The sequence below is a fragment of the Eubalaena glacialis genome, chromosome 4 (assembly GCF_028564815.1).
Source record: "Eubalaena glacialis isolate mEubGla1 chromosome 4, mEubGla1.1.hap2.+ XY, whole genome shotgun sequence".
NCBI classification, from domain to species: domain Eukaryota; kingdom Metazoa; phylum Chordata; class Mammalia; order Artiodactyla; family Balaenidae; genus Eubalaena; species Eubalaena glacialis.
Window position 1 is genome coordinate 63,577,047 of NC_083719.1, and position 410,312 is coordinate 63,987,358.

At 40.0% G+C, this 410,312-nt stretch overlaps 6 protein-coding genes across 12 annotated transcripts; 4 read left to right on the plus strand and 2 right to left on the minus strand.

Annotated features, from left to right (window-relative positions):
- The first annotated feature begins 512 nt into the window (after positions 1–512).
- On the plus strand, positions 513–54,321 carry THBS4 (thrombospondin 4). The gene is made up of 22 exons (XM_061189393.1): positions 513–842; positions 6,596–6,799; positions 17,835–18,082; positions 21,445–21,553; positions 21,944–22,026; positions 22,362–22,413; positions 22,634–22,836; positions 24,270–24,407; positions 26,037–26,105; positions 37,660–37,812; positions 40,888–40,992; positions 41,894–42,001; positions 42,308–42,467; positions 43,780–43,898; positions 44,975–45,027; positions 47,582–47,775; positions 48,846–49,024; positions 49,672–49,720; positions 49,817–50,013; positions 50,649–50,821; positions 53,299–53,438; positions 53,990–54,321. The coding sequence occupies exons 1-22, from the start codon at positions 755–757 to the stop codon at positions 54,049–54,051; spliced, it is 2,886 nt and encodes a 961-aa protein (XP_061045376.1). The 5' UTR covers positions 513–754; the 3' UTR covers positions 54,052–54,321.
- A 55,844-nt stretch (positions 54,322–110,165) lies between these two features.
- SERINC5 (serine incorporator 5) lies at positions 110,166–302,914 on the minus strand. Of its 3 annotated transcripts, XM_061189401.1 has the most exons (15): positions 302,551–302,914; positions 199,248–199,280; positions 198,759–198,857; positions 198,191–198,345; positions 158,914–159,081; positions 139,527–139,705; positions 138,970–139,052; positions 137,439–137,532; positions 131,156–131,367; positions 129,503–129,598; positions 126,890–127,016; positions 120,612–120,678; positions 117,657–117,696; positions 116,846–116,990; positions 110,166–114,702 (listed from the first exon to the last, which is right to left on the minus strand). In XM_061189401.1, exons 5-15 carry the CDS (start codon positions 158,995–158,997, stop codon positions 114,555–114,557), a joined length of 1,275 nt encoding a protein of 424 aa, XP_061045384.1. In that variant the 5' UTR covers positions 158,998–159,081; positions 198,191–198,345; positions 198,759–198,857; positions 199,248–199,280; positions 302,551–302,914; the 3' UTR covers positions 110,166–114,554. The 3 variants fall into 3 exon arrangements, with proteins under 3 accessions (XP_061045384.1, XP_061045383.1, XP_061045382.1); XM_061189400.1 differs by lacking the exon at positions 199,248–199,280; XM_061189399.1 differs by lacking the exons at positions 198,191–198,345; positions 198,759–198,857; positions 199,248–199,280; positions 302,551–302,914 and adding an exon at positions 195,702–195,871.
- SPZ1 (spermatogenic leucine zipper 1) lies at positions 236,309–237,460 on the plus strand. Its single transcript, XM_061187951.1, has one exon. The coding sequence runs from the start codon at positions 236,309–236,311 to the stop codon at positions 237,458–237,460; it is 1,152 nt and encodes a 383-aa protein (XP_061043934.1).
- Positions 302,211–358,026, plus strand: ZFYVE16 (zinc finger FYVE-type containing 16). Of its 4 annotated transcripts, none has more exons than XM_061189394.1 (18): positions 302,211–302,380; positions 317,015–317,123; positions 317,761–320,033; positions 321,382–321,478; positions 324,225–324,386; positions 326,835–326,977; positions 328,490–328,892; positions 330,101–330,223; positions 331,089–331,244; positions 332,276–332,500; positions 335,508–335,590; positions 336,710–336,814; positions 337,181–337,328; positions 338,988–339,068; positions 351,319–351,481; positions 352,415–352,520; positions 353,459–353,626; positions 356,852–358,026. In XM_061189394.1, the coding sequence occupies exons 2-18, from the start codon at positions 317,054–317,056 to the stop codon at positions 357,011–357,013; spliced, it is 4,668 nt and encodes a 1,555-aa protein (XP_061045377.1). In that variant the 5' UTR covers positions 302,211–302,380; positions 317,015–317,053; the 3' UTR covers positions 357,014–358,026. The 4 variants fall into 4 exon arrangements, with proteins under 4 accessions (XP_061045377.1, XP_061045380.1, XP_061045381.1 ...); XM_061189397.1 differs by having other exon boundaries at positions 338,994–339,068; XM_061189395.1 differs by lacking the exon at positions 302,211–302,380 and adding an exon at positions 302,541–302,656.
- Positions 346,037–350,975, minus strand: LOC133089514 (guanine nucleotide-binding protein subunit alpha-1-like). The gene is made up of 3 exons (XM_061187592.1): positions 350,950–350,975; positions 346,581–346,732; positions 346,037–346,484 (listed from the first exon to the last, which is right to left on the minus strand). The coding sequence occupies exons 1-3, from the start codon at positions 350,973–350,975 to the stop codon at positions 346,138–346,140; spliced, it is 525 nt and encodes a 174-aa protein (XP_061043575.1). The 3' UTR covers positions 346,037–346,137.
- Positions 358,027–366,397: 8,371 nt separating the features above from the next.
- FAM151B (family with sequence similarity 151 member B) lies at positions 366,398–398,273 on the plus strand. 2 transcript variants are annotated; one of them, XR_009700742.1, is made up of 7 exons: positions 366,398–366,537; positions 374,011–374,136; positions 380,216–380,381; positions 384,449–384,666; positions 386,790–386,925; positions 397,591–397,722; positions 398,099–398,180. XR_009700742.1 is itself a non-coding variant. In XM_061187952.1 (6 exons), exons 1-6 carry the CDS (start codon positions 366,513–366,515, stop codon positions 398,256–398,258), a joined length of 831 nt encoding a protein of 276 aa, XP_061043935.1. In that variant the 5' UTR covers positions 366,398–366,512; the 3' UTR covers positions 398,259–398,273. The 2 variants fall into 2 exon arrangements, 1 of the variants encoding a protein (XP_061043935.1); XM_061187952.1 differs by lacking the exon at positions 397,591–397,722 and having other exon boundaries at positions 398,099–398,273.
- Positions 398,274–410,312: the final 12,039 nt, after the last annotated feature.

A 410,312-nucleotide genomic window follows, 5' to 3' on the forward strand; every position in this document is an offset into this window, starting at 1 on the left:
GGGAAAATATTCATCATTTGAAGTATTCAAGAAAAGATTGAAGAAATAAAAGAAACCAGTTGTTCTCCGGACCACCTTAGGAGGCAGAAGTTCCCGGAGAGCCTTCAGGGCTCGTTGGGAAGGGAACCCAAGATGGGCGTTAAGAGCCTGACCAAACGATGTTCTTCTGTTTAGAAAAGAAGAGGTGGGGGATGGATGGTGCCCAAAGCTAGCGGGTCAGTGTCACTTTCTTCCTCCTTTGCCCCGCTCTTGTCCTTCTTCTCTGTCCTGCGTGTCCTCACTTTCTCACCAGCCCCCCGACTGCGCATCCTCGCCCTTCGCATCCTCCTAACCCCCTCGTCCGTCCGGGCCCGGCGACTACGCCCACCCACCCAGGACCGGGTCGGCGCAGGGCTCTTTGCCATCCCCAGTCCCGAAGCTCACGCCTCTCTCGCTCTGCCGCCCACGCTCCCCGCTCCGGCCGCCCCCGTACTTCCCCGCCAAAGGGGATCCCAGCCAAGTAGGCCGCCCAGGCCTCGGCCCTCCCCCACCCCGGCCAGCCAGACCATAAAGCGCCCTGCCCCGCCGCCAGCGCACTCAGCTCCGCGGCGCCAGGACGCGAGCACCGCCCCCGACGGCAGCCCGGACGCCGCGCTCGCCTCACCTGCGCTACGCGCGGGAAGCCCGACCGAGGGGCCGCGCGCCGTCCGCACTCCCAGGCAGGGCCCACGGAGCCGTGAGTCCCGAGCGCCCGCGGGGAGCAGGAAGAGCCAACATGCTGGCCCCGCGCGGAGCCGCCTTGCTCCTGCTGCACCTGGCCCTGCAGCCGTGGCTGGGGGCCGGCGCCCAGGCCACCCCCCAGGGTAAGTGGGAGCGAGCCGGGGCGGGAGCCACGGCCAGGGTCCCTCGGTCACGGAGTCCGCCGTCCCGCGCTCCACTTGGGCGAACGGAGGGACCAGCTCCGCGCGCGGCTCGGCCCCTGGCTCCTGGGGCCTCGCTCGGCACCTCTCTGTTTTTTATTGTGATTGGAAACGATAATTAAAGATTAGAATTTTCGGAGATTAGATTATCCAGCGATGAGACCAATTCCCTATACAGTAGTTTGGGGGATGCAAAACATTTTCAGTCTAGGCAAAGACGTGGGGTTTCCAAGCTTACGGCGCGGCCCTAGACCTCGAACACGTCCTGTTTGAAGTAGGGTGAAATCCGAATTCCGTCCCCCGCGGCTCTCTCTGGCCAGCCCTCCACTCAGCCCAGCATCCTAAATCCTTCGACGCGCGGCAGGAGCGATGTTCCGCCCAGGTGGTCTGAGGCTGATATCCCCAAGAAAGGTGCAGTATTGCTGTATTGCCCTGCCACTCGCCTTTTTCTGCTCCAACTTTGCTGGGACCCCAAAGCCTCCTTTGGGAGTTGGCTTGGTCTCTTGATTCTTGAGGTAAATTGAACTGGAAGGCTGAGAAATGGGTCTTTCTCTACAAAGAGGTTAATAAGTTGATTAATAATTTGAAAAGCCACCTGGATGATCAGTCTTCAAACCCCTTTGTGAGATGGGGTGAAAAGAACTGTTGGGCAGAAAGCACTTAAGCTTAAACAGAATTTTGGAAAGACCAAAAGGAAGAAATTATTTAAGCAAGAAAACATCTTAGGGCTTTAACTGGCTATCCAGTGATGACCTTCATCTGTTTGAATTGATGCCTGGGGTTAATTTTTACTGACTAAGAAAATAAAGCTGGAAGAGACACGCAACTTGAAGTAAAAATTGCTAATTCTAGGAAGGCAGAATGAAGAATGCCTGTGCTGGTGCTCTCCATTCCCTTCCCCTCCCACTGCAGTAATTACCCATTTAAAGTTTGCATTTCACCAGATAACTCATTTTGATTCCAGACCAGGCAACCAGAATTGTGTTTTCAGGGGGTACTGAACTGCTTTTAGTTTGGGTTGAAATGTTTAAAATGCTGTACTTTATAGTATTTATTCATTGTGACCTTGCTTCTAGGAAGGTAAGAAAGGAAGCCTTTTTAAAAAATTAATGTATAATTGGCATATAATGTTATATCAGTTTCAGGTGTACAACATAATGATTTGATAATTGTATACATTGCAAAATGATCACCACAATAAGTCCAGTTAACATCCATTGCCGCACGACTACAGATTTTTTTCTTGTGATGAGAACTTTTAAGATCTATTCTCTTAGCAACTTTCAAATGTGCAATACAGTACTATTAACTATAGTCACCATGCTGTACATTACATCCCCATGGCTTATTTATTTTATAACTGGAAGCTTGTACCTTTTGACGTCCTTCACCCATTTCACCCCCACCACTACTACCCCACTTCTGGCAACCATCAGTCTGTTCTCTGTGTCTATGAGCTTGTCCTTTCTTGTTTGTTTGTTTTTGTTTTTAAGATCCCACATATAAGTGAGACCATACAGTATTTGTCTTTGTCTTAATTACACTTACATAATGCCCTCAAAATCCATCCATATTGTCATAAATGGCAAGATTTCCTTCCTTTTTATGACTAAATAATATTCTATTGTGTGTGTGTATCACATTTTCTTTATTCATTTATCCGTTGATGGACACAGGTTGTTTTCATATCTTGGCTATTGTAAATAGTGCTGTGACGAATAACTCCATATATCTTTCAGAGTTAATGGTTTTGTTTTCTTTGGCTAAATACCCAGGAGTGGGATTGCTGGATCATATAAGGTAGTTCTGTTTTTAATTTTTTTGAGGAACCTTCATACTGTTTTGCATAGTAGCTGCCCCAACTTACATTCCCACCAATGGTGTACAAGGGTTCCCTTTTTCCCACCTCCTCACCAACACTTGCTGTTTCCTGTCTTTTTGCTAATAGCCATTCTAACTGGTGTGAGGTGATATCTCATTGTGGTTTTGATTTGCATTTCCCTCATGATTAGTGATGTTGGGCATCTTTTCATGTATATGTTGGCCATCTGTCTATCTCCTTTGGAAAAATGTTTATTCAGATTTTCTGCCCACTTTTAAATATGTTTGGTTGTGATTTTTTGTAGTTTTGTTTGTTTTTGCTATTGAGTTGTATGAGTTTTTTATATATTTTGGATATTAACCCCTTTTCAGAGATGTGATTTGCAGATGTCTTCTCCCATTCCATAGGTTGCCTTTTCATTTCGTTGGTTTCCTTTGCTGTGCAGAAGCTTTTTAGTTTGATGTAGTTCCACTTGTTTACTTTTGCTTTTGTTGCCTTTGCTTTTGGTGTCAGAAAGGAAGCTTTTTGACACAGTTCAAAAGTTTTCTTATTGCAAACATTATTTAACAGGTTTGAATTCATGGCTATAATGTTTTGTGTTATATGAATTCTTGACGTTTGAACACACAACTTCATGGTGTGTTGCAGGTATGGATTTTGCTTCTCCTTGGACAGAGCTGCCTGTTTTATGGAGACTTAAAATCAGGCTATACCTAAATTATCTGGGTAATTTAATTGCTGTAGGCGATCTGATTAAGTCAAGTTTCTGATAGATTCTTTATTGAGTTGATTAGTTTGCAATTATCAGCTCAGCTGAATAATTTGCTTATCTCCTTTTTCCTCTGAGCTGCCTTGCTAGTCTTATTGGTAAGTATTCGATTTTCATACAGTGATGGTTGGGCTCATTGGTAGCAGTAATTTCACCTGTAACACTAGAAGGTTGTGCTTAGATCCTGGCGCTATTACTAAAGCGTAATAACGTTAGTAGAAATTTGTGGTGACTCATTTCCTTTTCAAAACACTCTCCAAACTCATTACTAACTAATCCCAACTTGGCCTCTTGAGAGTGAAGCCAGTGGATTAGAGGAACCATACAGATTGAAATGCGGTAAATTTAGTTTCAGCTGAATTATGAAGTAATCACGGTCAAAGCAAAAATCAGGAATACCAAGAGTTTAGTTTTGCATGCAGTTCCCATACTTTTAAACACACATCTCTTTCCTGAAGATGTCTTGTCCTGAATGGAACTTTTAAATATATTGCCTTATTTCCCTTTGCTCCCACTGGTGGAAATGTAAAGTTTCCAGTTCTCTGGAAATTTAAAAATTCTATGCCCCTTTTGAAGTACAGTGGGCAGCAGTCCTCATGTTTGGGGAATGTGGGATGCTAGAAAGAACATAATAGATATTCTGCTTTCCAGCACTGCTAGTATTAAAATCATTATTGTATAAGGTTCTTGATACACATGAAAGAAACAATACAGATCCAATCTGAAGACAGATCATCTTTTAAAAGGAGTAGACATTCATAAATAACTAGGCTTTTGCCTGTTTGTTTTATAACTTTATTTTTTCTTACGAAAGCAACACCTGTTCATTGTAAAAAAAAAAAAAAAAAAGAAAAAGAAGAAAATTGGGTAAGTAAAAGCACATGAAATTAAAAATGTATAATTATTCAACCCAGAGATAGCTACTATTCTTGTTAGCATTTTGTCGTATTGTTTTTCAAATCTTTTTCTGGGCAAATACATATTTCAAATGGGGTCATGTTATACATGTAATTTTATCACCTGTCTCCACTTAATATATCATGAGCTTTTTCCCATATCTAAGTATTCAGCTGCATTACCCTTTATAATATATAGGAATTTAATATATAGTATTTCTCTTTTTGGGTGGACCAAAATTTATTTATCCAGGGCTCTAATGTAGGACACTTAGTTGTTTCCAGTGTTTTTATACTAAAAATAATTTGTTGAACATTTGCAGTGCCACAGGATGGCTTCGGAGGGCTGAAATCCCTGTAATCTCTGTCAAGCCTTTCTGTCTCTGTTAAGAAGAGACAAAGTGCTGTGCCAGCGAAGATTCAGGTTTCCCACCTCTTCCAATTAGATTTTCACATAACTCCTTCCTAAATAGAAATTCTAGAATTAACACTGGTGGTGAATCTCCTAAATAAATTACCATGTCATCCATTATTTTCCTAAGATAAATTCCTTTTGTAGCAACGCTAAATCAAAGAGCATATGTGTCTCAGGGCCTTTGATATTGCTATTTAAACTGGCTTCAAAGTGTTTATACCATTTTAAATCTTACCCACCAGTATATGAGTACCCATTTTCCTGAATCCTCACCAACAGTTGGGTATTATTGTATTTTTTTTCCAATTTGATGGTGAAAATAATACCTCGTTGTTTAAGTTAGCAATTCCTTCATCATTAGTTAAGCATATGAACACTTATATATATACTTATTTGCCATTGTAACTCTTTTTCTGTAAATTGCCTTTTCATGTTATTTGCCCATTTTTCTATTAGGATGCTTATTTTACTGATTTGTAAGAGCTCTTTATAAATTATGGATACTATGACCCTTTTTAGTAACCAGATTATTGTATCCAGGAGACAGCTCTGGAGCCTGAAGTTCCTGCAGGCTATGGAATTGTTCAAACGATATTTGCATAAACCAAGAAAAATACTAAGTAACTTCTAGTGAGTATTACCCAAATTTGGCCTTTGCCTTTTAAATTAACTGGACATACTCTCTCATAGCTTTCATAAAGTTTGAGAGAAGGTGCTGCTGACTCGATCAAAAGCAACTTACACAAATATAAATGCAGGTTCTAGTTTTTGTAAACCAACTCTATCAGTGAGGTTACAATCAAGAAATAGAAACCACGTTGTATGGTTTTGTTTTGTTTCCACATCGGGATTTCTTAACAGAGAAACGCTGGGGCACTGTAAATGCACAAAGGGAGCACTTAGGTCTCACAAAGGTAGCAAACTGTTTTGTTGACAGTGTATCTCCTACCATACATATTTTTTCTGCTGCATATTCCCTGTGTCACTTATCACTGACCAGGAAAAGACAATTGGCTCCGGTCCGAGAGGCACATGAGGGACCCCAAGGCGGAAATTCACTACTAGGGGCCATAAGAAAAACAATGACTTAGATGCTGTTACCTGCGTCCCCCCCACCTTATACGTTAAGCGTTTAATATAAAGGCTTTTAGCCTTTATAGCTACTTTATTTATTTATTTAGTTTTGGCTGTGTTGGGTCTTCGTTTCGTGCGAGGGCCTTCTCTAGTTGTGGCAAGCGGGGGCCACTCTTCATCGCGGTGCGGGGGCCACTCTTCATCGCGGTGCATGGGCCTTTCACTATCGCGGCCCCTCCCGTTGCGGGGCACAGGCTCCAGACGCACAGGCTCAGTAGTTGTGGCTCACGGGCCCAGTTGCTCCGCGACATGTGGGATCTTCCCAGACCAGGGCTCGAACCCGTGTCCCCTGCATTAGCAGGCAGATTCTCAACCACTGCATCACCAGGGAAGCCCCGCTTTTAGCCTTTATACTAGCGTCTCCCTAGTGGGCATTTTCAGAGCCACTTCTTCAGCCAAAATGCAATTTTGGGTTTGCAAATTTTGTCTTCTCTTGGGGGCTATAACCTTGTGATGAATATTGTGCTCTATTTCTTCTGGTTCAAATGTCCAGCCACTGTAAGAGTGACGAGAAAGAACTGGCGAGTTTGACAATGTGGAAAAATGATTACAATATCAGTTCACTTCATAGCTTACTGTCAGATTGTCTCCCCTCAAAAAACGTGTTTGCCCCAAAGTTAAACCTTTCACTGATTGTTCCTTTCTCCCCATTCTCTGCAGTCTTTGACCTTCTCCCATCCGCCAGCCAGAGGCTGAACCCAGGTGTCCTGCAGCCAGTCCTGACAGACCCCACCCTGAACGAGCTCTATGTGATCTCCACCTTCAAGCTGCAGACGAAAAGTTCAGCCACCATCTTCGGACTTTACTCTTCAGCTGACAACAGCAAGTATTTTGAGTTTACTGTCATGGGACGCTTGAACAAAGGTAAGGAGATTTATAGAAATTATTTACTTAAAAATCCTCTCTGCCTATTCCAGGACTTGGGGTCTACTTTCCTTCAGATGGTTCCATCCACCATTGATTTCAGTTTTCAATACCAAATTCCTTTGATTGTGCATTTACCTGTATAGGGAGGGTGAGTTGATATTGGGAGAAAGAAGGAAGGATAGCTTGCGGCAAAAATGCCCTTTGACATTGTCCGATCCTCGTGTTATTCTGGATCCAGTTCTGGAAGGGACAGGACCCAGGACAGTTTGGCCACTCTGTTAGTCAGCTTGAGCTGCTATAACAAATACCATAGACTGGGTGGCTTAAGCAACAGATGTTTATTTCCCACAGTACTGGAGGCTGGTAAGTCCAAGGTCAAGGTGCCAGCAGATTTGGTTCCTGATGAGAGCCTGGGTCCTGGCTTGTAGACAGCCACCTTCTCACTGTGTCCTCATATGGCCTTTCCTCAGTGTGTGCTGGTGCAGAGAGAGAGAGTGAGCTGTCTTCCTTTTCTTGTAAGGACACTAATGCCGTCATGGGGGTCCCACCCTCATGACCTAATCTAAACCTAATTACCTCCCAAAGGCCCACTTCCTAATACCACCATATTGAGGGTTCGGGCTTCAACATATGAATTTGAGGGGAACACACACATTCAGCCTGTAATAGCCACTCACACCATTCTTGTGCTCCCTTAGAAGCATGTGGCTTAGCAGACCTAACTCCTAGCTCTGCAAGCACCTCCCGAACTTGATAGAGAGAATATATCTCAGCGGTAGAACGAAATGAACAGCTCTCTTTTCTACCTGTTTTGTGCCAGTTTACACAGGTCTGTCACTTGTTTGTTCCCTCTGCTGCCAAATGTTTCACTGTCAAATTGAGTTCCTACATGTACTAAGAAATGACTTCCAAGGAAAAAGGTCACTATTTTTTCATCTCCTTCTCTTCCGCCCGTGCCCTGGGGACAACACCTGTTCCTGCTTATTGAGGAATGTGACAGATACGTGTCCGTGCTGCCTCATGCTTTTAAAAAAGGAGGACTGGTCCTTCCGGAAACATTTTTTATTTCAGTTTGCTCTACAAAGTAGATACTTCTAGAGCTTCAAACTCTCTGAGATTCTAATTGTGATTGAACACTTAAAGCTGCAGGTGTTGGGAGCTGAAAGAAATTCCTAATTCTTAACGTTCACAGGACTATAGAGTTAAAAGCAAGAAGGAATGGGCTTTTAACCCCTCCTTTTATGTCAAGTTCCAATATCCTCCTTCCCTCCTTCCATCTCACTCACAAGTCTGCTTTCTCTGTTCCTCACGGCCTCTCGGGGGCTGAGGTGCAGTTTCAGACAGTGAAGGGAGTTGGGGACATGGTTCATGATTTAGCAGATGTTTCAACCATTCCTGCTCCCTTTGCCCCGCCTTCAGCCCTGAGGGGAGGTAATTTCACCCATCTCTCTGCCTTGATTCTGACAACCCCATTTTGCCTCACATCTCTTGAAGGAACAGCTCATTGTCTAAGAACCCAGCTACTCAGTTTATCATCTATAAACGCCACCCTTCTTCATCTAAAGGGCAGTAGCTTCTCACTAAATTATTTTAGATGCACTGGAAGGTTTTTCTTTTAGCTCACTCAGCTTAGTGGCTAAAAGGCCCTCTATAGAGCCAAAAACTCTGCTTCTAGATTTAACTCTCTCTGAATCTCACCCTCTATTTCTAAATTGGCCATTGTGGAAAAACAAGCAACTTCCCCCGAGCTGATTCTTTCTGTTCACTCTATAGAGGCCAGGGTAATGCTAGATACATGGGCAGGTAGATGGATAGGGAAGGGGGTTGTTAAGTGCGTTTCCTTTGAAAAATCACCAGTCATGTGAGTCAGCTGTTAATACCAGCTGATCTCCATGTTAAAGGAGAAAAAAAGAGGAAAGGATTGAATACCTTTCCACCTGCCAACCTACTAGAAGAGATAAAAAGCTCTTAGAAAAAATATTTTTTAAAAGGAGTCCTAAAAAAATCCAGAGATGACAATTCTCAGAAAACAAAGAGGAATTTATAACAGTATTAGAGTTGAAGAATTTGACACGGAGAAGATTCCCTGGAGCAATAGGGAAAAGGACAGAGATTTGCCATCCCTGGTGAATCTGAAAGTTCTAGGAAGGAGCAACAGCCCATTGTGACTGGAACAAGAAAGAGAAGTCACTGGGTCCATCAGGTCCAGAAAAAGATGCAGCATGTGTTTGTGACTCCCCATTGAGGTGTTCAGTGGTGGTGCTGGGCTGCACCCTGCAGGCCTGCAAGTCTTGTTGCCCAGCCTCGAGACCAAAAGAAGAGCCCAGAACAGTGACAGAGACATCAACAGTTTATTGGACAGGGGATCTTACATGTCTTCAGCAAAAGGTCCTGGAGCGACATCCCACTGTATAGACCAGACAGCAGGCAGGACATGGCAGCGATCTTTGCTACTCAGGGGAGAAGGAGGCTACCATGTATGGGGGAATTGACGTCAGGTTGGCTCATCAGTTACCAGGGAAACCGGCAGCTGGGGCACATCCCTCACAGACCCTCAGGTTAACCACCATCATGAGGGCAGAAGTTTCCCTTTAATAAACTAGCAGGTGGAGGCATTCTGGCCTAAGGATTAGAATAAGCACTTGGCCGGAGCAGGGGGCAAGCACGTTCATGTGAGTAGCGAGTAGGTGAAGCAGGGACTGGTCGAGCAGGGGAGTTACAGAGAGCAAGAGACCATCTTCAGTGACCTGACCGTTCAGGGGGCCATGCACACCTGCCATGATTTGTGGAGAGTGGGGGGAAAGCATCTTCCTGGAAGGTGAACCCCAGTCCATTATTCAACTGACAAGGCTCAGCTGATCTTGTCTTCTGTTGCTTTGCATGGAAAACAGCGAAACAAGAAATCAAGATGTATCTCTCGTGACTTAAAACACCAGAGTAGGAAATAGGACACATCTTTCCCTCTATTAAAGGTTATGGTTTGGGAGAGGGTGACTGCACAGATGGAATCGAAGAGAGGATTTGGTTGTCTGGGCCTTTGACGAGCTCCTACGAGAAACTAAAGTGTATTCCATGAAGACTGCAAAGAATGAGTTTGCCACTGAGCTTTCTGTTTCTGCCCTCTCACTCTCCAAGTCATCCTACCGTGGTCGCCTCATTACTGTTCGCAAAGCATAACTTGGATCTAGTTATGCCTGACTGCAGAGACCTGTAGTGGCTTCCGATCCCAAACTGAATAAGGTGCAATTGCCCAGGCTGGGCATTTAGGTCTTTCTGTTGCCTGACTCCCAACGAGCCTTTCCAGTTTATCTGTCCTTCCAACTGTCCTTGCAGCCTGTGCTTCAGCCGGATGGGCTAACTACTGTTCCCTGGACGTACCCACGCTGTCGCTCCTTCTCTGTCCTTTTGCTCTTACCCTCTGCTTCCCCTGGTGCATGCCCTGCACCATCTCAAGTTACTGAAATCCTACACACGTAAGACACATCTCCAGCTCCTCCTGACACCTTTCTTTATATGACTTTGTACTTCCACAGAAGGTGCTACTCTTCGCTTGCCTTGTATTTGAATTACTTAGAGGTCTTTTCTCCAGTAGGTTATAAGCTCCCCTAAGGCAAGGGCTGAGCATCCCTTAACTCACCTTTGTGTATACTCCAGCACGTAGCACAGTGCCCTGTACATAGAAGTGGCTCATGAAGAGATTGGATAGAATAAATGGAGGCTGAGAAGAGTAGCTTTGTTTAAAAAAAAAAAAAAAAAAAAAAGACATTGTTGTGGAAATTCTAGATGTATACAATGTCCCACAGTAGGTCTGGCTCGGAATCACTTTTTGAATGAATGAATGTTGAAGACCATTTGGTTGAGGATGTAAAAGGAATACAGATAGTATTTCTGATAGAAATGCTCTATCAGATTATTAGTAATACAGTGGTATAGAAATAAGCATTCTGTAGAAACCACCTAGCTGGGTAGAAGATATGGTTGGTGATTTTCTTGAATCTGGCATAGAGACAACTTTCCAGTTAGTATCCTGAGTTTGAGTCACAATTAAAAGTCTCAGGAACTGTGTCACCATGAATACATCTCTGAATCCCCCTGAGCATCGATTTACTATCTCTAAAGTGGGGATGATAATAGCTACCTCCCAGGTTGATTGCAAGAACTGACTTATATAAAGTATAATAACTTAGACTCTGAAGCTCAATAAAAACTTCAGGTTACTATATTAGATAGATTAGATAGATAGTGAGGGACAGAGACCCCTTTCTATTATTTAGGCAACTGTCTTCCAAAAATGATGAGTTGGTGAACTCTTGGCTTACCTTAATGAAAGCTTCACCTTTCAGAAAAAGCATGAGAGGACCGCTTCTTTAGTCTTAATTTGAGAGCCACAGAAAAACAACTTGATGCTGTGGAAATGAAGGGAACTCCAAGAATTAGCAGTAATGACTGGAGAGAGTCAGGCTCCTCAGCCTATGATAGGAGAAGTCAAATGGTTCAGAGTAGTTGTTCTGAAACCTGCAGGCTACTGAGAGATACAGCTGGAAAGAGATGGAAGAGTTTAAAAGTTAGAATTCTGGAATTCCCTGGCGGTCCAGTGGTTAGGACTCTGAGCTTTCACTGCCAAAGGCCCGGGTTCAGTCCGTGATGGGGGAACTAAGACCTCGCGAGCTGCGTGGAGCAGCCAAAAAAAAAAAAAAAAGTTAGAATTCTAAACCAAATAATGAAGGGGAAAAAATGAGGTGCCTCAAACACTTATAATAATATTTATTTATGGAGCCATTACAATGAACCAGGGCCGTGCTAAAGGCTCAACGCTCATTTTCCCTTTTAACTTTCGCAGTACTCTTATGAGGTACCCTTGAATGAACTCAGTTTTAAAATGATGATATACAGAAAGTGGAAAGAATTTTCGTGAACTTTAGGACAAACCTTCAGAGGGTTGTACTATTATTCATGCATTTTGGGATTTCCTGGAAAAGAAAGCTGGGATTATTTGAAGGCAAATAGGTTTACTAAAAATAAATCCTGCCAAACTTTTTAATGAATTTTATGAAGTCACTCATTATACCTTTCTGAATAATATAAAAAAAGAATAAGCTAGATAAATAGTACTGTTAGGAGTTGGTAAATTGCCTTATAGCAAAGTATCTAGTGGTTTTTGACAAGGCTCTGTCTTGGGCATTGAACTTTTCAACATATCAGTGACTTAGGTGGAAACATAGTATTTTAACATGTTTGCAGTTGGCACAAAGCTGGAAAAAACAGTTGAACATGTCAGATGCCATTATCAAGATTTACAGGGTCCCACCTGGCTGACACACAATAGGCCACCATCAGATTAAATTTAACAGTAATAAATGTAAATCCGTCCTCTAGGAATGAAAAGTAAATTGTAGACGCCCAGGATGTGGAAGACCCATCCTAAGCATTCTAGTCAACAACGTTAAGAACCAAGCAATGTTGAGCACAGTGCCTGGCACTTAGTAGTTGCTCAAAAATGTTTGCTGAATGAATGAATGAATGAACAGATACAGTGATGCAACTTTTTTAAAAGCTTTTTAAATTTTAGGCTTCATTAATACATACATGTGGCCAGATCAAGGGCACTGATAGTCCCACTGTACACTTAATTGTCCAGCCACATCTAGAATACTGTGTCTAGTTGTGAGCACATTTCACAGGGACACTGTCAAGTCAGAGATTACCTTGAGGAGAGTCACCAAGCCAGCATCCCTCTGGATCCCGTTTTTTACCACATCACAAGTCAAAAAATTAAAGGAACTGGAGAAATCAAGGAGCCAGACAGAAGACGTGAGAGAGATGAAAATTGCCTTAAAATATTTGAAGAATATCATTTTGATTGAGGATAAGATTATATCTGTCTATAGTTCTGAAGAGTAAAATTAGGACACACTGGTGGAAGTCGGAGGAAACAGATATTGGCTCTGAATTAGGAAAATCTTGGGGAGCAATCCAAAAGTGACATGGGTTTTTCTGCAAAGTAAAGTTCTTTGTTACTGGAAATGTGCTGGTAGAGACTGCACTTTTACTGAAGGGATTTGTGAAGTGAGATATTAAGCTGGATGACTTATAATGCCAATATTCTGTGGCTCTACTAAGGCTAGAGAGCATTCCATGGGCATTTAAGAAGTTGCTTTGCACCTCTCTCCTATAAGGTGACCTTGGGATTCTGTGCACATTTACAGCTCTGTTACCTACCAGATAGTTGTTTACAGTGATGCCTCATAACTTAGCAAAATATAAAGCCTTTTGCAGATGTTCAATATAACTGCTGTGCTTCCTTTCACTGGATGTTTCTTTGCTCCGTGTGTGTGTGTGTGTGTGTGTGTGTGTGTGTGTGTGTGTATGTGTGTATTCTGTAAGCTTTACATTGGTTTAAACTGCTACAAAAAAATTTCAAAACACACATACTGCATTTATCACACCTGGGAGTCACCCAGAGTACTTTTAGGAAAAGCAGTTTGATGATTTACCTTTTATGTATTTCCAAAGCACTAAAGTTACAAAGACCTTAGCGTATAGGGTGTAAAGATAAATGAGTCAAGGCAAACAAGAATATCCGTCACAAGAGACATTAATGGCAAGAAGTCTTTTTTTAATGTACAGTTATTTGGAGAAGAAGAGGAAAGGTTGACAGCAATTGCTTTCATCATATATTTAAAAGTGCCAAAGAGCAAAGCCACTTGCCAAGCAAAGCAGCAGGCCCCGGACTACCTTGCTGAGTTTGCTGCCTGCCGGCCAGGTCACTCTGAATTTCTTTGCCCAAGCAGACAAAATATTATCATTTCCAGTTCTTTAAAGCTGGCAGCCTGCTTCATAGCTTTGATATTCAACACATCATAATATTTTTGACTACCAAGTCCGTCCACTTTTCAAAAAGCACCTTTTGAAACTTTTCCCAAGATAGCAGTATTTCAAATCTTCATTGATTGGGTTTGCTTCTTCATCTTCATCCCCCGCCAGTCACTGAGATGGTTTTAATCAGGCCAGGCTGCATGACTCCTCTGTCAGGCTGGTGCCCAGACATGGAAATGCAGCCATAAAATGAGGCTCCAAACTCTCAAGTACACAAAGATGCTAAGTTTAGAAGGAAAAGATTTATGTAAGTAAACTAATAGAAACTGCTCCCCACATTTTTAAAAAGATTGTGGATTAAAAAAATCAGAGTAGATACATGAATACTCTATCTATTTTTTCATTCAACAGATAGTTGTATTTGGTGTTCTCAGATGCTGTGGTGTATGGGAAAATTAGTAAGAAATAGACTGCTTGTCCCAAGAGTTTATGCTTTAGTAGAGAAGATGAGAAATAAACAAATATACTAGTACCTACGTTTGTATAGCAGCTTATATTTTTGCATTTTCTTATTTGACCACCACTGAAAACAAAATGAAATAGGAAGGACAGCTTTTATTGACTCCTTTTAATAGTTTAAGAAGTGGACACTTCAGGCCCAGGGTCACATAGGGATTTAATATCCGAGCCATGACTGGAACCTGAGTCCTGAAAAAGTATACCTAGCAAAGCACCGAGAAAGTGTTAGGGAAGATGAATGAGGCAGTAACTTCCAACCATGGGGAAGATAGAAGACTAGAGGGAGTCTGGTGCATTTGAGCTGGATCTTGGCTTCAGATTTGTAGCAATGATGGAGCAGGAAGGAGAGGAATGGAGAAGAGAACATTCGCACAGAAAGAAAAGGATGAGGGAGGCTGGAGAAAGCTAGAGAGGGGTGAAAATGGGTTGTTAGAACTGGTCGTTCAGCTTGGCTGGTGATCAGCAGAATGGAAGGTGGCAGGAAGGTTGGGCCAGTCCGGGGATAAGTTACACATTAATTAGGGACCACTAGGGAGCTAGTGAATGATTCCATTGGCTCGCTTGTGTGTTGCATTGAAAAGGCAATCATTTGGTCAAAACAGTCCTGTAAGAATCTCAAGCTTTCAGTCCAGAAAAACTGCATAGAAAGAGACCCTCAGCAGGAAGGTAAATAAGGAATCTGGCAGAGAAACCCAGAGATAGAACAAGGTAGAGGCAGAAACACCGTTTGAAGACCTGCAGCCTTCAGTTCTAATCAGAGGAGTTCTTGGTACTCGCCCTGAGAGAGAACAAGGCTGAAATCACTAAGCAAACTTGTTTCAGTGAGAAGCAAGCAAGAGAATGGAATGTGCCTCAGCTGAAGAAGCAGAGCTGTACCCAGTGACGGTTTTCCTGAGTGCATTGCTCCCTGGGGTGCTAAGGGGCAGAAGTGGGCTGGAGCCAGGAGAAGACTGCTCCTTCCGGCTTCCAGGCCTGACTTTTCACTCCTTCTGGAGGCAGAAGCGATGTCTTACTGGCTCACTTGTATTTTCCCCTCTGTTTTGCTCCCCTCTGCTCTGTGTGTATGTTGGGCTAAGATTGGGCAAGGTGAGCACTGGGAAAGGGGGACCAGAGAGAGGAAGGGAACTATGTCTGCTCTCTCCCCTCCAGTGGTGCTGCTTCTGGAGAAGGTCAGGGAATCTCCCAGGCTGCAGGCTCCTGGGTTGTTGAGGCTGTTTCTAGACTCATTGTGACTGATGGAAAAATGCTGAGTTTTCTGAGCAGGTGCCTGTCGACCCTCTGGGGTAGTCTTACTGCTCTGAAGATAAAATAAGTATAGAAGCACTGAAGTAAGGAGTTTGCAATAAAAAAGAAAAATGAAAAAATGGAAGCCATAAGCAAAATGAAAATTACTGGATCAAGTACGAAGAATGGTAAATGTCAAAGCACTTGATAATTTTCTGCTAACAGACCTTGTGAAGATGGAAGTTTCCATAATTCTTCTTTTCCTTTTTTTCCTCTTGCTCTTGTCACAAGATCTAGGAGCATGAGGAATTTGTCATTTCAGTGCTGCACTGCAACACAAAGCAAGGCAGAAGTATAGCGTGCCCTCAAATGACAGCGTGAACACAATGGCAGGTTTGGCTGCCTGCAATAGATGTTAAATTGCTACTCTCTAAACTTTTAAATTTATATGTGAAAAGCTTTCAAGGCAATCATTTAATTATTCATTGGAAGTTTATATTCACAACATTAATGTGCACCTGTTATATATAACGTACTCCACTAGGTACTATTTATAAAATTAAACTTAGCGATTCAGTTATGAAAATAAATCATGGCCCACATGGCCTGGAAGGCCTGCTAAAAGCAGGCAAGAGGCCCATGAAAATATGTTTCCTTTGAATTCCACAGAAATCCCAGGGGAGAAAGACCAAGGGTATTTGTTTTAAGCTGCTGTGTGTATCCTCTTAAACTGTTACTATGAGGAACAGAGGTTGTGGCCATAATGAAAATGAGGAGATCCTGAGTATATGTGTCTATGACCTGGTTGAAGTCTGGTAGTCCAAGTGGTGTTTTCACTGGCCTGTAAAAACGCCAGGGATTTGCAAAACTATTCAAAAAAGTAAAGAAATAGATGTCTGAAAATATTGAATTAGTGCATATATTTGGGTTCATTTTCCCCCTCTTTTGTGTACCTTATGCCTCCAATTTCCAGCCATGCTGTTACTATTATAAATTCTCAACAATATTAAATAAAGGAGTAAAAAAACTCTGTTGTATCCCATGTTTAAAATACCTCAAGAATTTCTACTCACGTCTGTTTTCTTTCTCCTCATACCACATTTACTTAAGTCTTACCAATACTTTGCTTCAGGAAACGTAGTAATGTACTACAGCCATAGAAAGGCCTTCTAGCCAGTCTGTTCTGTCAGGTCTTACCAATTCTTCTCTCTCAGTAAGCAAGTGGCGGCGACCACATGGGCACGAGAGAAGATCTCCTGACTCCTCAGGGCATATCTCTACACCACAGACCCTGATGCCAACTGGCCCCCTCCAACCATGGTCAAATGGGAAAGCAAATCTAGTCAGGGTTTAGAAGGGTGGGGAAGTCAACCTAGAAAGTCTAATGTGTTTGGAGGAAGTCTTCAAAAACATCTTTAAAATTTCATAGTAGGGATTATTTTTTCTGGCAATATTGCAACATAAACAGATATTCCTGGCTGGCTACTCCATGGGGCAGCACCAAGTTGGCATTTACACTTCACAGAAGAGGTATCTGAGGCAAGATGGTCCCAGTTACTTGTTATGAATCATACAGACTGACTGTAGCACACTCTGGGTTTATGTGTGGAATTCATTTTTTTCTTTTACTTTTTTTGTATTACATAAGTAATGCATGTTTCTTGTAGAAAAATCAGGCAATGAAAATGAAGAAAAGGAAAAAAACACATCGTCCAAGCGCCCAGCAATGACCGTATTAATATTTCCTTCTAATTTTCTGTATATGTGTATATACGTCTGTGTACATACCTACATAGTTTTTTCGGAATGAACCTGTACTGACTCATAACCTTTTTTTCACTCAACATAATACTGGGAATGTCTTTTTGTGTAAGGTAGTGGATCTCCCGTGAAGTCCTTCCAAAGGCCTATCCAGGCCTAGCATTCTTTTAGTCATGGAATAAACCACACTCAGTTTCAAATTCTAGTCCTGTCACTTACTGTGTCCTTGAGCAAGTTCCTTCGCTTATCTGAGCTTCCCTTTCCTCACCTGTAGTCATTCCAGTTTCATAGGGTTGCAGTGAGGAGAAATGAAGTGTTTACAGCAACGAAGGGCAGCACCCAGCCCTGTAGTAGTGCTCAGTAAATGTTTGCAAATTAATGAATTCATGCCCTCAGGAGCTTACTTAGATGTTACTTGACTTTTGATGGGTTCTACTTGCTCACTGTACTCATCATTATCTGAAATTATACTGTTTATTTTCGAATTTACTACTTATTGTCTCTCTTCATGAGCACAAAACATTCTCAGCAACAGAGTGGTGGCCAGTGCCTAGAAAAATGCCTGGCACACAAAATGTTGAAAATTTATGGTGCTGACTTACTTGCGTCTTTCCAATGACCCAGCCTCGCCATTGTCACCTGGAAGCTGTGCAGCACAGAATCACGCCCTTTCCCTGTATCTCATTATTCGCTGACCCGTGCTTGGTTCTAGCCATCCTCCGTTACCTGAAGAATGATGGGAAGATTCATTTGGTGGTTTTCAACAACCTGCAGCTGGCCGACGGCAGGCGGCACAGGGTCCTCCTGAGACTGACCAATCTGCACCGGGGAGCTGGCTCTGTAGAGCTCTACGTGGACTGCTCGCAAGTGGATTCCATTCACAGTCTCCCCAGAGCCTTTTCTGGCCTCGCCCAGAGTCCTGAGGCTGTTGAATTGAGGACTTTCCAGAGGAAGGCACAGGTAAGAACCCACAAACCTTTCTCCAAAGTGGAAAGATGAGTTTCTGAAGCTTCTGCTGAATGCAGAAGAGTGGGCTGAGGTCAAGAGTGGGTCTAATTTTGGCTGCATGTTAGAAACACCTGTGGAACTTAAAAACCGACTGCTAGAGGGCCCACCCTCCAGACAAGTTAAATCAGAATCTATAGCGGTGGTGCCTCGGCATCAGTATTTTTTAAAATACTGATTCTAACGTGAAGTCAAAATTGAGAGCTGCTCTTTTAGATGATAAGTGGAGACTTTGGGGATATAATTGTAAAGCAAGAAAGGAATAGCAAAAAGAATAGCAAAAATTTTAAAACTATCTTAGGGCAATAGGATGATCTACTTGTAATCTTTCTATAATGTTATTATATTTTTAATGAAAGTAAAAAAGAATGATTGGAAATTGCCAAGCACCAGGAACAACATTTTTCACAGTTCTCACTAGAGCATCCCTAACAAAAAGACCCTTATGGCCAACTTAATTCCATGAGGCCTTACAAATCACATCACTTCTGTCTTCCGTTTTATGCCCTGTTGATGGTATTATTTTTCATCATATCATTGCACCTACTGTAGAAATTGCCACATATGTTTCTCTTAGAATTTTGCGCTAGGGGGACTTCCCTGGTGGCGCAGTGGTTAAGAATCCGCCTGCCAATGCAGGAGACATGGGTTCGAGCCCTGGCCCGGGAAGATCCCATGTGCCACAACTACTGAGCCCACGTGCCACAACCACTGAAGCCCGTGCTCCTAGAGCCTGTGCTCCACAACAAGAGAAGCCACCACAATGAAAAGCCCGTGCACCCCAACGAAGAGTAGCCCCTGCTCGCCACAACTAGAGAAAAGCCCGCGTGCAGCAATGAAGACCCAATGCAGCCAAAAATAAATATAAAACATAAATAAATAAATTTATTTAAAAAAAATTTGTGCTAGGAAATACTTTGTTTCCTATAAATAACTAGTATTCTTTGTCTTTTCCAATTATTACTATAACTGCTCATCGTTCCAGAATTTCATCTGATACGGAAGTCGATCCCAAAATCAATAACTACGTTCATCCACTGGGGCCCATATTGTTGTTTTATATATTGCAATCACTATTTTCCACTTTTATTTCATTATTATATGCTTTAACTAAATTATATGTGCTTTTAGCAAGTTATTCTGAGCCCTTTGTGTAAAGAAGCAGGGTGTAAACAGTAATTTCCATTGTAACTAGGAATGCTGAGAAGTTTTAGATAATAATGTAAAAACTATGAATCAGATACTAGAATTTGTGCTTGAAACATAGGAAGCATTTTCAAGCAGAAGTTTCAAGAAAGCTAAAATCCAAGTTTAGAGAGAGGGAGAAAGAGTTGTATATATATTTAGTGTAGATTTATAGAGAGAGAAAAAAATTAATGGAGAGATATGCCAAACTTTATTTCTGAATCCCCAGAGTAGCCCAGATAGTCAGAATGGCAGTCAGAAATTGTGTCACTGACATTTCAGAAATTAGTCTCCACCACCAAATAAGTCCATTTCTAAAAACCAAGGTCATCAGAAATAGATGGAATTTTTTGGAATTTTGTCCAAAAGTTCTACCTCCTTAGACTATCAACAAGGACCACAGTGCTCTGTCTTCATAGTCACCTTCTCAGTCAGTCAGTCAGTCAATTACTCAGTCAGTAGGCACATTCTAGGCATTAGGCCAAACAGTCACGGTTCTGCCTCCATAGAGCTTATGGTCTGATTCCAACAAAATATGTAGCACGTGTTGCATACATCTTAACTTAGCTAAATGAAAAAGCAGAGTCCCTCTGAAAATCCTTAGCATGCTCATTTCTAAATAAGAATGATGACTTTATGTTGCCAGTTAACATAAACATTTTCTATCATACATATATAAAATAGTGAGTACAGTAAAAGCTACAAAATTAAGGGGTGAGGGAATTGACTATGACTAACAATGAATGATGGATATAAACCAGTAATGTGAAAATATATGAAAATATACATCACAGAATATACAGTTTAATATCACTAATTATTAAAGAAATGCAAATCAAAACCACAGTGAGGTATCGCCTCACACCGGTCAGAATGGCCATCATCAAAAGGTCTACAAATAATAAATGCTGGAGTGGGTGTGGAGAAAAGGGAACCCTCTTGTACTGTTGGTGGGAATGTAAATTGGTACAGCCACTATGGAGAACAGTATGGAGGTTCCTTAAAAAACTAAAAATAGAACTACCCTATGACCCAGCAATCCCACTACTGGGCATATACCCTGAGAAAACCATAATTCAAAAAGACACATGCACCCCAGTATTTATTGCAGCACTATTTACAATAGCCAGGTCATGGAAGCAACCTAAATGTCCATCAACAGAGGAACGGATAAAGAATATGTGGTACGTATATACAATGGAATATTACTCAGCCATAAAAAGGAACGAAATTGGGTCATTTGTAGAGACTTGGATGGACCTAGAGAGTGTCATACAGAGTGAAGTAAGTCAGAAAGAGAAAAACAAATATCGTATATTAACATATACATGTGGAATCTAGAAAAATGGTACAGATGAACCTGTTTGCAAGGCAGAAATAGACAGATGTAGAGAACAAACGTATGGACACCAAGAGGGGAAAGGTGGGGTGGGATGAATTGGGAGATTGGGATTGACATACATACACTAATATGTATAAAATAGATAACTAATGAGAACCTGCTGTATAGTACAGGGAACTCTACTCAGTGCTCTGTGGTGACCTAAATGGGAAGGAAATCCAAAAAGGAGGGTGTATATGTATACGTACAGCTGATTCACTTCGCTGTACAGCAGAAACTAACGTAACATTGTAAAGCAACTATACCCCAATAAAAAAGAAAGAAAAAGAATATACGGTTTATTCATCCTCATAGTCCAAGGAAACCAGAGACTTCGCTAAAACCTGGATCCAAGACACCCTAAAAACAATAGTGTTTAAAATTGGGGTCAATGTCTTATTCATTACAGTCTAAACTCCATAAACAGACAACTCTTAAGAGGCTCCTGCCACAAAAGAGCTTGTTTACCATGAAGGAAAACTGCCTTTTCTCTTCTCCGAGTCACCTTCATGAACTCTCAGACCACGCTGGACGCCAGCACTCTCCTAAGCTACTGGTTTCTTCCATATTTGCTTCAGTCAAAAGGATAGGGCTGGCAGGCTTCAGGAAAAAATGCAAAACCACAAAATTATGTAAAGTGTCAGAGTCCAAGTATTCAGGCCTACTCTGTTATGAAAATTGTGTGCGTCTGCAAGCTCATTGGCTTTTGAATGACATCAACAATGTGTGGTATGAATCCGATTTCTTCCAGGACTCCTTGGAAGAGCTGAAGTTGGTGGTGAGAGGCTCGCTGTTCCAGGTGGCCAGCCTGCAAGACTGCTTCCTGCAGCAGAGCGAGCCGCTGGCCGCCACAAGCACAGGTGTGGGCTCTTGGGCAGTTTGCACGCCTCCATCAACACAAATCCCCAGGCCCCCGGCTGGACTGGGTCCCATCCCAGAAAGGTGGGCTGTCGGCAGAGCAGCCCTACAGGATCATGTACCTACAGAGATGAGGCTCTTGTGCCAAAGTCCAGGGCAAGGAATATTTTCATTGCACTTTTATTAGTATAATTCATAGGAATTTGGAGTAACCAGCCCAGTGGCATCATTATCATTATGTTTTAGATGAATTAAATGAATTTTACCCCAAATTAAATTCCTGTATCTTAGGTTCTTTGTCTTGATGATCTCTGGGAAATCATTTGTTTTTGAGTCACTGTAGAAATAGCTGTCACTGACTGAATGCTCCTTACCTTCTGCTATTCCTACAGGAGACTTCAATCGGCAGTTCTTGGGGCAGATGTCACAACTAAACCAGCTACTGGGAGAGGTGAAGGATCTTCTGAGACAGCAGGTAACAAGCAGGACATACCATCAGAGAAGGCCCAGTCTTATCAGAGAAGCTCTTTGTTGGAGTTAATGGAGCTGCAGGCCTGCAGAGGCAGGGAGGGGACCTGGAGCCTGACCCCAAGTGGCCCCGTGCAGCCCGCTGCCCTGGGGCTCTGAAAATGGGGGACCAGCCTGTGATAAACACACCAGGGCTCCATGCAGAGTGGGAACTACCAAGAGCTCCTTTAACACTCCTTTAAGTACTGCTTAATAGTTTGCTACTCATGGATTCTTTCACTCCTGGATTATACATCAGGAACTCCTTTTCCACCTTTTTTTTTTCCCTTCCCATTTCTAAAGGTCAAGGAAACATCGTTTTTGCGAAACACCATAGCTGAATGCCAGGCTTGCGGTAAGTGCTTGTCTAGTAACTGGTGCATTCTGAGTTGGACCAGCAAATGCCGACTGATGACGGGCCTGGGTGGGTGAGGCTCCACTGGCGCTGGTTTTTGGAGGTTTGGCACAGAGGCGGAGGGAAGGGAAAAGAAGTTCACTGGGAAACTAAACTTGATTCTGTATCAGCTCTGTTTTCTTGGTGGTTTATAAGCCTGTGGATGATGGTTTTCCTCTAGGTCCTCTCAGCTTTCAGTCTCCAACCCCCGACACTGTGGTGCCCCCCGTGCTCCCAGCATCCCCGATACCCCCAGTGCGCCGGTGCAATTCCAACCCGTGTTTCCGTGGTGTCCGATGTACCAACACCAGAGATGGCTTTCATTGTGGGCCCTGCCCCGAGGGCTACACAGGAAATGGGATCACCTGTTCTGACGTTGATGAGGTAAAAGTTCAACTAGATAGCATGGGGCTCCCTCAGTATCTTGTACACCCAACAGCTTATGGAAAAAGAAGCCATGTTGATGACTAAGGGATGACTTGGGTTGTCCTCCAGGCTACATAAAAACTACTCCCTCAGGAATCCTTAGAGATCTGTGATGATGGGAAGGAGGAGGCATGATACATAGCTGTGGCTGTGATCATTACATCTCCCCTCCGTGGTTCCCACTCTTCCGGTTTGTGTTGCTGCAATGCTGAGATTTCAGCCTTCAACTCTAACATTGATTCTTTCTCTTAAGCAGTCTCTGTGACAATTGTGATTTTTCCACACATTTGCAAACGTGGTAGGGGAAAGATCTGGGTAAGGGTATATTTCAGGGGTTGCAACTGATTGCTTAAGCCTTCCTAAAACAGAGGAGCAGACAGGAATCTCAAACCAATAAGACCTTTTGAAGAGGCCCCATAATCTGTGAGTAACCAAAAGTGCCCAGAGACGGAGCCAGAAAGACATACAGCAAATACAGGCTGTTTGGCCAGCTGGCAAAACCTCTGAAGGACCATGGTTAGCCAGTCACTGGTCCAGTCCCAAAACAGTGTTCACAGTGGGTAGCAAGGCTGCCCCCAGAATGTGCCTTTGCCCCCCCCCGCCATCAGGCCAGAGGAAGGCTGGAAGGAGCTTTCACACACATGGATCCTGCAGGCTTGTGGTAGCTGATTACCTCCCCAGGTAGTAAGCAATTAAGATGGTCTCTAGTCATCCCTCCACTGGAAGAACATCTGCACATGTTTCACAGAACTGCATCTGGTTTTTCTCTGTGAGCTGGAATTTTCCTCCTTTTGAAAGGGCAGGAAGTGGTCATGTTTTTTACATTAGTTGGACTGGTTAAAAACAAAACAAAACAAAACAAAATCAGAATGAACCTCCTAGACTGTGAGAGCCTAGGAACAGTCATGGACTTGGTAGGGCACAAAGGCAGGCACAGACCCTGATGAATCACATCTTACTCAAGAAACAATTGCCCTGGCTTTGTCTTCTCAAGGTCTTTTTGTTTGAGTAGTTGGTTCCTTTGGACTCAACTAATAGCCAGCTGACAAGTGGTCCAGGAGCACTGTCCTCTCACAGAGGTTTTAAACCTCCAAGTTACAATATCAGGGAATTTGCACTGGGAGGTAGACTGGTTAACATAAAGGACTCTTTCCACTCAGCTGTGCGTGATTCTATAATATAGCAAAAGCCCACTACAAGGAAACCTCCAGGCCGTGTGGGTCAGGGATTCTGTGAGTACTATGAAATTGGAAGCCTTTATTGCCTTTGATCATGTCGAGCACCAAAAAATGGATAGTTAAATGAATCCCCAAATCTGTGCAAATAGATGAATGGAAGTTTGAGAGTGTTTTCTCCAAGTGGCTAAAGAGTGAATTTTTCTTTCTCTCTAGTGCAAATACCATCCCTGCTACCCAGGCGTGCGCTGTGTGAACTTGGTTCCTGGCTTCAGATGTGACGCCTGCCCGGTGGGCTTCACAGGGCCCATGGTGCAGGGTGTTGGGATCAATTTTGCCAAGACAAACAAGCAGGTGGGCTGAAGTTGTGGCCTGTTAATCTCTAATTACCAACAGAAAACCTTTGGTTGGTTCCCACCTCTTTCCATATAACCCTTTACCTCCCTGAGCGGCCAAGGGTGTGCGGAATGTCCTCATGCACTGCGGGTACATTGGAAAGTTTTCCAACTCATTTCATCAAGGCTAGTGAGGAGGAAGCTAGTCAACTGGGATAATCGAGTAGCACTAGGAAAGCAGTGAAGGGGGTAATCCTGGATATGTGGCATGATTCAGCCTTATTTTGTTGGTAGTCTTTTGAACATTTTGTCCCACCAAATAACTTAAGAACTGGGGAAACAAATAAAAGCTTTGAAAAATTAGGTCACTTTCATAGAGTCATTGTTGCTGATCAGAAGCTGTTTTAGAGATGAGAGGATTTCAAGAGTAGAAATAATACCCTGAGGAAACCTGCCTTTCTTCTTATATAAGCCGTAAATTGCTGTAAAGCACTCAAGCACTTTGTGACAGTCTCCGTTTATTTCCAAATGTTCTACTATATCCTGGCCATTATTTAACTGACTGACCGTGAAATTCTTTTTGATGTTTTCAGCCCTTAAAAATGGTTGGTCTATAAATATATTTTACTACTTTAGGGAAATTATTAGCTTTAAAGAAGGGCAGAGGTTCATTATTTCCTAGCAACCTATCAAAGGATTCTAGAGGGCATCATTTTTTAGACTAGAAAAAGGAGCCAAGCTCGACACACAGGAATGACAAGAAGCCATTGGAGTAATGACCTAAGTTTTTCTTCCTCTTTTCTAAAGACAGAATCGCCAAGACTAAGCTAAGGAAAATAGACAAGAGGGAACAGAAGGTGCTTTATGTAAGCTAGGAAGGAGCCCTTCCAGTGGATTTCCAGAATATGGTAGAATGAACTCGTCAAAAGGAGCCAACTTGCTAAAATTAAACAACAAATTTTAATGCATGACCAATATCGAAAGAAATAAAAGGAAATGTGCAGGTTCGAGAAACAAAGAGGGAACTCAAAGTCAGAGCTGTGGGTGGAAACTGATGTCACAGCAGCTCATGGGAGGTGGGAGATTGTTTTAGGTCCTCCAAGTGGGAAACGGGGGTTCAAGCACTATGTGGGTATAGCAGATGTAGTCTTGAACCTTTAGAAAGACCTAATACCCCTGAAGAAAGCCAGAAGCCTTAGAGAGCTACCCTACTCATTACAAGGAGATGAGAAAACTTTCTTAGCCCCCCAAAATCAACAGGAAGCTTGATGTCAGCTTTGGGACATGGTTGACAGAAATGACAGTTGCCCACAACAAATCAAAACTCCAAGCTTGTAAGACATATAGTCATGAGCTCCGAACCTATGTTACACACAGGATGCAGAAACAGAAGCCCCAAAATTGACATAAAAACCAGCCCTAGAGCAGTAAAATCCCCAGGACCCTGGCTAATATCACTTTGTGAAGAGACTCCAAAACTCAGGGCAAGTGGGACACCCTCAAGCAAAAGCAGGGCCACTAAGGATATACTCTGATCACCAGCCTACCTGAAATTCCATGTCCTTGCTTCACACAAAGATGTCAAAACAAAGCAAAATGTATTTGTCTTTCTACTTAAACAGTGTCCCTTTAAACTTCTCTGCACTAGGTCTGCACTGACATTGATGAGTGTCGAAATGGAGCGTGTGTTCTCAATTCTATCTGTGTTAACACTTTGGTGAGTATTTTTCATGGCTCTTGTTATCGAAGACCAGTTACTAAAACAAGTATGTGTATGTAAATCATAACCCTAAAACACATGGAGAACATATGGGCATAATATATTTGATTTGCAAGTGAGGATAAAAGTTTGTGCTGAAAAACAGTTTTTAATGTAAGAGTAATTTATAAGTAATTTTCTATATAAGAATGATTTTATATGGGAATTCCCTGGTGGTCCAGTGGTTAGGACACTGCGCTGTCACTGACGAGGGCTCGGGTTCAATCCCTGGTCGGGGAACTAAGATCCCGCAAGCTGTGTGGCGTGGCCAAAATAATAATAATAATAATAATTTTATAAATGCCAAATTTGTTCTTTATCTTCTCTCAAAGTTGCAGTGTTGGGTTTTGTTTTATATATATATATATATATATATACACACATATATATACAGCAGGTCCTTATTAGTCATCAATTTTATACACATCAGTGTATACATGTCAATCCCAATCTCCCAATTCATCCCACCACCACCCCCACCCTCCCCCACCGCTTTCCGCACTTGGTGTCCATAGGTTTTTTTCTCTACATCTGTGTCTCTATTTCTGCCCTGCAAACCGGTTCATCTGTACCATTTTTCTAGGTTCCACATATATGCGTTAATATGCGATATTTGTTTTTCTCTTTCTGACTTACTTCAGTCTGTATGACAGTCTCTAGATCCATCCACGTCTCAACAAATGAGCCAATTTCGTTCCTTTTTATGGCTGAGTAATATTCCATTGTATATATGTGCCACATCTTCTTTATCTATTCGTCTGTCGATGGGTATTTAGGTTGCTTCCATGACCTGGCTATTGTAAATAGTGCTGCAATGAACATTGGGGTACATGTGTCGTTTTGAATTATGCTTTTCTCTGGGTATATGCCCAGGAGTGGGATTGCTGGATCATATGGTACTTCTATTTTTAGTTTTTTAAGGAACCTCCATACTGTTCTCCATAGTGGCTGTATGAATTTACATTCCCACCAATAGTGCAATAGGGTTCCCTTTTCTCCACACCCTCTCCAGCATTTGTTGTTTGTAGATTTTCTGATGATGCCCATTCTAACTGCTGTGAGGTGATACCTCATTGTAGTTTTGATTTGCATTTCTCTAATAATTAGTGATGTTGAGCAGCTTTTCATGTGCTTCTTGGCCATCTGTATGTCTTCTTTGGAGAAATGTCTATTTAGGTCTTTTGCCCATTTTTGAATTAGGTTGTTTGTGTTATTTAATATTGAGCTGCATGAGCTGTTTATATATTTTGGAGATTAATCCTTTGTCCGTTGATTCGTTTGCAAATATTTTCTCCCATTCTGAGGGTTGTCTTTTCGTCTTGTTTATGGTTTCCTTTGCTGTGCAAAAGCTTTGAAGTTTCATTAGGTCCCATTTGTTTATTTTTGTTTTTATTTCCATTACTCTAGGAGGTGGATCAAAAAAGATCTTGCTGTGATTTATGTCAAAGAGTGTTCTTCCTATGTTTTCCTCTAAGAGTTTTATAGTGTCCAGTCTTACATTTAGGTCTCGAATCCATTTTGAGTTTATTTTTGTATATGGTGTTAGGGAGTGTTCTAATTTCATTCTTTTACATGTAGCTGTCCAGTTTTCCCAGCACCACTTATTGAAGAGACTGTCTTTTCTCCATTGTATATCCTTGCCTCCTTTGTCATAGATTAGTTGACCATAGGTGTGTGGGTTTATCTCTGGGCTTTCTATCTTGTTCCATTGATCTATGTTTCTGTTTTTGTGCCAGTACCATATTGTCTTGATTACTGTAGCTTTATACTATAGTCTGAAGTCAGGGAGTCTGATTCCTCCAGCTCCGTTTTTTTCCCTCAAGACTGCTTTGGCTATTCGGGGTCTTTTGTGTCTCCATACAAATTTTAAGTTTTTGTTCTAGTTCTGTAAAAAATGCCATTGGTAATTTGATAGGGATTGTATTGAATCTGTAGATTGCTTTGGGTAGTATAGTCATTTTCACAATATTGATTCTTCCAATCCAAGAACATGGTATATCTCTCCATCTGTTGGTATCATCTTTAATTTCTTTCTTTAGTGTCTTATAGTTTTCTGCATACAGGTATTTTATCTCCCTAGGTAAGTTTATTCCTAGGTATTTTATTCTTTTTGTTGCAATGGTAAATGGGAGTGTTTCCATAATTTCTTTTTCAGATTTTTCATCATTAGTGTATAGGAATGCAAGAGATTTCTGTGCATTAATTTTGTATCCTGCAACTTTACCAGATTCATTGATTAGCTCTAGTAGTTTTCTGGTAGCATCTTTAGGATTCTCTAGGTATAATATCATGTCATCTGCAAACAGTGACAGTTTTACTTCTTCTTTTGTAATTTATATTCCTTTTATTTCTTTTTCTTCTCTGATTGCTGTGGCTAGGACTTCCAAAACTATGTTGAATAATAGTGGCGAGAGTGGACATCCTTGTCTTGTTCCTGATCTTAGAGGAAATGCTTTCAGTTTTTCACCATTGAGAATGATGTTTGCTGTGGGTTTCTCATATATGGCCTTTATTATGTTGAGGTAGGTTCCCTCTATGCCCACTTTCTGGAGAGTTTTTGTCATAAATGGGTGTTGAATTTTGTCAAAAGCTTTTTCTGCATCTAGTGAGATGATCATATCGTTTTTATTCTTCAATTTGTTAATATGGTGTATCACATTGATTGATTTGCGTATATTGGAGAAGCCTTGCATCCCTGGGATAAATCCCACTTGGTCATGGTGTATGATCCTTTCAAAGTGTTGTTGGATTCTGTTTGCTAGTATTTTGTTGAGGATTTTTGCATCTATATTCATCAGTGATATTGGTCTGTAATTTTCTTTTTTTATAGTATTGTTGTCTGGTTTTGGTATCAGGGTGATGGTGGCCTCAGAATGAGTTTGGGAGTGTTCCTTCCTCTACAATTTTTTGGAAGAGTTTGAGAAGGATGGGTGTTAGCTTTTCTCAAAATGTTTGATGAAATTCACCTGTAAAGCCATCTGGTCCTGGACTTTTGTTTGTTGGAAGATTTTAATCACAGTTTCAATTTCATTGCTTGTGATTGGTCTGATCATATTTTCTGTTTCTTCCTGGTTCAGTCTTGGAAGGTTATACCTTTCTAAGAATTTGTCCATTTCTTCCAGGTTGTCCATTTTATTGGCGTACAGTTGCTTGTAGTAGTCTCTTAGGATGCTTTGTGTTTCTACGGTGTCTGTTGTAACTTCTCCTTTTTCATTTCTGATTTTATTGATTTGAGTCCTCTCCCTCTTTTTCGTGATGAGTCTGGCTAACGGTTTATCAATTTTGTTTATCTTCTCAAAGAACCAGCTTTTAGTTTTATTGATCTTTGCTATTGTTTTCTTTGTTTCTATTTCATTTATTTCTGCTCTGATCTTTATGATTTCTATCCTTCTGCTAACTTTGGGTTTTGTTTGTTCTTCTTTCTCTAGTTCCTTTAGTTGTAAGGTTAGATTGTTTATTTGAGATCTTTCTTGTTTCTTGAGGTAGGCTTGTATAGCTATCAACTTCCCTCTTAGAACTGCTTTTGCTGCATCCCATAGGTTTTGGGTCATCGTGTTTTCATTGTCATTTGTCTGTAGGTATTTTTTGATTTCCTCTTTGATTTCTTCAGTGATCTCTTGGATATTTAGTAACGTATTGTTTAGCCTCCATGTGTTTGTGTTTTTTACGTTTTTTTCCCTGTAATTGATTTCTAATCTCATAGCGTTGTGGTCAGAAAAGATGCTTGATATGATTTCAATTTTTTTAAATTTACTGAGGCTTGATTTGTGACCCAAAATGCGATCTATCCTGGAAAATGTTCCATGCACACTTGAGAAGAAAGTGTAATCTGCTGTTTTTGGATGGAATGTCCTATAAATATCAATTAAATCTAGCTGGTCTATTGTGTCATTTAAAGCTTCTGTTTCCTTATTTATTTTCATTTTGGATAATCTGTCCATTGGTGTAAGGGAAGTGTTAAAGTCCCCCACTATTATTGTGTTACTGTCGATTTCCTCTTTTATAGCTGTTAGCAGTTGCCTTATGTATTGAGCTGCTCCTATGTTGGGTGCATATATATTTATAATTGTTATATCTTCTTCTTCGATTGATCCCCTGATCATTATGTAGTGTCCTTCCTTGTCTCTTGTAACATTCTTTATTTTAAAGTCTATTTTATCTGGTATGAGTATTGCTACTCCAGCTTTCTTTTGATTTCCATTTGCATAGAATATCTTTTTCCATCCCCTCACTTTCAGTCTGAATGTGTCCCTAGGTCTGAAGTGGGTCTCTTGTAGACAGCATATATATGGGTCTTGTTTTTGTATCCATTCAGCAAGCCTGTGTCTTTTGGTTGGAGCATTTAATCCATTCACATTTAGGGTAATTATCGATATATATGTTCCTATTACCATTTTCTTAATTGTTTTGGGTTTGTTTTTGTAGGTCCTTTTCTTCTCTTGTGTTTCCCACTTAGAGAAGTTCCTTTAGCATTGGTTGTAAAGCTGGTTTGGTGGTGCTGAATTCTCTTAGCTTTTGCTTGTCTGTAAAGCTTTTGATTTCCCCATTGAATCTGAATAAGATCCTTGCCAGGTAGAATAATCTTGGTTGTAGGTTCTTCCCTTTCATCACTTTAAGTATATCATGCCACTCCCTTCTGGCTTGTAGAGTTTCTGCTGAGAAATCAGCTGTTAACCTTATGGGAGTTCCCTTGTGTGTTATTTGTCATTTGTCTCTTGCTGCTTTTAATAATTTTTCTTTGTCTTTAATTTTTTTTTTAATCAGTCATCAATTTTATACACATCACTTTACACATGTCAATCCCAATCGCCCAATTCAGCACACCACCATCCCCACCCCACTGCAGTTTTCCCCCCTTGGTGTCCATATGCTTGTTCTCTATATCTGTGTCTCAAATTCTGCCCTGCAACCCGGTTCATCTGTACCATTTTTCTAGGTTCCACATACATGCGTTAATATACGATATTTGTTTTTCTCTTTCTGACTTACTTCACTCTGTATGACAGTCTCTAGATCCATCCACGTCTCAACAAATGACTCAATTTCGTTCCTTTTTATGGCTGAGTAATATTCCATTGTATATATGTACCACAACTTCTTTATCCATTCGTCTGTCGATGGGTATTTAGGTTGCTTCCATGACCTGGCTATTGTAAATAGTGCTGCAATGAACATTCGGGTGCATGTGTCTTTTTGAATTATGATTTTCTCTGGGTATATGCTCAGTAGTGGGATTGCTGGATCATATGGTACTTCTATTTTTAGTTTTTTAAGGAACCTCCATATTGTTCTCCATAGTGGCTGTATCAATTTATATTCCCACCAACAGTGCAAGAGGGTTCCCTTTTCTCCACACCCTCTCCAGCATTTGTTGTTTTTAGATTTTCTGATGATGCCCATTCTAACTGCTGTGAGGTGATACCTCATTGAAGTTTTGATTTGCATTTCTCTAATAATTAGTGATGTTGAGCATCTTTTCATGTGCTTTGTGGCCGTCTGTATGTCTTTTTTGGAGAAATGTCTATTTAGGTCTTCTGCCCATTTTTGGATTGGGGTGTTTGTTTCTTTAATATTGAGCTGAATGAGCTGTTTATATATTTTGGAGATTAATCCTTTGTCCGTTGATTCGTTTGCAAATATTTTCTCCCATTCTGAGGGTTGTCTTTTCGTCTTGTTTATGGTTTCCTTTGCTGTGCAAAAGCTTTGAAGTTTCATTAGGTCCCATTTGTTTATTTTTGTTTTTATTTCCATTACTCTAGGAGGTGGATCAAAAAAGATCTTGCTGTGATTTATGTCAAAGAGTGTTCTTCCTATGTTTTCCTCTAAGAGTTTTATAGTGTCCAGTCTTACATTTAGGTCTCGAATCCATTTTGAGTTTATTTTTGTGTATGGTGTTAGGGAGTATTCTAATTTCATTCTTTTACATGTAGCTGTCCAGTTTTCCCAGCACCACTTATTGAAGAGACTGTCTTTTCTCCATTGTATATCTTTGCCTCCTTTGTCATAGATTAGTTGACCATAGGTGCGTGTGTTTATCTCTGGGCTTTCTATCTTGTTCCATTGATCTATGTTTCTGTTTTTGTGCCAGTACCATATTGTCTTGATTACTGTAGCTTTGTAGTATAGTCTGAAGTCAGGGAGTCTGATTCCTCCAGCTCCGTTTTTTTCCCTCAAGACTGCTTTGGCTATTCGGGGTCTTTTGTGTCTCCATACAAATTTTAAGATGATTTGTTCTAGTTCCGTAAAAACTGCCATTGGTAATTTGATAGGGATTGCATTGAATCTGTAGATTGCTTTGGGTAGTATAGTCATTTTCACAATATTGATTCTTCCAATCCAAGGACATGGTATATCTCTCCATCTGTTGGTATCATCTTTAATTTCTTTCATCAGTGTCTTATAGTTTTCTGCATACAGGTCTTTTGTTTCCCTAGGTAGGTTTATTCCTAGGTATTTTATTCTTTTTGTTGCAATGGTTAATGGGAGTGTTTCCATAATTTCTCTTTCAGATTTTTCATCATTAGTGTATAGGAATGCAAGAGATTTCTGTGCATTAATTTTGTATCCTGCAACTTTACCAAATTCATTAATTAGCTCTAGCAGTTTTCTGGTGACAGTTTTAGGATTCTCTATGTATAGTATCATGTCATCTGCAAACAGTGACAGTTTTACTTCTTCTTTTCCAATTTGTATTCCTTTTATTTCTTTTTCTTCTCTGATTGCCGTGGCTAGGACTTCCAGAACTATGTTGAATAATAGTGGTGAGAGTGGACATCCTTGTGTCGTTCCTGATCTTAGAGAAAATGCTTTCAGTTTTTCACCATTGAGAATGATGTTTGCTGTGGGTTTGTCAGTTATGGCCTTTATTATGTTGAGGTAGGTTCCCTCTATGCCCACTTTCTGGAGAGTTTTTATCATAAATGGGTGTTGAATTTTGTCAAAAGCTTTTTCTGCATCTATTGAGATGATCATATGGTTTTTATTCTTCAATTTGTTAATATGGTGTATCACATTGATTGATTTGCGTACATTGAAGAATTCTTACATCCCTGGGATAAATCCCACTTGATCGTGGTGTATGATGCTTTTAATGTGTTGTTGGATTCTGTTTGCTAGTATTTCGTTGAGGATTTTTGCATCTATATTCATCAGTGGTATTGGTCTGTAATTTTCTTTTTTTGTAGTGTCTTTGTCTGGTTTTGGTATCGGGGTGATGGTGGCCTCATAGAATGAGTTTGGGAGTGTTCCTTCCTCTGCAATTTTTTGGAAAAGTTTGAGAAGGATAGGTGTTAGCTCTTCTCTAAATGTTTGATAGAATTCACCTGTGAAGCCATCTGGTCCTGGACATTTGTTTGTTGGAAGATTTTTAATCACAGTTTCAATTCATTACTTGTGATTGGTCTGTTCATATTTTCTGCTTCTTCCTGGTTCAGTCTTGGAAGGTTATACCTTTCTAAGAATTTGTCCATTTCTTCCAGGTTGTCCATTTTATTGGCATAGAGTTGCTTGTAGTAGTCTCTTAGGATGCTTTGTATTTCTGCGGTGTCTGTTGTAACTTCTCCTTTTTCATTTCTGATTTTATTGATTTGAGTCTTCTCCCTCTTTTTCTTGATGAGTCTGGCTAATGGCTTATCAATTTTGTTTATCTTCTCAAAGAACCAGCTTTTAGTTTTATTGATCTTTGCTATTGTTTTCTTTGTTTCTATTTCATTTATTTCCGCTCTGATCTTTATGATTTCTTTCCTTCTGCTAACTTTGGGTTTTGTTTGTTCTTCTTTCTCTAGTTTCTTTAGGTGTAAGGTTAGATTGTTTACTTGAGATTTTTCTTGTTTCTTTAGGTAGGCTTGTATAGCTATCAACTTCCCTCTTAGAACTGCTTTTGCTGCATCCCATAGGTTTTGGGTCATCATGTTTTCATTGTCATTTGTCTCTAGGTATTTTTTGATTTCCTCTTTGATTTCTTCAGTGATCTCTTGGGTATTTAGTAATGTATTGTTTAGCCTCCATGTGTTTGTGTTTTTTACATTTTTTTCCCTGTAATTGATTTCTAATCTCATAGCGTTGTGGTCAGAAAAGATGCTTGATATTTCAATTTTCTTAAATTTACTGAGGCTTGATTTGTGACCCAAGATGTGATCTATCCTGGAGAATGTTCCGTGCGCACTTGAGAAGAAAGTGTAAACTGCTGTTTTTGGATGGAATGTCCTATAAATATCAATTAAATCTGTCTGGTCTATTGTGTCATTTAAAGCTTCTGTTTCCTTATTTATTTTCATTTTGGATGATCTGTCCATTGGTGTAAGTGAGGTGTTAAAGTCCCCCACTATTATTGTGTTACTGTCAATTTCCTCTTTTATAGCTGGTAGCAGTTGCCTTATGTATTCAGGTGCTCCTATGTTGGGTGCATATATATTTATAATTGTTATATCTTCTTCTTGGATTGATCTCTTGATCATTATGTAGTATCCTTCCTTGTCTCTTGTAACATTCTTTATTTTAAAGTCTATTTTATCTGATATGAGTATAGCTACTCCAGCTTTCTTTTGATTTCCATTTGCATGGAATATCTTTTTCCATCCCCTCACTTTCAGTCTGTATGTGTCCCTAGGTCTAAAGTGGGTCTCTTGTAGACAGCATATAGATGGGTCTTGTTTTTGTATCCATTCAGCAAGCCTGTGTCTTTTGGTTGGAGCATGTAATCCATTCACGTTTAAGGTAATTATCGATATATATGCTCCTATGACCATTTTCTTAATTGTTTTGGGTTTGTTTTTGTAGGTCCTTTTCTTCTTTTGTGTTTCCCACTTAGAGAAGTTCCTTTAGCATTTGTTGTAGAGCTGGTTTGGTGGTGCTGAATTCTCTTAGCTTTTGCTTGTCTGTAAAGCTTTTGATTTCTCCATCAAATCTAAATGAGATCCTTGCCAGGTAGAGTAATCTTGGTTGTAGGTTCTTCCCTTTCATCACTTGAAGTATATCATGCCACTCCCTTCTGGCTTGTAGAGTTTCTGCTGACAAATCAGCTGTTAACCTTATGGGAGTTCCCTTGTATGTTATTTGTCATTTTTCCCTTGCCGCTTTCAATAATTTTTCTTTGTCTTTAATTTTGGCCACTTTGATTACTATGTGTCTCGGCGTGTTTTTCCTTGGGTTTATCCTGTATGGGACTCTCTGCGCTTCCTGGACTTGGGTGGCTATTTCCTTTCCTATGTTAGGGAAGTTTTCGACCATAATCTCTTCAAATATTTTCTCTGGTCCTTTCTGTCTCTCTTCTCTTTCTGGGACCCCTCTAATGCGAATATTGTTGCGTTTAATGTTGTCCCAGAGGTCTCTTAGGCTGTCTTCATTTCTTTTCATTCTTTTTTCTTTAGTCTGTTCCGCAGCAGTGAATTCCACCATTCTGTCTTCCAGGTCACTTATCCGTTCTTCTGCCTCAGTTATTCTGCTATTGATTCCTTCTAGTGTAGTTTTCATTTCAGTTATTGTATTGTTCATCTCTGTTTGTTTGTTCTTTAATTCTTCTAGGTCTTTGTTAAACATTTCTTGCATCTTCCCGATCTTTGCGTCCATTCTTTTCCCAAGGTCCTGGATCATCTTCACTATCATTATTCTGAATTTTTTTTCTGGAAGATTGCCTGTCTCCACTTCATTTAGTTGTTTTTCTGGGGTTTTATCTTGTTCCTTCATCTGGTACATAGCCCTCTGCCTTTTCATCTTGTCTATCTTTCTGTGAATGTGGTTTTTGTTCCACAGGCTGCAGGATTGTAGTTCTTCTTGCTTCTGCTGTCTGCCCTCTGGTGGATGAGGCTGTCTAAGAGGCTTATGCAAGTTTCCTGATCAGTGGTGGGCTTTTGAATGAATGTTTATTGAATAAAATATTATCATTCTAGTATTTTTTAAATAGGAAGAGCTTTTTAGTTTGTATTAATAATTCAGTATTCCAAAATATGCATTTTACTCGTGACAACACAATTCCCATATGGTGTTCATTATTTTCATAGAACTTCTCAAAAGTCATTTGTATTAAATTAAAATGCTTAATGCTTAGTGGGTCAAAATTTTAACTAATCAGATATGGCTTTTATTCCTGAAAGTTCCTGTTGACTCTTTCCAAGATGATAGGTGTAGCACAGTAGACTGTCAAGGAAAGAACTATTGGCTCCAGATATGACTGCTTCTCACTTACTGTATGTTCCTGGGAAAGGTTTTTAATCTCTAGGTTCCTAGTTTCCTTATATGTCAAAGAATTTTATAAATATCAAGTCACTTATTTTAATCCTCACAACAAACCTGTCAATAGGCACTATTATTATCCCCATTTTACAGTTGAAGAAACTGAGGCACAGCAAAGTTAAATAATTAGGCAAAGGCCACACATCTCATAAGATATCCAGTCTGGCTGCAGAGCCCTGTTCTTATCCACTGTGCTGCCTAGGAATATACTGGGACTTATTGCTTCTTAGCTTTTTACCAGGACAAAGCTAGTCTGCCAAAATGGATTTGGGAGACACTGACATGAAGGTAATAACTAAAGCCACTCAGGGAGAGGAAAAGTAGACAGTGGAACTGTCTACAAAATAGAACTCTAGAAAACTTCAAAAATGAAGAAGTAGGCAAAGGAAAAAGAGCAGAGAAGCAAAGAAAAGGAAAGAACTGACCAAAGGGAGTCTTCCAATGAGGCTGACAGATCACGAAAGATCATTGGAGAGAATTCCCTGGTGGTCCAGTGGTTAGGATTCTCCCAGGGCCTGGGTTCAACCCCTGGATGGGGAACTAAGATCCCACAAGCCCTGCAGTGTGGGAAAAATAAAATAATAATACTTGGAAAGCATCTTTTGGATTCAGTGATTCAGGAGTTGTGAGTGACCAAAATCATTGAATTGTATAGTTTACGTGGGTGTCTTTCATGATATGTAAAGTCTATCTCAGTAAAGCTGTCTTAAAAAAAAAAAAAAAAAAGTCAGGCTTGCCCTGGAAGTGCCATCGCAATGGAGCTGACAGCTCATTTGCCAGGTTTCTTCCACAACACCCCACCTCATCAAGAATTCTCAGTGCAAGGCCAACGACATTTCTCTGTTCCTTTGTCACTTGATTGTTAAAAAAAAAAAAAGCCAAATGAACATTAAATAAAATTTTTCTCATTTGCTTTTTAACCAAACCATGTTCTTTGTCCCCAGAGTAAATTTTCTCACTCCACCTCCCAGGACTTCATTGGAGTTTTCAGCCCTTTCCTCCTTGCCCTCCACAGTGGAGCCAGCAAGTCAAAGTGGCTCACTGGCCAGCCTTCTGCCTTCGATTGTGTTCCTTCATGTCTCCGTGGCCTGCTGTGGCTTCCAGTCTGGTAGTGTCTCCCCCAATACTCACACAGTGTTATAAGACATACACATAAGCAGAGGCAGGCATGGGGCTCACTTCGTCCTGGCATCATCGAGTACATGTGAAAATAGACACAAGCGCCGTACCTTTGCTCACAGGTCTGAGGCCCTGGCTCACCGTCTTGCTCTGCTCCTTACAGGGATCTTATCGCTGTGGGCCTTGTAAACCAGGGTACATTGGTGATCAGACGAGGGGATGCAAAATGGAAAGAAGCTGCAGGAATCCAGAACTGAACCCTTGCAGCGTGAACGCACAGTGCATTGAAGAGAGGCAGGGGGCTGTGACATGCGTGGTAAGTTGTTTGCTACTTGCTTTATCATTTTCCCCCTTCCATTTGAAACACCACCCCTCTCCGGTTTCTACTTGCTTCAGGGTAAAAGTACTCAAGAATGAAAACAATTCCATCAAAGTAAACAAAGGATGTAGTAATAACAGAGTCAGCTGAGTTTGTGGGGAGCAATCTGAGGTCCACCTAACCATCAGCCACCCTCTTTCTCTCCCTCTTGGCCGTGGGTCGGCACCATCCCCTCGGGCACCTCGGTGGTGGAGCCCCAACTCCCAACCACCCTCTATGGAAGGCCCGAGAAGTGAGCAGCCGTAGAGGAAGGAGCCTCCTTCCCTCCCTTCTGACTGCTGCCCTAGCTGCTGGTTTATATGAGCACACTGCTGCCATTCCTTACTGTCCTCACCCTGAGGACATCCAGTTTCAAAATCTGGCCTAATACTCCAGGAGGTGAGCCACAGTGGAGGGGTGGTGGGCTGCTCTTATACACCCTGGGAGAAAAACCTCCCATCTTCCGCAACACCTTCTGTTCTCTGTGTCCACCTCGGCGAGGTTCAGGAGTGGCTCAGTGGGTGCTCACTCTCCTTCCCATGCGGTTCCCCACCAGGGAGCCGGCCCGGGGAGGAGGAGGTGGGTAGAGGGCAGGGCAGTTGCAGCCTTGCAAGGGTCTCCCGCCAGGCAGGTGTGTAGTGGGCCCTTGGTGAGAAATGAGGTTCATTCCTGCCATCCATCCTGCCCCGGAGCCCTGGGGGATCCTAGGCGCTGCTAAATCAGCCGTCTTCAGCCGCTCACCTCCTCCTTCCTCCCCAGGGAGCCAGGCCCTTTAGAGTTGGGGGTTCATAGGTTCATGGCGATCACCCTGAGCGGCAGGATGGATCCTGGGAGACTTTTTCTCTCTTCTTTATACCTCAAACTCAGACTTCCTTACCTTCATGTTCTCAGAATTTTCTACAATGGGCATATCACTTTCAAATAGGAAAAATGAGAAGAATCAAAAGTAAGTTAGAGAAATAACTGTAATGACACCGGCTCTCTCCAGCAGCACAGATAATTTGTAACAAGATACTGATGAAGGAATGAGCTGGGTTCAATGGGGAGAAAAAAATCAACAGTTCCTCTAATTCCTGTTGATGGGGCATGTTTATTCCCACTGAGAGGCAAGCGTATATCTATGTTTAAATCCTCATTTTCTGTGAACAAATTAACGATTCCCCTGGGATGGTGGGAGATGAGGCTCTTAATGTGGTTTTGAATTTGTAATAAGGCACAGTGACAGATGGTAAAGGATTAATACACTTGGTGTGACTACTAAAATAATTTAATCTGCCAGAAAATGGCTCATTAAAAACATACTTGTTCCTAGAGGAAATCTTTTCTTCATTAAAATGAGTCAAGGACCATACCCCATGGCTGAGCTTTCCAGGCCTTCTGAAGGCCCTGCTGAAGCAATTGAACAGAAATAAGGGTAGTTACTGGGAGGGGTGTCTTTGGATCCTGCCTTCTACATCTCTGGTTACAGAAGCGGGGTGCACATGATTGAGAACAGACAGGCTGCAGCTTAGGAAGTCACTGGTCTTAAATCACCTTATTTTGATTAATGAGGGCAGGAAATTTAACATTTACTCATGTAAAGTTTCTTTTTCCTTGGCCCTGTTCCCCCGACTCTTACCCGCTCCTGCCTTGCTGGTTCCCTGTCATTTTCCAGGCCCCCTTGTCTCCTGTTCTTTCTGCTGTTCTGCCTGCCCCTCCTCGGGCACCCAACCTGCTCCTGAGCTGGGCTCCCAGGTACCACCTCATACCCATGACACCACTTATGGAAGGATTTCCTTTCTCTTGGGTTTATCATTCATCCTTTAGCCAGGCCAACTATATGGAATATCAGAGGGAGAACTCAAAGTGCATGTTAACCAAATACATGTGGCAGAAAACATTGAACTGGGACAGTCTTGAGTTCAAATCTCAGCTCTGAGACCTTGGGCAAGGCACTTAGCCACTCTGAGCCGAGTCGACTCTTTTGTAAAATGGGATAGTGATGACCTTGCAGCCTCACTGTAAGGACTGGAGAAAATGCCTGTAGAGTCTGGTATAGAATAACTGTTATTTTAATGCCTCTTCTGCTGACAATGAAGGCTTGCTCTCAGCAGCTGGTGGTGGCATGGAACTTGGGTAGACTTTTCCAGAGATGTAGAGAACACGCAGACCCAGCACTACACCTGTGGGAATCTTCACCTGTTTAAAGTTATGAGTGGAGGTACAGCACTTTGGAAGGTTCCTGCTGTGGTGGAAATTGATCTAGAAGACCATTAGATTCAGAGATACGACTGTGGCTCCAGAATGCTAAGGAAGGGGCCACAGCAGCCACTCCACCCTTGTGTGCATTCATTTCCACTGGGAGAAGAAATTGGATAATCATATGGAGAACATTTTGACAATAATTCAAAAGTACAAATACAAATACCCTTTGAACCAAGAGTTTCATACTAAGAAGCCAGTACATGTGCAGAATGATAAATGTCCTCGAATTCTTTGTGGCAGCATTGTTTGCAACAGAAAAAGGTTTTAACGACTTGACACCGACCAGTAGAGGACTGGTTGAATTAATTGAGGTGCATGCATTCCACTTTATGTATGATATATCTGTGCCCATTAAAAAGGAAGACACAAATCTACATGTGGTAATATGAAAAGAGCTCTAAGATATTACGTTAATTTTTTTAAAAATCAAGGTACAGAGCAGTGTTTGTATGTGTGCTACCAATTGTGCTGAAGGACAGAAAGAAAAAGAATGTATGTGTGTTTGCTGATCTCTGCCCAGCATGTCTCTGAAAGTATTCATGAGAGCAGATTGCCTTGATTCCTGAGCCAAGGTGCAGGAGCAGGAAGGAGTTTTCACTCTCCCTTTGTACTTTTTGAATTTTGAACCATTAGACTATTCAAAACACAGTTTAATAGTTTTAAAATCCTACCAACAAAGCTTTCTGGCCCTCCCTCTGGGGATGCACACACAGGAGCAGAGGCCCCTGTCAGACCCCGGCCTCCCACCAGGCTCAGCTCCTGGGCTCCTGACGGGTTTTCCCTTCACAGTGTAGGGTTGGCTGGGCTGGTGACGGCTACATCTGCGGAAAGGACTTGGACATTGACAGTTACCCTGACGAAGAATTGCTGTGCTCTGCCAGGAACTGCAAAAAGGTAAGGGGGACAAACAGGGGAAAAACACACGCACGTGCACGCACACTCAGTCTGTGGCTTTCCAAAGCCACATCTTATATGGGGCAGAGGTTCTGTGGGTTCCATTTAAAATTGTATTTTCGAAGTAGCTGCATCTCAAATGTAGCAAAACAGCCATCAACAATAAAGCCAGACAGGTAGGGACTTCCCTGGTGGCGCAGTGGTTAAGAATCCGCCTGCCAATGCAGGAGACACAGGTTCGAGCCCTGGTCCGGGAAGATCCCACATGCCGTGGAGCAACTAAGTCCCTGCGCCACAACTACTGAGCCTGCGCTCTAGAGCCCGCGAGCCACAACTGCTGAGCCCACATGCCACAACTACTGAAGCCCGTGTGCCTAGAGCCCTACTCCGCAACGAAGAGTAGCCGCCGCTCACCGCAACTAGAGAAAGCGCGCAGCGATGAAGACCCAACGCAGCCAAAAATAAATAAATTTATTTTTTAAAAAAAGCCAGACAGGTACAGGCAGAAATAGTTTTTGACTTAAGACAGATGGAGATGGGGATGGGGGAAATGGGGAGAAGTTGATAAAAGGGTGCAAACTTTCCGCCATGAGGTGAATAAGATCTGAGGCTCTAATGTATAACATGGTGACTATAGTTGATAACACTGTACTGTATAGTTGAAATTTGCTAAGAGAGTAGACCTTAAATGTTCTCAGCAAAAAAAATGGGGAGATAAACATGTGAGGTGATGCATATGTTAATTAACTCAATGGGGGAATCCCTTCACAATATCAGCATATATCAAATCATCACATTATACACTTTAAATGTCTTGCAATTTTATTTGTCAGTTATACCTCAATAAAGCTGAAAAAATACAAATGTAGATGTGTCTCTGAGCTGTGTTTCTCCAACTTAGGACAACTGCAAGTATGTGCCAAATTCCGGCCAAGAGGATGCAGACGGAGATGGCCTTGGAGATGCTTGTGACGAGGATGCTGATGGAGATGGGATCCTGAATGAGCAGGTAGGTGCCTGCTTTGCTGGGAGGGCCTATGAATTGCCACATACCAGGGATGGTGGAAGAAAGGCCGTGAAGTCAACTATTTATATTAATCATCCCGATTGTCTGTTTCCATGCCTGCGTTCCCATAACACTGCAATTTTTTATTCTAAGATTCTGAAATGTTTATAAAACTGATGAACTTGGGCCTCCTGAGTTGCGACATCTCATGCCAGTCGGGGGAAGGTTGGCTGGCCTCCACCGCAGGACCAGGCACACAGTGGGGATTCAGTAAAAGTCAGAGTTAATGTCGGTCTTTTGATCCTTTAGGATAACTGTGTCCTGACTTACAACGTGGACCAGAGGAACGGTGACAAAGATATCTTTGGGGATGCCTGTGATAACTGCCGGAATGTCCTAAATAATGACCAGAAGGACACTGACGGGGATGGAAAAGGAGATGCCTGCGATGACGACATGGATGGAGATGGTGCGTTTGTCTTGCTTAGTCTTTTACTTGGGACTCATTTGTCCTTTTTCCCCTTGTTCTCTCTTAGGAGCAGGAATAGAATGACTGACTCTGAGGGCCTTCCCGCTCCAGGGGGTTCCACATGGCCTGTGCCTGGCGGCCCCAAGGCCCACTTGTTTCTGTGGAAGAAGAACCCTGGTGTTCTGGGAACTCTACATCATTGCCAGAAACTTTGTAGGAATCCCTTCGAGCAGTGTCTTGTCAGGGATGTGACTTTGTAGGGCATCTGTCTTCCCAGACTGTAGCTTTCCTCCCTCCCCACCATCCTTCTCATGCATAAGGGTCCTGGAAGTGGAGGATTGAGGTAGAGGGGCTGAGCAGGGTCATGGGCCGCAGCCCTGGGTCAGGCTCCTCCTGCAGAGAATCGGGCATTTCCCAGGAGACTGGGAAGAGCTGTCAGGCAGGGCGGCTGCATCACCCAGCTCCAGGGTCCACTGAAGGGGCCTCGTATTGTGGTCTGTGTGAATAGCACTTCTGGAGCACAACTCTGGAGCCTCACAGGCCGTGAGGAAAGACGTTTGTTCCTGTATAGCTTCCGTAACATATAGATGACTATCATCATAGTATAGGCTGGATCCGATAGTTTCTGAAAAACATATCACAACACAGGACCTTGAAGGAATTTTCTTTTAGAAATACACTACACCCACCACTAACCAACACACACCCCACACTCCAGACTATTCACATGTCTCTAAAACACAACCCCACCTTCTGTAAGCCTGACTGATGGTAAACCAGCTCAGTGAAACAAACAAAAAATGCCCCGAGTTGTAGCATTTGCCAGTTTCCACTATGTAAATACCACTTCCACCATCACTGGTTCCAAGGTACCAAGAGGAGATGACATGATTGAACGGGAATCTGGGGAGAAATGGGTATGACTGGCCTGACTCCAGCACACCACTGCCTGAGCCCCGGGGCCCTTGTCATAGCTCACACACCCGTGAGGTCCTCCCTCTCCAGGGTCAGCCCACCTAGCCCTCATGACCCCCTCATCCGGTTGCAGTGATAGCCCTTGATATCTTCAACAAATTCTAACTCAGTGGATAAATGCCTCAGGTCACTCTTCTTTTTTAAGCCTCCCAGAATCCATCCTTTGACATTACCTCCAGGTAACTGCTGGAAAAGGTATGGCTCTCTGAGGATGACCCAGGCAGACATTACCTACTGTGTACCATGTGCTGGCCTGATCTCTACAGCACCTGGAAGTCTGTGCTCCAGACCTTTCTGTGATGTTCGCCTGACTCAGGGAAGCATTCCTTTCTCATAGGAATAAAAAACTTCCTGGACAACTGCCAGAAAGTTCCCAACCGTGATCAACAGGACAAAGATGGTGATGGCGTGGGGGATGCCTGTGACAGCTGTCCTGATGTCAGCAACCCTAACCAGGTTAGTAGGATCCAGGGGAATCCAAACTCTAGGCTGAACTGCCCAATGCAAAGACTCATGTAAGACCCGTGTCTGGAAGAACCCAGCAGAGCCCGCCAGCCCAGTTCTTTGCTGTTGCCTTATACCTAACAGCAGAGGTGGTGAAATTGTATACTTAAGCCTGGAGGTGATGGGAAGAACATTACAGGAGATCTGAGACCTTCTGGACTAACCTCACAGGCTGTGAAGTCCCTGTGAGGTTAGGAATAGGAGTTTTGGGGGTTTCTTAAAATTTATTTGGCTGTGCAGGGTCTTAGTTGCAGCACGTGGGCTCTTCGTTGCTGTGTGCGGGATCTTTAGTTGAGGCATGCAGGATCTAGTTCCCTGACCAGGGATCGAACCTGGGCTCCCTGCATTGGGAGCACAGAGTCTTAACTGCTGGACCACCGGGGAAGTCCCAGTAATAGTTTAATGATGCCCAAAACAAGTTGTTTTTTTGCTGAAAGGAAAATGCAATGTGGAAATTAACCATTGGGAGCCTCATGTCCCTTTCATCCCCAAATCCCAACAACAGCCTATGTATGGACATTTCAGATTGGGTTCAATCAGCGATGTGCTGTTTCCCTTCTCTCTCCTCCTTCCTGTCTGGATAATTGGGTATGATGTATCACTTATTTTTAAAGCCCTGAGAGAGGGGCATCATTATTGCCCTCTGACTCACTCCTATTCTGGCTCAATTCCAAAATGCAGAAGCAAAGCAAAATCTGTTTGCCTTGTCCCCGTGCCTGTGGCTGGCTCCCTTCCGACCCGTGCCAGAGTGCCACGTCTCCACCTGCCACCATGCTGCCCCAGCGCCCTTCTCCAATCAGCTCATCTGGTGTGTAGGCAGCCCATCCTTGGAGCTTGATATTTTGGAAGGCTTTTTTGAAAATTCAGCATTGTGCCTACACCAATATGGTGTTGTCCTTTTGCAGTTTGCACCACCCCAATTCCAGAGAAATAATTCCTGAGATCCGGTGATGATGGGCTGGGTCTGCCTTCTCTGGAACATTCTGTGCAGGCCCAGGGGTAAATAACACGTTTTGTTCTCTTTGCAGTCTGATGTGGATAACGATCTGGTTGGGGACTCCTGTGACACCAATCAGGACAGGTATGGCATGTTTCCCAGCTGCACAGCGCCGATGAAAATTCCAGAGAAAGTTTTCTCTTTCAGAGCTCTCTGTTGCTACCATGCTTTGGGATCTCTCTGGGCAGATTGAGTTGCTGGAGGGACAATAGCCCTGTCTTTGGTCAGGGTCACTGCACCTCCATGAATGGGGGAGTTGACGGTACCAGGAGGGGCCACTAGGCACTCAAGCAACTGAGACTCTATCACAGGAGAGGCGGTGTAGCATCATGCTTTAGAGATGGGCTCTGGAGCGACACAGCTAGATATAAATCCCAGGTCCTCCATTTACACATCAGCTTACCTTAGGCAAGTTACCTCATCTCTCTGTGCCTCCATTTTCTCATCTGTAAAATGGGGATGGAAATGGAATGTAGCTCTTAGGACTACTGTGAAAGTTGAGTTAATTTATGGAAAGTACATATTACAGTTTCTGTTGCATAGATGTTAGCTCTTTTGCTGTTATATTCTTTCAGCTCAGGAAAGCTTCACCATCATCCCAAAATAGAGAGCTGTCAGTGTGCTGAGGGAATCACTGTTATTTCTTTGTCCTTGGAATTTTTTCTTTCAGTTTTCTTTATTTGGGTGGAGTTGTTCTATGCAAATGAATGTTGTCAGCCCTTCTAGCCCCACATGGATGGAGTCCTACGTTAAGACACGGGGCTGGATCAGATGCTATAGGAACATCAAAAATGTAGGCATGGCCAGCTCTGCCCTAGAGGTACCTGCCGTCCAAGACTCTAAACCCTTTCATCTCTGTAGGGAATCAAAGGGGCAGCAGGACAGGGATGAGAGAGGGAAAGGAGTCTAAAAGGCAAAGCAGGAAGAAACGTAGCTGCCCTTCTCAACCTCTTCTCAGAGGCTGCCCTACAGGCAGCAGCTCCCAAGCCCAACCTTGCTCAAGGACAGCTCCTATCAAGTCCCATCTCTTTCCTTGTGCTCCATGTCCTTGCTGCACAGTACATGCCAGCTAAGTGAACGTCAGCATACTTCTCAGTCTCTGAGTCTCAATTTCTTCATCTGCAAAGTAGAGAGAACTAAATGCCAGGTGATGGTAAAAATGAAAGATAATGTAGGTAAAGCTCCTACCTCCAGTGCTGGCCCTCAGGTGACCTGCAGAAAATGGTAACTGGGGTATTATTGTTATCACAGCATGAGGAGAGGAGAGGCAAGTCGGTGACAGTCTGACATAGGATGTCTCCGTTTTTGAGGGGAAGATGGGACTGGTACCCTGACAACTTCCCTCAATAATGTATATCAAGAATGTTCCCTGTTGAAGGTCATCCTGCGCTCTCAGTGCCATCTAAGTGATTTCTAAAATATCCTGTCCCACCAGCCTCTAGATTTTCTGCCTAAAATAAATAACTCATTCCACTACATCTTAATTCCCACAAACTTGAGGACAGAAACTGCTTGGTTTTGCATAAAAATGTTCAGGGCTATATGGAATGGCTGCTAATGGAAATAGCTCAATCTTATGATTTGGAAAGCAGCCCTGCCACATGCCCAGGAATTCCACTGTTGGAGTTCTGTCACCTTCTGCCTGTCGGGGTTGACCTCACTTTCTCTGGGACCCATCTGGGAAGCACTGGCCTGAAGGGCATGGACTGGCCCCTGGCTTCCCTTCCTTGTCCCGTTGTGGACGGCGTGGGGCAGTTGCTGGTTCAGGACGGGCTGTGGGTGGCGCCCGTGAAAGGAGTATCTGCTCTAATCCAGAGTAGCCGTGGGAGGCCTCCATCAACTCAGGGAAGCCTGGGGACAGGGCAGACTCACCCTCAGGTGGCCGTTAGGCCTGGAAAGAAGGAATGTCAGGTGGGCAGAGAATGAGGGTTCTGAGAAGTGCGTTAGCCCAGGGCCGAGCCCAGCCTACGTGCTCAGTTCTTGGGAAGGGCGGCCCTGCTGTTCCTCCCCTTCTCCCTGTGCATTCACATCTGACGCTTCTCAGGCTTACTGGCTGGGCATGGTGAAGAGTCATAGAAAAGGAAACACCATAGGGCTTCCCAAGAGCCAGTCACTTAGAAGTGTTTTTCTTATATTAAAATGTAACATGCAAAATTCTAATCACTTAATCATTTAATCCTCCTAACAACCCTGTGAGGTAGGCTGTTGTTATTCCCATGGTACAGGGGAGGATGCTGAGCCATAGCGGGGTAAGTGTCACGTCCAGGGCCGCACGCTGGTACGCAGCTGAGCCAGGACTCAGAGTGGGCAGTTTGGCTCCACTGCCCCTCACTTTGTTCCCCTCCCACTTTCTCTGTCGGGGATCACAGTCGTGCCCGGGGGCTGAAAGGAGCATCTGGTCACAAAATCACAGAAATTGGCCCTTATTTTGAATAGAAAATGATCTACTTGTTTCAACAGGTTGGAGAAGTGGGAAATGGTCTCTGAGGCCCATAAGGCAGCCTCATCTAAGGACCTGTGGGTTTGATAAAAGACCAAGCCTGGTTAAGACCCCGAACCCAAACTCTCCCTCCTGAGAACTGGACTCTTCGTGTCCTCTGCTGAGCTGGGACGCAAACCCCTCTCCTTTCTCCCACAGTGATGGAGACGGGCACCAGGACAGTACAGACAACTGCCCCACTGTCATTAACAGTGCCCAGCTGGACACTGATAAGGATGGGATTGGTGACGAGTGTGATGATGATGATGACAATGACGGCATCCCGGACCTGGTGCCCCCTGGACCAGACAACTGCCGGCTGGTCCCCAACCCTGCCCAGGAGGACAGCAACAGTAAGTGGGCTCAGCCCAGGGCTCCCTTCAGCCAGGCACGTGGTGGCCCAGCTCTGCCAGGGCAAGAGCTGCTTCGGCGCAGCCCTGGGGTGAGACCACACGGGGCAGGGAAGCAGCCACGTGCTCCCCACCGGGGCTCGGAGAGCTGCTCCACCATCTTGCTCATGCCTTTCACCAGAGTCACAGAGCAGGAGCAGGAGGGAGGGGAGGGCCCCGCAGCCCTGTGTGGTGCCTGATGCCTGCAGGGGCCACGCTGTTAAGGAGAGGTACGCCCAGAGCCAGAAATGAGACAGCAGAGTGGTGAGGATGGTGGTGAGCACGGAGGTGCGCTGGTGAGGCCACGCCCATCCCAGTATGCAAATTCAAATTTTAATACCATCTGTCAGCTGGACAAAAGACACTGGGCGATATTCAGCCTAAGGATCACTGTAAATTATTCTTAGAGAGATTTTGGTGACCATAACTTCCCTGCTTTTTATGCGTCATAGTCCAGAAAGTACTGTAGACATTTGCTTATGTAAGGTCAGGCTTAAGATCCACCAGTTGGTGAAACCCCTGTCCTAGAGGACAGCCAGGATTTCCTGTCAGGTCAACTTTGAAGTGCACTTTTCTTTTTTAAGTTTTTTTTTTTTTTTTTGATGTGGACCATTTTTAAAGTCTTTATTGAATTTGTTACAATATTGCTTCTGTTTTATGTTTTGGTTTTTTGGCTGCGAGGCATGTGGGATTTTAGCTCCCCGACCAGAGATCGAACCCACATCCCCTGCCTTGGAAGGTGTAGTCTTAACCACTGGACCACCAGGGAAGTCCCTTGTCAGGTCATCTTTGGACAGTTGCCCTCCACTCTGTCCCTAGGAAGTCCTTTTGATCACCTGCAGTGGGGTTCACCAACCCACCACGAGGACTCCGGGGCCGACTCAGACACGGCTGATTCCAGGACTCCTCGCTTCACGCGGAGCTGGGTCTTAGGCTCTCTCTGCTCCTTGCCCAGCCCCTTCCCCATCACGGAGGGGGTGGCTTGGGGGTAGTAGGCATTACTGAACTCCCCCCCTCCTCCTCCACCCCCGCAGGCGACGGCGTGGGGGACATCTGCGAGACAGACTTCGACCACGACCAAGTCATCGATCGGATCGACGTGTGCCCAGAGAACGCAGAGGTCACCCTGACCGACTTCAGGGCCTATCAGACGGTGGTCCTGGACCCTGAAGGGGACGCCCAGATCGATCCCAATTGGGTGGTCCTGAACCAGGTGAGGGTCATGCGGTTGGCACCGGCTCAGCGTTGCCTCTCGGCACATGCCCTTCTGAGAGTAGTGGGTAAATTTTGCGGGTGCCGACCTCGAGCCAGGCACTGTTCCGCGTCATGTTTGTTCCTCTCAGCAGCCCTGTGACAGAGCTTTTTCATTAGCCTCGTTTTACAGATGATGAGCTCGAGTGTTACAAAGCTTGAATGATTACTCAGGGTAGCGCTGCAGGTAAGCAGCTAACATTGCTGGAATCGGGACCTAGGCAGTCTGGCCCTAGAGCCGTGCTCCTAATCTCTGCAGTAGATGCTCCTGTGTGTCCTCCTCCTTGTGGCCCTAAAGAAGACAGGCACAGAGAGGCTTAGTAGGTTTTCCAGTGTCACCCAGGAGGTCACATTCATTAGAAGCATATGTTCTCTAATTAAGGGTTTATTGACTCAGCTTAAGTGACAGTTTTAGCAAAACTATTTCTACTTAGCTTTGAGGGTTTTTTGTTGTTTTTTCCTAAGTGTATGCTTTCTTTGAGCACGTAACAAGGTAGAGCAGTTCCTCAGATAATGAAATCTCTACATGGAGGTCTGAGGTTCTGGGCTTCTTTGAGATTATTCTACCCCCTCTAAGGTTAATCTTAACCTCTTCAACTCTCTCTGCAGGGCATGGAGATCGTGCAGACCATGAACAGCGATCCAGGCCTGGCAGTGGGTATGTCCAGGGCCTCATCACCACTGGTACAGAATTCACTCTTTCCAGCTACTCGTGTGGTTTGTCTGTTTTTCTCATCTATTTTGATCTTTACAGGGTACACGGCTTTTAATGGAGTGGACTTCGAAGGGACCTTCCACGTCAACACCCAGACGGACGATGATTATGCTGGCTTTATCTTCGGTTACCAAGACAGTTCCAGCTTCTACGTGGTCATGTGGAAGCAGACAGAGCAGACGTACTGGCAGGCCACCCCGTTCCGAGCTGTTGCAGAACCTGGCATTCAGCTCAAGGTACTCATCTCCCTTTCTTCTGGGCCCTTCACCCGCCTTCTAAATTCTGTGTTCTCCCATATGGCATTTATTCATCTAAGGAATTGATGCATTCGTGCCAGCATTCAAGTTAGTTAGGGAACACTGGAGCCCATCCAGGGCCTTGCCTTCACTCCTGCGTACAAGCTACATGCTTCCCTCTGGATGACTGATGGTGAGAATGTCAGCCCCAGTAGGGCCCAAGAGTTGGGGAAGATTTGGAGGTACATCTTCAGGCACACTCTTTTGGAAACTGGCTAATGTGTTTCCTCAATGGGGCCAACTTTGTACAGGAGGGCTGGAAGGCTACCTCTGTCACTCCTGCTGGGAGGAAGGGCAGACTTCAGAGCCCTCATTGGCCAAATGTGGGGCGCAATGGATTTGCAGCAGGAAAAACATGGACTGGGTTAGTGGAATACTGGCCAGTGCGGATTACTGAAAGGTTGGGGGGAGCATCGCAGTAGAAATGGCACCTAAGTGTTTATGCTTTGTGTCCAGATCCAAAGCCACCAGATTGTAACCGTGAATTCCCACCCCATCACCACCCCAGGGATGCAGGGTGCAGGAAGGGTGGTCTGTGCATTCTGTTCTAAGACCTCGCTCGTGTCGTTGTCCAGGCCGTTAAGTCTAAGACGGGTCCGGGGGAGCATCTCCGCAACTCCCTGTGGCACACCGGGGACACCAGCGACCAGGTGAGGCTGCTGTGGAAGGACTCCAGGAACGTGGGCTGGAAGGACAAGGTGTCCTACCGCTGGTTCCTGCAGCACCGGCCCCAGGTGGGCTACATCAGGTAGGTGCAGCGCCCCCTCCTCCCTGTGCACTTGAAGTAAAGTGCATCCTCCTCCTGCATCGCGGAGCCTTTGCTTCCCTGAGCAGAGGGTCCCCGAGGACACGCTGGGACCTCAGACTCCCAGAAGAGAGGTGGGAGGACGACACCCGGCTCAGACTGACCGCCTGGATGGTAGGGCCAAACTGGGGGTAGAAGGACCTTCTGTGGGGGAGGCCTTGGCACCGGGGCACCGGAACGGTGATTCCCCTCTGCCACGCTGACCCGTGTGAGGTGAGACATGCACTGACTCTCCCATCCGCATCCCCGTGTGGTCCCTCTGGGCCCTGTATCATCACTTACCCACAAACATTTCACGCTGCAGTGAGTGAGTCCCTCACGGTCTGATAAACTCCACGAGGGCAGCACCCATGTCTCATTTTATCTTGGTCTCCCCAGTGCCTGACACAGTGACGGCACGTCCCACCCTCGGCATGAACTGACCCTCATGTGAGCCGATGTAATCTGCCTTATTTCCCTGTAGGACTATTTAAAAAACAAACAACTGTTCTCAGAAGCTAGGATGCCTTAGCACTACATCTTTGAAATTTAGTCGGTGTACTTTTTCTCTCTCATTCCTCAAACTTACAGATCAACACCCATGCCAGCTTATGTAGCACTTTTAGGAAGGGTGCTGATTACTTTCTCCTGACCGGGGGCAAGGAAGCTGCTGAGTGGAAAAAAGCGAATCATGAGGGCTAATTCATATTTTGTCCTTCTTTGAGACATTACATCAAATGTAATCTGTCTCACAGTAAGATGATCATGTTCTCAGCCCTATTAAGCTTAATGCCCCTTTTTTGACATATTTTGAAATGCCCCCTCTGTGTCCCAAAATGAAATCATAGAAAATATAACCTACCTGCACATATTATTTTAGAGAGTCAATCTGATCCCTAATAGAGAAATAATAATTTATAACAAAATCGTGTAAATGCTTGGACACAACCAAACCCAACACAAAATGAGACAGACACTGGCACCTGTGCCTAGAATCACTGCAGAGGCGATGTCCTACTACAGATTAGTATGTTGTGGACACAGCAGTGGTATTGCCAGCAGTGATGTGACTTTCTAAAATGGTGAACAGCTACAGAGAAGGACAAATATCGTATGACATCGCTTATATGTGGAACCTAAAAGGTACAAATGAACTGATTTACAAAACAGAAGTAGAGTCACAGATGTAGAAAACAATCTTACGGGGGCGAAGGGATTAAATTAGGAGGTTGGGATTGACATATACACACTACTGTATATAAAATGCATAACTAATAAGGACCTACTGTATAGCACAGGGAACTCAATATTCTGTAATGGCCCATGTGGGAATAGAATCTAAAAAAGTGGATATATGTATATGTATAACTGATTCACTTTGCTGTATAGCAGAAAGTAACACAACATTGTGAATCAACTATACTCCAGTAAAATAAGTAAATAGTGAACAGCTTAGTTTTTAAACAAAACAAAGTACAGTTGACCTTTGAACAATTCAGGGGACCAGTTCCAGGACCCCGCCATGGATAAAGATCCGCAGATGCTCAAGTCCCATAGTCGGCCTTCCATATCAGCGGCTCAGTATCTGCAGAGTCAACCACCTGTAGATCACATAGTAAAGTAGTATTTGGGAAAAATCCACATATAAGTGGACGCATGCAGTTCAAGCCTATGTTGTTTAAGGGTCGACTGTACTCAGTTTCTCAATTTACCCTGGAAAATCAGTTAATACCAGTGCAAAAAATACTTGATGTTCACAAGTGAGAGAGAGTTAGTTAGGTTCTAAGCCCAGATAAACAGTCTCTCCACCTACCCAAGGGTCTGGAGGAGCACCCCAAAAGTGTCTGGATGCAGGACAGGTTTTGATTTTTCTCTCCAGGGCCTTGTAAGCCACCCAGCACTCCTGGCCTCTGTCACTAAATGCCACGGTGACGACAGCTCAAAATGCTCCCACAAATTTCTAAAACCCTGCTTAGGGAGTGTTGTCCCTCCCGAGGAGAATCATTGCTCTGGGATTCCACCAAATGTTATCAGTTCGACCTAGAGAAAAGCAGTGGTTTTCAAGCATGATGTCTGGACAAGGTAACTCACTGGACAGTGAAGTCACAAAGCCTCTTGGTCCTGAGTCGTATTGTGATTTCTCTGTAACTCATCAGCGAGTACCCATCGAGTTGAACTCAGTGCCCAGCATCATGCTAGGCCTTTGGAGAGACGGAAGAGGGGAGGTGTGGACAGGTGGTCCCTGACCTCATGGAGCTTCCAGTCTCATAGGGAAACACAGCAGCGGGAGCGCGATCCAGGTCTGCGAAAAGTGGAGTATGAAACAGAGCAAAGACGCAGGTGGATAAGAAGTGGGACCCCTAGGTCTTATGACAGGCGCTTCCCCCAACCTTGGTTTGAGACCCGCTCGTGGAGACCCGCTCTGGCTGTGTTGTCCGCAGGGTGCAGTTTTATGAAGGCTCCGAGTTGGTGGCTGACTCGGGGGTCACCATAGACACCACCATGCGTGGAGGCCGGCTCGGTGTGTTCTGCTTCTCCCAGGAAAACATCATTTGGTCCAACCTCAAATATCGCTGCAATGGTAACGTACATTCTTGTTACTGCATAATATTACTACTAGAAAAAACTCAAATAATGCCACCCTATTGTATAGCACACATCCCTTCCAGAAGCCGCAAGCTCATGCCACATATTCCCGAAACCTGAGAATCCCTGTGTAATCCAAGTAAAAGGTAGATCTCATTTTTCCTATTTGATAGATGAGGAAATTGAGCCCTAGAGAATTAAACTCCTTGGCTTAGGACGTGGGTTCAGTGAGAGATTCAGGCAGGTTTAATTGACAGGCAGCCTTCATTTTCATACAGCTCACACATAATCATAAACTCAAAATCCATTCTGCGTGCAAATTTTCTTTAGGCCTGTGAATGAGCACTCCTGGGCTTTAAGCCAACAATTTGCAAAGCAGCCTGCGGTAGAAAATGGCTGCCGGGGGGGTGGCGTGAGGTGGTGTCTTTGGGGGCCTGCTGGGTGGGCTGACAGCAACCCCTACAGGATGCCTCCCAGCGTGAGATGCACCAGGATGCGGGCTGGAGGGAGCCTTCCTAATCCCCCTGTGCCTGTTCTCCTTTGCAGACACCATCCCAGAGGACTTCCAAGAATTTCAAACCCAGAATTTCGATCGCCTGGATAACTAAACCAAAGAAACAATCCGTGACTGCTTTTACAAACACTGAAACCACATATTTTTTAACTTCCTACAACTTTCTTTATATACACTGTGGCTTTCTTTTGCCCACCCAAATATACCAAACGTTTTATATGAATGTAGCAATAAAGAAGAGATAATTTCTAAAAACCGTGTTACCCAGACATCGCTTGCACGTGGCTCAGGCTTTGATGATGTGTGTGCTGTTCTCTGTGGTGTCCACGTTCAACTTGCCAGGGGATCTTTTTTCCTCAGACGTGAGACTGAGCGCATGCATCAATCAAAAGGCTCAGGCCAGAGGTCTCATCTTCTGTCTCTCCAGTTAGCTTCACACAGAAGCCTAACAAACAGTCCCGTGCTCACCTCAGCAGCCTCCTTATTCTGGGTAAGGAGCCTCAGAAACACTGCTCAGGGACACCTTTCCTATGAAGACTTTTCCTGACCCATCCTGGGGCAGATTTGTCCAGTTCCTTCTGTTACCCTCCCCACCTCACACACACCTTCTGCCCAGACTTCTGTGCTAGCACTTTCAACACGGTTATTGTGCTTATTTATATATTTGGCTCCCCCTAGTGGAATATTAGCTAATTGAGAATAAAGGACCATGTCTTAACTACAGTCTGTATAATCTGAGTGCCCGGCATGGAGTAGATATCCAGTAAATTTTTTGCTGGCTGGCTGCACGAATGCCTCTTAAGTAATAAGGACAATAGCGTATATGGATCATGTAAGCCCTCCTACAACTCAGAAAGCTGCTCACAACATACACTCTATCTGCCGTGGTATCAGAAGCCTCGCTGTATATACGGGACAGAAACTTGCCTGATTTTTGTACTAGCCTTTCTCCCATTCCATTTGTTAGGCAAAGATCCAGGTAAATTTTTATAAATTGCCTTAGATTTTTGTTTAAAGGAATATTGCTGGGCAGTAATATAGTCTCCAAATTCTAAAATTCCTGGAAATATTTTAAATCATAAATAAAGGATAAACACTGTGACCACTGTTTTATTATGAGTTCAGTAGTCAGAAAACACAGTGGCACATGCATGACCAATATGAGATGTGCAGGATTTCGGGCCACCTCTCACATGTAAAGCCTACAGATGGAGGTTGCCTCAAAAGTCAGGACTTAGACCTTCAATCAGGGTCTTCAGTGAGTGGACAGAACTTAGACCTGTCTACCAATTATTCCCTCTGCTGACACAGAGGGAATCTAGTCTCACAGGCAGATCCTGCTACAGGAGCTGCCTTCCCAGGATCTCTGGGCCATATTGCTGTCGTGACACCTGTGGTTCCACATCTACAAATCTTTCCCAGTTCCAAAAAGCCCAGGAAGGAGAAGTAAATTCATATGGTTGGAGATTGTCATCTCTCAATCTTCCCCGCTTTCCTTGCTTTTTGTATCCCACTGAAAGGTTATTTCCTGAGCCCCGAGGGCCTCCAGGAGCTCTCTGGCCCTCCTGGTCCCCACCCACTCTGTGGTAGAGCTACATTATACCTTTATAGGTATAAAAGGTATTTCATACTACAAAATTTTAGTGCGCTTTCTCTGGAGTCCTTGGCACTTTACTAGCAATATGTGATGAAGGCTACAGATCCTCTTCTTGGGGGATTTCATTCTAATCACTGAAGTACATGCCAAACCCTGTACCTGAAATACATGCATTTATAAGAGAAAAGGGTGTTAGTTGATCAGCTCTGGTTGTGAATCTGAGCTGAAGTCTTACAGTATCTCGATCTGACTTTCAGTGAGACTGGCATGCTTATCAAAACTATCCTGTGCTCCTGTATTTTCCCCTACAAGCCTCCCTGAGGCTGGTGGAAAGAGGAGGCAGCCTCCCTGCTCTTAGCTGGGCAGTTGCTCCCAAAAAGCAGTATGTCCACAGGAAAATTTCTTTAGATAATTGATACTTTTTTGTCTATGACCATGATAGTACCATGGGCTCACAGGAGATTTAGAACATAATTCCATACTTTAGAGAGCTTATTAACATCGTATATAATAAGTTTTGTCTCCCCCAAAATCAGAGGGCAAATAGAAAAGGTAGACCCAGTGGTGTGCTTAATTAAACCAGCACATGCCAGCTCATGAGAGCTAGCCAGTAAATTCTTAGGAACTTTGCAAGCCAGTTCTTAAACTGTTGAAAATGTGAAATTAGCCATGGTGGGCGTATTTACACCGCAGAAATTGGCAAACACTACAAATTAGATCTCCAGATTGCTGACTGCCAAACATTTACCAGCACACAACTGGGTACACTTCCTTATTCCTAGTTATTCTTCATCAATATCTTGGAAGCTGGTGTAGAAAGCTTGAAACTTTCAGAAAACTTCTTGTTTAAGAAGTAGAGAAGTACTCTTAGAAGTAAACGTAGGAAAGAAGCTCTTTGACACGGATATTGGCAATGATTTTTTGGATATGATACCAAAAGCACAAACGACAAAAGCAAAAATCACAGAGCAGAATAAAGAAAAAAGAATGAAAAGAACTGAGGACAGTCTCAGAGACCTCTGGGACAACATTAAATGCACCAACATTCGAATTATAGGGGTCCCAGAAGAAGAAAAGAAAAAGAAAGGGACTGAGAAAATATTTGAAGAGATTATAGTTGAAAACTTCCCTAATATGGGAAAGGAAATAGTTAATCAAGTCCTGGAAGCACAGAGAGTCCCATACAGGATAAATCCAAGGAGAAACACACCAAGACACATATTAATCAAATTATCAAAAATTAAATATGAAGAAAACATATTAAAAGCAGCAAGGGAGAAACAACAAATAACACACAAGGGAATCTCCATAAGGTTAACAGCTGATCTTTCAGCAGAAACCCTGCAAGCCAGAAGGGAGTGGCAGGATATACTTAAAGTGATGAAGGAGAAAAACCTACAACCAAGGTTACTCTACCCAACAAGGATCTCATTCAGATTTGATGGAGAAATTAAAACCTTTACAGACAAGCAAAAGCTGAGAGAGTTCAGCACCACCAAACCAGCTTTACAACAAATGCCAAAGGAACTTCTCTAGGCAAGAAACACAAGAGAAGGAAAACACCTACAATAACAAACCCAAAACATTTAAGAAAATGGGAATAGGAACATACATATTGATAATTACCTTAAATGTAAATGGATTAAATGCTCCAACCAAAAGACACAGACTGGCTGAATGGATACAAAAACAAGACCCATATATATGCTGTCTACAAGAGAGCCACTGAAGACCTAGAGACACATACAGACTGAAAGTGAGGGGATGGAAAAAGATATTCCATGCAAATGGAAATCAAAAGAAAGCTGGAGTAGCAATTCTCATATCAGACAAAATAGACTTTAAAATAAAGACTATTACAAGAGACAAAGAAGGACACTATATAATGATCAAGGGATCAATCCAAGAGGAAGGTATAACAATTGTAAATTTTATGCACCCAACATAGGAGCACCTCAATACATAAGGCAAATACTAACAGCCATAAAAGGGGAAATCGACAGCAACACAATCATAGTAGGGGACTTTAACACCCCACTTTCACCAATGGACAGATCATCCAAAATGAAAATAAATAAGGAAACACAAGCTTTAAATGATACATTAAACAAGATGGACTTAATTGATATTTCTAGGACATTCCACCCAAAAACAACAGAATACACATTTTTCTCAAGTGCTCATGGAACAGTCTCCAGGATAGATCATACCTTGGGTCACAAATCAAGCCTTGGTAAATTTAAGAAAATTGAAATCGTATCAAGTATCTTTTCCGACCACAACACTATGAGACTAGATATCAATTACAGGAAAAGATCTGTAAAAAATACACACATGGAGGCTACACAATACACTACTTAATAACGAAGTGATGACTGAAGAAATCAAAGGGGAAATCAAAAAATACCTAGAAACAAATGACAATGGAGACACGACGACCCAAAATCTATGGGATGCAGCAAAAGCAGTGCTAAGAGGGAATTTTATAGCAATACAAGCCTACCTCAAGAAACAGGAAACATCTCGAATAAACAACCTAACCTTGCACCTAAAGCAATTAGAGAAAGAAGAACAAAAAAACCCCAAAGCTAGCAGAAGGAAAGAAATCATAAAGATCAGATCAGAAATAAATGAAAAAGAAATGAAGGAGACAATAGCGAAGATCAATAAAACTAAAAGCTGGTTCTTTGAGAAGATAAACAAAATTGATAAACCATTAGCCAGACTCATCAAGAGAAAAAGGGAGAAGACTCAAATCAATAGAATTAGAAATGAAAAAGGAGAACCACTGACACTGCAGAAATACAAACGATCATGAGAGATTACTATAAGCAACTCTATGCCAATAAAATGGACAACCTGGAAGAAATGGACAGATTCTTAGAAATGCACAAACTGCCGAGACTGAACCAGGAAGAAATAGAAAATATGAACAGACCAATCACAAGCACTGAAATTGAAACTGTGATTTAAAATCTTCCAACAAACAAAAGCCCAGGACCAGATGGCTTCACAGGTGAATTCTATCAAACATTTAGAGAAGAGCTAACACCTATCCTTCTCAAACTCTTCCAAAATATTGCAGAGGGAGGAACACTCCCCAACTCATTCTACGAGGCCACCATCACCCTGATACCAAAACCAGACAAAGATGTCACAAAGAAAGAAAACTACAGGCCAATATCACTGATGAACATAGATGCAAAAATCCTCAACAAAATACTAGCAAACAGAATCCAACAGCACATGAAAAGGATCATACACCATGATCAAGTGGGGTTTATTCCAGGAATGCAAGGATTCTTCAATATACGCAAATCAATCAACGTGATACATCATATTAACAAATTGAAGGAGAAAAACCATATGATCATCTCAATAGATGCAGAGAAAGCTTTTGACAAAATTCAACACCCATTTATGATAAAAGCCCTGCAGAAAGTAGGCATAGAGGGAACTTTCCTCAACATAATAAAGGCCACATATGACAAACCCACAGCCAACATTGTCCTCAATGGTGAAAAACTGAAACCATTTCCACTAAGATCAGGAACAAGACAAGGTTGCCCACTCTCACCACTATTATTCAACATAGTTTTGGAAGTGTTAGCCACAGCAATCAGAGAAGAAAAAGAAATAAAAGGAATCCAAATCGGAAAAGAAGAAGTAAAGCTGTCACTGTTTGCAGATGACATGATACTATACATAGAGAATCCAAAAGATGCTACCAGAAAACTACTAGAGCTAATCAATGAATTTGGTAAAGTAGCAGGATACAAAATTAATGCACAGAAATCTCTTGCATTCCTTTACACCAATGATGAAAAATCTGAAAGTGAAATTAAGAAAACACTCCCGTTTACCATTGCAACAAAAAGAATAAAATATCTAGGCATAAACCTACCTAAGGAGACAAAAGACCTGTATTCAGAAAATTATAAGACACTGATGAAAGAAATTAAAGATGATACAAATACATGGAGAGATATACCATGTTCTTGGATTGGAAGAATCAACATTGTGAAAATGACTCTACTACCCAAAGCAATCTACAGATTCAATGCAATCCCTATCAAATTACCAATGGCATTTTTTACAGAACTAGAACAAAGAATCTTAAAATTTGTATGGAAACACAAAGACCCCGACTAGCCAAAGCAATCTTGAGAACGAAAAATGGAGCTGGAGGAATCAGGCTCCCTGACTTCAGACTATATTACAAAGCTACAGTAATCAAGACAGTTTGGTACTGGCACAAAAACAGAAACATAGATTAATGGAACAGGATAGAAAGCCCAGAGATAAACCCATGCACATATGGTCACCTTATCTTTGATAAAGGAGGCAAGCATATACAGTGGAGAAAAGACAGCCTCTTCAATAAGTGGTGCTGGGAAAACTGGACAGGTACATGTAAAAGTATGAAATTAGAACACTCCCTGACACCATACACAAAAATAAACTCAAAATTTATCAAAGACCTAAGTGTAAGGCCAGACACTATCAAACTCTTAGAGGAAAACATAGGCAGAACACTCTATGACATAAATCACAGCAAGATCCTTTTTGACCCACCTCCTAGAGAAATGGAAATAAAAACACAAATAAACAAATGGGACCCAATGAAACTTAAAAGCTTTTGCACAGCAAAGGAAACCATAAACAAGACCAAAAGACAACCCTCAGAATGGGAGAAAATATTTGCAAATGAAGCAACTGACAAAGGATTAATCTCCAAGATTTACAAGCAGCTCATGCAGCTCAATAACAAAAAAACAAACAACCCAATCCAAAAATGGGCAGAAGACCTAAATAGACATTTCTCCAAAGAAGATATACAGATTGCCAACAAACACATGAAAGAATGCTCAACATCATTAATCATTAGAGAAATGCAAATCAAAACTACAATGAGATATCATCTCACACTGGTCAGAATGGCCATCATCAAAAAATCTAGAAACAATAAATGCTGGAGAGGGTGTGGAGAAAAGGGAACACTCTTGCACTGTTGGTGGGAATGTAAATTGATACAGCCCCTATGGAGAACAGTATGAATGTTCCTTAAAAAACTAAAAATAGAACTACCATACGACCCAGCAATCCCACTACTGGGCATATACCCTGAGAAAACCATAATTCAAAAAGAGTCATGTACCAAAATGTTCATTGCAGCTCTATTTACAATAGCCAGGACATGGACGCAACCTAAGTGTCCATCATCAGATGAATGGATAAAGAAGATGTGGCACATATATACAACGGAATATTACTCAGCCATAAAAAGAAATGAAATGGAGGTATTTGTAGTGAGGTGGATGGAGTTAGAGTCTGTCATACAGAGTGAAGTAAGTCAGAAAGAGAAAAACAAATACAGTATGCTAACACATATATATGGAATCTAAGGGGAAAAAAAAAAAAGGTCATGAAGAACCTAGTGGTAAGACGGGAATAAAGACACAGACCTACTAGAGAATGGACATGAGGATATGGGGAGGGGGAGGGGTAAGATGTGACAGGGTGAGAGAGTGGCATGGACATATATACACTACCAAATGTAAAATAGATAGCTAGTGGGAAGCAGCCGCATAGCACAGGGAGATCAGCTCGGTGCTTTGTGACCACCTAGAGGGGTGGGATAGGGAGGGTGGGAGGGAGGGAGGTGCAAGAGGGAAGAGATATGGGAACATATGTATATGTATAACTGATTCACTTTGTTATAAAGCAGAAACTAACACACCATTGTAAAGCAATTATACTCCAATAAAGATGTTTAAAAAAAAAAAAAAAGCAAAAATCAACACATGGGACTACATCAAACTCAAAAGCTTCTGCACAGCAAAAGAAACAATTAACAAAATGAAAAGACAACCTGCAGAATGGGAGAAAATTTTTACAAACCATATATTGGATAAGGGATTAATATCTGAAATATATATTTTAAAAAACCCATACAACTCAATAACAAAAAACAAACAATCCAATTTTTAGATGGGCAGAGAACTAAACAGTTTTCCAAAGAGGACATCAAAATGGCCAACAGGCACATGGAAAGATGCTCACCATCACTAAGTATCAGGGAAATGGAAATCAAAACCACAATGGGATTCATCTCATCTATTAGAATGGCTATCATCAAGAAGACAAGAGACAAGTGCTGGCGAGGAGGTGGTGAAAAGAGAACCCTTATATACTGTTTGAATGTAAATTGGTCCAGCCACTATGGAAAACAGTATGGAGTTTCCTCATAAAATTAAAAATAGATCTACCATAAGATCAGTATATACCAAAAGAAATGAAAATAGGATTGCAAAGCAATACATGCACTCCCATGTTTATTGCAGCATTATTCACAATAGCCAAGATGTGGAAACCTAAATGCCCAATGGATGAATGGATTAAAAAAAAGATGTAGTATACACACACAGTGGAATATTTTTCAGGCATGAGAAAGGAGGATCTCCTGCCATTTGCAACAACATGGATGGACCTTGAGCATAGTATGCTGAGATAAGTCAGATAAAGAAAGACAAATACTGTGTGATATCACTTATATGTAGAATCTAAAAAAGTCAAACTTTTGAAAAACAGAGTAAAATGGTGGTTACCAGAGGATGGGGAGTGAGGGGATAAGATTGCTGTTGTTTAAGGGTACGAACTTGCAATGAGAAGTAAATACGTCATAGAGAGCCAGTGCACGATACGGTGAATATACACGACAATATTGTACTACAATCATCAAACTTGCTGAGACTAAAACTTAATTATCCCAACCACTAAAAAGAAATGATAATTATGTAATATGATAGAGGCACCAAATATCACTGCAACAGCAATCACATTACAACATGTAAATATATCAAATTAACATGTTGTATACCCTAAATTCACACAACGTTGTATATCAAATATATTCAATTTAAAAAAGCAAAGAAATGGAAGAAGCTGTGAAAATCGGGAAGCACTTGAGAGAGGCTAGACAAAGGCCAGATACACACCATAGGAACAGACTAGCAGGTGTGGTACCCTCTTCCCCAAGTCACAACCTGGGACATTTGAATGTTTACACTCAACTTTATCTCAGTGACTTAAATTCCTATTAGAGTTTCATTCAGGTTAGTAAGGTCCTCCTTTGAGTTTTAGTAACACCCCTAAGAGTCTGAGCAGCCATCACTCACTCACCAACGAGGATAAAGTCATCCCGTTGCCTATCCACCTTCTCACTTCTGACTGAGATCAAGGGTCCTGGGGGCATGGGACGTGTGACTGGGCGAGAGAAGAGGCTCATCACTGTGGGAAAAAGACCGTTCCTGGGTAGACTCCCACTAGGTGTGGGGAGAGTTCTTGGGGCAGGAGGAGGGTGCTGAGGGCATCAGGAGACAGCCCCAGGGCCTGGGAGCAGGTGCAAAGAGGCAGGTAGAGCACATTTTGCCTCCACCCAAGAAAGAAAGGAAGCTCTTCCCTCTCCCCTCCCAGGTTATTATTCCAGGATCTCAGAATTAATTAAAGACACAAACTACAAAATCTTAAGTTTATAAGTTCAACTTAAAACTCTTACTATACTCGGGGAAAGGGCAGGGGGGATAAATTAGGAGGTTGGGATTAACATATACACACTACTATATGTATAATAGATAAGCAACAAGGACCTACTGTATAGCACAGGGAACTCTGCTCAATATTCTGTGATAACCTACAAGGGAAAAGAATCTGAAAAAGGATATATACATATATACACATATATGTATAACAGAATCACTGTGCTATACACCTGAAACTAACACAACATTGTAAATCAACTGTACTTCAATTTTTTAAAAGTCTTACTATTCTACTATACTCTATCAATATGCAAATCTACTTAGTACTCTACAGCAAAATTTATAACCACTTTTAAGCTTTTGATGGTTTAGTCCCATTTGCAAACTTAATTAAATCTCCCTAAGCATTAAAAATTGCATTTATAAACGTAATACATTAATCTATAACATAATACTACAGTAATTTGTGATATACTATAAATTTACTATGTTTCAATTTCACTTATAAATTAAATTTTTCTGTCATTTGTCTGACAAAACCTACCTACATACTTACGTTAACTCTTACAAATATAACAAACATGAATATTGTGGATCATAAGGTATCTTAACCACCTACTATTTATATATTCAACCAAACCCTCCCACACCTTTTAACTTAAAACTACAAGACTAAAATCAAATACTCAAGTTCAGTTTATTGAATGCTCTAATATGCCAAATTCTCTTAAATATTTCAAGTACTTTACATACCACATAGTCAAAGATAATTCCCAAACACCACACAAAAATATTGGGATGACCGGTTCAGCATCTCTATATTTAAGTTTTCTTAGGAATAAAAGACCCTTACCCAATAAGGAAACTATACTGTTTCCAGACATTTGAGGTGAACTCACTGGACTGAGGTTGTTTATTAGCCAAAGTTTTGGGGCTCTGGACACTGAAGGGGATTTTTCTCATGACCCCAAAGGGAAAGCTGAGCCCTCCTATAGTGCCAATGTTATGAGGGACTCCAAGTGTATGCCCTCCAAACAGGGGTGGCTCATATCCCACTCCCCTAGATTCATGTATAAATGACCTAGTTCTCAAGTTTCCTCACCTCTAGACCAGATTCTTTTTGTGCTGAAAGAATCTACATTAGCCATAAATTGTGTTTTCTGTGTCCAAAGGCTTCCCTCATAAGGAAAAAAGCAAAATCAACAAAAAGCAGCCAAGTGACAACACTGATACAATTTTTTTTTTTTTTTAATTTTGGAGGAGTCTGGGAAATGCATCCTCAACTCCAAATAAATGGCTGACAATTGTTCTAGAGCACAGCCCATTTCTACAATGGGGATTGTCACTCTACAGAGGGGACTGTCGCTGTACCTTGGTGCAGCCCTCCCTGGCTCCAAGGCCATCAACACACAGCAGGCTGCAGCATCACCGAACGGCCTGGCGATCCTGCCACAAACCCTCTGAGGCAATGAGCTCAGGGTCCACCCTCTGCCTGAACGGAAGAACTGGGGGAAAGGGAAATATGAGCAGGAGGTGGGTCTGTGTCTCAAGGTGCTACCCTACCGCATTCTGAATGATCTCAAATGTTGGTGATCTAAAGGGTAGGATCATCTTTGTGTTTCTGGGGCCTACCTTAAAAAACAAAATAGCCACCAGGGATACGGTTTGGAAAAGTAGGACTTGATCAAGGAATGAAACTGGAGTTGGTGTAGAGGCAGAGGGGCGTGGCCAGAAGAAGAGAGAAAGGGATTCCCCAAGGCTGGTGGAGCAGAGGGGTGGTGGGGTCTGGAGTGGCGGGGTCTGCCCCACTCCCACACAGCAGGAGAAGGTGGAGGAGCCTCCAGTGGGGCACACGTGGGTGACTGTGGACTGGACACTTAGCCCGCACCCTGAGAGCAGAGGTGAGGGCTCTGGGTAGCCAAGACTGCAGGGGCAGACAGACCCATTACGAGCAGCATCACTGCAGCCACCAAGAAATGGCGCCCCCGTGTGGTGGAGGACCAGACGCCTGCAGGAACATCCAGTGGCTGAAGAGCAATGGTTGAGTGGGTGACCACCAAAGATAAAGCCCCCAATCTCATATTCTGAAGCCATATAAGCCCAGGGATACTGAATGGGGGCATGGGGGTGAGGGAGGAGCCCCAGGAAGAACTGACAATGGAGGTCGGCAGGATGAGTGGGCAGGAGGCCAGAGTGAGAGCAGGGGCATCTGCTGAGCCCCAAAAGAGTGGAGCAGACAGAAGGAAAGTCAAGGAAGGGAGGACATGAGGGGCAGGGCCAAAGGGAGCTGCACTCGGAGGAGAGAACTGGGCCACAGCGAGAGCAGGACCACCTCCACGACCCACACTCCCAACTCCAGAAGGTGTTTCTGGAGACACTGTCCATCCAGCTCCGTTCACCAGAGGCAGAAGCAGGCAGCCCCAGACCCACATGCAGAAATGGGGAGCCTGCAAAGCACATGTACTGTTCTAAGATAAAACTCCTGAACATGTGCTGTTTCTATAAGAAAGAATGGAATACAAGTTAAGAAAGTGTCACAGAGACCCATGAGCAGTTTAAATGGCTTCAGCAAAATATTGCCTAAGAGAAGTATAGATGAATAAATGATATAAAATGAGAGCAATTAAAATACAAACAAAACATCCTTGATTTCAGCTCCTAGTTCACACCACCAAGGCTGGACCCCAAGTATTCAGCTCCTACTGACTAAATTTGTTCTTAAAATTAAAAGCTGCCTGTGTTTAAACCAGGCCACATCCTTCACCTTAGAAATTCCACAAAATAGCTCCTGAGCCGAGGGGTCCAGATGGGTGGCTGGGTGGTGGAGCCGGGTCCCAACCCTGCCCTGAAGGGTAGCCCTCAGAAGTCACAGCTTCAGCTCAGAGTACTCCAAGAAAAGGATTCGTTTCAGTCCTTGATCCAAGTGGTGAACTAACACACAAGTTTCGCGTCCGTGAAGTTTAACTTGCTAAGTACTACCAAGTTTATACACAATAGAGCACAGCAGGAATCACTGTCGGGAGAATGTGTGCCCACAAAAAAGACGTGCCCAGCCAAGCGTGAACATCTGCTGCCACGTTCCAGGTTCTTAACTAAATACTTGTTCATTCATGCTTATTTTATAGCATCCGCTAGAGTAAGCAGTAGCAGACATCTGAAGTCTAAGAAAAATTTATGGAAGGAAAACTTTTATCGAAAATTTCTCCGTTAATTTATTTTTAATGAGTTATCCTCACAAGCCCATCCTGTTCCCCAACCCTCTCCCACCAGAATTCTGAGGATAAGAGCTTGAGAACCAACATCTCGCAAGTCCCTTCTCACCCTGTGGTTTCTGTGAGCTCCTGGAGGATGAGGACTGTGCAATATTCATCTCCATCCCTCCCCTCTCCAACCTCCCACCCCCGCCCTCATTAAAGTGTTGAATTGGAAAAGCCAACTGCATCAAGCCCAAGAGCAGTCGGCTTCAACTTCCTGTCTTTCTCCAGAGACTCCACTAGGTGGCGGCAATCCTCTAAAAATAGCCCTATTCTGAACAGACTGCTCTTTTTTTTTTTTTAGCTAAAAGACAACTCCTAAAGTTCATTGAAAGTAAAATAACAACTACTACAGTTTATTAAAAACTTACTCTACCCCTAGCACTGTTAACTGCTAATAGTTCAGTGCTTAAGAACTCTTATTTACCAAAACATAACAACTAAACAAAAAACAAGCACCATACATGAAACATCCTAAATTTGAATTATTGCAAATTGGGCTCTGAATGATCACTGAAGCCTCATTTCCTTTGGTTTCTTTCAGGAATTGCCTAGAGAAGCCTTTTTCCATGTCCCTCAACCTAAATTCACATGATAGTCTTCTCTGTGAGCCAAGCAAAGAGCCATTCTCCATCCATTCATTATTCATTCATTCATTCACTCACTCATTCATTCATCAAACACCCAATAAGCAATTACCATGTGCCAGACACTGTGCTAGGCACTGTGAGGGCTACAAAAAAGTACACAAATGCAGTTAGCTTCAGTCCAGGCCTCTGTATGAGTGAAAGTCATTTTCATTCTAGTACTGATCATAATTGCAAAAGTATAATTTATTTTAGAATTAGATGAACCTTAAAGCCAGTCTCTAGATTCCCTTGCTCTTAGACTATCTATAACACATTTTTCTATTGGAAGAACCCCTACTTACTTAATCCTGAGAGTTCTTAGCTGGGTCAAAAGAGCCTTGTCCTAAATGTCCCACCAGGAAGGATTTTCCAGGGAGCAGAGGGCAGAGTCCCAGGCCAGGACAGGTGGCTTGACAGAAACTGACTGAGGCAAAAACTGGCCTGCAGGGTGTTTTTGTTGTCGTTTGGTTGGTTGTTGGTTTTGTTAACCCAAGCAAACATTTAAAACAAGGAAGAGTTCACATAAAAATCTGGATTTCCAGCTTCCCTCAAAAAATCAAAAGCTCTGGCCACACCATCTGCATTCCTGACCAGGAACCTCAGCGAGGGCTATGTCCTCCAGGTCTCCCAGGCCCCGTTCAACCCTCGGCACTCAATAGGCTCCTGCCTGGCTGCTACAGGCGACTGAGTCTGACTGAGACCCTCAACTTGCCATGTCCAAGGTACTCGGCAAGCCAGCCGGGAGTACAGAGAAGGGTTAGACGCCAGCCCTCTGGCTGATGACCTGCTAGGTACCTTGTCCCCAGTCCCACAGCTACTGAATGGCTCAGCCTGGGCTCCAATCCAAGTGTCCTAAGTCCTTGTCTTAGCAGGACTCCACAAGAAACAGAAGGCTGTCAAATTCATAATTGAGAAGAGATTAATAAAGGGGCTAATTCAGAAGGTAGGGGCAGGTTTCGGGAAACCAAAAGCGAGAGTATAGTATCCCTTCCTCTGCTCCCGCCCCACTCCACCCACCAAGCAAGAGAGGGGAGCTGTTCCCACCCCTCCCCACCTCCCTTGACCGAACTAGAGGCAAGAGTTGTCACCATTTCTGGAGAGGGTGAGGGCAGTGAGTGCAGCCAACAGGACCTTGGGTAGAGGGGCACAGCTGCACCCATGTGTGCAAAACCCCACGTGTGCAAAACCCCACACAGGAGCCAAGAAACAAGCAGCCCACCCTCAGTCTCCTCCCCCTCCCCGATCACTCAGACTCAGCCAGAGCCAATGTGCCGGGGTGTCCACTGATGCAGAACGCCGATGCCAGCCCCTCCAGACAGAAAGCAGAGGAAGGGCAGGTGGGGAGTGGGCCCCCCTTTTGACCCAGGACAAAGAGAAGACCCCCTACTTCTACTCCACCTTAATTCAGCTCCACCACACTGCCCTCTGCCCCGGGCATCGGACCAAAATATCACACACCAACACAGACAGGGAGGAAACAGACTAACAGTAACAGCTCGACTTAGCGTTCCAGACAGCTTATACACATTACATCTAATCCTGACAACAACCTGCGGGAGAGGGGGAGGGGGAGGGGAGGGGGAGGAGGAAGAGGATTCCCTTCTTGTAACTGAAGAAACTGAGGCACAGACTGGGAAAGGGACTTGGTAAAGGACACCTACTTTATAAATGGCAGAGACAAGATTCAAACCCGGTGTCCCTGGCTCCATAACCTGAAATTATTATATAGTTATAGAAAATATGCATCAATTGTGCAGAAAAGTGTTAACAAAGCAGGCCTGAGATTTCTATCCTAAAAGCCTGCTTGCAGTTTTGATCATGAAGAGATGTTGAATGACAAAATTGTTTTTTCCTCCTCTACTACAGGGACTGTTTGGTTATTCTGCTTTATTCTGTTTATACAGTGAATTACATTTTTAGGTGTCTTTTAATATTAAACCATTCCTTAAAAAAAAAAAAAAAAGCCTGCTTGCCAAGTTGGCCTCTGGCTGGCACCTGAGAGCCTGGGTTTGGAGAGGGCTACCTCCATTCCCAGAACTGATAAGTGTGGCCCATATTGTACCATGTGGCTTATGCTGAACACCTGCTTCCCTGTCGGGCATCTGGAAATTTGGTACATGCTAGGCAGAGTGTGCTTGCATGCCCAGCCCCCAGTAACAACCTGGCTGCTGAGTCTCTAATGAGCTTCCCTGGTGGACATTTCACATGTGTTGTGGCAACTCCTTGCTGGAGGGGATTAAACACGTTCCTCTGGGAGAGGAATCTTGGAAACGCGCACCTGGTTTCCTTAAGATTTTGCCCCGTGCCCCTTTTTCCTTTGATGATTCTGTTTTGTATCCTTTGCTGTAATAAATCATCACCACGAGCTTGACTGTATGCCAAGTCCTGGGAGTCCCCTAGCAAGTCACTGTATGGGAGGTGGTCTTGAGCACCCCTGAAACATCAGGCAACTCTCACTAGCAGGTGAGTGAGGCCGTGGGGCTTGTCAAGTGCAAAGACTAAATGAAGGGCTATTTCTGCATCATTCATGAGGAAATAAAGAGGGACCCAAAGGTAAAAGCTAAGGCTAATAACTACAAACCAGGGACAGAGACAAAATGGTGTGGCTTATTCGGCTACTCCTGCACCTGGAGGAATTTAAGGTAGAGGTTACGACTCCCAATATCTGCTCTATCCTTCTTTCATAGGCATAGAGCCCACAATTTTACCTGGAACATAGATGCCCGGAATAAGTCTACATCTCCCAGATTTCCTTGTAGTTGGGTGTGGTCATATGACTAAGTTCCAGCCAATGGCATGTAAGCAAAAAAATTATGGTAGCTCTGGGACTCTTCTTTTAAAGACAGTTGATGTTTCCTCTCTATCCTTTTCTCCCTCCTCCTACTCTGGAATATGGATGTAATGGCCAGAGGTCCAGAAGCCATCGTCAACAGAGGAGACAACTTTGGGAATGCAAGTGTCATAGCACAGAACAGGATAGAATTGGTACTGTGAAGTCAAACACTGGCCCTAATATTTCTACATCTCGGCTTTTTGAAAATAAGAATTTTTTATCAGCGTATTTGGGGCTTTTCTGTTACTCCCAGTTGAATTTAATTCTCCCTAATACAGAAGATACTCAGGATGGGCAAGTGTTTGCAAAGTTATGTATCCAAAACCATAAAATCACCAGATTTTATATGTGAATGGTGATTAGGGACCATCTTTTTCAACCTCCCCATTTTACAGTTGGAGAAACGGAGACCCTGTCATCTCTGATTTGTCAGGGTCCCATGGCTAGTTAGGAGCGGGGCTGAGACTAGATCCCAGGTGTGGGAACCTGCAGGCTCCAGCTTCTCCTTCTGCTGTGAGAACCACCTCAGCTAGGCCAGGTCAGAGGTGAGGTCTGAAACGCTGCTCCCCTCCAGAGCGCTCCAACAGAAAGTGCTAATAGAAGGTACGAGACAAAATTCCAGGAGTCTCCTGGGAGGCCACCCCACCTCCTGTTTTGATGGGGAAGACCCAGCAGTGGAAGGTGGGCACATCCTGGGACTTTGGAGGCCCCAGGTTTTCTTCTCCACACCTTCTTGTCACCCTCACCAGACTTCATGCCTCCATCTATCCTTGGAGTTCGAACCCGAGGCTACTGGGAGTGCCTCTGACCCATATGGTGCATACTGAGTAGGACCCAGGCCGGACTTGAGCCCCACCTGTGCCTCCTTGGCCAGCTGCCTTCATGAAGTGCACAAAACCAGCAACTTTATACAGCTGACCCTTGAAAAACACAGGTTTAAACTGTGGGGAGTCCACTTATACGTGGGCTTTTTCCAACAAATACGTACTGCGGTACTACGCGGTCTGCAGCTGGTTGAAACTGCAGGTGAAGAAACACATAATACGTAGGGTCGACTGTAAGGTTATACTGGATTTTCCACTGTGCGAGAGGGTCAGCACCCCCAACCTCCATGTTGTTCAAGGGTCAACTGTACAGAAGCCCTAGTCAACCTCAGGCTTGAGAAAGAGCTCACTGGGATCCATCTTGCTTCCCAAAGCACACTTGGCCTTGTTTACATCAGGGGAACTTATGTTCCTACTGAAAAACACTGTGGCAGGTGTGTTTGGTGTCCATCTTCTCTCAGCACTTCTCACCCACTGATGTCAAACTGCCAGCACCTGCAGCACTTTGTTTCAGAGCGTTCTCTGGTGCTGAGACAACTTTTTCTACCCATGTCGCAGGCTGGGAGTGCAAGGGAATTAAGAGTCACGGGAACAGGCTCCAACTAGCCCCTCACCTTAGGGGGGGATGCCCCTGAGGTATTGTTGCAATGTACATAGAAGTGAGAGTTTTCTTTCTTCTCCTGAGAGCAAGGAAAGCAAAGGGAACTGAGAACAGGCTAGAGAAGAAACATAACCTGGCCTGAAAGAGGTAATCACTCCTTGTTTTACTCTGTCACTAATTTGTAGTAAATAGATTTGTACTTTACAAAGCTAACCTCACTCCCTGACGCTATGTAATTTACATTTGGCACCTATCACCCCCAGCTCTGCATGAGTTACATCGATAAACCAGAGGCAAATGGACGCAATTACCGGGCGGCCTGACACCAGCTATGACTGTTTTGAAATAATGTAAAGGAAAGGAAGAACGCAAGACCTTCACTACTTTGATCCTTATCATATACCCCGGACTGCGAGACCCACATATAAAATCTTCCCTGATTTCCAAGGGCTGGGGGAGCACAGTTCTTGAGGCGCTAGCCTGCTGTGTCTTCCCTTCTGCCTGGCAGAAAAAATAAAGCCATCTCTCTCTTCCTCCAAATTCCCTGTCTCCGTATTTTTGTTCGGCTTTGGTGCACAGGGAAGCCAATATTTCGGCAACAGTATGTGTTCTCTGTCACCCCCAGCACGATGAAGCTCCAGTTGCCTCAGTGGTAAATGCCTTCCCCTCCCTGCCTCACTCTCCACTCCCCTACCTGGGGTTCCTTCACCTCCAAATAAAGCTGTACTCAAATCCTTAACTCAGCGTCTGCTTCTGGATAAACCAACCAGAAGTAAACCTCCCTCTCTACTAGCCCACTTAGATTTTACTTGATCCAGAGTTAGGGAATCTGAGGCTTGAATGAATACCCAGTGCTCGTGAACATGCGCACACATACATATGTAGAAATGTCCAACTCCCCTCTGGAGCAGTCATCCCAAAGACATCCATGTGTCTCAGCCACTTAGCTGGGCTTCACTGTCGCTCCATGAATAGCCCAGAGGTCCAGTAAATAAAAGGAAAACTAGAACAATGAGGGCATAGTGATACTGGATCTCATTCATCTTTCTAATCATACCCGCTGTCCACCATCACATCCAGCCCACAGACTTTGGTAAATGCTCATTAAATATCTGTTCATCAGAGAAGCAGTTAGAAACAGGCAGCTTCCGCTGCACAACAGCCCACCTCCAATGCCCAACTATCTCATCTCTCTGGGCACCAAGATTAATTCCCCCACCCCTACTCTCTCCGCACATAGCGATGCAGAAACTGTACTTGGTTTTTTCAAGCTATTCTTCTGCATCTTCAGAAGCATGTGCCAGGAACATGCTCTTGAAACAGCCTGCTTGTTCATAAGTACATTTCCATTTTAGCAAGCGCAGCTGTCGCTCCTGCTGGTCTCACCCATGCCACCTGCCCAGAGGGAAAATTTAATTCACAGAAACTCAGAGTACCTCCCAATTCAGGGATTCTCTCAAGAGCCTCCCTGGCAGTTGTCATCTCGCTATTTCATGAATACCTCAAGTGACAGGGAACTCACTACCTACAAACTTTTGACCTGATAGGCTACATGAGGTAGACTATCCTTTTGTTGGAAGGTTCTAATTATAATAGTTTTGAATAATAGACATCCATTATACATTTACTATGCCAAGCACTATTAAAAGTGCTTTACCTGTGTGAATTCATTTAATCACCACAGCAACCCCATGAAATAGCTGCTATTGTTATCATCCCCACTTCAGAGCACAGAGAAGTTCATAGCTTGCCCACGATCACAGAGCTGGCAACTGGCAGAAGGAGATTTCAAATCAAGGAAATCTCACCCCAGAGTCTTCCTTATTGCCTTTTTCTTTTTACTCGGGGTAGAAATCTCCCACCATATTAACTAAGCCCTTGTAAGTCCAGATCCTTGTGAAATTGTGATGAAAGCCAAGGACCCTCCCTCTCCCTTTGCTAATGTGCAGATGGACACAACATTTTGCATATAATTTCAGGGAGTCAACCTGCCCAGCCCATGGCACGCAGGTTAAGAACAACTACCAACACACCAACACAGAATATTTTGCATTTGCCTCTACTTGAAAGTCATTTGAGGAGATTTTATGTATCCAATGGGCTTCCGCATGTTTCTCCAAGCTAAATTCACCCAGTTCCATTATGAAAGAATATTCAACCACCCCTCCCCCCAGTAACCAAAGAAAGACAAATTTTAAAAATAATGAGATTAAACAATAATGAGTGCTATCATGTACTTTTAAAACAAGCAACAATAAAGAAAGACTTAAAAATCATGTGCTTGAGGGTTGTACTCATTTGTTGCTGCTGGCATTGGACCTATATCCACTACCTTTAGAAAGAAATTTGGCAACACACAGGAAGGAGTGATGAAAATGCCCACAAGCTTCTGACCTGACAATTCCACTCCCAGAATCTATTCCAAGACAATGATTTATGTGGAAATAAAAGCCATATATAGAAAGGTATTCATAGCAAACTTACTTCTAAGAGCAAAAAAGAAAAAAAAGGAAAAACTTAATGCCCAAAAAACAATGGGATAATTATAAATATAGTTATTAATAATGGAACATATCAAACAATGGAAAGCATTATAAGAATATTCAGAGAAAAAACGTGTAACAGAGAAAGAAAGACATGATTGTTGTTAATTATGGAGTGATAGGGCAGGAACGCCCAGAGAGTTTTAATTAGCTTTTTAGTGCCTCACTCTAAAATGTGAGACCAAACAATGAAAATAAAAGCAGCTCAGAGGGGTGAGAAAGAGACCATAAAGGGACCAGAGGAACACGTAAAAGAAAAAAACTAAATAATACCCTCCTTGGGAATTCCCTGGCAGTCCAGTGGTTAGGACTCCATGCTTTCACTGCCGAGGGCCCGGGTTCAATTGCTGGTCAGGGAACTAAGATCCCGCAAGCTGTGTGGCACAGCCTAATAATAATAATAATACCACCCACCTTGAAATATGAGAAGATATGTGCTATGGTCCATAAATTTGTGTCCTCCCTAAATTCATATGTTGAAATCCTAACCTCCAAAGATGATAGTATTAGGAGGCTGGGTCTTTAGAAGATGTTTATGTCATGAGAGTGGGGCCCTCAACAACAGGATTAGTGCCTTATGAAGAAAAAAAAAAGGCTACAGAGAGAGCCCAGCTTCTTCCACCATGTGAGGGCACAGCAAGAAGGTGCTGGTATGAGCCACGAAAAGGGCCCTCACCAGAAGGCAACCAGGCTGGCACCTTGATCTTGGAATTCCCAGCCTCCAGAAGTGTAAGCAACAAATTTCTGTGGTTTATAAGCCACCCAGTCGTGTTTTTTTGTTATAGCAGCCTGAACAGACTAAGACAATATGCATCCATGAAACAAGAACAGAATGCTATTTTTAGGGAGGGAAAGGAATAATCAGAAAACAGAAAAGAACTCTTGGTAGATAGAATTATGATAGCTAACATAATAAATTCAACAGAAAATCTGGAAGATAAAATAGAGAAACTCTCCAAAAAAGGGAACACAATAAATAGAAAGTGGGAGAGAGAAGGTGACTAATCTGGAAGGCTCAGTATCTACCTAATAGGAGTCCAGAAAGAGAGATCAGAGACAATTTCCAGGACAGGGAGTTTAACTGGCCAAGGCAAAGGCATGTACCCTGCCCACAGCTGGGCAGGGAGGGGAGGATCTGGCCTCTGAGTTCTTTAGAGAAAGGGCACTGCCTCCACCACAACTATACCCAGGAGTATTGTCTCCAGGAGAGAAAGTAATAAGGTGCTATTAGGAAGTGAGGTTTAGATAATGGACAGCCAGAAACTACTAATGTCACTACACAGGAACACACGTTGACTCCTAGAAAACAGACATTCTTCTCCAACTCCTGATAGAACACCTTAGAATCCTATCAAATGCAAGATCTCCCATTCTAGATCTTTTGTGTATCATCATAGGATAGATTTCTTGTGGTGTCCTACATTCCAGTTGCTTCATATAGGTTATCTCATTAAAGCCTTACAACAAAGCAAAAAAGTAAATACTCTTCATATCCCCATTTTGCAAATGAGGAAACAACTACCCAGAGAGGTTAAGAAGCAAGTTCAAATAAGAACCTGCTGTATAAAAAAATAAATAAAATTGTAAAATTCAAAAAAAAAAAAAAAGAATCAAGTTCACCCATCTAATAAGAAGGAAAGCCAGGATTTGGACCAAGTTCACCTGATTGTGGAGTATGCCCCCTTACCCATATACCGCAGGACTTGATATTCCTCTCCCAAAAGGCTTCCCAGTGCTCCCAGAGACCCAGATGTCCCACCTTACTCAGGACTCCAAAGAGGATGTAAGGCAGCTCATTAAATGGCCCACAGCCTCAGCAGAGCCATGTACCAGGAGCATGTAGCTCAGCATCTCAGCTCAGAAAGCCCTTGGCATCCATGGTCACCCACAGGAGGGCCATGAGCCTTCTCCAGAAACCTTTTTTTCTAACTGACATATAACATTACTTTAGTTTCGGTTGTACAGCATAATGATTCAATTGATACTTGTATACATTGAAAAATGATCACAAAATAAGTCTAGTTACCATCCATCACCACACACAGAGACAAATGTTTTCTTCTTGTGATGAGAACTTTTAAGATTTACTCTCTTAGCAACTTTCAATATGCACTACATTATTATTAACTATAGTCATGAAATATTCTCCAGGATAGATCACATGCTAGGCCACAAAACAAATCTCAGTAAATTTAAGAAAATTGAAATCATATCAAGCATCTTTTCTGACCAAAATGCTATGAGACTAGAAATCAACTACAAGAAAAAAACCTGCAAAAAACACAAACACATGGAAGCTAAACAATATACCACTAAACATTCAACAGGTTAGTGAAGAAATCAAAGAGGAAATTAATAAATATCTGGAGACAAATGAAAACTCAGTGATCCAAAATCTATGGGATGCAGCAAAAGCAATTCCAAGAGGGAAGTTTATAGTGATACAAGCCTACCTCACGAAGGAAGAACAATCTCAAATAAACAATTTAACCTTACACCTAAAGAAAGTACATAAAGAAGAAAAAGACAAAACCCAAAGTTAGTAGAAGGAAAGAAATCATAGAGATCAGAGCAGAAATAAATGAAATAGAAACAAAGAAAACAATAGCAAAGATCAATAAAACTAAGAACTGGTTCTTTGAAAAGATAAGCAAAATTGATAAACCTTTAGCCAGACTCATCAAGAAAAAAAGAGGACCCAAATCAGTAACATCAGTTATAAAAAAGGAGAAGTTACAAATGATACCACAGGCATACAAAGGACCATAGGAGATTACTATGAGCAATTACACACCAATAAAATGGGCAACCTATAAGAAGTTAACAAATTTCTAGAAATGTACAATCTCCTAAGACTGAACCAGGAAGAAATAGAAAATACAAACAAACCAATTACCAGTAATGAAACAGAATCAGTTAAAAAAAAAAAAAAAAGAAAGAGAGAAAGAACAAAAAACTCCCAACACAGAGGAACCAAGATGGCGGAGTAGAAGGACGTGCTCTCACTCCCTCTTGCGAGAACACCAGAATCACAACTAGCTGCTGGACAATTATTGACAGGAAGACACTGGAACTCACCAAAAAAGATACCCCACATCCAAAGACAAAGGAGAAGTCACAATGAGACTGTAGGAGGGGCGCAATCACAGTAAAATCAAATCCCATAACTGCTGGGTGGGTGACTCACAGACTGGAGAACACTTATACCACAGAAGTCCACCCACTGGAGTGAAGGTTCTGAGCCCCATGTCAGGCTTCCCAACCTGGGGGTCCGGCAACGGGAGGAGGAATTCCTAGAGAATCAGACTTTGAAGCCTAGTGGGAATTGATTGCAGGACTTTGACAGGACTGGGGGAAACAGAGACTCCACTCTTGGAGGGCACACACAAAGTAGTGTGCGCATCGGGACCCAGGGGAAGGAGCAGTGGCCCCAGAGGAGACTGAACCAGACCTACCTCGTAGTATTGGAGGGTCTCCTGCAGAGGCAGGGGTGGCTGTGGCTCACCGTGGGGACAAGGACACTGAAAGCAGAAGTTCTGGGAAGTACTCCTTGGCATGAGCCCTCCCAGAGTCTGTCATTAGCCCCACCAAAGAGCCCAGGTAGGCTCCAGTGTTGGGTTGCCTCAGGCCAAACAACCAACAGGGAGGGAACCCAGCCCCACCCATCAACAGACAAGTGGATTAATGTTTTACTGAGCTCTGCCCAAAAGAGCAGCAGTCAGCTCTACCCACCACCAGTCCCTCCCGTCAAGCCTCTTAGATAGCCTCATCCACCAGAGGGCAGAGAACAGAAGCAAGAAGAACTACAATCCTGCAGCCTGTGGGAAAAAACCCACATTCAAAGAAAGATAGACAAGATGAAAAGGCAGAGAGCTATGTACCAGATGAAGGAACAACATAAAACCCCAGAAAAACAACTAAATGAAGTGGAGATAGACAACCTTCCAGAAAAAGAATTCAGAATAATGATAGTGAAGATGATCCAGGACCTCGGAAAAACAATGGAGGCAAAGATCAAGAAGATGCAAGAAATGTTTAACAAAGACCTAGAAGAATTAAAGAACAAACAAACAGAGATGAACAATACAATAACTGAAATGAAAACTACACTAGAAGGAATCAATAGCAGAATAACTGAGGCAGAAGAACGGATAAGTGACCTGGAAAACAGAATGGTGGAATTCACTGCTGTGGAACAGAATAAAGAAAAAAGAATGAAAAGAAATGAAAACAGCCTAAGAGACCTCTGGGACAACATTAAATGCAACAACATTTGCATTATAGGGGTCCCAGAAGGAGAAAAGAGAGAGAAAGGACCCGAGAAAATCTTTGAAGAGATTATAGTCGAAAACTTCCCTAACATGGGAAAGGAAATAGCCACTCAAGTCCAGGAAGCGCAGCGAGTCCCATACAGGATAAACTCAAGGAGAAACACGCCAAGACACATAGTAAACAAATTGGCAAAAATTAAAGACAAAGAAAAATTATTGAAAGCAGCAAGGGAAAAACGACAAATAACATACAAGGGAACTCCCATAAGGTTAACAGCTGATTTGTCAGCAGAAACTCTACAAGCCAGAAGGGAGTGGCATGATATACTTCAAGTGATGAAAGGGAAGAACCTACAACCAAGATTACTCTACCCGGCAAGGATCTCATTCAGATTCGATGGAGAAATCAAAAGTTTTACAGACAAACAAAAGCTAAGAGAATTCAGCACCATCAAAGCAGCTCTACAACAAATGCTAAAGGAACTTCTCTAAGTGGGAAACACAAAAGAAGAAAAGGACCTACAAAAACAAACCCAAAACAATTAAGAAAATGATCATAGGAACATACATATCGATAATTACCTTAAACGTGAATGGATTAAATGTTCCAACCAAAAGACACAGACTGGCTGAACGGATACAAAAACAAGACCCATATATATGCTGTCTACAAGAGACCCACTTCAGACCTAGGGACACATACAGACTGAAGGTGAGGGGATGGAAAAAGATATTCCTTGCAAATGGAAATCAAAAGAAAGCTGGAGTAGCTATACACATATCAGACAAAATAGACTTTAAAATAAAGAATGTTACAAGACACAAGGACACTACATAATGATCAAGGGATCAATCCAAGAAGAAGATATAACAATTATAAATATATATGCACCCAGCATAGGAGCACCTCAATACATATGGCAACTGCTAACAGCTATAAAAGAGGAAATCGACAGTAACACAATAATAGTGGGGGACTTTAACACCTCACTTACACCAATGGACAGATCATCCAAAATGAAAATAAATAAGGAAACAGAAGCTTTAAATGACACAATAGACCAGATAGATTTAATTGATATTTATAGGACATTCCATCCAAAAACAGCAGATTACACTTTCTTCTCAAGTGTGCATGGAACATTCTCCAGGATAGATCACGTCTTGGGTCACAAATCAAGCCTCAGTAAATTTAAGAAAATTGAAATCATATCAAGCATCTTTTCTGACCACAACGCTATGAGATTAGAAATCAATTACAGGGAAAAAACCGTAAAAAATACAAACACATGGAAGCTAAACAATACGTTACTAAATAACCAAGAGATCACTGAAGAAATCAAAGAGGAAATCAAAAAATACCTAGAGACAAATGATAATGAAAACACGATGATCCAAAACCTATGGGATGCAGCAAAAGCAATTCTAAGAGGGAAGTTTAGAGCTATACAAGCCTACCTCAAGAAACAAGAAAAATCTCAAGTAAACAATCTAACCTTACACCTAAAGGAACTAGAGAAAGAAGAACAAACAAAACCCAAAGTTAGCAGAAGGAAAGAAATCATAAAGATCAGAGCAGAAATAAATGAAATAGAAACAAAGAAAACAATAGCAAAGATCAATAAAACTAAAAGCTGATTCTTTGAGAAGATAAACAAAATTGATAAACCATTAGCCAGACTCATCAAGAAAAACAGGGAGAGGACTCAAATCAGTAAAATTAGAAATGAAAAAGGAGAAGTTACAACAGACACTGCAGAAATACAAAGCATCCTAAGGGACTACTACAAGCAACTGTATGTCAATAAAATGGACAACCTGGAAGAAATGGACAAATTCTTAGAAAGGTATAACCTTCCAAGACTGAACCAGGAAGAAATAGAAAATATGAACAGACCAATCACAAGTAATGAAATTGAAACTGTGATTTAAAATCTTCCAATAAAGAAAAGTCCAGGACCAGATGGCTTCACAGGTGAATTCTATCAAACATTTAAGGAGAGCTAACATCCATCCTTCTCAAACTCTTCCAAAAAATTGCAGAGGAAGGAACACTCCCAAACTCATTCTATGAGGCCACCATCACCCTGATACCAAAACCAGACAAAGATGCTACAAAGAAAGAAAATTACAGACCAATATCACTGATGAATATAGATGCAAAAATCCTCAACAAAATACTAGCAAACAGAATCCAACAACACATTAAAAGGATCATACACCATGATCAAGTGGGATTTATTCCAGGGATGCAAGGATTCTTCAAGATACGCAAATCAATCAATGTGATACACCATATTAACAAATTGAAGAATAAAAGCCATATGATAATCTCACTACATGCAGAAAAAGCTTTTGACAAAATTCAACACCCATTTATGATAAAAACTCTCCAGAAAGTGGGCATAGAGGGAACCTACCTCAACATAATAAAGGCCATATATGGCAAACACACAGCCAACATCATTCTCAATGGTGAAAAACTGAAAATATTTCCTCTAAGATCAGGAACGAGACAAGGATGTCCACTCTCACCAATATTATTCAACATAGTTTTGGAAGTCCTAGCCACGGCAATCAGAGAAGAAAAGGAAATAAAAGGAATACAAATTGGAAAAGAAGAAGTAAAACTGTCACTGTTTGCAGATGACATGATACTATACATACAGAATCCTAAAAATGCCACCAGAAAACTACTAGAGCTAATCAATGAATTTGGTAAAGTTGCAGGATACAAAATTAATGCACAGAAATCTCTTGCATTCCTATACATTAATGATGAAAAATCTGAAAAAGAAATTATGGAAACACTCCCATTTACCATTGCAACAAAAAGAATAAAATACCTAGGAATAAACCTACCTAGGGAAACAAAAAACCTGTATGCAGAAAACTATAAGACACTGATGAAAGAAATTAAAGATGATACCAACAGATGGAGAGATATACCATGTTCTTGGATTGGAAGAATCAATATTGTGAAAATGACTATACTACCCAAAGCAATCTACAGATTCAATGCAATCCCTATCAAATTACCAATGGCATTTTTTACAGAACTAGAACAAATCATCTTAAAATTTGTATGGAGACACAAAAGACCCCGAATAGCCAAAGCAGTCTTGAGGGAAAAAAACGGAGCTGGAGGAATCAGACTCCCTGACTTCAGACTATACTACAAAGCTACAGTAATCAAGACAATATGGTACTGGCACAGAAACAGAAACATAGATCAATGGAACAAGATAGAAAGCCCAGAGATAAACCCATGCACGTATGGTCAACTAATCTATGACAAAGGAGGCAAAGATATACAACGGAGAAAAGACAGTCTCTTCAATAAGTGGTGCTGGGAAAACTGGACAGCTACATGTAAAAGAACGAAATTAGAACACCCCCTAACACCATACACAAAAATAAACTCAAAATCGATTCGAGACCTAAATGTAAGACCGGACACTATAAAACTCTTAGAGGAAAACAAAGGAAGAACACTCTTTGACATAAATCACAGCAAGATCTTTTTTGATCCACCTCCTAGAGTAATGAAAATAAAAACAAAAATAAACAAATGGGACCTAATGAAACTTCAAAGCTTTTGCACAACAATGGAAACCATAAACAAGACGAAAAGACAACCCTCAGAATGGGAGAAAATATTTACAAACGAATCAACGGACAAAGGATTAATCTCCAAAGTATATAAACAGCTCATGCAGCTCAATATTAAAGAAACAAACAACCCAATCCAAAAATGGGCAGAAGACCTAAATAGACATCTCTCCAAAGAAGACATACAGATGGCCAAGAAGCACATGAAAAGCTGCTCAACATCACTAATTATTAGAGAAATGCAAATCAAAACTACAATGAGGTATCACCTCGCACCAGTTAGAATGAGCATCATCAGAAAATCTACAAACAACAAATGCTGGAGAGGGTGTGGAGAAAAGGGAACCCTCTTGCACTGTTGGTGGGAATGTAAATTGATACAGCCACTATGGAGAACAGTATGGAGGTTCCTTAAAAAACTAAAAATAGAATTACCATATGATCCAGCGATCCCACTACTGGGCATATACCCAGAGAAAAGCATAATTCAAAAAGACACATGCACCCCAATGTTCATTGCAGCACTATTTACAATAGCCAGGTCATGGAAGCAACCTAAATGCCCATCGACAGACGAATGGATTAAGAAGATGTGGTACATATATACAATGGAATATTACTCAGCCATAAAAAGGAACGAAATTGAGTCATTTGTTGAGACGTGGATGGATCCAGAGACTGTCATACAGAGTGAAGTAAGTCAGAAAGAGAAAAACAAATATCGTATATTAACGCATGTATGTGGAACCTAGAAAAATGGTACAGATGAACCAGTTTGCAGGGCAGAAGTTGAGACACAGATGTAGAGAACAAACCTATGGACACCAAGGGGGGAAAACCGCAGTGGGGTGGGGATGGTGGTGTGCTGAATTGGGCGATTGGGATTGACATGTATACACTGACGTGTATAAAATTGATGACTAATAAGAACCTCCAATATAAAAAAACAAACAAACAACAACAGAAAAACAACTAATACTAAACTTTCTTTGGGTTATTTGTATGGAAATATGTTAATATAAATGTTTCAGACATTACATGAAACTTCTAAAAATCTTATATGTTCTGGTATAATGTTATAAGTCATAATTCTAGTTATTACTTTAAAATGTATATCTCAGAAATAACTAAATTTCCTTGTCAATTGCATTATTATGAACTTTCATCAAATCTTTAACCATGGTCATTTTTAAGTCTTTTGTCATTTACAGACAGTTCTGGGTGTACTCTGATGCTTTCGCAAAAATGTTCCTATAAAAGGGTTTCATCTTCAAGGAATTCATGGTAAAGACTCTGACAAGTACAGGTTTCTGGTAACTGACTATACTGCTGAACTGAATGAATAAGCATTTTCAGAACTCTAATGGAAAACTGATGAATTCATAAAAGTGCTAACAAAAGATCAAGATGAAAAAAAATTAATTACATGGGACTGAGGGAACTGATGAGGATGATGATAATTTTTTTGACTTTCTGTTTGAATAAAAAAAATAAAAAATTTTTAAAAATCTAAACAAACAAACAAACAACAACAACAAAAAATCCCATCAGCCTCCCAGAGGCTCCTATGTGTATTTTAATAAGAATGATCATCATGAATGACGACGACTACTGTCATCATTGTGCTTTGTATTTAGGGGTGGGGAGGGCTCTTGGCTCTGCAGATGTGGCCTGGGGGCCTCACCCAGGTCTCCCAGGAGGAAGGTGGCCAGTGTGCCTCTCCAGGCTTCAGAGGCACCCCGAGGGGCCTGCCCAGGCCCACGCAGCTGCACCTCAGGAAGAGGAAAGCCCTACCCACCACCACTTACTGTGGCAGACTTTCCCGGTCCCCAGTCTCTCCTGGGCTACTCATCTGATACCCTTAAGCATCATGGTTAAGAATGCAGTTTTAGGAACCAGACAGGCTGGGTCTGAATGTGAGCTCTGCTATGTAATCTGGGCACAACTTCTCTGCGCCCACCTCATGGGATCATTTTGAGGATTACATGAATTAACACATGGATCATGCTTAGAACGATGCCTGGCATGAAGCAAAGCTCAATAAATGCTGGCTTTTATTAACAACAACAACAAAAAAAACTCCCAACAAAAAAAAGTCCAGGACCAGATGGCTTCATAGATGAACTCCACCAAACATTTAGAGAAGAGTCAACACCTATCCTTCTCAAACTATTCCAAAATATTGCAGATGAAGGAATGCTTCTGAATTCATTCTACAAGGCCAGCATCACCGATACCAAAACCAGACAAAAAATATATCACAAAGAAAATCACAGGCCAACATCCCTGATAAACAGATGCAAAAATCCTCAACAAAATATTAGCAAACAAATTCAACCATATATTAAAAGGATCATACACCATGATCAAGTGGGATTTATCCCAGGGTTTTGATATCCACAAATCAGTCAATGTGATACACCACATTAAAAAACTAAAGAATAAAAATCATATAATCACCTCAATAGATGCAGAAAAAGCTTTTGACAAAATTCAACATCCATTTATGATTAAAACTCTCAACAAAGTAGGTACAAAAGGAATATACCTCAACATAATAAAGGCCAAATATGGTAAGCCCACAGCTAAGATCATACTCAACAGTGAAAAGCTGAAAGTATTTCCTGTAAGATCAGGAACAAGACAAGGATGCCCACTCTCACCACTTTTATTCAACATTCCAATACCATTCTTAGTATTGAAAGTCCTAGCCACAGCAATCAGAGAAGAAGAAGAAATAAAGGCATCCAAATTGGAAAGGAAGAAGTAAGACTGTCACTGTTTGTAGATGGCATGATACTATACATATAAAATCCTAAAAATGCCAGCAAAAAACTACTAGAACTCATCAATGAAGTCAGTAAACTTGCAAAATTAATATACAGAATACAGATACAAAATTAATATACAGAAATCTGTTTTCATTTGTATACACTAACATCAAACTATCAGAAAAAGGAATTAAGAAAACAATCCCATTTACATCAAAAAGAACAAAATACCTTGGAATAAATCTAACTAAGGAGGTAAAAGACCTGTACTCAGAAAACTGTAAGATACTGCTGAAAGAAATTAAAGACCACACAAACAGATGGAAGGATATACCATGCTGATGGATTGCAATAATTAATATTGTTAAAATGAGCATACTACTCAAGGCAATCTACAGATTCAGTGCAATCCCTATCAAAATATCCATGGCATTTTTCACAGAACTAGAGCAAATAATTCTAAAATTTATAGGGAAACATAAAAGACCCAAAATAGCCAAAACAATTTTGAGAAAGAACAGAGCTGGAGATATCACGTGCCCTGATTTAAGACTACACTACAAAGCAACAGTGATCAAAACAGTATTAGCAAAAAACAGACATGTAGATCAATGAATCAACAGAATATAGAGCCCAGAAATGAGCTCATACTTATAAGGGCAATTAATTGACAGCAAAGGAGACAAGAACATAAAATGGGGAAAAGACAGCCTCTTCAATAAATTATGTTGGGAAAACTGGACAGCTACATGCAAAAGAATCAAACTGGACTACTCTCTCACACCATGCACAAAAATAAATTCAAAATGAATTAAAGACTTAAATGTAAGATGTGAAACCATAAAACTTCTAGAAGAAAACACAGGCAGTATGTTCTTTGACATCAGTCTTAGTAATATTTTTTCAGATATGTCTCCTCAGCCAAAGGAAACAAAAGCAAAAATAAACAAATGAGACTACATCAAACTAACAAGCTTTTGCCCAGTGAATGAAACTATCAACAAAGTGAAAAAGCCACCTACTGAATGGGAGAAGATATTTGCAAGTGATATATACAATAAGGGGTTAATATCCAAAATATACAAAGTACTCATACAACTCAACAGCAAAAAAAACAAACAACCCAATTTAAAAATGGGCAAAGGATCTGAATAGACATTTTCCCAAGACATACAGATGGCCAATGGGTACATGAAAAGATGCTCAACATCACTAATCATCAGGGAAATGCAAATCAAAATCACAATGAGATATCACCTCACACCTCTCAGAATGGCTATTATTAAAAAGACAACAAATAACAAGTGTTGCAAAAATGTGGAGAAAAGGGAACCTCATGCACTGTTGGTGAAAATGTAAATTGGTGCAGCCACTGTGGAAAACAGTATGGAGATTCCTCAAAAAATTAAAAATAGGACTACAATATGGTCCGGCAATTTCACTCCTGGGTATTTATCTGAAGAAAACAAAAACACTAATTAGAAAAGATATATGCATCCCTATGTTCAATGCAGCATTATTTACAATAGCCAAGATATGGAAGCAACCTAAGTGCCCACTGATAGACGAATGAATAAAGAAGATATGGTATATATATATATACAATGGAATATTGCTCAGCATTAAAAAAAAAATTGAAATCTTGCCATTTGTGACAACATGGATGGACCTAGAGAGTATTATGCTAAGTGAAATAACTCAAACAGAGCAAGATAAATATTATATGATTTCACTTATATGTGGAATCTAAAAACAAACAAACAAAGTAACAAAACAGAAACAGAGTTATAGATACAGGGACCAAACAGGTGGTTGCCAGAGGGGGGTAGGGTAGAAAAGAAACAGGTGAGGAAATTAAAAGGTATTAACTTTCAGTGTCAAAATAAATGAGTCACAGGCATGAAATGTACATTGTGGGGAATATAGTCAATAATTATGTAATATCTTTATATGATAACAGAGAGTAACTAAACTTATCATGGTGATCACTTTGATACATATAGAAATATCAAATCACTATGTTGTATAACAGGAACTAACAGTGTTGTAGGTCAATTATACTTCATAAACAAACACACAAATGAACTCATAGGAAAAAGAGAACAGATTTGTGGTTACCAGAGGCAGTGCGGGGTCGGGGTAGGGGGCAGGGGGTTGCAGAGGGTTGGAGGGAAGGAGAATTGGATGAAAGCAGTCAAAAGGTACAAACTTCCCCTTATAAGGTAAATAAGCACTAGGGCTGTCATGTACAACATTATAAAGACAATTAACACTGCTGTATGTTATATATGAAAGCTGGTAAAGAGTAAATCCTAAGAGTTTTTAAGCACAAGAAAAAAATTTTTTTCTATTTCTTTAATGTTCTATCTATATGAGATGATGGATGTTTCATTAAGCTTATTGTGATGATCACTTCATGACGTATGTAAGTCAGATCATTGTGCTGCACACCTTAGACTTATACAGTGCTGTATGTCAATTATATCAATAAATCTGGAAGAAAAAAAGAACTATAGTCACCATGCTGTACGTTACATCCCCATGACTTAGTTATTTCGTAACTGGAAGTTTGTACCTTTTGACGTCCCTCACACCTTTCACCACACTCCCACCCCCGCCTCTGGTAACCCCCAGTCTCACCCCTCCTTCTCGTCTCAGGTCTCACTCAGGGGCTCTGCCTGCGGGTTTGCTCAGGCTGTGGAACAGGAACTCCTGTTCTTTCCCTGCTGGGAAGCCAGACAAAGCAGAAAGAAGCTCGGGCAGTTTTGAGAGCCCCCAGACAGCTGACACCTCCTCCCAAGCAGCAACAGACAAGGCCCCAGTGCTTCACCAGCATGAGAGCAGCTATGCAAAGAGCACACTGACGTCCTTGTCTGAGCCCGTGGAAGCTTCCATGGGCACAGGCTGTGGGTCAGGTGGAGACCCGCCTTGGAGCACTTGCCTCTTTTTTTGCCTGACTCTTCCTTGTTCCTTTTCTTTAAAATGCTGACCTGGACAGAGAAGCTCTCAGCACGTAGGAAACATTCACTCTAACTCCATCAAATGTGAACTCTCTATAAAAGTTCTTGAAGTGGCTCCCAGTCTCAGGCCACAAGTCCAGGTGTGCAGAATACACACACTTTTTCTATTACCGAATTTAATTTGTTTTGATCCCCATCCCACCAATGTGGCAAAAACATAATCTCAGTTTGGAATTTACCCCCTGCCTGAACCTAAGATCTTGTCAAAGTCCCCCTAAGCTTTGAGGGATGGGGTCTTCAATGTCTTCTGGTTGTCTGTGTGTCTGGATGTTGTCACATGTTGTCACTTTGTGGCCTGCACAATTGCATGCTCACCATCCAAACATTTCCTATTGCTGCTGGAACAAATTACCGCAAACTTAGCAGCTTAGAACAACACAAATATATATTAACTCACAGTTTCTGTAGGTCAGAAGTCCAACACGGGTTTCCCAGGGCTAAAATCAGGTGCTGGCCAAAGCGGGGCTTCTATTGGAGATCTTAGGGAAGAATCACTTCCAAGGGCATCCAGGGTTTTGGCCCAGCTCAGTCCTTTGTAGTCAAGGGACTGAGATCCCCATTCCCTGGCTGGCTGTCCACAAGGGTACCCCTAGTTCCTAAAAGTCTCTCTCTGGGCCTTGCACATGGGCCCCTCCGCACCAGCAAAGAGGCAGCAAACGCTCCTCACCCTTGGAAGATCTGTCTCTGACTTGGCGTCCTCTGCACCTCTCTGACAGACTCTGACTTCCTCTCCTGCTTGATTCCATTGGGCCCACCTGGCTAATTCAGGCTGATGGCCCTATTTTAGTTCAGCTGATTAGTTACCTTAATTCCACCTGCCGAGTCCCTTCCCAGCTGTACTAAATTGATGCTTGATTGACTAATCAGGGGATGGGAGAATGGCTCAGGGAAGGCAAAGGGATCTTTGCAATTCCACCTACCACACAAACCCTGTGAGGGCACCCGGGGAGGGATGCAGTGCGGCCACCCTGCATGCCCACTGAGACATCACCTGCCCCCTCAGCCCACAGCCCCTGGAACACAAGACCTCCTTTCAAGGTCATGGTCCTCTTAAGGCTGACGCTTCACTGCTACTCTCATGGCCATCTCAGGAAGGAACTTGCTCTGCTCTGAACCACACTGGGATGCGAAGCTCTGGGGGCCAAGGTGTCACTTCTGCCTGAACACACTGCACAAGCCACTTCCTCTTTGGGGTCTCCCAGGGCTCTTTCTAGTTCACAGGACATAGGACATCCCCCCCACCATAGGCACCCCCATTTCTGTACTGTCATGGCTTTCCTTCTTCCTCCCTTCCCCCATCCCAGAGGAATCTTTTCTCGTGTTTAAGTGAAATCATCCTCTCACCAAACCCCCCAAATCCCAAATGCTTTGGCTACATCCAGAGTCCTGTCCATTCAGCAGCGGCTTTAGGCTTTTAGAACCGGAGGTCCGGTCCTGCTTTCCTCTCTGTTACATTCCTCACCTGGGGCCAAGGGGCTGGAAGATGGCTGCTTTAAAGTTCAAGTTGCCGGGGTAGGAGGCGAAGGGAGGGAGAGGGACGGCAAAGCAGGGAAATACTTGAGTTAATATTTCAAACATGTTTTCCTGCCACTCTCCTGACCTGGCCTGTTCTTTAAAATGCCCTCGGCATGTGGCCCATCACAGGAGTCCATCCTTGGGGACTAAGCTGGAGCCAGAGTCTCCCCTGCCCCAGGCTGTGCCTTCAAGTGCCGGGCCAGGAGGGGCTGTGGGCAGATTTGAGGCCTGCACCTTCTTGGAGTCTTTTTTGTTCACTCTTTGGAGCCTAATTCAGAGGTCACCTCTCTATGCGGCCTCTCCTTCCCTTCAGGTAAGTGTAAGCACTCCCTGCTCTGGGCCCCCAAAGCTCTTTGACTTGTTTTTGACCACACGGCCAGGGGGTTCGGCCTGGGTTAAATCAAAACCAACCAAGATCCTCAGAGCAGACTCCCTCCACCGGGATTACAGCTCTCAGCCCGTCTCTGCCTCAGAAATGCCACCACCACTTCCTTTAGGGGCTCCTCATCGTCTTTGGTCCCCTGAGTGTCTCCCTGCCTCCCACCCCGGACTCCTGAGGCTCTGGCTGTCCCACTCGGCTCCCCCCAACACAATGCACAGCTGCAAGGGCTGCCCCTCAGGACGGGGCAGAGGCTGGCATTCCAGACTCTGAGGATGTCATCATCATAGTTCAATCCAGACACACTCCTAGAAGGGCCTGCTGGAGACCCAGGGTGTCCATGGACCCTGGAGCAGAACTGGGCTTCTGTGACAGCTCAGGCTCCAGGACCTAGAGGTGGTTTCCAGGAGGGGGCAGCAAAAGGCCCTGCAAACCAACCAGGCCACCGCTCTCCCCCACCCCACTCAGCACCCATAGAGGCCTTCTCCAGGGCCAAGGGCTTCTTGGATATCCTTTCAAGGTCATGGCAACGCGCTCCACAACCAAGAGGGCTTGTTCTCAGGATCAGACTGGAAGGGCAGAGAGATGAAGTCACAAGAACCTGCAGCCTCGATGAATACAGTGCTGTGCCCAGGCCCACCTGGAAGGACCACATTAGGCTCAGCCTCTCACCCTAACCATGCCAGAAAGTCTACGGGCAGAAGTGAACAGGAAGGGAGGAAAGTTCTTCAGATCAACGTGGTTTTATTGATCTTCTGACCAGCACTGGGCAAGGGCCAGTGGAATTTTTAAAAGGAACATAATCCTGGTCTTTGCCCTCAGGAAGCTTATGATTACTGAAGAGAACCAAGACTGTCACATAAGTCAATTAGGCCGGACACCCTTGTGGGATGGAACAAGGCCTTGGACAAGTCAAGTCTGTGTGTAACGGAAAGTGAGCTGAGCAAATAAGGAGAGAGAAGAGGTAGGGGGTAGGAGTTACCACAGGTGGTGAATCCATTTGCTAGGGCTCCTGTAACAAAGTACTGTCAACTGGCTGCCTTAAACAACAGACGTTTGATGTCTCCCAGTTCTGGAGAATTGGTTTTAGGAATCAAGGATCCTTCCGAGGGCTTTGAGAAAAGGATCTATTCCAAGCCTCTCTCCTTGGCTTGTCATGGCCATCTTCTACCTCTGTCTCTTCACATCATCTTCCCTCTATGCACATCTGTGTCCAAATTTCCCCTTTTTATAAGGACATGAGTCATATTGGATTAGGGCCCACCCTTATAACTTCATTTTAACTTGATAAACTCTGTAAAGATCCTATCTCTAATAGGGTCACATTCTGATGTACTTGAGGTTAGGACACCGATATGTCTTTTTTAGGGGACACAATTCAACCCATAATAGGTGGCTTCAGGGAGGACTTAAAAGACTCAAAAAATTTGCCCATTTGAAGGATCAGGTCCCCCAGCATGGGTGAGAATTTTATGATTACTGAACAATTCCCCAGGGAAGTACTTTCAGGATTTGGAACTGAAATCCTGTAGGAACATCAGGACCAGAGGACACCATGTTGGGCAGGCTTTCTTAACGCAGGTCCCGAGTCTGGGGGCAATAGAATCCTAGCCCCAGCTGTGCGCAACGGCTGAAGCCAAGCCTTCAGATTTTCCCACCAAAGGGGAAATCTTCTGGGATCCACATGAGGACCATAGTTGAGACTGGTTTAGAGGGCAGCAAGCAGCCAGAGTAGGCCAAGGGGGAGGGAAGAACCTTTCTCCCTGTTTCCACCCCCGCATACAAACACAGGAAAAATCAGACACCTCCTGCTGCCCACTTGGATGGTTTATGGGTCCGGGACACAGACAGGGTGGAGGAAGGAGGGCCACTGGGCCTGGGTCTTACATTCCATGAAAGGGCTTTATTTTAGCCTTTCGATGTTATTTCCAAATGTTTGTTACAAGCTGAGTTGTATTCTCCAAAAATTCCTAACACCCAGGACTTCAGAATGTAACTGTATTTAGAAATAGGGTCTTTAAAGAAGTTAAGTTAAAATAAGGCCATCAGAGTGGGCCCTAATCCAATATGAATGGTGTCCTTATAAGAAAAGGACAACTGCACACAAACACACAGAGAGAAGACCACATAACAACATGGGGGGCAGACGGCTAATCTACAAGCCAAACAGAGAGGCCTCAGAGAAGGCAGCCCTGTAGACAGACACCTTGATCTCAGACTTCCAACCTCCAAAACTGTGAGACAATTTCCGCTGTTTAAGTCACTAACTTAGTGGTACTCTGTTCCGGCAGCCCTTGCAAACTAATACAGTGTTAAATCTATATTCACATTGTCTGTGTTTTTAAACTTAATTTTTTAAAAATGTTATTTCCAGTGTACTTTTCTTTTTTTAATTTATTCATTTTTATTTTTGGCTGCATTGGGTCTTCATTGCTGCGTGCAGTCTTTCTCTAGTTGCGGCGAGCGGGGGCTTCTCATTGCGGTGGCTTCTCTCGTTGCGGAGGCTTCTCTCGTTGCGGAGCACAGGCTCTAGGCACGCGGGCTTCAGTAGTTGTGGCACGTGGGCTCAGTAGTTGTGGCTCGCGGGCTCTAGAGCGCAGGCTCAGTAGCTGTGGCACATGGGCTTAGTTGCTCCACGGCATGTGGGATCTTCCCGGACCAGGGCTCGAACCCGTGTCCCCTGCATTGGCAGGTGGATTCTTATCCACTGCGCCACCAGGGAGGTCTTAAACATTAATTTTTTAAATGTAAATATATTTTAAAAATACTATAACATTTAACCTGTTTTTTCCCAGCATTTTTAATGTATTGGAAACTACCACCACCCCTCCTCAAAAAATGAAAGTGGCCCAGGAGTCTGTAGCTCTGAGCAGCCCCTGAGAGAATCCAGCAGCCCAAATGGCAACTCTCTGGAGATCTGGAAGGATGGTGTGTCTGGACACAGCCTTCATATCTGGCCCGAGAGCCAGCTGGCACTGTTAGGCCGAGGAGAGAGCTCTGAGCTTCCTCAGTAGCTGGCAGCATCCCAGTCTGCCTCTTCCCAACCACCCCCAAACCATCTGGAAAATGAAAATAATGCCTCTGCTTCCTACCAGGCTCCAGAGACCCTGCGAGAGACAGGGAGAGATTATCCACTAAGCCCCCCACATTCCTGGAGAAGGTTGCCCTGGAATGGGCTCTTGCCCGGCCTCCTTTGCCCTAAATAGCAGAAGTAAGACGCTCATCAGGGCTCTCGCCAGCTGCCCTGGCCTGGCCTCTGGAACCGCTTCTGCTCGGAGGCCGCCCGATTGAAGGCGAGGCTTCCCACCGGCTCCCGCTCCTCAGGGATGTCCTCTTCCTACCCCGCCCCTCTTCCCCTGCAGCCTGTCTGAGATTCAGCCACCTGAGAGGTGACTCTGGCAGAGCTATGCAAAGGCAGCTGTGCTCTTGAGTCACCTGCAGATTTGTTAGAATGCAGAGTCTGATTCAGCAAATCTGCCCCAAGGCCCAAAGAGCTTCTGTCTTTCCCCCTCGTGATGCAGATGTCACTGGTCAGAGTGGAATAGCACTAGACAATACAGCAGGAGGGAATTATAGTCTCCAACGCATTCTGGCAGAGGCCAGCACTCCCAGTCAAGAAGCTTGACCACTGTTAGGAGGGAAATGTGATGCTCTCCCCCGCAGCTCCGGGGGGTATGCAAATCCACAGAGGCTTCTGTCCAGCCGCTTTTCCTCGCACTTCCAGGTGGGCACATAGCCCCCAAGTCAAAGCAGCGTTTAGGCAGCTGGCAGTCCAGCACCAGCAATTCATCTTTAAGTTAGGAACCTGGGAATCAATAGGCGGGCACAGCTCAGTTTTGCGGTGTCCCTGAGAAACAACGCAGCCCCTCTCCAGATGGGCTTCTCTGCACATTCCCTCCCTCCAGTGGGGGCTGGCCAGGCCCCAGGGTGTATTCGTTCTGGGTAATTGCACTATTCCTGGCAGGGCTTCCAGGCTCATGAAATTCATCTCTTGCCAAAGGCAGAGGATCAGCTGGCAACAGAGAGCATGGGCTGCAGCTAATCAGGTGCAATCATTTTTTTAATGACATCTTTTTCCCTCTAATTATCAAAATCATGCAGCAACTCACTTTAGAAAATTTAGAAAACATTGAAAATAGAAAGAAGGAAATAAGCCTGCAATTCTACAATTCTAAAATAATCCATTTTAACATTTTGAAAAATGTCCTTTCAGTTCTTTATGTGCTTAAATGTCATCGGCATGCAGTTACGCATTGGGCTCCCCAAATTCTTTGAAAGCATTTTTTTTTCAAATGATTAACATTTTATTATAGAAAAAGCATTCCAAATACAGGATTTCGTAAACACTGGTAGGTGAACAAGTGCAACTTTAAAAGTAAATACAAAGTAAAGAGGCAAAAAACCTATAAGCATTTTGCCTTCAAGAAAAAATGTAATGTTCTCCTGCAGAGGTGATCCCACCCAGAGCATGAATGTGGCTCCAACCTCCATAAAGGCATCAGGTTTACTTTCTGAACTATGCCCAGTTTATCAATTTCAAAATGATAGCAAGAAGTGGCATTGAATAAATCACTAAGACAGATTCTTAACTTTCTATTGATTATTACTCGATAAAAGCTTCCCATCACACTTTGACAATTTAAAGCCTGTGTTCTGATTGTTTTTACTTAACAGAAGGGCTGGAACACTATCCATCCTTCCTGGGCTTATTCCACAGTATTTTCATAGATAGACCTGTATACATTAGGTATACAGAGATCAGAGAACTAAATTCCAAGAGAACAAGAGATCACACTGTTCTCTTGGAATTTAGTTCAAAATAATATTGGCTATTGCATATCATGCAGTAAATCCAGCTACTTTCTAGCTTCCTTACCTTTTTTTACTGTCATTCTTTTAATACCTTTTCTCCACTTTGGAGAAACAATTAAGTAATCTCACCAGAAAGAATGATTTTCAATAGCTGCATAATAGTTTCCCCAAATAGACCTTGAGCAAGTTGAAGGCAGACTTGTTCTTTTCCATATTCCTAGAATTTGACAAACAATAGGTACGCAACAACATTTTGTTGAATAAACGAAACTTTCCTGAGTTTATGTTTACCGCATAAAAGTCTATACATTTTTGCTGTCTTATATTTACTTCTTTTAAGGTGTCAATATGCTGAAATTTGGTAAATATAATTTCAATCCCACTTGAATCTCTGAAGGCTAGGTAAGAGTATTACAAAAAATGTAGACGTGCACTTACTGTCTGCAAGCAGGGCCATCTAGAACTCTTCTATGGCTCTTTAACAAACCTTCAGTGGGATTCCTACCTCCACTGACAAATGGGGAAAATTTTAGAAAGGAGGGAAGTCTTTTTGATTGGGATGCTTAACAGATTATTCACAAAGTTAATTCAACATTGGGAGGATAGAAGATGTCAATTCCACACAAATGTAGAAGAAATCAACAGTCTGGCCTCATGGAAACCCATGCTGGGGAAGGCGGGGGCAGATGGGGGAGGAGTGTAGGGCAGAGCAGAAAGCCATTTCTTGGCTGCAGCAAAATGCAAAATCAGGCCCCTTACCTTTGGCCCCTCCAGCACAGCACTCCGTCCTGTCTCTTCCTTACTTGGAGAAAAGCAAACTGTATTCAATCACCTTTTCAAATTCTAAAACCAGGCTTTCCTGTCAGAATCAGGCCCAGGAATTTTCCATTCCCTCTTGCACTGAGGGTATTTTACCTGGGTCTTAAGTCCGTAATATTGAGAGCTTCTGGGAAAGGAATAGAAATGAAAATCCAGCCTCGTGTCCCTCTCCTCTCCTGAACAGAGGGTGGGACAGGCCCAGTCAGTCTAGATCACCACCAACCCAGAGGAAACTTCAGTCCATATTCCCTATTTCCTTCACTGGGATTTGCATGCTATACTTCCCTCCAGGCAGTGAGAGGCAGCGCTCACCTGCTTTCTCCCCACCCCTGTGTGCAGCAGCTCCGTAACTGAATGCAGAAACCGGTGGCTCACCTCCAAGAGGATGCCATACACTTCTCCAATGGCCCTGTAGCAGCCAGAGATCAGCTGGCATCCCATCCTATTACATCTCACTCATTAACAAACATCTGCGGAGGCGCGCCTGCTGTGGCCTGGAGGGGCATGCCATACACTAGAGGACTCAGGCTCATGGAGCCCATTGCTCCGTCCACCCCTCTGGCTCTGGCCACCCAAAATGGTGGCGCCCTTAACTACAATGGCTAAGCATGTAAGAATTTACTAAAAGGGAAGATGGTGTAGGGAACTGCTTAAGCCAAGACTCAGGAGCAAGACAGACCTGAGTTCCAGGCCTCCCACTGGCACGTATTCACTGTACAACCACAGGTGGGAAATCACCTTTCTGAGCCTCAGTTTCCTCATCTGCAAAATAGGATAATACTAGTACTTACCTCATAGAACTGATGGGAGTTTTAACTGAGGTAATGCAAGTAAAGCACTTAGTCTGGTACCTAGCACATATTAAGTAGTCAACAATATCAGAAATGATGAAGATGATGATGGTGATGATGATGTAAGTCCAACACAGAGGAAGAGACAGGCAGGTACTAATAGATAATTACATAGGGCTAACTGACCCCCAATTTCAGTGATCTCTGTCTCTGATTTTCAGGGTTTTTTTCAATCGGTCAGCACACAACATAATTCATCCTTGAATTATATGCTCCCTGAGGATTTTGCTTAAAACAAATAGGGTGTATTAGTTTCCTGTGACTGCTGTTAAAAACAAAAACAAAAACAAAAACAAAAACAGAACAGCCACAGACTGGTGGCTTAGAACACAGAAATTTATTTTCTTGCAGTTCTGGAGGACAGAAATCTGAAATCAAGGTGTTGTCAGGGCCCTCCATACTCTCGGGGACAATCCATTCCTTTCACCTTCCAGCTTCTGGTGACTATCAGCATTCCTTGGCTTGTAGCTGTATCACTCCAGTCTCTGTCTAGACGTCACATCTCCTCTTCTGTGTCTGTTTTCTCCTCTGTGTGTCTCTTATAAGGACACATGTTACCCACCTGGATAGTTCAGGATGACCTCCTCACTCAAGATCTGTACCTTCATTACTTCTGCAAAGGTCACATTCACAGGTTCTGGGTGATTAGGATATGGACATAGTCTTTCAGCCCACTGCTCAGAGAAACTAAGAACATGAGCTTTAGAATCAAACTGACCTGGATTCAAATACCAGATCCACAACCACTAGCTAGTTGAGTCACCTTTATTAAATTACTTAATATCTTTGAGCTTCAGTTTTTGGAAACAATGCCAACTCCTCAGTGTTTTTTGTGAGAATTAAATAAGCTAATATGTAAACTCCCTCTGTAAATGGTACTCCCTCTCATTAATGGTAGGTTTACCTTACCAGGCTAAAAGCTTACAAGAGCGGGCAGCATCTTGCTTTGCTTCCTTCACGGGTCCTTCTAGCACAAGTCTGCAAGCAGTCCATCCTCAGTGAAGACAGGGTGAGAAATTGGCTGCACAAGCAACCCAGGCAACCAACATCACCAATGACATGAGATTCTACAGATGATAGGAAGTTGGGTTCATGTTCTCCACATCTGAAGGAGGCTGTTAGAGGAGTCCAACAGTGACCCCAACCTGAGCATTGCAGGGCCCAGATGGGTGGGCTTTAGGCAGAGAATAGGACCATTTGGCAGGCATGCAACTGGCCTCACTCAGCCCTGTTGTTACCATTGAAAAAAAATCCCTCCCCAGTGACATGATTCCTTGGAGTGGGGCAGGGGAAGCTACTCTGGAGAAGCCCCAGAATTTCATAAACAGATCAGAACCCCAATTCCTAGCAAGGAGCACTTTTCCAGACCAGAACTGGGAATTCACCTACTCATGTTCATTTCAACACATCTGAATAACCCAGGGTGCTTACTTAATACAGATTCCTACCCCCTCCCCGACCCCCAGACTGGCTGAATAAAACTTTAGTGGAGTGGGGCTAGGAACTAAACATTTCAAACAAACCGCTTAGGTAATTCTGATTCATTTGGAGAAAACCAGCCATGATAATCAAATTATAATCCAACCAACACATCCCTAAACATAGGCTTGATCTTCAAACACTCTACCAAAGAACGATTATATGTCAAACTGGAAAGAGTAAGAGTTTGGGAGTCAAATAGGATTGAGATCCTAACTGAGGTGCTTCACATAACAGCTGTGGGACCCTGGGAAAATTATTTCTCTGGCTCTCAGCTCCCAGTTCTGTAAAGCAGACCAATATACCTCTCAGGACTCTGGTGTTAATTAAATGAAAATTATGTAAGGTGCCAGTACACAGTAGGTTAAAGCAGAGACTGCTACTGTTCACCAATCCATTTCTTCTTCATTAATATACAGCTAGACTATATCTCCAAGCACCCTGACAGCTAGACATGGCCATGTGACTAGCTGTCACCAAGGGAATGACTGTTAAGTGATGTGTACTTCCACTAGACAAAGGCTTGAGGAACAGACGCATCTCCTTCATGTTCTTTCATCTTGCAACAACTGGATGTAGGTGACAGCCCTAGGGAAGTGAGGAGCTACAATATGGAAGGAGCTACAATATGGAAGGAGCCTGGGTCTCTGAATCACTGGGTAGAGGAAAGCTACCCACCAACCAGAATACCTGCCTTGGACTTTTTTTTTTTTGCAAATGAGAACTAAGTCCCTATACTTTGGGAATCTATTTTTTACAACTAATGTATAGGTGGTCAGAAGATGTTCATCTTCTTTCTCTGCCTTCAAATAATAATTACACGTTACCCAGAACTGGTTCAAGAGTTTATCTCCACTCGGAATTTCTTCATAGTATAAAACATGTGGTAGGCAAATTCTAAAGACAGCCTCTCCAAGATTCCTGTCCCCCAGTTATTCATTCAATTAAACACTAATCTAGAGACTTCTGTGAAGGAATTCTTCAGATATAATTAAAGTTCCAAGTCAACTGACCTCAAAATAAGGAGATTATCTGGGTGGGCCTGATCCAGTCACATGAGTCCTTTAAAGGACAGATACAGAAGTCAGAGAGATTGGAGTGTGAGAAGGCTCCATATGCCCTTGCTGCTTTGGAGATAGACCACCATTTGAGAAGGAACTGAGGGTGGCCCCTAGCTGGCAGGCAGCAAGGAAACAGAGACCTCAGACCTACAGCCACAAAGAACTGGATTCTGCCAATAACTTGAAAGAGCTTGGAAGCAGATTCTTCCCAGAGGCTGCAGATAAGAGCCCCGTCTAGCCAACGCTTGCTTTCTGGCCTTGTGATACCCTGAGAAAAGAACTTAGCCAAGCCCACCCAGACTTCTGACCTCCAGAACTGTGAACGAATTCATTTGTGTTGTCTCAAACCACTAAATTTGTGATAATTTGTTACAGCTGCCACAGAAAACCAATACGTTTTCTAAATGTTTCCTCACCTATGTTTTTAAGAATTCTGTGGGGTGGTGGTAGAAAGTAGGTTAGGTGATATCCAGGCATCCTTTTAGCTTTACATTTGTTCAGTTCCGTGTCTCCATTGTATATTAGGGAGCCCCATGGCCCTACGGCACTTGGAATCTGGTGGGAACATGGCACAGTCTGGGTATTAGTTGCAGCTTTATGAGTAGATGATCCACTCCCACTTCACCAGCCCCCAAATCCAAATCTTAGAAGTAGCACTGCTGTCAAAGAAAACAAAGTTGGGCAAAGTGATTCCAAAGCCTACTGCGCTGACCTTCAATCTCCCAGCAGATCTCCAAGCCTGATGAATGTGGAGGATCCAGCCTTTACCACTGTTCTCTACCAGCTCTGGGTGTCATAAACAGGGAAGGTGGCTTATTCTGATCACATTTCCTGGAACCCTCCTGGCCTGATGCATATATCTTATTTCCATGTCTCTTATCCTAAAACACCCTCCAAAAGCAGAAAGTGTTCCCGCACATATTATGCCCTTGACCAAGATGAATTTAAGAAGTTTTTTTTGAAGTAAAGGAGTTCGATACATACAAGTATCATCATGAGATACTGAATATACAAACGGACAATGGCCAGATTATATATAAAAATAGAACTCTGGGGAATTCCCTGGCAGTCCTGTGGTTAGGACTCGGCATTCTCACTGCAGGGGCCCTGGGTTCGATCCCTGGTCAGGGAACTAAGATCCCACAAACCGTGTGGTGTGGCCAAAAAACCCCAAAAAAACAAAAAACAAACAAACAAAAGAACTCTGACACACAACATGCAGCAACCAGAGCAGGAATCCAAACAACAACCCTTGTAGCAAATGACTCAAAATGGCCAGGACTTGATTAATAACTTATAGCTTCCCTAATTTTTGCCCCCATTTCCAATTTAGGACTAACCAGAGAAAGCTAAATAGGCACCTTCACCAATCACACAGGATGCCTGCATCTAGTTAGCCCGTTAGCCTGCAAACAGTTTCCTCATGGCAGCAGCTTCCAATAAGAGTATAACTGAAGTTTTCTCTTTTCTCCACTATAAAGCTTTCCCACTCCTTTGTCTTTTTGAGCCTGCCAAGCACTGGTGACGGTGGCTCACTCCCCTACTATACAGCAAGATCTGGAGAGCCTTTGCTTGTTCTCTTTTAGGTAGTCTTCATTTATGTACTTATTTTTCAAGCAGATTTAGAGCTTTGAGACATAAAGTGACATATTGATTGTTTTTAGTAATGTTATTCACACTAATTCCAATAATAAAAGGAAAATTTCATAGTAGGCTACAGGAGTGTTTCCTGGAAACTCAGGGTCAAGAGAGCATCTGGGCCACAAGAAGATCCTAGAACCGTAGTCTGGAAAAGCCACCAGAGCTCTCTATCTTGCATCTTATCTCAGAAAGTTTTCTCTACCTTATCTTATTGCAAACAGAAATCTTTGCTTTTCTGGCCCACAGGGCAGAAAACGTGACCATGAACGGGGCCTGTGTTTAATGGTGCTTGTCCAGCCAAGGGGGAGTTATCTGCAGAGAGAACTCCCCTCCCCTCTTTTCTCTTCTCTTTTCTCTGTCTCTCTCCTAATTGCAAGCTCCAGGGTAAGGGACACAGACCAGGCCACCGGGTCTAGTGCCATCTTAGAATAGTTCACCAACTATTATAATTCTATATTCTAGGATAAAATAATTCATCCTAGAATAGTCCCCAACCCCGAACCCAGGTGGTCAGTGGCTGTGGGCGGTCTTGTTTATGACTGCGGCAATCAGGAGCCCATCCCTGTAACTGTTTGAGGGGAAGGGGGGACAGGGACAGTTCCCAGAGAAAATGTACAGGGGCAGACAACCCAATAGGGATTCACTCCATTCCTGATGGCACAGGGAGAGAGTAGTTATGTGGTGCTAGATTCTGTGCCTCCCAGTATCACTAACTGACATGGTCTAGTCACTGATTTTCCTTGGGAAGAGATTCATCCATCCATTTAACAAACAGCAAGTGCACATCCCAGCATTACGCTAGGTGCTAGGTGTACAATGGTGAAAAAACCCATCACCTCTGCACTCATGGAGAGGAGGATACCACCACATAAATGGAAAATTAAAATACGGTGAAGAGTATTATGCTCAAACTATAACCCAAATCTGATCCGGGTGGGGCTGAGGAGGGAGCTGTTTCAAGAAATGCTTCCTTAAAGAATATGATATCTGAAAGGAATCTTGAAAATTAGGGAGGTTGGCAGAAATAAAAGAAGGATGAATGTTCCAGGCAGAAGCAAGTTTCACTGTCAAGGAAGGGCATTTAGGGACACCGAAAGTAGTATAGTAAGGTTGACACGAGGAGTATTAGGGTGAGAGCACTGGGAGGTAGACTAGAGAAGGGGTCAGAGACCAGGTCTAAAGGTGAAACCGTGACCCTCAGATTAGGACTTGAACCCACATGCCGGGACTCAAACCTGGCCAAAACCCACAGTCTTCCAACTGATACTGCACACCTGGTTTCAGGACTTAATGAAGCTCAGGTTCTTGATGTCTCATTGCAGAAAGAATTCAGTGAGAGACAAAGTGATAGGTAAGAAGTGGATTTATTTAGAGAGAAACACACTCCACAGAGTATGGGCCATCTCAGAAGGTGAGAAAGGCACCAGGGTATGGGGATGTCAGTTTTTATAGGAGTGGGTTATTTCATAGGCTAATGAGTGGGAGGAGTATTCCAGCTATTTCAGGAAGGGGTGGGGATTTCCAGGAATTGGGCCACGGCCCACTTTTGGATCCTTATGGTCGGCCTTGGAACTGTCATGGCGCCTGTGGGTGTGTCATTTAGCTTGCTGAATGTGAGCGTACACTGAGGCTCAAGGTCTAGTGGAAAAAGTCGACTTGTCTGCCATCTTGGACCCATTTGGTTCTAATCAGTTTATGTAATGTCCTCAGGCTATGTCATTCTTTCAAAGGTTGTGCCCTGCCTCCTTCCCTCCTGTTTCAAAGGGACTTGAATGCCATAAATATATGATGAAGGCAATGGGCCCCTTACACAGGAGTGACCTAGATAACTAGATTTACATTCCTGAAAGGTCACCACGGCTGGTAAAGGACTGGGTGTATCTGAAAATGGAGAGAGCCAGTTGGACAAGTTATGCAGTAACCTTGGGGTTCTAAGGTGAACTAAGACAGAAGGCAAACTGATTCAAGAGATGTTACCACATGGATCAAGAAAAGGTCATGCAGTGGATGAGGTGGTCGGGGGAAGATATATAAATAAAGTTATTACTTGAAATAATGGAAGAAAGGTTGAGAGAGATTGATTCTATCACCATTTATTCTGGCAGGATCACAGGCTGAATCATGAGCCTTCCTGCAACCTAATCTAAAGCTTGTTCAGTTCAGAGATTCTATCTGAGTAAGGAGGAGCTTATCAGTCAGTCACCTGTCAATGTGGTCTTGTGAGCTTTCTTGTCTCCAAGAGACAAAAAGGAAGAGAAGAACACTTTAGGATTATAATTATGAAAATTCATTTAAATATACTGAAAAACCAAAGTGGTGGGGTAGAGGGGAGAACTGAAAATCTGATTTCATCTCAACCACCAAGTAGATTTGGGACAGAAACAACCAATTAGGCAGAAATCCAATTTGGATTACAAAAAGCTAGTTCATCAGTAAGATCAGTACTGACTGTAAAAATCAGAAGCAAATGAAGAGTCAATTAAGCACAAAAGCTTCGCTGTGATAATATGCAAAGAGATCCAAGCTGTACTAAGTGTAAGTTTCCTGCCAAAGAGAAATATCATCTTCCCTGGTGGCAAAAGTGAGAATTTCATGACATCAGCCAGATAACCACAAAAGAATGTATCTTATAATATAAAATGCCTCTAAGCCATCATGAGACTATGCTCTCCCCACCCAACTAACGAACATTCATCAGTTACTGAGGTATATATTTAACAAACACATTCCATTTTATAGCCACACTCTTTCTAAGCTGACAGGTTGGATAGAGAGATACCTAAAACACAAGGTCTCCAACATACATTTTTTCCTTCTATGTGGTGAGATATTAAAACACTGTTTTACACACATCACCCTTCCTATATTAAAAACAAGTTATCCACTGCCTTTTTTGTCCAAATAAAATTTATAAATTTTAATCTGGCTATGAAAATTTTAATTAAAACTTTAAACTTTTAATTTGGTTTCAAAATAACTATATATTCATTATGGAAATTTTCAAAGAAGAAAATTAAAATCACCCTAATTCCAATACCCAGAAGCAATCACTTCTGTAAGTTAAGACACTGACATCATGTATGACAGGGGAAAAAAGTAAATTATAAGAATTTTTTAAAATCTCCTTATTCCCCATTACAGTAGGTTGTATTATTGTTCAAAATATCAGCTGCCCCACCCTGGGGGAGGGTAATACTTCCCTGCCTCATTGCATCAGCTATGACTTGAGGCACCCCTCCTTGTGGGAAGATTATATATCCCCAACCTGTGGACCTCAAGAGTAGCCATAGGACTTGCTTTGATCAATGCAGTGATAACAGAAGTGATGTGTACCACCTCTAGGAAGAAGCTTTGGGAGTTACCATGTGATTCTGCCATGTTCTCTCTTTCTTCCATGAGACCAGTGTAGGGGAGGAAAAATAATTTTCCCTTTACTCTTCTAAGTTCTTAGCTGAGACCTCTGTAATAAAACAGTTAACAAAAGACAAAGACATTTATTAACATGCATACCTCATGTATACATGAGAGATACCCAAGGGAAAAATGGCTCCCCAAAGTGGCTTAGAATTCACTTAAATACCATCTTAATAGGGAAAGAAGAAAGAGGATGTAGGCCTTCTAGGGGAGAGTAATGATTTTTAGGAAAGATGAATGGACCTTTAGAAGAACAGATGGGAGTTTATGTTGAAGTCTGTCTGGGTGTGGTGTCAACTTCTAGTCTCCTCTGGTTGATGAAATTACCAGGGAAGGGCTCTATGACTACTGAGTTCCTTTTGGAGGATCTCTCTGTAGGCAGGTAAGGGGCATTCAGAGAAAGCTTCTCCCTACTTGCTATAGCTCAAAACAATCAGTATGCCAAAGTGGCATATTTTGTGGTGGCATGTTTTGCTACCCTTCATTCTCTACCTCATGTATACATGGGAGATATACCGGAAAAATTAGTAGTTCTCAGAAGTAGCTTAGAACTCAGGCTTAAATACCATCTTTAGCTAAAGACAAGGGAAAAGTATGGGAGAAGCCAAGTACGAGGAAGTGACCAGGAAAAGCATGGTAAACTACAGTAAGTTTTATTATGCAGATTTAAGTCAATGTCTTCTCCATTGATAAGGGTCCAAAGTTGTCTCCAGGTATTAATGTTTGTCCTTCCTGGTAGAGAGGGGAGTAGGGATGCTTTTCTAAATTTATGTTCTGCTCTTAGGCAAATGGGGGAGGGCAAAAAAGTTTTCTTGTATCTTCTCAATTGCCTTCAGCTCAGAAGAAACCTTCTTCCAAAGTAGCATATTTTGGAGTGGCAAGTTCAGCCACCTTCATCAGCAATATCCCAAATAGGGGCTGCTGTATCAGCCTGGCTCTCAGAGTGAAAAGAACTTGGAGCAGAGCTGCAGACAGCCCACAATTGAAATGTAATGTGAGTGAGAACTGAACTTTAGTCATTGTAAACCACTGAGAATTTTAGACTTGCTTGTTACCACAGCATATCTTAGCCTATACTGACTGACACACCCAAAGTATCAACTAAATTTTTCTTATGTCTGAAGACAGCTTTTATGCATTGAAAGAGTTTCAACTTACATTTTATATACTTAAATTATATGTATTTTAAAAATAATTTTAAGTCTTTAAATTCATGTCATTTTATTTACAAATTGATTAATTTTGTGTTAATATTATTAGTCAATTTTGTTTTTGATTAATGTCTCCTTGGCTTTTACATGTGATAAATACACCCAAATGTTTATCACGTTTTAAAAATTAAGTCTTAGAAATTTCAAAGTACAATCTAATTTTAATACATTTGATTTTCTCAAGCCCTTCAAAAACCCAATAAAGATTCACGTTAGTACAGACAAAACTCTCTAAACATTTAAAACACATGAAACCTAAAAAGTTTAACCTTATAAACTTAATAAATTATAATAACTTAAACATTGGCTTTAAACTTAATTACCTGTATCTTCTTTTGAATTTTTATTAATATTTTAAGTCTAATTCATCAGTCTCTTCACTCACTTTCTCACCTTAAAAGGCAGAAAAACTCATAACATACTATAAAGATTACAAAATTTACTTCTAGATAATAGTCATTGCTAGACATAACTTAGCTTGTCACCAGAGCGTCTTTAAAATTATTCTTGTTTTCTGGTAATAACAAGATATTCCAGACCTTTATATTTCCTGCCCTGAAATGTGCAATGTGCTTCTCTTCAGGGAGCCCTGCACACTTCCTTGGTTTTCTGTCTGTAATGTAGATAGGATGGATCTGCAAAGCAGTCCCTGGAGTCCACAAAAGAAAAGCCAGAAATTCACAGTAGCCTTTGGCCTGACATCCTTGAGATGCTGAACCAAAATCCCAGGTGTTTAAGACACTGAGGTTCACTCTGCTACTCAAATGCAAGTCCTTACTGATATAATCCTTGTGCAAATAGAAAAACCAAGAGAAAGCTCTATATACTAAAAGGAAAAACTGATCTACAAAGGAAAACCTTGGGAGGTGGAGAATGGTAAAGAGAAAAGGAGATGGGAAAGATGCGTGGGGAGAGGTGAGATTTGGCAACCTCTGTAAAAACAATTGCATTTAGTAAGGATTTTAAGAAAAGTTCGCCTTTTTCCTTCACGTGTAAAACGAGAATTAGAACAGTAACTTCCACAGGATCATTGTGAGAATTGTACCAGGCATACATCAAGTGCTCAGTGAATAAGAGCTATCATTATTATTTCAAGCTGGGGTTCCAGAACAGAATTCAAGTGGGGGACATTAAGTACACCCTAAGAAATCCAGAAGTCCATTCTCTCTCTCTCTCTGCCCTACCCCTTCTCTCTTTCACAACTACCCCTCTGCACATCCATTTTAATCCTAGATCTTCCTGCAAATTGGCTTTCTCCCTGTGTCCTAAACTAATCACTAGCAACATCTTTTAAGTTTCCCAACTCCTTGTTTCAAGTCCAAATTTCCAGAGAGGCTGATTGCCCAACTTAAATGGGAAGTCCATTCCTGAATCAATTAACTGTAGCTATGACAATTATGTGGAAAGAAAATAGCTGCTCCTGCTACAGCCATGAGAACAGTTCCCAACATGTGGAGAGGGAAACACAGGGCGGGGGTGCTGCTATGAAGACAAAACAACGTGAACACTTTGGGTGCATTTTCTCTGAGTGCACAAGCATGCATGTGTGTTCTAACCAAGGCCCTCTCCTTGACCAAATGTTAGTCAGGCTCCTCTGAGCTCTCTTCTTGACTAGACCTCAACCTTAGTCTTCCACATCCAGCCTGTCCTTGCCAGGTGGCACAGCCTAGTCTTAGCAAAACTCCCCACCCTTGATATCTGACCAAGTTCTTCATCCCCTCTACCTTTGATGTATAAGTCCTTGTGTTACCCAAAAACTGGGTTCGCCTCTTCATGGGTGTTGAGCCAAAAGACACAACCAAGCCAAAGATTGAGAGAAGGAAGGATTTATTATTACTTGCAGCCAGTAAGGAGAACACCGGGGATCTTTCTCAAAGCAGTGTCTCCCTGAATAGCAAACTTGGGGAAGCTTTAAGCTAAGGGTCCATGCATATTCATGAAGGGGTTTGTGTGGTATATGCATATTCATTAAGGGGTGTGAGCAGAGGAGAATTCAGCATAGACTTGGGACAAAGGTTGACAGAGTCCAGGCCCTAGTTGATACAAGTCATGAGGGTCAGAAAATGTCAACATCATCATCCCTTAGGTTCCAGTTAATCTGATGGTTGAGGACTCCAGGGGGTTTGAATTCTGCAAAACAACTCAAGAACGTGCTTCAGGGTAATCTTTACCTTTGAAACAGAACTGGTAGTCTTTACAACTGATATATTGTCTCTGATAAAGTTAGGTTATCTCCTTGTCCTGGTAGTAACTGTTTTTACCTTCTTTTTTTCCCTTAACATCACTGACTACTGAGACCTATCCCTCTGCAAGGGCAAGCACTGTGGCCAGGCTTAGATCACAAAATGGCTTAGGCCTAAAATGGCTTCTTATGTTAATAAAGTTATGTCTGGTTCTTTCTCTGGGGGCCCCCTACCCTATCTGCTTACACTTGGCCTACCTTTAGCAAGAATCTCTCCCCCCCGAGGTCTCCTCTTGTAATTTTCCATCTACTGGACCCCTTCCCTCTGCTTGTTGGCTATCAATCCCCACCGTCCTTGTATTGAGTTGAGCCTGATCTCTCTGCCCTATTGCAAAACTCCTAGTGAATGGACTTGAATAAAGTCTTAGCATGTTGTTGTTATTGTTTTTTTTTTTTTTTTTGGCCTCACCATGGGGCATGCGGGATCTTAGTTCCCCGACCAGGGATTGAACCCAGGCTCTCGCAGTGAAAGCACCGAGTCCTAACAACTGGACTGCCAGGGAATTCCCAAGTCTTACTGTTTTAACAAGTATCAGAATAATTTTTTCTTTAAGAGTTCACACAGGCAGGATTTGGATCACACTGTATATATGGTTTTCTAAATTACTTTTCATTTAACAACACACTGAAACACATTCAACGAAATATTTTTTCAACAACACTATTTTTTTAACTACTCATCGTTTCTAAGATGCCACAAGTAAAGTGTGGCCTCAAGGTCAAGATAAAGCCTCTTATTATGACCTCAAAGATTTAAGGAAGTGTGTCTCAAATCCTCCTGGCTAGTGTGTCTCCTAATCTCAGCTAGATAAAAGGGCTTCTGTAAGAATAAGGGTATTGTCACACAGCACTCTGACCTGTGGCCCAAAGTAGAGGGGAGTGTATCTGGAAAAGATTGGTGGGGATGGTTTTATCTAACGTAGTGAATCCCAGTAAGAGTCACACAATGTTTTTAAGAGAATTGAACTAACAAAAGCACCACCAGCTTGTACCAATAGGGACAGGGACAGAGACGGTTCAAACTGAAGCCACTGGGCTCCCAACCACTTACGGGCAGGAAGCAGGCTGAGCAAACTATTCAGCTACAAATCAGGCCTTTTTTTAAGGAAAAAGAAGGATGACCCAGAAGGTAGAGCTAAGAACTAAGTCAGGTCCTGTTGTGGATGATACTTCCAGGGGTGGTTCCTTGGATGTCGTTCTGTGGGTGCAGAGACTGGAAAACTAAAAAGACAAGTTTTTTAATTAATTAATTAATTTATTTATTGGCCACGTTGGGTCTTCGTTGCTGCGCGTGGGCTTTCTCTAGTTGAGGCGAGCGGGGGCTGCTCTTTGTTGTGGTGTGTGGGCTTCTCATTGCAGTGGCTTCTCTTGTTACGGAGCACGGGCTCTAGGTGCTCAGGCTTCAGTAGTTGTGGCACACGGGCTCAGTAGTTGTGGCTCATGGGCTCTAGAGCACAGGCTCAGTAGTTGTGGTGCACGGGCTTAGTTGCTCTGCAGCACGTGGGATCTTCCCGGCCCAGGGATCGAACCTGTGTCCCCTGCATTGGCAGGCGGATTCTTAACCACTGCGCCACCAGGGAAGTCCCAAAAGACAAGTTATTTGCCTCCCATGATCTTAAGGGCAATGCGAACAGGGACAGGATAACTACAACAGACAATCCCTTTCAAAAGGTGGGGATGAGTGTATGTAAAAACCAGTAAAATCTGAACAAGGTTTGTAATTTAGTTGACAGTTAATACTGCCAAGTGCTGGTAGGTCAAGTAAGATGAGGACAATGGATTCAGCAACATGAAGGTTACCAATGACTTTGAAAAGCACTTTCTGAAAAACGTGTGTGTGAAAGCTTTACTGCGGCAGGTTCAATTCAAGATTGAATAGAAGAAACGATAGAAGCATAGTTTTTGGATCTTCCTGAGTTCCTACACAAAAACAGTGTGAGAGGATAACACAACCAAAAACCCCATGGACAACATTTACAACAAAAAGTGGTGAACCTCAAAGCACAAAAGCCGGAAGACCTAAGCAATGTCAGCATTTATGTGGGAAGAGGTGGTGGAGGGTGGGGAATGGCAAATTCACAGAGGTAGAAAGTAGGATGGTGGGTGGTGGCTGCCAGGGGCTGGCAGGAGGGGAACAGAGAGTTGCTGTTCAATGGGTAGAGAGTTAGACCTTTGCCAGAGGAAAAGAATCCTGGAGATTGGCCGCACAACAATGTAGATGTATGCCAACTCAAGGTTGGCACCTGCCACCTGCCTCTACAAGGATTAAATCACAAGCTGCTGGGACCGCTGACCTTCAACACCTCCTGAAAGGAGTTCAGGGTGGAGATCAGGAATGAGGCACTCTGTGCTCCGGGAAAAACTGGCAGAACAGGCCTTCAGATAGTTAGATATTTGCAGGAGAAGATTTTGAGCCCAATTCTTGCACCTCCTCATATCTAGAAAAGCACTAAAATCTTTCATGGTGATGTCTGCTCCTAATATACTGACCTTCCCCGCTACCTCTTCGGAACAGTTCCTCAGAGCTATCTGAAATGCTGTCTCTTGGGCTATAGTCCCCATTTTGCTCCAAATAAAACATAACTCACAACTCTCACGTTGTGTTTTTTTTTTTTTTCAGTCGACATGTACTTAACACTGCTGACTGCACACTAAAAAACAGTTAAGATGGTAAATTTTATATTATGTGACACATACTATTAAAAAAATCAGGATACTAACCTCACATACAAATGAGGATTAGAAGTATCAAGATTAAATCCCATACAAAGATATTTTAATAAAAACAAAAGTATCATTCAATACTGCTAAAGAAATTTTAAAAGGCCTATGTAAATGAAAGATACAATCATACGTCAGAAGACTTAATGTTGTTATCATGTCAATTCTTCCTAAATTGATCTAATGACTCAATGCCATCCCAATCGAGGGAACTGGCAAGTTAATTCTAAACTTCAGAGGGAAACGCAAAAGACCTAGAATAGCCAAATCTTGAAAAAGAAGAACCATGTTGGAGAACTCACACTACCTTGTTTAAAGACTTACTCTAATTCTCATATTTAAGACAGAGTGTAGTTATCATAAAAATAAGAAAAAGGAAGCAGGCTGCAGGGGCTTTCAGAGAGAAAGAAGGCAAAAAGCTTGGGTTTTCCTGTTTGTATTTTCATTCTCTGGAACCAGAACAGACTCTATGAAGCTTAAGGGAGAGCAAATTAACACCTGAAGACATCTTTGGAAAACAGTACCTGGAAGACTTTAATTACAAATGTATTCAACAGAAGGGAGAAAAAAACAACAGTTTTCAATTTTATTAAAGTTAACAAGTTTTGAGTTTTCTACCTAGGAAAAGACTGGTCAACTTCAGCTGCTTCATAGAAAAATTAGCATCCAAAAGAACAAACATAAATCCATAGTTGCCTTTGTGACTTAAAGGAAAAAAAATAACTATTTTAAAAGTTACCAAAACTCCAACCATATCTGAGAGCATTATAAATTTCAAACAGTAGATTTACCACACATATTACATTATCAAATTCTAACATAGCAAAACATAACCACATAATTTGGCTACATCTAATTATTTCAGAAAAGTTAAAAAAAAAGTAACAAAGTTATGACTATAAAATTTTTGTAGTTTTTTTTTTGCAAAGTAAAAAAACCTTAAATCTTTAATAAAGGAAAACAAAACAATCCTTAAATTTCTTATAAATAGCTCTCAAGACATATATTACCCATCTGCTACAAGCTTTCTTTACCTGAGAGATTTCCCAGGATCCTTCACCACAAAGGATTACCTTAAAGAATTCTTCTTAAAAAAAAAAAAATTCTTCCAACATTTTACTCACATAAATATGATTAAACACCTATAGAAGTGGATGTGGACAAATGCATTCTTAATCCACCCTTCCCCAAGTAAGTTTTTGCTGAAAGGATTTTGCTTTTAAAAAAAGAACACCTCTTTGGTAAAAGCCAAATATTTCCTCCTTTCAAAATGAACGCCTCTGCAAATGATTTACTGAGGAAGGGGGAAAAAAGAAAAAAAAAAAAAAAGAGCGAGAGGTCTTTAGAATGGCTAGCATCAATTCAAAAGATCTGTGTCCTGCGAAGCAGCTCCAACATTAGAGAACGCATTTCTGCCTAAAATGCAAAACTGGATTAAAATGTCTGAGGCTTTACAAATATATTAAAGATGGCAGGAAACACAGTTAAGAACGAGGCCAAAGGGATTTAGTAAATTAAGGAGAATACCTTATAGAGAATACCATGAATCCAGGGGCATTGGCACTGTACCTGATTAAGGAGGGCCCAGCGTGCTCTCTGGACATGTGGGGTCTTGGCCCAAGGTCACAACCTTCTTAGTTATAACTAAAACCGCCTTTCACTTCCAAGAGGGGTAGGACAGGAATACATACCAAGATGAGATGCTCTTTAGAAAGGCAGTCAAAGGAGAAAAAGGCCTAGGCAGCTTAAATGCACACAGGCTCTGGAATTCCCTTTTGCAGGGTAACAGGAAGCACCAATGGTGGCCAAAATTAAATAAGCACATAATCTTAAAAAGGCAGAAGGTGACAATTTTGGGGGAATTAGCACTGCACAGAGGTCATCCATAATGAAGGCACTGCTGAGCAACTGGAAATAAACAATGGGGTGTGGGAGCCCCTCTGTTGGCCATTCTGATGGGCACCAGAACCCCAAATCTCCAGTAACCCCACCCTCCATCAGTCCACAGGCACATGGCCCATCTACTCTACAAAGGAGCTCCAAAGACCTCTGGAACAATTCTTTCAAGCCATTTCCCAAGAAACTGTGAGAACAAAAACAAAACCAACTAACCAGTATTAAAAAATTCAACCCAGTAAGGACAAAGTAGGGTTTCCAAAAGCCTTTGACAAAAAAGTCTCTGGTCTTCAGTCAGGTGACACATCTAGACATACACTGCAACACTCCCAGAAGAATCCCTTCCCCTACTTAAGTGTCTGTACTCGTGAAAATGAGAGGGGAAAAAATTTCCACATCGGATGAACAGCACAGAGGAAGCACACACAGTTTTAAAATATCTTCGGCTTTCATCACTAAAGGAGTCTGACCAGCAGCTTCTGGGAATGCACTTTTTAAATCATGTATAAAAAGTTGTAGGAAGCAGAAGTCTATTATTTTAAAAAGATTATCAGTGAATTTATCAAATGGACATCATCCTTAAGAGCAACTCAGAGCAATTGGCACAATGTTTCCAGTTTCTTAAAACACAATAGCACAAAAATGCAGGTTTTTTAAACCCATGAATGTTGACTTATCACCTGAGTATTGTTTATTACAATTAATAATCATTAAAGTCAACTTCTTATTTATATGCCCTCTGTCCTCACAGAACACCTACATCTCTTGATCATTCAGATAAACTTGCTTAAATTTTCAGTTGAGAATAAAAATCAGTGACTGTAACTCTCCTTCTTGTGTCAGACCAACCTTCAGAAAGCAACATTATTAGGCACCAACCAAGTCTTAAGCAGCTGGAAAATGGGGGTTGGCTGTAGGAGAATTTGGGCGGCTAAGGAAGGAAGCTCCGAGGGCCTGGCCACTGGCAATGTCCTTTCCTCTGTGTCTCCCTGAGCTTCCTTCTGCACAGGAAGGGCCCAACGAAGGCCCGCTAAAGAACACAGGGCCTGGTCAGCTTGACCTTGACCTGCCAGAAGGGCCAGTTCTAAAGTCACACGGCTGGATGCCAGACCCCACTAGACCCCAGCAGGGAGAAGACACAACGAAACCTGTCACTGATGGCACCCCGGCTTACCCAGAGCCCGTGTCACTGCACCAGCCACTGTGGTGGCCTCTGCCAGGACGCTGCGACACACACAACCCCACTCCCTCCACCTGTCCGACCCACAGAGCTCACGCTCCCACTGGCTTAACCTCGGGCTACACATGGCGGCCATTCACTTTGTGCCTACAGAAGATCTCTGGACCACCGAGCCCAAAGAGCTCCTGGTCTGAAAAAAACTTGATAAAGTTTACAAAACAAGGCTCTCACACACACACAGTGAGCGAACCTCCAACACTGTAAATAAGTTCCTGGAGGAATTCATCCATTGTTTGACCCCCGCCCCCCAATTTTCTTGAAAGGAGGGCAAAGCAGTGAGTGGAAATGAAGAACTGGACTAATTTCCCAGGCCAGCATTTGGCACACTGGAGGCCAGCTTAGGTGGGACCCAATGCATACAGCAGGGCACAGAAAGTACAGGCCAAATCTCTTCATCCTCAGACCCTCTCTGCCCGGGTGCTGAGAGGATTCTTTCCATCCTGCATGAAATACTAAGAGGAGGGCACCCACCGTCCTCCATCAGGGTCTCTGATGGACTTTTCACTGCGTAAACTCTCCCCTGGCTGACAGCATCAGCACTGAAAATGGACGTCTTCTTGGGCAGCTGCCTAGAGTCAAAGCTTTCTTCAGTATCACCTTAAAAGTATGTATTTTGGAAATTTCTGCGGCTTTTGCTTATGGCTTAGTTAAATACCTCCCCACCCACCTTTTCTTCTAAGTACATTTGGTCACTTCTACAACTTGTATAACTGGAGGCCTTACCTGGTCAGCCCTGTTTGAGGTGTTGCCTGTGATCCCCACCTCAGCAAATCCACCCCCAAAATCATAATGGACATTAACGGTGTGGTCACATTACAGAGCTGGAAAACAAAAGCCCTTTTGCTTTTACAATTTCAAAGGCCTCAAGTGGAAGAGAAACTGGCTGACTTTAGTAATGGAAAGAGGGGTGCAGCAGGCTTCAGTCAAGAAGCAACTTCCCAGGTAAGGTCCTAAAGTATCATGACTATCAATCCACAAACAAGAAAGAACCATAGCAAAGAAAACAACACAAATATTGTTCTCTAATCATGTGAATAACACCACGAGTAAGAGTCATATTATTGCAGTAACTCAGATCAGGTAGTGATAATCTGGTGGGGGATCACATGGGTGGTGATGGCAAATTGTGCTTTTTCACATTATAACAAAGATGTTGAACCCAGAAAGGATGAGGGGAGCTCTGGGAAGGGCAAGGACAGAGGGAAGTCTGTGATTCCCAGCATCACAACTTCAAAGGGAAACGTTTGAGGGCTGGGAGGAAACAGCACAAGGGTGGAGTTAAAAGCAGATGCTTCCTCTTGTAGCCAATAAATACCAGGGAACCACGAGCAGGGGTCCCGCAGGCCGAGGTGTGGGAGAGGGGTCTGCGTTCTGTCAGGAGCTCAGGGCTCCAGATTCTGTCATGTCTTTCTATTTCAAGGATAGGAATAATAGGCCACACAAGGTAAGCTTTTCTCCCTGTGATAAAATGTCATGCCCCAAACTCTGTTTTGGTAAAAACATGCAGAAGGAAAATACTAGCCTAACTACTATCCCAGTTTTTAGGGGTAAGACACATACAAAATATATCACTCAGGATCAACTCGGGTGAAAATTTCAATTTTGGGGGGACAAACTGGTAGCTTCTTTTCGAATTTCAGAATTAAAAAAGCTAAGCAGGTGATTTTTTTTTCCCCCCTGTAAGTTTTTTTTAGACCCACTCAAGCCAGCCAGGGGAATGCCAGCTTGTCACAAAGTACCAGTCACTGCTCAGACTCCTGGTACATTTGTTCAAAGGACGTCACTTCCAGCCTGCAGAACCAAGGAGATCGCTCACATCCTCACACGGAGAAGTGCGGAGAGGGTCGACAGAGGGGAGCGACCAGCGTACCCAGGTATAACAGCACACATATCCAGCAGGAAGCCATCTTGACCCAGAAGATGGACCAGCTCCCGCTGAAGAAGGTTTCAATGTTGGCACTTTCATAGCTGTGGAAACAAGAGACCCAGTTGTGATCAGGGCAGGGAGAGAACAGGTGGTGAGAAGGTCTCTTCCACCAAGTCTGTCTCTCCCTGCTTCCACCACCTCCAGCCTTTCTTTTTTCCCTAGCAACTCAATTCAGGTGTAATTCACACCCACTTAAAGTACACGATTTTTATTACATTCATAGACTTGTGTAACCATCACCACAATCAATCTTAGAACATTCTCACCCCCCCAGAAAGAAACCCTGCACCCTTCAGCTGCCCTCTCATTTCCCTCCTCCTCCCAGCCCCTGCCACGCATTTATCCACTTTCTGTCTGTATGGCTTTGCCTATTCTGGACATGTCACCGTGCATGGAATCATGTGGCCTCTTGTGACTGGCTTTTTTCACTCAGCATACCGTTTTCAGGGTGTATCTATGTTGTAGTATCTAACAGTACTTTATTCCTTTCTGTTGCTGAGGAATATTCCATTGTGTGGATATAGCACCTTTTGTTTATCCATTTGTCAGCTGATGGACATTTGGTTGTTTCCACTTTTCGGCTATTATGAATGATGCTATTACGAACATTCGTGTACAAGTTTTTACGTGGACATATGTGGGTTTTTTTTCTCTTGGTTATATAATTAGGAGTGGAATTGCTGCATCATATAATAACTCTGTGTTCAACATTTTTGAGGAACTATTTTCCAAAGTGGCTGCACCATTTTACCTACCAGGAGTGAGAGGGGGTTCCAGTTTCTCCACATCCTTGACATCTGTTATTTTCTGCCTCCATCCTTTCTTAAACTTCCGAAGCCAAAATTTTCCAGGAATTCTCCAGGTATCACTGGGAAGCATTAGAGGCTCTAACACCCTCTTCTCCCTCAGGATGTTGGGGAAGAATCTCCTCAGGGAAGACTTCCCCATCACTCTATTTGAAACTGCTGCCCCCAGCATCCCCGACCCCACTGGTACTCCTCCTTCCTCTTCTTCACTTTTCTCCCCAGTAGTCAGCACTGTCTGACACGCTGTATTTGATGTGGATCACCGTCCATCTCCCCTATTAGAATATAGTCCCTGCCACCCACAGCAGTGTGGCATGAAGGAGCCATTCACATGTTTGTTGTACAGTGAGTCTTAATGTCTATCCAAAGTCATTCTAATGTCTATCTTAGGTATATCCTCAGGCACAACAAATTATGATGCAACAGAAACTTTGGATCGGTCAAAGAAATCTCCAAAAGGAATCAAAAAGAATCTCCATGTAGTGACAGGGAAAGTCGGGCCCATCATGTATTGTCCATCACGTAAGTTAAAAAACAACCCTCAAAGGGGAAAATATGTGTAATCACATTTATGTTTTAAAAATTATATAGGCTTATAAATGCACAGAAAAGGAACGAAAGGATACATACCATATAGTTAGCAGTGGTTATGGGGTGGGGGGGGTCCATTGTTACTTTTCACACTTCCACCTTAATTTTTTTTTTTTTTTTGGCCGTGCCACGCTGGCTAACCTGCGCCCCCTGCTGTGGAAGCGGGGAGTCTTAACTACTGGACCACCAGGGAAGTCCATATGTTAGTTTTTTTTTAACAAGATGTTTCAAACTTTTGTAATGAAAGTGTAAAAAAGAAAAAAAAAAGACAAAGTACAAAGTAGAAAAAAAAGAGTATCTTCCCTTTCTTAAAGGCACAATTCCATGTTCTTCCTCCTTACTGTTACTATGCTCTCAAGACTGCCCACGTGCCATTAACCTCCCATTTTCTTAAAGCTGCAGTAAGTATCACCAATTGCCAGGCTTAGAAGCACTCCAACAGAGGGACTTCCCTGGTGGTCCAGTGGTTAAGACTCCACGCTCCCAATGCAGGGGGCCCGGGTTTGATCCCTGGTCAGGGAACAAGATCCCGTGTGCCGCAACTGAAAGATCCCGCAACTAAGACCTGGCGCAGCCAAATGAGTAAATAAATATTTTTTAAAAAAGCATGCTGACAGACTGTCAGGAACGCGGACTGTTTCTGTGAAGATGAGTACAGCAGCACTTGGAGAAGAAGTTAGCTGACTCCAAGAGATCTGATCTTCAGGCCGTAAAGAATAGGATGTTTTTAAAAAGACTTTTTTTTTTTAACAACTTCTAAAACATCTAAGACAATGGGGCCACTCACTTGAACCAGTTGGTGACGGTCATCATCACATAGAGGGAAGCCAAGAAGAATACGAAGTGGAAATAGGCATAGCTGTAGACAGTGCTTCTCTTCTCATCATAAATGACCCTCGGGCCCTCTTTCACATTCTGCTGCTCTTCTGTGTCTGTGAACCACAAAGCGAGCACAAGCCCAGTGAGTGAACACACGCATGTTTACCATTTTCGCAAAGCCACACTCGCTAATTTCCATCCCAGGGGCTGTTGAGTAGAAAAGCCGTCACAAATCATTTGTACCCTCAGGCAATTTCATCTATGCCATAAGCCCCAAACGCCCACCTCACCCCAGAACCTTCTAAAACAGGATGAGTTACCTAATGTCGGTCACTTTATTTTAACAGAAGAGGGCCCTTAAACACACAAAACGTATTATAAGCTCAGAAGAAAATGAGAGAGCAGAGCAAGAGTTCTCAAGCCCCTGGGATGCTCTAATTCAAGAAGAAAAGTAAGCTGAACGAAAGAAATTTTCCAAATTATCATTCCTTTAAAAAATGCACCTCCTGCTCCTTGAAATCTCACTGGGTAATGTAACTTATATAAATATGACCCAAAATATAGACTGTTCTTCGCCTGCCAGAATATCAACACAAACAAATCCCAGCAACCCTTTGGGAAGAATGTGTAAAGTATAACACATAAGAAAACAACCAGCTCTGGAATAAAAATGTCCTCTTACCACTCAAGTTATTTGTGCCTGAATCCCAAATGCCTACAGACTAGAGCTACAGGTCTGCAGGGCCACACGGAGCACAGAAGGAAAGCTGTCTACTTACCCTCTCCACCAGAGCCGAAGCAAAAACAACACCGGGCTACCTGCGAGGGCAAAACCAACAAAGTCAGGCGGCTTGCTTTCTGCTTTTCTATCTCCACATTGGTTAAGAACTAAAGGCCACCTATGTGCCAAACCTTCTCCATCTGAACTATATCCCAAGCCCTGAACTGCACGCTTCATTCCTTCGAAAGGTTCTGACTACCTGTTTGTTCTTCCAAGACGCTCTGGGGGCTAGTGACAGGAAATAAGGACATGGAGGTGAGCCACCCAGATCCCCTTCCAAGGTGCTCCCTTAGTGCTTGCTCAGCTACTGTGAGGCTCTAGAAGGCAGCTCCAGGCTTTGCCCCAGCTGTGGGTTACCCCACCCTTGAGGGAGCCTATCCTGGCAACCCATACAGAATGACCGCTCACGGCAGGGCTGTAAAGGCGCAGCCACTGACCCCTGGGGGACAGCTCTGATGGGTCGGGTATCTGCTCCGAGTGCCCGGGGGGTGAGCAGTGGCTCTGTCCAGCCTGCAGTGCCCTTCGACTTCACCCTCTGCCCCATGCTGCCCCCTTCCCTCCTTCCACACGTGTTGATCCCTAATAAACATCCTGCACATCAGGCTCTGCCTCGGTGGCTGCTTCTGGAAAACTCAACCTGGAACACAAAGTGAATGAGACAAGGTCGCCACACTCATGGAGCTCACTCCCGGTGCTTTGCTCTACTTGCTACTTGATGAAATCCTCTTCAGCGCCTGGGGCTGGGATCATTATCCTGTTTACACGTGAGGAAACTGGGGTCAGGCAGGCTGAATAACTGGCCTGAAGTCACAAAACTAGGTTAGTGACAGAGCTGGGAGAGGAATGCAGTGAACCCCAATAGGCAGCATGTGGTATCTAGGAGATGGTGGGGCTGACAGACTCAGAAAGGGTAAAACTAAGGGATCTGGGGCCAGGAGGCCTACCCACATTTCCTATTAAAATCGGGCTCTGAGCTGGCTGCCTCATGGGGGCAGGGGTGCTGGGGACAGCGATGGATGGGATGCTTTCCTTTAACAGTCCTTGGTTCCTTCCAAATGTCATGCCATGTTTCTGACCTACTCAAAACAATAAACAATTTTTTTAAAAAATCAGATTACGAAAAATTACTACATGATTCCAGAAGTACTCTGGTAAACAGAATAAGAAATGCTACACATGCCAAGACAGTCTGGGAAGTGCTGGGTCCTCAGCACCTTCTGGCTAACAGTTTCACGACGAAGAACAGAGAACCAGGGTCAAGGATGTGGGAGCTTGAGCCTTCGTCCCATTTATACATCTCAAAGCCAAGCCCTTTTTCCTTCGTGCATCAAGGAAACTTGTCATAGAGGGATTGGTCTTGACAGAATCTTGGATCAAGTGACACAGTCTAAGATTCACTAATTCATTCAATGGGGCCAAGACATGGTATGCTGGGGTCCCAGTTCTTTTGAAGCTTAAGTTACAACAAGAAATGAGTAACTCTCTCTTTCAAAGGTATATCCTGTGAAATGTGAGGCAAGGAGTTAGCAAACCAACTTCCATCCTGTGTGCTCTCCAGTTCAGAGGGAAACGCTGGGGCTCTTTCCTTGGAATGAGAAGAAAAACATCCTCTCTTAAATCTAATTCGGAGACTTGCTGTTCTTTGCACTTTAGCTCTGTACACAATGGGGATATTGAAGCCAGAGCGGTCCAACCTCAGCAGGGGGTGACCCAGTCAGTGGTGTGAATGACCACTTGCCTTCTAGAGGCCATTCTCTTCTGGGAGAATAGGCAGTAACCCATTCAAACTCAGCACAGTTTTCTCCTTCTTCAAGTGACAGAAAGAGCTGTTGAATGATACTGGCAGACTGACAACCCCTCATAATGATCCACTATCTCCAGATCAGGTGCAGGGAGGACCATCCCCAGAGACCCACTGCAGAACAAAGTGCCCATATCTGGACAGACACCAGGGCCCTTCCTCCACGCAGCCAGGGCTCGGACGCCAGGCAGGATCAGGAGCAGGGCCCGCAGAGAGCAGCTGAATCTCGGGCAGTGGTGGTTAGAACACAGCACAGACTCTGGAACCAGAGGGCATGGTTTACACACTGGCAAATCAAAAGTTTCAAGGACTTAACTTTTCTGTTTTTCCCCCTTCTATGAAATGGAGATAAAACCCTCCTTGGGTTTCTCTGAAGATTAAATGAAGTCACAGATGTAGCACTTAGAACACAGCTAGTCTTAGCCATCATCGGAACCTCCTGTTCGTTCCATTCTTGGGGTCAGGGCTGAGTCCATGCCTGGCTGCCTCCATCTGCTTAGACCTTTTGTGACCTTGGTGGATGTTCCACTGAGGGCCCCAGAAAAAAGACTTTTGCACAAGAAAGAAAATGACATTCTGCTGACCGACAGGCACCCGCTGACCAGCCTGGTTCTTCGGACGCCGACTGTTCACCATTCTTTGCCCCATGAGATGCCCACCTGCTGGAGCTGCTGCAGTTAACAAGCTCACGTACAGACAGTGCCCAGCAGGGCGGCACAGAGCACAGGCGCGTCCCTCCCCTGCTCCTTCCCACAGCTACCGTATGACCTCATGGCCGTGCCGTGTACGGAGAGCACAGACAGGTAAAGACGAGGGGAATGGGCTAGAAGTTAAGACAACCCACACACATTCTGTTACAACAGAGGAAACGAGCAAAGAGCAGCCCAACGAGCTACCCAGGCCTCTGGTGGGAGTGGGGCGGCCGAATGCCACACCAGAGGCCACATTTGTTGGAGGAAAATCAAGGATTTATTTTAATCCTGTAGTATATTCAGGACATTTCTTTTCCTGTACGAAAATTGTATTTCTTCCTGAGGAGAAACATGGGATCACGGAACGTAGACCACTAAAGATGCAAATAAACACATAAAAAGCCTTCTGAAAAATGGGCCTTCTGAGATGAAGCAGGGCAAGAAAAGGAAATGAACTTACTTCCAGTTCAGGAGCTGCGTACCGCCCCTGCAGAGCATCGGAACTTGATCTGGTCGTCGATGTCAAACTAAGAGATAAACAAAAAGGTCAGCAAAGCCTATTAACGTGTTACATCACATAGAAGGAGGGCAGAGCCTCCTGGCCGAGGCTCCAGTGAGAGGCTCACTCTAACCTACAGTTCTGCTTAAATAAAAGTTGTCTATTTTAACATCCCACTTTATTCCAAAATTGCCTGACCTGTTCGATGGCTGTTTTTTTTCCCATATTGCATGAGATCATTTTATGCAAAGAGAAGTTTATAGGTTAAAAAAAATAAAAGTCATTTCTTGGTCCTATTATCCTGGTTTTCACTATTGGTTTCTGCTTCTCCTCCCTCAAATGCCAAAATAATTTTCAGATTTCACTTTTATCTTTCCCCTCCCTTTGACTAGTCTCACTTAGAAGGGATCAAAAGCAATGAAAGAAGCCAGAAATGGCAACAAAACGCAAAGGCATGAAAAGCAAAGGTCATCACTATTTTCCGTGATAATCAGCCTTTGGCAGAACAAGGTTTTCTGTTTGGGAAATTCAGCACAGAGTAGTTATCAGTGTGATTAAAAAAAATTCTTCCTGCCACTCTCCCCATGCCTAGAGAGGTAAAATGTTATAAAATCTGGCTTACAGGGGTAAAAAAAAAAAAGGTACTTATTTTTCCTGGGGGGAAAAAAGGACCATTTTAAGCAAACAGAAAAATATTCAATATATATGAATAATCTTTACAGATTGATTTAGCAAATATTTACCGAAGGTGTGCCATGTGCCAGGCCCTGTTCTAAGCACTGGGCACTCAGTGAAACACACGACAATCCCTGCCCTCCTGCAGCAAATGCGCTAGCCTGGGGGCGGTGGGGCTAGTGGAGAGGCAGGAATTAGCAGACTCATTTCAACCAAATAAACTGCAAGAGGCAACACTGCCTTCTCTGCTCATTCTCATCCTCTTTCCCAAGGAGAGAAGAGATCAATGAGATGCAAATAAACAATAAAAAGCTCTCCTCATAAAAAGGTCCTCTGGGATCCAAGAGCATTGCTTCTTTTGTGGTCCACTCAAGTCCAATAGCATCACTTTCACTTCTGCTTTGAACAGATGGATGTTAATGGAGGCCCACTCCACTCCCACTTCCTGACTTTGAGCCTGGTCTGAGGAATGATAGAAACAATTCCCAATGGCTGTGCACCCAAGAAACACATACACCTTGCTCCTGCACTCAACGGCGTGCTCCATTTTGTGCATATGAATTAGGATTTAACACAGTGTATCGTTTCCATGGAGGAAAATGTAACTTAACTTTAGGAAGAGATCAATATCTGGAATTTTCATCTGAAAGATGATACTTATTCTTTAAAAAAGTTCAAATAAATATTCCATTTCATAAATTCTTGGGAATAAAATGGTTTCAGAAAAGCAAAGCTTTTGATCCTGGCACCTCTGCCACTTTGCTTCCATCATCAGAGAGCACTTTAAAAGGGGAAGCTTTTGTTCTTCTAAAAATACCTATAATCAGTTCATCATTAGTGACATGTGACTTCTACAAGTAGATGTTACCGTAAAATAAGGTCTTTATTCAGTCATGGCCTTTACCCACAGAACACTCTTCTTAAATTAAAATTACTGAGAAAATACCGTTTTTACAAACTCTTTAAAAGCCTAGGAAATTCTTATTGTCTGCACTCTGGCTATTACTAAGACCCATCTGGTCGGCACAAGACAACAATTCCCGGATTATCCATAGCCTCTTCCCTTCCAGGGCTAAGGCCTGAGTGACTTTAACCCAGTACTTCCTGTGGAGGTGGGAGGAGCCTGACAGCATTTGGTTGGGACAATGCTTCAGTGGACAGAGAAGGTCTAATCACCTTATTTGTTTACTATCTCGAGCCCTCACTCACCAAAAGCCAGTGGCATCTTGCAGTTGTTGTGACAACCAAAAAAGAAAAACGCCTCCCTGCTACCCCCAACCCCTCCCAACCTCTGTCATGCCCAGAATCTCTTCCATATTGTAAGAATGATCTGCAATGCAGGTGCCCCTCCACATCTGCTTCAGTGGTTCTGGAACTGGCCAAACTCCACTAGGTCACAGAAAATCTCTAGACAACATGTCCAGACTTTCCTATCGGAGACCGCAGATTCTGCCCCCGACAAACTTACAGGGCCCTTGAGAGATCCCGTGACTGTTCTCAGACTTGGTATAATCAAGTTCAATTATGTTCCCAGTGGAAACCAGAGTTGGTGGAAAGGGGTCTTCAACATGTTCCTGATGCAGAGACATGAAGATTTCTAGCTGGCAGGTTAGGGAGTAACAGGATTCCCAAAAGGTACTCCTCCCCACTTCTTAAATAAAAGCAGTAGGTCCAGAACTCACCAAAAGAAGAGATAACCCTCCTTGACTTGCCAACTTTTCTCCACTTAAACCAATCTCTCCAGTGCCATCTTACCAATCTTGCACCTATTTCCATATGGTCTGCTATAGTGCTGTGAAATGTCCCATTTGGAACTAGCAAGTTGTTTGACCTTTATTAAAGAGTCAGTTTTTCCAATTTTGTACTCAAATTCCTAAGACAGCTGAAAAAATAGTTATTTTTTTCACTTAAGCATAGCTAAAACTGAAATAGCCGGGGAACATTCTACAGCACAAATGCCTCCTAATAATGCAATTATGCAAGTCATCCAGCTGATTGTTCCACCTAAGTGAAGGACCTTACTCCAAGTCTTCCCAGGGGGGAAAAAAATGACGATGAACCTGTCTCTCCCAATACGCCAGCAAAGGAGATGTAAGGAAAGGTTTCCTGAACTGGGGGAGAAATATAGGCGCAGTCTCCACATCTCAATTTTCCTTATGTGTACAACGAGGGAATTGAACTTTTCTTTTTTTGGGGGGGGGTGGCGCGCACAGCTTGTGGGATCTTAGCTTCCCGACCAGGATGAAACCCGGGCCCTCGGCAATGAAAGGACAGAGTCCTAACCACTGGACCGCCAGAGAATTCCCAAGAGGGAACTGAACTTGATCGACTCCATGATCCTGTCTCATCTGACAGTTTGTGAACTTGAAGCCAACAGAATAACAATTTCAATCAATATCTAGAGACCAAGGAGGGACTTAAGGAATAGCTGGGGGAGGCCAGGTCCTACGACAGCAAGGATCCAGGCCTAAGGGGGTACAGGGGCATCCGCTCATAGAAAGAGCCATTGGGGGACTCCTGACGGGGTCTGGGCTGTGACATTTCTTTACAGCATAATGCCTGGGTACAGTAGAAGAGGCTTTGGGAGAAAGGGCAGCCTCAGTTGGAAAGCTGGGGAGTGGGTTTTGGCTGAGCCCTTCTTCCAAGCTAAGACAGCCAAGAGTAAAACATCCTGACAGTGAGTGCCCAGAAGCAGGACTTGGGACAGAGAGCCAGAAACTGAGACTGGAGGTCATCATAAGAGCCTCCTAAAGAAGTGTTTGAGAGAGAGAGAGAGTGTGTCGGGGGTGAGGAGACTCCAGTTGGGTGAGAACATAGCACAGTGAGCCTCTAAGATCTTACCAAAAAAAGTGAACCCCAATCCCAAGCAACCCTGGACTTCCATTGAAAATAGGTGATTTCTTCTCCCTTCAATGCACACACCACCCAATCTTCTGGCTTCCTACAGATTCTATGGAGAATTCTAGATATTCCTGCAATCATCTTCAAATGACAGTTTTCGCCCAGGCAGGGCAGCCTCCTTCTGTAATATCTTCCAATCTCTCAATCCTCTGAGTCTAGGAAAGTCAAGATTTGAAACACTCCTAATTGTGCCGCCTCTCACACCTCCCCGTTTAAGGCCCTCCTAGGCTGAACTCAGTACCCCTTGAGCTCCAAGATGCTTAGTATCAAGTTCTCAAAGCCCATTCCTCCTGGAGCTGTGGTGGGTAATCAGAGCAAACATCAGTCCCTCAGACACCCTCACCCCACCCTGCACAGCACCTCACTGACCCCTGAGGAATCACCTGCCTTCACCAGGCAGTGTGTTCGTGCCGTGTGTTCCACCAGTACCCTGGAGCTGCCTGTCTACTCCTCATCTGCGCTCGGTGTGGCTGCTGTTTCTGTCTCCTCGTTCCTTTGCGCGCTACGGTTTTGCAGTTTGGTTACCAGCATTCAAAAACGCTTGTTACTGGCATTTAGACAGATGTTAAGTAGCAGCTGTCAGCTTTGAAAGTTGTTATCTTTTGGGAATATCAGATTAGACCTTACCAACCTCCACTAAAGTGCCTCTAAATTCCAAAAGGAGCAATGTTTTATTCATCATTTCTCACTCAAGGGTGGCAGTGAAAATCTAACAGGGTGGAAATTCCACACCACAAACCAACACCACTGGTGTCAGTTCTATCAGCACATTAAATAGCATTTTTGCCATCTTTTCCATTGATGGGCTTATAGCAAATCTATGCCCTATTTTTATCTCAGGGCACAAACATTTTTTATCACGCAGGATTAGGCATTCAGCAACTCAAAAAACATATGATTTTATTCTAACAAATATCTTTACAGCTTTTTTTCCCTGATAGTACAAACAAAAGAAACACTAGCTCATTGTAAAAAAAAAAAAAAAAAAATTTTTTTTTAGAAAAAAATGTTATCCCTAATACCACCACTCTTACAAGCTTGGTTTATCTCCTTCCAGGAGTTTTTCTACATGTGTAAATACAACTATATTTTATTTTAAAAATGGAATATTCTACACTTATAGTTTAGTAACCTACTTTCTCCTCACTGGATTTACCAATATTTTTTTTACATACCAATACAGAAAAAAATGTGAGTGACAAATCGTAAAATTAGCCATGTTGCTGACACTTCTCCCCAAAGCCCAACAATAACAGACTCAGGAAGGAAAATCTTAAGAAAGGAAGGGCTGAGAATCAGGATTAAAATGTGGGTGGCCTTTATGAGTTTCCTGAAACTATTCATTGATGAGGGCCCGAATCAGTGAACAAGTATGGAATTAATAACGGTGCAAGGCCAGAAACCGGTCACCACAGTCCCTGCTGCTGCAGCATGGAGAGGCTGTCACCACATCACAGACAGGCTGAGAGCTTGCATGCGTTTGAAAGCTTGATGCATGACTGTGAACACATGTTTTATAAAACTCAGTTCTCTTGTCTACATCTGTCGTCTATGTCTATGTCTGATGGTCCCTCTCTACGGCATGAGGGGGTGTTAGAAGCTCTACGAGAAAAAGCCAACATGCTCAGAGAGACATTCTATTTATACAAGCTATCATCACCAGGATGGTACAGTTTTGGCCAGAGGAAGATTACCATGTGCCTGTGACTAGCTGAAATTTTTAGACACTGAAATATAACAAACGAGGGACTTCCCTGGTGGTCCGGTGGGTAAGACTCCATGCTCTCAATGCAGGGGGCCCAGGTTCGATCCCTGGTTGGGGAACTAGATCCTGCATGCATGCCACAACTAAGAGCCCGCATGCCGCAACGAAGATCCCGTGTGCCGCAACTAAGACCCAGCACAACATACATACATACATACATACATACATACATATTTTTAAATAAAAATAAAGAAGAAATATAACAAATGAAGTGTAAACCTAAACATGATAGGGTTACTGTCAAAGGGAAGCTTGCTCATCAGTGAAATATGTACCTGAAGTAAGAAACTTATCATTCCTACCCTTTACTTTTCTCCTTCTCGTATCTTCTACAGATTTTGAAGGTGGAATAAACCTCACCCCAAGCATCTGCAACACAGCTTGTTTATGTATCACACCTACTTTTGGAGGAATGACTTCGCCTCCTTAATAGCAATGTGGGTTTTAGCATAAAAGAAAAGGGATGCTTCCTGTCTTTCCTGGACCAAGCACAAAATGACTGTGTATGGAGTGCTCTGTACTCTTTCCATCAACAAGAGAACAAACGGTATTTCCGCTGGAGTAGGAAGTTGCCAAAACATTCTGGCACATAACACCTCTTCCTCACTTTGTGCTCCCTTACCCTCCAAAAATGCTTTAGCAAGTAATACTCAACTGTCTGCTAAAGGATTGCAACGTACCATATATTTCATTTACCGCATAGAAATACAAGTTAGGCAAATGAAGTCCAAACACCTAGATTTCATGCTGTAATACCACCTTTTTACTTCGGGCTACATTTTCCCTCTTCCTCAGATGGTATTTGTTTGGCTGCCTCACACTGCTAAAACGTATTTAAATTCTCCTCTTATACTTTTAAAGTCTGCAAAGATGGCCTCAGGTAACTCCTGAAACTTACCAGGAATACAAGATGCACGCACACAAGAGAGTGGTACCCAGTCCAGCAACCAAGTTTTTGTCTCTGTACAGGTCCTGACCAAAGTCAGGCACACAGATGGTGATGTTCTTCCCATGTTGATCTAGAACTTGTGAAGAAAAGGGAAAGGAATCACAGCCAAATTAGAAAAGCCCGCTGTAACTCAGGAATGCATTCACTTTGGGAAAATTCATGCAGCGCAGAACAGTGAAGACTCAGCACTGGAAGCTTCTCCTCTACCGTCCCACTCGACTCAGACTAGATTGTCACTACTGTGAAGCATCCTCTGCCACCTAGGAAGCCTCTCGGAGCAAGACCCTCGGGTTCCAGCTCAGTGCTAAAGGGATCTTCAGTCCCAGGACTTTCTAAGAGTCGTGCTATTTTTCAGTACTATTGAAACAATAGTAAAAAGTAAACTTAGGTCATTTTTCAGTTGATTGGGCAGCAGGTAGCATGCAGCTAACTGAGAGCATCCTCCATGTCTATCCTCCCTGGAGGAGTGTCGAGACTATTACATCAAACAGGAACCTGCAGGAACTGCTATCTGGCCGACAGCCTCCACCCAGATGAGAAGCCATTTTACTGTTGGTAATAGGACAGTCAGGACATCTTAAGGCTGTAACCTGGGAACCTCCTCAAGTGGTCTAGAGCTTTAAAAAATTGTGAGAGGCTACATAACAAAGATTTGTATCATATTACCATCACTAGTCGTTTACTTTTTATCTATCACAGAGTCTTCAATTTTGAACACCCAAGCTGGGTCTGTTTGCCAACTCTGCCCAAAAATAAGGAACATAAACATAAAATAACAGGCTAGAAACCATTTTACAAACATGCACATTCTAAGAGTTTAAAGTTGGACTAAAATTATTACTGGTGCTCCCACTTGAAACTGTAAACTTAACTGTGTGTGCTGTGGTTTAAGGAATCTTTATTCTTAGGCCAATTAAAATTTTCTTTACAAAACTGACCAAAATATGAACTTTGCTATTTAAGTAGTACCACCCGAAATTAAAAATAAAAGTTTTTTTCTGTATTTAAGTGATACCTGCCATTAAAAAGAAAAATGTTGTAACCAAAAATCCCGTTAAGTGAAAAACAGAGATTAATACATAAATTGTCAAAACACTCATAAAAGTCTTAAATAGACTAGACTTAAATAAACTTAGAGTCAAGATAGAGCTTTTTTTAAAAAAAAAAATAATATCCAGGATAGACTATACTTAATATAAGACGCACAATTATATTCACATTGTACTATAAATAGCTATAAAGGCAAGACCCATATGTAGTACATGTATATGCTAAAAGTTTCAAATTATCTTTGCATTTGCTTTCTAAATTTAAAAAAGGAAAACAACTTCAATTTTCTATTCTAGAGAAAAGAGAGTACATGTATTTCACCTGATGTATATAAGATAAAATGTACCCAAACATACTCACGTGTATGTGAGTATACATTTATATACACATTTATATATCACAAAAGTGATAAAGATGATGAAATATAATGAGTTTGGAAATCAACACAAGAAAATTTGATCCTTTACTGGGAAAGCTTATAATATAATAGTGCTTTTATAGTTCTCAAATATTCATTGCAACTACTCTACAAGAATAATAGGTACCCTTTATATAGCACCTACTACATGCCAGGAACTGTACTTACACTTACATACACACACACACTCATTGAATTCTTAAAAACCACCCTATAAAAGAAGAATTTTATTAAATTATCTTCTTAAAATAATAATTAAAATTCTTATTTTAGGGGCTTCCCTGGTGGCGCAGTGGTTAAGAATCTGCCTGCTAATACAGGGGACACAGGATAGAGCCCTGGTCTGGGAGGATCCCACATGCCACGGAGCAACTAAGCCCGTGCGCCACAACTACTGAGCCTGCGCTCTAGAGCTCACGAGCCACAACTACTGAAGCCCGTGCGCCTAGAGCCCGTGCTCCACAACAAGAGAAGCCACCACAATGAGAAGCCCATGCACCACAACGAAGAGTAGCCCCCGCTCCTGCAACTAGAGAAAGCCCGCGTGTAGCCACAAAGACCAGATGCAACCAAAAAAAAAAAAAAAGAAAATCTTATTTTAAAGGCGAAATATCTAGGGAGAGAAAAGTATGTGACTTTATACAAGTTACTTAAGTGGCAGAACCACTCCCATGCTCTTTCTACTCTCTCTGTTACAGTCAGGGAAATGATCACCTAAAGAAAATTAATAACCATCTAAAAATAATAATAATAAAAAAATAAAGAGAGCAAAAAACTTTTTCTTGAATATTTTTGATTATTTCTTGAACATTTGAGTATTTCTGAGCAGGAAAATGCAGATTAGGCCTCAAAGCAAACTCAACAGCCCTCCTTACTTCATGTCTTTCCTGAACAGCAGGAAGACTCAGGAGAAGGAAGTTTCATGTTTATATCCCATGCTGAGGACGTCATTTAATGAAGAATTCTAGATCATCTCTCTATTTTGATGTGTCGTATCCCTGACACTGAAACGATAGCTCACAGAGACACAGTGCTCACTCCACAAATGACACTATTCATCCTGCAAGCACAGGCTCCCTAACAAGCCGGCTTACCTACTTCTACAGGTTTGCTGGACAGAGCTGAGAACGTGAGATACGTGACGTAGCAGCTGATGAGACCCGACTGCAGTAACCCAGAGTGCGGCTGTCCTGGAGAATGAGAAGAGATAGCGTTTTAAATCAATGATGAGAAAGCATATGTGCCTTAAAAAAACAGGCCTCCCCCGAATGATATCCCTCCAACTTGGAGCCCCATCCTTCAAGGTAAGAAGAGGTACGTAATGTGTTTCTCAGACGACACCAAAACATTTGGGGAGGGGGCGGGGTGGGGAGTGATACACTGAACCTAACTGCTGTTTTAGAGACAAGTTCTGCCGAGTTCTCTCCCAACACCCTATTTTGATAATAACTACAGCTGTACTGAAACATATTGCCTACTCTCCCTGAGGTTCATAACATTAGTTCTTAAATCACAAAATCTCCAAAGAAAATTTACCATCGTTATTTGTGACATCACATAGCTTAGTGGGGTAAATGATGGATTTTATAGGGAGGGCCTGGATTCCAGATTCGACAAGGCCATCAGACACACATAGTCCATGACAGTGGGAAAAAGCTCATATCTGTCAATGGACAAAAAACCTTTGGGAATACCAGAGCTGGTCCAAACCAAAGAAGAAGGCTATGGGACTGAGCATTCACTGGGAAAAGGTCTTCAACGTTACAATATTTAAATTAAACTGGATGGTTGAGAGTAACCAAGATGTGATAAAAGGGATTCATCCTTTTTTTTGGTGAAATTTTCAACCACCTGCAGACATAAAAGGATTTAGTTTTACCCAGTCTTCCCTCTGATTAAATTTATTCCCAGAGTTATAATTATTAAATTATAATGACCAATAAAGGTAAAAAATAGGCCCTTTTATAATGTTGCTCTTTGGCATGGGAATAAGACTCACCTTAACAATTAATGGCATTAAACCAAATATTTCAAAATATTATAACTATTTCAAAAAGTAGGATTTAACCCAAAGAATATTTTAATCTGAATACTAATGCTTTAGGAAATTCTTAATTGATCAATTAAAGGAACTGGAGGAGTAATAACCATCTCAATTTCAATAATGAACTTCCATCATCTTTCCTTTTGGCTTTGAAACAACCATGAGCAAGATCAGGCTCACAGGTTTCTGTTGGCTTTGCAGAGGAAGGACTGGGATATGAGAAAGGTTAGCTCCCGGAGCTAGCTGCCGGCAGAGCCAGGATTGGATTTCCTGCTTCCTGACTCTGGGACCATGCTGTCCTCAATTTGTGGTCCACAGGGGTCTTAAGTGAAAGATGAGCCGCAAAACAGCTCCTTCCGTAGCCTTCTCACTCATTCAAGTTTTACACAGAGATCACAGGGAAGAGCTAAATATCCACTCAAGGTGTTTTCCATTGAAAGGCTCCTTGTAGTACATTATGTAATGGTAACATCTATCTCCTTATTTATTGGCTTCATTACACTCAAATCTTGGACACAAGGCATGCGTAAATATCACATTCACCCCAGTGTGGGGCATGAAGGGGACACTGGGGTCCCACCTTTCCTATTGCTGACTCACCCGTGGTAAATTAAGGAATGACCATAATTTCCAAAAAGGGAGGGGTGTTGCTCAAAGACATTTATAATATGAATAAGGAAGAATGGAAAAAAACTGTGCTTACGATTTTGGACACAGGGTGAGATGGCTACCGCTGAAATAAGCAGACACAGGCCTCCGTTTATCCCCAGAAGAATTTTATTTTCCACGCAACCATCTTTCTGTGTATAAAACACTGCCATCAAAATCAAGCCTCCCGTGGCGATGGAGTACATGATGAGAGTCACCAGGGACAGAGAGGCGTACCACAGCTTGTTGCTAGCTGTGCCTGCGGTCCTGTTTCTCCAGGAAGTGGAGAAGAGGAAGGGGAGAGAAGACAGGTCAGTTGATTCTCTGATAGCATCTACCATCCCTCAGGCATTATTAACTAATGCTATCAGGCCCCAGCCCAGAGTAATGAGTTATCCAGAAGGCCTATCATTTTACCGACTAGAAGCTAGAAGGTACAGGTAAATATGCAAAAACTTCTTGGCTCAAGCATAGAATTTTTTCTAAACACTGAAAACATTCCATCTTTGACTCAAGTGTATTCATCAACTAAAATGAATATACCACAGACTTTATTCTAGCTTCCCCATTCTGGATGTCAATTACCCTGGGACAGGTTTTGGCAGTATTAAAAAGTGGCTCTTTGCTGGAGTTTGAGCTTTCCCCATAAACACAGAGCCTGGAGGTGCCAGTCTCTTACGCCAAGCGCTGCCAGCAGCTCATGCTGGTGCTCATCTTCTCTTCAGGGAGAGAGAAGCAAATGAACTTCACCCGGAGAAAGACTGGCTGACCTCAGCTCTTCTGTCCCTGCACTGAAAAGGAGAATCTCTACTAGTACTGCTTCTCCCAAACAATGCCAGGTATGATTAAGGAGAAGTCTGACATTAGAAAAAGTGAAGACAGGAATTCCCTGGTGGTCCAGTGGTTAGGACTCAGTGCTCTCACTGCCAGGGGCCCAGGTTCAATTCCTGGTTGGGGAACTAAGATCCCGCAAGCCACGCAGCACGGCCAAAAAAAAAAAGGGGTGGGGGGAGAATAAAATCAGCCGGCAAAAGAGTAAAAATTTTAATGGGATTTACAATAAAGAATCTAAAAGAGGAGGTTGATGTGCTCTCTGGTTTATATAAACATTAATAAAGGGATGGGAGAAATAAGTAGTGATTTCACAATCTACAGAAACTGTTCAGAACAAAGAAAAGAGCGCTTATTGATGCTAAATGAAGAGGACAGAACAACAACAGGCGGATGGACTGAATCACTGTCGTCTGCCTTAGGATTCAATTGCCCTTTGTAACCACACTCTCACAAACCTTCACAGAGAAAGCAACATACTTAATGTCTTCACAAAGCTGGAAAGTGTTCAAGCAACCCAGCTAAAATGTTCCAATTATGAAGTTACTGCAGCCGGAGACAAAGAAAACAGGGAGGAAAGGCCAAAATGACAATGACCATCATGTTTCTGAAACTGAGCCAGGTGCTCCCATGACCACAGAGTTATTCTCACAGAGAAGGCACACAAAGCAAATGAAGAGAAAATGAAACTAGAGAAAGGAAGGAGCCAAACGGTAATCGATGACAGGCAGAGAAAACGGATTATGTAGAAAAAGGTGAACACTGCTGACTAGTGTGTAGGTGGGGTCCAGCTGTTTCCTCACTAGTCTTTTGGGCTACGTTATTAGTATAAGAAGGACTTTCTTAACAGTTAATTTATGCTTAGATTCCCAAGGTTAAATCTTCAACCCTAACCTCTCCGCTCAACTCCAGGCTCCTATTATCCAACTGTTAATGTCTCCACTTGGAGGTCTAATCTGCATGTCAAATTTAGCAGGTCCAGATTAACTTCCCAATATTCAAACCTCCATCCCCAAACGTGCTCTTCTATGATCTTCCCAACCTCAGAACACGGCAATTCCATTCTTCTCATTAGGGGTGGGGGTGGGGGGAGATTAAAGAACTGCAGTTGCTCTTGACCGCTGTCTTTTTCTCTCCCTGCTCCTGTCCTCTCCCCACCACCATGCCACCCCCAGCAGCAAATTCCACTGGTTCCAACTTCAGACTATATCAGAATCTGACTGCTGCTACCATGTGGCTCCAAGCTACCTCGTCCCTCACCTGGATCATCTCCCACTAGTCTCCTTACTTGCACCTGTAACCCCCTCTCATCTTTTCTCAACTTAAAATGTGCATTAGACTCCATCTCTCTAGTGCCCTTCCATGATGGTCCCAGAAGCCCTTCATGAGCCAGCCCAGGGCTGTCTCTGATTTAATCTCTTGCACCCTTCCCTCACCACTGGGGTCCAGCCACAGTGGATGTCCCTGTGCCCCTTTAAAAAGCCAGTACAATCCTGCCTTAGGCTCTCCCCAACTTCCTTCGTCCCCCTCACACCTCGTCATGAAAGCCTTTCCCTGCTCTGCTCGCCCCAACTCCCATACCCTGCTTTCTTTTTCTCCAGAGCACTTTTCACCATTGAACCTAGTATGGATTTGCTTGATTATAAGTTGATTATCTATCCCCCCCTCTCCCAGGAGAATGTACGCTCCACAGAGCAGGACACGGTTGCATTCACTGCTGCTCTCCTACTGTCGAGTGCCCGGCAAACAATAGGTGCTTAATGAATATTGGTGCAAGGACTGCCAACTGTTAAGAGAATAACTGGGTGCAGCAATGGTGGCAGAGTGGCTGTGATTCCTGCTGCTCCAGACTCAGCTGGTCCTCCCAATGACATCTGCTATAGACACCCCAAATAAGTGCTGTGACTTATTTATCTTTATACTCTTGGTGCCCGGCACACAGTTAATACTCCAAAAATTTTGAATCAGTGCTCAATAAGAAGCACTTGGATGGAGATTAGAAAAAGACCGGGCAGTGGGGAGGAGTGTATGGACACAGAAGCAGGCAGGTTATCAGGTTAGGAAAGATGGCTGGGCTCAGGCTTCGGGTGAGGGTTAGGAGTAAACAAAACCCAACAACAACATTAATTTAAAATCTAGAAAATCTAATAAATAAATAAATAAATAAATAAAAATCTAGAAAATGGGTCTTCATTAGAAACACCTAAATAGGGCTTCCCTGGTGGCGCAGTGGTTAAGAATCCGCCTGCCAATGCAGGGGACATGGGTTCAAGCCCTGGTCCGGGAAGATCCCACGTGCCGTGGAGCAACTAAGCCCGTGTGCCACAACTACTGAGCCTGCGCTCTAGAGCCCACGAGCCACAACTGCTGAGCCTGTGTGCTCAGAGCCCGTGCTCCACAACAAGAGAAGCCACCGCAATGAGAAGCCCGCGCACCGCAATGAAGAGTAGCCCCCGCTCGCCGCAACTAGAGAAAGACCCAATGCAGCCAAAAAAATTAAAATAAATTAATTAATTAATTATAAAAAAAAAAGCAACCCCCCCAAAAAAAGAAACACCGAAATATACTGTTTACTTTTTATTTCAGTTTTGATATAGAACTGACGCTTCGAATTATAAAAACTGACCTAGAAAGTGTCAAAAACAAGACAACAGGCTTAGAAAGGAGTCGCTTATGCTAAGCCCCACATCACCAAACCAACACAGCTTAGAGTTTCAGCTCTCCCAGAAACGGAATCTTAAACCAGTCAATCCGGAATCCCCTGATCAGCACTAGTTAGGTCACCTAACTGGCAGACGCCTGCCATCCCCTGAAGGAAAGTTGCCTCACAATAACCAACCTGCTTTTTTTGCCTAATGTAACTTCCTTGTCCCTGCTCTCTGCTGCCTATAAACGTCTTTTATTTTGTACAGCTCCTCGGAGCTCCTTTCTATCTGCCAGATTGGAGGATGCCCAATTTGAATCAATTTTTGCTCGGACAAACTCTTAAAAAAATTTTAATATGCCCCAGCTTACCTTTTAACAAAAGAACAAAACACATTAAACATCACCCAACCACAACATTTTTCAGGTAAAAAAAACTGAGGTCAGAGAGGCCAAGTCATATGCCTCAAGTAAAACAGCCAGAGAGTCAGGGGCACTAAAATCTGCAGCATTTGTGTCCAGGCCCATGGCCTTTCTATCCTACTGCCTTTCGGGTCTTCTCCTTCTCAAGATCTTTACAAAAGGAGAAAAAAAAAGAAAGGAAAAGGGAAGAAAAATTTTGGTTGTTCCATGAAGAGTGATACAAGTATTATATTTTCTAGACTAACCTTGTAAGCAAGAATCTCTGTTAAGAAACACACTAAAAAAAACTAAATTAGATGAATTTACATAAAAATAACAATACTTGTACGTTTCCTAGCTTAATCCTAATTTTAGGCCGACCAACCAGCTGTGAGTACGTAGACAAAAGAGATTTCGTTGGGACACTGGCCTCAAAGCCGGGACAACAGCAACATCAATCGTTGCAAAGCTCTTAAGCCATTCCTATTGGGTGGTTTCTGGAAAGTTTTTAAAGCAATCAAACTCTTCCAAAATGCCCGTTAAAACCTGGCATCAATAATTAGTCCCAGAAAATGGCTTCAGAATCAATCAAAACATTAAAGTCAGAGTTAAAAAGCACAAGTATTCTCAAGAGAACATACTATTTAATGGGCAAACCAGGCACTCAGTATCAAAGATATTAATATTTTACCATGAAGTTCTTTACTCGAAGTTTATTTGTAAAAATTTTAGAAAAAACTTAGGGTGATGCATTCATTTTGTCAAATAAAAAATTCAGAATGAAAGTACTTAAGAATCACCAGGGAATTCCCTGGTAGTCCAGTGGTTAGGATTCCACGTTTTTACTGCTGAGGGCCCGGGTTTGATCCCTGGTCTGGGAACTAAAATCCCACAAGCCACATGGTGCAGCACCCCCCGCCACCCCCCCCCCAAAAAAAAGAATCATCATCAATGGAAAGAATGGTATTCTTTAGGAAAACTTTGCTGCTGCCTCAAAACAAGATCTAGTAGAAGCCCCAAACATACTAGGTTTCAGAGATGACTCAAAATGCAGGACAGCATGCAATATTAAACTTATATATGTACTCAGACCAAGAAATCTGTATTATCATAGAGATTAAGATTTGAGGGGAGTTCCACGGCAGTCCAGTGGTTAAGACTCTGCACTTCCAATGCAGGGGGCGCGGGTTCAATCCCGGGTCAGGGAGCTAAGATTCCCACATGCCGCGCAGCGCGGCCCCCGCCCAAAAAAAAAAAAGATTTGAAAAAATACCAAAACACGCCTGTAGTGCTACCCGTATGACTATTCAATGTGCTGTAAACATTTTAAAATTGGCATTTGGGTGCTTACTCCAATATTTGCCAAATAATAAAATGGTTAAGACTATCTTTTCACTCAGGCATCTCATGATTTGATTTTCAAAAAAACAAAACCAAAACAAAACAACTACTACTACCACCAAGCTGAGGAATATAATCAGGGTGAAAAGCGTTTTGAGAGAATTTGGACAGTATATTTTGTTTTGTCCAAAATAAAAAATAAAATTCACATTCACATAGAACTTTCAGATCCCCCGCCCAAACAGTACAAAATAACGTGATGCCTACAAAATCTACAAAATTACAAAAGCCTTACTGGATATAGCAGGCAGTTATTTTCATTCATATTTTATAAGTAAAGTAAGACAGAGCACTTCAGTGCTTTGCCCAGAGGTCACAAAGAGAGTTAACCTGGCCTTAGCACTGAAGGAGCTGGACCCTTGTCTAGCTGTCATTTCCTCAATGTGGCTCAGCAAGAAATAAAACGAGCCATTAATAGTTTGGTATTTCCCATGTATTCTAGGATGTGAATTCTATTTTCAAGGCACTTAAAAAGGGTCTGTATTTTTTTTTAAAGTCGGGGAGGCTTTCTAAGGTAGAACAACAGATCTTCCTTATGAAGGGGTCCTTCCCCTCTTAGGCAGTTGAGAAGGAACAAAAATTTTTTTAAAAAGAAAAGCACTATTTCATTGAATATTCTTTGCAGAAAGTGAACCTCCAGCTCCAAAGTACTTTTTTCTTTTTAATCTCCTAAGGATGGGAGCCTAAGATAAAGCCTACCCAAATTTTCAGCCACTAACGCAAGCATGGAGCAGGGGCTGCGAGGTGCCAGCAGTGGGGTTGAGGGTGGCTAAGTCTTAGAGCCCAAATGAGAGGGTGCAGGGAAAAGAGAGCCAAAGAGTGAAAAGAAATGAAGTGGAAAAAGGAAAAGTAGAAAGGCGAGAAAAACAGTATGGGAGAGGAGTAAATGAAGAGGTCCAAAGAGCAGGAAGGAAGGGAGAGAACAAGCAAAAATTGTTTTTGGTGTAAGCAGGCTGCTAATCCCTGGCAATACAACTCGGGGTAGAGCCTCTGTCAACACTGGGCACTTTCTCTGAGTCAGAGAGTGAGTTCACGTGGAAGCTCTCCATAAAGGCACATACCAGTTCTTGTTCCATTTATGTGCAAACTCCACAAGTAAGAGGAGCTGGATGCCTATGAACAGGAAGCCTCCGATGGCTCCTACATAGCGCCAGGCTGCAAAAGAAGACCGTCCGAAAGGAGATGAGGTGACTGTCCCAAGTGTTTAACTCAAAAGAGAGTAATGACTACAGTTAGTTTTTACTGCAGGCTCCCTATACCAGTAACACATTTAATTCCCACACAACCCTACAAGGTGGGTACTACTATTACACCCACTTTACAGATGAGAAAAACTGAGAGTCTACACGTAAGTTGACAAGGTCCCATAGCCAGTAAAGGGTGGGGTTGGGATGTGAACACAGGCAATCTTGCACCACAGCATCCAAGCTTCACCTCCATGCTATAAATAAATGCCAGATATCCTAACAGGTGCAGTAATTCATAAAATCAACAATGACCCTCAATTTAAAAGTAAATCACACAATGCCAGAAAAACCAAGGATTCAAATTTTACCAGATAGAGACCCACCAATGTCCAGTGAGGAAATGAGGTTCAAATGGGGGGCCACGGACTCAGGTTCTACTTCTGGCTCGGCCACAGAGAAGCCCAAACCTTGGATAAGCGCATCACATCTCTGGGTTGTCTATAATACGACTGAGCTGTGCTAGAGGATGGACAGCTAGGTCCCGTCCCATTCTAAGTATATTATCCTAATATATACAAGGACCTCTGTGGAGAATAGAAAACTAGTTACCAGTATTTTAGGTAAAAAGACAACTTGGATACAACTTCCTTAAGGAGTACATAAAACCGGTATGACCCTAAGAAACTATCTGGAGCCTGATACGTGGCTATTTGAGGGACTATGGCTGTTCCTTATTCACAATGTGAATATTTTTACTATCTTAATAAGGAAAGTGAATCCATTTGGGTCTGAACAGTGTTCTGAACCTCTAAAACGCAGGCTTTTTTTCCCCTCCCTACCTCATATGAAGAAGGGCCCCTTGTTTCAGCTATGATTGAATGCTTTATATTAAATAATTTTGGTAGGTTCTATCAATAAGGAATATAATTCAGTGTTATACAGTTTCACATAAGGCAAGTTTAGAGATAGTCTGGAGGATGCCTTTCTTACCCCATTATAGGTACAGCAGATTTAAAGCTGCTAAGAAGCCCTAAGTTTGTGTGCAGTGCTCAGAAAGAACAAGGTCTCCCTGGGTCACGCTGACATGCTAAACTAGTTTTCAAACAAGTTTTAAGTGCTTCATTTTCCCTTCAGGCTAATAACCTTAATTTCAATTCTTCAACCGGTAGAGTAACTAAAGGTCCTCTCACCCCTCCCAGGGAGGGAGAAGTGGCGGGGAGTGGGAGGGGGGAGGAAGTACAGAGGGTGGGTGAAGTGTGGGCAGCTGAGGCAGGATTTTTTCTTTTTAAGCTACAAGAAAGTTAGTAACCTACAATATCAAAGGCACCCTGGACTACGCTTTCGAACAGTTTTACAAAGTGAATAAAAACACAATAAATAGATACCCCCAATACCCCATTTGTACCATTTAGAAAGGTCTCCTGATCTGGAATGAAGAAGGCTCCTGAGCACATGGCCCCCAACAGCAGAAGTTTAAAGAACCAAAAGCTGGAGGGGAAGAAGAAAAAAAAAAAAAGGAAATGTATTTAAATGATATTCAAGGAAGGACAAAAGACCTCTTAGAGGTAAGCGTGTCAATTCACGATTCTGTTCTCTCCAAATGGAGGGGAAGTAATTAAGTGACTGGAGACTGCCTTTTCCCATAATTAGACAGACTTCGGTGTGGCCTCTGATTGTGCAAAACCATTTTGTTGCAGGGGTGGAAGTGACCTGGGGGAAGCTCTTGGTATAAGAAATAAACTTTCATCTCCAATGCATTTCTCATTATGGTACCAGGTGTTACAAATAGGATTCCAGTTCTTAGGCCACTGTGTGGTGGTGAGTATCAGTTCCACCTTCCCTAAAATCAGTGTCAACAATTTCAACTAGAGGAAAGCACTCAGAGGGTCTGAAGAGTGGAAGAGGTCCTGGAATGTTGCTCTGAATATAAGGAATGGTGAAAGGATCCCCACAAAGACTCACCCATTGTGAATATAGGCTCTACAACTTTTACTGTTGTTGATTTTCAAGGTCAGGAGGCAGAATATAAAGAAGAAACAGGCCATTCCAAAACAGACTCTATATACCGCAGAATACCCCACCAGCTTCTCACAGGTGTCGCCAGCTTTAATGCCTTTACAGATATCCTCGAAAAAAGGGATCTGAAGAAAAAGAGAAAAAGTCATTTGTTAAAACTAGGAAAAGAAGGGCTGCCATGGAGTGTTCTTTCAGCCTACAAGTCAAAATCCAATGTGAAATACACCATGTGCAGAGAGAAATTAAGACGGAGAAGAAAGTCTCTCTTCCAAAGACTGCTTTCTTTCTCTGAATCTTTCTTAAAAATATAGTGCTCATAACATACCACTCCACCTCCACTTACTCCTAATGAATTCTGAAATCCAGCATCAGAGTTTTAAAAAATGATACTTATAATACACAGGTATATTTTTCTTTATTCATTCATTCATTCATTCATTTTTGCTGCACCAGTCTTAGTCGCAGCATGCGGAATCTATCATGCGGAATCTATCGTTGTGGCCTGCAGATTTCTTAGTTGCGGCCTATGGGATCTAGTTCCCCAACCAGGGATCGAACCCAGGCCTCCTGCATTGGGAGCTCGGAGACTTACCCACTGGACCACCAGGGAAGTCCCACGGGTATATTTTTCTTGAAATGCATAAATACAGAGAATAATTGCACATATGCCATTATTTATATAGGATAAGCTCCTGACCTGGAAATGAAATCAGTGCGTCAAGTAGTATCTACATTTTAAAATTTCAAGAGATAAAGTCAAATCACACTTTTAAAGGCTGCATTTACATCCTACCAGTAATATTTGAGACTGCTCACATTCCCAACCTGAGCACCAAATTTAAAGGTTAAAAACCACTATCTTGTTTTAATGTCCGTCTTCCTCATTACTAGTAAGGTTCACATCTTTTCTTAAATTTATGGCCATTTGTATTATTCTCTGTGAATTGGCAGTTAATTGGATTTTTTTCTTGATCCACTGGATCTCTTCATTTACAGACCTTAATCTTCTGATAAATGTTGATAATGGTTTATTCTAGTACAATTAGAAGGTTTTAATGTAAAACCCACTTACATTATCAGAATAATTAAAATCTTACATTATGAGAACAAGCAGCACGTTTCTATTAATGTCAGAAAATAAGGATTTAGTCAGTGTTTAAAAAAAAAAAAACTTGCTTCTTACCAACATCAAAGTTGAACACTCTTTAGAACAGAAAATAAGTTGAAAATCACATTACAGCCTTTACTCACAAGACAAAAAAAACAAAACAAAACAAAAAAAACCCAAGAAAAAAATGACATAAAACTAGAGGTAAAACTGAAGCATGATAATTTAGTTCCTTCTCCAGAAAATATCCTAAAGAAACAATCACAGTGGAGGTTATTAAGATTTCCATAAACAGAAGGAAGACTACATTTAATTGCAGTTCATCTTCCTCCACGAGGGTTCCCGCCCTCAGAAAAGAGCTGCAATCATTACTACACCTGAATCTCAAACATGCTTTTCCAAACAAAGCATGTTTTTCAAAATTAGTGTCTCGGGCAAAAAAGCATTAATACTGAGACCCTATTAGGATAGCTCCATTTCCATGAATAGCTATAAAAGATTTCATGGGACTTCCCTGGCGGTCCAGTGGTTAGGCTCTGCACTTCCACTGCAGGGGACACGGGTCTGATCCCTGGTGGGGGAACTAAGATCCTGCATGCTACGTGGCACAGCCAAAAAAAAAAAGATTTCATAAAGAAATGCCAAATATTTTGCAGTCAGCAAGTTCCTGCAACTCCAATTTTTTTTTGATCAGAGCAAGATATAAATGCATAAAGAGAGACACTACTATATTTTTGACCAAGCCAGGTAAAATACTAAGCCTAATAAAATACAGAATGTCTAGTTAAATTTAAATTTTGGATAAATGATAACTAATTTTTTAATATTAACAATACTTGGGACATACTTAGACTAAATATTGCATGGGACATATTTATGCTAAAAAAGCATTCCTTGGCAAGAGATGAAGCTCAAAAGAAGGCAGGGTCTTGGTGGGAGGGGCCAGGTGTATGCCATGCTAAGGAGTCTGGCTCCCACCCTGTAAGGGAAACAACTATTTAAGCTGGAACGCCTTTGGCTACAAAGTGGAGAACATACGGGAAAGGGACAGGTTTGAGGCAGGAGGATAAATTAGAGGGCCACTGGATTAACAGTCCAGATAACAATCGAAGAAGGTAAACTACTAGCAGAGAAAACAGAAATTCTGTGGCTAGAAGTCATAGTTGGCAGGACTGTAGGGATGGCGAGAAAGTGAAGGATGGGGGGAGGGTTCTCTTCTGCTTTTTTAAAGCTGTTTGGGGTGGTGGGGGAGTAGGGCTGGCAGAGGACAAAGAGTGGAACTGAAAAGAACAGATCGGGAGTTTGCTTTTAACATACAGGGTTGGAAGCGCCTTGGAGCATCCCAGTGAGAACGGCTGGTCTGGAAATAGCTTCAGTACAGCGATAAGGATACAGGATACAGGAAGTGCCCTCACACAGGTAATGAGAAGTCAGGAAGGGCCTTCTGAAGGACCTTGAATTTTCAGCAGTGTTTCACAGTGAGTGAGCAAACTCACATGGTTAAGATCCTCATATACTGAAGTAATGGGGGACGCCACACAAGTGAACGTTTCAGAGCCTTTAGCAGGAAACAAAAGCTGCACCTGTATGAGTGGTACCGATAATAAGGAGGTAACATTGCATTAAATCTGTAAAAGGAGGCGCCATGCCACCTCACTTACTCTGTTCTGTTCATATGGGATTTACTGCTCTGTAATATTCATGGAACTCTTCTTTTCCCTCCCTTCCGTGTCCCACTCTATCAGCAAAGCTAATCCCTGCTGCACACCGCCGCCCTCACTTCCACTGTAACACGTGCATGGCAGCATCCCTTTCGTCTACACCAGCCCATCTTTCCCGATTAGACTCTTCTCCACCTCCCTACCCCACACCCACTTCTCTCTTCTCCTTCTCAGATCAGTTCAAGAAGAACGCTACTGCCAGCAGGCCTGAACGTCTACCCTACCATCCCGCATAAATCCCCCCTCCCCTAAAACCCTTGTTTACAGCCAGAGGCCCTTAGGCTCATCAAAGGCTGAGTATGTGGCACTGCATACTTCATCCAAAATATCAGTAGGCAAACAACCCCCTGCTCCAAATACTAAGACCTGCTTTATGCTCTGTGGGTGACTTAGTCATGTAGCCTTCAGTACGTGGTGAATATTTTTAGGCAAAGAACCTCCGAGTTGAACAAGCTGGCAGGATTTAGCGAGGGGAATCTGCTCTGATTAAATATTTGCTGTTCCAAGCTCCATCCCAGTTTTAGAAAAAGAAAACATACATTACACACACAGATTCCACACTGTGGGGTAGAGGGGACAGGCCTGCTAAGGGTGTTACCTTTTATGTCTGGTTCTGGGCAACCAAGGACACTGCATCTGTGTTGGTTCTGTACAGACCCAAGGGCAAGGGTTTCCCCCCACCCCTCAGGCAACCAAACTCAAAGCCACAAATTACCAGGAAGAATAAAAAGCTCACATGGACTTCCAACCCTGAGAATTAAATCAGTGAATCGTTGTAAAAAGTGCTCATCACAGCTCCTAATCCATAGTAGCCATTAAGTAAACTTCCTTAACTCTAAGGTACTATTTTATAAAAAGAACTTCTCAGGGAGGGAGTTAGGCACATTACATGAACCCCTGAGTGGTTGATGCATTCTGATTTAAACATGGGGGGAGATGAACATCTTAGAACTCAGTAGATGCTCTATTCACTTTACAAAGGATTCATATTGAAAGTTACAGTTGGACCCCCATATCTGCCAGTTCTGCATCTGTGGATTCAACTAACCACAAATGGAAAATATTTTTTAAATTTTTTTTATTTTTCAGGAAGTTCCAAAAAGTGAAACTTGAATTTGTCATGTACCAGTAACTATCTACATAGTATTAGATATTATAAATAATCTAGCGATGATTTAAAGAATATAAGAGGATGTGCCTAAGTAATATGCAATGTCATTTTATATAAGGTACTTGAGCATTGGTGGATTTTGGTATTTGATAGCGTCCTGGAACCAATCCCCCACAGATAACAACAGACAACTGTACCATGTAACTTTCAATAAGGTGAATCCTTCCCTGGCACATATATATAGGCATACATCAGAGATATTGCGGGTTCAGTTCCAGACCACTGCAATAAAGCAAATGTCTCAATAAAGCAAGTCACACAAATCTTTTGGTTTCCCAGTGCATATAAAAATTACGTTTACACTACATTGCAGTCTATTTAGTGTGCAATAGCACTATGTGTGTTTTTTTAAAAAAAGCAGTGTATAGACCTTAATTAAAAAATATTTTATTGCTAAAGTACACTAACCATCATCTGAGCCTTCAGTGAGTCATGGCAGTAACATCAAAGATCACTGATACCATAACAAATATAATAATAATGAAAAAGTTTGAAATATCGCGAGAATTACCAAAGTGTGACACAGAGACATGAAGTGAACAATGCTGTTGAGAAAATGGCACCAACAGACTTGCTAGATGCAGCATTCCCACAAACCTTCACTTTGTAAAAGAACGCAGTATTTGCGAAGTGCAATAAAGTAAAGGACAACAAAACAAAACAAGGTATGCCTGTATAAGAATTGAATTCTAAAAAACAGTGCTCACTACCTATCTTTCAGAGACCTAGTTGCCACCCAAAAGAAAATATGTCTGAACTCCCAAATCAGGGAACACATTTTGAAACATCAACACAAGTATTAAGCTCAAAGAGATGGAAGCTAGAAAATCCCCGTAACTCATCTATATAGAAGAGATGCAAGCTATGCCTCCAAAACAATTTCAATCTCAGGTAAATAAATATAAACAAACAATAGAAGAGCTATAGAAAGGCTTACAGGTCTAGTTGGCCAGGGGCCCACATGCTGCAAACTTAGAAATAAAGTATAGAATTTGGGAGTGTTTCTTACAGAAATGAAGAGGAAAAGGAGCGGCGTGGTCCTATAATATTAAAATATTTTTTGGGAGAGATGAGAAAATGGCATATTAGCAAAGCGAATGAGTCTTACATTTCATTACATCGAATTTTTAGGGCACTGAAGGAAACCAAGCTGCAGAGAAAGCTTTGGGCAGCTGAGCAGGAGTGATACCATAAAACCTAGAAGAACCGTAGCTGTAGGTTCTGTTTAGTATCTCTTACTTGAAATGAATTTCAGAATCGAGACCCTCTCCCCTTTTTGATATTCCACTTATTTTCAAACTTTCTAAGACAATTTCTTTTTGTCTGTGGAAAAATTCCAGTGTCCATGAGCGTGGTGCCTGTCTGTTACCCACCCACGGACAGGAGCTGTGAAACAGGGAACACTAAGATCAGCTTCCATCCTCCTCTCCATGGCCTCTAGCAACCAAGGCTCATTTCTCTGTAGATTATTACCTCTGAGGCCCTTTTTGTGGGGGGGGGGCTATTTTTAAAAAGAGTAACAATCTCACATCTCTTTTGTTCGGGTTTCTAGACATTTTTAGGAGAAAAGTCTACATTGTGTCATTATTAAAAGCCATAAGGGGAACTAAAATTTCACCGAGCCTGGTTTTATTTGACCCCGCCACCTCTGCCATCAGGAACTTAACGTCCCCAAATGGTAACTCACCAGAATCCCGGAAGCATGCAAGACAGAGACGGCACTAGTGCTCACAGCTCCTCCTCCACCATGAGCATTTCGTCAGGATCAAACCACCCCAAATACGATTAGACAGTTAGAAAACAACTCCAACCAAACTTTAAATAATAAGCTTGCAATCCAAACAAGACAACTTGCAGAGAACTGACTAATAATGATGGCACGAAGGGCTCTTCCTCAGAAGGGAAGCAGGCGACAGCTAACGTCAATCTGCTCAGGGAATTAAGGTAACATGAAGGCAGCATGTACAAACAAGAATCACGCCAGTTACTAATCTTGAAGGAGAGATAAGAGTTAATCCCAGCAAAAACTCATATAAATCTTCAATTAGGCAATGGCAGTGGGGATTGGGGCCATGGAATAGGCAGGTCCCGTGTGCTGACTTGATGGGGCCTAGGAAGAAAGGCAGAGGAACCCAGAACTAAGATTCCCAGTTCCTAGCTTGGCAGTTGGTTGGATGGTGGCCCAGCAGTGGATAGGAGTCATAGAAGAGCGGTTTCAGGATGGAGGGGCAGTCATTCACTTAACGACAGGCGGCCAGTATCCAGGGGAAATGTGGGCAGATAGCTAAGCAAGGGTGCAGTGCTCCAGAAAGACAGCAGGACTAGAGAGAAGGACTTGGTAGTGACCAGCAGAGATGGCAAAGGAGGCACTCAATGGAGTAAATAAACTCACCTGCAGAGGAATGCGGGTAGAGGAGGGGGAGGGAGACAGAGGTGGGAACAGTCCAGAATGCTGGGGAATGCAAACATTTGGGGACTGGGAAGAAGGGGAAAATAACCAAGGAAGAAACTGAAAAGGTACAGAACCAGAGAGAAGTTGAGGGAAGCTTTCAAGAAGCAGAGTGTGTCAAATACCACCAATGCGATGACGACGCAGATTGGATTTGCCAACAAAGAGTCATCCGGGGCAGTGATCAGAATATTCTCTAGAGCAGATGGGGGCAGAAGCCAGACTGATGGCTGAAGGCTGAGCAGAGGAGACAGTCAGCGGGGCTGGGTAGCGGGCAGGGAGTGAACCCAGCAGCCCTTTCACCCCTGCTTCCAAGAAATCTAACTGCAAACATAAGAGTCCAAGCATCATTCTAAAATATATTTATTTACAATTATACAAGCAATACATAATTATATTCTTGTTGCCAAAGAAAATGTAAATTATAACAGATACAGATAACTGAATCCCCTTGCCCATCATCACTCCAACCCTAACCTGACTGCTTCCCAGAGGGAACCACTGTCACACTTTCATGTGTATCCTTTTAGGCCCTTTGCTGTGTTATTCCCCTCTCATTACGTCTCACAGATTGTTGCGTGTTCAACACATAAATCTATTTGCATCCTTTTTAACTACTATACAGAAATCCACAACCCAGACCAATCATAATTTAGTTTCTGTGACGCTAGTGGCAGACATTTATGTTGTTTCTGAGTTTTCACTCTTATAAACAATGTACAATGGATAGTTCCCATATTGTGCATATCTCTCTCTGCACGTGTAGAGCATTTAGGAGGACTGACATCCAGAAGATGAATACTGAGTCATAAAATTGGTTAAATTTTAACAGACACTGCCAAACTCTCCCCAGGGAGGGTTTCTGAAAACTCTAGGGTTGGGGGGAACAGGGAGAGCAGGAGAGAGGAACAGAGCCCCCTACACACCCATCTCGGAGCCAGGAAAGTCTCTGCTGCTCCCCCCTCGGGTCAGCATCTCCGTAAGCACTGCCCCCCATAATCAAGAGAAAAGGGGTGGAAACAGGGGGCCCTCTGAGTCCAGAAAACAAATCCACACCTAACCCCAGAGACAAAACTGCAGCTATGGAGGCCTGGACTTTGTTTTAGATGGCAAATACGGTTATTGGCCCACACTCCCTCCCACAGAATGCAGGGTCTGATAGAGAACTCTGTGCCCCCCTGAGAGGAGCAAGGCCCACTGACAGTTCTCTCCTGAACACAGAGATGCTGAAGTCTCTATTAAGAGGACTAAATGTCTAGACAGGCAGAGCTTTCTAGTCAGGCCACTCATCAGTGGGAAGATGTGCTTACAGCCTAAGTGAGCACCGAATCAGCTAACTCCCTCTTGAACTTGTGAACCTGGAATAGAGTGGTGACATATCATATGCAAATCCAACTACGCTCATGGCTGTTTTCTGTAAATCATTATTAAAAGCCCAGTGAAATTAGAGTTTACGTGTGTATTCTTCATCCCACACTATATATTATATCTATACCTAAGCGTCACAGCACAGGGTTTGCTCATTCCCTGACCCATTCATATCTACTATGTACAGGTACTGTTCTAGGTTATGGAGATTCAAGCAGCGAATAAAGCAGGTTAAAAAATCCATGCTAACAAGGAGCTAACTTTCTAGTGACATGCTGTACACACAAAGCCATGTGTGCTCTGCTTTATGGATATTTCGGGCATTTTCATGGTTTAATTTCAACTATCCATGATTTTGCCTTAGGTGGGACACAAGAACCTAATATCCTCCGAAAGACTGAATCCTACCAAACCTATACCCTCAAGATTCTGAGAGCCCCTAGTCACTTGTTCCCCAATCCTAGTTCTGAGAACCCGGCCAGGCAGACATTTCAGTTTCCGGCCCAGCATCCTTCCCATTTTACACTGGACCAGGAATTGGGGGCCCCAAGGAGCAAAGAACTGGGGTACCCACACACTCATTTTCTCCATCCCCACTTCTTCCCAATCACCAAAATGCTTGGTTTGGCTACCTAAAAAGAAGGGCTGATTTTTTTTTTTTTTTTTAACCTTTGAATGATTTACCATGTATTTCAAAAGGCCAGGAAGAGTAAGACATCATACTGTTGAACGTGTCACATTGAATTTATCCCTACATTGTTCTTGCCTAGTCAACCCAGTACATACGAGCTCACACAGCCCAGTATTTATTTGCAACTTAATCAGGAGCTCCGGTACCCTCAGCACAAAGTTTAGGCCATTCAAGTTTCCCCTTCACGGAGAAGGGGAGAATAACTGCATATGACATGCACAGGGCCACTGAGGTCTACCACAGGCCAGCGAAGCAAAGGACAGCGTGTGGTAGCTCCTGTTCATGTAAATAGAGAACACAGCCACGCTCATTTGCTGGCATTTTGTTTTGGCTGCAGAGTTGAGTAGTTGCTAAAGACCACAAGGCCCTCACAGCTGAAACGTGTACTAGCTGGCTCTTTACAGGAAAAGTTCGCCCAGCCCAGGACTAGGAAGTAGAGCAGAGGAGCTGCGCTGAACTGCCGCTGAAGCATGAATCAGCATCTCAAAGGCAAATGACAACTGGCGATGACTTACTCTACAGATCATAAGTCAAAGGAGCAGCAGAGACACGACTGGCGGAACTTGTGCTTTAAGAGAATTAAATCGTACACCTCCCATATGTCATTTTCAGAGCTGCAGCTTAAGGATTTTAAATTATCTGCCTGCAAAAAAAAAAAAAGCTTTGTGGAGGAGGTGGTGGAGGACATGTCTGTGAGTTCAATGCTTTTTTTTCTGTGGGTCAGAAGCCCTCATAGTAGAAAAAAACCTCACATCTGTTATACAAACGTGGCTAGTGGAACCAAAAATAAAACCCACACTGATGAAAGCCGGCATGTAGAGAGATAATTTTAGACTTAATTTTAAGACTGTGTAAACGGCCTCACTGAAATTTAAAAACCACACCCCCCAAATACCCAACCCCCCTTGTGATTAAGCTCAACCCTGCTTTAGAGGGCAGCACAATCCAGTCCCTTGGACAAACCTCCTTCCTCACCTCGGCTCCCAGTCTCCCATGAGGACGGGGAAAAAGCACTCCTGAGTTCTAACGTCACCCCAAAGGTCAACAGAAGGGACAGCTAAGCTGACACCACCGTCTCCAACAGTTGCTAACGGAATTCAGATTATTTTTAACTATGCAGCCTGCCGCTGGGGGCACCTTCTTTATACACTTTCCACCTGAGGCCCAGTTCTCTAAGGACAACTGTATGTTACTCACACCCACATCCCCTGCACCTGCCACAGTGCTTAGCACTTACATAGGCAGGAAAGAAAGGAGGGAGGGAGGAAGGGAGGAAGGAATCAATTACGTGACTTAAAAGATATTTTAAAACATGAACTCGGATTACAGTTTAACCAAGTAACACGATCACCCTTTGAAACTCTGTTATCAAGTATCAAGACTCAACTATTCACAATATTTATGTTTCCTGCTCCCAGCGATCTGAGGCTACTGGTGTGTATTGTGCTATTTGTTCCCTCTGGCCCCATTTTTATAACAGAGCTGTTTCCAACCATAAGCTCTTGTCTGTCCCATTTATCTGCAGAGAGCTTCGCGGTCCCGTCTATGGACAGTTGCTTAACGGGTGCTTTTGATGGTCACAGAGAAAAGGGTCAGGAAAACTTCAGTTCTCACATCTTATCACTGTGCCCCTCCTACAGTTGGATGGATCCTGAAACAGAGATCCTGTTAACATCCGACGCTCCCCCAAAGCTTCTGGGTAATGGATCCTCCAGACCGAGGACGATAACTATTGTTTCTTGTCTTCTGGCTCCTGGCAAGCTCAGTATTACTGGACTAGGATCAAACCTCTTTGTCTCTGGTTCAGACTCAAAAAGGCTCTCAGCAGGGTTTACATTAGTTCAAATCACTGCCTGTAGAACCAAACTATTTCCCACCATCACTCTCCCCGCATTCACTGAGAGCAGGAGGTTGGGGCCTGAGCCATGAGAGAAGCGAGGGATGGGAGGGCTGCGGGGACTGTTTTCTCCAGGTGGTGTTACACCTGGATGAACTTGAGACCTAAGATAAAACTGTTTGGAAACATGTGTCCCCAGAGTCACCCCAACTTAGAGAGGAGGGGACCCACAAGATTTAAGAGGTGGAACCTCACTGCCAGCGCAACCCAGGGAAACTCTGATCAGGCCACGGTGAGAATTTTCCCTCCGTGTTCTACAAAGAACTTGAAGTTCAATGGCCCAGGCCCACCTTTAACCTCAGAAACACACTCGCTGATACACTGGACACATATAAGGTACAACAGTACAAAGAATTCAGCTGCTGTTCAGAACGAGGACTTTTGAAAAGCATTCTATCTCAGCTGGATTAAAAAAAAAAATACTCCAGACTCAAATAACTGGGTCAGCAATTTTTTTTTTGGCGCTAATTCAACACTTGTTCTAACACAAAAGCATAAAATGCCAGCTGAGAATGGAGAGTTCTACTCCCTAGAACTTCAATGCACGATAGCAACACCCGATGCTGGGTCTCAGGTACACAGTTCTCCTAACATTCAACCAGTAAAGACCAAGATCAAAACAAGAGCCAGACTTTCCAGCTTCAGCATGAATACCTGTCATTCTATGCGGCGACAAACTACATGGTGTTTGGGATCAAACTGGAATATTTTTCATTGCTGCTGTTTGTTTACTTTGAAAAGATGGTCACACCAAACACAACTTGAAGGCAGGTTCTATTTCACATGCAACGCCAACGAATAAATAAATACTGGATCTGTGGTTGCTCCTATTTTCTATTTCAGACTAGCCATCATCCCTAGAGCCCAGCTTCTGGCTTTACAAAGGGAAGGAGGCAAGTGGGGAAGATAAGCTAAGAAAGCCACTGAGGGCCCGAGGTGGTACTAGTTCCAGAGGAAATACTTCTCCCTCACCACCAAGTCCAGAAGAAAGATCAGGAATCAAGAGGAAGGATAAGTTTGCTAAGGCTTCTTCTGCTACTTCTGTGAACATCTGAGCAACAGCCAAACCCAGTCGTACAGGCCGGAGAGGCACCCCTGGCTGGGGACCAGCAGTCCTGGGTCCTCGTCCCAGCTCTACCTGGTGTCACGGCCTTGGACAAGCCACCTCACTGCCCTGCGCCACATCCTCTCATCTGTCAAAAGAGGGGGTTGGTTAGGATTATAATTTAAGATTCTTCCACTTTAAAATAATGTTTTATCCAAATTATACTCTAAAAAGAGAGCAATATTTTCTCTGCATGACACTTAACACCGCATAGTATCTGCTGTCTCTTCACTGGGCAGAACACTTATGAATAGGAGCTGCATCCTTTTTTCCATTTCTTATCTGTTTCACTAGATCCTTTAACTAGTAACTTTGTTTCATGTATTTTTTTTTTTTACCCCCTGTGACTGGCACGGGAATGGGAATGGGAGGGCTTTCCCAAAACCAATACTTATTCTAATGTTTTCATATTCCTAATACCGTAGGTTAAAAAAAGTAGAGTAGCTCATTACCAAATTTCAGCATCTTTAACATGCTGGATCAAAGCTCTGTCAACTCTAGGAGCCACCGAAGTATGGTTAAATGTCACTGTGAACTGACCACAGGGTGTACTCAGGAGAGCATTTTGAAATCTAAGTCGTCTCTAAGGAAAGTAGCTTCTGTGTTCATCTATAGTTGCTACACTGTGGGAACGCCAGAATTTGAAAATGGAGTATCATCTGGGAGACAGACAAGTACAAACAGCATCCTCATGGGGTCACCCATGGGATTAGTCATCTGCAGAAAGAAGTCTGAGGGAAAGTGAATGTGTGAAGCTAGGGACACGGTGACAATCCAAGTCTAAATAAGACAACTGGAACAGGACATCAAGGAGCCTGGTGGGGTCGAATCAGGACTGCCTCAATGCAGAGCAGAAACCCAACCCTTTTATGACCTGCGTGGGGAAAGTATGTGGTCAGCACTGGACCTAGAAAAAAGGGGGAGAATGGATCTGTCCCCAGCACTGTCCTGAGAAAAGTGTGCCTCAACCAGCAGATAAACATTAGGAATAACCAAAGTCGGAAATGAAAGCACGGCCGAGGGAAAGCAGGCAAAGGAGAAGGGCTCAGGCCAGGAAATGACCACTACACTCGGCGGGGATGGATAACCAGATGTGGATATGGCCTCGGAACGAGCCTGGCTATAAACAGTCCTCCTTTATTTCATTTTCATCCATCTACTTCCACATAATCTTATGTTAATACAGCTAATATACATGAATTTCCCATTACCACATCTCCTTCTCCTTCTTTTTTTTTTTTTTTTTTTTTAAGATTTTTATTGATTGATTGATTGCTATGTTGGGTCTTCGTTTCTGTGCTAGGGCTTTCTCTAGTTGTGGCAAGCAGGGGCCACTCTTCATCGCGGTGCGCGGGCCTCTCACTATCGTGGCCTCTCTTGTTGCGGAGCACAGGCTCCAGACACGCAGGCTCAGCAGTTGTGGCTCTCGGGCCTAGTTGCTCCGCGGCATGTGGGATCTTCCCAGACCAGGGCTCGAACCCGTGTCCCCTGCATTAGCAGGCAGATTCTCAACCACTGCGCCACCAGGGAAGCCCCCTTCTCCTTCTAATGAACGGTGAAAATGACTGAGAAATACAGACCAAAGCTAATTTATATATCACCTCTAGGGAATGTGTTGAGAGAGACTGGGTTTTCTGAATAAATAGAGAAAAGTCCTTTAAGCCCATCCTGCTACCTCTGTTCCAGGGGCCTAAATCCACAGTTGGCAGCCTCAACATCCATCCCTGTTCCCCTTCCCTGGCAAATTTTGGACTTCATGATAACTGTAGAAATCGCAGGTAGAATACCTACTTAAGATTTTTTTAAAGGGGTGGGGGGAGGTGATGACTGTAACTTGGGAATGTAACTGAAGGAGGGGCAGATTTAGATCCAATCAGCGTCCCACCTCCACTTAGTCCTGAAACTGAGTGGTCCATTGAGTCCAGTGGACCAAAGTGACCAGAACAATTTCTGAATAGTTACTTGGATAAAAATGCCAGATTCCAGCATGCCAAGGGTAGAGGAGTTACGGCAGAGACAGGCTTCTCGAGCCCCGGCCTGGGGCTGTGCGTGAAGATCTGCAGAGACCACCCGAGCACACTCAGCAACCTCCCTACTGCTCACCGTCAGGGGTGGGTAAGACGCCTGGTGTCCGTTCTGACATTTACAGCCTTTTCAGAAACTCGTGAATTCAAAGAGTTTACGCTATTTCAGGAGTTTCAAATCCAAATGCTATTCTTGGGGGGCAAGAAGTAAGGGTAAATGTATGGGACCTGATGTAAGTAAACATCCAGTGATGGGGCCTGTGGCGAGCTACAGCATGCCAGCCCCTTCTGCAGGCAGCCAAATGCACATTCAAAAAAGAAAAATCTGCTGGCCAAACAAGAGCCTGTAAGCCAACTTAACAATGCCTGAGCTAGGAGATTTCCAGGCACACCTGAAGTCTCTGGGTGTGGCACTGCCTAGTGGGGGAGGCTGGGGCATCAGGGGTTCTACCATCAAGAGCTGGTTTTCATTAAGTCCAGGGAGAGAATGGAATTCAGAAGCTGCTTTTAAGACACTGCGGAGACTGCAGCCCTCAGCCCCCCTCACCTCTGGGTCCTGTCAGATCTCGTCCAATCCTCCTTTGAAGCCCACTCTACCCTGCAACGTTATCATCCTGTGCTGAAAAGAACGGAAAAGCTCTTTTCATCCAATCATAGGAATGGTTCAATTTCCACATTCTTACTCACTCAGGGGAAAACTGACCCAAACCCACCAGCAGAAAATAGTGTATAAAGCAAACCATGTCTCCAAAAGAGATTCAGTAAGAGTACAAACAAAATGTTAACACCTTTTAAAACAACTGAAGGAACAAAAAAAGATTGCTATCAAAAACAAAGATCATAGTAGCTTCTCCTCTCAATACAAGGAATGATTCTTCAAGATTTAAATTTCAAGCAAAGAAACATACTAAAACACCACCACAAACACGTCTTCTGCGATGTGGAAGATATGTTTTGGTTCTGGAAGAAAAAAAAAAAAAACGCAAAGATTCAGGTACTACCTACCACCCATGTCAATGACTCAGAGCAGCCTGGGCACCATGGGGAACGCGGGATGGAGAAAATGGATTCTTCCACTCAGGAACCTTAAGGGCTCTTCTTCCCTCGGCCTGGCACACAGCTCGCAGGGAAGAAGCCCTGAGTACCACATAGATGCCCTGTCCTCCCTTTTCCAATGCAGGCTTAGTCTTAGGGGCTCCTATCCCACAGGAAACAAGAAGAGCCTTCCTTTCTCCTCCCTCCCCGAATGCCCGCGCAGCTCCCTAGGACGCCCAAACTCAAAGTGTCATCACTGGTCTCCACACAGAAGTTACACCTTGATTTAGTGGTGCTGGTCAGGAGGCTTAAATCTCTCGCCCATTTTGTGATTGCTGTTCTACATTCTAAAATGGATTTTTAATCCCCACAAGCATCAAATATCTCAAGACTGTTCCTGCGTGAATTACATGGTCACTGACAAGAATGACCTGCAATAAAATGGCTGGTATATTTTGAGATGGGAAAAATGCTCCAGGAGAAGACAGAAATCGCGTCCCATTCAACCAGCACAGCAGAGCCAAAGTTCTCACGGGAAAGAGGAGTTTCCCGAGAGAGAAGAGGCGGGACGAAGTCTGGCCCAGCAGCTCTTTGCAGTTCCCTCTCGCTCAAACTACAACACAGGCCGCATTGGGAAGCCAAGGCAAAAACTGAAAACAACTGAAAAGGCGCTGCCTTGTGTTCAAAATCCGCACACCAAAGGCCACGTGGCTCCGGACGGAGCCCTGGCCACCGCGCAGGAAGGCAAGGATGCCCGGTAGGAGGCAATTCCACTCTCCCATCTGGGCTGTTGCAAGGATATGTGCTTCCCCTCTTCCTGTCACACCCTCAACCATTTCCCCAGGCCAACGAGGAGGGAGGACTGCAGCAGAAGCCCAGTGTGCATCCCCCAAGGAACCTTTCAGCGCCGCCCTCAAGCACCGCCTGAGGGTGAGGCCAGCCTCTACTCTATAGGCCCAGAAACAAGCTGACTTGGTGACCAGCTGGCTGGCCCCCTGTGAGGCCTTAGACATGGGAAAGTGTTGGTTTCGCCCACAGGGGCCTCATTCCCTATGCAGGAAGCCCAGACAAACCATTTTCAAATAAGTACCTTCAGGGGACAGGCATAGAAACATTTACACGAGCCTCTGTGAGGCCTCACGGTTGCTCCTTCCCTCTCTCCCTCCCTTCCTCCTTCCCTCTGCTCTGACCCCAAGTCACACTGCACACACACCACTGCTGGGCTCAGCTCCCTAAGTATCTCGGCCTGTTTCTATGACAACAGCCTCCTACTCAAGAATCTATAATGGCTTCCCACTTGCCATGAGACCATGGCCAAATGCCTCACCTTAGCACTGAAATTCCTGCAAGTCATTCTACCTGCCCATGTCTCCTCCCTTTCTTTCTACACATGCCTTGTCCTTATTCTACCTACAGAGCCTAGTCACTAAGAACTCAGTCAGCCTGGATTCAAATCCCAACTCCACCACTTAGAGCTGGAGACCTTGGGCAAGGTACTTAAATGACTCAGTACCTCAGTTTCCTCATCTGTAGAGCAGGGATAATACTGCTCAGGTGAGTACAGTGATCATGAACTGAGATGATAATGTAAAATGCTTAGAATAAAACCTGGTACATGGTATCACCCAACAGATATTAGCAACTGAAATATTCATCATTATCACACAAGTCACTTCTTCCACGAAGCCTTCCCTAGCAACACCAGTCAACACCTTCTGTTTCCCTTCTTTCCTTTCTTTTTTTTAAATCTTCTGTTTCTTAAATGTTCTATGAACAGTCAGATACTGACTGGAGTTGTTAGGGACTGTTCCATGAGGCAGGTTACTTGGATGGTAATCAAATGTTAAAATTATTATGAAAGTCATATCCTAGAATAGGTCCTGTGGTTCCCAAATTATCTTTACCTCCAGTAACAATGTTTCTGATGGGTTCATCTCTAAGAGGTACTATACATTTGTAGTTTCAGATTGTGTTTCTGGGATCTAAAGCCTAATGCTACGGAGACTGAAAGCTTCTTTTTTTTTTTTTTTTTAAAGATGAAACTCCCTTATGGAGTTTTTTGTTTTTGTTTTTTTAATTTTTATTTATTTATTTATTTATGGCTGTGTTGGGTCTTCGTTTCTGTGCGAGGGCCTTCTCTAGTTGTGGCAAGCGGGGGCCACTCTTCATCGCGGTGCGCGGGCCTCTCACCATCGCGGCCTCTCTTGTTGCGGAGCAAAGGCTCCAGACGCGCAAGCTCAGTAATTGTGGCTCACAGGCCCAGCCGCTCCGCGGCATGTGGGATCTTCCCAGACCAGGGCTCGAACCCATGTCCCCTGCATTGGCAGGCAGACTCTCAACCACTGCGCCACCAGGGAAGCCCTGAAAGCTTCTTAAGAGCACCATGGACACAATGGCAGTTCCTATCACAGAGACACACTGGGGCCTTTTTTTTTTTTTTTAATTTTTCCTTCCTTCCTTCCTTCCTTCCTCTCTCCCTCCCTCCTTCCCTCCCTCCATCCTTCCTTCCTTCCTTCTTTATTTATGGCTATGTTGGGTCTTCGTTGCTGTGAGCAGGCTTTCTCTAGTTGCGGTGAGCCGGGGGCTACTCTTCGTTGTGGTGCGTGGGCTTCTCATTGTCGTAGAGCACGGGCTCTAGACGCACAGGCTTCAGTAGTTGTGGCACGCGGGCTCAGTAGTTGTGGCTCATGGGCTCTAGAGCGCAGGCTCAGTAGTTGTGGTGCACGGGCTTAGTTGCTCCGCGGCATGTGGGATCTTCCCAGACCAGGGCTCGAACCTGTGTCCCCTGCACTGGCAGGCGGATTCTTGACCACTGCGCCACCAGGGAAGCCCCACACTGGGTCCTTAAGCCAATGCTTGTTCATTTAAAAAGAGAACATTAAGTTACCTGAAGAGCTAAGGTAAGAAGTGGGAGATTAAACAGACCTTCAGAATAAGAGTTAAAATCTACCCTTTCAAGTATTCCTCCTCTCAAACTTCTTATCACAAACATTTAAGATTAAACCAAGTTAAGAAGAAGAGAAGAGTGGAAAACACCACCGAGATGGAGTAGGACCTGGTGTAGACGAACAAGGCAGCCTTAGCCCTTGGTCTCCCTGCCTCCAAACTTCCACAGCACTTCATGCATCCTCTCATAAGACACAACTTCTACCTGGTTTTAAGCCTCAGAAGACTTTATACCTGTCTCTGGGTTAGAAGCTCCTTTTCTCTCAAGTTTGAATCCTCCATGGTTCCCACTGCAGGGCCTTACTGAACAGAGATCCACTGTTTAAAGCAATCAGAGGAGAATCTAAATTTCACAAGTTTTCACATTAGTTCCAGTATATTCCAGATCATACCACCACAGTTATAAAAGCATTACCCAACAGAAAGCTTCAAAGGGACTACTTTAACTAACGGATAAGAATATAACAAGTGCTTCTAAAAACGTGGTTGTTCTGAAGCCCTTGAGTGCATTTAAAATAGTCCGCAGTTTCAGCAGAAGGTTGGGGAGAACAAACACTTCCTCAGGAGTTGCGCCTGGTGATGCCATCTCCATGCTTCCAGTAGGGCACTGCCCTGCCCTCGCCCCCTCCTCACTCTGCTGGCCCCAGGAAGATGCAGTGCTCAGCACTAAGGCTGTGGGGCAAATGGGGCCTGGCTGGCTAGCCTTTCTTCTCCTGCTTTCCCTCCGAGCAGAGCTGCCCCCAGAGAACACGCCTGCAGCTCTTCCCAGCAAACTGTGCCCCTGCAGAGGAAGTGCTCCCTGGCTCAGGTGGGGTCCCCAGATGGGTTAAGTCTGACTCATTTTGGGGTTCAGTAGTAGGAAGACCACTTCCTTGCAGATACGAGTCACAATGTCTTACATCAACTTCTGGGGGGATAAAGGTGATGTTTGGCATCTACCCGCTGACACTGTAGTCTTTTTTGTCAATTTGTTCAAAACCTCAGAGAGGAAGGACGGTGTTATTTATTGGGCTCCCTCAGAACCCCCAACACCTACCCCCATAATCAGGTCTACTATGAGGAAATTCCAGAAAAAGGCCCTATATGTGTCTCTATCAGCATCACGTACCAGGGATACCTTTGTAGACACTGCCCAGGAAATGGCTGGAAGGAAGTCCATCCCTCACCCCTGGAGACACCCACCCCACAAAGTGACATGTCCAGAAAAGTAAAACTTGCCCAATAGCCCACTCCTCATTATCTGTGGGATTATGTAGGCTTTACCATACTGGCCACATTAAGTGTTTATATATAACAGCTGCTACTAGAGATACTGGCAGACAGCCTTAGGACAAGGGAAGAGTACAAAAGTCTATAAGAAAAGACTACACATCTAATCAGGAACGGCCATCAACAAGGCTAAGATGGGACTTCCCTGGCGGTCCAGTGGCTAAGACTCCGTGCTTCCACTGGAGAGGCAGTGGGTTTGATCCCTGGTTAGGGAACCAGGATCAGGGAACCAAGATCCCGCATGCCATACGGCATGGCCAAAAAGGAAAAAAAAACAAACAAAAAAAACCCCAAAATGAGGCCAAGACAACACACACAATCTTCTCCACCAAAAGCATCAGATGGCATCTGTCCTTCTACTACAGATAGAGATGGTGAAGGGTTCGCCCACTTGGAAGCACTGAAGAGGCTTCAGGGAAGTTTAGGGAGAGCAGGTATAACCCTAAATCACCCTGGGGAGGGTGGGCCCCATCCTCTAAATGGAATGTTTCCCACACACCCTCATCAACCGTTCATCAGGAGTAGGAAGAGTTGAAGGGGCTGACTTACATGCTCCCTCATCTCGTTGGCCACGGTGTTGGACATCATGATGCAGCAGATGACGACGACCAGGATGAAGTAGAGCGCGTACATGAAGCGGGTGCTCCGGGACTGGCGGATCTTGGGGCAGCAGCCGCAGCAGTAGGAGCAGCCGGCATTCCCGCAGCAGCAGGCCAACTAGGAAAGGAACACAGAACATCCTCTCGGAGCCTCTCCTTCACAAACCTGCTTACCCCAGACCTCTGCAGGGGAGCTACCATTCTTCCAAGGCGTCCTGCCCATAGGACATGTGTGAACAGTTGAGTGCGTGAACAAAGTTTTCGCCAGAATTGGTCTGACGTTGTCTGTAATAAACATGATGGCTTGGGAGATGCCCAATACTTAAACAGAAAAGGCACACTTCACCTGAAGCACTGTGAGCACTCTTAGACAAAAAGCAATCAGGGAAGAGCAAGAGAAGAAGCCAAGAACTAGAAAAAGGACTAAGTGAAGTGGGAAGGACGGAATACCAAGAAGTTGGGCCCAAGAAAGGGGCCTGTCAAAATCCATGAGCCAAAGAATGAACTGCATGGGGGAGAGGAGGTAACTTGAAGCACAAAAGGCACAGGTGCCTCTTACACGTGTGTTGTTGACCACAGCTTCATGCCCCTAACGGTAGGCTTTACGCTAATGAGTGGGGCAGGATTGGGCTTTACTGGTCAATGCAACCAGACATAATTTTATTTGAGAATATTAAATGAAATAGGGGATTAAGTTTTCAGGTTTGGGTCTGGTGTTAATTTTTTTTTTCTTCTTAAAGAGTTTGTTTTTTTAGAGTAGTTTTAGGTTTACAATAAAACTGAGGGGAAGGCACAGAGATTTTCCATATGCCCCCTACTCCTACACATGTATAGCCTCCCCCATTATCAATATCAGTCACCAGAACGGTACATTTTGGGTTCACTCTCAGTGTCATATATTGAACAGGTTTAGATAAATGTATAATGACGTATATGCAACATTATGTATCAGAGTATTTTCACTGCCCTAAAAGGAAACTAGATCTTTCGTAAGCCTGGATTTGGGGCCTGGCTCTGCCACCTACCAGCTAGGAGCATTTTCAAGACTCAGACTCCTCATGTTTTAAAGTGAGGGTGCTAACAGCACGTAGTGTACTCGGTGGTCTCTCGGACAACCTAATCAGACACACCTGGTGTTAGGGAGGGATATCCGTTTAGCAAATAGGCAGTAATACAAAAGAGATTACCATAAACCACGAACAACAACCAAACCTACATGTAGTAACACTATATATAAAACCTAACAATGCAATCTCTTGATAATGATTTAGCAGGAAGTTCAGAGCTTTGCATGGCTTCAAAACAAGCATCAATTAGAAGGCTACACTATAAACATCACTTACAGTAAGAAGAGATCACAGGTGTAAGACCACAACAGGTTATAATCATAATGACGTTAGGACGGATCTTGGAAACATACGCATTTCCCGGGATATTTCATCTACTTCATGGAACCGCCATTGTTGGAGCCCTTTGTCATTCTGTACTATTTCATTACTTAAAATTTCTTAATGTACTCTCTCCATCTTGCATTCAGTTTTCTAAGCCATTTTTCTCAAGACTCTTCTTGCCTCAGAAGGCTGGGCTACTGCTTTGCAAGACAAGCTATTCTATCGGGCTGAGCTAACAGATCACACAAGTGGGATCTTAACACTGCTGCCTGGGTGGTGTTCTTATAGGCCACCTTCCTTTACAGTTCACTCATCCACATTCTCTGTCCCTGATTTTATTGATCCCTTTCCACTCCTATGCCCCAGTTTTTCTTTTCTCTCCCTCCCCCGCTCCCTCTTCTCCGCTCCCACTGGCTTAGCTGGCTTCTGGCCCAGACCCGCCTCCCTCCTCCTCTGCCTGCCAAATTCTTTCCAAACTGCCTCATTCATCGGTTGCTAACTCTTTAAGCTCTATGGTCTTAGATAACCAGTTTTACTGTATTTCAAATGTGATCAAATATTCATCCTATCTGGAAAAAGAAATATTTAGAAGCAGTTGATACATCCCATGAGAGAACTTACCCATAGCAGAATCAACATTTACACTTACTATCTCCACAGAGGGGAAAAATGAACACATACAGACATAATGCCAGCCTAATTGGTCATTTAAAGACAAACAGTGACAGAGGAATATGATCATGGAAAACGTGAAGAGAAAATCACATTGGTTTAATCCTACTCTGTCATTAAAGTCATGTGTCACTGTATGGATCTAATTTTTTAAACTCTCCTTATTTTTCACTTTCACCCTACATATAGTGCTATGATATTTATATGTGTGTATACATATATACAGACAAGTGTACATACATACACACATGCCTAGTATTAGAATCAAAGAGCACTTCTCTACTAGCCTAAAAGTTATTTATGAAAGCAAACTATGCCAATCACCAATACCATAGTACAAGTGCATTATCTTAAGCTAAACGCTGATATGGAAGTGGAAATTCAAAACAGCATCCACACAACCAATGTTATGTTAGCCGTGAGGAAAATCTCACAGCCCTGCTGACTTACTACTTCTTTCCGGAAGAGCATAATTTAGAATAAAATGTGTTTACCTTTTATTCCTTGCCACTTACAGCTTTATTACTGGGAGCATGTCACTCCCCTACTCTTCACCCTCAAAACTGGAGAAAGCGACTCCTGGCCAACCTAACTTCTGGGGCTGTCACAAGCTTGGAGAGAAGCACCTCTGTCTTGTTACCCCCAACTCCAGAGGACCTAAACATTTTACTGAACAAATCAAGGTATAAAAAACAAAGGTAGAATGTACAACACCAAGAGTGAACCCTAATGTAAACTATGGACTTTAAATAATAATGATGTGTCCATGTAGGTTCACTGGTTGTAAGAAATGTACCACTCTGGCGAGGGACGTGAATAATGCGGAAAGCTGTGCGTGTGTAGGGGCAGGGGGTATATGGGAAATCTCTGTACCTCTCTCTCAATTTTGCTGTGAACCTAAAATATCCCTTAAAAATAGTCTATCAAAAAACAAACAACAACATATGAACAAAACAGTGCCCATCAACGGCTCAATAAATGTTGAATGAATAATATATGATAAAGTCATAACAGCAACACTCCTCAAACAAAAGGGCTGGCAATCCCACTTCACAGGGCCAAGGGCACAAGTCATGTGCTGCACTCTGAATTTCTCACACCCACATTGTATCACAAAGAGTTCATTATTAAGGGCTTTAATTTGTAGATACTGCACACAATCTTTTTCCACAAGAAATCAGTATACATTCAAGAGGGACCCAAGACAATCTTTTGGGAGGACGATGCTTGCAATTCTTCTAGAAGTTCATCCTGCAGGTATATTTACACAAGGGCACAGAGATTTAGGTATAAGGTTGTTCATTAAAAGCATAAAAACGGGGACTCCCCTGGTGGCGCAGTGGTTAAGAATCCGCCTGCCAATGCAGGGGACACGGGTTCGAGCCCTGGTCTGGGAAGATCTCACATGCCGCGGAGCAACTAAGCCTGTGTGCCACAACTACTGAGCCTGCGCTCTAGAGCCCACAAGCCACAACTACTGAGCCCATGTGCCACAACTACTGAAGCCTGCACGCCTAGAGCCCATGCTCCACAAGAGAAGCCACCTCAAAGAGAAGCCTCCGCACTGCAACGAAGAGTAGCCCCTGCTCGCCGCAACTAGAGAAAGCCTGCTCACAGCAATGAAGACTCAACGTAGCCAAAGATAAATAAAATTAAAAAAAAAAAAAAGCATAAAAAAGGTCTTATTCTCCAGCTACACAGGGGCGGAATAAATGAATTATGGACTATCCATACAATAGGACATAGTTTAAAAGAATAAGTCAGTGTTACGGGCTGAATGTGTCCCTGCCCCAGCCCCTCCAGTCATATGTTGGAAGTCCTAACCCCCTGTATCTCCAAACATGACTTTATTTAGACAGACGGTCCTTAAAGAGGTAGTTAAGATTCAATAAGGTCACTGGGGTGGACCCTAATCCAATATGACTAGTGTCCTTGTAAGAAGAAGAGATTAGGACACAGAGACACACAGAAAGAAGACCATGTGAAGACACAGGGAGAAGACAGCCATCTACAAGTTAAGGAGAGAAGCCTCCTTAATCTCGGACTTCTAGCTCCCAGATCTGTGAGAAATTAAATTTCTGTTGTTTACACTACCTGGTCTGTGGTACTTGGGTTATGACAGCTCCAGCAAACTAAGACAGCCAGTATGCCCGGATATTTTATACGTATGCATATCTGTACGTGGGGAATATGTGTGTGGACACAAAGACCGCTAACATCGATCACCTGGGCCTAGATGAGTGGGCCTAGATGTGGGGAGGAAACTAAGACAGCCATGTCCCACTGTTCTGCTCTCCTGTCTGGGTTTTTACCATGAGCATGTATTACTCTCATGATTAGAAAAAGAAAACGGACTATTTACGAAAAGTAACTAAGTTTCAAGATAACCATATAGAAGTATTTGCAATGTGGTATTGACTTGTGTGACTCCTTTCTTTCTGAAGAAACTTCCCCTCCCCCAAATATACTGAAAAAGAAAAATTTCAAAGAGCCGTTCACACCCTCTATCTAACTTCCTTCAAAATAGCAACAGCGTGGATAGCAAAGGCTTTACACACACACACACACACACACACACACACACACACACACACACCACCACAACCACAGTAAATAAATACACAGTCTCTCTCCTTGTCCTCCCCACTGGCCTTGGGCTGACAGTTCTTCTAAGGACTGATGCCAGGCACGTGAGGAAGTGATCACAGAAGCGAAACATGAGCTAGGGCTGGTAGTAACTTCCGGGTTCTTTTGTTAAACTAAAAAGCACAATTCCTTTATTACCTAGAATTCCCTGCTGACAACACCACCAATTGGAAATAGCAAAGAATCAGGAAGAAAGCCAAAGAGATGTCATAGAATCAGCACAAACACATGGCCATGTATCTTGTGAGAGTTCCCCTCTTCCCCCCTCAGGGCTTTTTTCCACAGTTCCAACAGGCTTGCTTAAGCCCACTGGTGGGAAGAGTACAGGTCTGAGAACCAGAAGGCCTGGATTCTAACTCTGTGCAGCTCTGGGTCTTGGTTTTCCTCACTTGCACATTGAAAGAGCCTAGGCAGATGACAGATGGCAGGTAAACAGGTTTCATCTGACACTCAACTCATTGGCAGTGGCGGTCTTGAGGTAGGTTCTAAGGCTGAATGTCTCAATCCACAGGGAGAATGCAAGGACTAATGGGCACCATGTGCATGGTGGCACCCATGCTACAGTCTGGTCATCCCCGTAAGAGGTGATCTGATTGATCCCTGCCATCCACAAATTCTTAGATGTTGAAAAATGACCTGCAAGAGGCAAGCACACTGGGTTAAACCCAAAGCAAGAAGAAAGAGAGAAAAATCGATCAGAAAGAGAAGAATTAAAAAGTGGAGCAGTCAAAAGCTCTTCAAGCAGGCACGGGTTCTATGAGCATCACTCCACTGCTTCCTGGGCTACATTCTGCGATGTTCAGCTCCCGCGGCAGTGAGATAACTCACATTCATCATAATGGCTCAGGCACCCCATTAACTCGGGTTCCCTTCGTTCCACTTAGGAAGGCAAACAAGTTGCATAGGACACTTCTGTCGCAAGAATCACCCCAAACACGGATCACATTTTTTTCAGTTCCAATGCTTTAGTTTGGGGGAGTGTAAATCCCTCAGCAAAGTGGAAAACATTCATTCATTCAGACTTATTCCTTGAGAGCTCTGGACAGCCTAGTTGGCTTTAGCACGTCAAAACTAAGTTCAAACTGCAAAAGGAAAGATTGCTTCAAATCTGACACGGACCTTCATTCAGTCCCTTTTCCTGACTTGGAAATGCAGGAGCCCTAGCAGAACTGAGGAAAGACCTAAGAGATTGTTAACTACAATAATTACAATATTGTCCCTTAATAAATGGTGAGGAGGCAGGGCAGCAGTAAGGAAGTTCCTAAAAAACTGAAGTTGTTGAAGCTGCTGGAAGCAGAACCCAGGTGTTCCTGTGCGAGCTGGCAGGCGGGGGGGGGGGGGGGGGAGCGGGGGGGGCGGAGTTTAATACCAAGGAAACAGAAGAAAAACACACAAGACATAAAACCAGGTTCAGAACATTTTATTAAAGTGAACGGTGCTCTCTATCTTTTAATATCCATTTCCACATCTTTCGGTAACACACAATACTACTCATGCCATGTCACAGCCCACTTTCCTTCCTTCTCCTTTGAGGTTTTAGGATTATCTATGAATCACCAGCGGTCAGCAGAGAGGTAAGGAACAATTGATTCTACTTTGATAGCAGTATTTATTTAAATTCTGGACTACATAACCAATATTTTGCAGCTCATTCTCCTCACTAGATGCTCAGAAACAGCTTCCCACTGAGCTTATACAGACCTTTTTCTCCGCTACAGTCAGGAGGCAGAGTGGTAAATAGCAACTCTTGCCACCGTGGTGCCACGTGCTGCCCTTTACCGGTAGCTATACGAGAGAATGATGCGACTTGAAAGCTAGGAGAATAAGAACACACAATTCCTCTGCTCAATAAAGGCGTATCTTACTGCACAAGAAATACAGGTGGCAGGTAGTCGCTAATTCACAAAAGGATTGTGTTTTAGAAACCTCAACACGTATTATACATGTGTTAGTAAGTTGGTTTGTTTGGAGCTTACAGTGGATTTCTCCCACACAAAAGAATATAGGGCAACCTAGTAAAGCTTACTTAATCCATAATAATATTAGCTAACCACAGCTAACACTTATTAATCCCTTGCTCTTTGCAAGGTACTACAACTTTTTTTATCATTAGCTGTTATATCAACCCCACCTGACAGAGCTGGTGAGTGGCAGAGCCAGGATTTGAATCTGTAGGCTCTTTGCCACTCTGCTCTAGTCACTGCTGGTCTATACAGAGGGTGCACTGGACAGACAACACTGGCCTGAAACCTTGGTTTCCTACAGAAGGGAAATTGGCTGTGTGGGAAGGAAGCAGCAAGTGAGGAAGCAGTTTTTCTCTCCTGCCCTCAGGGGTACAGTAAGCATTCAACAGATATCTGAAGAAGGCATCTCCCTCTGTGTGCCCCCTCCTCTCTCCTGGCAACCTCTGGCTTCAGTGGATCTGGATGACCTCTATTAGAGCCCTGCCAGAGCAGCTCAACCACTCCCATTACCAAGCTCCCCACCTCACCCCCAAGTCCTATCCCACTTTAAAAGCCCTACTCCTAATCCTATGGAAATAACCAGGCCATTCATTCACTCAACTAATGGTTATTATACTACATACCTACTTGTGCAATGTTAATTCCTGGGAATGCAGCAATAAACAACAGACCTTGTTTCTACCCGTGAAATGACTCTATGGGGCATTCCCCCAAACCCTCTGCTTTAGCTCCTCTCTGAAGTACCTAGATAACAGTATCTAATACACATTCCTGAGTTGCTTTGCAGATGTGAAAACCTCCACCAAATGAAAGACGTTAACTATCTGATGACCATGAGCACATAGCCCCCAGATCTACTGGTGCCTAAGGACTGGTAGTGTTAATCCCTGTGACACTGCCCTGTTACCTCACCATCAGCCAATCAGAGAACTGTGCACAAGCTGACTACATACTCTGTGACCCCCTTCCCTCACCTGGCCTTAAAAATGCTTTGCTGAAACCCTTCGGGGAGTTCGGGGTTTTGGAGGGGGCACGAGCCACCCGTCTCCTTGCGTGGCCCTGCAACAAACCTTTCTCTGCTCCAAACTCTGATGTTTTGGTTTGTTTGTCCTCACTGTGTGTCGGGCACACGAACTTGCGTTAACATAACGTGTTGTTTAGAAGAAAGGAACCTGGATGCTCCTTTCTGTACTGGAAGGAGTATTGATCACTGACATAATGGTGCATTCATATTATTGAATCCAATGCACCCATTGAAATGATTATACAGGAAAAGTTACCGCCATGGAAAGATGTCCACACTGCATTAACTGAAAATAGTTAATAACACAACAGTATAGAGCATGATAGCATTTGGGGTAAAATTATAACAAGACATAGATCTGCAATAACAACAACAAAAAACAATCTAAAAGGATATACCAGTATGTCAATGGTAGATAACAGAATTGTAGGATTATGAGTGACTATGCTTTTCTGTATTTTCTGAACTCTTTGTAACCAGCACATATCTTGTAATTAGAAAAAAAACACTTCAAGTTTCTCTTTTGGAAGAAAACAAAACGACATTTCTCTTCTACCTTACAGGTGGTAAGCACTCAAGTATTTGCTAAACGAATCAGCCAGCGAGTAAATGAGATCTACTTCTGCTATGTGATTGGTAGAAAACAGCCAGAGTGAACTATCACTGTAACTGAGGCATAAAACTAGAAAATTCCACTGTGCTGTATTTTTAAGTATGGTTAAGACGGTGAATTTTGTTTTTACCTCAATTTAAAAATTCTTTAACCCTTATAATGTTTTTTAGAGTTTAATTGCTATAAATAAACCTCTACTTGGTAGAATTTGAAGCAAATGAAAATGAAATAGGAAAAATTAAATGGCTACCTAAGAGTGCAAGTTGAACAAGAAGCTGTGTATTTGCCTGGCCCAGAAATTGGCTCTTGTGTTTCCTTCATTTCAGGTTCTTAAGTTTTTCTCTTTTGAGTTCAGAGAATCCCTTAAAGCTCCAAGGTTTTCACAATCTTTTCCATAACTGTCGCGACACGATTCTGGAGGATTGTCGGAAAGGAGTTTGGGACAGGAGGTTTCTCACACAGGTTTCCACATTCTAGAACGTGCTGGTTTCAACAGCATTTCCATGAAAAGCATTGTCAAGGGTCAGTGTCCTTCCTTCATGAGCACTGAGTACCCACAGCCACTGGGACCGAATCTGAAACGGGCAAAGGACAGGTCATCAACACCCACCAAGCCAGCACTGGCTTTTGGGTTACAACGAATCTGGACACAACCGTTCCCCTTGTTGGGAGCTTCTTTCTCACGAGGTTAGGGTTACTTACAGCACCAAAAGAATGCTGATCGAGTTCTCTGTTCTCAGACAGCAGTTGGATTCTTTGAGTCATTCCCTCACACCACCCTCCGCTTATGCATCTTCTAAAAAATACCACACTCGATATACTTTAGTAAGTTGGTGGAGAGAATCTATAAGGTTTAAGGTTAAAAGGTAAACTAACTCCGCTTTCTGGCAGTTCAACAGAAAACAAACACTCGTGGGAGACAGATCATTTACAGCAAAGTTTGTCAAACTCAGCACCCTTGGGAGCCCCATAATTCTTGGGGGGATGCTGTCCTGTGCACTGTAGCATGTTTAGCAGCATCCTTGGCCTCTCCCCACTACATACCAGTAGCAACCCCCCCTCTTCTCCCTCACAAGTGGAGACGATCAGAAATGTCTCAGACAAATGCCCTCCCCCCTTCTCGATGGAGCCAGGCTGCCTGGGTTCACACCCAAGCTCCAATGCAGCCTGGTTAAGCGCCCTTGAGCCAATTCTTTTTTTTTTAAATTAATTAATTAATTTTTTATTATTTATTTTATTTATTTTTGGCTGTGTTGGCTCTTCGTTTTCTATGCGAGGGCTTCCTCTAGTTGCGGCGAACGGGGCCCACTCTTCATCGCGGTGCGCGGGCCTCTCACTGTCGCGGCCTCTCTTGTGGCGGAGCACAGGCTCCAGACGCGCAGGCTCAGTAGCTGTGGCGCACGGGCCTAGTTGCTCCGCGGCATGTGGGATCTTCCCAGACCAGGGCTCGAACCCGTGTCCCCTGCATTGGCAGGCAGACTCTCAACCACTGCGCCACCAGGGAAGCTTGGGCCAATTCTTTACCTCTCCAGGTTTCAATTATCTCATTGTTAAATGGGAATAAAAATACCTACTTCACAGGGTTGTTGTGAGGATTAAACGAGTCAGTTCAGGAAAAGCTCTCAGCACAGAGCCTAGTACAGGGTACCCACCCACTTTCCCAAGAAAGCCACCTGTACTTATCATCTACATCATCAATAGTCATGTCCCTCCTTCCCAGAGAGGCCCCCCTCCTCAGTCCATCAGGTAGATATGGAAAGAGGTAAAGATGGGAGGGGGATGGGATCAAATCATTACTACCTCACTTATAACAATGTTTTCATTTTTCTGCCCTAATGTGAATGATAAATGCATCTGTTGAAGGAAAATACTTTCAGAAATAAAACTTCTGAGATCTAAACCCAGGAAAGCATCCTAGCAACTTGGGGAAAAGTCGTCATGTGTGTGGAAGCACTTCCCACGTGCCCTCTTTATTTCCACTGAGGAACAAGCAAGGCAATCAGAACATTCATTTGCACCCACTGAAGCCACAAATACCTGCAGCAGAACAGTTCCGAGAAAGATGAGTTAAGCAAGTTCTAGAAAAAAAATGGTGTAGGAAAACAAAACCTTGAAATTCAAAATGGAAAAGTGTAGGATGATGGGAAGAAAAGTGCTCATTAGGTTTAAACCATTTTTAAAAGTCAGTTTTAAGGCTTCTCATCAAAATGAGAGAGGGGGAAAAATCCTGCTTCTTCCACTTCATAATAGCTTATCAACAAGCAGTTAATGAAACACAAAGCCCAAAATTTGCCTGATTGTGTTGTGGAGATTATGCCGCAATGAAGAAATCTGCCAAGCCCTTTCTAAGAGGTGCTTTACGCCAGCCCAGTCCCCAGACGCTGCCAAGCCTGGTGATGGAGGCCACAGAGCCAACTAGATCCAAGTGTGCTCTGGGAAGGAGAACAGAAATGGGCTCATTTCACAGACAGTTCCAGCAGGCATGACCTCAGAGCTCAGGTGGGCCAGCAGTTTCAAGGGGTTAGCAGTGCACTCCTTTCCCTACCAAGTGAAATCCCATGTGCAACTCCAATGTATAAAACATATGGATGCACTAAAACACTACAAATGTTCTTACATATACATACAACACATATTTATCAAATGCTTACTAGTGACCAGGCACTGTTCTAGGAGCTAGTAGTACAGTCGCTGCCCTCATGAAGCTTACATTCTAGTCGATTTATATCAAACTCAGCATCCCCCAAATTCCACCCAAACTGGGACATGTCGCAGCACCTAGGTTGAAAACCTCTGATCCAGTCCAGTCCCCTCATTTTCCTGATATGAAATCGGAGGCCCAGAAAGGTTAGGTTATTTGACTGAAGGACAAATCTAGGGATGGGCATCAGTGGACCAGCAAAAAACACACCATTTGAGACAATTCAGCAGTCTGGAGGCAGGACGAGCTAAAAACTCAGCCTGTGGGTCCCACACTTCTGCATCCATAGCGCAATCAACTCACAGACACGCAAACCCACTAAAACATGGCACCATAAGTAGTTTAAACAACGCTCTGTCGACTCTAGGAAGAAGGCAGTAAGTGTCTAAGTGTCTAGTACAGTTTGAAAGGTTTCCATCACAACACAAAGTGATGGCATTTTATGGCTCACGATGAGTCAGCCACAGAACTGAGCTCTCTGGAAGCTACGGGCTATGGCTGCTAAGTGGCCAAGCCCCTGAGGTGCCTCCCTCCCTACGTCTGAGAAGCAGGCAAGTCCCTCCCCGCATCCCTCACACAACCGCAGGGTCAACTGCTGGTCACTCTCCCTCCCCGCTGTAGGAAGAGGCCACGGCTCCAGACACCTCCGACCCCTGACAAGTGACAAGCTGGCTATCTCTGAAGGTGAGACTAGCTGCAGTGGCTCTGTGCAAGGACAGACTCACACACGCCTCCTGCCCTAGATATTCCAGCAGTCAGGATTGCATATAACCCTATTCTTTAGGATTCCCAAAATGCCCGATAGAAGGTGACGTTTTAAACCTGTTTTCACATAAATGAATAGAAGAACTGGAAAGAGAAATGTCAGACAGAGGTCTCTGGTTTGGGAAACCCCGTACCCGTAGGGCACCAGCCCTCAGGGGCAGGGAAGGGAGAGAGAAAGGGCCGCAGTAGCTCCTGGTTCTCACAGGGACCCTCCTACAGGGTCGCCCTCACCCGTCTCTCCACATGAAAGCCTGGTGGCCACACGAAAGGGCCTGGTCTCACAGCCTTTTCTCAGAGCTGGAGTAACAGCTGCACTGTTTTCCTGCAGCTGAGAAAACACCTTCTCACAGTTGAGATTGCCGTTCCCTCAGTCCCTCAAAGATTAAGGAAGCCTTGTTCCCAGCCCCCCTCTCCTTCCATCCCCGAAGTTTACCTCCTCCTCATACTTGTAGCTTGAAGAGGAAGGAATGAATAGGTGTGTACCCTTCCCCCAGGCAAATATCCGCAGTTAACTGCCTTTTTTGTTTGAAGAGCTGCCCAGGGGCCCAGTGGATCTTATCAGCAACCCGCCTACCCTCTTCTGAACCTGGGCCTCATGACAAGGCCAGCTGGCACCAAACCCTAGGTGACAGGGTTTGTGAGGTTGCTTTTATTCAGCGACAGGCAGCTTTCATGGCACCGGCTGGCAGAGAACTCTCACACACGTGCAACTCCCCCCTGCGACCGCGCCCCCATCCTGAGAAGCTTCCTGTTAATGTTCTTAAAATACCTCTGCAAAAGGAACCGAGGCCACACATGAAGGAGCCCATGAATCATATTTTTTTCTATCAAAATATCAACAGAAATGAAAATATTCTTATATAGCCCCGCCCCCCGCCCCAACCTTCACCTTCATATTTTTAATCCATCAGAGCACTGGCTGTGCCAGCAAGGAGGGCAGAGGGGAGTCTAAGGGAGGTTCTCCCAGGGGCATTCTTTTTAACGAAAGAAGTCACTTCCCAAGTTGGGAGTGGTGTTCCCTCTGCCGCTTAAAACTACAAAGATAGAGCCCTTCTACTGGCCCTACACTGTGGAAGAACAGTACCCCGGCATGAAAATCAAATGCCACAGATCAAAAAGCTAGGCTGACGCACATACTCAATGAACTGTTATTGGGCTGCAAGGTAAATAGGCCCAAGGGGTAGGCGGTTCAGGAAATGGACCTGAATTACTGTGATTTGTTCAGTCACACCTGGTGTTTCTCAAGCCAGCTGGGTGGAGTGGATAGGGGGCAGACAGAGTAGAGGGTTCCCTGCAGGAGTCTGGTCTGTCTCGCCCCTCCTTCCTTCCCCCAGGGAAATCCAAGGGTCAAGGGGCCCAAGTGGGGCAAATGCCAGGTTGGGGCCAGGGCAGGACTGACGGAGGGTGCCTCTGAAGCGGGACCCTCCACGGAGAGAGAGGGAATCAGCCAGCACGAGGCCTGAGGGCCCACACAGGAAACTGGGGGGATGGGGGCAGCAATGAAGTCGAAGTCACGAAGAAACCTTCCTGGCCCCTGACTTGGTGGTGGCAGGAGGGGGAGGCCCAGGAAGCCAAGAGCTGCTGGAGTGACAGGAGCGCATCTGGTGGGGATGTGGTGAGAGCACAGGACTGTGGACAAGAGCCTGGATGAGGGGATGGACAGAGGAAGTGCAGGAAGGCCCCCAAACAGACCGGCCCAGAGTACACTAAGCCACAGACTGCTTCACAGCAAGAGCGGAGAGCGCTCGGCAAACTCTGAGGTGCCCGAGCTCGAGGTGCCAAGTGTGGCTCCCGGGCCAGCAGCGTGGGCATCGCTGGGAGCCCGTCGGGTCCCAGCCCCCAACTACTACTCAGAACTGGAACCTGCACTTATTCAATAATAAGCTCCCAGGTGATCTGTGGCTCCTTCAGTGCTGTACCCAAGCTCAGGGAACTAGGGTGAGGGCTTTCCTTCTGCAGCGGCAGGGCCTCCTCTTCCACGGGTCCGGAACAAGCCAATGGCAGGTGCGGGTGTGTGTTTAAGGAAGACATTTCACACCCCTCACAGCAAGTTCCCGAGCTCTCCGCTCAGGAGGACTCTTCAGGGATGGCAAATAGGGAACGCACGTTTCCAGGGGGATCAAACACTGCTTCAATATGACAAGATAAGGGGTTTGCGACAGACAAGTATGCGGTCCCTGAAAAAGATGTCGTTAAATAATTTAATATGGGAAAATGCTCATGGACACATCCCTGGGAAAAGGCAGAGTAAACATGCTAAAATATTAACCAGAGCTGTGATTTTTAAATCATCTTTGTGTTCTTTACCTTGTCCTGATTTTTCCAGGTTTTAACATTAGGATGAATTTCATAACAAGTTCTTTTAATTAAAAGAAAATTATACAAAATTTTAATCAGTGAAGAATAAAAGAGTAGAAGTCTTCTGACCCGGAAAAAAGTACAAAGCCCATTTAATTTGCTACCTTCCACATACGCTATGACTTGTTATCTAGCTGTCTATTTTATTTATAAAATTCATTCTAGGAATTCCCTGGCAGTCCAGTGGTTAGGCCTCTGCGCTTCCACTGCAGGGGGCACGGGTTCAATCCCTGGTCGGGGAACTAAAATCCCACATGCCGTGCAGTACGGCCAGAAAAAAAAAAAAAAAAGAAAAATTCATTCTCTTGGGGTACATTAAAAAAACAAGACAACCTTGGCAAAATCAAAGAATATCAGAAGGGAAGAAATACCATAAGCAGCTCATGCAGCTCAATATCAAAAAAACAAATAACCCAATCCAAAAGTGGACAGAAGACCTAAACAGACATTTCTCCAAAGAAGATATACAGATTGCCAACAAACACATGAAAGGATGCTCAACATCACTAATCACTGGAGAAATGCAAATCAAAACTGAATGAGGTATCACCTCACACCAGTCAGAATGGCCATCATCAAAAAATCTACAAACAATAAATGCTGGAGAGGGTGTGGAGAAAAGGGAACCCTCTTGCACTGTTGGTGGGAATGTAAATTGATACAGCCACTATGGAGAACAGTATGGAGGTTCCTTAAAAAACTAAAAATAGAACTACCATTCGACCCAGCAATCCCACTACTGGGCATATACCCTGAGGAAACCATAATTCAAAAAGAGTCATGTACCACAATGTTCATTACAACTCTATTTACAATAGCCAGGACATGGAAGCAACCTAAGTGTCCATCGACAGATGAATGGATAAAGAAGATGTGGCACATATATACAATGGAATATTACTCCACCATAAAAAGAAACGAAATTGAGTTATTTGTAGTGAGGTGGATGGACCTAGAGACTGTCATACAGAGTGAAGTCAGAAAGAGAAAAATAAATACCGTATGCTAACACATATATATGGAACCTTAAAAAAAAAAGGTTCTCAAGAACCTAGGGGCAGGACAGGAATAAAGACACAGATGTAGAGAATGGACTTGAGGACACGGGGAAGGGGACGGGTAAGCTGGGACAAAGTGAGAGAGTGGTATGGACTTATATACACTACCAAATGTAAAATAGATGGCTAGTGGGAAGCAGCTGCATAGCACGGGGAGATCAGCTCCGTGCTTTGTGACCACCTAGAGGGGTGGGATAGGGAAGGTGGGAGGGAAACGCAAGAAGCAGGAGATATGGGGATATATGTATATGTATAGCTGATTCACTTTGTTACAAAGCAGAAACTAACACACCATTGTAAAGCAATTATACTCTGATAAAGGTGTTAAAAAAAATGAAATAAAATTCAAAAAAAAAAAAAAAAAAAGAATCCAAAGAATTATATGCTGTTCTGCCATCAAAACACCGAAAATTAAAGCTGGGAATGTCTTTTAAAAAAAAAAAAAAAAAAACCTGGGAGTGTCTTAAGCAACCAGGGAGATCCTTCTACCCAGTACTCATTATAAATAATAGTTACCTACCGTTTCTTAAACACTTCCTCTGTATCAAGGCACTACACTAGGGTACTTTCAAGACCTTCTTTGATTTAATCTTTGATTTTTAATCTTTTTTTTTGGCCGCAAGGCATGCGGGATCTTAGCTCCCCCACCAGGGATTGAACCCGTGCCCCCTGCAGTGGAAGCACGGAGTCCTAACCACTGGACCGCCAGGGAATTCCCTGATTTAATCTTCAGAAGAGCCCTATGATTTAAGTATCACAATCCCCATTTTACAGATAAGGAAACCTCAATCTCTGATTGCAGAGCCCATTAGGATTCCGAAAATTGTTGTTACATCACCACATCCCCAGGAGACCTGGAGTACACTGTTCTGAAGCCTCCTCCACCCGCCCCCATACAGAAACATAAAATCAAGAGAGACCCAAAAGCACCTAAATGCACACAAGACCTGAGGCAGTCAGAAGGGCCCATTAGATACGCATCGTCCTCACTGGCCCTCACTCAGCACCATTCCAAAGGCTTGCTATAGTATAATACAGCCAAGGCCTTCAGCATCAAGTATCATTCTGAAAGACATTTGGCAGTGTTTATTCTTCTTATAAGTTGTGGTAGCAGTAGTAATAATAATTTTTTTAATAATAGAAAATTGTATTGTGTATTCTCTAGGTGCCAGGTAGGGCCCTAAATTCCTAACATAGATTCATTTCATCCTCACAATCCTGTGAGGCAGATAATGATTTACCAGTTTTTCACTGGTATTTTTGCCATCTTTTCACAAATGAGAAAGTATTACTTAACTTTTTGGCATGAAAATGTACCACTTTTAGAATCAGAGAAAAAATGTATAAGTTATGCTGACTTTGAAGGAGTGATGTAAAGACAAAAGAAGAAGTAGAGGAAAGAAGGAGAAAAGAGAGAAAAAGGAAAAAAGAATGTCGATTCCATTTTTTCTCACAAATGAGAAAACTGATGTGGACAGAAGTGAGGCAACTTTCCTAAGGTCCTGAGATGTGAACTCAGTCAGCCAGGTCCTAACACTCAAACCCGAACCTTTATGGTGCCATCTCTAAGATGGAGCAGCCATCAAGAGCTACTGTCATACACTCAGGATCAAATTATATTCTACAGAGAGGGATGATGTTTAAAAGTTTCTAGCAATTGTTTTGGACTCTAGCTTTAAAAACAGACACTAAGCATAAAATAGAGTGAAACTGAGTTTGGCACTTTGCAGCAAGCCTAAAATCTGAACTACAATCCAAATCTCCTTTTATCATTCGCCTTCTTCTTTCAACTATTACATTAAGTAAAAAAAATTCAGGTTGCCTACATTCTCAATCATTATGATACTGCACAAAATGTCCATTTCTAAACTGTCCCATGATTCACATTTTTCCCATTGCTAACATCAGAACACCTCCCACGCTTTCTAATAGAAATAAAAAGATCATTCTGAACTCTTCCGAACGAATTATACAACAACAAGATACATAAGCAAAAGACAGAAAACAAAAATTACATTTAGGCTTAAAGTAAATTTCATGGTAAGTTCAGAAGACTCCCTTTCCCTCAAAATATCACATAGAAACTTTTCTTTTTTTAATTTAACTTCTTGGGATCATCTCTTCAGAGACTGCATAAAACAAAACAGTTTTTCAACCAACCTTTGAAGTTATCAAATAACTGAAAAGTGATCAATATAAACAAACAAGAATTTGAACTCACCTACACTAAACATTCACAGTTTAAGACAACTCTAGGCAAGAGTAAAAGTAAACAAACAACAGAAACTTGCTCCCTAATATAGGTAGGAATCCCTCGGCCAGTGGAGCAATGCAAACAGACTTGTTTCCCCATATCAAAGCGATAATGATGACATCTTTAAGGAGGACATGAGGTCAGCCATGTAAAGGGCTCAGCCCACGTGCCTGGCACGTAGTAAGTGTTCAACATTAGCTTGTATTAAATGCTCATTCCATCAATACAAGGTTACTTATCAGCTCTGCACCTCAATCACCTCATCTACAAAATAGAGATAATAGTAGTTCCAACACCATAGGATTGTTAGGACAGAAAATGCAGTAAAGCACTTAGAACAACAATGTTAGTTACCAATATTATTCTTAGCGCCCTCAAAAAAGAAACTGAGAGGCTTACAGGGCTGGGGTCTGAACCCAGTAGCTCCAAAGTAGCTAGCATCTCATTTCCTCAAACTCAAACCTGGAGCTGACGCTTAGAGAGACTTACCCGGCTGCCAGCTCTCTTCCCACTGCACAAGGAACAAGGGGACAAGGAACCTGTGGAAGCTTGTTCCCAAAGGACAAGGAACCTACGGGCTCCCTTCCTCTTGGCAGCTCCACCTGCTCCAGCAGTGTGCAGCTTCAGCATCCTCAGCCCCACCACCCAAACCTCACATCTAACCAAAAAGTTATTCCCCTTTGCATTTCTGTTTGCCGACTTCTTCCAAAAGGATTTTGTTGGGGGGTGGGAGGGGGGTGTTTTGTAACTACGTAAACAAACAACAACAACAAAGGCAACTGCTCCCATTTCTGCAGCACTCACTCCCAAATGCTAGGATGGACTCTTACGTGTGGACAGTTTCTCCCAACCTGTGAGATACTTACTTCTGTTATTATCCCCACTGCAGCAATGAGAAACTTGGGCTCAAGGAAATAAGTTGCCCAAGGTCACAGCTCATTAAGGGTGAGGACAGCGCCCAAACCCAGGTGTGATTTAAAGTCAGCATTCTTAACTGCCTCACCGAACTAAATGTGGAAAAGAAAAAAGGAAAGAGGGATTAGCACCTTCGAAAAACAATAACTGTTTTGGAAAATCCAATCAAAATTCATTTTCTAATGAAGTTATTGCTTAATAAATGAAAATATTACATAAAGAGCTGGCTAGTGCTGCGTACAGCAAGGAAGCGTACTTTAGTCCTGACAATTCCATGACTCAGAAGCACAGTTTACCAGTGACATAGGGACGACTCCAGTTTCCACTGACACAGTATTTATACTTTGTGATTTGTATAAACAAAACCACCTCTCATGCCTCCAACATCTACCACAGCCCTGTGAAACCTACAGTTAGAAATCTGAGAATATTTAATCTCATGACCACACGAAGAAATGAGCCAACCATCTAAGACTGACTAGTCACCAGCCCCCAGACTGCAACCTCCAGCCCACTGACCAACAGTCCCACTGTGTCTAAATCCCAGATGGATAATTCCTCCAACGTAGGATCAATTTCTAAAAATTAACAGAATTGAGAGCCCAGAAATAAACACTAACATTTATGGTCAATTAATTTCTGGCAAGTGGGCCGAGTTAATGGACTGGAGAAAAAAAACAGTATTTTCAATAAACAGTGCTAGAACTATTGATAGATACCCAAATGCAAAAGAATAAAGCTGGACCCATTCCTTATACCATACACAAAAATTAACTCAAAAAATGGACCAAAGACCTAAACGTATGAGCTAAAACTATGAAACTCTTAGAAGAAAACACAGGACTAAATCTTCATGACCTTGGGCTGGACAAAGCATTTTTTAGACACAAGATATAGCACAAGCCAGAAAAGAAAAAATAGATACATTGGACTACATCAAAATTTTAAAAATTTTATGTTGCAAATGATGCCATCAAGAAAGTGAAAAGATAACTCACAGAATGAGAAAACATTTGCAAATCACGTATCTTACAGAGCTGGTATCTAGAATATAAAAAGAACTCTTGGGCTTCCCTGGTGGCGCAGTGGTTGAGAATCTGCCTGCCAATGCAGGGCACACGGGTTCGAGCCCTGGTCTGGGAAGATCCCACATGCCGCGGAGTAACTAGGCCCGTGAGCCACAACTACTGAGCCTGCGCGTCTGGAGCCTGTGCTCCGCAACGAGAGAGGCCGCGATAGTGAGAGGCCCGCGCACCGCGATGAAGAGTGGCCCCCACTTGCCGCAACTAGAGAAAGCCCTCGCACAGAAACGAAGACCCAACACAGCCATAAATAAATAAATAAATAAATAAACCCAAAGTTTAAAAAAAAAAAAAAAGAACTCTTAATATTCAATTTTGAAAAAACAACCCAACTTAGAAATGAGCAAAGGATCTGAACAGACATTTCTCCAAAGAAGATATGAATGGACAATAAGCACCTGAAAAGATGCTCAACATCATTAGTTATTAGGAAAATGCAAATCAAAACCAAAATGAGATACCACTTCACAAACTAGGGTGGATATAATTTTAAAAAAAGAAAAAACAGACAATAATAAGCATTGGTGAGGATATGGATAAATTAGAACCCACATACGCTGCTGGTAGGAATATAAGATGCAGCAGCCTCTTTGGAAAATGATTTATTTAAAACAGCCATAAAGTGGAAACAACCTAAACAACCATCAACTGAAAAATGGATGAGATAAATGTGGTATTCTGCATAAAAAGGAATGAAGTACTGACATATACTACAACATGGATGAACCTTGAAAACATGCTAGGTGAGAGAAGTCAGTCATAAAAGCCACATATTGTACAATTCCATTCACATGCAATGTTCAGAATAGGCAAATCCATAGAGTCAGAAAGTAAATTAATAGTTGTCAGGGATGTGAGGAAGTTAGGGAAGAAACTGGGAACAACTGCTAATGGTCACAGAGGTGATAAAAATGTCCTAATATTAGACTGTAGTGATGGTTGTACAACTTTGTGAATACACTAAAAACCACTGAATTTTTAGACTTTAAATGGATGAGCTAGGGACCTCCCTGGTGGTCCAGTGGTTAAGACTCTGCGCTCCCAATGAAGGGGGTCCGGGTTTGATTCCTCGTCAGGGAACTAGATCCCACATGCCGCAACTAGGAGTCCGCACCCCACAACTAAAAGATCCTGCACACCGCAACTAAGACCCAGTGCAGCCAAATAAATAAATAAATAATTTTAAAAATAAATAAATGGATGAGCTATATGGTATGTGAACTACATCTCAAAACTTTTAAAATTTTATAAAGAATTTCTTTAATTAAAAAAACCTAATATAGTCATTTTTATAAGACAAATAAGGACGTATCCAAAAAAAGAAAAAAGAGGAAACCTAAAATAATAATTTTAAAAGGCTGGACATTTCTGCTCAACAGAGAAGTAAACGCTTGGGCATTGCTCCAACTCACTTTAAGGATAAAAATAAAACTATGAGGTTTTTTTGAACACCTGTTAATTTAAACAGGAATAAAGTGTCCCAAGGGCAAATTCCCAGCACTCTGGAGCTGAAACTGTTCCATGTGATTCTTAAATTATCGGTCAGCTATAAAATGCTTTGTAAAGTTTACATTAAGTATTTCATGGATCTTTCAACATTGAGTTTTCTTAAGAGACTGCACATTGGAAATGGCTGATTCTTAGTACTGGAGCTCCCATTCCTCCAACAATTTTCTTGTACCAAAAACAGCCCTTTCAATACTTCCTAGTAACCCACAGCCAGCTGCAGCACCCTGACAAAGACTGATCTGACAGCTTAACTATAATCTTGGCAACCACTTTTATGGGTGGCACACTTTTTTTTTTTCCTAGTTCTATTCACTTCAGTACACTTTAGTCAAGAAAAGTCTACATTTACATATGTAACTCGTGCGTAATGCAGATAATAATAAATTATACCACACATCCTTATCAACGGCGCAACCAAACTGATAATCTCAGTTTCCTGTCTCTCTGGACTCAGGCTTCTTGTCACCAGAATTGGCTCTTAATTATTCAACTGTACTGCCTCTGGACTATCCACAAAAAAGCTTACAAAATGCATACCGGAAAAATATCTAAATGAACTCTCTCACCATAAAGCATGCTTTTCCTTCTCCTATCAAACACATAACTTTATCTAACTAGCTTAGCTTAAGCACTCAATCTTAATATGACACTTCTGAGCAACATTTAAAGTAAACTACATCCAAAATACAACCTGCTGTCTGTATGTCGAGTTTTGAATGCATGTTATATAAGTCAAGGTGGTGCTGTGGTAGAATCATCTACCTTGCTTATCTGTGTCCTTTTTTATCTCCGTATGTGCTACTGGAAGTAGGATTCAGTCCATGTTGCAGTTCTAAATTCCATGGAAAAATTATCAAGGCCAAACCACCAAGTGGTTCTTATCTGGGCAGCACCATCCTCCCTCTGTGGCCTTGTGGGTTGTTGCTTATAAAGGTGGAGACAGTTTTCACAAAGACTGGTAAGTGCTACTGATATCTAACTGGCTTAGCTTAGGCACTAAATCTTAATGTTATCAAGCATACTAAATACCAGCTCAGGACTCCCTCAAGAGAAAGAACTGCTTCACCCAAAATTCCAACAGCACTGCCCCGGGGACCCACTAGTTAAAGATCATTCCTCCCAAATGCCACAACTCACTTAATTAGTTATAGCTTTTTCTTTAACTCTTCTAATAAAAGCCTTATAGAATAGATACTTTTTTTGATCAGGAGCTCCCTCCCTACTTTCTCTTAGTACCTCAACCATTTTTATTACTCTCAAAGTCTTAGAAAGATCGGGAAGGGGGAATGGAAGGACAGTGCTGAGTGGAGGAGAAGAGGGGCATCTCTCTAAAATCTGGGAATACGGTCAGGTCAGACTCACAATGAAGGGGAAATGGGATAAGCATCAGCCTCTTCCAGCGCTCTGTGCCCTGCTTTCTTTCTGCCATGTCACAGCAGGAAAATGAAGTCAGAGACTCAGCTCTGCTGGACCTCTAGCTTCCAAGAAAATACAATCCCATGACAACCCTCAACCCTCTCCTCCCCCCATCATAAGGAAATAATTTACTGCTTCATGCTTTTCAAAGCATGCAGCCAGAAGCCACTGCTGGGTATAACAATTTGCATAGAGCGCCTCATTGGTTAACCAGCTCAATCTAAATGGCCTAATACCCCTTACTCAGCAACCTGCAACTTTCACAAACTACATGGCTTGGTAAGAAATAAAAAAGTACATTCTTAAAAACTGCTTTCTGTTAAAGCTCATGATCCACAGATGAAGCAGAACTTCCTGGAAAAAAAAAAATTCAAACAACTGCTTGGGAGTTTAATAGAAGAGAGAGGACAAAAGGTTTAAACTGATTTTACTGCAGCAAAATACAGTAGAAAAAAACCAATGTGAGATTTCAACCATAAGATTATGTTTAAAATCTGCAACCATGAGCTCTCTGTTGAACTGCAGATGTCTTCAGAAAAAGCCCAACACTCACCCATTCTCTCTCTTGTCATTTACCAAATGTCCACTGTGTACAGGCCACGGGGGCACACCAAAGGCCAGGATAGCAGGCCAGGGTGGCAGTCCCTGCCGCATGCTGATTAGCTGTGTGAACCTGGAAGAGGGCCTGAGCCCTGCAGGCCTGTCTCTTCTTCAATAACATGAGAGGGTGGACATGCCACTCCCTTAAGGATTCATCTAGCTCCAGAAGATGACTGTGTAACTAACCAGATTCTCACCGTCCATAAGGTACCTGAGAATGGTAACCCACCAAAGGAGTGACAGGCATCACTCACATCAGAAATCTCATGGTCAGCAGCGAGACTTTCTCTGGCTTGCTGCCAACCAAAAACTTCCCATGATGGTTCTAATTTCAAACTGCCTGACCATTATCCTTAAAAACTATTTGGGAGTGCTAGAAGTTCCAATAATTTGGCTTCCAACTGAAACTTCTCATACCCAGAGGTACAATTCCCCTCTGTCAGCATGTCCCAATTTTCAGTTTAAGGTTTGGGTAGACAGTGAGGATTTTCATAACCAGGAGAGCTGCATCAACCCAACTGTGGTCCTCTATTCCCCAGGAGCCAGAGCCCATTCCCACCTTCAATGCTGCCTCTTCTACTCTACAAAACCACTGCAACCCTCTCCAAGTTCTGGGCCAGCAAGTCATTTCAGCCTGGGGAGGCTGGCAGGAAGAGGAATTCAACCAGAGCTCCCTAAAATGAAGTAGAGCTGTTTCCAAAGATAGGAAGAGTTCCCATCTCTGAAGTTGTTCACTTACTATAGTATAAGAAATCTGAGCACAACTGGGTAGGAGGAGCAGAAGACCCTTCCAGCCACTTCCAGTACCAACTTTCTGGGAGTTGGTCCAAAGAGAAGCAGCGGGCCCAGCTCCTCCCTCACGCAGCTAACAGGCATACGAATTGGTCGGCCTTTCTGAAGGAGGTTTGCCACGTCCAGGGCTTCTGACCTATGCATTTTATAGTTGGTTCTGCTATACTTGCTCTGAAAATACAAATTTGTTCCAACAGGATTGATATGGAAGGAGTTCAGAGCATCTCACCCCAGGATATGCCACTTTGGCATATTGATTATTTTGAGTTAAGGCACCTGAGAAACAGCAGGTGCAAGAAGGGCACTCTGACCTTCATGTTTCTTCCTGAAAGCAGGAGATGACATTCCCACATGAGAGGTGCCCTCCCTGTACCAGAAGGAAGACATTCTTAACAAGGACAAGAAGTTGAGATGGAGAGAATTCTATACAAAGAGACCTTATTAAAATAATTTTTATCTTCCTTTCACCTCCCCACATAATTTAGTCATTTTTCCACAACTGCCTCTCTTTGTTCAATCTAATATAGAAGTAGGTTTCACTATTTCTTGGGTCTTCATTTCCTTATGAGGGCTCCCAGGTCACATAAAACTTGTGTTAAATAAATGTGTATGTTTTTCTCCTGTTAATCTTTGTCAGTTTAATTTTCAGATCCAGCCAGAGACCCTAAAAGGGTCAAGGAAAACTTTTTCCTCCCCAACCATGTTAGGGAACAATATGAGCAAAACAGGACGTGCAGTTTTGTCTGTGAGAAACATATACTGAAGGCAGAACACCGTGCCCAGCTGAACTGAGCTACACAGAACATATGAAACACACACTCCTCCACTCCACCTGCATTATGAGTCACTCGAAAGCACATCTGGTATTACAACTTTCCATCCAGTTTCAGATAACCCTCCATCCACCACTTCACAACAACTCACAAGCTGCAACTTTTCCAACACCTGCTTCCACAAGCAAATTTCAGGTCTTTTTCAAGGTCAAGTGCCAAATTTTCGTAGTATTACGTATCTCTTAACCATTTAAGTTTGTAAAACTGTAATATCATTTTTACCAGGTTCCCTTTTTGTGTGTGTGTGTGTGTCACTGACAAAACTTTCAATGCTGTGCTCCAACCCCATTTTCCCCACAAGGCCTGTGGTTTTTGCTGTTCCATTTTGCATAGTGTGATTTTTAGGAATGCATATTCATGTTGTGTTATAGAAGGACTATTTCCAGAGCTCTAACCTAAAGAGGCATGGGACTAAAATAGATTACACAAGAGTTACTTAAGTTTTTTGGTTTTTTTTAATATACTAAACATTTAGTAAAGGGTAAATAGTGAAATAAATGTCCACGTGATCAATTAAATGTGATACTGCCATTAAAATGTTCTCATTCTTACGATATGTAGAAATGTCCATAATGTTGTGTGAAAGTAATTTAGGATATAAAACAGTACATAAAGCATGATCTGATATTCATTCATTTATTCATTCATTCATTCATTCATTCTGCATGGCTTGGGGGATTTTTAGTTCCCTGACCAAGGACTGAACCCAGGCCGTCAGCAGTGAGAGTGCGGAGTCCTAACCACTGGACTGCCAGAGAATTCCCAGTCTAATTTACTTTAATACTATAATGAAATAAAACAAAATACTAACAAGGGTTTGTTCTCTCTAGGATTATAAATGATATTCATTTTCTTCTTTATACTTTTCTGTATTTCCCAAATTTTCTATAACTATATATTATTTTTATAAAGCAGAAAGTACTGTTTGTTACTTGTCATTTGCTAAAAAGAGTCTAGTAAATTGACCCACTCTTATCCTTTCTTCAAGATGCTATAATACATACTATAATCTTTACAAAATTTTAAGGAATAAAAAGGCAATAAAGAAGATAGAATACTGAAAAACATTTAATTAATGCCCATCCTACCCCTCCTCCCAAAAAAAGGTAAGAAAGAACAAAGAACAGACGAGGAAATGGAAATGACCAACAATATATAGCCTGAAGTTCAAGCATGAATAATTACATTAAATGTAAATGATCTAAACATCCAATTAAAAGGCAGAGACTGTCAGAAGGGATCAAAAAGTCCCAACTACATGCTGTTTATAAGAGCATTTTTAAATCTAAGACACAGATGAGTTGAAAGTTAAAAGGGTAGTATGGCCATCAGACAAAGACTTGAAGACAAAGACCATTACCAGAGATAAAAAGGATAATTTTATAAAAGGATCAATTCATTAAGGAGACATAACAATCCCAAATGTGTGTATACATAATAGAGCTTCAAAATATATTAAACAAAAACTGACATAACTAGTGGTAGAAAGAGACAAAAACACAATCATATTTGAAAAATTTAACACCCTTCTCCCAGTAATTGACAGAATTAGACACCTGTATCAGTAAAGATAGAGAAGATTTGCACAACACTAGCAACCAACTTGAACGCTATACCCAACCTGCTGGTAGTATGGAAAAATGAGCAGGCAGTGAAGAGACTAGGAGAGGAAAACCAGTTTACACAATACGTATTTCCATCTTCCTGCCTTTAAGTCAACCCCCTCAACACTCTGGCCTTACTTGTAAGGCTGTCATTTGGTCAAGCCACGATGGGCAGTAACTACCCAATAACTGTAGAAAACATGTTCTTTTCAAGAGCACATGGAACATTCACCAAAATGTATCATATTCTGAGCCATCAAAAAGAAATACATATATACAGAATATGTTCTCTTATCACAAGCGTAAACTAGAAATCAATAGCAAAAATACGCCTGGAAAATCCTCAAATACTTGGAAAATAACAACACACTTCTAAATAACCAACAGGTCAAAGAAGAAATCACAAGGGAAATTAGAAAATATTTTGAATTGAATGATAATGAAAACAAAGCATATCAAAATGTGTGGGACGTAAAATGATTTTAAATATGCCCTTGAGAGGAAAGAAAAGATTTAAAATAAGGGTTTACGTTTTTACCTTTAAAAAAATCCATAAAATAATTTAAAATAAATAATAATAGATTAAGATCAAAGTAAGTTAAAAAAGGGAAAAAAGAGCAGAAATCAATGAAATAGAGAATAGCTAACAATAAAAAAATTGTTTCTTTCACAAGATTAATCAGATTGATAAACTCCTAGAGTCATTAAAAAAAGAATAAAGAACACAAATTACTAATATCAGGAATGATTGAAGAGACATATTAAGCACATTGTTTTTTAGAATATAAGTTATCTCGATACAGACCACTAACAGATTCCTACAAAAGACTTGCATTTAGAAAATCCATTACGTTAACCCCAATAGTGTTGAAAAATCAGGCAGGGGATGACAGGGTTAGGACTATACTTTGGTAGAAGGATCAACCTGCTGGTAGTATGGAAAAAGGAGCAGGCAGCGAAGAGACTAGGAGAGGAAAACCAGTTTACACAATAACGTATTTCCATCTTCCTCCCTTTAAGTCAACCCCCTCAACACTCTGGCCTTACTTGTGAGGCTGTCATTTGGTCAAGCCACGATGGGCAGGAAGTACAGCACTCACTAGGGTTATTACACTAGTTCCTCCTAGCTTGTGCTCCACAGGGATAGTTCTCTCATTCAGCCTACATTCCCACCTTCTTCTATGGGTCTTCCAGTACTGAAGAATCTGGAAAATGTAACCACATTTCTCAGACTCCTTTGCTGTTGGGGACCTGACAATTAGTAACACTCACAATATTTGGAAGGTGAAAACAAGGTGGGGGACCATCCTCCTGCTGCAGTGTCTGCTTCCCAGCAAGGTCCTAGGACAATGGCCAGACTTGGGGTTCCCATGTTAAGCCGCCACCTGTGTGGGTGTCAAGAGGCGGGGGGCAGCAGCCTGGGCTTTCAGACTTCTGGATTACTGCTGGAGTGGTGTGCCCTTAAATCCAAGAGTTCAAAGGCGGCCCCCTGACTCTTGCTCCTCTAGCTCTTTAATTTCTTCAACAGTTAATTCCCTACATTAAATCGTTCTGCTTAAAATACCCAGAGTGGTCTCAGTTTTCTGCATTGAACCCTGACACACCTGCATCACCAACTTACAGATAACAAAGAGTCTTAATATTGTCTTGTTTTCATCCCTTTCAACAATCATATAAGGGAGGCAAGACACAAATTTCCCCCGTTTGATGAACAAAGAAACCAAGGCTCAGAAAACTTAAAAACTGGGAACGGTAGTGAGCTCCCCAACACTGGAGAGGCTCAAACACACCAGAGGTACACTTAGGAGGGGCATTTTTACAAGACGTCTAAGCTTCAGATGGGGAATTAAAAGGGATGCCTTTTAAAGCCTCTTCCAAAAGTTTCTCTGATTCCATGATCTGCCTCATCAATCACCACACAAATAGCCCAACCTGGGCTAAGGATCAGAGCATTAGGCGACTCAGCCCTGTGTTAAATTACTGAGATACAATGCAAGAAACAAAACACTGGAAAATAAATCCCGTAAAGACCTCATGAGCTTTGTTTCAAAGAGCAATTGGCTAGTTTATAAAAAATGATATTTAAACAAACATTAGCCTGATTTTCCATCTCTCCTAGTTATCTCTGCATAAATAAGATTTAAACGGTTGTGTGTATGTGTTTTCCCTACTTTTGTTTAGACTAGACAGTTTTCATGAGGGGGAAAATGCTGTCTAATCACTATATTTTGTAACCTTACTTCAAATCGAAATTGTTTCAAAATTTATTCTGTGATAAGAACCCACCCTAAGTTTTTCCATAACAGCTGCTTTCCTTAAACATCAGCTCAACTTTAATCTCACAAGGCAAACTACAGAAGAAAAGCCAAAAGTAAAGTCCTATTTCCCTCAAAATTCAAACAGATGTTTTAATTAATCAAACAAATCCATTGTTTGAATTTCCTACACACACACTACACTGACTCCCAGATTATGTTCTAAAATCTTCTAAAATATCATTAATACACAAGCTAGAAAATACGAGGATGTCCCCACTGGAAATGTTTAAAATTCATTTTAACAAGGGTTGTAAAGGTTCACTTTGGACTACTTGAAAAACCTGATCATTAGGGACAATCAAGGTGGTCGAGATGAGTAACTTGATCCATTGGATGCTTGCTCTGAGCATCCTATCGCAATCGCAAATTCAACTAACAACAGCAGCATATAATGACAATTCACTAACAATGCTGCTTGACTCAGGACACTGAAAGAACACAAGATCTTTATCTATAATTACCATTATAATTAAAGATACAGAAAGCACTTTAGTCAAAGGGTAAAATGGAATTGTGTCCAATGGCTAGTTCTGCAGACATACCATGTTACACGAGGACTTCCTTTTTAATGTTAAATTATCATAGGTGAACAGGCCACATACTGCTCGCCCTGCTCTGAATACAAGTAGACAATGCCATCGTTATTGCTCTGTCCTTTCTAAAGGCGATTTACATTAAAACACCTGGGAAACTGAAAAGTAAGCTTCTGAGTCTCACAGTTAACTCACTCACAGATATTCAATATCTCTGGGAAATTGACAGGCGATATTCATAGGGAAAACGGGGGTGGGAAGCAAGCAGTGGGCAAGGGGGTGTTACCTTTTATCTCATTAGCAGAGAGATGAGTCAGAGGCTGCCCTCTACTCCCTACAGATGGGCCCTCCCAGCAAAGCAATCCCACTCAAGACCTGCCACAGCCCAAAGCTATTTGCCAGCCTGCCCAGGTCAGCTCTAAAGCCACCCAAGAAAACAAATCTGAATGAGCAACCTTCATGCTGACTCTCCACCTACAACGGCAACCTTCACTCTCTTCATTGTTCAAGGTCAGTGACAAACTTATCTTTACAACGTGAACTTAGCTAACTACACAGAGGCATCTCCAAACCACTCTTTCTGTATCAGCAACAGTTCAACATCAGCCGAATCACCACCACCTTTGTCAGTATGGTAGAGCAATGATGTGGCCATTTTACTGCAACTTGCCCGCATTTTATAAAACGAATAGAAAAATAAAACTGCCAATACTAGTGATAAGCACAGGACTCAAATTTAATGCAACTGAAACAGAGAAGGGCACCTTTATAGAGCAAGAAAACAGAGACTCAAACACCATCTAGACAGATGGTATCCGCATAAGTGACTGTAAAGAAAAAGACCAAAGTTAAAAATGATGTTGAAAATGGTTATTGTCGATGGCATCTAAAGGAGGTGTAGCTGGGATTTTCTTCATTATTTTTAGTCTTTTGGGAATTGAAACACGCACACACACTCGTATTAACACATAAGCCTATTAACTGACTTTCACATATTTACGTTTACTTAATACCTCTGGAAAAATTGCCATGTTTGAAGGTAGAGGACTGCACTACTTTCTGGGTATAAGCCCAGAAAACATGGCTGCAAATGAGTGGCTGGTGCACTTGAAAAACTCCTGTAATTCAGCAGAGTTGAATCAAACATAGCACCTACAACATAATCCCAACTCCACAAAGTAAAATCATATATATTAAATGTGAGTGACTGTTATAAAATATCAAAATATAGTTCTCTCTGGGTGATATGTATTTCACAAATGCCCCAAAGTGTTCAAAAAAGCATCAGTCATGCAAAGAATGAACTTTTGTGCCTAGATCCCTTCCAAGGGTGGAAGCAACACGTGATATAATGAGGACCTAACATTTCCAATCACTATAAACAAAGAGCTGTAGGGAAAAAGTTTTCTAACCAAAAGCACACAACAGGGGGTTCAGCTAGGTCACAGTACATGCTCTGTCTAGGAGAGAGGAAACGCACCCACACAGTAGCCAGGAAACAACTCCAGTGCATCAGATGACCACATACTAGGTGGTGTGGACAGGTTTTGTGTGCAAGTTCTGAGAATTCTTAAAGCAAGGGGAAGGTCATTTCTGAGGAAAATGCTTCTTGAGCTTGGCCTTAAAAGCAGAGATTTGGGTTTTATAGAGAAGGAAGGACATCTCAGGGAAGTCAGTACTTTTATGTGGTATGTAATTTACTTTTTAAAGAAGTCTTCATGGATTTTGTGTGTGTGTGTGTGTGTGTGTGTGTGTGTGTGTGTGTGTGTCTGTGTGTGTTTTAAGCTACAGTCTAGAGGTGATCAGATGCCCTGATGAGGAAGACCCATTCCAGCTAACACTTAACAAAAGCCAACCTCTAAAAGCCTCCTGCATGGGCTTCAGTTACTTCTAACTCCAGTGACCCCAGGCTTTGTTAACCAGCGTTAATGATGAGACATGGTGAAAACCGCAAGAACTCTCGATACACAGCAACTCTGCTCAAACCCTTGCACGAAGGACTTGACCAAACTTTAACAGGCTTCTAGTAGCCTGAGGCTGCATCCCTGGGATGACCTAGCTGCCTTTTGCCTTTTTGAGTTCTTGTCTGGAAAAGTTCAGGGCTGTAAAAAGAAATTTACTGTTTGTTCTAGCCAGCACCTAAGATAGGCCCTAACCTCCCTTTCTTTTTTTTTTTTTTTTTTAATTTATTTATTTATGTTTGGCTGCGTTGGGTCTTCATTGCTGCACACGGGCTTTCTCTAGTTGCGGTGAGCGGGCTTCTCATTGCAGTGGCTTCTCTTGTTGCGGAGCAGGGGCTCTAGGTGCGCGAGCTTCAGTAGTTGTGGCTCGCGGGCTCTAGAGCACAGGCTCAGTAGTTGTGGTGCACGGGCTTAGTTGCTCCACGGCATGTGGGATTTTCCCGGACCGGGGCTCGAACCCATGTCCCCTGCATTGGCAGGCAGATTCTTAACCACTGCGCCACTAGGGAAGTCCCTAACCTCCCTTTCTTAAGAGCATTTACTAAATAGGGCTAATAATTGTGAATCCTTCCTCTGTCCCTGAGGAGAGGGACAGATAGGACACATTTCCTACAAGTCTGGAGTGTCTTTCTCAAGGACTTAAATGCCATTCCTTTGAAATGTAATCATCAGGAAGGATAGGGTCTATCTCCTAGTCTCAGTGGAAGGACAGAATCTAACCTGCCAGCTATCAGACCCAGCTGGCTTCATCACCCATACTCCAAACAAACCTTTGTAACGTCTCACTTCCCTAACTCTACTTGGGCCTCCACTCACTCCTCCCTATTCCCTCATCGTCCCTTGAAAACTCCCAGTGATCTGTGCTAATCAGGATGGAGCTCAGGTCTTTCTGTCAGTGAGTGGTTACTGAATAAAATCTGTTTTCATTGCTTTAACTAACGTCCAGCTTTATTTATCTTTGACAGTGGACAGTCCCTGGTGGCATTCTGTGGCTTTGTCAATCAATTAACATAACAGACGTTAGAAATTTGCTTTCGTTGGGGAAAATCTCAGGGATCAAGTAATACAATCTGGCTGGAAACACCCTGGCGTGGGCATTCCCACCCTTATATGAACCGGCTACAAGGACAAGGAGTCTTCTGCCTGAGAGTGGGACCGTGGGCTTGATCCATCCATGCGGTCCTGTGCTTCAGCAGTCTTGGTCAAGTTCTTCCTTCTAGAAGGTTGTCACATCTGCCTCAGGAGAACATGCAAGTCGCGTGTCAGTGCACCAAGAAGGGCAAAGAGCTGGAACTTCGTGAAGCCGCAGATCAGGCTGTGTAACTGTGCTGTGCCTGCCTGCCAATAAATGCCTGCACAAGCGACAGAATTTGGTCTGAGACTTGCTATCTTTATAACCTGGACCAGACTATGAGGAAGAAGCTAAACCCCACCCACTGGTAACTCCTGGCAACCACCAATATCTACCAAGACAGCCTCATAGCTATGCATTCAAAGCTGCCTTAGGGCCATTATAAGCAACAACAATGAGCAACAGTTCCTCATGATTTATTCATACTGTATTTAGAATAATAAGGAATAACAGTTTCCCAGTTAGGAGCTCCAACTCAAGTCAGGTGGACCAGTGTTGAAGGCCTGGCTCCACCACCATGTAAATATCAGTCAAGTTAATTTATCTCTCTGCACTTCAGTGGCCTCACCTGCAAAAGGAGGCCAATTAGAACATTCCCCGACCCCATAGGGTTGCTGTGGAGAATGAGTGATATAACGTAGGTAAAAACAGCACACTTGTGGGCATGAAATAAGCTTCAGCTATTGTTACTATTATCATTAATGCTTATACTTGCCTGGAGTAAACCCTGCCAAGCCTTACTCTCAAATTGCCTTGACGGGGTGTCTAGATCTTCCAATTACACATCTCATTTCACCTCTGACAGGCTGTCCTGTCACTTTCTGCAGTGAGCTTCCCCCACACTTCCAATCCCCAACTAGCCCTTAAGTTCCAGGAGAGCAAGGACGCACTTTGTTAATCACCCAGTGCCCAGGGGCCTTACCACAGTGCTGGGTACCCAGAACGTGTCGAGTGACCACTGTCCTGTGACCTCTGCTTCCATTAGCACCGATCAGCCAAAGGCCTAAGCAAAATCTAAGTATATCAGGGTCAATGCAAAGATAAAATGACCCGGAGACTGTCCAGGTAGAGGTGGATAATGGTCACTAACATCTTGGGGGTTCCTTACTCTGTACCAAACCCTGTACTAGAGACATTATCACATGTAATACTCATAACCCTAGGAGGTATTTCATACCCATTCAACCACGGAGGAAAACTGAGGTTAATTGAGGGTAAGTGACGTGCACAGTCACACCACCCCTCCGTGTCCAGATTTCCCAATTCAAATCCAGACCTGAGTCCAAAGCCCAGGCTCTTTTCTGGGTTACACATTGTTTCTGACAGTATCAGTTAAGTCCCCCAAATTTCTATCTCCAACCTCAAACTTCTCCCAACTTAAAAATCCAACTGATGACTTGCCATCTCCATTTAATTTATAATAGGCATCTCAAATGTGACAGAGCGAGAAGAAAACTATGGGTTTTCCTTGCCAAATGTCTTCCTTCCTTCAAGCCTCCTACCTCACTTCAGTGAGGCACTATCATCTATCCAGTTGCTCGGGTCATAAACCGAATCTCTCTCATTCCCACACCCCATTTCTAACCCATGTAAAAGTCCAGCTCTACCTCTACAATATGCCCAGAAGCCAATGACGCCCCACCGTAAGCACCACGACACCCTAAATTAAGGTACCACACTCTCCCTTCCTTGGCCTAGGGCAACAGCAGGTTGCCAGGATTCAAGCTCCGTCAAGAAGAATTCGGGCTCACTGCGGAAGCCCAGACCACTGCTCACACGCAGGAGGAGGCAGCTTAAAAGTATTCACCGGGTGGCCAGCTCTGACTGCTCTCTCTCCATGCCAGTCCCTGACAGGCAAGTCTTCACAGCACCCAAGGTGACCACTTCTTTTCCTCCAACACCCTGGAAGACTCCCTACCCAGGCCCTGACGTGGGTGCCTCTCCTCCTTTATCAGTCTCAATTCCAAGGGCATCTTCTCAGACAGACTTCCCCAGCAACCCTACCCAAAGCCACTCTGCCACCAGGACCTGTGACAGCACAAGTACTTGCTGTTTCACTGCTTACATGCTTATGAAATGCCACCCAACCCCAGTCACTGAGGGCAGAGATGATGTTTGCCTGGCTCACTGCCGTATCTCCAGCTCTTGGCACACAGTAGGTGCTGTGATATTGTGATATGATCAGAAATATTTATTCGGTCTTCCACCCCAGTGTGGGAGGCCCAGAAGACTTGTGATTGGCAGCTGGAGTGTGCGGGGGAGGGGAGGGGGAGGAGGGCGGACCCCTAACCTGTGGGATACTAACTCCAGGTAGTGTCAGAATTGAATCGTTGTACAGCCAGTTACTATCCGGAGAGCTGGGGAACTGGCTGGTGCGGGGGTAAAAACAAAACAAAAAACCCGTACATTGATGTCATAAGTGATGTAGGGAAAAACAATGCACAGGTGCTCAAAAAATTTTTTCAAAGGATTCACAGACTTAGATATCTTCTGACAGTGCTGCTTTTTTTTTTTAATGCAAACTTAACAGCCCCATTCATACGAAATTATAGTGTCATCACCCCCTCCCTGTGTTGAGAGCCACACAGTGAAGCCTCAAGCAGTCCCTAGAAAGCAGAAGTTAATTTTCCTGTGATGAACGGCCAGGATTTGGTTCTTTCCAAAGTCCTGAGAGGGGGATTTCAGAAACAAGTCACGAGGACGTCCCTGGTGGCGCAGTGGTTGAGAATCTGCCTGCCAATGCAGGGGACATGGGTTCGAGCCCTGGTCCGGGAAGATCCCACATGCCGTGGAGCAACTAAGCCCGTGCGCCACAACTACTGAGCCCGCGTGCTGCAACTACTGAAGCCTGCGCTCCACAACAAGAGAAGCCACCGCAATGAGAAGCCCGCGCACCTCGATGAAAAGTAGGCCCCGCTCGCGCAACTAGAGAAAGCCCACGTGCAGCAACGAAGACCCAACGCAGCCAAAAAATAAATAAATAAATAAATAATTTTTAAAAGTTCTCACTTTAAAACAAAAAGAAACAAGTCACGAAACCCTGCCAAAATATCAACCATACCAATCATTCTTTTACAAGACCCACTTGAGTACTGTCAATAATTTTCAGAGCCCTAAATCACCTGCTGGGAGCCACAGAAAACCTCAAGGGGCTTTCAAGGGACTGGAGAACAGGTGCCCCGAAATATTTGTAACGTAATCACTATATAATGAAGTGTCACATCAAATTAGAACTATCTCAAAATAACAACAATGAACGATTATGCAAAGCTTTCTTGAGATTTGGAATATTCTGAAAACAGCCTTTTCCCGTCCACTTCGGTCTCGAAAGCCCTGAGAAGGTGTTAAATGTCCTCCTGTCGCCTTGCCTGACTCAGGGCAAGGCATTCCACCTCAAGTTAAAAACCTCAATTTCCTCATCTCTAAAAAGGCCAGCTTGAATGCATGCCAAGAACAGTATTAGACCTCAAAAACCAAGTGATAACTTCACATGGCCACTGGAAAGAGGACGGATTATCTACCAGTGTAATCGGCGGGTTAGAGAAACCCACAGCTTAATCCCTGCATCAGTTACGGGCTGGCCTCTGATTGTCGCAAGGCTGAATGTATTAAGAAGCAAAAACAGCCCGGTATGCCCTCCGGAGTTAGACTCATTTGAGAAAACGCACCATTAAAACTGTACAGAAATGTTGATAATCAATACGGCTAGGAAGGAGGGAGCGCGACGTGCGGAAGGCTTTACCTACTTCTTTTTTTTCTAACTCTGCAGGAAGGAGTGAAATCAACATTAAAGGTTAAAAACTACTATTAATTCTGCCCTGATGCACTACTAACCGGTAGAAGACGCCCATCCCAAGCGGACACAGGTGTTTTAAGATCTCATGAGTTTAACAGGCGAGAGTTACAAAACAGGCTCGGGCAAGTTCAGGTGAAAGGAGGGATGGGAAGGCTCGCGCTCTACGCAGTCAGCCGCGTTTGGGTCCAGCCAGGGTTGGGTCGGGAGACTCAGGAAGCAGGGCTGAGTCTTCCCAGCACCCAGACCTGAGCATCGCGGTTTGGAAAGCAGTCTTCCAGACTTTCTCGAAGAAAAAGAGCCAATGCTCTCCAATGCTCTAGAGACTTGCGAGATGTCAAGCGCAACCCGTCTGGGCCGTACGACCCGAGTTTCGTTCAGGGCATGGAAAAGGAGTGGTTGCCCAAACCCACGTTTTCTTCTGGGTTGATCGGGTTGGCAGAGCCAGGTGGCCTACGGAGCTCAGCACCACACACTTGTGTCCTGGGGAGGAGGCGACACGCTCCTGAAACAGTCGGGATCCTCCGCCCGAACCCTGCCCGCCCCGCCCTAAGCGAAGTTCCTAAGGCCGAACGGGAAGACCTCGGGGTAGCCTCTAGGGCTTCCCCGTGTCCCTCTGGCCCGCCCGCCGAGGCACACGGTTTTCCCCGAAGGCCGAGCGCCGCGCTCCGGCCCGGAGCACTCACCCAGGCGGCGCAGGGTCACCCACCCCACTTTCGGCGGCGGAGCTGGGACGTGCACCCAGAGAAGCCCGCGCTGCCTCGGCTCCTGGCCCGGTCTCCCGACCTGTCTCTCCCGGCTCACCTGGCCCGCACAGCACTGCGCTGACATCGTGGCGGCCGACCACCACCAGCGCGCTTGCCGGCTCCCAGCTTCCCTCTGGCCCTCCTGGCTCCCTCCGGCCTCGAGCGTCCCTCTGCGAACCCGCTCACGCCTCCACGCGGCGTAGCCCCAGCTGAACGCGAAGCACTGAGGCCTTGGTAAAAACAACTGCCGCCAAACCCCGCCCCGCCACCACAGGCCCCGCCCCAATCGCCCGCTCCAGCCGCGGCGGCCGCCCGCAGCCCCGCCCCGTGCCCGCCCCTTCCCGGGCGCACCGCCTTCGAGCCCGCCAGCTCCGGGCTCGCGCTTCCGCTGGCGTCAGGCGGTGGGTGGTGGTCATCACTTCCCGGTGCAGCGCTGGACTGCGAAGTCTGTCCTCCAACGCGCCGGCCAGGTATTACCGGGCTCCTACGCCGGCTGGCGGCGCTCGGTCCCCGACCCAGGAGAGCGCGGCGCCCCTAGTCCCCGGCTCTGGTGGCAGAGCTGGTTGCTGACTCCAATAAACCTTGGAGCCTTTAGTGAGCGATTCTGAGTGTCCTGCACTGCACAGGCGCAATAGGGGTGGCCGGGTGCTGGTCTGTGTTGTGCCTCGCGCCAAACTGGGATATCCACGGGATCCCTGTTCCAGAAATCCCTTTATCTCCCTCATCTGCCAAGAAGATTTCTCAACTTTTGGGAAAGTTCCCTCGGCCCAAGCTTCGAATCCCTGGGCTTGGCTGTCCTGCCCTGACGTTACCATGGCACTTGGGGGATCCTGGGAGAACCCCTTCTGTGCTTCCCTGAATATTGATCTATTTTCCAGTCTCTCCCCCACCACCCGCGTAAGAGCGCATCCCGGCCCAGGGACTTGGTTTGCATCCCTACTTCCTCTCGCCCGACTCCACTAAAAAAGGGTTCCCTATATTTGTTTGTTACATGCAGAAGGCAGAGAGGGTGACCCTAGTTTATCTCCCTACCCAAATCTTCTCTCCTCGCGGCCACTTTCCCAAGAAGAGGATACAAACTTTGTGCCAAGGCCTTTTTACTCCTTAAAATAAGCATTACAGTATATATTTTAGAAATGAGGCAACAGGTCTATTATTTAACACACAGGTTAAATAACTTGCCCTAAGCTTAACAGCAATGCTGAAGAAGCAATACTGGGACTGGAATCCACGTGTCTGATCCCCTCAGGCATGATACAAAGCTTGACCTTAAGCCTTTGGCAAAGTAGCGTCTTTGAGGGCAGTTTAGGAGGTGGAGACTAAGAGGAAAGTCGCATGGAAACCAATCCTTGGATTAGGAGCAGCACAAGATCTCCTAGAATTGAGGCAGGCTGGGAACTGGGATCCTCTACAAGAGTGCTTGCACCTGGACAAACGTCTCCTTGAGCAATAGGATACAAAAAAATTATAAGTGACTAAAAATAACTGCACACATGCACAGTTGAGGCAAAGCTGAGTAATAGGATACAAAAAGACCAGAAACAAACTACAAGTTGTTGAGGTGCCAAGAGCTAAAGCATGGTACTGTGCATGATCCTGTCCACTGCACCACCAAAGAGGTGGACAGACCATGTAATGTATGCCTCTTGCCAAGCCCACCCCATCCATCCCTGTTGTTACCCCATTTAAGGACCCAAGCAGCTTCACTCCGAGAGCTGGCAAGGGTACCTGTTTCTTGCTTTTGCTCCCTGATGCTGCAGCTCCAGCTCCAATAAAGCCTTGCCTGAAATTCTCCTCTGACCTCTTACCAACTTCTATTGATTAAAGAGTCCAAAGGCCCGGGTGAGTAACAGAAGCTCCTAGAATCTCAGCTGCCAGCGTTTAGAGGAAGAGAAATAATGGAGCAGGCCCTATTCAGAACCATGGAAAGTAATGAGAGTTGGCTCTAACTATAAAATTTTTTTTTAAATAAATTTATTTATTTATTTATGGCTGTGTTGGGTCTTCGTTTCTGTGCGAGGGCCTTCTCCAGTTGCGGCGAGCGGGGGCCACTCTTCATTGCGGTGCGCGGGCCTCTTACTGTCGCGGCCTCCCGTTGCGGAGCACAGGCTCCAGACGTTCAGGCTCAGTAATTGTGGCTCACGGGCCCAGTTGCTCCGCGGCATGTGCGATCTTCCCAGACCAGGGCTCGAACCCGTGTCCCCTGCATCGGCAGGCAGACTCTCAACCACTGCGCCACCAGGGAAGCCCAAAATTTTTTAAATAATAGTATTAAAAAGAAAAAGAAGCATAAGCAGTATCAGACCAGTGCAGCCACCTGCTTGGTGGCAGCCTATGATTCATCAGAAGACAAGGATCTCACCAAGACTGTCTAGTTAGGTTCACTGTCGGCTGGGGTGGTCACTCTGACCCCATTTCTTGCCCTGGGAGATTACTTGCGTGCCGGAAGATTCCGCTCCCCTGGGAAGAGCCAGGCAGCTTCTGGGGAGGGGGAAGATGTGAAATCTACCTAAGTTTGAGCCTGCTGGGACTACAAGGTCTCCTCACCTTTTAGGAGGAGCTCAGGAAGATGAGATCCCTCATCAGGCACCACTGGGTTACAGGCAGAGCTGGTAGTAGGATCCAGGGCTCCTGAATCCTGAACTCTTTTTTTCCAAATGGATGCCAACATGGGAGGATTCTGTGACAATATTAACATCAGCCTGGCAAAGAGAGAATATGACTTAATAACTGGAGGATATGTAGACTGTGCCCAAGGTACCCAAAAAGCATAGTAGAAGCCTGAGCTTCTGGAGCCATAAAGTTGTAAATTTTAACTCCACCAAGAACTCGCTGGGTGACCTCTGAGCCTCAGTTTTATCATCTGCAAAACGGGGACTGACAGTGCATTAAACTCACCCCTACAGACCATGTGGTACAGGGCCTGGCCCTCATAAGCACTGACTAAATAGTAGCCCTGACTGGTATTAACAAACGAGTTAAAAAGACAATAGCAAATAATCTATGCAGGCTGATTCCTCCTCCCTGCTGGAAAATCTCAAAGGAATATGACTATCGTTGACCAAAAGAAAAACGTACAATGTAAAGTGAGTTGAGTTGTATTCAGAGAACTTACTGTGGACCATAGCCCAGGAGACAGCCTCTCAGATAACTCCAACTTGGGGAATTGCTCCAAAGAGATAAAGGAAGAGCCAGGATATATGTGAATTTTTTGCTGGGAAAAAAAAAAAAAACATGTAGTCAAACATAAAAATATTACTGCTAATCACAAAGAACAGACATCTCAAGTTAATTATTTTCATACTTTTCTATGAATGGGAAGATATAAGAATCTGGGGTTCTTGAAATTTTTCCGTAGATGTGCTTCTTAACTATACAGGGGCCAGAATGTTTTTCCTTAGATACGCATCTTAACTATCTAGAGGCAAAATGCAGAATGCTTCCTGTTTCTCTCCATCCTGAAGTCCCCTCAGGGCGCATTGTTGGTGGGTGACAGTGGCTAATGGCTTGATCCCTGTAGAAATGGAATGGCTGGCAACATTTTTTTCTTTACGCTAGGTCTGAAGGTTTACTCCTTTCCTGGCTCTGAGGGCTTCGCACTTACTATTTAAGGTCTGGTCCATAGCATCCTTTGCATCTGTGGTCAGTTAAAAAGAATAGAGGTAATGTCAGTAGACATAACATAAAACAGTGGCACCTTAATTTTATTTTAAGTACTCTGCGGGCCTTTTCAAGAAAGACAGTTGTACGCTGTTCCTAACAGGAAGGTAATTTTACAGTCCATCCCTTTTGATGTGGATTTTTCAGGAACAAGCAGTAATAGACCTGTTTCAATAGACTGTAGCTCTTGGCAGACCATGTGAAATATTCCCCCCACAAAAATGTTCTTAAATTAACTAAATTAGCTCCTTTTATACGATTTAATTATACCTGTATATTTATGACATAAATAACCAGCTTATAATTTGCTTTTTTCCCCTCCTGAATTTAAAGATTTTTTTTTGGTTTTTCCTTTTTAGGAAGGAGAAGCCACTGTTGAGCTTAAAGACACCACTCACTGAACTGAAAACAATAGTTATATACATATGTTATTAAAGAAAAAAACATAGTCATACATTTGCTTTTTTTTAACTTTGAATTTAGAAAACTTCATTACAAATTTAATTTCCAGTTCAAGAAATGGCTTAAAAGCCAATAAAATTAATTATTCTAATTCCCTAAAATTTTCTCAACTTTGAAAAAAAAACCTGGTGATGTGTTATTGGTATTTAAATATAAAAGAAGAAATTTCTCCAATCTTCACTTATAAAGCTCTAGGGATCTCAATCTAGTAGTGAAAGTTTAATTAATTTCAGTTACAAGTAAACAATGAAGTATTCATTTAGAAACAAATAGCTATAAATTTGGGACCCAGGCAAAAAACAATAGGCTGCTATAGTGCCCCCACCCCCCTCCTTATGGTAATTGCATTCTCCTTTATTTCTATTAAATTAATATATTTACAATGTATTTTAAATGTCACAAATATTACAAAACATAAAATAAGAAGTAGCATCTCCCTTCTCCACATCCTTCCTTTCAGTCCCTTCCCCAGAGGCAACCACTTTCAATTACTTTAGTAGTTTTTCCTTATTACCTCCATATTTTTTTAACATTTATTTATTTTTTTATTATTATTATTTTTCACTCCACGTGGCATGAGGGATCTTAGTTCCCTGACCAGGGATCAAACCCATGCCCCCTGCAGTGGAAGCACAGAGTCTTAACCACTGGACTGCCAGGGAAGTCCCAACTCCATATTTTTAAATAATATTTTTATGCTGTTATTTCCTGATCTGTTGACTGTATTTATTGTGTATTATCTTTTATGTTCCATGTGGGCTGAAAGCTTAACCCACTGAGCACTTCTATCTGCTATCTTGCCAATCTAATTATATCACTTTTCATAAAATAATGTGTAATTAATTTCATAAATTAATATGTAACTCTGGCTAGTAAAAATTATTCATTGCATAGCCACATAGTGTATAATAATAGCATTTCTTTCTTGTCTCTTTTTATTTTTCATTCCCATCCCCCTTTCCTGGAGAGGCAGTATATTCTAGTGGTTAGGGTTAGAGACTCTGGAGCCAGACCCTGCGATCAGACCTTTGCTTTTGTCGCTTATTAGGTCTGTGATTTTAAGCAAGTGACTTCTCTGTACTTCAGTTTCTTCCTCTTTAAATGCAGAGGATTAATAAAAGTATACAGATTAAAGCACTTAAATAGCACCCAGCATGTATTAAGTGTCTGGAGTTGTGTTTGACTCACATGGTTTTCTTTCTACCTAATCTTGATTTTTCTCCATTTGTCCATCTTATCTGTCATAATTCTTTTCTCCCAGATAAGCAACCATGTCAGATAATCTATCAATTCCATTTTCCCCAAGAGTCCTTTCTTTCTGGCAGACATCTCCAAGCTACTGCAATCTGGATCCCTCCAGGCTGCTACTGATGGCTGCCATCCTGGCATTCCCCTTGCTACTCTCTTCTTGGATATCTGGCTTTCTGGAGTCCTCTTTCTTGATTTTCTCCCTTGCTTTGGTGAATACATCAACACCTTGGGACTCCAAACCCCTTCTTTTAACCCTATATTGACCTTCCTTGACCTGCTTAACTTAAAATAAAAGTTATTCATCTTTCTTTTTAACTCTAATCATTCTGTTGTACCCTCATCCTACCTTTAATTCCATTACCTCCTGTCTCCTCGACTTTCTCTCTTCCAAGCATTTTTTTTTTTAATAAATTTATTTATTTATTTTTGGCTGCATTGGGTCTTCATTGTTGTGCACGGGCTTTCTCTTGTTGCAGAGCACAGGCTCTAGGCGCGTGGGCTTCAGTAGCTGTGGTTCGTGGGCTCTAGAGCGCAGGCTCAGTAGTTGGGGCGCACGGGCTTAGTTGCTCCGCAGCATGTGGGATTTTCCTGGACCAGGGCTCAAACCCATGTTCCCTGCATTAGCAGGCGGATTCTTAACCACTGCGCCACCAGGGAAGTCCCTCTTCCAAGCATTTTAAGCCTTTGCTTTCTATTGAATCATTCTCAAGCTGCAAACATGGTCAGATTTCTCCTAAATTAAACAACAAACGAAAACCTCATTTCAACTCAGCGACCACCTTTTCCTCTTTTCTTCATCTTAAAACTTCTAGAAAACAAAGTTTGGTGCTCCACTCTCCTGAACTCTCTCTGGCCTGGCTTCTGTCCCTCTAGGCCACCGAAGCTGCAAGCTTCTGAGGTCACTGGGGCCCCCAGCTCCTGTTCCTAAGCCTCCTATTTGCTTTAACTCCTGCTTAAAATCATTTTCTTTTTATCTCTTTATCCAAACACAGAAAGAAAATTGAATATTACTCCACTAACTCCCATTTAGAGGAATTTTTAAAGAAGTGTGCCTTTATTTTTCCAAATTCAACTAATGACAACAAATAAGCTAACAAAGTGTTGCCTAGTCAAGATTTTTAGGGTAAATGCTTTGGGAAACCGGAGAAATCTTTTGTAATCATCCTCAGTTATTTTGTACTTAGAGAAAACTCATGATTCTTCAGAACTCAAATGGGTGCTTTAAAAGTTTTGTCTCAGTATTTTAAAGATTCTCCCTTTAATCCATTTCACATTATTAATTTGCTTGGAAAGTCCTTTGAGTGTAAATAATACAAAGGAATATACTCCTATATAACACCCCAGGGAACCCAAATTCCAAGTTAATGAAGAGGGTAGAGCGTTGTTCAACAGGTTTTTCAGCATTGCTCAACCCTTCTGGGAACAAATTAATATTTTTTAAAGTCCTCTTGGACTAAGGGCCTAGTCTTCATATCAATGGAAAGAATATATATGTATATTCTTCATATATAATATGTATATATTTCCCACACACCCCCATCTCTGAGATGTATCATTTACACTCAGATTTTGTTACCTCTTTCTAAGAAAACTCAGTAGGAATGTTTAGAGAGGCTTTGCGTCTCTAACTTAATTAAACTATATAGTTGTCTTTGAGTAGATTTTTGAAAGTTTCCAATTTCTTCTCTTAGAGATAAATATTTGGGTAAATCAGGCAAATAATTATTACAATCACTATTCAATCGTATTATGAACTTCAACGAACATTTCTGAAAACAACTCATTTCTGTTCTTCTGCATACCAAGGAAAATTATTTTGACTTCTTTGGTTTTAAAACTCAATCCAGAGAACTTTCCATTTCCTGATTTCAAGTAAACACATTCAGAAAAGCTTGAGGTTGGAGGTTGGGGGTTGGGGGGCTGGGAGGGGGACAAAAAAGAAAGCAGGCATCCTTTTCAGTTTCCCTAGTTAATCCACTCTAATTAATTTCCTGAGCAGAAGAACAAGAGGTGAGCCCATTTCTTCAAATAAGAGCACTTTGTGTTGTCTTATCTTTTTAATGTGTGTTTAAAGGGACTACTCCTGCTGGTTTGTTTTGAATTTGCTTCATAAGATGCATCCTTTGAAGTAAGCGATCCTTGGAGGTGATTGGTTTTAAAAGAATCATGGGCAGTTAAATGCCTGTGAAACCATATAGTTTCATGAAAATCAATAAAAGGCTTTCACTGAGGGTTTCACTTGAAAGGTGTTTACATTGTTCTGTGAAGACTGGAAAAGCAAAAGAAGCTTCCTGAGGTTCCACAGAAAGACAATCCAGCTTCTTTATTCATAATAGGATTTCAGTTACAGAAGAGCATTTTAGATTCAACAATAGGGGAATTTTAAATGGCTGAGAAAAATTGTAAGAAAAACTTCAAAGAACATTTCGTTTTTGTTTCCCTCTTTAATGCAAAAGGAAGGGAAATACACCAAGTGAAGAAAGTTAATAACTCTGAAGCCCAAATGAAAAGTTTTAAAAAACAGCTGCTTTAAGGGGGAAAAAAAGAATGCATTTATTGAACTGACATCACCAATCAACAATTTTCAATATTTTTCTGTGTTTTCTCCCATGCTGATTCTAACAGGTTGAAAGCAAGATTAAACACTCCTATTCCTTTGCTTTATATAAAAGCAGTGGGCTTCTATTCCATAATTGGACTACATTTTTTGAAGAAGCAAATGGAGCCTTAGGCACATTCATTTCTGACCCACCCCTCAAAGTATGAAATCCAAAATGGGGGTGTGTGGCTTGAGTCACAGTAAACTGAGGCAGGGAACAAGCACCAATTTTTATTTATTTATTTATTTATTTTGCTGGGACATAGGGGCAATTAGTAGAAATGCAGAGTTAAGGCCACATTGTAGACTTGAAGGTGGAGAGGTAGAGACAAGGGAAAGAGGAAAGCAGAAGACTGTCCATTTAGCAGAGAAAAGTCTCGACTAAAATCTCCCCCAAGGAAAACCTTAGATACCAATTTGTGAAAGGCCTGTGCTGTACATAGTTAGTCTCCAGATTTACCTTCTAGCCCCAGAAAGGTTAATAGTGATGACTTCATACCTTTATCCTGAGATAACTTGGGGAGATTTTCCCTTTTAGAAGTACTAAGTTTCCTGCTGCTGTTATTTTTAAATTCCTCTGGAACACAGAGACTTTTGGAAAAGTAGGAGACAGAGTAGAATGTTTTAGCTTCTACCCTAAGAATAGGTGTGAGGTTCAGTGATTGGGAGAAAAAAATACCAGTAGATGTAAAGCCTTTTGGCTTTTATGTCTTTAAGAATGCCAGATGCTAACCCTACCTATATGTCCACTGCAACCAGATGCAGGGTGGCGATCAGCCCGGACCCTGGTCCATAGGTGATGTTGTCACCATCTTTCCTCAAGCCCTGCTCCATGGGAATCTCCAAGAGGAGACAATACCTTAACCCTGTCACCTGAAAAAAATGCACAACCTAAAAGTTGAAAATTATGTCTTATTTGGCGGACAAAACTGAGGACTTAAGCCCGGGACACAGCCTCTCAGATAGCTTTAAGGGACTACTCAGAAGAGGTAAGGGAGGAGCCAGGATATATAGGTGTTTTTACAAGAAAGACCAGGTAGTCACAACATCAGAAGATTACTGTTAGTTAAAGAAAACCAGCCATCTCAAGTTAAGGCATTTAGTGCTTTTCTATGTACGGGAAGATTCAAGAGTCTGGGCCCACTGAAATCATTCCTTTGATATACACCTCAGCTATCTGGGGCCAGTATCCTGTGCTTTCTCATCCTGAGTCTCCTCAGGGTGCACCGTCCAGAGGGACTGCAGCAGTTGACTGCTAGATGGCAGGCATCCTGTTTCTATCCTGAGTTCCCTCAGGGCTCACTCTTGGGGCCCTGTAATGTCATGGCTTTGATGGCTGCAACATCCTTTGTTTACTGATATGGCAGGCAACATTTTTTCATTGATAACCTAATCAGAGTTCTCTAACTTTGGGGGTCAGTTACACAGGGAGTGCTGGGGGCAAACAGGCCTTTGAACAGCTGTTAGTTCAGATGGAATCAAAATGTTAAGGTATAAACTCCTGGGCTTCTGTTTTACCATAGTTGATACTGGGGCCCCTGGGTTTCAGGGAAGTGCCTGAGCCAAGAACTACCAGCTCTTATGTGATGGGAGGCAGGGGTAAGGGAAACCCATCATGTCCCATTGATTTCCAAACTTAAACCTAGTGCCTTATTTCCGCTCTTATGTCCAAATCAGGACAAGGGGTCACAGGGCACCTCAGGATGAGGACAGCTCATACAGTGAGGCTTGTCTTATATTTTTGTTCTGGTGAAATAATTTTAAAACAAAAGGGAAGAGGTTTGGGGTTCAAAGTGGCAGATTTAGTGATAGAATTTATCTCCCCTCTTTCACAATATCTACATTTGTTTTTTCTGTAAATTCAGTTTTATTAGATTCCATATATAAGTGAGATCATACAGAATTTGTCTTCTGTCAGATTTATTTCACATAGCATAACACCCTCAAGTTCCATCCATGTTGTCACAAATGGCAGGATTTCCCTTTTTGTGGCTGAATACTATTCTATTATATATCTCACAGCTTCTTTATCCATTCATCCATTGATAGACACTCAGGTTTTTTCCATGTCTTGACTATTATAAATAATGCTGCGATGAATATGAGGGTGCTGGTATCTCTTCCAGATAGTGATTTCACTTCCTTCAGATATATACTCAGAAGTAAAATTGCTGAATCATATGGTAGATCTATTTTTAATTTTTTTTAGGAACCTCCATAATGTTTTCCACAGTGACTGTACCAATTTACATTCTCACTAACAGTGTAGCAGGGTTCCCCTTTCTCCACGTCCTTGCCAGCACTTGTTCTCTTGTTCTTTTCATAACAGCCATTCTAACAAGTGTGACAAGATATCTCACTGTGGTTTTGATTTGCATTTCCCTGATAATTAGTGATGTTGAGCTTTTCATGTACCTGTTAGCCGTTCAAATATCTTCTTTGGAAACATATGTATTCTGGTCCATTGCCCATTTTTTAATCAAATTATTTAATTTTTTACTCTTGAGTTTGAGTTCCTTGTATATTTCGGATACTAATCTCTTATCAGATGTATGTTTTGCAAATATTTTCTTCCAGTCCATAGGTTGCCTTTTGATTTTGTTGGTAGTTTATTTTGCTGTGCAGAGCTTTTTGGTTTAATATAGGCCCATTTGTTTCTTGTCTGTTCGTTTGTTTGTTTGCCTTTGTTGTTTGTGCTTTAAGTGTCATATCCAAGAAATCATTGCCAAGACCAAAGTCAAGGAGCTTTTTCCCTATGTCTTCTTCTAGGAGTTTTATGATTTCAGGTCTTTTAGTTATTTATTTATTTATTTATTTATTTATTTATAATTAAGAATGCAACTATTTTTTAAAAAAAATATTTATTTATTTATTTTGGCTGCACTGGGTCTTAGTTGCGGCATGTGGGATCTTCGTTGAAGTATGCAGGATTTTTAGTTGCGGCATGCGGACTTCCTAGTTGTGGCACGTGGGCTTCTTATTTGTGGTGTGTGGACTCTTACTTATGGCATGTATACGGGATCTAGTTCCCCGACCAGGGATCGAACCCAGGCCCCCTGCATTGGGAGCACAGAGTCTTACCCACTGGACCACCAGGGAAGTCCCAAGTCTTATATTTATGTCTTTAATCAATTTCAAGTTATCTTAGTGGTGTAAGATAGGTATCTTACATTTATTCCTTTAAAATGATAGTAAAGGAATAAAAGGAACGAGTTCCCCACATTAAAGCAAATAAGAGTGGATGAGAGATATGGACAGTTTCTGAAAGATAGAAAGCTGGAAGAGGAAAATGGTGGTGCATGAGGCTGGGTGGGGAAGCTGCTACCTACAGTACAAGCCACAAGCCAGGGAGATGCTCCCAGGGAGGGCACTAGTTTGACAAAAAGAACCCTGGAGAGACCCTTTAGAGACAAGAGAGGGCCAGGATGATACTCCATGAAAAAGCAAGAAAATTAATAGAAATTCCTAAATAGCAGTAAATTACTCCCATCATCACCCCCACCCAACCTCCTGTGGATAAAATACTTGGGAACAGCGTTCTCCCTACCCCTACTCCCCCAGATAAAATCAGATTAGCACCAGACATCTCATTTGCAACACTGGATGTTAGTAACACAGCGGAGCAACACCTTCAAAATTCTGAGGGGAAATTACTTTGAGCCTAGAATTATACAGTACAAGAAAGTAAGGTACTGATTTTTCAGATTTTAGAATGAATCCATGAACGTTGTACAAATGGTTTAATTATGGGTACAGAACAGTATGTAAATGACAGAAAGTTTGGTGATGTCTAAGTGTAGATGAGAGAAGTCAGAGGATGGGAGGTTTGAGGCGAGAGGGTTAAAGGGAGGGTAGAGCCATTAATATCCTTGTCTTACTGAGTCGGGAGTTGTGGTAGGCAGACTAATGGGTCCTCAAAGATGTCCACATCCCAATCCAGGATCCTGTGAATATGTGAGGTTACATGGCAAAGGGGAATTAAGTTTGCAGATGGAGTTAAAGTTGCTAATCAGCTGCCCCAGAGATGAGGAGATTATCCTGGATTATTTGGGCAGGCCCAATGTAATCATAAGGCTCCTTATAAATGGAAGAGGAATGCAGAAGAGAGAGAGCCAGAGAGATGGCAGCATGAAAATACCAATATGGGGGTGTTAGTTTTGGATAAGGAGGTGACTGTCCAAAGAGCTAAAACAGAAACACTGAGATTCAGGAAGTTGTTCCTGAGGAAACTCTGTGCACTGGTGGTGGGAATGTAAACTGGTACAGCCGTTATGGGAAACAGTGTGGAGTTTCTTCAAAAAATTAAAAATAGAACTACCTTATGATCTGGCAATCTTGCTTTTGGGTATATATCCAAAGGAAATGAAATCTAGATATGGAAGAGAGATCTGCACTCTCATGTTTACTGCAGCATTATTTACAATAGCTAAGATATGGAAACAACCTAAATGTCCACTGATGAATGAATTGATAAAAAAAATGTGTATATATGCACAACAGAATAGTATTCAGCCTTAAAATGAAGGAAATTTTGCCATCTGAGACAACATGGATGGACCTGTAGGACATTATGCTAAGTGAAATAAACCAGGTACAGAAAGACAAATACTGCATGATCTCACTTAAATATGGAATTTAAATAGTTAAACTTACAGGAGTAGAGAGCAGATGGGGATTGCCAGGGGCTGGAGGGTGGGGTTGCGGATAGAGGAATTTGGGGAGATGTTAGTCAAACGGTACAAAGTTTCAGTTATGCAAGAAGGATAAGTTCTGCAACACTGTATTGTATACATGAAATTTACTAAGAGGGTAGATCTTAAGTGTTCTCACCACAAAAAAAGAAAGAAAATAAAAAGAAAATGGTAACTATGTGAGATGATGGATATGTTAATGAGTTGGATTGTAGTGATCATTTCACAATGTATACATGTATCAAAATAGCAAATTGTACACCTTAAATATGTATAGTTTCTATTTGTCAATTTCAAAAAAAAAAAAAAAAAATAGCTTGAAAGAAGCTGTCCCTGAGGAGCAAGACCAGTAGTGAGAAGGAGTGGGGTAGAGGAAGCTGCTTTTTAGTATCAAACTCTTCTTTTAAGGTTGAATTTTTAGACGTATGCAGATGTGACTTTATAAAACAAAGGCAGGAGGGACAAATACTGGTTTCAGAAGGGACATCACAAAGGCCCAAGGAATGTCAGATTTTCCAAATCCCAAGGTTGAATGGGCACTTCTTTAAGAGGAGGTTGATCTTACACCTGGGGGCCACATAAACAATCAGTTCTGATGTCTATGGCAAATGTTTCATCATTTAAGAGTTAACAAACCAGTATTTGATAATGTTTTACTTTAAACAATTAATTAGAGTCATTCTAGATTATCTGTCCCTCAGTTGCATTCCCAAGTGTTTTGTTGGGTGGACAAGAAAGGGGTGGAGCCTGAATTTTGTACTGCCCACATGGAACATTCTCTAGGATTGACCACATACTAGGACACAAAACAAATGCCCTGGTATGCCATGTGAGGTGTCCCAAGAGTCAATGCCATTCCTCATGGGTCTCAAGGATCAAAGCCAGAGAGCTACTGTGCCAGAAGACTTACCCTAAATAATGAGCTGAGGTTAAAAACCCACCCACCCTAAAACAGTCCTCAGGAGCTTATGCTTTGGGAACACCTGTCTACATGTGCTTAACTGTGAAATATAACAGTCATTTACTTAAAGTAAATCAGTAGCAGTTTAAAGAATAAAGGGAACACCTGTGTATGCCCTTCCTATCCCCTCCAAAGTTAATGTGTATCCTCAGTTTTATCTTAATTATTCACTTCCTTTTCTGTATTGTTTTACCAACTATGTATACAGTTTTGGATGTTCTATAAATGAAATCTCATTGTATATATTCTATGAATAGTTTCTTTGCCTGAAAATTATGTTTTTGAAATTAAATTGTATTATGCATGTAGTTATAGTTCATTAATTTTTACTGCTGTATAATATTCCCTTGAAAGAATAAATTGCAATTGATTTATTCATTCTACTGTTGATGGACACTTAGGTCATTTCCAAGTTTCTGCCATTCTGAAGAATGCTGCTGTGTACATGATGGGAGAGGTAATCTACCTTGAGCCCAGAGCATCCCTGTACATTCCATGCAAGCAGAAATACAAGGTCCTGATTGCTTTTTGCTTAGGCCATTTCTCAGGGTTGTGCTTACAGCCAGAAACCTTAAGGGTGTGAAATACTGTTTCCTTCCAGGACAAAGAACAGGCTCACTGTAAAAGAGGTTGATTCCTCTAGCTCAGCATTCCTCAGCTGTGATGTAAACCCATTATGTGTCACACCCATCTGAACCCCTCCAGTGTCCCTTCCTTGGGACTTGGGGACAAGGAGAACTTGTATGAACATGATACTCAGGCAGCTTGCTGTGCTCTGAATAATAAAGTCCTTTGTCTCTGACCCAAGAATCTCATTTTCTGCCAGTATCCATAAAACAAATTAACTTAACCACCCAAAGATCTGAAAACAGAAACAGACTGAGATTCAATTAGTTGTCCCCAAGGAGCAAGACCAGTGATGAGGAGGGGTGGGGTAGAGGAAGCAGTTTCAATATCAAATTCTCATTTCATGGTTGAATTTTTAGTCATATGCAGGTGTGACTTTATTAAAAAAAACAAAAACAAAAAACAAAAAAAACCAGGGGTGGAGGAGTCACAACCACTGATTTGAGAGGGGACATCACAAAAGCCCAAGGAATGTCAAAATTCTTGTAGGATAAAGTCACAGACCCTGACAGCACATTCTTGTCCCTTTCTCTTAGTGAACATGTCCAAGGGAGTGTAGAATTGCTGGGTGGTGGAGTTTGCATTTTATTAGCTAATGGCAAACTCTTCCCATAGTGGCTGTACCAACTTTTTTCTTTTTGGTCGCACCATGCAGCCTGCAGGATCTTAGTTCCCTGACCAGGGATGGAACCCGTGACCCCCCTGCAGTGGAAGCATGGAGTCTTAACTACTGGACTGCCAGGGAAGTCCCTGGTGATACCAACTTTTATCCCCACCAGTGTAGATGAAGAGTCTGGTCTCTCTAGAATTTATGAATTAGTAGGGTTAGATGCTATTATTATATCCTTTTTTTTTTTTTTTGTAGATGAAGAAATTGAAGCTGAGAGAAGTTAAGCAACTTGCCCAACTTTGGCATGCAAGCAGTAAGTGGAAGAAACTGGGATTTGAACCCAGGCAGTCTAGCTTGAGCGTGTGTGTGTAACAACTGTACTATGCTGCCCTAAGTAATATGCTGAGTGATTAAAGACATATAGAGTTTAGAGTGTTTAAAAAACTTTTAAGAAGTTAATGAGACAGGAAAATGTACGTTTCAAAAATTGGGGCAAGGGATTTCCCTGGTGGCGCAGTGGTTAAGAATCCGTCTGCCAATGCAGGGGACACAGGTTCGAGCCCTGGTCCAGGAAGATACCACATGCTGTGGAGCAACCAAGCCCGTGCACCACAACTACTGAACCTGCGCTCTAGAGCCTGCGAGCCACAACTACTGAGCCTGCACACCACAACTACTGAAGTCCATGTGCCTAGAGCCCGTGCTTGGCAACAAGAGAAGCCACTGCAATGAGAAGCCCACGCACCACAACAAACAGTAGCCTCCGCTCGCTCCAACTAGAGAAAGCCCACGCACAGCAATGAAGACCCATCTCAGCCAAAAATAAATAAAATTTTAAAAAAATAACTAAAAAATAAAATAAAAAAAAAATTGGGCCAAAAAGGCATTTCACTGAGGAGGAAACAGGAATGGTCATAAACACAAGATAAAATGTTCAAATTATTTAATAATCAGAAGATGCAAATTGAAATCACAGTGAGATGCCATTTTACACCCACCACGTTGTAAAAATTAAAAATACAATGACAAGTATTGAAAAAGTTGGAAAGTGCTTAAAAGAGTGTCTGACATATAAGTTTTATATAAATATTTGCTATTATTGTTATCATCATCGTAGTCATCATCATTATATTAATACTACTACCAATACCTTTATTAACCTGTTGTCAGTTATATGTGTTTTCTCCTAGTGTATGTCTACTGTCTTTATGATGTTTTTGATTAACAGAAATTATTTATTTTACTATAGTTGAATTTGTCAGTCCTTTTAAGAAATCCTTCCCTACATGAGGTTATAGATATTCTCCTGTATGAAAATAAAGATCTTCTCCTTGTATATATTTTTAAAGTTTTATAATATTGCTTTCAGTCTTTAATCTCTCTTCTGTAACTTATTTTCTCATATGGTTCCAGGTAGGGATCTAATTTTCTTCCAATATAGCCAATGAATTGTCCCTATGCTCTTTATTAAATACTTTATGCTTTCTTTTTTTTTTTTTTCAAGTTTATTGAGATATAATTGACACATAACATTGGGTAAGTTTAAGGTATATAATGTGATGATTTGATACATGTATATATTGTGAAATGATTACCATAATAGGGTTGGTTTACACCTCCATCACCTCACATAATTAACCTTTTGAGTATGTGGGGTGGGAACATACTCTTAAGCAACTTTCAGGTATATAATACAGTATTGTTAACTATAGTCACCATGCTGTACATTAGGTCCCCAGAACTTATTCATTTTATAACTGGAAGTTGGTACCCTTTGACCAATATCTCCTCATTTCTCCCACCCCTCCAGCCCCTGGCAACCACCATTCTACTCTCTGTTTCTATGAATTCAGCTTTTTTAGATTCCACATATAATCCAGATCATATGGTGTCTATCTTTCTCTGACATTTCACTTACCATAATGCCCCCAAGGTCTATCCATGTTGTTGCAAATGGCAGAATTTCCTTCTTTTTCATGGCTGAACAATATTCCATTGTATATATATTCTGTATCATCTTTATTTATCTGTAGATAGACAATTTTAGATTGTTCCCATATCTTGGCTATTGTGATGAATGCAATGAAAGTGGGAGTGCAGATATCTCTTCCACATCCTGATTTCATTTCCTTTGGGCATACACTCAGAAGTGGGATTGTTGAATCATATGATAGTTCTATTTTTAATTTTTTTGAGGAACCTCCATACTGTTTTCCATAGTGGCTACACCAATTTACATTCCCACAAAGAATGTACTAGGGTTCCCTTTTCTCTACATTCTCACTAATGCTTGCTGTCTCTCTCTTTTTGATAACAGTCATTCTAACAGGTGTGAAGTGATTGAGGTGATAACTCATTGTGGTTTTGATTTGCATTTCTCTGATAATTAGTGATGCTGAACAATTTTTATGTGCCTGCTGGCCATTTGTATATCTTCTTTGGAAAAATGTCATTTCAAATCCTCTGCACATTATTAAATCAGATCTTTGATTTTTGGTTTTCTTTTTTGTTTTTGTTTTTTGGCTATTGAGTTGTATAAGTCCCTTATAAATTTTGGATATTAACCTCTTATCAGATGGATGGTTTGCAAATATTTTCTCCCATTGTGCAGACTGCTTTTTCATTTTGTTAATTGTTTCTTTTGCTGTGCAGAAGCTTTTTAGTTTTATTTAGTCCCACTTATTTATTTTTGCTTTTGTTGCTTGTGCTTTTTGTGTCGTTTTTAAAAAATCATTGCCAGGACAAATGTCAAGGAGATTTTCCCCTACTTTTTCTTCTAGGAGTTTTATGGTTTCAGATCTGATGTTTAAGTCTTTAATCCATTTCAAGTTATTTCTGAGTGTAAGATAGGGTCCCAGTCTCATTCTTCTGCATGTGATTATCCAGTTTTCTGAGCACCATTTATTGAAGAGACAATTCTCTCCTTATTGAGTATTCTTGGCTTCCTTGTCAAGTATTAGTTGACCATAAATGCATGGGGTTATTTCTGGACTCTCTACTCTGTTCTACTGGTCTCTGTGTATGTTTTTATGCCAATACCATACTGTTTATTTATTTATTTATTTATTTTTGGCTGTGTTGGGTCTTTGTTGCTGCATGCGGGCTTTCCCTAGTTGCGGCGAGCAGGAGCTATTCTTCCTTGCAGTGCGTAGGCTTCTCACTGCGGTGGCTTCTAGGCACGTGGGCTTCAGTAGTTGTGGCACGTGGGCTTCAGTAGTTGTGGCACGTGGGCTCAGTAGTTGTAGCTTGTGGGCTCTAGAGTGCAGGCTCAGTAGTTGTGGTGCACAGGTGCTCAAACCCGTGTCCCCTGCACTGGCAGACGGATTCTTAGCCTCTGCACCACCACGGAAGTCCCAATATCATACTGTTTTGAATACTAAAGTTTTGCCACACAGTTTGAAACCAGGAAGTGTGATGCCTCCAGCTTTGTTCTTTCTCAAAATTACTTTGGTTATTCAAGGTCTTATATAGTTCCATACAAAGTTTAAGATTGTTTGTTCTATTTCTGTAAAAATGTCATTGGAAATTTGAAAGAGACTGCATTGAATCTATAGACAGTTTGGGGTATTATGGACATTTTAACAATATTAATTGTTCTGATAAACATGGGATATCTTTCCATTTATTTATGTCTTCTTTATTTTTGTTCATCAAACTCATAGTTCTCAGTGTACAGATCTTTCATCTCCTTGGTTAAGTTTATTACTAAGTTTAACCCCATTCTGTCTGGGCGGGGAACAGACGCCCTCAGGCGACCTACATGCAGAGGCGGGTCCAAATTCAAAGCTGAACCCCGGGAGCTGTACGAACAAAGAAGAGAAAGGGAAATCTCTCCCAGCAGACTCAGAAGAAGCGGATTAAAGCTCCACAAACAACTTGCTGTACCTGCATCTGTTGAATACCTGAATAGACAACGAATCATCCCAAATTCAGGAGGTGGACTTTGGGAGGAGGATATATTAATTTTTCCCCTTTTCCTTTTTTTGTGAGTGTATATGTGTATGCTTCTGGGTGAGATTTTGTCTGTATAGCTTTGCTTTCAACATTTGTCCTAGGGTTCGGTCCATCTGTTTTTTTTTGTTTTTTTGTATTTTTTTACTTAAAAAAATTTTTTTTCTAAATAAGTGTTTTCTTAATAATTTTTTCCTTATTTTCTATTTTAAAAAATTCAAAAAAATTTTTTTCTTAATAGGTTTTTTTATATTTTTTATTTTAAAAATTAAAAAGTTTTTTTCTTAATAAATTTTTTCTTAATTTTTTTCTTATTTTTTATTATAAAAAATTAATAAATTTATTTCTAAAAATTAAAAAAAATTTTTTCTTAATAAATTTCTTCTTAATAATTTTTTTCTTGTTTTTTATTATAATAGCTTTATTTTATTTTATTTTATTTTATTTTATCCTCTTTCTTTCTTTCTTTCTATTTTTTCTCCCTTTTATTATGAGCCGTGTGGATGAAAGGCGCTTGGTGCTCCAGCCAGGCAACAGGACTGTGCCTCTGAGGTGGGAGAGCCAACTTCAGGACACTGGTCCACAAGAGACCTCCCAGCTCCATGTAATACCAAACGGCGAAAATCTCTCAGAGATCTCCATCTCAACATCAAGACCCAGCTTCACTCAACGACCAGCAAGCTACAGTGCTGGACACCGTATGCCAAATAACTAGCAAGACAGGAACACAGCCCCATCCAGTAGCAGAGAGGCTGCCTAAAATCATAATAAGGCCACAGACACCCCAAAACACACCAACAGACGTGGACGTGCCCACCAGAAAGACAAGATCCAGCCTCATCCACCAGAACACAGGCGCTAGTCCCCTCCACCAGGAAGCCTACACAACCCACTGAACCAACCTTAGCCACTGGGGACAGATACCAAAAACAACGGGAACTACGAACCTGCAGCCTGTGAAAAGGAGACCCCAAACACAGTAAGATAAGCAAAATGAGAAGACAGAAAAACACACAGCAGATAAAGGAGCAGGGTCAAAACACACCAGACCTAATAAATGAAGAGGAAATAGGCAGTCTACCTGAAAAAGAATTCAGAATAATGATAGTAAGGATGATCCAAAATCTTGGAAATAGAATAGACAAAATGCAAGAAACATTTAACAAGGATGTAGAAGAACTAAAGAGGAACCAAGCAACAATGAAAAACACAATAAATGAAATTAAAAATACTCTAGAAGGGATCAATAGCAGAATAACTGAGGCAGAAGAACGGATAAGTGACCTGGAAGATAAAATAGTGGAAATAACTACTGCAGAGCAGAATAAAGAAAAAAGAATGAAAAGAACTGAGGACAGTCTCAGAGACCTCTGGGACAACATTAAATGCACCAACATTCAAATTATAGGGGTCGCAGAAGAAGAAGAGAAAAAGAAAGGGACTGAGAAAATATTTGAAGAGATTATAGTTGAAAACTTCCCTAATATGGGAAAGGAAATAGTTAATCAAGTCCTGGAAGCACAGAGAGTCCCATACAGGATAAATCCAAGGAGAAACACGCCAAGACACATTAATCAAACTATCAAAAATTAAATATAAAGACAACATATTAAAAGCAGCAAGGGAAAAACAACAAATAACACACAAGGGAATCCCCATAAGGTTAACAGCTGATCTTTCAGCAGAAACTCTGCAAGCCAGAAGGGAGTGGCAGGATATACTTAAAGTGATGAAGGAGAAAAACCTACAACCAAGGTTACTCTACCCAGCAAGGATCTCATTCAGATTTGATGGAGAAATTAAAACCTTTACACACAAGCAAAAGCTGAGAGAGTTCAGCACCACCAAACCAGCTTTACAACAAATGCTAAAGGAACTTCTCTAGGCAAGAAACACAAGAGATGGATAACACCTACAATAACAAACCCAAAACATTTAAGAAAATGGGAATAGGAACATACATATCGATAATTACCTTAAATGTAAATGGATTAAATGCTCCAACCAAAAGACACAGACTGGCTGAATGGATACAAAAACAAGACCCGTATATATGCTGTCTACAAGAGACCCACTTCAGACCTAGAGACACATACAGACTGAAAGTGAGGGGATGGAAAAAGATATTCCATGCAAATGGAAATCAAAAGAAAGCTGGAGTAGCAATTCTCATATCAGACAAAATAGACTTTAAAATAAAGACTATTACAAGAGACAAAGAAGGACACTATATAATGATCAAGGGATTGATCCAAGAGGAAGGTATAACAATTGTAAATATTTATGCACCCAACATAGGAGCACCTCAATACATAAGGCAAATACTAACAGCCATAAAAGGGGAAATCGACAGTAACACAATCATAGTAGGGGACTTTAACACCCCACTTTCACCAATGGACAGATCATCCAAAATGAAAATAAATAAGGAAACACAAGCTTTAAATGATACATTAAACAAGATGGACTTAATTGATATTTATAGGACATTCCACCCAAAAACAACAAAATAAACATTTTTCTCAAGTGCTCATGGAACATTCTCCAGGATAGATCATATCTTGGGTCACAAATCAAGCCTTGGTAAATTTAAGAAAATTGAAATCGTATCAAGTATCTTTTCCGACCACAACGCTATGAGACTAGGTATCAATTACAGGAAAAGATCTGTAAAAAATACAAACACATGGAGGCTACACAATACACTACTTAATAACGAAGTGATCACTGAAGAAATCAAAGGGGAAATCAAAAAATACCTAGAAACAAATGACAATGGAGACACGACAACCCAAAACCTATGGGATGCAGCAAAAGCAGTTCTAAAAGGGAAGTTTATAGCAATACAAGCCTACATCAAGAAACAGGAAACATCTCGAATAAACAACCTAACCTTGCACCTAAAGCAATTAGAGAAAGAAGAACAAAAAAACCCCAAAGCTAGCAGAAGGAAAGAAATCATAAAGATCAGATCAGAAATAAATGAAAAAGAAATGAAGGAGACAATAGCGAAGATCAATAAAACTAAAAGCTGGTTCTTTGAGAAGATAAACAAAATTGATAAACCATTAGCCAGACTCATCAAGAGAAAAAGGGAGAAGACTCAAATCAATAGAATCAGAAATGAAAAAGGAGAAATAACAACTGACACTGCAGAAATACAAACGATCATGAGAGATTACTACAAGCAACTCTATGCCAATAAAATGCACAACCTGGAAGAAATGGACAGATTCTTAGAAATGCACAACCTGCCAAGACTGAACCAGGAAGAAATAGAAAATATGAACAGACCAATCACAAGCACTGAAATTGAAACTGTGATTAAAAATCTTCCAACAAACAAAAGCCCAGGACCAGATGGCTTCACAGGCGAATTCTATCAAACATTTAGAGAAAAGCTGGCACCTATCCTTCTCAAACTCTTCCAAAATATTGCAGAGAGAGGAACACTCCCCGACTCCTTCTACGAGGCCACCATCACCCTGATACCAAAACCAGACAAAGATGTCACAAAGAAAGAAAACTACAGGCCAATATCACTGATGAACATAGATGCAAAAATCCTCAACAAAATACTAGCAAACAGAATCCAACAGCATATGAAAAGGATCATACACCGTGATCAAGTGGGGTTTATTCCAGGAATGCAAGGATTCTTCAATATACGCAAATCAATCAACGTGATACATCATATTAACAAATTGAAGGAGAAAAACCATATGATCATCTCAATAGATGCAGAGAAAGCTTTTGACAAAATTCAACACCCGTTTATGATAAAAACCCTCCAGAAAGTAGGCATAGAGGGAACTTTCCTCAACATAATAAAGGCCATATATGACAAACCCACAGCCAACATTGTCCTCAATGGTGAAAAACTGAAACCATTTCCACTAAGATCAGGAACAAGACAAGGTTGTCCACTCTCACCATTATTATTCAATGTAGTTTTGGAAGTGTTAGCCACAGCAATCAGAGAAGAAAAAGAAATAAAAGGAATCCAAATCAGAAAAGAAGAAGTAAAGCTGTCATTGTTTGCAGATGACATGATGTTATACATAGAGAATCCTAAAGATGCTACCAGAAAACTACTAGAGCTAATCAATGAATTTGGTAAAGTAGCAGGATACAAAATTAATGCACAGAAATCTCTTGCATTCCTATACACTTATGATGAAAAATCTGAAAGTGAAATTAAGAAAACACTCCCGTTTACCATTGCAACAAAAAGAATAAAATATCTAGGCATAAACCTACCTAAGGAGACAAAAGACCTGTATTCAGAAAATTATAAGACACTGATGAAAGAAATTAAAGATGATACAAATAGATGGAGAGATATACCATGTTCTTGGAATGGAAGAATCAACATTGTGAAAATGACTCTACTACTCAAAGCAATCTACAGATTCAGTGCAATACCTATCAAACTACCACTGGCATTTTTCACAGAACTAGAACAAAAAATTTCACAGTTTGTATGGAAACACAAAAGACCCCGAACAGCCAAAGCAATCTTGAGAACGGAAAATGGAGCTGGAGGAATCAGGCTCCCTGACTTCAGACTATATTACAAAGCTACAGTAATCAAGACAGTTTGGTACTGGCACAAAAACAGAAACATAGATCAATGGAACAGGATAGAAAGCCCAGAGATAAACCCACGCACATATGGTCACCTTATCTTTGATAAAGGAGGCAAGCATATACAGTGGAGAAAAGACAGCCTCTTCAATAAGTGGTGCTGGGAAAACTGGACAGGTACATGTAAAAGTATGAAATTAGAACACTCCCTGACACCATACACAAAAATAAACTCAAAATGGATTAAAGACCTAAGTGTAAGGCCAGACACTATCAAACTCTTAGAGGAAAACATAGGCAGAACACTCTATGACATAAATCACTGCAAGATCCTTTTTGACCCAGCTCCTAGAGAAATGGAAATAAAAACACAAATAAACAAATGGGACCTAATGAAACTTAAAAGCTTTTGCACAGCAAAGGAAACCATAATCACGACCAAAAGACAACCCTCAGAATGGGAGAAAATATTTGCAAATGAAGCAACTGACAAAGGATTAATCTCCAAGATTTACAAGCAGCTCATGCAGCTCAATAACAAAAAGCAAACAACCCAATCCAAAAATGGGCAGAAGACCTAAATAGACATTTCTCCAAAGAAGATATACAGATTGCCAACAGACACATGAAAGAATGCTCAATGTCATTAATCATTAGAGAAATGCAAATCAAAACTACAATGAGATATCATCTCACACCGGTCAGAATGGCCATCATCAAAAAATCTAGAAACAATAAATGCTGGAGAGGGTGTGGAGAAAAGGGAACACTCTTGCACTGTTGGTGGGAATGTAAATTGATACAGCCACTATGGAGAACAGTATGGAGGTTCCTTAAAAAACTAAAAATAGAACTACCATACGACCCAGCAATCCCACTACTGGGCATATACCCAGAGAAAACCGTAATTCAAAAAGACACATGCACCCAAATGTTCATTGCAGCACTATTTACAATAGCCAGGTCATGGAAGCAACCTAAATGCCCATCAACAGACAAATGGATAAAGAAGTTGTGGTACACATATACAATGGAATATTACTCAGCCATAAAAAGGAACGAAATTGAGTCATTTGTTGAGACGTGGATGGATCTAGAGACTGTCATACAGAGTGAAGTAAGTCAGAAAGAGAAAAACAAATATCGTATATTAACGCATGTATGTGGAACCTAGAAAAATGGTACAGATGAACCGGGTTGCAGGGCAGAAGTTGAGACACAGATGTAGAGAACAAACGTATGGACACCAAGGGGGGAAAACTGCGGTGGGGTGGGGATGGGTGGTGTGCTGAATTGGGCGATTGGGATTGACATGTATAAAGTGATGTGCATAAAATTGATGACTGATTAAAAAAAAAAAAGAAATTAAATAAAGAATGCTTTCTAGAAAAAAAATGAATTACATAAATATTTAAAATCTGTATTAATTACTGATACAGTAAATAGCTATGACCCAAATAAACAAATGCTATTTGTTGTTCTCCACAATCTTTAAGAGTGCACAAGGGTCCTGAGTTTGAGAACTGTTCTTCTAGGGCATGGTCTTCAACCTGGTTGCACTATTCAAGATGTATACAAGGTACAGATAATTTAAAGAGTCTGTTTCCAGATCCCTAATGTCCAAATGTACTGTGCCTAGCTTCTTATAGCTCTCCTTTCCTACCTCCCCCTTCACAAGTGACAGTCTTGCCAGAGTTGTCTTTGCCTGACACCTTCTGGTCAAAACAAAAAGTGCCAGCCTCAAATTCTAAAGAACAAGTAACAACTTAGAGGAAAACCCCTGAGACCACAGAGGAGCAGGTTTTTTTAGGAAATGCTGCTTCACCAATGCTCTTGATGCCCCTGACCCCTGTTGTATGGGACAAAAAGGACATTGACTCCAAGTGGAAGTCATGATTCGTATGAGCCACACTGACACAGTTATTTATTTTACAAGGTTAAAAAAACGATATCAGTATTTTTTTAAAGCTCTTTCAATAAGTATAACATTTCAATTTTATATCACTAATAATTGTAACTTATAAGAGTTAGATCTTTATGGTCACAGGAAATTAAAATGAATATTTCAACTTATACACACAGTTTTGTTGCAAAGAATTATGAGAATTGATTAAAAAAACTTTCAAGCATAAATACATGTTACATTAGGATAAAATTCTGGGGAGGGGGTGGATTGGAAATACAAATACAAGGATAAGGAGTGATACAAAATTTCCCATTGTTAAAGAGAAGCTTGTTTGTATATTTTTTAAGTGAATGGTGGTACATATCAAAATCACTATAGTGTTTAGAGCCTATTGGATACATTTAAAAGAATGATGTAACAGTTAAATCTATGTCAAAACTTTAACATGCAGGAATAATATCCTATGTACTTAAATGAAATTTGATGAGAAATTTTAGCTGTCAAACTAGAAATGTGTGAGGGAATACATACTTTAAAAAACTTTTATGTGCAGTGTTCTGAGGCTGGAGATAGATGGGCTCCAGGCTAGGCATTTATAACTGGCCTCCTGTTTACATTTCTTGTCGAGAAAAAGATGGGCTTTAGGCCTGACACTTACAACTAGCCTCCTGTTTGCATTTCCTGAGACAGGAGATAAGTAGGCTCCAGGTTAGATATTTACAACCAGCCTCCAGGCTTTGTCTCCTGAGCACACTTGAAGATAACAGTCATGGCAGGAACAGAGAGGGGCTAAACCTTGTTTGAGTAAAGCATCAAGAGGTCACATATTTCCCATCCTTGGGGCAAGGGAGACACTGCACATGCACAGCAAGGCTCCTTGGGGGTCAAAAAGGAGGAGGCACCACCCCAGAATAGACGATGCCAAGGCCCCCCAAAGCCCTCTGGGCTGGAATCCACCTTGGAAAACAGTTGCACACGCATGTTGGGGAGGGCCCTAGGGCAGGTCAGGTGTGGGAAAAGAAACCAGATGATTGGCCAAAGGTAAACAAAGACCTGGAAGAACTGCCCTATATAAATGACCTAACCGCCTCTTTACTGCACTCCTCCTCATTAGGGAGGACGCCCGCACCCTTTCTCTCTGGGTGTGCATCTCTGCCTTGCTTCTGTCTTAACTAAACAAACTGTTTCTCTGTGTGCTCTCCCACTTGTTGTGCTGTGTCTCTAGTAATAAACTTTGTACCCGTTTTTACCGTTTTTGCCTTCTTGAGAAATGCATTTTTCAGTGGGGTAAGAGCCAGGAAAAATTTGCTTCTAGCCTCTAGCCCTTGCTGGCCTAGTGGCTAGGATTCCTGGTTTTCATCCAGGCTACCCAGGTCCAATTCCTGGGCAGGGAACTAAGATCCTGCTTCAAGCCACCGCTCACTGCTGCTGCCTCTCTGAGATCAATACTAGCAAAGAGATTTGAGGACTAATAACGTAGAACATTGACAAACATGTAGGTGTTCACAGGATCCAACCTAGTGATAGGAAAATAAGGCATGTATCTGGACCAGTGGAATTCAGTGGGGTTGGAAGGTGGGGTTATGCATATTTTATCTTCTACTTTTTGCTGGTATTTGAATGGAGTCCTTATGTCAGCAGTTCCTCCCAGATAAAGGAACTCATTAAACTTCTCCACTCCAGCTCAGACCCACACTGTGGCCTTGAGCCCAGGGCTCTGCCAGTGTGAACGGGGGAGGCCTGGTTTGCTCAAGAGCAAGGCACTGATCAGCAGTTAATATGAAATGCCTTTGAGGGGCACAGACGCAGGTTAAGACAAATGAGAGGAGGAACTGAGGAAGGCAGAAGACAGGATTTAGGTTGAATTCAGGCCTATTTGAAATAAGAGCTGTGACAAGCACATCCAGGAAAAGAGATCATTCAAGAAATATTTAAATTGTTTTGGATCTCTGTCTTACACAGACAAACACACTCACATTTTTTTTTCTCCTTTCTGAGTAACTCAACCCCAAACTCCCCCCACTTCTAGCCCACAAAATGCTCCAGATGACTTTGCAATGAAGACAAAAATAATTCACTTCATCTCCCTTCACATTCCATCACTAATTCAGCAGCTATTCTTTTTCAAGGCAGCTATCGTAGCTGAAACTTAGACAATCCCAGGGCTGGGATCTTCCTTAAAGAAGAAGCATCCTTCCTGCTCATGTGAAAATTCTGTCTATGTGACACCCCGTTCCATGTCTCATTCACCTCTTGTACCAGGACAGCAGAGACTGCTAGTTGGCTACCTCAATACCTTCCTCCCTTTCTGAGAACTCTCAAACCAGACAAGGTCAGCCCAAGTTAAGAACATTAAAAATCAATCTCATTTATGAACATACATGGAAAAGTCCTGAATGAAACACAAGCATCACTTTCACTTACATTCCATTGGCCAGAACATACAGTCACATGACCACATCATGTTGCTAAGAAGACTGGAAAATATACTCTACTCCAGGCAGCCTTGTGCCCCCCAAAAATTGGTTTTAAATTCTCGAAGAAGTCATTTCTGTCTCTCTCCACTCAGCAACAAGATCAAGATAAGCAAGTTTCCTTACTGGCTCCCTGCGTGATGTGCATTTATTTCTACTTTACCCTTACACAAAGAGCTTAGCACTTTGCAGACCCAGATTTATAGAGAAGTCTTCTATTAGACTCTGAGATGGGTTTTGTCACCTATCCTCCTGCATTAGACTCAACTGTCAAAACTGAAATTTAAGTTTATGAGGATTTGAATATGCCCTGAAGGAAGAATATGGTTTCTTGTTTTTTCTAAATTCCTACTTTCCTTTCTCTTTTGATTTTTTTTTTTTTTTTTTTTGGCCACCTCAGCAAGACAGTTATATAATTTCAAAAACATTTACTCCTGCCCAAGTGGAAGTTCACTCTGGTATTTTTAGAGGTTTGTTTAATAAAACTTCAAAGGACAGCTAATCTTCATCTTATACAAATTATTTCAGAGAACAGGAAAGAAGGAAAGTTACACAACTCATTTTAAAACAGTTGTTTAACTGTGACACCAAAACCAGGTGCTGACAAGGTCAGCACAAAAAGAGAAATTTAAAAATCATTCTCACTTATAAACACTGGAATTTTCAGTTAAATGGGCTAATAAGTTCTCTTCTGTGCTTAAAACGTGGTTTATAAACATAGATGGAAATGTCCCAAATAAAACATAAGCAAGGGACTTCCCTGGTGGCACAATGGCTAAGAATACGCCTGCCAATGCAGGGGACATGGGTTCGATCCCTGGTCCGGGAAAATCCCACTTGAGCAGAGCAACTAAGCCTGTGTGCCACAACTACTGAAGCCTGCATGCCTAGAGCCCGTGTTCCGCAACAAGAGAAGCCACCGCAATGAGAAGCCTGCGCACCGCAACGAAGAGTAACCCCCGCTTGCCTGCAACTAGAGAAAGCCGGCGTGCAGCAACAAAGACCCAAAACAAAAAACAAAAAACAACCATATGCAAATCCAGTCCAATAGTGTATTTAAAAAGAACATGATTCCAAAATAATTCAAGGATGGTTGAATTACATTGATAGATTTTCTAATATTAAACCATCAATTTCTTATGGCAGCTTAACTATCTCCTTTAAATATTTTGGGCTTCTATGGACACTCATAACCTCGGGGATTTACCTTTTATCTCAAGTAGCAATAGTGGCAGAGGCTGGAGGAAAGGAGGTCAGCAGAGGGGTTAAATGAACTGGAGACCTTCCCAGAAGGAAGGCGATACCTATTTTTAGGATCATTCTAGCGTAGGGAGTTAGAGAAGCCCGAGGGGCCTCTGGAGAAGGAGGTCCCACCGCAGGGTGCAGGAGGGGCAGACCACTCTGTCTGATTGTGCGGGTTGGCGATGGCATGACTTAGTGGGTACCAGTCACATCATACTCGTTGTGGATTTGTGCATTTATTACAACCATCTTGAGGCAGATAGCAGGACAGTATCCTGGAAGGAGTGTCTGTTTCTAATTCCTACACAGGTGCCACTGGGCTACCTGTACTGCTGAGGAGAGAGTCTGACTATAGCAGGGCTGGGATAAGATCTGGAGATGGACCAGCCCTGCCTGATTCTGGAATTAAGATCTGGGTGTCAGAGCCAGACGCTGTACAGCAGGAGGTCCTGGGGGACCAATGAATCCTGAGCGCCAGCTCTTCCTGGACTTTTCTTCTCAACTGGCTCTGCCAGGAATCTGCTTCATCTGGTATACCCACTGCCCGTTCTGGGCCGAGGCTCCTATCTTTGGCGCCTGCTGGCCTCAGCATTCTCTCTTCTCTGCCTCATCACGGTCCCCCACTGCAGTCTCCATAGCCTGATTTTCAATAAGTGCCTTGGAAATCTATAAGCGTAACTGTCTTACTAAGAAGTAATTACTTTGGCATTTTCCAGGGGGAATGCTTCTGTCCATAAAGAGAAAAAGATATGAAATGACTGGCAGCACACTGTGCAGAAATTTAAAAGCCTCTTGGGGGAAAAAAGAAACTCTTAGAGTTGTCAGATTATCAACTGATCAAAGCTACAAAGATGTTTTTGGGGGAACCCAAGATACAAATAAGAATCTCTTTGAGGAAATGGCCTTAAAGATGCAATCAAAGGGCTTGAAGGAACAAATCAAAGGCCAGTGGTAAATCCACTTGTTATTTTAGGCCCCAAGAACAGGAATATAAAAACCGGGATAAAATATTAGAATGCAAGAACTCAGTGGACATATTACTCATTTTTACAAGGACTTTTGCAAACTTTCAGAGTAGAAAAGAGCCTTTAATGAAGTTAATTTTAGTAAAGGGACAAAACCTGGATTCCCAAAGGTTAAAAAAGAATATACTGGACTTAAGAGACTTGGACACTTACAACTGGGAGCAGAAAACTGAAAGGAGCTGAGTGATATAATCAGACATCGTCAGAAATTTCCAGAAAGACACAGCAAGTGCTCTTGCTCACAAAGAAAATGAAATGCAGGTTTTGAGTAATGGTATTGTGCAGCGGAAATAGCTGGCAGGTGACCAGACTGAGAAGTTAAAAACAGATGATAGATGGCTCACGAAAGGAGCCTTTGTTAACAATAGTTGAAAAAGATAAAGGCCATTTCCAATCTAAACTAAATGCTGAGATGCTAACTCGGCAAGGGCTGGAAAACAGAGATGTTGGAACACGAATCTTGCTGACTTATTTCAGCCAAAGTTCTACTGGAAAATGACTACAAAACTTTGCATCAGAAAGCTGATATTCTTAATAAACTCTTGGGCAGAAAGGCAGCATTCTTCCAAAGAAGCTGTTTCAGGAAGAATAAGAAAAGGAAGAGAGAGAGCAGAAATACCAGCTAGAGAGTAAGTAAGATTCCATAAGCAGAAAATTCAAAAAGTGGAGGATGAAGTACAGAAAACAAAGATCTTACGAAACCCAGATTTCCCTTCATGATAAGAAAGGTCAGGACAGCTGGCTGATTGCATATACTGCAGAATGAGCTCTGGCGAGAAGAGGCAAGCTGTAGCCCAAGACAGATATTAATATGTGTGCATCAAAGGACAATAATTTTTCAAAAGTCAATGAATATCCAACCAACCCCAGGAATACCGTAATGATAGAAACTTTCAAAGAGAGAGTTACTAATCCAAGATCAGTCTTTTGGTCCACCCGTTGAAACTAGTGAAAGCCTCTATTTTATGGGTATTGTTTCTACCTGGAATCTCTTACTCTTGTCTTAATGGCATAGATCTGTAAAAGTGAACCTGTGTCTGTCATTGGTCCTACAGCTGATCCTAGGAGGCCATTTCAGGTATCTGAACTAGTATCTATTTCTTATCTGCATCTTGGTATAGCTTCATCAGTAAACCTTACCAGGGAAACTCACCATGATCTCACATGTATTCATTCATTCCACAAATATTTAGGTATCGTTCATGAGTCAGGGATTTTACAAATGTCAGAAATACAACAAAGAACAAGACAAAAATCTTGCCTTTGTAGAGCTTACATTTTAACAGAGAAAACACGTAGGTAAAAAAGAAATTAATCATATAATGCCAGGTAGGGATAGGGTTACAAAGGACAACTAAGCAGATTGAAGGGGTAGTCACGGGAGCACCACTTTACATATGGCGATCATGGAAGGCTGCATAAGAAGATGACATTTGGGTAGAGACATGAGTGGAAAAAAGGAGCGAGCCATGTGAAGATCTGGGAAAGATCCTCCCAGGCAGAGGGAATAGCTGTGCAAAGGCGCTGAACCAGAAGCATATTTGTTGTGTTAGAGAAACAGCAGGCGTTTCAGACAGAGAGTACTGCGTGTCTGAAGGCTGAGAGCTGAGAGGTGAGAACTGAGAAAGAACATCCTGTGTTCTCATATATATGAGAAAATAAAACTTCTAATGGCTCCAATAAGGTAAGCAGGGAGTTATAAGTGAAGACGGTAGAAGGATAAACCCCTACCAGATGCTATTGTACGTTATGAGTCACGTTAAAAAGTTGAAACTTTAGTCTTAATAACATATTACTATCATATGTTGAGTCCTTACCACATGTCTGTCAATGTAATAAATACTAGGATTTTTCTCACTTGATCCTCATAAATATTCTATGAGTTAAGAATCAATGTTATTTCAATGTTAGAGATGAGGAAACTGAGTCACAAAGTGGATAAATCATTTGCCCAAACACCCAGAGCTACTAAATAGCAAAATTGGCATAGGAACCCATATCAACTTGAGTCCCAAGCCTGAACTCTTATCCTCCACTATTCCACATTTTTATTTATTTATTTATTTATTTTTGGCTGCGTTGGGTCTTCCTTGCTGCACACGGGCTTTCTCTAGTTGCGGCGAGCGGGGGCTACCCTTTGTTGCGGTGCATGGGCTTCTCATTGCGGTGGCTTCTCTTGTTGCAGAAAACGGGCTCTAGGGCACATGGGCTTCAGTAGTTGTGGCTCGCGGGCTCTAGAGCGCAGGCTCAGTAGTTGTGGCGCACAGGCTTAGTTGCTCTGCGGCATGTGGGATCTTCCCGACCCAGGGCTCAAACCTGTGTCCCCTGCATTGGCAGGCAGATTCTTAACAACTGCACCAGCAGGGAAGTCCCTGTAAAGCTGTTATTTTAATTTTATTTTACTTGGCCGAGCAGCATGCGGACTCTCAGTTCCCTGACCAGGGATCGAACCCTCGTCCCCTGCATTGGGAGCACAGAGTCTTAACCACTGGACCCCCAGGGATGTCCCTATTCTGCACTTTTAAATGATCTATATGCATGTAGTATAATGGAGGCTATAGAGTGGGAAGGAAACCCATTAGAGGCGGGGGTTAAAGGGAGAGGGGATGGTAATGGGATCTTGGTAATAAGAGTGGGGTTGAGAAGAAAGAGATGGGCTTGAGAGAAGTTTAGAAAGTGGAATGATTGGGATTTGGTGTTTGATTGGATCCGAGGAGGGAGGGAGGAAGGGAGGGGGTGGGGGGAGTCAAAGATGATTTCCAGATTTCTGGTTTATGAAACTCTGTGGTTACCATTTAAGGAGACAAGAAACCAAGCAGGAAGGGCAGTTTGGGGCTTAGGGGGAAGATGATGAGTGGTTTTAGATTAAGGATGGTGGAATAAGGACCTCTGAAAATCCACTCCTCCATGTAAGCAACAAGATCAATTACCAAAAAAAAAAAAAAGTCAAAATCAACTTTTTAGAACTTGGAAATTAACCAAAGGCTTGCAAGAATCCAAAAAGCATTTATTCAAGAAAAACGACAGAATCTCAGTAGAAACAGTGAGCTTTGTACTGGGGCAAGAAGGCAGATTCTAGCGGTTTGAAGAGTGAGCAGGAGTGAGGAAACCAAAATAGTGTTCAGCCCTTTGCTTGGAAAGACAAGAGAGATGGGGCTTTAGATGGAGGATGGGTAAGGACGCAGTGTTCTTTTTCATTTTGTAGAGATGTAAATAGTGCAATGTAGCTGGTAAAAAGCCTGGTCTTTCAGGAGGAGAAAAGGCCTGGTATCCTGACAGGCAAAACAGCTGAAATCTGACACCTAGAGACAAGCTACTCAGGTTCTTCTTAACTTTATTCTTGGCTCCATTTCACTGTTTGCCCTTTTTGCTCTAGAGATAGAAGCTTGTCTTTAAAAATTAAGAAAAAAGGCAGAATTGATGACCAAGAAACATCATTGTGAGGGAAGATTAGTTATTTACATCATTCAAGTTCTGTGCAATTCTTTTAACGTAGTTATATAATCATTAGTCTTTTCAATTACCATAAAGGTATGCCAATGTTAGGTTTATAGCATGTCATCTTGACAATCTGTCTTCAGAGCATCCTAGGGATTCTCAAACACCATATGCAGGAGTTGGAAACTGCTTGGTCTAATTGGGCAAGCATTGAGTTCTAACTGAAAACCAGGGCAAACAAGTCTAGAGATCTAATGTATAAGCATGATGACTATACTTAATAATACTGTGTCAACCAGAAAATATGCTAAGAGAATAGATATCAGGTGCACTCACTGGACAAAATGCTAACTATGTGAGGAGATGATATATTAATTTGCTTGACTCTAGTACTTATTTCACCATGTATATGTATATCAAATCATCATGATGTACACCTTAAATATATATACAATTTTTATTTTAAAATATATAAATAAAAAATAAATCTATTCATTAAAAAAAAAAAAACAGAGGAAGGACTCTACTTGTTCTCAAACTTGGCTGCACATGGAAATCTACTGGGAGGTTTAAAAAGTACTGATGCCTGGGTTCCAACCTAGAAACTGTATTCAAATTTAGTTTCATGTCTTTTAAAGGTCAGTTTTTTTTTCAGTTCAGGATCCAGTCCAGGATCACATGTTGCATTTAATTGTCATGCCTCTTTAATCCCCTTCAAACAAATCCAGTCTTTCTTTGCTTTCATGACTCTGAGCTTTTTGAAGAGTATAGTCTATTTATTTCACAGAATGGTCCTTCAATTTTTGTTCTTCTGATATTTTCTCATGTTCAGATTGAGATTATGCATTTCTGGCCATGAATACCACCGAAGTGATGGTGTGTCTTTCTCACTGCATTCTGGAGACACAGAAAATTTTATTTGTCCCATTACCGGTGATGTTAACTTCAGTCACTGAAGGGGTATATGCTATTGACATGACTCAACACTGATGATGTTAATAGGCCCAGATAGAGTTTGCCAGCTTTCTTCACTGTAAAGTTACTTTTGCTCTCTCTTTCCACACTCTACTCTTTGGAGGCAAGTCATTAAGCATTGTCACAATCTACGTTTCACCCCTTGTGTCTTCTGACCTCTTGGTTGATTTAGAAAAAATTTTATACATTACAGTTCACTCTGTGCTGGAAGTTTTGAGAAATGCAGAGTCATATATCTATCACTCCAGTACCGTACAGGTTAATTCTATCACTCTAGAGATACTCTGTGCTTTCCCTAGTTAACCCCTTCTTCTGGAAACCATTGATCTGTTTTCCATCCTTACAGCTTTGCCTTTTCTAGAATGTCTCATGAATGGAATCATTCAATACGTAGCCTTTCCAGTCTGGTTCTTTCAACTTAGCAAAATGTATTTAAGATCCATCTATGTAAATTTGTGGATGAATAGCATGTTCCTTTTTTCTTGCTGAATAGTTTTCCATCATGTATACCACGGTTTGTTCATCTATTCACCTATTGAGGGACATCTTGGTTGCTTCCAATTTTTGGTGATTATGAATAAAGCTGCTAAAAACATTCACATGCAGGTTTGTGTAGGCTTAAGTTTTCAATTCAGTTGGGTAAATACCTACGGGCATGATTGTTAGGTCATATGGTAAGTCCATGTTTAACATTATAAGAAACTGTCTTCCAAAGTGCCTGTATCATTTTCGCTTTCCCACAGCTCTTGTTCCAAATCTTTGACAGCATTTGCTATTGTCAGAGTTTTTTTTTTTTTAATATTCAAATGGTATGTCATGGCATCTCATTGTTTTGCAATTTGCCTTCCCTAATGACAAATTATATTGAGCATCTTTTTATGCTCAATGGTTTATTTGCCATCCATATATCTTCTTTGGTGAAGTGTTCTGGTTAGGTATTTTGTCCAGTTTTATTTATTTTTATTTTTTTAAAATAAATCTATTCATTTATTTATTTATTTTTGGCTGTGTTGGGTCTTCGTTGCTGCACGCGGGCTTTCTCTAGGCGCGGCGAACGGTGGCTACTCTTCGTTGCAGTGCGCAGATTTCTCACTGTGGTAGCTTCTCTTGTTGCAGAGCACGGGCTCTAGGCACGGCGGCTTCAGTAGTTCTGGCTCGTGGGCTCTAGAGCACAGGCTCAGTAGTTGTGGCACACGGGCTTAGTTGCTCCACGGCATGGTATCTTCCCAGACCAAGCTCGAACCCGTGTCCCCTGCATTGGCAGGTGGATTCTTAACCACTGTGTCACCAGGGAAGTTCCTGTCCAGTTTTAAAATTGAGTTTTTTGCTTTCTTATTTTTGAGTTTTAAGAGTTTTTTATGTATTCTGGGTACAAATCTTTCATTGCATATGTGATTTACAAGTATTTTCTCCCAGTCCGTGGCTTGTCATTTCACTCACTTCAGCAGTATCTTTCACTGAATGAAATATTTTAATTTTGAGAAATTCCAATTTATCAAACTTTTCTTTTGTGGGTTATGATTTTGGCGTCATATCCAAAAACTAATCATCAAATATAGGGTCATACAGATTTTCTCCTGTTTTCTTCTATAAATTTTAGTTTTACATTTTACATTTAAGTACAAAATCCATTTAGAGTTAATTTTTTTGTAAGGTGTGAGTGTCAAAATTTATTGCTTTTTTTTCATATGGATGTCCAATTTGTCCAGCACCATTTGTTGAAGTGCCTTTCTACCTTTGATAAAAATCAGTTGACTATAGTTGTATGAATCTACTTCTGAGCTTTCTATTTTGTTCCATCTATCTATGTGTCTATCTTTTCACCAATACCACACTGTCTTGATTCCTATATCTTTAGAATAAGTCTTGATATCAGGTCATGTGAGTCCTCCTACTTTGTTTTTCTTTTTCAAGATTATTTTGGCAATTCTGGATCCCTTGAATTTTTACATGAATTTTAAGATCAACTTGTCGATTTCTGCAAAAGAGGCAGCTGGGATTTTGATAGAGATTGTGTTGAGTCTGTGGATCAATTTGGGGAGTATTGCTATCTTAACAATATCAAGTTTTCAAATCCATGAACATGAGAGGTTTTCCACTTTAGATCTTTAATTTCTTTCAACAATACGTTGTAGTTTGCAGAGCGTAGGTTTTGCACTTTTTTTGTTAAATTTTTCCCTGCATACAACCACTGTCATTATTTGCAGCAGTTTTGTTCTATAAGGTCGCTGCCAGCATTGAATTAGCCAATACTTGAATACTGCTTCTAAGGGAAATGTGGACAAGGTTAGATTCTTGCGAGTCTCTGGTCACATTTTCCATTTTCGTCAGTCAAAATACCATTTGCATTATGTAGGTTTGTTTGCCAACATTCTTGTAAAACAAGCCAGTCTCAGCAGCTGTGAAAACCTGTTCTTCCACGTAACTCTTTTTCTACTAAACGCTTAGCAGAAATTGAAAAATTCTTCCACAGTCTACCTGGCTTCCTGGGCAAGTTTAAGGAGTTAAGGCAGGAGGGTGGCCTCTAATTCCAGCTCTCATCACAACTAGCTGTAACTTTGGGCAAGTCACTTAGAATCTCCACTCTAAAACTCTGATAAAATAAGACTGTGGATGAGAATATCTCCATCGTTCCACTTATTCTAGAGTTCTATACTTAAAAAAAGAGGGCGGGGGGAACTGGTGGGGGAGGGGGAGGTTATATGGTAAAAAGCCCACAGCACCACCTGGTGGTCAAAGAGAAGACAGACTGAGGAAAAGTGTTAATAGACATGTCCAGCTACATCTACATTTTGCTTGTTTGAAAATTTCACATTTTCAGACAATTTCTCCTCTAAAATGGCTACACACGTACAAAAATACCTATAAAAGCAGTCATACGGCATTATGTTTAAAATCACACCCTGCATAGAATGCCTTGTAAATATAAAGACTCTAACCCTTGAATAGCCATCATTACTGAGCTATTATTATGCTTTGGTTAAAACAAAAACAAAAACAAAACAAAACAAAAAACTATTGAGCAAGTAGAAGAATTACACGAAATAAAAATATACTTCAGGGCTTCCCTGGTGGCGCAGTGGTTGAGAATCTGCCTGCCAATGCAGGGGACACGGGTTCGAGCCCTGGTCTGGGAAGATCCCACATGCCGCGGAACAACTAGGCCCGTGAGCCACAATTGCTGAGCCTGCGCGTCTGGAGCCCGTGCTCCACAACAAGAGAAGCCGCGATAGTGAGAGGCCCGCGCACCGCGATGAAGAGTGGCCCCCACTTGCCGCAACTAGAGAAAGCCCTCACACAGAAACGAAGACCCAACACAGCCAAAAATAAATAAATAAATAAATAAAATAAAAAATATATATATATATATACTTCATTGTACCAAAAAATCCATCATGTTAAAATTATTCACACATAGTTGAGTAAGAAAATGATAGTATTCAATTATAACCCCCCCAAATAAAATATCTGTGAGTCCATACATATATAAATACATAGGTGAATGAATGAATGAATGAATAAAATGGAGATGTAAATACAGGAAAAGAGACAGCTCTTTTTTACAAAATAACTCTAATCAATAAATATAAAAGGAATGAGAGAAATAGAAAATCACCATTAGATTACCACTGTAATAATTGCTGCAGGCAAGATTCACTTCTGTATACTAAAATTATACTGTATAAGCAAACGTTTGAGGAGAAACAGGATAATTTCCTAGTCTCAAAACATCCTCCCCAGGATGTTTATTAATTATAAAGGGAAAGATAGTAACTTTATAGTAGTTTAATTCAGCAGATATCACTTAATGAAGTGACCAAGGTTAACATCACCAGAAATAAGACATGTCGATATCATGTACGCTTTGATATGATTTCTATTCTTGTTAAGGCAAACTGGTTTTAAAAAGAGAGAAAATTCTATGCATGTTTTCTAAGAGCTTTTTGCTCTTCTTTTTCACATTTTTTTTTTTTTTTTTAAGTCATTAAGCTAAGGACACTTAGTAGATAGCAATTGTAAGACAATCCAAATGTGTTTAACATTCATAGTTATCCACTGGGCTTACGGGTCAATAAAGAAAAGAAGACCACTCTGGTGGCTTTTCAGTATCTACAGTAAACTCAAATTTCAGTAAAATTAACAGAAATTTTATTTGAAATTCATTGTATTTGTAGGGAGGAAGGAAATATTTAAATCCCCTTTTGATGAAAAGAGAATTCTCATGGTATCTTGACCAAGCTACCTTCAAACCAGTTTCCAGAAAAATCAAAGACAGGGTAATATCAGATTTATGTCCAAAAGCATTAAAAAAACTGCAAGCACAAGAAGAAAATAGAGAATTCCGTTTCTTTCAAGTAGCCATAAAATATACATGAACATTGTTAATCTATTAGGCCAAAGAGAAAATATCAATTTCAAAAGTAGGAATATTATATTTTCTGATTACAACACAATAAAGCTAGAAATTAATTACCAAATCAGGAAAAAAAAGTTTCCTTGTCCTGGAGATTTAAAAAGTATCTTAAATGATGGCTTGAGTCAAAGGGAAAAACCAAAATGTCAATCAAAGTTGGACCTTATGAGATGGATTTAAAGCATAAGGGCAATCCCTAGCCTCTGTGGTATCATTGTGTGTGGGTCAGAAAAGTGTTCCTTCTTCAAGTAAAAAACAAGACCATCACAACTGCATCTGTGGATGGTCATGAGGTGATGGCTCTGAGCCCAGCTGGCTGGAAGCTGAGCATGACACTCAGGGAAACTAAAGTCAAAGTGAGTTGGGAGCTGTGAAAGAAAAAAAACGTAAATTTCTCTTCTCTAAGGAAAAAAAAACCAAACTGCTAGATAATGAGTTTTCCCTTAAGATTAGAAGCAAACTTCTAGTTAGTAAAGTGCCTGCTAGCAAGATTTTGAAGGCCAAGAAAAAGTCTCGCCTAAGGAATGTTTTCTTTGGTTGAACTTAATATTCTCAAGGCCCTGACTCCTAAGGACAAAGAGACAAGAGTGAGTACACTTGGTTTAATACTCTTCAATTACTTTTCTATAAGCCACTATAGGATTTCATTGTTTCAAATACTTTAGGTAAATTATGCCATTTTAAACAAGTTCTTGTAAAGAGTAATTAAAGTTTTATATCCCCTGATGTAAATGATTCAGGAGCAAGCTTACTAAGCCTGTCTTAAAGGATGCCTGAATTCAGGGCATCCTGGTGGTCCAGTGGCTAAGACTCCACGCTCCCAATCCAGGGGGTCCGGGTTTGATCCCTGGTCAGGGAACTAAGAGCCCACATATCGCAACTAAAGATCCTGCATGCGGCAATGAAAATCCCACGTGCTGCAACTAAGACCTGGCTCAGCCAAATAAATAAATAAATAAATAAACATTTATTTAAAAAAAAAAAAAGGATGCCTGCATTCCAAGCCAAGAAAAGTCTCAGTTTGTAATTGTGTTGTTAAGAAACCATTCAGATATTCTCTTACTGCATTAGAATATTTTTTAATGGAGCGATTCCTGATGTTATTTCCCTAAAATCACAGAAAGATTGCAGCACTTTTTGGGTTCTATTTTGTAAGGATGACTTTCTTTTGCAGTAGCATGTCTCCTAGAATGGGACCAATAAGGGCTCCAGGTGCAATGAAAGAATGGGGACCCTCACCAGGGATGACTTCTCTCAGCCATGCACTTAAGTGTTAGAAAAACATACCACAGTTGAGAACATGTTGTGTATGGTGGGGATGAGGGGAAAGTCAATGAATATGATGAATATGAAAGTCACTGAATGAGATGAATAAAAACCTAGAAAAGGAAGGAAGGGAAGGACTGGTGTAGAGATCTTTCTGGAGTGGGGAGTAGCTTTAGGCTTTGAGTCACCGGGTGGGAGTTTAAGAGGTTTCTATTGTGACTCAAAGGAAACAGAATCTGGGGACAGGCCACAATGGTGCAGTGACAGAATAAAGACCTGGTTGCCAGGATCAGGGAATAAACACCAGAAGCCTGGAGGAGGAGAGATGGAGCCCTAGCTCCTGGTCCCCTTTCCCACCCTCCTTCCCAAGTTGTGTAAGATGTTACTTTCCACCTAAACATCATCTTCCTGGTTTCAGACCTTAACTCTGGTCTCTGAGTTCTGCTTAGTTCCACATTCTCTACCCATTTGCACAGAGGACCACCACCTTCCCTTCCTGGAATCTCTAAGGTTTTCTGCTTTGCTCATGCCCTGGTCATCAACCCTACTAATTCAGCCTGAGATGGAAGTGCCCACCCTCTCCAAAACGCTTAAGTCTCCTGATCTCAGTGAAGAGTCTTTGGACCCTAGGATTATCATTGCCTTATTTGAAATTGGATCACTTCCTCCTGTTTCTTGCAGTTCTCTCCCTTCCCTAAAAAATAGTGACCATGAAGCAACTGAACAACAAATTGCAAAGAAGTTTGAAAACCTCTTAAAAGAAATTAAAGATATTGTTAAACATATGACAAGTTATGAAGAGAAGGTCATAGAAACAAAAGAATCTTTTGAGGAAACCAATATCTCTGAGGATGTGTCAGAACTTAAAGAAAAAATCAGAGAACTTGATAAAATAAATAAAGTACTATTGGAAAAGCTGCTTGCTAGTTGGGACTTAGGGAAAGAACAGAACTCAAAGAAACAGGAGATGATGTTGGAAAACCAGAACTCCAAGGACACCATGCAAGGTTGTGCAAGGGATTTGGTAAATTGTTCAGAAGAAAAAAGAGCCCTTCATGAAACTCAACTAAGTAAGGAAAAAGCAAAGCACAGATTCCCTCTTGTTCAAGAAGAAAATATCAAACTGAGGGACAACATGGAGCAATTACTACAAGAAGCAAAACACTGGAGTGTGCAACATACTGAGCTCAGTGAACTAATAAAATCCTATCAGAAATCTCAGACAGACATCAAAACTCTTGAAAATAATGGCGCCCATTCCCCAACTCAAACGAATAATGGGATGTCCGCTAAGCATGAGCTGGAAGAACAAGTGAGGAAACTGAAACAAGACACATATTCACTGCATTTGATTGCAGCTTTGCTGGAGAATGAATGCCAAATCTTAGAGCAGAGAGTAGAGCTTCTCAAGGAACTCCATCATCAGAAAGAGGGACCTCTACAAGGGGAGCCAATTCAGATAAACTATGAGCAGAACAAGAAAGAACAGAAGCTATCAGAGGCAGAGAAGGTCAAAATACATAAGCAAAACATGCAAGAAATGTTTCAAAAAGGAGACCAATTCTATAGAAGCCTGGATGTTTGTCATAAAAAGAAAGCTCGTAATAATTTGTTCAATACTCATATTGCAAGAAGAGCTCTTGTAGGAAAAAAGAGGCCAGCAAGCAGCCTAAGTTAGAAAATACCAAAAGTAGAAGAAAAGGCAGTTCTTCAAAAAACTAGAGTATATCCAGCTCCAGGCATGTCAATCATGGAACCTAGGATAGACCTTTCGGTTCAACCAAGAAATAGCTATAGAACAAGAAGATTAACATTTAACATCATTCATTACAACAGTGGTTAGGTAAGTTTGGTCTTTAATGATCATCAGTGTCAACTTTTGGTCACATTTGTCATCTTTACAATCTGTTTTTGTAGTTATTAGATAGAGATCCTATGACACTTAAACCAAAAGTGAGAATTTACAGGTCCAAATAAGTAAAGATCTAAATAAAAACCACAACAAACAAAGGAAAGGGTTTTTTTTTCTTTCTTTATTTAATCATTGCCTTGGGGAGGAAGTTCTGGGGAAAAAAGTATATAACACTTTAACTGTGAACCTTTAAAGCTCCCTTTTCAAATGCATATTCCTTTTCCTATTTATTGATATTATCCACTGAAGTGTGGGCAGTAGTTGAGTTAAAAAAAAATAAAAAGCTGATGAGCCACTCCTAAACAGCTTTTCTCTTCTCATAGATCTCCCTATTCCCTGGATCTACTGTTACTAATATTCCTCTCTTGCTCCTCAACTAGTAAATGGTGGGCATACCAGGCAGCAGAGGCCCTTGGGGAAGGACACCTTGGCTTCTTTAGAAGAATAGATGTGTGTCTAGATTTTGTTCCGTGCTGGAAAAATTCCTCTCATTACTCCAGGTGAGGGCAGTAGAGTTATTCAGGGAAAAAAGCAGTATCTTCTGTTAAGTGAGCTGAACTTTTTGGTTCCAGAAAAGATGGAGCAGAATCATTTCTCCCTATTCCTCCATTAAATAAGCTAAAAACCCTGGACATTATGTATAAAATGAATGTAAGAAGACCCTGAAAGATGGAGAGAAGGAGATGTACTGGCCAGGGACCTTGAGACTTAAAGAACAGCATAGTGTTAAGTTCCCTGAGTTTTCTTTTTGTCTCTTATATATGCTGGGAGCCGATAACCCAGAAATGCCAATGCATTTAGACAAAAAATGCACGTGCACCCACCCCCACAAGCCTGCATTCTCTTGCTAAGGGATGAGGAAACAGTCTGGCAAGACAGAAACCTTTTTAAAAAACTGCCCTACTCTGGCCAAACTGCATAAAAAATGCCATGCCTCCACTCTCAGCCCCATCAGCAAATACTGAGCAGAGACACTAGACTTTCACACTTGCCTGGGAGTAATGAGCACTCCTCCTTCTTTCTTCTAGGGTGGTACATACAGAGGTGGCAGAGAAGGGACCTTGGAGTTCCACTCCCACCTGATGGTAACAAGGTGCTCCTCCCTGAGCCCCTTCTCCCAGCGGAGTAAAATGTCAGTGAAGGCCACATAGGTAGCCTAGATTTCTATACCCTTCCCCTGCTGGCACAGCATAGCTAAAGCCTGCTAAAACAGAAGATTTAGCTAGGATCCAGGGTCTCAAAGCACAATGCCCCAAATGTCCGGAAAACATAGAAAACTTACTCATATCAAGAATCAGGAAAATCTCAACTTGAATGAGAAAAGACAATCAACAAGTGCCAACAATGGGATGACACAGATGTTGGAATTATCTGACAAGAATTTTAAAGCAGTCATTATAAAAATGCTTCATTGAACAATTACAAGCACACTTGAAAAAACAAAAATAATAGAAAGTCTCAGCAAAGAAACAGAAAATATAAAGAAGAAACAAATGGAAACTGTAGAAATGAAAAATATAATTTGTAAAATAAACTCAATGAATGTGCTCAGTAGTAGAATGTTGAGGTCACAGGAAAGAGTCCATGAACATGAAGATAGAGAAATAGAAATTACCCATTCTGACCAACAGAAAAAATAGGCTGAAGAAAACCCATAGTCTCAAGACACTTGGAATAAAAATAGATCTAACACTGGTGTCATCAGAGTCCCCCCAAAAAAGGTAGAATGTGGGCTGAAAAAGTATTCATCAAAAAAATGGCTGAAAATTCTCTAAATTTAGTGAAAGGCATAAACCTACAGATTCAAGAAACAGAGTGAACTTCAAATAGTATAAATTCAAAGAAGTTCAAGGCATTCATAATCCAATTTCTGAAACCTAAAGACAAAGTGAAAATCTTGAAAGCAGTTATAGAGAAAAGACTCATTCGATGTAGGGGAACAATGATCCAAATGACAGTGACTTTCCCATCAGAAACCTCAGAGGCTAGAAGGAAATGAAAATTTTTCAAGAACTGAAAGAAATGTCAACCCAGAATTATTTACCCAGTGAAAATATCCTTTAGGAATGAAGGTGAAATCAGTAAATTCTCACGTAGAGGAAAACTGAGAGAATTAGTAACTCATTTCTCATTTGTTGAAAAAGCCCATTTGGTTATACAACTAACCCTCACTTTTTTACATTCAAGAAAATGAGTGTTCCCTCTAGCCTCAGACATTGTCTTATTCCATTTCCAAACAGGAATTTCACATAGGAGATGCTAAATGAATGAAATGAGAAACTACAACATAGCTGAACCAAACAATCACTTCTTGTATTTCAGCTTGTTCATATGCATTACCTAACAAATTCTGTCAGCATCATTTATCTGTCAAATGTTAAGGGGCTAACTTTCTAGTTCCTCCTCTGTGCACTGATGTTCCCCTGGTACCACAACAAACAAGAGAACTGCAGGATTTTCAAATTTTTTAGAGAAACACTGCAATATGCAACATCTGTTGCACACAATACAAACTCAAGGTAGTCATAGTTTCAACTTTAGATTGATGTAGCACCGTACCCAGAAGTAAAATTTCCATTGGTGAGAACTCAGTCACAAGGCCACACCTATCTGAAAGCAACTGGGAACTGAGGTTTTTAGCTGGATAACCATGTTGCCCAGGCAGAAGAAGAATTACTTTTGGAACACTGTGAGGTGGAGAGAAAATATTTTTGTTTCGGCACAGTTAGGGCATTCTAAGAAAATTTTATGGAAACTTGAGATCCTGGACTACAAGCAAGCTCTAGAAGATATTTTCCAACTGTGTAGATAATAAGTGTTCAAAAGACTTACCTAACTTTAGAGATGTGTGTTAACATTTTAAATTGGGGGTGAGGCCTGGGATTGGGAGACTCCTCTGGGTTATAAAGCTGGAGACACTGGACTTATATTACCCCTGGAGAGATTTATTGGATTGGCCAAAAAGTTCGTTTGTGTTTCTCCATAAGACGTTACAGAAAAACCCAAAGGAAATTTTTGGCCAACCCAATACATTATAAAAGGGTTATAGTGAGAACCCAGGATCCAGAGGGTTTTTTCCTCTGTCCTTTTAGAGGGGGAGAAGGACAGCTGCCTTTCTTTTCTACATAAAAGCCTGGATTCCTTTTCTCATCATTCCTCCCTTATATTTCAGGCCCTGTTGCATGTAGGGTGACATCTGGTTCTCATCTCTCTCCAAGGGTAAGAATTGGAGCAAGGGGAACTAGCACAATTATTATTATGTAAGTAATAATAATCTGTCTCTGATTAAAAAACCTCATGTGTGCATTCAGGATAAAAGAGAGATGAATATTAAAAACCCAACAAAGTCAATCACAATCTCCACCACAGGTTCTATTATGAATGAAGCATAGGGCATGAGAAATTTTCATATGTTGGAAGTACAAAATATGCAATTTGAAATATTGCTCCCTACTCCATAAACATTTCTTTCTCATGTCTGGAATATGTATCACTTTATAAATAATCTAAGAGACAAAATTTTCCTGTTATAGCCCTTAGTAAAAGAAAAAGATTCCCAGTTAAACAGTATTGGGGCTACTAAAAGAATCACATATTTTTTCTATTTGCCTTTCCCTCTAATGGAAACTACCATCTACTTTATTCTATTTTCCAGCCATCTTGGTTAACAAAACATTGTGCAGTTCATTCCATACTTTACCAAATATGTGTTACATGTTACCAAGAAAAAATTTTTGCTAAAATAAATTACAGGTTTTTAATTGTCAGATACAGCAAGTGATCTCTGCTATATCAGACCCTCTAGATTTGGTATTGACTTTAAGATGTTATATGTGTGATAAAATTGTTCTTCTACCACAAGGTCATATATATATTTTTTATCTAATTCCTAAACATGTAAATGAAAATTTCTGAAAACAAGGCATTTTTAAAGGTGTTTCATGTGGGTTCCAGTGGATAACAATCTATTATATACTTTCAGTTAATGTAAATTTACTTGGAGAAGTATCATGGCATTTTATATGTGGAAGGATCTTTAGGCCATCACTTGTTGGCAGTGAAAAGCCAAGGTGTGAAATCAGTGAAAATCTGGAACAATAATTAGTATTGACCTAGTCCAGAGTTCTTTAACCCTGTATTTTCTCATACCTGAGGGTCAAATTCCAATAAAAATCAAACTGTTTTTGAAACTTGTAGATGTCCAGCCCTATCATCAGTATACTGCTGTCCAACAGCAATAGTAACTTTTAAGATATATATTTTTGGATAATCCTCTTAGGAAGAAGGGAAAACCCATACAAACTTCTTTGTCAAATAAATTTTTCCCAATAAATTCTTCATAGTAATAAACTAGATTCTTGATTTCAAAGTACTTGGATCCCTAAAAGTTTCCCCATCAAGCCATAGCAGTTCCACAGATTTTTTTTTTAAAGTTCTTGATAATAGTGATATTTTAGTAAAAATAACTACCTTGTTTCCCCTTTAAAATATATTCCATGAGCCAAATATTATTTTTTAAAATTTGGTTTCCATTCAGATCAAAATAAGAGTTTATTTACTACCTTTTAACTGTTTAAAAAATTATGAAATATGACAAATATACAGAAAAACACATAAAACTTATATGTACAATTTAACAAATGATTAAAAATCTATGTAACCACCCCTTGGGTCATGTCATACTGTTTTCTAAAGTGGTTGTACCAATTTACGTGCCATTCATTACTGTAAGAGTGTTTCTATTGCCCTATAGTCTCACTTAAATTTAGTATTGTCAGACTTTTTAATTCGATGGTTATGTAATAGTACCTCTTGGTGGCTTTAATTTGCATTTCCTTGATTACTGAGTTTAGTCAACTTTTTATGTTTGTTAATCATTTGTGTTTCGCTTTTCATGAAGTGCCTATCCTTTGCTTCAAATTATTGATTTATAGGAGTTTTTTATGTATTCTGAACACTAGTCCTGTGACAATTATGAGTTGCAAACATTCTCTCCCACTCTGCGGCTTGGCTTGTTTACTTTTTTCGTGGTTTCTTTTGGTGAACTGAAGTTCTTTTTTTTTTTTTTAACATCTTTATTGGAGTATAATTGCTTTACACTGTTGTGTTAGTTTCTGCTGTATAACTAAGTGAATCAGCTATACATATACATATATCCCCATATCTCCTCCCTCTTGCGTCTCTCTCCCACCCTCCCTATCCTACCCCTCTAGATTGTCATAAAGCACTGAGCTGATCTTCCTGTGCTATGCGGCTGCTTCCCACTAGCTATCTATTTTACATTTGGTAGTTGAATTGAAGTTCTTAATTTCAATGTAGCCCAGTTAATTAAACTTTTCCCTTTTAATTGTGGCTATGTTTTGTTTAAGAAATCCTTACCTATATCATGGATAAAAGTCTTCTAAATTTCTTTAATTTCTTGTCTTTCATACTTCTTTCTTTAATCTCTGAATTGGATCTAGACAGAGAGATTCATCAATGTATTTAGGTTGGTTGTCCAAGGATTCTGCAATTATGGATATTTTCATTCCTTTTTCCATGTCTATGCTTTGGGGGGCACTTTTTAATCTTTCCAATAAGAAAACTATGAGAAGCTTTATATTAAAAAAAGTAAGGATGGTATAATGAAAGAAGCATTGCACAAAGAGGGAGGTGATTCTGGATCCTAACTCATCTGGGTCCTAACTCATCTGTTCCTTTTACAAGGCGGAGATAGTAACTTTCTTTTGGACCAAGGACCAATGGTCAAAGATTCTCTGGCTCTCTCTCAGCTAAGGTTTTATTGCTCTCTGAGGAGTAGGAACAGATTAGATGAGAGAATTAGAAACTAACCAGAAGCAAGCACGCCCCAAAAGGAAGGGAACAATAGCAAATAATCCAGGTATACAAGATGTCCAGGAGTTGGGGTCATTGATATTTTGAAAGTAAAAAAGAAAGGTAATTTTACATAAAGGAGAAAGGTGTACCAGATCAAAGTGAAGTAGAGGAGTGGATTTATCATCATCACGCAATCATCATTATTATTTTTAAAATGTTCTCCCACAAACCTGATCAATGTAGAAAGTGATGTTTAAGATATTTCATAACACAAATAAGGCCTCAGACAAAGATTCATCATAGGAGTGTCACAGTCAGTTGAGTGTTCTTTTCTCACAATTACAGTTTTCTCAAGGAAACCACTAACCACTAATCCATATTTAATTAAGTCTTCTCTCACAGGGAAGCATACTGTACAGCATTTTGGTTGGCACTGGTCTGTTATGAAGCTTCATTTTATGAGGAAGTAGGTGCTGATATTTGCATTCTATTTTTATTTTAAGAATTTTTTTTTTAATTTAAGAGAAACATACCATTTAGTAATTCTCAGACTTTTCTGGGGAAATATCCTATTTTGTTTATTTGTATCTTTACCCTTTTTCTTGATCTACCACACTAGTCTTTTCCAAAAACTGGATTTGGGTTTGTTAATCTTCTTCATTATTTTTTTATTCCATTTCAATAATTTCTGTCCTTATTTTGATGCCCCCCCCCTTTTTTTAGTGTTTTGTTGTGCTTTTTCAATTTCTTGAGTTGAACCCTTACTGTGTTGATTTTTAACCCTTATTGTTTCCTCAAAAAAAATATTAAAAGCTATAAATTTCCCTGTATATACTGTGGATGTAGATCATAAATATTCATAGGAAATGCTTTCATTATTATTAATTTTAGTTTTAAAAAATATTTTAAAATTATTTCCTTTATAACCCAAACATTATTAAGCAGGTCAGTAGATACACTGCTATGACTTTAAGTATTATTTTTTAAGTTATACATAGACATCATATGTTGTCCTTTGTGTGTTTGATATATTTCATAGGAAAAAACTTATAATGAAAATATACTTATAGCCCAGCAATTTTACTTATAAACTCTATAGAAACTCTTGCACATGAGCAAAAGCAAACTGTACAGTAATATTCTTTGCAACATTGCAGTATTGTGGGAAATAAACCCTAATCTATCAGTAAAGAATAATTAAATTGGGCTATATTTATAAAAAGTAATAGTATAGAAATTAAAATGAACTAAATTTACATGTATCAGCATGCAGAGATGTTTTTTGACATCTTTGGTCAGAACTCTGGGCTGATATCAATTACAATATCTAATCAAAAGAAGCATATTTTCTTATTAATCTAAGAATTTTAAATTACTTTAATAAAACTAACCACCTAAAGTTTTACATATCTTAAATAAATATAGTCTTTACACAAGTATTTTTATAATGTTATCATTTTTCATTGTTTTTCTTATATATTTCTGTCAACAGTAAAATACTATCTAATATTCTTTTTTTTTCTTTGTTATTATTTTTTTTGGCTGCATTGGGTCTTAGTTGCAGCATGCAGGATCTTCATTGAGGCATGCAGGATCTTTCATTGTGGTGCAGGCTCTTCATTGTGGCGCGCGGGCTTCTCTCTAGCTGTGGCGTGTGGATTTTCTCTCTCTAGTTGTGGCATGTGGGCTCCGGAGCGCCTGCGCTCTGTAGTTGTGGCATGCGGGTTCTTTCATTGAGGCACGCGAGCTCAGTAGTTGTGGCACGGGGGCTTAGTTGCCCCATGGCATGTGGGATCTTAGTTCCCTGACCAGGAATCGAACCCACGTCCTCTGCATTGGAAGGTGGATTCTTTACCACGGGACCACCAGGGAAGTCCCATTACCTAATATTCTAACATATTTTTAAGTCACTTTTTTAAAAGGGACAATCCTCTGAGGAAGAAAAGAGAATGGCAACTTTAACCAGTCATCGTATTCCAAATATATTGCTGTCAGTTATGACCATATTTAGATGTTCCGGTAGTGTCTTCTGAACACCAAGTTCATTGGTGAAAATTATTTTTAAAAAGAGGACATTAGCACCTCTAACACGCATACACCCAAATATGCCTATAACTTTTTTTAAGTCTTTATTGAATTTGTTACAATATTGCTTCTGTTTTATGTTCTGGTTTTTTGGCTGCCAGGCATGTGGGATCTTAGCTCCCCAACCAGGGATCAAACCCACACCCCAGCAATGGAAAGCGAAGTCTTAACCACTTGACTGCCAGGGAAGTCCCCTATAATTCTTAATTATGAAAAGCAACTAGTAGACAATATAATGTTCTTAGCTAACGTCCAGTCATTAGTTCTATTTCAGCCTTGAAATCTTCTGAGTTCATGCATTTATTAGCAACATAGGAGTTTTGCCTTGTTATAAGCTTTTAAAAATACCTTTATTTTGTTGCCAGGCTGGGCTTGGCTCCTCCTCATAGGCAGCTGTGTCTTGGAAGACACAAACTTGTGGGAAAGCATTCAGTCTTTTGCCACTGAATATGAGGTTAGCTGTAGAGTTTTGTAAATATTCTTTATCAAGTAGGGAAGTTTCCCTCTATTCCCAGGGTCCTGAGGGTTCTTATCAGGAATAAATGTTGAATATTGTCAAATGCTTTTTCTGCATCAATTGAAATGACTATGTGATTTTTAAAAATTCGCCTGTTAATATGGTGGATTACATAGATTGATTTTTGAATATTGAACTTGTCTTGCATCCCTGAAATAAACTCACTTGGTCATTTTTTTTTTAATATTACTGAATTATATTTGATAATATTTTGATAAGAATTTTTGTTTATATTCATAAGGGATATTGGTATTTTGTTTTCTTTTTTGTACTATCATTGTCTGGTTTCAGTATTAAGGTAATACTGGCTTTATAAAATGAATTGGGAAGTGTTCCTTTCTCTTCTAATTTCTGGAAGAGATTGTGTACAATTGATGTTAATTCTGCTTTAAACATTTGGTAGAATTCTCCAGTGAAATTATTTGGGCGTAGAGTCTTTTGGGGAAGATTTTAAATTATGAATTCAATTTCCTTAATAGTTATAATGCTATTCATATGCTCTATTTCATATTGAGTGAGTTGTGGTAGTTCGTGGTTTTTGAGGAATTAATCCATTTCATCTAAGTTGTCAAACTTACATGTGTAGAGTTGTTTGTATTATCCTCTTAATTATTCTTTTGACATCTCTCAGGTTTGCAGTGATATCCCTTGTCCCATCCCTGATATTGAAAATTTGTGTCTTCTCTGTTTTTTTCCCTGTTGGTCTTACTAGAGGTTTGTCAATTTTATTGATACTTTCAAAGAACCAGTTTTTTGTTTCATTGAATTTTTCTCTTTTCAATTTCTTTGATTTCTGCTCTTCATTATTTCCTTCCTTCTGCTTGCTTTGGGTTTATTCTTGCTCTTATTTTTCTAGCTTTTTGAGGTGGGAGCTTAGATTATTGATTTGAGACTTTTGAAAATTCCCTATAATGCCAAAATCATAACCTGAATATATGATTGCTGTACAGCAATTGGTAAACTTTTCTTTTTATTAAGTATTGAAGGACATTATTTTTCATAATGTTTTTCTAATATTTAAAGAATGTTAGGAAATATTATTAAATTATAATTTTATTATATTCAGTATTTCAGTTGAGATTATTGTCCTATTATTTAATTTTATCAATAAAATTATCAATAAAAATATCTGTATGGCAGGATCTTGTGTGTACAAGAATATAACAAGAATAAGCCTTACACAAAAGCTACTAACTCTTCTTGTAGTGTACTGAAGATAGAATTCTGGGAAAACTTTTTAAAGAACATCAGCTCTCACACTCTTTCCTCCAAGTAGCCCCCCTTACACAGACTCCTCATCAACTATTTTCCGGTGTCATCTCCCTTCCTTACACTGGAATTCTTGCTGATTTTTTTTCTTATTGTTGAATCCATTGGCATTTTGCAACCATTTTTAAAATTGTGCTCTATGTGGCCCTTGACACCTTTGATCCTGCTCCTTATGCACTGACTTTCCTTAGGATTCTGTTCTTAGTTCTAATCTCTTCTTATGTGATCTCATTAGTACACAAGTCTGCATTAATCCAGACACCCCCACCTCAAACCCTTAAAAAGACTGCTTAAACTAAAGAATAGACATAGCAGGGCCAAAAAGTAGGGATGAATATGAGATTCCATATCTCATGGGCTATATATTCAGTATGACTTGGTGAGGATATGTGCAGTTGGAAGAGTGAGGGTGAGGAAAAAGGAGGAGCTGAAGATAAGACCTAAGGTTCCAACTTCAACCCTGGGTTCCATTCACTAAGCTAGGAGGTGAAACAGGTTTGGAAAGAAATATAATAAGTCAACCTTTGGATGTGAAATTTCTGTTTCTTTACTGTTTCCCACAATGCACAAACAACTGAGGGCATATATTTGAAAAGAAAATAATTCCATAAGTGAAAGTTCTATATGTCTACCTTTTAAATAGAAATATGTAGGCATATTAGTCAACAAATTTTTATTAAGCACCTATCTTGCACCAGGCCTTAGGTAAGGTATATGTTAAAGAAACAGAGAGAGAGAAAGATGTTTTGAGAGACAATTCTTCTTGGATTTTTGTGGTCTTGTGGCAGCTTTTTTCTGAATCACCTGCTCAAGGATGTTTGTATAGCAAATAGCCTTGCAAGATTCAAATAGCGTTTCCCTCCAGGGCAAAGAGCAGGTATGTTTGCTGTCTAGGATAATGAAGATAGTGTTTCCCTCCAGGGTGAAGTTTGGGTAGGTTAGGTATTAGCAACTTTTAAAGATTGGGATTTCCTAAATTCAAATTTCCTCAACTGGGACATAAATCGATTACATGTGCAGAATCTATCTGAGTCCTTCTCTCTACAACCCCCATGGGATCTTAGGGAACAAAGGAACAGATGGAAATATGAGGTTCATGCTGCCTCTGCTATGAGTAATAAAGTCCTTTGTTTCTGACCCAGGAGTCTCATGTCTTCAGCCAGCACCTGTGAAACTGTGACACGTTAACTAGTTAGCTTGAAAGTAGGGTAAAATCTCAGACCATTCATAGTTCTTGACAATGTCCAGCCGACAGTTGGATAAGAGATCTTGAGTTTCTTCTGAACTCGAGATCCTGAATCCAACTGTCTGCTGGACATTGTCCAAGATATGGCTTTGGGTGTCATCAGCATATAAGCGGTCATTAAACCATGGTAGTGGATGTGATCATCTAGGTTAGTGTTATCTGGAAAGGAGGACTTAGTACAGAGCTTTGAGGAACTCCAGCATCTAATAATCTGATTTAAGAAGGGGGTTCAAGGGAGTCTTGAAGAAGACTTCAGGTCAGTGTGATGCCACAGAACCAAAGGGAGAGAGTGATTAAAGGAGAGAATGGTCAAGTGTATCAAATGCTGAGAGACCACATAAAATGAGAACTGAAAACGTCCATTGAATTTAGCAATTTGGTCACTGTGACTTAACAACAGCCGTAAGAGCAGTTCAGTGGAGTAACTGGGTGGAATCCTAACTGGAGGAAATGGAGGCAGAGAGTAAGGGCCAACAGCTCTTTCCTACAGAAGAGGAAGGGGAGGAAGAGGGTTCACGGAAGAGCCTTTGCTTTCAGCTTTATGGGCAAAGATTATGCAAATAGCAATATGATCACCACCAGTGCTTTTCAGGTGAAAATACTTTCTCTGATTTCAAAAGCTTGCTAGTAGGACAGGAATAAAGACACAGACATAGAGAATGGACTTGAGGACACAGGGAGGGGGAAGGGTAAGCTGGAACGAAGTGAGAGAGTGGCATGGACATATACACCACCAAATGTAAAATAGACAGCTAGTGGGAAGCAGCCCCATAGCACAGGGAGATCAGCTCGGTGCTGTGTGACCACCTAGAGGGGTGGGATAGGGAGGGTGGGAAGGAGACACAAGAGGGAGGAGATATGGGGATATATGTATACATATAGCTGATTCACTTTATTATAGAGCAGAAACTAACACACCATTGTAAAGCAATTATACTCCAATAAAGATGTTAAAAAAAAAAAAAAACTTGCTGGTCTAAAGACAGTCCTTCGGTTTGAGGCTGAATAGAGTCTGTTGAGCCAGTGTGTACTAAATTAGAAAAGTTATACTTATTCCAAGAGATCTTCCAATGCCTCCATTCAGAAATGGACTTAATGGGGATATAGGCCATCATCAAAACTGCAAAAACAGATAAAAAAGCTAAGAATGAAAGCCCCATTTTGGGAAAAATGTATATGAGGAAATTTAGTGTCATCAAGATAACTAAAGCCCAGATGGCCTGCTTAGGAGCTCTTGGCATTAAAAGGACACTGATAAAGAGATGATCATAAAGAGAATTCCCTGGCAGTCCAGTGGTTAGGACTCCACACTCTCACTGCCAGAGGGCCCGGGTTTGATCACTGGTCAGGGAACTAGGATCCCAAAATCCATGCAGCATGGCCAAAAAAAAAAAAAAAAAGAGAGAGAGAGAATCATAAATAAGGAGAAAATGCCAAGGAGGGAATGAGGTCCCAAATAAGCTAAGTCCCTCTGTAAACTGAGCACCTGTTGCAGTCGCCCTGTAAGAGGAGAGGCATGGAGAGAAAGGTTCTGTTTTTCCATTTAGTGCATACTTTTCTTTAACCTGTTTGTCAGATTTTTTTGTTTAATTTATATTGTAAGGACCTGAAAAGCCATGTGTCTCTATTGAGATTTATTTAACCAATGAAGATGGGATGAAATCAATATTAAGACAAATTATACAATATGGAGAAAAAATACATCTAGTGCCTCTTAGAGTCTATTCTTGATCTGAAGGAATAAATTAAAGATTACTGGCTACAACACCCAAGGAGAAGAAAGTACTAATAAAGATCACTGGGGATGTTCCTATAGAGGGAAGTATTCCTGCTCTTTTTCAGTCTTCTTTATTGAGAGATTAAATTCCATACTTAATGGGCACTAAATGGTAGGGTACAAAAAGTCACAAACCCTTATTTCCCTAAATCAAATGTAATCTACTTTGAGGAGGGGGAAAGTCAACCTCAGTTATTTGAGGACTCCTTTCCCTCCCCAGGATTACACAAGAATTCTGGGCTCCTGCCTCTCAGAAAATGGGTTAGGACTGGCTCTTTGTCCTCGGTGGTTGCATCATTGTCATCGCTTTGAAGACTCTGCAGTGCTGCTGTAGAGCCTGGTCCCAGCTACTGTTTTTTGGGCCCTGAGGCTCCAAGCAGCTTCGGGCATGAGTCTCACCTTATTCTTCCTACTGACTTCAGGACATGCCCCCGTTCTCTGGTTCCCTACCACTGGGTGGTCCCTGTAGTTTCCTATTGCCTTCCAAGGCCTGAAAGAAGCTTAAAACTCTCTTTCTCTGTCCTGAGAAACATAATCCATCTTTGTAGTGGTGGGGATGAGCAAACAATAGGCTAACTCCAGTTGATTTTTAAAAATAACATATCTAGTTTAATTCGTATAACTCAAAGTTTATTTTAGTCATTTTTTTCATCCTTCTCTCTCACAAAATATATTTATTGAAGAAAAGATAACTGATTTGAGTTTCACTACTTTTCCCGGCTTCAGTGTTAAGAGGTGACTGGCAGGAGAATTAGTTCACCAACAGTTGGCTGTTCTCTATAGATTTGTTATAAGCCTGGTAGTAACTGTGCCATTTTGAGTCCAAGTGTCAGTGTCTTGGTACTCAGCTTTCAAGCATTCAGTTCAGATGCTCCATAAAATAGTACAGGGAGAGCGGCCAAGATGGAGGAACAGAAAGACCCTGAGCTCACCTCCTCTCAAGAGCACACCAAAATCACAACTATCTGCAGAGAACAACCATCGCTGAAAAGGTGTGAAACCTACCAGAAAAGATCCTCTACATCAAAAGACATAAAGAAGGAACAACAACAAGACGGGTAGAAGGGTCATACTCTTGATATAATCAAATCCTACACTCCCTGGGTTGGCGACCCACAAACACATATTGCAGAGATTCTCTCACAGGATTGAGAGTTCTGAGCCCCATGTCAGGTTCCCCAGCCTAGGGGTGTCCAGCACCAGGAAGACGAGCCCCCAGAGCATTTGGCTTTGAAGGCCAGTGGGGCTTAATTGTAGAAGCCCCACACTGGAGAAATAGAGATTCCAATCTTCAAGGGTGTGTACAAAACCTCACAGGCACTGCGACCCAGGGCAAAAGCAGTAATTTGATAGGAGCTAGGGCCAGACATACCTGCTGGTCTTGGAGAATCTCCTGGAGAGGTGGAGGGTGGCTGTGGCTCACCCTGGGGACACAGACACTGGTGTCAGACATATTGGGGAACATTCAGCCGCATGAACACTGCTGCTGCTGGCTGCTGACATCTTAGCTCATTATCGCCAAGACCTGGCTCCACCTAAGAGCCTGCAGGCACCAGTGCTGGGAAGCCTCAGGCAAAACAACTAATTGTGTGGGAACACAGCCCCACCCATCAGCAGACAGGCTGCTTAAAGACTAAAGAACCCACAGTGGCCTCTGGACTCGCCCCTAGACATGGCCCAGCCCACCAGAGGGTCAAGACTCAGCTCCACCCACCAGTGGACAGGCACCAGCCCCTCCCGCCAGGAAGCCTGCACAAGCCTCCAGGCCAGTCTCACCCATCAGTGGGCAGACACCAGAAGCAAGAAAACTACGATCCCCGAAAAGCAGGCCAGACCCTACCCTGGGACCAGCTGGGCCCTGGCCCTGCCCGCTCACAGGCCAAAGCAACATTTCAGACACCCTGGGCCCCATACCCAACTGTGGCAGGAGCTGCCCCTCTCCCCCACCCCCCCCACCCCCAGAATGATCTGAAACAAGCTCTGTGATCCTGGGGTCCTGAAGCCAGACTCCAGGAACCAGCTCTGCCTGTCACTAGACTGGCACTAACTCCAGGATCTGGCTTCACCTGCCAGTGGGTGGGCAACAGCCCCAGAGACTTTGGGACCCTGACTCTGCCCACCAGTGAGCCAGCACTAGCCCCAGGGCCCCCCAGGATTCCACAACCAGCCACCTCATGACCAGGCCCCACTAAACAGCAGCCAGCAGCATCTGCACAAAGCAGGGCCTGGCAACCAACCAGTCTAGAAGTCCACCCACTATGTGGGTGGTCTGGTTTGGTTTTCCAGAAGGGGCTCATAATAGAGGACTCCCTTCCAATCCCACCATATACACAACGTCACCTTCTTTAGGTGAAGACTAGCCTTTGGTGTGGTTGCTGGTGGTTCATTTCACTTGCCCCATGATCTCTTCCATTCCACATTATTGTACAGTATACACTTTTCATCTCCTGTCACAATTTGTTTTAAAAACAGAACGTTTTCTTTACATTTAAGTAGAGAATCGCATGTGGAAATACAGTCAAGAAGGTTTTTTTTTGCTTATGTGGAACACAAACATCAAAGCAATTAACATAATCAAGCTGGTGCAAATGATTTTCAATGCTTGATTTGGATATTTTGAGTATGTCGGCTATCTCCCACGTGGTATAACGTTGATTGTTCTCAATTAACATCTCAATTTGATCACTATCAACTTCAACTGGTCTACCCAACTGCGGAGCATCGTCCAGTGAGAAATCTCCAGCATGAAACTTTGAGCCACTTTTGACACATTTGATCAGCCACAGCACCTTCTCCATACACTGCACAAATCTTATTTTGTGTTTCAGTTGCATTTTTTACCTTTCTTGAAATAATAAAGTATAATATGTCAAAAATGTTGCTTTTTTTCTTCCATCTTCAATATTAAAATGGCTACCCAAAAATTCACCTATTTTGACAAGTTTTTTAAAATAAATGCTGACATGGCAGCTGTCACAAAACAATTTAACAAAATTGTTTCAAATGAAGTTAAAGACAACTAAGCACTACTAGAGCCATCTTACGAGAAAAACCAAACTTTTTGGCCAACCCAATACAAATAGCAACTTAGACAAAATGAGGCAGCAGAGGAATATGTTCCAGACAAAGGAACCAGATAAAACCCCAGAAGGAGAACTAAGTGAAGTGGAGATAGGAAATCTACCTGAGAAAGAAGTCAGAGTAATGATCATAAAGATGATCAAAGAATTTGGGAGGAAAATGGATGCACAGAGAGAGAAGTTAGAAGTTTAAACAAAGAGTTAGAAAATATAAAGAACAAACACATAGACATGAAGAATATAATAACTGAAATGAAAAATACACTAGAAGAAATCAATAGTAGACTAAATGCTTCAGAAGAATAAATCAGTGAGCTGGAAGACAGAGTAGTGGAAATCGCTGCCACTATACAGAAAAAAGAAAAAGGAATGAAAAGAAATGAGAACCATTTAAGAGACCTCTGGGACAACATCAAGTGTACTAACATTTGCATTATAGGGGTCCCAGAAGGAGGAGAGAGAGAGAGAGAGGGCTTGAGAAAATATTTGAAGAGATAATAGCTGAAAACCTCCCTAACCTAGAAGAAGAAAGAGTCACCCAAGTCCAGGAAGTGCAGAGAGTCCCATACAGGATTAACCCACAGAGGAACACACCAAGACACATTGTAATCAAAATTATAAAAATTAAAGATAAAGGGCTTCCCTGGTGGCTCACTGGTTAAGAATCCGCCTGCCAGTGCAGGGGACACGGGTTCAAGCCCTGGTCCGGGAAGATCCCACATGCCGTGGAGCAACTAAGCCTGTGCGCCACAACTACTGAGCCTGCACTCTAGAGCCTGTGAGCCACAGTTACTGAGCCCGTGTGCCACAACTACTGAAGCCCACTCACCTAGAGCCCATGCTCTGCAACAAGAGAAGCCACCGCAACGAGAAGCCCGCACACCACAACAAAGAGTAGCCCCCGCTCGCCACAACTAAAGAAAGCCCACACACAGCAATGAAGACCCAACACAGCCATAAATAAATAAATAAATAAATAAATAAATAAATAAATAAATAAACAAAATTAAAGATAAAGAGAGAATATTAAAAGCAACAAGGGAAAAGCAACAAATAACATACAAGGGAACTCCCATAAGGCTATCAGCTGAGTTTTCAGCAGAAACTCTGCAGGCCAGAAGGGAGTGGCACACAATACTTGAAGTGATGAAAGAGAAAAACCTACAACCAAGAATACTCTACCCAGCAAAGCTCTCATTCAGATTTGATGGAGAAATCAAAAGCTTTGCAGATAAGTAGAAGCTAAAAGAATTCAGCACCACCAAACCGTCTTTACAACAAATGCAAAAGGAACTTCTCTAGGTGGGAAAGCCCACAGCTAGAAACAAGAAAATTACAAAATGGAAAAGCTCACTGGTAAAGCCAAACATACAATAAAGGTAGGAAACCATCCACACACAAAGCTGGTAGAGAGGTTAAAAGACAAAAGTAGTAAAATCATCTATATTCACAATAAGTAGTTAAGGGATATACATAAAATAGTACGTATTTGAGAGGGCACGTTACTTCTAGACCTCGGGGCTGGAGGCCCAGCCCTGGCTCCACCACTCCTCCCAGGAGGGACTGGACCATCCAGTGCCTGTGTCCGTCCCCCCAGGGCCTCCAGCGGGCCTTTGGGCCAAATCCCTGGGCCTCCCTGGCTACAAGTCAATGCTGAGTTGTTCATCCCCAAACCCCCAGACGGCAGTGTCCAGCCCCTGCTGTTTGCTGCAGCTACTTGTTGATTGAAACAACCTCTGGTGCTCAGTCAGCTGCCTTTCTCCATTTAACACCCCCCTTCCCGCGACCCTGCTGCTTTGGCAAAGAAAATGACATTGGGAGGGGAGGTGCCTCACCTCTTGGCTTTTCTCCAAGTGTTCTCATAGATACTGGTAATCTGTAAATGAAGAGGTAATTCTCTGTGTGTACCCACTCCTGCAGAATGTCCAAGAAACCATTTTGTGTTAGTATTAATGCCAAAAAAAAAATTTTTTTTTTTTTAAATAAATTTATTTATTTATTTATTTTTGGATGTGTTGGGTCTTAGTTTCTGTGCGAGGGCTTTCTCCAGTTGCGGCGAGCGGGGGCCACTCTTCATCGCGGTGCGCGGGCCTCTCACTGTCGCGGCCTCTCCCGTTGCGGAGCACAGGCTACAGACGCGCAGGCTCAGTAGTTGTGGCTCATGGGCCCAGCCGCTCCGCGGCATGTGGGATCTTCCCAGACCGGGGCACGAACCCGTGTCCCCTGCACTGGCAGGCGGATTCCCAACCACTGCGCCACCAGGGAAGCCCCCAAAATTTTTTTAATGTTTTGTATTCAGGGCATCATATGAACACACGTTCTTTCTGTCATTTCAGGGCAAACCAACTGGTGGGGAGCCCTTGTTATGTGCTATTTTAAGCAGTGTGTCATTGGCCAAGTTGCTTCCCATGTATGCTATGACGTGTTTATATCGTCCAGAGAGTATTGTTGAGGCTTTAAGCAGATGCAACTGGCAAACCCTGGAGAGAGAGTACCTACCGTCTTGACCAACAGCCTGTCTCTTCTCTTTCTTGTTTAGTTACTTAAAGCAATAAATCATCTATGAGTTTAAAAAAAATAGTACATATTTGCTTGATAGTATATACGTTTGTATATTATTTTTAATACATATGACATATTACGTATAATACATAACACATATACATGAGACATATTAATATAAAAGAAATACATATACACTTGTATATGTATTAAATATATGTATTTGTATGTGAAAGTGTATATGTATATAGCTTCAAAGATATATATATATGTTTTACACCTAACCTTAGATGTGAAAACAAGCTTATATTTTTGAAAAAGTTTTTATATCGAGCACTTTGTGTAAGTAAATGGAAAAAATAGAAATCTAACAGATTAAAAACCAGACCCTATTCACATTTGAATTTTACTGACTGTATTGCCTATTTATGGTAATTATGATTTTGAATTGGTATTATGACATGGATACTACTATAATGGATTATTATATATATTAGGTATTTGGATGAAGAATTGTGAAAATGCTTAGCTATATTAAAGGTACAAAATCAGGTGGGATGTCTGATAACCTGGGGAACTGAATTAGAATTCAATTGACCCTAAAAAATAGTACTAGTGAGGGGAAATTTATGTAAAATATACTTACCTGGAAAACTATAACAGGAATAAATATAGGGTAATTTGCTTATGAAGGAAAAAAAAAAGAGGTTGAGAGAAAAAAAAATGAGGGGGAAATGCTATTGCATCATGTCACTCAAAATATATTTTGGGTGATTTAGAGATCTTGTGTAATGATGTTGAAGTAGTACGTACTAAAAACCTGCTGAAAATATAGCTATCCCTCATTCTAGATTCTATGAACATAAGCCCAACAATATATCCATCATTCAAAGACAGCCGTAGTTAATGATGTAATGTATTTCCTCCCCTCCTTTTTGTCTATTGATTTCATTTTACATAGCATAATCACACTATATATTCAACTTTTGGTTACCTGTGTATGATTTAATTGTTATTTGTCAAAAAATAGAAATAATTTTAATATGAAGAAAGTAACTGGACTGCCAAAAATTCAAATGTCTTTCGCAAACAAGTCAAATAGTTCATTAACTGATTCATCTACTATAGCACTACTTCATGAGTACTTACTGTATGAAAGGCACTGTGCTAGAGTCAGTGAGAATCAGAAAGATAACATGTTTTTGTCCTGGAGGAGTGAAGGATTCAGTGTATTCTAACATTGCGACAATTGCTTGGAGTTAATGATTATTTTTCTCACCAACATGAATATATTGGGACATGAGTTCAGATTCTTTTCAGATTTGGCCAATTAAATGTTCTGTTATTTCACATGATGATTGAAATGAAGAATTTGTACATCAGATGTAGTACTAAATCAAAAATTAATGAAAAAGAATTCCTTAGTGTAATTTGAGAAATAACTGCTAAGAATCCTTCCAGGGAAGATCTCCTTATTTCTAAGTGAGCATTTGGAGCACTTGAGGAACTCATGCCAATTTTAAAGTATTTGACCAATTTATTCCCTCTCAAAACTAGTCATAACTTTAATCATCAACAGCTTCACTATTTTGAATGGTAGTCAAATCTTGTTGATGGTTTTAGGAAGCTTAAATTACATAGTAGCATGTTTTTCCAAATTTCCATATGTTTTACCCTGAAAACCATATTATTTGTAAACAAGCTATTTTCCATTTGTGTGTAACCTGGATGTAGAACATACCAGGAGCATATAACACTGAACTACTTGTAGTTTTCCCCTCAATGTTTATTGTTTCTTAAATGGTCTTACTATAATAAACATTTTAAAGCAAGGAATCAATGCTGTGAAAAAATAGAATGTGATCTGTAATTTTATTTTTGGATTTGTACTTGGCCATTGGATTTGATAGTATTTTTTTTTAAGCAGCATGTGTTTCTTTGAAAACAACTGTATTTCAATACAAACAGCTAAAATCATTTTCTCAGAAGAAAGCACCCTTGTTACAAATAATCTTCTGGTCCTGGGCTAGTTCTGTTGGTTAAAGCAGTGATATTTAAGAAAAATAGCCATGGTTTTGATGACCACAAGAACTTTTAAATTACCTTTACTCAGTGCCAAAGCCACAGACTGTTAACTCTAACTACATTTTCTGAAACAAGCATGTTACAAAGTAATGCAAGATGAGTGAAAAAACCACTGTCTATATCTATCTATCTATTATTAACTAAAGTCCATACTTTATTCAGATTTTCTTAGTTTTTAACCTAATATCCTTTTTCTGTTGCAGGATCCCACATTACATTTAGCTGCCATGTCTCCTTAGGCTCCTCTTGCTGTGACATTTTCTCATCTTTCCATGTTTTTGATGACCTTGACTGTTTTGAGGAGTTCTGATCAGCTATACGACAGGATGCTCCACTATTGAACTTCATTTGCTATTTTTCTCATGATTGGACTGGGTTATGGGTTTATGAAAGGAAGATCACAGAGGTAAAGTGCCATTTTCATCACATCATATCAAAGGTACATATTATCAGCATAATTTGTGGCTGTTGATATTGGCCTTGATCATCTGACTGAAGTAGCATTTCTCAGGTTTCTCCACTGGAAAGTGACTCTCCTCTGGCCCCCTTTCCACTCTGTACTCTTTGGAAGGAAGTCACCACGCACAGCTCACACTTTCACCATTTTCTTTTGGAAAACAATTTAACGTGCATGCCTTTCTGATTATAGATTAGTAACAGACTTCTGTTTCAGTTCCAATAAATTAAGGAAAACTCAGAGTTTGGGTAGAACATTATAACTGAATACTAGAATGGATCTGAAGAAAGTTTCCATTTATCCGCAACAGCTGAGGAGTGAGTCACAATATGTAATTTGTAAGGATTATTCATTTCCAAAAGTGTAATAATAAAATACCGTTACCCTTAAAATTACACACACCTTTATGTATCTATTTCTTAGTTGTTATGATTTACAAGGTACTTCAGGACCTTGCAGTGCATGCCCCAGGATCATCAACAAGAACAACAATTTAGGGACTTCCCTGGTGGCACAGTGGTTAAGAATCAGCCTGCCAATGCAGGGGACAAGGGCTCAATCCCTGGTCAGGGAAGATCCCACATGCCACAGAGCAACTAAGCCTGTGCAGCACCACAACTACTGAAGCCTGCGCTCTAGAGCCCGCGAGTCACAACTACTGAGCCTGAATGCTGCAACTACTGAAGCCTGCGTGCCTAGAGCCCGTGCTTCACAACAGGAGAAGCCACTGCAATGAGAAGCCCATGCACCGCAACGAAGAGTAGCCCCTGCTCGCCGCAACTAGAGAAAGCCCATGTGCAGCAATGAAGACCCAACACAGTCAAAAAAAAAATTTTTTTTAATTTAAATTTAAAAAGAACAACAATTTAACAAACAACAGATATTAGTTGACTTGAATAACAGATATTCCCACATTTCACTGAAGATGTAGGCAGTAGAAAAGTTTTGCATAAGCAACATGGATGGACCTAGAGATTATCATACTAAGTGAAGTAAGTCAGAAAGAGAAAGACAAATACTATATAATATCACTTATATGTGGAATCTAAAATATGACACAAATGAACTTATCTATAAAACAGATACAGACTCGTACAGACATGTGGTTGCCAAGGGGAAGAGGGGGTGGGGGAGGGATGGATTGGGAGTGTGGGATTAGCAGATGCAAACTATTATATATAGAATGCATAAACAACAAGGTTCTACTGTATAACACAGGGAACTATATTCAATATCCTATGATAAACCATAATGGAAAAGAATATGAAGAAGAATGCATATATATGTATAACTGAATCACTTTGCTGTACAGTAGAAATTAACATGACATTATAAATCAACTATATGTCAATAAAATAAAATAAAATAAAATATTTTAAATAAATTTGTTCTAGATATGACTACCAGGAAGCCAATAAAATAATTGGCATATCTTATCTTGTTTACTGACCCCACCCCCTCCGACCCCTCAAAACCTGGTTATTTGCACTTTTTGATATTTGGAGTGTTGAATGTGTAAGGACACACTCTGTTACTCTTTCCAAGGATCTTCAGTGATTGCATTGTGGACATTACAAATGTGACTACCCTTAGAGCATCAAAAAAAGCTCTTGTAAGAACCAATACTAAATAACAGTGTTTGGTTGAATTCTCTTACTTAATCAACAACTATTTTAACACGAAGAAGAATTACTGATACATAAATTTGGTTCACAGCTAAAGACCAAAATTGTTCACAATCAGGGCTTTGTAAAAAGGCACAATGAGTTAGCTCTTGTTATGAGTATTTTTGCATATAAAGCTAATGACTGTAATCAATAGATAATAACTGCTTTAGCTCTCTTTTGGAATATTGCTTCTTCACGAACTTGCCATCAGAGATGAACAGTTTGCTGTTAAAGTTTACGTGAAATAACTTGGAAGAAAGGCCTATTTGAGTTGTCATTGGATTACTGTTTTACTCCCATGCAGGGACTAAAAGTTGAAATCTGAATTCCTGAATTAACTTTTTTGCCTCTTTTGTCAAGGCCAGAGTGAACCACTTTTTAGAAATTGGTAAATATATTTCAAATATAATTATGTCAATGCCCTTCAGCCAAAATCCACCAGGAATACACTTAGAGTTGTGTTGATTACTCATTGTAAGTAAGGGATAGGCAACACCACAGGGAACTATAGCAGGTCACAGGAAAGGGATGTTAGAAGAAACTTAGAGGATTTGGGCTTGTGTTAGGTGATGTTGGGGGATGTTTGAGGAAGCAGGGATTTGCTCTGGATTGGAGACTGTTGGGAAGGGGGAGTAATTCTATGATTAGGTATCTTAACAAACTTATGTAGGAGAAGGGAAGACCAGACCCACACTAAAGCTTTAATTAATAGAGGCAACACTTGTGTCAGCCAGACAGGGAGGTGTCTGGTATTTTTGAGGCTTGGACAATTTCATGTTTTCTCTATATTCAGATGTGATTATGGGGAGGTCTTATTTTTGTCTTGATCCATCATGGCTTTATATGATATTACTATTCTGTGAAATTTTTTATGTTCAAGAGGAGAACACCATGGCCTAATTGTGAGTGCCAGGCCATCTCCCAGATGTCGGGAGATGATTTTCTCTTTCTTAACTATTAGGTCATTAAATGACTAAAGTAATAATCACTGATTTCGAAGACTTTTTTCAATATTATACATGTGAATGAAATTCAATATCTACTCAAAATATGAAACAGACATCACGATACTTCTAAAGATTTACTAAACTGTTGCAATGTTTTTGGTCAACTTCAGAATTAAATTCCTTCTTTTTTTTTTTAAATAAATTTATTTATTTATTTATTTATTTATTTTTGGCTGTGTTGGGTCTTTGTTGCTGCACGCAGACTTTCTCTAGTTGCGGGGAGCGGGGGCTACTCTTTGTCGTGGTGCACGGGCTTCTTATTGCGGTGGCTTCTCTTGTTGCAGAGCATGGGCTCTAGGCATGTGGGCTTCAGTAGTTGTGGCACGTGGGCTCAGTAGTTGTGGCTCGCAGGCTTTGTTGTTCCGCGGCATGTGGGATCTTCCTGGACCAGGGCTCAAACCCGTGTTCCCTGCATTGGCAGGCGGACTCCCAACCACTGCGCCACCAGGGAAGCCTCAGAATTAAATTCTTATCATTAAGTTCTTTGGCATTAAATTTGAGAGTCAAGGAGTATAAATTTTGTATTTGGTAATTTTTTATTTCTCATTTTAAAAGATTTTTATCTGCATAAGGTGGCATTCCAGTGGAAAATCAATGTGTCCAGTGTCTTGTCTTTAGTTTATTTGTTGTGGTCGTTGTCTCTAGTTTTATAGACTCGGAAATTCAGTGTGCTAGAATATCCAAGTTATACTGGGCTCTGGGCACATATGCATACTAACCAAAATCACGAAAGACTAACATATCTACAAGAATGCTAATGCATTAGTTCACAGTGGGAAATATAACCATCAATAGTAATAATAGCTAATTCTTATTGAGTGCCTACTACAGTAAGCATGTGATATGAATTAATTCGTGAAACTTTCACAACAACCTTATGCGGTAGTCACTGGTCATTTGGAAAACACTGGAAAAGACAAACTCTGCATGCCCCTCCTCTTCCTCCAGGAGCCTCCTAACTTCCTAACTTCCCTCTCTCTCTCTCTCTCTCTCTCCCCCCGCCCCCAACTCTCATTTCCAAGAGTTGTTGGATCTGTGCTACTATTATCTTCCATGCTGATGCTATACCCATTTCCCACTGGTGTATTCTATCATTTAGAGCAAAATGGTGTAGTGTGTTAAAAACTGAGGGATCCTTTCCCACCTCTTTTTCTTTGAAAAAAAAATCTGAAAGGTGACCAGAATTTTATAGTATTTACTTATTTTTATTTATAGCAATGCAAATTCTTTGGTTATGATAGATTAGAAATTAAATGTGTTGGTGTTTTATGCAATTTTGACTTAAAACTAGACTCACAAATGAGATAATCCTATGATAATCTCTTTTTATTAAAAAATAACATTTATCACCTTAATGTGTTTTATCCTTTTGCTCAGTCATGCATCTCTAATGCATCAAAATCAGGTTTAATGAATTGATCTAGATATTCATATATATTGTAGCCTGGGGTTTTTTGGGGGGTGAAAGAAGGTGCTTTTTTAATTGTTATTGTTACAATATATGCTTATGGTTTAAAAAAAATTGAAAAGTACAAAGTAAGCAAGGTACAAAGAATAAAGAAAGAAAATAAGCCATAATTCTCCCACTTAGAAGCAAACAATTACTAACATTTTGGGTTGAGTCCTTCTACGTGTTTTTCTACACAATTGGCATTGTAATGTACCTAAAATTGAGTTCTCTACTTTTTTTCCCACACAACATCACATTACAAGCTTTTCCATTTTTAAAAATGTAAACAAAAGATTTAAATATGCATGTAACACATGAATAAAATGTCTCTTTTTTCACATATTAAAATATTTAGGTGTAAGGATATGTATCAATTTAATTTTTTAAAGATTTTTTCTTAGAGCAGTTTTAGGTTCACTGCAAAATTGAAAGGAAGGTACAGAGATTTCCCATATATACCCTGCCCCAACACATGCAGAGCTTCCCTGTTAACATATCTCCCACCAGAGTGGTATATTTGTAATAACTGGTGAAATTATATTGACACATCATAAGTAACCCAAAGTCCGTAGTTAATATTAGGGTTCACTCTTGGTGTTGTACATACTACTGGTTTGGATAAATGTGTAATGGCTTGTATCCACCATTATAGTATCATACAGAATACTTTTACTGCCCTAAAAATACTCTGTGCACTGTCTAGTCATCCTTCTCCCCTCCCTCTCCTCTCCCCTCAACTCCTGACAACCACTGATCTTTTTATTGTCTCCACTGTTGTCTTTTCCAGAATGTCATATAGTTTGAATCAACCAGTCTTTTCAGATTGGCTTCGTTCACTTAGTAATATGAATTTAAGATTCCTCCATGTCTTTTTATGGCTTGATAGCTCATATATATGTATATATTTTTTGGTATTTATTTTTAACATCTTTATTGGAGTATAATTGCTTTATAATCGTGTCTTACTTTCTGCTGTATAACAAAGTGAATCAGCTATATGCATATGTATATACCTATATCACCTCCCTCTTGCATTTCCCGCCCACCCTCCCTATCCCACCCCTCTAGGTGGTCGAAAAGCACAGAGCTGATCTCCCTGTGCCATGAAGCTGCTTCCCACTAGCTATCTATCTTACATTTGGTAGCGTATATATGTCAATGCTACTCTCTCACTTCGTCCCAGATTTCCCCTCCCCCGCCCCATGTCCTCAAGTCCATTCTCTACATCTGTTTCTTTATTCCTGCCCTAGGTTCATCAGAACCATTTTTTTTTTTTAGATTCCACATATATGTGTTAGTGTACGGTATTTGTTTTTATCTTTCTGACTTACTTCACTCTGTATGACAGACTCTAGGTCCATCCACCTCACTACAAATAACTCAATTTCGTTTCTTTTTATGGCTGAGTAATATTCCATTGTATATATGTGTCACATCTTCTTTATCCATTCATCTGTCGATGGACACTTAGGTTGCTTCCGTGTCCTGGTTATTGTAAATAGTGCTGCAATGAACATTGTGGTACATGTCTCGTTTTGTTTTTTTTTTTAAATTTTTATTTATTTTATTTTTATTTTTGGCTGTGTTGGGTCTTCGTTTCTGTGCGGGGGCTTTCTCTAGTTGTGGCAAGCAGGGGCCACTCTTCATCGCGGTGCGCGGGCCTCTCACTATTGCGGCCTCTCTTATTGCGGAGCATAGGCTCCAGACGCGCAGGCTCAGTAGTTGTGGCTCACGGGCCTAACTGCTCCGTGGCATGTGGGATCTTCCCAGACCAGGGCTCGAACCCATGTCTCCTGCATTAGCAGGCAGACTCTCAACCACTGCGCCACCAGGGAAGCCCCGTGTCTCTTTTTGAATTATGGTTTTCTCAGGGTATATGCCCAGCAGTGAGATTGCTGGCTCATATGGTAGTTCTATTTTTAGATTTTTAAGAAACCTCTGTAATGTTCTCCACAGTGGCTGTATGAATTTACATTCTCACCAACAATGCAAGAGGGTTCCCTTTTCTCCACACCCTCTCCAGCATTTATTGTTTCTAGATTTTTTGATGATGGCCATTTTAACCAGTGTGAGGTGATACCTCATTGTAGTCTTGATTTGCATTTCTCTAATGATTAGTGATGTCGAGCATCTTTTCATGTGTTTGTTGGCAATCTGTATATCTTCTTTGGAGAAATGTCTATTTAGGTCTTCTGCCCATTTTTGGATTGGGTTGTTTGTATTTTGATACTGAGCTGCATGAGCTGCTTGTATATTTTGGAGATTAATCCTTTGTCAGTTGCTTCATTTGCAAATATTTTCTCCCATTCTGAGGGTTGTCCTTCCGTCTTGTTTATGTTTTCCTTTGCTGTGCAAAAGCTTTTAAGTTTCATTAGGTCCCATTTGTTTTTTTTTTTTGTTTTTATTTCCATTTCTCTAGGAGGTGGGTCAAAAAGGATCTTGCTGTGACTTATGTCATAGAGTGTTCTGCTTATGTTTTCTTCTAAGAGTTTTATAGTTGCTGGTCTTATATTTAGGTCTTGAATCCATTTTGAGTTTATTTTTGTATATGGTGTTAGGGAGTGTTCTAATTTCATTCTTTTACATGTCGCCGTCCAGTTTTCCCAGCACCACTTATTGAAGAGGCTGTCTTTTCTCCATTGTATATTCTTGCCTCCTTTATCAAAGATAAGGTGACCATATGTGCGTGGGTTTATCTCTGGGCTTTCTATCCTGTTCCATTGATCTATATTTCTGTTTTTGTGCCAGTACCATACTGTATTGATTACTATAGCTTTGTAGCATAGCCTGAAGTCCGGGAGGCTGATTCCTCCAGCTCCGTTTTTCATTCTCAAGATTGTTTTGGCTATTTGGGGTCTTTTGTGTTGCCAAACAAATTGTGAAATTTTTGTTCTAGTTCTGTGAAAAATGCCATTAGTAGTTTGATAGGGATTGCACTGAATCTGTAGATTGTTTTGGGTAGTATAGTCATTTTCACAATGTTGATTCTTCCAATCCAAGAACATGGTATATCTCTCCATCTGTTTGTATAGTCTTTAATTTCTTTCATCAGTGTCTTATAGTTTTCTGAATACAGGTCTTTTATCTCCTTAGGTGGGTTTATTCCTAGGTATTTTATTCTTTTTGTTGCAATGGTAAATGGGAGTGTTTCCTTAATTTCTCTTTCAGATTTTTCATCATTAGTGTATAGGAATAAAAGAGATTTCTGTGCATTAATTTTGTATCCTGCTACTTTACCAAATTCATTGATTAGTTCTAGTAGTTTTCTGGTAGCATCTTTAGGATTCTCTATGTATAGTATCATGTCATCTGCAAACAATGACTGTTTTACTTCTTCTTTTCTGATTTGGATTCCTTTTATTTCTTTTTCATCCCTGATTGCTGTGGCTATAACTTCCAAAACTATGTTAAATAATAGTGGTGAGAGTGGGCAACCTTGTCTTGTTCCTGAGCTTAGAGGAAATGGTTTCAGTTTTTCCCATTGAGAACGATGTTGGCTGTGGGTTTGTCATATATGGCCTTTATTATGTTGAGGTAAGTTCCCTCTATGCTTACTTTCTGGAGCATTTTGATCATCAATGCGTGTTGAATTTTTTCAAAAGCTTTTTCTGCATCTATTGAGATTATCGTATGTTTTTTAATCCTTCAGTTTCTTAATATGGTGTATCACATTGATTGATTTGCATATATTGAAGAATCCTTGCATTACTGGGATAAACCTCACTTGATCAGGGTGTATGATCCTTTTAATGTGCTGTTGGATTCTGTTTGCTAGTATTTTGTTGAGGATTTTTGCATCTATGTTCATCAGAGATATTGGCCTGTAGTTTTCTTTTTTTGTGACATCTTTGCCTTGTTTTGGTATCAGGGTGATGGTGCCCTTGTAGAATGAGTTGGGGAGTGTTCCTCCTTCTGCTATATTTTGGAAGACTTTGATAAGGATAGGTGTTAGCTCTTCTCTAAATATTTAATAGAATTCGTCTGTGAAGCCATCTGGTCCTGGGCTTTTGCTTGTTGGAAGATTTTCAATCACAGTTTCAATTTCAGTGCTTGTGATTGGTCTGTTTATATTTTCTATTTCTTCCTGGTTCAGTCTTGGAAAGTTGTGCTTTTCTAAGAATTTGTCCATTTCTTCCAGGTTGTCCATTTCATTGGCATATAGTTGCATGTAGTAATCTCTCATGATCCTTTGTATTTCTGCAGTGTCAGTTGTTACTTCTTTTCATTTCTAATTCTGTTGATTTGAGTCTTCCTCCTTTTTTTCTTGATGAGTCTGGCTAATGGTTTATCAATTTTGTTTATCTTCTCAAAGAACCAGCGTTTAGTTTTATTGATCTTTGCTATTGTTTCCTTCATTTCTTTTTCATTTATTTCTGATCTGATCTTTATGGTTTCTTTCCTACTGCTAACTTTGGGGGTTTTTTGTTCTTCTTTCTCTAATCGCTTTAGGTGTAAGGTTAGGTTGCTTATTTGAGATGCTTCTTGTTTCTTGATGTAGGATTGTATTGCTATAACCTTCCCTTTTAGCACTGCTTTTGCTGCATCCCATAGGTTTTGGGTCATCGTGTTTTCATTGTCATTTCTTTCTAGGTATTTTTTGATTTCCTCTTTGATTTCTTCAGTGATCTCTTGGTTATTAAGTAGTGTAATGTTTAGCCTCTATGTGCTTGTATTTTTTACAGACTTTTTCCTGCAATTGATATCTAGTCTCATAGCATTGTGGTCGGAAAAGATACTTGATACGGTTTCAATTTTCTTAAATTTACCAAGGCTTGATTTGTGACCCAAGGTATGATCTATCCTGGAGAATTTTCCATGAGCACTTGAGAAGAATGTGTATTCTGTTGTTTTTGGATGGAATGTCCTATAAATATCAATTAAGTCCATCTTGTTTAATGTATCATTTAAAGCTTGTGTTTCCTTATTTATTTTCATTTTGGATGATCTGTCCATTGGTGAAAGTGGGGTGTTAAAGTCCCCTACTATGATTGTGTTACTGTCGATTTCCCCTTTATGGCTGTTAGTATTTGCCTTATGTATTGAGGTGCTCCTATATTGGGTGCATAAATATTTACAATTGTTATATCTTCTTGGATCGATCCCTTGATCATTATGTAGTGTCTTTCTTTGTCTCTTGTAATAGTCTTTATTTTAAAGTCTATTTTGTCTGATATGAGAATTGCTACTCCAGCTTTCTTTTGATTTCCATTTGCATGGAATATCTTTTTCCATCCCCTCACTTTCAGTCTGTATGTGTCCCTAGGTCTGAAGTGGGTCTCTTGTAGACAGCATATATACGGGTCTTGTTTTTGTATCCATTCAGCCAGTCTGTGTCTTTTGGTGGGAGCATTTAATCCATTTACATTTAAGGTAATTATCGATATGTATGTTCCTATTCCCATTTTCTTAAATGTTTTGGGTTTGTTATTGTAGGTGTTATCCATCTCTTGTGTTTCTTGCCTAGAAAAGTTCCTTTAGCATTTGTTGTAAAGCTGGTTTGGTGGTGTTGAATTCTCTTAGCTTTTGCTTGTGTGTAAAGGTCTTAATTTCTCCGTCAAATCTGAATGAGATCCTTGCTGGGTAGAGTAATCTTGGTTGTAGGTTTTTCTCCTTCATCACTTTATGTCCTGCCACTCCCTTCTGGCTTGCAGAGTTTATGCTGAAAGATCAGCTGTTAACCTTATGGGGATTCCCTTGTATGTTATTTGTTGTTTTTCCCTTGTTGCTTTTAATATTTTTTCTTTGTATTTAATTTTTGATAGTTTGATTAATATGTGTCTCATCATGTTTCTCTTTTGGTTTATCCTGTATGGGACTCTCTGTGCTTCCTGGACTTGATTGACTATTTCCTTTCCCATGTTAGGGAAGTTTTCGACTATAATCTCTTCAAATATTTTCTCAGACCCTTTCATTTTCTCTTCTTCTTCTGGGACCCCTATAATGCTAATGTTGTGTGTTTAATGTTGTCCCAGAGGTCTCTGAGACTGTCCTCAGTTCTTTTCATTCTTTTTTCTTTATTCTGCTCTGCAGTAGTTATTTCCACCATTTTATCTTCCAGCTCACTTATCCATTCTTCTGCCTCAGTTATCCTGTTGTTGATTCCTTCTAGAGTATTTTTAATTTCAGTTATTGTGTTGTTCATCGCTGTTTGTTTGCTCTTTAGTTCTTCTAGATCCTTGTTAAATGTTTCTTGTATTCTCTATTCTGTTTCCAAGATTCTGGATCATCTTTATCATCATTACGCTGAACTCTTTTTCAGGTAGGTTTCCTATTTCATCTTCATTTATTTGGTCTTGTAGGTTTTTACCTTGCTCCTTCGTCTGTAACATATTTTTTTGTTGTTTCATTGTTTTTTCTTTTTGATGGGTGGTGCTGTATTCCTGTCTTACTAGTTGCTTGGGCTGAGACGTCCAGCACTGGAGTTTGCAGGCAGTTGGATAGAGCTGGGTCTTGGTGCTGAGATGAGGACCTTCAGGAGGCCTCACTCTGATTGATATTCCCTGGGGTCTGAAGTTCTCTGTTAGTCCAGCGATTTGGACTTGGAGCTCCCACCACAGGAGCTTGGGCCCATCCTCCAGTCTGGGAACCAAGATCCCGCAAGCTTTGTGGCACAGTAAAAAAAAAAAGAAAGAAAGAAAGAAAGAAAAGAACAATACAATATCAAAAAATAAAAAACAACATAAAATTAGTAAGATAAAAAATATATTAGGAAAAATAAAAGTATAATTGAAACAACTGGATTAAGGTAAAATAAAACCACAGCAGAAAAAATTTTTAAAAAGGGGGTGGGGCAACAAGACAAAAGGAGAGATCACTAACAAAGCATAAAGAATAAAATAAAACTAGAAAAATAAAAGATTTATTAGGAAAATAAAAATATAAAAGAATCAACAGCAATGAATCAACAAGGTAAAACAGAACCCCAATCTAAAAGAGGAAAAAGGAAAAAAAAAAAAAAAAAAGCTGTGGCTATGGGGGCAGAGTTTAGGCAGGCAGGTGGGGGGGGTGAGAGTGGGGGGTGGTGAAACTTAGGCAGGGGTGGGGTTTAGGATGGGGCAGGACCTAGTTGGGTGGGGGTTTGAGCGTGGGGCGGGGCCTAGGCTGGGTGACGTTCAAGCATGGGGCGGGCCCTCTGCTTAGGACCTGCGTGGAAGGGGTGAGGCAGCACATAGAAAGGAGGGCCTCTGGAGTGTGGAATTCTGGACTTTGGAGGTAGGGCCCTGATTGAGGGTGTGTGGGTGGGGTTTAGGCCCAGCGCGTGGGAGGGGGTCTCTGGGTACAGCGGTAGGGCCCTGGGTTGGGGTGTAGCGGTGGGGCTTGGGCTCTCCAAGGCAGGAGGGAGGCTCCGAGGGCAGAGGATTAGGCCCGGGAGCCCAACAGGCTTCCTGTTGCCTAAGTGGACAGGGAAAGCACAGGCCCTGTTCCCTTCCATTCCTTTGCGCCCCTCCCCCACTGTCTCCCCCAGGGTCTCCCCCGTCGCTGCTGGACCCCTAACCATGGGTGGGTCCCACTGGGTGTAGGAACTCCTCCCCTCCCCCAGCCACCCCTCAGGGGTGCCCATCCTGGAGGTCCGGCTCCCCCTTCCTTCCCTCCCACTGCCCCAGGACCCATGCAGCTGGAGGGGGCCTAGGTGGGCAGAGGATCAGGCCCGGGATCTCAGCAGGTTCCCAGGGGTCCAAGTGGGCAGGGGAAACCTGACCATGCTCCCTTTTGATCCTCTGCTCTCCCAATGGTTCCCCAGTTTCCCCCTTCGGGCATGGGATCCCTTCCCCTCCCCCAGCTGCCCCTCAGGGGTGCCAGTCCCCTACCGCTTCCATTTTTCCTCCCTATTCACTCCCCCCATGCCCCACATCCTACCTGGTCACTGGGGTTCCCTCCCATCCCCTTAGGTGTCCGTGGTCCCCCACCAGTGCCTGGTAGGTGCCCTAGTTGTGAGGAGACGTGAATTCCGTGTCCTTCTAGTATGCCATCTTGACTCTGCTCATATCTTTTTGATGCTGAATAATACTCCATCTTCTGGATGTATCACAGTTTATTTATCTATTCACCTACTGAAGAACATCTTGGTTGCTTCCAAGTTTTGGCAATTATGAATAAAGCTGCTATAAACATCTGTGTGTGGGTTTTGTATGGACATAAGTTTTCAACCGCTTTAGGTAAATATCGAGAAGTGAGATTGCTGGATCATATGGTAAAAGTACATTTAGCTTTGTAAGAAACTGCCAAACTTTCTTGCAAAGAGGCTGTACCATTTTGCATTCCCACTAGCAATGAATGTGAGTTCCTGTTACTCCACATCCTTGTCAGCATTTGGTGTTGTCAGTATTCCAGATTTTGGCCATTCTAATATGTGTGTATCTCATTGTCATTTTAATTTGCATTTCTCTGATAACACATAATGTGGAGTGTCTTTTCATATGCATTTGTCATCTGTATATCTTCTTTTGAGAAGTGTCTGTTAAGGTCTTTGGCCCATTTTTTAATTGGGTTGTTTGGTTTTTTATTGTTGAGTTTTAAGAGTTCTTTGTACATTTTGGCTAACAGTCTTTTATCAGATGTGTCTTTTGCAAATATTTTCTCCCAGTCTGTAGCTTGTCTTCTCATTCTCTTGACATTGTCTTTTGTAGAGCAGTTTTTAATTTTTCAATTTAATTTTGAACACCACTCCTGATTAGAGTATTCCTCATATGAAAATGCCACTGTTTATTTAGTCATTGTCCTGAGTTATTTCCATTATTTTCCTAGTCAAACACTGGTACAATGAACATTCTTTGACATATCATTGATATATGTTTCTTCAGGGTAAAAGGTAGAAATGGAATTTCTGGGTTATAAGGTATGAAAATTATTTAGTTATAATAGACGTTTTTAATGCTTAAATAAAAATCTATTGTATGATTTTAATGTTGCACTTTAAATGCTCTGTTGAAAATATCTTTGTCCACATACTTTTGTGCTTATTTTGTTATTCCCTTAAATTTCTAAAAGGAGAACTACTCATTCAAAGTGTATAATAATTTTGAGACCTCCTGATACATAGCATCAAATTGTTTTCCAGAAAGATTACTTTAGTTTAGAACCTCAGTAGGAGTGTATGAGATACCCATTTTACCATCCAATTAAACATTAGATGTTATCACATTTAAAATATATATTTTTCAATTTGATAGGGATTAAAGAGTTGTCTGCCTGAGAATCATCTGTTCTTCCACCACTTTCTAAAGAAAAATTTCCCTGCATCCCTCTTACATCAAAATAGGGATTTTCCTCCTTTGATGATACAATACACATTCATTTATCACTATGTAAACTGTATTAATTTACTTTAAAACACTTTTTATTACTTATATCATCTTGTTTTCATTGTTCTATTGGTAGATTTTTCTATTTGTGGAAAAATTGTCTGGGTGTTTTGAGATGGGATAGACTATATCATCAACTTCTCCCATTAAAATTAATGGAAATACCTTTTCATTTAATGGCAGGATCTTCAGGAATGAAAGAAGTCATTAATTGAGGGCTAAGTATTAATTTATTTGTATATTTTGTAAAAACGAACAACCCATATTGTATCCTGCCCTTTTCATGGGCAATGGTATTTTAGATATCTTTCTATAGCAGTATACATAACTCTACGCATAAAGATTTTAAAGCAGATTTTTGTATGTAGTCTTGTTTAGTGCAACTAAGCTTTAAATATTATTTCTTCTAAAATCTCCTTTTTAGTGTTAATTAATCCTGTTGTGCATGCCTTTCTTCTAGGTACTTTTCAATATAATATAATCCCTGGTTTCTGGGCTTATCATATGTATCTAGTGACTTGTGACTTAAAGGATACACAAAGGTTAGTAATGTATGACTTTCTTCCAATCCATTGTAGAAATTTCCTCAAAGAACATGATATTTTTATATTTATGGGTGGAAAGTTATAGAGTGCTGACTTTTTCTGATGGCTGTGTGTTTGATGTTTTACTTCAAATCATGAGGCCCAAATCAACCTCAAGATTCTTCTCTGTAGATAAGCAAAGGAAGCTACAATTCATATTTAAAGCTATATACTTCCTCTATTACTGTTCTGACTCTGCAGTCCATTTCTATTCTTAGAATACGTAAAACAGATGGGTCTTAGTGTACTAAAACCACATTATAAAGCTGTTTTGCTTCATGGCCCAGGAATTCTGCTGCTTACCTAACTCTTAAGAAAAATCCCTGCTTCTGAATAGCTTAATACTTTGCTGTGACCCCATATACGTAAAGAATAATCTTAAACTTTCAATTTTTCAGGCCCCTGGGGAAATCATTCACCTAGTCCATAGACTTCAAAAAAGATATTGTAAGAGTGAGGTGTGAGTATACCATGTTCTAGTTTCTTGGTTCAATTCTGCAAGATTTATTACTAAACAATTTAAGTTTTAGTCAAATATTAAATTATAGACATTGACAAATGTCTTTACTGAGGCTTCAAGAGATGTTTCATATGTTTTATCTCTAATGTGATACAATAATATGTATTAGCAAGTATAATTTTTTTTTTTGGCTCCAAATCATTTCTAAGTGGTAATTAAATTTTTTTCACCAGCTAGTCACACATATTGAATTAGCTTATCAACATTTTCCACGAGCCTATATTTTCCCTCTATAGTAAATAAATGTCTTGCAATAGGAAACAAAATTTGAACAGAATGGATTTAAAAACAGAGGAGGGACTTCCCTGATGGCGCAGTGGTTAAGAATCCGCCTGCCAATGCAGGGGACATGGGTTCAAGCCCTGGTCTGGGAAGATCCCACAGGCCGCCGAGCAACTAAGCCCATGTGCCAAAACTACTGAGCCTGCATGCTGCAACTACTGAAGCACACACACCTACAGCCCATGCTGTGCAACAAAAGAGGCCACCGCAGTGAGAAGCCCATGCACCGCAGCAAAGAGTTGCCTCTGCTTGCTGCAACTAGAGAAAGCCCGCACACAGCAGCGAAGACCCAATGCGGCCAAAAATAAATAAATAAATTTTTAAAATAAAAATAAACAAATGAAAAATGGAGAGAGAGGACAAGATGGCAGAAGAGTAAGATGCGGAGATCACCTTCCTCCCCACAGATACATCAGAAATACATCTAAACATGGAACTGCTCCTATAGAACACCCACTGAATGCTGGCAGAAGACCTCAGACCTCCCAAAAGGCAAAAAACTCCCCACGTACATGGGTAGGGCAAAAGAAAAAAGAAAAAACAGAGACAAAAGAATAGGGACGGGGGCTTCCCTGGTGGCGCAGTGGTTGCGAATCTGCCTGCCAATGCAGGGGACACGGGTTCGAGCCCTGGTCTGGGAAGATCCCACATGCCGCGGAGCGGCTAGGCCCATGAGCCACAATTGCTGAGCCTGCGCGTCTGGAGCCTGTGCCCCGTAACAAGAGAGGCCGCGATGGTGAGAGGCCTGCATACCATGATGAAGAGTGGCCCCCGCTTGCCTCAACTAGAGAGAGCCCTCGCACAGAAACGAAGACCCAACACAGCCAAAATAAATAAATAAATAAATTAAAAAAAAAAAAAAAGAACAGGGACGGGACCTGCACCAGTGGGAGGGAGCTGTGAAAGAGGAAAGGTTTCCACACACTAGGAAGCCCCTTCACAGGCGGAGACTGCGGGTGGCGGAGGGGGGAAGCTTCGGAGCCACGGAGGAGAGTGCAGCAACGGGAGCGGAGGGCAAAGCGGAGAGATTCCCGCACAGAGGATCGGTGCCCACCAGCACTCACCAGCCCGAGAGGCTTGTCTGCTCACCTGCTGGGGCGGGCGGGGCTGGGAGCTGAAGCTCGGGCTTCGGTCAGATTGCAGGGAGAGGACTGGGGCTCGCGGCATGAACACAGCCTGAAGGAGGCTAGTGTGCCACAGCTAGCCGGGAGGGAGTCTGGGAAAAAGTCTGGACCTGCCAAAGAGGCAAGAGACTTTTTCTTCCCTCTTTGTTTCCTGGTGCGCGAGGAGTGGGGATTCAGAGCACCGCCTAAACGAGCTCCAGAGACGGGCGCGAGCCGCGACTATCAGTGCGGACCCCAGAGACGGGCATGAAACACTAAGGCTGCTGCTGCCGCCACCAAGAAGCCTGTGTGCAAGCACAGGTCACTATCCACACTGCCCCTCCTGGGAGCCTGTGCAGCCCGCCACTACCAGGGTCCCGTGATCCAAGGACAACTTCCCCGGGAGAGTGCACGGCACACATCAGGCTGGTGCAACGTCACGCTGGCCTCTGCCGCCGCAGGCTCGCCCCACATCCGTACCCCTCCCTCCCCCGGCCTGAGTGAGCCAGAGCCCCTGAATCAGCTGCTCCTTTAACCCCGTCCTGTTTGAGGGAAGAGCAGACACCCTCAGGCGACCTACACGCAGAGGCGGGTCCAAATCCAAAGCTGAACCCCGGGAGCTGTGCGAACAAAGAAGAGAAAGGGATAGCTCTCCCAGCAGCCTCAGGAGCAGAGGATTAAAGCTCCACAATCAACTTGATGTACCCTGCATCTGTGGAATACCTGAATAGACAACGAATCATCCCAAATTGAGGAGGTGGACTTTGGGAGCAAGATATATTATTTTTTCCAATTTCCCTCTTTTTGTGAGTGTGTATGTGTATGCTTCTGTGTGAGATTTTGACTGTATAGCTTTGCTTTCACCATTTGTCCTAGGGTTCTGTCTGTCTGTTTCTTTTTTTTTTTTTTTACTTAAAAAATTTTTTTCTTAATAATTATTTTTTATTTTTTATTTTAATAACTTTATTTTATCTTACTTTATTTTATTTTATTTCATTTTATCCTCTTTCTTTTGTTATTTCTTTCTTTCTATTTTTTCTCCCTTTTATTCTGAGCCGTGTGGATGAAAGGCTCCTGGTGCTCCAGCCAGGCATCAGGGCTGTGCCTCTGAGGTGGGAGAGCCAACTTCAGGACACTGGTCCACAAGAGACCTCCCAGCTCCATGTAATACCAAAAGGTGAAAATCTCCCAGAGATCTCCATCTCAACACCAAGACCCAGCTTCACTCAACGACCAGCAAGCTACAGTGCTGGACACCCTATGTCAAACAACTAGCAAGACAGGAACACAGCCCCATCCATTAGCAAAGAGGCTGCCTAAAATCATAATAAGGCCACAGACACCCCAAAACACACCACCAGACGTGGACCAGCCCACCAGAAAGACAAAATCCAACCTCATCCACCAGAACACAGGCACTTGTCCCCTCCACCAGGAAGCCTACACAACCCACTGAACCAACCTTAGCCACTGGGGACAGACACCAAAAACAATGGGAACTACAAACCTGCAGCCTGCGAAAAGAAGACCCCAAACACAGTAAGATAAGCAAAATGAGAAGACAGAAAAACACACAGCAAATAAAGGAGCAAGGTAAAACCACACCAGACCTAACAAATGAAGAGGAAATAGGTAGTCTACCTGAAAAAGAATTCAGAATAATGTTAGTAAAGATGATCCACAATCTTGGAAATAGAATAGACAAAATGCAAGAAACATTTACCAAGGACCTAGAAGAACTAAAGAGGAAACAAGCAACGATGAATAACACAATAAATGAAATTAAAAATACTCTAGAAGGGATCAATAGCAGAATAACTGAGGCAGAAGAACGGATAAGTGACCTGGAAGATAAAATAGTGGAAATAACTACTGCAGAGCAGAATAAAGAAAAAAGAATGAAAAGAACTGAGGACAGTCTCAGAGACCTCTGGGACAACATTAAATGCACCAACATTCGAATTATAGGGGTCCCAGAAAAGAAAAGAAAAAGAAAGGAACTGAGAAAATATTTGAAGAGATTATAGTTGAAAACTTCCCTAATATGGGAAAGGAAATAGTTAATCAAGTCCTGGAAGCACAGAGAGTCCCATACAGGATAAATCCAAGGAGAAACATGCCAAGACACATATTAATCAAACTATCAAAAATTAAATATACAGAAAACATATTACAAGCAGCAAGGGGAAAACAACACATAACATACAAGGGAATCCCCATAAGGTTAACAGCTGAACTTTCAGCAGAAACTCTGCAAGCCAGAAGGGAGTGGCAGGACATATTTAAAATGATGAAGGAGAAAAACCTACAACCAAGATTACTCTACCCAGCAAGGATCTCATTCAGATTTGATGGAGAAATTAAGACCTTTACACACAAGCAAAAGCTAAGAGAATTCAACACCACCAAACCAGCTTTACAACAAATGCTAAAGGAACTTTTCTAGGCAAGAAACACAAGAGATGGATAACACCTACAATAACAAACCCAAAACATTTAAGAAAATGGGAATAGGAACATACATATCGATAATTACCTTAAATGTGAATGGATTAAAGGCTCCCGCCAAAAGACACAGACTGGCTGAATGGATACAAAAACAAGACCCGTATATATGCTGTCTACAAGAGACCCACTTCAGACCTAGGGACACATACAGACTGAAAGTGAGGGGATGGAAAAAGATATTCCATGCAAATGGAAATCAAAAGAAAGCTGGAGTAGCAATTCTCATATCAGACAAAATAGACTTTAAAATAAAGACTATTACAAGAGACAAAGAAAGACACTACATAATGATCAAGGGATCGATCCAAGAAGATATAACAATTGTAAATATTTATGCACCCAATATAGGAGCACCTCAATACATAAGGCAAATACTAACAGCCATAAAGGGGAAATCGACAGTAACACAATCATAGTAGGGGACTTTAACACCCCACTTTCACCAATGGACAGATCATCCAAAATGAAAATAAATAAGGAAACACAAGCTTTAAATGATACATTAAACAAGATGGACTTAATTGATATTTATAGGACATTCCATCCAAAAACAACAGAATACACATTCTTCTCAAGTGCTCATGGAAAATTCTCCAGGATAGATCATACCTTGGGTCACAAATCAAGCCTTGGTAAATTTAAGAAAATTGAAACCATATCAAGTATCTTTTCCGACCACAACGCTATGAGACTAGATATCAATTACAGGAAAAGATCTGTAAAAAATATAAACACATGGAGGCTAAACAATACACTACTTAATAACCAAGTGATCACTGAAGAAATCAAAGAGGAAATCAAAAAATATCTAGAAACAAATGACAATGGAGACACGACAACCCAAAACCTATGGGATGCAGCAAAAGCAGTTCTAAGAGGGAAGTTTATAGCAATACAATCCTACCTTAAGAAACAGGAAACATCTCAAATAAACAACCTAACCTTACACCTAAAGCAATTAGAGAAAGAAGAAAAAAACCCCCAAAGTTAGCAGAAGGAAAGAAACCATAAAGATCAGATCAGAAATAAATGAAAAAGAAATGAAGGAAATGATAGCAAAGATCAATAAAACTAAAAGCTGGTTCTTTGAGAAGATAAACAAAATTGATAAACCATTAGCCAGACTCATCAAGAGAAAAAGGGAGAAGACTCAAATCAATAGAATTAGAAATGAAAAAGGAGAAGTAACAACTGACACTGCAGAAATACAAACGATCATGAGAGATTACTATAAGCAACTCTATGCCAATAAAATGGACAACCTGGAAGAAATGCACAAATTCTTAGAAATGCACAACCTGCCAAGACTGAACCAGGAAGAAAGAGAAAATACGAACAGACCAATCACAAGCACTGAAATTGAAACTGTGATTAAAAATCTTCCAACAAACAAAAGCCCAGGACCAGATGGCTTCACAGGCGACTTCCATCAAACATTTAGAGAAGAGCTAACACCTATCCTTCTCAAACTCTTCCAAAATATTGCAGAGGGAGGAACACTCCCCAGCTCATTCTACAAGGCCACCATCACTCTGATAACAAAACCAGACAAAGATGTCACAAAGAAAGAAAACTACAGGCCAATATCACTGATGAACATAGATGCAAAAATCCTCAACAAAATACTAGCAAACAGAATCCAACAGCACATTAAAAGGATCATACACCATGATCAAGTGGGGTTTATTCCAGGAATGCAAGGATTCTTCAATATACGCAAATCAATCAACGTGATACACCATATTAACAAATTGAAGGAGAAAAACCATATGATCATCTCAATAGATGCAGAGAAAGCTTTTGACAAAATTCAACACCCATTGATGATAAAAGCCCTGCAGAAAGTAGGCATAGAGGGAAATTTCCTCAACATAATAAAGACCATATATGACAAACCCACAGCCAACATCGTCCTCAATGGTGAAAAACTGCAACCATTTCCACTAAGATCAGGAACAAGACAAGGTTGCCCACTCTCACCACTATTATTCAACATAGTTTTGGAAGTTTTAGCCACAGCAATCAGAGAAGAAAAAGAAATAAAAGGAATCCAAATCAGAAAAGAAGAAGTAAAGCTGTCATTGTTTGCAGATGACATGATATTATACATAGAGAATCCTAAAGATGCCACCAGAAAACTACTAGAGTTAATCAATGAATTTGGTAAAGTATCAGGATACAAAATTAATGCACAGAAATCTCTTGCATTCCTATACACTAATGATGAAAAATCTGAAAGTGAAATTAAGAAAACACTCCCATTTACCATTGCAACAAAAAGAATAAAATATCTAGGAATAAACCTACCGAAGGAGACAAAAGACCTGTGTGCAGAAAATTATAAGACACTGATGAAAGAAATTAAAGATGATACAAATAGATGGAGAGATATACCATGTTCTTGGATTGGAAGAATCAACATTGTGAAAATGACTCTACTACCCAAAGCAATCTACAGATTCAGTGCAATACCTATCAAACTACCACTGGCATTTTTCACAGAACCAGAACAAAAAATTTCACAATTTGTATGGAAACACAAAAGACCCCGAATAGCCAAAGCAATCTTGAGTACAAACAATGGAGCTGGAGGAATCAGGCTCTCTGACTTCAGACTATATTACAAAGCTACAGTAATCAAGACAGTTTGGTACTGGCACAAAAACAGAAATATAGATCAATGGAACAGGATAGAAAGCCCAGAGATAAACACACACACATATGGTCACCTTATCTTTGATAAAGGAGGCAAGCATATACAGTAGAGAAAAGACAGCCTCTTCAATAAGTGGTGCTGGGAAAACTGGACAGATACATGTAAAAGTATGAAACTAGAACACTCCCTAACACCATACACAAAAATAAACTCAAAATGGATTAAAGACCTAAATGTAAGGCCAGACACTATCAAACTCTTAGAGGAAAATATAGGCAGAACACTCTATGACATAAATCACAGCAAGATCCTTTGTGACCCACCTCCTAGAGAAATGGAAATAAAAACAAAAATAAACAAATGGGACCCAATGAAACTTAAAAGCTTTTGCACAGCAAAGGAAACCATAAACAAGACCAAAAGACAACCCTCAGAATGGGAGAAAATATTTGCAAATGAAGCAACTGACAAAGGATTAATCTCCAAAATTTACAAGCAGCTCATGCAGCTCAATAAGAAAAAAACAAACAACCCAATCCAAAAATGGGCAGAAGACCTAAATAGACATTTCTCCAAAGAAGATATACAGATTGCCAACAAACACATGAAAGAATGCTCAACATTAATCATTAATCATTAATCAATCATTAATCATTAGAGAAATGCAAATCAAAACTACAATGAGATATCATATCACACCAGTCAGAATGGCCATCATCAAGAAATCTAGAAACAATAAATGCTGGAGAGGGTGTGGAGCAAAGGGAACCCTCTTGCACCGTTGGTGGGAATGTAAATTGATACAGCCGCTATGGAGAACAGTATGGAGGTTCCTTAAAAAACTAAAAATAGAACTATCATACGACCCAGCAATCCCACTACTGGGCATATACCCTGAGAAAACCATAATTCAAAAAGAGTCATGTACCAAAATGTTCATTGCAGCTCTACTTACAATAGCCAGGACATGGAAGCAACCTAAGTGTCCATCATCGGATGAATGGATAAAGAAGATGTGGCACATATATACAATGGAATATTACTCAGCCATAAAAAGAAACGAAATGGAGGTATTTGTAGTGAGGTGGATGGAGTTAGAGTCTGTCATACAGAGTGAAGTAAGTCAGAAAGAGAAAAACAAATACAGTATGCTAACACGTATATATGGAATCCAAGGAGAAAAAAAAAAAAAGGTCATGAAGAACCTAGTGGTAAGATGGGAATAAAGACACAGACCTACTAGAGAATGGACTTGAGGATATGGGGAGGGGAAAGGGTAAGCTGTGACAAAGTGGGAGAGTGGCATGGACATATATACACTACCAAACATAAATAGATAGCTAGTGGGAAGCAACAGCATAGCACAGGGAGATCAACTTGGTGCTTTGTGACCACCTAGAGGGGTGGGATAGGGAGGGTGGGAGGGAGGGAGATGCAAGAGGGAAGAGATATGGGAACATATGTATATGTATAACTGATTCACTTTGTTATAAAGCAGAAACTAACACACCATTGTAAAGCAACTATACTCCAATAAAGATGTTAAAAAAATAAAAAAATTAAAAAAAATAAAAAAATTAAGAATAGAAACAGAGGAGCCTTGAACCCCATATAAAACAGATTTGAATGTTATCATTTCACATTTTTTATTTGTAAGTCTATTTCATACACACACACACAGTCAGTCAGTTGTACCTGTAGACATTTGTCCTACATCATCTAACTGTAAATTTTATTAATTTCTTATTTTTCTCGATTTTATCAACTCATGTTTTCCTGTTAGTACTCATTCTCATCCTTTTTTTCTCGTGAAAAATTTCTACCTATAGAATGGAGTTCCCTGTGTTTACTATCTTAAACACATTTCTACAGTTCATCTAAGAGAAGCATTCTCCATTGACTTTTAGCCATGGGACCATTTGCTTTTTTCCCATCCAAAATCTTATAATGAGCTGTTTTATAGTGTGAATTTAATTTATAATGTCAAATTATAGCATTTCATTTATTTACTTCTTTATTTCATTTGATGCAACTTTTAAGATGGAATTCTGGGATGTCAGATCTTTTTGATGACGAATGTTGTATACATTGCTTATAAGAAATTATTATTCTTTGTTGGAGCAACAAGCATATGTAACACCAGTTAGAACTTTAACTAATTCTTTCTAATCTTTCACTTTTTGTTTTGAATCAAGAGCATTTGGAGTTCCTTGCAGCGTTTGATTTAAAAAAGAAGAAGGAGCAGGAAGAGGAAGTTGGCGGGGGGGAGAAGAATATTTAGGAGACATTTAGATGTTTGTAAGATTGCCTTTGCAGAGGTAACAGATCTTGAAGTATCTGAGTTAAATATAAATTTTAAAAAAATTTTTCTTGTTCTTCCTCTTTTGACTTTTTTGTCAAATTGTTGAAGTGTAGAAAACCTTAGAAATTTGGGACTGAGAGTATAGGTGAGTACTTCCCACTTTGCTGACACCATGTCAGCCATGCATAAAGTTCTCAAGCTTTAAAGAACGGGCAGATTCCCTAAATACATTTCATTATTTCACATGAACCCTGTGAATGACATGTAGCTGTAATTATCATCTCATTGTACAGATGTGGAAACTTAGAGAAGTTAAAGCACTTTCCCAAGGTGACATAGCTTAGTTAGTGGTAGAGACAGGTCTTAAACCAGATCTGCTGACTGCTGACTAAATGCTAGATCTTTAGAGGATGCATTGTTAACTCCTGCCTGCAATGCTAAATGCCTTAGCATTATGGTGTTTTTGAAAAGAAAGTAAATCTCAGCAAAAAGGGTCCTGGGGTAAGTAGAACAAGATTAGCTGTTCTCTTAGAGGCAGCACTCAATCATGAGAGGTTATGAAAAAGTCTTCCCTAGAAGTCTCTAAAAATAAGATTATAAAATACGCCCATATGTTTTGTAATGTCAACTACAAATTGGCACCTGCCATTGGCACTTGCCATCTACCTCTACAAGGATTAAATCATGTGCTGCAGCTGCTGACTTTCAACACACACCTGAAAGGAGCTCAGAGTGGAGAGCAGAAATGAGGCACTCTGTGCTCTGGGAAAAACTAGTGGAACAGGTCTTCAGATAGTTAGATATTTTCAGGAGCTGATTTTATGACCCCAATTCTTGTATCTCCTCATATCTGTAAAAGCACTAAAATCTTTCATGGTGACGTCTGCTCATTGTGACTAGCAGAAACCTTCTACAAAAAAATATGGTCTTCAAAAACAGAAATATAGATCAATGGAACAGGATAGAAAGCCCAGAGATAAGCCCACACACATATGGTCACCTTATCTTTGATAAAGGAGGCAAGAATACACAGTGGAGAAAAGACAGCCTCTTCAATAAGTGATGCTGGGAAAACTGGACAGCTACATGTAAAAGAATGAAATTAGAATACTCCTTAACACCATACACAAAAATAAACTCAAAATGGATTAAAGACCTAAACGTAAGGCCAGACACTATCAAACTCTTAGAGGAAAACATAGGCAGAACACTCTATGACATAAATCACTGCAAGATCCTTTTTGACCCACCTCCTAGAGAAATGGAAGTAAAACCAAAAATAAACAAATGAGACCTAATGAAACTTAAAAGCTTTTGCCCAGCAAAGGAAACCATAAACAAGACGAAAAGACAACCCTCAGAATGGGAGAAAATATTTGCAAATGAAGCAACTGACAAAGGATTAATCTCCAAACTTTACAAGCAACTCATGCAGCTCAATATCAAAAAAAACAAACAACCCAATCCAAAAATGGGCAGAAGACCTAAATAGACATTTCTCCAAAGAAGATATACAGATTGCCAACAAACACATGAAAGAATGCTCAACATCACTAATCATTAGAGAAATGCAAATCAAAACTACAATGAGATATCATATCACACCAGTCAGAATGGCCATCATCAAAAAATCTACAAACAATAAATGCTGGAGAGGGTGTGGAGAAAAGGAACCCTCTTGCACTGTTGGTGGGAATGTAAATTGATACAGCCGCTATGGAGAACAGTATGGAGGTTCCTTAAAAAACTAAAAATAGAACTATCATACGACCTAGCAATCCCACTACTGGGCATATACCCTGAGAAAACCATAATTGAAAAGGAGTCATGTACCACAATGTTCATTGCACCTCTATTTACAATAGCCAGGACATGGAAGCAACCTAAGTGTCCATCATCGGATGAATGGATAAAGAAGATGTGGTACATATATACAATGGAATATTACTCAGCCATAAAAAGGAACGAAATTGAGTTATTTGTAGTGAGGTGGATGGACCTAGAGTCTTTCATACAGAGTGAAGTAAGTCAGAAAGAGAAAAACAAATACTGTACGCTAACACATATATATGGAATCTTAAAAAAAAAAAATGGTCATGAAGAACCTAGGGGCAAGACAGGAATAAAGACAGAGACCTACTAGAGAATGGACTTGATACGGGGAGGGGGAAGGGTAAGCTGGGACAAAGTGAGAGAGTGGCATGGACGTATATACACTACCAAACGTAAAATAGATAGCTAGTGGGAAGCAGCCGCATAGCACAGGGAGATCAGCTCGGTGTTTTGTGACCACCTAGAGGGGTGGGATAGGGAGGGTGGGAGGGAGGGAGACGCAAGAGGGGGACATATGTATATGTATAGCTGATTCACTTTGTTATAAAGCTGAAACTAACACACCATTGCAAAGTAATTATACTCCAATAAAGATGTTTAAAAAAAAAAAATGTACTTGATTGCATGTACTCCCCCTTCACCAAAATTACACATATACTGACCTTCCCCCCTACCTCTTTGAAGCAGTTTCTCAGAGCTATCTGAAACGCTGTCTCCCGGGCTATAGTCCTTATTTTGCCCCAAATAAAACTTAACTCACAGCTCTCACATTGCGCAGTTTTTTTAAGTCGACAGTAATGAACATAGTTTATAGTCAGTGGACATCTAGAAAATAATTTTATAATAAGTTCCACATGAAAGCATTTGAAAGGCCTGGCCTAAAACAGTAAACAGAATGTCCCCATTAAATGGTAGAAATCAGATATTTCTTGAAAAATAAAAATTTATTTTTTGTTTTTAAAATCAGTATCAAATGTAGAATTTTTTATTTTTATCACATCTTTGGTGAGTTAATCCGAACTAAACTCTATGTACCTTTACCTTGCATTGGGATAAAGAATGATATAGAGGGCTTCCCTGGTAGCGCAGTGGTTGAGAATCTGCCTGCCAATGCAGGGGACACGGGTTCGAGCCCTGGTCTGGGAAGATCCCACATGCCGCAGAGCGACTAGGCCCGTGTGCCACAATTACTGAGCCTGCGCGTCTGGAGCCTGTGCTCCGCAGCAAGAGAGGCCGCGATAGTGAGAGGCCCGCGCACCGCGATGAAGAGTGGCCCCCACTTGCCGCAACTAGAGAAAGCCCTCGCACAGAAACGAAGACCCAACACAGCCATAAATAAATAAATAAATAAATTAATTAAAAAAAAAAAAAAAGAGGGCCATGAGAGTGCTTGGGTTTTTAAAAAAAAAAAAAAAAAGAATGATATAGAATTAACTTCTGATCATCTGTGCTAATATAAGGGATCAGGGGCACAGGCATTCCATTTGTCTTAAAAATGTGTAATGAGATTGTGCATTGTGAGGTGGTTTTTTTTGTTTGTTTGTTTGTTTTTCAGGTGAATGGGATCATAGGATGTTTGTGTTTTACTCAGTTATATAGTATAATCCATTTGTCATTTTTTAACATATAGCAGCCAATATTGGAAGGAATTGGCAACAGTGAATGTCAGGCATCAGTGAGAAACCAATATGGAATGCCAATTTGTCACAGGAAAATCCACAAAGTACAAATCTGCTTGTGGATATACCCGAGTGTCATCTGTGAAATTAGACCATATTCCTTCAGGGATTTGACAGCCAAAAGGGGAAAGTTAGGATCATGTTTCACTTTCTATTTCAAGTGAAATCTATTCTTTCCACATTTTTTGTTAATTCCCACTTGAGATCCTGGCCTCAACACTTCTTTGGTTCGTACTTTCCTTTCTACTTTCTGTGGACACGGTGCTTGAAAAATAATATACAAACTTGTGTGTGCACACTCTCATCTTTTTGAGAAAATAAGGTACTTTTTGGATTGAAATCTTGCAGTGCTTGAGAACTGCCTCTATTATAGGCCCTGTTTCTTTGCTAAAAATGGCAGCTTCTCTTAGGAAGTAGCTTCCTGCATTCAGAACAGAGGTTCAGTAATTAGGTAAAACAGCTACTTTGGTTTTGCTTCTCCATTTTTTGTAGAATAAATGCAAGTATCTGTTTCGGGTTAACTTCATTGTGTAGCGCAACGGATATTGAAACATATGATTGGTTTTACATGATAGAATCAACTCATTAATTAGATTTTGTTTCTGTCATTCAAGTGTACAAATAGTAGTTGGAATGACAGTTGAAGCCATGTACAAATGTTGATCTAATCAAGACACAATTGGTTCCCTATGTTGGTACTTAATATTTCCTAAATTCATATATCTTTCATGTGGCCCTAAAATTACTATGAAAGTATATAATAAAACCTATTAGTGCTTATTAAAATCACAAGGATGAGCAAACACTGATTAACGTGAAGGTAGGCATGTTAGAAAGGTGGAGTGGGGCAGTGGAAAATGGTCATATCAGACAGATACGTGTGAAGCCGAACCTCACCACCTACAAGCTATGTAATCTTGGTCAAGTTACTTCATTTCTCTGTTCCTCAGTTTTCTCCTCTGATAAGTAGGGAGTAGTAACTGCCTTGCACATTACTGTAAGGATTCGAGAAAACATTTTCAAAGTGTCTAGCTAGCTCAGTATCCAACACTTGACAGGGATTCACTAAACTGGAAGCTGCTATCTCTGGTCTTGAGAAATAAATCATTTAGACTACGATTCTAAAAATATTTCACTTTTATAGAAGGTGGACAATTTTCCTTTAAACTTTCAGAGTAGATATGAAAGCAAACAAATATTAGCAATGCAGAGGGAAAGTCTGGTTATTAGAGCAGGTATTAGAAGCATCTGGCAGGACTTTGAAAGGTGGCAGCATCAGTCAGGTTCTAGGCAGAAAAGCAGAACTGAGATATTTTAATAGAGAAAATTTAATGTGGAAAACTAGTCACAAAAGTGATGGGAGAGCTGAGAAGAAAATCAGAGGTCAGTGAGGCAACACAAAGTTACCAATGGCAGGAAACAGCCATTGCTCCCACAGCCAGAGGGACAAAGGAAGGAGGTGGTGGAACCAGAGCTGAGGAAGCCTGGAGAGAGATGGAACCTGCCTGACGTGTTACACAAAGCAGAGAGAGAAAAGAGAAGTACATTGGTTTTCCTACTTCTCACCCTTCAACCTCCAGTCATTGTCTCCTCACTGGTCCATCCTAATAGAAGTCAGTTGTCAAAGAGCTTGGAAAATGCAGTTTGCAGTGGTGAGGGTCCTGCAATACAGAGCAAAACAGGGGAAGGGCAGGGAATAGATCTGAGGACAAATAAACAGATAGCCAGCACAGGGACATTCACAGTTATTTTCTGAAGAATTGTTTGCATGGCCTGGGACAGAATTGCAAGGCAGATAGTCTACTGCTTTTGCATTTTTCCTTTCCTTGCCATCAGTACCCTCCCTCCCTGGATTTGGTGTAGGGCAGGTCTAAGGTAGTGAAATCCAAAACCGTGATTAGACCAGAAGGAGGCTCACAGGTACCACAAGTCAGAGTAGTTGGGGTCATACCCAGAGCAGAAGGCTATGGCAAGAAAAAACAAAGGCAAGTAGGGTTTACTAATCCAAGCAGATAAACTAGATTCATTGTTGGCAACAAATCAAAAGTCAATGTTAGTAGAACAATCTGCAATAGACTAAAGATCATGGTAGCTCACCCCAGATGGTGAGAAATGGATATATTTTGGGGGCGGAGCCAAGAAGATTATTGACTGATAAATGTAAGTGTGAAGGGAGGAAAAATAAGAGTGAAGGACGATGGCCAAGTTTATTCTGAGCCAGGAGGATAAAACTGCCTTTTACCAAGGTCAGCAAACTGTGAGAAGAGAAGGTTTGGTGAGGATAGCAAGAGTTTGACTTTTGATATGCTGAATTTTAGAACCTTTTGTTTTCAAAAGTTTCTTTTAAAAACTGCCCTTTTTGTGATTTTTTTTAACATAATGCAGGAGGCTCAGTACTGAAACTAGGGAAATTATTAAGTGGAAGTCTACACATCTAATGGTGAAACCTCATCTTTCTACCTTCTTTGATTCTGAGAAAGCTGGCAGACAAGGTTTACCCACACCCTGTCCCCGAACTCTTCCCCCAACCCCAAGCGATTGGTATATTACTCTTTGGGGTAATTGGCTAGCTCAAGAGAAAATCCCTGTAGATACCAGTAATTAAGGATTTTCCACAGGAATATCTGAATCCACGGTGACTCAAAGTAATTCCTTATAAATCCCCAAGCTCTGACCATGCACACTTCCATCATGTTGTTAATTCAACACATACACGAATGGACAGTCAAAGCTCAGCAGACTTACCCTAGGCACAATGTTAGGCCCTGTGAGAGACTCAAGGCCAGGAGACCACACCTGCTCATCAGTCTCAGAATTCAGGCAAGAATTATTCTGGGTTTGTCTCTGACACCTGGTAAACATTCTTTCAAAAACATTGAGTACATGCATGTTCATAGCAGTGTTATTCACAATAGCTAAAACATGGAAGCAACCCAGTGTCCATCAGTGGGTGAATGGATAAGCAAAATGTGGTACATATATGCAATGGAATATTATTCAGGCTTAAAAAGGAAGGAAATGCTGACATATGCTACAATATGGACGAACCTTGAGGACATTATGTTAAGTGAAATAAACCAGTAACAAAAGACAAATATTGTATGATTCCATTTAAACAAGGTACTTAGACTAGTCAAAATCATAAAGACAGAAAGTATAATGGTGGTTGCCACTGGTTGGGGGAGAGGGAGAATGCAAATTAGAGTTTAATGGGTATAGAGTTTCAGTTTCACAAGATGAAAAGTGTTATGGGGATGGGTGGTAGTGATGGTTGCACAACAATGTGAATGTATTTAATACCACTGAACAGTTCACTTTAAAATGGCCAAGATGTTTAAAAAAAAAAGTTGGGAAAAAGAAAACATTTGGAACTTCTGAAGAAAAGAGGAGTTACTATTGTATAATGGCAGATATTCTCCAAATTGCCTTTGACCAACAATTGATCAAGAAAAAGAACCAGGCACTAAAATTGGCACAAATGGACGAAAGGCACTGAAAGAAAATCAGAAAAGATAAATTAGAGGCACCTTAAAAGGAATGTTAAAATATTATTCTAATAACAATGACCAAGTATACTTTTTATATTTTTATTGTTAAACATAAATACATTTATTTCAGTCATGCTCAGTGTAAGCAATGCTATAATTATGTTGCACTTACACTTGTGATCCCATTTAACCATGCAGTATCTATGAACAGAATAACAAAGGAGGTCATTGGAGGTTAGAGCTGCCAATGACCTATTGTAATAATGAAATCATCTTTTCAAATTAACAGCAGAATTACTGCTTTATACTCTATTGTCTCATGTAAACAATACCAGATTTAGTGGGAAAAAATTAACGAAAGATGTAGATGATTTAAAGAGAACTCCCCAGAAAGAAATAATATTGATAATATTGATAAAACCCACAATTGAATATATCTATCTATTTAGCCAATACTGAATGTGTATACTGATATATATAATGCATATATTTGTTCTCAACTATATTTAAAAATTCTCAATAAAAAAGACATTGTCTTTAGTTTCTATTCTTAAATCCTCAGTAATATGTAGGGAATGTGTCTGAGAAAGAGCAGATATGTAATTATTTATATTGGTTGACAGTTTAAGGAATGAAAGACTAAATACTATGATGATAAGCTATAATAATAATTTTTTCTCTTAATATGGCATACAGTCTATGGTTTGCTGACAAGCTCACATGTTTTTTAAATTTTCTGTGCATTCAGATGGATAATAAAGAACCAGCTTTGGCTAATCAAAGACAAGTTCCTTGTTTGCTCAGACACTGAAAGAAAAGGAAGATACTGCAAAGCAGAATAAAGATCAAATTACAGATGTAGTTTTGGGGATCCTCAGCACATGTGATAACTGAAGCCTGCAGTAGATGAGTTCATCTATGTGTAGTGGTGGAGGAAAGAACGACTTAGAACTGAGCTCTTAGGAGATCCACCATTTTGTGTTCTGATAGAGGAGAAGCTCACAAAGGAGATTTACACGGAGCTTCTGGAACAGTGTTGTGTCATAGAATCCAACAGAAGAGAGGGTTTCAAGAAAGAGGAAGTGTCAGCTTTGCCAGATGCTGAGAAGCCAAGGAGGACAACAGAAAAACACCTGATTAATTTAGTTTCATAGGGTCACTGTTAGCGTTTGCAAGAACAGTGGAGTATTCAGGGACAATCCATTCTAGAGAAGGTTGAAGATAAATAAAGGAGGTGGGGAAGTGAGTCAGTGAGAGCAATCCATTCTAGAGAAGGTTGAAGATAAATAAAGGAGGTGGGGAAGTGAGTCAGTGAGTCTAAACATGTGACGAGGGGAAGAAAGACAGTGAGGGGTGGAGGGACAGTTTTGTTTTTGATTGCATTGACAATGCAATCATTAATAGTGTGTCCCAGTGTGATTGAGAGGTCAGCCTTTATTCTGGAGTTGCAAGTATCATGCAGAGCCTGTTCAGATCCATGCTATTTTATGAATCTGTGTTCTTGCAACAAGGGAGCTCCCAATGGTACCATGGTTCAGTTAGAGTGTGGCAGAAATTGCTATTTCCTCCCAATATCCATTCTCCCATTAGAATTTTCAGCGAGGCACAGGGCCCTCCAAAATAAATACACACAGGGCATCCCAAAATAAACAATTCCCGTCTTCCTTGTAGTTATATATGGCCAGGGGAATAAGTTCTAAACAATGCAGATAAGCAAGAGTATCCTGCAGCAGCTTCAGAGAACCTTCCTTAGGGAACAGCTTACATGAACCCTTTGACCCACTATGTCACTTTCCTCTTCCTAGCTAGTTGAAATATGGACATGATAGATGGAGCTGAAGAGCCATCTTGAACCATGAGGTGACCTTGAGAATAGAGGCCACAGTTGATAGAGTAGAAACCTAGAAGAATCCAAAGTATGTGTTGACTTCATAGAACAGAGTTCTATGACAGCCCTAGACCATCTGTATCTGGATGTTAAGGCAAAAGGAAAATAAGCATCTAGTTTAAGCCTCGGATATTTTGGAGGCTACTAATACCTTTAGTCAAACCTAAATCTAACTAATATATAGAAGGACAGCAAGAAAAGTGCAGACTGTAATAAAATTGACAAGTCATCATTGAAATGAAAACAGATTAAAAGTCATTGAAGAGGGACTTCCTTGGTGGTGCAGTGGTTAAGAATCTGCCTGCCAATGCAGGGGACACAGGTTTGAGCCCTGGTCCAGGAAGATCCCACATGCCACAGAGCAACTAAACCCACGTGCCACAACTACTGAAGCCTGCGTGCCACAACTACTGAAGCCCATGCACCTAGAGCCCATGCTCCACAACAAAAGAAGCCACCACAATGAGAAGCCCGTGCACCGCAACGAGGAGTAGCCCCACTTGCCGCAACTAAAGAAAGATTGTGAACAGCAACAAAGACCCAACACAGCCAAAAATAAATAAATAATAAATTTATTTTTAAAAAGTCATTGAAGAAAATTCTATTTAGGAAAAATAATAGTGTTAATTTAAGACCATGGATATTGTCCAGGAGTCAATGTTAAGAAGGAAATGGAGAATGAAATTTTGCCATTTGCAGAAACATGGATGAACTTGGAGGGCATTATGCTAAGTGAAATAAGTCAGACAGAGAAAGACAAATACTGTATGATATCAACTTTATGTGGAATCTAAAATATACAACAAACTAGTGAATATAACAAAAAAAGAAGCAGACACAGATATAGAGAACAAACTAGTGGTTACCAGTGGGGGGGGGGAGGGGCAACATAAGGGTGGGGGAGTGAAAGGCACAAACTGTTGGGTGTAAGTAGGCTACAAGGATGTATTGTACAACACGGGGAATATAGTCAATATTTTGAAATAACTGTAAATGGAGTGTAACTTAATTTTTTCTAAAAAAAATAAAATCATACAAAAAAAATTTTAATAAAATAAATTTTAAAAAATTTAAAAAGCCATATACAAAAATAAACTCAGAATGGATTAAAGATCTAAATGTAAGACCAGATACTATAAAACTCCTAGAGGAAAACATAGGCAGAACACTCTTTGACATAAATTACAGCAATATTATTTTGCATCTGTCTCCTAGAGTAATGGAAATAAAAGCAAAAATAAACAAATGGGACCTAATTAAACTTAAAAGCTTTTGCTCCACAAAGGAAACCATACACAAAACAAAAAGACAACCTATGGAATGGGAGAAAATATTTGCAAACAATGCATCTGGCAAGGAATTAATTTCCAAAATATTCAAACAGTTCATACAGCTCAATATCCAGAAAACAAAAAATGCAACCAAAAAATGGGCAGAAGACCTAAATAGACATTTCTCCAGAGAAGACATACAGATGGCCAATAGGCACATGAAAAGATGCTCAACATCACAAATTATTAGAGAAATGCAAATCAAAACTACAATGAGGTACCACTTCACACCAGTCAGAATGTCCATCATTAAAAAGTCTACAAATAACAAATGCTGGAGAGGGTGTGGAGAAAAGGGAACCCTCCTAGACTGTTGGTGGGAATGTAAATTGATGAAGCCACTATGGAGAACAGTATGGAGGTTCCTTAAAAAACTAAAAATAGAGTTATCATATGATCCAGCAATCCCATTCCTGGGCATATATCCAGAAAAGACAAAAACTCTAATTTGAAAGGATACATACACCCTGATGTTTGTAGCAGAACTATTTACAATAGCCAAGACATGGAAGCAACCTAAATGCCCGTCAACAGATGAATAGATAAAGAATATTACTCAGCCATTAAAAAGAATGAAATATTGCCATTTGCAGCAACATGGATGGACCTAGAGATTTTCATACTAAGTGAAGTAAGTCAGACAGAGAAAGTCAAACATCACAAGATAACACTTATATGTGGAATCTAAAAAAAATGATACAAATGAACTTATTTACAAAATAGAAATAGACTCACAGACATGGAAAACAAACTTATGGTTACCAAAGGAGAAAGGGGAAGGGATAAATTTAAAAAAAAAAAAAAAAAAAAAAGGAAATAGGCAGGAAAATGACCATAATAGGAAGAAAATGTCACATGAGGAAATGTGGTCCCATATTATCCAGTCTCCTTGTATATCACTGGTCAATCACAGCAGATACTCTTGCAAAGTCTTACTTCAAGAGAAAAAGTGAGGTAGATGATGAATCCCTCTTCCTGTTTAGTATATACTTTCATACTTTCTTTTAACCTGTTTAACTGTATATATATTTTAACTTGTTTAACCTGCTTGATTGTGTATCTATCTTTCTATCTATCTCAGATGTATAAATATATGTGTGTGTATATATACACATATATAGTTTAATATGAGTTGTAAAAGTCTCAGAGTCCATATGAGTCTATTGGTTTCTTTTTAACATTAAGGAAAATTGTAAAGTGTGCAGAAAAGTTTCTTTTGGTTATCTCTCTTTCTTGATCTGAAGGAGTAACTCAAAAATATTTTAAATGAGAAAATTCACTTTTGAACTGACTATCAAATCTGTTACCAAAAAAAGCTAATAAAAACATCACCATCTCTCATAAGAGAGGACAGGATTTCCATTCTATTTTTATTGAGAGATCACCATATATAGTGGGCATGAATTTTATTCCACAATGCCAGGATACAAGATATATCACATTTCCTTATTTCCTAAATCAAATGTAATCTGTTCTGAGGTTGGAGGGAAAATTCAACCAATCATTTTTGGGATTCCCTTCTCTTTCTTGATGGGGTCCCGCAAGAATCCTAGTAATGTCAAAATCAGGAGGTTGAGCTGTCCTTTGCTCTGTGTGGTTGCCATATTTGCTGTTGCTCTGTTGACTGCAGGACGCTGCTATACAGCGCTGGAGCTGCCTCTTGGGCACTGAAGATCAGGCAGGCCCAGAGATACATCTTACAAGGGATCTTTCCACTGACTTCAGACTGTGTCTCTCACTGTCAAGTTCCTGAGGTCACTGCATGCCTACAAGGCTTGGTCTCTGCCACCCAGTGGTGGGTTCCTTGTCTTCTCTCCAGCTGTAGAAAGTTAATACTCCCCCAATGTTTGGAAATGTGATCCCTTTTCTTGAATATACATAATGAAAGGAGCTGGTAACCCCAGTTCATTTTTTCTCCTAATTATACGCAATACGTAACTCAGAAAGTATGTCAACCTTTGTTTTGAGCTTGTTCTCACAAAAATGTAATTATTTAAGTGACTAAAAAGTAGAATAATTAATTTCACTTCTCTGATTTGAATTTCAGTTCTCTTTCTGGCTCCAGTTTACATGCTAACTGGCAGTGGAATTAGATCACTAACAGTTGCTTCTTCTCTCTACAAATTGCCTGATATTGTCAATTGCATCTTAACATATTTGAGCTTTGGTGAATTTCCTTATGCCAGCTTCCTAAACATAAAATTAGTATAACTGTGTACTAATATGATATACCTATATCTTTGAAATTTTTGTAGATGAATTCAATTGTGACTATCCTTAGATATAGTATAAAAGCACCTAATAGTTTTAATAACCTTTTCTTATTGACCTGCTTTATGACTTTATAGAAAAAAGTAGAAATCTAACATTAGAGTTATAAGTATATCCTAATCTGATTTAAATTTAATTATAATTCCTTGGACCATTTTAATAATATTTTTTGTATCATGATTTTGGCAATGGATATGACATGTGTTCATTATAGTATTAAACATTGGGATGTACAATGGTGAAAATGCTGAAATGTGTTTATTAAAATCTAGAGAACTGGTTTAGTATCATATATATGTAGTATATGATATGTAGTATCATATACATACATACATTTAACTTACATATATTACCCCCCCCACACACACACCATTAGTCTCCTTTAGACGGTACAAGGGAACCAACTCATTCTTCTGAAAATGGTCAGTAAAGTAAAAGGTTGAATATTTAACTTCTCTTTCCTGTATGAACTTTATTTCAGGAAAACTAAATTGTTATTGAGGGACATTTTTCTTTCCCTAGAAAAATTCCAGCCAATAAATAAAAAAGAAATGATAGATTAGAATGTCACCATTTTGCAAACTCCAAATCAAAGGATGAATCCAAGTAGTGATTATCAATGGTTGCTAACATCACTGAAAGAGAGCCAACAAGATATTATGTGTCTCCTGATGGAAGTACACACCATCTATGAAGTAGCCTTGCCAAAAAAACTGAACTGTATCAAACCAAGCCTCTAGATCTAGCTACAAGTTTACAGGAAACACAGAGGCAAGAGACACGTGTTAAAAGATACTATGCGGAGGGAGGTGCAGAAAAGTCCAGATACTGAAAATTTTATAGGCTAAAAGACATGGCTTTTTAAAAAAACAAATTGCCAGGAACAAAAAAGAAAGAGGGAACTTTATTAGACATCAACCAATCTCAATTTGTTGACCTTATTTGGATTTTGATTCACCCAAGCTATTTAAAAATGATGACATTTATGAAACAATTGGAAATATAGATAGCAATTCTTAAATATTTGACATTATTGAAGAATTACTGTTAAATTTTTCAGGTGTAATAATGGTATTATTAATATATTTTTGTGAAGAGCTATTTTATTTTAGAAATACATACTGAAATATTTATGAATGAAATGATATGACGTGAGATTTTCTTCAAAATAATAAGGTTGGGTAAGGCTATAGATGAAACAAAGTTATCCATATTGAAGTAAGATACTAATATTGGATAGAAAAGGATTTCATTGCATTATTATTTCTACTTTGTAAAGTGCTTATCTTTTAAATATATGTGTAGAAAAAATTTAGAGATGAAAAGATATGATAAATATAGCAGAGAGAGGAACACTCCCAAACATATTCTATGAGGCCACCATCACCCGGATACCAAAACCAGACAAAGATGTCACAAAAAAAGAAAACTACAGGCCAATATCACTGACAAACATAGATGCAAAAATCCTCAACAAAATACTAGCAAACAGAATCCAACAGCACATTAAAAGAATCATACACCATGATCAAATGGGGTTTATCCCAGGAATGCAAAGATGCTTCAATATACACAAATCAATGTGATAAACCTGATTAACAAATTGAAGGAGAAAAACCATATGATCATCTCAAGAGATGCAGAAAAAGCTTTTGACAAAGTTCAACACCCATTATGATAAAAACTCTCCAGAAAGTCAGCATAGAGGGAACCTACCTCAACAAAATAAAGGCCATATATGACAAACCCACAGCCAACATTGTTCTCAATGGTGAAAAACTGAAACCATTTCCTCTAAGCTCAGGAACAAGACAAGGTTGCCCACTCTCACCACTATTATTCAACATCGTTTTGGAAGTTTTAGCCACAGCAATCAGAGAAGAAAAAGAAATAAAAGGAATCCAAATCAGAAAAGAAGAAGTAAAGCTGTCATTGTTTGCAGATGACATGATGTTATACATAGAGAATCCTAAAGATGCTACCAGAAAACTACTAGAGCTAATCAATGAATTTGGTAAAGTATCAGGATACAAAATTAATGCACAGAAATCTCTTGCATTCCTATACACTGACGACAAAAAATCTGAAAGAGAAATTAAGGAAGCACTCTCATTTACCATTGCAACAAAAAGAATAAAATACCTAGGAATAAACCCACCTAAGGAGACAAAAGACCTGTATTCAGAAAACTATAAGACACTGATGAAAGAAATTAAAGATAATACAAACAGATGAAGAGATATACCATGTTTTTGCATTGGAAGAATCAACATTGTGAAAATGACTCTACTACCCAAAGCAATCTACAGATTCAGTGCAATCCCTATCAAACTACCAATGGCATTTTTCACAGAACTAGAACAAAAAAATTTCACAATTTGTATGGCAACACAAAAGACTCCAAATAGCCAAAGCAATCTTGAGAATGAAAAATGGAGCTGGAGGAATCAGGCTCCGGGACTTCAGACTATACTACAAAGCTACAGTAATCAAGACAGTATGGTACTGGCACAAAGACAGAAATATAGATCAATGGAACAGGATAAAAAGCCCAGAGGTAAACCCATGCACATATGGTCACCTTATTTTTGATAAAGGAGGCAAGAATATACAATGGAGAAAAGACAGCCTCTTCAATAAGTGGTGCTGGGAAAGCTGGATAGCCACATGTAAAAGAATGAAATTAGAACACTCCCTAAATGGATTAAAGACCTAAATGTAAGGCCAGACACTATAAAACTCTTAGAGGAAAACACAGGCAGAACACTCTATGACATAAATCACAGCAAGATCCTTTTTGACCCACCTCCTAGAGAAATGGAAATAAAACCAAAAATAAACAAATGGGACCTAATGAAACTTAAAAGCTTTTGCACAGCAAAGGAAACCTAAACAAGACGAAAAGACAACCCTCAGAATGGGAGAAAATATTTGCAAATGAAGCAACTGACAAAGGATTAATCTCCAAAATTCACAAGCAGCTCATGCAGCTCAATATCAAAAAAACAAACAACCCAATCCAAAAATGGGCAGAAGACCTAAATAGACATTTCTCCAAAGAAGACATACAGATTGTCAACAAACACATGAAAGGATGCTCAACATCACTAATCATTAGAGATATGCAAATCAAAACTACAATGAGATATCACATCACAGTGGTCAGAATGGCCATCATCAAAAAATCTACAAACAATAAATGCTGGAGAGGGTGTGGAAAAAAGGCAACCCACTTGCACTGTTGGTGGGAATGTAAATTGATACAGCCACTATGGAGAACAGTATGGAGGTTCCTTAAAAAACTAAAAATAGAATTACCATATGACCTAGCAATCCCACTACTGGGCATATACCCTGAGAAAACCATAATTCAAAAAGAGCCATGTACCACAATGTTCATTGCCGCTCTATTTACACTTGCCAGGACATGGAAGCAATCTAAGTGTCCATCATCGTATGAATGGATAAAGAAGATGTGGCACATATATACAATGGAATATTACTCAGCCATAAAAAGAAACGAAATTGCGTTATTTGTAGTTAGGTGGATGGACCTAGAGACTGTCATACAGAGTGAAGTAAATCAGAAAGAGAAAAACACATACCATATGCTAACACATATATATGGAATCTAAAAAAAAAAAAGGTTCTGAAGAACCTAGGGGCAGGACAGGAATAAAGACACAGATGTAGAGAATGGACTTGAGGACACGGGGAGGGAGAAGTGTAAGCTGGGACGAAGTGAGAGAGTGGCATGTACTTATATACACTACCAAATGTAAAATAGCTAGCTAGTGGGAAGCAGCCGCATAGCACAGGGAGATCAGCTCGGTGCTTTGTGACCACCTAGAGGGGTGGGATAGGGAGGATGGGAGGGAGAAACAAGAGGGAAGAGATATGGGGATATATGTATATGTATAGCTGATTCACTTTGTTATACAGCAGAAACTAACACACCATTGTAAAGCAATTATACTCCAATAAAGATGTTAAAAAAAAAAAAAAAAAAGATAAATGAGATTCTCCTCAAAATAATTCAGTTGTGCGGGGAGGGATAGAGTGGGTGCGTTTATAGGTAAAATAAAATCTGTGACCATGAGTTGATTTTGAATCTGAGAGTTCTATTGCACTAGTCTCTGTACTTTTATGGGATTGATGTTTTTCATTAAAAAAAAAGTAAAAAAAATTCACTATCATTCTGAGTAGTAGTAGAGGTTAAGCATGTGTTTACAACAAAATGTATTTACCTGGTAAATCATAATAATTGTAAGTATAGAATAATTTATTTGTGAAGGCAAAACACATTGGGAAACGACGCTGCCGTAAATAGCCTCATTGAGACACCACCCTGGTATATGGTTCAGAATAGCTACTCCCAAATCTCAGAGACATAAAACAAAGTTTATCAGCCGTGACAGGCTAAGCTATGTTGCAGTAACAAATTACCCCCAAATCTCAGTGGCATATAACAACAAGGTTTATTTCTTGTTCTAGAAGTGCTCTGGAATCCCTCAAGAACTCACACTAATGGAGTGGCCACAGTACCAAGTCTGGTCTATTGCTGTGCCAGAGGGAAAGGAGGCTCTGGAGTGCCTCACATTGGTAAGTAAAATATCCAGTCTAGAAAGACACGTGTCACTTCTCACAGTTCATTTGCCTCAATCAGTCACTTGGCCCTATTCAACCACAAGGGGGCCAGAAGATACCCTGCCATCACATGCCCAGAAGAGAGAAGAACTAGAAATATTTGGCAAAGAAATCTGACCCCCTCAACAAGAGAACCCATGTCATGATGTTGAAGCTGTATCAAACCTGAGCCCCGGGGACTTCCCTGGTGGCATAGTGGTTAAGAATCCACCTGCCAATGTAGGGGACACGGGTTCGAGCCCTGGTCCGGGAAGATCCCACATGCTGCGGAGCAACTAAGCCCATGCGCTACAACTACTGAGCCTGCGCGCCACAACTACTGAAGCCCGTGCGCCTAGAGCCCGTGCTCCACAACAAGAGAAGCCACCGCAATGAGAAGCCCGCACACCGCAATGAAGAGTAGCCCCCGTTCGCCACAACTAGAGAAAGCCCGCGCAGCAACGAAGATCCAACGCAGCCAAAAATACATAAATAAATAAATGTATTAAAAAAAAAAAAAAACAAAAACCCGAGCCCTGGGAATCACTGTACCTTGCACCACCTCTAAGACAGTATCCAGACACAAGTGCTCATCAATCCTTTCGGGTATATTTCTCTCTGATGACTCACAGTCATGCAATATATTGTATGCAGAGATTGCATAATGAATATAAGGTAATTGGTTGGCTCAATTACGAATTCAGCAATACTTTTAAAAAGGAATCATTCCATTTTTCCTCTTGGATTATTAAAGTAATATGTTCTCATTACAAAAAAGCTTGGAAAATATGGAACACTCGAAAGAAGAGGGAGAAATCGCTCATAATTTCACCTTCCAAAAATAGTTAATATTTTAGTGGAATTCCTTCCAAACTTTTTCTATGCATTTTTAAAAACTAGTTCGCACAGTCACCAAAACTATAACCATTTCTTCATTGGTGACTTTGTTCCAAATAGCTGATCCAATTGGCCGTAGACCAGCAGACAATTTTTTAAAAAGCTGTTTCAGCTCTTTTCCTTGTAACATGGGTGTTTTAGCATGGTTATATATCACTTAAATGCCGATGGGTAACTAACAGTTGCATGTCACATTCTGTATTTTGGAGCAATGAATCCCTAGTTCTAAAACTGCTTGTTAGTCTCAGACCAACCATGAAACAAATGAATAATTGTAATAGTTATTTTCATTTGCTTCTGGTATTTTCTCCACCCAGTTTACTTATGAAAAGGGAACAGCTTTGGAAGTTCATATTACAATGGAATTTAAGCCTCTTAAAATCATCAGGATCCTGGTTACCTTTCAAAATAATAAAAACTGCTGATGATCCAAGTGATGACTAGGTAGTCTAAGGAATAAATTGACCAAGTATGTTATAACTAGGATGATGACTTTCCCCAAGTCCAGAAAACATTTAGTTATAAATAGGATCTTTAGGTAAAAGATGATACATTGAATATTTCAGTAATATTACTCAACTTTTGCCAAGGAATCTTTTTCCTTAATATTTTATCTGACATTACATTTGATGTGTAGCTTTCTTCAAAGGAAATCACAGAAAATTTGACCAAGAATCTATACAAAGCTCTTGTAATTTTACTATACTGCAGCAATCTCTCAGCTATTTATGTTAATAAATAAAAGAATGACACAGAGGATTGTGAACTTCTTCAGGGCAAAAATCATAAATTATCCATCCTTATAGCCCTTACAACTCCTAGCATAATGCACTGTATAGAGGAAACACCCATAAACAAATAAATGTGATACAAAGTACAATTTATATGTGAAAGGTAATTGGGTTTTGGTACCTTGTTTATTTTCCTTATTGTTACTCATCTAAATCTTTGTATTCTGAAATATCTCCTTATAATTTCCAAAACAGAAGTTACTGAATTAGGTCATGTGAACATTTCTTGATATGATTTGACAAGTAACTTTCCAAAATCTTTGTCTTAATTTATATCCCCAACAGGGTATGAGTGCTCATTTCATTCTACCCTCACCAATGGAGTCTATTCACAATGTAAACAAACTAATTAGATCCATGGGAAATAATACCTTTTTTGTCTTCTTTTCATTATTAATGAATTTGAACATTAGTAAAATATGCCGTAGGCATTTAAATTCCTTATTTTGTGAATTGACTGTTCAGGTATATACTTTTCCCATTTACCTGTTTAAGGTCTTAGTGTTTCCTATTTCTAGTTTTTGTCCTCACACTGTGCAATATAAATACTTCTATCTCAAATATGCACTTGTATACATGCATCTTTGCTGTAAGACTGTGTTTCTATAAGGGTAGGGACCCCATTTTATTTATCTGTGAGCAACACCAGACACATAGTAGAGAAAATGCATATTGTTCTTCGTAGGATTATTCTTAAGATTAAATGAGATGACCTAAGCAAAGCATTTAACACAGTGTCTGTCACATAGCAGATGCTCAATAAATTATTTTAAGCAATCAATACAAGTTTCACCGTTGAACTAAAGCCACACAATTTCATTTCAGAATTTAGGAAAACCAAGATGAAGTATGTTTGAAAGATCAGTAACCATGCTTATCCAATTTGCAGATTTGGGATTTGAACGCTGATTCTCAAATCTTTCACCGCAAATTACATCAGACTTACATATTCCTGAGATACTAAAACTCTTGAAATTTTTGAAAGAGCAGTATGAATTCTGAACTGGTAAAACCTTTTGGCAACCGACGGATTCTCTTCCCCAGTCTGTAATACCCTGACCTCACACAGATGTCTCTTCTTCCCTCATTTAAATTTATAGGAAACTTGTGGTGAACACAGTAAGGCTCAAACAAGCACAAATATACATCACATGATTGACATTTACTTCTCCGGATGAGTTAGCTTGTGTTTTCAGACAGGGGCGGCAGCTGTTCTCGCGGCCACTGTCAGAAAAGCAGAACTAAAGCAAGGAGAGGCAAAGGCAGAGCCCTCGGGAATGGCCAGTCGGCTGGAGGGCTTAAGGCTTGGCAGGGGGGTAGGAGCATTTTTGTTGCTGCCAGGGTGTGAGGGGGAGGGGGGCTGCGGGTATTTGCAAAACCAGCCCGAAGCAAAAAAAGTGAGGTTTTTTCCGGGAAGACAGCAGCACTGGGGGGAGCAGGCCGCGTTGGCTGCCTAGCAGGCGGGTGTGTCCAGTACAGGCCGCAGGACGCAGGAGGCTGGGGGCGGGGGAAGCTGCGTCTAGGTCAGCGAAGGGCAGAGGAAGCCGGACACGGACGCAGTCGCCTCCCGATCCCGGCTCCAAGGCTTCTAGTGGGAAACCGAGTCCCGACCTACGGCCGATCTTCAGGAGCCCCAGTCACCCCAGAACCTCCTCAGGCCTTTCCGGTAAGAAGCCCGGCGCCCGGGACTTAGAACCGGCATGGCAGCGCGCAGGCGCCTCGTGAGCGGGGAGGCCGCGGACGCAGAAGGAGGGGGCGTGTGAGGCACAGAAAGCCTTCTCTGCGCCTGCGCTATCTGCTTTCCCTAGGTCGGGGGGTTGGGGGGGGGCAACAAACCTTGAGCCGACATCGCGCACACCCTGGATTCCCGGCCGGGGTCGCTCTTCACTCCTTAACGCGGCGTCTCGTCAAGCCTCACAGAGCTCCGCAGGGGTGTGGGGAGGTAAGAGCCCCCTGCAACAGGCATCTTGGCCTCTCCTCACCCCTGCTGCCCTCGGGGAGGGGGCGGGGTGACCGCTGGTCGCGCTGCCCTAGGCGCTGGGTCTGGTCCTCCTGTTCCTCCAGGGGCCGAGCCTTGGGCCCCCGACCCATTCCTTTCCCGAGCCCCCTGAGCTGGCTGGGAAATAAGGACTCTCAAACCTCGCGGCTCCTCGGTAAAGCCTGTTGGGCCGGACCAGGCCAGGATGGCAATCACGGCCGCTGTTTGCCGGGTCCCACCCACCCGCGCCTCCCGGAGTGCTCGACGCTGCCAGGGGAGCAACCCCCGGGCCGCGGCGGATGGAGGGAGAAGAGCCCCCAGGGCCGCCTGTCCCTTCAGGGAAGGGGCTGAGCCTGCAGGAGGGACTGTCGCTCCCGAGGAGTGAGTGGTAGCCTCTGCGCTGAAATGACTCTGCCCCCGCAGAGGAATCTGTCATCGCCGCCCGTGCTCTAGCAAAGCCCATTCTCGCACCGATGCATTTTCTCATCGTTTTAGATCAGAAGGACGCGCTAGTGTCCCTTCGTCTATCTTTTCTTTAGTACCTTTGAAAAATGATAAAAGATGATCTAACTTTTAAACTATAAACTTATTTGTACTGCCGTGACTGCATGATATTATATTTCAGACTAAGGGAGTTCTTGTTAGTTTGATTCGTATGGAAACCAGTCCATACGTTTGATGACTTAAATTTTTCCTTTAATAAAATAGGCAGTTTGTTGATCGAATTAAGTTCCTTCATTTATTATTTTGAGCTTGTCTTTTGAATTGGCACGAGTTCAGTGGTTTGATCTAGTAGAACTGTATATAATTTTTCACCTAATTTCTTCCCTTTTTTCTCCTCTGGATATTAAACCGCATGTTTAGTGTAAAAAAAATTAAATATAATAAAGAATAAGGAAAAATAATCAACTTTAATTCCACATTTAAAGGTAATCAACAATAGTTAATTTTGACTTTTCACCTGAGTCTTTTTTTTTCCCCGTGGCATTTTCTTAATTGAAATAATGAGATTTTATATACAGTTGGATTGCCTGCTTTTCTTGCTTAAAATTATATTTTAAGCATTTCCCCATGTTTTTAAAAAGCTTCATAGACATGACTTTATGATTTTTGATTACACAACTGATACATGAGCAAAGTGTCTTTTGAAACAGTTACATTACAGATAAAAATAAACTCCCTTTTAATTATCATCCCCAGTTATAATATTACATAATATGATGGTATCACAGTTTATTTAATCCAGTGGGTCTCAGGATCCCTTTATACACTTAAAAATTATCGAGGACTAGAAGAGTTTTTGTTTTCTAATGCAGTATATATATACCATTTTAGAAATTAAAACTCGGAAAATTAAAAAATTTTTACTTATTCATTTGGAAATAACAATAAACCCATTATATATTGAATTAAATTATATTGTTTAAAGTAACTATATATTTTTTTAAAAAATTAGTGAGAAAGATGGCATTGTTTTACATTTTTTGTAGATCACTTTAATGTCTTGCTTTATAGGAGCCGGCTAGGTTCTCTTATTTGCTTTGCCCTTCAGTCTGGTGCACTACCTTGTTTAACCTGAAGCATATTAAGAAAATCCATCCTTGCACAGATCGGTATTTGGAACAGGAAGGCCCTCACCCCCCGAAAGCTCTTGGGGTCTTTAGGGGTCCTCAGACCACAGTTTTAAAAAGCTGATTTAATCATTCTTGTATTGGTGAGCTGTTAGGTTCTTTGCAATTTTCACTATTACAAACATTGCAACATTGAAAGTTCTTTATAATGTGTTCTTGAGCCTAAGTACTAGTGTTTCTGTAGAAGTGGAATTGCTAGGTCATAGAGTATATACTTTAAAAAAAAAGTTTTGATAGACATAAACATCACTTACGATGCCTGCATAATTTTCTGTGTCCTAATGTCGGTGTTTAGATTGCTTCAATTAATGATTTGGCAAAATATCTTTGCGTATTTTCAGTTGTTTTGGATTATTTTCTTGAATTTATGAAATGAGACTCGTTAGATCAAATGTTAGGAATCTTTTTGAATCGATTGATGCATATTATCACATTGTTCCCCTGAGTGAGTATACCAGTTTATTTCCTATCAGCAGTGTCTGAGATGCTCTTTTTATCAAACACTTACCAACATTGAGTACTTTTATTATTAAAAAGATCATATTCTGATCTAGTAGGCGGTGAATGGTATGTATTCTGATTTGTGTTACTTTGGTAATGCAGGTTGTACATTGAATGTTTTTTCATAATCTTACTAGCTATCTGTTCATATCGTTTGCCCATTTATGGTCCAGTGTCCAAGTGTTTTTCTAACAGATTTGTATTACCTTTTTACATTGTAAGGATACATGCTATCATTTTTTTTTGAAGGAAAGGAACAAAATTATCTTTTTTCCTGTTTATAGAAGTAGTATATTTTTGTTAAAAAAATACTATAAGAACGTGTAATATAGATGTTATGCTTACATAATCTCAGACACCATTATGAACAGTTTGGTGTTTGCTCCTCTGTATTTTTTTTTCTTATGCCTTTGCTAATACTATAATTTTTTTTTTTTTACAACTTATTTGTAAAAATGGATTTGTACTATGCATGAAGTTTTACAATTTGATTTTTTTTGTCTTTTAGCATTATATATTGGATATTTTTTCATGGAAGTACATAGAACTATGGGCAAAGTTTTTGCAGAGTGGCTTTAGGAACACCAGTTGTGACCTTTAGTTATCTGATGTCAGGCTCCTGTCCTCTTCTATATTCTCTTCCTAGGTGATTTCATCTATTAACAGCTATGTGCTGCCAATTCCAAAATCTTTATCTATCTCAGACTTCTCTCCTGCATTCCAGATCCTTACATTCAACTGCCTATAGGACATCTCCCCCAGGATGTTCTCAAGGTACTTCAAACACCAGTCCAAACGTGAACTCGTGTTTTCCCTCAGTCCTGCTCCTCTTTGTATTGCCTGTTATGGTCAGTGCTACCTCCGTCTACCCAGTCACTTGCGATGGCAACCTGGCAGTAATCCTAGCTTTCTCCCTTGCTTTCACTCTCCAAAGTGCCCATTCTTTAGCCGCTTTTATATCTGTTTCCTTTTCATCTGCCCTGTCTCAGTTCAGGCCCTCATCATCTCTCACCTCAACCATTTTAGGAGTCTCCTTACTATTGGTTTTGTTGTTTTCTGACAAATTTTCCATGTTGTTGCCAATTTCGTTTTACTCATGAAGAGATTTTTAAAAATCATTTTTGCAGAGTAAATATTGTAAATATTTGTTTATAAAATTATGAATACATAAATGGCCAAGTTAGTAAAGATAATACCTAAAACAAGTTATCATATGCACACATAAATAAACTTCCTTAGAATAGGGAGTATATCTTGTATTTCTTTTGTGTCTTCCGTGCAAGGGTAGATTACTGGCACAATAAGTAAATCTTGATTGAAATGGGAAGTATGTGCAGTTTAATAAGATTTCATGTCAAAAGATTTCAATGTCATACCTTTTACAAATTGTGAGATTATATTATTATTTATCCTACCTTGTTTTGTATCTTTTAGGTGACTCAAAGAACATAATACTTAGTAGTACATTGCTATTTAGATAGAAATACTTTTTACGTAGATATTATTTAATAAATTCTATAATTTTTAAGAAAAATTATTGGGCTTTTTCTAATGAGAACTGTTTCTACACCTTTGAGTTCTGTGCTTTATTTTTTAAAAATACATTTTGTATTCATAGTTCCTTTATTACTTTTTGCTATTATATTTATTTTAAGGTAATGTTTATGTTTATCAAAGGGATACCTGTACATAATTTAAAGAGTCAAATAATCCTACAAGACTTATAGTGAAAAACAGTAGCCCTCTGCCCTCATCCTTCTCTCCCTGAATCCCACTCTACAGAAGCAGCTTTTCTAAGTGTTTCTCATTGGAATCACAAACACAGAAAATAACTTGAGTAACTATTTTCTCAGTTCCCCCAAGAGTGATTTGTAACTACAGTAGACCCTTGTACAACACTAATTTGAACTGCAGATCCACTTATACGCAGATTTTTTCCAGTAGTAAATAAATACTACAATACTACACGATCCTGCTTGGTTGAATCCGTGGATACAGACAGGAATCTCAGATACTGAGGAACTGTGGATACCGAGGGCCGACTGTAAGTTATACAGGACTTCGTGAAGTCAGCACCCAAACCCCATTGTTCAAGGGTCAACTGCAGTAACACTTCAGATGCATAGGAGAGATGTTAATTCATTACATAAAGTGAATGCCTTAGGGGCATTAAGCCTTAATTCTCTCACAGAACCCTTACTCAGAAAGGCTGCCCCACAGTCAGCGACTATTCAACTCTTTTTCACCTCTAGGTTTTTAAATAACATGCTCTCATATACAGCTATTTCTCCTCTCTACCCCCATCCTACCATAGTTTTAGACATTATTTACCAATTTCCTATTATAGAAGATGGGAATTTATGTTTGTTACACCAGCCTCCACATTTAAATACTGCACTTCTCCCCTCCTTTATATTTGCAAATTAGTTATATGTTAATTTTTAGTTAAATTATTAGTGTTTGCATCATTTATGTAAATATTGTGTACAGCTGAGCCAGGTAGTATATTGTGATGATACTTCCTTTCATATATAATTCTGTGTTTTTCCTAGAGTTAATAATCATCTTGGTTTTTTAATATATCTTTTCATATCGTTTATTTAATCTATTAACCACCTTTCAGACAAGATGTGTAAATCTCCTTTTGGTAGATTCACACACATCAGATAATCTGTTTGTTTATTTTGCAACATCTTTCCTGTAATTGTCTGTCACCCTGCCTCCATCTTGATGGGTTGCTCTCTAGGCCTGTTGTACAGCTATCTTCCTGAAGTGTCCTTTTATGATCATCTGTGAATTTCATTTTTCTCTCCCCTGTGTGGGATAACCTGTTTCCAGGATGTCAGGTCTTTTTTCTTTCTTGGTGTTGCCTTCATGTTGGCAAAGTACATCTTCTAGTAGTTTCCTGAGAAAGACTGAATGGGAGGCAAATTTTGACATACCTCCTTCATTATGTGTGTGCATGTATGTGTACATGCATTTCCTTACTTTCCAGCATTATAAGATACTCCATGCTCATCTTGTATATTTCTTGTCCCAGTCTTACAATCAGCGATTTCTCCAAGGAGCCTTGGTTCCTTTTGTTGGAGAAACCAAGATCTGGGCACTAGTGTGCTTGTTGCCACTAAGACGTCTTGCTCTTAGGCCCTTTCAGCTGATGGAGCAAGAGATATGGTTTATGCTAATATCTATAAATATTTCAAATAAAAAATTATTACAAATGTGTAACCATCTGTGTCCATATTAAGCTAAACATGAATTTATACTGATGTCTCCAACTCAAATTCATTACCACATGGATCATTCTAGCTTCCTCCCCTTGCTTATATATAACCTTCCCCTCCAAAAGTGGAAACCTCACTCCCACCATCAGCCATCCATTTATTTAATTTCATTTCTAGCATATGTGTATGATGGTTTCAGAATTAACCCATACCCCCAGAAGAAACAACTTTATCAACTAGAGTATAATGCTTGTGTTGCCTTTAGACTCCACTTATTTCCAAAGGGAGAACTTTATTTCTCCACCCCCTTCAGCATGGTTGTTTTATACATTCATAATGCATTTAGACTTTTTTTTTCCACATTCTGCATTCCATCTGAGTCCCCCAACCTTCTAAACATTTTTAAAACTTTGCGTACATTGAGGTTATTCTTTGTGTTATAAAGTTGTATGGGTACTGACAAATGCTTAAGGTCTTGTATTCACCATTATAGTATTATACAGAATAGTTTCACCACCCTAAAAGATCCACTTTGCTTTACCTGTTCAGTCCTCCCCTACTCCAAAGCACTGGCAGTCACTGATGTGTGTACTGTCACTCTAGTTTTACCCATTCCAGAATGTCATAAAATTAGAATTGTATAGTGTAGAGGTTTTTTAGACTGCTTTCTTGAACTTAGCAATACCCATTTAAGATTCATCCATCTTTTTGTGGCTTGATGGTACATTTCGTTATATCACTGAATAATATTCCATTGCATGCATGTACCAGAGTTTATTTAGCCATTCACTTACTGAAGGACATCTTGGATGCTTCCACATTTCGGCAGTTATGAATAAAGCTGCTATAAACATTCACATCTCAGTTCTTGTGTGGACATAAATCTTTAAATCAGTTGGGTAAATACCCAGTATTATGATTGCTGGTTCATATGGTAAGACTATGTTTAGTTTTTGTTTAGTTTTGACTGCCAAGGTGTCTTCCAAAGTGGCTGTACCATGTTGCATTCCTATCAGCAATAAATGAGAGTTCCTGCTGTTTGGCATCCTTGGGGCATTTGGTATTGTCAGTTTTTTGGATTTCAGCCATTGTAATAGATACGAAGTGGTATCTCATTATTTTAATCTGTAGTTCTCTAAAGATAAATGATATTGAGCATTTTATCATATGCTTATTTGCAAATTTTATATCTTTTTAAATTTTTATTTTAGAGTATAGTTGATTACCAATGTTGTGTTAGTTTCAGGTGTACAGCAGAGTGATTCAGTTATACATATACATGTATCCATTCTTTTTAAAATTCTTTTCCCATTTAGGTTATTATAGAGTATTGAGCAGAGTTCCCTATGCTATACAGTAGGTCCTTGTTGGGCAAACTTTATATCTTCTTTGGAGAGGTATCTGTTCAGAACTTTTGCCCATTTTTTAATTGGATTGTTTGTTATCTAATTATTGAATTTTAAGAGTTTTCTGAGGACTTTGGATACAAGTCCTTTATCAGTTATGTGTTTTGCAAATATTATCTCCCACTCTGTGGCTTGTCTTCTCATTTTCTTAACAGTGTCTTTTTCAGAGCAGGTGTTTTTTTTAACTTCAGTAAGGTCCAACTTATCAATTTTTTTCTTTCATGTCTCATGCCATTGGTGTTATATTTAAAAATTCATCACCAACCCAAGGTTATATAGATTTTCTCTTATGCTTTTTCAAGAAGTTTTTAGAATATTGCATTTTACATTTAGTCTCATCCATTTTATTTTTAATTTATTTCTTCTTCCAGTTTCATTGAGATAAAACTGACATACAGCACTACATAAGTTTAAGGTGTACAGCATAATGATTTGACTTACATACATCATGAAATGATTACCAGGGTAAGTTTTGTGAACATCCTTTATCTCATATAGATACAAAATTAAAGAAAGAGAAAAAAATTTTTTTCCTTGTTATGAGAACTCTTAGGGTTTACTGTCAACAACTTTCATAGGTAACATACAGCAATGTTAATTATATTTATCATGTTGTACATTACATCCCTAGTACTTATTTATCCTATAACTGATGTTTGTACCTTTTGCTACCTTCATCCAGTTCCCCCTCCCTCCACCCCCTGCCTCTGGTAACCGCAAATCTGATCTTTTTTTCTGAGTTTGTTTGTTTGCTTTTGAAGTATAAATGATCTACAATACTATGTTAGTTGCTGGTACACAACATAGTGATTTGATATTTCTATACATTTCAAAATGATCACCACAGTAACTCTAGTTACCATCTGTCACCATACAAAGATATTAAATAATTATTAACTGTATTCCCTACACGGTACATTTCATACCCATGACTTATTTATTTTGTAACTGGACGTTTGTACCTCTTAGTCTCCCTCATCTATTTCTCTCCTCCCCCCATCACCCTTCCCTCTGGCAAGGGGGATTTGTTCTTTATATATATGACTCTTGCTCTTTTGTTGTGTTTGTTCATTTGTTTTTTAGATTGTACATATAAGTGAAATCATATAGTAATTGTCTTTCTCTGTTTGACTTATTTCACTTAGCATAATACCCTCTAGGTCCATCCATGTTGTTACAGATGGCAGTTTTGCCATTTTATTTCCATATGTCTTTGTTCTCTTTGGGTTGATCTTGTTTGGGACTCTCTGTGATTCCTTGACACTGTGGGTTCTGAATGTCTGTTTCCTTTCCCAGGTTAGGGAAGTTTCCAGCTATTATGTCTTCAAATATGTTCTCTGCCCCTTTTTCTCTCTTTTCTCCTTCTGGAACTCCTATAATGCAAAGTTAGTGCACTTGATGTTGTCTCAGAGGTCTCTTAATCTGTCCTCTTTTTTTTTTTTTAATTCTTTTTTTCTTTTCCTGTTCAGCTTGAGTGATTTCTACTACTCTGTCTTCTAGTTCGCTGATCTGTTCCTCTGTATCATCTAGTCTACTGCTGATTCCTTCTAGAGTATTTTTTTTTTCTTTCAGTTATTGTATTCTTCAACTCTGTTTGGTTCTTCATATTTTCTAATTCTTTGTTGGAAACTTCTAACTTCTCACTGTGTTCATCCATTCTTTTCCTGAGTTCTTTGAGCATTTTTATGATCATTACCTTGAACTCATTATCAAGTGGATTGCTTATCTCCACTTAGTTCTTCTTCTGGGGTTTTATCTCGTTCCTTCATTTGGAACATATTCCTCTGTTGCCTCATTTGCCTAATTCTCTGTCTTTATTTCTGTGTATTTGGTAGGTTGGGTATGCTTCCTGATCTTGGAGAAATGACCTTATGTAGAAGATGTCCTATGATGCCCAGCAGCATATTCCCCTCTCATCCCGAGACCTATCTGCTTTAGGGAGTGCCCTTTAGGTGGACTGCATGGGCCCTTCTGTTTTGTTGGGGTGACTGCTGTGGGCATCCTGGTAGGTGTGGCTGACCCCTTGTCTGGTTTGGTTGCCAGGCCCTGAGTAGTGTGAAGACTCCTGGCTGCTGGTGGCAGGGCCAGGTCCTGACATGGCTGGCTGCATGGCCTGTGGTGTCCCAGTCCTGATGCTAGACTGCTGGTGGGCAGGGCTGGGTCATGAGGTGGTTGGGCCAGGACTAGTGCTGGCCATTAGTGGGCGGAGCCAGGTCCTAAGGCTGGTGTTGGCCTCTTGGTGGGCAGGGCTGGTTCCTGACATGGTTGGCTGTGAGGTCTGGGATGTCCTGGAGCTGATGATGGCCTGCTCTTGGTTAGGTCCAGATCCCATGGCTGATAAGCCAGAGGGAGGATTCCAAAATGGTGCTTGTCATCACCAGTGTCCTTATGGTAGAATGAGCTCCCCAAAATGACTGCTGCCAGCATCTGTGTCCCCAGGGTAAGTCCCAATTGCCTCCTGCCTCTCCAGGAGTCTCTCTAAGATCAGCAAGTGGGTCTGACCAAATCTCCTTTCAAATTACTGCTTCTGCCCTGGATCTCAGAGCATGTGTGATTTGGTGTGCAAACTTTAAGAGTGAAGGCTCTATTTCCCCCAGCCCTCTGGCTATCCTGAATGTAAGCCCAAAGCCTAATGTTTTAGGAGGCTCATTCTCCTGGTGTAGGACCCCCAGGCTGGGGAACCTGATATGGAGCTCAGGCCCCTTGTTCCTTGGGGAGAACCTCTGCAATTGTAATTATCCTGCTGCTTATGGATCACCCACCCAATGGTATGTGTCTTGATTGTACCATGTCTCCACCTCTCCTACCCATCTTGGTGGGGTTCCTTCTTTATATTAAGTTGTAGAAGATCTTTTCTGCTAGTTCTCATTAATAGTTGCTCTTTAAGTAGTAGTTTTGGTGTGCCCACGGGAGGAGGTGAGCTCAAGGTTTTCCTATTCCTCTGTCTGAGCCACTCCCCCTCTGTTATCCATTTAAAATACATTCTTATGTGAGGTGTAATTCTTGCAGTATTTCATACTTTTCGTTATTATTATATTTGTTATGGTGATCTGGGATCAGTGATCTTTGATGTTACTACTATAACTTGCTGAGGGCCTAGATGACGGTTAGCATTTTTAGCATAAAGAATTTTTTAATTGAGGTGTGTACGTTGGTTTTTTATACATAATAGTATTGCACACAATAAACTACAGTATAGTGTAAATCTTTAAATCATTTGGACAAATACCATATAATTTTTATATGCACTGGGAAACCAAGAAATTTTTGCAACTCACTTTATTGTGATATTCACTTTATTGCAGTGGTCTGGAACCAAATCTACAATATCTTCAAGGTATCCCTGTATTGTGTTGGCTGTTATAGGTCCTTTGCCTTTCCGTATACACTTTAGAATCAGTTTCCTGAGTTCTACAAAATAGCTTACTGGGATTTTGATTGGGATTGCACTGAATCTACAGATCAGGTTGGAAGAACTGACATCTTAACAATATTGTCTCCTTGTCCATGAACATGGACTATATCACCATTTATTTAGATCTTCTTTGATTTTTTGTCAGCATTTTGTAGTTTTCCACATATAGGTCCTGTATATATTTTATACTTATATCTAAGCATTTAATTTTTGAGGATATTGTAAATGCTGTTTTTTAAAATTTCAAATTCCAACTGTTCCTTGCTCATATAGGAAGCATTTGACTTTTGTATATTAACCTTGTATCCTGCATCCTTGCTATTACACTCACTTTTCCATATTGGGGGGTCAGTTTGGGGGGATTTTCTACATTGAAAATCATGTCATCACAAATAAAGACATTTTTATTTCTTCCTTTCCAAACAGTGTACCTTTTATTTCCTTTTCTTATTACACTAGTGAGGGTTTCTGTACTATGTGCAACAGGAGTGGTGAGAGAAGACATCCTTTCCTTGATCCCAGTCTTTGGGGGTAGGGCATCTAGTTTCTCATCACTAAGTATATTGTGTAATGGTAGCTGTAGGTATTTTGTAGATATTCTTCATCAAACTGAAGAAGTTCCCCTCTACTCATAATTTGCTGAGAGCTTTTATCATGAAGAAGTATTGGGTCTTGTCAAATGCTTTTTCTTTTGCATCAGTTCATATGATTATATGATAATTTTTCTTTAGTCTGTTGATGTGGTATATTACATTGATTAATCTTCAAATGTTGAACCCACCTTGCATACCTGAATAAATCCCACTTGGTTGTTGTGTATAATTTTGTTTATATATGACTGGATTCAATTTGCTAATATTTTATTGTGGATTTTTACTTCTGTGTTCATAAGTTACATTGGTCTGTAGTTTTTCTTTCTTGTTATGTCTTTATCTGGTTTTGGTATTAGAGTAATGCTGGTCTTATAGAATGAGTTAGGAAGTGTTCCCTGTGCTGCTTTTTTCTGGAGGAGACTGTGGAAGATTTGGATCATTTCTTCATTAAGTATTTGGTAAAATTCACCAGTGAAGCTATCTAGACCTGATCACTTTTTTTGTGGAAGGTTATTAACTATTGATTCAGTTTCGTTAATATATATAGGACTGTTCAGGTTGTCTGTTTTTCCTTGTGTGAATTTTGGTAGTTTGTGTTTTTCAAGGAATTGGTCCATTTCATCAAAATGATAAAGTTTGGGGGCATAGAATTGTTCATAATATTGCTTTATTTTCCTTTAAGTGTCCATGGTATCAGTAGTTATGACCCCTCTTTCATTTCTGATATGGGTAATTTGTATCCCTCTTTTTTTTTAATTAGCCTAGTTTATCAATTTTACTCTTTTCAAAGAAAGAGTTTTTGGTTTCAGTGGTTTTTCTCCATTTCTCTATTTTCCTGTTTTTAATTTCATTGATTTCTGCTCTAACCTTTGTTACCTTTCCTTCTACCTACTTTGGGCTTAAATTGTTCTTTTTCTAATTTCCCAAGGTGGAAGCTTAGATTATGGATTCTTAGATCTTTCTTTTTTAATATATGCACTTAATGCTATAAGTGCCCCTTTAAGCACTGCTTTTACTACATTCTGTAAGCCTCACTTGAATTTTAAGATTTGTGTTATCAATTTTCATGATCACTTTTTTCTTCACATATTCTTTACGTATGGCTTCCTGTTGCTGTTTCATAGTTGCATTGCTTTTTTTTTCTGAGAATATTAGTTTCTTTGAAGTTTTCTTCTTCCTATATTGTCTCTTCCTCCAAGTTCCTTTTATTTGTTTTGGTGTCTATGTGTTTTCATGTACTTTTGTATATGTATGGTATAAATAAAATTTAAAAATGGAAATAAAAGAAGTAATATGCTTTAATGAATAGGATGGCATACCATTGTTAATGAGAATTGCTCTGAAGTTTACCTTGTGCTAGCATAATTATTGTTTCTTTGAAGGTGACATTTTCTGTCTGGCTGTTCTATCTTGGAGTTCAAAAGTTTCACTATAGAGTATCTAACTGTGGATTTCTCTTTACAGTCGACCATTGAACCATGTGAGGGTTGGGTTGCTGATTCTCTGCAAGTCAAAAATTCACATATAACCTATAGTCAGCCCTCCGTTTCCACGGTTCCTCCATATCCATGATTCAACCAACTCTGTGGAGTATTGCAGTACTTACTATTGAAAAAAATCTGCATATAAGTGAGATGTGCAGTTCAAAGCCATGTAGTTCAAGGGTCAGCTGTATTTATATTGCTTGGTAATGGGTTACCTATATCTGTTGTGTTTTTCATCAGTTCTGGAATTCCTGGCATTATCTTTTCAAGCACACTTGTTCCATGCTCTGTTCTCCTTATGGGGCTCCATTCTCATTCTGTCATCCATGTTTTTTAACTTCTTTTTTCATATTTTCTTCTTCCTCATCTCTCTGGGCTACATTTTAGGTTATTTCTTCAGATAGGTCTTCCTGTTTGTTCAATTCTCTTAAGCTCTGTCTAATCTTTTTTAACCCATCTTTAAAGTATCTCTCATTTTTTCTGAGCCTCATGTGTCCTCAGTTCATGGTGACCATCATAAGTGGCTCTAGTAAAGCCCTCTCAGTAGTTTATTGTCTTTTATCCTTCATTTCCCACTCCTATTCTTTACTCAGGGCACCATTCAAATGTGTTTAATAATCTATATCTTTTTGTTTGTATATTATTGCAAAATTTGTATTGTTTTATTGTGTTTTACAAAAGTAAGTTTGTAACAGACTGGAAGTTTAAAAAAAAAGTCATTCACTATCAACTGTTTAAGGAACGTTGCTGAAAAGTGTTCCCCCTTCTGGATTTAGCCGATTGCTTTCTTTTGATATCATTTAACTTGTCCCTCTATCCTTGAATTTCCTGTAAATATGCAGTTAGTACTACAAACTTGATTAGATTTGGATTCAGGTTTTTTTGTTTTTTTGTGGGTTTTTTTGTTTGTTTCTTTGGACAGGAATATTTTGTATGTGATTCTATGTCTTCCACATTAATTGATGGTGAAATTGGTCACTGGATTTAGATGTGTTGGCCTGATCCCACCATTATAAAGTTCCCCTCCAACCTTTCATCTAACAGTTTTAACATCCATTGATAGCCATTGCCTAGTCTATTTATTCCTTTAGGGACTATGAAGAAATGATTTAAAAATTTTTAATATCTTTATGCATTTATCAACTGGAATTCTTATCTAAAGAATTCTTCCTCAGCAACTGTTTTCTTATCCTAAAGTACATTTTGTAAATAAAGGGCAGGATAAATTCTTAGTTCCTTTCTCTTAGTATATCAATTTTCAGAGTAAAGGGTTACTGCCCTAGCAACCCTCTAATGAGTGGTGGTTTTTGTTTTTGTTTTTAGTATCATTATGATCTCTTGGTTTTTTTTTTTTTTTTTAATCCGTTTGATTTGTGGTCAGTCCTTTGTAGTCTTCATTTATTTGAGGTTCATGTGTCCCATTTAAGCCAGTGATACTTAGCTCCTGTGTCCTTTTAATATTGTCCCATTAGTCATTGATAGATTCCTTCAAGGTGTCTCACGCTTACTTGATGGAGCTCCTGCCACAGATCAGAGGTTCACCTACTTTATTCATAAAACTAACTTTTAGTTTTCTTGTACCTCTCTCGTATGCTTGTTTTCTATTTCTTTAATTTCTGCTGTTAGCTTATTTGTTTTCATTCTTTTTTTTCTAGTATAAGCATCTAAGTCTCTAGGTATCTGTCTTTAAGTATTCACTTTTGCTGAATCTCACAAGTTTTTACATGCAGTATTTTTATTTGTGTGTAGTATATTTTATATTATTTGATACATGGTACTTACAACTATTTATAGCTTTCAACTATGCATTCTTTGACCCATGAGTTATTTAGATAAGTGTTTTAAATTTTAAATAGTTTATGTATGCATGTTATGTTGTTAGAGTTTGTTTTCATGTCATTTTTGTATATATAGAGGAATTTCCCCAACTAAATTACAGATTCTTCAAAGCAATACTCTTAAATTTTATTTGTGTCTATTCCCTGGCTGTGTTTCTTGTTATGCAGTACATGGTATAATATTTATTTGTCAGAGAATTAAATGAACTATCATACTTCATATTTTCTAGGCACACAAGAATTAAATTCTGAGTAAGTCTACAAGTAGGATGGACAGTTATTTTAAAGCAGCAGTCAGTGACTTGGACAAACTCCTCGATGATTTTGAACAGAATCCAGGTTTGTCAATTTTTCATTTTTACCATTAATGTAATTTTAAAATGTCCATAATTAGTACTCTTAGCAAAACTTGGTTTCAGTTTTGGTCACATGGTTATCTTCTGTAAAACATTCACTTATTATAATGAATTAGTGTATTCTTATACTGCATAGAACCAATAGCCAGAAATAGAAGTAAGAAAGGTAGACGTTTCTCTCCAGATACACATTTAGGTAAAAGAAAGACCTTTAAAAACAACATACGAACCAGCTGAAAGCAACCTGAAAGTTCTATATTAATTGGTATTTCATTACTATGAAAGATAGTATTTTCCTCATCTTAGGATGAAGACTAGGAAACTGGAGGGCAGAACAAAGAAGTTAGATTGTTTTTCAGCTCTTCCTTAGTCTGGTTTTTATAGTGCAACTGAGTTATTTTGAGTAGAATTTCTATCATATTATGACATCTACATTAAAAAGTAAAAACCCCAAGTAGTTTAAATCCAAGTGAAAATAATTTTGGAGGTTATTACTATTTTGCAGGAGAGTAATATATTTCTGGTCTAAAAAAAAGTGTAAAAGTCGTAGAAACCATAACATCTTTGTAATAATTTTGATTTGGGTCTCCTGACTAACATTATATTTCTATTTTAATTAGATGAACAAGATTATCTCCAAGATGCACAAAATTCGTATGATTCTAACCACTATTCAGTCTCTTCAGAGTTGGCTTCCTCGCAGCTAACTTCACTGCTACCAAAGGATCAACAATGCATTAATTGTTGTGCCTCATCAGAAACAGGCTATGAAAGAAATCAAATTGCCCTGAATGAAAAAACACTTGAGGGACTAACTTCTATACAAAATGAAAAAAATGTAACAGGACTTGATCTCCTTTCTTCTGTGGATGGTGGCACTTCAGATGAAATCCAGCCTCTATATATGGGACGATGTAGTAAACCTGTCTGTGATCTGATAAGTGACATGGGTAACTTAGTTCATGTAACTAATAGTGAAGAAGATATTAAAAAATTATTGCCAGATGATTTTAAGTCTAGTGCAGATTCCTTGATTGGATTGGATTTATCTTCAGTGTCAGAAACTTTCTGTGTTTCTTCAACAGACCATGGCAATAATACAGTCAGAGAGGAACAGAATGATGTCAGTTCTGAATTACAAAACAGAGAAATCAGTGGAACTAAAGAATTTGGTATAAAAGTAGATACGACACTTTCAGATTCGTGTAATTACAGCGGAAAAGAAAATTTAGAGGATAAAAAGATCTCTAATCAGTTAGAGACAGTTGTTGATTTTAACATGCCATCTGCTTTGACTCAACAAAGTTCCAAAATGTTTGATGCCAAAGACCACCTACAGTACAAGAACCAGCCATGTGAATTAGTAAAAGCTGATGGCTGTTTGGTAAAAGAGGAGGTAGATGTGCCAGTCATAGCTGCCCCAGAATGTTTAAAAGAAGGAGGCAGCACGAGTGCTTTGTCTTGCAGTCTTCCAAAAAATGGAGGTTTATGCTTAAATGATTCAAATTTAAGAGATGAAAATTTCAAGTTACCTGACTTTTCCTTTCAGGAAGGTAGGACTGCTATATTTATAAGACAATCTGCAAAAGAAGACTCAAGAAATTTAGATCTTAAAGATAATAAAGATGAAATCCAAGATTCTGCTTCAACTTTACATGTTTCAAGTGAAAATACATATTCCTCATTGTCCTGTCTTCCAGTACCTGGGTCTTTGTGTGGATCATTCATTGAAAATAAAGCTCATGGTGATTGTTTACCCCAGAATGAATATAAAGATAATATAAAAGATGCAGTGACTGTGCATGAAGAAATACAGAAGAATATGTCTTCAGGTGGGGAACCTTTGAAGGAGACTGATCTTTGGAGACAGGAAAAATGTAAAAACATACCTCATCAGCCATTAATTGAAAAGATGGGAGATAGAAAGGTAGATTCTAACCAGATGGTAGTTAGAGTTGAGTCTTTGGATTACCCTGATAACACCAGTTCTTCTGCAGCTGCAGAATCTCAAATAGAGCTTTCTGGTGCTAATGCCCCAGAATCTCCTGATTGTTGTGAAGATTTCACTTTTTCAAGCAATGATATCAATGGACAAGACTTGGATTACTTTAATATTGATGAAGGCATGAAAAGTGGTGCACCAATTAGTGATGCTGAACTTGATGCCTTTCTAACTGAACAGTATCTTCAGCCTAGTAACATAAAGTCATTTGAAGAAAATGTAAATGACTCAAAATCTCAGATGAATCAGATAGATATGAAAGGCCTAGATGATGGAAATGTCGATAATATATATTTCAATGCTGAAGCAGGAGCTACTGGGGAAAGTCCTGGTATTAATGTGATTTGCGAAACGGTTGATAAACAGTATACAACAGAAAATGGTAGCCTTTCTTTAGGGGAAAAAAGTACAATTCCAGTTGAACAAGTGTTATCTAGCAGTAAGTCTGAGATTACAAATGAATTATCAGTCTCTGATAGTAACAGTCAGTCTGTTCATGTTGGAGGCGCCAGACCTAAGCAACTGTTTAGTGTTCCATCAAGAACAAGGAGTTCAAAGGAACCAAATAAGCTGGATGTTCCAAATATGCCTGAAAGTGAACCCAGAGTAGCAAATACCATTGTTCCAACCACCTGTGCTATAGATTCTGTGACTGATCCTCAGGTTAGCTTCAATTCTAATTACATTGATATAGAAAGTAATTTTGAAGGTGGATCCAGTTTTGTAACTGCAAATGAAGAATCTCTGCCTGCAAACACTTGCAAAGAAGGTCTTGTTTTGGGCCGGAAACAACCTACTTGGGTTCCTGATTCAGAAGCTCCAAATTGTATGAACTGCCAAGTCAAATTTACTTTTACGAAACGGCGACATCACTGCCGAGCATGTGGAAAAGTAAGCTATAAAAATCTTTGTCTTTTATTCTTTTGAGACATTTTAAATGAAATTTACTGTGACAAAAAAGCTGATTAAGAGATGATTACAAGATTCAGTTAGTTTAAAATCATCGTTTTTCACCTACGTGAAAGTGTATAAAGCACTGTCATTTTACAGATTGCTTGAGGTTTGAATAAATGTCACATTGTCATGGGTATTACATACTGGGAAATGAGGAACACTAATTTTTGTGAAATCTAAGAATACGTTTCATTCTCTCTCCAACATGAACACGTCAGATGTACGGAATTCAGTCAGCTTCCAGTTTATCCTTGAATACTTAATTTCAGGACTACTCTGCAGCTAGTGTTACGCTCGATCCTTGAGGTAAACACTGAGAAAACAAGCAGATTGGCTTGCACAAGGTTCAGAACACTGAAGCTGTGACCTCATTTGTGTTCTGACTATCTTAATAGTCTATGGACTCTAAGAGTTGCCTCTAGAAATAACATTGCATTTTTTTCAGCATTTTCCAGTAATATGTTAGTCTCAGATCAACCCTACTCTCTTTTAGAAAAATAACATTCTACTTGTTTTTCTTTTTTTTTTTAATTGAGTATAGTTGATTTACAATATTATGAAAGTTTCAGGTATCGAACATAGTGATTCACAATTTTTAAAGATTATACTCCATTTGTAGTTATTATAAAATACTGGCTATATTCCCTATGCTGTACAATATATCCTTGTAGCTTATTTATTTTATGTTTAGTAGTTTGTACCTTTTAATCCTCTACCCCTATCTTGCCCTTCCCCACTTTCCTCCTCCCGATGGTAACCACTAGTTTGTTCTCTATATCTGTGAGTCTGTTTCTTTTTTGAATAACATTCTCCTTTTAAAAGTTGTAAAGGAGGGGGAATTCCCTGGCGGTCCAGTGGTTAAGACTTTGTGCTTCCACTGCAGGGTGCACAGGTTCGATCCCTGGTCGGGGAACTAATAAGATCCTGCATGCAGCGTAGCGCGGCCAAAAAGTTAAAAAAAAAAAAGTTGTAAAGGACCACAGAAAGCTTTTTAAGTTATGAACTTATTCATTAAGAAAGTTTTTGTTCCCTTCCAATTAACATAATTGATTTAAAGGAATTCTCATCAGAGATACAATTTTAAATTACAGAAACCTCATTTAAGTAAAATAATAAAAATAAAAAGAATCATTTAATAATTACCTATGATTATGGTGATTAGAAAACTTGTTTATGTAATCAGAAAAATGGTTTTTGGTTAGAGTTCGGGTCTCTCTTCCCCCTGCCTCCAGTTGGTATAAACATGCTTGAAACAAAATCACATTTGATATTTTGTCCTTTATAGGTATTTTGCGGTGTCTGTTGTAATAGGAAGTGTAAATTGCAGTATCTAGAAAAGGAAGCAAGAGTATGTGTAGTCTGCTATGAGACTATTAGTAAAGGTGAGTATTAACCTGACCTATCTTCTTCCAGTAATTGAATATATCTTAAAAACAACTGGATTGTGACAAAGATAAACTTCTTTATTTTCTTAAGGCAAGGACCTAGTGTTGACTTATCTGGCTTAGGTGGGACATCCCAAGGCTTGGTTTCTCTTCTTTTTGTTCCACTCTCACAATTATTACTACCAGTGTGGAAAGGAAGCGTTCAGTTTCTGGAGTGGCAGTTCATTAACTTTTAACAGGTACCAAGTCCCTAAATGCTGCATTTCATCTGCCTATTTGTTTTTGTCACCATCATTGTCATCCTCATCATCTTAATCTAAACATTTATAGAATATCTACCAATAAATAGTATATAATCTTACATATTAATAGCATAAGGCAAGATAATAGTTCCCACCTTATAGAAAATTACAACCTAAAGTGGGAATAAAAGATAGGGTATAATATTTATAATTTTTATATAAATTCATAGGACTGTCACACTATTTGCACATTTTTGTCTTTTATATATTTTTTTCCCTTCTCAGTTTTAGAATTTTGTTTGTATGTGTTTCCCATTGTTTCTCTGGCTCCCTAGCTAGCTTACTGTTATCAGCAATAATCTTACTTGAGTTCTCACAGTTTTGTGTGTCTGTGTTTTTTTCTTCAAATACACGTTTGTTCTTTTGAGTACTTCTTGGCATTTTCAAAGATTTGTTGACAGTTTAATTCTCAGCAAATATTACTTGGGACTTTTAAGACCAGGCCTGTGCGCTAGCTCAGGTGCTGCTTCCTGTTAGCCAGGAGAATAAATACCTGATAATAATTTGTTTTTCTCTTTTGAATGAAGATAAATTTTTTCAGCAATTCTTCAAAAAGCTCTGATGTGAGTCTGTTAGCCTGAGGTAAGCTGCTTTACTCCCTGCTGTTGACCTCTGCTCTGGAAGATAATAGAGTGTAAATCTTCTTATATTTCCATATTACCACCAGTGTTTATGAAGAATTTAGTTTAAGTGCTTGTAGTTGTTTTGTTTTTTGCTTATGCTGTTTCAGTAGCCTTTAAGACTACTGCTGGTGCTGTTAGCCAAGCAACCTGCTAGAGTTAAGAAATCTTAGAGCAAGCTCCCACATAATTATCTCTTCCCACTTAAAAAATAAAACAGCCATGAAGATTTGAAACATTATTTGAGTTGACAGGTCAGATTTTTAGGTGAACATTAAAACATATTGACCATAAGGATCCAGGAGAGGAGAAGATATAGTCACTGAAGAGACTTAGTAGGATAGTGAGATCAAGCATTGGTTTATCAAAGAAAATATTTGAATGGATTTATTTATTTAGTTATCTGTTTTATTTATTCTGTTTTGATATCTTATAGCATGTAATTTCATTTATGGCTCTGTTTATCATTAACTTATACACCGCAGGAAAACGTAAATAAAAGTTATTTTAACTCCAACTTTAGGGTTGAAAACAGTAGACATGATCATTTAAAATAATGTTACTAATAAGAGGAGAAAGATGGCTCAAGGGTTATATGACAAATTCCACAAAGAAGAAAAGATAGTTTCATTAGAGATTGTGGACAATGAGGAAGTTGTGCTGAGACTGCATAAGTTTTAAAGAAGCATGCATGTGAGTGCCATTACATAAACTTAGAGGAAGTTGGAAATTACTTTGAAACTCAAAGTACTGTGTTTGGATTTTACTTGGTTAGCGGAAGCCATTGCATGAGGGTGCTAATTCATTGGCACTTGAGGAAGGTTATTGTAGTAGTGGCAGCATTTATAGCAGATCAGTTTGGAGAAGTGCTGAAGGGAGAGGTACCAGTGCTGTTCCGTGTTATTTGGATGAAAAAATCATTCAGCAGTATTCAGGCACTGTTCTGTGCTTTGGAACTCCAGCTGAGAACAAAATATATTCCCTGTTCTTATGGAGCGTTTGATCTCATGGACCTTATGAATGTGAGGAGACGTGGACAGAAAGCAAAGAGAATATCAGATGGTGATAATATTCTAAATGAAAATAAAAGAGTATAAGAGGGATAGATAGTAACAGACTGGTGGCAAGAGGTAGTAATTTTAAATGGTGGTCAGAATAAGGGTTTATGATAGTATGATGTGTAAGCAGAGACCTGAAGGAAGTGAGAGAATAAAACCATGTGGAAGAACTTTCCAGGCAGAAAGAATAGTAAGAGCAAAGACCCTAAGCTAGAACAGTGCTTGCTTCCCTTGTTGAAGAACAAGGAGGCCTCAGTGGCTGGATTCTAATGAGCAAGTAGGATTTTAGTGAGAAATGATGTCAGACAGCTAACTGGGAAAGCAGAGGAGGTAGAAATGCAGACTATGTAGGGTCTTGTGGGCCACTGTAACAACTTAAATTTTTAATTTTTGTTGGGAAGCCATTAAAGGATTTTAAACAGAAGAATGATGTGATATGATTTATGTCTTAAAAGAATCACTAGGAACTATATTGGAAATAGACTGTAGGAGTACAAGGGCAAAATCAGATGGTCATATTAAATAGCAATGATTTTCTTTAGTAGATACCAAATATATGCCAAAATTATATTGAAATAACTAATTGGTAGCTTATACTGAAGTGGAGTGCTGCCAACTAAAGTAAGGATGTTATCTTTGCCAAGTGCCACTTCTTAGTTAGCCATTAATTTCTTTCTCCTTACAACTTGAAAAATAGAATATTTATCATGATTTACTTTGAAGTTCAAAAACACCTGAGATCAAGTTTTTTTTCCCTTTATAGCTCAGGCATTTGAAAGGATGATGAGTCCAACTGGTTCTAATCTTAAATCTAATCATTCTGATGAATGTGCCAACATCCAGCCTCTTCAGGAGACTCAAACATCCAGTATATCTTCACCTACAACTTTACCAATCTCAGCACTTAAACAACCAAGTGTTGAAGGTAACTTGAAGAAAATGTTCTGTCTAATATTAAAGATAAATGATCAAAGTAGAAGTTTTCTAGTATTGACAGGATCTAGTGAGAAAAGAGAAACCAGACTAGCTACCAGAAGGAATTTAATACAGGGAACTGGTTATACATGTACGTTAGAAGGGTAGAAGAACAAAAAGGGCATGCTCAATTGACTCAGAGATTAGTAAGTACAGGAAGCAACCACCATCCTTAGGGTTGGGAGAATGCAAAGGGAGAGGCAGTATTACTAGAACCCTGTGCAGGAACACCAAGAGATGCTTGGTTCTCAGACCTAGTATTCAGGGATTAGGGTACCACGTCACATGACTGGTACTGTGACTTCTAGAAGAACACAAAGTGGCAAATGCTGGGACCATCAAGGAGCCTAACAGGGCTGGTGTTCAGATGATGGAAAGAGTGTCCCAGGCTTGATGTAAGGAGTACTGAAGATCACAGGACATGTGGGTATATCTGGTGGTGCCGCTGCTGCATAAGTCCTGGCAGGAACAAGAAACAGAAAGAATTCCTTCTGTTCCCACCTTCCAGTCTCCAACCAGTGCCTGTCACTGCTGGAACGTGACCAGAACCAACTAGCAAGGGGGTCTGGGAGTTGCACTTTTCAGACTTCCAGCCTGGCATCAAGGAGCACCATGTGGAAGGGTGGGCTTGGGTTTGAGAGACAATAGGTAAATAATTGGCATGTCTCCCTTTCCTTAAAAATCTATTTTTTAAAAAAAATAAATTTATTTATTTATTTTTGGCTGTGTTGGGTCTTCGTTTCTGTGCAAGGGCTTTCTCTAGTTGCGGCAAGTGGGGGCCACTCCTCATCGCGGTGCGCGGGCCTCTCACTGTCGTGGCCTCTCTCGTTGCAGAGCACAGGCTCCAGACGCGCAGGCTCAGTAGTTGTGGCTCACGGGCCTACTTGCTCCGCGGCATGTGGGATCTTCCCAGACCAGGGCTCGAACCCGTGTCCCCTGCATTGGCAGGCAGATTCTCAACCACTGCGCCACCAGGGAAGCCCTAAAAATCTATTTTTAAATGTATATTTTACCACAATAAAAAATGTTTCTTAAATCTTTTAACAAACTTCTAAAGATTTAAAAAATCTTTGGGCTCTCTGCTTTTTTACAGCCTATTATAGTTTAGGATCTTAAGTAAAGCCTGTGTAGACTTTTTATTTATTTTTTTAATTTTTAAAATTGAAGTATAGTTGATTTACAATGTTGTGTTAGCTTCAGGTGTACAGCTCAGTGATTCAGTTATACATATACATATATATATCTATTCTTTTTCAGATTCTTTTCCCTTATAGGTTATTACAAAATATTGAGTATAGTTCCCTGTGCTATTCAGTAAGCCTGTGTACACTCTTAAAAATAAACTATTAGTCTGTAACATGATAGAAAATAACTGTAATTGTCAGTTAGTGACAAATTCAAGTATTTCTGTCAACTATTTTGGATTTCACTTATTTCTCACTTAATAGCTATTTTCTGTTTATCATTATGACTTAAATAATGAGTTTCAGCATATATGGTTGTATATTATAGCTCTAAAGATGAATGAATTTGCTTTTAAAAATATTTATTCTCTTATATTGACTTTTAAAATTATTAAATTATAAAGTATTGCAAATACAAGAAAGATACCTTATTTAATATGTCCACCCATGTTGCAAAAATTATACATATATGATTCCAATTTTTTCAGTGTTATCTGTATTATGTTATGGAAGGTAGATGTTGGTCCTTTTGATGTTTATATGTTCTAAAATCATCTGGCAGGAATTTTCATAACTTTCCTCCGTGGATGCTTTTTAATAAAAGAGAACAAATATTTGTGCTGACATCTAGTTATTTCCTCCAAATTTGAAAGGAAAATATTAATAAATATTAATAAATTTCAATATCAACATTATAAGAACAAAGCATGTTATGCTTCTCTTGTTAAGTAAGTTAGAAGTAGGAAATGACCTCTGATGCACAAGTGATCCTGTTTCTTTTTTTAGACTTTTTATGCTTCTTTCTTCTGTTCTTCATACTTTTTTCCCTTTGCTTGTCTACCATGCTCTGGTCTATTCCATTTTCCCTCCCTGTGCCTTAGTCCCTAAATTTTATTCCACACTCACAAAGTTAGCCTTAATAATATAGGCTTTAAATCTGCCTTCAATGTCTTTAAGGTATAACCTCTCCTGTCCACTCTTTTTCTGAGTACGGGATTCCTAGGGCCAGCCCTGCCTTTGTATGAATTAGAAAAAAACTTCTACTCTGGGTAGATGAATCACAAAAGGCCATTTCTCTAGGCCTTGAAACCCTGAGAATGCAGGGCTTGCCAATGGTTAGCAAAAAGCTTTTGAAAATGTATCCTGACCCATTTAGTATTAAATCATTGCAATATTATCAAATTAAAATGCTTTACTTTTTAAACTGATTCTAGGATTATGCTCCAAAGAACAGAAGAGAGTATGGTTTGCCGATGGTATATTGCCCAATGGCGAAGTTGCAGATACAACAAAATTATCATCTGGAAGTAAAAGATGTTCTGAAGACTTTAGTCCTCTCTTACCTGATGTGCCACTGGTAAGGAATCTAAAGAATGACTTGTTAATTTAATAAAATTTTATTTTGTAAGAAATTCCTTGTGTGATTTTTTAGAGTACTTTTTTTTTTAAATGCTTTGAGCTTCATAAAATGAGAAGCATATGATGTATGAATATATTTTAGATTTTACCTTTTTTTAACGTCAGTTTAAGGCAGTGATTCTTAAACTTTTTGATCTAAGGACCCTTTATGCTCTTAAAAGTTATTGAGAACCCCAAAGAACTATAGGTTATGTGGGTTATGTTTATTGATAATTACTGATATAAAATTGACAAACATTGTAAAAATTAATTAAAAAATAAACTCATTAAATTAATAGAAATAATATTTTTAATGAAAAGTTTTTGAAACAAAAGTTTAGTGAGAGGAATAACATTGTTTTACATTTTTGCGAATTTCTTTAACGTCTGGCTTAATAGAAGATAGATTCTCACATCTACTTCTAAAGTCAGTCTGTTGTGATATGTTTTAGTTAAATTATATGAAGAAAATCCTAGGACCTCACTGACTTCCTGAAAGGGTCTTGGGGACCCCAGAGATCCCTGGACCACATTTTGAGAACCACTGGTATGGGGAAATAGAACTGAGATTTAGTAAGTTAATTTAGACTAATTTGTTTAATGATTTTCAAATATTCAGTAAAGTACCTGATGGTAGTATTTATGTTTATGTTTATACAAATATGCTAGGTGTTAAATAGAAGATACATAATATAGAATCCCAGCCCACTAATAACTTTCATTGTAAAGTAGCAAAATACTCATAAAAGCAAGTATTAACACATGAAGTAGGAATGCTTTTTTATTCATTAAACAAATATATATTGAGCATCTCCTCTGAGCCAGTTACCTGGTTTATATTGGGTAAAGATACATCAGACAAGATGGATATGTATCCTGCTCTCTTCAAGTTCACGTACCATATAAACTTATGTTGTTTGTCAGTAAGAGTTCACGAGCTAGTTTTTACAAGTAGCTAGCACCTACCCTCAATCAATATTTTAACAAATTGGAATTTCTATAGAGGCTAGTATTACTTGAGTTCATAAACAGTTCTCTATTGACTTAGGTTTGGCCAGTCTAAAAAGAAAGGGGCTTACTTGAAGCAGACTTGAGGTGTAGTTTATTCTAGGTGGTTACTGTTGTGGAGTATGTCTACCATTTTGCTTCCTAACCGCTCCCCTCCTTGCCTTCTCCCTTCTTCCTCTCCCTTGCCACCCCCCAGCCAGGCTTTTTTGTCTATTAGGAGGAGGAGTGCCTTGAGTTGAACTAAGTGTGCTCACTTTGTGGTATGGTATAGGATCCTGAAGTTCTCCTTGCCTCCTTTTTCCAGTCTATAAAATTAGTCATAAATACCTACCTGAGCATAGAGTAAAGCTAAACCTGTGCTCTTGAATTTAAAGAACCAAAATGGTACTATTTCTTGGGAAATTTGGCTTCTGAAGAAAGAAACTATGAACTGATTTGGGTTTTTGTTTTCCATATTTTACAGATGATAAGCACAGTGGATCATGCCCATTCTACTACAGTGGAAAACCCAAACAGTGAGACAGGCGATATAAGAAATGAGATAATTCGAAGTCCTATTTCTCAGGTTCCATCTGTGGAAAAACTGCCTACAAACACAGGAACTGAGGGGTTGCCTACAAACACAGGAACTGAGGGGTTGCCTACTTCTGGCTCTTTTACACTAGATGATGATGTTTTTGCAGAAATTGAGGGCCTATCAAGTCCTACTGGTGTCTTGGTTAACAGTCATTTACCTGTTGCTAGTATTTCAGATTACAGGTTATTGTGTGGTATTGACAAGAATGTTTGCAATAAGATTAGTCTTCTACCTGATGATGAGGACAGTTTGCCTCCTCTTCTGGTTGCATCTGGAGAAAAGGGATCAGGTAGGATAGCAGTTATTTAAATTTAAAAAGGAGCTTTTTTTTTTTTAAAGAAGAATATATTGATGAATTTTGTCTGTGATATATAAAATGTATTTTTTTAAATTTAGACAGTGTGGTTGAAATATGTACGATGGCATGGAACTCTAGTCTACAAAACGTCTTACTGTATAAAAACAAATTCTAAAAAGATCTGACCTTTTGAGTTGATTTGAATGTGATTCACTTATCTCATCTGGGTCCCTAATTTAAAATAAGGCAAAAGTCCAATACAACAGGGAAATTCATAGACTTTTAGTCCTGTATTAGTTTTGACTCCATATCATTTTTTTTTAAGGAACGTAGTGCCTAAAGAAAAGAATATTGGATTGGATGACAAAGCTAGGAATTTTAGTTCCTCATCTGCTACTTAATACACGTATGACTGGAAGCATGTAATTTAATCTCCTGGGCCTCAGTTTCCTTTGTAAAAGAAGAGAACTTAGGTGGTCTTTAAGGTCCTTTCTAATCTGGAGATTCTGTGGCTATCTCCCACCTTGGAGTAGTTCCCTAGGGATATATCCTTGTTACCCTAGGCATTATGCTGAATCTTACATGAAATGATTATGTTCTGTGCATGATAATGTAGGGGAATGAAGCCTAGGATCTCTGTTCTGAAAGTAGGAGCCATTTCATGATCCTGTTGATAGTGGCAAAAATACCTTAAGCCCTGTTCTTTGCATGCCATGTATATTTTCCTGTTGGTTGTCAAGTTCTTTTTTCACCACTTGTCACTGACATAAGGCTTATGGCAGCAAGCAGCGTGTACAACTTGGGTCTAGACTACTTTCACAACTGTAAATTTCAGAATTTATAATTGGAGTGGCTGGCAGATAGGAGTCCACTTTACAAAAACGTTTGTTTTAAAACTTTAAAGGTGCTAAAATTGTATCAATATGCTGTTTAATCAACATATTTGTTCATAGACTATATATAATATAATTGATCACGATTTATATGTATTATAATATTAATATCTTTACATAAATTGAAAAGTAAAAATTAGTATATAACAGTTGTCCAGGTGTTGATTGATTTTATAAAACGTGTTTGCTTTTGCTTTTAAATGTGATTAAGCCATTGGTGGATTTATAAATCTGTTTTTTTCATTACAGGCATATTTAACAGGAAGACATGTTTATTCTAATTAATATATTATTTTCATGTTTTAGTGCCTGTAATAGAAGAACACCCATCTCACGAGCAGATCATTTTGCTTCTTGAAGGCGAAGGTTTTTGTCCTGTTACATTTGTCCTAAATGCTAATCTACTTGTGAATGTCAAGTTAGCATTTTGTAAGTAATGATTCATCTTTCTTTGCCTAATTGGTAAGCAGGATTTCTGAATAATTAATTACATTGTCAGGTTAAATTTTGACTGTCAATGGTGAAAAATAAGCAGTATTGGATATTGGTTTTTGTAGCCAAATATTAATATAAATAAATTTTGCAGTTTTATATGCAGTGGGACTTGAAGTAATAGCTTAAAGATTTTTATTAGTGTCCCTCATTCAGTCCTAGGTTAAGGCCATGGGCTTATAACAAGCTGTATTTTGATCCTCATGATACAGCTGACCATATATTTTTTTTTTTGAATTTTTGAATTTTATTTAATTAATTTTTTTATACAGCAGGTTCTTATTAGTTATCCATTTTATACATATTAGTATATATATGTCAATCCCAATCTCCCCAGCTGACCATATTTCATATAGGTTTTAGATAAATTGAAATTTGGTAATTGAGATAAGCAAGAATCCTGATTTAGTAACAATAAAGACAGTTTTAAAGTAAATGACACTAGACTTAATTAAAAGTAAGGAAGTAAATATTTCTCAGTAATAAATAGTCCTCAATACCCAATAATGCATCTGTTAGCTTTTCATTCTCTTTGAAACTAACCTGATTCTTACCCACTACATTTCAGCTTGTTAGTGCATCTTTTATTTTATTGTTGTTTATTAATTGACTCCATCAGATAATTTTTCATCCTTTCTCTTTTTTATATTAATCTCATACAATTCAATTTAAAGTTTTTGTGAGGAGAATGTTGGGAAACTAAGGAGTTTAAAAAGTTGTGCTTCATGCAAAGGACAATTATATTTAATTTTTTTGGTTAATGGAAGTTGACATTTATAGTTGTACACTTTTGTCACTTAAGATTCCTCAGACAAATATTGGTACTTCTCAACCAATGGATTGCATGGCTTGGGACAGGCAGAAATTATTATTCTATTGTTATGTTTGCCAAGTGAAGATACTATTCCTAAGGACATCTTCAGACTCTTTATCACCATTTATAAGGATGCTCTGAAAGGTATACCATTTTATTTTGAACTGTTCAGACCAAGGGATGGATAAATTAAGGGCATTTTTGCTTTTCGCTGTGCTAACTGTACTAAAGATTTATTTTGTGAAGAGATTGCTGATTACTTAAAAGAGCTCTGTCATCATTTTCAGTCTCCTTAAATTTAACATTTTATGTAATTAGTGTCTTTATAGTTTTTTTAATTTTAAAAGTGAAAATATATTTACCTTCTTGATCTCTTTATGTGTCTACACAATAATCCCCCCTTATCTGCAGGGGGATAAGTTCCAAGACCCCACTAGCTGCCCGAAACCGCGAATGGTACTGAACCCTATGTACACTGTTTTTTCTATACATACATACCTGTGATAAAGCTTAATTTATAAATTAGTCACAGTAAGAGAACATCCGAATTGCCAGCAACACTTCTCTTGCACCTTGGGGCCATTATTAAGAAAAATAAGGGTTACATGAACACAAGCACAGTGATACTGCAACAGTCGGTCATAACTGAGACTGCTACTGAGTGACTAATGGCTGGTAGCATATACAGCGTGGATATGCTGGACAAGTGATTCACGGTGTGGCTCACATCCCAATGGGGCAGAGCACAATAGTGAGAGATTTAAAATTTGCTGTTTATTGAATTTTCCATTTAATATTTTTGAACTACAGTTGACCAGGGGTAACTAAAACCATGGAAAGCAAAACTGTGGATAAGGGGGGACTACCGTATACTTTTCTGTCTGTATAAGATTTGGGGGACATGATGATGACTTTTCACTTGACCATGAAGTAAGGAGAAAAATTTTAAAACACTTAACGGTTAGAAACATTCTCAAATTTTTGTTCACAATTCCCAATCTTCAGGAATAACTGAACTTTGTGCACACAAGGTATTCAGTGCTTCTTCAAGAGTGGAAATAAAGAAAAAATATTTTACATTGCTTTTATTTAAGAAAGTTTATACTGGGACATTCAAACTCATAATGCTGCTTCAAAACAACTTAAAATCTTTTTATAAATGATTTTATTTCTAGGAAAATACATAGAAAACTTGGACAGTATTACCTTTACTGAGAGTTTTCTCAGCAGCAAGGATCATGGAGGATTTCTATTTATTACACCTACTTTTCAGAAACTTGATGATCTCCTGTTACCAAGTAATCCTTTTCTTTGTGGAATTCTTATCCAGAAGCTAGAGATTCCCTGGGCAAAGGTTTTTCCTATGCGTTTAATGTTGAGATTGGGTGCAGAATATAAAGGTAAGTTTTAGAATAATAAGCTAAATTACATAGGTTCAAATATACTGAATGTAAATAAGAATTTCAGATATCATTAAAATAAATTTTTAATGGATTAATGGGACTACTTTTGTTTTGATGTACTTTTAAAATTCTAAAACAGCCCTCCTCTACTACCAAATTAGTCTAGACAACCTTGCTATGTCCTGAGTTTCTAGATATTCATAATTATTATATTAACTTACCTTAAAATTTTTTTTTGAATTTCAGAAAAATAACATAGAAAACCTTGAAACGTTTTCTTAAAAGTATTTGCTGTAGGGAGTTCATTTTGTTATGTTGCCTACATATTAAGAAGGTAAATTATTGCCCCCCCCATTTGTGTACACCATAAAGCCAAACATAAATGGTTGTGAAATAGTGGTCCAGGCTTACATGTGTGATTATTTCTGAGTTGAAATCATTTCTGTGTTCGACTGTCTTTGAATTCGTACCCTTTCTTTATCCCTCACTTTTTTTTTTAACAGTTTTTTGTTTTTTTAATTTTTATTTATTTATTTATTTATTTATTTATGGCTGTGTTGGGTCTTCGTTTTTGTGCGAGGGTTTTCTCCAGTTGCGGCAAGCGGGGGCCACTCCTCATCGCGGTGCGCGGGCCTCTCACTATCGCCGCCTCTCTTGTTGCCGAGCACAGGCTCCAGACGCACAGGCTCCAGACGCGCAGGCTCAGTAATTGTGGCTCACGGGCCTAGTTGCTCCGCGGCATGTGGGATCTTCCCAGACCAGGGCTCGAACCTGTGTCCCCTGCATTGGCAGGCAGATTCTCAACCACTGCGCCACCAGGGCAGCCCATCCCTCACTTTTTTAAAGAATAATTTATTTGTTGCATGTGAAGTACATCACATCTAAGGAAAATTTAGGCATTTGATTCTCGTATAATTTAATAGGTATTTTCTTGGAGGAAAATTAAATGTAGAGAAGTTATAAAAGTGACCATTACTATTTCAAAATGGACAAATTCAGTGAAAGAGATACTCATTTAAATCTATTTGGCAAATTTATTAAACTCTCTGTTCTGAGGGGTTGGTCCTTACCATTTAAGATTTAAATATGGGATACTCTTAAATTGTGGTGCAGGAAGTAAAAATTAACTTTCATCTCAGGTTTTGTACTGTGTGAACCAAAGAGCTTAAGAGACTTCATTCTGAGCCAAGTGTTTCATCCATTCAGCCTAACGTTTTATCTCTGATACTAATATTTGAATGCTATTTTTATGGAAGGTTAGATCAAAATACTAGCTAATCTTAAGTCATTGTGGAACATATAATCTATAAGTGTGGCCAGTATTTTTGCCAATATCACTTCTAGATAGTAAATCTGTTTTTCTCACAGTGAAAGTAGGAAAATCATGGAGTAACGTGAGAGACGTCTCAAAAGATCACAGGGGCTGGAGCTGCAAAGCTATGATAGCTGTTTAGTGGTGATGAGGGAAAATCACCAGTTATACATAGAAGTTAATTAGTCTCAGCTGTTTTCTGAGTTCTTTGTGTTCAGCTGGATTTTAGATAGACTGGCATTTTGATGTTACTGGTGCCCATGCCTCTTTAGACTAGAATTTGGAATTGTGATGTGTGTGTGTGTTTATTTTGTTATAGAGATAATGTACCTATGGAAAAGTTAATGGCAAAAGTTAGAGTCCCAAGATTAAAGACTAAAAATAACTGTCTGAGATTAGTAATTTTCAAATGGGGATTACCTACGCTTTTATGTTGATACTATTTGGAACACCATTACATGTTGGATTAGATGATTTATGAGGTCCGTTTGTAACTCTGACAGAATGTCATTCTAAGCCATAACCTTTTGAAAATTACTGTTTTAGATAAAATTACCTCTATCAAGTTGCAAAGGATGCTCTCTTATTCATAAAAGATGAAGTAAAAAGTCAGCATTTACCTTAATCATATTGTTTATCATTTTAATGTGTTTTACCACTAATTTTTGTTTCTTTCTGTACTCTGTCATCCAAATAACTTAGTTGTCCTTTTTAAAACTAAAATATATGCTTGTAATGGCAAAGATGTGAGTTGCCCTGACTTAATTTTTTAAAATAGATAATGTCATGTGTGTTTTCTTAGACTTTTAAAAGGTATATTTGTATAATATGTATTAGAGAGGTTTGTTTGCTTAACCTAAGCTGAGAACTGAAATTCTCAGGTTAATTCTTGGGTTAAAAATGTGTCCGATTTTTATCATCATAGAAATAGTCTTACCTTCCTTTTTTCACTTTCCTTTTCTTCCAGAATTCCTGCTGCATTGCCACCAAGGTACTTTTCCTTTTTGGTGCGCAATATTTATAGTGTCCTAAAGAAACAGAAAAGTAGTTAGGTGACAGACTCCATATCACTTCTTCTCTGCGTTGACTTCCCTGATTCTATGTGTTCCTTTTATCATGCTGACCCAAGAACTATAAAAGTTTACTATCATCCATAAATTCACACAATTGAACATTAATTACAAGTGCCTTAAAAATCTTGAATTCTTCATATTTTGCTTTAAATTATCAGAATATTTCTTTTTAAATTATGAGAACTTTATGTAGGTCTAGCTAGTTATGGTAATTTTCTAGCCATCATAATGTTTGGAAACAACATGTATGATGAAAGATTAAATGCTTTGGAATCAGGCCAAGCCTAGTTTCATATCTGTTTCACCAGTTATTAACTTAGAAACCATAGGCAGGCTTATTAATCTGTGTCTCTACTTCCCCATTTGTAAAGTAGGGATAGACATACTTGCCTCATTGGGTTGTTATAAGGTTTAAATACGATAATGTATGTAAAGGTCCCAGTTCAATGTTGCATCTGGTAGATACATGGTATGGGTTAATGTCATTTCTTACTTTCCCCAGAGAACTGATTGAGTGGTATTTATCCGTAATGTTTGAAAAATGAAAATTAAAGGTAATAAATTTAAGACTTTTTTTGGTTTTTGTTGATGGTAACCAGTTTTCTATTCTTGTGTATAGCATATCCTGCTCCTTTAACAAGTATCAGAGGCCGAAAACCTCTTTTTGGAGAAATAGGACACACTATTATGAACTTACTTGTTGTGAGTAATTGAACTGTTTTATTAAGTGTTCTGTATTGTTACTTTAACAATTCATTAAGCAAATTTTACATACTTATATTTTTCTGTTTTAATTTGACATATTTGGTATAATGAAAGTTCATTTATAATAAATCCTAATTCGTTTAACATAAATGGCCTCTGTTTTTGATGAAGTGCTTTTTAGAACACGTCCTAATTTATGTATACCTGATTCAGATTGCCTTTTGATTCATTCTGCTGCAGTGCTTACATATTTAGGTAATGTGAGATTCACACAGTTGTTGAAGCCTTAGTAAAAGAGTTAGTAAAGTCAATCAATTTGATGATTTTGAGCAAACTGTGGCCCAAGTTACCTCATTTTTAATAGGAAGTATTGGATTAGATGATCTCAGGTTCCCTTCCACCTCTAATTTATGTAATTTTGTGTTTACCTTTTATTATAGAAATGTATTTCAGTGGACTTGCTTTTTTTTTTTTAAATTAATTTTATTTTTGGCTGCGTTGAGTCTTCGTTGCTGCACGTGGGCTTTCTCTAGTTGTGGCTAGCGGGGGCTACTCTTCGTTGCGGTGCGCGGGCTTCTCATTGCGGTGGCTTCTCCTGTTGCGGAGCACGGGCTCTAGGCATGCAGGCTTCAGTAGTTGCAGCATGCGGGCTCAGTAGTTGTGGCTCGCAGGCTCTAGAGAGCAGGCTCAGTAGTTGTGGCGCACGGGCTTAGTTGCTCCGCGGCATGTGGGATCTTCCCAGACCAGGGCTCGAACCCGTGTCCCCTGCATTGGCAGGCAGATTCTCAACCACTGCGCCACCAGGGAAGCCCAACTTGCTTTTATTTATCCATGTTCGGTTTGAAAATCTATTGTTTTGGAAGATCTGTAACTAGAAAGAGATCACCCTCAAATACTACAGAATTCTTCCTGAGAATGATATTCTTTATTATTATTGTGGAGTAGCTGGAAGAATTAGCTGGTTTTTGAAGTTGCTGTTGCTTTCTGGATGGTGTTTTGATAGTTATGTATCACAAGTTTTAAAATGATGGATACTCTTTAAAAAGGATTTAATGAATGGGTAAGTGTTCATGGATAGTAGTTTAAGGTTTATGGAACTATCATTATTTTACGTAGGACCTTCGAAATTACCAGTATACCTTGCATAATATAGATCAGCTACTGATTCATATGGAAATGGGGAAAAGCTGCATAAAAATACCTCGGAAAAAATACAATGATGTAAGTATAATTGCTTTATTCAAGTTTTGAGATAATTATTGAACATTAGATTTCTTTAGAAGTGTGTTAAATTTGTTTTGAATTGGACTAATATATAATGACAAAAAAACTTATTTTTGAAATTTTAGATTTGTTTCCTAATAGAGGATTTGTTTAATCCTATTTTTTCAATTTTTTTCTTACTGTTTTATCTGTCTTTTAATTGAGGTGATTTTGTTTTAAACATTTGTTTCTATCATATTCTCAGGGAGTTGTCCAGACTAAAGCTTGATAAAGGTGGTCAGAAATGTGACTCTTTGAATTATTGTAACTAATAAAGGCACAAAATGTTAAAAATGTTTCTAAATGCGTATTGTTTTTTTCCAGGTAATGAAAGTAATAAATTCTTCTAATGAGCATGTCATTAGCATTGGAGCTAGTTTTAGTACAGAAGCAGATTCTCATCTAGTCTGTATACAGAATGATGGAGTTTATCAAACACAGGCCAACAGTGCTACTGGCCATCCTAGAAAAGGTGAGTATTGGTTCCTAGTGTCAATCCATAAAACCATCTCAAAAAGTAGAATTCCTTTCAAAGAGGAATATACCTACCTATATGTAGATATCTTACTTATTTGCTGAATTGATGGTGATAAAACAGTATGCTTTAAATTTTTAGCTATACAACCAAAAAAATTGCTTCTAATATTTGTGTTTATCTTGGGCAACATTAGGTTTAAAAACTTGGAATACAGTATTTATTTTGATGTCTTTAGGTTTAGTGTGTCCCATATGGTGGGTGTCTCTGGAGTGAGGTATTTTTTGCCTTTGTTTGCTCTATGCTCCAACTCCTCTTAGCGGGGAGCACAGGGTAGATAAGGATGAAGAATGATTTATAAAACTGTTAAGTGGCTAGGAATATAAAAATGATAAAGATGGTGATGTGAATGACATTACTTGGCTGAATGGCCTCAGTGACTGCTGTGATTACCAAATCCTTGCAGTAGAGAGCCTAACAAATTGAAAGTTAAGTAGAAGTAAGTATTCCAAAAAATTAATACATTATTGTAAAATAACACATTTAAAATTGTCAGGCATTCTGGCTGCTAATAAAAATTTTTCCTCTGATTATAAAAGTATGTATACTCATTTGTAGTAAGCTTGGAAAATATGTTTCAAGAAGTAGTAAAAGGAAAAAAAGTGCCAAAATATGGCCTTTGTTGACATTTTAATATATTTCCTTCTTGTATTGATATATATGTTAAATAGATGATTTTATACTGGATATTTACTTTTGTATTGTGCTTTTTTAACTTAACATGCTATTGACATTTTTGTCATTAAAATTTTACAGCCATTTAATATTTATTTGATGAATATTTATGTAGTATAAAATTCAAAAGGTATAAATATTCACACTGCAAAATCTCCTTTCCTCCCTAGACCCTCAAACTACCCTCTTCCCCTCCCCACAGGCAACCAAGCCAGTGTTATCAGTTTCTGGTATATCCTTTCAGAGATTTCTTGCTTGTATGTATATATAAGCAAACACCACCCCACCACACACATACACACACATACACCTTTCTTCCACTTTTTTAAACAAGTCATAACATTTGTTCCATTCTGCACCTTGTTTTTTCTTTTGGAGATTATTCTTTGTTAGTATATAAAGGACTTTCACATTGCACATAACTTTCCACTTTATATGTGAACGTCATTTAATTGTCCCTTATTAATGGACAGTTGCTACCAATCCTTGGCTGTTTATAAAAATGCACTATGAATAACCTTGTATATGTGCCATTAATTCCTAGAAATGGAATTTGTATGTCAAAGCATACATGTGTTTGTAATTTTAATAGCAATTTATCAAGTTGTCCTCCATAGAGATTGTTCTGATTTATGCTCTCAACAGTAGTGGATGTTTGATTTTCCACACCCTCACTTGATACAAACACTGTAAATAGTACAAGAGCCATCAATTTTTAGATACAAACATTAAATAACCTTTATGTAATATTTTATCATAACTTTATTTTGTTTGGTATTTTTTGTTATTCTAATATAAGTGGTATGGGCATGGCGTTTATCAGGTACTTAAAATATGCTGTGCTCCACATTATGCATTTAACAAATATCATATGGCATAAAAAGAGCAGTTTAAAACATAATTATTGTATTTTTTAATCAGTGACAGGTGCAAGTTTTGTGGTATTCAATGGAGCTCTAAAAGCATCTTCAGGATTTCTTGCTAAGTCCAGCATAGTTGAAGGTATGAGTTTCATCTTTAAGATTGGTTTAATGTAAAGATGTTTTCCATCTCCTTTTAAAAATGTATTTGATACTTACAAAAGAATATATGTAAGTTACAAAGCACAGTACAACAAACTTGTGTGAAATCATCACTCAGGCACGAACTAGAATATGACTAACATTTGGGCCTACCTCAAGCTTGACAACTCTGCCTTAGCCTGCATTTCCTGCTTGTGCATAGCCTAAAGGTTAGTCTGAGGTGAGAGCTTAGGGTCTTCTCAGGTCTCTCCTTAGCATGCACACACCCTGGGCATGCACACAGTATTGCACATGCATGGGGCCTTCTAAATTCCCAGATATATGTTAGAGCCTTTCAAAGCCCTTATGGACATCTTATTGCCCAGCTTTTCCTTTAAGTGTTTGGTTGGCCTGTCGTTTGCCTCTACTAGTATCTGCTGCCACAGGCAGCTATGATGTTGATCACTGGCCTCTAATTGTTTTTGACAAATGCTCCCTGAGAAAAGACTTTTTTCACTGGGCAAGCTTAGAGTCTGGTCAAATAAAGACATTGTACATGGAGTCTTCCCAGGAACCACCTGACAGGTCAAAAAATGACAGTTCTCCAGTAATGAGGTTTTGAAGGAGTTCCAGCCCCATTTGCCTTCTCCAGTGGATACCAAGCTGATGGTTTTTACTATGATTGCAGGCTGTTGGTTTTTAGGCTTCTGCTAAGCTGGAGAGGAGGGGATGGGAGTAGGAAAGTTAAAATGACACAAAACTTGCTGTTTTTAATCAAGTTCCTGCCGGGTTTTTTTTGTTTTTTTTTAAAGAACCAGCTTTTAGTTTTATTGATCTTTGCCATTGTTTTCTTTGTTTCTATTTCATTTACTTCTGCTCTGATCTTTATGATTTCTTTCCTTCTGCTAACTTTGGGTTTTGTTTGTTCTTCTTTCTCTAGTTCCTTTAGGTGTAAGGTTAGATTGTTTGAGATTTTTCTTGTTTCTTGAGGTAGGCTTGTATTGCTATAAACTTCCCTCTTAGAACTGCTTTTGCTGCATCCCATAGGTTTTGGATAGTCGTGTTTTTGTTGTAATTTGTCTCTAGGTATTTTTTGATTTCCTCTTTGATTTCTTCAGTGATCTCTTGGTTATTTAATGACGTATTGTTTAGCCTCCATGTGTTTGTGTTTTTTACGATTTTTTCCCTGTAATTGATTTCTAATCTCATAGCATTGTGGTCAGAAAAGATGCTTGATATGATTTCAATTTTCTTAAATTTACTGAGGCTTGATTTGTGACCCAAGATGTGATCTGTCCTGTAGAATGTTCTGTGTGCACTTGAGAAGGAAGTGTAATCTGTTTTTGGATGGAATGTCCTATAAATATCAATTAAATCTAGCTGGTCTATTGTGTCATTTAAAGCTTGTGTCATTTAAAGCTAAAGTTTTCTGTTTGGATGATCTGTCCATTGGGGTAAGTGAGGTGTTAAAGTCCCCCACTATTATTGTGTTACTGTCGATTTCCTCTTTTATAGCTGTTAGCAGTTGCCTTATGTATTGAGGTGCTCCTATGATGGGTGCATATATATTTATAATTGATATATCTTCTTTTTGGATTGATCCTTTGATCATTATGTAGTGTCCTTCCTTGTCTCTTGTAACATTCTTTATTTTAAAGTCTATTTTACCTGATATGAGTATTGCTGCTCCCGCTTTCTTCTGATTTCCATTTGCATGGAATATCTTTTTCCATCCCCTCACTTTCAGTCTGTATGTGTCCCTAGGTCTGAAGTAGACAGCATATATATGGGTCTTGTTTTTGTATCCATTCAGCGAGCCTGTGTCTTTTGGTTGGAGCATTTAATCCGTTCACGTTTAAGGTAATTATCGATAATGTATGTTCCTTTGACCATTTTCTTTTTTTTTTTTTTAATTTTATTTATTTATTTATTTATTTATTATTTATGGCTGTGTGGATCTTCGTTTCTGTGCGAGGGCTTTCTCTAGTTGCGGCAAGCGGGGGCCACTCTTCATCGCGGTGCGCGGGCCTCTCATTGTCGCGGCCTCTCTTGTTGCGGAGCACAGGCCCCAGACGCGCAGGCTCAGCAATTGTGGCTCACGGGCCTAGTTGCTCCGCGGCATGTGGGATCTTCCCAGACCGGGGCTCGAACCCGTGTCCCCTGCATTGGCAGGCAGATTCTCAACCACTGCGCCACCAGGGAAGCCCCTGACCATTTTCTTAATTGTTTTGGGTTTGTTTTTGTAGGTCCTTTTCTTCTCTTGTGTTTCCCACTTAGAGAAGTTCCTTTAGCATTTGTTGTAGAGCTGGTTTGGTGGTGCTGAATTCTCTTAGCTTTTGTTTGTCTGTAGAGGTTTTAATTTCTCCATCAAATCTGAATGAGATCCTTGCTGGGTAGAGTACTCTCGGTTGTAGATTCTTCCCGTTCATCACTTTAAGTATATCATGCCACTCCCTTCTGGCTTGTAGAGTTTCTGCTGAGAAATCAGCTGTTAACCTTATGGGAGTTCCCTTGTATGTTATTTGTCGTTTTTCCCTTATTGCTTTCAATAATTTTTCTTTGTCTTTAATTTTTGTCAGTTTGATTACTATGTGTCTCTGCATGTTTCTCCTTGGGTTTATCCTGCCTGGGACTCTCTGCGCTTCCTGGACTTGGGTGGCTATTTCCTTTGCCATGTTAGGGAAGTTTTTGACTATAATCTCTTCAAACATTTTCTCTGGTCCTTTCTCTCTCTCTTCTCCTTCTGGGACCCCTATAATGAGAATGTTGTTGCGTTTAATGTTGTCCCAGAGGTCTCTTAGGCTGTCTTCATTTCTTTTCATTCCTTTTTCTTTATTCTGTTCCACGGCAGTGAATTCCACCATTCTGTCTTCCAGGTCACTTATCCATTCTTCTGCCTCAGGTATTCTGCTATTGATTCCTTCTAGTGTATTTTTCATTTCAGTTATTGTATTGTTCATCTCTGTTTATTAGTTCTTTAATTCCTCTAGGTGTTTGTTCTTTAATTCTTCTAGGTCTTTGTTAAACATTTCTTGCCTCTTCTCGATCTTTGCCTCCATTCTTTTTCCGAGGTCCTGGATCATCTTCACTATCATTATTCTGAATTCTTTTTCTGGACGGTTGCCTATCTCCACTTCATTTAGTTGTTTTTCTGGGGTTTTATCTTGTTCCTTCATCTGGTACATAGCCCTCTGCCTTTTCATCTTGTCTATCTTTCTGTGGATGTGGTTTTTGTTCCACAGACTGCAGGATTGTAGTTCTTCTTGCTTCTCTCCTGCTGTTTTTTTTTTTATAAATACTCCCCAGATTGCTGCAAGCCTTTGGTTCATTTCCAGAGTTTCGAAAAAGTTTCTTCTGACATTTTATCGGTTTCCTTGTTGTTTTTATGGAGTAGAGTATTTTCGGAAGTTCTTAGTCTGCATTTTCACTAATATCATCCTCCATACTATCTCAGTTACATAGCTTTATAGGAAGTCCTCCCATCTCTGATGCCACACACATGCCTTATTCCTCATTTTAGTAGTGCTCTGGCCAGTCTAAGCCCTTTGTTTTATCATGTTAATTTTAGGATCAACTTGTCAGGTTCTAAAAGGTCCATTGGACTTTTTATTGGAATTGCATTATATTGCTAGTTTAATTTTGAGAAAATTGGCATATTTTCTATTTTCATTGTTTCTATCCATGTACATTGGCTACCTTCAATTTATTTACATAATATTTAATAATATTCATTTCCAATAAAATTTTATAGTTTTTGTATAGGTTTTGAATATCATTTCTTATTTATTCCTGTACCTCATAGATTTTATTGCTAATGTAAATGGTATCTATTTATTTACTTATTACAATTTTAGTGTAATGTAAATGCCATTATAATTTTTTAAATTTATTTTTTATTGAGGTATAGTTGATATAAAATATTATGTAAACTTCAGGTGTACAACAGAGTGATTCACAAGTTTTAAAGGTTATATTCATTTATAGTCATTATAAAATATTGGCTATATTCCCTGTGCTATACACTATATCCTTGTATCTTACTCACTTTATACATACTATGTTGTACTTTTTAATCCCCTACCACCCCTCCCTGCTTACCTCTCCCCACTGGTAACCCCTAGTTTGTTCTCTATATCTGTGAGTCAGTTTATTTTTTGTTATATTCACTAGTTTTATTTCTTAGATTCCACATATAAGTGATATGATACAGTATTTGTCTTTCTCTGTCTGACTTATTTCACTTGGCATGATACTCTCCAAGTCCATTCATGTTGTTGCCAATTGCAAAATCATTCTTTTTTATGGCTAAGTAGTATTCCATTGTATATATGTACCACATTTTCTTTATCCATTCATCTGTTGATGGATACTTAGGTTGCTTGGCAACTGTAAATAATGCTGCTATGAACATTGGGGTGCATGTATCTTTTTGAATTAGTAGTTTTGTTTTTTTTTGGATAAACACGCAGGAGTGAAATTGCTAGGTCATATAGTAGTTCTATTTTTAGTTTTTTGAGAAATCCCCATTTTGTTTTCCATAGTGGCTGTACCAATTTACATTCCCACCAACATTTTGTAGGAGGGTTCTCTTTTCTCCACATCCTTTCCAGCATTTGTTATTTCTGTTCTTTTCGATGATAGCCATTCTGACAGGTGTGAGGTGATATCTCATTGTGGATTTAATTTCCATTTTCCTGATTAACAATGTTGAGCATCTTTTCACATGCCTATTGGCCATCCTATGTCTTCTTTAGAAAAACATCTATTCAGGTCTTCTGCCCATTTTTTAATCAGGTTTTTTTGTTGTTTTTTTTTTGATGTTGAGTTGTATGAGCTGTTTATATATTTGGATATTACCTCATTATCGGTCATATCATTTGCAAAATTTTGTCCCATTTGGTAGGTTGTCTTTTTGTTGTGCTGATGGTTTTCTTTACTGTGCAGAAGCTTTTAAGTTTAATTAGTTCCCATTTGTTTATTTTTGCTTGTATTTCCTTTGCTTTAGGAGACAGATCCAAAAAAATATTGCTACAGTTTATGTCAAAGAGTGTTCAGCCTGTGTTTTCTTCTAGGAGTTTTATGGTTTCTGATCTTACATTTAGGTCATTAATCCATTTCGAATTTTTTATTATTTTGTACATGGTGTGAGAGAATGTTCTAATTTCATTCTTTCCTAGCACCACTTATTGAAGAGAGCGTCTTTGCTCCACTGAATATTCTTGCCTCCTTTGTTGTAGATTAATTGATCATAAGTGCATGGGTTTATTTCTGAGCTCTATTCTATTCCATTGATCTATGGTTCTGTTTTTGTGCCAGAAGCATACTGTTTTGATTACTGTAGGTTTGTAATATAGTCTGAAGTCAGGGAACATGATTCGTCCAGTTCTGTTTTTCTTTCTCAAAATAGTTTTGGCTCTTTGGGGTCTTTTGTGTTTCCATACAAATTAAAAAATTACTTGTTCTAGTTCTGTGAAAAATGCCCTTGGTATTTTGATAGGGATTACATTGAATCTGTAGATTTCTTTGGGTTGTATGTTCATTTTAACAATATTATTTCTTCCAGTGCATGAACACAGTATATCTGTGTTCCATCTGTTTGTGTTGTCTTCAATTTCTTTTATCAGTGTCTTACAGTTTTCCAAGTACAGGTCTTTTACTTTCTTAGGTAGGTTTATTCCTAGGTATTTTATTCTTTCTGATGCAGTTGTAAATGGGATTATTTCCTTAATTTCTCTTTCTGATACTTTGTTGTTAGTGCATAGAAATGCAAGAGATTTTTGTATATTAATTTTGTATCCTGCAACTTTATCAAATTCATTCATGAGCTCTAGTAGTTTTCTGGTGGCATCTTTATTATGTTGAGGTATGTTTCCTCTATGCCCACATTCTGAAGAGTTTTTATCATAGATGCGTCTTGAATTTTGTGAGAAGCTTTTTCTGCATCTATTGAGATGATCATATGGTTTTTATTCTTCAGTTTGTTAATGTTGTGTATTTCATTGATTGATTTGCAGATACTGAAAAATCCTTGCATCCCTGGGACAAATCCCCCTTGGTCATGGTATATGATCCTTTTAATGTATTCTTGGATATCTTTTGAAATTAAAAATTTTATCTTTTGTTGCTGGAAAATAGAAATTAATTGATTTCTGTATTTTTATCTTATAACCAGCTATATTGCTAAACTTACATTATTTAAAGTAATTTACCTATAGACTCTTTTAGAGTTTTTTTTTTTTTTGCTGAGACATGCAGATAATTTTTATTTATCACATATGTTAATACTTATTTCTACTTGTAGAACAGAGTCACAGATAGAAGAGCAGGCTGTTAGTAGGTATTAGAAGGGTTCAGGGGTCTAGCATAGCATCTAGTACACAGTAGGTGGCTCAGTAAGGATGTGTCATAGCTCTCAAATGCCAACTTTTGGTACAGTAAACTGTCAATCACTTTTTATGTAGATGCCTTGGATGGTTGATACACTACATTTTTGTCAATTAGGGATTCCTTTTTTTTTTTTTTTTAATATATATTAAGTATAGTTCCCTGTGCTATACAGTAGGTCCTTATTGGTTATCTTTTTTTTTTTTTTATTCTTTTTTTTTTTTTTGGCTGTGTTGGGTCTTCGTTTCTGTGCGAGGGCTTTCTCCAGTTGCAGCAAGCAGGGGCCACTCTTCATCACGGTGCGCGGGCCTTTCACTGTCGCGTCCTCTCTTGTTGCGGAGCACAGGCTCCAGACGCGCATGCTCAGTAGTTGTGGCTCACGGGCCTAGCTGCTCCGCGGCATGTGGGATCTTCCCAGACCAGGGCTTGAACCCGTGTCCCTTGCATTGGCAGGCAGATTCTCAACCACTGCGCCACCAGGGAAGCCCAGGGATTCCTTTTTTTGTTTTTTTATTTTTGTTTTCTTTTGGTGTTTTTTTTTTGTTATCTTTAGAGGTTAGGTGGTAGGGCCCCCTCCCGCCTCCCCAACAGAATAGTATTCTTATTAGAAGTTCCTAAGATGGGCAGTTCCAGCATGCAAAGTGTGATAGGACATAGCCGGGAAGATGAGAAATTGAAGCCATCATCTAGGGGTAATATTGTCCATCGCTGTTGCTCCTTGCAGCCTGCGGGTCCTCTTCGCCGCCCTCTCCATTAAACCCATTAACATGCAGGATCCTCATTTGCTTCACGATGGTGCTTTTACCAGATTCTCCAGCACCCAGCAGCAGCAGCAGGCGGTGCGTGGCCCGGTAGACCTGCTTGTCCTTCTGCAGCTGCTTCTCAATCTTTTTGTTGGCCTCGTGCTGTGCCTTCTCCTCGTTGTGCTGGTCCTCGGTCTTACTGTTTCCGAGGCAGCCCGTGGCGGCGGCAGCAGCGGGGCGCGGGGTGCGGCCGGGCTGCGGCGGCGGCGGCGGGGCCGGGCGCGGGCGGCCTCACGCGGGCGGAGAGGGCCGGGGCAGCGCTGGGCGGGCGGGCGGGCGGGCCGGGCGCGGGCTCAGCTCCTCGGGGAGGAGCATGCGGGGCGGACTGCGGGCCGCGCAGGGAGGGTGGTGTCGGTCTGACCGAGCCGAGCGCGCGGCTCCCGGCCCCTCGAGCCGAAGCTGAGGGGTCTGATGGCCGCCGCAGACCGAGGCGGACCAGAGCAGGAGCTGCGGGAGCTGCTCTAGAGTTTTTTTATAACTATAAATAATGATAGTTTATTAATAATGATAGTTTTGCTTCTTTCTTTACAGCCATTATGGCTTTTTAATAGATTTTTCTTGTTTATTGGCTAGTACTTCCAGTGGAAGCAGTGATTGTAAATGTTCTTGTCTAGATCCATGTTTTTCAGTAATACCTTTTAAAAGTAAGTGAGCTTTATGATTCCATTTTGTGTGCCATATCTGTCTTCTGATGATGGAATGTGATATATTCAATTATATTTCTTATATCACATTATATGTGATAAGAAGTAAGGAGAAATATGTTTTATTTTTGTTGGGTGGTTTGTGGTAGGTTTTGATTTTGCTCCTTTTTTCAGGGCAGCAGTTTGCCCTGGGACATCAATTCTTTGACAGATCTAAGAGTTGTTCATTTTATGTTTGTTCAGCTTTTTGATTTTTTTAAATTTATTTTTAAAAATTTTACTGAAGTATAGTTGATTTATAATAATGTATTAGTTTCAGGTGTACAGCAAAGTGATTCAGTTTTTCATATGTATATATATATATATTTACAGATTCTTTTTCATTATAGGTTATTAAAAGATATTGAATATATTTCCCTGTGTTATACAGTAAATCCATGTTATTTTATCTATTTTATTTATATTAGTGTGTATCTGTTAATTCCATACTCCTAATTTATCCATCTCCTCCCTTTCCCTTTTGGTAACCATAAGTTTATTTTCTATGTCTGTGAGTCTGTTTCTGTTTTGTAAATAAATTCATTTGTATTATTTTTTAGATTCTACATATAAGTGATATCATATATTTGTCTCTGTCTGACTTCACTTAGTATGATAATCTCTAGGTCCATCCATGTTGCTGCAAATGGCAATATTGCATTCTTTTTTTGGCTGAGTAATATTCCATTGTGTGTGTGTATACACACACAAACACACACACACACACACCACATCTTCTTTACCCATTCATCTATTGATGGATACTTAGATTGCTTCCATGTCTTGGCTATTATAAACAGTGCTGCTATGGACATTGGGGTACATATATCTTTTTGAATTAGAGTTTTCATCTTTTCTGGATATATGCCCAGGAGTGGGATTGCTGGATCATATGGTAGCTCTACTTTTAGTTTTTTAAGGAACCTCCAGACTGTTTTCTATAGTGGCTGTACCAATTTACATGCCTACCAACAGTTTAGGAGGGTTCCCTTTTCTTCATACCCTCTCCAGCATTTATTATTTGTAAACTTTTTGATGATAGCCATTCTGACTGGTGTGAGGTGATCTCATGGTAGTTTTGATTTGCATTTCTCTAATAATTAGTGATATTGAGCATCTTTTCATGTGACTGTTGGCCATCTGTATGTCTTTGGAAAAATGTCTATTTAGGTCCTCTGCCCTTTTTTTGATTGGGTTGTTTGTTTGATAGTGAGGTGTATGAACTGTTTGGATATTTCTGAAATTAACCCTTCGTTGCATCATTTGCAAATATTTTCACCCATTCTGTAGGTTGTCTTTTCATTTTGTTTATGGCTTCCCTGCTGTGCAAAAGCTTTTGAGTTTGATTAGGTCCCACTTGTTTATTTTTGCTTTTGTTTCTTTTGCCTTGGCAGACTGACCTAAGAAAATATTGCTATGATTTACATCCAAGAATGTTTTGCCTATGTTCTCTCCTAGGAGTTTTATGGTGTCATGTCTTATATTTAGATCTTCAAACCACTTTGAGCTTATCTTTTTATATGGTGTGAGGAAGTGTTCTAATTTCATTGATTTACATGAGGTTGTCCAGCTTTCCCAACACCACTTGTTGAAGAGACTGTCTTTTCTCAATTGTACATTCTTGCCTCCTTTGTCAAAGATTGACTTTTGGTGTGTGGGTTTATTTCTGGGCTGTCTCTTTTGTTCCATTGATCCATGTGTCTGTTTCTGTGCCAATACCATGCTGTTTTGATTATTGTAGCTTTGTAGTATTATCTTAAGTCTGGGAGGCTTATGTCTCCAGCTTTGTTCTTTTGTGAGGATTGCTTTGGCAATTCTGGGTCTTCTGTGGTTCCATATAAATTTTAGGATTATTTGTTCTAGTTCTGTGAAAAATGTGATGGGTAATTTGATAGGGATCACATTAAATCTGTAGATTGCCTTGGATAGTATGGCCATTTTAACAATATTAATTCTTCCAATCCAAGAGCATGGGATCTCTTTCCATTTCTTTGAATCATCTTCAGTTTCCTTTATCAACGTTTTATAGTTCTCAGCATGTAAGTCTTTCACCTCCTTGGTCAGGTTTATTCTTAGGTATTTTTTTTATACAATTTTTAAAGGGTTTTTTTTTTTTTTTTTTTTACTTTCTGATATTTCTGATATATTGTTTAAAGTAATGCAAAATATTTCTGTAAATATTGTAGCCTGCTACCTTGCTGAATTCATTTATCAGTTCTCATAGTTTTTGTGTGGAGTCTTTAGAGTTTTCTGTATAGAGTATCATGTCATCTGCATATAATGACAATTTTACCTCTTTCCTTCCAATTTCGATACCTTTTATTCTTTTTCTTGTACAACTGCTGTGGCTAGGACTTCCAGTACTATGTTGAATAGAAGTTAGATTTATTCCTAGGTATTTTATTGTTCAGCTTTTTTCTTGTTGTGAGGATGGAAGTGACAAGTTCCAAGCTCTTTACATGGAGCAGACACCAAGAAGTCATTAGTATTTTTTGTAATACAAGTTGGCTGACTTTCATTTATCTAATGTTGTCTTGCATTTCATTTTTCTGAAGCTGTCTTTATTTCATTCTCATTTTTTATGGGTATTTTTGCTAGATATAAAATTCTGCTTTCAAAGTCTTTATTTTCTATAAAGATGTCATTTCATTGTCTTTTGGCCCTCATTATTTCTAGTGAAGAGTCAGTAATAGTTTTTATATCTGTTTCCTTGTATTTAATGTGCCCTTTTCCTCAATCTGTTTTCAAGATAGCCTCTTTATCTTTGGTTTTCACCAGTTTTACTGTGGTGTGCCTCAATGTGGTTTTCTTTGTATTTATCCTATTTGGCATTTATTGAACTCCTTGGATGTGTGTGTCAATATTTTTCATCAAATTTGGGGAATTTCTTACCATTTTTTTAAATGTCCTGATCTTTCTTCTCCTTCTGGGAGATAGTCTATCTATATATATGTAATCCATATCTGTATTAGACTGTTTTATACCATCCCATGGGTCTTTGATGCTCTTTTTGTATTTCTTCATTCTTTTTTCTCTGGGTTCTTCAGATCTGATCATTTTTGTTGACCTTTCTTTATGTTCTCTGATTCTTTTGCCATCTTCAATCTACTATTAAGCCTATCCATTAAGGTTTCTATTTTAGTTGGATTATAGCTTTCAGTTATAGAATTTGGGGGGAGCGTTTTCCAGTTTCTATTTCTCTGTTCAGATTTTTTAAAATCTGTTTATACATTTAGCCAGTATTTGCTTTTCATTCTTTAAATGTGTTTTCCTTTAGGTCTTTGAATATATTTTAGAATAGCTATTTTAAAGTGTTTTTGTGTTTAATCCAATGTCTTGGCCATCTCATGGTTACTTTCAGTTTTATAGGGGCTCACATTTTCCTGTCTTTGGTAACTTTTTATTATGTGCTGTCATTATTGATATGCTTTAGAGACTTTAGATTCTTTTAGCTTTTTTTAAAGGGATATTTTTGCTGAAGAAGGCTTATTTATGTTTAAGCAGGCATTTTATGTCTGCTTACCCTGAGCTTGTGTAGTCTTTATTTTTTTTAACAGATGGATCTATGGATATCCTAAGGTGTTTACAGTCTGGCAGGACTCATCCTCCAAATCTGTTTTGCCTGTAGATTTTGTAAGAGCTTTGATTTGGCATTGCACAGTTCAGGTTAATGAGGTGCTAATGTCTATTTTGGTTGGTCTAGACTACCAATATCCCCCAACATTGCTTGACTTCTAGTATCTCTGTTCTGTTCCCAACCATATAATAGCCATTTTCTGTTACGCCTCATCTAGGGTCACTCTATTAATGTGTTCTCAGTTCTAGTCCAAGGACTCAAAAAGTCCTTGAACACAGTTTCCTGGTGCTCCCTTTTTTAGTGTCTTGACCACAGATTTCAGGTTTCCCTAAACTCTTATCTCTGACTTCTCAGCCCAGTAGAGCAATTGTAGGCTTACTGGTCACCATGCAGAAATTGTCCCCAAGCAGAGAGCCTGGGCAGTTATGGGCTCACCTATTGAGTTTTCCTGTAGGGACCATGGTATTGTACTTGCTGTTGTCCAGAACCTGAAAACAATTGCCTCATACATTTTGTCTAGTTTTATGGTTGGTTTTCATAATGAAAGGGCAGTTTGGCATCATTATTTCATCATAGCCAGAAGTGGAAGTTCTCACCTTTATTTGTTTAACCATTAAAGAAAAAAAAAAGAATCCTTAACATTGTGAAATATTTTTCATATTCCCTAACAGAAAACAACCATCAAGATGATTTAACAGATGGTCTAAAACTTGCATGGAACATATTTTGATAGCAAAATTTATGGCTTAGACATATAAATTTATATTCAGTAAAAGAAATGTGAAACATAACTCTCATTTTTAGATGGCTTAATGGTACAAATAACTCCAGAGACCATGGATGGCTTGCGGCTAGCTCTACGAGAACAAAAAGACTTTAAAATTACATGTGGGAAAGTTGATGCTGTAGACATGAGAGAATATGTGGACATCTGTTGGGTAGATTCTGAAGAAAAAGGAAACAAAGGGTAGGAATTTTTTGTTACCAAAATGTAATTGATTTGATGGAGAAGAAAGAATAAAAATATCCTGTTAACAAAATTAAATATTTTATAAATAAATATAGAATTATACCATTAATTTAAATGCATATACTCTAATTAATAAATGCAGTCTGTTTTTTTCAGAAATGTACCTAACCAGCATCATGTGTGTTTTCTTAGCCAGGATGCTGTAAATTATTAAAGGGTGGTCAGTTTGGGAGGGGGCAAATGATAAAATGTGCATTGTGTAGCAGTGTAGGCTTGATGCCAGGTTTGAGAAAGACAAGATACTTTGTCTGTTATATGGTACGTTGAGGCACACACATATTTCCCCCCCACACTGCCTTTTATATACCAGATATGTATTTTCATGGAATTATTTGAGGATTATTTTTGTCAAATAAGTAATGGATTCCCTTTGGGTGTTTATTCTGTATTATATTGATCCACTGTAAATGCAAACAACTGAATTCAATAATATGTACATTAGAGGCCTTACAGAATATTACTGCCATTCCCTCCTCTCTCTAGTTACCCATTTTCTTTCTTTTTTGGAGACTGGCTAAGGGATCTGGAGCAAAAAAGGAAGAGGAGGGCTAATGCTGAAGGATTCCAAAATAGAGTTTTGCAATTCATGAGACAGCTTTTCTGTTAGGAGACTAAGGTATTTTAAACCTCAGGTCTGAATTGGGCATATGAAAAAGTAGATATAATTTGCTACACAATCAAGAAATCTTGGTAAATGAATATGAGCTAAGTTTTAATTATTTTTTATATAATTGAGATGTCCTACTGCTGCTTTAAATTTATAGCTTTCATAATTTTTATCCTTATTCCATTTGTTCAAGTCTAATAATTTACTTCACAGAAAGTACTTTGGTATTAAATAAATCTGTTCTATTATATTTTATTCTGCAGTGTTATTAGTTCAGTGGATGGAATATCATTACAAGGATTTCCAAGTGAAAAAATAAAACTGGAAGCAGATTTTGAAACTGATGAGAAGATTGTAAAGTGTACTGAGGTAACTTAGAAAGACGTTTCCTTCCATTTACATGCTGTGTTTGGGTATGTTTTTGTTAATTTGGAGATTTCGCAGGACTCAACCTCTGAATGTTTAAGTGCAGCGTATTACACTTTCATTACACCTTGAGACACACATATCTCCATCCCAGACTGCCTTATATACACCAGATTTGCATTTCCATAGGATCATTTCAGGTTATTGTATGGTGGTACTGCCTGTCAGCTCACAGTTAAGTTTTCACGGCATTGCCATCTTTGTTTGTACAATAACATGTTATTTGACCATGGTGTTTTCATTTTCCTCTTATTTTACAAAAAATAAAATATTTTATAGATATCAGTTTATAATCAGCATTTACATATGAAAGTTAGTTTTGCATGTTCCAGTTTTTTAAAAATAAGAGAATATGAAACTATAGCCTTACAGCCCCTTAGTCTACCTCCATTCTCCCCCTCACTCTACCTCCTGGGTCAGACAATCAATGTTACTGATTTCTTAGGTATTCTTTGTGATTTTACACATGTAGAAGATAGAAACTATAGACGGTATAGAAATTATAGAACATTATTTCTTTGTTTGATCTTAACTTCATTAAGAAGTCCTTATGGGATGGTGATCTTATAGGGTGGGCTCATTAGTACCCTTCTTTAAACTGAGTTAACAAAGCTTTTGTTGCTACAAGTTAACTTTAGGCAAAAATAGCTAAGTCATTCCCATATTCCCTATTCTTTGGTTTTAAGTTTTTACTTATACTATAGATCAGGCTACATATAGTGTATATATATACTATATATATAATGTTCCTAACTAGTGAATTTCGTGGCACTAACATTGGAATTTTATTCATAAAGTTGAATTGAAGGTAGCAATTGTTGCATTTTTAAAGCTACTTTTAATCTTAATCATGACTTGTTTCCTAATTAAATACATTTCAGGTGTTCTACTTTCTAAAGGACCAGGATTTATCTATTTCAGCAACTCCTTATCAGTTTGCAAAAGAAATAGCCATGGCTTGTAGTGCTGCACTGTGCCCTCACCTGAAAACTCTAAAGAGTAATGGGATAAATAAAATTGGCCTCAGAGTTTCCATTGACACTGATATGGTGAGGCATGTTTTTGTGATGTATTTTTGAAATGAATATATCTTATATTAAAATAATCAAAAGTTTTTCTTTAACCTTTTACTTTGAGATCACTGAAGGGAATTAAAGTTTGTTGAACGTTAATGTTCGATACACACTTCCTGTACATTATCTCCTTTACTGTCCACAGCAGGGGCCAGCAAACTTTTTTTGGTCAGACAGTAAATAATTTAGGCATTGCGGTCTGTCAGATTTCTTTCACAACTACTTAAGTGTGCCATTATATTGTGAAAGCAGCTGTAGACAGTATGTAAACTAAACAGCTTAGCTGTGTTCCAGTGAAACTTTGTTTACAAAAACAGTTGGTGGGCCACATTGGCCCACAGGCCATAGTTTGCTGACCCCTGCTCCACAACATTCCTGCTTGATAAGTAGGTTTTTTAAGTATGCTGACTAAATTCTATATTCATGTGACTTAAAATTACAAGTCTAAAAATGTTAAAAAAGGAAAATTTTCAGTTTTTTCCTCCTATGTAGGGAAAAACCTATTTCTTCCCTCCTATGTCTTTCTTTCCTGTGTGTCTCTTTCACTACTCACGGAAAACACTTCTGCTCACCAGATGTGTGGAGGCTTTCCCCCACCCCAGCAAGCAATTCGCAGACACAAGCAGGGTGTCCAAGAATTCAATTCTGACTTGATCTACCTGGAGATAGCATCAGATTCTACAGCTCTAACAAGACTGCCTCCTCCCCCACTTCATATGCCAGTCAGTTATCACCTGTGCTTCTGACCAGCCAGTTATGGATCAGAGCTTCCAATGACCCCCTCCTCCTTGGGTTCAATTAACTTGCTTGAGCGGCTCACAGAACTCAGGGGAACATTTGCTTATGTCTGTCAGTTCATTAAAGGCTATACAGATGAACAGCCAGATGAAGAGATACATAGGGCAAGGTCTGGTAGAGTCCTGAGCAGGAGTTTCTGTCTCCACGGAGTTGGGGTGCGTCACCCTCCCAGTGTGGATGTATTCACCAGCCTGAAAGCTCTCTGAACCCCCTTCTACTGAGATTTTATGGAGGTTTCCTCATGTAGGCATGATCAATTATTAACTCAGTTTTTAGCCCCTCTCCCCTCTCTGGAGAATGAGGGGTAGGGCTGGAAATTTAAAGCTTCTAATCATGGGTTTGGTCTTTCTGGTGACCAGCCCCTACCTAGGAGCCCATCCAGAGTTGACTCAAAAGAACAAAAGATGCTCCTCCCTCTCTTATCACTTAGGAATTTACAAGTTTTTTAGGAGCCCTGTGTCAGGGATGGGATCAAAGATAAATATTAGAACAAGAGATGTTACTGGTATTCTTATCACTTAGGAAATGACAAGGGTTTTAGGAGCTTTATGCCAGGAATTGGGGTCAGAGACCAATATATATTTTCTATTATCTCACAAATGTATATATATTGGGACCACCTCATTAAACATGCTAGAGAGCAGCATTCACACAGTACTCTATTTAATTGGTGACCTCTGGAGATATTAACTCCAGGCTACAATGTAAATGGTTCCCAGTAGAGTTGCATCAGGTAATAGCCCTGGAAGGATCTCCTTCCTACCCTTGACTCCTAACCCTTCAGTCCACTTCCATACTCCCCCTCATCCTCCCTTCTTGGTCAGGCAGTCAAATGTTATCCATTTCTATGTATTCTTTGTAATTTTTTGCATGTATGAGCAATTAAGTTTGTACATCCTTTTTGTTCTCTTTTCACTGTTTTTTTATTTTAACAGTGCTTCTTTAACTTAATATATCTTAGAGATATTTCATATTAACTACATATTCTTTTTAAAGTTGCACAGTAGTAGTTGATTATATAAATGTACCATAATTTATTTAGTGCTTATGCATGTTTGGTATGTCCTGGTTGATATTTAAGGTATCCACAATATTTTGCTTTTGCATAAGTGTGAGTATATAAGAAACATTCCTAGAAGTAGAATTGCCAGGTCCAAGTATGTACTCAATAGATATTACCATATTGTCTCAAATAGAGGTTATGACAATATATATTTCTACCACAATTTATGAGAGTGTTCTTTCTCTCACATCCTTATCAAAGCAGAATATAATCAAACTTTTGAACTTTGCCAATTTGATAGGTGAAAAGTGGTACTCCAGTAGTATTTTTTTAAAATATTTATTTATTTATTTGGTTTTGCCAGGTCTTAGTTGCAGCCCATGAGCTCCTTAGTTGCGGCAGGCACGCTTCTTAGTTGTGGCACGTGGGCGCCTTAGTTGTGGCAAGTGGGCTTCTTAGTTGTGGCATGCGAACTCAGTTGTGGCATGTGGGATCTAGTTCCCTGACCAGGGATCAAACCTGGGCCCCCTGCCTTGGGAGCGTGGAGTGTTAACCACTGCACCACCAGGGAAGTCCCAATCCAGTAGTATTTTAATGTGCCTTTTTAACTGTTTCTGACATCCAATATAATAGATTTCAGTCCAGGTTGTTCATTAGAATGGTCAATCTTTTTTTTTTTTTTTTTTGGCGGCGCCACGCCGCATGTGGGATCTTAGTTCCCCGACCAGGGATCAAACTCATGCCCCCTGCAATGGAAGCGCGGAGTCTTAACCTCTGGACCACCAGGGAAGTCCCAGAATGGTCAATCTTAACATGAACAATTTCATATGTTGAAGGTTTGCTCTTCTTCAGGCAGGATGTGTTACAGTTCTTATTGGAAAAAAGAACTTACATTTTTATCTCACTATTAAAAGTTCCTTTTTCAAGGAAGCACCTGATAATTATTTGAGTAAGCATTGTTAATTTTTTTAGCCATATGTATTAAAATGTAATTTTCACCAGCAAAATTAAATTCAAATATTATTTTATGATAAATTCAAAATATTTTTAAGTAGATCTTTTTTTAAATACCATGGGGTTTTTATTTAAGTCATGTTGACAATTATTCAAAACCTTGGTCCGCCAATGTGTTTACATGTTCATTGAGAAGAAACCTGAAGTATGAAGTAGTAGCAATTTTATTTTCATAGTATCTGTGGAAGGGACAATTATAATTTATGTAGTAGATAGAAGAAATAAAGGAGAATGTAAAACATTATTTTATGAACAAAATATCATGTATTTTCTTAACGTGCTTAAATTGAATGATATTCTTAAATAGTTTATTTTATATTCATCTGCTGAACTAAACAAGATTGCTCACTTTCTAGGGTTGACTCATCAAGATTTTTTTTTTCCAGGTTGAATTTCAGGCAGGATCTGAAGGCCAACTTCTTCCTCAGCATTATCTAAATGATCTTGATAGTGCTCTAATCCCTGTGATCCACGGTGGGACCTCCAACTCTACTAGTTTACCATTAGAAATAGAATTAGTATTTTTTATTATTGAAAATCTTTTTTAGTGAAAGGACGTGAGTCGTATTATGTATTGCAAACTGATTTGTTAAAACTAACTCCAGCACTAAAGTTGAAATGCCACAAACACTAAAAGTAAATATGTTTGATGTTTGAAACATGTAAGCTTTGCTTTTTAGGCAGGAATGATCTTTTAAAAATCATTAGCACAATATTTAAATCTCCAAAAATTTAAGAGATCCACAGTTTTTGAAGCTTTACACTTTACAAGTACTGAAAAAGACAAGGATTTCTTCTGTCTTTAAAAAATTTGTAGCATTTAACTGTGTTATTTAAATGCTAAGCCAAAGTATCTGCACTTAGGTATACCTCTTTATGCCAAGAATGATTTTAATGAAGGCTCCTTTCAGATGTAACCTTATGAAGGAACTACCTTTTTTGTTTATATGCCAGTTAAATTACTGGTTTCTAAAGTCTGTTAAAAATGTATTTCAATGGCACAGACCAGTTTCCAGATCTTAGACTTATATGGTAATTCTTTGAATAAGGCAGATAACTTATTTGTATAATTGGAGTGGAGACCTACCTCCATGATTAGATAAACTGATTGTTTGCATTAAAAATCAGAATTTTGCCTTTTTTCTTTTCAAATTATTATTTTATATATACATATATGGTTTTCTCTTGATTAAATGGGTATTCTTAAAATAATTGTGGGTGCTTCAGGATTTTGTGCTTCTATAATTAAGTATATTGTTTTTATAGCGAGAACATGTGATTTGGTATGTGTTTTCTAAATCTTTAATAATTTATAAATAGGTAATATTTTTGTATTGCAGTGCATTATTTTTCCTCCTTTCCTTCCAAAGTATACCACTGTATATACCACTTCTAAGAGTGATTGACAACAGGCCAGATGACCCTTGAAGTAGTCATTATGTAGCAATAAATGAAGCCTGAAACAGGTGTTTTTTTAACTTCTCCTTTAAACCTTAAAAGTTTCTTGGCAAGTCTACATATTTTCATTGACACCAATGTATTAAATATAAATTTTAATGAACTACTTACTTTTGCATATTTTAAATTCTTTATATGGTAGTTATTTTTTATAACAGGATATTAACATAAGTTAAATTCTATGTATTTGAAACTGTTACAGAACTTTCTTCTTTACTTCAAATAGAAAAAAATTTTTAAAGTATGTTGTGTTAAAAAAAGTAATGGTCATATTTTAGTTAATCCTGTCATTTAAGTTATTTAAAATATAATCATTATTTTAATGCTTTTTTTATTCTAATGTGGAATATATATGTTTTTGTATCAAAAACACTCGTGTGTCTCAAGAAAAAGAAACTACACTAAATAGCCCTGTTTTAAGAAAGTATTTATGAAGCATCTCAACCTGAAGACAAAGTCAGGGTTATAACTCAGGTTCTTAGGTCTCAGGCTAGGAAAAAACTGAGAATTTGAATCAGTTTGGTCATATGATTCCTACTGAATCACATCTGTAGTACTAGCCAAAGACACAGCATGGAGGAAAATATCAGTCTTTTGGAAGTAACTACTTCATAAACAATGTAAAATGTTGCAGACATTAAATAAAATTAAGCAACATGTAATAACTTGTGAAATTTGTTGACATCATAAGCAATTGCATATCTAACTCAATTTGTTTTCTTTATATTTCTGTTTATTTTGCAGTATAAGTTAAGGGCACAATCTATGAATACTGAAGTTACTTTAAAATAACCAGAAGGTAGAGGACTCTTCCCATGATGGGATAGCTTTGGATTTGTTTCCATAAAGTCTCTACATTTAGTAAAAATTGGAATTACTGTGCCTTTGGAGGCACATTTTAAAGTATTCTTTGTAGATGTACAATATGTTTCTGAATGCATTTGGTCATGTTCTTCACATTGATAATTTAAAATTTTAATTTTTTTAAAGGTGAAGAAATAGAATGGTTCTTTGTACTCAGTCTGCAATGATCTATTTTTGGTCTATGCCTTTTAAGAATACTGTCTTTCCAGAATTTTGAAATATTAAGTAAAATTTAGCCCATTTGCTTTTGTAGCAATCCAGCAGACTTAGTATATGCATATATGCTTGCTATACGCAGAGCACTTTAGTAGGCTTCATTGACTGAAAGATGAATAAAATAGTTCTTTCCCTCTTGGAGATGAATGTGTGAAGCAGATAATTAACAAAGTAAAAGTAATTGCTAAAATAGAGATATGACTTCTGAGTAGCTGGTTAGAAAACAATCCAGGAGGATAGCCATACCAATAAAGAGAAGGCGTGGGCGTTAAACTTGTCTAGGCAAGAGCTGAAAATCTGAAGAGTCAGTAATATGTCAAAACATTCAACTTTCCCTTTTAAGGCAATTTACTTTAAAGAGTCTTCTGTGTTGTGTGAATATCTTACCTTATAATTTAATCATAAAAGTAGTAGCCTGACTATGGTGTCTCAATTGCCTAAGTTTATAACAGCCTAGATTTAAATACTGTTTTATAAGTAAAGAATACAACTCTTCTTTTTTTAATAGTAATATAACTTTGATAACTTGACTCAAATTTTAAAAGAAAATATCTTGAAATCTTGAAAATAAACCAGAAACCTCTAAACAATCCTAGGTTTTAATTTTTTTCTTTGTGATTAAAAAAAAATGCTTCATATGTGTAATATATAAACATTCAAAAATCAGAAAGAAATGTTAAAAACTTAATCAATATAAGTCTTACCGCCCACCTTGTATGCATCTACCTTGTTCTTCTCACTCTCCAATCTCAATAAGAAGTGATTTTTATTATTGTGTATCTTTCCAAAGTTTAGGTGCAGTAGCAGCAAATATGTTTTTATTATCTCCCCTCATTTTTTATACAAAATATAGTGCACTGTTTACACTGAAGAACACAATGTCATCTCCTCAATTACTTTGATTTATATGGCTTCTATTTAGAATCTTAAAGTTTTCACTGCTTCTCCAACCACTGTGTAATTGATAAAAGCAATCTGAATTGCAGAAAAGCAAGACGAAAATCCATTACTGGAATTATGACCATATGTTTCCGTAGGAGGACTGTTTTTCTCATAACAAATTTTTACGAAAATACTTGCAATGTTATTTTTTATTTGAGCTATATTTAAAACCTTTATTTTTTTTCCTACCCAACACTAAGCCTCACCATCTAAATTTATCTTTTACCACTTAATTGACATTGACATTGGTGTTCTTTTTGTTTTGTTTTGTTTTTTTACATCAGATTTTTAGTAGTTTTAAATCTTCTCTTTATATTCTGTGTTTTGGATTTAGCTTGGAATGATACACAATTTAATATTTAACACCTTTTGGGAAACATTTTCTGTATTTGCATTGATAAAATTACAGCCATATTTTCATGCTCTTTACAAATGAAGAAATAGGTCTAATTCAAGAGCTTTATTATGAACCTCCGAATATAGTAAAGTTTTTTTTTCTTTCTTTTTTTGTTCTTTTGGTAAAATAAGGTGCTCGCCAGCTTCCAAGATAGCCCACAATGATCCCTGCCTCTTGGTTATTCACACCCTTGTGTAGTCACCTCCCACACTGTACCACTGTTGGTCTTTGTGACCAACAGAATATGGAAGAAGGGATGGGATGTCATTTCCAATATTATGTTATAAAAGTTTCTATGGCTGCCATCTTTGGTGTATTTCTCCCCACTCACTCTCTTCATTTCATCCCTCTCTCCCCACCTCTCCCTCCCTGTCTGTCTGTCTGTCTCTTTCTTTTTCTCCTTCTCTTTCTATTGAGTCACTCATTCTTGGGGAAGCCAGCTGCCAGGCAAGTGGAAGGGGATCCTCCAACCCAGTCAAGCCTTCAGACTGCAGCCCCAGCCACAGTTTGACTGCAGCCTCATGAGAACCACCCAACTAAGCCTTTCTCAGATTTCTGAATATCAGATATAAATGTCTGTTGTTTTAAGCTGCTAAATTTTCTGGTGGTTTATTACATGAAGCAACTAATATTAGCTAACTAAAACAAGATACCTATATCTTAGAGCAGCTATAAGTACAAATTTCTAAAAAAAAAAAAGATTAATTGCTCTGACAAAATTAAGCATAGTTCTTATCAACATTTATGGATTCCATTCCACAAGTAGTATGTGCTAAGTGCAGAGAATACCAAGAGAAAGAGTAGGGTTTGGCCATGTAGGAACAAAGATGCAATTGTGGGAAACTTCCTGTTTCTGGAAATTGCATGTTAGGATATTTACAGCTATGCCATTGATAAAAACAACCAAAGCTGATTAAAATACAAAAAGCATCTTAAAACATCAAAGACATTTTTAAGACAGTATGGAACACCCAGTCCAAAAGTAAAGAGAAAAAGAGAAGTGAGCATGGGGCCCTAATATGACAGCCTAATGGGGTAAGGGGGACAGATATCAAAGTTCAAGGCCCACACAAGATGCTGAATCTAACAGGAATTGTGAATCTAACAGAAGAACTTCCCCACAGTAGGCTGAGACTCCCTCAAAGGGTTTTGGCCTTTAGATGAGGATGAATCAGAAATATAAATTATGTAAAATTGTAGCCAAGTTTAGAATTGCCTACATCACCCAAAAACTCTTAAGCATTTAACTTGCTTTAAGGTGGTCCCCTCCCACACAGAAACCAAAACAAACAAAAAAAACAGGCACATAAGGAAACTAGATTCCAGAGGCAAGAATTAGTAGAAACAGTTAAATTCATATAGTCTTAGGTATTACATTTATGCTTTCTGTGTTTAAAAAAATAAAGTCAAGTGTCAAATACCTGTAGAGAATTGGAAACTAAAAAGTGATGGAACTAATTTGGGAAGCAACTAAATACAAATGTTGCAAGAATATATAAAAACTGAACTTTAAAACTCAGTAAATAGGTTTAGAGGCAGAACAGAATATAACCAATTGGAAGGATTTATAAACTGGAATATAAATCAGGAGAAATTATCCAGAATGCAGCATGGAGAAACAAAAAGATGGAAAGATGGAAAAAACAGGAGGCATATAGAGGATACAGTGAGAATTCCCAACATCTGCTTAATTAGCTGCAGAAGGAGAGGGGAGGGTAGAACAGAACAAATATTTTTAGATATAATGTAGACTTTTAAAAATTGATGAAAGACATGACTCTACAGATTCAAGAAGTTAAACCAATCCCAAACAATAAAAAGGAATCTACACATAGGCACTTTAAAATAGAAACTGCCAGCTGGCACAGACAGAGTCCAAGGAACAGTCTGCTCTCTCTAGTCAGAGGACAGAGAAGGGCGTTGGGGGGCTATGAGACAGAATCCTTTTGAATTTAGTTACCTTATTCCAGGAGAGCTGCAGAAAAACAGCAGCACCCCTCCCTCCCTACCACGTCTAAACCCTATGGAGCAATGTGGACTTTCCCTGCGCTACCTAATCTAGAGACAGCAAAAAGGCAGCACCCCCCTCTCTACCCACTGTGCAATGGTGGCAGTCAGTGCAGGGCAGAACACTAGCAATGTTGTGGGGAAGCTAAAGCTCTGCCTTCTCCCAGAACACAAAGAAGGGGTGAATCTTAGAACCAGAGAGTGTGGGGAAGATCACTGATAGGAGGAAATTGAAGAAAGGGAACCTCTAAATTTGTATATAAAATCCTGAGATCACCTCCACACTGTGCATGTGTGAAATTGACCAGAAGCAGCCAAGCAAAGGTTTTGAAAACTGATCTACAGTATAGCTCACTATCCAGGTTTCAGACTAGCCACTGGGTGGTGCACAATTTGGGCAGATTAGAATGGCAGTGGAAAGTCACTGAGAACTAAATTTTGGAACCATAGCCCACAGAAAGCAGGCCAGGATGTGTGGTGTGAACTAACTGGATTGACTGCCAGCTAAAACAAGACAAAACAAAAACACTCTTCTGAAGATTTAAACAGGACTGAGAATTTCATAATATTCAAAATATCCAGGAAATAATCCAAAATTATTCAAGATGCAAAACACTAGGGAAATCTAAGTAACTCTCAAGGGAAAAGACAATGAACAAAAAACCAATTCTGAGGTCACCCAAATGTTGGAATTATCAGAAAAAGACAAAAAGAATTATTTTAATCAGGTTCTACAAAGCAAAGGTAAACATTATTGAAATGAATGGAAAGATAGAAGTCTTCACCAAAGAAATCAAAGCTATAAAAAGAACCAAATAGAAATTTTAGAACTGAAGAATACAATAAAAAAATTACTGGAGATGATGGATGGAAGAATCTGAATTTGAAGATACATGAGTAGAAACTATCCAGTCTGAATAACAATGAGAAAAAAAAGTGGAAAAAAATGAAGCGCTTTGAGGACAGATGGGACAATATTAAAAAGTCTAATATTTGTGTCATAGGAGCTAGCTGAAAACTTCCAAAATCCCATGAGTCTGGGTTTTCATGATTCACTCAACCCTGTAAGTAAACACAGCTAATTGGATGAGTGGCAATAATGCCTGACAGATTTGTTAACTTAAAAAAGAAAATATTTAAGCAGCTAAAGGAACCAAGATATAAAGTAATTAAATTCTCAATTCTCAAAAACCCTTTAACTTCAGGCCTGAGGGCCATTTAAAATTCATTGAATTAAATTAGTTTTTTGTTTGTTTTTAATCACAATTTAGGGAGTTAGTAGGATCCCTGGTTTTAGCATTAAATTATGTGGAAGTGGGAATCCAGTGCAGAGACTCCCAATTTGGCAGATGACATTTAAACATCTTTTGTCTGCTGAACTGCAGAATAAATCCAGGACAGGAATCAAAGTAAGTGGAAGCTATCAATGTAGGCATATTTAAAAGGAAATTTGAGGCAACCAGAGAGTAAAAATTGACTGCTTTATAGTTACGAGAATTTGCAACTGGGCTGGCAGAAAACTTGTCAATAACAAAACAGAAGCCAGAAAACTATAAAATACATACATTTAATATATATATTTAAGTGCTAGGTGGAAAGTAAATTCTAAGGCCAGCTACACTGTTATTCAAGAGTGAATTGTATGTACTGAATCAAAGGTCACCCACAGATGACCTCATCTTATTCCACTCCTCTAATACACATAATCTCACCACCTGTACCCAGATTGGGTTAATCAGAACTAATATTATACCATTAATTCCTATTTAAATATGTCATCAAAAGCAGCTCCAAACTATCAGGTCAATGCCCATTTTTCACATTCTGATCTTCATAAGGCTCTGTACATCTCCTTTCTTCAGTGTACCATATACCCTTAACACATGAAACCCTTTGTGCAAAAAGATTAAAAGTAATTAGACACATATTTGCTATGAAATTTTCCAAACACTCAAAAGTAGAGAAAATGGTATGATGAAACTCCACGTACCCAACCTATAACAATCCTCAGATTCAACAATTATCAAGATTTTCCACTTTTGCTTCATCTATCTCTTGATTTCTTTGCTGGAGTATTTTCAAGCAAATCTTAGACATCATTATCTCATGCCACATATTCCACTATGTAGTTCTAAAAAATGGACAGTGAAGAGTAATTTTAATTGAGCCAGTTACTGTAAAATCTATTAAAATATTGACCTAATATGGTTATCAATAGGCCATAAAAACTTTTGTACTGCAACTGATACGATCTAGAACGTGAAAAGACAACCTGCAAAATGGAAGAAAATATTTGTAAATCATATATCTGTTACGGGACTTGTAGTCAGACTTTATAAAGAATTTTTACAATTCAACAAAACCTCCACAAATAACCTAATTTAAAAAATGCAAATAATTTGAATAGACACTTCTCCAAAGAAAATATGTAAAAAGCCAACAAGCACTTGAAAATATGTTCAACATTATTAGTCACTAGCGATATACAAATAACGACCACAATGAGACGTTGCTTCATATCCATTTGGATGGCTATAATTAAACAAACAAGCAGATAATAACAAGTATTGGTGAGGATGTGGAGAAATTGGAACCCTCATACACTGCTGGTGGGAATGTAAAATGTTGTATGTAGCTGCTTTGCAAAACTGTTTGGCACTTCCTCAAAAAGTTAAACATAGTTACCAATATGAACCAGCAATTCCACTCCTATGTATATACCCAAGAGAAATACATCTGCATAATTCCACACAGAATTTGTACAAGAATGTTTATAGCAGCCAAAATTCATTAGTAGCCAAAAAATGGAAACAATGCAACAGTCCATCCATTAATTGATGAATAGACAAATAAATGTGGTATACGCAAATAATGGAAATTTATTTGGCCACAAAAAAACTTTAATAAAGTACTGATACATGCTACAATATGAACCTTGCAAACATTATGCTAAGTGAAAGAAACCAGTCACAAAACACTGTATACTGTATGATCCCATTTAAATGAAATGTCCAGAATGGGCAAATCCATAGAGACAGAAAGTGGATTAGTGGTTCCTTAAGGTTGGGGAGAAAGGGGAGTTACTGCTTTGGATGATGAAAATGTTCTAAAATTGATGGTGTGCTGGTTGCACAATTCTGTGACTACACTGAATTGTACCCTTTAAATGTATAACATTTTGTATCATTAGGAAATGCAGATCAAATTCAAGCCAATCAATTGTATATCTCAAGAAAGATTTTTTTTTTAAGGTCAATGAAGTCATTAAAATTTAGTGTTTTCTGAAACTCAAGAAATCTTTTCGATTGAGCTTGAGAAAATCCAGAGAATACGGAAGCCTTATTGAAGACATATTGAAATAATTACAACTCGTCTGGAAAGACTTACATACATTAAAATATGAAGAGTTGGGCGAGAAGGGCTGCCATTTGTGCTTTGTGTGAGGTGATGTATTGTCATCCTAATTTTACAACTGACGGATTGAGTGGTATTAGAGTTACAGAACCAGAATATGGCAGTGCTGCATTGCTAATTCACGTCAGTCTGACTCCACGGGCTCTTTTTCCAGTCCCAGCTTGGCTGTGGAAAGGAGTTAAGGAGGGCAAAGAAGGCAGTGGGTGGGAGAATCTAGTTGCTAGGAGTGTTTCTGAGTGAAAACCGGTAGAGAAGGCAAGAGGGGAACAGAAAACTTCCAACTTATCACTTCAGACTCCTTATGCAGAAAAGCTCATGTTTATGGAGATAGGATTTCATGTCATTTTTTAGGATGCTACTAAAATTAAAAAGAGAAAATATATCCAATTTGGAAATTCGTACCCCACAGCAGCAACTTGGCGTCTCTACCCAGCTTCTGTCTTCCCTGACGCTGCGTTCTTCAGAACTACCCATTTCCTGACTACCTTTCAAAGGAGCAACACGCGCGACACTAGGACGCGAAAACCGTCCGGGAAGACGGCGGGCTGGCGAAACTCGAGCCGCCGCCTCTGCGCGTGCGCACCGCTCCTCGGCCCCTTCCGCCTCCGCCTCGGAAGCTCCTCCTAGGCGGCCGTCGGAGGCCACGGCAAGGTCTCTTCTATATAGAGTCGGGTTTTCTCGCCACCTGTGACGGGTCTTTGGCGGCACCCACCGCTCAGCGCCTGCGCAGACTGAGGACCACGGTCACCATGACAGCGACCGCCGGGGCCCCTGGTAAGCGGGGCTCCCTAGGCTCCGGGTCTGGGACGGTGCTCCGCACAGTGGGCTTGCAGTGGACGTTTTCTCCGGCCCGCTGCCGGTAGTTGGGGGCCCTTTGAGAGACTCCTCTGGCTGTACTCCTTCCTCTTCTGGATCTCGTGGTCCGCGTTCTCTACGTGCTCCCAGAATCAAGCGGCCTAGAGCCTTGGTTCCCGGCGTGGGCGGTAAAGAAAAGCTTTTGGGATGGCAAAGAATGGCAAGAATATTCTAACATTTTGTAAAGGAGTTTTTTTGTTTGTTTGTTTGTTTTAAGAGCAGTTTTAGGTTCCTGGGAATATTGAGCGGAAGACACGGTGATTCTCCATGTACCCCTACCTGACATACGCATAACTTCCCCATATCAGCCTCCCCCACTAGAGTGGTACTTTTGTTACAGTTGTGAGCCTACACTGATGCATCGTAATTACCCAAAGTCCATACTTTACATTAGCGTTCACTGTTGGTGGTGTACGGTCTGTGGGTTTAGACAAATGTATAATGAATGACACGTTCCATGGTAGGGTATCATACAAAATAGTTTCACCATCCTAGAAATCCTTTGTGCTCCACCGACTTATCCTCCTCCCCCCAACCCCTGACAACCACTGATCATTTTACTGTCTCCATAGTTTTGTCTTTTCCAGAATGTCATGTAGTTGGAGTTATACAGTATATAGCCTTTTCACATTGGCTTTTTTTCACTTAGTAATATGCGTTTAAGCTTTCCCCGTGTCTTTTCATGGCTTGAGAGCTCATTCCTTTTTAGAGAGCAATAATATTCTGTTGTCTTGGTGTACCACGGTTTATCCATTCACCTACTGAAGGATATCTTGGTTGCTTACAAGTTTCAACAATTATAAATAAAGCTGCTATAAACGTAAGTGTGCAGGTTTTTGTATGGACATAAGTTTTCATAAGTTTCCTTTGAGTAAATATCAAGGTGTATGATTGCCGGATTGTATGGTAGGAGTATGTTTAATTTTGTAAGGAACTGCCAAGCTCTCTTTTAAAGTGGCTGTACCATTTTGCATTCCCACCCACAATGAATGAGAGTTCCTGTTACTCCACATTCTCACCAGCATTTGACATATCAGTGTTCCGGATTTTGGTCATTTTAATAGGTGTGTAGTTATATCCTGTTGTTTTAATGTGTGTTTCTCTGATGACATGGATGTGGAGCACCTTCTCATATACTTGCCATCCGTCTATCTTTGGTAAGGTGTCTGTTAAGGTCTTTGGTCCGTTTTTTAATGGGGTGTTTTCTTATTGTTGAGTTTTAAGAGTTCTTTATATATTTAGGATAATAGTCCTTTATTATATGTGTCTTTTGCAAATATTTTCTCCCAGTCTGTGGCTTGTCTTTTCATTCTCTTGATGTTACGTTTTGCAGAGCAGAAGTTTTCATTTTAATGAAGTCCAGCTTATCCATTATTTCTTTCATGGATGGTGCCTTTGGTGTTGTATGTAAAAGGTCATTGCTGCGACGTGACCGTAGATACAAAAATCTACGAAGGTCATGTAGATTTTCTCCTATATTATCTTCTAGGAGTTTTATCGTTTTGTATTTTACACTTAGGTCTATGATCCATATTGAGTTAATTTTTGTGACGGTATGAGGTCTGTGTCTAGATTCCTTTTCTGCATGTGAACGTCCAGTTGTTCCAGCACCATTTGTTGAAAAATCTGTCTTTGTTCCATTGTATTGCCTTTGTTCCTTCATCAAAGATCAGTTAACTCTATTTATGTGGGTCTATTTTGGGACTCTCTGTTCTGTTCCATTGATCTATTTGTCTATTCTTTCACCAAAACCACACTATCTTAATTACTGTAGCTTTATAGTAAGTTTTGATGTTGGATAGAGTCATCACTTCATTCTTCTCCTTCAATATTATGTTGACTATTCTGGGTTTTTTGCCCTCCACATACACTTTAGAATCAGTTAGTCAATATCCACAAAATAACTTGGTGGGATTTTGATTGGGATTGCTTGAATCTATAGATCAAGTTGGGAAGAACTAACATCTTGACAATATTGAGTCTTCCTATCCATGAACATGGACTATCTCTCCATTTATTTAGTTCTTCTTTGATTTCATTCATCAGAGTAGTTGTCCTCATGTTGATCTTGTACATATTTTGTTAGGTTTATACCTAAGTATTTTGGTTTTGTGGGTTTAATGTAAATGGTATTGTGTTTTCATTTCAAATTCCCCATTCATTGCTGGTAAATAGGAAAGCAATTGACTCTTGTGTATTAAACTTGAATTCTTCAACCTTGCTATAATCACTTGTTAATTCCAGGAGTTTTGTGTTGATTCTTTTGGATTCTCTGCATAGACAACCATATCTTTGTGAACAAAGCAGTTTCATTTCTTCTTCCCAGTATGTACACCTTTTATTTCTTTTTGTTGTCTTAGTGCATTAGCTGGTACTTCCAGTATAATGTTGAAAAGGAGTGGCAAGGAGGGAGGAGTATTACTTTTTGAGATCTTGGTTGAAATGAAAGGAATGTGACATTTACCTGACCCATAATGAAATGAGGAATAGTTTGAGCAGTCCTATTCCTCTTTGGCAATTGGGTGAGGATAGGAAATGTAGACAAAGTGATGTGGCCAAGCAGTATTCCAGCTTTTTTTTATGCAGCCTTTAGAAGCTGGTAATTAGTGTGTCTCTGTTGTTTGACCCCAGAGTTAGAGGTCTTTTTTTTTTTTCACTTTTTAAAAATTGAAATATAGTTGATTACAGTGTTGTGCCAATCTTTGCTGCACAGCAAAGTGACTCATTTATACACATATATACATTCTTTTTTTTATATTCTTTTCTATTATGGTTTATCCCAGGAGATTGCATATAGTTCCCTGTGCTATACAGTAGGACCTTGTTGTTTATCCATTCTAAATGTAATAGTTTGCATCTACCAACCCCAAACTCCCAGTCCATCCCTCTCCCTCCCCCCCCCTCCCCCTTGGCAACCACAAGTCTGATCTCTATGTCTGAGTCTGTTTCTGTTTTGTAGATAGGTTCATTTGTGCCATATTTTAGATTCCATGTATAAGTGATGTCATATGGTATTTGTCTTTCTCTTTCTGACTTACTTCATTTAGTGTGATAATCTCTAGTTGCATCCATGTTGCTGCAAATGGCATTATTTCATTCTTTTTCTTAAAAATAAATTTATTTATTTATTTTTAATTTATTTTTTATATTATTTTATTTTTGGCTGCTTTGGTCTTTGCTGCTGCACGCAGGCTTTCTCTAGTTGCGGCCAGCAGGGGCCACTCTTTGTTGCGGTGCATGGACTTCTCAGTGCAGTGGGTTCTCCTGCTGCGGAGCACGGGCTCCAGGCGCACGGGCTTCAGTAGTTGTGGTACAAGGGTTCAGTAGTTGTGGCTCACGGGCTCTAGAGCACAGGCTCAGTAGTTGTGGCACACGGGCTTAGTTGCTCCACGGCATGTGGGATCTTCCTGGACCAGGGCTTGAACCCATGTCCCATGCATTGGCAGGCAGATTCTTAACCACTGCGCCACCAGGGAAGCCCTATTTCATTCTTTTTTTATTCCAAAAATAAATAGTAGTAGTATTCCATTGTATACATGTACCACATCTTCTTTATCCATTCATCTGTCAATGGACATTTAGGTTGTTTCCATGTCTTGGCTATTGTAAATAGTGCTGCTATGAACATAGGGGTGCATGCATCTTTTTGAGTTATAGTTTTGTCTGGTTATATGCCCAGGAGTGGGATTGCTGGATCATGTAGTAATTCTGTTCTTAGTTTTCTGAGGAACCTCCATACTGCTGCGCCAACTTATATTCCCACCAACAGTGTAAGAGGGTTCCCTTTTCTCTATACCCTCTCCAGCACTTGTTATTTGTAGACTTTTAATGATGGCCATTCTGACTGGTGTGAGGTGGTACCTGATTGTAGTTTTGATTTGCATTTCTCTAATAATTAGTAACGTTGAGCATCTTTTCATGTGAGTACTGGCAATCTGTATGTCTTCTTTGGAGAAATGTCTGTTAAGGTCTTCTTCCCATTTTTTGATTGAGTTGTTCATTTTTTTGTTGAGTTGTATGAGCTTTTTGTATATTTTGGATATTAAGCCCTTGTCAGTTGCATCATTTGCAAATATTTTCTCCCATTCCATGGGTTGTGTTTTCACTTTTTTTTTATGGTTTCCTTTGCTGTGCAAAACAGTTAGAGGTGTTTTAAGCTAGGCAGTTCTACTCCAGAAGGTTACAGTATCTTTTACATAAACATAAGTAGTCACATCAGACAGTTTTGGTAATACATTCTTTTTTCAGTTTAAGTTTTTTCCTGATTGTAAACATAATACATGCTCATTATAGAACATTTATACAGTAAAGTATATTGAAATAGGAAAACAATTCACATAGTGCCCATATTCAGAGGTACCATTAGTTAACTTTTTGGTATATTTTCTGACAATCCTGACTTTTAAGAAAATATAGGGAATTCCCTGGTGGTCCAGTGATTAGGACTCTGCACTTCCCCTGCAGGAAGCCTGGGTTTGATCCCTGGTGGGGGAACTAAGATCCCATAAGCCGTGTGACATGGCCAAAAAAAAAATACATATAGTTAAGATTGTAGTATACATGCTACCATATACTGTGTTCTCGTTTTTGTTCTTCTCCCACTTTTTTTTTAAACATACAAACTAGTTTTTTAGAGCATTAGTTTTTAGTGGCTTAGAACAACACAAATTTATTATAATTCAGGTGGCCAGAAGTCTGAAATGGGTCTCAGCTAAAAATCAGTGTCAGCATGGCTGCATTCCTTCTAGAGGCTCTAGGGGAGAATCAGTGTCCTTGCTTTTTACTATCCTCTAGAGACTGCTTGAATTCCTTGGCTCATGGTCTCATCCTCCATTTTCAAAGCCAGCAGTTGCTGGTCAAGTCTTTCTCACATTGCATCACACCGACACTGACTCTCCTGCCTTCCCTTTCACTTACAAGGATCTTATAAGGTGCTTAATGTGATTAAATCAGGCTCACCTGGATAATCCAAGCTCAGAGTCAACTGATTAGCAACTTAAATTGCACATGTAACTTTAATTCGCCCTTGCTGTGTAACAACATATTCACAGTTTCCATAGATTAGGATATAGACATCATTGGGGGTGGGGAATCATTATTCTTCCTACTGCAGTACCTATACATATTGTTCTCCACCTTGCTTTTTTCTCGCTTAACATATCTTTAAGATTATTCTATATTACACATATGGATCTGCCTCATTCTTACTAATGGCTGCATTGTGTTCCATTGCATGGATATACCATAATTTATTTAGTGAATTCACTGTTGCTGAATATTTAGGTTATTTTCACTCTTTTGCTGTTAAAAACAATGCTGCAATAAATATCCTTATATCAAATGTGTCATTTCCTACATATTACAAGCATATCTGTCAATGGGATAAGTTTATGAAAGTGGAATTTCTGGGTCAAAGGGTAGATGTATTTTTCTTTTTTTTTTTTCTACTTTTTCTTTTTTTAAACTTTTTAAAAATCTTTATCGAGATATAATTTGTATACCATACAATTCACTCATTTAAAGCATAGAATTCATTGGGTTTTAGTATATTCAGAGTTGTGTAACCATCACCACAATCAATTTCAGAGCAATTTCATCACCACAAAAAGATGTAAAAATTAGGGGAGGTCACATATAGGAACTCTACTTTTTGCTCAGTTTTTTCTCTAAACCTGAAACTGCTCCCACTAAAAGTCTTAATTTTTAAAAATTACAAGTGATTTTGCCTTTCTCCTGGCCCTATTTTCAGAATAACAGTTTACTTAAAATAGTGATAATACCCTAGATTATAGGTAATTAGAGTCTGAAGTTCTGTGTATATGAAAAGATATATACAGTTGTGGCTAAGTGTACGGTACAGTTTCACCCATTAACCGGGCAAGGAGAACTTTTTGCTTCAAATGTTTTTAATTTCTGGAATCATGGTATTTTATTATTAATCTGCAAGTTACCCTTATAAAAATTTTGAATCCAATGTGTTTAGTTGGAAGGTGTCAGGGATACATCTAGCATGCACTATTAACTAACATTTAGTTTTTTTATGGTAACATGCATGATTACCATTTCTGTGAGATTTTTGGCATATCTCAAAAACTTCATTTTTAACAGCCACATCAATTACATATTTTATCATGAGGATATACAGTGATTTAATTTTTCCCATTGTTGGACATTTCTGTTTTAGCCAGTAGTTACTATACCTTTTTAAGATGCCTAAGTTAAACACTTAAAAAATGATGGCCATGTATTTTCATCTGAGTCTGAAAGGTCTGTGACTCTCTTGCCTATGCTAAAAAGGGGCATGTGTTTTGTATAGGAGACTGCTTGGATAGTGGATGCTACAGCTAACTGTTTAGTTTCTTTATTCTGTAGCCCAATATGCAGAGTGGTTACTGAGTTCCATGCATGTTACTTAGAAGTTATTTTTATATGCCCCTCCATTCTCTTATCAAATTTTACTTTCTCTCAATGTCTTATCATCAGTTTATGATGGCCATTTTTAGGTCTTTAACTGTTGTTAGGTGGAATTAATAAACAAATAATTAAACGGAAGACGTAATCTCATGCATAGGGAATTTGCAGCCATTTGGTAGCCACTTAAATGTTTAAACCAATGAACAAGAATTGGCGAGGTAAGATTATAGATACCTCTTTCACTGTTTTTCAGTCTTTTATCCTTCTTATATTGCGATATGGCATAATATGGAGTAGAACTGATTCAAGTATTTTAGTCTTGGTTAACTCACATTTTAATGCCTAATTAAGAAAAAAATCTGGTCTGTCAAAAACTAGTTGATAGTTATGGGAATTACGTATATTTGTACATGCTAGATAAATCTATAAATACTAACTCAGGATTTACTTAGTCACTCATGTAAGTGTTGTTGACATTTATAATTTGAAGATGAATATGCTTAAATGTGTAATTTAAGATTCTAAATGGTTAATATAAATATAGAATGGAGCCTCAGGTGGAGAAGATAATTAAGTTCTACAAAATTTAGAAGTTTTTTAACATAGCATTGGCTTTATATACATCTTACTTATTTATGGGGCCAGGATTGGAGAAGATACCATGTGAAAATTCCTGCTTTAAAATATCTGCTGCTTACCAGTTTTTTTTTTTCTTCCTACATATTTCCTCACAGTTCTGAGGTTCAGACTATCCTATATGTTTACTAATTATTACTTACATCATAAATAGCATATTTATTTATAAATATATATTTTTATACTTGCCACATCTTAATACTTGTTCTTAATTTTTAAAAATCTTATATTTTCCCAGTTTTATTACTTTATTGTTCTCTATCAATATATGCTGTGCCCTTTTTTTATTAAAAAAATTTACCCTATAAAAACTTCTCTTTAATATAAATGCTGTTATTTTAGGATCTTGGAGTGAAAACATACTGGAATATTTTCTCAGAAATAACCAGATCACAACAGAAGATGGCGCCCAGATCATCTGGTATCATGCGGCTAACCACAAGGTGCAAGTGAATGAGGCACTGAGAAGTAAGTCATTAGTTACTTGTATTTACATTAGATTATAGATGAAGTCAACTCTTTTTAAAAAAAATATCTGGTCATATTTGCAGGTGCCAGAGACTTAGATGATTCAAGTGTAGATTCTTGGCTAACATAAACATTTTTGTAAAAGAACTCATTTTATTTACAAAATGAACAAGTTTCCATAATGGAAGAATTTTCTCATTTTCCAGAAGTGATTTACCGTTTCTATGCCTTATTTAAAACTCTCGTATGTTATTACATTTGCTTATATATTGTAGTGCTTTAGGTAAAATTTTTAAGATCGGGGTTGTATGTCGTACATACATATTTTTGTGTCTTTCACAGTATACTAAGGAAAAGCTCAATAAATAGTTGTTGAATGGATGAATGAACCCATTGAATACTAATTTATAATGCCCTGGGCAATATTTATGCCTAGGCTAGAAACCAAGCCTTTTGGTTTACTAACTCCATCTGTAATCAGATGATTACTATAGCAGTTTAGTTAGCCTTTTCCTATGAAGTACCCCTGTTGGCTGCAGCAGCTCAGGAGAATGAAAGCATATCACCAGAGGAGTAGGGCATAGCTTGAAGTGCCCTGTTCCAACAGGAAGAATTCCTTGTAACCTTGTGTTTTATTGTAAAAATTTACACATTTTTTGCATCTTAGTTATGTATCTGGATAATGTATCTAAATATGTATTTCTTTTATTGTAAAGATACTCTTTTAAATTGCTTTTCTTTGTTCCTCAAAGGGAAGAACCTTGTCTTCTAATATCCCTAATATCTTAAACAGTGCCTAGCACATAGTAACCAAACAGTGATTATTTAATAAATAAATTTTAGCAAAAGCAATGCTTCAGGAAGATGTTGATTAGTGGCTGCCTGGAGCTGATAGGAATAGGGACTAGAGAGTAAATGCTAATGGGTACAGCATTTCTTTCTGGGGTGACAAAATTTTTCTGGAATTAGGTGGTGGTGGTGATGGTTGCACAACTTTCTGAATATTCAAACCACTGAATGGTACATTTTATTTATTTTATTTATTTGGTTGCGTTGGGTCTTCATTGCTGCGCATGAGCTTTCTCTAGTTGCAGCGAGCGGGGGCTACTCTTCGTTGCAGTGCAGGGGTTTCTCATTTTGGTGGCTTCTCTTGTTGCGGATCACGGGCTCTAGGCACGTGGGCTTCAGTAGTTGTGGCTCGCGGGCTCTAGAGCGCAGGCTCAGTAGTTGTGGCGCATGGGCTTAGTTGCTTCGCGGCATGTGGGGTCTTCGCGGACCAGGGCTCGAACCCGTGTCCGCTGCATTGGCAGGCGGATTCTTAACCACTGTGCCACCAGGGAAGCCCTGAATGGTACACTTTAAAAGGATGATGTTATAGTATGTGAATTATATATCAATTTTTTTAAATGGAAAAAAGATAGGAATAATACAACTGTTATGTACAGACAATATGGTTGCATATATAGTAAATCAGAAAGATTCTACAGATAAATGATTATAATTCATAGGTTAATTTAGACAATCTGTCTTTTTTGACAGTATAAAATCAAAACAGAAAATAAATTTTATTTCTATATAGCAACTAAAAATTTGGAAAGAATCTTAAAAATTTACAATTTGTAATAGTAAATGCAGAAGCCTCATACCTAGAAATAATTTAATTAACTATGGATCATTTACTTTTAGCCAAGTTTTAAAAATGACTAATGGAAGTCATTTCCAATTGCTGGAAGTCTGGTGTTGATCTGGGAATTTTTTATGGGTTACTTAGTTTTCAGATAATATCCTCTTTACCTTCTCTTAGGCAACAAGAGCCCCAAGTTTTATAGTTTGGGGGTTGTTTTTCATCCAGTCCCTTTTCTCAGCTCTGGGTAGTCTTGCAATTTCTTTCTAGTCCAAAGGAAAGAAAACAGATTTCTGGAGACATGTATTTCATTGGTTTATCTTATTTCTCCCAGAATATTTAAATTTAGTACAACTGTTATTAATGAAGCTGTTTCTATTTTGATTAACATGTGATACTGGATTTTCAACAATATCTATGTTTTAAAAAAACAAAGTACAGGAGGAACAGTGTAAGAGTGCCATTTGGTGTTGCACTGTCAACACATCCAACCTCAGAATAGTTAAAATTGTTTAAAAAAGTTATTACATATAATGTAATTTTTTTGTTATAACATTTCTGCGTGTAGATTTTTTAAAAATATATATTAAAAGAAACGCTGGTTAAAAAATTGAAATCATCAAGTCGTTTTGAGAACAAAACATGTAGTTTTTTAAAAAAGGCTTTGTAACATATTTAGGAAAAGTGTGACTATAGTCATCAACTAAATGTATTAAAAAATATAATAAATTGCTGCATTAGAGCATGTAAACAGTATAGGCAAGATAGATAAGTTTAACTTCATTTCTATAAACATATTTCTTTGAGTTTTGTTTTGAGTGTGAGTAGCAACTATTTGGGATTTTCTTGTGCAGAAAATCAGAAAAAACAAAGCTGTTTTCTACTGTCTGGCTCTTGTCACAAGCTGGGGCTCCTGTGGTTGGAGTGATAATCTTGATGTGCAGACTTCCTCATCTGGCTCTCCCTGAGTTGGGAAATATGGTGACCAGACAGTCTCCCAAAGCAGAAGCATTCCCTGACCTTCAAAAGGCTTCTACCCAAGGACCAGGGGTGGGAGAATAGGGAGAGAGGCTGGACAGCTCACAAACATGTCTCCAGGCCAGGCCTCCCTCTCTTCTGTATTAGTCTGTACAACTGCTTATTTGGTGTTTTCACTTAGAGAGTTCTCATGCATCACAAATTTAAATTATTCAAAATGAAATTCTTAATTATGTCTACTAACCTGTACTTCCTATAATCTTTGCTATCTCAGTAAATGGCACCATAATCCACATAGATTCTTTTGTTTGTTTGTTTGTTTGTTTGTTTTTGGCCACGCCACGCATCTCGCGGGATCTTAGTTGCTTGGCCAGGGCCCACGGCAGTGAAAGTGCCAAGTCCTAACCACTGGAATGCCAGGGAATTCCCCATGTATTCTTAAGCCAGAAATCTGGGAATCATCTATTCTTTGTTTTCTTTATTTCTTGCATCTGCTCTGTTATCCAGACATTATAATTCTATTCCAAAATATATTTTGAATTAGTCCACATCTCTCCATCTCTGTTGTCATCATCCTAGTTCAAGCCACCATGATCTCTTGCCCCTACTGCTTAGCTTCCATTCTTATTCTTTTTTTTTTTTTAATTAATTTATTTATTTATGGCTGTGTTGGGTCTTCGTTTATTGTGCGAGGGCTTTCTCTAGTTGTGGCGAGCGGGGGCCACTCCTCATCACGGTGCTCCATTCTTTTTTTTTTTTAATTTTAATTTTAATTTTTATTTATTTATGGCTGCGTTGGGTCTTCGTTTCTGTGCGAGGGCTTTCTCTAGTTGTGGCAAGCGGGGACCACTCTTCGTCGCGGTGCGCGGGCCTCTCACTATCGCGGCCTCTCTTGTTGTGGAGCACAGGCTCCAGACGCGCAGGCTCAGTAATTGTGGCTCATGGGCCCAGTTGCTCCGCAGCATGTGGGATCTTCCCAGACCAGGGCTCGAAACCGTGTCCCCTGCATTGGCAGGCAGACTCTCAACCACTGCGCCACCAGGGAAGCCCCATTCTTATTCTTAAAAGAGACCTTCAGGAACATAATTTACATGGGACCTGAGACTCCTTGTCACTGCCATTTAGTGATTTTTTTTTCTATTCATGGGAAATGAATGGAGTTAATAAATGGAGACACTGACTATTACTGTTAAGGAATTCCAAGGCCTATATGCTCCTTTACAACTGCATTGATAGAGAAGATGGAATGCCTACATATATTGTGCTAAGTACCACTTTATTGAGAAGTCATGTTTGCTTAATTTTTATGAAATTAGACAGAAGCTTGACCTATTGCATCTCAAATATAACTCTGTTTAACTTTTTTTGAGAAACTGCAAGCTTTTCTGAAGCAGCTGCACCTTCTTACGTTCCCACCAACAGAGTGGATGAGGTTTCTAATCTCCCCATGTCCTTGTCAACATTTGTTATTGTCTTTTTCATTATAGTCTTCCTAGTACTTGTGAATTGGTATCTCATTGTAGTTTAGATTTGCATTTCCCTGAAGGTTAATGATGTTGAGCATCTCTTCATATGCTTATTGGAAAATGGCTTATATATATGCAGCTGGGTAGCTTTTTCAGCCTATTTCCTGCCTATAGAAATTTGAGAGTTCATAGGCTTCTTTTCGTTTTGAACTGTCTCTCTCTTTTTTTTTTTTCAGGTCCAAGTGGATACAGCTCTATTAAAAATGTACTAGTCTTTCTATATATCAAATTATAAACCATCCCTTTAATCAAAAACATTATTGCCGGATCTCTTTGGGGTAGGCCTCTCTCTACTTGGTCTGCTAGTTAGGGTGCTATGGGATAACACCCTTAAGATTCTATAATGTTCTTTTGTCTAGCTGTGTGGGTACCCAAGGCATCATCTTTCTGAAGTCTTAATAAAGGGTCTTGTAGCTGTATCCTTGGTTTGGTCTTGATCCCGAGGCCATGGTTTACTAACAGCATCCTGGATTTGACTTTTGACCTGAGGCTTTCTCCTACTTTGAGAATCTTTTGCCAGCTGGAAAGAATGGTTTTATTTTCTAACTCAGCACAAGTCCTAAGTTGGAAATATTTCCTCTCTATACTGCTTAAAATGTAAATAGTTAATTATTTAACTCAGTTCTTTCTTCCCATTCTTTATCATAGGAGCTAAAAGAAACCCCGTTGGCATTTTCAACATTCTGCCTGGAATCCTCCTTAGCCAAATCCGCAAATTTACTAGGCACCCTCTCTATCTTCCACCAGTTGCTACAAGTGCCAACGTTATCAGAAGTTTCACCACTACGTGAAAAGAATTTCCTCACTGCTCTTCTAACTTGCTTTAACAGTGCCTTTCTAGAATCTGCTGGATCCCAAAACCAGCGTCCCAGGTTTCAGGTTTTTGTTATGGCAGGGCCCCACTTCCAGGTAGCTATTTATGTTTGTTTTCTATTGCTGTGTAATAAACTACCCCCAAAACTTTGTGGCTTAAAATGACGATGATTTATCATTTTTCATGGTTTTGTGGGTCAGCTAGTGGTTCTTCTGTCCCATGTGGTATAGATTGGGAGCACTCGTGTTGCTGCATTTGGCTGGGAGCACAGCTGGGCCTAGAAATTCTAAAATGGCCTCTCTCACGTGTCAGAGACCTTAATGCTGTCTGTCGGGCAGGAAGTCTTAGTTTTCTTCCATGAGGCTTCTCTCTGTCCATGTGGTTTCTGAGTCTTCAGTAGTCTTACCTGAACTTCTTTACATGGTGGCTGGCTTTCAAGAGGATGAAAGCAGAACCTGCCAGGCCTTTTAAGGGCTTGGCTTAGAACTGAGAGTTTTACTTCCACTACCTTCCACTGGTCAAAGCAAGTCACAAAACCAGCCCAGACTCAAGGGGAGGAGAAAGAGATGAGGAGAGAGTCACGTACGTATGGGAGGAATTGTTGTCAGCCATCTTTGGACTTAGTCTATCAGAGCCTGCTAAGCACACTCACACTAAGTGACTGGTGAAGCTCTTTACCCATTCCAGGGATGTGTGCTTTTAAATAGTAGCCAAGTTTTAGGTCAAGGAACTGAATCTATAACATACAATTTCAAACATAAACAATAAACATCTGTAGTTTCTAATTTGAGGAGTGAGAAGATAAAAGTACTATTTTTGTTCTCAGAAGCGTCAACAGATACTTATTAAGCCTCCCTTTGTATTCTCACTTTGCCATATACTGGGAGGAAATTAAATATTAGGACAACAGCTTGAGTGTGACCTAGGCAACGGTATTGAACTCCTCACTGCCTATTTGCTCACGTGTAACAAATAAGTGCAACATGTAAGGCTTGACATAGTACCTGGCACTTAGTCTTTACTCAGTAAACTTTATTTTCTTTCCTTCCTTTTATCTTCCTCAAAAGGATACTGAATATGCCATCTCCTACAGTCTCTATTTTATTAGCATTAACGTAAGTTATTTTATTTGGACAGGTACTGCTCATATGATAGAGGCTGATGTCATTTTTCCAAGCGATGGATCAGAACACGGCCAGCCAATCATGGCTCATCCTCCTGAAACAAACAGTGATAATACTTTACAGGAATGGCTGGCTGAAGTTATAAAAAGCAATAAAGGCATCAAACTGGATTTTAAGAGGTATTTTTACAAACATGTTCAGTCTCCTAGTTGTTATAGAATAACAATATGGAAAAAAAATCAGTAACTTCATATATCTGTGCCTGACTAAATAACTTTATACTTTATCTAAACTGAAAATGGAATTGCAAACTAATATGTTTCAGGAATGGACCAAAGACACACTGAGTTGTTTGCTAAAATTGTTTCTTGGGAACCCTTTAAGGCTAAAATTAAGTTAATTTTTATAAAGGAAGTTATCATAAGTGACCATTGTAATAGTAGAACGGTAAATTTAAAATACCACTTTCATTAAAATGTAGTTCGAGAGAGAGATTTGGCAGTAGTTGGGGTAGTTAATGCATTTCCTACTTGATTTGTGTTATTATATTTGTGGAAGGGGAATTATCTAGAATTCTTTAATAACTGAAGAGTTTCTTAAAAATAATATTTTGGAAACATTGATAATGAAGAGAGCAAGATTAAGTGTTGTTTCCTTCCCTGTGGCTATCACGGAAAATTTTACTTCTGTGGTATTTTGGCAGTATAAAAATTATAAGGAAAGCCAGGAATTTATTGTGACACCATAAAAGCTCACCATAAGGCCCATGAAGGCAACTGCTATGAAAATCTAGGATGTGTGGTAATCCTGCCTTATCTTTGAACAATATTTTAAAATTGAATTATCTCAAGAAATTAGTAAGGATTTGGAGCTCTTACTCACAGGGTTTTTAAGATTACTCTAATCAGTTGTTGTGGGCCTGAGTGTACCAGTCAACCTCTTTACACTGTTGGTGAATGAAAGCTGTTTCAAGATCTTAAAGCTTTTAGAGTGGTGAATGGTCCAACTCCATTTTCTTGACAAAGAAACTTAGTCCTAGAGAGGTTAAGTGACAATAGCTAAGCTTGAGAGCTGAGCTAGGACCAGATCCCAGGTTTCCTGGAGCCAGTCCAGTGTTCTCTGTACCGTGAAATAAAGCATTTAATCATTAATGCTTGGTGAGCCGAATTTTAGAGCTCCTTGCCTTTTCATGTGCTCAGGTTTTTTTTGATGTTTTCTATTGCCCGTAGACTTGCTCTCTGTAATATATTCTTTGGCTCCTCACCAGTCAGACCAGCTCCTTCATTCCTAAACGCTAGCAGCTACCACTGAAAGGCTGTGCCATTAAAAAAAGAGTTTTGGTCATAACATATTTGAAGGGGAATGAATTTAACTAACAATTATATAAGCACTTATTGTGTGTCAGACACTGTTCTAAGAGCATTAAATGTGTAAATTCATTTAGTCTTCATAACAATCCTAAGAAGTAGGTTATTCCTATTCTCATTTTCCAGATGAGGGAACAGAGGCAGAGAGGGGTAAGTAGCCTGCTTGTGGTCACGTAATCGGTAGGAGAGCTGCCAGCCTGGCTGAAGAGTTCACACTCTGAACCGGAACTCTGCACTACATATGTAAGAGTAGCTGAATGACCTAATAGTCAAATTTTAATAGTTCTTGTTTTGTGCCTCTGAGTTATTTTGTTTGTATACAGGTAATAACTAAGTAATATATGATGATTTAAATTTTTTATCTGGAATTTTACCTTAGAATGTAATTTTAAATGGTTTATTATCATTTTAAGTATGATTTTTATTTTGTTAGCCCCAATTTCTAAACGAAGTTAATAGGAAAATAGGTACTGAGAAGTTTGACTTACCAAGTAACTTTTTAGAAAAAAAATCTATTCTATAAGAGCTAAGTTTATATTCTTCCCTGGAATTTCCTAAATAAGTACTACCAAAAAGAAATTTTAGGTAGTATACTGATTAGAACCCTCCTCTTCAAATGATCATTTTGGCAAACCTTTTGTCAGTTCTTTATGGGAAACTTAATGCTAATACATGTAAGGATTGAGAATGTTATCCACTGATATTTTTAATTAGAATTACATGGAATTTATAGATTAATTGGGAACGAAGTGTAATTTTGCAATATTTATAATATTGAGTCTTCCAGGCTAGGAACATAGTATGTTATTCTTTGTAGTAAACATTGTATCTTGCTCTTGGGCAAAGTTCATCCTCAGTCTTTTTTTTTTCCCCCAAAAATGTTATGGCTTTTCCTCCACATTTACTCTTCCAGAGGAATTTTATTAATTATTTTGTAAAGCTCCAGAAAATTAAAACTACAACAAAAAGTTGTTTTCTTCTTAGTAAAGTTTTGTGTTTTTCTTAATATAGGGGTTTTTTTTCTTATTTAAGTTTCTGGTAAGGGAAAATGACATTACTATAGTCTATATTAGTGATAATTAAAATATTTACATATAAAACAGAATATGTACATTAAATTCTTATTTCATTATGTTCTGTGTCTTAGCTCTGTATGTCTAACTGTGCAGTGTTTTGCATGTAGTAGACACTTAATATATGCTGGTGGAATTTCAGTTTGGGAGAGAATATGCTGAGACTAGATACTATCAGATGGCGAACCATTGTTAAACAGCCTGATGTCAGCTTACTAAATTGAGAAAGCATAAGAAGCTTCCTCCCAAACGTAAACTGGAAATTAGTGTTTAACCCAACCTCCACAGACACCAGATTTCTTAAGAAATAAGAATCCTTTCTGGAAAAGGAGAGGAGACATGGGTGGATTAGTTCAAGGTTACCTCCCACTCCACCCATGAAGAGCAGAACCCCATGGGGACTTGGCTGCTGCTGTGGAACTTGCAGACAAGCAAGCTTTGGAGTAATAGATACAAGTTGTTTGCTACTAAAAATGGGGGAATTTTGTAGGAAGTACAGCTGGCCAGATCTCAGAATTGTGGTTTTTAACACGGCATTGATACCATTCAAGGCAGAAAGCATTTGAGACAGAGAAATGACAGCATCTAAATTAGAGTCTGTAAGGTCTAGCATTAGAGTTTATCAATCCACTAAAATCTAGGCCCTCCATTTCAGGGGCATAAGAGTGAGAAAAAAGCAGTTTATTACATGGGAGCAGAGTGAAAGAGAGTCTGGTTTCCTCTGGTTTTAGTGAACAGTATCCTTGCTCACTAATAAATATGACCCTATAACTAATGAAGTTATCAGTTTCTGCTCTTAAAGTAGGAGGCCCAAAAGGAGTGAGGTGAAGAGTGGTAGAAGCATAGGCAGAAGGACTCCAATCCATTAAGAAGAAAAATGGAAATGTGAGGAGAGGTGCTGAATGTTCTCGCTTCCAGTATCCGCCTCCCAGATTCTTAGCCTCCCATCGCTGTATTCACTAAAAGCTAATTTTCTTAGAAATGAACGTAGGCCTTAAAGGTTCAGAAGACATTCAGAATTATAAGTAGTGTAGCTTTCCAATAAAGTTTGTGTATGTATTTTTAATCAGTAAAAATTATGTAGGCTGATTAAAATCTTATTGTTTCAAGATATATGTGTCCGTTAGAAAAGATGTAGGGAAGTAAACAGACTGAAGCTGCTTTTTACTTTAAAAGTAACTAAACTATAGTTGTCTCTTGTTTCCAGGAAAGGTGTTTACAATAAAGGAAAAAATGAAGTTTATAAAAGCTTTAAAGAAATGTTATAATTTTACACTTGGCAATCATTTTTAGCAATGTGTTTATGTGTCCAGACTCACACAAGTATGCATGAAGGAAAAGAGGCCCTTTTCTCCAAGGTCATGAGCTGGTATTAGAGACATGGGGCCTGAGTGCACTTTGGGTATTTTCATAAACTTGAATTTGCAGGTTATGAGTGTATTTAATTTTTAAATCTTATTTATACATTCTCTGATGAGTGAATGTTTGTGTCTTTTCATAAATTGTTTTTATACTGAGTGATCCTAATACAGAGTTTTGAAACCTCTGTCTACATGTAGTGTCATTATTCATACATTTATAGACCCTTTTAGGTACCTTCATGAATAGTAAGTATAAATCAACGTTTTAAGATATGGCACATGTTAGCTTTCCCCTCTAGTGCTATCTGCTCTTTGATTTTGTTTAATTCAGGCATTATGGTATTATACTTTTATTATGAATTTGACAACATTAAAGCCACCAGTCTAAAAGAACTTTTTACTTTTACTTTAGGAATATATCTCATTGACAACAAATTGTCTTTAGTCTGGCAGCTGTAGAACCATCCATGATGCTCTTGGAAAATGTGAAGAGGCATCTGAAGCGTCCAGTGTGGATTAATGCTGATATTCTTCCTGGTCCAAATGGAAATAGCAGAGTAGTGGATGCAAAACCTTTTATAGACACTGTGACATCCTTCTTTCCAGATGTGACATTTTCCCTAGGTTGGACAACAGGATGGCATCCTGAGAAAGTCAATGAAGGTGATAATTTTTTAAATGTATTCCTTTTTGGTCAAATTAAAATATACTCAAATATAAAAATAATACCTTTAATACAAAACCAAAAACACATTCTACAAAATCTAAGAGCCTAATGGAGAGAAAGGTCTGGCCCTAAAGATGTGTGTATGACTCTTCCTTCTGTTATTTCAGATAGATACTCATTCATTGGTGACATTCTGTCACCAAGCTTCCATGGAAAATATTTATTTGCAAGGTCTAGAATAACCAAAGCTGCCTCTTTACATACACAAACGAATCCTGAATTGGTCTCTTTGAACTTGTAGAACATTCTATACTCTTTTCTTCTTTCCTTTTACTTTGGAGCAAACTCCCTATGTCAGATGAAAGATAGAGAAGTGGTAATTAAAACTTTTCAAGTAATGTGAGGCCAGAAGTCGGTGGGTGTACGGTTGAACAGTACAGATTCTGTTCCCTAGACATTAGAAGGAGCTCCAAATGTAGGCTGCTGGAACCTTGGTGCCCTTAAGCTCTCTTTGGCTAGACAGGGGGTATGTGAGGCCATGAGACTCTCTCCTCTAGGCTGGATTTCTTCTTTCTCTTTATGTACTCTTACAAATGGACCTGATATTCAGCTTCTTTCTCCTGGCTGAAACTTACTATGCTATTTGGATTCATCTTTCTATTTATTCATACATTCCTAGGTAGTGATTTTCCGGTAAACAGCCATTAAGCAAACAGATGCTCTGGGACACCTGAACACATGGTAAAAATAATTAACCAAGAAGTTATTTAGAGCCAGTGGAGATGTTAGCCTTTATCTTGTGTTCAGGGCATTCTTTTTACTTATTTGCTACTATTGTTTTTAGATGTAAAGTTTTAAAATCTAACATGAGATTAGAGTAACTGCTATCTGTTGAGTAGTGACATTTAGGTTATAACCCCCTGGACCAACAACTGATATGACTGAGAAAAAAATAATATGCTTTACATTTGTTCTATTTTAATTTTCTAATCATTTTAATTTGTATTAGTTTCAGTAAAGAATATAGCGTATAATTCAGAGTGTTTAAAGAAGGTAAACTAGAAACAATTTAATAGCCTCCATACTGATTCTAATCTTTTAGTCACGGTTTAGTCTAACTCTGGCTTTAATCTCAGACTTGAACCGAGTTAAACCATATCTGGGTCTTTAAGTTAATGTTGGTGTTGAATGTTTCCAGGCTGCTTTTCCCCCACTGGCCTCTGGTCGTTACCAACATGTGTTTTATCCTCCCTTACTTCTTCTGCTACAAAATTTAGAAAAGAGTTTATAAGTTTTTAAGTAATGTAAGTATAGCTTCTGTTAGCAACCCCTTTTTCTAATTAAAAAGATATAATTTTCCAGACTTTAAAGGAAAGCAGACCTTTCCCTTCTTTCATGAGGCATTTAGCTGCTAAACTAATGTATTCACATAGGCTTTTTGTAGATTGTTCCTTTACTGACCAGTACTTTTTACAACCTATGGATACTTTTGGTAGAGTGTAGGGGCTATTTTTAAAATATAGATTTTTTTCTGAAGCTGTTTATAAACAGGCAGGTATGTTTTCCACAATGTCTAAACATGATTTAAAACATAAAACACATATATAAAAGTCAATTTTAACACTATTTCTATTTTAGATAAAATGTGTAAGTAATTTGGACTAGACCCCCACCCCCCCAAAAAAAATTGAAGTTAATTATTACTTAAACAGCTAGTAAATACTCTTTCTTTCTCTCGGAAAAGAAAACTTAACAACAAGTGGAAGATCTAAGTTTATCGAGAATATTAATGATGCAGAGCCTTAGAATCTTTAAAGTAAATATAATGTCAGAATTTCCTTTTTTGTACTTGAGAGATTAATAAATTCCTTTCTAATGTTTTAATTTTTTGTTTATTGCTCTAGGTCACTTGTGACATGACTTTAGATTTAATTTTTTATCTACATTTTCCACTCAAAATTTTTTCTTGCATTAAGTGGTATTTTAATTTCTCTGAATCCAAATGGAAATGTTTATGAATTACCTATGAATTTACCTATTCATATGTAATTGAGTTTTTTACTTAATTGACTTGTAGGACTTTGGTTAGAAAAGTTAAATATCTTTCTTTTCATTTCAGGTTACAGTTGGATAATGGTGAAAGAGATGGAATATATATGTAATGAACTAAATCAGCTTGTAACATTTCCTGTCAGAGCAGCATTAGTCAGGCAGTCTTGTTCTCAGTTACTTTGGCTGTTAAAGCAATCAAACAGGTACGTGTAAGTTTTACAATATAGTGTGTGCATGTGAGTGTGTGTGAGAGACAGAAAGAAGATGGAAACTGATTATGTAAAGACAATGTGTGTGAGAGAAAGAGACAGAGAATGAACACTGATTCTGTAAGTGCTCGGACTTCCTCACTGGAATGAAGATCCTTGATGAACCTTAACATCATGTCTTTCACCTCTATTCCTCACAAAAGCTTTTGCACATAGTAGGTGCCCAGTAAATGTTTGTCATTTTTTTCATTATGTTATACATTCACAAAAAGTTATAAGTGGGTAAAATAATTTCCCTTTGAATTCTGTCATAATTCCAGAAGTCTTTCCCATATAAAAATTTTATTTATTTATTATTTTTTTTAATTTTTTTTTTTTTTTTCGGCCGCGCGGCTTGTGGGATCTTAGTTCCCTGACCAGGGGTTGAACCTCGACCCTCGGCAGTGAAAGCACCAAGCCCTTACCACTGGACCGCCAGGGAATTCCCAAAATTTTATTATTTTAATATGTAATAAAAATTGGTTGGACCATATATTAAATATTATAAAGCTACAGATATTGAAATAGTTTTGATACTGTCTTTTCAGTAGACTAGTCAATAGAACAGCAGGGAATGTCCAGAAATAAACCCAGCTCTATCATGGAACTTAGAACAGGAAAAAGCTGGTATTTCAGATCACTGGAGCAAAAGTTCAATAACTTGTGTTGGGACAACAGGCCAACATTGTAGGAAAAACAAAGTTAACATCTTTCCTTAATCCTTCCTCCAAAATAAATTCCAGATGAATTAAAGACTTGAACAACAAACATTAAGTGCATAAAAAAACCACAAGTGATGATTCCTTTTTTATATAGTTTCAGAATGGAGAAGACCCTTCTTAGTAAGGCACAAAACCCAGAAGCTCTAAAAGGGAAGTTTGATGCACTTGAATACATAAAAATAGGTTCTGGTAAAACTATCCTCAACACATATGTCAAATAGTTGTAAAGAATTCTAACAAATAAAGAATGATCACAAATCATCCAGAAAAAAGACCCTGTTTGATAATTCACTATATTGTAGAGAGTAAGGAAGCATATACTCAAACATTAAAGAAGTATCCACATTCCTGTGGGTATTGAGTTTTTACTAAATGCTTTTTTCAGTTTCTATGAAAATAACCGTATTTTCTCCCTTTGTCTATTAATAAAATAAATTTTATTAATATCTTATATATTGAACCATCCACACATTTACAGAATAAACCCCACTTGATCAGAATTTATCATTCTTTTAATGTACTGCTGAATTTTATTGCTAATATTTTAGTTAGGATTTCAGCATTTGAAAGTGAGATTGGTTTGTAGTTTTTTTTTCTTTCTCAGTTTTAGGTATCAATATCATGGATATTTCATTAAAAAATCTAGGGACCTTTCTTTCTTTTTACATTTTCTGGGATGTTAAAAGTAACATTCAAATGAGGCCTGTACCTGAGTTTTCATAAACTCAACATTGAAACCATCTAAACCTGGTGCTTTGGGGAAAGCTTAACTTACACGTCTTTTCTATTTCTTACATGGTAAATGGTTGATTTTCTGTATGGTAGCCAATTTTGATATATTGTATTTTCCTAGAAAATTGTTTATCTCACCCAAGTTTTAAGATTTATTTACACACAGATGATTAAAATAGTTTTCTTTTGGTTTCTTCTGTGTCTCTAAAATAATTTCCTTATTTTGTTTATCTGAGTTTTCTCCCTTGTGTCTTGATTAAACTAGAAAATGATTTATCTCTCTTTTTTTTGAAAATGAACTCTTGGATTATTTATTTTTCTGGTTTATGGTTTACTAATTTCTGCTTTTTATCTTTTAAAATTCTTTTCATGTAGTTTCTTCTAATTTCTTGAGTTAGATGCTTATTTTCATTTTTTATATTTATTAATATATTTATATTTATTAACATAAATATTTAAGACTCTACTTTTTTCTCTGACCACTGCTGTAGCTGTATCTTATTGTTTCTTATGTGTAGGTTTTCATCACTGTTAATTTATAAATATTCTGCAATTGTGGTTTTTTCTCCTTTGTCTCAAAAGTTGTTTTAAGAGAAAATTTTTTAGGCACTGAGATAGTAGAATTATTTTATTTTGGATTGGTTAATAGTTTTCTAGGTTTATTGTATAGTAATCAGATAATGTCTATATTATTTCTATTTCGTAGACTTTATTAAGGTTTTATTAATGGTTTGATATATGGATATTTGTATGAGTTCATGTATTTTATGAGGATATAGTTTGGCTGTTATAACAGAAACCTAAATTAACAATAGCTTAAACTTAAGTTTGTTTCTGTCTCACATAACTGGAAAAGCATAAATAGGCCAGGGCGGATTTGATGCCTTCACAGTGTCAGGGACCCAAAATCCTTCTGTCTTGGTACTTGTTTTCCTTAGGATATTGACCTCATCTATATGGTCAGATTGATTACTGCCATGTCTGAGTTTTAGTAGGTAGGATGGAGGGAAAAAGAGGCTCAGGGCCTGTCCCTGTTCTTCAAGGGCATTGGACACACTCATTGGCTTGCACACACTCATTGGCTTTAAGTTAGTCGTATGCCTATACGTAGCTGCAGGGGAAGCTGGGATATGTAGCTATTATTCTGTACAGTCTTATGCCTAGTTAGAATTCAGGGGATTGCTATAAGACAGAAAGGAGACTGGATATTAGAATAAAACCACTAGTTTCTGTGACAGGTTAATAACATACATTATTAGTTACGTTATTTAAGTCGTTCATGCCTTACTCTTTGCTTTTAGAAATATTTTTAATGTAATTCTTTGAATAAGTAATATAATCACAAGGTTTAAAAACCAATGAACAGAGTTATACTGTGAAAAGCCTTTCTCCCATTCACCCAGTCCTGCCCAACCTCACTAACCACAGTTGTCAGTTTCTTGTTCAACCACATTAGTAGTTTCTTTATGCATATAAAAGTGAATACAAGTATAGATTCTTATTTTCCCCTCCTTTTTAAAACAAAAGGTATCATATTATATACCTTGCTTCTGTTCTGTTCTTTGCTTTTTTTTTTTTTTTTTTTTTTTAACTTAGCAGTACATCTTGGAGCTTTTTTCAAGGTTCCTCATTTTCCTTTTCTAGGTGCATCGTATTTATGTATGTACTATAATTTATTTAACCAGCCTCCCCATTGATGAACATAAAGGATGTTTTTAATCTTTGATATTACAAACAATGCTATAATGAATAACCTTATGAGTGTGCCATTTTGCATGTGTGCAAATATTTGGCATCTTTAATTTTTTGGCTACTTGCTCTCTTACGGACTAAGAGAGTTAAAGTCTCCAACTATTAAAGTGTTTTTGTCTGCTTCCTCTTCTGCCTTCATAATTTTTGCTTATTAAATGCTCATGATATGTTATTTGGGCCATATTCATATAGGTTTTATTATCTTCATGAAGAATTATACCTTATTATTAAAAGTTCTCCTTCTTGGTCTTGTTTAATGATATTTTTTACCTAAATTCGCGTTGTCTTTCTTTTTGTTTAGCTTGAATAACTTTGCTTTATCTTTTCTTTGAAAAATAAATTTATGAAGTTTTATTTTTCATTCACTGTTTTAAGGCTGATTTATTGTCATTCAAAAAAATAATTTTAAACATACAGAAAAGTTGCATAAAACTACTACATCTCCTTTACCCAGATTCCCAAATTGTTTAACCATTCTCTCTCCCTCCATCCCTCTCTCTGCCTCCACCTCTCTTTCTCTCTTTTTTTCTATGTTTTTTTTTCCTATCATGATGCCTCATATCCTTAAGTACTGCAGTGTACACTTCCCCACACGAGGATGCACTCCTGTATTACTAGTATGCAGCCTTCCAACTGGGAAATCAGCATTGAGGCAACACTGCCATGCAGTCTGCAGACCCCATTCAAATTTATCAACCATTCCAGCAATCCTTCTTATTTCCTTGTGGTCCAAGAAACTCTCCAGGAACATGCATTGCATTTAGTTTGCATCAGTCTCCTTCAAAATAGTTCCTCAGTTTTTCCCTTCCTCTCGTACACATGACAGTCTTCAAGACTACAGGCCTTTTATTATGAAAAATGTCCTCAATCTCCGTCAGTTCAATATTTCCTCATGACAGACCTCAGGTCTTGCATTCTTGGCAAGCTCATCACGTACTTGTCCCAGTTCTCAAATCAGTCACTTCTTCAAGGATCCCTGCTTGATTATAGCGGCAGGTGGTATTTAGAAAGCAAAATCTGGGATTTTAGTATAATCATTGCTCCTATGTGTCAATGCTTCCAGGACCTCTCAATGGACAGAGCTGGAAAATATATGTGTATGTATATGTGTAGTTATGGTCTGTGTATGTATATATGTATGTATATAAAAACACACCTATATAGACCTACATACATATACACACCCCTACCTATACGTCTATAAACATTTCTGTATCTGTGTGTGTGTGTGTACTTGCGTGTGTGTGTGTGTGTGTGTGTGTTTAACCAACCCATGAGTTCATACTGATATTTCCAATTTCAACCCAACCCCTGAGGGTTCTTTCTAGCCTTCTTTCTTTCCATCTTGTTAAATTCCTTATCAGATGCCTAGATGCCTAGCTCTCATTAATCTAATCTAACAGTCTTTCTTTTAAAAGAAGAGTTTAACTTATTTACATTTATTTATAACACAAATATGTTTGGTCTAGTTTCTGTCATTTAAAAGAAAAACTAGCATATTTGCTATTTCTATAGCTTTAAAAAGCATTTCACTGTAGCTGTTTTCTTTCTTTTGTATTTTTAATTCTGAATATTTGGTAAGTTAGTTTTTTTTCCTATTTGTTATTTCTTACTGCTACTTTATAAAATATGCTTAATCTACTTCTTTACAAGCGCCCGTTAACTTCCATGAGCAATAATAAAATTAGTATATTTCTTCACCCCCCTCTTCACCTAATTTGAGTTGACTGTACTCTCTTTATTAATGTCCAACTTTGTACTTCATATTGAATGATAGATTGGCTGGCTGTAAAATTCTTGGCTCACAATGCCTTTTGGATTTTGAAGTCATTGCCCTTCTCCTTTCTTTTTTGTTTTTAAATAAATTTATTTATTTTTTTGGCTATGTTGGGTCTTCGTTGCTGTGCGTGGGCTTTCTCTAGTTGCGGCGAGCAGGGGCTACTCTTCGTTGCGGTGCTTGGGCTTCTCATTGCGGTGGTTTCTCTTGTTGTGAAGCACGGGCTGTAGGTGCACAGGCTTCAGTAGTTGTGGCACACAGGCTTAGTAGTTGTGGCACACAGGCTCAGTAGTTGTGGCTCGTGGGCTCTAGAGTGCAGACTCAGTAGTTGTGGCGCACTGGCTTAGTTGCTGCACAGCATGTGGGATCTTCCTGGACCAGGGCTCAAACCCATGTCCCCTGCATTGGCAGGCGGATTCTTAACCACTGCGTCACGAAGGAAGCCCTGCTCTTCTGCTTTCTTTTTTTTAAATTTATTTATTTATTTTTGGCTGCATTGGGTCTCCATTGCTGTGTGCAGGCTTTCTCTAGTTGTGGCGAGCGGGGGCTACTCTTCGTTGCAGTGCATGGGCTTCTCATTGCAGTGGCTTGTCTTGTTGTGGAGCACGGGCTCTAGGCAGCAGGCTTCAGTAGTTGTGGCACGTGGGCTCAGTAGTTGTGGCTCGCGGGCTCTAGAGCTCAGGCTCAGTAGTTGTGGTGCACAGGCTTAGTTGCTCCGTGGCATGTGGGATCTTCCCGGACCAGGGCTTGAACCCGTGTCCCCTGCATTGGCAGGCAGATTCTTAACCACTGTGCCACCAGGGAAGCCCCTCTTCTGCTTTCTAATGTGAGTGTTGATGTGGCAAAGTGTGAAGCCAGCCTGATTATTTGTTTGCCCTTACAAGCGACTTGATTTTGGAGGGGGGAAATGGGGGAAACTGAATGTAGAAAGGGTTCTTTATCTTTGAGGCCTAGTAATTTTACTAGAATATGTCTCAGTATGGACCATTCTATACCAGTTTTTTCAGCGATGTGGAGTTTTTTTCAATATATAGATTTAAATGCTCTTCTTTTCTGTAATATTTCTCTGAATTGTATTTTTAAATACTTGTTCTGTTGCCTTTGTAACACTATGTTTTCTCTTTCAGAAACTCCAGTTATGAATATGTAGATCTCCTTTGCCTGTCTTTGGTATCTATTGTTTTCTCTTTAGTCTTTCTTTTTATTTGTTTGCATTTTATTTTACTTTATTTTATAATTTGTCTTCTCTGACCCTTACAATATTTTCAACAATGTCTGTTCTCTCTAGTCTAGTATACCTTCAGATTTCACCATATTCTGTAATAGTATTAATTTTCCACTTCTTTCCTAAGATCTGCCAATTAATATTTTATCATCTCTTTTCTGTTGTCTTGAAACTTCTTCCATGAATTTGTATCTCTGCTTTGTGCTCTTCAAAGAGGCAGCTGCATCATTTAAAAAATATGTGGGTTATGGCTTTCATCTGTTTTGTGGCTTTTTTTTTTTAATAGTTTTATATCTGTTTCAGCTATCTGATAGTTTTTTTTTTTAACATCTTTATTGGAGTATAATTGCTTTACAATGGTGTGTTAGTTTCTGCTAGTTTCTTTTTAATGATGAGGTTTTTATTTCTCCATCTGCCATGTGTTTTTCCTTATATTTTCTTGTACTCTCTTGTATAAAATCTCTGCCAAATTTATTCTGATTATCTGCTTTAAAGAAAGTGAGGTTTTTTGTTTTTTTTAAAGTTACTCTTTTTTTTTTTTATATGTGAATGGCTGGATTTTATTTATTTATTTATTTATTTTATTTTTTTGGCTGTGTTGGGTCTTCGTTTCTATGCGAGGGCTTTCTCTAGTTGTGGCAAGCGGGGGCCACTCTTCATCGCGGTGCACGGGCTTTTCACTGTCGCGGCCTCTCTTGTTGCGGGGCACAGGCTCCAGACGCGCAAGCTCAGTAGTTGTGGCTCACGGGCCTAGTTGCTCCGCGGCATGTGGGATCCTCCCAGACCAGGGCTCGAACCCGTGTCCCCTGCATTGGCAGGCAGATTCTCAACCACTGCGCCACCAGGGAAGCCCAAGTGAGGTGTTTTTTAGACCAGCTAGTTGCCTAAAGTTCATAGTGGAGAGGGATCAGGACTATGCTCCTTATGACCCAGAGAGTCTTACATGTGACTTGTTTAGCCTTTAACTTCTCCCCAGTCAATGGAGATAAGCAGTTGTGGTGTCTCTAGGTAAGATCTTTCACGTGTCTCTTAAATTTAAACTTTTGGGTTTTCACAGGAACAGTCTGATTCCTACAACTATGGCTTTCCTGTTCTATTTCTTTGTCTCCATTGCTTTTTGAGACCAAATCTAATCCGGGAAAGCTCCCACTTGTAGTTCAAGGACACCATTCCCACTGTGCGAAGTGTTTCGGTGGGATATGCCTCTCATCCAGAAGAGTCTCCTATAGGCTTTCTCTGTAATCTGCATACATGAGCAAACTCTCTCCACCTCCTTAACATGTGGCCTTAATTTCTGTTGCTGTTAGAAACCTTCTCACCTGTTTTGTAATTTGCACTTTCAGTTCTTTCTTAATTTCATTGAAGATGGGGTTTCTATTTTCATTCTTTTGTTCTTTTTGTTACTTTCAGGTGATTCTAGGAGAAAAAGGAGGCAGTGCTGACTTTAGGCTGCCATGTTCAAATAGGATGATCCTGCCATCCCATTTCTTTCATTACTTACTGCCTCAGTTTCCTCACCTTCCACTTCTGTGTAGTCAGTTACTCTCCTGAAATTTCTCATTTGAAGATCATACTTTGTTCAAGCCAAATTCTTAACCTCTGCAACATTTGAGTACTGCTGGTCCCCCTCTTCAGTTTGAAACTCCCTTGTCCTTTGGCTCCATGGCATTGCACTAAGTGGATTCTTCTACTTCTCTGTCTAGTTTGTTTTTTCTGCGGGGGGCGGGGGGGGTCCTATTTTTGTTATTGTTGATTTGTTTTGGAACTCTGTCCCTAATTTTGGGTTTCTCTTAACTTCATCTCTTTCAGAGTCTTTTATTAGATATGAAAGGTAAACAACAAAGCTTTTTAAAAAAATTTTATTTTATTGAAGTATAGTTGATTTACAATGTGTTAATTTCTACTGTACAGCAAAGTGATTCATTTATACATATATATATATATATATATATATATACACACATACATATATATACATTCTTTTTCATATTCTTTTCCATTATGGTTTATCACAGGATATTGAATATAGTTCCCTGTGCTATACAGTAGGACCTTGTTGTTTATCCATTCTGTATATAATAGTTTGCATCTGCTAATCCCAAACTCCCAATCCATCCCTCTTCCAGGCTCCCTCCCCCTTAGCAACTGCCAAGTCTGTTCTCTATATCAGTGAGTCTGTTTCTATTTCATAGGTAAGTTCATTATAAATTCTGTATTAGAGCCCTTTTGATTTACAAAAATCTTCCACAACTCTGTGCCTAACCTGTTCATGTTCTTTATGGTATCTTTTGATGGAAGGAATTTCTGAATTTTAATGTGTTCAGATTACTCCAACATATCCTTCATGGCTAGTGATTTTTGTGTCTTGTTTAAGAATTCTTTCCCACCCCCAATGTTACAAAAATTTCTCTAGTAATATATTCCATTAAAGCTTTGTTGTTTACCATTAATAAAGGAAATTGAAGATGATTCAAAGAAATGGAAAGATATCCCATGCTCTTGGATTGGAAGGATTAACATTATTAAAATGGCCATACTACCCAAAGCAATCTACAGATTTAATGCAATCCCTATCAAATTACCCATGGCATTTTTCACAGAACTAGAAAAATTAAAAGACCCAGAATTGCCAAAGCAATCCTGAGGAAAAAGAACAAAGCAGGAGGCATAACACTCCCAGGCTTCAGACAATACTACAAAGCTACAGTAATCAAAATAGCGTGGTATTAGCACAAAAACAGACATACAGATCAACGGGACAGAATAGAGAGCCCAGAAATAAACCCACACGCCTACGGTCAATTAATCCTCGACAAAGGAAGCAAGAATATACAATCGGGAAAATACAGTCTCTTCAGCAAGCGGTGTTGGGAAAGTTGGACAGCCACATGCAAATCAATGAAGTTAGAATACACCCTCTCACCATACACAAAAATAAACTCAAAATGGCTTAAAGACTTAAATATAAGACATAACACCATAAAACTCCTAGAAGAGAACAACATTCAACATTCAACATCATTCAGCTTATTCTATTATTGAATGACATTTGGATTATCTCATGGTTTTGGCTATTGCAAAGATTGCTGCTGCGAACATTCATATATATAAATGTACACACACACACACACACACACACACACATCCTGGTGCAACTGTGCCTGCATTTATAAAGGTTATATCAGAAAGGAATTTCTAGAAATAGAATTTCTGGGTCATGGGGTATTCATATTTTCAGCTTTAGTAGATACTGCTAAACTGTTTTCCAAAGAAAATGCATAAACTGTAGCTACATGTTTTAACTTGGATAAATGTCACAAACAATATTCAGCAAAAGAAGCAAGACCAAAAAAATTATATCCTGTATGATTCCATTTATATAAAATTCATTAACAGGCAAAAATTAAACTGTATTGTCTAGGATGGTTATACAGGTTATACAGGTTATAAAGCAAGAAGATGGCAACCCAAAAGACAAGGTTGTGAGGACTCCGGGGGAAAGGCGAGGTTGTGATGGGGCAGTGATATACAGGTGTCTCCTGAGGTGCTGGCAGTGTTTTTTCTTGATTTGTGTTTTGTTACACTGGAGTTCATTTTATAATAATTTGTTAAAACTTACATTTATGTTTTATGCATCTTTTCCTATACATGTTACTTCACAATGAAAAGAGCTTTAAAAATGAAACCTGAGAATTGATTTGAATGAACGCATTTAAAATACCCTTAGTCAATTTTATTTTTCCTACTTTTAGTTTAAATTCAGTAGCGGGAGCATTAAAAGAGGCAAAATAACACTGGAAATAAAATGAATAACTTCTTTTAACCTAAATTCATATCTGTCTTTTTATAACGTTTGTCACCATGGTGCTCAAATAAAGTAATAAAAATGCCATTTTAGCAAAAATATAAGTTTTTAAAGTAATTCTCATTTTTTTTTTTTTCTGTGTTCCCTACTGTAGTTTAAAATTCTTTTTGGTTTGTCACATAATACTACTATGGAACAAAATCCAAAGTACTTTCCTTTGTTACATTTCCAGAATGGTGTCGTCATCCTTAAGGACAGTAATGTGTCAGTATAACAAGAATATATACATTTGTTAGACTGTTTCTTATTATTAGCAGAAGAACTGCTTTGGAGATTTTCCCTGGATTCTGACATGTTTATGAGGAAAATAAATATGAAAATACTTAACAGCTTCACATTTCTCTAAACTCTTAGAGTAATGTAATAGTAATGTCACAGGAAGAAATGAAAATATACGATTTAAGTAACATTACAATTCTGAGCACATTCTTATATCCATAATAAATCTGCATATATTATTATTGTTTTTTAACTCCAGAAATAGATCTAGGTTTATTCTGTTTGGCATTCTTAGTGACATCTCTTGGCATTCTTGTATCTCATACAGAAAACCCCCGGAAGGGATAGCGGGGCCACTTATAAGTGAATATGAATGTTGGGAACATCAGTGACATTTGTGTCTCTTCACTGTCCCTTCCAGTCGTGCTTTTGACTGTGGCCTGGCTACTGAAGAAACCAGGTTAGAGCTGTGGTTTTTGTGTAGGGAACAGATTCCTTGATCAGCAACACAATCTCCTCAGTTCTTTTGTCCAAAATCGGACCCATTTCTAGTGCTACCAGTCTGGGTTTCTAAAGGCATTTAACATTAATTCAGATACGGCGGGTACCTAATTTAGGCAACAGCAGTGTGAATTTTATTCTCTCTAGTCCCTTTGATGTTGATGAAGGAATGAAACAGGAAAATATAGTTCCATCAGTGCTAATTAATTTTTTCTTCTGTGTGAATTTGGGTTAGAGACAAATGAGAGTAACTGTTTTTAGGCTTATTGGAATTCTTCATCGCTGTTTCTTATCTTTCTCTTTTAACTATATAATTCTGTTTTATTTTAATGCAGGTACAGCCTGACTGTTTGGACTGGAAATAACGATAGCTATTCCACTGAAGATTTACTTTTTATTAGAAGCCATTTTGACAAAAAAAGAGTTTTCTATGACATCTTGGAACCACAAAACCATGAATTTAAACAAGCCATTGGAATCAAAATTAATCTCTAAGATGAAAATTCTGCTAAATTATTTCATGTTTTGGTTTCATAATCCTTCTTTGCTTTGGTCTGAATTGATTACCATATAAATTATGATGATTGATTTATGTTCCAGTTCATCCAATCAAAAAACACTTATTGAGTGCTTATAATACTGTACTTACCTAGAAGATTTGGAAAGAAGAGATTTCATTGGGCTAATATAACAATAATTTAGGAAAATGAATATTTAAAACTCTTTATAAAAAAATTTTGGTATACTGAAGATAATTGAACGAATCCACATGTCATACAGCTATTAAATCACATTTTGTTGGCAGTAGCATTATAGAGATTTCATAAAAATATGCCATCCTCTTCTCTTTTTCCTGGAGAACTAGTTATTCAGAGAGTACAAAAGAGTAAGAGGGCTTTAAAAATGTTTTTAACTTTCACAGGGATGAGCAGCTTTCTTATAACAAGATCAAGTCTATTTACCGAAAACAATACGGATTAAATTAGATGTATCTAGAACTTCCATATTTTTGGGAGTATGCCGACAGCCATGTATGTTTTTTGTTTTGATCATAATATCTAGAGTGAGCAAAATACTATTGGAGAGCAGAATTTTAATCCTGGTAATATATCATTTGATTTTCAAGTTTCTCACCAACATCACCTTGGTTCAGGCCCTTGTTCTACTACTAGAATTTCAAAAACTAGTTCCTCATGACTTCATTCCTCATACTCTACCCAAAGATACCCTGAATATTTCTGCTGGAAAAAAAAAAACTTTTAAAAAACACCTCTTTCTTTATGCCAAATCAGAAATCTCTAGGGGATTCTTAAATTCAACTTTATTGAATTTTACTCTTTCAAGACCCTTCCTAATGTGGTCCCACTCTAAAAGTTAATGCAGTGTCCTCAACACAGTCCTTCATTTCAAAAACAGCTACACCATCTGTAGTCTCCAGATGTTACTTTAACAGTTAATTTCAACTAATATTTTTCACTAATTGTGTCATACATAGTAGTTATTTCTCCTCAGCTAGATTATAAAGTCCTTTATGGTAAGAGAGCATTCTTAATTGTCTTTACAGTGCCTGGCATAGTCCTGAGCAAGGTATTCAGAAAAACATGTTGCTTCTTTGATTTATTGAAAAGTAATTTACCAATGAATGTCCTAAGATATGTAATTTATCTTTTATCAACCATTTTCTCCCAGTGAATAAAGTAGTGCAATGTAGAGAAAAGGGCTTGGGTTTTGAATTCAGATAGACTTCCCTTACAGCACCACCTGTGTCCCTTAATAGCCATAGATTTGGGGAAATATTTAACCTCACTGAGTCTTGATTTCTTCATCTATAAAATGGGGGAGGGGCGCAGAGGATGAGGCTTCTCTTGTAGGGTTGTTGTGAAGGTTAAGGGAGATTCATGCAATGGAAGCTTGTAGCTCAATGCTCATCACATAGCAAGTGCTCAACATATAGTTCCCTTCTTTTAGACTTATCATGTGATCATAGCCATTGTAGATAGATAGATAGCAGTAAGACATATAACATGAACATTGTACACATATAAATACTTCAAGAAAATGATCATATTTCCACTTTAAATTTTAGCTACAACTGAATATGGTGCTATTTGTCAAGTAAAACCTAAAACTTCACTTTCTATGGTTGTTTGGCAACAGCAAAAGATGCAATTTCGTAATTATAAAATGTTAATAATTGCAACAAATAACTCTTAAAATTATAGTAAAAAGTAATGTTTATATTATAAATGTTCTAAAATGACCATGCTTTGCTTTTACAAAGAGAGCTGAATTTATAAATGAATTGCATTTTAATTAAGTTTGAAATCAAATTCATTTGACCAGAAGATTAACTTTACTACTTTATCCTTAATAATATTTTTTAAAGTATTAGTCTTAAGGCAAAATGCCTTTATATTGAGAAATTTATCAACTAAGTGTCATTTAGATTAAGATTTAAAGCTATATTTTAAAGTGTTCTCAGGAATAAAAATTATATAAGAGAATTATAAAATGTATTCTGTTGAAAAGTAAATTTTTAAAAAAATATTTATTTATTTACTTATTTATTTGGCTGCATCGGGTCTTAGTTACAGAACGCGGGATCTTCATTGCAGCATGCATGATCTTTCGTTACGGTGCGTGGGCTCTTTGTTGCAGCACGCAGGCTTCTTTAGTTGTGGCATGCGGGCTCCAGAGCATGCAGGCTCAGTAGTTGTGGCACACAGGCTCTCTAGTTGTGGCGGGCGGGCTCAGTAGTTGCAGTGCACGGGCTTAGTTGCCCCGTGGCATGTGGGATCTTAGTTCCCTGACCAGGAATCGAACCCATGTCCCCTGCATTGGAAGGTGGATTCTTAACCACTGGACCACCAGGGAAGTCCCAAAAAGTAAAATTTTAATGGATTTTGGTCCCTATGGAAAAAGGAAAACATTGATTCCTACTTCACACCATATACAAAAAATAATTAGAGTTGACTCTTAGGCCTAAAAGTGAAAGCTAAAACTATAAAGCATTTAGAAGAGAATAAAGGAGAATGTTTTCATGACTTTGGAGTAGGCAATTATTTCTTTCCTTTTTTAAATTTCAGCTTTATTGAGATATAATTGACATATAAAATTGTAAGATATTATTATTAAATACTTGGGAAGAAGTTCACAGACACAAAAGTAAGTAAATGGTTTAGTACCACCTATTTTTTTCTCTCCAGCTTCTTAGGTCTAATGTATTGCTGTTAAGATCCCATAGCATCCAAGTGCTGTTTCCCAAGCCTGGAAGGGCAATCCTAGTCCTAGAAGATACTTTTGTACAAGATCCAATTTTTCAAAAAATCAGAGCTTTTAAAGGTGCAGTAGCTTATGGCCCTGTAAGAGTGATGTGATTGCTAATCAACCAGATACATACTCATTTATCCAGTTGAAAACTGTTGCAAGTTATTCAGAACAGGTTGTTTATTTGCTTGTTTGTTGGAGCTAGGGTCTTGGATTTTTCCTTGTAATTAAAAAAAACTAAATACCTAGTGAATATATAGAAAAATGCTATATTCCTCATCTTGAAATTTAAGATGGGAGCCTACCTAATATGAGCTTACTATCTTCTTACAATCATAAGTTCATGAATCCATGCAAGGAAAGTAGTTGTGTGTTAAAAAGAGAGATGAGAATAGTAGCACTGAAGTACTTTTTAATCTAGAAAATGGGAGTATAATGAATTAGTGAAACCAAGAAGAGCTGATAACCAGGTCTTGGAAGAAGTGGGGCGGGATCCAGGAGCTCTTGGCACCCCAGCAACAGGAACTCAGGGTCTTTGTTCCAGTGTCCCCCATGAGTGTCACTCTTACCCTTCACTGTGATTGCTTCTCTCTCTTCTTCGTACCTTTGGACTGCCATCCTTTGGTCCAGGGACCTTAATTTGTCCAGTCACTTGTGTCTTTCATGAGGGAGACATGTAACAGGACTTCAGGGCTCAATAGGAACTCTGGGGGGGAGGGAAGGGGACATATAATTAATGTCTGATAAGCTAAGGTTGTGCAAATAATTCAGAAATGATTCCTACCTCAAGGATCTTACCATCTAGTAGGGGGAGAGAGACTTGTTAACAGTAAGTTGGATATTTGCTGTAACTCCTATGATGGAACTATATACCAGGTTGTGGTGAGAGACAGCAGTATTTTCTAATTGGGAGAGAATACTTAAGTTGTGTTAAGTAAGATTCACCAGGTAGACAGAGCGAAGGGCCTTTCAGACAGAGGCACATGAGCAAAGGAACTCTTAAGTGGAAAAGAGCCTGATCTGACTTGTTCAAAAAAGTTTGTGGAGGCACTGTATTTCAAAGCTGAACATTTAGGCAGGGACCAGATTCACTTTCCAAGCTAAGGAGTTTGTTCCTTTTCTCTCAGGCTGTGGGAATCATACCATTTTAAGCAGGGAAGCGTTACCAGTTTTGAGTGTTACAAAGGTGATTCCAGTGGCATGAGAAGGAGCCTTAGAATTCTTGAAGAGAAAGGAGATGATGCCCTGAATTAAGGTGGTAACAAAAGGGGATGGGAAGGCTCAAGAAACAGAGGAAAGGTTAAGAAGGAAGAACTTGTAAGAGTTTGTAAACTAGTTGAATGGGAAGTAGGGGGGAGAAGGAAGAGTCTAATATACATATTTTGGGCTTGGGTACCAGAGCGTCAGGTGGTGCTACTGACCCAAACAGGATAGAACAGAGGCCAGGTGTAGCGATATTTCTCAGTGATTTGTTGACATTGCTACTTTATACCAATTTGGAAAGAAAAATGAAAACCCCATCTTCCTGCCTCTGAACTCACCTCCCACTCTGACTTCAGAAAGGATGCTCTTTAATTCTATCGGTTTCTTAAAGAACTACAGCCCCCCGCCCCCGTAATTGCTACTTTACTACATATTTTTAATTATGTCATAATTTTAAACAATGAAAGCTACCCCCCCCCTCAGTCTAACCATCAGAGTAGACAGAAAACAGGCAGGCCTTGAAAAGGGCTCACCCAGCCTCCTGTCTTCTAGGGAGGCTCTTTTGTTTCTATGCTTCTGCTTGTGAAAGGGACCAGTCTGACTAAATCTGGCAGCTGAGTTGTTCCAGGTTTGGTTGTTGCTATAGAATTTTCATAAAGGCTGGTCATTGTCCCTTTCTTCTTTATCCCTTTCTTGGGGTCACATCATGTAGTAAGAATTCAGAAAATTCAATTGAAATATTTGCTGTGAGAGTCTGTTGCCACTTTGTGAATTCGCTAATCAAAAAATTCTGAATTAAAGTTGAAGGGCGTGACCTCTTCACAGAGCCTGTTGAGCTCTGCCCGTAAGTCAAGGTTCCTGTAAAGAGTCTTTCAAGACTTCCCCAGGGCTTTCTCCTGACCTACATCCTCTGCTAGATTACAATTATTTTACGCATTTCTATTTTGCCCTCAACTGTGCTGTTCTGGGGGGAAGAAATTACTCATTTTTATATGATACCTGGTCAGAATAGGCCTTTATCAAATGATGGATGGATGGATGACACAAAACCTCAATAATTCTCTTAGGCCAATTGTTCTTATAGTGTGGCCCACAAACCCCTCAGTTCCCCTGAGATGCTTTTAGAAGATGGATGAGGTCAAAGCCACTTGTGAAATTGCCTGTTTCACTGTGTTGACATTTGCAGTGATGGTGGAAAAAATAATGTCAGATTAAATTGTGGATGCCTTAGTATGAATCAAATTCATGGCATCAACTATCAATCATATTCTTCACTGCCCCACACACTAGAAACAAAACAAAAAAGATATAGGAATATCATCAATGATTCAGCAAAAATTATTAATTTTAGTAAATCTTGACCCGGAGTACACATCTTTTTAATATTTCATGTGACAGAATGTGAGTTAAGCATAGTACAATTCTGCTGTATACTGAAGTTCAGTGGTTGTATTAAAGAAAAGCCCTTGTTGCAAACTGAACTAGCCATTTTTTTCCTGAAAAAAATATTTATACTTGAAAGAACAACTGACAGACCAGTTACTTAGTCTTGGGTATTTGGCAGATATTTTCTCAAAAATGAACAAAGCAAGCTTGTCGCTTGAAGGAAAAGAACTGACAGTATATGCTGCCAATGATGAAACCTGAGTTTTTACATGAAAAATTAGAATTTGACTAAACTTGAACCCATCATTGTGAGCTTGACAATTCCCAATACTTAAAAGACTTTGATATCAGTGGTGATATTAATAAATACTATTTTGTTATGGTATATAGTGAAATGTGTCAACACTTGGAAGGTCTGCATAACTCAAGGAATCAATATTTTCCAAATGACTCATGCACAATATTATAAGGTCTTGCTTGGGTAAGGAATCCATTCAAAGTGCGAGACAGAGCAGTGAAATTTAGTGTAACAGAAAATGGAAGTTCCTTGGTGTGGTTTCAGATTCTACATTATAACTAACCTTCTAAGAAACTACCACTTACCAAGCTTGAGTATAGTATCAAGGAAAACTATCTACAATTATCTGAAAAGCCTATTATTTCTTCCTTTTTCAACTGCATATCTGTGTGAAGCCATATTTTCTTCATATGCTTCAACTAAACATTACAACAGATTGAAGCAGAAACACAGAAGAGAATCCAGCTGTTTCCTATCAAGCCAAACATTAAAGAGATTTGCAAAAACATAAAACACTGCCACTCTTCTCACTAAATATATTTTGGAAAAATGTAGTTATTTTTCGTAAAATACTTATGCTAACATGTAATGGGTTTGTCACTTTAATACAATATTTTAAAAATTCTCAGTTTTAAATTTTAATGTAGTAAACATACACATAACCTAGATTTTTTAAAAAAAGCAAAAAACAACCGCAAAAAGCCTTTGAGGTCCTGATTTTTAAGACTGTTAAGGACTTCTTTTTTTTTTTTTTTTGGCCGTGCTGGGTCTTAGTTGCGGCATGCAGGATCTTTAGCTGCGGCATGCAGGATCTTTAGTTCCCTTACCAGAGATCGAACTCGAGCCCCCTGCATTGGGAGTGCGGAGTCTTAACCACTGTACCACCAGAGAAGTCCCAAAGACTGTAAGGAGTTCTAAGACCAAAAAGTGTGAATGTCTCAAAATGTTTTAGGTGTTCAGCATATATGGATTAAAGGTTAATGCCATTTCTGCTTTAATCATTCTAGCATTGTTTAAGCTATAAAATGTGTGTAGTACATTTAAATATATTCTGCGTCTCTATGTATTCAGTTCTTGAAAAAGTTTTATTAGTCTCTTTTTTTTTACATTTTTTCATCTTGGACGCACTGCACGGCTTGTGGGATCTTAGTTCCCTGACCAGGGATCAAACCCAGGCCCTCAGCAGTGAAAGCTCAGAGTCCTAACCACTGGACTGCCAGGGAATTTCCTATTAGTCTTTAAATTGAAAAAATATATATGCGGGTGGTTTTTAAAAATTCAAACAGTGCAAAAGTATATTTAAGTTGTTTTTGAGTTAAAAGGGATGTATTAAATAAATGACCTATTTGGAACTTTGTAGGGGAAGAGAATAATTATAACCATTGTCTCACCAATTTATCAAAGTTTTCTAGTTTTTCAAAATTCCTTATCCTCATATTTATGATGATAAGAAGCAACAAAAATTTGGAATGCATACTATATGCCAGGCACTGTTCTAAAGAGCCTATGTGACATGCTATGGTCACTGATGAAGACACTGTCTCCTGATACTCTCTTCAAAGCTGAATCCTTAGGTGCCAAAGCTGCCCTATGAGTTGGAACTTTCTTTGTGTGAGCCATGCAGTCCTTGTTCTGATAATGATTATCTTATTTCTGGACGATATTTTCCATTTTGATCCAATTGATACTGCTTTAGGTACTGTCTTGGTCAGAAACATTTTGGATGCAATAATAGAATCCTACTCAAATTAACTCCAATAACTGAGGCTAGGGAGGAAGTTACCACAAGGAGACATATACAGAAAATTTAGGGAAAAGCTGAACATCTAGGCTGCAGTAAGGCTAAGAACTAAGACCACTGTCCTAGTCAAGAACTCAGACAGGGTCCTCAGCAGTGGGAGGTCATGGACTCCAGTGCTCCACAGAACAAATTCAGATTACTGAGAGAAAGCCCCATTGGTTCATCCCAGTTTGTTCCTTTCAGTCACTTGTCCATCCTTGGTCCACTTTGCTGTTGGGGAGGAAGGGAACCAGTGGGGTCATATGACACCTTAGGCTGTCCCTTCCAACAGCTGTGGGCAGAAATGTCAAGAATGTACCTGGTGGTGTACCTCCATCTCTTCATTCTTGAGAATTCTGAGGCATTGATGCTTCTGCCTGTGTGGGATTGTGATAACCTATATTTACCACTGGCTATGATAATACAAGGGAGTCCCCAGTGAATTGCTCAAATTCCACCCATATTCCTTCTAGCTCCTATTTGTAGTACTGAGAATTATTCCAACGAACGTCATGACCCCTTTTTCTCTTATGAAGGAGCCTGGGATGACTAGATGGTTATCACAATTTCCATTTCAGAGGACTGTGATAGAATCCCTTGGTGGAACTGTTCTTCCCTTGGATGTCAGATTCTTCATATTTATAGGACCCAAAGCTGCAGGGATAATATAGCAATTTTTTTTTTTTTGGAAATGGAGAAGATCCTTTTTGAAATGTGTTGCCTGACAATCAAAATTTAAATTTGCGCCACTAAAACTAACACTTAATAAATGTGAAAATAAAGCTAAGAAGTCATGTCGATGATTGAAATTCAAAAATGTAATTTCCAATGTGATACACCATATTAACAAACTGAAGGATAAAAACCATATGATAATCTCAATATATGCAGAAAAAGCTTTTGACAAAATTCAACACCCATTTATGATAAAAACCCTCCAGAAAGTAGGCATCGAGGGAATTTACCTCAACATAATAAAGGCCATAGATGACAAACCCACAGCCAACATCGTTCTCAATGGTGAAAAACTGAAACCATTTCCTCTAAGATCAGGAACAAGACAAGGCTGCCCACTCTCACCACTATTATTCAACATAGTTTTAGAATTTTTAGCCACAGCAATCAGAGAAGAAAAAGAAATAAAAGGAATCCAAATCAGAAAAGGAGAAGTAAAACTATCACTGTTTGCAGATGATGTGATACTATACATACAGAATCCTAAAGATGCTACCAGAAAACTACTAGAGCTAATCAATGAATCTGGTAAAGTAGCAGGATACAAAATTAATGCACAGAAATCTCTTGCATTCTTATACACTAATGATGAAAAATCTGACAGAGAAATTAAGGAAACACTCCCATTTACCATTGCAACAAAAAGAATAAAATAGCTAGGAATAAACCTACCTAGGGAGACAAAAGACCTGTATGCAGAAAACTATAAGACACTGAAGAAAGAAATTAAAGATGATACCAACAGATGGAGAGATATACCATGTTCTTGGATTGGAAGAATCAATATTGTGAAAATGACTATACTACCCAAAACAATCTACAGATTTGGTGCAATCCCTATCAAACTACCAATGGCATTTTTCACAGAACTAGAACAAAAAATTTCACAATTTGTATGGCAACTCAAAAGACCCCAAAGAGCCAAAGCAATCTTGAGAATGAAAAACGGAGCTGGAGGAATCAGGCTCCTGGACTTCAGACTATATTACAAAGCTACAGTAATCAAGACAGTATGGTACTGGCTCAAAAACAGAAATATAGATCAATGGAACAGGATAGAAAGCCCTGAGGTAAACCCACACACATATGGTCACCTTATCTTTGAAAAGGGAGGCAAGAATATACAATGGAGAAAAGACAGCCTTTTCAATAAGTAGTGCTGGGAAAACTGGACAGCTACATGTAAAAGAATGAAATTAGAACACTCCCTAACACCATACACAAAAATAAACTCAAACTGGATTAAAGACCTAAATGTAAGGCCAGACACTATCAAACTCTTAAAGGAAAACATAGGCAGAACACTCTATGACATAAATCACAGCAAGATCCTTTTTGACCCACCTCCTAGAGAAATGGAAATAAAACCAAAAATAAACAAGTGGGACCTAATGAAACTTAAAAGCTTTTGCACAGCAAAGGAAACCATAAACAAGACAAAAACACAACCCTCAGAATGGGAGAAAATATTTGCAAATGAAGCAATGGACAAAAGATTAATCTCCAAAATATACAAGTATCTCATGCAGCTCAATATCAAAAAACAACCCAATCCAAAAATGGGCAGAAGACCTGAATAGACGTTTCTCCAAAGAAGATATACAGATTGCCAACAAACACATGAAAGGATGCTCAACATCACTAATCATTAGAGAAATGCAAATCAAAACTACAATGAGGTATCATCTCACACCGGTCAGAATGGCCATCATCAAAAGATCTGCAAACAATAAATGCTGGAGAGGGTGTGGAGATAAGGGAACCCTCTTGCACTGTTGGTGGGAATGTAAATTGATACAGCCACTATGGAGAACAGTATGGAGGTTCCTTAAAAATCTAAAAATAGAACTACCGTATGACCTAGCAATCCCACTGCTGGGCATATACCTTGAGAAAACCATAATTCAAAAAGAGACATGTACCACAATGTTCACTGCAGCACTATTTACAATAGCCAGGACATGGAAGCAACCTAAGTGTCCACTGACAGATGAATGGATAAAGAACATGTGGCACATATATACAATGGAATATTACTCAGCCGTAAAAAGAAATGAAATTGAACTATTTGTAGTGAGGTGGATGGACCTAGAGTCTGTCATACGGAGTGAAGTCAGTCAGAAAGAGAAAAACAAATACCGTATGCTAACACATATATATGGAATCTAAAGAAAACAAATGGTTCTGATGAACCTAGGGACAGGACAGGAATAAAGATGCAGATGTAGAAAATGGACTTGAGGACACAGGGAGGGAGAAGGGTAAGCTGGGACAAAGTGAGAGAGTAGCATTGACATATGTACACTACCAAATGTAAAATAGATAGCTAGTGGGAAGCAGCTGCATAGCACAGGGAGATCAGCTCGGTGCTTTGTGACCGCCTAGAGGGGTGGGATAGGGAGGGTGGGAGGGAGGTGCAAGAGGGAGGGGATATGGGGATATATGTATATGTATAGCTGATTCACTTTGTTATACAGCAGAAACTAACACAACATTGTAAAGCAATTATACTCCAATAAAGATGTTTAAAAAAAATGTAATTTCAATCATTAGTTTTCAACTTGTCCCAATGAATCTAGAATTGTTAATAAGTAAAGCCTGTCTCAAACAACCTTCAAAATTGAGAAGACTTTAAAGACTATTCAATAAAGAGAATCTCTTTTGTTAAATCTCTGATCAACATCTATCCTCAGCCTATTTCCAAAAGTGGTTCTTAACTTCCTAGGATAGACTTTTCCATAGATGGACAGCTCTAGTAGGTAAAAGAGTTGAAATATTTCTGTAACTTCAAATTTCTAGTTCTAGTTTTTCTTAATCTGGAGGATTCAGACTAAGTCAGTCATCAGTCCTTTCAGTACTTAAGGTCAGCTGTCTAATCTCAATTGAGTCCCACAGGATGACTTTACAACCAGGCTCAAACAACCACAGTTCCTAAAATGTTCCTAGGATTGACACAAGACTAAAAATTCTTCCAAATATGGCCAACAAAGTTTTAATCCTGTTAAATATTCTTTTCATGTTGGGATGAGAATAGCAACAAATGTTATTCTTAGTTTTCTATTTACTCAAAGTAACATACGTGGCACAATTTCTCTTCAGATTATGTTGAAATATTTATCATTAGTATTTGAGGTAAGTAAAAACCACTGATACTCCAAATGGCATTTAAATCTTTATTGATACCATTTTGTTTATGAACTAATCTAGCTACATATTCTTCCAAACTGTACCCTTACAACGTAAAGCCAAGAATTTTCTCAATATTAAAACTTGGGAAAAGGGTTTAGGTTACCTATAAACATCAGGTACAATTCTAAGTTCTGAATCAAAAAATACTTCTAGTGCAATTAATATTAATGTTTTTCAAAACATTAAATGGAAAACTTACAGTTACTTTTTTCAAATAAAAGCCACAAGAAATTAAATAATCATTATGTACATAACAACTTGCTTATATCAAATTGTGAAGAAAAGCATCATGCCAGTTGCTAGGATCTCAAATTAATACACTCAGGTTTTGTACAGTTTGATTTATTCTTTGTTGTAAAACTGCTAGATTGAAATAAGGTCTCTCTATAAACACTATGCTTTGAAATCATATAGATAATAGAGTCATTTTATAATATTTTATGGTTCTAGCATGGTATTCATTTACTTTGTTAGAAGTTATTCACAGGTCCTAAATACTAGATGATTGGAATGTCACACAAGGAAATTATCCTTGTTATTCTAATTATATAAATGTCTAATAATTATATATCAGAAAAAAAGATATTGTTTAATATTGACCGAATATTTAATACATTTTGTACTTAAATTTCTACTGGCTTTCTTAATTTTAGCTAACCTAAGATAATCTAATAATCAGTTTTTCTTTTTT

Coding starts and splice junctions, on each gene's coding strand:
- ZFYVE16 (XM_061189394.1), top strand. CDS start 317,054: ATGGACAGTTATTTTAAAGCAGCAGTCAGTGACTTGGACAAACTCCTC. Junction 330,224..331,088: donor GAATGTCAAGTTAGCATTTT/GTAAGTAATGAT, acceptor TTGTCACTTAAG/ATTCCTCAGACAAATATTGG. Junction 337,329..338,987: donor TACTGGCCATCCTAGAAAAG/GTGAGTATTGGT, acceptor TTTTTTAATCAG/TGACAGGTGCAAGTTTTGTG.
- FAM151B (XM_061187952.1), top strand. CDS start 366,513: ATGACAGCGACCGCCGGGGCCCCTG. Junction 380,382..384,448: donor ATCAAACTGGATTTTAAGAG/GTATTTTTACAA, acceptor AATTGTCTTTAG/TCTGGCAGCTGTAGAACCAT. Junction 386,926..398,098: donor CTGTTAAAGCAATCAAACAG/GTACGTGTAAGT, acceptor ATTTTAATGCAG/GTACAGCCTGACTGTTTGGA.
- THBS4 (XM_061189393.1), top strand. CDS start 755: ATGCTGGCCCCGCGCGGAGCCGCCTTGCTCCTGCTGCACCTGGCCCTG. Junction 843..6,595: donor CGCCCAGGCCACCCCCCAGG/GTAAGTGGGAGC, acceptor CATTCTCTGCAG/TCTTTGACCTTCTCCCATCC. Junction 43,899..44,974: donor ATGTCAGCAACCCTAACCAG/GTTAGTAGGATC, acceptor TTCTCTTTGCAG/TCTGATGTGGATAACGATCT.
- SERINC5 (XM_061189399.1), bottom strand. CDS start 195,728: ATGTCAGCGCAGTGCTGTGCGGGCCAG. Junction 139,706..158,913: donor CCAACGAGATGAGGGAGCAT/GTAAGTCAGCCC, acceptor CTTTTTCTTCAG/ATCCCTTTTTTCGAGGATAT. Junction 129,599..131,155: donor CTCACCCTGTGTCCAAAATC/GTAAGCACAGTT, acceptor CTCATTCTCCAG/GACAGCCGCACTCTGGGTTA.
- LOC133089514 (XM_061187592.1), bottom strand. CDS start 350,975: ATGGTCCCTACAGGAAAACTCAATAG. Junction 346,733..350,949: donor CCTACAGGAAAACTCAATAG/GTGAGCCCATAA, acceptor CATTATTTATAG/TTATAAAAAAACTCTAGAGC. Junction 346,485..346,580: donor CCCTCCCTGCGCGGCCCGCA/GTCCGCCCCGCA, acceptor CGCCCGCGTGAG/GCCGCCCGCGCCCGGCCCCG.
- SPZ1 (XM_061187951.1), top strand. CDS start 236,309: ATGCCCTGGTCATCAACCCTACTAATTCAGCCTGAGATGGAAGTGCCC.